This window comes from Mauremys reevesii, linkage group 11 (assembly GCF_016161935.1).
Source record: "Mauremys reevesii isolate NIE-2019 linkage group 11, ASM1616193v1, whole genome shotgun sequence".
Lineage (NCBI taxonomy): Eukaryota > Metazoa > Chordata > Testudines > Geoemydidae > Mauremys > Mauremys reevesii.
The window spans coordinates 37,931,723-38,479,516 of record NC_052633.1 but is presented as its reverse complement, the minus strand read 5'-3'; the positions used below and the strand labels follow the sequence as shown (position 1 = coordinate 38,479,516).

Sequence of the window (547,794 nt, the reverse complement as noted above, 5' to 3'; positions counted from 1 at the left end):
AGCAAAAAACATTTCAAAACGCTAAATTTTAAAATAAAATTTCCGGCCCCCACTCGCAAAAACTATCTTGGTGCTTCTACACTACAGCTGTTTTGCAGAGTTGGAAGGGATGGTTGTGCCCCCAAACGTTTTTTTTTTTTGGTGATACACAGGAGCCCCAGTCCTGCAAGCCGCTCCCTACAGACGCAGGTGTTTCCTTGCAGGATCGCAGCCATGGAGCAAAGAAAAAACATTTTAAAAACACAAATAATAATGTTTTACCTAAAAAGAGTCAGTTTGCCTAAAAATAAACACAGCGCTGTCAACTCTGGAGATGTTTGGGGGGGGTTCTGAAAGTCCCAGCTCCCAAAGTTATGTGACAATCTTAACTTTAATTAAAAAAAAATAAAAAATAAATCCAGCCTTCCTGGTTGCAGCACAGAAAATGTTGAACAATGAATCAGAAGGCAAAGAAAAATATTTTTTTTAAATCTCACGATTTTTGAATATGCAAAATTGTAAACACCAAAAATCAGAAAAAGTAAATATCAGAATCCAAATACTGTATTATTATCAGTCAGATAGGCCCCATTGACTTCAATAACTTCAATAGAGTTGGATCAAGCCTATTCAGAGGAGAATGGAAGGAATGGAATGAGAGAGAGTGGAAGGAATGGAGTGGGCGGTTTAATAGGAAAACGCTTCTAGCCACCTTATGCACCCAGTTAACTGAAAGCATAGAAACCAAAAATGGGCCGTTTTGTGTTTGGAATAATATTGTAATATACATGGCTGGTAAGTGTACACCTGTTACTGATTTCCTCAGAGTTAAATATGCTAATATTAATTTTTAGCTTTCTTCACTCACTGGGCAAGATCATGGCTTGCTGTACATATCTGAGCCTGCACAGGGAAGTAAATGAGCTTAAAGCACCTCTTTACTCTTCTGTGCAGGCTATCTATATTGTGGATTACAGTGGAGGAGGAGCTGCAGCCTCTGAGGGGTTGCTACTACTGTTAGACAATAGAAACTGAGATTCCGCATAAATAATATTGCATATATCACATTCTTTCTTCAAGTACACCCAGGCAACACCAGTGACTTCAGCCTGGTTGCCTGGATGTAATTAAGGGGAAAATCTGGCCTATTGTCTGCTTCCTGGAATAGACATTCACATATGACACATATGAAAGCACACTAAGGAGCCAGAAGAGTCTTTAAAGACCCAATGAGCACTTGGCATCAGCAACTGAGACAATACTAAAAGATTGATAGAGCTGGTCAGAACCCAGAATTCTTGTTCTGTGGGAAATTCCTTTTTTCTTTGTTTGTTTTTTGGTTTTGAATTGGAACAAAAATGCAAAATTCCCATGAAATGGGAATTCCAAAAGTTAATTTGGGGAAATCAAAACAACATTCATTTCATCCTCATAAATAATTAGCTGTATATTATATTATATTTATTTATTTTATTAATTATTTATTCCTGCAGGACATTTTGATTTCATTGAATCATCATTTTCCAATGGAAAACTGTTCCATCAGAACAATTTTGATTAGATGAGTACTTCTCAGCTGACTTCTTGTTGGCTTTAGTGGGCATTGCAATGCCCAAAATATCTAGGATTTAGCCCTAAAACCATGAAGCAATTTCTAATCTGTTTTAATAATAGTTTAGCAGCAATAAAAAAAACACAAAAATTTAAACAAGATGTTTCTTTAATATTTAAATAGATGTTAAACTTCAAAAATTTTCTTCCAATAATAAAGCAGAGTGGAAATCAGTTTACAGTCTCTTCCATTGTTTTTACACATTGCCAATGTCAAAAAATGATACAGCTTTTCACCATGTGGCTGCCTCCAGAACTAGACTAAAGGGCAAGTCTACAATACAAAATTAAGTCGACCAAAGTTACATTGACGTATAGCTGCCGCAGTAATTAAATCACTTTTGCATGTCCGCAGTATGCGCCTTATGTCAGCAGTGCATGTCCTCACTACCAAGGCTTGCATTCATGCAGAGAGCAGTGCACCGTGGGTGTGACAGATTCAGCCACAGAGACCCCCTTGGGACTGCCACTTGATGTGCTGAGACTACCTCTGAGCCCATTTTCTCTGCCAGTTTGGGCCTTCAGAACCCTGCACAACCAATTGTCCTAGTTGATGGGAGCCATCAAGATTCCAAACCACCATTAATGGCATAATTGCATAATTATAACAGGACCTCAGAGTTATATTTTATATTTCTAGTTTCAGATACAAGAATGATACATTTATACAAACAGGATGACCACACTCAATAGATTATAAGCTTTGTAATGATACCTTACAACAGACCTTTTGCATGAAGCATGTTCCAGTTACATTATATTCACACTTATTAGCATATTTTCATAAAATCATATGAAGTGCAACATCACAGTGGGTATCCATCCCACTGTGAAACTTGCCACCATCTAGCGCAGGGTTTTCAATGCCTCATGGAAGCAAACAATTTGTGCAGGGCTGATTTGGAACACGGTTTCAGCATCATGATGTAGTTTTCTCCATCTCATAATTTTATCTGCATCCCATAATGTTTCATGCCTCTTTTCAAAAGTCCCACAGACCCATGCATCTGCCATAGCTGTGAGAAGCCTGATCCTACGCAGCTCTTCACTATAGTGATGGGTGTTGTGAGCACAACGTGCCTGATCTTGCAGTATTTGCAGAGCCGCCAGAGGAGCCAGGTGGCAGAACAAGACAATTCCTTGGAGGCTGCCTTGCTGTGGGACATAGAAAGAAACAATTCATGGTTGTTGTTGGCATTTACAGAGCAGCTGCAGATGGTGGTGCACCAGTTCTGGGCCTGAGAAACAAGCACTGACTGGTGGGATTGCATCATTATTCAGGTATGGGATGATGGGCATTGGCTGCAGAACTTTCACTTGCACAAGGCCACATTCCTGGAAGTGTCTGCGGATCTCACCCCAGTCATATGGCACAATGACACCAAAATGAGAGCTGCACTGACCGTGGCGAAGTGAGTGGCGATTGCTGTGTAGAAGCTTGCAACACCAGATTGCTACTGATCACTTGGGAATCAATTTGGAGTTGGGAAATCCACCCTGGGGGTTGTTGTGATGCAAGTGTGCAGAGCCATTGAGTCCTGCTACGAAGGACTGTGACTCTGTGCAGGACATAACAGATTTGTGTAGGCCCATTTCTAGCAATGGGGTTCCCAAACTGAGGTAAGGTGATAAATGGCACACATACCCCTATTTTGGCACCAGACTACCTTGCCACAGAGTACATCAACGTGCATTCGACGAAGTGGGTATTCACCCATGAAAGCTCATGCTCCAAAACGTCTGTTAGTCTATAAGGTGCCACAGGATTCTTTGCTGCTTCAACAGAAAGGGTTACTATAATGCGGTTTCACCTATAATGCAGTAAGATTTTTGGCTCCCGAGGACAGTGTTATATCAAGGTGGAGGTGTATGTAGAAGAAGATAGCATTCAAAGCAGATTTCCAGTTCCAACCTTTAGGGAAACTACTTAAATAGATTCTCCATGTACATTTCTATCAGCTTTTTCTGCAGGCAGTGTTTTATGCAATGTTGTGGCCCCAGGATATTAGAGAGACAAGGTGGGAGAAGTAATATCTTTTATTGGACCAACTTCTGTTGGTGAAAGGGACAAGCTTTTGAGCTTACACAGAGTTCTTCTTCAGGTCTGGGAAATATATTCAGAGTCAGTGTCCTAGATAAAAACAGGATGGAAAAGATTGTTTAGCATAAGTAGTTAACTCGTATTTTAAGGGGCCATTCAATATGAAAAGTGGCTTGTTAACACCCCTCCAATCATAGAAGAGAAAGGAAAGGAGGGTAGGGGAAGGGAAGCTTGGGTGGTAGTGGGGAGGTTGTTAATGGAATATAGTTTGTTGAATAAGCCATAAATGCAGTGTCTCTATTCAGTTCATGATTTTTAGTGTCTAGCACAGGGGTCTCAAACTCAAATGACCCCGAGGGCCGCATGAGGACTAGTGCATTGGCCCGAGGGCCGCATCACTGACATGCCCCCTTGCTGCCCCTGGCCCCACCCCAATCCACCCCTTCCATGAGGCCCTGCCCCTGCCCTGTCTCTTCTCCACCTCCTCCCCTAAGCGCGCGGCTCCCCGCTCCTCCCCCCTCCTTCCTGGAAAGTGCTAAGCGCCACCAACAGCTGTTTGGCAGCTTGGCGGCGGGAAGCGCCTGGAGGTAGGCAGAAAAAAAAATGAAGAGTAATATAGTAGTATAGTATTAAAATATAGTATGCTATTAAAAGTCAATTTATAACTTTTTTATTAACTTCTTTAACTGTAATGTGAAACGTCAGTGCTAATTTTGACAGTCATTTCATTTTTGGCCACTTAGCTGGCAGCGTTTTGCATCAACCAGAGCATCAATATTAGGTTTGATATCCTGAGACGAAACCAATCTCAGTGTTGCTTGCAAATGTTCATCAGTGAGCCTTGACCTTAACACAGATTTGTTAATCTTCATGGAAGAGAAAAACTGTTCACATATATATGTACTTCCAAACATTGCCATTATCCTTGCAGAAGCAGAGAATAACATGGGAAATCTTTCTTGTGAAAGAAACCTGTAGAATTCTGGAATTCCAACATCTGTATACTTCTGCTTCAAAATCGTGTCACACTGAAGCTCCACTAACTCCATCTGCATTTCCTCTGCAACATTGTCAATTTCAACAGCAAATGGTGTGGAAAAAAGTTGAAAATGTGGTTCAAGTGCCTTGAAATCTTTAAACCGCACATCAAACTGTTTGTGTAAGTTAGAAATGATCTCTGCATATTCTTTCAAGGATTTGGGTTCAACTTTTCCTAAGGAATTCAGAGTTGAGAAATGGACCAAATTGCCAGCAGTCAGCTGTTTCCCATAAAGTAAGCTTGACTTTGAATGACTTAATACTGTCATACATCTGTGTTATCACCTGTTTTCTACCCTGAAGTTTCAAGTTCAGTGCATTCAGGTGATCAGTTACATCTGTTAGAAAAGCAAGGTTGCAGATAAAAGTGGAATCAGCAAGCTGTGGAACCTCCTTGTTTTTCATTTTCATGAAGGAATCAATCTCCTCTTTAAGTGCAAAAAAACGCTTCAAAACATTTCCACGACTCAGCCATCTAACTTGAGTGTGATACAGAAGTTCCCCATATTCACTGTCCATACTTGCTAGAAAAGAAGTGAACTGTCTGTGATTCAGCCCTCGTACGTATAAAATTAACAGTTTTAACAACTACATCCATAACTTCTTTCATTTGTAGACTTTTACTACACAGGGCTTCTTGGTGCAAAATACAATGTATACTGGTGAAGCTAATTCCTGGTATATTGAGGCTGTTCAGTTTGGTCTTCAATAATCCAACCACACCAATGTTTTCAGAGCACATTGATGGCGCACTGTCCGTAGCCAAAGATACGAGTTTGTTCCATGGCAGCGCAGCTTTTTCAATGCACTCTTCCAATCCTTGAAATATGTCACGTCCCGTTGTGGTACCCTTCAGTGGCATTAAGTCTAGCAATTCTTCAGTTATATTCAAATTGCAGTCCACACCTCTAATGAACACTGCACACTGTGCGGTATCTGATACATCTGTACTCTCATCAAGAGCAATTGAAAATACTTCAAAGTCTTTTGCCATTTGAATCAATTGTTTTTGCACATTATCAGCTAAATCCGTTATCCTGCAGGCAACTGTATTTGAAGACAAGCTTATGCCTTCAAAAACTTTCTTCCTATCAGGACATAAAATTTCACTGGCCTTCATAAGACATTCTTTTATGAATAAGCCTTCTGTAAAAGGTCGCGATGATTTAGCTATCATTTCGCTTATCACAAAACTTGCTCTTACTGAATCTTCGCTAGACTTGTTAATCCCTGAAAATAAATTTCTTTGCTTGGCAAATGCTGCGTTAAGTTGCTGAACTTTTTCCTCTCAGATTTTTCCGGTGAATGCATCATATTTTTCACGGTGCATCGTGTCATAGTGCCGACGCACCTTATACTCCTTGGGAACAGCAATCATTTGCTGACAAATAAGGCATTGAATTTTATCTTTTACCTCTGTGAAAAAATATAAATTCTCCCATTTGTCTTGGAAAACTCTCTTTTCTTCCATGAGTGTTCTTTTTTTTTGACGAAGTCATTTCCAAGCAGTTTTAATAAATATATACACTCAGTAATGCACCTCACTCAAAGGACAAAACACACACTTAGATTTACTGCCTACGGCTCTGGGAGGGAGTTTGGGTGGGGGAGGGGGTCTGGAGTACAGGCCCTGGGCTGGAGTTTGGGTGGGGGAGGGGGTCTGGAGTGCAGGCTCTGTGCTCGGTGCAGGCTCCAGGCTGCGGCTGGGGTGCAGGCTTTGGGACGGAGTTTGGGGATAGGAGGGGGTGCAGGGGTGAGGGCTGTGGGGCTGAGGGTGAGGGGTTTGAGGCATTGGAGAGGCTCGGGGCATTGGAGAGTCTCAGGACTAGGGCAGAAGGGCAGGGGAAGGGCAGCCTGCCCTGGCCCTAGTGCAGGGGGGCGCTAGGACCCTGCGGCAGCAGGTGATGCTGGAAGCCGGCATAGCGGAGGAGTGGAGTCAGCGTGAGCTCCCGGGCAGGCTCCCGGGTGGGCGGTGAGGGGGCAGCAAGTGGGGGCCGGGAGACACTGGGGGGAGGCGCGTGGGCGGCAGGTGGGGCCAGGGGAGAGACCCGGCCCCAAACATTGGGGAGCAGCGCGCGGGGAGCTTAGGCACAGAAAATAACTCGGGGAGGGGGGCGGGGGTGAGGGGAGTTTGGCGGCGACAGGAAGTAACTGGGGGAGCTCCGCGAGCCGCATGTTTGAGACCCCTGGTCTAGCAAATTTATGAATGTAAGCTTCCAGGCTCATCTTTTGAAGGTGTTGTGCAGGTTTCCTTTGAGGGTGAGGCCTGAGAGGCCAGATATAGAGTGATCACTTTGTGAAAAATGTTCATCCACAGGTGTTGGGATGTTTTTGTCTTTTATCATTTTCCTGTGTGAGTTCATTCAAGAGCATAGTGATTGTTTGGTTTCTCCCACATAGTTGTTATTGGGACATTTAGTGCACTGGATGAGGTCACCACATATTGTGATAGGCATGTGTAGGACCCAGGGATCTTCAAAGGTGTGTTGTGTGTGGTGTTGATCATCGTAGCAGTGGAGATATGTCTACAGGTTTTGCATCTGTTCTTCTGGCAAGTTCTGGGCTTTTAGTTGGTGTGTCCTGGTCTGTGGGAGCTTGCTTCTGATAATGAGCTTGGGGAGGTGTGTGTGGGGTCATTAGAAGAACAGAAGAAAGGGTTCAGGAAAGATTTCTTTCAGGATGTGGTCCCCACTGAGCATGGGTTGTAGCTGTTTAAGGATATCCCCATATAGGTTCCAGAGTGGGGTAGTAGGTGACAACTAGGGGGTGTGGTTGGGGGGGATTTCTATATTGAAGCAAGTTCTCTTAGGGTATTTGGGTTACTCTGTAGCTTTTTCACCGTAGCTCTTGTACTGGAGTCCTCTTGACATGTTAAAATTTCTGCCCAAGAGAGTATTTTTAATAGTCTAAAATGGCTTTTTTGAACACAGGATGGATCCCAGATTTAATCCTCCACCATTATGGTAACAAATTCAGAGAAGGCTTGCTCTTCCTTAACAAGATTCCAAAATACAGAGAAGAAAAAGGTGGGGGGGGGGGGGAGTGGAGGAACTGCTTATACAAAGGCTGCTTATACAAGAGCTGGAAATTTGAAATTGGCAGTCAGCTGATAAAATACTTGAACCAACTCATGCATATCTTAGTTTTAAGAGTCTTTAGAGTGAAAGAAAGAAAGAAAGAAAGAAAGAAAGAAACTGGAGCGAGCAATTCTTTTGGTAGAGATAGAATTTAAAAAGCTCCCTCTCCTTTTCCCCATCATTGCTTTGCTGATCCCGATAATTGACTGGGCAGTATGCAGTAGAGATGGAATAAATGCCTCACAGGAAAAAGGAAAAATCAACACTGAGTATAAAGTGCATTGTTAAAGCCGGTGATCAACTGAGCTAAAGAAGTTTGCATGCCTATTGAACAGAATCAAGACTCCTGCATTCATTGTAAAGCTTTATTCTCTGAACTTTTACTCTTTAAGTCATCTGCTTTATCCACATTTTATCATGTGATCTGAAGAACACTGTAGCCAAATTTATAGTTAATCTTCCATTTAGTGCTAAAATTACATCAGTCATTTAACTTTACATAGAGTTCATGTATATATTATACTTTTGTGAAATGCTAAGTGTTGAATTTAGAGTATCATGAATATTTCTATAGATTTTAAAAGCTGTGTTTTTTTAAGCAAATATTTTTCTCTCACTTAGAATAATCTGAATGTTCTGAAAGTATTTCAGTAATAATGACAGTATAATTTGAGTACTGATTTGAATTTTAAAGATATTATCACTATTTCTACCATGCTTGGTGGATAATTTTATGTTATCTGTCTTTGTTGTAAAGTAACTAAGCAAAAACAACTTACTATTTTAAAAGATTGTTATAATTTTAAACAATAAATTCTAATGTGATTTTTCCCAAGTTACTTACCTTATATCACTCCTTTGCAAAGTAAGATGGACTTAATTTCTATACAGGATTTGGTCTAAACCTAAAGCTGACATTTCAAGGACAACATCTGCACCAATGATGAGAAGGGCAAAAAGTTGTATAGCAGCTGAAGAGATGTGTCATGTGTGAAGACAAGTGTAAGAGGATGTACACTGGGAGTGGTGCAAGAGTTTGGTGGAGAGGCTGAGAAGGGCATATCTTCAGGGAAAAGGATCAGGGTTTGGATATGGCCAGGTAGAATACATTCAGAGCTGCTACAAGAAAATAAAGTACAAAGTATAGTCTAACTTAGGCCTTGTCTACACACAGTTTGTTCACAGATTTAAATAAATCAGTTTAGGTACATTAGTACACAAATTGTTTGTAGACCAGCCCTTAAAATCAACTTCCTTAAAGCAAGTCTGCTTTAAGGGAGAGTGAGGAGCTGCAAATCATTAATTTGCAAAAGCAGCCACATTCAGCCACTTAGCTGTAACAAAACCGTACTCGCATTTTTCACAGCTAAATGAGTAAGTGATGCTGGTTGGGCCAAGGAAAGTCTTAAAATAAAAAAGGACTAGACCTGTTCTGAGCAGGTTTATGTTACAGTGGTTAAAATGCTGGAGTCTTTCTTGTCCACACTAGCATTCTTTCTGTTGCTAACATTTGGAGTTGCTCTGATGCTAACGCTGGTGGAATTCTTTTTCAGAAATTAGGCTAATATAGACACAGCCTCTGTCTTTCTGTGCCTCTTCATCTTCCTGCCTTACTCCCTCTTTTTTTTTCTTCTTTCTCAGGCCTGGTCTACACTAGGCGTTTAAATCGGTTTTAGGAGCGTAAAACCGATTTAATGCCACAACCGTCCACACTAGGAGGCACCTTATATCGATTTTAATGGCTCTTTAAATCGGTTTCTGTACTCCTGCCCGACGAGAGGAGTAGCGCTAATATCGGTATTAACATATCGGAATAGGGTTAGTGTGGCCGCAATCGACGGTATTGGCCTCCGGGAGCTATCCCACAGTGCACCACTGACCGCTCTGGACAGCATTCTCAACTCGGATGCACTGGCCAGGTAGACAGGAAAAGCCCCGCGAACTTTTGAAATTCATTTCCTGCTTCGACAGCGTGGAGAGCTCATCATCACAGGTGACCACGCACAGTTCATCAGCACAGTTAACAATGCTGTCTCCTGAGAATCGAAAAAGAGCCCCAGCATGGACCACTCGGGAGGTAATGGATCTGATCGCTATATGGGGAGAGGATTCAGTGCTAACAGAACTGCGTTCCAAAAGACGAAATGAAAAAGTATTTGAAAGAATTTCTAAGGCTATGACGGCTAAAGGCCACAGCAGGGACTCCGTGCAGTGCAGAGTGAAAGTTAAGGAGCTCAGACAAGCCTACCAGAAAACCAAAGAAGCAAACGGAAGGTCCGGGGCAGGTCGAAAAACATGCCGCTTCTATGATGAGCTGCATGGAATTTTAGGGGGCTGCGCCACAAGTACCCCACCCCTGACCGTGGATTCCGAGGTGGGGGTTGTAATCTCTGCCATGTCTGAGGATTATGCAGACGGGGAAGATGAAGAGGAAGAAGAAGAGGAAGACCTCGCAGAGAGCACACAGCACTCCGTGACCCCCAGCAGCCAGGAGCTTTTTATCACCCTGACGGAATTACCCTGCTCCCAGCCCTCACAAGCAACTATTCCAGAGAATGACGCCCTGGAAGGGAGCTCTGGTGAGTGTACCTTTGCAAATAGCAAACAGTGTTTTTTAAGCAAGCCTTTTTTAATGATTGATTTGCCCAGAGGACTTGGGATGCATTCGCAGACAGTATAGTTACTTAGAAAAGTTTGTTAACATGTCCGGCGATTGAGAGGAAATCCTCCAGGGACATCTCGATGAAGCGCTCCTGTAGGTACTCCAGAAGCCTTTGCAGAAGGTTTCTGGGCAAGGCATCCTTGTTCCGCCCACCATGGTAGGACACTTTACCATGCCATGCATGTAGCAAGTAATCAGGTATCATTGCGTGGCAAAGCATAGCGGCGTATGGTCCCGGTGACTGCTGGCATTCAAGAAGCATCTGCTCTTTATCTTGTTCTGTTATCCTCAGCAAAGTGATATCGTTCAGGATAACCTGGTTAAAAATCAGGAATTTAAGTAAGGGGGGTGGCCATTTCTCTACTGGGTTCGTGGAATGCAGCAGCTTAAAAAAAACACTTTCCTGCACGTAGCGGCGGGGAGGAGGAGTGAAATGCCGATGATCTTTTCTGTTTGGTCACCGGCGAGGCGATCTTCCCCAAGCTACCGGACAAGCAATGGGTGGGGAGGGGAAGGTTGTTGATTAGCAGGGAGCTAGCGTGGTATTAGCCATGTGTTGGGGAGGGCTAAATCACTGAGACAGTGGCTTACCATGGCCGCATGCAAGCTGAATCCTGATGCCTGGACCTGTGTCTGAGATCTGTAACCCCAGAGATGCAAGCAGTCACTATTAAGATGAAAATGCGACCTTGTAGGAAATCACATGTGCTATGTAAGGTGAATAGTGCTTTTCACTGTGAAAGAGTATAACCATTGTTCTGTAAAATGTATCTTTCTAAATATTTATCTCCCTCATGCAGCTGCAAATTTTTCAAGCGTCCCTCCTCCATCCCAAAGGCTAGCACAGATAAGGCGGAGGAAAAAGAAGACGCGAGATGAGATGTTCTTGGATATTATGGAAGTTACACGCAATGAAAGAGCTCATCTGAATGAGTGGAAGGACGTGGTTTCAAATTACAGGAAAGAGGCCAGTGAACGTGAGGACAGGAGGGATGAACGTGAGGACAGGAGGGACAACCGAGATGAGAGGTGGCGGCAGGAAGACCAGCAGGAAAATCAGCGGTGGCGGCAGGAAGATCAGCGGTGGCGGGATGCAACTCTGGGGCTGCTGCGTGATCAAACTGACATGCTCCGGCGTCTTGTGGAGCTTCAGGAACGGCAGCAGGATCACAGAGTGCCGCTGCAGCCCCTGTATAACCACCCTCCCCCCTCACCATGTTCCTTAGCCTCCTCACCCAGACGTGTAAGAACGCGTGGGGAGGCTCCGCACCTGCCCACTCCACCCCGTGGACAGCCCAACCAGAAGGATGCCGTTACTCTGAATTTTTTTAATGGCCTTCTCCATCCCTCCTTTCCTCCTCCCAAAGCACACCCTTACTTCTCTCCCTCTTTTATAATGAATCAATAAAGAATTCATGCTTTTTAAATGAGAGTGACTTTATTTGCATAAGTAAGCTGTACTCGAAGGGGGAGGGGGAGTTGCTTACAGGGACTGAGTCAATCAAGGGGGTTGGGTGTTCATCAACAAACACAGCAGTCACACTGTACCCTGGCCATTGATGAAGCTCGTTTTCAAAGCTTCTCTGATGCGCCCGGCGTCCTGGTGTGCTCTTCTAATCTCCCTGGTGTCTGGCTGCGTAATCAGCGGCCAGGTGATTTGCCTCAGCCTCCCACCCGCCATAAAGGTCTCCCCCCTCTCACAGAGATTGTGGAGAATACAGCAAGCAGCAATAACATAGGGGACATTGGTTTGGCTGAGGTCTGAGCGAGTCAGTAATGTGCGCCAGCGAGCCTTTAAACGGCCAAATGCACATTCCACCACCATTCTGCACTTGCTCAGCCTGTAATTGAACAGATCCTGACCACTGTCCAGGCTGCCTGTGTATGGCTTCATGAGCCATGGCATCAAGGGGTAGGCTGGGTCCCCAGGATAACGACAGGCATTTCAACATCCCCAACTGTTATTTTCTGGTCTGGGAAGTAAGTCCCTTGCTGCAGCCATTTAAACAGAGTAGTGCTTCTGAATACGCGGCGTCATGAACCCTCCTGGCCATCCCGTGGATGTTTGTGAAACGTCCTTGTGATCCACCAGTGCTTGCAGCACCATTGAAAAGTACCCTTCCGGTTTACGTACTGGGTGCCCTGGTGCTGCGGTGCCAAGATAGGGATATGGGTTCCATCTATCGCCCCCCCACAGTTAGGGAATCCCATTGCAGCAAAGCCATCCACTATGGCCTGCACGTTTCCCAGAGTCACAACCTTTCGTAGCAGCAGCTTAGTGATTGCTTTGGCTACTTGTATCACAGCAGCCCCCACAGTAGATTTTCCAACTCCAAATTGATTCCCGACTGACCGGTAGCTGTCTGGCGTTGCAAGCTTCCACAGGGCTATCGCCACTCGCTTCTCTACTGTGAGGGCTGCTCATCTTGGTATTATGGCGTTTCAGGGCAGGGGCAAGCAAGTCACAAAGTTCCATGAAAGTGCCCTTACGCATGCGAAAGTTTCGCAGCCACTGGGAATCGTCCCACACCTGCAACACAATGCGGTCCCACCAGTCAGTGCTTGTTTACCGGGCCCAAATTCGGCGTTCAATGAACAGAATCTGCCCCATTACCATCAGGATCTACAAAGCGCCGGGCCCGCGGTTTGAGATAATACTGAGTCCACGTCCTCAACACTGACATCGACGCGCTGCCGTATCCGCCTCTTACTTGCCTCGGTTCGAAGGTCCTGGTTCAGCATATACTGCACGAGAGTGCGCGAGGTGTTTAAAACATCCACGATTGCGGTATGGAGCTGAGCAGGGTCCATGCTTGCTGTGCTATGGCGTCTGCACGGTTCACCAAGCAAAAAAGGCGCGAAACGGTTGTCTGCCGCTGTCAGGGAGGGAGGGAGGGGTGAGGCTGTACCCAGAACCACCCGCGAAAATGATTTTTGCCCCATCAGGCACTGGGATCTCAACCCGGAAATGCCAAGGGGCGGGGGAGGCTGCGGGAACTATGGGATTGCTACGGGATAGCTACCCACAGTGCAACGCTCCAGAAATCGACGCTAGCCTCGGACCATGGACGCACACCACCGATTTAATGTGTTTAGTGTGGCCGCGCGCACTCGATTTTATAAAATCTGTTTTACAAAACCGGTTTATGCAAATTCGGAATAGTCCCGTAGTGTAGACGTACCCTCAGTTGGTCCTTCAGTCTGTCTTTCTGGGTGTCTCCGTACCTCTGTTTTTTTCTCCATTTCTTTCTGTTTCTGAGTCTTTCACATATACACAGTGAAAGCAAGAGAGAAAGTGGGGGATGGGAGCAGAAAAATGGAAGAGGAGACAGAAAGCAAAAGGAGATAATCAGTGTGGGGAAGAGGCAATACTGAATCTGGGGTATGGAATGACTGAAGAGGGAAAGTGAGTCATTAAGTGATAGGAAGGAGCAGGAATGAGAGAATGAAGAGGTTGTTGAAGTGAAAAAAGAGAGAGAATAAGAGAGAGAGAACAAGAGGGTAAAAGACGTTTGAGCTCTGGCAGTCATTCATTCCCGTCACAGAAAAAAAATTAGAAGGTTTTCTGAAGGTGTTGACTTTCAGTCATATCAAACCAGGGCTGAAGCTGAACCAGTGACCTAGAGGTGAAAAACCCTGTAAGCCAGTACCAATCTCTCATCTCAGCTAGTCCCTGCTTAACCTTATTTTCTGAGATAAATTTCTCAAAGGATTTGGTCTTTCTTTGGTTGAAGTGTAAAATCAATTGGTTATAGCAGACCACAGACAATTTGCTGTCCATGCTATACCTAATAATAATAATATGACAAAAATGATTACTGAAATAATTAACTCCATTTTTTTCTGGAGATATAAGAAGTGTTGTGGGTCTGACTCAAAAACACACAAGAAGGCCAGAAAAATTGCATTTAAAGTTAAAAATGTGGACTGAAACATTAGTCTTAATTTATACCATTTAAAAAATGGAATAAAGTAGTCTTGATATAAGATCCAAAAGGTTTTTGCAATTGTATTTTTTAATCTTTACACTAGTATTTTAAAAATGAAACACTTTACACCAGTGTTACAATATATTTTTTGTTACTCATTAAACGTGAACATTGTAAACACTTATTACTCTGCCACTCCTTTTGTTTTAAAGTTAATGGCTAATCTGCAATAATGTATAACCAGGCATTTGACATAAATCTTTCTTATCAGATCTTTCATGCCAGAGCATCACAAAATGCTTTCTATATTTAACAAAATAATTATACAATTAAATAATAGACAATAACATTTACAGAATTAATTAATATAGTTTTATACCATATATAGAGAGACTATGAATGCTGCAATGTACAGTGATCTGAGTGAGAGCTTTAAAAAACAATCATCTGCCTTTTTAATTTGATTGGTGTTCATTTGAGGATCGCTAATTTGAGCATTTGTTGAGTATTATGGTACATAGTTTACTTTGGATGACACACATATGGACATATTTCTTGGATGAGATGTACATTCATGTGTGTGTATAAGTGATATATGTGTGTGTATATGCACATACACACGTGTGATATAAGTGTCTCATTTTTAAAATTGTCATACATATATGCGTATATAGTATTATTTTTTTAATTAAAAACTTACATGATATATTTCCATATATAAATATACATACACATATACATACTCATATACATACTCATGCATATATTCATTCACTTATGAATGCATATCTCATCCAAGTGATAAGTACCCATCCCCAGTTCTTTTATTTGGACACCCCAAATCAATAATTGCTTGTGAAAACTATAGCTGTATACAGGCTTGGCAGAAATCAGTTTTGATGTTTTTATAATTTTGACAGATAATATCTATGTTTAATTTAAGCATCTTTTTATTTTTACCAATTTAAATTTTCATAGTTGCAGGAAATTATGGGCAGGGTCAGACAAAAATGATTTAATGGCAGTAGATGTTGAGATTCAAATAGTTAAAGCTTTATAATAATTTAAACATAAATTGTCAACATTGCATGTCAAAATTTACAGAGTAAATATCCTTAAATCAAACTCTAATAAAAGTTCTTAAGCACCATTTTACTTACTTTGCCTATCTTTAAATTTTGATTATTATTGATGGAAATATTTTTTCATTCGTTTGTGTGTGTACAGTGAAATCTGTGTTTACCAATATTTACAGATAAAATTCTTATCCTTCCAAGTCTAGCTAGAGAGAGACAGACAGAGACAGAGACTAGAGTTTAGGTTTGTAGTATAAAACTAAACTATTGTGGGTTGAAAAGTATTCTAAGTGCTTATTTTTGATACAGAAGTAGTAATTATGTTAGGGAAAGAATAGGGAAAAATGCAATGATGTAGGTAAATCACTTTATTGGACTAACTAAAAATCGAAGTTAAAAAGGCAAGATTTTGAGACTCTATTGATCCAGAGAGAGAGAAGCAAGGGTTGGCTGGAAGGATGTTGGTTTAGAATTTATAATTAATATTAGCAATAAAGAGATGTCAAAAGAATAAAATAAAATCAGATGCTACTATGAATTGGAATTTCCTAAATATCTCTGTCTGGATCACAATGACTAGAAGCTATATCTATCAAAATAAAAAACAAAGAGTGGAGCTAAAATAAATGATAAGTAATGCATACAATAGAAAATAAACTAATTTGATTAGCTAGCAGGACAGTTTCTACGTAGACAATTCGTAGCTTGCTAGAAAACTAATATGTCTTTTGGAGTCCATTTTGTTTTACATTGAAATTACCATTGTTCATGGCTGGTATTAAAATTCCATCTTATAACCAAAATGGTCACTTCAGAAACTGAGTGGTCTGTCTTGTACTGGTCTATCTCTGTCCTCTGTGGAAATGCCTTTTGTTTTCTCAGCTTCTGTCCAGTTTCACTAATAATTATTGTTCATTATTTTGTACTACAATAGCACACAGATACCCCGATCAGGATCAGGGTCCATTACACTGGGAAGTGTACAAACATACAGAAAGACATACTCTTTGCCCTGAAAAGTGAGTCACAATCTAGTAAATGACAGTGTGAGCAAAAAGCAGCTGGGCCTGGGCGGAAGTCAGTGAGGCCTCTCACAGGTACAGCAGTCTTACCATATGCTATCAGTTGAAGGATCAGGACCTAGATATAACATATTTATTACATTGTAAACTAGTATCTTAAAGCACTTTGCAACCTTTACATAGACAGGAATCAGTTCATCCACCACTGAAATGTAGCTACAATATTGTTGGAAATGCAAGAAAATGACCTCTGGTTTTGGAATTATTGATATCTAGTCCCCAAATTGGACAATTTAATGAACAAGAACAAGAGAAATTATAGTAATGTTTGCGCCAGGAACCCGGGTGAAGATTCAAAACAGGATCAGGAGAGAGTTTTAAATGTTGCCTCTAAATCCCTGCAAGTGCTATTCAGGATTAAACTATAGAGAGTACCATCCTTTAAGCAACAAAAAAAAATATCTGGGACCTTCTGGGAAAAAATATCATGGACCTCAGAGAGTATATTATGGTGATAATTTACGGACCATATTTGGTGATTGAATACCTTACTGTCACAACTCCAAACTCAAATGGAAAAAAAAATAATTACCAAACTGTGTGCCACTAGTATAGAACAGAGAGACTGAAGAACTAAATGTATGTATACAATTTAATTTAAATACTTCTGTGGCTTCTATCTTCACATCTAAGTGTCACATTCAGAACTACTCTAAAAACATCAGAAGAAACTCAGACATTAATTCCTGGCAGATTATTATCAATATCACATGTATTTCAAAGAGACCCATCCCTGTACTATCTGAATGTCATCACACACATTTAGAAGTATATCAATATCCTCAAGGAGGATGAATGAAGCTTCCATCTTTTTTCCCCTCAGATTAAAGTTAACTTTCTAGAGCATGGAGATGGGTCTATTTTACAATTCAGTTTTTAAGAGAAGTTTTTTTTTTTTTTGCAGGAGGATGTCTTGCATCATACCATAAAGATGTCATGACTCAGACTAATCTCTAGTGGAAATTAATTCCAAAGCTGAGGAACCTCCACTGAGAATGCTTTGCCGCTAGTCCCGTCAAATTTGAGCTTGTGCTCCATCAGCCTCAGTATCTCTGTTGAATGCACCTATTACCATGTAAAGTGAAAAAACATTTCTTAGGCCCTGATCTTTCATACATGCACATGCTTAACTTTACTGGTATGAATAGTCTCACTAAGTTTAATGGGACTCCTCATGTGTAAAGTTATGCTCCTGCTGAAGTGTTTGAAGAATCAGGGCCTTGGTGAGCTAGTCCCATCTAGCAGCTTGAATAAAACACTCAGGGACAGGGTGTTGAAATGCACCTGGCTTTGGAGAGACAGTTGCAGCTGAGTGTGGAGTATTGGTGCGATGAGCTCCCACCTAGCACCAATTCACCTCTTTGTTGAACCAGATCTGGTTTTCAAAGTGGTCTTCAGAGTCAGCCAAAGGTACAGTATGTTCCAGTAGTCCAATCTGGAGGTGATGAAAGCATCCATCACTGAGGCTGGGTCTGCATCCAGTAAGTGAGTGCATATGCTTCTAGATAATTGAAGAAAAAGATAATATTTTTATTTATTTTCACTAAACTTAATTTTCATATACTTACTGTAACTTCAACAATTAAACACTCATAAAAAATCATGGGAGTCCATGGGATCCAACTATAAAGGAGTGATCAGATAATATCCACCAACTGAAAAGCTTGTTAGCTCATTTCAAGTTTCTGTTTCCTGGAACTGGAGCATGAGCTTCTATTTACAGTGGCTGAAGTGTACTACTTAAGGGAGGACACCTTTAAGCGTCAAATACTTAAACTAAAAGGTCTTGAACTACATTAGCTCCAGCTCGAAAAGCAAACACTGTAAAACAGAGCTAACCAACAAGACTAAAAAGCACAAAGTTGCTCCTTGACACTGGTTTAAAAAAATATATCTTTACATTGTTAATACCAAATTCTGGTAGTTAAAGCCAGTGAGCATGCACTCATGTAACTGAGGAGGGAAGTGGTCCAGTATCCTTTTCTATTTTTACATCAAATGCTAGTATATTGTACCATAAAATAAAGGACTACCCTCAAAAGGTTCTAGGCCAGCATTTATTACTGCCTTACTTTTTCTTTACAGTTTTTAATATTTCTCATGAAAATTCTTTACACAAACAGATGGGCAGGGCAGTGGCTAAGTGCCCTGAAGTCAATTAAAACTTCCCACGAACTATAACGGGCTTTACATAAGTCCCATAAACCCACTACTGTATTATTTTTTTTACAACACTTATTTACTTGGTATCTCTTTGCCAGCACCAAAAAACCAGCTATCCATCACTCCCAATATAATCGAACTAGTCCATGTGTCAGCAAGGATGACTTTAATACATTCAGAATGCACGCCTCAGATGTTATGATGCAGACCGTATGCTTGGGTGATTACCAAATAAGGATAGACTGAAGCATACTGGGGAAAAGACAGCTTCACTTTCACTATAGAATTTCTCTACACTGGAGTTTAGGCATCTAATAATAGAGTACAGTATAGTTGACCCTGAAAAATTATAGTTTAAAACTATCATAGGAACTTCAGTTTAAATGACAGAAAAGCTGATTATAGCAATTTATTGTAAATGTGGAAATGAAATATTAGCATAGGTCACATGTTTTTTTTTAAATGGGATGGTGTATAGCAAACAGTACAGCAAAACATCCCAAGGCTTAGCAGAAAGGGTGCTTGCCAAAAGGCATAATGCAGCTGTAATGTATTCAATATATGTGTGTATATGTATATATTCACATAACCTCCAGAAACGTGGAGGTGACATCTGTGTGATAAACCACACAGGCACCGGCACTGATCACATGCCTAGAATCTTTCCTCTAAGTTATCTTTCCAGGACTTGTGCTAACATTCCTAACTTGAGAAGCTGCCATTTTAAAAAATAACCTACCAGAGAAATATTTCTTCCTCTGGAACTCCGAAATGTGGATTTTCCTGCCTCAAATTACCCCTGCCTGTGGTCCAGGTTGGGCAATGTACATGAAACAAAAGTTTCAGAACACTTTTTCTAGACATAAAAATCAGAAGAATTATTTGGATTCATTCTGACTTGTTTGTTTACAGAGTAGCAGCCGTGTTAGTCTGTATCCGCAAAAAGAACAGGAGTACTTGTGGCACCTTAGGGTATGGCTACACTTGAGAGTTGCAGCGCTGGGAGTTACAGCGCTGGTCGTACAGCTGTGTAGGGAAAGCACTGGTGTGTGGCCACACTCACAGCTACCAGCGCTGCAGTGTGGCCACATTTGCAGCATTTGCAGTGCTGTTGGGAGTGATGCATTATGGGCAGCTATCCCAGCGTTCAAGTGGCAGCAACGTGCTTTTCAAAAGAGGGGGGTGGGGTGCAGTGTGACAGGGACCGGGGGAGAGAGAGAGAGTGGATTTTTGGAGCCGACACTGTGTATCAGCTCCCTGCCTTGCAAAATCAGAAAATTTTTCCGACCCCTTACTCTTAACTGCAAACAGCCTGCAGACCAGAAAAGCAGCTGCTCCAACGGACTCCCTTTCTCCCCCCTGCCCCCGCTGTTTCTATCCTCAAGCAAACTCATCCCCCTGCCTGCCTCATTCACAGCAAGGTAGTGGGTTTATCTCATTTGATTGTTCAGTCAGTTACAGATTGATCACGGCAAACAGGAGCTGTGTTTGTTTTTTAGATAAGCAGCTCCCGGAGCCCAGAGTTCACAACAAAACAAAGAGAGGCAGCATAACAAAACAAAGGGAGTAATTTAGTTAAAAGCATTCTGGGATATCTCCTAATACCCTGGAGGCCAATAACAGCGCTGGTGTGTGGCCACACTTTACGAGCAGCGCTGTAGCACCAGCGCTGCAATCGTTATACTCCAAGCAGACCCAGGTGTACAGCCAGCGCTGCAGCCAGGGAGTTGCAGCGCTGGATGTGCCCTGCAGGTGTGGACAGTTACTAATTGCAGTGCTGGAAAGCCTCCACCAGTGCTGCAACTCTCAAGTGTAGCCATACCCTTAGAGACTAACAAATTTATTTCAGCATGAGCTTTCGTGAGCTACAGCTCACTTCTTCGGATGCATAGAATGGAACACACAGACAGGAGATATTTATACATACAGAGAACATGAAAAGGTGGAAGTATGCATACCAACAGGAAGAGTCTAATCAATTGAGATGAGCTATCATCAGCAGGAGAAAAAAACTTTTGAAGTGATAATTAAGATGACCCATAGAAGGTGTGAGGAGAACTTAACATAGGGAAATAGATTCAATTAGTGTAATGACCCAACCATTCCCAGTCTCTGTTTAAGCCTGAGTTAATTGTATCTAATTTGCATATTAATTCGAGTTCAGCAGTCTCTCTTTGGAGTCTGTTTTTGAAGTTTTTTTGTTGCAAAATTGCCACCTTCAAGTCTGTCACTGAGTGGTTAGAGAGGTTGAAGTGTTCTCCCACTGGTTTTTGAATGTTATGATTCCTGATGTCAGATTTGTGTCCATTTATTCTTTTGCGTAGAGACTGTCCGGTTTGGCCAATGTATATGGCAGAGGGGCATTGCTGGCACATGATGGCAAATATCACGTTGGTAGATGTGCAGGTGAATGAGCCCCTGTTTGTTTGTGACACCCTGGAAGGGGTTTGAACATTATGACTTGGTTGGAGAGCTGAGCCACAGAAAGGCCTGGAACCAGAGGCAGGTGGATAGCCAGGAGGAGGCGCTGGAGCTGAGGATACCAACCAAGTTATGCCTGGGTGCAAGGGGGCTATCTCAGGGTGATTGTGCCACAAGCATGGGGGTATTAATCCTTTTGAGAAGTGGAGGTTCCTCTTTTTCCAATGGAATTCAGCATTTACTTTCAGTCCTGAAAGGGCCCGAGACACCAATCTTTAGATGAGTTACAGTTTTAATTCAAGAAAAAACTATTTTAGGTCATTTGTGGAGTATTTGACATTTATTAGTTTTAACTTTTCTCTCAGAGCTCTGCACACTTGGATTTAGCCACCTGGCTTTACAGGATACAATAAATAGTCCAATAAAATTAAATTTCTTAAAAATATTCCTAAAATTGTGTTTCTGTGAAATTTCTGATAAATACAAAATACATATGGTATGGTTCGGGAGTTTCATTAAAAAATGGTACTCTGCCAACTGTGCCTAAAAACTAGGCTCTATCCATTTACAGTTCTAGTCACAGTAGTATGGGCAGATGTTCAAAATAGGATCATACAGATGGAATTAGAGTCCTTGGTCTAGGTTCCCTCTGGGGTTTGGCCTCACCCATTAGGTGGTCTCCTTTGAGTGCCCCATTGGGCACTCTGGACTCAATTTCAGGGTCTGTAAATTCAGGCAGAAATCACTGCATCAGTTATACTCAATTCGTGTTTAGAAGGCTTTTTTTACAACTGTAAAGGCTCAAGACAAAGGTTCAGATTCTCAACTGATGTAAATCAGGGTAACTTCACTGAAATTGTGGAAGGACTCCTATTTACATTGATTGAGAATCTGATCCATCCTCTTTTTTTTTAAAAAAAAGAAAGTTTAGATTCCAAAACACAAGGTGGGAGCCTGAGAGAGACGGATTAAGTCTGTATACCTTCATACCCCACCCCACCCTCTTGCAATTCAGACTTTGGTGTGGTACAGTATTATATAAGGGTTTATCAGCAGTCATTCTGGATGATGTGTATAACTCATTTGTGATTTTGCAACTTGTGAGTAATGAAAAAATTCCAAACTCATGCCTGTATATTACACCACACTATGATGTATTTTTCCCCTCCCCTCTCTTTCTCACACACATGCGCAGTCTGCCCACCACACATATAAAAAGTGACAAAATTAATAGTTAAAAAGTCACCTATTCTTTATATCAATGTAATGAGATTCAAAACTAATTAAAATTGGTACAAAAACACCTGACTTCCTATATATGATGGTAATATCCATGTGAAAAATAGTGGAATCACATGATAAACTGCATTTAGTTTGAACCTTTTGCTGCATACCTTCTCTCTACACACTAATCTATCTCCTTCTGGATTGCTTCTAACATTCCAAACTTCTGAACTGTTTCAAACAATAACCATTTTAAAAAAACAGCTACCAGAAAAATGCTTCCTTCTTTCTCCAAAATTACTTGGATCAGTGGTGCAGGATGAGCAATACTCAGGCCTCAACCAGTTATATACTTTAGCCTGAATTTCTCCACCATAGCTAAAAATGAGAGTTTCATACTATTGTAAAGGAGAGATTACCAACTTTTGAATATTATATGGCACTTGCTTCTAATCCTAGCATCTTCTTGCATAAGCATGCCAGATCAGATTACTGAGCTATGGGATATTTCAGATTAAATCATGAAAAAAAAAATTTAAACTCCATAAAACAAAAAAAGAAATAAAACCTGTAACAGCAAAAATGCTTCCTGAAATTGAAAAGAAAGGCTTATAAATAAACAAAGAATAGACAAAGAACGTATATCTGTGGTGTACTGAAAAATCATAAAGCACCCACTTGGATTTTCCTAACAAATGGTAAGAGCCAGATTTGGGATGTATGCCACTGTCTGCTTGGGGGCACAGGATGAGAAGGGCCCATCCAGGAGTCCCAGAGAAATGTTGGGTATTGAGTCAATACCACTGTCCTTTGAAGGGGTGTAATGTGCAGGGCCAGGTGGCAATAATACTACTTTGAGTTCACTCACCCATTATCTGGATGTTTAGTGCTACTGTGCTAGTTTTGCACAGAACGTATGGTCCTTAAAGAGGCCCCAATTGAGAAAAGCATCTCCATTCAGACCAGCACTTAGGTACATGCTTAACTTTAAAGGCAATGGGATTTAGGCATGTCCTTAAAGTTAAGCATGTACTTAAGTGCTGTCCACGAAGTTCCTAGCAGCCACAGAGTAGAACACAGTAACAACTATGGGATCTTGAGTGGCTACAGATTTACTTCTGTATCCAACAGGTGTATATGTTTTTTGATTAATTTAAGTTTCTGGCATAGTTAAAATTATTTCACACAATATCAAAGGGAAAACACGACTGATGGATGTTTTCCAAAAAAGCATTTTCAGATTTATTATTTTTAATTGTTATTTTAAACCCCTGCCAAACCGTTTTGTTTATCTTCACCAAAATGTCTATTTTATCCTATTTAGAGACTCGTTTCTTTCTGTTATGCAGTCATTTTATCAGCCTGTCTAGACTACAACATGAGATCATCATCATACCATCTGTTTCACTTGGTTAGTTTAGTGTGTCTGCAGTTCAGCTGAAGACCTTCTTAAAAAAAATGTTTGGTCTGTGTCACATCTCAAGAAAGTCGTACTTGTCAGGTGTGTTATAGCTGATGGGTTCAGTATTTTAGCACAGTTTATAGTAGCTTGTATGCAGAAGCTCAGAAGTCATTTTAAAACTGGCTCATGAGGGTGTGATATTAACTGCATAGACAAAGAATACAAGTTGCTGTCGAATCACCTCTGTTCTGATTTGATTAGTGCCTAAATACTCTGCTTCCAGGCATGTTAGAAATAAGACAACCTAGACAAATCTACATGAGTCCAGACATTCCAGTCCTTGACCTCCTAAGTCAAGTTATTCCAAATTGTGCCAGAATTTGGGCATCTAGTAATAAGAACTTATTTTATCCATATTCAAAATTTAGTTGCATACTATATCTGCCTATTGCTTTCCGAGAACCAGTAGATGCAACATTGTGCAAGCTTCCACACATTACTCTGCTATGTGCCTCAACTCTGACATGGAGGGATCACTTATATTGGCGTGAAAAGATAGTACAATCTCCATGATGGTTTGTGCCTTCCAAAGATGCCAGTCAGCACCAAATATGATTGCAGATGTGACCTAGGCACTTATATGAATTTTACAGAGACAACACATTTCACAGAAGCCAGTGAAGAAGTAGCAAATGATAGCAACTTTCAATAACTATTGACCTGTCCTATATTTAGACTGGTGACCTAAAACTGAAAAAAACTATTGTTATTCATAAATGTGTATTTAACTCCATAACAGTGTATTAGTTCTTTACACAGAATGAAAAAAGACAGATATTTGTTCTTAAACCTTCACATTGTTACTAGTTTTTTGAACCATTCAGTTTCCCTGTATAAAAATGTAAACAAGGGATTTCTTTGTATACCTGTTAAGTAAAAGTTTTCTAATTCCCTATTTCAACCCCCAGCCTCTTTTTCCTGACGTTAAGGGGCTGGAGAGTAGGATACACTTAATCAAATGCTGCTGTATCATAGTTAATTCCGTATACTGAGGGTGTTTATAATATGTATGTTCTGTTAATGACTAAAGTCGTTAGGAAACTATTTCAATGAACATGGCGAAACAGACACATTTGACTAGAAATTTATCAGTCATCACAACTGGAGCAAGTGGCAACACTGGTAGAAAATACAGACAAGTGACTGGGGTCATCCTAATGTGCTTGATTAACACTTCCTATAATATTCTTGGCTACATATCTTTTCATAACTAGAAGGAGAAAAATCACTGTAGCCTCTCACTTGTACAACTGGAAAGGCACTTATGTAACAGTAAATATGTTCATTTTCAATCGAGGAGAAACAGAAACTATGACTTAACTCTGACCAGTTGGAAATGAAGTCTGAGTTTGGGCAGGTCTTAACTTGGCTCATTCTTAGCGGTATGCCATATACCACTTGTCTCAATATACCATTTTTGTGTGAAGATGGCACGGTAGTCAGAGTGCTTGACTGGGACACAGAACAAACTGGCTTCAATTGCCTGCTCTGCCACAGACTGCTTGTGTGACCTTGGGCTTAGTCGCTCCGTGCCTCAGTTTCCCATCTGTAAAATGTGGTTAATAGTACTCCCCTACCTCACCTGAGTGTTGTGAGGATAAATGCCCAAGAGTTTGTGAGGCTTTTGGATACAAGATTAATTCGGCCATATAAGTACCTAAGATAGAAAGCTAAATATTGTGCTTCAGAATCTTTGGGGTTTTTAAAAAAAGCAAAAAGTAAGTCTCTAATCCTCAGGGGTGTCAAAATAATTTCAAAGGGCTTGTCTGCACTGGGAAATGCCATTATGTTATAACACATTCACTAATCATGACATGACTCTAAACACAACAATCCCTGTCCTCAATGGGTGCCTAATCATGTTTAACATCACATTAGTTATCAGATGTCAGAAAGAAAAGGGAAGTTCATATGACAAAAAGATTTGCATGACTGACTTTGAGTGACATCTCATTTTGGTGACACAAGTGGGAGATACCACCAGATTTTTTCCCCTGTCAAGAAGACAGGCCCAAGAAGCCTAGCAGAGACCAGCAGGGCATCTGAAGCCTGCCAGAAAGGAGCTAAACGCAAGAAGCATAGCAGAGCCCATGAGTGTATTCGAATCCTACTGAGCCAAGTCCAAAGAATCCCCCAGACTACACATGAGCATATTTGTTTAAATATTCACAATCTGCTGTGAGTGGCATCATATTGGCATCTTGAGAGGGTGGGCCTTATTTTGTGGGCAGATCTGCAAAGGGTGGTGTTCTAGTATAGAATGTGTGCTGTGTCAGGACACAGGAATACTATACAGATACAAGTATAAAAAGCATGGCTAACCTCAATGATATCTGAGGAGAGAACTGAGAAGGGAGGGACATATTCTGATGTTCTAATTTACACTGAACAGTACCTTACTTCACAGACAGGCCCATTGATTTCTGTGGGACTACTAAAGGAGTAAGGTACTACTCACCATAAGAAAGGGTATCAGAATCTTGCCCTCCATTTGTAATAGCTTGAAAATAGCACTATATGAAGGCCTATAGAGCCATGCTAAGTGCTATATTGCAAACCTATTTAATTTTTGTTGTTCGTAGAAGCAGGTCAGATATTTATTGGGGCTTTTTATTAAAAGTTAACCTCCAATGAACTGGATTGTCAATAACAATGGCTTAAACAGACATTGTGAATGCTTTTTGGTGTATTATTTATTTGATATTGAAGGGAGACACTCACTAGGGGCCCCATCCTGACATCCTTACTCAAGCTAAGTAGCACTTATTTTACAACGTGAATAAAACAAGTCTGAAGAAAAATTTTGTTTCTAGTCTGCTTTTGATAATTTACAACACTCTAACTTAGGAAAAGTGAAATATCTGTGAATAACATTCTCACTAAACTAATGTAACAATAGTTGAAAATGAACTGAAACTAAGTTAAAAAACAAATCTGTTGCAACTTTTTTAACCAAGGAAATGTAAGATATTGGTTTATCACATTGCTCTTCTAATTTTTCAACAATGCTGACGATATGTGGGAGTGCAATTGACTTGCAATACTGAATTCAGTGTAGTTAGATTTGTTTTGAACTGGGAATTTTGAATGCATTGCTGTTTAATGTATAATCAGCTTGGATCCAAGAAGACACAGGATTTTGATCTTGTACATATTTTGGTGTACAGCAGCCTTTATTTTGCTGTCCCCCAAATATGCCAAGTCCTCATAAAGTGCCTAAAGTATATTTTTTCTTGTGTGTAAGCATCCACCTTTTCAACTTCTTTTTGAGAAGTGTACAGCCAAAACACCATCTTGTAGGTATAATTTATAGAAAGAAAAACTGAAGTACTCCATGAGAGAGACTGCATTTAGTTAGGTACAAATCAGTCTGAGGATTTTTGGCATCTAAATTTTCTTATTATTCAAGTATTACAAGTACATTGAAATTCATGAGACCCACTTTATTAGGCAACCTCTTTTCATAGATTCATAGACTCTAGGACTGGAAGGGACCTCGAGAGGTCATCGAGTCCAGTCCCCTGCCCTCATGGCAGGACTTTTATTAAAAGGCTGCCCCACAATACCCCATGCTTACTCAATACAATTGTCCTCCACTTTTATTAGGGGACCAGTTTCATTAGGCAGCCAATTTACTGATTTTTTTAGTAATCACTTAACACAAGTTCCACTGTAGGTGCACACGTTGCATGGAATGTCCTACTAGTATTTGCAGGTCAGAAGGGAAGAATGGCCTTCCTTTACTATTCACTTGGCATGGTTGTATTACCAGTGCCAGTTCAGTGCCAAACCTGCATCCATAGGAAGCCCGCATGTTATGGCAGCCCATACATATTAGTGGTCCGGTGCCACATGGTGTGGAGAATGAGTTGGATCAGTGAAAAATTTGTAATTTAAGTCCCATGGGAAATTGAGATGTCTCCTCCTTTATTGCCTCTCTGGATGGAATACATCAAAGTTTTTCCTTTTGTCCTGTTTAATAAGAAACCTTAACCTACTCTTACTCTAGCTCCGTCCCTAAAAACTCCTGGACACATTCTCTGGCCCAACTCCACTTCTTTTGTGCCGCTCCTGCATTTTTTTGAGTGAGTATAAAAATATATACTGTACTTTTAAGAGCAAGTAGCTGAGACAATCAGGGTCCAGACACCCCGAGAGGAGAACAGGGAGTCTGAAACTCAAAGAATACGCAGTTGAATCAACTGATTATATCGAATGTTATTGTGCATAAATATATGTCAAGTAAGATCTTTTATGAAAGTGTGTAATGTTCTAAACTTGATGGCCATTAGAAGACCTGTATACAAGTTATGGTTATGAACATATGCATTTGTATATGTGTAGAACATTGTAATTAACTAGGATACAACTGCAGCAGCATCTCACAATAGGGGGTGAAGTAATCAGGCAGGAAGGGTCACCTCCCAGGCTAGTTTTTTACACAAAACTAACTGCAGGCATCTAGCATTGTACAACCCAGGGAAAGACAATGGACATTCAAATTAATGGAAAGATGTTGAAACTGAAAAAAAAAAAGGACTGTCTTGGAAAACTAAGAATGGAGAGTCAGACTGATGGTGTGCAAACTGCAGATGGGGGTGTTGGCCTTGAGTTAATCCCCAAAGTGACCAGGAGGAGGTGCCAACCCAGTGGTGAGAGGTACACCTGTGATGGGTTGGATCACAGAAACCCCCCTGGGAGCTGCCAACTGAGGTACCAGGACTACCTCTGCTCCTGTTTTCCCTGCCAGCTCAGGACTTCAGCACCCTGTCTTGCTGAGCCAGACACTCCAATCTGCTCCAACAAAGACCCAGGGTCTGACTTACTTGCCCCAAAACTGCAGGTTTACCTGAAAGCAGCTCACAGAAGTGTGCTTATCTTTAGCAGTCAGATGCCCAACTCCCAATGGGGTCTAAATCCAAATAAATCTGTTTTACCCTGTATAAAGCTTATGCAAGATAAACTCATAAATTGTTCGCCCTCTATAACACTGATAGAGAGATATGCACAGTTGTTTGCTCCCCCAGGTATTAATACATACTCTGAGTTAATCAATAAGTAAAAAAGTGATTTTATTAAATACAGAAAGTAGGATTTAAGTGGTTCCAAGTAGTAACATACAGAACAAGGTAAGTCACAAAGCAAAATAAAATAAAATGCGCAAATCTATGTCTAATCAAACTGAATACAGATAATCTCACCCTCAGAGATGCTTCAGTAAGTTTTTTCTCAGACTGGACACCTTCCAGGCCTGAGCACAATTCTTTCCCCTGGTACAGCTCTTGTTCCAGCTCAGGTGGTAGCTGGGGGATTCTTCATGATGGCTCCTCTCCTCCCTTTGTTCTGTTCCACCCCTTTATATATCTTTTGCATAAGGTGGGAATCCTTTGTCTGTCTCTGGGTTTCCACCCACCCCTCACTGGAAAATCACCAGGTTAAAGATGGATTCCAGTTCATGTGACATGATCACATGTCACTGTAAGACCCCAAGCCTTCATTCCTCCCAGCATGACTCACAGGAAGGCTTGCTTGCAAACAGAGCCCCAGTCAATTGTCCTGGTTGATGGAAGCCATTAAGATTCCAAAGCACCATTAATGGCCCACACTTTGCATTATTACAATAGGCCCTCAGAGTTATATTTCATATTTCTAATCCCAGATACAAGAGTGGTATATTTATACAAATAGGATGACCACACTTAGTAGAGTATAAGCTTTGTAATGATACCTTACAAGAGACCTTTTGCATGAAGCATATTCCAGTTACATTATTTTCACTCATTACCATATTTTTATAAAACCATATAGACTGCACAACGTCACAACACACTCATGACAAAAGCGAAGAGGTTTGAAGTGAAGGCTATCCAGAAACTCAGGGCCAGCATCCAAGTCGGAAGCTGCCCATGAAACACTGGATCCCCTCTAGGATAGAGGGCAGGCTAGGAAACTGTTCAGAGGCAACAAGTAACTTGTATTAGAAAAGGGAATTTAGCTAATGTAGAAGCATAAAGTCTGAGATTGTCTTCATATTTTCTGTGTAACTTGTATGTGTTTGCTTTTCCTCCTATTTCACCTCTGGTGATTTTTCTATTAAATAAACTTTTTGTTTATTTCTATGAGAAGCAGGTCTCTGGTGTGCTACCTGTATGGCGTATGTATGCCAAAGTGAACTGACAATTGTGGGGGCAGGTTTCCTTCCTCTGGGGGGCAATAAAGTGGAAGGTAGTTAAGAATTTGGGGAGATGGATTTGGGGGGACTCAGGATCAGAGTAGTTGTTGAAGTCACTCTGCAAGGAGTAAGTAGGATGGTGGAAGCCAGGGTTGAGACCTTTATGCATGTAGGACCTTTATGGCTACTGGGATCAGGGCTCTAAGCTATAGCAGCATAGCATTAAGGCATCCAAAATTATGAGGCAGGTGGTGACAGAACCCCTTACTGGTCTGGGTGATCCCCAAAACAGCACAGTAGTGCTGGGAGAAAGGTGGCACTTCAGGAAGCTAACAGACTGTTTGTAGTATCAGAATAAAGGTTTTCTTCACATGTATTCTATGTTTCTTTGCATATAAAGGCATGCAAAAACTGCTCCATCTAGTCTCAAATTTGTTTTATTATTGGAAATGTTCCCTCTAAGGCTGTCAACAAATATGTTACAAAGATCACTAAAATTATCCCTGCCTAAATAGTATTAGCATTCCCATGATCAGTATGCAGAGTATTACTAAGTAACTCTTGAATCCCTTTTTACAAACCCTGAACAGTAGTTCACTTCAAAATACCTTCATCTTCTTAAAGCAACACTGCTATATTATAGGGGTTAATATGAATTGATTCAGTTTTTGGAAGGTTTTTTTTATAACTGGCAAGAAATGAATAAGATCAGAAAAAATAAACACTTTTGTGTCAGGGTTTGGGATATCACTAATGCCAAATGACTGTCATCAACCACTAGCAGATGTGCTGTAAAAGGAAACTGCAGTTCATTATTAGCATGATGCCTGGTGTCCAAAGCCAATTACAGAAGGGAAAATTGAGTCTTTCCAATTTAATTAAATAGGACTATTTGCATTTGGAAATTACATGTATTTTATATGGTGATAAAACATTTTCAAATGATGTGCATAAAAGCATGCTTGACTAAACTCATTTTATGCTAGTATGCATTAGCATAAGTCCTTTACTTTATCTCATACATGGTACAGATCTTGGCCAATCTCATATTTACACCAGCTGTTGTATATCACCATTTATGTCTCTAACCTATCTCCATTTTTCCAAGATAGCTTAAGTGCTAGGTATTTTATTTTCAAATTGATAGTATGCTAAGAGGAGCAGAACAAGAGTCATTTTCACATTATTAAAAGTATTGTCCCCTATTCTGGAAGGCACTTAAGCATGTGTCTAACCTTTTAAACACATGAGTAGTCCCAATGGTTCCTCATTAATCTTATTGGTCACAAACTTAAAGTTAGGCAGGTGCTTAAGTATGTTTCTGAAGAGGGCTCATTGGAAATCACACATTTCTTTCTCTGTGCAGTCTTTTCCTTTTGCCCCAGTGCTGGAACATCACAAACATCTAACCAGACATTTTCCAGATTTTTTCTAAGTTTATTTTCAGTGCTTAGTGGAAGATTTAGTGCATTGCATTATGGTAGCAGCCACTAGGAAATAGGGAACACATGATACTCAACTTGTAAACTTGTCATTTAAAATAATTTGTCTTAAATTTTTGTCATGCATCCCTGATTGGTGGAGGCTGTGGGGAAGAGGCTGGTGGGGAGACCGAGATAAATTGTCTTGGGTTAACAATGCTGCATTTAACCTTCTATATTTAAAATGGTGCCTTAGTTTTTACTTTAAGCCTTATGATAAATATCCAAAAGACAATGTAAATTTAGAGACAAGGTTGGTGAGGTAATAGCTCTTATTGGACCGCTTTTGGTGAAAGCTTTCGAGATTCATAGAACTCTCCTTTAGCTCTGTGGAGCCCAAAAGCTTGTCTCTTTCATCAACAGCAGTTGGTCCAATACCTCTCCCATCTTGTCTCTCCCTCATTCTGGGATCAGTATGGTTACAACAACACTACAAATGTAACCACTAAGCAGCAATCTTCTTTTTTGCATGCTTTGTTATCTAAGTACAGGATGACAATCTTGAGCAGGAATCTAAAATAGCTAATTCAGATTTTACAACCTCAGCTATTTATGCAGTGCTAGCAAAATTCAAATTCATGAGGCTACTGCACCTCACTCATTCTCATGGACTAATACTAAATACGTGTGAATATATATATTTCAAACTATATGTATCAGTTTTATATATGATTTATACTAGCTTGGAGTGTGTGTATACATATATATATATGAAACTATGATTATATATAGGTATATGCACACACATACACTTCTCTTTGCTGTAAATTACATGCATCAGTGGGAAAGATCAAACAGTATGATGTGCAAGTATATAGAGGGCAAAGAATCTCAATAATTTTTTCCTGACTGAGTTCCACCTTTATGAATGTGATCATGTACATTTTGTACCTTAAAAATAAAACGCCCACTGCAGGATTGATTCCTGGCCTTGGAGGACATATAAGTCAAAAATCAGTAAAAGAGCAATATATAGAAACGTCTATATGTCCTCCAAGGCCAGGAATCAATCCTGCAGTGGGCAAGTTTTATTTTTAAGGTACAAAATCTATATGATTACATTCATAAAGGTGGAACTCAAATTCTCAGTTTCATGTCTTATGTCAAAATCAGTAAAACAGCAATATATAGAAACGTGTATAAGACATGAAATTGAAAGAATTTGCAAATCAAATCCATATGTGGTGAAGCCCTTCAGTGTCATTTTTTTCAGTTGTAAATTGGCTTGCTGTCACTAGAATAGTATCTGGTTAGATTGCTGGTAAAATGTAAGGGGAATCATTGGCACAACTCTTCATGGGCCTCACCTTGCAGTCTTTATGCAGACAGAATTCTCATTGGCATAAATGGGAGTTTTGCCTGTAAAAAGGCTGCAGGGTTTGCCTCTACACGTTACAGGCACAACACTGAATGGACACTTTTATAAAAACAGTTAATATACTCAAAACATTGAATCATGGACAGACTCTTCCCCAAATGCTAGCCCTGTTCTTTTCGGAAACACTACATAACATGTAATTTACTGGCTATGTTGACCAACTTTGAATATAATGTAGAAAAAGAAGGTCAGATTCATAGGCATACTCAAGCTAGGTAAGCCAGATTTACTGCTGCCTTCCATTGCTGCAGCAGTGCAAAACAGCCAGAGTGTACTAGTAAATCTAGCCCATTTCTTGTGTAAGCCTGAATTTCACATAGAAGAGAAAAATTAAAAATGTAAAACTAGTTAAATGTTTTCAAGTAATACAGATAAGGCACTCGTTCATTTGCACATATTGCTACAAAATAAGATAAAATTACCAAAAAATAGGAAAGAAAATACCTATTATATTTTTTCGGTGTTAGGCAGGTACCACTGGTACACATTTTCACACATAACTAGTTGCTAACAAACATTTTTGCTCACTAAGAGCTGTAAGAATGATTGTGGATTGATGAGAAAGGTAAGGACTAAAACTGGTCAAAGATGTCTTTTTTAGTCCCCTAAAGAAAATTTGGACTTTTTGCTGAGCAAACAAAAATAGAAGTTTTCAGCCAAAAACTGAAAACATTTAGTTTTCAGATCTTTGTTTTTTCAACAAAATCTCAAAAATTTCCAAAGATCGCTGACACTTTTTCTGAGTAAAATTTTGCTTAGTAGAAAATCTGACTTTTCCATAAAAAGGTTTTGATAAGAAAAATTTTGACCAGCCCTAGCAAGGATTTTTGCTTTTCATGATTATACATCAGGGAATGTTTTAGTTTTCAACTTATTTTATTCTTTTTTTCTAGTCTGCTGCTTGTTTGCAATTTATAATTGTAGCACCTCACCTACATTTGGGAGCATGGCTGTGGTCTTCCATCCCTATGAAGTAAGAAATAGCTATACATGTTGCTGCAGCCACCAATATTATGGTCTCACGGTAGTGAAACCATAGTTAAGGTTGCTTCTGAATTTTCTGTTTCACAGAATCTGTACCTCAGTGTCTCACCTTTTTTTCAAACATGCAATCGGCAATTTGAACCAAACTTCAGTCACTAATTAATAAGTATATATCTCTAATGTCTATTTTGTGTTTGTTTGTATATTCTTGGTTTTGGCTTTTGTTTTGGAAATTTGGGAAAACCAGAACACTGGAAAAGCCTGTGTTTTTTCCACACAGTGTACATCAGCTACCTGCTGACACTACCTGAGGAATAACATTGTCATAGATAATCAGCTACTTATCACTCCGTCTCTTCAGTTCATTTGCCCACTTAAAGAGAGTCACTAGTGCCCTGGTTGTCATGGCAACAGCTGCCTTTGATAAGGGATTTCCCTCAGACTTCCAAAGAAGGGTCACGTAATGAAAGTAGACTGGGTTTGGATAAGCTCCTGCTGTTCTCCTTTTGGTTTGTACTGTGGTAAGTGATACTGATTCTTCTCAATGGTTTGTTACTTTCCTCAAAAAGGGCTACATGAAAACAAAATTCCATCTCCTTTTCATGTATATTGTTTAGATGCTTCTTTCAAATTGGGGGCTATGGCTGTCTGAATATGTACCTTTTTTTTAAAAATGGGAAATTATAGAGATGAGTCCCTCAGTTTTCTGTTACACATTTTTTTTTAAATGAGAGACATGATGAATGAGGCAACTCTTTTATTGGACCAACTTCTGTCCAACAAAATATATTACCTCACCCACCTTATTGCATATCATGGGACCAACGTAACTGCAACACTGCCAATACAATGTTAAAAAATGTCATTTAGAAGTTGCAGTAAAACTAAAGTTGGATTAAAAAAACATGTTTTGTTTGAATACAATATAATTTAATTATCTTCAATATATGGGTCTATAGCACTGAGTGGTGAAAGAAGGAATTTCACAAAGATAACAATACCTGTAAAATATACATAGCAAATATAAACATATTTGGTTTTTATTAAAAATAATAAGCTTCATTTGACATTAATTAAGACTGTTCTAATCGATAATCTAAACCATAAAAAGATTAGGAAATACAAAGTTAAGATTTACAATGTTGCAAAGTCAAGCACTCTCAAAGTAGGAAATGGCAGAATGAACATTGCACATACAACCTTCATTCGGCCCCTATGTGTGTAGCATTATGATATAGCCTTTAATTACACGCAGAAGTGACTATCCATGAAAAGGTTGGTGCCACTGTCTCACCTAGCATCTCAGAAGAACTCTGTGTCAGAAGTAGGGATAAAATCCAAGTCTCCAGGGAGACATTTGGCTAGCCTAACCACAAGACCATCCTTTCTTTTTTTGCAGGTCACTACCTCATTAACTATAACCCTTCTAACTTCTGCAACAAACGAAGCAGGTGTTCTAGAGACAATAAACTCCTTCCCCTCACAACCCCGATTCATCTCCAGAGCATATCCATCCTGTGCACTGCATGAGGGAGTAGTCCTGTGGAAAAATAAGAGGGGATCATGTAATTAAACACTATCATAATGAATATGCACAAGGGGGCCAAATCAAAATTGTATGGGTAATGTTCATTCTGGCATTGCTTAACTTGGGAGTGCTAGACTTTGCAACCTTTTAATCATTTTTAAACCTTAACTTTGTATTTCCTAATATCTTATGGTTTAGTTTACTGATCAACCTTAACTAATGTTAAATGAATGTTTTTGTTTGAAAAAATATTTGCTGGAAATCTAGGGGAAAATTACCTAGATTTGATTCCCATTTGTGGTACCTATACCCTACAGTAAGGCAATGGAGTTTGAACACATATGGGGATGCCAACAGCAGCTTGCTTCACCTTGTCCTGTTAGCCAGGGTTGGCAGTGCAGACCCATAGTTTAGAGCATGTGTGATTAGCACAACTTCTTACAATCCAGCTGGCTAGCCTGATGTTGGTTTGAAGTCAGAGTTTTCCTTTTCCTAGGTGTAGTGCCTGCCATGGCTGACAAGCCCCGCCTGCCTATTTTTTATTCTATATTTGCTACTAATTTAGCATGGGTGAAATTCAACCCAGTGCAGCGATGCTACAAAAGGCCTATTCACCACTTACATTCCAATTAAGACCTCCAAATAGGATTAAATCTGAAAGTTGGTTGATAGGTTTTGTGTGGGAAGAGGGAGGGTAGGACTTTCAAAAGTATCTAATTTCTGGACACAAGTCCCATTGACTTTCACCCCAGGTGAGATTTTCAAAGTGAGTGTGCCTAAATGACATAGGTACTTCTGAAAATCCTCCCACAGGTGAATTCCACCTCATGTGACTGTGGTAAAAATCACTCCAAATTTCTGGATCAACTTAACATCTCAGTTCCAAACCAGCAAATTGTATGGTAAATTCACAGAGTGGGAGAGGGTCTTCTTTTAGCTTTTGGGAAAGGGGACAGTGGGAAGTTTTTACAGATGCATAATATCCAATAACTACTGATTAAAGCACTTGTTCATAGTAAATTTTCCATTGACTAAAGCACTTGGTCCTAGGAAATTTCTCACAGGCACTAAGGATTCTGGAGCCATTCTTTTATGTTAAAAAAGAAATGAAAATAATTCAATATTGCTAGATGCTTTTTCTTTCTTTTAAACCAAAATAATTTACATGGCAGGCATTACTTGCTAACAACTTATGTATTCAAACCCAGCAACTAGAGAACAAAAGTATGCTTGTCCAGTCCTATCAGATCTGACTTAGCTTTGAATACCAATTTGCAAATACAAAGCACATTAACATAGGTATGTGATTTCATCATTTATCTGGCACTATATCATGTGACTTCATTCATCTTCCTCTATTTTTACCAACATCAATAGTAAAGGGATAGGCATTGGGTAATGTTTAAGGTTAACTATAGGACTACATGATGACAACTTCATGGATATATTTTTCCACTATTCACACTCAAGCAGGTTCAAAGCAAGCCCAGCAAATAAACATGGGAAATGAGAAATGCTTTCTTGATTTATTCCATGGCAGTCCCATGCCAGCAGTGTTAAACCGCATGTGAATAGCTACATAAGCACCATTTGATACAACACCAGAGAGAAAAATAGAACTTTAATACAGTTGGTATTTGACCAGTGAATTTGAATCCAATTAAGTACTTCGATATAAAAATAGAAGAAAACAGGTGTTGCTAACTAGAAACAATTGGCATGTTTTCTTCAAAAGGACCCAAGACTCAACTAAGCAGGAATATTGCTTGTTGGACTAATGAGGCACTGCTAGATCTATGAGAAAAAGCTTGCACATCACCCAGCTCTTTCCAGTCATGGTTCCCAAACAATAAGGCAAATTCCCCTACTGGTAAACAGGATCACTTTATGGGTAGAGAGGTTGTTCCAGATACAGCAAACCACCAGCATTACTTAGGCTAAGGAAATGGCAGTGAAAAGAAAAAGTGTCTGAGACACCAAGGCTGCACTTCTGCTCCTGTCTCTATTGGCTCCCATAAGACCAGAATAGGGGGGACAATCTAAGAGGACAGATGGGCAGAGATTGAGTAACATGAGAAGTAGGAGGGGAGAGAGAAGGGAGGCTAAATTTTTGAGAGAGAGTCTGAGACCTGAGACTGAGGGAGAGACCAAGACCTGAGTCCTTCACAGAGAAGAAAAAAAAGGATGGAGAGAAAACTGGGAGAAATAACAGAATAAAAATGGAAAGGAAACCCCAAACTCAGAAAACAATACAAAAGAGAACAGACAAAAATGGGGGAGAAAGAATGGACAAAAAGAGGTGACACACAACAATTCCAGGTGATATGGGCAGGGGAAAGGCTAGGCCCAAATCTGCCAGGAAGAAATATGGTGGGTCTCCAAGCCCCAAGTCTGGGAAGCATTGCACTAAGTGATCCTGGGTCCGTCTCACACATACCACATTTTAGCAAAATAAATGTCTGCTTGATGCTTCTTTTTAATAACCTCCCTCCTCATATAGTATCAGAAATTCTTCTAACAAAAACTGCCAAAATTGTTCTTACAGACTCTGAGTGCTTAGTAAGTCATGCAATTCTGCATCAACATTTCTTTTAAAATAACATCTATACATGTTTAATATTAAAATGGCTTATTTTAGTCCATGCAAATGCTGCATAAGCCCTTTGTAATTTAAGAGTAAAATCCTTGGAAAGAAACCGAAATTTCAATTATTTAAAGGTTAAAGTTTTAACAATTATGCTTTAAGTATGCGTAGGAGCTTTAATAGTATTAGCGTTTTTCCTAACTCATTTATCAGATTTACTTTTAATTTTCCTGTGTGTACAGTATTTAAAGATTTAATGGTTAAAGACTCAATCACTGATGTAATTAGTATAACAGTATTTAGCAGAAAACCAAAATTATGATTTAAAAGGTAGAAACTATCAATTTGTCGTAAAATGCACTCTAGAGAGCGTTTCTAATCACAGGAAAATGTAACCATTTTGTGCTTTCTCATTTTTAACAATCGTTTATGGAATTGAAAAGCAATTATCTTTTCTTTTTTAAATTCCTCATCACATAAAACTTGATTATAATTCATATTTAGTTTGGAAGGATTATTCTTCATTCAGTATCCCAATGTTTTCTTTTCTTCTTTGAAAGACATTGTTTTATCAACAAAAACTGTATTTGAATGGTTCTGTAAGGAATCTGAGAAAGAACTACAAAAATAGGAGTATTTAATGTGCACAGTCCTGATAACATGACTTAAATGTTTGTTTTCTAAGAACAATTCCTTAATTATGCTATTATACAAGCTTTATTGCTGAGTGACAGAAGACTACATGGAATGCTTCTTGTCAGTTGGCTGTAGCTAGAGGAAACAGGCTAACAGCAGGGCATGATGGGGTAGAGAGTCAGTTTACACAAGATTCACCTTTTTTCCCAGCAGTCACAGCCAGTCAAACAGTTACCTATTAGTACATTTTAAAAATAAGTCAGTGAATAAATAAAACACTCACATTTGCCTTAAAGAATTACAGTAATCAGGGGCGGCTCTAGGAATTTGGCCACCCCAAGCACGCCAGTCCCGCGGCTCCGGGGGACCTCTTGCAGACGTGCCTGCGGAGGGTCCGCTGGTCCCGTGGTTCCGGTGGAGCAGAGGTCCACTGGAGCTGCGGGACCAGCGGACCCTCCGCAGTCATGCCTGCGGCAGGTCCACCTGTCCCATGGCTCCGGTGGACCTCCCGCAGGCATGACTGCGAAAGGTCCGCCGGAGCCGCCTGCCGCCCTGCCGGCAAAATGCCGCCCCAAGCGCGCACTTGGTGCGCTGGGGTCTGGAGCCGGCCCTGACAGTAATGAGACTTCTTATTCTGCCAGATCCTGCACCCACTGACCGAAATGAGATTTTTTTCTGCTGGCTTCACTGGCTACAAGAGTGGACCCGCAATGACATAACTTGTGTGCACTTTTTGTTTAAGGACATCACTGCACACAATAGAGAATGCAGCAATGGCTCTTACAGTGGCACCACAAATTTTATTATTTGATATGAAGGTTCCTAAAAAAGGATAGTACAAGTTTTAAAATATCATTAAATATCTATACAGCTCTGCTCACTCTTTTAGGCCCTGGATAGTCATGGCATCATATTTAGAACAGCAATAACTGCTGATCATGACCCACCCCCACACTCCAATGCATACTTCACACTCCTTTTCTTCTTTACACATTCAATCCTCTGACTGTCCCATCTAAAAGTAATTACACAGGTTGGAAGTGTCTCAAATGACTCCCAATGATATAAATCTGCTTAGCTACCTTTCATGCAGGAATTTAGGAACATAAGAATTACCATATTGAATCAGCCCTGTAGTCCATCTAATCCAATATCCTGTTCCACTAGTGAACAGCATCAGATACTTCAGAGAAGTTTTTCTAAAAGATATTGTGAATTTATTTATGGAAATATGCTTATGAATGTGAATATGATGTAACTGGAAGATGCTTTATGCAAAAGGTCTCTTGTAAAGTATCATTACAAATCTTATAATCTACTGAATGTGTTCATCCCATTTGTTTGCATGTATTATTTCTATGTCTGGAGTTAGGAGAATAAGGTATAAACTTGTATTACTGATGTAGACATATTAAGTGGAAGCCATTAAGGTGCTTCAGAATCAATGAACTGTAAAGGCCCTTTTTACTTGCAAACCTTCCTGTGTACGTGTGGGCCAGCCCAGGAAGAATGGAGGCTGGGGTCTCACAGAACATATGACCATGTCACATGATACTGGAATCCATCTTAATCCTTGTAGTTTTCCATTGATGAGGTGGGAGTGCGGACAAGTACAGACAAAAGATTCCCGCTTTGTGCCAAAGCTATAAAAGGGGGGGTGAAGCAGGACAAAAGGGGCGGCCAGTCATGAGAAAACCCTGCTTACCACCTGAGATGTCTGCTGGAACTAACAAGGACTGTACTGGGGAAAGGATTGGGCCCAGACTAGGAAGGAGTCTAGTCTTATTGAAACATCTCTGAGGCTTAATGTGTTAGGCTTAGACTCACATGTTTTTTCTTTATTTTGCTTGGTGACTTACTTTGTTCTGTCTGTTATTACTTGAAACCACTTAAATCCTACTTTTGATACTTAATATAATCACTTTTGTTTATTAATAAACCCAGAGTAAGTGATTAATACCTGGGAGAGCAAACAGCTGTGCATACCTCTCTATCAGTGTTATAGAGGGTGGACAATTTATGAATTTACCTTGTATAAGCTTTATACAGAGTAAAATGGATTTATTTGGGGTTCAGGCATGACAACTTAGTTTTTCCAGTTTACTCATCTGAGGGACCTTGTCAAAGGCCTCTAGAAAGACTATAAATTTTTCACCAACTGGTCCTATGCCAACTGGATAATATGCACCTGGGCAAAACACTTGTGCCTCTGTGTAAGCCTCTGGAGAACATATCCCATTGCCTGGACAACATAAAAGAAAATAATTAGTTTTTTAAAAATTGACTTCACTGTCCAAATTGTAATGTGGCTGTCTAGGGAAATAACTGCACTTTGTAAAACAGCACATCTTCCCTCTGATTTCCATGATATGTTTCTTCATCTACTAGGCAAAACAAGTTCAGACATCACACTGGTTTGGTATGTGTGTTGATAACACCATATAGGGGAATCTTATAACTTCACATACACTGTTGCCACACATTTTTCCAGGACATTACTGACCAGCAAATTATGAGTTTTCAGTTGATACCTCACAAGGCATACTTTGTACAAAGATTATTATAATAAGGTGTGAATACAGAGGTGTATTCTGTCACACCTGGTAACCTTCTTTTTCCCTTCTAGCCTGACACAAAATGTGACTGGTTGGATGTAGTGAGTTGGTTTGCAGTAACTAAAAGCTATTTTTTTTCCATATGGAAAGACTGAAGAGATGAATTACAGTCAAATACCACTGGTAACTAAAAGTCAAATAAAACAACATGAATCATGTAATGCTTTATTTTTAGATCAGACAAGTTCCAAAACACAACCTTTGTCAGTTTTCTCAATGCATACACTGAATAGGCACTTTTATAGTTTGCTTTATATTATATCCAAACATTACATTGACTACAAAAGAGCTGTTTTAAAGAGCAATGGTACTCTGAAGGCAATCTAGGTCAATTTCCTGATGAACAAATGTAGTAACTGGTTGAGTTGACTGGCTATTTCTGTGGCTTTGTGGTTTCCTTAGCTGTAACAGAAACTAACCAAAACACCCATTGGTTTTCCGGCTGTCTGATTATTCACTACTTTTCTTGTATGTCATCACTACACACCCTCAAGATAAAATAGAAAGGGCACTTTTTTAAGGGGTAATTGAATAGATGGAGAAGAGCTATTAGGAGAGATGAATTTGACAAAATAAAAATACAGCTATGCAAATCCTTCTTTTCTTCTAGCATCTTGGCTTGGATTTAAAGGTGACTATGTTTTCTCGGAGCATTCCGCTTTTATGCCAGGAAAAATATAAAATATTGGAACAAGGATAAAATTAAATGTTACACACAAAAGCTCGGATTAACATAACATTAATTTTGCTTCAGACAATCTGAAAGTTACCAAATGAATCATTCGGTAGTAAGGGTAAAAGTAAAGGCTCAAAGTAAATCTGACTTGATGACATTACATTGTTTGCATATTTTATGGTATACATCCAACATCATAAGCACTAATTTACATTATGAAGCTACATATTAATAAAGAAGACAGGAATATAAGATGCTGACTACGTGCAATATGTCTGAGATAAGGTTCTCCAACTAATGTTGACTTTTGTGTACCTGTTTCTTGATATTCTGGGTCTTCCCATTTGGACCTTTAATGTTGCATTGGCAAAGGCTTGGTAACTTAATTTTATATTATGAAGAACATAAAAAGGATGAAAAATGGCGGGGGGGGGGGAATGGCCAAAGGAGTCAAATAAGGAAAAAATTAGATGAAAGCATTAATTTCACTGTGAACTTTTATTAGTGGAGAGGCAAAAGAAGGCTTTTTATCATGGACTAATGTTCAAGAAAGCAAAATGCTACATGTAGAGGAGTTTGAGTAATTTTAGATGGATGGCCAATAGAAGAAGCTGAGACATGCTTTAAGATAAATATATAGATAGATAAACATTATACAAATGAATCTTATGCATATGATAGAATTCTTTTACAATAATGTAAGGAAGAGAATGCAAAAGAATAATTGAAATCACATGAGATTTTTTATTGCACTTGATCCAAGGTTGGTGCAGATCTATTTGAATTAAACAGGAAAGATTACCTCTTTTATCAGTGGACTACAAGTTACATTTCTGAGCAGCAGCATAACACATTGAGTGTCAACAGCACATTGTAAATCACAGTTTGCGCATGAGATGAGTTGATATCAGATAATGGCCCACAATTCACAGTGGCTTATTTTTGCAACTCGCTTTGACATATGGGTTCAAGCAAGTCAATGTAACGTCAATACTTTACTATGCACAGTTAAATGGGTTAACAGAAGAGTCAGTACTAATAGCAAAGAGACTCTATTCTGGGAAGAACTGACTCTGAACAAAACTTGGGGGTCATGCTGGATAATCAGCTGAACATGAGCTCTCAGTGAGAAGCTGTGGCCAAAAGGCTTGAGTGTATAAACAGGGGAATCTAAGTAGGAGTAAGGAGGTTATATTATCTCTGGTTTTGGCACTGGTGCAACCATTACTGGAATTCTGTGTCCAGTTCTGAAGTCCACATTTCAAGAAGGATGTTGATAAATTGGAGAGGATTCAGATAAGAGCTATGAGAATGATTAAGGGATTGGAAAACATGCCTTATGTGATAGATTCAAGGAACTCAATCTGTTTATCTTAACAAAGATAAGGTTGTGGGGTGGGGTAAATTGAACACAGTCTATAAATACCTACATGGGGAAGAAACTGATAATGGGCTCTTCAATCTAGCAGACAAAGAATGGATACTGGGCTAGGTGGAAGAACTGAACCTGGAATAGAACCCAGGACTGCTGAATTCCCAATATTTTTCTGCTGGATAACATATAGCTGTGAAACCCAATGGCAAAGTGTGTAGTCCATCTCCTTCAAGTGTTGGTCCACACAAAGAATAACAGCCTGCTGCTGCTACCAGTTACTATGTTAGCTTATATTGCAGTGGTCTATGCTGTAGCTCCAAGATTCTAACCCTGCTGATGACACATGCAAGGTAGAGCTGGCAGGGAATTTTCGGATGAAACATTTCTTTGTTGGAAAATGCTCATTTGTCATAATCTAAATGTTTCAAGGAAAAGGTGGTTTCCAATAACTTCCTGGGTTCCTGCCAGCTCCCTTGATGGCTTCTAGAGACCAAGGGCTTCCAGGGTCTGCAGCTCCAGGACAGCTCCACCATGTGGACTGCCTTAGGGCCAGAGACCCAGGGCTTTCAGAGTCAGGAGCCTGGAAACCTGGGAGTTCTGGCTGTACCAGGGGTTCACAATGTCTAGGTTCCTGGTTCCACAACAGTGAACCTGGAAGCCCTGAGAACCCTGGCTCGAGAGAGGTCTCTCAGGGTTTCAAGGCTCTCTGCTCTGCAATGGGGGACTCTCTCAGCTGCCTCTGCACTTCTCAACTCCCTGGGAGAGTGCTCAGAGAATTATTCAAAGTTATGTAGTGAAGAAGTCTCTTATCTGGAGGATCCCTGCCTCATTTCTTACAGGAAGTTATGTAATTAATTAAGTAGGAAATTGCAGGAAAAGAAAGAATGGTTTTGTGGTAAAGGCAGTTTAATGCACCCTGGAGGACTGGATTATATCCCTGCCTCTGGAGTTTCTAAATTATGCTTGGCAAGTAGAGGGGTATATATAACTTGCTTTGATGGAGACATCATCAAGGAATTACAATCAGCTCTCTTGATTTTTTGGGACCTGCACATGATGCACATTGTATCAATTTGCACTGTCGACTCTGTGATCATTACCTAGTTTTCTTTTCTTTCTCATCTCTTGAACCAGTCTGGGCCTTGTCTAGAAATGGAAGTAAGCCAGGCTCCTTCTGCAGAAGTGTCTGGGCCTCACTGCAATAACAGCTCCTTACCAGAGCATTTAAGTGCTTCACAGATATTAATTTTATTTTTGCAACAATCCTGTGAGATTAGGTGATATTATTATCCCTATTTTACAGATGGGGAATGGAGGTACAGAGAGATCAATACCAAAATTGGCCTTATTTTTCCAAGCAATTAGCATTTCTATAGCATTATATATGTTTAAGAACAGTTCCAGTTGACTTCAGCTGTAGCTGTGAGTTCTCAGCACTTCTGTTAATCCGACCCCAGGTGGCTCAAGTTGGGCACCCAGAAATCGAAACACGCAATCAGAGATCACCTGTGAAAGTTTTGCTTTAAGTGACTAGAAATCTACACAGAGGAGTCATCACACAAGAAAAGCAGCCCAGGAGAGAAGTTAGTATTTGTGTTCCTTTAGTCTTTTCCTGTCTCTATAGTGTTATGTTTCTTCCTTCTATGTTTTATCACTTAAAAACAAAAAGACAATTCTAGGTTTGTTTATAAACTAAACAAAAAGGGAGAAAATTTTGCATGCTGGTCGTAATTCTTTATTACTTGTGTAGTTAGTTTTACATGTGTAAAGCAAATACATTGTATGTGAAACACAGTCAAATCTTACCAGACTGAAAGAGTAGCATGTGTACCCACTTAGCACTTGCTATGCACAGGTGTAATAGACTACACTATAGTCAGGATTGGTGAAGAATCAGCTCTGCTTTTGTTATTGTTTTAAACTGGTGAAGTCATACTAGGGCAAGTCATAGTTTACAGTGATGCAGCATATCTGCTCTAGGGGGTTTGTATCCGTATAGCTGCTAAAACTCCTACCGTAGGTGAGCCTAAACAATACCACTCCAGTTTCAAATACACTTAATTACAGAGTTAAATTTGAAAAAATTAATCAAATAAACTGGATTAATGAATAAATTCTATGAAATAGCAATCTGCTTGTAGATATTCTACGAGCAGTAAAAGAGATTAAATTAATCAAATGAATCATCCAGTCATCTCTAGTTATGACTTTATTTTGGTATTTGTTGTTTTGTGAGTACAAAATGAAGTAAATGGTGGTACTTACTCACTTTACTCATGTACAGAGGCCTATGGATTTCATTTTTAGGGGCAAAGTGAGATCTTAATGGAGCAGAGGCTTCAACCATCTCTGCCCAGAAGTGCACATCACCCCATCTGAATAGGACTTTACTCCATAATAAATGTTTTCACCTCATTTGTCATGCCCTCCTTCTGCTTAAAAAGCATCCTGCAAATGTCTGCCATCTCTGTTATAATTTATTCCAAATCTAAGGTTCCTGACTTTCTGAACAAGAACATTTTCTCCAAACAGATTTTTAATTAAATCATGAGCTATGTTCAGATAATGCTAAGAGGAGGTCTTAAACTAAATAAAGCAAGAAAATACCAAGCTGAAACTGCTTACTTAAGTCACTCATTTGTTACATCTGGGGACTGTAGAGGACATATGGTATAAAATCTGATTTAAAATCCTTGTAGTACTCAGACACAAATGTGTTAAGGATAGAGTTTCAGTCTTATCTGCACATTTCCCAGCTTTTATTTTGGTTTGAGGTACTCCTGGATTTAATGTCAAGTCATTGAACTCATTAAGATTTGTGTATTAAGTATGAATTCTGTTATAGATACATCATAAAGATAAAATGGAATGTTTGTGATTTCACAGCATACATGATACTGAAAGGACATGGTCAACTTAAAAAAAGAAATCACACTTCTATCTAAAAGTGTTTTTACCTGCTATAGCTAAACCCTAAGATTACCATAACACAAATTTCCTCAGATCTGTTTTTTGGTTCCTGAGGTGCTGCCAAAGACTCAGTGTCTGTAGTATAGTTCCCTGTTTGCTTAAGCTCCAGTCTCACTGGTATCACTAGGGTTCTGGGCAGGTCCAACAGCCCAGCTGTAAGGAGCTCATTGAAAGATGAGGGGCTTGATCATTTTCCTTTGTTTTTGTGTGGTCATTCACACAGCAGTAGGGGAAAAAAAAACATTTAGAAATAAGAAGGTGATTATAAAAGCATACAATTGGCATGGGACCTGGGGCGGTAGATAGAGTATTTAGAGCTACTTTTAACCTAATTTAAGTTGGTGGTGTGTCTAACTCTTCTGAGAAAGTACAGCTTGAATGAAAATTGTTGGCTTTGTTTTTGATCTACAAAGCCCTTCTTGGTTCCGGTCATGGTTATCTTAGAGATGTTACCTATTTCTCATGTTCCAACCCAATTGCTGGAAGCAGCAATTATGCCCTGAGTCACCCAATAGGAAAAAATGTGGGCAGGGTGTTTTCTGTGGAGGTCCCTCAACGCCAGAATTCACTTCCCACATTGTTCTGCCAGAGACTGACTGTGGAATTCAGGAGTACAGAACAACGCCTGTTTATTCACTCAGGTTATTGCCTGCAGTGATCAGAGGGCGTGGCCTGCAAGGTGCATTAGAACTTTGATTTGTAGAATGAGCATTTGTGAGTTCTCTTGACTCAACATTGTGTCAGTTTAGCCATGTTTTAGTCTGTCTTCTATTTATGTATAAGCACATAGTGGTCAGCTTGGGTGCATTATATCAATTGTAAGATATGTACATGTAAACATAATTAGTATTATGGATCTATATTGTATCAGTTATGTAGTTAAAAATAAATCCTTAAGCAAAGCAATTATCATGGGACTATAGTGATAGGCCAGTACATTTCAGTGTCTTGCTAGTCTTAAATTTATAAAATAATAAATTAAAAGTGATATTCACATTGTGTCCTAACTGCTAGCAGAATATATTTTAGACAAGATATAGCTACTCCTTTCTCCATAATATCCCTCTTTTGGACTCTTTTTTTTTTTCTTTTGGTTTTGCACAAACCTGATATCTCCTTTTTTATTAGTATAAACTATTTATAACAGGACTGCCAAATCACAAAAATAAGGATCTAGCTAATGTTAGCCTAATGGATTAGAATCCTCTGTTAATAATCTGAGTACGTGATTCAAAGCCCATTGACATCAATGGGAGTCATTGATTTCAATGGACTTTGAAGCAGGTCTTGAGAGTTTAAATACTTTGTTTTATACTAAGTAAATTAAATCATTAAAATGTGATCAAACTAATTTTAGGCTGAAAACATGTAGAATAAATTTTCTCCAGAACTGGGACCATGTATGTATAGTTTCATCTCAAAACAAGCTTTACAATCAAGTAATAAACCTCAGTAAATAATTATAAGCTTCTTATCACATTCTTACTAGAGATGGGTCTGAGCCACAAAAAGTTGGATCTAAATTAAAACTTTCCAAAAATTCTGAGTTATTCAGATCCAGAGTTTTGCCTCAGATCCATGTCTAATTCTTTAGTGAACTACGGAAATTCTAGCCCGAGCTTTTAAATAACTGTGTTTGTTTTCCTGTTTGGCTTTAGAGGCTTTTTCTTTAACTTAAACTATTTAAACTCGCAAATTAATGTGTCATTCCAGTTTCTTTTAACTTCATATTCCAGTCTTATACTCATGTACTAGCAGGAATCGGATTAATACAGCCAAAGGTGCCTCAGAAAAACTGCAGCCTGTTAGGGCCTGCCAATGGTATGGGTTTGGCTGAAGAAATGTAGGATGACTCACAAGTTTTGTTCCCATAACTGGAAGGAAGAAAGCAAGCACTAGTGAGCTGGAAATGTAGAGCTATATTCTTGTGACCTTTGTCTCAAACTGTGAGTCAAACTTTAGTAGGTGTTTTATCACTGAATTGGAATAACTACACAATGATTTACACTAATGAGGGTGTAGCAGGGTGGGCTCTCTCCTTCTTTTTAAGCCTGCAAATGGCTCAGAAATCTTTCACTGGTAAAACACCTGACTGAGTTTATTTTTACTATTTCTACCACCCTTACACACCATTCAGCCTTAGGGGGCTCTCAGCTGCTTAGGGAAGCAGGGGAGGGGGATATAGATCACTTGCTTTCTCACCTGATTCCCCCTTCTCACTTACTTCCTGTGCCTTTGTGTCATCCACCTTAGTTCTCTTCAGTCTGTCCCCATCCATCAGTTAGACACAGCTCTGGTTAATGCGGCCTACTCTAAGGGTATGTCTACACTACAAGAGTAGTTCGATTTAACTTAGGTCGAATTTGTGGATTCGACATTATGAAGTCGAATTTGTGTATCCACACTAAGGACACTAATTCGACTTTGTGAGTCCACACTAACGGGGCAAGCGTCGACATTGGAAGCGGTGCATTCTGGGCAGCTATCCCACAGTTCCCGCAGTCCCCGCTTCCCATTGGAATGCTGGGTAGAGCCCCCAATGTCTGCTGGGGGAAAAATGTGTCGAGGGTGGTTTTGGGTAACTGTCGTCATTCAACCGTCACTCCCGCCCTCCCTCCCTGAAAGCGCCGGCGGGAAATCTGTTCGCGCACTTTTCTGGTCAGTGACAGTGCGGACGCCACAGCACTGCGAGCATGGAGCCCGCTGCGATCATCGCTGCACTTATGGCCGTTGTCAACTCCTCGCACCTTATCGTCCACCTCTTCCACAGTCAGCTGCTGAGAAATCGGGCTAGGAGGCTCCGGCAGCGCGGTGAGGACATGAAGTGTCAGAGTGGCACAGACCTCTCACAAAGCACGGGATCCCGCGCCGCGGAGATCATGGTGGCAATGGGTCATGTTCATGCTATGGGACGGGGATTCTGGGCCCGGGAAACAAGCACGGACTGGTGGGACCGCATAGTGCTGCAGGTCTGGGATGAATCACAGTGGCTGCGAAACTTCAGGATGCGTAAGGGCACTTTCCTTGAACTGTGTGACTTGCTGTCCCCTGCCCTGAAGCGCCAGGACACCCGGATGCGAGCAGCCCTGAGTGTGCAGAAGCGAGTGGCCATAGCCCTCTGGAAACTTGCAACGCCAGACAGCTACCGGTCAGTAGCGAACCACTTTGGCGTGGGCAAATCTACCGTGGGGGTTGCTGTGATGCAAGTAGCCCACGCAATCGTTGACCTACTTCTCTCAAAGGTAGTGACCCTGGGAAACGTCCAGGTCGTCATAGATGGCTTTGCCGCGATGGGATTCCCAAACTGCGGTGGGGCTATAGATGGCACTCACATCCCTATCTGGGACCGGCCCACCAGGCCAGCCAGTATATTAACCGAAAGGGCTACTTTTCAATGGTGCTGCAAGCTGTGGTGGACCATAGGGGACGTTTTACCAACATCTACGTCGGGAGGCCGGGCAAGGTTCATGATGCGCGTGTTTTCAGGAACTCTTGTCTGTTTAGATGCCTGCAGGAAGATAGTTTCTTCCCGGACCACAAAATAACTGTTGGGGATGTGGAGATGCCTACAGTGATCCTCGGGGACCCAGCCTACCTGCTAATGCCCTGGCTCATGAAGCCCTATACAGGCGCCCTGGACAGTGACAAGGAGCTCTTCAACTACCGGCTGAGCAAGTGCAGAATGGTGGTGGAGTGTGCTTTCGGACGTCTCAAGGGGAGATGGAGGAGCTTACTGACTCGCTCGGATCTCAGTGAAACCAATATCCCCATTGTTATTGCAGCTTGCTGTGTGCTCCACAATCTCTGTGAGAGCAAGGGGGAGACCTTTATTGTGGGATGGGAGGTTGAGGCAAATCGCCTGGCTGCTGATTATGCTCAGCCAAACACCCGTGCGATTAGAAGAGCCCAGCGGGAAGCGCTGTGCATCTGGGAGGCTTTGAAAGCTAGGTTCCTCAGAGAGCAGGGTAACTTATGATTGTCCAGTCTCTTTACAGAGAAGCTGAACCTGCCCCTGTTTCACTTACTATTGACTTTTTTCAGCGGTTACATAACCCGTTCACCAGGTTTCCCCCCTTCCAACAGATGTTTAAAAATAAAGTTATTGGAACATTTTTAATTAACAAAGTTTTCTTTACTAACGAATTCGCGTTCAAGGGTTCAAACAGGGACGCAGACTGTGGTGGGTACGGTGTGCAGTGATGTACAGACCGCTTCTACACTCGAGGACTGACAGGCTCCTGCTCCTACAGCGGTCTCTGGGGGGAGGACGGTTACAGGAGGGTGTGCAGGAAGGGGTGGGTTTGCAGGAAGGGGTGAGGGGTGTGTGGGAAGGGTGAGTAGGTGTAGGGAGATGATGGCTCTGGCTGGGGCTCAGGGCATCGGAGAGGTTCATGGCTAGGGTGGAAGGGCATGGTAAGGGCAGCCTGCCTTGCCATTTGTGGATGCCAGGCGCTTGGACCCTGGGGCAGCATACACCTCCCAGACTGACCTGGGGCAGCAGACACCTCCCACAGTGACCCGGGTGCCTAGTGACTGCACTCTGTGTGTGACCTGCTGTTGATCCTGCCCCCATGTCTGTACCCTGTTAATGGTGGCTGTCCTATGCAATTAACAAACCCCTCCCCCCCTTCACACAAAGTCTTCTGCAAAGAAACATGACGGAAACAGTAATGAACAGCAAACTATTTTTAATACTCAACTACACAGTTGGGGGATGAAACTGGGATATGGGATGCGGTGAGCCAGGAAGGGAAGCAATTCTCATACTTTAGGAAATGAGAGCTGTTTGGTACATGAGCGCTCTGCTGGGGTGGAGTGACAGTTTTCACGGCCCCTAGCGCCCCTCCTTCTTTGTTATTTTGGGTGAGGGGGGGACAGGACTTTGTGGCGGGGGAGGGCGGTTGCAGATACAGTTCAGGGGGGCCCTCTCCTCCTGCCTGCGGTCCTGCAGAACATCCACAAGGCGCCGGAGCATGTCCGTTTGCTCCCTCATTAGTCCAAGCAGCGTTTGAGTCGCCTGCTGGTCTTCCTGCCGCCACCTGTCCTCCCGTTCGCTGTGTGAGCGCTGCTGCTGAGAGAGGGTCTCCCTCCACTGGATCTGCTGGGCCACCTCGGCTCTGGAGCAGGCCATCAGTTCAGCGAACATCTCGTCCCGAGTCTTTTTCTTTCGCCGCCTAATCTGCGCCAGCCTCTGTGAGGGGGATGCTGAGGCAGGTCGGGAAACAGCCGCAGCTGTGTGATGGGAAAAAGGAAGTGATTTCCTTGCAAAGATACATTTTTGCGAACACTGAACACAGTCTATTCTGTTTCTGTGAACAAGACCATACACGGCACCTATCTCATGCGCTCTCAGGACAAGTTCGAATTTTCGGCATTCGCTTTCATTGCCTGGGGTCTTGCACTGGAGATCAGACAAGCGGGGCAGGACAGCAGAATCCGTGTAGCAGCCAGGCCTGGTAAGCCGTAAACTTTAGGCTGCTTAAAAGTTAATGTATAGCAGTGCCCTCCTGCTGCAGGCAATCTGGAAAGCATAAACTCTGACCCTGATCCACCCCCTCGCGGCTGTCCCCGGGAAAGATCCCTGTATGCTTCCCCTCTGCAGCCTCCACCACATGGCTGTTAAACGACGCTTATTGTTATGCAAAGTAAAGCATTCCCAATAGTAACATTACACTAATTCCCCTAATTAGATGCAGCAGTTGCCGAGCGAGATCACCCTGAGGCGGGTCACTAAGAGAGACAGAGAGCGCATGCTGCGTGAAACCCTGCACAGACCAGGGCCCTATGCTGCCATGCTCGTCGAGGCAATGCTCCCACTGTACGTGAGGATAGCCTGGCGCGGAAGAGTGTGCTTCCACGGAGCACCCAATAAGGCACCTCTCCCCAGGAACCTCCTGTGGAGGCTTTTCGAGTACCTCTACGAGAGCTTCGTGGAACTCTCCCAAGAGGATTTCTGTTCTATCCCCATATGCATTGACCTTCTTTTCATATAGTTTTTATTCCTGTTTTTTAAAAAATAAATGTTTACATGTTTATAGCACTTACCGACTGATCCTTCCCCTGATTCAGAGTCCGGGTTAACGGCCGGGGAGGGTTGGTAGGGGATCTCTGTGAGGCTGATGAAGAGATCCTGGCTGTCGGGGAAAGCAGTATTGTAAGCGCTGTCGCCTGCCTCGTCCTCCACAAACCCTTCCTCATCTTCAACATCCGCGAACATCGCCGAGGAACTGCCCGTCGACACTATCCCATCCTCAGAGTCCACGGTCACTGGTGGGGCAGTGGTGGCAGACCCACCGAGAATGGCATGCAGTGCCTCGTAGAAGCGGCATGTCTGGGGCTGGGCTCCGGAGCGTCCGTTTGCCGCTTTGATTTTTTGATAGCCTTGTCTCAGGTCCTTGATTTTCACGCGGCACTGCGTTGCATCCTGGCTGTATCCTCTGAGTGCCATGGCTTTGGAGACCTTCTCGTAGGTCTTTGCATTCCATTTTTTGGAGCGCAGCTCCGAAAGCACAGACTCATCGCCCCACACAGCGATCAGATCCAAGACTTCCCGGTCAGTCCATGCTGGGGCCCTCTTTCTACTCTGAGATTGCATGGACCCCTCTCCCAGAGAGCTCTGCATCGTTGCCGGTGCTGCTGAGCTCGCCCCGATGTCCAACCAGGAATTGAGATTCAAACTGGCCAGACAGGAAAAGGAATTCAAATTTTCCCGGGGCTTTTCCTGTATGGCTGATCAGAACATCTGAGCTCGGACTGCTGTCCAGAGCGTCAACACAGTGGTGCACTGTGGGATAGCTCCCGGAGCTACTAAGGTCGATTTCCGTCCACACATAGGCTAACTCGACATAGCCATGTCGAATTTAGCGCTACTGCCCTCGTCGGGGTGGAGTACCGAATTCGAACTAAAGAGCCCTCTAGGTCGAACTAATTAGCTTCCTGGTGTGGACGGTTGCACGGTTAAATCAAATTAACGCTGTTAAATTCGACATAAACTCCTAGTGTAGACCAGGCCTAAGGGTATGTCTACACTACAAGAGTAGTTCGAATCAACTTAAGTCGAATTTGTGGAATCGACCTTACGAAGTCGAATTTGTGTATCCACACTAAGGACACTAATTCGACTTTGTGAGTCCACACTAACAGGGCAAGCGTCGACTTTGGAAGCGGTGCACTGTGGGAAGCTATCCCACAGTTCCCGCAGTCCCCACTGCCCATTGGAATGCTGGGTAGAGCCCCCAATGCCTGCTGGGGGAAAAAATGTGTCGAGGGTGGTTTTGGGTAACTGTCATCATTGAACCGTCAATCATGCCCTCCCTCCCTGAAAGCACCTGCGGGCAATCTGTTCGTGCACTTTTCTGGTCAGTGACAGCGCGGACGCTACAGCACTGCGAGCATGGAGCCCGCTGCAGTTATGGCCGTTTTCACCTCCTCGCACCTTATCGTCCACCTCTTCCACAGTCAGCTGCTGAGAAATCGGGCTACTTTTCAATGGTGCTGCAAGCACTGGTGGACCATAGGGGACGTTTTACCAACATCAATGTCGGGTGGCCGGGCAAGGTTCATGACGCGCGTGTTTTCAGGAACTGTGGTCTGTTTAGACACCTGCAGGAAGGTAGTTTCTTCCCGGACCACAAAATAACTCTTGGGGATGTGCAGATGCCTATAGTGATCCTCGGGGACCCAGCCTACCTGCTAATGCCCTGGCTCATGAAGCCCTATACAGGCGCCTTGGACAGCGACAAGGAACTCTTCAAGTACCTGCGAGCAGCGAGCAGCGTGACCTGTGACTGTTCAGTTTCTTTACAGAGAAGCTGAACCTGCCCCTGTTTCTTTACCCAGTTACTGTTGACTATCCTCTGCAGTTACATACCCCATTCACCCCGTTTCCCCCACTTCCAACACACGTGTAAAAATAAAATACATGTTCCATTGTTACTTAACAAAGGTTTCTTTATTAATGACTTTGCGTTAAAGGGTTGAAACTGGGACGCAGACTGTGCTGTGTAGGGTGTGCAGTGATGTAAAGACCGCCTCTAAACTCGAGGAATGACAGGCTCCTGCTCCTTAAGCGGTCCGCAGTGCCGGACTGGTTGTTTCAACGGAGCCTGCCATCCCTCCTTTTTGGGATTCTGTGTGCGGGGGCTATGTGACCTTGGCGGAGGAGGACGGATACAGATTCCTCTGCTGCGTGACTCTGCGGTCCAGGACAAGGACCACTGCATAAGATCTGTAACCGCGCTCCCCCGCTACAAAGTCACGTACCCCTCCCACCCACACAGAACCTGGAAACCACCTCCCATACCGACCAGGGTGCCTACTGACTGCACTGTGTGTGTGACCTGCTGCTGATCCTGCCCCCGTGTCTGTACCCTGGTAAAGGTGATTGTCCTGTCCAATTACCAACCCCCTTCCCCCCCTTCAAACACAGTCTCCTCTAAAAGAACATGACGGAAACAGTAATTAACAGAAAAGTATTTTTTATTATCAACTAGACAGTTAGGGGATGAAACTGGGACGGGGGCTTGGGTGAGGCGAGAAGGAAAGGACTTCTCAAAATTTAGGGTATGAGAGCTTTTGGGTACTTGAGCACTCTGCTGGGGTGCAGTGACAGTTTTCACGGCCCCTGGCGCCCCTCCTTCTGGTTATTTTGGGTGAGGGGGGTATGGGACTTTGTGGTGGGGGAGGGCGGTTGCAGATACACTGCAGGGGGGCTCTGTCCTCCTGCCTGCGGTCCTGCAGAACATCCACAAGGCGCCGGAGCGTGTCCATTTGCTCCCTCATTAGTCCAAGCAGCGTTTGAGTCACCTGCTTGTCTTCCTCACGCCACCTCTCCTCCCGTTCGCCGTGTGAGCACTGGTACAGAGAGAGGGTCTCCCTCCACTGGCTCTGCTGGTCCACCTCTGCTCGGGAGCAGCCCATAAGTTCAGCGAACATCTCGTCCCGTGTCTTTTTCTTTCACCGCCTAATCTTTGCCAGCCTCTGTGAGGGGGATGCTGTGGTAGGTCTGGAAACAGTCGAAGCTGTGTGATGGGAAAAAGGGAGTGAATTCCTTGCAAAGATACATTTTTGCGAACAATGAACACAGCCTAGTCTGTGTCTGTGAACAAGAGCATGCACAGCACCTATCTCGTGTGCACTCCTGCTGCAGGCAATCCGGAAAGCATAAACTCTGCCCCTGTCCCACCCCATCGCAGTGTCCCCCGACCCTTTGAATTCTGGGTTGAGATCCCAGTGCCCGATGGGGCAAATTTCATTGTCGCGGGTGGTTCTGGGTAAATGTAGTCACTCATTCCTTCCTTCGGAAAAGCAACAGCAGACAATCATTTCGAGCCCGTTTTCCCCGGATTACCCTGGCAGACGCCATAGCGTGGCAACCATGGAGCCTGTTTTGCCTTTTGTCACTGTCACCGTATGTGTACTAGATGCCGCGGACAGAGGCGATTCAGCAGCGCTACACAGCAGCATTCATTTGCTTTTGCATGACAGCAGAGATGGTTATCAGCCATACTGTACCATCTACCATGCCATTGTAAATTGGCAATGTGATGACGGTTACCAGTCGTATTGCATTATACCTTCTGCTGCTGTCATAGGTGCCCCTGGCCGAGATCAGCCGGGGGCGCAAAAGACAAAACTGGGAATGACTCCCCGAGTCAATCCCTCCTTTATGGTATGTAAAAATAGAATAATTCCTGCATAGAATATGGGGCAAGTGTAGTAGAGATCCAGTGTATCAGAGAACCAGAGAGCACAGTCGCTCCGTGTCAGATTATGCAGGAATGATGAGCTGCATGGTATTCACAGGGGGTGCTCCTGCAACAACCCCACCTGTTGCTTCCCTCCTCCCCCAGCCTTCCCGGGCTACCGTTGCAGTGTCCCCTGATTTGTGTGCTGAAGTAATAAAGAATGCAGGAATAAGAAACAGTGACTTGTTAGTGAAATGAAATGAGGGGAAGGCAGCCTCCAGCTGCTATGATTGTCCAGACAGGACATTAAGCAGTGTGGGGGAGAGGAGAACAGCATCCTGCTGCTATGACAGTCCAGGCAGTACAGAATCTTTTCTTTACACATGAAGGGCGGGGGCTGATGGAGCTCAGCCCCCTGTTGCTATGATGAAGACGGTTAGCAGGCCATCTACTTATGGGCTGATGATGAAGACGGGTACCAGTCGTATTGCACTACACCATCTACCGCAAAGCTGATGATGATGACGATGGATATCAGTCATATTGCACCGTCAGCCACCCATGAGGCGGGGGGGGAGGATGCTACAGTACAGTGCCGCAGCATCACGTCTACTAGCAGCATTCAGTACACATAGGGTGACATTTAAAAGAGTCAAGAGACGATTTTTTTTCCTTTTCCTTCTGGGGGTGGGGGAGGGGGGTACATTGACGAGCTATGCCCTGAACCGCCGCGGACAATGTGTTTGACCGTACAGGTATTGGGAGATCAGCCAAGAATGCAAATGCTTTTCGGAGACTGCAGGAACTGTGGGATAGCTTGCGTCTTCAGTCCCCCCTCCCTCCATGAGCGTCCATTTGATTCTTTGGCTTTCCGTTACGCTTGTCACGCAGCAGCGTGCTGAGTCTCTGCTACGCCGTCTGTCTGGAGATTTTTTAAAAATACTTTGGACCAGGCGTAACGTTACAGTAATTCCCCTAATTAGATGCAGGAGTCTCTGAGCGAGATCACCCTGAGGACGGTCACTGAAGGAGAGAGAGAGCGCATGCTGCGTGAAAGCCAGCACAAACCAGGGCCCTATGCAGCCGTGCTCGGGGAGGCAATGCTCCCTGAGTACCTCATGAAAGCCTGGCGTGGAAAAGTGTGCTACCAGGGAGCACCCAATCAGGCAGCTCTCCCCAGGAACCTCCTGCGGAGGCTTTTCGACTACCTCCAGGAGAGCTTCGTGGAGATCTCCCAGGAGGATTTCTGTTCTATCCCCATATATATAGAGACCTCCTTTTCACATAGTTCAGATTCCTGTTATATTAAGAATAAAAGTTTACATGTTTAAAGCACTTACCGACTGATCCTTCCCCTGAATCAGGGTCCGGGTTAACGGCCGGGGAGGATTGGTAGGGGAGCTCCGTGAGGGTGATGAAGAGATCCTGGCTGTCGGGGAAACCAGCGTTGTAAGCGCTGTCGCCTGCCTCGTCCTCCACAAACCCTTCCTCATCTTCTCCGTCCGCGAACATCGCCGAGGAACGGACCGTCGACACTATCCCATCGTCAGAGTCCACGGTCACTGGTGGGGCAGTGGTGGCAGGCTCCGGAGCGTCCGTTTGCTGCTTTGGTCTTGTGGTAGCCTTGTCTCAGGTCCTTGATTTTCACGCGGCACTGCGTTGCATCCCGGCTGTATCCTCTGTCTCTCATGGCTTTGGAGACCTTCTCGTAGGTCTTTGCATTCCGTTTTTTGGAGCGCAGCTCCGAAAGCACAGATTCCTCGCCCCACACACCGATCAGATCCAAGACTTCCCGGTCAGTCCATGCTGGGGCCCTCTTTCTATTCTGAGATTGCATGAACTCCTCTGCTGGAGAGCTCTGCATCGTTGCCGGTGCTGCTGAGCTCGCCCCGATGTCCAACCAGGAAATGAGATTCAAACTGGCCAGGCAGGAAAAGGAATTCAAATTTTCCCGGGACTTTTCCTGTGTGCCTGATCAGAACATCGAAGCTCGGACTGCTGTCCAGAGCGTCACAGAGTGGTGCAGTGTGGGATAGCTCCCGGAGCTACTAAGGTCGATTTCCGTCCACACCTAGCCTAATTCGACATGGCCATGTCGAATTTAGCGCTACTCCCCTCGTCGGGGAGGAGTACAGAAGTCGAACTAAAGAGCCCTCTATGTCGAATTAAATAGCTTCGTGGTGTGGATGGGTGCACGGTTAATTCGAATTAACGCTGCTAAATTCGAATTAAAGTCCTAGTGTGGACCAGGCCTAGAATAATTAGAGTTGCAGTGACCAGAGTGCTGGCCCAGATGATGTTGCCCAGCACTCTGTCACAGGGGCAATGATGCGCTGCATGGACCAGACTCCACCATAATTTTATTTGTCCAAGGAGTTCAACGATTAACCTAATGCTTGCTTCAGTAGTGAAAAAACATAACTCCTCTTTACACAAAAAGGTGGAAAGGCATCTTCTTTCCAAGTTTTGAGGGGATTATTCTTCCCTTATTCTGGAAGTTGTGTCCCTTCACAAATATATGAATACAGATTTGTTTATCCTTGCAGTCTTTTTCAATTAAAGTAACTTTTAAAGAATTACAGATTTGTATGTGGGGCTGTGTGAAACATGATTTTCTGGGGGGTCTTTCACCTTTCTAGTGTTTGCCTCCTGTCTCTGTGTATGTGGTACAGATCTAGATGAGTGGCATTACAGAAGGCTTCTCCAGGAGACAAACTAAGTGTCAGAGGCATAATTAACACCAGTATATTTTTCCCCTTCCCTGATGTAAATTTAAATCCGAGATTGACTTATTTCCTAGGTTCTTGTCTGCATTGCGTGAGCATTAGAAGTCAAAATGATACTTTTCATAAAAATAGGAATTTCTGTGGGGAGATGGATTAAGAACATAAGAATGGCCATACTGGGTCAGACCAATGGTCTATCTAGCCCAGCATCCTGTCTTCTGACAGTGGCCAATGCCAGATGCTTCAGAGGGAATGAACAGAACAGGCACTTATCACGTTTGGCAATTAGAAGCTAGGGAGACCCAGAGCATGGAGTTGCATCCCTGAACATCTTGGTTAACAGCCATTGATGGACCTATGCTCCATGAACTTATCTAGGTCTTTTTTGAACCCCATTATAGTTTTGGCCTTCACAACCTCCCCTGACAATGAGTTTCACAGGGTGACTGCGTTGTGCAAAGAAGTATATCCTTTTGTTTGTTTTAAATCTGCTGCCTGTTAATTTAATTGTGTGACACATAGTTCTTGTGTTTATATGAAGGCATAAATAACACTTCCTTATTCACTTTTTCCACACTACTCATGATCTGCTATCATAACTCCTCTTAGTCCCTTTTCCAAACTCAAAAATCTCATTCTTTTTAATTTCTCCTCATATGGAAGCTGTTCCATTCATTTAATCATTGTTATTGCCCTTTTCTGTACTTTTTTTTCAACTCAAATATCTTTTTTTTTTTTTGAGATGGGGTGACCAGAACTGCCCACAGTATGCAAAGGTGGGGTTGTACCATGGATTTATATTGTGGAATTATGAAATTTTCTGTCTTATCTATCTCTTTTCTAATGGTTCCTAATGTTGTCAGCTTTTTTGACAGCCACAGCACATTGAACAGATTTTTTCAGAGAAATATTCACAATGACTCCAAGATCTTTCATCTGAACCCCTTCCATCACTGTAGTGAGTGTCTACACTGAGGTGCTATAGTGACACAGCTGCAGCACTGCTGCTGTAGTGTTTTAAGTGTAGCCACACCCTAAGAAAGAAATGATACAGTGATATTCAGCTGCCTCTCAATTCCTCAGGGCTGTGCTTCTGTAGGTTAAAAGTGCAAATTAGAGATTGCAGGCCTGTCTAGCAGGATTTTTGTGGTTTGGGCCGCTTTGTGCTTCTCTGAGGACATTTCAAGCTGCTGCTTGTATAGCTGAATCAACATTTATTTAAAGAAATAGCAAAATCATAACCTGAAAGGTGATTGTCACTTGCAAGAACTTCAGGAAATGTATGATGGGGAAATAATAGATTGAAAGGCTAAGATTCTAAAGGAGGACATGGAAATACAAATGCACAGGCAGCAAAATTACTCCTCTAATTATATTAATTGCTTGTGTTTTAAAGTAATGGATCTAAATGGGAAAGCAGAATCACCTGGGTGGGCAATAGAGGAATGGTCATATCTGTATGCAATTGTATTTTCAATAAAAACTAATTGTCTTAAGGAACAGGGCTCGAGGTCAGGAAATCTGTTCTGTTCCCAGCTTTGTCACTGATTTTCTGTGTGGCATTGGGAAGGAGAAATTGACACACAGAAAGATTAATCTGTAAAATGGAGTTAGTCATACTTCCTAATCTGAAAGTGGTGGTGTGAGGCATAATGAATTTTTATAAAGTGCTCTGAGGTCTCCAGATAGATGGTGATACGGATGTAAGGTATTATTATTATATATTCAAAGTATTTGCATGTGTAACTAAACTTTATTTGAAAGCCCCTAATGATACTCTGTTCTAATTTTCCTGATGAGCTCTGTTGGAACAATTCTTGGAGGCCTCATAACTATCCTGTCTCATGGCAAGTGGCCTATGTTAAGAAGTAGAAAGAGATTTTGTACATGAGGATTATCAGTCCAAAATGATACTGATCGAACCAAAAAGGTGCACACAATAAGCTTGCTAATCTGCATACAAAATTGGTGGCACACCCATCCCCCTCAGCTAAGATTTATAGTTCAATGTTGTGGTTCCCACAATGAGAACTCAGCATTTTATAAAATTGACTGCAGTACAATTGTCAAGGCTGATTCCCTACTTTGGCACTTCAAGTGCAGAAGGTGGGGGCCCAGAAGGATTCTAACAATTAATATTGGCCACTCCAGGCTTATATTAAACTCCCAAGGTTACAGCTTTTCTCTGCCCTTGGATGGATAGATGCTGCCACCACCCAAGTGCAAAAACCTGTTTGAGTATCCAGGAAGGCACACTTGGGAATTCCTTTCTGTGGGGTACCCTCAAGCCCTTTCACCACCCCCCAGGGGAAGAGCTGAGAAAGAAAACAAAGGAAATCAGCTGTTGTCACCAGCTAATTAAACAACATGTGCACAAACCTCTTAGAGACACAAAAATCCAATCCTGTTCTTTAAAAAGATAAATTTTATTAAAAGCAAAAAGAAAGAAAATACATCTGAAACTTAGGCTTTTTGCTAGGTTTTTAAAAAAAAACAATTACAAGGATTAAGCATCAAGAGAGCTTCTTGAGTTCCAGTTTAAAGGTTACAAGCAAAACAAAAGCACCTGGGTTTAGCACAGAGGAATCCACAAGCCATAAAGAAATAAGAGATAAACCTAATCACGTCATCTTAGACATTTCCTGATCTAATTACATATCTGGGGTTTCAAATAAGTAGTTTCTAGGTATGAGCTGATGATTTTCATACCTAGCCCAAAGCTTTTTACAGCATAGTTCCAGCCCTGTCTCTGCTCTCCAGGAGAACAACACAGACAGACAAAGGAGATGTTTTCCCCCAATTTTAAAAAGTTCTAGCCTTCCCATTGGCTCTTTTGGTCAGGTACCCACTCCCTTTTGCCTATGGATTTTTTAACCCTTTACAGGTAAAGCAAGTAGAGAACAGCTACTAACAAGGATTTTATAGCAAATTGGCTGGCTGGGTGCCCATAAAAGGGAGCTACCTGCCCCCTCCCTTCATTTATCACAACAATATAAAACATATTACAGAATAATTAAAACCAAACCACTCTGGCCAAAATAAATTAATAAAGTCCACTGTGATTCTTTATCCTTACTCTTTATTATGCTTGTTCCCTTACTAAATCTTGTGAATCAGTAACTCACTTGGGCCTGGTCTACACTAGGACTTTAATTCGAATTTAGCAGCGTTAATTCGAATTAACCGTGCACCCGTCCACACCAGGAAGCCATTTAATTCGACATAGAGGGCTCTTTAGTTCGAATTCTGTACTCCTCCCCGACGAGGGGAATAGTGCTAAATTCGACATGGCTATGTCGAATTAGGCTAGGTGTGGATGCAAATCGAATTTAGTAGCTCCGGGAGCTATCCCACAGTGCACCACTCTGTTGACACTCTGGACAGCAGTCCGAGCTTGGATGCTCTGACCAGCCACACAGGAAAAGTCCCGGGAAAAGGAATTCAAATTTTCCTGTCTGGACAGTTAGAATCTCATTTCGTGGTTGGACATCGGGGCGAGCTCAGCAGCACCGGCAGCAATGCAGAGCTCTCCAGCAGAGGAGTTCATGTAATCTCTGAATAGAAAGAGGGACCCAGCATAGAGTGACCGGGAAGTCTTGGATCTGATCGGTGTGTGGGGCGAGGAGTCTGTGCTTTCGGAGCTGCACTCCAAAAAACGGAATGCAAAGACCTACGGGAAGGTCTCCAAAGCCATGAGAGACAGAGGATACAGGTGGGATGCAACACAGCGCCGCGTGAAAATCAAGGACCCCAGAGAAGGCTACCAAAAAATCAAAGCGGCAAACGGACACTATGGAGCCTGCCACCACTGCCCCACCAGTGACCATGGACTCTGACGATGGGACAGTGTCGACGGCCAGTTCCTCGGCGATATTCACGGACGGGGAAGATGAGGAAGGCTTTGTGGAGGACGAGGCAGGCGACAGCGCTTACAACGCTGGTTTCCCCGACAGCCAGGATCTCTTCATCAGCCTCACGGAGATCCCCTACCAACCCTCCCTGGCCGTGAACCCGGACCCTGAATCAGGGGAAGGAGCAGTCGGTAAGTGCTTTAAACATGTAAACTTTTATTCTTAATATAACAGGAATCTGAACTATGTGAAAAGGAGGTCTCTATATATATGGGGATAGAACAGAAATCCTCCTGGGAGATCTCCACGAAGCTCTCCTGGAGGTAGTCGAAAAGCCTCCGCAGGAGGTTCCTGGGGAGAGCTGCCTGATTGGGTGCTCCCTGGTAGCACACTTTTCCACGCCAGGCTTTCATGAGGTACTCAGGGAGCATTGCCTCCCCGAGCACGGCTGCATAGGGCCCTGGTTTGTGCTGGCTTTCACGCAGCATGCGCTCTCTATCTCCTTCAGTGACCCTCCTCAGGGTGATCTCGCTCGGCGACTCCTGCATCTAATTAGGAAAATTACCATAATGTTACGCCTGGTCCAAAGTATTTTTAAAAAATCTCCGGACAGACGGCGTAGCAGAGACTCAGCACGCTGCTGCGTGACAAGCGTAACGGAAAGCCAAAGAATCAAATGGACGCTCATGGAGGGAGGGGGGACTGAGGACGCAAGGTATCCCTCAGTTCCTGCAGTCTCCGAAAAGCATTTGCATTCTTGGCTGATCTCCCAATACCTGTACGGTCAAACACATTGTCCGCGGCGGTTCAGGGCATAGCTCGTCAATGTACCCCCCTCCCCCACCCCTAGAAGGAAAAGGAAAAGAAATCGTCTCTTGACTCTTTTAAATGTCACCCTATGTGTACTGAATGCTGCTGGTAGATGTGATGCTGCGGCACTGTACTGTAGCATCCTTCCGCCTCCCCCCCCCATGGGTGGCTGACGGTGCAATATGACTGATATCCATCGTCGTCATCATCAGCCTTGCTGTAGATGGTGTAGTGCAATACGACTGGTACCCGTCCTCGTCATCAGCCCATAAGTAGATGGCCTGCTAACCGTCTTCATTATAGCAAAAGGGGGCTGAGCTCCATCAGCCCCCGCCCTTCATGTGTAAAGAAAAGATTCTGTACTGCCTGGACTGTCATAGACCTGCCACAGCATCCCCCTCACAGAGGCTGGCAAAGATTAGGCGGCGAAAGAAAAAGACACGGGACGAGATGTTCGCTGAACTTATGGGCTGCTCCCGAGACGTGGCGGACCAGCAGAGCCAGTGGAGGGAGACCCTCTCTCTGTACCAGCGCTCACACAGCGAACGGGAGGAGAGGTGGCGTGAGGAAGACAAGCAGGCGACTCAAACGCTGCTTCGACTAATGAGGGAGCAAACGGACACGCTCCTGCGCCTTGTGGATGTTCTGCAGGACCGCAGGCAGGAGGACAGAGCCCCCCTGCAGTGTATCTGCAACCGCCCTCCCCCGTCACAAAGTCCCATACCCGCATCACCCAAAATAACCAGAAGGAGGGGCGCCAGGGGCCGTGAAAACTGTCACTGCACCCCAGCAGAGTGCTCAAGTACCCAAAAGCTCTCATACCCTAAATTTTGAGAAGTCCTTTCCTTCTCGTCTCACCCAAGCCCCCGTCCCAGTTTCATCCCCTAACTATCAAGTTGATAATAAAAAATACTTTTCTGTTAATTACTGTTTCCGTCATGTTCTTTTAGAGGAGACTGTGTTTGAAGGGGGGGAAGGGGGTTGGTAATTGGACAGGACAATCACCTTTACCAGGGTACAGACACGGGGGCAGGATCAGCAGCAGATCACACACACAGTGCAGTCAGTAGGCACCCTGGTCGGTATGGGAGGTGGTTTGCAGGTTCTGTGTGGGTGGGAGGGGTACGTGACTTTGTAGCGGGGGTGGGGGGTTACAGATCTCATGCAACGGTCCCTGTCCTGGACCACAGAGCCACGCAGCAGAGGAATCTGTATCCGTCCTCCCCCGCCGCAAGGCCACATAGCCCCCGCACACAGAGTCCCAAAAAGGAGGGATGGCAGGCTCCGTTGAAACAACCAGTCCGGCACTGCAGACCGCTCTGGGAGCAGGAGTCTGTCATTTCTCGAGTTTAGAGGCGGTCTTTACATCACCGCACACCCTACGCAGCACAGTCCGCGTCCCAGTTTCAACCCTTTAATGCAAAGTCATCAATAAAGAAACCTTTGTAAAGTTACAGTGGAACATGTATTTTATTTTTAAACGTGTGTTGGAAGTGGGGGAAGCGGGGTGGACGGGGTATGTAACTGCAGATGCTAGTCAACAGTAACTTGGTAAAGAAATGGGCAGGTTCAGCTTCTCTGTAAAGAAACTGAACAGTCACAGGTCACACTGCTCGCTGCTCACTGGTACTTGAAGAGTTCCTTGTCGCTGTGCAAGGCGCCTGCATAGAGCTTCATGAGCCAGGGCATTAGCGGGTAGGCTGGGTCCCCGAGGATCACTATAGGCATCTGCACATCCCCAAGAGTTATTTTGTGGTCCGGGAAGAAACTACCTTCCTGCAGGCGTCTAAACAGACCAGAGTTCCTGAGAACACGCGCGTCATGAACTTTGCCTGGCCACCCGACGTTGATGTTGGTAAAACGTCCCCCATGGTCCACCAGTGCTCGCAGCACCATTGAAAAGTAGCCCTATTTCTCAGCAGCTGACTGTGGAAGAGGTGGACGATAAGGTGCGAGGAGTTGACAACGGCCATAACTGCAGCGGGCTCCGTGCTCGCAGTGCTGTGGCGCCCGCGCTGTCACTGAGCAGAAAAGTGCACGAACAGATTGCCCGCAGGCGCTTTCAGGGAGGGAGGGAGGGCGTGATTGATGGTTCAATGATGACAGTTACCCAAAACCACCCTCGACACATTTTTCCCCCAGCATGCATTGGGGGGAAATCCCAGAATTCCAATGGGCAGCGGGGAGTGCGGGAACTGTGGGATAGCTTCCCACAGTGCACAGCTTCCAAAGTCAACGCTGGCCCCGTTACTGTGGACTCACACAGTCGAATTAGTGTATTTTAGTGTGGATACACAAATTCAACTTCATAACCTCGATTCCACAAATTCGATTTAAGTTGATTCGAAATAGTCTTGTAGTGTAGACATACCCTTGGGGTCTCCATATCACTAGTGCAATTACCAAGGTTCTATTGCAGGGGTAGGCAACCTATGGCACGCGTGCCGAAAGCGGCATGCGAGCTGATTTTCAGTGGCACTCACGCTGCCTGGGTCTTGGCCACCGGTCCGGGGGGCTCTGCATTTTAATTTAATTTTAAATGAAGCTGCTTAAACATTTTAAAAACCTTATTTACTTTACATACAACTATAGTTTAGTTAAACGTTATAGACTTATAGAAAGAGACCTTCTAAAAATGTTCAAATGTATTACTGGCACATGAAACCTTACATTAGAGTGAATAAGTGAAGATTCGGCACACCACTTCTGAAAGGTTGCCAACCCCTGTTCTATTGCATTTCTTTACAGTAATATCCAGAAAGATAAGGATAAAGTATGCCAGTATAATAGTGGAGTGACAAATTATTTGCCAGGTGCCCATAACTTACTGTGCCCCATACAAGGTGTGAGCAAAGACATTCCCTTCTCCAAGTACCTTACAGGGCAAAAACCTGACAGGGAGAAACTCAAGACTTATTGAGTGACAGGTGTTTCCTAATCTCAGATCCTTGTTATATATAATGTTGCAGTGTAGAAAGCATTTTGCATGGGTTTGTGTTTCTTGTGTATCACTCAACAGAGATAAGATAATAAATGCTGTAATGGATTTAAGTTGCTGCAGGGAAAATTTAGGTTAGCTAGTACAAGGTAACTTTACTATACAAACAAACAGATCAAGGGAGGCTGTGGAATTGTGATCACTGAAGATAACCAAGGCTAGATGAGAGAATTTTTGGCATTGGATCAGGCATGACGAAAGCAGCCTGCCCCCCAGTGTAGGGAGATGGATTAGAACAGTGGTCCTAACCAGGGGTATACATAACCCTGGGGGTACACAGGGGTCTTCCAGGGGGTACATCCAGTCATCTAGATATTTGCCTAGTTTTACAACAGGCTATATTAAAAGCATTAGTGAAGTCAGTACAAACTAAAATTTCATACGGACAATGACTTGTTTATACTGCTCTATAAACCATACACTGAAATGTAAGTACAATATTTATATTCCAATTGATTTATTTTATAATTATATGGTAAAAATGAGAAAGTAAACAATTTTTCAGTAATAGTGTGCGGTGACACTTTTTTGTGTTTTTATGTCTGATTTTGTAAGCAACTAGTTTTTAAGTGAGGTGAAACTTGGGGGGTACATAAGACTAATTGGACTCCTGAAAGGGGTACAGTGGTCTGGAAAGGTTGAGAACCACTGGATTAAATGGCCCACCAGAGGTTATTTTAACCCAAGTGACTTTAATGGGCTTTTATATTTTACTGGGAGTTATCTCAAACCATAAACTTTGTGGTATCTAGCATCATATTTAAAAAGCGAGATGTAAATGGGTGTTACTGTAAATAATTCTGAAATCTGTAAAAATAATTACATTAAAGGAAATGTATTTAAATAATAGGCAAATCACATGGAAACTGGGAGTGTATTTTAACTTCTGAACAGAGATTTATTCAGCTAAGTTTGAAATCGGTGTTTGAAAACCTTTCAGTCTTAACACAAACCTGTTTGCATAGCTTGCATAGCTTGAACTCCAACAAAAATTCCTGTCAAGTGAAACATTAACCCTGATGCCAAAGAAATGCAGTTCTCTCAGGGCAAGGAGATCTTGGCTAAGAATGAAAACTTAACACAGGTCTAAAGTGACTATCTTTAAAACATTTATGCACTCGGGGTATGGGATGGCTCAGGGGCTCGGAAATGGGATATGACATCTTTCTAGGGTGACCAGATGTCTCGATTTTATAGGGACAGTCCCAATTTTTGGGTCTTTTTCTTATATAGGCTCCTATTACCTCCCACCCCTGTCCTGATTTTTCACATTTGCTGTCTGGTAACCCTACATCTTTCAGTTCCAGCTCACTGGTTTGTATCTGGCCTGGGTCAGTAGTGGTCAAAAACTATTACTATCAGCTGTGTAGTGGCCTAATGTGTGATATTTTGTTTGTATCACTGCAGTTTCTAGTGGGCTGGTGATATATGGCACAAACCACCACCACAGCTGGCATCCTTCTCTTCTCAGGAGGAGAGGGCACAAGCAGCATTTCCTCCAATCTCAAGGCCCCTGCTCAGGAGTCAGTGGGGTTGGGGATTGGTGCCACTGCTCTATAAATGGCGGCAGTGGTGGTGCTGGTGCTATCCTTCCCAAACAGGCGCAGAAGGTGCTGACCTCAAAAAGGCAGAGTCAGAAGCTGCAAGCTTTCCCAAAAGGGTGTGGATTTGGGTGTCCAGCTCCCACTGTCTTAGCAATGCTCCTGGCCACCGCTGTTAGCCAGTAAGGAAAGTATGCAGCACCTGTTTAATTTGTGGTGGGGCTGCTACTGCAGAATATGCTTCATAAGGGCTTGTCTACACTACAAAATTAAGTTGACTTTATCTAATTTGACCTTGAGCCTCCTAATTAAGTAAGTCGATTGTGTGTGGTCATACCTTGTTCATTGTCTTGATGGAGTGCGTCCTCACTAGCAGTGCCTGCATCAATGCACAAAGCAGCGCATCGTGGGTAGCTATCCCACAATCCAACTTGCCGCAGTGTGTTTTGGGAAGTTTGTGCAATGCCTCATGGGACTAAAACATTGTCTCAGGGGAGAATGGGAACATTGCATCAGCATCCCATGATGCACTGTGCTCCCTCCCTCATATCAATGGCAAACAACCCAGTGGTTTTCGCACCTTAAAACCACTGCGTGTACACCATAACCCCAGAAGGATGGAGACTGCTCAGTTATGCCCTCTTGCTGTGAGCATCTCAAACACCTCACACCTTCTCCTGCAGTATTTCCAGAGCTGAAGTAGGGTCTGCCACGTAGAACCTAGCAATGTCCTGCAAGCAGCCCTGTTGCAAGCCATTGAAAAAAACAATTTGCAGTTGCTGCTGGCAGTCACAGAGCAGCTGCACTCTGAGCTCCATTTCTGTTCCCATGAAACAAGCACTGACTGGTGGGACTGCATCATTTTTTAGGTATGGGATGACGAGCTGTGGCTGCAGAACTTTTGAATACAGAAGGCCACCTTCTGGGAACTTTGTGCAGAGCTTTCCCCTGCCCTGCAGTTCAACAACACAAAAATGAGAGCTGCTCTGACAGTGGAGAAGCGAGTGGCAATCGCTATTTGGAAGCTTGCAACGCCAGACAGATACTGGTCAGTGGGGAATCAATTTGGAGTAAGTAAATCAACCATGGGAGCTGCTGTGCTCCAAGTGTGCAGGGCCATTAATCGACTTTTGCTATGAAGAGTAGTGAGTCTGGGAAATGTGCAGGACATAGTGGATAGTTTTGCCGCCATGAGGTTTCCTAATTGTGATGGGGTGATAGATGGCACGCATATCCCCATCTTAGCACCAGATCACTTTGCCAAAGAGTACATAAATCAAAAGGGATTCTTTTCAATGGTGTTGCAAGTGCTGGTGGATCACAGAGCGGCGTTTCACAGACATCAATGTAGGATGGGTGTGAAAGGTTCATGATGTGCGCATCTTTAGGAACTCGGGTCTGTTCTGCAATCCGGGACTTTCTTTCCAGATCAAAAAATGAACATTGATGATGTTGAGATGCCTATAGTTATCCTGTGGGACTCAGCCTACCCCTTGCTCCCATGGCTCATGAAGCCATACACCAGCTGTCTGGACAGCAGTAAGGAACAGTTCAACTATAGGCTCAGCAAGTGCAGAATGGTGGTTGAATGTGCTTTTGGTCATTTGAAAGGGCACTGGAGAAGTTTACTATCAAGATTGGACCATAGTGATGAGAACATCCCCATGGTTATAGCTGCCTGCTGTGTGCTCCATAATATCTGTGGGGGAAAAAGGAGGGAAAATTTTCCCCAAGGTTGGGCAGTTGAGACAGATCGCATGGCAGCCATTTCTGAGCAGCCAGACCCCAGGGCAATAAGAAGAGCACAGCAAGGGGCGCTGTGTATCCGCGAGGCTTTGAAAAGCTGTTTCAGTAATGAGTCACAGTAATGTGAGCTGCTTGTCTGCATTGCGTTTTCCCAAACCTTCACCTGCCTTGTATCACTCTCCCTGTAAAGCCAACCCCTGGCCCAAGCCCACTGCTTCTACTCAATAAAGAAAATGTATTTCTCAAATCTGTTTACTTTATTTAAGTAACAGTAAACAGTAAACATAAGTAAAGAGGGAGACCAGAATAAAAAGGTAACCTTGAGGAAAAGGGGTTGTAAAGTTAGAACAGGAGAAACATTTTCAGCTGTGTAATGTAACACCGCATTCCAGACCCTCAAAGGTCTGTGAATAGGTGCCTTAGCTCACGCCTCATGGAATACATGGAAGAGGGTGATTCTATGCCAGGCGATGCTGGATGGCTGTCCATTAGGGTCTGCAGAGGGAGTCTACCCTCCTGCTTCTGTTCCTGCAGTTCAGACATCTCAACATGTCTGCTTGGTCCCACATAATCTGAAGCATCTCATCCTGCACGGCACACTCTTGCTCATTGGAAGCTTTCCTGCTCTCCATGTCCACATCTAACTTCTCGGACAGCAAAATCCTCCACGGTCTCAGCTCCAGGTCACCTGTCGTGGAGGCATTCATTATCTCAGTGAACATGTCCTCCCGTGTTCTTTCTTCTCCTTCTAATCAGCAAAGTCTGCTTTCAGGTGTTGATGACACACCGAAAGCCACATTTCCAGCTGTCAGTCATGGGGAAAAAATAAAGGAGCCATTATACATGAATAAAATGTTTCCATAGCAAAGCCATTTTTAAAAAAAAAAACCCAAACCTTTATTACACTAGGTGCAAACCATAACATAATCAGAATCTGTAACCGTTCACTATGCCATTTTGCTGTCAAGCCGCGGTGAGTAGGCTCCCCATCCTGGGTCATGGGTGACCGCACTTTTAATGAAGTTTATGGCAGGCTCATGTCGGGAGCAGAGGTAGCTAGTCGAACAATGGCCCTTCCCCATAGCACCATGGGAAGCTGTTTGTGAATGGGGTAGGGGAGGGAACGTTTTCACTCCCAAATTGCAAAATCTCTCATGTGGGGCCCCAGTTCCCTATCAGCCACTTTAAACTACTTGCTGACCCATGCTGAGCACAGTAAAAGGCACATTAGCAGCCGTGTGGTTTGGCGATCCGGAAAGTGGGGGGATGCGGTGGGTCTACATGCCCGTTTTTTTTTCTTGTAAGAGCACTTTTAATGAGAACTCCCCCTGTTTCTCCTAAGCAACCTCTGGAGAACCCAACTCCACCAGGTGTTCTGGTGGCAAAGCACAAACACAGTTGTACAGTAGAATTCAAGATTCCCTTTCCTGGAATGACCATTCCAGACTCTCATCAGAGATCTGGCAGTTAAAGCCAAACAGTCTTGTAATAGAGTTAAAAAAACCAAGCAATACCAGACCCTTTCCAGGGATTCTTCCCAGGGAGCAGGAAGTTCAAATCAAACAAGTAAGTAAAGTTCTCCCAGTCTCTCAGAGAGAACACCAGCAGCCGTAACTGTCCCCAGGGCTTTTCTTGGTCTGAGGAAAGGAAGTGCTTTTGTATCCTACCCCACTAATTAGGCCTACAAATCCCACCAGTCCTGGGACTGTAAGATTCTTTCTGATTGGATAAGAGAGAAGTGAGCTTTGCCCTGTGCACACATCAAGGCTCTGGGCTCGACTCCTAGAATGAGCTTGACTGAGTTCTTCCCAAACCACAATCTTCCCCCTGAGATCACTTCCTGTCTCCGGTTTTCTGGGTTTGTGTCTGCATGCCAAAAAAAAAAAAAAAAGGGTGTGTGTATGGAGAATGGCTGAGCAGATTCCCATCTTCATTCTTAAAGGGCTAACATATCCATTACAACAAGCTAATATACAGCAATTTTAATTACTACACCTCTACCCCAATATAATGCTATCCTCATGAGCCAAAAAAATCTTACCGCGTTATAGGCGAAACCACGTTATATCCAACTTGCTTTGATATGCTGGAGCGTGCAGGCCACCCCACCCCCCAAGCACTGCTTTACTGCCTTATATCTGAATTCGTGTTATAGCAGGTCATGTTATATCGGGGTAGAGGTGTATTATTCTTCCTAGGCATGATGGAAGGGTTTTTGTTTATTTGTTTGTTTGTTTTTGTTTTGTTTAAGCAAAAACAATTTTCAGAGACCCTGTCATATACTTTGGTTTGGAGCAAAAAATCACTCCTGTAGAATCCTGGCTTCTAGCCTCTGCTCTCATTTGAATGTATTAAATGCAGAGGTCAGGGATGGCTCTTCAAGCCTGCCCAGACACAAGATCTGTCGCTAAGAATCACCAAAATTAGCTACCACTCACAAAAGGTTCAAAATATTATCATTTTTCTGCTTGATTCCCACGCAGTTGGGCTTCAGTTCATAGATTCATAGACTCTAGGACTGGAAGGGACCTCGAGAGGTCATCGAGTCCAGTCCCCTGCCCTCATGGCAGGACCAAATACTGTCTAGACCATCCCTGATAGACATTTATCTAACCTACTCTTAAATATCTCCAGAGATGGAGATTCCACAACCTCCCTAGGCAATTTATTCCAGTGTTTAACCACCCTGACAGTTAGGAACTTTTTCCTAATGTCCAACCTAAACCTCCCTTGCTGCAGTTTAAGCCCATTGCTTCTTGTTCTATCCTTATAGGCTAAGGTGAACAAGTTTTCTCCCTCCTCCTGATGACACCCTTTTAGATACCTGAAAACTGCTATCATGTCCCCTCTCAGTCTTCTCTTTTTCCAAACTAAACAAACCCAGTTATTTCAGCCTTCCTTCGTAGGTCATGTTCTCAAGACCTTTAATCATTCTTGTTGCTCTTCTCTGGACCCTCTCCAATTTCTCCACATCTTTCTTGAAATGTGGTGCCCAGAACTGGACACAATACTCCAGTTGAGGCCTAACCAGCGTAGAATAGAGCGGAAGAATGACTCCTCGTGTCTTGCTCACAACACACCTGTTAATGCATCCCAGAATCACGTTTGCTTTTTTTGCAACAGCATCACACTGTTGACTCATATTTAGCTTGTGGCCCACTATAACCCCTAGATACCTTTCTGCTGTACTCCTTCCTAGACAGTCTCTTCCCATTCTGTATGTGTGAAACTGATTGTTCCTTCTTAAGTGGAGCACTTTGCATTTGTCTTTATTAAACTTCATCCGGTTTACCTCAGACCATTTCTCCCATTTGTCCAGATCTTTTTTAATTATGACCCTGTCCTCCAAAGCAGTTGCAATCCCTCCCAGTTTGGTATTATCTGCAAACTTAATAAGCATACTTTCTATGCCAACAGCTAAGTCATTGATGAAGATATTGAACAGAGCCGGTCCCAAAACAGACCCCTGCAGAACCCCACTCATTATACCTTTCCAGCAGGATTGGGAACCATTAATAACTACTCTCTGAGTACGGTTATCCAGCCAGTTATGCACCTACCTTATAGTAGCCCCACCTAAATTGTATTTGCCTAGTTTATCAATAAGAATATCATGCAAGACCATATCAAATGCCTTACTAAAGTCTAGGTATACCACATCCACCGCTTCTCTCTTATCCACAAGACTCGTTATCCTATCAAAGAAAGCTATCAGATTGGTTTGACATGATTTGTTCTTTACAAATCTATGCTGGCTATTCCCTATCACCTTACCACCTTCCAAGTGTTTGCAGATGATTTCCTTAATTACTTGCTCCATTATCTTCCCTGGCACCGAAGTTAAACTAACTGGTCTGTAGCTTCCTGGGTTGTTTTTATTTCCCTTTTTGTAGATGGGCACTATATTTACCCTTTTACAGTCTTCTGGAATCTCTCCTGTCTCCCATGATTTTCCAAAGGTAATAGCTAGAGGCTCAGATACCTCCTCTATTAGTTCCTTGAGTATTCTAGGATGCATTTCATCAGGCCCTGGTGACTTGCAGGCATCTAACTTTTCTAAGTGATTTTTAACTTATTTTTTTATTTTATCTTCTAAACCTACAACCTTCCCATTAGCATTCACTATGTTAGGCATTCCTTCAGACTTCTCTGTGAAGACTGAAACAAAGAAGTCATTAAGCATCTCTGCCATTTCCAAGTTTCCTGTTACTATTTCTCCCTCCTCACTGAGCAGTGGGCCTACCCTGTCCTTGGTCTTCCTCTTGCTTCTAATGTATTGATAAAAAGTCTTCTTGTTTTCCCTTTATTCCCATAGCTAGTTTGAGCTCATTTTGTGCCTTTGCCTTTCTAATCTTCTCCCTCCACTGGCTCTGCTGGTCCGCTTCTGCTCTGGAGCAGCCCATAAATTCAGCAAACATCTCGTCCCGTGTCCTTTTCTTACGACGCCTAATCTGCGCCAGCCTCTGTGAGGGGCATGGTGGAGCAGGTCGGGATACTGTTGCAGCTGTGTGAGGGGGAAAAGGGAGTGAATTGCTTACAAAGATGCATTTTCTTAAAAATGAAACATAGTCTACTCATTGCCTGTGAACCAGACCATGGACGGCACCTACCTCCTGAGCACTCACTCAGGGAAAGTTCGATTTCTCTGCATTCGCTTTCATTGCCTGGGGTATTGCACTGCAGACCAGACAAACGGGGCAGGAAAGCTAAATCCGTGGAGCAGCCAGGCATGGTAAGCCAAAGGCTTTTGGCTGCTTAAAAGTCAATGTCCAGCTCTGTCCTCTTGCTGCAGGCAATCCTGAAAGCATAAACTCTGCCCCTGTTCCACTCCCTCGCGGTTTTCCATTGGAAAAGATCCCTGTATGCTGCCACTCTGTAGCCTCCAGCACGTGGCTCTAAAGTGACGCTTCTTGTTGTTCTAAGGAACAGTGAAGCACTACCAATAGTAATAGTACACAAATCACTCTACTTCCATGCAGGAGTCTGCGCGCGAGATCACCCTGAGGAGGGTGTCACGGAGAGAGAGCGAGTGCATGCTGAATGAAAGTCAGCACAAGCCAGGGCCCTATGCTGCGATGCTCGTCAAGGCACTGGTCCCGGAGTACCAGCTGAGAGCGTGGCGCGGAAAAGTGTGCTACCTCGGAGCACCCAATAAGCCAGCTCTCCCCAGGAACCTCCTCCATAGGCTTTTCGACTACCTCCAGGAGAGCTTCGTGGAGATCTCCGCGGAAGATTCCTGTTCCATTCCCCTGCATATAGACCTTCTGTTCGCCTAGTCTATTTTCCTGTTCTTTTAAGAAATAAATGTTAACTTGTTTAAAGCACTTACCGACTGATCCTTCTCCTGATTCAGGGTCCATGGTAACGGCTGCGGAGGGTTGGTAGGGGATCTCAGTGAGGGTGATGAAGAGATCCTGGCTGTCGGGGAAATCAGCGTTGTAAGCGCTATCGACTGCCTCCCCCTCCTCATCTCCTTCCTCATCTTCCCCATCTGCTAACGTCGATGAGGAACTGGCCGTCGACACTATCCCTTCGTCAGAGTCCACGCACACTGGTGGGGCAGTGGTGGCAGACCCACCGAGAATGGCATGCAGTGCCTCGTAGAAGCGGCATGTCTGGGGCTGGGCTCCGGAGCGTCTGTTTGCCGCTTTGATTTTATGGTAGCCTTGTCTCAGCTCCTTGACTTTCACGCGGCACTGCATTGCATCCCGGCTGTATCCTCTGTCTGTCATGGCTTTGGAGACCTTCTCGTAGGTCTTCGCATTCCGTTTGTTGGAGCGCAGCTCCGAAAGCACAGACTCATCGCCCCACACACTGATCAGATCCAAAACTTCCCGGTCAGTCCATGCTGGGGACCTCTTTCTATTCTGGGATTGCCTGGACTCCTCTGCTGGAGAGCTCTGCATCGTTGCCGGTGCTGCTGAGCTCGCCCTGATGTCCAACCAGGACATGAGATTCAAAGTGCCCAGACAGGAAAAGGAATTCAAATTTTCCCGGGTCGTTTCCTGTGTGGCTGGTCAGAGCATCCAAGCTCGGACTGCTGTCCAGAGCGTCAACAGAGTGGTGCAGTGTGGGATAGCTCCCAGAGCTACTAAGTTCGATTTGCATCCACACCTAGCCTAATTCGACATAGCCATGTCGAATTTAGCGCTACTCCCCTCGTCGGGGAGGAGTACAGAATTCGAACTAAAGAGCCTTCTATGTCGAATTAAATGGCTTCCTGGTGTGGACGGGTGCGCGGTTAATTCGAATTAACGCTGCTAAATTCGAATTAAAGTCCTAGTGTAGACCAGGCCTAAGTACACTATGTCCACCGGATCCCCCTTGTCCACATGTTTGTTGACCCCTTCAAAGAACTCTAATAGATTAGTAAGACACGATTTCCCTTTACAGAAACCATGTTGACTATTGCTCAACAGTTTGTTTTTCTATGTGTCTGACAATTTTATTCTTAACTATTGTTTCGACTAATTTGCCCGGTACCGACGTTAGACTTACCAGTCTGTAATTGCCGGGATCACCCCTAGAGCCCTTTTTAAATATTGGCGTTACATTAGCTAACTTCCAGTCATTGGGTACCGAAGCCGATTTAAAGGACAGGTTACAAACCTTAGTTAATAGTTCCGCAACTTCACATTTGAGTTCTTTCAGAACTCTTGGGTGAATGCCATCTGGTCCCGGTGACTTGTTAATGTTGAGTTTATCAATTAATTCCAAAACCTCCTCTAGTGACACTTCAATCTGTGACAGTTCCTCAGATTTGTCACCTACAAAAGCCAGCTCAGGTTTGGGAATCTCCCTAACATCCTCAGCCGTGAAGACTGAAGCAAAGAATCAATTTAGTTTCTCCGCAATGACTTTATCGTCTTTAAGCACTCCTTTTGTATTTTGGTCGTCAAGGGGCCCCACTGGTTGTTTAGCAGGCTTCCTGCTTCTGATGTACTTAAAAAACATTTTGTTATTACCTTTTGAGTTTTTGGCTAGCCGTTCTTCAAACTCCTCTTTGGCTTTTCTTATTACACTCTTGCACTTAAGTTGGCAGTGTTTGTGCTCCTTTCTATTTGCCTCACTAGGATTTGACTTCCACTTTTTAAAGGAAGTCTTTTTATCTCTCACTGCTTCTTTTACATGGTTGTTAAGCCACGGAGGCTCTTTTTTAGTTCTTTTACTGTTTTTCTTAATTTGGGGTATACATTGAAGTTGGGCCTCTATTATGGTGTCTTTAAAAAGGGCCTATCCAACTTGCAGGGATTTCACTTTAGTCACTGTACCTTTTGTCTAACTAACCCCCTCATTTTTGTATAGTTCCCCCTTTTGACATTAAATGCCACAGTGTTGGGCAGTTGAGGTGTTCTTCCCACCACAGGGATGTTGAATGCTATTGTATTATGGTCACTATTTCCAAGCGGTCCTGCTATAGTTACCTCTTGGACCAGCTCCTGCACTCCACTCAGGATTAAATCTAGAGTTGCCTCTCCCCTTGTGGGTTCCCGTACCAGCTGCTCCATGAAGCAGTCATTTAAAGTATCGAGAAATTTTAACTCTGCATATTGTCCTGAAGTGAAATGTTCCCAGTCAATATGGGGATAATTGAAATCCCCCACTATTATCGGGTTCTTAATTTTGATAGCCTCTCTAATTTCCCTTAGCATTTCATCATCACTATTACTGTCCTGGTCAGGTGGTCGATAATAGATCCCTAATGTTATATTTTTACTAGAGCATGAAATTTCAATCCATAGAGATTCTATGGAACATGTGGATTCGCTTAAGATTTTTACTTCATTTGAATCTACACTTTCTTTCACATATAGTGCCACTCCTCCCTCTGCACGACCTGTTCTGTCCTTCCGATATATTTTGTACCCCGGAATGATTGTGTCCCATTGATTGCTCTCAGTCCACCAGGTTTCTGTGATGCCTATTATGTCAATATCCTCCTTTATCACAAGGCACTCTAGTTCACCCATCTTATTATTTAGACTTCTGGCATTTGTGTACAAGCACTTTAAAAACTTGTCCTTGTTTATTAGCCTGCCTTTTTCTGATGTGCCAGATTCTTTTTTATGTGACTGTTTATCATCTGATCCGGCCCTTACATTATACTCTTCAGTCCTCTGCTCCTGACTATAACCTGGAGATTCTCTATCATCAGACTCTCGATCCACACGCTCCTCTGCAGCAGTCGGCTTTCCCCCATCTCCTAGTTTAAAAACTGCTCTACAACCTTTTTAATGTTTAGTGCCAGCAGTCTGGTTCCACTTTGGTTTAGGTGGAGCCCATCTCTCCTGTATAGGCTCCTCCCATCCCAGAAGTTTCCCCAGTTTTAAACTTGATTTGTTAAAATCAAGTCTAGAACAGCTTCCCCCCAGTAGCTTTTTCAACCTTCTGAAATAAAAAGTTGTCTGCAATGCAGTCCAAGAACTTACGCCCTAAGCTCTGATGAGTTTCTTGGGCTAGACTCCTTTTTAACTAGGTTGGGGGTGGGTGAGTGGAACAAGTGGCAATATTTCCCAAATGTCACCCATTTGTGACACTAAAATGAGATGACATTACTCCTGGTAAACTGCAGATCTGTGACCTTATCTCCCTTCCTTTACATGAGGAATGATATAGCTAAAAAATCTGATACTTTTAATTATCACTGGGCATCTGAATTAACTCCTCACTGAGATGAATGGGGCAGTTCACATCTCTCAAATCTATCTTTACAGGCTCATATCTCCATTGGTTACACTCAGGCTCTAAGCACTACAGCAGTGCAGCCTTAGTGCTTCTGATGAAGACACTCTAAACCACCAGGAGAGAGCTCTCCAGTCGGCTTTATAACTCCACCTCCCACGAGAGGCGGTAGCTGTGTCCATGGAAGAAGGTCTCACCAATATAGAGCTGTTCTAGCTCTAGTGTAGACAAGGTCTTAGTCTCTATGTTTTTAGGATTTCTTTGCAACCATAACAGCCAGAGACTTACTTTCTTTTTAAATGAAAGCTGAGATTTTGGAGTAGGCGACAGTAGCTTCAGAGAAGTGCTGGAATAGCATACTGGAGAGTACCAAGCTATTTCCAAGCCCTGATTAAAAGCAATCCATGAAATATAAACTGATCCATGGACTTCACAGATATCTGAGCCATTCTTTATGAATACAAAAGAAGATGTTACTTTAACTACTTTACAGTTTTGTGGGAGGGAAAAACTGATCAAAACTCGCCAACTAAAGTTAAGGCTGATGCTCTCCTTTCCCTATCTTATTCCCTTACCTCACAGCCAGGGCCGCCCAGAGGATTCAGGGGGCCTGGGGCAAAGCAATTTCAGGGGCCCCTTCCAGGGCCGGCTCCAGGCACCAGCTTATCAAGCAGGTGCTTGGGGCAGCAACTCCAGAGCGGGGCGGCACTTTCAGGTATTCGGCGGCAATTCGGCGGAGGGTCCCTCACTCCCGCTTGGAGTGAAGGACCTCCCACTGAATTGCTGCAGATCGCGACTGCGGCTTTTTTTTTTTTTTTTTTTTGGCTGCTTGGGGCGGCAAAACCCCTGGAGCCGGCCCTGGCCCCTTCCATAAAAAAAAGCTCCAATACTATAGAATACTATATTCTCATGGGGGCCTGGGACAAATTGCCCCATTCCCCCTCCCCACCCCGGGCAGCCCTACACACAGCTGATCTACAGAATCATGCAGGGATCTGAGACCCTAGTAAATAACTTGTCCTGTGTTGCAAAAGGAAAGATGGAATAAAGTCCTTAACTTTGACTAGCCACAGGTTTATAGTTTTAGCTTACACTATTAACAACAGTTAAACATCCTTTTTTAAGGCCTGAGTCTGTGAAATACTGAACATTTTCCGCAACAAGCCAAAGGCCCGCCACTTCCATTGACCTCAGTAGGAATTAAGGGAGCTCAGCACCTGACAGAATCAATCCTGAAGTATGTTTATTTAAAAAAAAAAATTAAAAGCTAAGCTTGAGTGTTGTGAGACATCCCTCACAAAAGTGTTGTGACACATCCCTTGTTGAACTCTCATGACAGTGTACACTTTCTTCTCTGAGACTGATTATATATATCATATAATAAATTAAATGGCCTCAACCTATTCCCATTGGAGTCAATGGCAAAACTCTGATTAACCTCCAAAAGGAGCAGCATTGGATACATATGTTTATAATTTATAATTTTTCATCTATATTGCAATTGCTACAGAAGCCTCAAACAGGTCACATCCCTAATGTATTAGTCACTGTTGTAAACTCTAGGTCAAGCACAGTCCTTTAGCATATGTTTGTACAACTAGCACAATGGGATCCCATCTGGTCCAAGACTCTAGGCACCACCAGACCACAAATTATAAACCAATAGTAAACCACAGTTCCTGCCCAAAGAATTTACATGTAAATTTTTTTTAAAAGGGGAGGAATTTCCCCTCATTCCCCACCAGAAAGTAGTGCCTACTGGTAGCATATTTTAAATATGTATAGTCAGGAGCAGCCTGTTAATTTTTCTTGCATGCCAGTTCACTTCTCCTTAACCAGTTCTGCTTTGATGGCATGAAAACAGTTATATAAATGAAGTGTTACATAATGTTAAAAATTGCCTTCGGGCTTGCTTCGGTCTCTCCTGGAATTTCGTGAGCATTAGGTATCATTATAATAAACAAACTAAACATTTCAAGGCAAAAATGTCACCAGGGATTTACTGAAATTGCATATTGTTGCTTTTGTCTGGATAATGGTCTGTTTGTATGCTAACTGTATATTGTTTGTGGTCCAAACAGAAACACATTCTGATGCCTGTCCTATGCCAATGGTGGTTCTTATTATGAACACATTTATATTTTGTTGTATTGGGCTATCCACCACTTTATGTAAGCTGCACCAGCTGCTCTTGCTTTTACACAGCAGATTATTGTATATAGCATTTTAGTTTTTCCCTAAAGCACATAACGCTTTGTACAATCCGGATTACTAAATCTCCAGGAAGTGATTGTAAGTTATATTAAAACTGTGACAACTGAGAACAGAAACAGCCTTGAAGACCAGTACAGACAGCACAGGAGTCCTAATAGGACTGTGGTTTTGGGCTGGTTTTAATATGGCTAAACTATATTCGTTTAAGATTTTCTGCTACATTCTTTTTCTTATTGTTCCCTTCACTAAAATTTAGTCTACAGCAGACGATGATGCAAAAAATTAGTATTTAAATTTAAACATTGAGGAAATGTTTCGTTTCATTTTTATGGCTTGAAATAAATTGAAATCTAAGCAGATGTACAATGAAATGAAGCCCAGGATACCTATTTGTTGCATTTCTATAACAGGTATCATGCTCAACTTACTTGGCAGCCTTCTACACAGGGAAAACACCAACCCTTAAGTATAGTATTAACACAGTAGTAGCCAAAGTGGAATAATTATAATGTAACTTTTCTGACATCATGGGCAAGATAAGCCGATCCATGTTATTGCTGGGTTTAAAAATGTGCTCTGGTCAGATGACAACTTTGAATACCCTGGAGTTTGTTTTTATTTTATCCTAGTTATAATATGGTTTGGACCTGACTGGCTGCCAAACAGTGTTGTATCCAAGTTTAGCCACTATCTTCCTTACACACCGTAGTTAAACACTGCTGTTTGACCAGGGACAGAGCGTGGGGTGCCCCAGTGCAGAGGCTGTGCAGGCAGCTGCAGGAAAGCCTGGTCTACACTAGGCGTTTAAATCGGTTTTAGGAGCTTAAAACCGATTTAACGCCAAAACCGTCCACACTAGGAGGCACCTTATATCGATTTTAATGGCTCTTTAAACCGGTTTCTGTACTCCTCCCTAACGAGAGGAGTAACGCCAGTATCGGTATTAACATATCGGATTAGGGTTAGTGTGGACGCTGATCGACGGTATTGGCCTCCGGGAGCTATCCCACAGTGCACCACTGACCGCTCTGGACCGCAATCTGAACTCGGATGCAGTGGTCAGGTAAACAGGAAAAGCCCCGCGAACTTTTGAATATTTCCTGTTTGCCCAGCGTGGAGCTCCGATCAGCACGGGTGGCGATGCAGTCCGAAATCAAACTAAAAAAAGAGCTCCCGCATGGACCATGCGGATGTGATCGCTGTAAGGGCAGGCAAATCCGTTCTATCAGCGCTCCGTTACAGAAGATGAAATTCAGAATCCTTTTTTAAAAATCTCCAGACAGACGCCATAGCAGGGACTCAGCGCACTGCAGCGTGACAAGTGTAACGGAAAGCCAAAGAATCAAATGGACGCTCATGGACTGGAGGACTGAAGCTATCCCACAGTTCCTGCAGCCTCCTAAAATTATTTGCATTCTTGGCTGAGCTCCAAATGCTTCTAGGGTCAAACACAGTGCCCGCGGGTCAGGGCATAGCTTGGCAATCTACTCACCCACCCCCCACCCACCCCCAGAAGCGAAAGGTAAAACAATCCTCTGACTCTTTTACATGTCACCCTATCTTTACTGAATGCTGCAGATAGACGCGATAGTGCAGCAGTCAACACCAACATCCTTGCTTCCCCCCCCCGTCATGGGCGGCTGATGGTACAAAAAGATGGAAATCCATCCTCATCATCAGCATAAGCTGATCGTGCAAAATGATGGAAATCCATCCTCATGATCAGCTTCAGCTGATGGGACAAAAGGACTGGTAACCGTCCTCGTCATCAGCCTATTGGCCCTAATTTGTCTGGTGGATGGATGGTGCAATATGGTAACCATCCTCATCATAGCAACAGGGGGCTGAGCTCCATCAGCCCCCACCCTTCATGTGTAAAGAAAAGATTCAGTTGCCCCTGGACTAGCAGTGGGATGCTGGGCTTCTCTCCTACACACTGCTTAATGTCCTGTCTGGACTATCATAGCAGCTGGAGGCTGCCTTCCACTCATTTCTCACTAACAAGTCAGTGTGTCTTATTCCTGCATTCTTTATTAATTCATCACACCAGTGGCGCTACAATGCTACGGTAGCCAAGAAAGGCTGGGGGAAGAACGGAATCAACAGGTGGGGTTGTTACAGGAGCACCCCCTGTGAATAGCATACAGATAATTTCTGCGGGCTCTGACACAGAGCAGGTGGTTCTCTAGCACACTTGCCTATATTAGGCAGCACAGATTCTATTTTTAGATACCAAAAAGGAGGGATTGACTCAGGGAGTCATTCCCAATTTTTGCTTTTGCGCCCCTGGCTGATCGGCCAGGGGCACTTATGACAGCAGCCAATGGTACAAAACGATGGAAGGTGCAATATGGCTAGCAACCACTCTTGGCTTTTGCACCCCTGGCTGATTGACCAGGGGCACTAGCAGCAAATGGTACAAAAGGACTGGTAGCCATGATCATCCTCAGTTCCAATTTATGGAAGGGTTTGGATGGTGCAATATGGCTAGTAACCATCTCTGCTGTCATGCAAAAGCAAAAGCATGCTTCTGTGTAGCGCTGCTGAATCGCCTCTGTGAGCGGCATCTAGTACACATACGGTGAGAGTCACAAACGGCAAAACAAGCTCCATGGTTGCCATGCTATGGCATCTGCCAGGGCAATCCAGGGAAAAAAGGCGTCTGCCGTTGCTTTCCCAGACGAAGGAGTGACTGACGACATTTACCCAGAACCACCCGCGACAATGATTTTTGCCCCATCAGGCACTGGGATCTCAACCCGGAAGTTCCAAGGGGCGGGGGAGGCTGCGGGAACTATGGGATAGCTAGGGAATAGCTACCCACAGTGCAACGCTCCAGAAATCGACGCTAGCCTCGGACCATGGACGCACACCACCGATTTAATGTGTTTAGTGTGGCCGCGCGCACTCGATTTTATAAAATCTGTTTTACAAAACCGGTTTATTCAAATTCGGAATAGTCCCGTAGTGTAGACGTACCCGAAGAGTCAGTTTCTAATTGGCCTGAGGGGGTGGGGAGGAGCATCGGGGTTGCTGATGGGGACAGCAAAGGCTCAGTAGGGTTAGGGAAACCTGCCAAATCTGCATCCTCGCTGCAGGGAGCTGCTGCTGCTGCCAGGAGTGGGGAAAACAGATGGCTGTTCCTTTGAAGCCACTTACACATTAATCTCTCTGCCTATTTCTTCTTCCAATTCCTGCAGTGGCACCTGTAGCTACTAACCAGGGGCACACATCCTGGAAGGCAGCCATTCACCCAGGGAAACAGCAGATTAAGATGATGATCTTTTTTTCAAACTGGCTGCATGAATTGGCAAAGGGGTGCCAGGACTGGGAGTAGTCACATGTGTCAACACACAAAGACTTTAATAGAGGGGGCAGAGCCACAAGGGAGTGTGCAAGTGGGGAGCTGAGGAACAGTGCCAGCAGGAACTTGGAGGTGGTGGTTAGGTGGATAGGATTGACATTTTGAGTGGTGGCCAGAAAGACAAGTGGGGGTAGACATTACGGTATCTGTGGTAGAAGCCAAACTTGAACAGCTAAACGGAAGTAAATCGGGGGGCCCGGATAATCTACATCCTAGAATATTAAGGGAATTGGCGAGTGAAATTGCAAGCCCGTTAGCGATGATTTTTAATAAATCTCTAAACTCGGGGATTGTACCGTTTGACTGGAGATTAGCTAATATAGTTCCTATATTCAAGAAGGGGAAAAAAAGTGACCCGGGTAACTACAGGCCTGTTAGTTTAACATCTGTAGTATGCAAAGTCATGGAAAAATTTTTAAAGGAGAGAGTGGTTACGGACCTTGAGGCCGATGGCAACTGGGACAAATTACAGCATGGATTTACGAAAGGTAGATCGTGCCAAACCAACCTGATCTCCTTCTTTGAGAAAGTAACAGATTTTTTAGACAAGGGAAATGCGGTGGATCTAATATATCTTGATTTCAGTAAGGTGTTTGATATGGTACCGCATGAGGAATTACTGGTTAAATTGGAAAAGATGGGGATCGAAATGAAAATCCAGAGGTGGATAAGGAGCTGGTTAAAGGGGAGACTGCAGAGGGTTGTATTGAAGGGGGAACTGTCGGGTTGGAGGGGGGTTACCAGTGAAGTTCCTCAAGGTTCGGTTTTGGGTCTGATTTTATTCAATCTATTTATCGCTGACCTGGGAACCAAGAGTAGGAGTGGGCTGATAAAGTTTGCGGATGACACCAAGTTGGGAGGTATTGCAAATTCGGAAAAGGATCGGGATATCCTCCAGGGAGATTTGGATGACCTTGTAAACTGGAGTATTAGTAACAGGATGAAATTCAATAGTGAGAAGTGTAAGGTTATGCATTTAGGGATGACTAACAAGAACTTTAGTTATAAGCTGGGGACGCACCAGTTGGAAGTAACGGAGGAGGAGAGGGACCTAGGAGTCCTGGTTGATCGTAGGATGACTATGAGTAGGCAATGTGATGTGGCGGTTAAAAAAGCTAATGCAGTCTTGGGATGCATTAGGCGAGGTATTTCTAGAAGGGATAAGGAGGTGCTAGTCCCATTATATAAGGCGTTGGTAAGACCTCATTTGGAGTATTGTGTGCAGTTTTGGTCTCCCATGTTTAAGAAGGATGAATTCAAACTGGAACGGGTACAAAGAAGGGCCACTAGAATGATCCGAGGAATGGAAAGCCTGTCGTATGAAAGGAGACTTGAGGGAGCTCGGTTTGTTTTTCTTAACCAAAAGAAGGATAAGAGGAGATATGATTGCACTCTTTAAATATATCAGAGGGATAAATACCAGGGAAGGAGAGGAATTATTTCAGCTCAGTGCTAATGTGGACACGAGGACAAACGGATATAAATTGTCAGTCAGGAAATTTAGGCTTGAAATTAGACGAAGGTTTCTAACCATCAGAGGAGTGCAATTCTGGAACAGCCTTCTGAAGGAAACAGTGGGGGCGAAGGACCTCCATGACTTTAAGATTAAGCTAGATAAGTTTATGGAGGAGATAGTATGATAGGATAATGGGCTTAGTCAATAGGTCAATTAAGTGCCACACTGGTAATTAGTACAATGGGTCAATGATAGGATATTGTTAGCCTTTTTCCAGAGGGTATGGCTGGAGAGTCTTGCCCGCATGCTCGGGGTTCAGCTGACCACCATATTTGGGGTCGGGAAGGAATTTTCCTCCAGGGTAGATTGGCAGTGGCCCTGGAGGTTTTTCACCTTCCTCCGAAGCATGGGGCAGGGGTCGCTTGCTTAAGGAGTGGGTGGATCGGCTTATGTGGCCTGCATCTTGCAGGAGGTCATACTAGATGATCATAATGGTCCCTTCTGATCTTGAATTCTATGATTCTATGATTCTATGAAAGGTAGGTGTGAGATGGTAGACATTTTAGTTAGGTAGGAAGTAGTGCTTTGAATTTGTAGATGGAGGGAGGGGAGCTTTTTTTGAGAAGGGAACATCCTTTTCTGATAAATCCACATCACAAAGCTGTTAAGATTGCTCGACAAAATATAAAAGTAAAATATAAAAATATATATCTGTATCCAAAAGAGAAAAATCTGTGGAGGAAAAGAGACGTGTTCATTTTGTGTTCATATTTTAAAGCATTGAGACATATTTCATAGTTTTCCAGTCTTTATAATGTATTTGAATGCTGTTAAGAGGACTAAAGAAACGTGATTTGAAGGAAGACTGAAATGTGTGGTGTGTGGCTTTTAAGTTCTGCTTTTGTAATGTTTTAGGATTTTGGATAGCTCCACGGGAGTTCAGCCTTGGCTGAGTTAGCAATTCAATTACATTTTTGTGTATGTCAATACATACAATAATTCCATGTGACTGATGAGCAAATCAGCTAACAAGCTGGTTTTTCATTGTTTATCTCAACCAACAAGCACAATCGTGACTCCGTCAGATGTTTCTGATTTTAGGCCAATGAATGCGCACAGAAGATTTTCCTTCTGTCTGATAGACGCCTGGCAGCCCAATCAGATGAGAAAATTTGGACTTCAGCATCAGGATCAATTTTTTTTATCTGATCAGCTGCCCTAGAATTTGCTCAATAAACTGGGAGAGAGATTTGGCAGCAGCAGCACTTCTGCCAAGGGGACACAGGAGGTTTGTGGGATTCTTATTTGTAAATTCTGCAGTAAGTGAATTCTAAGCTTGTCTTAGCAAGCAAATCTTCTACTGGTTTTATCGGCTCTGGCTTTGGCTCAACAGGTAGTGTTTGGCTCAGCGGTAAAGTCAGTTAATTTCCTTTTGCAAAATCAGTGTGCCCTCAGTGTTCTAGACCAGGGGTCTCCAATGCGGTGCCCGACAAGCGACATCATCGACGAGAAGTGTCAGCGGAGGCATTTCGGCGGATACCACAGTCTTTCATCTGGCGCCCGCCAGACGAAAAGGTTGGGGACCACTGTTCTAGACAATCTAGTAAATCTGGTAATAAAGGCTGATTTTTACCTACTCAGGTCCATGCAACTTATGCCATCTCCTGACTTTAATCATTCAGTCACCCTTCCCATCCTTCTAAGAAAGACACAAATGCCAAATTTTCAAAAGGCAGATGCCTGCCTTTCTTGCACAAAACAGTGTGCAATACTGCAAATATGGAATTCCATGCAGGCATACATAGAAAATTTAGCACTCTAATTGTGCATGCAGTTGCCTGTTTAATACCAGCTATTATAGTAAGCATGTATGTAAATATGCCCGGGGAGCCAAACATATCTTTAGGTATTGGCTGACACCTGTTATTTAAAAAAAACAACTCGTCTTTAATGTGCAATGACAATATAAAAGCAAACAAATGTCCATCCTTAATGTAGGTCAGATCCAACACTGGTTGAAGTCAATAGGAGTGTTTCCATTTATTTCAGTGGATATTGGATTTGTCCCTAAAGGAGTAACTTAAAAAAAACCCATGTGTTTTATTAATCTTTGTTAGTCACAAGCAGGGGTGAAAGTAACTTGAAAGTAACTTAAAGGACTTACCGGTACGCCAGAGTCCTGAGTGGGGTGTGGCCTCAACCGGAAGAGGCGTGGCCTTTCAAGATTTAAAGGCCTTGGGGCTCTGGCTGGGAGCCCCAGGGCCTTTAAATCACCCCAGAACTACCAGCTGCAAAGAGCCAGGCCCTTTAAATCACTGCGGGAGCCCTGCCGCTGCTACCCCAGGGTGGCAGGGCTTGGGCTAGGGCTGTGGTAGCGGCAGCCGGTCTCGGATTTAAAGGGCCCAGGGCTCTGGGCACTGTGGGGAGCCCTGGGCTCTTTAAAGTACCACTGGAGCTCCGGCAGCGGGGCTCAGGCAGCACTTTAAAGGGCCCAGGGCTCCCTGCAGGGCTGGAGCTCTGGGACCTTTAAATCCCCACCCGAGCCCAGCTGCCAGAGCTCCGGTGCTGATTTAAAGGGCCCAGGGCTCCCCGTAGCGGCTGGAGTCCTGGGCCCTTTAAATCACTGCTGGAGAAGCGTAACGGCTTGCTTTCATCTCTGGTCACAAAGGATCTGCAGACTTTCATCAATTTGTATTTGCATGATTCGTAAGTCCAACATTTTTTGGACATCAGCTTGGTGAAGCACAGAATCTACTTTATGCTTCACACCTTCCTAATGAGAGAGCCTGAAAGTCAAACACAGATCTGTGGAAGACACCTAACTTCATGAATGCTAATAAACATGCTCAGTGAGTCCACTGTCTTCCTCAACAATGTCTGACAGCCAATCTGTTACAGAAAGCCTTACGTGACAACACCCTAAAAATAAAGCATCCGGTATTAAAAGCACTTATTGACAGCATTCATATTATGATGAATTTTCCTCAGTCTGCGTTACCATGGTCCATACCAATGTCATGGGAAAATAAAAGCTTCTGAAGCCTGGTTTAAGGTGAATGTGTGAGGCCTATAAATCGGATCAATAATCTTTTGGGGATTTTTTTAAAGAACAAATGGTGACTGTGGACAAGGTAGGAAAGGATCTTCAACAGGAGTATATAATTTTTTGGTGACATATATGTGTATCTAATTTACATTCCCTTTCATTTATCTGTGACAGCATAGTTTAACATAATCCTTTAGCCTACAGCTGAGTCTCACATGGGAAAGCTAAATTTAGCATAAAATACCTGTAGTGCATTAAATCACAAAAGAAAAAAAATCACATTAGGAAATCCTATTGAAATTGGATTTATGACTCAATGCTTAGATATTTTACTACGGTATATCACTATTTTTATTAGTAGTGTAGGTCATGAGCCATCAAACTATCTAAGTATACCTATAGACATTTATAAAACCCATTTGTAATTGAAATTATCATTCTGTAAAACATATACCATTTCTGTAGAAAGGTTGTAACTTAGTTTTTGCCATTTAATTTAGTGCTTCCATGTACAGATGGGCCATGATCAAAGTAACAAGTTACTCCTTCACTTGCAGCCCTGAATAATCACATCTTCCTGCAGTCTTTCAACCTGCAAGTTCCTTGTACAAGTTCTGACAGAGTTCAGAACCTGAATGAACTCCTGAAACTGAGGGCTGGAATAATGGTGTCTTATAAATATATAATACCTTGACCTGGAGGAAGAGGAGAGAAATAGAAACATGAAAAGGAGCTTATATGGGACTATGCTGTCTTCAGATGGATATAACGTGTAAGCAAAAATGAGAAAATTATACATTTTTAATAGAAAACGTTGGCTACACAAAGGCAACCCAGTCCTACATGCAGAAAATGTTGACATATCCCAGTCCTATAAGTTACACTACAAAACAAAAAAACCCTCTAGTCAAAGAAGAATGTAAGTGGGCCTTTCATCTTTGAGGGGAATCACTTTGTTACTTCTGGTCTTTAATGACCATGGGAATCCTTGGGCAGCTACTGCTACGGGGTCTATTTTTGCTCCTGGGTGGACAACAGACTTGCTAATTTTTTCCACCAAATCCCGTGCGTGCGTGTTACAGTTGTCTACAAGATAGAAAACTTCGGACCTATTCAAACATATATAGTTCTCTGCACTGGAGCTGCTCCTTTAGCTCACCATCTAGAGGCCTATATTTTTGGAGCTGAAATCATGATGGGTGGCATGGGTGTGGATGAGAGTTGGCTCATTACCATGGTGTATGTAGCATGCATTGTTGTATAATTGCAAGATCAGTACAATTTGTCTTAGACTTAATTTGTTTGTCTAGAACAGTTTAAATTTTACTTGTTTGATTTGTCAATGAACCAGCGCTCCATGGCAGGGAAGAACTCTGGCAAGAAATGCAGTATGATGCACGCATGCTCTGTCCTAGTACATGGCTGTTAACAATCTGGAACAAACCACTTAAACACAAGGAGGTTGGGAATCTATTAAAAAGAACAGTTAGGCCCCCTTGGAGTATGGCAGGAAGGCAATGTGAGAGGCACAGATACACTCCTCCTTTTTATGTCCCTTTTCTTGGCTGGGAGAAGAGGGGAAGGTGTCTTTTGTTGGGCCTGTGTGTAGGAATCCTGTAAAACCCAACTCATGTATAGTTTATTCAGTGATTTAGAGGGTTAGAAAATGCAAAAAGCAATTTTAAGAAGTGGTGGATTCTTACTACTCTAGAAATTTGGATTGAAATATTTGGATGCAAAGCAAAAACTGGGGAAAAGCCGGAAATTCACTGCTTTGACTTTGGGATGTGGGAATTTTCCCACAGCTGTAGGATGTAGTAATCACTTTGCTAGAGCATTTGAACTGAGCGTACACTCAATTTAGATTCTTCAGGCCCTAATGTGGGTTTATGTTAATAACTGCATGTCATAACCGGGATGTAAGAGGGAGGGGTGGATCAGCCACACTCATTAAATGTTCTGCTCCTAAGTGCTACTGCAGAATGCACTAAACATTTGAATCTTTAGCAGCAATAGGAGCCCCCCCCCCCCAAAGCACATACAGGTTTGCTCCACTTTTCTAGCAAGAGGCCTGAAAACATACTCCTCCTTTATATATACAATTAGTTACATTTGAGGTTGTCTCAAGGAATCTTCCTGCTGATCCTTTCCAAAATTCTTAGGTTGATCCTGTCCATATCTGATTTAATCGTGGTGGATAGGAGTTGAGTCTATCTGGGTTATGCTATGGAAATGGACTAAAACCAGCATACTTATTTTATTGAACACCAAATAGCCAAGAGATAGTTGCCACTTCAGCCACTGACTTCCTTGGGCTGGATTTGAACTACTGCCATCAAGATAAATGGGTCTGTATCCCACCATCAGTCTCACTAAAAACTGACAAATTTTATAAGTACATGTATAAAAATGTTAGAAGTCCAAATATTAAGATGGGTGAACTTGAGTGCCTGCTATTAAATGAGGCTATTGATATAATAGGCATCACAGAAACTTGGTGGAATGATCACTACCAATGGGACATGATATTACCAGGGTACAGACATATATAGAAATGACAGAGTAAGTCATGTTGATTGGGGAGTGACACTATGTGGAAGAAATCATATAGTCAAATATAGTAAAAGTCTTAAATGAATCAAACCATGGGTGGTGTGTGAAGCTTCCCCACCCTGCCTCTTTTGGCCAATGTCACACCCCTGCTTGCTGCTCTCAGCCCCCACCTGTGGCCCAGCGCAGGCGGGGGATGAGGAGGATGAGAGCTTTAAATTAAAAGGAACAGTCAGAAGAAAGAAATGATTGAAAGCTGCATGGAAACTTTTAAAAAACGCTGTAATAGAGGCTCAAATGAAATATTTACCTCAAATTAAAAAAAATGCTACCATGGCTAAACAACAGAGTAAAAGAGGCAGTAAGCAGCAAAAAGGCATCCTTAAAAATTGGAAATCAAATCCTATTGAGGAAAATAGAAAGGAGCATAAACTCTGTCAAGTCAAGTGTAAAAGTACAATTAGGAAGGCCAAAAAGGAATTTGAAGAGCAATTAGCAAGAAACTCAAACTGCAATTTTTTTAAGTACATCAGAAGCAGGAAGACTGCCAAAAAATCAGTGGGGTCACTGAATGATCAAGATGCTAAAGGAGGATTCAAGGAAGACAAGACCATTTTGGAGAATCTAAATGAATTCTTTGCACTGGTCTTCAGTTCAAAAGATGTGAGGAAGAGTCCCACACCTGAGCCATTTTTTTAGGTGACAAATCTGAGGAACTGTCCCAGATTGAGATGTCAGAGGAGGTTTGGGGATAAATTGAACAAAAAGAAGTTACCAGAACCACATGGCATTTTTGCCAGGCACTCAAATATGAAATGGCAGAACTATTAACTCCTTAATATCATAATGCCACTATATATATACACCCACACCTTGAATACTGCATGCAGCTCTAGTCATCCCATCTCTAAAAAGATCTATTAGAATTAGAAAAGGTACAGAGAAAGACAACAAAAATCCTAGGGTATAGAATAGCATCCATATGAGGAGAGGTTAAAAAGACTGGGACTGTTTACCTTGGAAAAGAGACCATACCTCTACCCTGATATAATGTGACCCGATATAATACGAATTCAGCTATAACGCGGTAAAGCAGTGCTCGGGGCGGGCTGCGCACTCCGGCGGATCAAAGCATGTTCAATATAACACGGTTTCACCTATAACGCAGTAAGATTTTTTGGCTCCCAAGGACAGCGTTATATTGGGGTAGAAGTGTACTAAGGGTGGATATGATAGAGGGCTATAAAATAATGAACGGTGTGGAGAAAGTGAATAAGGAAGTGTTATTTACTCCTTCACATAACACAAGAACCAGGGGTTCTGCCAATGAAATTAATAGGCAGCAGGTTTAAAACAAACGAAAGGAAGTGCTTCTTCACACAACACACAGTCTGCTCCCGCCCCTGCCCTCAGCCTTGGCCCCTGGCCACAGCCCTATTCCTGGCCCCAGACCCACCCCTACTTGAGGCCCCAGCCTTGGCCCCCTTACCCTTGTCTGTACCCACCCACCCTCCTCTGCCCCAGAGCCGCGGCCCCACTCCCAGCCCTGGCTTCGTGGGGTGGGCGGAGGGATGTGTGTGGACAGGGGTAAGGGCGTGTGTGACCCTCAAAATTTTGGGGACTGCTGATGTAGACACTGTTGTTTCAATTCAGGCTTCCATTATATAGGAAAGTAATCTTGGCCTTACTTTTCTTGCACTAAATACATCACAGAGATTACAGCTGGTTTATAAATGTAACCACATGTGTTCTTACTAGGAATATTTTAAAAATTCTTAGGCAGCTGGCCAAGGTTCTTGCAAAGGGTTTATTATCTGGTTCAGCTCTCTAGTATCTTTTTGGATTGTTTACTGTTTATTTTCATGTCATTCACCGCAAATGCAAGCAGCTATTCTTGTGACTGCACAGCTGTTGCTGACCCCTACAGTATAATCTGAAACGGTGCTTGGCGAGACAGTACAATGTGAGAAAATCCAGAAATATCATGTCTCCCAGTGTAACTGAATATGCTTACACTGTAAATCTACTGCATTGCTGTCTTGTCCCAAAGAAGCAATTTGGAACTGTGCTAGCAAAGGAGTTTAATACTTGTGCGTTATAGCTGTGAAATTCCTCACCAGCTAGAGTAAGGCACAGCATCTACCTTAAATGTATTACAATTTTAAAAGTCTCTTTGTGTGTGTTAACAAATTTTAAGGCAGAAATGCACATATGCTTTTGTTTAAAAGATACTTAGTGACAGAGTAATCTCATAAGGTTCAGAATTTAGATTTTGGTCAGTTAAACCCCAGTTAAGATTGTTCTTCCACAGTTTAAAAAATGTGGCTAGCACTCACAGATGAACAGGCTTTCTCATGAGATATCTAGCATGTACGCTTCAGGTCATAGCTAGAAAAACGCCAAAAAAAGTCTTTTGGCAGTATCTTGCCACTTCTGGTTCTGGCCAGTTTTCAAGTTTGTATCTACAAATGGGTGAACATTGAAGGTATTGTCTTCTTAAAAAACTTTTTTTTCAGTCTAGTGTTTCCTTCCCCATCTGAGCTATTGAGATCTCCCACCAGTACTTCAGCACATCTTCCTTCATTAACCCCTTAATTCTCTTCTGGAGACACTCACTATGAACCTGGGGAGTGACTTCAACTTCCACTGAAATTTAATGCAGTGTCTCAATGAGCTCTCACCCCTGTGTTGCTTGCCTCATTGTTATAGCTGGTGAAAAACTTTTTTTTTTTTAAATCATGAAAATTTCAGAGATGGGTTCAAAGCCATGAGCAAGTTGGACCATTATCTCCCCTCTTCCTTGAGCTGATTAATAGACTAAGGCCAGAAGGGGCCATTAAATCTAGACTGACTGTCTATCATGAACTGTAGAATTTCATGCAGTTATTCTTATATTGAGCCCAAAAACTGGTGTTTCACTGAGCATATCTTCCAGAAAGTCATCCAGTCTCGATTCAAAGACTTCAAAAGATGGAGAATCCACCACCTCCCCATGTAATTTGTTCCAGTGGTTAATTATCTTCACTGTGTTTGTCTTTTTTTTTTTTTTAAAGGTGCCTTTTTTCTTTATTAGGTGCCTTTATTTCAGCTTGCTGCCATTGATTGTTATGCCTTTCTCTGCTAGATTAAAGAGCTCTTTAGTAGCCAGCGTTTTCTCCTCTGATGGTATTTATACACTGTAATCGTCATCTCTCAATTTTCTTTTTGATAAGCTAAAGACCTCAAGCTCTTTAAGTCTCTTTCATGATAAGACTTTTTTCTAGCCCTTGAAGCATTGTTCAAGTCAAGGCTTTTCCACAGCTTCTCCAATTTTTCAAAATCTTCTTTTAAATGTGGGCACCAGAACTGGATGCAATATTCCAGTATTGGTCTCACCACTGCCATATGCAGATGTGATACCACCTTCCTACTCATTAATCCCTTATTTATATGTCCTAAAATCACAGGAGTTAGAGAGAGCTGCCAAATTTACTCTTATTACAAGAAGCAGCCCCACCCACGCAAAAAATCATCTGTGTGCTGCTACCCCTAACTCTCATAGTAGGCCCCAAAAGGGAAGGCAGCCAATCACTCAAAGTCATAGAGAGTCTAGCAGCCTCTTTTACTAAGCACCAGTGTAAATGGGCAGAGAATCCATGGGTTAAGTAAGAAGAGGCACAGAACTGCAAAGGACTTCTGGGAAGGGGATGGTGAGGCAGAGGCACAGAGCCATCAGGGATGAGGTTTAGGAGAGTATAGCCTGGGTAAGGATAGACATCTTGACTGATCATCAAAGAAGGTGAGGAGTAAGGAGGGAGACTTTAATTTGGGCTTACTGAATTTGCGCTAAAGGCGCTATGCGAGGAAGGATGGTTCTGTGGTTAAGGTAGTGCTTGGTTCAGTTCCCAGCTCTGCCATGTGCTTCCCATGGGACCTGGAGCAAGCTCTGAGAGATGCACCCCTTGCTGAGATATGCCATGAGAGATGCTGCAACAATCTGGCATTACTAGTCGGGCCAGGAGATGCTGCTCTGAGTGAAGCACTAGATGTGGCGTCTGTGCTGCATGTGAGGGAATATCAAGCAACTTGTAACTGTGCCAGACCCAGTGTGGCTGGCTATAGGCCCAGCTGCTAGTCTTCATGGCTGAGAGCACATAAGAGCCCGGAGCAGGTGGTCACACCCTGAGTTAAGGCAACACAGCAGCTTGTTAGGAATTAGACCACTGAGAAGAGCTCTGTAGAGGTTTTCAAGCAGAATACGTGGTAAAAAAAAAATCAGTGGTAATCACCTTTTATACACTTTAAAAAAAAACCCAACAACCTCTAATGGGGACTGAATGGGTCCAAAGCTCTTTTGCTACCGTTAGGAGTAGAAATATCCCTCAGAGACATGCTGTATAAGCCAGCCACCTAGCAGAGAAACTGTATTTGATCACACTGCAGCTGTATCCAGTCCAAGCCCCTGAGGAACCCCAGCTATACACAGATCTATTTGTTTCAGTGGACAGCCACCTGCTGTCCATGTACCTTAGTAGTCACATGTACCGGTCCTGAAGTGGCACTTGTGGATGTATTTTCTCATTCTTGGCACGGATTTGGAGGATATTTATTGCCTGTAGTTCCTCAGCTATATAAAGATCTAATGAGAGAAAAATAAGGACTAAGTTAGTTGGTTCTGCTGCTTCTGAGGAGGTACTTTATCCTTAAAACACCTGGCTAGTGTGAAGGGACAGCTAAGAATGCTAAAGCTACCATAGGAAGTAATGGGCATGGAAATCTCCCAGAGTCAAGGAAGACTAGCACTTCAGGCACCTGTGGTTGCTTGTGGGCCAAATTTGGTTACTTCTGTAAGGAAGAGACGGTGTGTCTGAGGGAGTCCCCCTTTTCTGTGTTTCAAGAGTTCCTCTGGGAAGGGTTAGAAAGGGAACTTGTCTCCAATATACCGGTTCAGATCTCAGCTCTAAGATCTCTATGAATTCAGACAGGATTTAACCATTTAGTTAAGTTTATCTGTTAGTTGAGAGAAGGTGCATAAAGAAATCAGGGAGTTCCTAAGCCTTAGACTCAGACTTTAAAGCCAGAGGGACCATCATGATCATCTAGTCTGATCTCCTGCACATTGCAAGCCACAGAATCTCATCCACCCGCACCTTTAATAGACTTCTAATCTCCAGCTGAGTTACTGAAGTATTCAAATAATAATTTAAAGACGTCTAGTTACAGAGAATCGACCATTTACACTGGTTTAAACCTGCATGTGACTCGTGACCCTTGCTGCAGAGGAAGGCGAACCTCCCCCACCCCCACCCCCCCCAGGATCTCTGCCAATCTGACCTGGGGGAAAATTTCTTCCTGACCCCAAATATGGCGATCAGTTAGACCTTGAGCATGTGGGCAAGACCCACCAGCCAGATACCTGGGAAAGAATTCTCTGTAGAAATTCAGAGCCCTCCCTATCTAGTGTCCCATCATCAGCCATTGGAGGTATCTGCTGCTAGTAGTCACAGATTTCACTTAGATTACCCCATTTTAATACCTTATTCCTGTTTGCCATTACTTCAGCTCAGAGGATAAGGGAAATGGTAGCCTTTTTATCCCCGCCCCCAACCTCCTCATCTGATTTTTCCATCAGAACAAAATAGTTCCATGGATTTTTCCTTTATACTTCCCTAAGGGTTCTCTCCACTTTTCCCTTACTCGCTTTCTCCTCTCTTCCTGGTCACTGTGGCTGACTGACCAGTCAGTTGTTTATAAATCATTGACTTTCTCATTCTCCCATTCACTCCCTCCCGCTGAAAAACACTGGTTTTCTGTGTTTGAGAACAAGGGTTATGTGGCAGGTGGGCAAGCGCTTTTGGTGTAAATGCACTCATTTGCATGTGAATATGCTCATTTGCACACAAATACCTGCATTTGCATGAATAAAAGACTCCCTCCCCCAACATAACACTTGTGTGAACAAAACCTGGATTCATGAATGTACACAGAAAATTGGGGGGAAAGGTCAGGTCTTATTGCTGCTTGGAATTTGCTAATATGTTCATAAATAATTTTTACCACTAATCACCCAACTCTACCGTAGAGATCTACAGCTGTTACACTGTAAAGTCTTTTGGTCTATGGCTGTCTTTCCATTATATGTGTGTGCTGTGCCTAGCAGAATAGGTCCCCAGTTCCTGACTGAGGCCAGTAGGTACTGCACTACAAATAATAATCTTTAAAATTTGATCTGACACCCTGCCCAAAATCAAATAGAATTTACCTGAGAACAACTGACATAGCAGAGGCCCAGAAATCTTCCAAAACCACTTATATGAAGTGCACCAAATAACTATAATGAGAAAGACCGACAGTATAGTGGTGGGCTTTCTGTACCAATAAAGGATTAAAGTCCCAGTATATGGGCAAAGCAAGGAGAAGTCTCAGTTACAGAGCTATTGTAGTTAGGATGGTGAGAGTCTTCCCTGCCTGACTTCCTGAAGAATCTAATGATGCCCTTTGTGTCTAACAGTGTGGTCTTGTAGCACAGGGTGCTCAGGGTTATCAATACCATAAAAATGCTATACCTTCCTATATGACAAAGAGGGGTGTATCTGAGATATTTTTCTATAAGGAACTGCTAGTTTGGTGTAATTGGTAACAAATTTTATGTATTACCAATCTAGATAATTCTAATGACCCATCAGCCAGAAATCAGGCTCCTTTGGAAGAAAGGAAGGACTCAACAGATGTGTATTTGTTTTAAGTTTTTGAAACCTCTGTTATTAGTGGAAGGCCTGTGCAGAGAAGCATGTCCCGCTCTGTCTTTAAAAAGCAAGACTTGACTTATGTTAATCTTTGGAAGCAGGAAGTTCAACAACCAGGAATCTTTCACTGATAATTCTTTCCCCAGCATTCAGATGTTTCATCCAAGGCTCCATCAGTCATAGCTCTGCTATAGATCAAAGAATTCTGCAGTAGAGATTGTACACAGAGAGGCCATCCTTGTGGTAGTCCAGTCCTAGTGCTTTGCAGATTAAGAACAAGATCTTGATGTTGCTCAAGTACTGAATTGGGAGACAATGTGGAATATGAAGGGAACATGTCATCTTGATGTTCCAGTCAGAAGATGGGTTGCTACTTGTTGGAACTACTGAAGCTTTTGTGTAGTATTCATTTTCATTCCCAGGTAAGAGGCATTGTAGTTGCACGCATAGCAATGTTTATCTGTTTTTAGTTTCCTGCATTTTGAAGTACATCTGTTTGTTACAACCCATCCTGCAAACCTATTATTTATGGATTCAGATCAACATTTAGATCAGTCAGAATGGTTTGTCTATTAACAATCATAACTATGCTCTAGCTACTCAGTTAAACATTCATATTATAATAAAACTCATTAAAGATTCCATACTTGGAATAAAAAAGTTCTGGATATGGAACTCTACCTACCGAGAGGTTGTCACAAGAGGAGAGACGTTATGGAGAGAGGCCAGGATTGAGTCTGCTGCTTGTTGGTTTTGGTGAAAGAGGAAACAATCCATCAGTTACGAAGTGAAGCACTGAGATGACCAAAACCTAGTTAACTAATAACATTTTCAATATTTAAATGTCTTTTGGGTTGCAATGACCTGGAGTGAGAAAAGACATAGTTAAAATGAATCCGTGTGTCCTTGCTCCCCCACATTAAACATTCTCATAGGCACCTAGCAGCAGCATAGAGGAGCTCTAACACTTCTATAAATCTGACACATTGACTGAATAATTTATAGTCATTACAGTCAATATGTGTTTCAAAAAAAGAAAGGAAAGAATAGGAAAGGGGTTATTACTGGCCAGTGTTTGGAAAGATGAAAAAGAAATAACAGGAAGATGTTTCACAGCTTTCAGAGACACAACTCAAAGGAATCGTTACAAAGTGAAGAAGTAAAGGCCAGTGTCGCCGCCTTGAACAGAAGGATCTAAAAAGTTTTTGTATTTTCTATCCCTGATTTCATTACTCCTAATAACTCATTTCTTGATGGAAGGTAAAGAGGTACCTGAAATATAGATTCAAGTCCTTTTAGTTAAACCTTTATCCCTTTGTCATTGCGGTTTTTTTCTTCTGTAGCTCCATTCATCTGCTCTACTGGAACTTTCAGTCGCACAGTATTAAAATATGGCTGTTCTAAGCTAATATGCATTAACTTTTTAAAAACTGTTTTATACATAACCTATTGTATTAATATAAAACATTAAGGCCATTTTATCGTTTCCTGGGAATGGCCCATTACATTGTGAGCAATCTACTCTTGCTTTTTAAAAAAAGACTTTGAACTCAATACAAAAGGAAAATATAATCATGTACAACTATAAAGACCGCTTTTTTCCCTTTTGTGCAGTGTAACAGAGGTGGATGAGTAGCATGGTAATGAAGAGATGGACCGTCTTTATTAGCACACTCAGTGAAAGGGTTCTTTTCAGAACTTTAACTTTTCTTATCTTCTTAGTTTTCATGGTGTCTATTTGGACTCCTTCCTTTTCTTGACTTTCTTTTAAATGCAGCTAGCAGACTGGCAAAGCCAAGCCAGTTCATCCTTCTTTCCAAAAAAAGACTAGATGCAAGGTCATGTGGCTTAGATGCTTCCATAAGAGCAAAAGTTTTCTTATATTTAAACATGTAATGCCACTTGCATTGCTTAGGTGCTTGTATAATATGTACTGTGTAGCATTTTAAGATTTCTGTAAAAGAAAAACCCATTAAAATCCCCACTATAATATTTTTGTACTGTAGTTAATGGTGGATAATGATATAGGAAGTTCTTTGAGTACCCGAGAAAATAAAAAGACTAGTATTACCATTTAACCTTCTCCCCTAGAAATTGTTTAACAGAATAGATTTGCTGAGGACTAGTTGATGATCCCCAGCGCTCTTCTATGGTTTGTGCCTACAGCTCCTCTTGATATTTCTCTGCTCCTCCTCCATGCTCCCCATTTTTCCTAAGCGCTACACCCATCCCTTTTGCTTTTACATACTTTGTTGTACAGGGAGTTCACTTTTAATCTCTCTCAATTAAAAAAAACCAAAACACACCACTAAAAGGAAGTGATCCTATGACTGAGAGAGTCTCCTACAAGCAACAGAACAAAAGAAAGGCTAACTATCCCATCACTACACTGAATTCTGGGGAAAGACCCTTCAAACACCATAACCAAGACAGAGGCCATATTACTTCATTTTTTGGGTAGAGTGTTTGCAGTCTTACCTTGCTCATACAGGTTTAGTTATTATCAAGGACTTATATCTATGTTGGATGATTGCACTATGGGTCTTCACAGGGGACCATCAGTGATACATTACTAGGCCAAAGTTTATAAAAAAGAGTTCCAGCTGAGATATGTCGTTATATGTCTTTCATGCTCTAAACCTACTAGTTGAGCCAGACCTTTTTAGACCACTTGGAAATAAAGTGGTTAAAGTAGTGCCACATGGCTTTTATACAAAGATTTACTAAAGACAGAAATAAAATCACACACAAACTAAGGATTGCCTGGAGTGCAGAGACTGGTGCAGATACAGATGATGACATGTAGGCTTGAATTGGGATCAACTTTTGCTAGATCAGCTGTGGCTCTTAGAAAGTGATGAATACAAGCAATTCTGCTGTTTGGATCCTGGACTGCCAAAAACAAAACAAAAAAATGTTTCTGCTTTGTAAGGTATTTCCAAGGCATCTATCACCACAATATCAAAACATCAGAGGTTGAGGTAAAGCCTATAATGAAAAAGAAAAAAGCACAGTATGTTCTGTGAGAGTGTAACCTGCCAGTAAGTGATGTTTAGATGCAGGTCATATATATGCATAATTTAGTTCTTCATATAGACCTAACCAAGAATTGTTAGTCTATGTCATTGACTATTTAGGAAAATTTTACTAGGATAATCAATTTTAGGTTTTTAGTTAAAAAAGTAAAAATCTATATTTTTAACAGTGTCTCTAACTGCCCTGAGAATTATTCTCTAAAACTGGAAGTCCACCATAAAATTAACTAATACAGCAATCCAATTTTTTTTTACCCATATATATATAAAATCATCTTTTCATGCATGTGGAAGAATTCCCATGTTTCTGGGCATTACAAATGCCAAGAAACTAATGGCTACTGGTGGATTACACTTGTGTTACATTATGATTCCTCACATATTGATTAATAAAAGCACAAACTACACCAGATTAGTGGCAGGTTGAATGTTTATTGTAAGTAAATATTTGTTTTCAGCATTAACAAACATTTTACCAAAAAAGGAGAGAGACGTTAAATAAAAGCAGACACATTTTTGTCAAATCTCCTGAATTACTAGGTAGTCAGTCTTTGTCTAAAATGTTGCTGGTTTAAAAGAACTGCATTTAGTCTATTTTTTTTGGTAAATATATTGCATATTGGTTTTTAAGATATTTGTATTTAGGACACGACTCAAGAGGTAGCATCTTCTTCTTTTGGTATCTTCAGATACATCTGAGTCATTGTAGCTGTAAAAGTTATTCTGTGCATATGGCTACTTGAGTAGTAACTGGCGGTAACAGGATGTAACGTTAAGTACGAATGGAATGTATGGTCACATTAGCTTAACAAGCCCTGACATGCTGTGACTTAAACTCACTTACAAGATTTATAAAATCATCTCTTCCCAGATGCCAGTTTCTGCTGAAATGCATTTCTATTCTTATTACTAAGTACATTATTGTGCTGGAAGGAATTGCCCTTTTCTGTGCAAGTGTTTGTTTTGTTTAAGAGTATCATGAAAATCTGAGATAATTTTATTATGCTGACAATTTTTTATATGTTCCTTTTCATGGTATTTAAAGGGGTATACATTTTCTGTGGATTATTTATTCTAAATTCTACAGTCCCAGTTTCACACTGAGACACAGATGTATTTGATTTCAGAAACACATGGCAAACTGCAGTAAGCTCTCTGCATAGTGGCTAGAACAGGCATTGTGGGACACTTCTGGAGGCTGATCAAAGCGCATTAACAGACCAGGGCATCACACTGGTGCCATGGCGCTCCAGCGGTGGCGCATCAAACATTATTCCACTCGCTGAGGTGGAGTACCAGGAGCGCTCTAGCCGCGGAGTCAGAGCGCTCTACGTGCCTTGCCAGTGTGGACACGTCATAAGTTAGAGCACACGGGGCTGCTTTAACGCACTCTAACTCCCAAGTGTAGCCCTGCCCTGATGCAATTAGTGCTTACTAGGTATCTAGCTGGAGAGAAGGCATAGCAATTTTATTAACTGCAGGTGCCTGTGACTAAGACCAGTGCTCAGGCTCCTGGGAATGTATAGTTTATGCACTCTAAGGCTTAACATACCCAGCATAGTCACTTCCATACTAGTAACAGATGTAGCCTTCCAGTAAGCATAGGTTAAAAATGGAAAAATATACTTAAATTCATATGTTGTTAGTGTTGTTAATAATTACTGCAGTATGTGAAACATATGCTCTCATATGTTGTCAGTTACTTAACTACAAAAATTAGATCTTCTGACTTGGTCACAATGTGGGAAGGTTTCTTGTGCTTTTTCTGTATTAAAAATACATATATAAAAGAGCCTTCCTGTTTCTTTTAATACTATAAAACTGTCCAGTTTTGTCTCATGCTCTGGGTCCTTTCTGACTCTGAGAACAGTAATCAGTGCTTGGTTCTTTATATCACCCACCTCTGATACCATGAAGGACCTATCTGATTCACAGGTCTCAGACAGAAAACAATGTAGGGTAAATGGTCAATTTTCACCATGGCAATTGTGTGTGTGTGTGTGTGTGTGTGTATAACAGCCTTGAGGTTCTGCAGCTTGACCAATGTAATTTAATGTATTTATCAGTGATCTGGAAAAAGGGAATAAACACTGAGGTGGCAACACTTGCAGATGACAAAAAAAATGTACGTTAGTCAGTTCTAGAGGAAACAGTGAGGCATTTCAGAGGACCCTAATGCTAGATGAATACGCAGCATGACGACAGGTGAAATTCAGTGTTGACAAATGCAAGGTAGTGTACTTTGGAAACAAATAATTTGACTTACTAATACTTATTGCTGGGTTCCATATTAACAATAGCTATTCAGGGAAAATAGCTGTCTGTCAGGGTGGGTAGTTCTATGAAAACCTCTAGGACAGAAAATATGACTGAAGTGTTATAATGCTATTAGACAAAGAAATGCTGCACCCTTACCTATAATATTATGTTCAGTTCTGGTCATCTTGTCTCAAAAAAGATAGAGCACAAATAGATTGGGTACAAATACACAGCCAAAATCTATTAGATGTCTGTATGAAAAGATTGAAAAAAGACTAATAATGTAGGATAGATCCATCAATGGCTATTAGCCAGGATGGGCAGGGATGGTGTCCCTTGCCTCTGTTTGCCAGAATCTGGGAATGGGCGACAGGAAATGGATCACTTGATCATTACCTGTTCTGTTCATTCCCTCTGGGACAGCTGGCGTTGGCCACTGTCAGAAGACAGGATACTGGGCTAGATGGACCTTTAGTCTGAACCAGTATGGCTGTTCATATGTACTGTTTAATTGACAGAGTGCCTAAAAAGACATGATAGATACATACAAAATAAAGATTGGTATAGAGAAAGTAAAGGAATTGCTCCTAATTACTTTTTCTCACATTAAGGGGAAAAAGTGAAACTGAAAGGCACCACATTTAAAACAGATACAAGGATTTTTTTTAAAGACATATTGCATAATTAACCTATAGTACTCCATTGCCACAAGTTATCATTGAGGCCAAAAGCTTAGTAGGGGTCAAAAATGGAGTATATATTTGTGAATGTTCTCATTATCCAAATAATTACCATAGATAGAAAAAAAATTAGAATTTATGCCCAACTGATGGGGCTAGGAAAAAAGAACCTCCATGAGCAGGTGACTCCATCATTCTCCTCTACAGGGTTTCTTGCCTCCTCCTTTGAAGCATCTGGTACTGGACTCGATTGGCCAGTGGTCTGATCAAGTATGACTATTCTTAGGTTCCTCTTCTGGAGGGAATCAACAAATAGTTTAATTTCCACACCCATTTTTTTAGCTTTTGCTACTGAGACTTGCAATAAGCATGTTGGTTTCTTGGAGAATTTCTTTATTGTTTGGATTTAGAAATCTCCATTAGGAGACCACCAGTTTATTTCATGTAGGCCACAAACCAGCAATCACATAGTAACAATTTTCATTCATCATCCATCTGGGCTGGATTTGGATCAGTGACACATTGTGAACCATGCTCACAATCCCTGAGCTAAATGTTCATCTCTCAAGGGAGATATTTTAGGTCTTTGATATTCAGCTGCTAACTTATGTAGAGAGCATGGGTAAAGAAGTCAATCAGCCCTCATAAGTAAATTTTAATGTTTGGTATATTTCTGTAGTTGAAAACAAAATCTCTCTCCTGATATGGAAACTAAGTGTCCAAATATGGAAATGAGGCCCAATATGGCCTGTTTAAAAACAATTTGGCTCAGTCCCTTGAGAACTTGAGTCTGAATGACAGCCTGAAAAAGGCCATATAAACACCACCCTATACTGGAAACCTACTGACTGCTATACTTACCTACATGCCTCCAGCTTTCATCCAGACCACACCATTGTCTACAGCCAAGCTCTACGATACAATCGCATTTGCTCCAACCCCTCAGACAGAGACAAACACCTACAAGATCTCTATCAAGCGTTCTTACAACTACAATATCCACCTGCTGAAGTGAAGAAACAGATTGACAGCCAGAAGAGTACCCAGAAGTCATCTACTACAGGACAGGCCCAACAAAGAAAGTAATAGAACGCCACTAGCCATCACCTACAGCCCCCAACTAAAACCTCTCCAGTGCATCATCAAGGATCTACAACCCATCCTGAAGGACGATCCATCACTCTCACAGATCTTGGGAGACAGGCCAGTCCTTGCTTACAGACAGCGCCCCAACCTGAAGCAAATACTCACCAGCAACCACACACCCCACAACAAAAATACTAACCGAGGAACCTATCCTTGCAACAAAGCCCGTTGCCAACTCTGTCCACATATCTATTCAGGGGATACCATCATAGGACCTAATCACCATCTCTGCTTAGCAGTCCTTTCTGGAACAGCATCCCATGGTCAAGGACAGGGCCACCCAGAGGAGTCAGGGGGCCTGGGGCAAAGCAATTTTGGGGGCCCCCTTCCATAAAAAAAATTGCAATACTATATTCTTGGGGGGCCCCTGTGGGGACCGAGGCCTGGGGCAAATTGCCCCACTTGCCCCGGGCGGCCCTGGTCAAGGAAGCTGAAGCCCTCCTGCCAACACCATCTTCTAAGGTGATCAGATGTCCCTATAAAATTGGGACAGTCCCGATTTTTGGGTCTAATCTGTGCCTTGCTGTGTTATTTTCCCAACAGATGTCTGAGTAGTTCAAGTCTCCCATCACTACCAAGTCCTGTGCTTTGGATGATTTTGTTAGTAGTTTTAAAAAAGCCTCATCCACTTCTTTCTGGTTAGGTGCTCTGTAGTAGGCCCCTACCATGACATCATCCTTGTTTTTTATCCTTTATCCTTACCCAGAGACCCAACAAGTCTGTCTCCTATTTCCATCTCAACCTCAGCCCAAGTGCATACATTTTTAATATATAAGGCATCGCCTCCTCCCTTTTTTTACTGTCTCTCCTTCCTGAGCAAGCTGTATGCTTCTATACCAATATTCCAGTCATGCATATTATCCCACCAAGTCTCTGTGATATGTCATAGTTGTGTTTATTTAGTACCATTTCGAGTTCTTCCTGCTTATTCCCCATACTTCTCGTATTAGTGTATAGACATCTATGATACTGATTTGATTTCCCCCCTCCTCAGTTCTGTCTTGTGTCTCCCTTATCCTTGCCATAACAGCCTATGCTCCCCCGAAATTCTGACCCTTCTCCCAGGCCTCCATGTTTACCTGTGGGCTATGGTCACCTGCCCCCTTCAAACTTAGTTTAAAGCCCTCCTCAGTAGGTTAGCCAGTCTGTATCCAAATATGCTGTTCCTCTTCCTCGATAGTTGTTAAGCTAAATAGATCGAGCTCCTTGATTCTATAACTATAAGGCATGTTTTCTAATCCTTTAATCATTCTCATGGCTCTTCTCTGAACCCTCTTCAATGAGTCAACATCCTTCTTGAATTATGCACATGAGAACTGGACACAGTATTCCAACAGAAGTCATACTAGTGCCAAATACAGAGGTCAAATGGCCTCTCTACTCTTACCTGAGATTCTCTTGCTTATGCATCCCATGATTGCATTAGCTCTATTGGCCAAAGTATCACATTGGAATTGTATGTTCAGCTGATTGACACACATACCCGAAAATCTTTTTCAGCATTGCTGCTTTCCAGGATACAGTATCCCATTCTGAAGGAATAGCCTATGTTTGTTATTCCCAGATGTATACATTTAAATTTAGCTATATTAAAAAAACCCGTTATCTTGAGCCCAGTTTACCAAGCAATCTAGATCACTCTGAATCAGTGACCTGTACTCTTCATTATTTACCACTCTCCCAATTTTTGGGTCATCTGCAAACTGTATCAGTGATGATTTTATGTTTTCTTCCAGGTAATTGATAAATGTGCTAAATAGCTTAGGGCCAAGAATAGACTCCTGTGGGATCCCACTGGAAACAGACCTGCTCAATGATGCTTCCCAATTTACAGTTACATCTTAAGACCTATCAGTTAGCCAGTTTTTAATTCATTTAATATGTGCCAGTTAATAGTATATCATTCTAATTTTTCAGCCCCCATTGAATTCCCCCATGTTGGCTGCAACACTTTGTTAGGAAATTGTCACCTATAATTTTTATAAATTCCAAAGGTAGCATGAGGCATACATCACTTAAATTGAAATCCAACATGAGTACACAGCTTCCCCTCCCCCCACACACACATTGTAGATAGGTACATAATAAAGTGATTGTCCTGTTCCCTAGTGTGATTTGGTGGTCTGTAGCAGACACCAACTAATACGCCATCTTGTGCTTTATCTGTTATGGCATTGGTACAATAAGCATTCAAGATCACTATCTTCTTAGTTATCCATGTCTCAGAAACAAGTAATGCCATTTTGGACATAGAATGCCACTCCCTCACAGCTTTTGCTCACTCAATTCTTCCTAAACAGGTTATAACCATTTATTTTAACATTTCAATTGTGCAAGTCATCCCACCAGCTTTCAGTAATACAATACCAACGAGACTGAATTGCTCATTTGTGACTATAAATTCAAATTCCTTGTTTGTTACCCAGGCTCCAAGCATTAGCATATAGGCAATTCAATAATTTCTTTTTATATACTTTATTTCCTTGATTCATTTTGTCCTCAACATCTTGATTTTGTGCTGAGTGTTCATATCTTCCTCTTTTTACCCTCCCCTTTTGGTATGAGTTTAACCCTTTCCTGACTACTCTAGCCAGCCTGTCCCCAAGGAAATTGGTTCCCCTTCTACTGAGGTGGAGGCCAACCTAACTATACAGCTCCTCTCCCCACAGAAGGTGGACCAATGTTCCACATAACCAAAGCCCTGCACCCTACATAACTTATTTAGCCAGTGATTCGCTTCCAAAATCATCTGCTTTGTCTTCCTTTGCTCAATGGACAGGAAGAACCTCAAAGAAGATTGCTTGGATATTCTTCTTCAGCATGCTTCTGAGTTGCCTGAAGTCATCTACAATCTCTGAGATATCCTGCAACGCAGTGTTATTAGTGCTGATATGAATCTACCATTGGATCCATGCCTATACATTTCAGAAGCCTATCTAGTCTTAGAGCGATGTCTTGTGTCCTGGCTTCGGGAAGGCAACGCGCCATCCTGTTGTCTGCTTGTCCCTTACAGAATGTTCTAATTCTTTGGACTATTGACTCTATCAAAAATCACCTGTCTTGGGTGATTGGGGAACTCTTCGCAGGTAAACTTGATTTTCTTACAGGTTTGTCTGAGCTACCATCCACACATGTGTCCTATACATCTCTCCCTTCCCTTGTACCTGCTGGATCTTGAAAGGTATCTTCCATAGTTTCCCCATTGAGGACCTAATGTTGATTTGAAACTTCTAGTTGTGTGTAATTCCTGGCTGAGTGTACAGATCAGTAATTCAGGGAACAATGCATTATTGAGGACATTCAGAATTAAGGTTAGATTTAAAAGACATTGAAACATGTTACAGTATGGAAATGCACATTAGAGCACCCAAGCAACCTTAGCCTTAACTTAAGCATGAAGAGAAGTTGAGGGCAAGAGGGAGTGGGTCCATAGTTCATGGCCCTACAGGGATTCTGGGCTATATCAATGCCCATAGGAAGCATGTGACAGGCTGCTGTAAGTTGTACAATAGTCCCAGCTGCTCTACAGGCCAGTGGTCTGACTGGTGGTCCTTTTGCTCCATGTGGATCTCAGACAGAGTGAGGAGTGCATGCAAGGCAATGTAGGGAACATTGAACAATTAGACTACTGGTGTAGGAACGACTTTCATCTGTGGCGAGGGGAAGGAATTGTTGCAAGGACCCTGTCTCCTTCAAAATAGCCAGAAAAAAAAAGTAGGAAGGAGGAGAGAGAGGAGAGACACATTACATCTTTACCTCTCAGCAGTCAGGAAACTTGCATAGCTTTTATACCCCAAAAGAGATTCATATTTTAAATAAATGGAATGATTTTAACAGAGACTTAGGAAATGTTAAAGCTGAATTTACCAGCAGGTACTGCAACTTTTCCTCTAAGAACTCAGAATAGCTGCATCAAAAGCTGGCCACTTATAAGAAAACTATTTTTAGGCAATATTGAAGTTAGAAGTTTAATTGACAGAAGCAAGAGAAGACAAGGACTGAAATCCTTTTCCTAACTATTACTCTCTCCATGACTTACTCAGTTCCTAGCTGGCATTGCACACATGCTGTGTAATCCATAATTCCACATTCTGCTTTCAGACTTCTGCAATAATTAGGCCCAATGGCTAGAGCTGAGAACTGGTGGCAGTGTGTTCACACATTGATCCCACAGAGTTGCTCTCAAAGGCTCTTTCTGCAAAAGAGGTTTGTTTTTGTTGTTTTGGTTTTTTCCCCCCGTGGGATAACTAATGCACTGTAAAATCCTAGTGGAGACAAGGTGCCGGCAGTTTTTACCATGAGGTAGGCTAGGCAAGGTTGGCCCCAGGTGAAGGTGTCATGTTGATCTCGCTAGTGATTTCACAGTAAAAACTATAGTGCCTTGCCTCCACTAGGCTTTTACCACAGGACAAACAATGTGTGTTAGTTATCCTGCTGTAAAAATACATAACTTTTTTAGCAGAGAAGACAAAGTGAAAGTCTAGAGAATATCCAGTTTAACGCATGACAGGATTAGGTATACTGTTTTAATCTTACTTTGGAATTTCTTCCCGCATGTTAGTTTATGCTCCCATGTTAATGTTGTTTAAATTAAGGGTTTCACTGAATATTTTTTAAATAGACCACACTCCACAATATATGTTTTAGGAAATCCCTGTAAAGCACCCTCTGCAATGGGAATTATCCACTTTCTCAACATCACTCATGATTTTATATACCTCTATCATGTCCCCCCTTAGTCCTCTCTTTTCCAAACTGAAGAGTCCTAGCCTCTTTAATCTTTCCTCGTATGGGACCCTCTCTAAACCCCTAATCATTTTAGTTGCTCTTTTCTAGCACTAGAAATGGTTCAGAAAAGAGCAACTAAAATGAATAGGGGTTTGGAGAGGGTCCCATATGAGGAAAGATTAAAGAGGCTAGGACTCTTCCGTTTGGAAAAGAGAAGACTAAGGGGGGACATGATAGAGGTATATAAAATCATGAGTGATGTTGAGAAAGTGGATAAGGAAAAGTTATTTACTTATTCCCATAATACAAGAACTAGGGGTCACCAAATGAAATTAATAGGCAGCAGGTTTAAAACAAATAAAAGGAAGTTCTTCTTCACGCAGCGCACAGTCAACTTGTGGAACTCCTTACCTGAGGAGGTTGTGAAGGCTAGGACTATAACAATGTTTAAAAGGGGACTGGATAAATTCATGGTGGCTAAGTCCATAAATGGCTATTAGCCAGGATGGGTAAGAATGGTGTCCCTAGCCTCTGTTCGTCAGAGGATGGAGATGGATGGCAGGAGAGAGATCACTTGATCATTGCCTGTTAGGTTCACTCCCTCAGGGGCACCTGGCATTGGCCACTGTCGGTAGACAGGTACTGGGCTAGATGGACCTTTGGTCTGACCCAGTGCGGCCTTTCTTATGTTCTTATGTTCTTATGAATTATGGACAAGTTGTCACATCTTAATGTTAAAGTTTTCCTAATTTTTTTGTTATTGAATAGAGAAGCTTATCTGAACTGCTAAATGCAATTCACTATCCCCTCAGTGCTAATGGGACTTACAAGACATGCATCCAGGGAAGGGTAAAGTATGCCTAAGGACTTCATTTTCAGAAGTGCTGAGCCTCCAGAGCTTCCACTGAGGTAAATCGGTGCATCTGAAAATTAGGCCCTTTAAAATGGTATATGGTCTGAGAAGCCATTCCATTCTGTGTAGTTGCAAGAAACCCAGCAAATGCATAGTCCACATCATATCTCTTCTGCTATTTGGATGTTAGGTTCCCACATTGGCATGTTGCATCACACACAAAACTGATCACACCCCTCTTTTTCCTCAGGACCAGTCAGCAGGTTTGCCTGCCTTCCCTTAAATTGTTTAGTAGAAGCTAGTTGCACTAGTAAGTTTCTTTTTCACTGAAATGAAAACTAGCTTACTATAGAGAAGGGTAAGAGGTGATTGATTACAGTCTATAAGAACCTATGTGAAGAGACGATTTCTGATAGATTAAAGAGCCTTCTGCTAACAGACTCTGGCATAACAACATCCAATGGCTGGAAGTGAAACTAGATAAATTCAGATGGAAAATTTTTTAGTAGTTCAGGTAATTACCCATTGGAATAACTTACCAATAGATATGGTGGATTCTTTATAATTTGAATTTTTTAACTCAAGATTGGAGTCTTTGTAAAACAGATGCTGTAGCTCATCCAAAAATTATTGAGTTGGTTCACAAATTACTTGGTGAAATTCTGGGTGGCCTGTGCAATTCAGGAAGTCAGCATAGATTTAATGGTCCCTTCTGGCAAAAAAAACCCTATGAATTTATGAAAATTTTCCATTATCTTATAGACTGATTTTTACCTATGCTTGTAAGACTGGTAATTTCATAGTTGAAGGTGCTTTTGTTACCTACGGTCCATATTTTCTCAGCTCTATTAATCTTTGAATATAAGCGTTTGTGCATTTTTTTTCAGCATAATCTTAATTCTCTTTATTCCCCGAGTCCAGAACAGTGATACATGTATAGTCCTATGAACGTTTGCTGAACACCTTAGTGTTTTGCTCAAGCTTTTCATGGCACCCATCCCAAGTGGCTCCTGGGAAAGCACCGGGTGTAATGCTCAAGAGATTAATTATGCTTGCACAACTGGTGCTGCAATAAATAATCTTATGCCCATCTCTCCCTTTTTAAATAAAGCTGACATAGTGGAATTTGTTGAATAGGTAGCTGAAATCCTTTGAGTGTCCAAACTATTACTATTAATTAGAACATGGTTCTTTGAGATCTCTATAGATATTAATCACAAATTTATAATTTAATTAACTCAGCACTACTTGTTGTTTCTGATCTACTTACAAACAGATAAAGCAGCCTTAATCTGACACCTACAAAGTCTGGGCCAAATGGTGGTCTTATTTAGACACTACATCCCAGCTGAAGCCAATAAGATACATTTGGATGTCAGTGAGAACAGAATTTGTCCATTTAGGGATTGCTTTGTCCAGGCAATGTTAAAGCCCATCTTTTTATTTAATTTAGTAGTGTGCTCAGATGTATACCATTTGTCTCTATTACACACTAGATACTGTTTTTTCCCAGGACGAATGTCATTTTGAAACTCTGATACTGTTTATTTTAAAATTGTTTATATATAAAAAAAGACTAATTTTAACTTGATACATTACTGCATGTGAGTAGCACTGCACATAAATTGCCAAGATTCCAGCTGTCTTTTTATCAGCGTCAGAGCAATTTATCCAGTGTTTCATATTGTACACTAAATGTTCTAACTTTGCATCCAGAGCTTTAACATTAATACACAGAGCAAAGTGCACCATTTTCTTTGAGATATACATTTCACCTGCATGTAAAACATGCATTGTTGATATCAGAAATAATACTTTATTGCATTCCATCATATTAGAAAAGAGGGAATGTTGTAGATTAGAGCCATAAAACGAATATCACAAATGTAGACGTTATGTACAGCCCAATTCTATGAAGTGTATTCATTAATTTCAGTGGGTGTTAAGATGCTCTATTCTATGCTAGCCTATTTAGGTTCATCCCTGTGCTATTGGCTTAGCACTTCAGTACTCTTTACTTTAAGCAAGAGGAAATCGACACTGGAGATTTTTGGTTGAACTTGAAATAAACCCAAGTTTTTAAAAAAACCCTTTGAACTCTAACCTTTTAGCTGGATGTTTTTCAAATTCTTGAATGGATGCCATTTGCTTGTGGGTCTCCATTTTTTCCATGTATAACCAGATACGAGCTCCTTATTACATTTTTAGGCACTCTAAGCTAAAAATAAAATTTAATCCATGGAGCAGAATAAATGACAGTTCAAATCCATTTTTTCTTTTTTAAAATATTGTTAAAACTATTATTGATTTAAAAATTGTATTGTGGATTTAAAACTAATTTGAGTATGTTCTTTAGATGTATGCAGTGTTGTTTTAGCTGTGCCAGTCCCAAAATATTAGAGAGACAAGGTGGCTGAAGTGATACCTTTTATTGGACCAACTTCCGTTGATGAGAGAGAAACTTTGAGCTTACACAGAGATCTTCTTCAGGTCTGTGTAAGCTTGAAAGTTTGTCTCTCTCACCAACAGAAGTTGGTCCAATAAAAGCTATTACTTTGTCAACCTTGTATCTCTATGTTCCGTAGACTCTTGCACTTCTGGGATATACAAAATGTGAGCAACTGGCTCAGATTTCTGTCTTGAGTGAGTTTCTCAAGGGAACTGCAGCCTGCGGATGCTCCACCGAAGCTGCGGGACCAGTGGACCCTCCGCAGGCACGCCTGCGGGAGGTCCACCGGAGCCGCCTGCCACCCTCCCGGTGACCGGCAGAGCGCCCCCCGTGGCATGCCGCCCCAAGCACGTGCTTGGCGTGCTGGGGCCTGGAGCCACCCCTGGGTCCCAGCCAACTCTTTCTGAAGAGAGAGAAGGTTCCCAGTGGTTACAGTGGGAGTTGGACTGGGTCCATAAAGTCCAGTCCCGCAAGCTGCTTCTCATTGGTAGACCTTGGCACCTGTGAAGAGCTCAACTGAAATCAATGGGGGTCCAAACAGACACAGAGTCATACCTTTCTGGAACAGATTGAGGCCATTTTACTTAAGTTTTCCCTTAAGTGAGTGTACACAATTTCAGATACACCACCTTTCACATGCTATTAATTGTAATTTTCAACAATATTACAATGCTTTCAAAATGTTTGACACTGCTATATTTCAGATATTCCCTATTTATTAATGGAAACACAGAAGGGAATATCCAAGTGCTTGTTATTATTTCTTGCTTTTTATTTCTAGCAGGTGAGTTTGTGCCTACTGCTGTACAAAGGGAATGAGTTACCTTAAAAAAAAATAACCCACCCAGATTCCAACTTGTGAAAACATTGTTCTAGGCAGAGCAGGCGAAATGACTCTGAGGCAGGCACAAGAATCTCTTAGATTTGCCTGTTGTGAAACATGGCTGCCCATAAGTCTTTTTCTTCTTAGTCCTGGATACACTTCTGATTCTGAGTAATACAAACATCTGTAGCCAAATCAAAACTTCCTGTATATATTTACATCAGCTCTATATACACTTTTTATAGTCTAAAGAGGGTTTTAATGCCTGTGTGTTTGCTGTTTGAAATCTATGTGATGCAATATCTATGTAGCTCCAGTGCTTCAAGTGTCTTCCACCAGAGGTTGGTGCTGTTGCAATAGATTTTACAGTATGTTGAAAATTTGTAACTCATGAGTGAAGTTTAACACAACCATTATCTTGTCATTATGAGCTAATCCCTCACATCCTCTGAACAGCAATACTAATTTTATGAGGACACAATAGGTACTTATTATTAGTGGTATTATTACTGTTATTTTGTAGCAACTTCACAGAGGAAAAGAACCCTGCTCCAGTAAATCTCATCCTTGCCACTAACTGAAGTTTAACATGGTAAAAACTGAATTCATCTCCCCCTTTTCCCGCTTTGCTTTCTCTAGTGGACACTCCATTGTCTTACCTGTTATCCAGACCAACAATCTTAATGTCATGTTTAACTCTTTCTTCCTATCACATCGTGGATGGTGGATTTGTTGTCACATCCTCTTAATGCTTCCTTTTTAACATCTCAGTAATAAATTTTTTCCTCTCTGCTCCCCTACCCTGCTACAAAAACAAAACAAACAAACAAACAAACACATTATCCAGGCTTTGCTCATCTCTTCCTTTGACTACTACAACTTCCTTTTTGGTCTTCCTGCAGCTATCTCCCCCATTCCACCCAGTCTATATAAATGCTGTGTCAACAGGCTTAGTGGCTCCTTTAAGAGGTATGGGCCAGTGCAGCTGTGATTTATCAGCTGCTTCTCAATTAGGCTTAATTGGCTACCTGGATCATATAAGACCAGTGGAGCTAGGAAGCCATAGGGAGTGTTGCTTAAGAGAAAGAAGAGCAATGGGGAAGTTGGTAAGGGGTGGGGGAAGAGAGCTGAGCTCTGAGGGTAGCTGGAAGAGAGCTGTTGGTTAGAACTGACTAAAGCTGGGGAGTGGATGAGTGGAAAACTTGAAATGAGGCCCCTAGGAGAAGGGGAAGATCCAGCTTGATCAGGGGAAGCTGAGCCCAGAAGCAAGAAGGCTGTTGCTAGAGGGTGAATCCCCAGGCATAGGTGTAGGCCTCACAGGCAGGGAGGCCTGGGGAGTGGAACACTGCAGGAGAGGGTGTCCTCTGGATGAAGTACTGAGTGGGGGGCTGTTGGAAGAGTCCAGGTTGGTCATGGAGGGCTGTTCCCTGAGCAGGGATAAGGCTCACAGGCAGAGAGACTTGGGGAGTGGAACACTGGTGAGTTCTGTTGGGGAAGACCTGACTGAAGTGCTATGATACAGAATCATGAGTCTGGCCACTCTCAAGTGGAGGCCTGGAGATTGGGGCTCTGGAACAGAGCGAAAAGGAGCTGGAAACCAAGTGCTGGTGGACTCTTGCGTGATGATCTGGAAGTGATTTCCCTGGAGAGGGAAATAGAAAACTGCTGAACTGTTTATATGTTTTACTGTGGGAATCAGAGAATGGTTTTATTACAAGGATTTTGGGGAGCTACTGCTCAGGTGTATATGAATAAATTAGGCCAAAAAGTGGGACTTCATACTAGAGGCTAAGAGACTATGCTCCTTTGATGGGTGAAATAAGGGAAAACTGAGGTAGATGTACATGTTCTGCTGTGGCCAGATGCTGGAGGGTACTCAAGGTGGGGGCGGCTACACATTGTTTTCTTCTCTTGTCACTTTCTGAAAATGTATTTTCCCTTCTTAAATCTCTCTACTGGCATCTTATAATCTTCCATATCAAGTTCAAGCTTGCCTTCTAGTCTTTAAGAATCTTTATCCCTGGCTAAATCCCAGCTTTTATTTCTTCCTCCCCGACTTGTGTGCCCCTTAAACTATCTTATTTCAACTTTCTTTTATCTTGCTCTCATTCTTATATATGTACCTTCTCCCATGCTGTCCTTAATGCTTGCAAATGTTTCCCTCTCCTTGTGCAGCAAACATGTGCCCTCTGTATAAATCCCTCACTAAAACGCTTCTTCTGAAAGCCCATCAATATTAATCCCCCAGCAAAGGAAGTGAGGGATATGGGAGGGCATTAGGTGAGATTAAACCATTCTCTGATAAGATGGTGTGTTATATGTTTTAACTGTATTAGTTGTCTAATGTAAATTATGAACTCCTTGGATAAGGAACAGGCTTCCTTCCTCTGTATAGCACTGAGCATGCTGACATCATGCAAATATTAAATTGTTAGTATTAGTCAAAAGGGATCAACTGTAAGCATTATTGAAGAGAGCCAAAAACCTGTAAGTAATATAAAATTTACTTACACACTAGGGATTTTGCTGTACTGCTGTGGTTGGCGGATTTAATACTGGAGTGATTAGGACACTTTTGAATAAGTGCGCCTTTTAAAAAATGTTATTTCTTGCTCTGTTCTCTTCCTTGCATTGCTAGCCCAGTGTCTCGGTACCCAGGCCTGAAGTTTTTGCTCAGGTAAATACCATTGACTTCAGTGGGATTTTTGCCTGACGAAGGACTTCAGTACTAGTTACTGCTGCAAAGACACACTGATGGCATAAAGAGTGCAGGGCATTTCTCTTCTTCACTGCTGGGTAATTGTATTACAGAGAAGAGCTTTTAGCTAAAAATCTGACTGAGAAAACATTCCTGAAACATGAATTTCAGTCTGGCATGCTGAATGTGCTGTTCCCACAGTTGCTGCTATTGCTGACCAGATGGGAGGAGAAGGGCACCTTAAGACAATGGGGTATGGCCAGGCTGGAAAGAGGTGAGGGGTGTAAATACTGTTGGGGGCTGGTGTGGCCATGAATTAAAACAGTATCTTGAACATTTTGGCGTGGCTTTTAGCAGAAGGGCAAGGATTAATATTTTCATACATGAAACACCCATCTGCACATGTTTGCCCCACACAGCAGTAGTTCATGATTGCAGTTCTCCCTGTTCAAATTCTAATTGCATCACTGATCTTCTAATCAACCCAATAGAATGAAAGAGGCCTTCTATTTTACCAAGTTAACTTCCAACTGAGTTTATTCATTTCTATTACACACCATAGTTCTATGGTTAATCTTACAATGATTACTATTTATGCAATAAAAATTGCCCTTTTTTTCCAATGGAAAAAGATGCCTATTACAAAGTAATTCAAGCTCTGGGTCCCTTGCAACTTTAATTAAAAAAAAATGCAACACACATTTTTAATAATACCCTTCCACTATGCAAAACAGTTCAATGCATACGGAAAGAACAAAAGATTATAGAACTTGGAGGGACCTAAAGTTTGGAGCACCTTTTGTGCTGTTGATTCTTACCAACTTCTTGGCTTGAGGGGAAACTTCTAAGTGTAGTTTAAAAGGCTTCCTGATCTTTAGTGTTTGTTTTTATGAAAATTAAGTTAATCTTTGAGAAGTAAAACTTGGTTCACATTGGTGTGTTTTCTCACTGTATTTTTCTCACTGGGTTTTCTCACAGTTCTGAAACCCCATGTTCCTATGGACAAGCCCCCTGTAGGTGTAGGGGGTTGATGCCAAGAACCTCCTACATCACTTTTGCAGCTGGTTCTCAAGATTGCAAAAATGGCAAATTTGGGGTGCTTTCAGTGTTTCAACCAACCACCAGCTGACAGTAGGAAGAAACTTTCCTATGACAAGGTTATTCCACAAATACCAAACCAAGAAGTTCCTTGTACCTTCCTCTAAAGCATCTGATACTGGCCTTTGTCCAGACACAGGACAAGATAGACTACTTGTCTGAACTGGCATGGCAATTCCTATATTGGTACATGCTCTGTACCAGCATGTTTGTGTGACTCATCCTTGCAATAGCTCTGCACAGAGAAATGGTCACATATATAACTGAAAAGCTGGAGATGGGGCTTTACCCTGTGATAATGTGACTAATCTGTTTCAGTCAGTGGATTAAAGTGAAAGGCTGCTGCAGAATAATTATGCTTGGCAAAATTCAGGTTTTAAAAATTTTGATGGATAATATTGATATTTTAAAGCATTGCTTTAGATTTTATCAATGTATATGTTCACAGTTGTAGGAATTATGCGTGGGTGGTCAAACAATTATTTAATGATAGATATTGAGATTCAAAAAGTTAAAGCTTCAACTGTTAAAACACAAATTCAGTATTATGACATGTGATATTGACCAAGTAAATATCTGTAAATCAAACACTAAAAAGTTCTCAAGCAGCATTTTTCTTACTTTGCCTAACTGGAGATTTTGATTATTATGGATACAAACATTTTTTTCATTGATTTGTGTAGGGTGAAATTGACATTTACTGACAGTTAACAAGAAAAATCGAATCTTTCCAAGCTTAAGCGTAATGCAATGTAAACTGCCCTACTTCTGTGATTAAAAAAAAAAAAAATCAAATAACAGAAAATAAGCAAAAAACCCCACAAACCTATTTGTCAATGTCCTTTGAACAATTAACATGTCTGACCAATGTAGGAGTGCTTGTTGGAGAATATTGTGCTGTGTTGCATTAATTTAGATGGACTAAATGGACCAAAGGTGTTAACATAAACCACTGTTAAAAAAGGTTTTGGAACTGATATACAGAGAACTCAGCCTGCTTAGTACTGTGGCAAACACCCCATTAAAATCCTTTTAACATCTTATTAAAGATAAAGAAAAGATGGTTAAAGCAGTTGAAATGTGAAGTAAGGATTGCATTTTAACATCCCATGTTCCTTTTTCCTTTAGCTTTTTTTGTTTGACAGTCTCTTGGTGGTATAGAAGATGGTAATAGGACTAATTGCTGTCCTTTTGGTCAAAAGAAGAAAAAAATAGTTCAAATGGGCTGGAGGAGGAGTTGTTGTTTCTGTTATAGCCCAAATCTGTTTCATTCTAGATATTTGGGATTCGGCTGGAGTCAGTCAGGTTGCCAAATTTTGGTTGGACACGTTCCTGGAGGTTTCATTGCATGACAATCTTTAATTCCTTTAATTTTGGTTAGTTAATTTCCAGTTCCATGTCATTTCATTTTCTTTAAACATAGTTCTTGAACCGTGCCAATAGGCCCTTTTGTTTAGGCTAACTTAGGGTATGTCTACACAGCTGCTAGGCACCTGTGCCTGGCCCATGCTAGCAGACTCAGGCTCATGGGGCTCAGTCTGGGGCTGTTCCAGTCAGGGGCGGATCTAGACATTCCGCTGCCCTAAGCAGGGCGGCATGCCGCGGGGGTGCTCTGCCAGTCGCCGGGAGGGCGGCAGGTGGCTCCGGTGGACCTCCCGCAGGCGTGCCTGCGGAGGGTCCGCTGGTCCCGTGGCTTTGGTGGAGCCAAGGGACCAGTGGACCCTCCGCAGGCACGCCTGAGGGAGGTCCACCGGAGCCACCTGCCGCCCTCCCGGTGACCGGCAGAGCACCCCCCACGGCATGCCGCCCCAAGCATGCGCTTGGCGTGCTGGGGCCTGGAACTGCCCCTGGTTCCAGTGCTGTGTAGATGTCCGGACCTGCAGGGTGGGAGGGTCCTAGAGCTTGGGCTCCAGCCTGAGCCTGGAAATCTACACAGCACTGAAACAGCCCCACACCCCCAGTCCTGTGAGCTTGAGTCAGCTGGCATGGGCCAGGCGTGGGTTTTTCTTTGTTGTGTAGACATTAATACTTTTTCCAGCAACATTTTCTCTTATAGGTTATTGTGACATCTTATGAACTTTCATATACTTTTACAGTTGAGCTCACAATTAGTGTACGTTTTTCAGCCCAGTTATTACAGCAGCTGTACCCCAAAATGAGTGTTCTGTATAGGATTTCTGAGCTGGTGTGTTGAGAAGCAGACAGTTTCAGCAAAACCTACCCAAGTTAAAAGCCTGTGTTTGCAAGCCATTAAGTGAATGGGTTTATGTCCAAAAATGGAGCAGCTGTCACAGGGGCATACCTAGATGGCCTGGTTGGTTGACTGGGAAAAACCAGTCCAAGGCAAAAAGAGGACATCACCCCTGGGCCCTGTAACAAAAGCTATTGTGATGTATGCCAATAGGCCTCAGGCTCACACAAGGAGGGTGTTTTTTAGAAAATGGTGTTTCCCTGACAGGAAGAACAGACTGGCAGACACACTCTTTGAAAGAAAAAAGGCTCAAGAGGTCCTAGGCTTGCTTAAACAGGAAAAAAAATGTAGGTTGGGTCTGCTCTGGTCCTGGAACTCAAGAGGGAATCCCATTTAATTTGCCTTGTAGTGAAGCATAAGATTAGATGAGCATGCATCCAAGCTATTTGGGTTAAAATAATTTTCTCTAATACTTTATTCCAATTGCCAAATCTTCTTTCTTGTTTTATGAAGGCTGTTTGTCACTGCACAGGAAGGGGACAGAGGTGCAGCCAGTCCCATAATTGTGGCAGTAACAGAGTTCATTTAGTAGGTAAAGTCAGAAAGAGGTATAGCCTTGGGCTAGACTACAAACTTATGTCAGAAAAACTGTCACTTGGGGGTGGAAAATCCACACCCCTGAGTAATGTAGTTATACTGACCTAACTCACTGACACAACAGTGCTATGTTGATGGGAGGGCTTCTCCTAACAACACAGCTGACGCCTTTCAGGGAGGTGGAGTACCTATGTTGATGGAAGAAGCATTCCTGTCAGCATAGGTAGCGTCTTCACTAAGTGCTACAGTGGCGCAGCCTGCATCTGTAATTTTCACTCCATGCATCTGAAGAAGTGGGTTTTTTACCCACAAAAGCTTATGCCCAAATAAATCTGTTAGTCTTTAAGGTGCCACCAGCCTCCTCATTTTTGTGGCTGCAGACTAGCATGACTACCCCTCTGAAACTTGCATTTCTTTGTAATTTCTTTAGGTGTTCCAGGCCTCAGAACAGTGATCTCTATTACTTTCCACCCCTTCAGAAAGGTACTCCAGCCTGTTCTATTTGCAGGGATGCAAAGAATCTTCTGTCTGAGGGAGTTATTCCTATGAAAGGCCAGAAGAACTCTCTAGTGCCACTGTAGGCTGAGGTGGGAAGGAAAGAAGATTTATTGGCCTATAGTCAAACTTCAGAAAATCTCTTGAGCTGTTCCCAAGGGGGAGGAGTGAGGGCTTTGGGATAGCTCTATGTTTAAAATCCTTTTAGTTTTGCATTTGCACCATTTAAAACAACTCTGAAAGCTTCTTGTCTTGTTGGCAGGTGCCCTCTGTGAGCTCAGCCAAGAAGAACCTTATTTAGTGTTTGCTCTAGCTGAAGCTCTCTCTGTCTGTTACAAAATTCAGTGGGATTTTAGAACAGAGATGCAGTACAGACACTTTTTTGGCTATGTAAGCAGAGTCAGGATGAGCTCTAACCTGACATCTGGTGGTGAATTGTGGCAAGTTGTGGAAAAGAACTTCAGGGGCTGATCTTGTTTGCATAGGCACATCCACCCCGCCTAGCATGAACCCACAGCAGCCCAAGTGGTCACTTTGGCTGCTCTGGGATCCCCAGTTTCTCTGTTATTGGGGCAGGAAGAATAAAGTGTTACCCTGATTATGTGAATCAAGGACAATGAAACTGTTTTATGACAGAGGGACTTGCCAGCAACTAAGTAGCTCTCGCTAGACAAGGGACATGGGTTCCAAAACCTAGTGAATGGAGAGATGCTGAGGACAGGTATTTGTACCTGATGGTATGGGCCCCTTTTGGGGGCCTGAAATGCCAGTTGTACCTCCTCCTCTCTCTACTGTGGAATGTCAGAGCTAATTTTAATTCCATTAGGAGTTTAGTTACAGGCTGCTAAGCTGAATTAATATTGGACCAATGGTGCACCAGTACTGAGGCTCCCCTACTACCAGCTGAAATCTCTGAAGAGCTAAAATCATTAAGAGCTGAAATCACTGAGTGCTGGGGGCGGGGGCTGAAGCTATGTTGTTGAGTGGCTGGCAGACTGGAGCAGCTCGTGGGACAGCTGGTGGAGCAGAGTGGCTGGTGAAGCAGAGCAGTTCACAGAACGGCTGGTGGAGCGTCTTGTGGTGAAGGCTGCAGTAGAACCCCATGGAGAGGTGGGGCAGTTGGCCTTGTAAGGTGCCCCTTAATACCACTGTGCCCCCCCCCCAGGCTGGGAGGTAAAACTCTGCAGATAAACTTTTGAACTCTGGGGCTGTACTGACCAAGGACAGAGACTTTTGAGGTGTTGGACTTTTGGGACTTTGGGTGATCTTTTGGGTTGCTGGACTTAAGACCCTGAGGGGAAAAGGACACTGCCAAACTTACTTGGGGGTGGGTCTCCTGCTAATGGTTTGTTATGAATCCTGTTTGTGGTGTTTCCCCAACATAATGTCACATTGTTTCCATCCTTTATTAAAAGGATTTTGCTACACTCAGACTCTGTGCTTGTGAGAGGGGAAGTATTGCCTCTTAGAGGTGCCCAGGGGGTGGTATATAATTGTCCCAGGTCACTGGGTGGGGGCTTGAGCCAGTTTTGCATTGCGTTATTGAAACGGAACCCCTAGATACTGAACCCAGCCCTTGTTGCTGCCAACTCAGACGGGCAGAAGGGTTACACCTATAATCAAACTACAGGTACAATGAATTGGTGTGTCCAGATCTATGGGGAGCTTGCTTCTGATTTATAAGCTTGGGGAAGTTGTAGGGAGGGGAGGAGGGGTGTTTGAAGGCCAGAAGAGGGGGTTTGGGAAGATTTTTGAGTTTGTTTTAGTTTAACTTCCACCCATTGGATTGCGTTATACTTTTCTCTACTGAACTGCAGTCTGTTATTAAATACTTCTTCCCATATAGGTACTTATAGACTCTGATCAAGTTATCCCTTAGCTTCCTCTTTGTTAAGCTAAATAAATCGAGCTCTTTGAGACTATCTCTATAAGGCATGTTTTCTAATCCTTTAATCACTCTTGTGGCTCTTCTCTGAACCCTCTCCAGTTTATTAATATTCTCCTTGAATTGTGGACATCAGAACTGGACAGTGATTCCAGCAGTGATCACACCAGCTGCAGATATACAGGTAAAATAACTTCTCTTCCTATTTGAGATTCCCTTGTTTATGCATCCAAGGATCACATTAGCCCTTTTGGCCACGGTTGCTCTAAAAGCTCATGTTTAGCTGAGTATCCACTTCAAACTCCAAATCCTTTTCAGAGTCACTGCTTCCCAGGATAGAGTCCTTTATCCTGCAAGCATGGTCTATATTTTTTTTTGTTCCTAGATGTATACAGTTATATTTAGTCACATTAAAACTAGTATAGTGCAAGGTAGAACAGAATCTTTTCTTGCTTCTCAGATGCCTTTCCATGTGCTTACATTTATGCTAATATTATAAAAATAGAAAGCTGTAACCCTGTAGCATTTACATTACAATAACTTTGTTCTCTAACCTGTACTCTGCATAGGCTTTAGGGAATATAGCTTATGATCCCTAAGCCAACAGGCTTCTATATGGCATTTCAACTATTAATACATTCTTTCAGTTGGCATAAAATTCCATATGATTAGCACTTTGCTCCAAAGAATTGTAGTATAAATACGGTGTTATTGGAGAGACAAGGTGGGTGAGGTACTAACTTGTATTGGCCAGCTTCTGTTGGTGAGAGAGAAGATTGAGAGCTTACGCAGAGTTCTGAGACCTGATGAAGAACTCTGTGTAAGCTCAAAAGCATGTCTCTCTTACCAACAGAAGTTGATCTAGTAAAAGATATTACTTCACTCACCCCATGTTTCTCTAATATCCTGGGACCGACACAGCTACAACACAATACACCTTTTTGTAGTCTACGGGTGTGGAAAAAGCTAAGCGTCTCAAGAACTCACTTAATATAAGAACATAAGAAAGGCCGTACCAGGTCAGACCAAAGGTCCATCTAGCCCAGTATCTGTCTACCGACAGTGGCCAATGCCAGGTGCCCCAGAGGAAGTGAATCTAACAGGCAATGATCAAGTGATCTCTCTCCTGCCATCCATCTCCATCCTCTGACGAACAGAGGCTAGGGACACCATTCTTACCCATTCTGGCTAATAGCCATTTATGGACTTAGCCACCATGAATTTATCCAATTCCAAAAGACCCCCAACTGGGGTAGTGGCTCTGCTGCATTCCCCACTCTTCAGGGTCTGAACTCCATGTCTGTAAGCAGAATGAGCTACAGAACAGTCACTGTGCATGGCATATTCACCTAAAGTCAAGGCAGATATCCAGGCCAAAATTGGACTATTGGTAGCTGAGCCATGGATGCTGTTGCTTTAGCACAACTGTTGTGTGTTTGTGTGTGTGTGTGTGGGGGGGATTACAAATGGCAGCACCATCAGGAATGTATGGTCCCAACCTCTGCAGATATCACTACTGGAACATAGACGGAGGGTGGGGAGTCAAATCCTGCCCACCACCAAAGGAAATACAAGAGAAATTCTGAATGATCTCTATCAATTCTAAGTGGTGATTTAGTGAGAGACAGTTGGCCATGTAGTTGAGAGTCTAGATTAGTGAAACAGGAACACAGAGAAGTTGCATATGAACCCATCATACCTGGCCTCTCGATAAACAGTCACCTTCAATTTCTCAAAAAATAAATTTCACTGTGAAATCTTTTATTTACCCCATATTGACTTCCATGAAGCTATTTTTGGCTGGGAAAACCTAACATCTGGATCCACCCTGAGATCTTACTAGTTTTACTAATTTTTTTTTTTAGTTTAGTTGTACTACATTTTGTGGCTGCCATGAACTGATTTCAAATTGGCTCTTTTTAATTTGATGTGTAATATACTGTAGATTAGATTTACATGGCCTCCTGTACTCTGCTAGACACTTTGGTTTAAAAAATGCAGGTGTTTCCAAGTCATGAATAACCAAAGTGATGTTTTCATGTTGCTTGGATACAGTTTGTTTAGCTGGTGACAGTCTTCATTAAAATATTTCAGCTTCTGCTCCTAAGAGCTATAAATGTGCTTTCACATGTAATCTTATAAGCTCAAGTATTGTCCAATACATGCACATTGTATATTCACAAATGAAAATGAAGAACTGCGTTGCGAAGACAGTGTCATTACTGAACAATCCTGTATATTTGGTTAATTAAAAGGAGAAGTTCCCTGGCTGACCCGCTTCCCCTGCTGTTACTACAGTGGCCTGCCACATGTGAAACAATGTTGAAGGGCAAACACCAGTACTTTGTTCCTCTGACTAGCAAAGACCAGGTGCCAGTGTTACTATCAGGAGATGATTACTATTTTCACACTTTTTCATCACCACCATTTAACACACCAATTTACCAGCAGGGTACGTCTACTGTTGCATTAAACTGCTGTTGCATGTCCACGCTGTGCTCCTTGTGATGCTGGAGTGCATCCACAGTAGCAGCTCTTGCAACAGCAAAGACAGCAGTGCATTGTGGTAGCTATCCCACTGTGTAACTGGCTGCAGAGTGCTTTGGGAAGGGTTTGCAATGCTTCATGGGGCAGATTTTCCAATCCCATTGTTCCATGGGCATCCTACTACATTGCCAGCTGCTTTTCAACTGAAGCAGAGGAGGGAGAGTGTGTGACGGGGAGTGTGTGTGTATGGAGGTGGGAAGAGACAGTGTGTTTCTGGGGACAGAGTGTGTGTCCGCATGCTGTCTTGTAAGTTCAGACAGTGGCAGGAAGTAACCAGTCCTGAGCCAGGGGGAGGGGGAAACCAGGACAGGCTCTCTGCACAGCAATCTCTCTCTCTCTCTCTCTCTCTCTCTCTCACACACACACACACACACACACACACACACACACACACACACGCGCGCGCCTCTGGATTCAACAGCATGAGCATTCCACATTAATGGTTTGCTATGTGCCTGGAGCAGGTCAGCACAGCATGCAACAGCTGTCAAAACGGTGCTTTGAAAAGGGAGGGGCACATGTCTCCAGGGCAGCCGAGTTCAAAACAATGAACAGAGCGGTCACTTGAGGGAGATTAGGTACAGTTCTGGAGGCCAATTACAGCACAGAAATCAATCCAGTGTCTACACTGGCAATAGACCGCTGGAACCTCTATGCAAATAGCCTTACGACTCTCATTGAGGTGTGTGTGGTTTTTTTGTGGTTTTTTTCCCAGCGCTGCAACTGAGGAGTTTTTGCACACAAAGTGGCTTGGCAGTGTGGACACGTCCGCTGTTTGAGCACAAAAAGCTGCTATACTGCACAGAAACTGTCCAGTGAGGATAAGCCCTGCTTGTCCTTTCAGCCACATGGGTAAGAGCAGCAGTCACAAGGATAATGCATGACTAACATTTATGAAGAGTTATGATGTTTGGAATTGGAGGGAAAAGGTGAAACCTTAAGTTATGACTCCTGCTTGGACTAGCCAGATTCCAACAACAATCCATTTGAAATGGTGAAAGCTCCCTCCCCTTTCTTTTACCACAGTCAGGTTTTTGTGGGATGAAGTTTGAAATTTTGCTCAGGTCCCTCAACTGCAAAAATGGATGAAACAATAAAAGTTGGATTTATTTTGACACTTACTGAGAAGAGTTAATCTAATGAAACCAAGATAAACAAGCCTGATGCTTAAGTGAAGCATTCTGGATTTAAAAATCAATCAGGGAACCTAAAGCATACTCTGCTGGATAAAAAATTGGGATGTCCTGCCAGTTAGAGGGCCTCCATGATTCACAGTTGCTGTACCATAAGCTGGGAATGTATTATAGCCAAAAAAAAAAAAAAAGGCTGCGTCAAAATGAATTTATGAATGAGACAAATAAACTTAGCTGGGTTCTCAAAATTTCTCAGTGACTACATTTTAATGCAGAAACTGTCTTCTCACATTTGTAGTCCCATACTATCCTTGTGGCACCTGCAGCAATTGCTTACATGAGAAAGCGATATTAGGGTTGCTTTGAATGAAATTAGACGAAGGTTTCTAACCATTAGAGGAGTGAAGTTCTGGAACAGCCTTCCAAGGGGAGTAATGGGGGCAAAAGACATATGTGGCTTTAAGACTAAGCTTGATAAGTTTATGGAAGGGATGATATGATGGGATAGCCTAATTTTGGCAATTGATCTTTGATTATCAGCAGGTAAGTATGCCCAGTGGTCTGTGACGGGGTGTTAGATGGGATGGGATCTGAGTTACTGCAGATAATTCTTTCCTGGGTGCTGGCAGGTGAGTCTTGCCCACATGCTCAGGGTTTAACTGATCGCCATATTTGGGGTCGGGAAGGAATTTTCCTCCGGGGCAGATTGGCAGAGGCCCTGGAGGTTTTTCGCCTTCCTCTGCAGCATGGGGCATGGGTCACTTGCTGGAGGATTCTCTGCAGCTTGAGGTCTTCAAACCACAATTTGAAGACTTCAGTAACTCAGACATAGGTTAGGGGTTTGTTATAGAAGTGGATGGGTAAGATTCTGTGGCCTGCTTTGTGCAGGAGGTCAGACTAGATGATCATAATGGTCCCTTCTGACCTTAAAATCTATGAGTCTATGAGTAATGTATTTTTTATTTATTTTGTAGCTTGATTTTAATGCAGGTTAGCAGCTGTTACCTGCTCAATTTAGGGCACGCTGCCTGCAATTGGAAATTGATGCTGTATCCTGCATCTTGTGACCAGTCAGTGTTGAGGAACACATGCAAATGCTCTGGAGACCAGTTTGGGAACCTTTGTATTGTATCCTTCTACAAGGTGAATCCTCATTCTGGGCAATTCATCTAACTATGAGCCCATCAGATCTGAGGGGAGTAGGTAAACCAATGAATGGTATGGTGAGTCACCGCTATTCTAGTCTGAGAGCTTAAACCTATATGGTCAGGAGATGAAAGTATATGTGGAGAGGCAGATCTTGCTGTATATAAGTGTGTAAAGGGATCCCAAAGGAATATTTGGGATAGATCCTCTTCTAATATACACATCTTATAGGAGATGTAGTGTACCTGAAAGGTGCAGGTGTGAGCATGTTTTCTTGCTATTGTATTCCCTTGGGAGAAAGAAGCTAAATTCTTACAGCTTTTTAATTCTGGGGAGTACCCAGGCAAGGGGTTAGTCTGGGTATTCCTCGGATTCTGCCTTATTTATACAAACACTATAGATGACATAAATCAGCATCACTAATGGCATTGAGTGGTGCCCTTATTGGTCATGGTTAGCAGAGAGGCCTAAGACCAAAGATGAAAATGAAACCCCTGTTAGGTAGTCCCTGCTGCTCAGTGAGGCATCTTGGCATCACAGTTGGGGAAACCTGCATTTTTGCTATCTTTGCCATAGTGTGGATAAATAGAGGATTTCAGGCTTAAAGGATGTCAATCCATCCCCCTTCATCAACATTTAATTCTCTAGAAAAAATTAAAAGGATATTTGAACAAGAATATTGATATTCAAATGTAACAAGATGGGACACAGATCAAGGAAATGGCCCACTTGTCCCAGAATTACAATTACCATTTAAAGCTATATCCTCCCCTCTTCTGGGGCTCACGGGGAAGGTTATGCCACATAGAAACTTTCTGAGCAATGGCCGTTCCTCTGGGCAAGAGGGACCTTTGAGAACACATGACACAGATATCCCAGGCATGCCACTGACTCTCCGTTAGTTTCCAGATTAATTTCAAAGTCATGGTCCTAAATTTAAAGCCCTTAATGAGCTAGGGTAGCTAGGTAAGAATCTTCTTGGTAGAGGGTCACCACTTGGGGAGCTCCTTCCAATAGGAGAGCAGAATGGTCTCATGACTGACAGATTACAGGGGGAAGGATAGCTCAGTGGTTTGAGCATTGGCCAGGGTTGTGAGTTCAATCCTTGAGGGGGCCATTTAGGGATCTAGGGCAAAAATCTGTCTGGGACTTGGTCCTGCTTTGAGCAGGGGGTTGGACTACATGACTTCCTGAGGTCCCTTCCAACCGTGATATTCTATGATTATAGAATGCAAGGCCCAATTGTTTGCATAAGACTTTACTCAATAATAAAGGCTAAAGAACATCCCAACATCTTGCAATGATGAAAGAGAAATAAAACAAACATCTCTTAAATTACAGCAACTAAATCAACAATTGGTAAAAAGTGGGGTCTTTTGTAGACAAACCTAGTGTGTAACCCTTAATTTTGCAGTTTATGCGATGTATCACGGTGATGGCTATATTAGAAATGCCTTTGATAATAAATACAGTAACTCTTGTCTTAGTGAAGCTAAATTAACCCTAAACCAGTACTGGAGGTACTGTAGCAGCCACATAATCATCTCTACCTTGAAGGGTGCAAAGAAAATAATCTAACTAACATTTGCAGCCATGAATCAGTATGTTGCTCCCAAACATGACTGTCCCAAGTATTCTGGCAGTTTTAAATAAAAAAAATATCAATGTGCCTGTTTACATTTCAGAATGTTAGGCGAACTATTAACATTTCACTGCATCATTTTGCTCAGTTTAACTAAAGAGAGCTTAATTTTTCTTTCATTGATCAATCTGAGAACTGACAATCTTGGTCAGTAAGAGATTGTGGCTAGACTATGGAGATTGGAAGATGAGCTTTTCACGAAAGAGTTTGTAACTGATGGTCTGTTTTAATGCCCCAAATCTGCAAAGACTTTAGTAAGTGTTTAAGAACATGAGTGGTCCCAGTGACACTACTCATCTGCTGAAAGCTAACCATGTTTATATCTTTGCAGGATTGGGGCCTTTGTAAATTAAGTGAACTTTTCCCCCTTAATAGATAAAATATTGTTACTTACTGATTTCACCAAATGTACAATCTTTTATTTTTACCAAGATATTTTTGGTGTTCTAGACAAAAGTTAATTATTCATCCATGATCCTTAATAGCTCTGGCCCTAGTAAAATTAATAATAATGGGAGAAGAGCTAAATCCCTCCAGCTCCTCCCTGTTGTTGTTGCTGTTTTGTTTTTGGGACTTTTAATTTTTTTTTAGAGAAATCAAAATAACAAACTGGAAACGAAATCAGAAGAATAGAAATTAAGGCCCTGATCCTGCAAAGATGTAAGCATATGCATAAATTACTCACCCAAGTAATTCCATTTACTTCAGTGAAACTACTCAAGTGAGTAATGTTGCTCATAAGTATTTTCAGGACTGGGGCCCTTAGATATTAGATGTATTCTGTCTTCCTTGTAAAATACCATGTCTTAACTGAGAATGGAAACAGTGTTAGGTAGATTAACAGTATCTGGTTTAAAATAATCCAGAATATGAATATTTTTCCACAGTACCATACAATTTTTAGCAGGACCCTCCCCCCCCGCTCCCCCAAATTTAGGCCCTGATCATGCAAACTGTTCCACACTCTTTGCAGCATTGTAGAGTTATTTTTAAAAGCATCTTTTTTTTCTTTTCTTTTCTTTTTTCCTTTCTAATGGTGGTCATTCCTTTGTGGTTAGCTGGTCCCATTTAATCCCACTGGATGGTAGTCAGATACATCTATTATCTCAAGAGACCCAGGGTTCATTGGCTTCAGGGTCCATAGTACTGTTTCATCCACAACAAAAGCTGTTTTTCATTTTCACTTGTCTAGTAATGGATAATAAAAATCTAATTCTGCCTGTCTATCAATTGCCATTTTGTAGCAGAACTGTAAAAGCCTGACTTAATAAGTAGAGGTAAAGATATTCAAATATTTTTGTTCTGAAGTGGATTTTTGTTTTCACCATGCACATTTCAACTTGCTCATTCTGTCACAGATTAGGGATTTTTAAACAATCTTTTCATTTTTGTTTTATAAGAAGTTGTGCGGTTCACCTTTTAAATTATCTATTTCTGTATCTACCATGGGAGAGGCAGAATTTAATTACATTCACAAAATGAGGAATAAAAGCGTGGAACATGGCATATGTTCATAGGTGACTCTGTAGTTCACTAGAAAATTGGTTTTTATGGTACATTGGTAGGCTAATGTAGGAAGTGCTCAGTTTGTAATGGCACAGGCATAGGATGGTTCAAATGAATAATGAAGTTCTATTTATTTCATTGAAATATCAAACAGCTAAAAACTTAAAGCAGTATATTATTTTTCTCAACTTTATACAAAGCAGCACCAGACATGTAAGGTCTGTTGGCTATTTCCCCTCAAAACTAATTCACATTAACTTATGAGAAATATGAAAAGCTTTTTTTTCCAACTGCAGTGCACAAAGCGGGATTTTTTGCCCAAGGAGATGGATGAGTAGTTCCCCTTAAAACTGGAGTTAGAATAATCAAAACATGTAAAACTAAAAGGCAAGAATTTAAATCTTTAGACTCCAATGTAGCACAAAAAGATTTAGGGAAAGCATTAGGAGAACAAATACAAATCTGCTAAGCTTCTTGCACAACAAATTAAGACAAATGAAGTGCAGAAACAGATTATTGGTGTCAAATCCCTTTAGTATATTGTCTTATAAGTGAGGTGTCTGTTATGGCATAAAATCTTCTGCAGAAAAATGTGTCATTTTTAAAAATTGTGCATCTGAAATAATTGAAAACTAAGAATAAATTAGATCACAGTGTCACTTAATCTGAATTTGCATTTTAAATGTTGCAAGTGTGAAAGCTCCATGTAATTGGAGTATTAACATTCAGTTCCCCCCATCCCGTAAACTGGTAAACTCCATGCTGGTGATTTTTTGTACTGGGGCATGGGTGCAGAAAGAGGGGAAGGAAGGAGAGAGAGAGAGTGTGCATCGTATTTTTCCCACACCTCAGTGTGCAGGTTTGCAGAAAGCTCCATATCCCTTTCTCCACAACTTTAAGCATTGAAATTAATATTGTGTGTGTGTTGGTGGAAACTCATCACTGTGCTGAGGGCCTACACAAGGCCCTTCTTCAGCCCCACTAAAGCTCTGCATTTAGCTTCATTAAGGTGCTCCCACTGAATTCAATGGCAAAAGCCTCACTGCCTTTTGTGGGACTAGGATTTGGCCCTTAACACCAGGCTGAAGCAATGCAAATGGATTGACACAGCTAAGGAGTCATATAGCATCCCAGGCTTTGCAATAAGTTGCTCCCCCTCCCTCTGTATATGAATAGTTGTATCCCTTTAAATGGCTTGTGATAGTTCTCACTGTGTTCTGTTTTACAAACCAGTCGGAGGAGCAATGTGCATTTGTAGCTGATCTGGCATATTGTGCATATATAATAAATATGGTGATCTGAACCCCACCATCCCCATGTGGTTCCTTCATATTACGTAATATTCGCTGCTGTCATCTTTTGCCCTTTATGTTTCACACCCTCTTAGGTGGCACAACTTCTCTTTCCTTCTGGAACTATGCTGACTTTGTGCCCACTCTACCCTCCATCCTCCTATAATTAGAGATTCAGGCAAAAGAGGCTGGTCCCCCTCTCCAACCTTCTTTATCTTGCTGCTGCTTGAAGGAGCAGTTTCTTGTCTGGAGGTAGAAGTGGTTACAAAGGTTCTGGTGTTCACTATACCCCCTGCTACTGATGTGTGGTGCTGTCTGAGCAGCTTTTTTTTTTTTAAAGTGTGTAAACTTATTACAACTTTCAAGCATAAAATAAACTGAATTTTACACCTAATGTAACCAACCAACCAAAGCTAGACAGGCTGTTCAGGTGGGTTTATAATATACAGCTGGGTGAAATTCTTTTAGTTGAATAGTTTATTTGCCAAAAAATGCAGTGTAGGAGGTGAACAGTTCCAGCCAAATTAAAAAAATGAAGACAAAATGTAGACATTCTCTAAATAAAACATTTCGACTCTGTTTTTAAAAAGTGTTTGGTTTAGAAATTTAGCTTGTTTTTTTTAAAGGAAACAAAAGACCGGTTTAAAAAAAACCTGAAACAAAAACTAAAACCAACATTTTTCAGGTGAAAGTCAAACTGCAAATTTAGGTTAGTTGTTGAGTCTGAATCTGCAACATGCTGAGCCAGGTCAGCATCTCTTTTGCGGCACTGAGCACTTCAAATAAATGTGCCTTCAATCCAGAAGTGAGACCCAATTTCCAAACTACTAATGCCAGCTGTCAGGCGAGCAAAGTGTTAACAGAGATCACAGGTCAGTGCATTTTGCCCCATGAAAGAACTGTTTGCATATTCCCGTATAGAAAATGCAAAGTTACAGCACATGTAAATAGTTTCTTTCACATCCCTTCTTTTCCATGGATAAACAGTATTTAAAGAGCAGTGAATGCATTTCTAGGTGTACTACAGAAATGAACGTATCATTTTATAACACCTGTTAAAATTTTTACTATGAATCAGTGTAGTAATAGCCTTCTCTCCGAGAGGCCTCAACCCTACACCTGTACAGTACACACCTTTATGAGGTAGCCTGAAACCTTTAATGGATGTACAGGTTTCCTGGTTTAGCTTCAGTTTAAATATTGTTTTTAAAGGACCCTGGAAGCATAGGGGCTGCAATTCAGACCTTTTCCTGGTTTCTCTGCTAAAGAAGAGTAACTGATGCTGCAACCTTTATGGACTTACATCTTCAACAGAAAGAGATGCTGCGAGGGAAAAGACAACCTACAGGGATCCAGTCTGTCTCCAACACTGAGTGGTGTTGGCCAGGAAGAGGGCCTTGCTGGTCCAAGAGAATGTGTTCATTCCATATACTTGCTCAGGAGCCTCAACCAGCAGGAACCTCAGCTGAAAACTAAAACTGCTCCCCTCTATTCCTCCCAGAAGACCATGAGGGTAGGTCTACACTGAAATTAAAAACCTGTGGCTGGCCTGTGCCAGCTGACTCGGGCTCATGAGGCTCAAGCTAAGGGTCTGTTTAATAATGGTGGTGTAGACGTTCCGGCTGGAGCTGGGACCTAGGACCCTGTGAGGTGGCAGGGCCCCCGGGCTTGGGCTGCCACCTGAGCATGAACATCTACATCATAATTAACAACCAGTAAATTCATTCTGTAGCACTTATTCTACTATTTTTAAAAAGGCCCTAACAGAATAACATAAATATTACAAAAAACAGATTTAGAATCTGCATTCTGGTAACGCTAATTAATAGACTGCTAACATTACAAGGATCTGTGTTACAAAGGAAAGCGTATATATGTATGTAGTGAGGCGGCCTGGCTCCCAGCCGCACCTGAGAGGGCCGAGCCAGAACAGCCGCCGCCACAGTGGGCGGAGCCACTGCTGCCTGTCCCCGTCCCCCGGAAGTCAAGGGGCGGGACAGGAAGTATAAAGGCCCGGCCCCAGCGCTCAGTTGCTCCCCGGCGGCCAGAGAGGACAGCCGCTACTGACCGAGCTCCTGCTGGACCGAGCCTTCCCCGAGCCCGGTACCCCGAGGAGCTGCCCGAGCGTCCCCCTTACCCGAGTTCTGAGGAGCAGCCCGACCTAGCCAGCCCTCAGCACACCGAGGAGCCCATGGTGTGGGACCCCGCTGCGGACCCCAGAGATGAGCAGGTACCCATGGAGGGGGAGATGGGAAGTAGCCTGGGGGTAGCTGACCCCAGTCTGGCTACCCCAGATTTCAAGCCGATGTCGGTGTGTTGCGGTCAGGACCCCACCGACACAGCAGCAGACTAACTGCTGCTGTTAGGGCCCCAGGCTGGGACACAGTGGAGTGGGTGGGCCTGTGTCCCCCCTGCCACCCCACTCCCGGGTGGCAGTCTCCCCCTCACACCAGTGCTCAGGCATAGAAGTCTGGACTCACCTGTTGGGCGTTTGCTCAGCTCCGGCCTAAGGACCTGAGCCCCTGACTTGTTGTTGTTGCTCAGCTCCGGCCTAAGGACCTGAGCCCCTGACTTGTTGTTGTTGCTCAGCTCCAGCCTATGGACCTGAGCCCCTGAACTGCTGTCTGGTGCCCCACCCTGACTAAGGGCTCGGGCTTAAATTATTGTTTGTTTTGCTCAGCCCCTGCCTGAGGGTCTGAGCCCTTAGACTATTGTTCGCTGCCCCACCCTGACCTAGGGCTTGGACCTTTGGAGACTGAACTGCTGGTTTAGGCCGTGTAGTGAGGCGGCCTGGCTCCCGGCCGCACCTGAGAGGGCCGGGCCCCAACACCGGACGTCTACAATGTATTTTGGGCATTTTCTCTGAGTCATATATTACTTACAAAAAACTATATTAAAAGAACATTATTCTGGTTTCAAAGTCAGGCACTTAAAAGTTAGGAAATGCTAGTGTTAAGGTCACCTGTGCAACCTTAATTTGGCTTCTTTGTGCATATGCATTATGATATAGTCTTTAATTACATGATTAGATACTATATTTTCCATAGGGCCCCTGTTTCATTCAGTCCACAGAATGGAAGGCAGTCACTGAATGAGCAGCTATTCAATATTTTTCTCCTTACTGTTCAGGGTCTGACCTCAGGCCTTATCCACTGCACACTATTCAAAGACCTCTGAAGACAGAATTATTGATATCCTCATGAGCTTCTTTGTGTTGCTCCTCACTGTGGTCTGTAAGTGCTTCAGACGTATTTTTTTTTTCATATTTACACTCTAGGAGGTTAGGAGGTAGTCCAGTTTTTACAGATGGGGAGCTGAGGCCCAAAGAGATTAAAGTTAAAAGTATCCACTAATTTTGCATGCCCAATCTGACACATCCAGGGACCTGATTTTTTTTCAGAGTAGTTAGGAGGGTGGATTGATTTTAAATCAAGGTGATTTAAATCACCAAGTGGAAAGCCTCAATTCTAATTCAGTTATTTGCTAAAGAAAGGTTCATTCTCATTGGTTGATATAACCACTAAAACACGTTGATTTAAAACTAAATAGAGCCTTTACATTGGATTTGGTATATCTTTTTGCTACATAGGAGGGTATACTAACTATATACATTTATTTAAGCAATTTTCAGATTCATATTGTCCATTTTTAGTATGTTAGAAAATGGTGACCTGATATAGTCTTATTTACTAGATAATTAACTTTTTGTTCCTGATTTGTGTCAAGATGCATTAGGACAGTAACTGGAATTAAACAGACACACAACAGAATATAAAGTTTATTTTTATTAAGCAAAAAACCTTCAATGTTTTGGATACATAAACATCTCTTATCAAAACATGTTTCACATTTACCACTAACTGATTTACTAAACACAGAGATTAACTGTAGTCAGTGAATTAAACTGGTTGTTTCAGGTCAGCCTGGGAAAATTTACAAATATGCCTGTGACTGGAATTTAAGGCTGTCTAGACTTAAAATGCTACAGTGGCATAGCTGCAGTGCTTCAGCTGTGCTGCTATAATGCTTTAGTGTAAATAGTTATTACAGTGACAGGAGGGTTTCTTTGGTCACTGTACTTAATCCAACTCCCTGAGAGACAGTAGCTAGGTCAACAGAAGAAGAATTCTTGATTGATTTAGTGCTGATTGCATTGGGGGTTGGATCAGCATAGTTATGCCTCTCTTGGGGTGTGGATGGCAGTAGTAGGTTCTCATCCTGTATATGAACCAGCACTAGAGGAAGACGGGACACATTTTTCAGTGGATTTCACAGCTATTTGCTTACAGCAAAGGAATGGTGAGACAGGATTCCTGTCTTTGCCCAACCATATTCAGTTCTCCCCCAACATCCAAGCTCCTTGTCAGATATGTTTCCCTCCTCCCTTTCCCCAACACCCCTGTTCTCTCCAAACCTCACTGGTTCTCATTGTGCAGCTAGTCCCAGTCTCCCCCCTTCTGATCTCAGCATCCTTCCTCCCCACAACAAGCTGCCAGTGCCCCTTCCCCTTCCTTCAGTGGCTCTCATTCCCAGTCTCCCCTCTCTGACTCACTCTCCTTGCCCAGTCAAACCCACTCCCTCCCCCCATCTCCAATCCCAGTCTTCTCTCCTCCTCCCCTGCTCTCTCAGTCCCCATGTCACCAGACTCCTTGTCCCCATCTAATTCTTTCCCTCCCCCCTGGCCTGGATTTTGTTCCCTCTGGATTTGAGTCCAGAGGCTTCCTCTTCTGTGAGGTCTCGTTGTCAGTGGGAGGTGCCATTGGGCGTACAGAAGAGACAGATTCCCTGCTTTCAGTTCCAGTGCCTGGCTCACCCTATCCTTGAGCAGCTGTGAGCAGCCATTACAAGGAAACTTCCTTGTCTGGTCAGCACAAGAAGCTGTGAGAGGCTGGAGCATGCTCAGTGAGGAGAGAATCTTAGAGATTTTAGCGCTAATCTCTAAAATGTCTCTAAGCATGTGAGAATTGTGGGGATTTCCTCCTTCTTCCCCCAAAGCTTTATAACTTAGCCAAATTTGGGCAGATTTCACAGGACCAATAAAAGACAAATTCCTGACACAAAGGCTACCCTTCTGCCAAATTTCCAGTCCCTGTCCAAAGCATGAGGGTGTTAGAACTGTTCAAATAAAAGGCTGCCAAACTATTTTTATATGGCAAAATATATTTTATTTTTCTCTAGCCTCATTAGTAGAAACAACCAAACTTTTGATTGATACTTTACAACTGGTGTCTGCCACAGGCTGACACCAGAGTGGAAAAATTTAAGCTGGATGGTTAAAGTTTGACAAAGTTATAAGCAACTGAAAACAGGATCTTGTGAAGTGTCAGGCAACCTTGATAAGAAATTGTGCTACCAGCCTATATTATCGCAAGCAGTCGTAGGAGCTGGAATCTCAGAGTGAAAGCTGATTGTATGGGGTTCCTTATTTATGCCTTCAGTCTTCATCATTTCCTCTTTTTTCCTACTTTCTCTGGAGTGCTCCAAAAAGTAATTCATGATGGGCTTCCCAAGAATAGTTAATCTAAAATGACCTCGTTTTAGGCATACCTTGTTGGTAGCAGAATATGTGGCATGATGTCACAGAATTTTGCCTTTCCTGCTGGGAGTTGAAAGTTCCCTCCTTTATTTGTAGACAATCTTTGCAAAAGATTTAGCTTTAGAATAACAAAAGATCTATTACAACTTATTTTCAGTTTAAATGGATCATCTCGGTTGTTAAGTCATCTCAGTCGCTCTTAGGAGTTCAGAAAAAACGTATTCCTTTTTCCACTTTCAGATATGTTTCCAATTCAGTAAGACTGCTAACATCAAAATGATAAGATACAATTTTTGCTATTCCTGATTTCTATCTGGGCTATGTTATGACAAGACAATACCAGTACTGAAAGTTGAAAATGACACACTAAACCTTCTCTATAACTTAATCACTTACATTTCTAGTTACTTTTCAGGAACATTTTCATAAGAACATAGAATGGCCATACTAGGTCAGACCAAAGGTGCATCCAGCCCAGTATCCTGTCTACCAACAGTGGCCAATGCCAGGTGACTCAGAGGGAGTGAACCTAACAGGTAATGATCAAATGATCTCTCTCCTGCCATCCATCTCCACCCTCTGACAAACAGAGGCTAGGGACACCATTCCTTACTCATTTCAACTACCAAATGTCCGAAAAGCCAAAACAGCAATGAAGAGATTTGCACAATAGAATCTCTGGCCACTACATCTGAGAGTCAAACTTTTGGCACAAGGTTAAGTGAATGTCTAAGAAATAACTGTGAGGCTGGCCGGCCAGATGCCAGCTCAGGCCCAGGCTGCAGACATTAGCTAAGAACTGACAACCTTGTAGCTGAAGACCAGACCAGGTCACCTGTATGTTAGTTTTGCTCAAAATAGGTATTGGTCTTATAAGAATGAATTTAGTGTTTAGACTCTATGAAATGCTTGTATGTTGCTGCATGCATTAATCTCACTTTTATAATATCTATATCCCATGTTAAGATATTTACGTGTTTTGCTCTGAAACTGTAAAACCAGTCAGGAGAGAAACATTACTAAGTGTGAAATACTAGTGTACCACAAGAGGTGTTATCTCCTGCCCAATAAAAGACCCGTAGACACCAGACAAACCATTGTGGAACATCAGAGGACAAAATACTTTGATAGCTTTCCCCCCCACCCCCAGGAAGAGGAGACGTACAAGTGAACTCATCCCATCATCTTGAACTCTGGGGGGAAGGGAATAAAAATCCCTGAGAAGAAGAAACTGCATCTTTTTGGCTGTTTGAACTCCGAAGGGCCAGAGACTCTAAACTGAAGTAAGAGATCCCAAGAGGGCTGCTTCCAGGGTCTGCCCTGAAAGACTCCTTGAATAGACAGATCACCACAACTCTGTCACTCTTTGGATTTAGATGGTAACTGATTGGTGTGTATATTTTTTGCTTGCTTTAACCTCTAAAATCGCTCTTACTCCTTATTGCTAGTTAAACCTTTAAATAGTTTATTACAGGATTGGCTACAAGTATCATCTTTGGTGTAGGATCTAGAGTAGCAATTGATTTGCGGTAAGTGACTGGTCTCTTGGGACTGAGAGCAAACTGAATGTGGTGTGTGTGTTTCTTTGTTTTGTAAGCGACCATTTATCACAAAGTCCAGTTTGTCGGGGTAGTAAGATAGACTGGGGAGTCTGAGGGGACTGTCTGTGATTCCATGGTAAGATTGATATTGTGTGATCCAGGACTTCACATTTGTTACTGGCTTGGTGAAATCTAATTATAGAACACACTGTGTCTACCCTGTTTTTGACAGTCTGCCCTGAGGTAAACACTCACGGTCATGAGCCACCCCAGACAGCGTGACAATAACCATTCTCTGTTTTGGCCAGAAAATAATGCTTTTTTTCCCCTTGATCAATATGATGATTTTGTTAAATTACAGTCACTTCTGCCTTGTCCTTGAGAAATTCAGATACTGTACATAGTAGGATTCAATTAATTTCTGCAGTCTGTTCCAGCCATTTCTTTCCAGTCTAGTGCTCCCTCTTTCACCCCCTTTTTTTTTGCCTGCCCCTCATTTGCTTTCTCTCCTAGCCTCCTCTAGTCTACCTAGTCCACTTTATCCCTGTCTTCCTTCTTTAAACTATGAAAGAATCCATTGGAAAGACAGACATTTTTAGACAATTTAAAAGCTATTGTCAAGCATGAATCTTGTTAATTTCAAGGGACAAGAGAGACCTTGAATTGGAAAGACTTGCATCAGGAAAATAAGAGACCACAGAAAATAAGTGAAGGTTTCTGAAGAGTTTGACTATACATAATATAGCGTATCCTGAAGCTTGTAGATTTGTTCACAACTTCCTCTAGCACTAATGGGAATTCTATGTGGAAATCTCTGTATAGCAAAATGGGTGTTTATTGCATCATTTCTTTTGTGGTGTCTTATCACTAACATGTTTTAATTCATTCAGGCTCCTCTCATTACTCATACAAGCAGGTAGTACCTGATGGGTGCTGTTTACTACAGGGCAGATTGTGTTGCACAACAGCACTCTACAGTCTGTTTGCTACCAATAAATGCCATCTGTTTGTGGCAGCCAGAGGGAAGCCTTCAGATATGGTGTTTTAGTATTTATCTAGCAGCTCACCTTTGTTCTTCTTGGCTAGAACACTTTTCCCTCAGGGCTGTCTATGCTGTAAACAGCTCACTCCTTAATCATTTAGTTTGACCATAATGTAAATGATTTTTGTACACAAGCCTGTAAGTGTTTGATTGTGAAGAATGTTTAAGATTATAAAAAGAAATCTGTAAATATTAGTGTAAAATTTATTTTTAAGTCTAGTGTGTGCAGTGTTTGTTTCTCTAGTTTTATTTACCAAGTTTCACTATTTGTTTTTAAGGATGTGTTGGTGCCCCCAGCAGGCTCTGAGGGAAATAAAACATCTAACAAGAGGCTAAAGTTGGTTCCTTACTCCAGTTCCTTATTTGTGGTTCCCAAAGGCCAAAATTATTTTAAGAATATCAGTGTAAGATTAAATTTCTAGAAACTTCATCACATGAATGTGATTGTGACAAATGTAAATTACTAATTTAAATAAGAAGCTGAGTTTTGATAGACAGTTTATGACAACATAAGTTTCTGATCGCATTTCTTGATTGTGGAAGCACAGCTCTTTGTCCATCCAAAAGCTCCTCTTAAAGAACTCACATTTTTCATTCACATTTTTCTGTCTAATTTTTTTCCTCCCAATCAATTTCATTCATAATTTTCCTCAGCTTTGGGAGATTATCCCTCTTGTAGAACCGTGTGTGTATATTACTGGTTGGGACTGTTCTCTGTTTGCATGTATTGAATGTAATCAGGTCATGATCACTGGTCCCCTACCACCAACATCCAGTGCAGTGATTAATTCACCATTACCTGTCATAATGACACCCAAAACAGAGCTACCTCCTGCTGGATGCAGTACTTGATGTGTTAGAAAGTTATCTATAATTTCTAATAACTGGAATGATGTTTTATTAGTGGTGGCATAAGACCTCCAGCATGTCTCCTAAATTGAATTTCCCCATAACAGCACCATTTCTGACAACACATTAAACAGGCCTGCCTTTACGCCAATTCCACCGATTCCCTGGAATCAGGCCCTGTGCTGAAGAGGGCCCCGCACCTAAGGGGGCCCTGTTCCAGGGGTCTTCGGCGACATTTTGGCGGTGGGGGGTCCGCTCTGTGGATCTTTGGTGGCATTTCGCTGGTGGGGGGGTCCTTTGGTGCCGCCGAAGCCCCGGACCACCGCCAAGTATTCCAATGGGGCCCCGCGGGTCATAAAGCCAGCCCTGACATTAAGCAACGGTCTGTAAGGAGTAACTCATCTTGTTCTCAGGTTTGATTTAATGGCCTGTAACAGACCCCATCCTAAGCTTTATTAATTAGCATATTGATCCATGTACATTCAAGACCCTGTGGTTCTGAATTATTCTAAAACAGATAATGGTGTTTTAAAATTAGAGTGGTGCCCTCTCACCCCAAAAACATATACCTTTTTTACACACTCTAGTTTTCCTAAACAGGTTAAAACCAATCATTTGGTGAATTGTGAATTGTTCAGCCAGGTTTCTGTAACGCTAATTATATAAAAACATTTTCTCATAGACTTTAAGGCCAGAATGATCATCTAGTATGATTTCCTGCACATCACTGGCCACAGAACCTCACCAACCTACTCCTGCAATAGGCCCATAACCTCTGGCTGAAGTACTGAAGTTTGCAAATCTTGATTTTTAAGACTTCAGGTTACAAAGAATCCACCATTTACTTTAGTTAAAACCAGCAAGTAACCCATTCTGCAGGATGAGAATTTCTAATTCTTCTTTTTTGATAGCTAGAAAGCATTAGTATATAAGCAATTGAAAAATTCTTCTTTGTGTTTTTTGCCATCTTAAGTCTGAGTTTTAGCACCCTCCTCTTGCACTGGTAGTTTAATGTCCTCCTTGCTGCTCCAGGTAGTCTCTAGCCAAGAAGGTCAGCCCCCTACCTGTGACATGTAGGCCCATACATTTGTACAGTCACCTCTCCCAAGGGAATGTTCCACAAAACCTTCAGTCTCAGACCCATTGTGCAGCCAACAGTTCACCTCCAGTATTTTCTTCCTTCCCTCACTCATTGGACCTGTAAGATCTACAAGACCATGTGCACTTTCCTTTTCTTCCACTCCATTCCAAGATGCTGGAGGTCTTCTATAATCTGTGTATTCCATGTGATACTCTGTCATTGGTTCCAATGTGTATCAATCCTGTGGTTAATCTCAGGGAGACGGCATGCCATCCTATTGTCCTTCTGTCCCTTACTGTATTCTCTGTCCACTCTTCTTAAAATGTAATCACTAGTGTTGATTGTCTGCATTCTTAGGATGATTGAAGAACCTCTCTTGACTGCTGCTTATTTCATACTGAAAGAACACACATCAGAAAGCTGCAGGCAACGTACCTGTTCCATTTCTCCAGAGACAGATTCTTCCATAGCTGACTTACTGAGTATTTGAAAATGTTTTGATACTTTTTGTTGAGTTAAATGTCTCCTGGGTCTCTTTCCTTTCTTGGTCACAATTGCTGGTCCACTTCCTTGGTTTCTACTTTCTCCAATTTTCTTATTGCTGATCTTTCCCCTAGAGGTATCTGTGATAATGATTTCTATATCTGGTTAAGAACATAATAATGGCCATACTGGGTCAGACCAATCGTCCATTTTGCCCAGTATCCTGTCTTCCAAAAGTGGCCAATAACAGGTGCTTCAGAGAGAATTAACAGAACAGGCAATCAAGTGATCCATCCCCTGTCATCCACTTCCAACTTCTGGCAAACAGAGGCTAGGGACGCTCAAAGCATGGGGTTACATCACTGCCCATCCTGGCTAATAGCCATTGATTGACCTATCCTCTGTGAACTTATCTAGGTCTTTTTTGAACACTGTTATAGTTTTGGCCTTCACAACATCCCCTGGCAAAGAATGCCACAGGTCGACTGTGCATTATGGGAAGAAGTACTTCCTTTTGTTTTTTTTTAAACCTGCTGCTTATTAATTTAATTGAGTGACCCCCTAGTTCTTGTAAAGTAATGCACATTGGAAAAAATAACCCTAACTATACATACAATATAATGGGGGCTAATTTAGCTACAACTAATCAGGAAAGATATCTTGGAGTCATTGTGGATCTCTGAAGACATCCACACAGTGTGCAGCAGCAGTCCAAAAAAGCAAACAGGATGTTAGAAATCATTAAAAAAGGAATGGAGAATAAGATGGAGAATATCCTTATATAAATCCATGCTATGCCCACATCTTGAATACTGCATACAGATGTGGACTCAACTCAAAAAAGATATACTGGCACTAGAAAAGGTTCAGAGAGAGGCAACTAAAATGATTAGGAGTTTGAAGCAGGTTCCATATGAGGAGAGATTAGAGGCTAGGACTTTTCAGCTTGGAAAAGAGGAGACTAAGCGGGGATATGATAGAGGTATATAAAATCATAAGTGGTGTGGAGAAAGTGAATAAGGAAAAGTTATGTACTTATTCCCATAATATAAGAACTGGGGGCCACCAAATGAAATTAATAGGCAGCAAGTTTAAAACAAATAAAAGGAAGGTCTTCTTCACACAGCGCACAGTCAACCTGTGGAACTCCTTGCCTGAGGAGGTTGTGAAGGCTAGGACTATAACAGGGTTTAAAAGAGAACTAGATAAATTCATGGAAGTTAAATCCATTAATGGCTATTAGCCAGGATGGGTAAGGAATGGTGTCCCTAGCCTCTGTTTATCAGAGGGTGGAGATGGATGGCAGGAGAGAGATCACTTGATCATTACCTGTTAGGTTCACTCCCTCTGGGGCACCTGGCATTGGCCACTGTCAGCAGACAGGATACAGGGCTGGATGGACCTTTGGTCTGACCCAGTATGGCCATTCTTATGTTCTTATGTGAAGGAATAAATAACATTTCCTTATTCAATTTTTCCATACCAGTCAAGACTTTATAGACCTCCTATCATATCTCCCCTTAGTATACTCTTTTCCAAGCTGAAAATTCCAAATCTTTTTAATCTCTCCTCATACAGAAGCTGTTCCATACCCCTAATCATTTTTGTTGCCCTTCTCCATAGATTTTCCAATATATTGGAGATGGTGTGACCAGATCTGCATGCAGTATTGAAGATGTGAGCATACTATGGATTTATATAGAGGAATTATGATATTTTCTGTCTTACTATCTATCCTTTTCCTACAGGTTTCTTAACATTGTTAGCTTTTTTGACTGCTGCTGCACATTGAGTGGATGTTTTCAGAGAACTGTTCACAATGACTCCAAAATCTTTCCTGAGTGGTAACAGCTAATTTAGACCCCATCATTTTTTATATATAGTTGGGATTATCCCAATGTGCATTACTTTGCATTTATCAACATTGACGTTCATCTGCCATTTTGTTGCCCAGTCACCCAGTTTTGTGAAATCCCTTTGTAACTCTTTGCAGTCTGCTTTGTCCAAGAAGTATTCATTTTCTCAGATGCTGCACAAGGTTGCAACTTGCACTTTCAGACCACATAACTTCTCAAGTATGGCCACCAACTTGTAGAAATTTGTCTTCCAGAAGAAAGGAAAACATAGCACATCCAAGGCAGGTCACAGCAGTTTCTCTCACCATCCATATCTCCTACTTGGTATAGTGACATACCTAAAACAGGAATTGTCCGCCCTCTGTAAACCTACGCTGAAACTCATCTGGTTTGCCAGTCCTGTTCACCTGGCAACTGCCTAAACCTCAGTGCTCAGTTCCCACCCTCACAAACAGAGAGGGAACAACTGCTCAGACTTGAAACACTGGTTTCTGTTCAAAGGCCTTCACTGAGGCATAAACAGATTGCATCCGATGAAGTGGGCCGTAGCCCATGAAAGCTTATGCTCAAATAAATTTGTTAGTCTCTAAGGTGCCACAAGTACTCCTGTTCTATGAACAGATCTGTCTCACTGGCCAGTTTAGGGGCACATAGCCCCAACACACAACCTTTATGAAGAAAAATACAAACAGGGAAGAAACACAACACACACCAAGTCCCTCTATCAGCAAATGCAGGATCCACAGCTTCACCCTCTGAAACATCCCTGTATTGCTAGCTCATGTTAGCCCTGCTAAAGGGTGTATATGTGTCTTGGAGGTAGAAGAAGAAGGGCTGGTGACATGGGCCCCCATTTTTCACAAATAAAGTTTCAAGTAAAGGAGTTCCATGTCTCAGTTCAAAACAGATACGAGTCGTGGGGATATGTCACTTGGGGTGACCTGAGACTTATTTTGGCTATGTCTACACTAGCACTTACTGCAGTATCACTTATGTCAGTCAGGGGGTGAATAAATCACCCCCTTGAGCGACATAAGTTACACCAACATAAGTGCCAGTGTGGACAGCGCTATGTCAGTGGGAGAGTTCGCGGGGGCTGGAGTAGGTAAGCCAATGGAAGAACTCTCTCCTGTCGGCTTAGAACGACTACATTAGAGAGCTTACAGTGGCGCAGCTGCATCAGTGCAACTGCACCACTGTAAGCTCTCTAGTGTAGCTGTGCCCTTTGTCACATACAAGGTGGATGAGGTCAACTCTTTTATTAGAGTAACTTTTCTAGGTGAGAGAGACAAGCTTTCGAGCTACACAGAGCTCTTCCTCAGGTCTGGGAAAGGTACTCTGAGTGTCAGAGCTAAATACAAGATCAAACAGGCAGTTTTGGAATAAGTAGTTAGCACATATTCTAAGGGACCATTCAAGGTGAAGTGGCCCATTAACACCCCTGTAGTCACAGGATAAAAAGGAAGGTTAGTGGGTTACAGATTACACTGGTCTACAATTTTTGAGAAGTCGTCTGCTTCAGAGATAAAATGTGCTATTTATTATATATTTTGATGTGCTGAATTCAAATATGACAATTAAAACAACTGGCTACTGTTTCTAAGATATTTAAGTTTTTACATTTTATGTCTATGTATATTGTGTAGATAGTAGAGTTTTAATCATAAATTGTAAACCTAGATCTTTTAATGTGTTTATGGTTGCTTTACATGATAATATTTCATCTGTCCTGTTTATGTAACACTTTAAAAATCAGCAAAAGGGTTATATAAATAAAATTTATTATGAAACAAAAGGCAAAAAACTATTATGTACATAGTTTAGTCCTATTCAGTGTCTACTCGGCGCTTCTTGGCTTGTGTCTTGTATTCATTAAATGGAGCATCTCTTGTCACTGTCCAGCAATAGTCTGCAAGCATTGATGGGCTCCATTTGCCCTGATAGCATTTCTCCATTGTTGCAATGTCCTGGTGAAATCGCTCGCCGTGCTCGTTGCTCACTGCTCCGCAGTTGGGTGGAAAAAAATCTATAGTGACATGTTGCAACCAAGGCTTTTGTATGCCTTGAGGAGGTTTTCCACCAACAACCTGTAGTTGTCTGCCTTGTTGTTTCCGAGAAAATTTATTGCCACTAACTGGAAGGCTTTCCATGCCGTCTTTTCCTTGCCATGCAGTGCATGGTCAAATGCATCATCTCGAAGAAGTTCACGAATCTGAGGACCAACAAAGACACCTTCCTTTAAGCTTCACTTAACCTTGGAAATTTTCCATGGAGATACTTGAAAGCTGCTTGTGTTTTGTCAATGGCCTTGACAAAGTTCTTCATCAGACCCAGCTTGATGTGTAAGGGTGGTAACAAAATCTTCCTTGATTCAACAAGTGGTGGATGCTGAACACTTTTCCTCCCAGGCTCCAATGACTGTCAGAGTGGCCAATCTTTCTTGATGTAGTGAGAATCTCTTGCACGACTATCCCATTCGCAGAGAAAACAGCAGTACTTTGTGTATCCAGTGTGCAGACCAAGCAAGAGAGCAACAACCTTCAAATCGCCACAAAGCTGCCACTGATGTTGGTCATAGTTTATGCACCTCAAAAGTTGTTTCATGTTGTCATAGGTTTCCTTCATATGACTGCATGACCAACTGGAATTGATGGCAAAACATTGCCATTATGCAGTAAAACAGCTTTAAGACTCGTCTTCGATGAATCAATGAACAGTCTCCACTCATCTGGATCGTGAACGATGTTGAGGGCTGCCATCACACCATCGATGTTGTTGCAGGCTACAAGATCACCTTCCATGAAGAAGAATGGGACAAGATCCTTTTGACGGTCACGGAACATGGAAACCCTAACATCACCTGCCAGGAGATTCCACTGCTGTAGTCTGGAGCCCAACAGCTCTGCCTTACTCTTGGGTAGTTCCAAATCCCTGACAAGGTCATTCAGTTCACCTTGTGTTATGAGGTGTGGTTCAGAGGAGGAGGATGGGAGAAAATGTGGGTCCTGTGACATTGATGGTTCAGGACCAGAAGTTTCATCCTCTTCCTCTTCCTTGTCTGACTCAAGTGAGAATGATTCTGGTGCATCAGGAACCGGCAGTCCTTCTCCGTGGGGTACTGGGCGTATAGCTGATGGAATGTTTGGATAATGCACAGTCCACTTTTTCTTCTTTGACACACCTTTCCCAACTGGAGGCACCATGCAGAAGTAACATTTGCTGGTATGATCTGTTGGCTCTCTCCAAATCATTGGCACTGCAAAAGGCATAGATTTCCTTTTCCTGTTCAACCACTGGCGAAGATTTGTTGCACAAGTGTTGCAGCATATGTGTGGGGCCCACCTCTTGTCCTGATCTCCAATTTTGCAGCCAAAATAAAGGTGATAGGCTTTCTTAACCATAGTGGTTATACTGCGCTTTTGTGATGCAAAAGTCACTTCACCACAAACATAGCAGAAGTTATCTGCACTGTTCACACAAGTACGAGGCATCTCTGCTCACTTTGGCTAAACAGAAATGTGTCCCTTTGCAAAATCAAACACTGACAAATAAGAGAGCATGACACTGTATGATTTCTAGAGCTGATATAGGGCAATTTGTTCAGCAGAGTGATGTAAGCTTCGTTATGATTGCATCATCCATGACTTCTAGGAATAACATGATGCAATTCATATCATGTATGACGCAATACCAGCTTCAGATTGCATCATTCATTGTTTTGCCTAAAAAGCAAGTACTGTCCAAACCCAGTCATAGATTTATTCATAGATCCAGTCAAAGATGTATTTTAGTCATTTCTGGTTTAAATTGAGATCTCTTCCCTTTATAACTCACTTATCCTCCGCTATTCCCAAGTCAAGGGTCGTATATACTGACCCAATAGCATATCTTGAAAACTAGAGCCAATCAACAATTTTAAGCATAATTTTCGTTCTCAGTGACCCAGAATTAGTAAAGTTGGACTACATTTATTTCAGAAGCATTTTGGCTGTAGAGCAGTGTTATTGTAAGATGTCATAAATCCAATGTCTTTATTAAGACCATGATTTGTAGTGTCTAGCAAAGTTATGAATTTAAGCTCTTCACCTTGAATAGTCCCTTAGTATGTGTGAAGGGTCACATTCAAATCAGTTCAGTGCAGGTTTTGCCTGAGCTGCTACTGTATAAGAACTTCAGGATTGGATTTAGCAAAAGTTAGCGATCAACACTATGATCATAATAGCCCCTCAATGCCCACAGAAAGAGGCCCCCTATACTGTAACTCATATCAGGCCTGACACTACCCCTCAAAATACTATTACCTTTAGTATACGTATTATGACATCTTGTAATGTATCATATGTAAATGATGAAATACTGGTCATGTATATCACTGTGTGATGTGTGTATGCGTTGTGTATAAATCCAGTGACAGGGACTGGATACTGCAGAGAAATGTCTCTGAGGCACTCGAACTAGAGTGCACTGTAGGTTACCAGCAAGTCAAAGTTTGAACTGGCAATCTTCAGGCGTTCGTTGGTGAGGGGGAAAGACTGTGCGGCACGGCTCTGACACAGTGCAAGTGCCAGCAAAGCTCTCTCTTGCTAAGGCAGAGGAGTAACACAGTGGCTTATGGTTCTGAGTATCCTGGCGGGAGCATCACAGGATTGGACACTTAGTCCTATATCTTCTAGATGGGCTCTTAAAATGGAATTTGCTAATTGGAAATTGAAAGTTGTGGTTTTTTTTTTTAAAGTAGTGCAGCATATAAGATACTTAGGACTTAATCTTCAGAGTGGTTTGAAAACACTAATTATTACAGCATCTGACTCATATGTTAGTTATCCATTTTACAGATGAGGAAGCTGAGGGACAGAAGGGAGCACCTCTAACTATCTAGGAGCAGCAGAGATGTGGAGAATACAGCTGGGCAGAGAGCAATGCTGAGGACCTAATAGACCATAAAGATGTCAAATCATCTGTAGAGGGGGAACCCTGCTTTCTCACAAGTCTGAGACCCCCCATCCTCTCTGCACATCTCCTGAGAGTTTCTGTAGGGTGATCTAGATGGTCCTCTACATAGAATTCTTGACATATCTCCTCCCTGCAATGAGTTTTTCATGACCGGAGAGAATATAGTTACATATAAATCATCATAGGGAGGTGTGATTGCAGCCAGATAGGGGTGTGCACCAAACACATCTTTTTAACAATACAGAAATGTAAATAAGTAGAAGAATCTTGAAGTGAAGATTAGTGCATTTGCTTTTAAATGCTTATATCAGTATGTTGTTTGGAAATAGAATTGCAGACCAAATGTTCTTGAATTCCTGAGCTTACTGCTGGCAGGGTGGTGGAATCCTACACTTATGTCAAACTTATTTACAGTGAAGAAGTCCCCATTTAAAAAAATATATATATTTGACTTTAATCTTAACATCATAAAATGTATTTGAGGATTAAATCAATTTGAATTAAGTTTGAAAACAATATTGTAAAGATAATGTAATACATTCCTTTCTAACCATCTCATACTCTATAATAGCTGTTAGTTACCCAATAGCTAAGAGGAGGCATAGTGAACAATAGGACCTTTCATGGAGGTATATAATCCCCATGGACTCCCATTCTTGAACATAGTAGAGGTCTGTCCCACTACAATGAGACCCAAGCAACTGAGGGTACTTAACGCACTGGTGTGGTGCTTCAGTGTAGACACTCATGATGACAGCAGTGGAAGGGGTGCTCCCATCACTGTAGTAAATGAATCCACTTACCCAAAAAACAGTAGCTAGGAAGATGTAAGAATTCTTCCGTTGACCTAGCACTGTCTACACCAGGGGTTAGGTTGGTGTAGCTATGTCCCTGGGGGTGTGGATTTTTCACACACCTGACGTAGCTCTGCTGATGAAAGTTTTCAGTGTAGACCAGCCCTTAATTGCCTACTTTATTTTAAATGGTCACCTACAGCATGTGTAAACTCTTTATGGAAAACAGTCTAATTGGCTACTTCAGCTTAAATGAATTATATTTAACAATCTGTCCCAACTTGTATTTAGCTCAGTCCTGGTCTACGCTAAAAAGTTAGGTCGACCCAGCTACATCATTCACCTAAGTCTCTATGTAGACAGCCTTAGGTCAACAGAAGAATTCTTCCATTGACCTAGCTACCGCCTCTCAGAGAGATGGATTACCTATGCTGACAGGAGAACCCTCTTGTAGGCATAGATAGTGTAGCACTGTCATGTTTCTAGAGTAGATAAGCCCTCAGACACTCTGGTTTCCTTCCCCCAACCTGAAGAAGAGCTGTGTGTAGCACAAAAGCTTATCCCTTCCACCAAAGGAAGTTGGTCCAATAAAAGATATTATTTCACTTAGCTTGTCTCATATCCTGGGATGAACACAGCCACAACATAAAGCAAACATAAAGTTATGGAAGCATGGTAGTGTCTCCTTAGTCAGTGTTGTTTTAGGGGCTACAATCCTTATTGTGACACCCACCCACTGTATCTTTAACCTTAGATCTGAGTGAATGATTTTGTTCTGTGCATAACATACATTGGGGGGAACTTTTTCCAGAAAATTTCATAACTTTAGGAGAGCATTTTTACATATTAATTAATAAAAATTAGCACTTTTCAACATTTTGTTGCAATGCCTGATTTTTTTTCATCCTCTTGTTTTCTCAGCATTAGACACATTTAAATTCCCCTATTGGCAGATGTATAGTTTAGTTTGCACACTTGATCACAGCATTCTTTGTAAAGCTATTGCATTTGAGAAATAACCAAATTGTTGTGATTAAATGGATTTGTTATAGGATCCAGTTTGGAAAGGTAAATCTATGAGTCAACTGGCATTCAGGCAGCTCTAAATTGTGCTTGGGGAAGTGACTGACATACTGCTGAGTTCTGATCAAGGGTGCACAAAGATGACAAAAGCCTCTCTGGCACCTTCCCCTGCACTCCTCTGTCCCCGAGTTGCCCTTTATTGTCCTTAGTTGCAGCTGTGAATTTGGGCTATATGTTTCAGTGAGAATTTTTCTGTTTGTTGGTCTGTTTTTTGTGAACTGCATGTAAAGGTTGATGTGAGAATTTATTTTTGTCACCTTGGTTGTTATTTCCATAATTCTTAATGTTTGCAGGGGTTTGGTTGTGATGTTTTGTGGTTCTTTTATAAAGATGTGTTTTAATATTTTGTCCTAATTTGTACTCATTTAGCAACCTTAATGGTAACCCTAAAAGGATTTTCTTTATTTGGGAATATACACATAAAAATACATGTTACTAACTTGTACAGCACTCTTTATAGCATCCGTTGTCAAAGGGTAAAGACACTGCAGATGTATATTTAGTGTGAAACTCTGTTCTTTCAGAATATAAAGACAAATTTCATGGTTATCTTCTGCAAACTAAATATTAATACTTGGTATCTAGAGTTATCCTGCTAATGTGTGATGTTCTTATTTACTAATAAATAACATGATAGCATTGGTGTTTGCCTGCCAGGCATAAAGGGCCAGATCCTGCAATCTTTACATAAAAAAAGACGAGTTAACAATTGACTGGTTGTATTCTATCGTATGTATCGGTTTATTGGTAAGTCTTTATCCACTATTATAGCTAGAATAGATGAGTCCTGGAGTTCAGTTTTATATAATTTACTGTCCATCTGAAAATTACGAAAGCACAAACCTACCTAATCCTGGATATAATTATCATGCACCTTTATGTGTACTCATCTTATTTTCTAAGTCATGGAGTTCTGAAAATAATTAGACATTTTATGTAAAATGTGATAATAGAATAAAAAATTAGGAGTGTGACTGAAAATTAGCATATATATTGTATAATAAAATCTTCACATAAACATTTTTACTTTAATCGCCTGCTTCATTTAAAAAATAGAACCCCTCCCTTATCCAAAGTGGTTTAGCTTGCAGATTATTTCAGTGCAGCAGAGAGCTTTTTCTTTCCTTATAAGAATTGGTACCATCAATTAACCAAGAGACTTTAGCTATGGATCCAAAGCTAAATGATATGATCTTCTCATTGTTCTTAGTTTCAAGATTGATTTCCGTAATAGCTGTGTGTTGTTACAAATACGGACTTTTAGCACATGATGACTGAAAGGTAAAAGTAATAATGGTACAAATTCAGTGCTTTTAACACTTAACAGGAAAACCATTTACAACATTAAATATTTTTCATTCTACATGTGTTACGTAGGGCTGTGCATTTGAATTTCTGCCTACGCCTAAATAAACCCAAATGTATTGATATTTGTGTAGATCCAAATAACAAAATAATCATATTTATGTAGTGCCTTTCATCTCCAAAGCAATGTTCTCCAACTGTTTAATATCCATAACATCCCATGAGGTATGTAACTATGGATTATTAATCATGAATCTAAATATTATGTAACTTTTTGTATTTATGGGATCTTTTTTCTTCTCCATTTTAAAGGGGCCAAAATAATATCTAGCCTTTCTTTCTATCATAGTTCCATTATCCAGGGACTGAAATAGTCTGAGAAGACCCAAACCCACTTGGCTTTTCTTCCCTATTCTATAAGGCTGTTTCGAGGAGTTAAAAAAATTCAAACAAAAAAATTACAATTTTTGAAATAAAAATACTAAAACTCATGCATATACTCCATGTTGTCAATGTGTGAATATCAACATTAGTAGTAGTAGGTCATTTCTTACCTTAATATGGTTTCTCTAAGTCCTTTTATAATCCAGGATATGGGATCAGTTCATATGTGGAAATCAGATAACCCTCTGTTCAAAATGATATTTTACAGAGAGGCTTTGATATTGGGCATCCAAAATTTTTGGCAAGAATGTCTGTGAAATATCCTGTTAAAGTTCCTTCTGCCAAGTAATAATGCAAAAGGTGGTTCTGAGAACAGTTTTTGTTACTGAGGAATGACTTTTTTTAATCGGATGCTAAATATCTGAGAGATGATTTTGGTATTAAGGAATATTAGCTAAACATAGCCTTCTGTTGTGATTGGCCACACCTACTATTGTATGAGCAAAATCCCTGAAGTTTTTAATTAATTTTCATTAGAAAGGGTAACATCAAATTAGGACAGGTAAAACTACTGCAGAACGCTACATAGTATAAGACCTATATGAACAAGAAGTCCGCCGCTGCTCAGGAAAGCTGTACAAACTGGGCGTATATAAAGTTACAGCCACAATACAACTCAGTTTAGGTCCTCCAGTTTCAGGAACATTCCAGGTCCCATTGAAGTCAATACTAAAATGCCCAATGATTTCACTGTGGCCTGGATCTCACAATTCTGGTTTAAATAGCTAATGAGAGATACACTATGCCATCCTTTCCCATGTAACTTTTTTGCATTTATGACTGCTTGGTAATGGGGCAATCTGCAGGCTCCTGTATGTTTTCTCATTGATATGCTATACAAATACTCTATTTTGTCTTTAATAAGGCTGTAACCTTCCTGTAATTTATCAGTGTTTGAGATGGAAAGAGGGCCAAACTAATATGTTGCTTATAAGATTCATATGACAGGATTATTAAAATATAGATCAAGTTGCTTTTGTGTGTTCTGCATCCATTGCAGTATGCAAATCCCAATAGCGCTCCTATTCCTGCTTGTTTCTTTCTTTATTATGCTGGGTCCTGTTTATCCCTTTGAAGTCAATAGTAGTTATATATGCCACTGATGAGACAGTCAGGCTTTTAAAGTTTTAGGTTGGAACCTTAGCTGTGCTGAATCCAGCATGAGTTGGTGCTAAACTTGTCTCATAATTTTGAACCTGCTAGATTCATTCTTAATTCCCCCCCGGAATCTTTTGGAGTACCATCAGTTTAGCCATACAGTAACTCCTCATTTAACATTGTTTCAATGTTACATCCCTGCTCAATTAGGGAACATGCTTGTTTAAAGTTGTGCAATGCTCCCTTATAATGTCCATTGGCTGCCTGCTTGTAAGATTCTGTGGAAGAGCAGTGACTTTACAAGGGAGCATTGCACAAGTTCCACTTCTCCGCCTCCTCCTCCTCCTCCCTCCCAGCGCTTCCCCCACCGCCAAACAGCGCTTAGGACTTAGTGGGGGGGGGGAAGGGATGTGGCGTGCTCCGGAGAGGAGGTGGAGTGGGGGTGGGAAGAGGTGAGCCTGGAGTGGAGTGGGGACAGGAAGAGGTGGGCCTGGAGCATTCCCAGCAAAATCTGAGCCTGTTCTCGGGGAAGCTGCCGCTGCTACCGCAAAGGTGCTTCCTAGCGTCCTCGCCTGCAGCGGGCTGTGCCTGTGTGGGGTAAGCCAGGGGCACTTCCCAACCACAGTACAGTACTGTACAGTATACAGCATAGTGCCTTTTGTCTGCCCCCCCCAAAATTTCCTTGGAACCTAACCCCTCACATTTACATTAGATTTTGAGACAATTGGATTCGTTTAACATTGTTTCACTTAAAGTTCCATTTTTCAGGAACATAACTACAACATTAAGTGAGGAGTTACTGTACTCTAAAATGTATTCTCCTGCCATGTTGGATACACACCAGGACCATGTGCTGCATGGGAACTGAAAATGACCAGTTCAGTATTTGGGGTCAGGAAGAAATTTCCCCCCAGGTCAGATTGGCAGAGACCCTGGGGGTTTTTCGCCTTCCTCTGCAGCATGGGGCATGAGTCACTTGCAGGTTTAAACTACTGTAAATGGTTGATTCTCTGTAACTTGAAGTCTTTAAATCATGATTTGAGGACTTCAGTAAGTCAGTAAGAGGTTGGGGGTCTATTATAGGAGTGGGAGGGTGAGGTTCTATGGCCTGAAATGTGCAGGTCAGATTATATTATCATGATGGTTCCTTCTGGCCTTAAAGTCTATGATGTGTTAGCATGAATCACTGTTTGAGCTGGAGTCTGAGAACCAGATCCTGGCCTACACTAATTACTTGGCTTCATTCTGGCAGCACAAAGCAGACAAAGTTAGCCTAAGTGACTAGCTGTGGATTCCCCTAGAATAAAGGGAATCCTTGAATGACTTATACTTGGTGGTGGAGCCAGTCCTATCTGATCTCTCAGTCCCCTGTGTATGGTCTGGGGCACGTCAGGGTGAAGGAGTCCTGCTGTGCTCTGGTGATCTCCAGCTCGTACAGTGGCACCTTTGGAGTCAGTCTAGCTGTCTTAAGTTAGAACAGCCTGAGGCAGAACATAGGAAGCAGGGGAGTGTAATGATGGCTCACAGCCACCTTTGTTTCTTCTTGGGTCCTGTGTTGAGCACGATGGCTGGAGCTGAGGAGTTTTTGAGTGAGTTTGCCATGAAGTGAGATGCATTGCAGAGGTTAGACTAAAGCAAGTTGACAGATCATAGGCCCTGGAACCATTAATTCATTATTTATATGCCAGTAATTGTATTTATTTTCACTGGTGGAGCAGGACCCTGATAGCACCTAAAACTATAATACAAAGCCTGGCAAGCCTTGCTGTTACCAATTTTATCACAATATTATAACAGTTGTGTGGCAGTTACTGCTGTAATTAATACTGCAAATACATTTCTATAATAACTTTTGTACTGCTACGGTGGTAATGGACACCCTATACATCCATTTTAATAAATCTTATTTTTCAAGCTCTGTCACAGGGTAGCTGGTTTCTGTGAATAGGCTGAGCCCAGTGCCCCTGGACTAGAGCAGGTGAGTCCAATCTAGCTAATGAAAGAGGGCTGGCTACACCTGGTCTATAAGGGCTGTTAGTAGGGAGCTGAGAGATAGACTGAGGCTGGCTGAGTCCTGGGGAGACAAGCTGAATCCTGAGTTGCAAAGGCAGCATAAGAGTGGTGGGACTAACTCCTGGGGTGAGTCCCTAGAACAAGAGGGGCCCCAGGGAAGCAACCCTGAGGCTGCTGCTATAAGGAGGGAGCAGAGCTGGCTGAGGCTAGGAAGCTGCCAGGAGCTGGAGTGTCAGAGCCCCCTGGGATGGGTGGTTCTGAAGCCTGTGGGCCAGGTACTGACTTAGGGCTGTATATTTGTGGTTGTTTTAACCTTTGTCACAAAAGAATAAACCTCCCTGACTGGGTGTGGCAGTGCATGTTTGGAGCTGGGGTACAGTGGTGGCCATCTTGGTGACAAGCTCCAGCTCACAAATTCACCTTTTTGGATCAAATCCTTCATGTCTGGTCTCTGGCTGAAGATGACTTTTTCTGGAACATTTGAGAAAGATCGCGTTAGCCATGTTTGAATTAGTCAAGGGTGGAAGGCTGGCTAGTTATTCTGAAAAACTCAGATAATGCTCTTTAAAAACAGATATAGTGAAGAACGGTGGGAGTCTGAAATTTGACATGTTCAGCATTACATCCAAGTAACACAAATAACAACTTGAAGGTCTGCATTTTAGGGGCTCCGAGGTCATGCTGTTACTGGAAAACTTGCAGGCTGGCCTGATTTCTGGTCTTCAGTGTTGACGGCTCTTAAGTGGCACTGATGTTCTTTGTAAACAGCAGCAGGTTAAAAAGGCATTTCATCCTTCAGATACTCAGGTTGACAAATGTCCATTTCCCAGCAGCAGACTCCTTTAGAAGCAGCTGCCCTCCCAACTCTTTGGCTATAGAGTCAAGTCTCATGAATCTAATTATACTAAATCTTATTCCCATCCCCTTCCAGCAAGAGAAACAAAAACTGGTGACAATGATAGGAAATTTCACAAATGATGAAAAGGCTTAATCGGTTTAGAAGGAAAGACATCATCAGCAGCCATTTTAATAAAGTCTAATCCTGCCTGTTTTCCTGAATGTAACCTTGCAAAAACTCTAGTAGAAAGTATGTGTGGATGCAAGTAAGGTTGAGCACTAGGCATAATCCTCAGCAATAAATGGTAGTAAGTCTCAAACCCCTTAGGGTCTCCTCTTTTACCAGTAGGTGTATCATAGAAAAGTTGAGCAGGGGGAGGAGGATGACTTGCCAGATGTGAGGGGCACTTCTGAGAAAGGGAGGGGGGTAGGTGGCATGAGAGACTGTGGTGAAGGGTTGCCTGTGCAGTGGAGTGAGAGAGCAGATGCCCCCAGGAGCGGTGGGTGGGGTGCTGGAACGATTTATATAATGGGGGGGATACTGAGAGCCAGGGGCGGCTGTAGACATTTCGCTGCCCCAAGCAGGGCGGCATGCTGTGGGAGGCGCTCTGCCAGTTGCTGGTCCCGTGGCTCTGGTGGACCTCCCGCAGGCGTGCCCAGGGGCGGCTCTAGGAATCCCACCGCCCCAAGCAGGGTGGCGCGCCGCGGGGCGCACGCTGGGCAGTGCCCGTCCCCAGGGGCTCCAGGGACCCTGCCTGCCTGCGCCTGCGGAGGTTCCGCTGGGTGGCCCCGCTGGAGCATCTGGCTCCGATGGCTGCGGCCGCCGCCCAGGCGCCCGCCTGCCCGCTGCCAGCAAAATGCCCCCCCAAGCGCTGCATGCTGGGGGAGCCTGAGAGCCACTGCCCCTAACTGTAAACGCGCAGCTCATAGACACGGGGGACTGGGAGGGAGCTGGACAGGGCAGTTACTCCAGTCCCCTGCTCTCAGGGCAGGACTGCCTATTACCTAGACCTTCCCTGACAGGTGTCTGTCTAACCTGCACTTAAAAATCCCCACTGATGGAACCCGCGTCAAGCCCCCGTTCCGGCACCTCAGTTGCTGGGGCTGGAGCGGGCAGGGCTGCGCTGGGCGCGGCTCGGGCCCCACACAGCCTGCAGCGTCTGCCCCTAGGTCGCTGAGGCCGGCGCTATAGGGAGGCTCGGTCCCGTCCCCTGAGTTTTTCTCACGCAAGGTGACCCCCCCGCCAGCGGTGCCTTTCCCGCCTGCTGGCTCCGCTCTGCCGGGACCCAAGGGCCCGCCCTGCTCAGCGCCAGCACCTGAGCCGCGGGGAGCCCGAGCGCTGGGCCAGGTGGCTCTGCCCACGCGGAGGCAGCCGGAGCCTGCGGCTGGGAGAGCCCATTGCTCAGCGCGGGGAGAGGCGGCCGCCGCAGGCGGGCGGAGGGGGAGGCAGGGAGCAGGGGAGGGGGCAGAGCCGCCGCCGCCTGGGTACGTAGGGAGCCGGGCAAACATGGTCGCTGCTCACGCTTCCCATTCGTCCTCCTCCAGCGAGTGGATCGCTTGCCTGGATAAAAGGTACCAGCATCTTCCCGGGAGCGGCGGCAGGAGGGCTGGAGCGGGCGGGCGAGCGAGCGAGCGAGGGGGCCCCGCTGTGCCTGCGGCCCCGATGAGCCCGGCTTACATAAGCAGCGTGCTGGGGGGCGCAGTGGGGCCGTTCGGGGGCTGAAAATGCCCACAGGAGAGGTACAGGCACCGGCAGGAGAGGGGGTTTGGTGCCATTGTAAGAGCCCAGCGGGTCTTGTTGCCGTGGGATTCTGATGCCTAGGAAATATTGCACGTGGTGGAGGTGAAATGTATCAAAGAACCGCCCCCCCCCCGGGTTTCTGATGGGTGTTGGTTTAGGGCTGCTGCTGGCTTTGCAGAGGTTGCCGATAGGTGCAGGAGGCAGAGGAATCAGTAGGCAGCACACAAGCATACATCCAGCACGGATGATAAAACTACTGTGGGCATTATGGGAGAGGTTAAATCCTGCATTGATGGGGAATGAGACTGTGGTCTAGGTCTTTTCTAGCTGTAACTTTTTTTTAATCCTAAATAACATGGGGGTTGGTGCACTCTGGTTTAATAGCTCCAGTGGATGCTTTGAATGACTGCATATTGGGATTACAGCATAAACCCTGTGAAGCTTTCAGTTAATAGACTGATGGTCTAAAAGTCAACCACAGCTACTTGCCTTTTGAATGCCTAGGGTAGGTGAAACCCATCCATTCGGTTTGTTGTGTTCATAGGCCCTGTTCCACATCTAGATATAGATTTGCATGAAGGAACCCCATCAAGATCATCCTTCTCTCCCCACAGATCTCCCTTCCATCATCCATGTAGGGTGAGAAAAGGAGACCCCCCCATTCTGCTACCCCATTCACCAGGCTGAAAAAAGAAAAGATCCTCACCACCGTACACAGGCAGATGAAGGACCCTTGGCTTGTAGAGACTTGTATAAATACAAGTTTTCTCTGCAGTCTCTTTAAAGAGCACATCAATGGACTGTAATTGTTCCCAAAACACTGACAGGATAATTTTCTGTTGGATCAGATTGTAGGCCTAGTAGTAAACACTGAACAGTTGGTATTTATAGTTTAACATGGATTAAAAGGTGATATGTGAAAAACTTTATAAAATGTAAATAAATAGTTATTTAAAAAAACACTTTTGTATTTCACACTGGGTGTTGGTGGAGGGAAAAACGTAAGTCCTATGCTGTCAGCAGCTGTGTGATGTCTGATTTTATGTAGGTGTGGGATGTTATACATTCCTTACTATATTATCGTCAGATTTAATTGATTGGGTTACACTGCAAGCTTCAAAGATATCCAAGAGAATGTAATGTACTTAACAATATAGAAGATTATTGAATGCTTCTGGCAGTAGGAGTCATTCTGGGCTATATTTTGGTTGGCCTTTTGTGTGTGCGCAAGGAATCTTTTTGTCCCTTCTGCCTTTGTGCAGTTGCAAGCCATGGTGTCACTGGTGTTAGAATCCCAAAGGAGAGATGGTTGGAGCACAAGTTGAGAGGATAGTAGAGCTCCCCGTCCAGTGTGGACTCCTCAGATCCCATAGAAGAATTCTGGCTGAAACAGCCTCCCTGAGTCCACCACATCTACACAATGCAGGCTGTTACTCAAAAGTATAACTCTGTTAAAAAATAATATACAGTATCTGTGAAAATTAGAACTACCAAGACAAATACAGATAAAACTGGAGTAGGTTGGTCAGACATATAAAATTATGGGCTACTTAAGCTGAAAGCATGGGCCTGATTCCTCTACTCTGATATTAACAGCAAGGGGAAAGGAATGCAAGCCAAAATAGGGAAAGAATAGGTGAAATAATATTGAAATAAGTTAGATGTATTCAAATTATCAGAGCCTGCTGAAACTCATCCTAGGGTACTTAAGGAACTAGCAGAATCAAGCTTGGAACAGTTAGCAGTTATCTTCGAGAACTACTGGAGGATGGGTGAGGTCCCAGAAGACTGGAGAAGGACAAACATAGGACCCACCTTTAAAAAGGAGAATTTCTAGAGTCAGCCTAATTTTGAAAGTTGGAAAGATACTTGGGCAAATTATGAAACTATCAGTTTGTAAGTACTTAGAGGATAAAAGGGTTATAAGGACAAATCCATTCAGGCTATTGGAGAATAAATCAAGCCAGACCAACCTTATTTCCTTTTTGACAGGGTTACTGGCCTAGTGGATAGGGGAGAAGCAGCTGATGCAGTCCTAAATTACATTCTCATAAGCAAACTAGGGCAATGTGGTCTAGATGAAATTACTATAAAATGGGTGCACAACTAATTTCCCTCTAAGCTGCATGGCTGCGCAGCAGGCTCTCAGGGGCTGTGCAGGGGCGAGAGGCACCTCTCCCGTGGCCCCAGAGCTGCTGCGGCGAGAGAGGGCTGAGGGGTGTCCTCCCTACCCACCGCAGCCCTGGGGCAGCCTGCACGCCAAACCCCTCATCTCCGGCCACACCCCAGAGCCTTCATCTCCCAACCAGAGCCCTCGCTCTCCACACCCCAACCCTCTGCCCTAGCTCTGAGCCCCCACCCACACTCTAACCCCCCCACCCACACCACACATCCCCTCCATATTGGTGCACATAACAAAATTAATTCCGCACATGGCTGTAAAAAATTAGAGGGAATGTTGGTGCACAACTGGTTGAAAGATCGTACCCAAAGCATAGTTATCAATTTTTTTTTTTTGGCAACTGGGAGGACATATCTAGTGGGATGCTGCAGGGGTCAGTCTTGGGTCTAATACTAGTCAATATTTTCATTAATGACATGAATAATGAAGTGGAGAGTACGCTTATAACATTTGTGATGACACTAACATGACAGAGGTTGCTTGAACTTTGGAAGCCAGAATTAAAATTCAAAACAACCTTGACAAATTGGAGAATTGGTCTGAAATTAACAAGATACAATTCAATATATATAAGTGCAGAATACTTCACTTAGGAAAGATAAATCAAATGTACAGCTAAAGAATAACTGGCTAGATAGTTCCAGCAGCTCCCATTGGCCCGGACCAGCGAACTATGGCCACTGGGAGCTGCGATCTATTATTATGTATGTTTCTTATTGGCAGCTGGGCTGGTACTTTATTTTGTCCCTGTTGCTCATTTAGAATAACTTAGCAATAGGTGTTTGACAGTTGAACAGTTTAGGTTAAAACTGCTTTTTGAAGTAATTGTTTGAGAAGTGCATGTAGTAAGATGAGGCCCTGAAACATAACCTCATGGCCTGAAGCCTGAACCAAAGTACTTCCAGGCACTGCTAAGCAAAAGCTGGGCTGTGAGCCAGAGGCAGGCCTTACTCACAGAAATTGGTGAGAAGAGGGTTGTTAGAAGCAGGTGAGTTCACACATAAGGGCTAATAAGAGGAACTTGTACCAAGATGGCACCTGGACAGCCTGATACAAGGACACTCCATAGACAACAAGGAACAGGCAGGTGCATCTTAAAGACAGGACAGCATGATGGATAGATCTGTATGTCTGGAACAACATGATCAAAGGGGAGACAGCACCCTAATGAGCCAAGAGGCTGTACCTCAATATATCAGTAGGGATGAGTAATCTGTCCTGTAACTGTATAAAAGTAGATCCCGGAGTGCACGTCTTTGGCCAGCCTAGGGGGCAGTGGAAAGTCCCGCCACTGACTGAGCTGTGTCCATTGCCAGGGGGCACATATTCGTAGTATGTCCTGTAGAGTCTATAGGAAACTATTACTGTGCTTCGTTTGACAATAAACCTTGCTCGGGTTCCTTCGTACCTTACTAGAGTCTGTGGTCTTTGGGGGTTCTCTCGGGGTTTGCTGTGTCAGCTATCTGCGCAGAGCCGGGGCAGCACACAGAGGGAACATGCACGCAGCCAACTGTTCTCATCATTGAACAAGAGCAGAGTACCACGCCGGTAGCTACTGACAACAGTGCACTTTCTACAGAGGCAGTGTTATTTAGGGGATATGTCACGAACCTGGAGGTGAGAAACATGGATTTTCTTCCTGGCTCTGCTACTGACTTGCTGAGTGACCTTGAAAAAACATTAATATTTCTTTTCCTCATCCCATCTGTAACTAAGAATAACACTATTTTAGTAAAGTGCATTGAGAACTTTGTTTTCTCAACTTGTAAATGTTCCTTTTGCTAAAGGGTTTACCTCTGTTTGCTGAAACTTTGAGGGAGTTTCTCTGGGCTCTTTGAATCTGATTACCCTGTAAAGTTATTTTCCACCCTGATTTTACAGAGATGATTTTTACCTTTCTTTCTTTAATTAAAAGCCTTCTTTTTAAGAACCTGATTGATTTCTCCTTGTTTTAAGATCCAAGGGTTTGGATCAGTGTTCACCAGGAACTTGGTGGAGAAGTCTCTCAAGGCTACCCAGGGAAGGGTTATAGTACTTGAGAGGGAGGTATTCTGGGGGGAAGGTAGACAGAGTTTCCCAAATGACTCATAAATAATTTGGGTGGTGGCAGCAAAACCAGATCTAAGCTGGTAGTTAGGCTTAGAGGTTCTCATGCAGGTCCCCATATCTGTACCCTAGAGTTCAGAGTGGGGAAGGAACCTTGACATTATTATATAATTACTTTATATATTTTTCCACATGTATTTTTCATATTGTACTTCTTTGTTCTGTAGGTGTTCTGTGATTAATTCATTGAATTATTATGCAATTTCTGTGTATTTTAAGCTTGTTTTATAATACTGTTTCTTTTATCTTAAGACATTTCCTTATTTTAAAGGTGGATTTTGTAACTGTGGGACTGACCCTCAGCCCTTCAATATATCCGTTCACTTTAGAAAAATACTTGTTTTTTATTAAATGTTTGTTAGACTTTTAATAAACATGAAATACAGAATATGTAGCATACGTTAAGCAGACATTATTTATTAATATAGCCAGAATTCTGTAATGGATTTACCCTGTAGAGTGACAGAAGGAACCAGGGTAATTTAAAACTAAATGTAATCTGGTATCTCAAACCCAATTTTTTTTTTTTTTAAAAGAATGGAACTTTAAACAGAGGTAGCAAAACATCTCAAACAAAATAATGATGTGTCTAAGATCTTCATGTTCCTCCCCGACGTCTGTGGCAAACTAGAACTAATAAAAATCTAAAATGAGAGCATATTTATAACAAGTAAAGAACCTCCAGAGTGTTTTATGACAAGTATGTTATTACTTCATAGGGCCAAGTGGGCTAGGATCACTGATGTTTAAACTGCATAACCTTGTTGATGACATTACTGAACACAGAGGCCAAACATCAGCACTTAGGAGTAAGACATCAGACATTATATGTTAATGTCATAAGAACAAAGCACAGGGAAAACATGACAGTCAGAGAGAAAAAAAGGTCACAAAACCCTGTTGTGTTAAGAATTTTTCATTGTTACTGGACAGAATAGATTCTCAAGAGGAGGTGAACCCACATTCTTGTTGAGTACTGAAATAATTTATCTTTTAAGGAGCCTGATCCTGTTCTCATTGAAGTCAGTGGGAGTCTTGCCATTGACTTCTGTGGGAGCAGAAGCAGGCCCACTCTCTTAGCATTTTTCCATATGTCTTATCAGCATACATCTGAGTAAAAGGTTGCTAAATCTGTTCAAATGTGTTTAATGTATTCAGCCTATGGGCAGCCCTCCTGATTTCTTTTACCCCAATGTGTGTCGGTGAGAGAGAGAGTTCTATATTGACATTTTTTTTTCAAATCTTTAATTTTAAATGAATATACAGTATGTGTTCAGGGCAGGCTGAGTGTCTTTTACAGAATTCTATCATTTCACAAAACCAGAGTACAGCTTTTATTCTTCTGTGGGTTTTAATTTGATTCAGACATCAACTCTTTTTAATGATGTACAATGTTCACAACAATTAGATAACCCAGAGATTTCAGGTCTGTCATTATAATTCTGTGCTTTCCTGTGTGTTCGATATAACCTGCAGTGCCTTAGCTGACTGGTATGTTTGACTGCAGGAGCAGATCACAGAGGAAATCATGTAACTTTGCTATCCTGGTGTGTCAAGAATGTAATGATCTTGGCTAAGCTGTTTATGAATTATTTAGATATGAATGGTGTTTTGAGGGCATATTGTATATAGTTACTTTCTGTATCTTTTGTTACCCCGATAGACTTTAGGTCACCATTATTTAGATCTAACAAGAATAAAATACTGCATGTGGAACACTGATCTTGCAGTCCTTAATCAGGCAACGTTTTCATTTATTTCATTAGACTAAGACTGGACTATAGGATCAGGCCAAAAATTTGATTCAGGATTTCCCATCTGGCTCATTATATTTATGTTTGGGACCTAGCCAGCTCTTTATACCCTTAGTGATAAATACAGACAGGAGTAGTGCTGATAGTGATTGTGCAGATAAACTAAAGTGGAGAACTGGGATTTTGAAAGGGGAATACATGGTGATAGAAAGAAGGTAGTTGCCATCCTGGGCAATGTATCATTGTTTCAAGGAAGTAAGAACTTGATTGGCTTGTACTTAACCTGCCTGATCTAGCTGTACTATTGCTTATGACAACCACGTTTTATTTCTTTTAAAAATATATATTTTATAAGACTATAAGGAAGCACTCATTGCTTTCTGTGTATTTGTCTCTAGTCCAGTTCTATATTTATAATAATTCCTTGGAAGCAACATCACAGTGTTTCGCCCAGTGTTTTCTAGTTTCCTGTTTAATACTCAGTCTTCTGACAGTGATAAATAAATAACAACTTTTCCTGTCTGTCACCTGACTAAGGCCATTTTACAACTACGATATATAATATTAATATAAGCATACTGTAATGTTGTTGCCTCTGCATTTTATAAGGTGCTCTGCTTGAAAATACCCATACCAAAGGCAGGAGTAGCAAGGTACTTCAAGTAAACTCGAGAAGGTTTGTTTTCTGTAATCACAAGACTAGGATTTTCAGTTGCATCATCTTCCATTTTTGCACATACAGGATTACTTGTCTTCCTTTTTATCTTCCCTCCTTTACACACCTACGTAGGCAAAGTGAGTGCACAAGCATTATGTGCCTGATGCATCTTTTTACGGCCCACAAGTGCACTAGCAAATGATATGTTGTATCCTGGTGTTGCAGAAGAGGACACAACACATCCGGAAACCTGCCTGCGCTGGATGCATCTGCAGTTGTCTGTGTTGCTTCTTGCCTATTGATAGGATTTGACCATTGAAGTCTTGTATTCCAAGCAAAAATGCACATAATTTAATGTCATCTCGTTTGCTATTGCTCTCACCTTTACCTTTGTCCTTGATACCGAGGGCCTGGTTGTCTTTTATAGTAAGGTGTGTTTTACGCTGCCCTCACAGACATGTTGGCATTGTCAGAGCAATATAAAGGATAGAGCTGGCTGGAAAATGAACTTTATTCCCATTAATAAACTATTTTTTGGACTGTCAAAAACAAAATCTAAAATGTTTCATTTTTCATATTTTGGTGTTTTTTAAAAAAATCCCAAATACTTTCATTTTTTCATTGAAAATGAAAAAAAGTGACAAATTTCAGTTTTGATTAAACCACATTTTTCAACAAATTTTAATTGAAAAAGTTTCAACCAAATCTAGTTAAGGAGCCTTAGCAGAACTGAAAATTGTGTCCTCAAAAACAAAGTGGCCATCAATGATCTTTATTTTTCACTATTCTAGATGACATTATAGGGCTGGAAGGGATCTCAAGAGGTAATCTAGTCTGTCTCCCACACTGAGCAACACCAACTATTCCTATACCATCCTTGACACGTGTTTGTCCAACCTATTCTTAAAAATCTCCAAGAATGGGGATTCCAGAGAAAGGTTAACTGTTTTTTCAAGATCACACAGCAAGTCAGTGGCAGACACAGGAAGAAAACCCATGTCCCTCAGCAGTCAGGCTTGTGCCATCTCCACGAGCTATAGAAAGTGCACTTCTCAAACAATTACTTCAGAAAGTGGTTTTAACCTAAACTGTTCAACTGCCAAACTCCTATTGCTAAATTATTCTAAATGAGCAACAGGGACAAAATAAAGTACCAGCCCAGCTGCCAATCAGAAATATACATAATAGCTGATATAAATTGAAAATCTACAACCCAAAATGCAAACTGGACACCATCAACTTAGGCCTGAACAAAGACTGGGAGTGGATAGGTCACTACAAAAACTAATTTTCCCCTACTGATACTCACACCTTCTTGTCAAATGTTTGAAATGGGCCACCTTGATTACATTGAACTCATTAGCACTGCAAAAATGATTTTTCCTCCCTTCTTGTCACCTGTTGAGAATATCCCACTTCCACCTTAATTGAATTGGCTCGTTAGCCCTGACACCCTCCCCCCTAGGTAAGGCAACTCCCATCTTTTCATATGCTGTGTATTTATACCTCTCTACTGTATTTTCCACTCCATGCATCTTATGAAGTGTGTTTTAGCCCACGAAAGCTTATGCCCAAATAAATTTGTCAGTCTCTAAGGTGCCACAAGGACTCCTCGTTGTTTTTGCTGAAACAGACTAACACAGCTACCACTCTGAAACCTACCCAAAATGTGTGTTTCCTAGAAACTACTATTCCTTAGCCATGTTTATTCTTCATGCATTGAAATAAAATTCAGGTTCTCAGGTTTAGTCAAATTTGAAATTTGTACTTCATAAACTATTACATTTAAATTACTTGATAAATGTCAGACTATTCATTTAAAAATACTGGCCCTGATTCTCAACTTCCTCACACCAGTGGCAGTGTAGTGCATTAACTTCAATGGACGTCTAAGCACATCATAAAATCACAGATATGTAGGGTTGAAAGGGACCTCGGGAAGTTTTCGCATCCAGCCCCCTGCAGTGAGGCCAGACAAAGTAAACCTAGACCTTCCCTGACATGTGTTTGTGCAACATGTTCTTAAAAACCTCCAATGGTGGGAATTCCATAACCTTCCTTGGTAACCTATTCCAGTACTTAACACCTTGATGGTTAGAAAGCTTTTATCTCCCTTGCTTCAGATTATGCTGATTACTTCTTGTCTGACCTTCGGTGACTATCAAGAACAATTGATCACCATCCTTTTTTACAGCCCTTAACATATTTGAAAACTGTTATTCGATCCCCTCACAGCTTCTTTTCTCAAGACTAAACATGTCCAGTTTTTTCAACCTTAGCTCATAGGTCAGTTTTTTATTTTAAACCTTTTATCATTTTTGTTGCTGTCCTCTGGATTCTTTCTAGTTTGTCCACATCTTTTCAAAAGCTCAGAATTGGACATAGTACTCAGCTGAGGCCTCACCAGTGCCAACTAGAGTGGGACAATTACCTCCTGTGTTTTACATATTGACATTCTTGTTAATATACCCCAGAATACTAGCCTATTTTGCCACTGAATTACATTAACTGGTATTCAGTTTGTGGTCCTTCAGCTCGAGGTCCTTTTCAGCCGTACTACTGCCTAGCTAGTTGTTCCCCATTTTGTATTTGTGCATTTGATTTTTCCTTATCTTCATTTCATCTTGTTGATTTCAGACCAATTCTCCAATTTATTAAGGTCATTTGAATTCTTATTCTGTCATCCAGTGTGCTTGCAACCCCTCCCAGCTTGGTGTTGTCTGCAAGTGTTATAACTGTACTTTCTACTCCATTATCCAAGTCATTAATGAAAATATTGAACAGCATTGGACCATGCAAGACCCTGGTGGGACTCCATAAGATACATCCTCCCTGTTTAACAGCAAACTATTCATAACTACCCTGAGTATTTTCTTTCAACCTGTTATGCACCCATCGTATAGTAATTTTATCTAGACCACATTTCCCTGCTTTGCTAATAAGAATGTTATTTAGGACTGATACAAAATACAAGATTTAATTTTCGTTGTTTTTGCATCTTGATACTTATTGTACATTACAGCTCATGTTGTGTTACTCCCTTTATTCTGTTATCATTCTAACTGTATTTTGCATTATAGCAACTCTTAGTATTACTAATTTTTTCAGTAGAGTTAGTGCACATTAACTTTAATGGCTTTAGTGGATGATCTTTGAATTAAACAGCTGTCAAAATTTATATATGGCAATGTAATCTTCCAGAAGTGATCTCATAGTTTCTGTAAAGTTAAAATATTTATTAACTTCAGCATTAAGCTAGACTATATATGGGTGCAGGTGCAATGAGGATAAAGCTCTGATCATGGATTCTCATGGCTAGAGTTAATATCAGGATATTTTTGTCACTAAATAATATTGTTCTGTTGTACATTTCAAACAGTGTTTATCTCCACTAGTCTTCACATTAAAGTCCTCAAAATGTCTCTTACATTAAATGGCATGTTTGCTTTATAATATTATCTAGCTCCACTCTGATCGGAAGGAATGGTAACTGTCTTTGCGAGCTCTAGTTCATATTCATGAGAGCTTGTGTTTAATTTAATGACATTTGATCTGTATTTTAGTTCTAAAGTGTGCATTATGTGGAAAGGATATTTTCACAAATGAAACAGATACGTTTCCTTATAATTGTAATTTCTCTTTAATATGGAGTATATTCGTCTTTTTCTTAAAGGTAATCTTATTATGAAAAAATAAAACAGTTTTATATTTTCCTGTGTTTGCAACTCTTCCTGTAATTGCTGCACTATTTAAATAATGAATTTCTTCCTGGAGATAAATTTCTATGAATGTCATTACTCAACAAATCTATATTTCTCTCACAATTGTTACAGCTTGAATGCTGACCTTTGTGTTGGAAGAAAATTCCGTTGGTTGTTCAGCAGAATTGCCTGAGTGTATACAGTGTTTGTTTCCATGCCAAATGTTTTTTCAAGGGACACTGCCAAGTAGTATGAACTTAAAATGCAGTGTGTGTTTAAGTTTTGCAATATTAAAGGTATTTGATACAAAATATTGCTTTTTATTGTACTATTCCCATGCAGTGTTGCATATCCCAACACTTGAGTCCCGTGTTGATAAATCATTAAGTGAAAGTGGCTATAAAGAGACGAGTCTTGCTTTACTTATCTCATTGAGTCACATGGAAAACATAAGTAAACAAACAGCATACATGGAAAAGAGTGTTTTGTTTTGTTTTTTTCAGAAAAACAGTCTCTGCTATGAGATGCTTACATCTAAACAACTGGTGTTTCTAATTCTCATGAGTTTATTGCAAGTCTTGTGATATTTCATGTTTTTCATAAAGCTACAGCTCCTGGAGTCAGATGATAGATGATAATCTTAGGGTGTGTTTTTTAATTTGTTTTTTTGGTTTCCTGGTGATGGGGGGAGGGGAAAAGCTTGAAAATATGAACTCTAAAGAGTCAGAAACTGAATGCAAATTACCCCCAACCTCCCGATTTGTTATTTTAAAAATATCTGATGTTTTTGGGAGGCCAAACTCAGCACTTTTTTTAGTGCTTGGGATTGACAGTACTGCCTGACTAGGTGCTGTGCACCTCCTGGGAGGGGCTGAGTACCCTCCATTACGTTAAAATTAACACTATCTTTTGACATGACATCATATTTCAAGTCCCCTCTTTCATTCTGTCCTCGTATACCTCTCTCTCTCAGAGCATTTATTTATCCGAGAGCCAAAGGGAAAAATTAGCAGCCAGTCAGTGAGCCCCAAAACTGTTTGTTTGGAAGAGAAACTTGCTTCATTGTTCTCCTACTCCCACATGATGTAGGGGACGGAGAACATTCTCCTACTGCTGAGATTCTGCTGCTTTTCCCTCCTTCCCTCCTCCCTGCCAGAAGGTGGAAGTGGGTACGCAGTGCACAGAGAGCCACATCTGGTAGAAAAGACTACCCGGCTACTTTTTGCAGCGACTTCAAAACAAAATATATACTCTAACATACCGATAAAATGAGCAGGATTTTCAGCTGTAGTGGTTAGTTGTACTTGTCAGCTCATTCAGTTTGTGTTTATAGTGTTGGAAATAACTGTTGCAGTTTTAGCCCATGGAAGGGCTAGTTGTATTTGTGAAGGACCCTGTTGTGTCACTGTTCTGTGTCTAACAGATTGTAGACTCTTAAGGGCAAAGACTCTGATTTCTGTGTCTTGTACAGCACTGAGCAACATACAAATAATTAATAACACAGACAAAATATTAAAATGTTTTATGAAAAGTGATACATGCTGTACACTAAGGGAAATACTCTCCCAGATTATGTACAGCTGAGTGGGAGAATCAGCTCTCCCTTTTTGTATGTGTGGTGGTTTTTTTTAACCTTGAACTTGAGTAGCTGTTTTTGAATATATAAAATATTCTCCTTAAGTTATGCTTTTAGAAGGCTTTTTCTAATGTCTGTTGTATAAACTTCCTTGCAAGGAGAAATCTCAGGTATGTTACCTGAGATCCTGATGATCAAATAAATCAAGGCTAAAATGTTCTTTAGAGGAGAGAGATTGACATAATTGAGCAGGGTTATGTCATCAGTAATGATGCTGTCACATGTGTGTGCATGCTGTGAAGTGGTTATGCAGTCTAACCAGGCAAGAAACGGGGGGAGAGAGGAATAAGAGGATGCAGGATATGAAAATGTTACTGTCAGATAAACTCGGTGCCATTGTTCTGAAGAGGGAAATTAATTATGTAATATAAATAAATAACGATTAAAGTGGTCAGTGGATAAGCAAGGCAAGAGAGTGTATAGTGGACTGATAGGAAAATACAAAATTCTGACAATGTAATGCATGATTGCCTACTCTGAGTTTCATCATTTTGTGATGATGGTTTGTTTGCTTTTTTTTTTTTAAATCCATATTGAAAAATTGCATGCATGGATCAGGGGTAGTCCTCTGACAGCCTTTTCCAGATTTACTCTCTTTGCCCCATCTTCAGGATCTAATAATATGAAGGAAGAACGTCGAGGAGGCCTACACGCAATTTCTCTCATTTTCCATAATGCTGTTCCTGAGCTGACCCAGAGAAGTTGTTACAGAATGGCACAAGATACTTCTTCTGCCCCCACCCCTCCAGGCCCAGGAGCAAAGAACCACACCCAAATCTTGAACTGGGATGCACCCCATAGTGGTGTGGTGTTGCATGATCTGTAGACTACCAGCCTGATTCTTAGTATTTTTTTTTTCTTTTTGGATACTTTTCTATTAATGCTGAACAGTAGCCGCCTCTGTCCATTTGTGGCTTCTGGGCTTTTCAGAGAAGTCTTTATCCCATCCATTATGTGCTGTTGCTCAGCTGTACAGTTCCTCACTGGGAAGTCCCTTGCATACCTTGGGAAAATTGGAAAGCTTCCCCCCCACCACCTCACCCCCAGATGTTTCAGTTGGGAGATGAAAAGTTGTATTGTTAAGCTAGCAATGAAGACAAACTTCAACATTTCTTCATTTATATAACTTAAATTTTATTTTCCCTTTTTTCTCTAAGTGGGGCAACAGCTCAGCACTTCCTTTGCATCCTGGATATTCGCAAAGTTGGAAATAATCCTAGAAGCTACTATACTGTTATCATCAAAATAGAACACTAAGGCTCAAGGTTTATCATTTGCTTTGTTTTGAACAAACAATTAGGCAGTATGAAGAATTGGACAGTAGTAATAGGCAAACTACTAAAACGATTAGGGTTTTTAATTTCATTGTTAGATACAAATTGCAGAAATGCCTTGGATAGCTTCAGTCCATTTTCTGGGAGTGAAAGCACTATGTGAATTTGCAAATGGATTAAACTTCAAGTGAAATTTTGTGTCAGAATCCTATGGTACATGTCAATGTGTAACCTAGTGTAGAATCAGAACTAATAGTTTGGAAGTTAGAACAAATAATATTGGAAAGAATCAATAGTCAAACTTAATTCAGTTTTTAATGTCAGAAGATAACCTTCTCACCAGTCTGAATTGTAATTACTTCTACACATTTAGACCTGCTCTTTCTGGCTGTTTTTCATTCTCTTCCATGAAATGTGCCATAAATTGGCTGAGAAATACTATGTGCAAAATATAATTTCTGCTACGTCCAGTCTGCACACACAACTAGACGTAACTGAAAAATACTATATGAAGAACTAGACTCCTGCTTTTTCTGGCTATGATGTTTTATCATCCTAAAAATAGATTGTGTCAATAAACATTGGCTGCTAATCATCACAAATGCTCCTTTGCGGACTTAGCCAAGCATTTTTCAGGTGGCAATTTCTAAATTGTGCTACCTCCACTTTTTTTTAAAACTGCTTTGCGACCACAGTTAAAGTTAAGGTGCCCTTATAGAAGTAAATCACTGCTAGAGTCTGTCATGTGAAGTGTTTCTATTGCATGTCTTGCAGTGGTGGAGTGGGATAGTATGCAGAACATGCTGTGCTTCAGAACTGTAGTTATTGCACTGTGTATGTTGCAATACTCTCCTTCATTTGCCTTTTCAGGGAGGTGGGGGAGGAGAGGAGGGTGTATCATATTCTCATAGCATTTACATTGTTTTTTCTATTTCTCACTTCACTCCATTAAATTCTTTAAAGCAGTGGTTTGTGGACCACCGATGGTCAGCAGTGCATTGCTAGATGGTCCACAGGCCTTTCTCTCACATCGGTTGAAGAGTCTGTCTTCAAGTGGTGATGCTATCTGATAGTTTTAGCCCAGTACAGGACTCTTTAAAATTTGTTTAACACAAAGAAATGCTGCTCCGTATGTTGTATGGGTGTTGTGTCTTTTCTGTGCTGTTTCTTTGGTATAAATTCAATCAATTTACAGACAGTACCAATGTTTGTAGATTTCAAGCCAGGAGGGACCCACTGTGATCATATAATTTAGTATAACAAGCCATAGCACTTCCCAAAATAATTCCTAGAGCGTATCTAGGAAGGGTAGCACACACGCTAAAAGACAGAAACAAATGCAAAGTGACATGAACAGACTGGAATGCAGAGACTGAGGAGTATTGATTAAATGTGAAGACAAACATCCTGGTAGAGGAAATAAACAGCACATAGATACAAAGGGAAACATAACCGAGCAGCTGGGCCACCATAATGACACCCAGATACCATGGTGATGAGCATGGTATAAAAATTCAGGAAGATGGAGTACATCTCTCATTAGAGCAAGATTATTTTCATATTGTTGCCTTAAGAGCATTTAATTTTACCCTCATGTAATCAAGCACCATGGTTACCTCAGGAAAAGGATGGAATTGGAGGGGAGGAGAGGATGTGGCACTTGACTGCCTAGATTCATGGATTTTAAGGCCAGAGGGACCATTAGGATCACCTAGTACAGTGGTTCTCAACTAGGGGTACTCTTACCCCTGGGGGTATGCACAGGTCTTACAGGGGGTACATCAACTCATCTAGATATTTACCTAGTTTTACAACAGGCTGCATAAAGAGCATTAGCAAAATCAGTACAAACTCAAATTTTTATACAGACAATGACTTGTTTATACTGCTCTGCATACTATATGCTGAAATGTAAGTACAATATTTATATTCCAATTGATTTTTATAATTATATGGTAAAATGAGAAAGTAAGCAATTTTTCAGTAATAGTGCGCTGGGACATTTTTATGTCTGATTTTGTAAGCAAGTAGTTTTTAAGTGAGGTGAAACTTGTGGGTATGCAAGAAAAATCAGACTCCTGAAAGGGGTACAGTAGTCTGAAAAGGTTGAGAGCCACTGATCTAGTCTGACCTCCTGCATAACACAGGCCCCAGAACCTCACTTAGTAATTCTTGCATCAAGTCCATAACTTTTGTTGGAGCTATAATGTGTATCTTTTAGAAAGGCATCCAGTGTCAGTTTACTTCTTAACCTTCGCTGATATGCTTTTTTTTTTTTTTTAATCAGTACTACGCTCATCAGTTCATAACACTATGGCTTCAACAGCAGGGGGAATATTTTCACTTCAGCAGTGGAAGAACATCGGTGTCACAATACACAACTAAATTATCAGTGTCCAGGGTGGATTTGATTTAAATCATGATTTACATCACTAGTCAGGAAGACTCTATTTAATCATGGTTTTCTACATAAAAGTGCATTCTTGTTGGTTGTCATAACCTTAATACATATTCTTCACAACTCAGATGTAGGTTTAATTTTTAGAAGGTACATGCTATAAATTTTTAAACAGTGATTTATTTTGAAAATTTCAGATTAGTTTTAGTTTCTGATTAGTATATCAGAAAATGAATGATTGGTTATTTCATTTACCAAAGGTAAATGAAGCAGATATTTATGAAGTCATTGGGAGGTGAACTATCTCCAATTCAACAGATTAATCATTAATATTTGGAGGATTTTTTGCCATGCTCTATTAGGAGGAGAACATCACCAGACAGACGTTTAAATTATTTTATTTAACTAAAACAACAATGTTAAGTATTCTGGATTTTTTCTTCAACAGCAAGTATAAAATATTTTAACATAACAAGCATATGTTCCTCGTGTCTCACATTTATCTCCAGACTTCTTCTCCTTGTCCAGAGCTGTTTCACCCTCAACAATCTTCTATTCATTGAACTTTTTGAAACTTTGCACTTTTCGAGAGAGGTAAGGAATTGACTCTGTACACAAATTTGCAGAGGGACAGTAGAGTTGAGGTCTGTTATTTCTTGCCTCTATATATTTTATGTATGTATGGATTTATTTATTTAAAAACATGTTTGCTGTTAACAAGCATGTTACCTCTTGGGAGACAAATCCACAGTTTGAGAACTACAAGACTAAGCATCTCTGATGGTATCTGTTTAGACTGAGCACTGAGTCCCATTGAGTGGATAGAAAGATTAACCTAAATCTATACAGAAGCCTGTGGAACCCCATAAAATTGGGTCCCTAATCCATGAACTATTGGAACTCACTCACAAAACTTTTCTTAAACATTACATGAATATATTATCTCAAGCTATAGAATTAGCATTTATAATCCCTATTCCATGATGAGATAGTAGCGCTATAATGAATCTTACTTAAAACTATATTTAGATAGATTTTTTTGATAAAATGCTTCTTGAGGAGAAAGCCTGATTTTATTTATTTATTTTAAATAATTGATTTTTATCCACCCTGTCAGTGTTCCTTTTTAGATTGATATAAACGAGCCCTGCACTTGAAGCATAGAGCTAAATGTGATTGGACTCACATCTGCCATTAGTTTCTTTTCTAATTACTGGATCAATTATTAACTTTCTAAAGAGAGTGTCACAATAGTATTTAGTTAGCTTTAACATTAAAATCAAGTCAAATCTTCAACCCCTTAATAAGATAGCTTGAGAAAGGAAGTTAATGTATTTTATACTGTATTGACATAGTTCCTTGCTAGGCAGCTTCTACTTAGACTAGAACACACTTGGTCATACATAGATTGTTAATATTTAATTTCATGATGATGATGATGATGATTTTGTTAAAAGACTTAAGTGGTCAGTATGATCAAACCTGAGTTTCACTAATGTTTTAAGGAATAAGTAATTGAAGGTAGGACACTTAACTAGCTCCATTACAACTTGCTATTAAGTCAAACCGTTCTTCCTTCAAAAACTAGTGCTATTGTTATAGTTTATAAATTAGCTTAAGTAAAACTACCATTGTTGTTGTTGGACTGAAATCTGCAGAGATGTACTAGAGCTGTGGTGGAGCCCACACTTGCCTCACTGCTACAGAGGCTGTAGAATGGGCACTGTACAGAAATGTGGGTGCGGTTACAGGGGAGGGTGTAGTTAAGGCAGACCCCTCACATCCAAAGTAATACATCTAGGAGCAATGCATGCAGACTATGCCTCCAGAATAGGGGACTGTATTCTGGAAAGTAGCGACTCTGGTATGGTGAAGAAGCAGCTCGACATCAGCTCCCAGTCCTTAGCTGTGTCAAAAAGAGCTAATGTGATCTTTGGATATATAAATGGGAGTAGTGAACAGGAGCAGAGAGGTGACTTCACCTCTCTGAACAGCGTTGGTGAGACTGATACTGGAATGCTGCATACTGTTCTCGTGTCCACATTTTAAAAAGGATTTGGAAAAACAGGAGAAGGTGAAGAAAAGATCTACAAAAATGGTCTGAGGCTGAAGGAAATGACTTGAGACTTAAAGAACTCAGTCTGTTTGTCTTATCAAAAAGAAGATTGAACAGGTACTGACCATTGCTGTCTCAGAGTTCCTCTCCTTCCATGATGACCTTTTGAGGTACAGTATGATGACATTATGAAGCAACAGGCAAAGACTAGCTTTGTTGGAGGAGAGAACTTTCACTGGAACTGGTCCAAGCCTATGGCATTCATAGCCAGACAGAATAAGAGAGACCCCCTACTCATTGCATTTGTAGCCAAATGTAAAACCCATCTCTTTGGCTTATGGCAACCCTTTTCAACAAATGAGCATTCTCACGCGTTGCGTTTAAAAAAAGCCCAATAAAGCCGTTAAGCTTGTTCCTGCTAGCAGGGCTGGAAGATAGATGTTTGTTCTTTCTTTTCATGAAAGTAGCTCAGATAACAATGGTAGGCAATTTAAAAAAACCTAGATTGCCTGCTAACCCTTCTTGCTTGCGTCGTGTCCCTTGATATCAAACAACAACAAAATAAGGCTATTCGTTCCATAAGAACAGTCTGCTGGTCCCATATGGAGCCCACTCTACTTCAGTGGGGCTCTCCAGGGATGCAACAGTCAAGTTACCTATAGCAAATTGTGGGATCAAGGCATTAAATATTGACAAAGTTCCTCCTCTATCTTGGTGGGTCCTGCATTTATTGGTGGATTTGTTCCCTGACCCACATGGTCAATCTCTGAGGTGAACAGCCTAGAGACCTTCCCTTCTGGTAGAACCCACAGTCCAGGTCAGTTCCTCTTCTATCTGATCAGGAGTTGGGAGGTTTGTGGGGGAACTTGGGCCCACCCTCTACTCCGGGTTCCAGCCCAGGGCCCTGTGGACTGCAGCTGTCTAGAGTGCCTCCTGGAACAGCTGCGCAACAGCTACAACTCCCTGGGCTGCTTCCCCTGGCCTCCTCCCAACACCTTCTTTATCCTCACCCCAGGACCTTTCTCCTGGTGTCTGATAATGCTTGTACTCTTCAATCCTCCAGCAATATGCCTTCCCACTCTCAACTCCTAGTGCCTCTTGCTCCTAGCTTCTCTCATGCATACTACAAACTGAAGAGGTCCTTTTTAAACTCAGGTGCCCTGATTAGCCAGCCTGTCCTAATTGGTTCCAGCAAGTTCCTGCTTGTTCTGGAACTGCCATTGTTACCTTACCCAGGGAAAAAAGATCTACTTAATCTGGGACTAATATATCTGCCTCTAACACTCTCCTGTAGCCATCTGGCCTGACCTGTCACAATATCTCAAAGTACCTTGTTTCCAGCCCTATGCTTTCCCAACCCCCTGATACCGTCCTCTGGTTTGTAAGTAGAACTGGGGGAATGCTGCAAAAATATAATGAAATATTAATTTGACTTTAAGCACATTTGCTTTGATTTGGTGTTTATTTTGTTGTGCCTGTGTAACCTACCAGTGTTTCCAACACAGAAGGAAGCAAACTACTGGAGGCAAAATGACACACATTTATTTTAAATATTGAGAAAGTGACTTTGACATGAAGAGTTTAGGGCTTCTGTGGGAAAAGTGTGCTATGCTGAGAATTATTATCATTGTCTTCCCTTTCCTTGTCAACCTTTGCTGTTAATGTTGGGGTACATGAAAGAAGTGAGTTGGTGTTCCACCAGCATGGTGTAGGTAGGGATCTAGTATAAATGGATTTTAATTCTGTTTTCAAGCTGCACTTCCTAATATTCTTAAAAGCATTTTGACACGTTGAATTAATACTTATTAATAACTGGCAGCTAGTGCAAAGATTTAAAAAAAAATGAGGGTGAAAACCTTGCTTGAAAGAATTTAAAAGGGAGCAATTGTAATAGACTGTGGTTTGAGGAAAGTAAGAGGATATACTTATGGTAGTAAGAGGTAAGAGGATATTGCTATGATGTAGAAGCAACTGTATATACCAGTGGTGGCCAACCTGTGGCTCCGGAGCCACATGCAGCTCTTCAGAAGTTAATGTGTCTCTTTGCATAGGCACTGACTCCGGGGCTGGAGCTACAGGTGCCAACTTTCCAGTGTGCTGCGCAGTGCTCACTGCTCAGTCCCTGGCTCTCCCACAGCCCTGCCCCCACTCCACCCCTTCCAGCCACCTCCCCTGAGCCTGCCATGCCCTCGTCCTCCCCAGAGCCTCCTGAACACCACAAAACAGCTGATTGGGAGGGAGGGGGAGGTGCTGATCGGCAGGGCTGCCGGTAGGCAGGAGGCACTGGGAGCAGGGGGTGGGGAGCTGATGGGGTGGGGGGGCTGCTGATGTATTACTGTGGCTCTTTGGCAATGTGCATTGCTAAATTCTGGCTCCTTCTCAGGCTCAAGTTGGCCACCCTGGTATACACCATAGAATTATTACTCTCATCTGTATTAATAAAGGTAAATTGGAATGCAAATGAGGATAGAGGATTTAATCTCTCCCAGACACAGTTTAATAAGAAATTGAGGGCCAGTGAGACAATGTGAGAGAGAGATGGTATTCCCCACTGGGGCAAGCACTGGTGCCAGCATTGAATGACCAAAGAGGAACACCAGAAATCTCTTTGCAGGAAGAGCACTTAGATTGTGCACATTGCATTGTGGTGAAAGAGGGAAACAAATATATATACAAATTAAAGAAATTAGCATTTTGGTCAGGTAAATTAACTGATTTGTGGCATCATTAGATTCAGTGTCTAGACGTGAAAGGCACTACAAATTATTTAATTTTTCCAGACCCCTTTGTACAAGAATAATTTCATCACCTGAATTTCCAACATAATCTCATAGAAACATTAAAATTGCCATACTACAGCAGACCAGCGGTCCATCTATTGCAGGATCCCACTCTAAAGGTGGTCAGTTTCAGTAGTTCCGCAAGAAGATGCAAGAAACCTTGTACTGGATCTTCCATAACTGTCCTTCCTAATGCCTTCAATTAGTGGTTGGTTTATTCTCTGAATTAGAGTTTTATAACTACGTTTTAAAATGCTCTAGTAAAGTAACTCTGGATGTTCACATTAGCCATGTAAATGTCAAATTGTTTTTTGAACCTACTAAGCTCTTGGGCTCAATTCCATCTTGTGCCAGTGAGTTCAACAGTCTTGCCCTACCTCCAATTATTTTCACTCGCCATTGTATGATACCTTTTTATTTATGCTGTATCTGTTTAGAGATAGGTGCACTTTCGTGTTTTGTTTTGTTTTGAATGAAGTTGTTCATATCCAGCTTGCATAACTTGTATGCTGTTATACAACAGTATTTTATTTTTCTTATACAAAGAAAAGGACAGAAGAGGTGGAGCAGAGGAATGGATTTGTTGGAATCATTTGTGTTTCTATATGTATGCGGAAAACTGAGTTGGAGATTCAGAAGTGCCCAGTAAAATCTGAAAGAGCGGGGTGGGTGTAATAGTTACTGAGCATGCTTACTAGCATTCCTTAAAGTAATATAGAAAACCTCCATTATGGCAAGCGGTTCTGTATGTCTGATGTATCCTCAGTCTTTAGAGCTGGGCCAGGACTCTAGGTTTATAGGTTTCAATGCCATGTTTACCCTTTGTTCCCCACATTGTGGTGTGATTTTGGTCTTGCTCTTTGTTTTAGTTTTAAGATTGCAAGATCTTTCGGGCAGAGACCATATCTTCATAAATATTGATACAGTGCTTGAGACAATGGGGATTCAGTTGTGACTGGGGTTGCCAGGCATGATGATGATGATAATAATAATAAAGTTGGATATAGTGGTTAGGTGTTTTGATTATTTGGAATGTCTGCATGGTTGTTGCATGCACCTACAACCTGCATTTAATGGGCTCACAAATATTAAACTTTTTAACTAATAATCTTAGTTTTAGTGTGGGTGGGTGGGAATTACCTGCTTCTGTGATAAAGCCTTTATGAGCCATTCTTTTTCTCTTCACGCAGACCGGTGGAACGTTCCAGTGAAGATGTAGATATTATATTCACCCGACTGAAAGAAGTGAAAGCTTTTGAGAAATTTCATCCAAACCTTCTCCAGCAGATATGTCTCTGTGGATACTATGAAAATCTGGAAAAGGGAATCACATGTAAGTTGTTGTTTCATAATATATTTGACTTTTAGTAAGTCAAGGTTTAGACCAGGATTCCCTCCTAGGGACAGATAAGGCAACAGAATATATGGGGAATCTACATTGCTGGGACAGAGTTGACTGAACTGCTATATGACATAATGCAGTTCTACTCTGAGTCCCTGGAGACAGTGTTCCCTAGTGGATAGAACACTGGACCAGGACTCTGCCACTGGTTGGCTGAGTGACCTTGGGCAAGTCATGTTTCCTTCTGATGTCTCCATTACCCTGTCTGTAGTTGGGGATAATGATGCTTACCTCCTTTGTAAAGTGCTTTGAGATGTAAGGATAAAAGGCAGTGCACAACAGCTAGGTATTAGTATGTGACCTGCAGTCTCCCTTGTTAATACAGAAGAACTCAATCTTGCAGCAAGTTGCCAATTCAGCATTAGCTTTCACAGACTTTTAGAACAGAAAAGATGCCATAAAAATACAAAAACATGAAGCAGTAAAAAATAACTTGTCTAAAATTACTTTTAGAGAAATACATATCCGATAGATTTATAATATGTACACTGCATGAACACAATTTAAAATAGATATTAACACAAAAATGATGATCTGTGCTACAGAAATTATTCACACAAACATTGACATTGCTTTTGCAGGCTTGTGTGCCTTTGCTTGGTCTTTTACAGTCATAACATGGATTTTTTTTGTGTTTTGATTTTGCTATACATCTAGTTAATGTATCTAGACCCATTCTAAAGCACACATCAATATAGTACATACATCCTCTATATTTTACTTTAATATTAAATAGCATGAAATAAAGTTGATTCTCAGCATAAACTTTATTAAAGCACAAGAGGAATCCACAAAAGTAGCATCGTAGATAAATATTTTAAGTCTTTTCTGAAACAGAGTTAAAGGGACCATCCCCAGAAAGAGAAAAGTGAATTATCTCCTTGTATTTCTCCTGATAAGGGTATTTTCTAAATATCTTTGGTTTCTATTCTCTATTCTTTTTCCTGATGGGATTCAGAAAATAGTAGCGACATAACAAAGACATGTGGATCTCACTGTAATATAAAGTTCCATTTAGGAATGGTTAATAAAGGGTTAGCAAATGATCAATAGATGTTATAAGCATATTACAGATATAAATAGAAGGTGTTATAAATTTATTATAAGCCATGGCTTATAAGCAACCTACTGATCTGTTGGACTGTATAATTATCTAAAACAATTGATTAATAAATGGTTAAACATCTGTTAATAATTTAACCTTTTTATAAAAATAATTTTAATATAAAGTGTGATTGAGGGGAAGTCAATAAATATTTCAAATTTCAGAGGCACCATGGTAAACGCAAGTTCAGAGGATCTTTTTATTAACTAGGATAGCAGAAAAAAGAAAAGCAAACAAGAAAGGTGGCCTGAACCATTGCTATCTATTTCCATTTGTACTGAGATTCTATGTATGGATACCCTAAAGCTGGTATGCTGCAGTTTCACTGGGTATCTTAGCAGATGGATAAATAATCAGATATGGTGTGGTGAATCCTATGGTGCTAGCAGTCAGTACAGTAATACATCAACGTGAAAACATTTATCAGCATTGTTAGATATGCTTACAATAACAGTGTTTATTTACAATATTTCATCTCTTCAGTATTTCGTCAGGGTGATATCGGAACAAATTGGTATGCTGTTTTGGCAGGATCACTGGATGTTAAAGTTTCTGATACGAGCAACTACCAGGTAAAAATACAACTGTTCTTTAAAACAACCCAGCTGCATGGCACAAAGAAATATTATGAACTACATAAAAGGGCTAGATGAAAATGGTCTGCATAGTGTCAATACTTTGCTCTTTTTGTCCATCATAAGCATGCTAGTGTTATCTGTGTTTTCTGTTTAAATTTACTTTTTGTCTTTTTGCTCCTGTAAGAGGCAACCCATGTTCTTGATTTAGGGGAACTGAAATTTAATAATCTGACAGAGGATCTGGATCTGAATGTAAAATAGGAATCACCACAGTCTGTTATATTGTGGGTTCGCATGAAGTGCAGCTCAAGGTCTAACTTTTTAAATTGAATTCTGTGGAAAAATTTTATTTTAGTCCTTTACTTAAGAGGTTTAAACTGAAGCCCCAGCCACTGCAGTTTGCTGATCCTGACTGTCAGGAAGCAAGGTCTGCAGAGCTGCACCCTACTGAGCGCAGCTGGCCTGTAGTAGAGTGCCTGATTGGTTGGAAGAGTCAGCAGACCAGCTCTTAAGCCTTGCAGCAATTTAGTGTCTGCTCAAAGCATTTGCCCATGGCTGTGGTAGCTTCCTTGTCTGCTTGCTCACAGCCTTGTTCCTGCTTTATTCCAGCCTTGATTTAGATTTGCCTTGGATCCAGTTCTGCTCCTGCCTTGGCCTTAGCATTGCCCCTGCTTTACCTTGCTCCAGGTAACCGGGTCCTAACCCTCAGCTAGGGCTGCCAACTTTCTGATTTGCAGGAAACTGAACACCCTTGCCCCGCCCCTGCCCTGAGGCCCTGCCCCCTGATCACTCCATCCCCCTCCCCCACATCACTTGCTCTCTTCCACCCTTGCTCACTTGCTCATTTTCACCGGCAGGAGGTTGGGGTGCAGGAGGGGGCGAGGGCTCCGTCTGGAGGTGTGGGCTCCAGGATGGGGCTAGGGATGAGGGGTTTGGAGTGCAGGAGGGGGCTCCAGGCTGGGGCAAGGAGTTAGGGTGTGGGAGGGGGTGTAGGCTGTGGACTGGGGGTGCGGGCTCTGGGGTGGGGCCAGAAATGAGGGTTCAGGGTGTGGGAGGGGGCTCAGGGCTGGGGCAGGGGTTGGGGTGCATGCTCCGGTAGGGAGTTTAGGTACCGGAGGAGGCTCAGGATTGGGGTGCAGGAGGGGGCTCAGCTCAGGGCTGGGGCAGGTGGTTGGGGTGTGGGCTCTGGCTGACGCTTACCAAAGGTGGTGGGAAGCGGCGACATGTCCCTCTGACTCCTAGGCACAGGGGTGGCCATCCGCAGGCACCGCCCCCGCAGCTTCCATTGGCCGCAGTTCCTGGTTGGCTGCAGCGGCCAGCTCTGCATGGCTCCCGGAAGCGGCCGGCATGTCCTGCTGGCTCCTAGACTCAGGACATGAGCCCCAGTTCTGCAACTCCTACTGGCCGGGAACTGCCGCTAATGGGAGCAGTGCCTGCGGACGGGGGCAGCACATGGAGACCCCTGGCCGCTCTTGTGCCTAGTAGCTAGCGGGACGTGCCGGCCAATCCCAGGAGCCACGCAGAGCCGTCTGCTCTGGCAAACCAGACTTTTAGACCAGAGCTGCCAGGGTCCCTTTTTGACTGGGCATTCCAGTTGAATGCTACCCTCAGCTCTGATTCCAGACTTCTGACCATGGGCTCTGATTCCTGGCTACCGGCTCCAGCTGCTAGACATGACCACCCATGTGTCTGGTCTCTGACAGTAATAGCACACTGCAGCCTTCACTGTAAGATGAGGAAGCTAGTATAATAACATCAAAGTATTAGGACTGCTGGCAGGGCCGCCCAGAGGATTCAGGGGACCTGGGGCAAAGTGGGGGAGCTGCGGTGGTTGTACTCACCTGGTGGCAGTCTGGGTCTTCGGTGGCATTTTGGCGGCGGGGGGCCCTTTAGTCGCTTCGCGTCTTCAGCAGTACTGAAGGGCCCCCCTCTGCTGAAATGCCGTTGAAGACCCGGGCTGCTGCCGGGCCAGGGCTCGCAGGGCCCCTGTGGGGCCTGGGGCAAATTGCCCCATTTGCCCCCACCCCCGTGCGCGCAGGAGCACTGACTACTGGTGTGCTAGGCCAGGCACCAAGAAATAATGTATGTGCAAGACATGGAAAGAGGAGAAGCAGTAAAACACTAGGTAAACTTACTAAATTCTCAATAGCCTGGCACTCCTGGAAATTGCAAAATCTAAAGTTTATATTAAACACATAAGAGGGCCTTTTCTCCCAGAGTGTAATCAAAACATTGAATTCTCTGCCTGAGGAGATACTGGAAAAAGCCACACATAGAGCTTATTTGTATTGTTTGTTTTTTTGGATTTGTTGCTCCTTTGTAGTTACACTGATATATAGAGACACTACAGCAGTGTAACAAGTTCCTTGAGCCTGTGTGGCTTCCCCCAGTTTGAAACCCATCTGAAACCATTTCAGGTCACTTCTTGCAGCTATGTATCATGTACTCTAGAAGTTTGCACCAATATAGCTACATCAGTGTAGCTACACTAGTGTAAAAAATTTAGTGTAAACAAGCTGGCGTTCAAGAAGAAAAAATCACCTGACAGTTACTTCCATATTTCCATATTCAGTATAAAAATGACAAATACAGAAACAGCTTTTGTTTCACTATTTTTAGTAACTTCTTAATTGTACTGAGTATAGACTGAGAGGGAGAACAATTAGCCTAATTTGAGCAAGTAGTAGTACAGCAGTAGTAGTCTCACAATATAGAATAATGATGTGCTCCAGCAGTCCCATTTCCATGCACCTCTAGTGGATGCCCAGGTAAAAAATCAGTTTATACTTCCCAAAAGATGAGATTACTCCAGTGTTGAGGACATTTCTTATCTTCTCAGTAAAATATTGAAAGATGGATCTGAACCAGAATCTTAGATACAGACGCACTTTAAATGTGGACTCTGAATGTTCTGGCTCAGTCTTATCTCTAGTGTCTTTACCACTTAGGATGGTACCACCTGAAAAATTCAGGATTTTAAAAAAATAATGTAAGTAATATTCCTGTGCATTCTAGCTGACTGGCTTCCCCTATCAAGACAATCAAATGGCAGATACTAGTAAACTTACATGATTCACTTATGATTTGGGATTATGTTTTTCTCATTTCTGATTATGACCCTTAAATGTGAACTGGAAATTTTTTTGGTTAAAACAACAACAAACCATTTATTATCCCAGATCACTGACAGAGTATAGTTCCATAGATTCCACGCACGAAAGAGGCCATTGTGATCATCTAGTTCAGTGGTTTTCAACCTGTGGTCTGCAGACTATCTCCCAAAGGGGTCTGCACCACTATTTGAAAATGTTTAGATGTCCACAAATGAAAAAAGGTTGAAAATCACTGATCTACTCTGACCTTTGGTATAACACAAGCCATAGAACTTCCCCCGAATAATTCCTAGAGTGTATCTTTCAGAAAAAAAATCCAATCTTGATTTTTAAAATCGCCAGTGATGGCGAATCCACTATGACCCTTGGTAAATTATTACAATGTTAATTACTTGCACTGTTAAAAATGGGTCTTCTTTCCAGGCTGAATTTGTCTAGCTTCAACCTTCAGCCATTGGATCGTGTTTATATCTTTCTCTGCTAGACTGAAGAGACCATTATTAAATATTTGTTCCCCATATAGACTGTCATCTAGTCACCCCTTAACCTTCTCTTTGTTAAGCTAAATAGATTGAGCTCCTTTGATTCTGTCATTATAAGGCAGTGGTGGGCAACCTGGGGCCCGTGGTTCAACTGATTATCCACCAGGGCCCCTATATCTTTTTTAGAGTAACTGCTTCCCACAATAGAGTCCCCCATCCCGTAAGCATGGCCTACACATTCTTTGTTCCTAAATGTATGCATTTACATTTAGCTGCATTAAAATGTTTGCTTGCACCCAGCTGACTAAGTGATCTGGATGCTCTATATCAGTGACCTGTCCTCTTCATTATGTACCATTTCCCCCAATTTTTCTTTCATCTACAAACATTATCAGTGGTGATTTATGTTTTCTTCCAGGACGTTAATAAAATTGTTAAATAATATAGGGCTAAGAACCAGTTCTCGTAGGGCCCCTCAGAAAAACACCTTTTGGATGATGATTCCCCCATTTACAATGACTTTTGAGACCTCTCAGTTAGCTTTTAATTGTTTAATATGTGCCAGGTTAACACTATATTTTAGTTTTTAATCAAAATGTTGTGTGGTTCCAAGTCAAACACCTTACAGAAATCTAAATGTAGTGCTGTACACTACATCAACGTAATTCCCTTATATCAACCAAACTTGTAATCTCATTGGAAAAAGATATCAGCATAGACTTAAACATGGCAAATCAACAATTTTAATTTAAAATGGGATAATCAGCTCTTCTTTTTACTTAGTTAACTTTCTTTTGCAGTAGGCATTGATGTTAACTACTATCAGCAAGATGGGAACTCAACTGTAGGGTGTTGAAATTCCTGATTCTTTTCTATTTTATTGAAACAAGGTATTTCCCACATTGATTTAGATGTTAGAGATAACAGGAAAAACACAAATTTAGGATTTGACAGGTAAAATGTCTTGTTTTACCTGAGTTGGGATAATATTAAGCTATCTTAATATGTGCAGAACTATAGTATATCACAAGAGGGCAGTGTTAGAATACATAAGAAACAAGAGAAATTAGCTTCTAAGGGAACCTGGACTATTTCATACCAAAATGACTAGTTTAAAAATCTCATCCAGCTATTTAATCTGTTCATTTGTTGAGTTTTAACCAGAATAGATTTCTCTGTTAATAGTAATTCTGTCCCTGTGACAGAAAGAGATGCTAGCTGCTCTCTACTTCTGCAATAATTTCACTTGTCATTGAAATGGGGCAAGACAATTACAATGCAGAAAAGTGTCAGAATTACATGTCCAGTAAATGTTGAGTGGTGTATGGGCATTTCCACACAAATTAAGTGTTGACTATGTGTTCAGCAATGTGTAAGAAATGGAAGAGGATGTCTGTTTTAGTGATAAAAGTATCACACTGGAAGGGATGGAAGAATTTGCAGTGGATTTTCTTGCCCCTGTCCCTACTCCATTTATTCCCTTCTTTTATGGGTTAGGTAGTTGCACCTACCCTGATAACACTTGTACATGGGATCAGCGAAGACAGCTTCCTGGCCTTGTTATGAGTTTGGTAGAATAAGATCCTTACTCAGTGTTGTAAATGGATTCTGTGCAAAAAAATTTTCCCTACAATGTTTTTAATTTATACTGTGATAGCACCCAAAGGCCCCCATCATAATCAAGGCCCTATTGAGCTGGGTGCTGTAGAAACACACAGGAAACCTCTACGTACTATAAATTTGTTAACTCCCTTTAAAAATAGGCAGTTTTTCAAGTGTCACAACTGTAATGCCTCAAAATGAAGCTGTGAGTAAGTTTTTGATAAGAGAAGGCCTCTAAGCAGCCGTTTAGGATCATCTTTATTATTATTTTGTTTTTTATTGCCACAAAGTGTGCTGGACTCATAACAGCAGACATAAAAAGACACTAGGCCGGCCTGATCCTGCACTATTGAGCTTTGTCATTGACTTCAGTGGACACAGGATTGGACTCACTAACTCTTCCCACAAATGCTTACAATTTTAATGTGGACAAGACATAATGGAGGAAATGGCAGTGAAGGGCTAAGATATCTGCAAAAAAGTCACATAGGCCCTGATCCTGCTGCAGTCCATCGGCATGACTCAGAATGCAGAACTGGGCCACAGTTACTAAGTTTAAGGCTTGTATGCATTTTGGTGGAATTTTAAAGACCATATGCAGATAACATGGATCAAGTTAAAAATAGTGAAAATAACTCAGTTGCTTATTGTAGGCTTCAGAGAAGTGAATTTACAGGTGGGATTTAAATGATGAGGGATGGGGGGTTGGCAGACCAAAGCAGGGGAGGCACATTGATCATAAGCACCTAGAGAATAATAGGGTTGTAAGAAATAGGGAGCATGGCTTTGCCAAGAACAAATCATGCCAGACCAACCTAATTTCTTTCTTTCACAGGGTCACTGACTTAGTGAATAGAAGGAAGCAGTAGATGATGTCTTGATTTTTAGAAAGGCCTTTGACACAGTCTCACATGACATTCTCAAAGCAAACTACGGAAATGTAGTCTAGATGAAATTACTATAATGTGGGTACACAACAGGTTGAAAGACAGTACTCAAAGAGTAGTGCTCATTGGTTCTCTGTCAAACTGGGAGTCTGTATCTAGTGGGGTTCCACAGTCGTGGATCCAGTACTAATCAATATATTCATTAATTACTTGGATAATGGAGTGGAGAGTATGCACAGAAAATTTGCAGATGATACCAAGATGGGAGAAGTTACAAGGACTTTGGAGGACTGGGTTAGAATTCAAAATGACCTGGATGAATTGGAGAATTGGTCTGAAATCAACAAGATGATGATAAATAAAGAAAAGTGCAAAGCACTTAAGAAGGAAAAATCAAATGCACAGCTACAAAATGGGGAATAATTGGCTTGGTGGTATTATTGCTGAAAAGGATCTGGAGTTTTTAGTGGATCACAAATTGAATGAGTCACAATGTGATGTATTGTGAAAATGGCTAATACCATTCTGGGTTGTATGTAAGACAAGGGAGGTAATTGTCCTATCCAGCAGTAGTGAGACCTTAGCTGGAGTACAGTGTACAGTTCTGGGCCCCACACTGTAGGAAAGATGTGGACAAACTGAAAGGAGTCCAGAGAAGAGCAACAAAAATGATCAAAGGTTTAGAAAACCTGACCTATGAGGAAAGGGTCTTAAAAAACAAACAAACAAACTGGGCATGTTTAGTCTTCAGACTTAAGTCTAAGATTACCAGAGGGGGAGTCTTCATTGTCCCCTTAATAACAGCCCTTAACATAGTTGATCAATGGTTCTCCATGTCCACTGAAAGTAGGATAAGAAGTAATGGATTTAATCTGACGCCAGGAAAATTCAGGTTAGATAACAGGAAGAATGTTTTGACTATAAGGGTAGTTAAGCTTTGGAATGGGTTTCAAAGAGAGGTTGTGGAATCCCCATCACTGGAGGTTTTTAAGAACAGGTTGGACATATACCTGTAAGGGATGGTGTAGGTTTACTTCTTCCTGCCTCAGTGTAGGGGCTGGCCTTGATTTTTTTATTTTTTTTCTCCTCCAGGTCCCTTTTAGTACTACATTTTTATAATTCTTTGATTTTTATAAGGGACTGCTTGCTCCAGTGTAAATGAAACAGTCATTATGAGGGGTGTGTGTGTGTGTGTATATATATATATATATGTATGTGATAACAGACTATTTGGAACTACAAGAAACTTTCATGTTTCTGTTTAAATGTGAATTTTTAGACATTTGCTTATCTGTGCATTACCAGAATTTTAGGACGTTTTAGACTTCCGTTTAAACCATGCTTGTTACACTTGAGCAAAGTGTATGAGATCTTTGCCTAATTCTCCTATGAAATATCAAAACTATCTTCACAAGCCATCTTTCTTTGGAAAATATGATTATGCATATGTGACATATGCCCTTTGCTGGATCCTGCGTTAACTATGTAAGTAGCCCAGTTGGTGTGGTATGTAAATAGTTTAATTGGAAACTAGAAGAGAAGTAGTGCTGCTAAGAAACATGATTATCATATAAAGATATATCATCCTCATATAAAGAGTATTTCCCTAACAGTTTTTTCACAATGACCATATACTGTTGAACTGCTATTCTAATATGGAACATCATTGCCACCTTAGCTCTTACAGATAAGCCAGTAGCTGGGCAAGAGCTTCTTTTCTTAGCAGTTTAAATGTATTCTTATGTGGATGATATTACAGGAACGTTTCTTCATAATACAGAGTCTTCTGGTTCATTTATATCCTTTAGTTTCTCTGATTATATAAGGGAACTTGGCTTGAAGTAAACCTGAAATAGTCAGCAAGCTGTGGTGTTTTTAACAATTCACCTTTAAAAATACATATCTGTACGTTCGTCAGAATGAATGTGCAAAGGGTGGGGAAATAATAACTCAATTTTTTTAACTGAAACAACCAAGTCGCCTTTCCATCATAGATTCAAAACACTGAATAAAATTAACTTTCTAATTAAGAAAAAAAACCCTCTTCTATTCCCACAATTATTTTTCTCTTTCTCATTCTCTCTCCTTCTGTGAGATTGCTCACAGAGAGAGGCACTACTCCATATGAATGAGGGTGGCAGAATTTGGCAGAATAAGTAATTCCCTTGTGCACACTACAGTCTGCCATGTTTGAAATAGAATGCTTCAGAAGAAGGGGAGGAGCATACATTGTGGATGTCTGGTGTCTGAGGGTTTAAATTTGTGATTCTGATCAGTTCCATTGGATGTTATTACAGCTCTCTTATAACTGAGGATTTTTGAAACAACATCTTTCATCACGAGTCTTAAACCTGCCACTGAAATGCAGTGAACCTAAGTACATAGTCTGCGACCTGAACTCTCTATGATTTCACAGTGTGTGCAAAGAACATACAGCAATGGGAACAAACATATCTTTCCAAGTCCTTAATGCTTCTTCCTTTTAAATAACTATGTGAACCTTGACTGGTACCTGGCAGATAGAACCTCCTGCTGCTTCTGGGATTTCAGAGGGGAACAGCAGCCTGAGCTTCTAGCTGCCAGCAATCCTCAAGATAGTCTACATGAACAGCAGGAGATCCTTGAGTGTAATGTTAACAGGCCTAATAGGAAGCGTTCCTAGGGGATGGGAGATACATAAACAGAGAGCAGGGGGGAAAAATGGGACTCTGAAGCCTTGAAGAAGGGCTTGCTCTCTAACTGGCTCAGAGAAACCACTTCTCATGTAGAGAAATGATGGCTGGAAAAAAGCTGAAAGAACTTTCACTTGACAGAATCCTGGACTTTTCTTTTATGAACACATGATTCCTCAGGCTCCTTGACCTGAAAACCTATGGTGTTAATTTATTTCTTAGGGTGAACAGCTGCCTCATCAAAAGGTCTCTTAGAAAGTGACACCTTAACAAACACATGTCCCTGTCTATCCTTCATCTATTCTGGTTTTTACAAGTCTTTCCTTTCATTGCTAAAACCCCCAAAATGTGGAGAGTTTTTTCCCCCTATTTTTAAGGGGTAAAGAGAGTAATAGATGTAAATGTTGTTCATAATCTGTCTAATTGGAAAGTTTCTTTTTCTTCCATTCTATGAATTTATTTCTGCAGTAAGAACAAAACAGAAGCCATTTACTGAATTTAATAAATAAAGCTGAGAGTAGCGGAGTCCTTGAGAACAAAATCAGTATGGACAATAAAGGCATTTCTTTGTACCCCCATTTGAGTGCATTGTTTGATAATGGTTGGATAGTTACAGGACGTCACCTCTAAAAACATCATACAAAGCTTTGTCTAGGGAGAAACATTGTCTCTGGGTATAATGGGACTGCTGTGTAACCGCTATCTATAGAATCCTATATGCTCTCTCCCGCACACCCTCCCCCACAACTGCTCACAGTTGCCTTCCTGGAAAATGTATTACCAACAGTTGTTAAATTTTTTCCTAGATCCTTAATTCTTTTCCAAGACTATACTTATTTTATTTTTCTGACTATATAATTTTATATGGAAATATCTGTACAAAAGCAATTTGCCATGGTTCAGGGAACTGGACTATTATGGATATTTGTCTTTGTAATGTGATTACAGAACCACTTACTTGGTCTTAATAACATTTGCCTATTATCACGTATTAGATGCATGAAAGGAAAACAATGCAATTTTAAGCACAGAGAATGATGCTGAAATATGCTCATGAATCTCCTCTGGTTTATGAGCCATGGGCAAGAAGTAGGTACGTTGCCAGAAATTACTGATTATATTTTGTGTCCATTTCAAGAATCCTAAATTTTAGAATTAAATCAAACTGTGTTACTAATGTTATATCAGGTAAAATGAGCTTACATTTTCTATGTCTTTTTGTATGTTTCCCCAGTAAACTACAATATATGCATTTTTTTATCAGACTATTGGTTGATTTGGGGCCTTCATTTCTAGTACTCTGCTTTTGTTTGGCTGCAGTAATGTCATTTATGTCAGAACTATCCCAGGGGACTGGATGGTTAAGGAGACTGGACTATGGGTCTTTTCAGTTCTAAGGCCCTGATCTTACAATGAGATCCATGTGAGTGGATTCCTGTGCTCATGTGGAATCTCACCCACTGAAGTCATTGAAGTGGATTTTACTGCAGGTTGGGGACCATAGTTATTAATCTGAATCCATTCCCAGTTGTTCTGGACTTGTTACCTTAAAATGCCTGATCTGTGTAAAATGAGTTTATAGTTTTAGTCTAATTTCTAATGTACTAAACCATTGGCAGATTTACTGTAAGTCTCAGTCGAAAGGCCATGAATTGATTTGATTTACAGAGGGCACTGCCATCAGACCTTGAAAGATAGACAAATATATTATACATACAAGAAGATATAAATCCATTATTATTGAAAGATGACTTTGACTGCAACTTTTTTCTTAACAAATATTCCTTCTGCTCACAGCAGCCTAGAAAGGGCAGAAACTTTAGATACAAGAATTGCCTTTTCTCTCCTAGTTACCTTCTGATCACCCCTGTCATTTTTAAAGGATCTCATTGTAACAGGTTGCCCCCCCGACAGGGACCTGATGTGCTGGGATACCACTGAGCCCCCCTGTTCTGCCAGGCTGGGCCCCCTTCTAGGGCGCAAACCCCTGTGCTCCCTAGAATGGAATCTGTCCCCTGTCGGCTGTGGGCTCACAACTAACAGCCAGAACAGACCCTTCACTGGTAAGCTTTGTACCCTCCTCTCTCCTTGAATTGGGTTTGCCTCCAGTTAGAGTCCATGGAATCTGCACCCACCGCAGCGGTCTCTAGGATTCCAACACTTTTTTCCTTTGGGCTTTCTGCTAGGACACATTTTTCTATGCATTTTAGAGTGAGTTCTGATCCTTGCTTAACTGCCACTTCCTGGCAGCAAGCAACCTGGACAGACTCCCTACCATCATGCAAAACACTCCCATCCCCTGAGGGGATAGCCACCGGACTGGAACTGGTTTTACCCACTCTCATTCCTTTGTAGCAAACTGCTTTGCAGGGCTGCAGAGGAATTAGAGAAACTCTCCCATTTCCTCAGCAGTTTCTGTAGCTTGGTTCTTTCCCTCTGGGGCTTCAGCGCAAGATTCTTTCTCGCTGCTGACAGAGCTCTGGACAGCCTGAGCCACATTAAAAAAATCGTTACCCAAAAGAATTATTGTAGGATTCTGAGGAACCACAGCAACAGGCAATTCAGCTTGCAGAGACCCAGTTTCCATGTGCACGTTAGCCAAAGGCACAAGAATTTTGTGAACTCCTACTAACAAAAGCTCTGCCAGCTGTCCTGGCAGAATGTCTTTCTCCTGAACCAGGTCTCTCCTGACCACAGAAATTTCTGCACCAGTATTTCTCCAGTCAGGGAATTCTCTAAAGGCTGTCAGGTGCTTACTGCATGGCAGTGCAGTGTCAATCTTTAAAAACCCTGTCTGATAAGTGGCAATTGCCTGATGTGCCTCTGTGCTCTGGAAAAACGACAAGGAGTCCGGTGGCACCTAAAGACTAAGGGATTTATTTGTGCAGAAGCTTTCGTGGGTAAAAACCCCACTTATTCAGATGCATGGAGTGAAAATTACAGATACAGGCATAAATATATATTGGCACATGAAGAGAAGAGAGCTTCCATACAAGTGGAGAACCAAGGTTGAAGGCCAATTTAGTCAGGGTGGATGTAGTCCAAATAAATCTGTTAGTCTTTAAGGTGCCACCAGACTCCTCATTGTTTTTGTGGCTACAGATTAACACGGCTACCCCTCTGATATGCTGTGCTCTGGGTAGCAGCATTTCCATGAGTTACCTGCTGCTTGTTTCCACTAAGTACAGGGTATTTATTCCTCAGGTGCTCAGTGGAATTACAATGATTCTGGGCTCCTCTGGTTTTACAGGAGATTTGGGACAAGGACTGGAGGAGTGAACTTGGGGAGGTGAGTGTCCAGCCTCCCATCCACCCTCCTTCATCCCAGGGGTAAATGAGGACCTTGCTTCCCACCAAACTTTAACCCCTCTGCCTGTGATTTATTCCTAATGGGTGCTTGGGATTGTTAAAATTTATCTGCAAAAGTTGCAAGTTCTTCGACCTCCTCTACCTTTTTATCCCATAAACAAAATTTTACATCATCATTAGACATAGTCAGGAACTGTTCCTGAGCAACCAAATCACACATTGCTTTAAAGTTTATAATACCTTTTTCCGTTACCCACTTATCCAGTACATCTCTCATTTGGTTCATATAAGTCACATTACTTAATCCAGCCCCTCTCTTACCGCATCTACATTTTACTCTGTAAATTTCAGGTGTAAACTGAAACTGTTTCAAAACCAATTCCTTAAATTTACTATAGCTTGAAGCATCACTAATTGGCATCTTACTGAATATGTCCGGAGCTCTCCCATTAAATTTTACAACCAAAGTCGTCATCTTTTGATCCTCAGGAATTGCATGGAGCATGCACAGCCTCTCAAAGGTGATGATGAAGTATTCAGCAATGTCCCCAGATTTGCTGTATGCTGGACACAAGCGCTTCCACTTGTGAATTTTTGGAGAGGTGGAGCCTCCTGTGGGGGTTCTGTCTCCTCCACTCCATTATGGCCAGTTCATGCTTCATTTCTTTGTCTTTCAGTTCCAGGGCATTTTTCTGCCTGTCTGCTTCTATGGCTCTCTGGTGGGCTGCCTCTTGCTCATCAATTTCCATCTGTTTCAATTTTAACTGTCTCTTATGCATTTTTTCGCTTTCTTCTACTTGCAATCTGTAGAGCTCCAACTTTTTGGTAGCTTCACTTTCACTCATTTTTATGCTTTCCCTGTTCTTACTTCTCTTGCCCAAAATAAGCAAACAGAAAATAACAAACCAGTAACCACTTTGTCTGTTCTCTAGCCAGCACACTTAAAACTTACTTAAAATCACCACCAGTGTCTCATAGCAAGAAACTGTGCACATAATCCTGCTTGACTACGCCTCAGTGACAGGTTTTCCCCCCTTTAAGGTGCCACCTGATGTACTGAGATACCACTGAGCCTGCCTGTTCTGCCAGCCTGGGCCCCTTTACACTGTCTTGCTGAGCTGGGCTCTTAAGCCTCCACTAGCACACGCACAGGCAGGCCACACCCAGCTGCAGAAAGACACAGAGACTGAGATCAGCTCTGGGAAGACTCAGCTTAAGGGACTTGCTCCAGCACCAAGTGCCCACCTCCCTTGGAGTGCAGACCCAAAGGTATATTTTCTTGCGCTATATAGAAAAATCTGCATAGTGCAAGCTCATAAAAATCACCCTCTCCCTCAATGTGAAGAGAGTGATGCACAGCTCCTTGGCCGCCCACCCCCAGATATGAATTGCCCAAACTGGGTTATGTTATAAACAAGAAATAAGTTTATTAACTACAAAAGACAGATTTTAAGTGATTATAAGGGATAAAGCAGATTACTAAGCAACTAAAGCAAAACACGCAAACTAAGCTTGAGTCACTAAAAAAAAAAACAGGTTACAAAATGTAATTTCTCACCCTAAATGTTGAATTAGGCAGGATGCAGAGTTTTTGTAGCTCAGAGTTCCAGTTATTTCTTCTTACAGAGTGGACCCCTGTCTCAATCTGGACTCACCCCTGCCTTTCCCTTCAGGTTAGTTCCTTTGTCCCTTCAGGTTCTTTCAGCAGTCCTCCTTCTTGGGTAGGCAATGGAGGAGAGTCGAGATCAGGCCCCTCCCCAGCCCTTAAAAAAAGATTTACCTAAGGAAGGAATCCTTCGTTTGATCCCCACCCCCCTACAGAGGAAAAGTGCCAGCAGTGTCCAAGATGGTATTTTGTATCAAGTGATCTTATCACCTGACCTGGTAGTGTCACAGCTACATCTCTTAGGAAGGAGAGAGATTAGAATCTTCACAGTCTTATTGGTTCTTCCTAATGGGTCATTCAGGGTGATTGCCTACTGTCTGGTAGGTGTTCCCCCCAAATACACACACAGTTGTAATTGTTACATAGTCAATATTCCTAACTCTAGATACAGAAATGACACATGTATACAAATTGGATAATCACATTCAGTAAATCATAACCTTTCCAATGATATCTTACATGAGCCATCTTGTAAAAAGTATATCTTAGTTATGTCATTCATATCACACATTCCATATTCTTCATAGAAATATGGTTAACGTCACACTCATCACAGCTGCCTAAAGGGATACATGACCAGAGATCATGACTCTTTCTTCCAAAGGTGGTGGTGACTCCTGTGCTGTGTTGTTTACAGCAAGGCAGATCTGATTCAGCTAGTGAGCAGGGAAAACAGAAGTCCTAAGCGCATTCTGAAATCAAGTCTTCCTGCGCCACTGGACCAACCCAGCCCTATCCTTCCACTCCAGTGTTAAAATGCTTATCCTAGAAAATTAATTAAGAATCTAAGGCTGTGCTGTGTAGCATAATCAGCTGATAAGTGATTTGAAACTATAGACCCCTTCAAAAGCCAGGAATTTAATGCATGTCCTTTTTTATTTTTGATTCAAAGGATGCTGTGACAATATGTACCCTGGGAATAGGAACCGCTTTTGGAGAGTCAATTCTGGATAACACCCCTCGCCATGCTACTATTGTTACCAGGGAATACAGTGAGCTCCTTCGAATTGAGCAGAAGGATTTCAAAGCACTTTGGGAGGTAAAGCCAAAATAATTATTGAACAATTAATACAGTTAGAGAAAAGTGAAATGTATGTATATAATGACATTATGATTGTGTCTTAATGTGTTCAGTTTTTAGCAGAGGAATATAATTTTAAATTTTTTTTTTCGAGAATGAGTTAAATCCACTTGTCCCTTTTTTGATACTTCATCTTCTGCAAGATTACATATCCTTATTAATATTTCTTCAAAGACGATCCTGTTTTTTATCTTGACAACTTTGCTTAATAAGTTACTCCACAAATGTATTAGTCTCCATCAATAAATAATTTTCTGATATTTGTTTTAAAATGTACTTTAACTGCTGTTGACTTCTCCCCTTAACTTATTTTGTAAAATGAAACTAACTCAGATTAACATATTCATTTGTGCCCTCCATTTGCTGGTTTGTCAGACTTCTATTTACATTTGACACCAGCTAGTTGAATCACATAGCAGACCCTGATCAAATTGCACTTGAATATTGTTCCTCATTCCTCCTTGTTAGTTATCACCAAATGGAAGAGTTTTAGAGTTGGTAACTGACTGAAGAGCACTTAAAAATTCATTGGTATTATTTGGCATAGTGAATGCTTGCAAAGCCTTCCAATACTTCCCTCTTTAGTGAATGTATGGTTCTTGAATCTGCTGTCTACTGTTGTTTAATTGGGTGTCCCTGCCAAGCAAGTGTCATTTGTGTGCTTGCATGCTTAGTTGGCAGATTTTAATAATTCATGTCTGAATTTTTGCAAGATTTGAAAAATATTACTGGCAATTGGAAGATACCATTTAGATCTAGTCCACCCTATGCAATCTAATCCATATGAATGGACTGCTGGATCCATGGAGAGCCCTATTGATTTAATTGGAATCTATACAAGTTAAGGAGTCCACCTGCATCTAGCAGATTGTGGCCTAAAGTTGAGGTTCTGCCAGTAATAATTATGTTTAAACAATGATTACTGCTTGTAGCATTCTAGCTTAGTTTCCTTGGCCAGTGTGGGCAAGGTTTGGGTTTTTTCTGCTCTCTGTGACCTGTATTAACCAAACAGTGCTATTCTCTAAGAAGCATTCTGGTAATATTATTATAATAAAGTTTTCAGAAAAATTTCCTGGCAACATTGGTCAGAGAAACGTCACTAGTGTCAGTCACCTGTAAACTTAGTTGTTCCAAGCATGTTTTTTATAGTATAGCAGGGGCGGGCAAACTTTTTGGCCTGAGGGCCACATTCCGTTTCTGAAAATGTACGGAAGGCCAGTTAGGAGAGTCTGTGCCTCCCCAAACAGTCAGGCGTGGCCCGGCCCCCGCCCCCTATCCAACCCCTCCTGCTTCTCGGCCCCTGACAGTCCTCTGGGACTCCTGTCCCATCCAACCCACCCTGTTCCCTGACCTCTGACAGCCCTTGGAATTCCCACCCCTGACTGCTCCCCATCCAACTTCTCCCCTTCCAGACTGCCCCGCAGGACCTCTGCCCCATTCAACCTCCCTGTTCCCTGCCCCCTATTCATACCCCCGCCCTGACCACCACCCCAAACGCCCCTTCCCTTATCCAACCCCCCTGCTCCCTACCCCCTCACCACGCTGCCTGGAGCACCGGCGGCTGGCAGCGCTACAGCCGTGCTACCCAGAGCACCAGGACAGGCAGCTGTGCCACCCGGCTGGAGCCAGCCACACCACCGCGCAGCACAGAGCACTGGGTCAGGCCCTGGCTCTGCAGCTGCGCTTCCCCAGGAGCTCGCAGCCCCGTCTCTCAGAGCATTGCACCAGAGGCGAGGCGAGCTGAGGCTACGGGGGAGGGGGAACAGCAGGGGAGGGGGCTGGGGAGTAGCCTCCCAGGGCAGGCACTCAGGGGCTGGGCAGGAGGGTCCCGCGGGCTGTAGTTTGCCCACCTCTGTACTGTAGCATGGGCAGGGCATCAGAGTGCCAAGGTACTGTTGAAACATGTCTGCCACTGAACACACGGATAGTGGCAGACCTTGCTTCATTGGTTGTGCTTCTGTAACTTACAGCAGAATTTGGCCCAATGTCTTTAGCTCAAATAGAGCTGTAGGAAAACGAGCAAATATGTGAAGAATGCTGTTCCTGCAATGCTTTAGGCTCCATCTCACTACAGATTTTACAGTGTTTAAGTGCCATGCTTAACTATGGCAGGCCTTGACTGTCTTGTAACTTGGTTTAGTGTTACATTTACAGATGGCAAAACTTGTAATGCAGATGGAGTCTTGGATGTTAGCGATGGAAGAGAACAAACCTGGACTCAGGTTTTGTCAGTTAAAATGCTTTTAGTTCACCTTTCCCTAGATGTAGGACAAGAGGTGTCATCTGTGACATCCAAGGGATTTCCTTTCTAAAAAGAAAGTAATTGGATCTCATCTTTGATAAATGGAAAAAAAACAAAAAAACTTTAGCATATGGTTTGCTTTTTTCGATTCTGAACGTTGCATGCTTTTAAAAATATTTTCCTCTGTCAGAAACACCGTAAAGATGTTCAAACGAGAATTACAAAGTACTTTTAAAATGTTTTTCCTTTGATTACTCTTACTTAAATGGTTGATACAATGTTGTTTATTTTTACAGAGCAACTTTTATCTTTTATAATGTTTAAATTATAACAACCCAATACAAAAATGGTAGCTGCCATCAAGAGAGCCGTCTTGGGAGCATTTAGCAGTCACTTTTCAGTGTATTTCTGACCTGTTAAAATTTTACACACAGAATATTGTACATGCTACAGGTGTCACTCATAGACTGTAGGTTGACTGTCATGTGCTTTCTGTGCACTTTACAATCAAATTCTTTCTGAATCTTTGAAGTCTCTCTTGTGGACAATATTCCTGAACATCCTATTCAACAAGAATGCTGAAGATGTTAGCACTAGGTGGTAGTTTAGGATGTATTAGCAGGACTTGAAAGGGGTATTTGGTTTTTGCAATGCTGCTTTTGTCTCTATGCAGTACATTAATTCCAAAGCCACAACATATGTGGCAGCTAAAAAATAGAAATTCTTTACAAAGAAAATATATTTTCATAATATGTGACTTTATGAAAATCTCTGAAAATAGTAATATTATACTTTCATTGTACCATAAGTGCACATCTTTCTTTTTACAGTAACTTTTTGATGAGTTGTGGGAATTGTGGTGTTCAGGGATTGTTCTAAGATCAGGTCACCTTTGTTTAGCCAAAGCAGATTTTGGCAAACTTGTTCTGACACAGTGAACAAAGACCATGCCATTCCATTACTTCTATATTTACATTTATTAAAATGCTCTACATAACTAAGAATGGGCCACAGATTAGTTTAGGTGTCCTGGGAAAGACAAGAGGACAACAATGTCAGCAACATTACAGCAAATATCTTCAGAAATTAATATTAAAATCCACTGCATACCATTTTCAGCCCTCTAGATAACTAGAGCTGAACTGCAGGGGTGGGATGGGAGAAGCTGTTTAGTTTCTTTAACAAATTCAGAAAGAATTTTAAAGTAAGGCTATCTTTATGAAGTCACACTGTGGTGCCAGTTTTGAATCAGTACTATTTTTGTACAATTTTCTCTGTATATTTGTTTAAATCAAATTGTAAATTGGTTCTATGCCTGTATAAAGTTACACCACTGTAAGAAACAATATTATTGATCTTCTATATTGCTTCATATCCCAGGACACACACAACCTGATAACAAAGTGTGAGGGTTTGCACCCCTGGTAGCAGGGCAACGTGGCTTAGCGGCCGGAGTCTATAGAATCGCCCCTCATTGTAGGGCAGCGTGGCTTAGCAGCCGGAGTCTATAGAATCGCCCGTGGTTGCAAGGCAGCGCGGCCTAGCGGCCAGAGTCTATAGAATCTCGCCGCTGGTTGCAGGGCAGCACGGCCTAGCAGCCAGAGTCTCTCCCACTCTGCTGGGGCCCGGCCTGCGGCCCTAACAGCAACATAGGACCTTGCCACTGGCTCAGTGGGGGGTCCTCCTGAAACAAGCTGAGGCTTACCGGGGGCAAGGTACCAGTCCGTCACCCCCCCGGGTCGCTTTGTACTGGCTTGAGAGTTGAGGTCTCCCACGAGTCCCTAGGTTCTCCGTGGGTCTCCGGGTCCATCGTCTCCTCGGGCTCCTCCTGTAGTAGGGCTTCCTGCCGGCCCGGAGAAGCTTCAGTTCCTGGCAACTTCCAGGGTGGTGGCTGGGCCTCCACAGGCACTTCCTGGTTAGGTCCTTCCCCTGCAGCCGCCGGCCCAGACTGAGCTGAGTTCCCTCCTTTTATACTCTCAGAGCACTTGGAGCATGCCCAGTACAGCTAGGGCAGGACTTCCGCCATCAGAGCTACTGGTTTGATGCTGCTGGGGCTAGTGCGGGGCGAGGCTGCCTTGTCACACATAGTTAATATGTATTTGGCTTAATACAGAACCTGTGACTCTTATTTTAATTAATGTAGGACTTCATTGAGAATACTTGACCCTCTACCTGAAAAGTAATAGATTTACTTCTTTTTGGGGGGAGTCTTTTTTCCTCCCTGAATTTTGTAGACTTTGTATAGATGGAAATAAAGTAGTTCTACCAGATATGTGTAGGAGGGAAGGCAGCTTGTGTTTCTTGGGAAAGAATATTTGAAAAAAATAGGATATTCTTTCTGCCCTTTAAATACAGACAGGATTTTCTATGACCTCCATTTTTAATACTCAGGGAATAAGACAGTCAAAACAGATGATATCGTCCTGATAAGAGCAATTACCAGTGAAAATGTTCTAGTCTTTTCTCTAATGACTACATCTGTTTAAGCAGCACCCTGTTCATGAACATCTGCTCAGCCTCAGAGTGTGCTCATCCTCAGAGACATCTAGTTTTACACCAACAGCTGCTGCAGCACATTGGAGAAGATGAAATCTCTTGCTAAGTTCTTACAGTGGGCTGAACGTTATTGCTTGACAAAGAAGCTCTAGGAAGAGTCCAGAATCTCCAGTGTCCTGCTTTTGTGCACTGGCTTATCTCTGGTCTTCCTCTTCAAGGAGTGTTAACATGGTCAAAAAATATTCTTCATGTGAGATCTTATTAGTCGCTCTGTTAGCACTAGACTTACATGGTGTTTTGTGAACGTATACTAAGAGACATTCCCTATCCTGAAAAGAACTTACTTTTCCCCTTCGGCATTATCAAGTTAGGGCTAGGAAGTAGCTCTGTACTGAATAGTGCAAAGGACTAAGAAAACCGTATCCAAAAATAAACATAAAAGCAGAAACTACACACCAGGAGCTCTGGTCACGCATATCCTGTTGGGTCTGTGGTTCACTCTGCCTCCAATTTTCTGATTCTTTTAGACAGACAAGGAAAGATACCATACAAATAAATGTAGTTATCTGTTATAGGAGTTCCCTCACTACTCTGTCCACAAGCTTTGTGCTTTCATGCAGTTACGAACTGACTCAAACTACGACAGGAAGGAAGTGCATCTGCTGGGAGGTGACTTATTTTTAGAAGTCTTTCCTACTGCTGTGAATTGCTCAAGCTTCTTGGATAATGCACAAACAGCTAGTTTCCTCCTCTTTGGAATAACATACATTCCCTGAGAGATATTTGATCATGATTAAATGAAGAACTGATCTTTACTTGGTGTGCAGTAACGTTGGAGAGAGAGAAAGAGAGAGCTGGCCTCTACAAGGTCAGAATGAATACTTTTATTCTTTTTATTCGCATTCAGCAGCATTATACACATTACAGCCTGATAAATAATAGTGTAACTTGTGTCCTGCTGTTGCCCTTCCGATGGTATTCTAGCGGCCCTCAGTGTGTCTTACTGCATTGAAATCAGAACTTCTGAAAAAAATGCTTTCTCTTGGGAAGTGCTAATGTTACCATTTAATGAGCTGGTCAAAAATGGATCCTCTGTGAAAACACAGGAATTTACAAGGAGATGCAGTGGAAATTTGTTTTTAAAAAATACAAATATTGAACTGTGTAGTGACTTGAATGTTCCATAGTATTAGATGTGAACTTTTTGAAAGGGTTGGTTAGGTTAGTGGCAATTACTTTGCCCTCAGTGCACATGTACATGATGTCTGTCTGACCTTTCTAATGCAGTCTTCATCTTAGGATGTAGGCACCAATTTTATGTCAGCGGGACTTCTGTGTGGATCTTAACAACAGGCTAGATGTGTAAAGATTTTCATTCATTTATATTTTCCATTTGATCATTCTTCTTAAACACAGCAAATGAGTTATTTATCTAAACAGTACTGTGTCGTTATTAAATTGTGTTTAAGTGTTTTGGAATTAAATACAGTAGGCTATTTCTGAGAGGTAGGATTTCCCTTTCCTCTTGATAAGTGGAGAACATATATTAAATATTGGTACAGAAGAAACTTAGGTTCTACTACAGAGAAAACATTTCTCAGAATACTGTTTCTTGTGTAAGGAATACTGGGAATCTTGAGTCAGTGTCAGCACTTTCTAATTCACCTTTTCACCATTGAGTATTGCATAGCTGATATGTTTCACAGTTAATTTGAGAGGGAGAGTAAACTAGATACAGGAAATAAAATATTGAAATAAAAATGCAAGAGAAAAATCAGATTCAAGTCCAGACACCTAAATGATTTGGTTGATTTATGGTATACTATTTTGACAGTTTATTGCTCAGTAATCAGTTGCATAAATCATTACTATAATTTATTAATTACCACTAGGCAAGTACAGTACAGATATAAAACCATATAATTAATAAAGTGACGAATATTTAGCTTGATGGGATGATCGGGTGATTTAAAATAGTGAAGTGTTGAGACCCACAGAAGTATAAGAAATGTGTGCATGGAATACTCAGCTACATGTAACCACTTAATGGCATCCTCTTCATTGGCTGCTGAGACTCGACTTGGATAGTTCATTTCTCTTATATGGGTTTATTTAAGAACTGGAAAGGAGATCAAGTTATAGTAGGTTGCTGTCTGAGCATAGCATCGGGCAACCTGTCAAATACTGGTTTCATCAGACTGAAGAAGAAACAGTCCATGTAATAAGGTAGACAACACGCATTACAGGAAAATAAAAATATGGAGAAGTACAAGCTTGTAAAATTTTGTGTAGTTCGGAAATACACACTTGACCATCAGATGCTTGTGCAAAGGAACAGAGCTAATGTGAGAGATGCTGAGAAATGTAGTGTGATTGGCAGACAGAAGATTGTTGCTGGAGTAGCACATTAAAAAAGTCAGAGCATATGCTAATTACTAATATGACAGTAAACACAGATTTGGCAGAAAGTGGGGGAAAAGCTTCTTACGCAGCCAACATCTCACCTTCGTATCTTGCATAGTACTCCTCTTACGTGTTTTACCAGCATGAACAAGGAGAGCTTCCAAAATATTTATTACACTCAAATTAGTGTCAGATTTTGCTCTCGGTTACACTGGTATAAATTCAGAGTTACTCCCATGAAGATGGTGAAATAATACTGGATTTACACAGGTATGACTGAGAGCAGAACTGGCCCAAAGTGTTGCTATTACTCTGGATTTCATTGTTTTGCAATATGCTTTTACAGTTTGTTCTTTAGTTTTAAATGTTTATTTTCAAAGAGAAATTCTTAACTTTAATAAGTGATTCTCTGTCTGGTAGTGCAGATGTAAATCAATGTGGAATGAAATTCTAGCCGAGTAGGTGAATTGAAGAGTACACCAGAAGAAGCTGAAATTGTGTAAGAACACAGCAATAATGGAGCTGTGCTGGTGGAAGGTGGAATGCTGAATACTTGCCCTGGTTTTGTGGCTCTGTGGCAGGCCATAATGGGTCATAAGAGTGTACCTCAGTGGGGGGCTTTGCTTAAGCAAAAGTCTCTCTAGAAGTATTTGTTCCCAAGCCCTCCTCAACTGCTTTTGAGATAAGTTAAGAGACTTTTAGTAAGGGAGCAGACATAAGATGGAACCTTTCTTTGATAAAATCCTTGATAATGGCAGGAAAAAAATAGGCATCCATTTGAGGTTGGGATGTTTTCTTTGTCTGAGGAGACAGTACATAACAGATATCAGGCGTAGTTTTGTTTGCAATCAGAGAACTACATGGAGTCCTATCACTGTGTGTGTGTGTGTTTCACCTGAAAGGTTGTTTAATACTTTTTACCTCTATTTATGACTTGAATTAAATGTTAACGGATGAATTTTTATTTCCAGTCATCTATCTGTCATCTCATTAGATTTCATTAACTAAGGTCAGGTCAGGTCAGGTCAGTTCTTGAGTGGGAAACCTCCAGGGAAAATCGAAGGTGCTATCCAGAAGTGCTTTGGAATATCTCAATATTGTCTCTTTGAGACTGTAGCAAACCAGAGGTGCCTCATAGTGCTCTTTCAGATCTATAAAGATATAAAGCTGAAGCATTGACCACTGTGGTTATGAAAGATCATATGGCACATTTGAAAGAGTGGGCAAATTATATTCTGCCTTCCTGGGTAGTTTTCATTTGGATGTATTCATCACTTCTTGTAACAAAACTGCTGTATATTATGTAACACTCTTTATGACAAATCTGTCTTCTGTGAGGACTTTACTGGTAATTGTCTTAGAAGAGAAATCACCAACTGTTCAGAATTTCCATGGCAGTCATCCAGAGGAATTTTTCTGTTGGAGCTGATGGTGCTGGGGAGCATGCTGAACTGATTTTGTAAATGCTTACAAATAATGTAGTGGGATTATGTTCAGTAAGATCATAATCAATGGTGATCTACTCTGTTTCAATTTATGCGCTGTGTCCTTATGTAAAATATGCAGTATTGCCATGCAGATGCAATTTATGTGAAAGACTAAAGGGGCCAAGTGGCATGAAATCCGCTTGTCTACACAAACATTTTAGTTTGTGGCAAACTGGGGTGTAAATTTACCCCACTCTAGTCTGCCATGCACTCTCTGTGTGGGCCCTGCTGCTGCACACTAATAGTTACTTAGGCACTTTGAGCTACTCCCATTTCAAAGCAGCGTTTCCATTTCACTTTAGTTATCCTTGGTTTAAGGTGACAGAGTCTTGGGAATCTCCTTAAGCAATTAAAAGGGTGGTCTCTGCAGATGTTTTGAGGCTGCTGTTTCTCCTGGAATTTGTACGGCTAAAGTTACATTTTACCCAATGAACTTGTTTTGTTTTTAATTAATGCTAAAAGCACTTTTGATCCTGAGCAGCCAGCTTATATTTTTAAAATGGCATCTCTATCATTGTATGTTATTCCTTCATTTAACATATTCCAAAAAACACAACTCCCATTTTGAGAAGCATAGTTCTGGACTTCAGTTAATAGAAAGTAATGAATGGAAGAAAGATTTGCAAAACAGTCTCACTGTCTTTCTTGCCAAATGTTCACTTTTCTTGTTAAATGTTTGCTTCAGTGACAAACAATGCAGCACCATGTGCACACAAGAAAATCGCTGCATTACAATTTAATTAATCTTGTCCAGAATTTGTGTTAAATTGACTGGAGCTTTGGTTCTGACTGGATTTGTAGTTGGTGAGGACTTTCATCGCCTTAGAACGGATACCAAAGTAATCAACTGCGAAAGCTGTGCTTATACTTCTGGATCTTTTGATTTGACACAGTTTATCCAGTCTTCTGCTCAAGCTCATGGTTATGGGGATGAGGTTATTTTGGGCATTGACCCATCCTAATCTCTCAGTCAATGTTGCCATCTCAGTTTTTGGTTTCTTTACAAATGAATCTTTCTTTTTCATTTTGCACAAAAGATTAATCTATTATCCACCCCAGAGACAGTTCAATTCCTTCAGGTTTTGAAGTAAAATAAATTCATTGCTTAGTTAGAGGTTTCCTTTTAATAATGAGATATACTGCTGTTTTATGTAACTCTACAGTGCTGGATATTTCAGTGTCTCTCTTAAAGGCATTGCTTTAAAGAGCATACTATGTCTGTGTGCTTGGTGCTTATGCTTATAATGGACAAGACACATAATATCATTTATTGCATCAATATATGTTTTAACATTTACATTTTTAATCCATCAGTTTCAGATGCTGGCAGTTTAAAAAATTTAATATACAGGTCCTTGATAATAAACAGTGGAAGATCTTTTTGCAGATTAATGATCAAGCAAGCAAACAGAAAAGCAGTGATAGTGCATCAGATTGTACCCTGTTCACTTTTCTGATGTGTAGCTTAGTTTTTTATAAATATTTGTATAAATGTTTGTGAATAACACATAAGACATGCCTTATAAAACCTACTTATTGTTGGTTTCCCCTTCCCAGAGACTTGAGTAGCCTTCATCTAAACAAATCCAACTATTTACATCTAATCTAGGTGTGTAGTATAAGAAATGGTCTAATTTTTTTTTTTAAGTTCTTGGCCTGTGTAGGGTATAACAATTCTGGGGAAAGGAAATGCTTTTAATTGAATATATTCCAAGTTTTAAAATAGAACTTCTCCCCTTCTAGGGTATAAGCAGGAGACCCTTTGGCCTTTCCTTGAGGCTGGTTTCTCCAACTACCATGGGTGAAATCCTGACTTTATTGAAGTCCATCGGAGTTACTCTGTTGACTTCAATTGGGCCAGGATTTCATCCCAGATTACCACTTCTTGTTTCCTTTTAGGACCTGCAGTTTGGCCAGCTTATAATCTGTTGACACCAGGTTTATGTTCTCTGCATCTTTTGCCACTTCCTTGCTGTTTCCACATCTTTACCTAGGTGACAAGAAATGAGAGGATTGGGCTGTCAAGTAGATTTGAGGGCCAGTTGTTCAGGGGCTCCATGTAAATCAGACAGGTATAGGCATATAGATAGATATAAATTAAAAGCAATAGATATGCTCAGGTAAGTCAAATTAAAGATTTACAAATTATACAAATTCCATATGCACCAGACTAATCTAACACTTATACAGGATCCATCCAGCGAGCCATATTCCAGTATTATGTCTCCAACTCTGCCCTGTACCAAATGCTTCAGAAAAAGGTTCAAGACTCCTTGTGTAACAAGGCATGCTGGCACTATTATGTTCCTGTTTCAGCCCAAACAAGAAGGTGATTCTGAGACTTGTAGTTTCCAGGGTTGATGGGAGATAGAGGCACAGCAAGAAATGCAGGGGAGACACGCAATGGGATAAATGAGTTATATGTCATAGTCATTTGTTTGAGGGCAATTATATAATCGGAGTTTAAAATTGCCATCCTACGTTTAGTATTTATTGATATAAATTCAGACTGCTTATATATCAGCCTCCAATCTTCTCCTGAGTAATCTATCTTTAATTTTGCATTCCACCTCCTGGTTGAGCTTTGAAAATATCTCTTTGACTGGCAATCAAAAACATCATCTTGGAGTATTAATCACTTAACTTTCCAAATATAGCTGAGACTCATTCAGTTATTTCCCCAAACTGTATTAATATATTGTTTGAGTAACAAAAATGGGCAGAAATGACCAGCTGTAATATCATATGTTTTGTTTTATCATTGAAAAAGATATTGATATTTCTTTATCAAACACATCAGTCAACCTAATTATGCCTTTTCTACATGCAGTTTAAAATAGATACCTAAATAATATACTAGTTGATCTAGAGTTTATATTAGATATACTGTTATGTAACATAACATTACATAACTATAATTATTACTATTGGGTTGTATAATCTAATTTTGATGAGTTAATCTTTCATATTGGAATATTTTAATATGTTTAAAAAAATAAAATCAACATGATGAATCCTCACTACAGCATTCCGCTAATAATATTTTGGTGAGAAGTAGGCAAAGTCCACCTTCTGTATCAGGAGTCTGATTTGTCTTGTGCACCCAAGGTTTCACCTCACTTGAAAATCACTTGCTTACAAAATCAGACACAGCACACTATTACTGAAAAATTGCTTATTGTCTCATTTTTGCCATATAATTATAAAATCAAATAAAATATAAATATTGTACTTATATTTCAGTTATAGTATATAGAGCAGTATAAGCAAGTTATTGTCTGTAAGACATTTTAATTTGTACTGACTTTGCTCGTGCTTTTTATGTAGCCTGTTGTAAAACTAGGCAAATATCTAGATGAGTTGAAGACCTCGGCGTACCCTCAGGGTAGACATACCCTTGGTTGAAAACCACTGGTCTATATGATGTATTGGATCTGGGATTAGCCCGGTGTACAGTCTTCAAAAAATATATATTCCTTTGTTATCCCATGTAACCATGTGTGTAATTGTGTGTGCACACGTGTGTGATTAATACAATATGAATGTTAAATATAACTGTGTGTGTGTGTGTGTTAACTGATGTAGCTTATGCTTGCTCTCACCAACTGATACAAGGCAATACCATAAGCATGAAAGGAAATAATCCTCATTGGACATCTGACATGTAGCTTTGCAAAGACTGGAGCCAGCAGTTGGAATCTGCAGGATGAAAAACAGCTCCAGCTCTTCATTCCACCAGCAAAATGTAGTGCACCAGTATCAGAAGATGCCACCCATCTGCCAAGTGATTCCAGCACTGTAGACTCACTCTCTTAGAGCACTGAGAAATAATAAACCAAAATGAACATTGTCCTCAAGTAAAAATAAAACCTCAGCCTTTGGCTATCTTACTGCTGTTGCCCCCAGACCAATCATTTATTTTTTTTATGTTGTACACATCCATATGTGTACATATTCAGAGGCATGTTTTGGGCTGTGCAGTCTGACTTTTATCTGAATTGGGTCCTGGCCAACTAAATCCTCCTATGGCACTACAAAAAAATTGTATTTTTCTTAAATTTAATTTTGGGGAATTTTTTTTTTGGCTGATGTATGCTCTTTTGTTTAATTATCTCTGGAGGTAATGTTATAATCTCTATCTATTTTATCTATCTTATCTATCTATCTACACACACTCAAAAGCCTGTTTCCTTTCTGCCTCCATTTCCTGGACATAACCATTGTATTGGTTCACTTTTCCTCCCAAAATGTATGAATTTGATTTTTAACTTTGTTTTTGTCATTTTTAATGTTTCAAAACTCTACACCACCCTTGCAGCTCTTATCCCCCATGAAGTCAAAGCCAAAATTCCCATTGACTTCAGTGGTGCAGGAGCATGCCCTGAGCTCTCTGGCAATCCCTGGCTGCTGGAAATGCCCTTTGGAGCCAGTAAATGGGTGCACAGCAGTACAGTCATGAGGGCTGAAAAAGTCCCTTCATTGTCCCAGGATTCACACTCCCCCACCCGTTAGACAAACCCTTGCACTCTTTCAGCTGTGTTGCCTATGGGAGCACAAAGTAGTAAAAGTTTAGTCACTTAAGTAAGCAGATATGACACTGAATACACAGAAGTAGCAGGTTTGATTATTTAGAAGACATCATTTTACATAGTGCCTTTTCAAGTAGAATCACATCTTACACTATCCTAGAGCATAGAATGGCTGGAGCATTTACCTTTGAGTTGCTGTATTACTGTGAGCTGTGCCGAGTGCTTTGAGCCATATCAAGTATGGCATAAAACCTATGATAGAAAACCAAATTCTATTCTATAAATAATATTAAAGTTTACCAGTAAATGTTGGCAATGTGAATGAGTAACAGCTCCAATTTCTTTACATAAATGTGACCCAATTCTAAAATATATTTCAGAGGTATATCAGCGGGTGTTATTTTTTCAGAGTAGTTAGTGCCTGAGATATGGTTGTTTAAAATATTATATATTGTGAGATGATGGTAGAAAGTCACATTGAAACTCTTAGCAAGAAATTTCTGTCAGATGTGATTATATTAATTTTGTACTGGGAGTTGCCCCATGAAGAATGATACCCATTTTAATAAATAAATATCTTACACTGAGGCACGGGCTTCTTGTGTTTTTCCTCAACAAAATGAAGGGTTTCCTGCCTCTGTGCCTTTCTGATGAATAATATAGTGAGACTTCAGGAAGCGACAGATGGTACCAGTCAGGTTGTAAGTATTTGTATTTTAACTGAATTATTAACAACTTTGTGCCCTCAAATCATATCTAATTTCTATACAGTTGAGACCTGCAGGACGTCCTGGAAATATCTCAGGAATCTAGCAGAGCAATCATAATCTTACATGATAGTACTTGTTGGACTCAGATGTCCTATATTATATCGTCACCTACTTTTTATATAGCACCTTTAATCAGTAGATCTCTAAGCACTTTACAAAGGAGGTCAATATCATTATCCCTATTTCTACACCTGGGGAAAATGAGGCACAGAGAGAAGTGACTTTCTCAGGATTGCTCTGCAGGCCCGTGAAGCCCAGTCCAGTGCTCCATCTACTATGTTGCTGGTGTCCATTAATTGGGCAGTGTCGTTGGGCAGGATTGTCAATTAATCTCTCTTGAGTATGATGTAGTGCATAGATGTGCTGCGCAGGAGCAGACAAGAGCCCATATGGTTCCAAGGGGAAAGTGATCTGCTACTTGTAACACTAGGAGCTGTGCTGACTAGTTTATTATGTGCGGGATAGTAACCCAGCAGAAACTGCTCCCCAAAGAAAGTGCTCCTGTTACCCAGTCTGTGCCCATTTGAAGTCAATTGGAGTGACAAGTGCTCAGTGTCACTCAAGGTTAGACCCTTACATTGTAAACTTTCTCTGGAGCAGTGATTGCATATATCCATAAAGTACTACATACACTGTTGCTGTATACGTGTTGGCTGTTGTTCTCTGCATCCAACCTGTGTGCTATATTTCTATCTTGTTTCAGAGTAAAAAAATATCCTGCATAAAGAGTCTCTCTGTGTGGATAAAGATTTATATCTTTCAGTGTTCATGGCATGCATAAAGTTCCATTAACATTTTAAGGGCCAAATTCATACTTGGCATAAAGTCTGTCTGTTACACTGGGACTCAGTTTGGCCCATAAAGTTAGTTATGACTGGTTCTTTTATGCAAGGGAAACACATGTTTAGAGGTCAATGGAGCCTTTTAAGAAAGATCAATATCTATATAAGCCAGATTCTAAGATGGTGTAAATAGCTGGTTACATGATGTTCTAATTTTTATATTATCTCACTTCTTGGGATTTCACTTTTAGTGTGGAAGTCAGAGAATTCCCTTGCTTTAGTCTAGGAAATCTGCTACAGTTTTCTGCATGTACAGAAAAGCTTTCTCCCTCCCTCCCCCTGCTCCCCTCTCCGCTCCCCATAAGAAGTGAAAGAGGTCACACTTCCTGAGTTTATTTTGGAAAGTTTTTGATGGACTAATTTAACCTGTGGTTTACTTGGAAAATAGCAGTTTTACTGTGGGGATTAGGCCGATTTCCATGGACCTTTGTAACGACTAGAGCTAGGTCTGAATTGAGGAGTGGAGGCCCAGCCAACATCATTACATAGCATGGGGCTTTTATGCCAACCCTGAACTTTTTTAAAGGTCAAATTCTGCTCTCAGATACATAGGAACAGCTTCTAGTTAAAGTCAACAGGACAAATGGAATTATGTTTGCTTACGTCAGTGGTGGCTTTAGCCCAATGGTTGCTGCTCATGTGTCCAAGGCAGAATTTGTCCCATACTGTTTGCAGGGTTCTAGTGATGAATTTCAATTGTGAAGGATTGATTACAACTCTTTGAAAAATGGATCCCATATCATAGTGATGTTTTTATTTATCCATTTTTAGTATTATTTATCCTACGTTTTTATAAAATCTTATAGAAGGAATAATTGCATAGTGCTTTTTTGGTTTATTTTATTTAATTTTTTTGCTTAAAAATGTAGCCAAAATTCTATTAAACTACCTTTGTAACTGGCAGTTAAATGTCCAAATTTAGCTAAAATTAACAGAAAATCTTGCAAAATTCAGGTATTTAAGTTGTCCAATATTTCATTTACAAAAAGGATGCGTGAGGCAACAGAATACTGACAAAGTTATTGCCACATTGCAGAAATGCAGTATAAATCATATACTCTAAAATCCAAAAAAGCTTTTATAGTAAAAAGGAAAAGCAACCCTGTTTTGAAAACTGTTAAAGAATAATGAATACTGTCTTTATATTAAATATATTCATTTTAAGTGAACACCTTTGAATGGCTTTCTTTGTATAAGAATGATTTGCCGTAATAGAAAACTCTAAGCATGTGACACTCCTCAAAATCAGGATTCCTCAGCATGAAGAAAACAAAAAGAAATATATATGGAAGTTTCTGATAACCAGCATTTTCTTCTGAATGGTATCTTAACTAAAAGATTAACTGTAAAGATTCTGCTGGGTTACATGGACTTGAACCTCCTGCATTGTGGACCTGTATCTTGTCATTTTTTCTGCCACATCAAAGCTCTTCTTTTGCACTTGGCATTAATCAGACTACTCCATCAGTAGAAGTCGGATAGAATTCTTATATTGTCAGTTGCTCTGATTGGCAAGTTAAGGAGCAGCAGCAAAGATTGTATATTCCAAGGCTTTTTGGACTGAGCAGGCTGAGTTCTGGCAAATTACATCATCTTAAAAACTGTATTCCCAGTAGAAGCATAGGGTGACATTCTTTCTTCATTTACAGTTCATCCATGCAATCCTCTTGATTTCATTGTGACTGGTGATGTAACTGAGGGTAGAATTTGGTCCATAGTGTTTACTCTAGCACAGCGGTTCTCAAAATGTGCGTCGGGACTCCAAAGTGGGTTGTGACCCTGTTTTAATGTGGTCGCCAGGGCTGGCATTGCACTTGCTGGCCAAAGCCTGAGCACTACTGCCCAGGGCCGAATCTGAAGCCCAGAGGCTTCAGCCACGGGTGGTGGGGCTCAGGTTACAGCAACCCCCGCCTGAGGCTGAAGCCCTTGGTCTTTGACTTTGCCCCACCACCACCTGTGGCAGTGGGGCTTGGGCGGGCTCAGGCTTCGATCCCCCCGCCTGGGGTCATGTAGTAATTTTTGTTATCAGAAGGCTGTTGCAGTGAAATGAAGTTTGAGAACCCCTGCTAGCACATCATACAAAGACTTCATCTAGTCCTGTGTCCAATCTCCAGCAGCGATCAATATCTGATAGTTTAGAAAGGTCAGCGGGGAGGAGGGGGGACCTTTAATGAACCTTGCCATTTATTTATGCAGTGCTAAATACAGAGGGAAACAACATGCTGAGAGAGAATCCTGCAATTGGATAAATAAAAAGACTGGCATGTTTCTTTCCTCTCAGCCCTCAGGACTTGTTTTGGCCTCATCCCATCTTTTAGAACTAGAATACAATTTTTTTTAAATCAGACTTGTAATTAATTGAAAATAAAGAGGATCATAGCACAGAAGATAGAAATGGAAAAAGGCCTATTAGATCTTGCTTTCCATCTCTCTGCCAGAGGGGGATTGTTTCATATATAGTTCACTTTCTAATTTTAAATATCATAAGTGATGGGAGCTGCACTTTGGGAGAATATTCCACAGTCAAATGCATCTCACATTATTTAAGAAATTTATTCTGATATTCAGACTAAATTTTCTCTTTTAAAATTTCATCCTATTATTCCTATATCACCTTATAGGTGATCTCTGTCATCATTTACAGCCATCAAGTATTTGTATACGGTTGTCTCTGTTTTGTCGTCTCTCAACAAATTTTACAGATGTCTGTTTTAATTTTCCTGAAAAGCTAGTTCCTCCAGCTCTGGATTATTTTTGTTGATGTATCCTGAACTCTCTTCAATTTGTCACAGTCTTTGTTAATATCATGTAATTAACACAGCATTCCAGATGTGGTCATAATAGAGCCACAAGGAGTGTGATTGTTCTGCCCTACTCTGTGACATGATGCCTCTTTGAATACAGCCCAATATTGCATTGGCCTATTTGCAGCCGTATCTGCAACACATGTCTAATTTGCTGTCTACTATCTCCCCTGCAGTGGTCACCATTAAAGAGTCGTTATTTGCCAACAGTTACCGTTCACTAGTGTTTAAGATGATAGCATTTGCCCCTTGTATTTAGAAAGACTATAGTTTGGTAACTGTTGTATCTGATAGTAAAGGTAGAAATTTGAATGGTGACCGATGCACTTTAGTTCTTTTTCAACATTACTGCTTCCCAGGTTTCTCCTTCCCATTGAGTATCTCTTTCAGATTACATTTTTTTCTGGAGAAACAAACATTTTTCCAAGTTGAACCTCAATTTTGTTGTTTTCTCCCAAGGTTTTTGACCTCTCTAGGTTCCTTTGTGTTCTTTTCCTGTCCTGATAGGTGTTCACAACTCCTCCCAATGTAGGATCATTTGTATTTCATTAATGAACATGTTGTTTATTCTCTCTTGGTAAATTATTGATGAAAATATTAAATAGGACAGGATCTAAAACCAGTCCATTTGGTACTCTGTTAGATACCCCATACCCCACCCTCCATATCTATATGTTGCCATGTTTAATCACCTTTCGTTTTTGTTCGTTTGGTCAGTTTTTAATCCCGACAGTGCTTCCCTCCAAATCCTTTTCAGTTAATTTTTCAGATGAGATTTCATGACATTAAATATCTGATACCTTAATGAAATGCAAATATATCTACTGCATTTCCTTAATCCACTAAATTGGTGATGGATTTTTATAAAAGAATCTCTCCTTCTCCAACAAGTTTGTCTGGTAAGATTTATTTAACTGGTTTGTGAATTAATTAACATCAAAGCAATGTGGAGGAACCTCAGTCTAAATGCAGTAGTATCCGTAAATATTCACCCATTAGATAATTTAAATGCTTTCTTGTTTGTTTTTATGTTAACTGTAAGGTGCCTAGACATCTTAAGTCAAATACAGCCTGAAGTGAGCTGTTGTCATTCCCACAGAAGTCTTTCGGCCAAATCTTTTAGTGCCAGCATTGGTGGTGTAAATTACTTTTGGCTGTAAGCTGTTAGAAAATCAGTGTAAGTGGGGCACTGATTTGGCATTTGAAGATGTGCAAAAGTGAGTGTCACTTCGTCCATTGGGTGAGGGAAAAGATACAGAAAAAGCTGTTGAAAGAAGTGCATAATAAAAGCAGCCCCACTGATCTCTTTCTCCCCCGACACAAACTTTACCCTATCCCTGCATTACCCCCAACAGTCCCAGAACCAAATTCAACCCTGGCATAAACGGATACAACTTTTATTGCATTCTTGTTTTGCACTCCCACCGAGTTCCAAATTAAAGCAAGTTACACTGTTTTAACACTTACCCCTGTTTCCCAACCACCTTCCATTATGAATTTGGTTCCTTGGCAACAGGTGTGCTGTATAAACTTTTAAATAAGTAAACTAAATTAAATTTACTAACTGATCTTCTGTGGCAGTGAATTCCACTGTTTAACTGTAGGCTGCATTACGAGTTATAGATGTATTGCCTGGCAATTGAATGTTCTCTTGTTCCCATGTTCCTGGGCTGGCTAAAGAAGAGGGAATGATCAATTTCTATTATACCTCTTTCATTTGGCCTGACCTTAAGTTCACCTTCAGAGTTTCCCTTTTTTGCGTATTGCCTGATTTTTGTTCTCCTATTGAAAATTTGTCTTGGCTCTTGCAAGTAAGCAATTAAAGGTCTGGAATATAAGCAGAAATAGAACAATTGCAGCCTGTAAATTGGCGAAGCAGTGATTTTTAATGCATACGCAGTGGATTTGAGTGAACAGCTGAAATTTATTTTCAAAAACATGAATTTGCTAAAAAAACATCCCCACACTCCATCCCCTTTTGTTTGATTTCTGTAAATATTCATGTGAAAGTTTAATAAACAAGATTATTCACCAAAACAGTGAATTTAGAACTCATAAATGGGAACATGCTCCCCAGAAGCCAGATTATAAATGTTGCACCCATCTGTCTCTATTACTGACATAGCTGAAACAAACAAGTCCATTCTCTGTGTTCTGGCCTGAGGGTCTCCATAGTGCTAGCTGTTCCATTTCCTCCCAGTTGCCTTGCTTCCCTAAAAGCAACAAAAATAAGACACAGAAGCAAGGAAACGTCTTCAGTCTGACAAGAATGGCAAAATGCAGGGGTTAGCTCAGGCTGGGACAGCAAAGAAGAGGACAGGGTCACAGTAGGGAAGAGTTGGAGTCCTGGATCCACAGAGCTTTAGCAGCCCTTAAACTTTATTATATAACAATATCCCAGGTTGGGTGTGGAGCTGGCCCCTTGTTCCAGCCTGCCTTAGCCTTTTGCAATGCACCTCCCTTGGGAGAGAACCCTAAAGCCCAAAGCTCATTGACTGTGAGACTAGAGTGAGGGTTTAGGTTCCAGAAACTTTTACCACTTTACTATCTCTCCTTAGAAGTTGCAGGATGCATTTTTCAGATGGACTGAGTGAGAATCCCACCCCCCCATATTAAATCTTAGTAAAAAGTTTTATTGAACAAAAATGGAGTAAAATAGAAAAAAAACCCTACATGTTGTGCTTTGTGACAGAGTGCTGGGCAACAGCAACTGAGCCAGCACTCTGGTCACTGCAGCTCCAGAGCAGAAGAAGAGCTGTGCCTACCCGATGGGCTGAGGAGATCTAAGAGGCTAACTAGGCCATGAGGCTGATTGTAGGAAAGGCACAGGAGGGAAGTAGGAGAGGGGGAATGCAGAAAGAGAAATGAGGAAAGGAAGAGAGTCATTGCTCTTCCCTGCTTGTCTCAGGAATGGAGGGCTCCCTTGGACTTTAGGGGTGAGGCTACAGAGTGTATAAGGGAGATGGAAACTAATATTGCAAATAAACCGCACCAGGCTTTTTACCAGCAAAAAAGGTCTCTGAGCCATTTGTGAACTTGAATAGAGGCAGGAGCAAGCAGGCCCTGCCGCACGCTTTTCATAAACTAGACAAGAACTCTGATAGAAAAAAAATGTAGTCACATATGTAAATAACTTTTTTCCTGGCATTCACCTCCCAATCAGAGTTCCAGCCCTTTGCTATCCAGAGTGAGAGATACTGCCCCCCCTCCATCCCGTGCCCTCTTTTGCTGTGCCCAGAAGATCTCTCTTTGGGTTAGTCTGCAGGCCAAGACATGCCATTTTTCACAGCAGGAGATCAAAGTGCACCATGGAACTTCTAGTGCATGGTAGCAGGATCAATATGGCCAGTTAGCATGAGGCGGGCTATAGTGCGTTGTGCACTAACAGATTGTGTCGATAAACTCTTGGGCAGTTTATCCCAGTTCCCTACACCCACAATGAGGTTTTGGGCTCACTGCTTTCTCTGAGGCTTTGTCTGAAGAGCTAAGAGGTGGCCCATTAAGGATAAAGTGGCCTTTAGTAACTGACTTTCAAAGGCTTAACATATTATCTCAGAGACCACTTTTCACAGAGCAGTGTGTCCATCAGAGTGGTTGCTGATGGGCCATACTCACCTTCCATGGAGAAAGGTAGTTTTATTTGACTGGTTGGAGGATTTTAAAGCTGAACTCATGTCCCTTGATTATTAAATATAAATGTCATGATGGATCAGGTTCAATCTGTCACAGATTCTTTAAGGAAAACTTTAGGGGAAAACTCATATTGTTATGTTATGTGATATTTTATGTTGTGATGCATCCTGACAAGTTGCAACTGTCATATCATGTTTTATCTGTCTTTAACCTTCAACATGGACTTTTGCAACCTAATATGACGTGAGAGGTTAAAAAAAAAAAGTTTTCCAAAACTGCCATTAAAAAAGAAGCAGACCTACAGGACAGTTTTGGGAAAAGCAGAGCTTTAGCTTGGTTTACACTTCTATTGTTCTAGCAAATGTTTCAGATTAGACATTAGCTGCCCAAAGAGTAAAGCCAATAGTGATAGCAGAATGAGATTGACTAATATTGCATCTTATTTCAGTAGTTCTCAGTATTTCACTGTTTTGGCACAAAGTGGCTTCTGTGATCCATGTGACAACATACTAGCTTTTCTGTTATGGTCACATTTCATCCTTAGCCCTACAGAGACATCTTTGTGATCCCTGAAATCTGCAGCTGCTAGTCTCCCTTGATTTTTAGGAAGTTAACATTTCATTCAGAAAAATGTTCTTGCTGGTTTCCTCGCAAGGAAAGTTTGGAAAATGTAAACTGATCACTGGAGTTGAAATGTTTTTACTAATTGATTTCCCTTAAACATCACTGATTATTCATGGTCTTCCTAAAGTCACCTAGGCCTGGTCTACTTGTAAAAGCTTTGTCGGCATAGCTGCATCTCCACGAAGAGGATTTGGTGGTATAAGCATTCTGATAATTCCTTCTAATATAGGCAAGGTCTGTGGCTGCCCTTTGGGACCAGTGAAACCCATGGTTATAATCCCTTGATTTTACTGGAGGACTTCAAACTAATTCCTGGCTATTTTGGTAGTACTATCTGGGCTGTCACTGGTAGTGGTAGGGTAAACTTCCTCTCACCTCCCAGACAGTTGCTTGCAGTTTAGCTGGCTCTTCTACTGAGCAGCCATAGTGATCCCTGGCCATAAGGAGAAAGGTGGTCCACTATGATTCCTGGCTCTGATGTGGTCACCCTATGTGACCTTAATCAAGTCAATTAACCTTTCCCGCATTACTTTCTCCTCAACAAGGATAATCATATTTCTCTACCTTCTAGGGGTGTCATGGGTTAATTTTGCAAATGCTGTAAGTGTTAAAAGTCAGTGTATGCAAACACACAGCTCTTAAATAGGCCACAAACTCCAATCCTATGTGGCAAGTTATCATTTGGACATTTTTAAATGTTGGCCCCCATGCCAGGACCCAGCAAAAGCAGCTGGGTTACATTTCTGTGGCAGGATTATAGCCTGAAAATTCTGTGTATTTTTGAAATATGATGAAGAGGTCCCAAAGAATCATTTCACTGGTCCCTTTACCCCAAAACTTCTGCCTGTCTGTATATATCTAATATTTGATCTTAGTAGCAAGCCTGTCACCTTTTTATAAGCACTGTTGTGTCTTAGGGATTTGGTTTTGTGAATCAAGAGTAAGTTGAAAAACCCCCCGAAATGTGGGTTTTCATTTAAATTATTATTTTTTCATGCAGCCAAGCTTGCTTGTTTTCTCAGTTGGCCAACTTCTTCTGTTCTGAGATTTTAATGTTTTCCTTTTCAGCAGAGAAGTCATGTTTAATTAAAGCTTACTTGCATGTATTCAATTATAAATGATAATTTGTTTGACTTTACACTCAAAATTGCCTTGAGTAATTTCCTGTAGACGTACATATAATCCATATACTTGTTTGAACTATTAGTGGTATATGCATTTGCATAGCTTGTGTGTAACACTTAAGTAAATCACTGGGGCTTAGAAAGGACAGATGACACTTTCTGGGGCAACTGGTGATGCAATGGTCTTTCTTTCTGCTCCTTGCTGTACGGATGTGGAACAATATTTCTTTATCCAAACCAACTTTTCAGTAAAAGATTAAAGCCTTCAAAGGTAATTTTTAATAAATAATTAGGAATTAAGCAAACTGGAGATCGGATGGCTCAAAGCAGTGGTAATGTGATACAAATTTTTTACATGTAGTCAGTTCGCTTCAATGCATGCTGGAGTGTGTAGTGGGATACTGGGACTTTAAGGCCAGAGGAGGGTGTTTGAGAGGGCAGTTACCCCATTCCAGGTGTCTGAGGAAGGTGAATGAAGGCTGAAAGAATAACCAAAACGTACACTGGGTGAGAGGAAGATAGTCTCTAGGAATAGTTAGTGTCTGGGATAGGGATGATATAGGAAAACCAGGCCATTGTTCCTTTAAAGGACTAGGAACCTTGTAGAGTGGACAGAGCAAGGCTCCCCTTCCAGGGCCGGCTCCAGGCACCAGCTCAGCAAGCGGGTGATTGGGGTAGCCAAGGGGAAGGGGCAGCACGTCGGGCTCTTTGGCGGCAATTTGGCGGCGGGTCCCTCGGTCCCTCTTGGAGGGAAGGACTTGCTGCCAAATTGCCGCCGAAGAAGAAAGTGGCATGGTGGACCTGCTGCCGATTGCGACTCGCCCTCCCCCTGCCGCTTAGGGTGGCAAAAACCCTGGAGCCAGCCCTGTCCCCTTCTCCCAGCTGGCTCAGACAGGTGTTGGGGTACAGTAGAACCTTAGAGTTACAAACTCCAGAGTTACGAACTGACCAGTCAACCACACATCTCATTTGGAATCAGAAGTATGCATATAGGCAGCAGCAGAGACAAAAAAAAAAAAGTGGGGGGGGGGAGGGACACAGTACAGTACTGTTTAAATGTAAACTACTTAAAAAAAAAAGGAAATTTAAAAAAAATAAAAAGATTTGACAAAGTAAGGAAACTTTTTGTGCTTGTTTCATTTTAATTAAGATGGTTAAAAGCCGCATTTTCTTCTGGATAGCAAAGTTGCAAAGCTGTATTAAATCAATGTTCAGTTGTAAACTTTTGAGAGAACAACCATAACATAATGTTCAGAGATAGGAACATTTCAGAGTTACAAACAATCTCCATTCCTGAGGTGATGGTAATTCTGAGGTTCTGCTGTAATTAGAACCACCTCAGAAGGGTCAGGGGAGTTTTCAAGTAATGAATGGGAAGAGACTGGTGACTCAAAAGAAGTCTCCACACTCTGTCAGGAAAAGCTTACTGAGAGGAGGACTCTACCACAACAAAGTCCCAAAAGGAGGGCTGTGGCAATTCTGAACCTCGGGTTGAGTGAAAGAATGTCTCTTTTGGCAGCTGGACTATATAGAACAGGGGTGGGCAAACTTTTTGGCCCGAGGGCCGCATCAGGTTTCATAAATTGTATGGAGGGCCAGTTAGGGGAGGGGGTCATGGCCCGGCCCCCACTTCCTATCTGCCCCCCTCTCCCCAGGACTCCTGCCCCATCCATCCCCCCTCCTCCCTGTCCCCTGACCACCCATGAACCCCAGCCGCCCCATCCAACCCCTCCACTCATTCCTGACGACCCCCCGGGACCCCTGCCCCATCCAACCACCCCTTCTCCCTGTCCCCTGACTGCCCCTGGAACCCCTGCCCCTGACTGCCCCCTGCCACCCCATCCAACCCCCCCATCCTTCCTGACTGCCCCCACCCGGGAACCCTGCCCCCATTCAACACCCTGATTTCCCGCCCGCCCCATCGCCTCACCCCACCCCTGACCACCACCCTGAAATCCCCTGCCCTCTATCCAATCCCCCCTGCTCCCTTACTGCACTTCCTGGAGCACCGGTGGCTGGCGGTGCTATAGCCACGCCGCCTGGCTGGAGCCAAGCCATGCTGCCACTGCCACCATGCAGCACAGAGACCAGGTTAGGCTGGGCTCTGCAGCTGTGCTGCCCCAGGAACTCACAGCCCCTCCGCCCAGAGCATTGTGCCAGTGGTGGAGCAAGTGAGCTGAGGCTGTGGGAGAGGGAGAACAGCAGGGGAGGGGCTGGGGGCGAGCCTCCTGGGCCAGGAGCTTGGGGGCCGGGCGGGACAGTCCCACAGGCTGGATGTGGCCCGCGGGCCAATGTTTGCCCACCTCTGATATAGAATCAATTAGACCCCAAGAGAGGGGAATATTGTTTTAAAGATTTTTTGCTTTGAGTGGATTATTTCCATGAACCTGAAGGGAAACTGAGGCAGGCAACTGCAGCGGCACACCAGGCCACAAGGGGGATACATGTTTGGAAACTGCATCCTTTCTACAGATAGTAACAATGACTGAGTCAATCTGATACCTAGTCTATGACCTACATTATGGCCATATCTATTGTACAAAAAAAAGTGTGTATTTAATGTGTTTGAAATACTAATGTAGACAAGACAGTTGTAGTTTTAATGCATGTTAGCTTGTTGAGCTAAACCTAGTGGGAAGCCTAGGATTTACCTCAACCAGCTCACAAATGTTAAAACTTGTCACGTCTACACTACAATTTTAGCATGTGTTGTTTAACGCATCATTTTTGCTAATGAAGACGAGGCCTATATGAAATTTAGATTCTGGTCTCAGTCCACTTCCTAATGAAAAGGTTTCCACATCACCATAATTGTCAGTAATTGGCACCCTTGTTGGCAGTATTAAACCAAGGACCTAATGGGCCTGGAGCCTTATCTACCTTCTCACCCCAAGTGGTGATTTCTCCAGACCAGTTTTGGGACACATAGATAGGTCAATATCAGAAAGCCTACACAACAGTTTCCTGTGCTGTACTAGTGCTGTGGTTAGGTAGAATGCTCAAACTCCAAGGCTGTAAATCCAGTAGAAATCACAAACACTACATTCATTTTTAAGCAGAAAAAGAATTAACCTAAGAGTTACCATTATTTGGTCAGAAATTGGGTAGAGGTGTAGTAAATCATGCAAACTTCCTTAGGTGCTGTACCAGCCTATCTAAGGCCTAGTCTACACTAGAAAATTTTGCCGGTATAACTATAGTAGCAAACCCTTTGTGTAGTCACAGTTTATACTAGCATGAAAGTGCGTTTGTTGGTATAGTGCATATTAGTTCAGTCAACGAAATAACTTGTGCTGGCAAAAACACTGTTATACCAGTATAACTGCATTTACACGCAGGTGTTTGGCTGTATACATCCCTACCCACAGTGCAATACCTGCATACATTTCTAATGTAGATATGCCTGAAAGCTTTTTCTAATTTAGTTTGTGGTCCTGTAGTAATTTGAGTTCACTGAGTGTCAATTAGCTCAAACTAACTAACACCTTTGTAAATTCCCCTCCCCCCCCAAATATTTATTCCAGGAGTATCTAGATTAGCATTTGCAAAGGAGTTAGTTAATTGATTGCTAGTTAATTCAGATTCACTGATTACAACTGGACGAGAAAGTCTACTATGGACAAAACGTAAGGGCTTGTCTACACTTGAAATGCTACAGCTGCAGCACTTCTGTGTAAACACTGTCTACCTAGACAGGATTGGTTCTCCAGTTGGTGTAGGTAATCCACCTCCCAAAGAAGTGATAGGTAGGATCTAGTGCTGTCTACATGGGGACTTAGGTTGGCTTAACTACATTGCTAGGGGGGTTGGATTTTTCACATCCCTGAGCGACATACCTGGGTCAATCTAATTTTCTATGGCTATGTCTACACTGCAGCTGGAAGGTGTAATTCCCAGCAAGGGTAGAGTTACATGCACTAGCTATGCTCAAGCATCATGCTAAAAATAGCAGCATGGCCCTGGCAACACGAGCCGTGGCTTGGATTAGCCGCAGCTACTCTGCTCTTTTTAACACAATACTGTGTCTACCTGAGCTGGGAATCACGCTTCCCAGCTATAGTGTAGAGCAGAGGTGGGCAAACTACAGGACCCTCCTGCCCAGCCTCTGAGCTCCTGCCCCGGGAGGCTACCCCTGGCCCCTCCCCTACTGTTCCCCTTCCCCCGCAACCTCAGCTTGCTCGCTCTGCCGCTGGCACAATGCTCCGGGCGGTGGGGCTGTGAGCTTCTGGGGCAGTGCAGCTGCAGAGCCTGGCCTGACCCGATGCTCTGTCCTGTGCGGTGGTGACAGCATGGCTGGCTCCAACCGGGTGGCGCAGCTGTAGCACCACCAGCCACCGGTGCTCCAGGCAGTGCAGTATGGGAATGGGGTGGGGTGGGGCATGGGGTTGGATAGAGGGCAGGGGAGTTCAGGGGGTGAGGGTTTGGATATGGGTAGGGGCGGTCAGAGGGTGGGGAACAGGGGGGTTGAATGGGGGCAGGGGTCCTGGGGGGCAGTGAGGAATGAGAGGAGGGGTTGGATGGGGTCGGGGGGGGTCTTGCAGGGGACAGGGAGCGGGGTGGTGATGGATGAGGCGGGGTCCCTGGGTGGGGGGACAGGCCCCGACCCCCTTCCCTAACTGGCCCTCCATACAATTTCCGAAACCTGATATGGCCCTCAGGCCAAAAAGTTTGCCCACCCCTGGTGTAGAGATACCCTAAAGGACCACACTTCTGGTGGGTAAAGATGTATTATTTGTATAACACTTTCATCTGCAAGTGTTGTACTGTATTTGTGCAGGTGAATAACTATGGATTTAATTTGGACTTAATGCACCACTGCAATGCAATAGTAACTGGACTCTGTTTTTAGTTTTGCACAATACTTGTATGGAAGAAGTTCCAATGAACTCTTAAGTGCTGAAGAGAGTGGTATTCGTGATTCTTTTGAATCAATATTAAATCAGTGCCCTAGTGAGTTTGAGTGCTCTTGTCACTGAAGGGTACCATCTTTCAAAGGGGGAGGGCCTATTTACTTGTGGCCATTAAAAATTCTACCCTACCTTTTTGCGAGGGTAGAAGTGTTTGTCTAGCTGTCCAGGACAAATTCCAATTTGGGTAACCACATTGTGCCTGCTTAAAATTCCTCCGTCAGTTTCAGTTGGATATAGTATTCTTCTTTATTTCCCGTCCTAAAGTGTTGTTTAGTGTTGCTGCATGCTTTTGAACCATTGCTACATCCATCAGTGTACTGGCTGCACTTCATTGGTGGGTGAATATATAAAATCTGTAAAGCACTTTGAGAAGATGAAAGGTGCTGCATTTTTAATTGCTATTATTATTTAAATAAGTGAACTAAAATAGCAGCTTTTTATGTTTTGTTTTAGAGCTTATCATAAAATAGTAAATGAACAGTAAAAGAATAGTAAATCCTTTTTTGGTGTTTCATGCTTAGCCTAGAATGCTCCATGTAACTTGTATTTAAAGTTAATGCTGGTAATAATCGCAGATCAGGGCTCCAAGAATCTTGTCTGCTACTCAGATAGTCCTAGTGTTTAAGTGGCATGAATTGGATGCTTATTTAATAATAATCAAGAACCATGTTTGTTTCTTTACGGCAGAGAGGAATACTAATCTTTTTCTGTATTCAAGAGGAGAAACCATCTAGGAAAAGCGGTGATATGAGCAAACTTGTCAGCATGTTCAAAATTTCCATGAATAAATGTTCTCAGACATTTACTTTTTTCCTAAACATTTTTAAAAGTCTTTATGAAAATTTAAACTATTGTGTCTCAGGGTGGGTTGAACTGAAAACTTCATGAATTAAAAATGGCATTTTACTGATAAAATACTACTTGTTTACTGGAAAGACAAAACCGGTCATTCAGTTCGTTCTTACAACATTTTATAGTGAAGTGTGCTGATTTCATCAGTTCCACAGCGTAAAATATTCCTAACCTAAGGGACAACATGAGAAAAAATGAGGGGGCAAATGTTTAAAAAAATATCACTTTAGAAACAAAAAAGGAGCAAGAGAAAGAGAGTTTATAACAAGCACATATATTGTAATATAATGAAATCTTTCATATTCACATGAGTTCATGTCTCCCCAGCATCCTTGATATTTTAAAAAACCTTGTTTGTCTAAATTTCATGTTGGCCATGCCCTCTAGATAAACTATGTGTATATACATATTGTGTTACAAATAGTGAAAATCCTATGTTTCTGGCTGAAGAATTTGTGTATTACAGCTGTCCGTTGTTTGGGGCCATCTGCACAAGAGTATATTCCTTGTAATAGAATAAATCATAAAAAGACGTTTGGTCTACAGCAATCTTATTGGACCCACCCTTCTATGTCTCTGACTACCATTCTCAGCAGGGATATTGAAAAGGAGGTTCAATAGATTAAACAGTGGTATTCTTGCGTGAGACTAACTGCCTAGCATTTGTTTCACAGGAAAAAAAAGTCTGGGCTACATTTACTGGCTCTTTAATTTGGATTGCCAATGATAACGCAGAGCCTACTGCTAAAGAAAGGTAGGATGCAGAAGCAGAAACATTAGTGCTAATCTGCTGCAGAAAGACCTAGATAAATCAGCACAGCTCTCATACATCACTAAGAGAGAAGCTGATTGTAACTTGACCATGTGCCTGAATAGTCACATCAGAGAGAAGAACAGAGCATGGATAAAAAATCTAAAATGTACCCTTAGGGCTACTTGCTGTGCTGGACTTATGATAACCCATCATTGTAAGTTTAAGATTTCTTAATTTTTTTTCTCAGTGTTGTAATTACAGGTTTGAGCCTGTGGTTTACAAATCTGTGTTTTTAGTTTACACAAATTTAGGGTAAATGTCCTGGGAGTAAAGTATAGTACTAACTAGATAATAGTTTGATGTTGTGTATGTCTGTAAACGATACGTACTTTAGTGTTGCTGTCTGTTTCAATACATAGCTCACTTAGAGGTTACTTGGACATTTTCCATTAGCAGCTCAGTCTTTTAGGAGTACCTCATTTTCACCATTGTAGTCTTATATTTTGAAATGACTTAAGATGCAAGTAGAATGTCTCAAATGTATTCTACTTTTACTGTGAGAGTGTTTGTATTGTTTTATTTTTGCTATTAGGAAATATAATCATTGAAGGATGTTTTCTAAGGACCTTTTTGTATTCCAGAATTAAGTGTGGATGGTAATTTTCCTGCAGTTCTTAAATTTTGTGCAATTGTTTAATTTAACGTCACTTGAGCATCTGCAAAGCAAAAAGACAGAGATGACATGGAAACTGAATAAGCATTGATTGCTAGGCTGAAAATTACATTTAAAAAGTTTTTGCAGCAGATCTGATTTCAGTTTATTTTTCACCAAATTGGATTATCATATTTAATTGTTGAGGATGAACATAGCAAACAAATGTGTGAAACTATCCTGCATATCCCATATTTCCTGCTGTACCAGACTATAAAGCTGATGTTGATTGTTGCTCCATGGAAAACCCTAATGCTAGAATTCAGAGCAGCATGCTTAAATAATGCATAGGCAAGTGAAAAAGGAAGAATGAATTTTACTGTTCAGATGCTGAGATGGTGTGTTTGTTCAAAGATAGAAGTATGAACTTAAAAAGGTACAGAAATGTAAACTCAGAGTTTCCCTTATTATTTCAGAGAAAGATGAGGGAAAGTCTATAGATGACTTTGCTGTGCACCCCAAAGGTGGGGAAATTTTTGAAATGTATTTAAGAAACCGTTTTGAATGATGTATTGAAATATTCTTTTAGGGTGGGATAGCAGTTCAGGGAAGCTAATGTATGGAGTGTATAAAGCAGAACTGAGGGGAAACTTGTGCTTTTCTGGGCTTCTGTGGAAGGGAATTCTTTTTAAATAATTGCATTCTCCTTTTTAATATGAAATTGAGACTGTTTCTATTATTTAGTAAAATACAAACCTTCACCCAGCTACAATATATTCTATGCCTTTGATTCTGGAGACATATGCTTCCTAATTTTTGGAACTGTTGATGAAGTAAGCCTGGAGTTATCTAAAAATACATGAGTGTCCATTTACTTTACAGTGATATGAGTGTTGCCAAATATAATAAACAAAGGAAGCTTAGAAACAGAGAGAGCCTAAATGTATATTTTCTAAAATTGGCTTCTCTCTGAAGCAGTTGGAAATGTTGTGGATGGTTGTGAAGCTGTTGCCCTATTCACTTTCAGCAACTGCATTTTAGCCTCCCGTTTTCTCTGTCTTGTGTTTGCTTTGGGCTAAGCATTAAGCAAAGTGAAGGTGCTGCTTTTGATATTTTCACCATATTTACTAAAACTAGAATGGACAAGGGGGAGGTGATGTGCCATAACATAGTGGTAGCTTGTTCTCCTTCCCAGCAGAGTAAATGGCCAACTGGAGCAAATGTCAAATGAGCTATGCATCAAGTTAGGAAATTGGCTTTAAAAAGAGTGTGTGTGTGTGTGTGTGTGTGAGCTCATCAGTTGCCTTAATCCCTTTTCACAGTCATTCTGAGGCTCTAATGAGGTATTAAATTAATAACTCTATGGGGCAGTCCTCTATTTTTATTTCTTCTTTGAACTGCCATATAAATCTGTGGCATAACATAAAATATATAATAATGGGTTAGACTGGTTTTGTCAAGTAAGGGATAGAACTAGGGCTGGTTGAAAATTTTCTGATCTTGAATGGAAAATTAGATTAAATTATGTTTTTGTGAACAGTGTCTGCTTTCTTTGGAATTTTTTGTTGTTGAAAAACGGAACACCTGAAAATTGAAACTAGAGCATCATAGAGGATGTAGTTTGGCCAGGTAGCCTGGCTTATCGAGGAGAACAGTAAAATAAGGCAGGATGGTGGTTTTTCTGAATGGCAATATTTATGGGGAAATATTTATAGGGAAATATTTATTTTCCGACCAGTTATGGAAAGTTGGTAGCTGTTCTTCAGAAGCAAACGAGGGACCATGCTGTTAGTCACAGTATGGCCAATTTGGCCTTTTTATTGACATTGCCAGAACAGTGCCACTTAATGCCAATAGTGATGGTGTTTTAATAATGTGCATACAGTTCCTTCTTGTTGGGAATGGCCCGAGAAGGACACATTTCACATAGGCTAGTTAGTATTAATTTTTAACATGCATCAGTATTCTCCCATTACCAGTCCCCTGAGTTATTCCATCCATCCCCTGAATTACCCATTTCTCTAGAAGCTACAAAATTAAGCCAAGGATTGCCTAACAGGATGAACAAGAGATCAGCCACAACACTGGCGTGACCAGTCTTGTGGACTCTCAGTTCAAGTTTCAAGTCCCCAAGAGGATCTACCCTTCCCAATACTTAAAAAAGACAATTTTTAGTTCTGTGATGCTTATTCGATTTTCAAAATGGAGTTTGTTTACAAAATCTGCATGTCTGTGATATCTGACCATTTTAGTTTAGTAGCTGCCTTTCCTTGTGGCTTGGAATGTTGCTGAACACTGAAGTATCATATACTGTATGTACGCATATGTGTATATAACATTCAGTTATAGAGCATTATTAGGCAGATCCTGACCTCTACTTGGACTGTTTTGCGCTGCTCCAGAAACACAGAGCCAATTGTAAAACTGGTTTAAACTGCTGTCTGAAGAATCCCCCTGCCTAGGGGAATCTCTGGATGGCATAGAGCCCTGTCCGGCTTATATGTAGCAGCTTCCCATGCTATCCTTTCCTGGCCCCTGGAGCAAAAGGCCCCTGGAACAGAAGGGGTACCAGCCCCTATGCCTGGCTGATTCCTGGCTTCTGGAAAAGCCCCAGGGCTGCTCTGACTATAAGGTGGGAACAGACACACTCGCTCGTTGGCTTTTGGATCAGGGGAGCCTGAAGGTGGCTAACCATAAAGTCACCTTTTTTCTCCTCTTGCGTCAAGTACAATTCAGGCAGTGCCCCCCAAGCTTGGCACCCCAGGCAGTCACCTGGGTCGCCTGCCCCTAAATCTGGCCCTGGGTGTAGATGTGCTTGCACTAGCTCCGTTCCACCTACCTCCTAAAAATAGCAATGTGTCTGTGATGGTACAGTTGGCTGCTTAAGCTAGCTGCCATGAGTACAGTCCTGCCCAACCTGGCTAAGTACTCAGACAGCTTGGGCTGCCGGGTACATGCTGCTGTATTGAGGTGCTAGCACAGAAATGTCTTCGTGGGCTGGGGGTCTCATCTCCCAGATCAACTGTAGAAAACCCCTCTATTTTAAAGGATTAGATTCACTGAGCAAACATATGCTGAATGTAGTGTTCACTTCTCATTTGGTGTACCTCATACAGTCTATGCTGTGTGCACAAGTGACTCTAAGAAACTAAAATAAACAGTACTGTTACTGGTAGGGTTTCTGATTTTACAGTTTTACTTGGCTTTTATTTACTGTTATTCCTATAGTACTCATCTCCTCATAGTATCATAACATGTTATAGATCTGGGAGTCTCAGGACCCAGTTGTGCATACCTTGCCGACCCAAAATTCCCCTTTATTTCAAAGGGAGTTGTGGCTATGTAAGGCATGCTGAATCATGAAGGTTGTAGTAGCATCCTCCATTCAGTCCAGAGTTAGGGTTAGAAAAGAGAAGTTTAAAAGTTTTTTTTTTTTTTTGAAACATGACTTTGTTTTGAAGTGACCTGTTTGGACCTATAATAGCAGTGTACAGTATATGAGTATACAGCACTACTTTTAGAGGAGAGTCAGAAAACACTGCAATATTCCCCTTTTGCAAAAATCACAGTAGTATAATCAATCCTGGTTCACATTGATGGAACAGGGTTCTGATAGTAAAGTAAAGCAATCCCTACTTTCTGTGACCTGCATTCACTTAAACTTTGGGAGATTATGCTGGCTTTTAAAACGTAACACAACAATTAAAAGCTTTGTCTTCTCTTTTTAGTTCCGTAATCAGCCACAATGTGTTTAGATTTCTGCCAGGATTATTTTTAATGGGTCAGCAATTCTGCATTCTCCAAAGTGGAATACAGCTGTTTTCACAATGAGATTTTAAAACAAATGTTTGCCACTGTGGGTTTTCCACAAGGCTTCATAAAATAAGTGGACTTCAATTTACTGCTTCGCACATTGAGAAAGCTGGTGTTCAATTGCTTTCCCTCCAGATTTCAGGGATTTTATTTTCTAACCCAAGAGACTAGAGTTTACCGTCTATTTTTTTTAATAAGGTGCCTGTCTGTGGGCCAGTTTTGACCTTGGAATGAGTGTGTGCACTCCCATTAGTCAATGAGAGGCACATCCTCTTCCTTCAGAGCTCAACTCTGGCCCATGTATTTATTTATTATGCCGAGTGTTTGAGTGTAAACAATGGTTATTTCGCTAGACGCACACATGGCTTTTATTTCCATTTTCTGTTTTAGTCAATACTTGAATATTATCTAAATATAGTTTTGTGTATGGTGTAGAAAAGAGAGAAAACATGTGGTAATGGACATTTATTGCAGTTTCAGAGCAGCAGGTGACTTATCAATGCTAGCTTTTGCATATTAAATTTGCTTATACCTGTGCTATTCATCCAGACAGTCTACAGAACATTCCTGCCCTCACTGAGCTTAATGGAAATGCTGCCATTGACTATAGTGGAATCAAGAGGGCCCAGAATCTTAAAGGAGCACATGTCCCACACCAATATATCCTGTGATCAAAGGGCTTTATAGTGAAAAATGTATAATAATAATAAAGTTCAGACCAGGGGCGGCTCTAGGCACCAGCGCGCAAGCACCCGGCGGCAGCGCATCTGGGGGAGGGCGCTTGGCTCGGTGGAGCTCCGCGGCATGCATGCCGCAGGTCCACGGGGCCCAGGACGGACGAGCGCCGCAGTCGCAGTCATGTCTGCGTCCCCGGCTCCCCCCGTTCGCGGTTTGCTCCCCGCCCCAGCACCGCTGGCGCAGGTCCGCCGGTCCCCGGGCGTGGACCTGCCGCCGGCATGCCGCGGAGCTCGAGCGGGCATGCCGCAAATCCCAGGATGCGGGAGCGGACCCGCCGGAGAGGCTGGAGAGGGGCGGGGCGCGCGCGCGCTCTGGGCGCTGGCACCTGGTTCAGACTATAATTTGTGGAGCATGTTTTGGTTACACAGCATTTCTTATACATTTCTGTCTACAAAAAAGTCAACAGTTTCATTTTAAAATTGAATCAATGAAAGTCTAACCTTTTAGGCTCTTGCACAAATGGAGTGTTTGTTTGAGCATGTTCCCATCATGCAGCCAGTCAACTCTGCTAGCCAGCAAGGGGGGGTGCAGAAGCATGGTTTTGTCTACTTTCTCCCTCTCCCTGCCTCTTTTGGGCAGTGGGCCTGATGGACTAGTTGGGGAGCAGCCCCTGCTCTTAGGGGAGCCAGGGGCTGCAATACTTTCCAGCCCTTACATGTACAAGGTGTGGGGAAGTCTCCTTACTCCTTCTTTTCTCCCCTTCTGCTCCATGCACACATAAAAGAGCAAGGCAGAATCCAGGCCATAATGGCTATCATTTATTATTGATGCAGCAGTAGTCTCTTGAGGCACTAGCCAAGGATGAGGACCCGATTGGGCTAGGAAACATATGGACACGCAGAAAATAGAGACCGCCCCTGACCCCAAATACTCAGTCTAGATTATGACAAGGTGGGGCAGGAAGGAAGTAGGACAAAGCAACAATAAAGCAAGTCAGTTATTGTTCATTAAGCAGGGACTGCGACTCACTGTCTGCCTCGCCATTGTCACTTTCCCCTGTTGGTCTGTGAAATAATCTTGAATTTGTTAACCTTCAGGGCATGTGGCAAGGCCCATCTATTACTAGGGATGGGTGTTGGGTAGGGCTGGATAGTGGCACTGGAACTCAAGTGGGGATTCTGTGAGGAAGTTAACTCAGTTTTGTTATCTGTATGTTGTCAGTGGGTGTTGATTTAAGCTGGGGTAACTAGTGGGTCAGTTTGTTTTAGTGTATTTTAAAAGATTGTTGAGAGGACCCAGAGCACTAGATCCATACGCCATTATAGTAGAATTGCAAAAATCAAAATAAATAGCTAAAGGATGAGAGAGGGAAAACTACAGTAGAAAGATGAGGCGTGTTCTCCCTGGATAGGCAACGATGGAGGGAGGAGGAGGAGGAGGAAGACGCAGAGAGAAAAGGGGTGGGGCTTGAAGAAAACAAGGGGAAATATCACTTCTCAGTAACAGTGGCAAAATTCAGGGAGTGCTGAACTTTAATGGACAGTTCTCTTGCATTTCTTGTTCGACGCTTAGCTACTTTGGTGATAGGTACATTAGCAATACCAGCGAGAGAGAGAACAAGAACCCTGTAATACCAGTACAGGGCTACTGAAGCATTAATGTAACTGTGCTGAACTGTATAAGTGATACAGTAGAAATCTGGGAACAGTTTGAAATCCTAAGGCTCTTTCTTTTAATCATGTTTTTTGTCATAAGCTATAAAGTCTCTAATAATCAAAACAAGAACGATACAGATGTTTTAAGTGCCAGAATTTTTTATCCAATAGGGGGACTTGAGAAGTGCCTAGGGGGAGACCCTACTCAGAGTAGAGTTGGCTATTTTATTATCCTTGGGAGTGCAAGGGATAGCTTGGGGAGAGGGATAGCTCAGTGGTTTGAGCATTGGCCTGCTAAACCCAGGGTTGTGAGTTCAATCCTTGAGGGGGCCACTTAGGGATCTGGGACAAAAATTGGTCCTGCTAGTGAAGGCAGGGGGCTGGACTTGATGACCTTTTAAGGTCCCTTCCAGTTCTAGGAGATTGGTATATCTCCAATTATTACCTTTATTATCAGGGGTTACGTTTCTCATTCTGCTCTGCTTGCCGGAAATTCTTTAAAGATCTAGTAAATTGGAAACTCTGTCCCTTGAGCATTTATCCGTTTCTGATGGGAAGGAAGTTAGCCATCCTAGTAACATCTCCATCCTAACAGCAACCACCTGTAGACAGTGCAATTTAGGAAAAACTGATAATTGCACACAAATGGATGACTTCCCTAGGCCACGATAAGCAGAAGGAGAATTGCCAACTCCATTTTACACTGGAATGTTACTTTAGTGCAGACCCATGTCTTTAATATTAAGTAGTTGGTGGACAATTCCGAATCAGCTAGCTGGTATATATTTATTTTATGTTTTTCTGCTCGTTGGTGCATTATGCGTATACACCGCTACCTCGATATAACGCCACCCGATATAACACAACTTTGGATATAACGCGGTAAAGCAGCGCTCCGGGGGTGCTGCGCACTCGGGTGGATCAAAGCAAGTTCGATATAACACGGTTTCACCTATAACGTGGTAAGATTTTTTGACTCCCAAGGATAGCGTTATATCGAGGTAGAGGGGTACAATTGATTGTTATGTTCAGTATAAAAACCCTAAGCTCATTAATTAATGAAACTACTTCTGAGAAGGTGCTGTCAAATCTGGGTTAGATTTTTTCAATAGATTTTTCACATATTCAGCTACAGGTGGCCAGATTCTGTCCTCATTTATGCAAATATGTATGCACAACTCCCATGGTCTTTAGTGGAAGTTGTACTTTGATTGTAAGTTCTTGGGGGCTGTTCTGTATTTGTACAGTGAGGTCTTGGTCCATGACCAGGCACTATGATGATACAAATAATGAATGATGTGTGCATATCTGAGTGCAGAATTTGGCCCAGTATGTTTTTGACTTATCAAACAATCTGGACTTGTCTTATGCACTTACCATTGCTCTAATACATATAAGACTGAGCACACTTCTTTGTACATTATGAAAGCAGTATTTTAAATTGATGAATTCTTTATTCCATATACAGAGTATGCTGTAATAATGAGCTTTTGAATATAAACATGGAGTTCAGCTTTCAGAGGGGAGGGAGTAGTATGCACTGCCCAGTACTCAAAGAGACCTCTTTTCCATTCCAGTTGTTGCTGGCTATATTGAGAATTACTGCTGTGATGAATGGCAGCATTCCAGATTGCATTTTAGTCAGATGGATTATTCTTCAGAGTAGTGGTTTCCTGGGGAAAGGAACACCCAGAGGACAGGATCTGAAGGGGTGGGGTTTTTTTTGGTTTTTGCAATTTCAAGAGACTCAGATCTGGATAACAGCCAATATTTTATAAAAATGTCATTGACAAAAGTCTGTAGTGCACATGCAGTCTACTCCAAAAGAAGTCTGGTGAAAACTAGCACTAAGTATTATAGGTGGAGCGTAGAACTGTAAGAATAACTGATTGTTTTGGTTCACTGACAGTTCTGAAAAAAATGGGGAAAAAATCAGTTTTGAGTCAATATTTTAGAAACTTTGGCTAAATGAATAATTTAATATTCATTGGAAAAGGGACTGGAACATGTTCCCACTGTTCCACTTTGTATAAATTAAATATTAATTTAATTAATAATTGAAAGCAAAATGAGAAACGATTATGCCAAGGATCAAAATACTTAATATATTATATTTTTTCAAATTAAGGCCCAGATTTTGCAAATAATACAGTTATTGTGCTACAATGAAATATTGTGAAGCATTGAGATAAATATTATGACCACTTTCAAAAGTGCTGAGCAGTCAACAGATTCCATAGACATTAAGGTAGCTTCAATGGTAGCGTTTCAAAGTATTTTGAAACAATATGACTGAACTTAAGGTGAACCATTTAATTTCAGGAAGAGCAGACGCACTGGAAGAATAACAGAAAGTTATCAAGGAAATATAGGTTTCCACACAAAGGGAATGCTCAAAGATACAGACCTGCATTACTTTCCGATATGGGAGCACTTGTTTCCCACTGAACATACTCCTCTAGGATATCAATACTGTTTTCTACACAAATATTCTATTTCCAACTCACTGGAGTTTTATTCACACAAATGTATAAATAAATCTGTGCAGAAAGTTGTATTTTTTTTTATTTTAAATAATGATTCAAAGGAGACTAGGGCATCTCCTGGGATTAATGAGTGGCTGGGAGGAGTTAATAGCCTGAGGCACAACCACTGACCCTTAATTCCAGCCACTCATTAATCCCTATGTAAGGCCCTAGGCTGAGGTCATTGTTGCTATTATATGATTGAGATGGAAAAAAAATCATAGATGTGTGGATTTTGATGGGTAATATTCTTATGATTACGTACATTTCTAAATTCTCCATTACCCTAGTGTCTGATATATTTTCAGTTGATATGCTGAGTGCCGTTCTAGAGAGGTAATGCCATGTATGTTACTCATTCAGGAGGCTTGAACGGCTCTTCCATTCTAGGCTTTAAACACAAACCTTGCAAAACATTCCAACCCATTTGAAAAATGTCTGTTGTAGTGACTCTTGTGGAAAAAGCAATTTGATGTTGGTAGCCTAAAAAGATAATTAAGATAAATATTTTCAAAAGAGTATCCAGGGAAAATGGAGAAATTGGACCTATGATTCACCTGCTGTGCATTTGACATGAAAGATACTTACGTGTGCAATTTCAACTGAATTCATTTTATAAAAACTAAAATGAAGCTGACATTTTGAATAACATATTCATATCGAAACATGAATAGTGATAGCAGATTTGGCTAATTGTTAAGTAGTATTTAATAATGCACAGTACTTTCATGAAGCCATAATGCACATAACAACATGCCCTGGGCTCATATAACAGCAGGAGATAGAGAAGAGGCACCATCTTGATTCTCACCCTACAGACCATTTGAACATGCATGACAGTTAGCCAGCTCAGGGGTTAGCTTTCAAACTGCAACTGCAGAAAAGGTTTCCAGAAAGCCAGAGACTGATAACTCTGTCTTAAATTGTATTCTGACATTTTTCAAAAAGATAGTTAATAATATTGTCTTTGTATATCACCTTTCATTGTAAAGGATTCCAAAGCACTGACATCCCTACTGAGTAGTGGTGGGATGATTGACCAGTTGATGTTTGTACAGCACACTGAAAATGCAGAAAGTGCTAACTATTGTTGCTATTATACCTCGGGTTATATTATTTATCTACCATTTAAAAGAGATATGGCCACTGTTTAAGAGCACACAATAACACTACATAACAATTTAGGCTCGGAAGTGAAGAATACTGTATCCAGCTGAAACTACAGCAGAATTAGTCAAGTTTGTATTTCTCTAAGACATGGTAAACTAGTCTAAAAAGACAAAAAGGATTCAGGGCGGGGATAGCCATAGTATCTCTAATTACTACTGGTGCTCAGGACATAAACTGTACATGCCAACTGAAAAAGTCATCTCCAACACTATAGCAACCCCTAAAACCATGATGAGGTGGTTTCAGAAGAAAGGGTGTTATCCATAAATTACACTTCCTACAATGCTCTGAGCATTCAGTGTTGACTCCTCTGGACCATGTTTAGCTTACAAGTTCTAAGTGGATCACAGCACAGGGTCCTATAACTGCAGGTTTAAGAACAAATCTCAGACAAATGTTTAGGGCCGACAGTGATAGAAGAGAAGTCTTGGGTAGACTGATCTTGGTATCAGTCAAACAAACAAATTAAAACCTCACACATCAGAAAAGATTTTCACAGGAGCACTCCCTTCCCTAATATTTAAAAATTCTTGGGAGTGTGAAAAGGACAAGTTAGTTCATTCATCTCTTTTTCCTCTATAGATGTAACTCCCATTGACATTAGTGATGGTTTTATTTAGACATAGGGAGACAAGCATAGATGGATGGTGAACAGTCGGGTGTGTGGGAGCCTAGCTCCAAGGCTCATTATTATGATAGCATTTGAGTATCTCATACAAAAGCAAGCCTGAGGTACCAGTCCATGTAAGAGTGACTGGGAACCACTGCTTTAGAACAACCAATGCATGAGACCCATCATTTCATATTCTGTGTTCCATGGAGGGACTAGCGATCTGTATATTGTTTCTAAAGCAACATGATATTTACATTTGATTGTTACATTATTATTATTCTAATGTATCTGACTTGAGTTTCCTTTTTCTTTGAAAGGATTTTTTTCCAAATATATTTTTTTAAATTTCCTTCCTGATGTCTGTCTTTTTTCCAGATTCCAAAATTAGAACAAGTCACATTTCCTCATGGAACTTCTGGTGCCAGGAGACATTGAGTTTTTGCAGTCCCTAGTCTGAAGGTGCCTGCGCCGGCGGATGACCTGCGCTGTCACACATGCTAGCTGTCCCTAAATTTGACAATGGCAAACTTTAAAAAGTTAATGCATGTCCCTTTGCCCCTTCATCTCACCCCCCACCCCCCGAAGAATTACTGTCTGTACATATTAAGAAACTATTTAATCTATTATTTGCTTGCTATTTATACTTTTAAGATGTTAACTGTTAAATCAAGCAAAGTTTTGTTTTGTTTATTTAAGAATGGGCTTGTCAAAGTGATAATATCTTCCTTGAAGCCTAAGGGTCAGTGTTTGATTAAAAGGGTCAGTGTTTGATTAAAAATGACGGCAGTGTTAAAATTGGTGCCCTGTGTCTGTCTCTTTATAAATGACTGATTAGTGAACTTGTGGATGGGCTAGTTTTTAACTGGTGTATTGTTTTATCATTGTCTTGATGGGTTGATGGAGGGGGAATGGGGAGCCATTTGATTAATAAATTCATTATTATCTTTGACATAATGTCAAGATTAACAAGATGCAATTTGGGGGAAAATAAACTAAAGACACACATGAAACGTGGTTTTAAAATTTCTTTCCAGTAATGGGAAAAACTCAGACCAACATCAAAAGCAGGATGCTGGGTTTGTGGTGATCTTAGTCATGAGTGTAAGTACAATATGAGCATGCAGTTGTCACACCATTCCTCTGCTTTGTCTTCCCCTTTCTTCTGAGCCCCTGTGTCCTGAAACTGATGGAAATCTGATCTTGAAAGAGCCCAGAAACCTAAATTATTGTCCATTTCAATACTTGGATGGCTCACAGGGACAGAGTGGTGCTTACGTACAGTGATTTGCTCTATAGAAAGCGCTAAAATAGAGCAGACAGGGGAAATGGTAGCTAGGTTTGTTGTCTTACAGAGCAACTGGGACTTTAACTCTGTTGCAGCCCACTTTAGGGGCTGATCATGGTGTGGAATTTAACTGTTGGGACACTCTAGAAAGGAAAGTATAACTGGAATCTATTCACCTCTCCATTTTTGTAACTCCCGGTAGCATGAATGGTTTCGAATTTATGAACAATACATATGTCAAGAGGAGAATATATCCTTTTCTTGTGTGCCTGGGCCCAACGTTATAATCATTGTTCACATGAGAGGGATTCCTTTCAGGAGTAAGGGTTCCATAATTGGGCCCTGTGGTTGTGTGTGTGGCAAAGAGTGCTGGGTTTGTCAACCTTGAATGTGTCCTTTGAAACATTTTGTTTTCTGAATATATTTCTGCCGTTGAGTTGATACAGAGCGATGTAGACTACTATGAAACAGAAGACTTAAAACTAAAGGACAGCTGCCAGTTCCTAGGTGCTCTTGATCCAGAATCTGAGCACTTCTTGGAAGTGACATATTCAGTGAAAGTTAGATGTTGCATGACAATTGAAAGAGGATGTTAGAGTCAACTATTTCCTTAGCTTTTCTTTCAGTGGCAAGGGGCCTCTATTTTAATAGAAGGAAAGACCATCCAATCAAATTATTATATTAATTAAGCAATAATCACATACTGCATGTTGTGGAACTGGAAATACCTTTTCCTTTCCTGGCAGCCAGTTATCAGATTGTTTCACTGAATGATATGAATGTTCAGTGAGAGATTCTAAAATGTTACATGTACTGCCGAAGAAGCCTGCACTCCAAGAGCTAGGTAATGGAGAGCTGTTTTAATTTCCCAATGGGTATTTTTGCACTGAAAGAATTTTTATGGGACTATTGTTAGATATAAGTTGTAAAAACCACTTATAATTATGAGTGTGCTATCATGGAATCTGCTGCCAGGTACTCTGTTTTTATTAATTTTATACTCTGTGTATTACTTTCATTTATTATTTATGCAGAACCATAGCTGGGCCAAATTCAGAAGTAATGTGTAAGGGCATTGCAATGGGTTCAAGCTGGTATAATTTACACCTTCCCGTGGTCCTTCTGCATGTAAGTTACACAAGTTGAGACTGATAGACCCACTTACAATGTTGCACTTCATCACAGAATTTGGTCAAATTCTCTGCTGCAAATAGATTATAGCCTAAATTTAGAAATTATATGCTGAAGGAAGGTAAGAAACTTTTCAGGGGTGGGGAAGTGATTGCCAGGGTTTTGGGATCCTGTAGCAGCTTCGGTTCTTAATGTGTGCGTTCTTGAAGAGTAAGGGAGGTTTGTTTCTCTTTAAGCTATATCTCAGAGAAAGGCTATAGAGTTTGGAAATGTTGCTGAAGAAGGCCCTATTCTGTGATGGGGGATAGGTATTTTTAAAAATTCATTTAGGTGATATTATTCATGGTACAGAACTTTCTATTGCCAGACTTTCATAATGTTATTCAGTACTGCTCTGATGATCTTCTCTAGTTAACACTGCGTTATGAAAAGTCCGTATGTTTGTTCCAGGAGCAGTCAATCCTCTAGTACTCCCTGATCCTAGCAATCAGCTTTTGATATTCTCACAGTTTATGACCTATGACCTTCTCGTAGAGCAGGGTTTCTCAAACAGGGGTCGCCACTTGTGCAGGAAAAGCCTAAGCGGGTGATTTTTAAAGGTGCAGAGAGGTGCCTAGTAGGATTTTCAGAAACACCTGGGAGTTGGGTGCTACATGGCTTTTGAAAATTCCACTAGGAACCTGTCTGTGTCTTATGGCACCTTTGAAAATCTATCCCTAAGTGACTTAAGAATCTGAGCCCCATTTTCAAAAGTGACACATTAATGTTCAATGAGACTTAGATTCCTGAGTGCCTGTGTCACTTTTGAAAATGGGGCTTAGGTTCCTAAAGCATTCAGGTGTTTTTGGAAATTTTACCCTTTCTTCTTGTTTGCCAGGTACTCATGGAAGGTTATTTGTTGAACAATGTTGTGTATGTTATTATTCACTATATTTGCATTAGGAAGCCTCCTGCCAGATTTCCCTTGACAGTTTGCATTTAATGCAGAGAGAAGCAGATTGAGTTTCATCCTTCAGTATTTGTTGGAAGGTTCCATCACTCAGTGCTCTATATCTGTACAGCAAGCCAATCCTGCATACAGTATTGTATTCTGCTAGGAAATTTGCTAACCTTTTATTTAATATTTAATAGCTTTTATAGTCAATGCTGCAAAAGCCTTTCATACAGAACGATATTCAGCTATTTTTCTGCTGTCTCTGATGGGATTTGCAGTGGTTCTCACTACCATGCCAGATTTGTAGGTAAAGCAGGAAATTATAGTCACTCCTTGCTTATCCTGCAGGAGAAGAGTATCTTTCTTTTAAAACCTATTTGGACAAGTTTTATAGAAGTGCTGAGGTTAAGTAGCCAGATGAAGTGTGGGAGATAGGGCACAGTCAGGACAAACATTCCTGAATGTGACAATGAATATTAAGTCTCAGACCATGTGCTGACATTACAGTGAATACGTTGAATGTATAACCATCATAGATATATGCATGCATTTTTGTATTATTTGAGAATAAAATGAATAGCTCTTTGTACATACGTTCACTGACACTGATGTGTATCTCACTGGAGTTCTAATGATGCATATTTTAAAAGATATCACTCCAATTATGTATTTTAGTGTATGTCTGTCCCCTAAGATATTCAGTATAATCGTAATAGTATTTTGCTTAGCACTTCTGCTATCACCCTTCATCCAAAGAAATTGGACTATTTTACAAATATCAAGCTAGCCAGCACCCTCAAAAATATTCCCTAAGTGATGATCCATAGACAGACAAGTGCTTTGGTCAAGTGTTTGCTTCGTTGTGGGTCATCACTAGGGAAGTTTTTCTTATGGTGTGTTTGGGAAAGGTTTCCATTCACTGTTTTGGGGAGGTTATTTTAATCAGCCAAATTCATTCTAGTATAAAACCATTTAAATCAATAGAATTACACTGAGATGTGTTTGGTCCAATGTATTGCTTATTTTTAGTCTATGTCATGCAACCAGATATCTTGGGGAAGGGCACATAAATATGATTATACTAAATAAACACCTGATTCCCAGTGGTAATTACTATATACAAATGCTGGAGCTAGGATCCAAGAGTCCTACCTCCCAATCCCTTGCGTTAACTGCATCCAGCACTCTTCCGTGTGTCATGAAAGAAGAGTCCTGATGGTGCTCATCAAACATGTGGATGTGAGCAAAAAGTAACCATTGAGAAATTGCAAACTAAGGATGTGGTATTGTTGAAACTGTCAGATGGATACTCTTATGGTTTAAAGGTTTGGGGAGGACCACAGCTAACAAGATGACAGTAATGTCTTTGCTATGTGTGCATTAGTACTGACCAAATGTGTTCAAATCAGGCTTTTGACTGTAGCTTTCCAGTGTTACAATACTACATGGTTAGAATTTATGAAGCCATTAGTTCTTCCTAAAGGAGTGAAATGAACATCCTCACTGAGAATTCATTTCCCTCTAAATTAAAAATTGGTTGCATGTATGGTGATGTAGTAGCCTGGGATCTTCTCATAAGATCACTGTATTCTACAGCTTTCTCCCTCCAAACAGAGTGTAGCTCTGTCCTACAACGAAGCCTCCCTCCTCTTGCAAGAACTCATAGAATATGCTGATAAATATCTTAATTTCAGAGAAGCTCCAGTTCACCTTATTACACAAGCTTTTTCTCAGCCATACTGAGAACTGACTATGTAGCTCTGATAAGTAAACAGAGAGATATGTATATTTGTCATAGCTATTTTCTTATACTTTATTCACGCAGGTCCCTGTTTAGGTTTTTTAATAGAACACAGCTATAAGGAAAAGGCCTTCTACTTATTTCTACAAGATCTGCTCCTCCAACAAAGGCACATGGAGCTACACAGTCCAGTTCAGTGTCTTGTTTCTGACACACACACTCTTTTGTTTATTAGCTTAAAACAGTTCCTCTTGCCATCGCCACCTCTTTGCTTCCAGATGTAGGAAATCTCTTCTTTTCAGTTAAAGGCTCAATGTATCTAATTAGGCTGACGTATTAGTGACTTGATTCATCTCTGTGTTTCTTGAGTTGTACACCAGTGTGGCTCCAAAAGAAATGGAAAGAAGTTTACATTGGTGTAAAACTGGATGAACACATTGATTTATCAGGCCCTCAGTATCTGTCAGTTGGAAAAGCAGAGAAACAGACTATTATATTGGTGATTTATGAAGATTGTGCATTATACTTAATTTCCACCTTCTCTTCATTGCCCGCTGCTTTGTTGAAATGGAACTTTTGGACACTGTCTAGTATCTATTAGAAATTCTGTTTTTCCTAAGAAAACTAGTTTTATCCTTGCCACCATTAACTGGTTTCTGTTCACTATGCAGTACCCTAAAACCTCTGCCTTTTTCTACATCCTTAACCTACCTGACTAATTGTTTCTGTTCGTTTAAATGAATAAACATATCTGAAGTTGTTGTCACTGACACTCTGGTCAGACAATGTGGTCTTTCATAAATCAGTAGACCTCCCAATTCACTGTGCTCTTTGCATTTTTTATCACATCAAGTTTGTGATCCTACCAAATTCATTAAGCTTTACTCTTATATTGCTGATGCTAAATCACTGCATTCTGCCGCAAGGCCAGGTTGCTGTATAAGCTCCTCATCTGAACCAGAGTCAGAAGTATTTTTAATACTTGTTCCATAGAGATTAATAACGGCCTGATTTTGGAACCTGCCACGATTACCTAAATTGCTGAAGAGTTAGCACAGATGAAAGTAATACCTGACACTTTTATGTAGTACCTTTCACCTAACACAGAGTGAATTCTTCACTCCATTGAAGGCAGTGGCGAAAACTCCTAGTGACTTCAGTGGAGCCAGGGTTTCACCCTGATCATCACAACAGCCATTTAAAGTAGGTCTATATTAATATACCTATTTTGTTTTGGTACAAGTGCAGACATGTGTAGCCAATGTTTTTAGTTTATTATTCATTTATTGTGTAATGTTATGATTATTCAACATGTTATATCATATATATTCGTTGTATGTAAATTAATTTGTAAAGTTATAGAAGTTAAAGACTGATCAGTATTCAGAAGAATCATGTGTTAGACATAAGTAAAACAAGCTGAAATGCAAGAACCTGTAGGCTGAGGGCTGAATGATTTTAGCTTAGCTATTTTAGGCCTTGGTGACAAGAAATGAGTAAATGACCAACAAATAACCCAATGGGCTAAGATTATGGAAAAAGTAGTACCATCTGGTAATATTGCAAAAGTCTAGCCAGAAGATTAAATTTTAAATTATAAAATGCTATAACAGCAAATATCATCTCCAACATACGTCTTAGCCACAGGATAAAGGTGATACGTCAATGTTAATGAGAACCTATAGAATTCGGGGTCCCTTATGTTTCTAGGGGACACGGACCAACAGAAATAGAGGGTTGACACTTTCAAGTACATGCGCAGAATGCACATATAGACAGAATCACATTCTAAAAAAGTATCAGAGGGGTAGCCATGTTAGTCTGGATCTGTAAAAAGTGACAAAGAGTCCTGTGGCACCTTACAGACTAACAGATGTATTGGAGCATAAGCTTTCATGTGTCTGACGAAGTGTGGGTATTCACCCACAAAAGTTTATGCTCCAATACATCTGTTAGCCTATAAGGTGCCACAGGACACTTTGTCGCATTCTAAAAAAGGGTGCCCAGAGCAGAAAAATTGAGCTTCCTATGGGAAACCTCCAGCAAGAACCCCTCCTGTATTGATCAATCCATAAGAAGACCATCAGACTCTAACACCATCTAGGAGGATGTGAGTATGTCTGTTATAACTGGTACATGGATATATTTAGGAATTGTATATGCTGTGACATTTATAATTTTGTTGGTAACTTTAATAAAACTACTAAAAGATAGTGAACCTTGGTCTTGTGATTGTGTTACTTGCCTATGGTTTCATGTGTTCCTATGGGCTCTAGATCCAGAACAAACAGAGATAACTCTATTGAACTTAAAGACGGGAGCTGCCAGAGCGAAACCCACTGTGGTATAATTAACATTAAATAAAATAAAAGCTACACATGATTTCCACAGGGCTATGCTCAATCAGTGGCATACCTGGGAATAGAAAGCAGAAGTCCAGATGCATAGTCCTCTGTTCTAATCATTTTATTGATGAGATTTTAAGGTTTTAGACAAATTAACTTGTTTATAGGATCAGATAAAACTGTGAAAATCGTATCTAAAAGCTATCAAGGTTTGTCATGAAATCCAAAAAGTTTGTTTCAAAATGTTACAAAGTTGGAGAGACTGTGTTATAATTAAATGACATTTTACAATGATGAGACAGGTAGAATTGTGGTGATATTTAGTAACAAAACCAAACCAAACCAAACCCATGAGCTGTATTCTAAGTGAAAACATGATGTGCATATTCATACAGCTCTTCTTCAGACACATTAGCTTTTTCTTTCCCGTGTTATCAAAGGAAAACAAACAGACTTCGTAAACGACAGTTACCATGCAATACGCTCGTCTTTAAAAATAAATAAATAAATAAAATAAAAAAAACCCTTCAAATGTATTACATGAGAAACATTCTTGTCTTACTTTCAAGATTACACTGGCATTTTTTTGCTAAATACCTACTATAAACATTGTAATCTTTGGCAGAACATTTATGTAAGAGAGTGTGTAAGAGAGATTTAAACATGAAGGAATCATTTTGTCTCTTTTGATTAAACCTTTCTTTAAGGCTATTTCATAATTACACTTGAGGCTTGGTGGATAATGCCTCTTTCTCACATGCAACTCATCTGATTCCTCTTGTGCCTCATAATGCACAAAAAGCATAGATTCTCTTGCAACATGACACATGCTGTAGTTTATTTACTGCATAGTCTATACAAAGACTTTCTTTGAACAGTGAGTGGATACTTGATATCAAAATCTGTTAACTTGCTCTGTCAGTCCTGAGTCACTACAGGGAGGGAAGCTAATAAAAAATAAATTGACATTTTGTTCATTTGAAATTGAGCCACCATTTAGCTCAAGAAGCATTCTGATATTGTATTATCATTGGCTTCCTCTTATACTGCCTTCCAGAAAGAAGAAAATTCTCATCTCAATGTATCAACATACTTGCTAGAAGTATTAATAATATTGTAATTTATTTTTGCTGTCAGTTACTTTAGAGAAAGTATGTATTATATTACTTGACTGAGAGTAGGGTGACCAGACAGCAAGTGTGAAAAATCTGGACGGGGTTGGGGGTAATAGGAGCTTTTATAAGAAAAAGACCCCAAAATCGGGACTGTCCCTATAAAATCAGGACATCTGGTCACCCTAACTGAGAGGCACTGTATATCTTGGAGATTACATCCATGCGTATATGAGAATGTCCACGTGTTTTATCACGGCAATAACAGACAACAGAAGAGTATGCTCTTGACACAGAACTGCATACCTCAGGTGCCCAATCCCTTCAGGAACCCGAGAAGTGTGAGTACAGGACAATCGTAATTGGGGACAAGTGCCTTATTGCTGCTCTAAAATGGATCCTGGGTATAAAAAAGAAAAAAGGACTAATGAAGACAATAAAAATCAATTCAAAGTCTCTATGCAGAGAGTCAAATTCAGGAGATTCTAACCAGTCAGGTACAGCACCATAACTGCATGTGTAAAACTCATCACAGTCACGTAGGTCACTCTAATTCCTAATGCCAATTTATAATAAAATATATAGACCCAATCTCCAAATCCATCTAAGTTGCAGTTAGTGTAAAACCAAAGGTGGGCAAGAGGGAGGAGAATGATGGTTTTGTGTCATCATTGCAACCTGCTGATCCTGGGTTGTTGGGCAGTTGAGCCCTTGGTGCAAGCGCAGCTTCAGGGCTGCTCTAAGTTTCACCCAGCTATTCCAAGTTACATCCAGCTGTAAAGGTAGCAGTGCTCTGGCTGCTCCACCGGTCCCCAACTAGTTTATCTGTGCTTGGGCTGTGATAGGGTTAATATAGGGCTAACTAATCCATTTCTGTGCCACTAGAGGACTTCTCTATACAATGGAATCTCAGCTAGCCAATTAGGTCAGCTTCAAGTCTGAAGTGGTGGTTCTGATGTGTGGAGTAAAAGTTCATTGTGGCAAAGAAATGAAGTGACCCTATTCAAGGTCAGACACTGAGTCTGTAGCCAAGGAAGGATTAGAACTCAGGATTTCCTGAACCTGAAGCTCATAAGTCTTCCTCTAGGAATATACAGTGTGTCTTCATTAAATACAAGGAAGGTCTTGTGATTAAGGAACTGAAATGAGGCTCAGGCAATCAGGGTTTAATTCCTGGTTCTACTACTGTGTGACTTTTGGCAAGTCATGAAGGCCAGTGGGCCAGGTTTTCAAAGGTATTTAGGCAGCTAACGATGCAGATAGGTGCCTATGGGATTTTCAGAAGCACCTTGGCACCTAGCTCCCATTGAGATCAGGACCTAAATACGTCTGAAAAACTGGACCAATTTTTTTTAGAAAGTGGCCACTGATTCAGGGTGCCCAATTTGATACACTTGGGGGCCTATATTCCAAAGGTGCTGAGCATCCCCAGCTTCAGCAGAAGTCAGTTGGAGCTTCAGATGCTCAGTACATCTGAAAAATTAAGCCCCAGGCATTGCAAATAGGGTAACCAATATTTAAGGTGCCTCAAATCAGTGGCCACATTAAAAAATTTCATTCTTAATTTTTCTGTTTCAGTTCCTCATCTGTAACGTAACTGTAATAGTCTCCTACCTCATGGGGATGTTCTGAGAATAGATTCATTAAGTTCCTTTTGAAGATGCAGTTCTACCGTGTTCCCTGCAATAAATCAAACTAACTTGTATTAAAAAAAAAATCCCTACTTATTGTTTCTCTTCCCCCTAACCTCTGTCATCTTGCCTCTGAATTCCTCAAGGGGGGAAATTTCTCTTCTTGAATGTCTAGAAAGCACCCAGCATATTGTGGGTATGATCATAACAGAAATGATGATTAATGTTTGTTCAGATACTATGGTCATGGGGGCCATCTAAGTTCCTACATATGTAGGCTTAATGGATGTTATCTGGAACTCTTTGTCGGAGAAATTAACAGGAAAAGAAATGGAAAATATTTCCCATCCTAATATATCACTGCAAACAGAACCTCATCTTCCTTATTGTACCTACCTCAAAAGGGTCTTCTGAGGATGGATTAGCTCATATTTATAATGCACTTTTGAAAGTGCAAACAAGCAATTAACACACCCTCATACTCCGATTGGTGTGTTAATCTTATTGAAACAATATGAAATTAAATATGTACTATGCTACTGTTTTTTTTCAACCTCCTGTCTCCAAAAGCTCTTAATTTCCTTTCTGTGTATACAGTAAAGTAGTGTGTGCACCCAGTGCTGCTGTTTCCTATATATATATATATATATATTGTTACCAGTTGGCTAGTCAAAGTTCAGCATCCTAGGGGATATTCCAGTTGTCAGTAGAAATTGATTTTGGAGTCTGGTATTTTCGTTGGTGCAGTCTTGTTTATTTACAAGGAAAGTAAAAGTCTTGCTTCTCCAAATGCAGGAGGAACCAAAGGCAAAAAAAGTAGTTTCTTTGTTTACAGGCCCAAGCCTTTTCAGCCAGCACCCTCAGACCAGAATCTCTCTCCAGGTTTCTCTCAGGGTCACATCATGCTTACAGGCTTGGATTTCTTCTCTCTCTCTCTCTCTCTCTCTCTCTCTCTAGTTCTGTGTTCCGTTTTTCCTCACACATACACCCCATTCTCCCAAATTGTACTCAGCAAAACACACTCTGCCCACGTAGTCCGAAACTCCTGGGTCTGTTCACATAACCCTTTTGTCCTAAGTGGGGATGGTGATAACAGGGCCTCCCAGAGGATTCAGGGGGCCTGGGGCAAAGCAATTTCAGGGGCCCCTTCCATAAAAAAAAGTTGCAATACTATAGACTACTATATTCTCGTGGGGGGGCCCTGCGGAGCCCGGGGCAAATTGCCCCACTTCCCCACCCCCGGGCCACCCTGGGAAAAATAAACATTTAAAAACCTTCTGCATCTCGGCACAAACTCAGTTTTCAGAGAACTTCTTTTCAAGTCACCTTTACAAGGTATCACTGGTTCTAGCATCAGCTAGTGCTAAAAGGCATTAAAGCTCGTTAAAAGGGTTGGACACATATTTTCCGTCAAAACTTTTTTTGGATTGAAATCAAGGGATTTTTAAAAAGCAGAAAAAATCATGGACAATGTCTGCTTTCCTTCAAAATTTGTTGTGGTTTTTTTAATTGAAAAGCTGAAATTAGTCTGCCAAAACCTGAATATGGTTTGGGGTTTCAGAAGTGTGTGGCCAAATATTTGCTGCTTGCTGTGTTTGATTGTTTAAAGAAACAATTAAAAAATTCTGCTTAAAAAAATCCAAAACTTTTGAACCGCCTCAGCTTGTGACCAAACGTCTGAGCCCATCCAGTCAGATTTTTTCCAGGTTTCTGATACTCTGCTGGCTTCCTTGACTCATATCTGTCTCCATAACTTTGGGTTCATTTAGGTTAGAACATAAGAATGGCCACACTGGGTCAGACAAAAGGTCCATCCAGCCCAGTATCCTGTCTACTGACAGTGGCCAATGCCAGGTGCCCCAGAGGGAGTGAACCCCACAGGCAATGATCAAGTGATCTCTCTCCTGCCATCCATCTCCACCCTCTGACAAACAGAGGCTAGGGACACCATTCCTTACCTATCCTGGCTAATAGCTATTAATGGACTTAACCTCCATGAATTTATCTGTTTCCTAGAGCCTGGCTTCATGGGGTCCCTCACAAACTGTAGACGGTTACTGTGGGTTTGTCTTTAGTATAGCTTATGTACATACTCCATGAACGGAGCATTTGAGCTTGTTCCAGAATCTGGGATGAGCCTATGTTGTGAAAACAGAAATGTTCAAAATAGCGCATGCATGTGAATGGACACAGGGTGCTAAAATTAAATTAACCCAGGGGGTCTCAAACTGGGGGCTGGGACCCCTCGGGGGTCACAAGGCTATTACTGGGGGTCACGAGCTGTCAGCCTCCACCTCAAACCCTGCTTTGCCTCCAGCATTTATAATAGTGTTAAATATATAAAAAAGTCTTTTTAGTTTATAAGGGGGGGTTTCACTCAGAGGTTTGCTATGGGAAAGGGGGCACCAGTACAAAAGTTTGAGAACCACTGAATTAACCCCTCTGGAGCCTCAGGGAATGCAGGGGGAGGGGATCTCCCTTGGTAGGGTTGGGAAGGAGATAGGTGGTGTAGGATATTGCTCTTCTCATGTGATCCTTCCCCCATGGCTCTCTTGGCTCTATCACTGTTAATCTAAAGTGGCTAATTTTAAATGAAGCTACACTCCCCTGACATGAATCTCCCTATGGCACTGAAATTAAATGTAGACTATAATTTGGCATTTGAGAAGTGAAAGGGATGGTAGCCCTAAGGGAAAAGATAACAGCTTGGCATTTTGTGTTAAATAGCTGTCTGCAAGCCTCAAACTGCTGAATGAGCTTTAGAGTAGGGAAGGCAGTGCCTCCCCAAACAGCTTGGCCCTGCCCCCATCCGACCCCCACCCACTTCCTACCCCCTGACTGTCCCCCTCTAAATCCCTGACCCATCCTGCTCCTTGTCCCCTCACTGCCCCCCAAGATGCCCCCCAACCACCACCCTGGGACCCCACCCCCCACAACCTCCCCCCGCTCCCTGTCCCCTGACTGCCCTGACCCCTATCTACCCCCCACCGAGTCCTGACAGACCCCTGGAACGCTCACAATCCAACCCCCCATTCCCTGTCCCCTGACTGCCTCCCCCCCAGAACCTCTGCCCCCTCCTTGTGCCCTGACTGTCCCCGGGACTCCCTGCCCCTTATCCAACCCCCTCCAGCCCCTTACCATGCCGCTAACCCCCACCTTCCCCCTCTCCTGGAGCCTCAGTGTGCCGCATCCAGGAGCAGCCCTGGACAGCGCTGCAGCGGTGTGGCTCCGGTGGGACCTGAGCTCTCAGCCCTGCCCCCTTACCACGCGGCTCTGAGCGGGAGGAGCTCAGGCCCCGCCTGAGCCATGCCACTTTAGCTCTGTCCAGGGCCGCTCCTGGACGCGGCGCGCTGAGGCGCTAGGAGATGGGGGAAGGCGGAAGTGGGAGCGGGGCCAGGGATGAGCCTCTGACATTCTCGTCGGGGCCCCTGTGGGGAAAATTGTCCCACTTGCCCCCCCCTCTGGGCGGCCCTGGGTGATAAACTTTTCCATACAGTTACATTAATTAAAGGGTGAATTCACCCCCATAAATCTCAGCAAGGCTTTAACTCAACCCATAATAAGGTTTTCACCAGCTCATGACAGTATCATCTCTTTAATGCTTTTCTTCCAGTGGGTTTGGAATAAGAACTGTTAGGGTTCATGTGACACAGGTGACAAACCTCCTCGGGCTGCCTGCTGGGGCATGTAGATTTTCCTATTTTCATATCATTCTGTAAAAGAAAAAAGATTCTGTGTAGATGTGTTTTCGCAAAACATACAAATAAAGCGGAGCAGCAAACAACTGAATTAACTGGGTTAATGATACCATTTTAATTGGAAAATGACTGATTACTGTATGTGCTATTGGCTGTGAGGAAGATAATTTAGGGCACAACCTAGCTCCCATTGATGTCAATAGCAAAAGTCCCATTGACTTCAGTGGTGCAGAATTAAGACTTTAATGTGTGATTAAAATGATTTTCTGCCATGTGATGCATAGGTGCTGTGCCGTATCACTCACCCAGGCCTCTGCTCTGAGTTTCTGGACTTAAGAAGCTCACCCATGTGGCTGAGTCCCAGATAGTCCATCCCCCTCTGGGTTTGTCAATAAACACAAATGAGGTCAACACAAATGAACATCCCAGAGGTGGATTGGTGGGTTGGAGTAGCAAGAGTCCTCTTTCCTCAGAGGGCTTCCTGTAAAGCAGTAGGCCTTATCTAGGCTCATAGGCTAGTGTCAAAGAATAGTCCCATCAGAAGTGGATCCACAGCAGGTGCTCCCTTCCTACAAGGATGGGTTGCTGGGCAGCGGGCAGCTGAGGAGCCCTTGCCTTTAGCCAGGCTTTGCTCCTGGAATTGAGGCGTGGGAGATCTGCTCTCCTCAGTGGTCCACCACCAGCTGAGCTCCTCCCTCCAATTTTGACATCTCCTGGGTGCAGTGGGGAGAGCCATTTGAGCCCACGTTAGCTTATTAAGCCTATGTTGCCCAGGATGGGGTTTGTATACCCCCTCACGGTGCCCAGAAGGAATGTTTGCTGTAAAAGAGCGAACTCTCAGAAGCTCAAAATAGGAGTTTCATTTCTTAGCCATCTGTTTGTCTAACTTAGCATTTATCAACATTTTTAATCAAGCACAATCTTTGAAATATACATTCAAGTGACTCAGAATAGCAAACCAAACTCATTAATGCAGACAAGTTCCATAGACAGCATCTTCTAACTAGCTACCTAAAAACTGACTTCCACCTGATAGGCCAATACTGGGGTGCTAGTGCTATCAGACCCTAGATTTTGGGACCGGTGGTAAGGCATTCTTCCTGGAGCACTCCCAGTTTTGGAACCTGATTCCCTCATTGGTAAGTCCAAGCCTGCTACTTGATGTGGAGTTCCCTTACCAAATTGATTTGCATAGCTACTACTTTGTCGTCATGCACCCAGTACACTATCTAATAATGGTCAGGTGTGGTGGCCTGTGAGTTTTATATTGTCATTCCTCACTATTGTGTCTGAGCTCCTTCTGTGTAAATTCATTGGAAATAGTGAAGCCTCAGTTGACTTTGTGTAGTCTCTGGCACTTCTACCTTTTGAGGATCAAAACTCTGCTTGGTGTAGGACTTATTTTCTTTTTAAATTCCTCTGTTTTTTGTTGCTCAGGGCATAAGGGTCGAGGGGGTGGCAGGTGTCATTCTTATGGTGGGAAGGCTTTTCCAAAGAGGAAGGTTTTGCAGCATTTCTTCAGATGGTTAGATTCCAGTTTTACCTGATCTCCTCTGGAAGTTTGTTCCATAGGTAGAACCCCCTTACTGAGAATGTATTATGCCTACCTTTCATGTGCCTCATCGTGAGTTTTGTTCTTGTTCACTTTATTTTAAAATAAAAATTTCTCATTGACCTCAGTCATCTGTGCAACCTTGTGTTCTTATAGCTGTCACCCTTGCCTTCCTCCTAACTCCACCAATTGTGTTCCACCCCCACCTTCTGGATCTTGTCCCTAATTACACTGTAAGCTTTTGCAGGCTGGGCCTGCCCTTTATTCTTTATGTAGAGCACAGCACAGTGGGCCCCCCGATTCTGTTTGTGGGCTCCAATTGCCTCAGTTGGGTGGAAGGATAGGTTTTATGTCGCACTCTCTTTTCCTTTTGTTCCTTGGAGAAAAGAAGCAACAGTGAAATATTCAGTATATGCACCCTGAGATGTCACAGTTAGAGCATGTTTTACAAATCAGTATCAAATGAGGTTCTTCTCTTTATTCTTAACTATTTTGTGATTTGTTCCCAGTTTTTCCTATTTCTCTTGTTATATTTTTTATGTCACATTTGGATTCTGATTTCATTTCTTTTCTTTTTGCTGCTCTTTTTTTCCTTAAGAAATTTACAGTGCTTCCTCATTACTGTGACCATCTGCTTATCACCAAATGCCGTTCTGGTCTTTACCATGACAGATCATAGTGAGAATGAAGGCTGATTACAAGAAAGGAAAAGAGAGTGACCATTTTATGATTATATAATGCACTGTGAAAGGAAACACCCAGTAAAAGAAAGAACACAGTACTATTTAACTCAGAATTCTTGCCCGCACTGGAATACCAACCCATGCCACATTCATGTTCAAAATCTCTTGTCAATTTTAGCTATGCTAGCCAAATGCTTTCAATCAGTGTTGTAGCTGGCATGGGTTGATGCTCTTGGCCAAACTACCCTACAAAAACTGACCAAAGTAATTCTTAAAATATATCTCAGTTGTGTTTGATCCATTCCATTAAAATAGGACAAATTATTATTGATAAGTTAAATGCATTCTGATGAATGTTACCATATGTCATTTTCTATATGAGCATCTGCTCAAGCCCTCAAAACTGATACTTTTTCAGATTTCTCGAGGATCTGAACTCCTACTATATTTCTAAAAAATCCTCTATGCCCTGCATTCTCTGCCCCATATTGTGATAAACTCAGGACAGACAGTTGCAAGAGGGGGGGAGGAGTCAGTCCCAGAGGGTTAAAAGGCCCTCCTCCTTATCAACTGAGAGACAACTACAGGTCAATCAGGTTCAGCTGAGAAAGGGTTACCAAGGTAGCAAATTAGAATCAGCTGAGGGGGAGCTACCTGAAGGTAATTAGGACCAGGTGATTCCAACTTGGGGCTGCCTGAGACCTTTTTAAACCCCTTCCTGGGAGGAAGGAGGTGGGAAGCAGAGAGAGAGAGAGAGAGAGAGAGAGAGAGAGAGAGAGAGAGAGAGAGAGAAAAAAAAAAAAAAAAAAGAAAACAAACAAAAAAAAAAAAACACACCACCCAGGAGGAGCGGCAGTATGCTCTCCCACAAGGCAGGAAAAAATTACTTTAAATAAGGCTGGTGGGAAGATAGGGAACAGACTTCCCCTGAGTCCTAAGCGGGTCTGCAATTACCCAAGCCTGTCTCCCCAGGGCTAAAAACAGCAGAGGCTGGGAAGGTACTTTGCCACAATATATTGTATTATGACTTTGCCTTAGAACTTGATGTTTTGCCATGATGACACATTGTAAAATCATACATAATGCACTGTAAATATATAAATTAAGCCAGTGATGGGAGAACTTTCAAAGGTTTTGAGCAGTATCTTATGTGGATGTTTATCTGGACCTATAGAAACCTCCCACCTGGCCTCAAAGTCATCTCACACATAGCCAGTCTTAACAGGCCTTGGTTTCTCCTACTTGTCTGGTTCCTTCATTCACCCTCTCATGTGTGAGGGGCACCAGTAAACATCCTTTCCCCAGTAGCACCATTAGGGGTAGATGGCAGGCCTGATTTGTGGGTCATCTCAACCTTTTCCCTCTCTCGCTTCCCATGTTCCCTGAATTCCATTCACTCTCCATGGTGTTTCAGTTTTTCCCTCCTTCAGCCAGCTGTGGTGTCTCCTTCTGGGGAACCCACTTCCTTTCAGTCTGCTTATCTTAGGGTTTTCCATAGCATCCATCACCACAGAATGTGAATTCTTTCCAGGTAAATTCGGTATGCATAGCAAGCCCACTATCTGTTTTCATGTGTTTCTGCTCATCTCCCTTCTCTAGTAAAAGAGGTTCTGCTTAAATTTATATATTTTTTGCCTTTCTAAGCCTTGCCTCAGTGGGATTTCCCTCCTTTTTCGCAGCTCCAAGACCTGTTTTCTTTCATTGCACCCTTTCATGATAGGGGCTGAAAATGCTATTTGGGCTGGAGAGAAACAGGTGAAGCTGCCTACAGAGAAAAACAGTTAAGGTAGGCTGAGAGCCTGCATCTAGTCATGCTGTTTCGATCTGCACAGCAGTAGTGAGTGCAACAGCTTTAGTAGCTCAAATGGATAACTACGGTATAAATTAAATGTTTTCAGGCTGAGGAGGTTGCCTGGGTGGACTGGAGACAGAGGTCAAAAACTTGGGACTGCCCTATCCAAATCAGTGCGGTTGGCAGTTACTTTGTAGGTTACAGCACAATTTGGCCCTCTTCATATGTTACAACACAGTTGAGCTGCAAACAGATTTAACCACCATTGTTAATGTTGGTTGCTTTGTAGAGTATAATGATAATACTTAGCATCTATTTACTCACTTACATCTCTAGATTTTGAAGCCTTGAGGCCCAATATAGACAGGGTTTTATTACAAACAAACACATTAGTAGAATGGGGGAGAGGGATAGCTCAGTGGTTTGAGCATTGGCCTGCTAAACCCAGGGTTGTGAGCTCAATCCTTGAGGAAGCCACCTAGGGACCTTGGGCAAAATCAGTACTTGGTCCTGCTAGTGAAGGCACAGGGGCTGGACTTGATGACCTTTCAGGGTCCCTTCCAGTTCTATGAGATAGGTATATCTCCATATATTAGAAACTGCACTTCAGACTGCTCTCATAGGAGGAGTCAAGCATGGTTTATCAGCATAGCTTCTAACTATGAAGCCATGCTGATGGTACAACCATGCTAGGGCTTAACTGTGGTAGAAAATAGTTGAAATATAGTTGCAACTTGGAAACACTGTGAGTGGCACTAATTACCCTGCAACCTATATAATGTTTTGGGTGTGGTGGGTTCTGAGCCACATGAACTGGCAAGTTAACTTCAGTGGTGCTATAATAGTGACTGTGTTTTTGGTGTGGGGCCCAGGCATTACACGATCCTCTTAAATAATACTTATCAGATTTTTTTGAATCGTTTGTCAGTGCCACACTGTTCTCCATGCACTGGGCAGATCAAGGCATGCACACACAAATTGCAATATAATTGTACAGTCTATACTCAAGTGTTTGGGTTTTTTTGCTTTGATTTTCCTATAGCATGTTGAGGTTTTGCAACAATATTGAGAGATATGTACAAACTGCTCTTAAAGCTACTCATGTTATAATTAAAGTAATATTTTTAAAAAATCATTCAAGAAAAGATAATTCAGTGAGCTGCACTCAGAGGAAAACACATTTATATTTTGTTTACTTGCACTTACCAAATAAACTCATTTTTGTTAGATATAATCATCGCAGAAATTGTCTTCTCATTGTGGGATTACCTATCAAAAGAACTGATTTTATGGTAGAAGGGCTTCAGATGGCAGATGGTTTTTATGAGAGGTAAAAGCTCAAGGTGAAGTCTTGATCTATTGAACTCATCATGGGGTTTGCCATTGATTTCAATGATGCTAGGATTTAATGCATAGTTTTCTTCCAGCTGAAAACAAGCTTGTTGAAGAACATTTCCCTGTTTGGGAGTTGTAAATATGGACACCAATATTACACATCAGCTCACTCTGTTGATCTCTAGGGCTCTCGTGAGACCCCTATGCACCATTTACATCCTACTGAAGTCCTATTTTTAGGATTTAAGTGCTGCCTAGACCTTGTGCTGACTCTATAGAATTTCACTCTATAAGAGCACAACTTATACCTTCCACTTCAGCACAACTTTCACTGGATTCTTTATATAAATAACTTGTACTTGATTACCGCTCACTTTTGTTCAAATCACCCTCTTTTTCATAACATTCAAGCACAGGCCTATTAATGTATATCATCCTAACACATTTGGAAGAGAACATTGTCGTGGTGGAACAAGAGTTTGGTTCAGAGAATGTTATGAACCTCTCCAATACGCATTATTCCCTTCTTTACATGCTACGCATGTGAGGAAATCAGAAACAGTTGGGCACGTTACGATAATAATACTTGCAGTGTTTTCAGAATGCTTTACAAACAAAATGCCCCTGGTAGGTATGTTGATGAGTGCTTTCCCACTCCCTTTTATACAGGTGAGGCAAACAGAGGCAGAGGTGTTAAGTGACTTGTCAAGGTCGAGGAACGGAGTCAGTGTCACAATGAGATATAGGTTATGTAATGTACCTTGGGCATGATGGTTGTTAAAGTTGGATGAAGAGGTAGGTCTCTTTACTGTGCTGCAGTGGTTATATTTTAGAGAGTCATGTGATCAAGCTGTGGTCATTCTTCCAGAAATTGGCATAACTCAACACAGTATGCTCACGTAGGTGGCAAATCAGCTGTTGTCTTTTATTTCCCCAGCTGCTGGTACCAATATACATTTGGGGAGCCAGGTCAAGGGGGACATATGTAGGCTACTCAGTCTTAATCTACCCTAGTCAACATTACTACTATTGAAAAAAGAGCAATATAAATTTTTCTTGCATAACTTTATCCATGCCACTGGGATCTTGAAGTGGACCAGATCCTATACTCCATTGCTACCTTGATGGATACAGAAGAATATGAACATTAATACAGAGTAGGATTTACCCAACAACTGTTATGAAATATAACAATAACATATTTACTATATTTATAGTACCATAGTACCTAGGAGCACCAGGCAGGGATAGGGCTCCATTGTGCTAGCCACTGTACATGTACACACAACCATAGTCCCTGATCTAAATCTAAGGTTGCAAATGGCATATGGTTGTAGAGGAGACAGGATATGATCAAATATATATAATTTTTATGTGAAAATACATACTTGATTTTTAAAATTGTGTATTTTCATATAATGCCAGCTGTATCCCCATCTGTCCTTCATCTTATCCATAATTAATGGGCTGATTTCTTATAGGTGTCTCAGAAGAACAGTAATATGGAGGAGGAGTAGATAGAGGGGCAGATCCTCAAGTGATGTAAATTGCCACAGGCCCATTGCCTGTGACACATTACACCAGCTGAGGATCTGCTCCAGGAAGGGACAGATGGATCAGTTCAGAGAGGGGCTCCGTGTGTTAGATGTAGAGTAGAAGGCAGCCCATAGATGTTTGTCAGGACCTGACAAATGCCAGCCTCATCTAGTGGCAGCTGTAGCCATATGCATGTTATGTATAGTGTGTACCATTGGGTGTGGTGAGGAGGAGCGGGGCTGGTTGTCCCACGTTCAGGTTTGGCCCTGCTGGCCCTCCATCATGACCGGTGTTGTTGGCAGAGCCAAAGCTAAGTGAGTGGCATTGCAACCTGGTGCACAGGGGCAGCAGCGCCACTCACATTTGGCAAACCCAAGTGGCACTGCAACCGCTGTGCACTAGATTGCAGCACCACTCACTCGGTTTTAACCCCGCTGTGTGTAATGCTGGAGAGCCGGTGGGGCCAAACCTGAGTGGCGGTGGGGCAGCCAATGCTGTTCCTCCTTGCCACTGCCATGGAGCCAGCTTCGACAACAGGGCCCCCTCGCTCTCCCTTGGAGGCCTACCCAACCTCTCCCCACCTTCCAGCAGCCCATGTCCCCTCTCTGGGATGGGGAGTGACACTGCACCTGGGCAGGCCAGGCTGAACAGGGGCGGGGGATGGGGCTGAGGCTGGCACAGACTTGGTGGGCAAGGCACTGGGGCCAGCAGCTGCAGCAGAGATAGCTCCACAGGGATTGGTGGTACATACCATGTGAAAAATTTCTGGGGGTGCCCCTGGCCTCATCCACCTATTTGTTAGCTTCTCACAAGAGTCTCTGCACCTTCTTACAGGCTACCCACCCACATCAAACTGACCTGTAAGAGCACTTCTTCAGTACTCTCATTATTAAAGCAATACATGTGGAAAAAGGAACTGCACCTGCCTAATGTCGAAAGGAACCCTTTTATAGCCAACAAATTGAGGAAATTGTTCCAGAATAGCTCGTCCCTGTGAGAATTGGACCCTGGCAATGTTGTCAGACTTGGTGAGAACTAAAGTGTTCTGCTGAGTTAGTGCTGTGCATGGAACTGAAAGGAAGACCATTGTCAGAAAAACGGTTATGTTAAAACAGCACTTTGACTCAATAGTTCTGCTCTGTGTGTGTTTTCAAGTCATATCTGTCGACTTCACTGTTAAAAACATAGTTTTACAATTGTTAGCACTCAAGAACAGCTTGAAGAGGGAGATAGATACTGTTCTGCTGCATGCATCATTCAGAACATTTCCAGCTAAGCTGTGATTTGCAGAATCTTTACAAGTTATAATAGAAGGGGCAGAAAGAACACAGCTTGATTTTCAGATACTGGGTTAAGATTGCAGCCAGGACACTTAGAGAAATCATCATCTGATTTGTCTACTGAACAAATTCAGTATGGAGATCATTGAGAGAGAATATATTTGGAATCCCATAATGTTCTTTTTTCTGGTACTTTCTACTTGAACTTCACTTTAAAGATATTTAGTTGTAACTTACTTAGTATAAATAAATGATTTATGTCACAATTTTAGAAGTGTAGTGAAAGAATACATGTTGCAGATGGGTCATTTGTTTTCCTTTATATATATTTTTTTCTGCCCTCATTTGAGCATGCACAATCTCCCCTCATCCATTTACTAAGTGGATTCCTCTAGGAAACAGAATTAAACATGCTGAGTTTAGAACCAGAGAGCTGCATGATGTCATTTCTATATTTAAATTAGATGTAGTAGAATAGAGCTGAGTAATTTGTTTAATCATTACTTATGCATTAATTTCCCCGGGAGCTGATTTTTTTACAGTGCACTTTTATCTAGAATTTATATCTCTTAGCGACGTCTCTTATTTGGTATGATTTCAATGAACTGGGCACATTTTTCTTCTTGACTTAAACTCAAGGAGATTCTGTGATCGAGCAAATACTGCACACAAAGTTTTTCAAGCACAGTAAATTGATGTAAGCAGGAATGTGGCAGAAAAAATATGCCTCCAAGACACAGAAGTGAAATAAACGCTAAAGCGAATTTGATTAGAACTAAGCTGAAAACATTTTGAAAAGTGGTAAATAAACAAGGAAAAATGTGCAAGATTAATTTTGTGTGTACATGGTACAATATGTACTGCTTTCAGAGTAGCAGCCATTAATTGGGTTAATTCTGGGATCAGAAATAAACTGACTTTTGGCCGTGAGGATTTGTGAGTAGCGCTGATATATTTAGAGAACGTTTGAATACAAAGATGTCTGCTTTGTACCTGTCCAATAAAACATTTTAGTATCACTTTTTATTCATTCTCTTTCTGCATTTCAGGAAAAATATGTTTAATCTTTACTTGTTGCCTTATTATTTTCATTTAATGTAGTCTCCATTTTCCTTTCTAATTTTTTTAAATTATTTTAGAAAATACTTGAATTTCATTATATTGGCTGCATGGTATATATGGTAGTATTTAGGAATATATAATAGATTTTAAAGCACTGTCCAACACAAATCATGTATGTATGTAGTTTATGTACTTCCTTTTGTACTGAGATAAAAATTATCCCATAGTACAGTGTATGCGCTCCATAACTCGTGTCTAAACATTGAGTACTGTGATATGCAGTGTGGTGATACAATAAGTATTTTACATTATTCTGTCTTATTGTATTACCATCCAATAGCTGCTTTGTATTTGTGAACAAAGTTCAGACTATTTTCATTAGGTTCTCTTGACTGTAAGTCACATGGATACTACCAGGAGATGCAATTTACATCAGCCAATTGGATTTCTGCTAGGATGCATGCTGTTCAATACACATCTATAAGTAATGGAATGACACAGATTAATCCCCCTCTTTGGAGATGTGAGAAAAATTAAATTCAGACAGATATTTTTCAAAAGCACATTTTAGAGTAAAATCTACACAAAAATCCCTGTTCATTTCTTACATGCCTGGGTTACTTCCTTTGCCACTGTCTTGAAGCCCCGTTTAATGGAGCATGGAGCGTGTGGTGTGAACAGTTTTTTGTTCTGGAGTCAATTTTGCTGTAAAGATCAATTTTTAAATAAAGTCTAAATTGCTTAATCAGTTGGTGAAGTTTTGGACCATTGATGCTGAGGAACCTGAGTTGCTTCACTTCCTGAAAGTTTGCCCTCATCTGAATAGTTTTTTCAGGTGCTTATCACTCCCATGTAGATTGGGTTAACATCTGAGTCAGTTATGGCAGTAGTAGTAATGATATCACTGCAACCTCGGTCAAGGATTTACTTTCCAATAATAAATAGCCCTTGGGCAAGTCCTTTTTATGACATTCAATTAAGTGGCATTGACTTGCAGTGTGGGGTTGTTTTTTTTTCTATTTGAGCTTGCATTTACACTTACTAATTACCCTAATATACTGAGCAGGCAATATCTTAAATCAGAATCATGCCAGTGAGTTTTCTGCAAGTCTCAGAACATAATATTGTACAAATGTGAATGTGTCATATGGTTTTTCTTTAGGAACATGCACAGTATAGAAAGTGAGAAAATGCCTAATAGCTTTACCATAATCTGCTGATGAATGCAATGTTATCACATAACATGCAGAAATGTTAGGCCATTTATCCAAGACTTAGGCCTGCCTTTAGTCCAATGAAGAGTGACACAAAGAATATTAGCCATATGGTCAAAGTTTGTTTTTGAAAAGAATGATCTGTACTTGGTGTTGTAGTAAGAAGGGGGACTTAATGCAGCTTGTTTGACTATTTTCCGTCATTCAGTATAATTTTGGTGAAAATTCAGGTTCCGTATAAACACAGGAAATAGCAACATGCCATATAAGCCTGAATTGTTTGTTTTGCCTGGTACAAGCAGTATGACCAAAGCTCAGAAGAAGCAGTTTTTGAGGGCATCGGTGCTGATCAAATATTTATCATATTAAGAAAATAGACAACTCGGGCTAGATCTTTGAATATGATCGGGCCCTTTTGTGCCATTCAGGGACCAGATTGTGCTTGAAAATTGGCAACAGGGAATTCCCACTGACATAAAGCTGGCGGAGCCAGTTCCTGCGACTAGCTGTTCCACCAAACTCCAGCACAGAGCTCCACTCCGCTGAGACCAATTGCTAGGGTGCTCCAGTCGGGGCAGCACTGGCATAGATTGACCCTCCATGTTAAGGAATTGTAACTAGCTCCTGATGCTCACCTCTGCAGAGCCTGAATATAGCTGACTAGTATAAAGTAATGAGTGTTCTGTAAATCTGGAGAAGATTTCAAAGACTAAGAAAGATACATATTTGGGGATTTGATCTTTTGTTTCTGAACCTATGGACTCTGTTCGATTCTCACACTCACTCACTTGCAAGGAAACAACCTAAGTAAGGAAAGCCAATTTTGAACAGTTGCTTCTCTGCTGCATCCTCCACTCTCCAGGGCTGGCCAGCATTGGCATTGGCTTCTATCCATTACCTGAACTCTGTTATTTCCCCCCTTTTTGTCAATCCAAGCTGCAGTAATGGTTCCTGTTTTGGTGAATAATGTGTGGCTCATAGTGGAAAGAGGAACATACCATGTAGGGTGACTGTTCCCCAGTTCCATCCTTTCCCCTGTGATGTATGCCCCTGTGTTGATTTAGAGCTGAGCTTTTTCATAGTTCTTGTGGAAGGGACAGAGAATTTGCCATCAGTATGACCCCTGTTCGCAGGATTTTTGTGGCTCTGCTCCCCCTTACATATTATAAAGCAATGGAGGGGATCTTATACTTGGACGCATCGTTAAATAGCATATGATTGTATTTGTCATGTTTGTGCTAAATAGGTGACTTTTGCTTACCATGTGTTCTTTCCATTCTTTGCTTCAGAGATTGCAACAGAAAAGGGAAGGGATGGGTGGTAATTTAGCACATTTTATCCTCCAGGTATCCCCAAATAGTTCACAGTCATTGTCCTTCCTAGTAGCGTTGAATGGGCTCGTAAAGAGTTTATGTTGGCACTAAAAATAAACAAACCTCTTTTTAAAAGCTGTTATGTAAGAGTCTTTGCCAAATTATGTTAATGCTGTGGAAGGAAATCTAGTTATAATGAAAACATAATTTGAGACCAGCAGCCAAGTACCACTGAACACGATCCAACTAACAGTGTGTGGGGGATGCTCTGAAAAACATGCTTGTGTGTGTCTTTAAAAACTGTAAGCATGTGAAAATTCACTGCATCATACCCCCTCACACCCCCTCATATTCTGAAGAATATGTTGTCCTCCTTAGTTTTCCCCTAATGTTTGCACTTTAAAACTCTCCTTTGCTTCAGGAGATAAAAGCGTCAGGTTTAATTTTCTCAACTGCATGGACATTATAGAAGTGCTCTGGTTAAAAACTGTAAGAAAAACTAGTGACTTTATTATTGATGTTAATCTGCAGGGTCCTGAATTTGCTCAGAGGAGGGAGGGAGGGTCTAATCTTTAAACCGTTGCATCACGGAGTTTGTAAATTGGTAGATTTAGAAAGTGTAATGAAGACACGATGAATAGGTCACTGAGTGTAGCTTGAAAACCTGCTGTCATGTTGGTTTTTACAGATTTTCAAGGCTCCTAGTAATAAGCAGGCTGCTGGTGATTTGAAAGCTACTCTTGCCTTTTGTAAGATACTTTTTCTTAGGGCTCGTACCACAAACGGAATGCATTCTAAAAAATCTTATGTAAATATTTGGTTCTTTTAATCTGTGGAATCATTGCAAATGTTCCCAAGCAGAACACTTTTGTTTATCACATTTTCTTTTTATTTACAGACACTGCAGTAACAAGCTAGGTCTTGCATTGAATATTGTATTTTCCTCATTATCTCAGCTTTGAAAGATGGCATGCTTGGGACTCTATTACTCAGCCGGATATTGTGAATCTTTATGCAGCCTTAGCACACACGCTTCCTCAGCACGGAATAATCTAACCTTTCTGCGAGTGAATGTCCTTTGGCATTAATTTGACTGTGGGAAGGCTCCTTTTTAGTTACGTTGAGCCATATTCATCCAAAGCCAATACAAAGTGGCGTGAATTGCACCTCCTTGTGGCAACCTGCACCCCAGGTGGGAGGGTTATTCTGACAGGAAAGCACTGATGATACTGATGCCTGCCTTCTCTCAATCTTTCTGCTGTAGTGGGGAGGGCAGCTTTAGTTTCTGCTGAGGCCCCTAAAGTCGTTTAGAGCAGAGATTTCTAAGGGGAGGCAGTGAATCAGTGCCTCCCCAGTAATGTTGGCTTTACTGCCTTGCTGGCCAGCAATGCCCATTGCTGTACTGGTCCCCTGAGCAGGCCCACCCCAGTGGAATGGGAGGGTCTTCTAGTGGCATAAATCTGACTATCTGCCTTTCAGACTTTTTGCCTTGTTTGCTGGTGTTGGCTTCCTCTGGTGTAACACTGGGCTGCGTTTGGCTATGTCTGCACATAAGCAAGGAAGATAGTGAATGATAGTCCAAAGTTTAAGCATCGTGAACCCAAATAATTAAGAAAATAATATCTGAGCTGAGCCTGAAATATTCGACCTGTTATACTGCTAGAGACCATCTACAAAGTTTGGGAGTACTTAAAACTGGGGTTGTGTTTTAAATAATGGTGTGTTTCTATAACACAGAAAGCCACATGGGATTCCAGCAGCCCTAACGTATCAGCCCCCAGTGGTATTGGGTATCACTGGTTGCTTGAGTGTGATTACATCTCTCCCTTTTTGGCTGACCCTAGCAATTATACAGGCTAGTTACATCCCACAGCAAAGAGAAGTGTAAAACTTGCACTTTTGGTGCTGAAGGTTGAATGCCTGCTGACAGCAGTAGTGTCTGTGTGTATGTGGCTGTGGTTCATTAAGAGTTCTCTATGTTTTTTTCACTGAGTTAGTCCCAAATCATTTTTGGAAATGACGTATATTACCTGTTTCCTTTCATAAGCAGTGTAAGTCAGGAAGCATATTAAATAATTAGCCAGAGAACAAACTACAGTGCTGCAGTTGACAAGGAACATGATGTGATGGTGAGAAATGCACTTTTTTTTTTAAACTAAGGGCAAAATTCTAATCTCTGCTGCTCTCTGTGGGTCTCTTAGTGATATCATTGGAAGTTTCATTCACAGAACAAGAGCTGAGTGTGGTATGCAGAAGAGATGCACAATGTGGAAGAGCGGAGGATTTTGTTAAGGGCTAAAGCCCCAGGAATATTTACTTATGATTGCAAATATTTTGCTCCCAATAGTTTGTAGGTGGCTTATGTATGAGGTTTAAATAAAATATTACTAAGCTTTTAGTATGTAAAATTTGTCTAAAAATAGGGTTGGGTTATTAAGATGAATATACAGTTTGTAGCTTTTGTTCCCATTTAGAATACAAGGCATTCATTCTTTAGTACCAGAACTAATGGCATTTTTATATCCAATTCCACACAGAAGAAATTTTGAAAAGGTAATTCAGGCAGCCATTAAAATCCAGCAGACAGCATATTTAAAGCGAATCCATCAAGCCAGTCCCACAGGGCAAAGAATAAACCTTTTAAATTAAAACTGTATTATGAAAAAAGTTTTGTGGTTCAATCGTTAATGTATACTTAGTTGAAACCTACATGCATTTAAACTAGTTATTTTGTTCAACTTCAGCTCAGTGCATATATAGCCAGGCTACAAGATACATCCTACCCTGTGAATTAGGGTTAGTATTCCCTTGGGTATAAGCTGATTGCCTGCCAATTCCAAACATTTACCCTTAAGCAATGACAGCACTATATGATTGAAAACAAAACTGCCTATAGATATTCTCTATATGGTTTTGTATTAAATAGGACAATGTTTCCCATAATATTATTTCCCAGGTTAGTGGGGAGTTACTTAAATCCCAGACAGCAGGTTACATAAGCCTTGAGTGCTATTGATCATGTCTACGCTGTACCAATATTCACTAAAGAACAATATCAATTACTGTGCACCCGTTATGATTATAACGCTTACAGTGATGTAATGGACACTGTTTTCATCAATCCAAAGTTCAGACTGTTACTGCAGTTTAACTATTGAAACAGTGTATTAAAATGTGTACTATGCTTTTGTGGTTTTGGAAACCTATGTTTATTTAATGTGATGGAATAAATAATTCAGAATTGTCACCCTCAATTTACAATTTGTTGGGATCTCTTTTAAACTGTGTCTAGCCTAGAAACTGTAGGCAAGGTAATAATATGCAGTACAAAAATTCTTACTGATGAACACCATATTAATTCTTCACACAATGCACAGTCAGCCTGTGGAACTCGTTGTGATGGGGTGTTGTGACGGTCAAAAGTATAACTGAGTTCAAAAAAGAATTAGATAGGTTCATGGAGAATAGATCCGTTGTTGGCCAAGATGGTCAGGGACACAACCCTGTGCTCTGGGTGTCTCTAAACATCTGACTGCTACAAGCTGAGACTGGATGATGGGTGGATCACTCGATATATTGCCTTGTTCTGTTCACTCCCTCTGAATGATCTGGCACCGGCCATGGTTGGAAGACAGGATACTGGTTAGATGAGGGTTAGGCAACCTATGGCACTTATGCCGAAGGCGGCACACAAACTGATTTTTAGTGGCACTCACACTGCCCAGGTCCTGGCCACCAGTCCAGGGGGCTCTGCATTTTAATTTAATTTTAAATTCTTAAACATTTAAAAAACCTTATTTACTTTACATACAACAATAGTTTAGTTATATATTATAGACTTATAGAAAGAGAGCTTCTAAAAACGTTAAAATGTATTACTGGCACGCGAAACCTTAAATTAGAGTGAATAAATGAAGACTCAGCACACCACTTCTGAAAGGTTGCCGACTCCTGGGTTAGATGGACCTTTGGTCTGACCAAGTATAGCCATTCTTATGTTATGTTCTTAATTAGTGGCCTTCCCTCCTCCCTCTAAGATAAAACAACTTGTTCAATTTGGTTTAATTTCAAGCAAGCCTTACAAAAAGTTGCATAAATGTTCATGTGTCACACTTCTGTGTATTATATCAACTTATGCTGGAACCCAAAATCATACACTCTGGGTAGGTCAGGAAGGGAGGCTGAGTGGAAATGGATTATGACTTTTGATAAAGCCAGTGCAATGAACATAGATCAAAAGAGCAAGCAATTGTTTAAATGATAAGGCATTTATTATAGCTTTATGATATGATAGGACATTTCTTACTGGCCATTAATATACAGCTCAGGTGCATATGAAGCACAAGAGAGCACACCTCATGAATTCAAACTTCACTTCACCCAAGGAATGGAATGTATATCTGTATCTTAATGAATTTGTCACTGTTTTACAGAAATATCGACAGTACATGTCAGGACTTCTGGCTCCTCCTTATGGTGTTATGGAAAGTGGCTCTAACAATGACAGTAAGTAAATATATATATATATTTGGAAATCAGTTTTAAAAAAGTCCCTCCTCCTTAGATATTGGAGTTTTGTTCTCTTTAAGCATTGTGATGCATGATCTTTTTTTAGTGTGGACAGGAAGCAGTGTCAGTGTCCACCATGTTTAAAAAAAAAAAAAAGAGGAGGAGCGGGGATGGTGTGCCCCAACTTTCTTTCTTTTACCTACCCGTTTTTCAGCTGATAGCAGTGAGAAGTGGAGGATAGCAAGGAACAATTACCTACTACACACCAGTCAATTTGAGGACTGCATTCAGTTTTTGTGTTAAGTGCTGAGGGCAACACATCCAAACTTGTGTGCCTGTCTGGGTACCTAAATCCACACTTAGGTATCTAAATTGAAATGAAGTCTTTGGGAGTTGTAGATGCTCAGCACTTCTGAAAATCAAGGACGTTTATTTAGGTGCCTGAATATGGATGTAGGATATCTAACTTTAGTTGCTCAAATCTGCTAATGTTGGCCAGTACGTTTATGCATTTGGTATATTTGTTGTATCTGCAGTGCTCATTGCTGCATTCCATGGGATTCATATGACATCTTAACACAGAACATTCTTCTAAAGAAACACATACCAATGTTATATTATATATTATGTTTTATAGAACAATAGGTTGTAATGGGCAGTGCTCTTTTTGTTTATAAATATTAAAACGCAGTGTAATCCCTGGGCACAAAAATTTCTGTGTTTTATGTGTGCCCAGCCAAATGCCCATGTACAGTCTTGAAATCTTAAAATTGGGGGAGGTCTGCTTAACCTGCTGATACATGTAGAATTTACACATTTGTTATTCTTAATGGGCATTTCATCTTTACAGCCTTCATACGTAGGTAGGAAGTACATTTTTCATTTCTGAATAATGTGGATCAAACTTACACTAACTACTAAACCTCATAAGTAAATGCACATGTATTCAAACTGCTAAGACCCTCCTAATTTTTTTTATTACTTTCATGAATGGTTGCTTTAGTATTTAGAGAATGCACAATATGCTGTATTGATGTATTCCCTGTTTTCTTTTAGGGATGCCTGACAAGGAGAATATGTCTAGTAATGCTCTTTGCCCAGTATCTAAAAACTGTAATAAGGTAAATCACACATCATCCTTCACTACTTTGAAAATAAAAAAGAATAAATATAGTATTAAATTGGAAAAACAGCAAAACAATAAAAAGGGATGGGGGGAAAAGGTCGCAGTTCCTGCAAAGGCTTAAAACACACGTGTAACTTTATTGCACATGGAAAATCCCAGGCTACAACTGGGCTTTAGTCTTTGCAGGATCAAAGAGCAGTGGCTGAACTTTTCTCTCTCTCATTGCTGGTTCAGGACCAGGACATGAAAAAAAAGGTCTGTTATCTCAAATATATTCAGCTACTGTTGAAAGTGGCAACAGCTTGTGCCTGGATCAGAACTTCACATCTGGGGCTCGTCTCTATAATAAAGTCACTGGGATGAAAGACTGTGTGGGTGAAATGCATCCCTGTGAAGAGGGCCAATGCAAGCCAAGGCACCATTATAGTCCTAATTCAGACCTACTTTGAGGGTTTAAGTGGGTTTTATGTAATGCATAGCCCTTGTACTGTCCCTTTACACAGGGCTGAATTTTACGTTATCGGCACAGAATAGCCGTAATCCCAATTCCCTTTCAAAAAGTGCTTCTCTGCCTTCATACTAACCAATTGGAACACACATATGATAATGTATTAGTCATGCTGTCTGGGTTTAAAATAACCACAATAGCAGGAAGAAATAATAGTAGCGGGGTCTGTTCCTGCTGGGGCTGGGGTGGGAGAGTTACAGGGATATATAATGTTGCTTGGATGTTTTTCTTTCTGGACATAGTATTTTAAAATGATGCATTTATATTATGTCTTTAAAAAATAGAATTTTTAAGTGGAAATAGAAAATATCTCTTCACATCAGATAAAGCAAAAGAATACTTTAGCCCATTTCATTAATGTGAATATAACTAATTGAAAAAGGAAACCATTTGTTCTTGTTCACTTCCACGTCTGCCTGTCCCTCTTCCTCAGAGATAGTAACCTTTCTTAATCATGTCTTTTAGCCTTTATTAAGCATACAGACACTACTGCATACGCAGTTCCTTTTTCCGCTCTGTTATTCACTAACAGCATAACACTTCCTGACCCAGCCTTATCCTGCTGAAAATGAACACTTTTCCATGAACTTAATAATAGTAATCCTACGCACTCTGATAGCACCTTCCATTCTAAAAGCTTTCTAAAATGAATTAAGGTCACAACACCTCTGTGAGGCATGATCATCTCCATTCTACATATGAGGAAACTCAGGCACAGAGAGGTTAGGTGACATACTTGAGATACACAGGAAGTCGGTAGCAGAGTTGAAGCGAAGTAGTAGAGCGGAAGTTCGCTTGTGGAATCCCACAAGGATCGATGCTCTCTCCTGTTCTATTCAACATCTGCATGCAGCCACTAGGTAAATATGGACTCAGGTGCCAGAAGTATGCAGATGTCACACAGCTCTACCTATCCTTCACCACAAATGGGCATACGACTACTACCCAGATGGCCCAGTGCTTGGATGAGATCAGCTCTTGGATGATATCAACTGGCTGAAACTGAACCCAAGCAGAACACAGGTGATGCTGGTGGGCAAAGGAAAGCATTTGGAAGGTTTGCAGCAATGGTGCAATCACCTTTGGTTGAAGGTACACATTCACAATTAGTCAATTCAGTCTGTACCTTAGGAATGCTCCTGGATTCATAGACTCATAGACTTTAAGGTCAGAAGGGACCATTATGATCATCTAGTCTGACCTCCTGCACAATGCAGGCCACAGAATCCCACCCATCCACTTCTATAACAACCCCCTAGCCTATGTCTGAGTTATCAAAGTCCCCAAATTGCGGTTTGAAGACCTCAAGCTGCAGAGAATCCTCTAGCAAGTGACCCGTGCCCCATGCTGCAGAGGAAGGTGAGAATTCCTCACTGCTGCTAAGCTTTCACATGGCAGCATCTGTGAGTAATGCTTTCTACTGTCTCCAGTTGACTAGGAGACACCATCACGTCCTGGCAAACGATGACCACACCTTTGTCACCTCTTGGTTGACCTACAGCAATACAATATACCTGATCATGAAGCCTTCAGCACTATGATGGCCTTCGCTCAAGGGGAGCATTGCCTCATAGTCTGGGCTTAGGCCCTTCATACTGTGGAGGCGGGTTTGGTAGGGGAGCCCAGGCCCTCCCACTCCACCAGACTCCAGCTCAGGGCCCCATGAGGCCTATTAAAGGTCTGACACCTGGGAAACCTTAAGGCTGCCCTCCCTCAGCCACTTCCTATCATCCCAGGATTGTCCAGAGTTTGCTGTCTGTGGCGAGGAGATGTGCCAGGAGGTCAGCTCACCGCTTGCACCTCCTTGTGGCCATGTGTGGTGTGGTGGCTCCTCCTCAGGGTGGCAGCTGCCATGTCTGGTGGCTTTGCCCTGGGCCAGGTCACTTCTCAGTCTCTCCCCTGCTGGGGTAGTCCATAAACAAAAGAAGGGGAATTAATGCAAACACTGAGCCCATATAAGAGAGAAGGGAATGCCTCCCCCTCAGGGCGTATCTGCAGCAGGTAGGGTTGCCAGTCCTCCAGGATTAGCCTGGAGTCTCCAGGAATTAAAGATTAATCTTTCATTAAAGATTGTCATGTGATGAACTCTCCAGGAATATATCCAACCAAAATTGGCAACCCCAGCAGGGCCTCTCTTCCCTCAGGGAGGCACCTTTGGGCAGTTGTTGCAGGGAGAGACCCTGTCTTCCCTCAGCTCTTTTCTCAGGTCCAATCTCTTTCCTGGCCTGCTTGAAAGTGAGCTGTTCTGCTCCCTTTTAGCTCCTCCTCCAGTCTGTGCATCTCTTGCAGGTGTGGCAGGGTGAGGCTGGCTAAGCCCAGAGCAGCTCATTAATCCTCTGTTACCATTGTGGGGTTTGTGTACCCCATCACAAGCTCTTAGGAAATTCCACTCGGTCCAGAATGCTGCAGCTACTCTCCTCAGCAACACAGACTACTGTGAACGCATCAAACCTGTCCTCCGCATGCTACACTGGCTTCCCATAGAATGTCAAGTCAAGTTCAGAGTCTCAGCCCTTATCTTCAAGTTGCTCAATGGCCTGGGTCCAAGTTATCTAAAAGATCAGCTAAAGCTCTGGGATGAAGAATGTGGTTGACAATTTCACTTCTCTGGCACAATGTAACTTTCTGCAATGAGGGTTAAGCTCCTGTGTGCAAGGCCCAGATCTTTCTTGGGGGCCAGTCAAGACTGGGGATGAACTCCTCCAGGAACCAAGGACCATCACAAATTACACCACCTTCTTCTCTAAGTGAAAGGAACCTTTCTTTGATATTGACTTTTCTGACATAAACATATAGCAATACGTATATATTTAAAAACATTCCAAAACAAAACACTTTACATACAATTCTTCTTCAGGGAGATGAGAGAACAAACATGAGATGTTAGTCACTTTGCTTAGTGCATTACTGAAAGATGCTCAGATACTATGGTGATAAGTGTGGTATAAGAACCTATGTAGAACAGAATAGTTCATGACTACTACTTCTATGCCTTTGCCACAAGTTCGTACTTCTTTTTATTTACCGGAAGTGAAAAAGCAAGTGCACCAAACAATGTGTAAATGCACAAATGTTTAGTTTACTGCATGTCAGATTTATTTATATATGCATTTATGAATTATACCAATACTATAGTACCTGAACAACTTGTACCATTCTCATATCCTGCTATCAATTGAAGATTTGATTGACCTGGAAAATATGCCTACAGGTCCAGATTCTCAGATGTGTGGGGGGTAGCTTTGCACTGATCCAGGATGCAAAGTTGCCCTAAATCCAGCATTAGCAGCCAGAGAAGGATTCCCCCTGTATAGATGAATCCTTGTGTAATGCAGAGCCACTTGAATAGCTACTAGGTTCGTGCTGAATCGCATGTCCGGAGTATCCTTATGCCACAGTTATCCTTGGCTACTGGAATGGCCCTTGATGCTGGTGGTAGATGCAGTTTAGAGCAAGGTTCTCAAGCTTTTTCTTTCTGAGGCCCCCAACATGCTATAAAAACTCCACGGCTCACCTGTGCCACAACAACTCGTTTTTTGCATATAAAAGCCAAGGCCGGCACTAGGGGGTAGCAAGCAGGGCAATTGCCTGGGGCCCCATACTACAGGGGCCCCCACAAAGCTAAGTTGCTCGGGCTTTGGCTTTAGCCCCGGGTGGCAGGGCTCGGACCCCTGGTTGAGAATCACTGGTTTAGAGCACCCTTCAGAGATCAGCCAAGCACTGAGGTGGATGAGGTTTAAAGGAAGCTCTTTAAAATACTATGTTCTGTAAGAAAACATCCTGCACGGATCCTGATATATTTCCAAATTTTTTGTTTTTATTATTTTCATAGAACTTGCTTGTTTTACTTTTGCATGTAAATAATTCACAAATCTTTTCACATGGCTCATACATTTGCTTCAAATTAAATATATATTCCACTCTTTAAATATGAAATGTATTCATCTCTTATTCAGTTTATGTTAATTCTTTTAATAGCTCTAGAATAGATGATTTTCCATATTCACCATCTAATTATTTGAGCTGTATGTTCATAGCTTAATTTTTTTCTCTTGTCACCTTTTTCTTTTTTGATGAGTAACATAAGATTTTTCTTCTAATGTATGCCTTCCAAGTATCCCACTATATGGGAGCATTTGGTATTCCTGGTTCAATTAAAATAGATCAAAAATGCGTTTCTGTCTGAAGAAAGCTGCAAAGTGATTTTTTCATACCAAACAGGAATTAATTTGCATTTGGGGTTACTTTAGTGCACATCATTTAATACAAAGACACAATTTAACTGAGCATAAAATAACTGAAACATAATATGAAATGATTGTGTTAATGTCATCAGTTATATTTTGGGGAATGGAAACAATCAATTCTAGACTCTCTTACCTTAGAAAAAAGAATATAAATGCTTTCTGTTGGATTAGTTAAGTTTAATAATTGTATGATAATGTCTCTTGAAATAGTTTTGAAAAGTCTTATAGAACTAAACCTAGATATGACTGGTCTAGTAGTTGAGCTTAAATTTCTAGGCTAAATAACAGAATCTATGATCATCTCAGATACATTTTGGAAAAAGTTACAGAAGAATAATAAGACAGGAGAGTCCTGATTGTGTACAGGTAGAGCTGGGAGCCAGGCCTGTATTTAAGGTTGCCTGATACTTTCCATCATGGGACCCGTGGTGTTTAGATGTTGCTTGTGATTATTAGAACTGGGAGCACTGGCTGTTGGGATCTGAAAGGACAGGAAACAGGAAGGAGGGGGAAGGAGTTGAGGAGGCTGAGTGAGAGTTACAGAGGATGCAGCAGCAGCTTGGTAAAGAGGTTTCCACTTTAAAAATAAAGTCCTGTTGAAGTTTGTTAGTACCTTGCTTGGTTGATACAACAGGACCCTATTTTCAGTTGCTTATAACTTTTCCAATCTTTAACTTTTGGGGTTGAAATATTCCAGGCCAGGGGTCTGCCTGAGGCTGAAAGTTTCAGCTAAACTGGTTTGGCCATTTCAGAGAATGAAGTTGGGGAAAATATGTTGTTTATCCATGTTAAAAAAAATAAAATAATGCTTAGTCTTTTCCTGGAGAAGCTCTAGCGCCTCCATGCAGGGACTTGAAATTTAGCAGTGGGTGTCACCCTGGCATCAGGGATGCACCTTTTGTCATCCCCATAACACTTCACCCAAGATATAAGCCTCTGAAAAATCCCAGTTCACACATGCTTGCTAGAGAGATTTGTTAGAGTTTGACAGCTAAATTCTCCAAAGATCCCATCTGCACTGGGCACATTCTGCACATGCATGCCAGCTCAGGGCTGCAGGAACTGAACAAGCTTTTCTCTGCAATTATTTCTCCCAGCTAAGGGGTGACCAACTTGTGGCTCCAGAGCCACATGCTGCTCTTCAGAAGTTAATATGCGGCTCCTTGTATAGGCACCGGCTCCAGGGCTGGAGCTACAGGCGCCAACTTTCCAATGTGCCAGGGGGTGCTCACTGCTCACTCCCTGATTCTGCCACAGGCCCTGCTCCCACTCCACCCCTTCCCATCCCCTCCCCGAGCCTGCCATGCCCTCGCTCCTCCCCCATCCTCTCCCCCCCCCCAGCCTCCTGCATACCATGAAACAGGTGATTGGGAGGTGTGGGGAGGGAGTGGGTGGCGCTCATTGGCAGGGCTGCTGGTGGGTGGGAGGTGTTGGGAGCCAGGGGCGGGGGGGGGGAGCTGACGGGGGGGCTGCTGACTTATTACTGTGGCTCTTTGGCAATGTACAGTGGTAAATTCTGGATCCTTCTCAGGCTCAGGTTTGCCACCCCTGTCCCAGCCACTAGGGGCCTCTGTGAGCCAGGCACTGGAACTGAGAGGAGGAAGACTGTCACTTCTGTGCTCTCAGTGCATTTCCTGCTGTCACCCAGGGAGTGAGAAGGAGCAGGAGGAAACTGGCTGACTATTCCCAGGGGTTATGGAGACAGGGGAAGAGGGAGTTGCAGGACCAAGACAGTAGGGGGAAGAAGGCAGGATGGCAGGGGTAGATAGGAGCAGAGAAAGACCCAGGCTAGGTGCATAGAGTTTCTAACCACTCTCCTACAGAACCTGGAATTGAACTCAGAAGTCTTCAGTCTTTGCATTCCTTTCCTGTCAGCAATTAACTGTGAAATCCTCTGCCAAAGCATGTGTCTTATCCTCCTCTAGGGATGGTCCCATAGAGGATACATCCTGCTACAACTGCTATCATTTACTCTGTTAGCTCATGTGGAAGAGATCTGTGCTGCGGACCTAAAGATCTCAACCCTGTTAGTGTCCTATGCTGGGGCTCAATATGGTTTCTCATGTTGGGATTTCTGGTTTTTTTTTTTTTAAATTAGGAAATTAAACCCAAAAAACGATGTTAAAAGAACCTTAAAGTCAAGCATTCAAAAGTTAGTCAATGTCAGAATGTGCAGTTTTAATTAGCCCCCCTTGTGTGTATGCATTATGTTATGGGCTTTGATTACATAATCACATTATTTTTTCTGTGGGACCCCTTAACAATATAAATTCTAACCACAGACAGTAATATTGACACATTCCTCTAACATTGCATAGAAAATTAATTTAATATATGACTTATTTGTGGAAAAATATATATCCCAAATGTAGGAAAGCTCCTATTCTTCATTTTTCTTCTTCTCACTGCTTTTGCAGAATAATCTATATACACAATAAATTAGATGTAATTGGCATGACTTTTTGCATGTAGATCTTGATATGAGCTTGTAAGTATACTTTGAACTCTGTTATATTTTAATGTGTTCCCATGCATATAGTTCTACTATACTGAAATAACAACATGGGCTCCCTCTGGTGGTCAAAGTAACACCTTTAAATACCCTTAACATTAGGTAATGGCTAAACTGTCTGCTTTTTCTTTCAAAGGTAATGCATTCAAATCCTGCTGAGTGTAATTTTATCAAAAATTTGTTTATTTGAGGACATTTTTCTTAACAAGACCTTTACAATATATGCTTATATAGCTCTTTGGAAGTTATCTTTTTGTTTTGTTTCCTCCATGATTTATTTGATAGTCAATCATTTAAAATTGTATTATATCTTTAATAAATTATAGCATTTCTGGCTTTTTGGCTGTTGTCCTATATGACTTCTAACTTGCTAAAAGTTAGGCATGTGCTTAAGTGCCTTGCTAGATCAAAGGTCTAGGTTGGTGTAATTGAGAACAGAATTTGGTCCATTCAAATAATTGGAGTAGCATGGGTGGAAAAGCAGTATTTGGTATTTTGTCAGCCCTAGATCTTTTTGATAAAAATATCTAAAAGAACTTTTAGTAGAAAGAAAAAGTATAATCTGAGTATTAATCATTTAAATGATAGCATTTTCTACATAAACAACCAAATTAATATTAATTTATTTTAGTTTTTAAGCCCTTATTGGTAGCTCTAGGCACTTTAAAATAAGTAAAATGTACTGTTTGCAAAGCTAACTCGAAAATTTGCCAGATACAATACTGAACAGCCTATATGACATACCAGTAATGGCTATGCTGGTCTACTATAATAACCACAGTAGTAATAAGCACAGTAATTCCACCTCTGGTTATACTGTCTCTCAATTTACCATTCCCAAATGCCTGAGGAGAATGCTTATCTTTTAATGTATCCAATAGGTTAACAAATCTGGGGTTTGTCTGACTCCTAGCAGGATTCTTATGGAGAATTTTGGCACTACTGTAAAATACTGGGTTTGTAGTAAAAGAGACTGTGTGAAGTATTGTAGCAAGATTGTAGAAGTGATGACAGAGTTTTTTTGGAAAGTGGTGATCTCAGTGTGGCACTTGAATTAAATTTATGTGTTGTAGTTTTGAGTGAATTGATTTTCTATGGTCTTGTCTACCTAGTGTGGCAATGCGCACGAGACAGGTGTTAATTCTAAAGTGTACCAATGTGGTTTGCACTAAATGGCCTGTGTAGTCCCTGCTGGAGCGGACTAAAAGTTCCCTAAGGCATGTTTGTGTTCTTCATGTACATGTATCAGAGGGGTAGCCATGTTAATCTAGATCTGTAAAAGCAGCAAAGAGTCCTGTGGCACCTTATAGACTAACAGACGTATTGGAGCATTATAGACGTCTGTTAGTCTATAAGGTGCCACAGGACTCTTTGCTGCTTTCATTTACATGGTTTGTGTAAGTGACCTACAGTGTATATGTCCTGTTATAAGTCCTAACCTTCTTGAGCTGTGTGCCAAAATCTATTATCCTATACACTGTCAGCATAGGATAGCAAAGGTAATAGTTTTGTATTTTCTGTTTTAAAACTGTTACATATGCTCTTTACACAATGATTTCTAAATAATGTTTTATAATAGTTCTTTCTGGTGTCTGCTATAATATTTTGGCATCCATTATCCGATGTATGAAAATATAATTTTCTTAGATGTCTAAGTTCTTCATTTTGCACTATGTGGAAATGCTTTGGGTTCAGTAATTATCAGATTCCGTAGCAATTTGGCTGTTTTAAAGACTATGTGAGTGAGTATAGTCACTTTGCAGTGAGTCACACTGGAGGCAGCATATGGTGGGAGAGATAATAAATACTGAGGTGTGAGGTGTGAAGGCGTTTGTGACAAATCCATTTTTATACATTAGTAATAAACTTCATCTTGAAAAATGTGCAGGTCTTTATCTGTCGCCAGATCTCTTTACATAAGCTACATTATTAGAAAGGCTGCAGTTTTACATAAACTTGTCTTATGTAAGCTAAATTGTTAGAGAGTCAATAGGGAAGACTGAAAGACACCATGGACTTATATGTCAGCAGTATGCAGATGACACATATTTCCTTAAAATCAAATGCAGAAGCCATTTGACCCCAAACATATGTGAAGTCAGTATGTGGATGAGAAGCATCTGGCTGAAAGTGAACCCAGGCAAGAAAAACGTGATGATGGTGGGAAAAGAGGTGCTTCTAAGAACTAGATAACATTCTTTCATCACCTGTCATCCAATTCAACTGACAGATCATCAAAAAAGGTGTGGGGCTTTGGGGTCTTTCTGCACTCCTCACTGATCCTGGAGACCCAAATAGTGATGGCTGCCATGAACAACAACTCTTTGTAGCTCACCAGGAGACCAAGTTCTAATGTGACAGACACCGAGCTGACCAGTGTATTCCATCCTGTTGACACTTGCAGGATTAATTATTGTTTGTTACTTGATTATTGCTATACCAGGAATGAACACAAGCGTTGAAAAAACTCTGGCTGGTCCAGAATGCCACAGCATGTCAGCTAACCAACATGGATGTTAATAGTCACTAACTTGCCTCTTCATCAAATACCTGATCTAGTTCAAGATCAGAGTCCTGATCTTAAAAACCTTTCCATGAGTAAGATCACCTCTCCTTCTACAATCAGGACTTTCCACCACAGTTGCACTTCTCAGGAACAATGGAGCAGTCTACAGCAAGAGTAAGACTGATGAGAGATGCTGACAGAACATTCTTGGTGGCTGGTCTTTTTTCCTGAGGAGGGAAGAACTTCACATTTCTCAGGTCCAAGTGAAATACCATTTTCTTCACTTTTATTTTCTCACAACAATTACAAACAAGATCAGAATAAAATTAAATCTGCATAGGTGTGTTTGTGTATATACTAATTTAAAAGCCTAGTCCAAATTACATTTCTACTTTGGGAAGCCCTGGCAATGAATCACTGGTCTGATTTTTCTTCTGTGCCTTCAGCCACCATAGCAAGGTGCAATAGAAGCACCTAAAACTGGTGGCCAAGCTTTTATAGTGTGGGCCACAAACAGAGAGGTTGTCTTGTAACCACCTCCTCTCCCATTCACAATTGCGAAACATCCCTGTGGCGACAACAGTAGTTCACACATGAAAGAGTAATAAGTATAGATGTATTTTAGCTGTCATTGTGCTACAAGCATGTTGTCTATTTGGCACAAAGCTAATCATACTGTCCTCTTTTGCTTTTTGTTTTATCTTTCCTCTCTCATCTGTTCTTTTTTCTGTCTTCTGCAAATGAGAAGAGCCAACATCATGTGACTATGTAACGGTTCCACGACCCGCCCCTCTTCCTGGGGCCCGTTTGCCCTCCACAGTAAGGGTCGGAGAGGCCTCAGGGTTGTGCAACACCCGGGTCTTTATTTACTTAACGTTGTCCCACCACCAGTGTCCATCTATATACAAGCTTTACAGGTCTGGTTACCTTTCTTACAGGCAGAGTCAGCCTTCAGCTAGGAGGCCTCCAGCCCCCTCCCTGACTGACTTCTCCCTGGCTGCCCATCTCCAGCTGGCTCCCTCCCAGCCTTTATAGTCCTTGGCTTGTCAGGTTGGCAGGTGTTGCCAATCCTCAGGCCGGCATCAGGCCTTTTCTGTCAGCCCCAATCTGTTTCCCCTGGTGGTCTGTAGCAGGTGCTAATTAGGTGCTTCTGCACCAGCACCCTAGTACAGACCACCAGCAAGTGCTCCCCTGCCTCTCCAGTTTGGGAATCATTGGCCTGGATACATTGCGCACAATTGATCTTTTCAGATACAATGGGGCAAATTCATCCTTGGTACAACTCCAGTGAAATCAGTGGAATTACTCTGGAAGCACATTGGTGTAAATAAGAGCCAAATTTGCCCATCTGTTTAACAATGTGATTTAAGCTAAAGAAACCATCCTTTGTAATGCAAGAACTTAGCCCCAGATTGTCCTCTATGCAGGAAAAACCCATGTAGAGAACAGTAAACTATGGCTAGCTGATGAAGTTTCCCTTGTTTCGTTTTCTTGAGGAGCTGGCAGAATTTACCCCCTTCACTCCCTGTGGCATGTGGTTTAACCCTACACCCATCCCAAAATCCATGGGGATCCACTGGAAGGATGGGCCATCTGTGTGGAGGCCCGATGCCTCTGCCCTCCACCTGGCTCCCTGGCAGCACAGCTCCATTGGAGCCCCCAAGCTGCTAACTCTGCTCTTATAAACACCCCCCTCCCACCCATCACCTCAGGATCTCCCCCGCGACTTCCTTTCTCCCCTTCCTCCCCGCCATCAGCTCAAAATCTCCTGCCTTCCCTAGGAATCCCCTTCTCCCTCCACCCCATTCCTCAAGATCCCCACCCTTCTCCCAAGATTCTCCCCTATCCCAGGGGACTTTTCCAAGTGCTGCCCAGGAGTCAGTGTCCCCTGCCAGGACTGAAAAATCTAGCTCCACCTGCCAGGAATCCAGTGCACAGGCAGGGCCCTCACCCTGCACTGCCTTTCCCCCTGCCTAGCCCTAGTGCCGCTGGATGTGGGGCTTCAACCTGCCAATCTGGGCATGCTTGTAGGCAGCAGTGTGGCTCAGAAAACAGATTTAGGGAGGCACCTTCTAGCCCTACCTACCCACGGCCTATGATTGTTTTAAATGAATGTCACAGACAGAAATAATTTCTTTTTCGTGTTTTATGTCCTGGGTTTGTACAGGAAAATAGAGTCCTGGTCCTTGACTAGGTTGCACAGGCACTATGGTATTAAAAATAAATAAAATAATAATAAAATCATTTCACAGCTTCCTTCCCCCCACCCTTAATTATTAATCCATCAAATCTTTGTCGCCAATATATAGATGAAGAAGGGTCTCACCAGTTATTACCTCAGTGTAATCATTATTCACTGGCTCAGGATGACATTTGATTTTATGGAGTACAAATTCCATAATACAAGGATATTACTTGTAAGACAGGTAGACAAAATGCTCTGCGGGAGATTATATGACTGACTATAAGAAATCTGATTTTAAGATCCTCGATTCAATTTTTCTGCCAAACTTGAGAGAATAATTACAAGATTCAAGAAACTCATTTTGCTGTTTCAAATCTAAGTTCGAAATGTGTTATTTTTGCATGCCTGACTTGCCTGAAGGCATAAACCTTGAGAAGAACGACCCTTTTCCTCACTGTAATCACCCACTCTCTTTTCCTGCCTTTCAACTGCAAGAGCTAAATTGAGCATATGTGCATGTCTTTATGGGTTGTGATCAGGGCTGGCTCCAGGGTTTTTGCCGCCCCAAGCAGCAAAAAGAAGAAGAAGAAGAAGAAAAAAAGCCGTGATCGCGATCTGCAGCACTACCACCGCCGCCTCAGTCTTCGGCGGCAATTCAGCAGCAGGTCCTTCGCTCTGAGAAGGAGTGAGGGACCTGCCACAAATTGACGCTGAAGAGCCGGACGTGCCACTCCTCTCTGTTGGCTGCCCCAAGCACCTGCTTGCTGGGCTGGTGCCTGGAGCCGGCCCTGGTTGTGATGTGTAACAGTGTACCCTTTCTGAGACACCACATCCAGTGGTGCCAGGGGCAGTGCCCCGCCTGTGTGTGGACACGCATGTCAAGTGATGCTCTGGTGAGCTCCTTCGAATCTGCGAGCAGTGAGTGCCAGTGGGCCAAGCAGGAAGCCTGGGCCCAGCTCTTCAGGACAGGAGCTACCTCTGTAGGATGAGTGTGGGACAAGGCTCAGCCCAACTCCCCAAGAATATTTGAGAAAAATTCTGATAAGAAGTTACAAATGTTAGACAGAAATGTCAGATGTCTTAGGGTACGTCTATACTTACCATCCGGGTCGGCGGGTAGCATTCGACTTCTCGGAGTTCGATGTATCGCGTCTAATCTAGACGCGATAGTTCGAACTCCGAACGCGCTCCCGTCGACTCCGGAACTCCACCACCGCGAACGGCAGTGGCGGAGTCGACGGGGGAGCCACGGACTTCGATCCCGCGGCGTCTGGACGGGTGAGTACTTCAAAGTAAGGTAGTCCGAGTTCAGCTACGCTATTCGCGTAGCTGAACTTGCGTACCTTAGTTCGACCCCCCCCTTAGTGTAGACCAGGCCTTAGACACAGTTGAACATGTCGTTCTAGCCTATTCTTTCTAGTGATGGTAAAGTGCTATTCAAGTATTTAAAGATTTATGGTTTCTTCATTATTTATTCTTTTTGTAAGTTTCTGTCTAGAGGAAAGCTTGACATGAGAGCCTTAATGTGTTTGATGTCTGTGTTGGGGCTTCATCATCAGGGAATTGAAGATTAAACTGAAGATATCAGTTAGTGAGGCAGTACAAATACACATAGGTACGTGAGTTTGCAAGTACAGAAGTGAAAGCAATTCATTTGGTTCCAGAACAAAAGCGATAAAGGAAGAAGTCATGTTCCCAAAACCAGTTACTGTACAACAGTACAGTACTAACTTGGGGTTACTGTACTATGCATGTTTTCATCTCACAGAAACAGAGTTTTTATAATTTAAAGCAATGGTACAAAGCTGTAAGAAGCACTTGACCCATTGAAGAATCAATCCCCAAACAAGTATGTACCATTACCTTACATTATAACTGGAAAGGAAGAGAGAACGGAGCAGCTTAAAGGAGTGAGAACAAAACTGAACTTCGAATAAACCACTGCATATCACAAAATGGTGTTTAGTCTTTCCTCACTCTTTGAAGCTGCTAATGAGCCAGGTGTTAGTCTGAGGAAGAGTAAGGAGAAAGCCCTTTCCACTCTCTGATGTGTTTTTCTGTGTAGCAACGTCTGAAAGCCCCTTAGTCCATTAAATCCTACAGCCTCTTTATGGGAGTGCAAACCACCATTAAATCTATCCCTTTAATCTGATAAAACTGCAGTAAATTCCTCATCACTGTCTTCGTGTTGGGATCTGAAGCAAGGACTCGTGGATCTAAAAGTCCACTTCAATTAAAGGAGGACTTTTAGTAATGGAAAATCCTTTTGTCAGGGCTCTAACCACCAGAGGACAAAACCATTGCAAGTTGCAGCTAAATAGCAGGTTAAACAGCATAGTATCAATCTCTGGGCTGTGTCTAGATTCAGGTTTTTGTGAGGTTTTTTTTCCATTGTTGCTGTAGTACTGGCTCAAATCTGGGCAAAGGTGTTTTTACCTCTGTGTTGTCTAGGGTTGCTAATTTTGGCTGGATGTATTTCTGGAAGTTTCATCACATGACATAAACTTTATTTAAATATTAATCTTTAATTCCTGGAGGGTTGGCAACCCTAGATTGTCTAACTCTGTTCAGAGCAGGTCTAGAAACACGCTGGTAAAAAAAAATTATTATAATAATAAAAAAAATTGGTGAATGGTCTGCACTAACCACTACTGATGCTAGGAGAGCTGTGTTGATACCACATTACTGGTGGGGAAATTTCACAAAAACTCGATTGTAGGCAAGACCATAAAAGTCTGCCCTAGAAGTGGGGTTTTTAATCTTTTACTTGAAAGTTTCAGCAACAGATCTCTGACACTCCTGGGACTAATGGTACAATATAATGACAACTTCATGGTCCAAATATACGCATGCACATTCCAAGGAAGGACAAAGAGGTTACTGTGCTAGAATCTCTAAATATTAGCACTATCACAAAGGAGTCTGTTAGTTTCTCAGCAGCAATCACTTTATAAAACTCTGTCCTTGAACTGTCATCGTGTGTGTGTGTGTGTGTGTTTGTCTTGTCTATTTTAGAATGTAAGCTCCTGGGGGTCAGACAACATGTATTACTGCTTGGAAAGTCTGTGAATCTGTGGCAATTTATACACCTCATTTTCCATGATAATATTGTTGTATTGCACCATGAGGCATCATGTTACTTCATGACAGTCTCTCAAGCACACTTTGTAATTAGAGGGACTGTTTAGTGCAGTGTTACACGAATTATGATTTTTAGATTTATGAGTTAGTTGCAAATATTGCATCTGCATTCAGTATTTTCACTCAAGTTGTTTTAGATTGCAGTAATTAAACTTCACATCTGGGATAGCAGACATTAATGGTTTGTCTTCACAGTATTTGCTTTGAGGATAAAATACTTAATCCAATCCAGTGTGCTTTATCTAGCATCCTTTATATACAATACCACAAATTCTTCACTAAAAAAACCAATCATAAATTAAGGAAGGGTTTAAGGTTAGATTTAATGAGGGAGAAAATGTCTCAGAGGGAGAAAGAACAGAATTCCAGTTGCATGGAACAGCACAGTCTGCAATGATATTAAAATTAACAATGACATTAAGTAGGATAAGAAGAGACAAGGATTGTAGGTCATTAACTGTCCCACAAGGACAGGTGTGATTCTGTGAAATTCTTGAAAGCCAGACTGACAGAATTTATAAAGTGTTTGGTAGGTACTGGGAGAGGTAAGACAAAGCCACATTCTTCACAAACTTGCTAAGGTTGTAGTGGAATGTAATGGGGTAATAGAGAGTGAAAAAGTGTCAGATTTTGTATTGTTATTTATGTCTGTAATGCTGTTGGATTAGAAATTGCTATGTTGGGCATATTTTTGGAGCCAAATTTTCCTCATTTACCAAAAAAGAGTTCAATTTAAAAATGGAAATAGATTACTGTCTATTCAGAGTTGTGCCAGTCACTCACTAGTTAAGAGGTAACTTGAACTGAAATTCTGAACAATAGATACTTGTGTTCAAAACCATGTGAAATACATTCAGGACTTTCACTGTTTGCTGTCTTGTATTTCCAGCTGTTGTGTGCCTCTCTCCCATAAATACCACCTGCAGAAGCAGATAAACTTAGTGTTCAAGCCTAACTACTGGCTATTCTAGTGTTATGGGTATTCCTGTGAACAGCCAGGCAAACCATGCATTTTAATACACACCCATATCTAATAAGTTAATTTCAAATATCTTTACTGGCATGAAGTCAATACACTGATTGCCAAACTTATTAAGTACTAGGACATCACAGCATTTACTAATTTATACACATCGTTATAAATTCAGTTTCATGCTAATCACACTTGTCTTCATAGTACATCTCTACCCCAATATAACGTGACCCGATATAATACGAATTCGGATATAACGCGATAAAGCAGCGCTCCGGGGCGGGGGCGGAGCTGCGCATTCCGGCAGATCAAAGCAAGTTCGATATAATGCGGTAAGATTTTTTGGCTCCCAAGGACAGCATTATATCGGAGTAGAGGTGTATTTGCTTTGAGTATAAGATACTTAATCCAATCCAGTATGTTTTAGCTACTATCTTTTATTTACAATATCACAAACTTCTTGACCATAAGATTGTGATCATGTTTTATATAACAAGCAAAATTTCTCCCTAGCCTTTATAGCTGATGTTTTCCTACTAATATGTATTGTTAGAGTTGGGGCAACCAGATAGCAACTGTGAAAAATTGGGACACTTTTTTGGGGGGAGGGGGGGAGGGGGGAGGCAGAGGGGAGAGAGTTGCATATATAAGACAAAGCCCTTAATATTGGGATGGTCATGATATATTGGGACGTCTGGTCACCCTAGTTAAATATCATCCATTAATCCACATGTAGCCATTGCAGACAGAAATTATGACACCAAAGAGAAGTTGTACAGAAGATCCATGTTAGCTGTCTTTTTAGGGCCAACTCTCCTATCTCTCTGTCAAACCTGATCATTCAAAGAGAGGCCTACACTGTCTACCTGGGCTCTGACAATCAGAACATTCTTCTTATTGTTTATTTGTATTACAGTAGCACGTAGGAGCCCTAGTCGTGCACTAGGGCCCTCCTGTGCTACATGCTGTACAAGCACAGAACCACAAGACAGTCCCTGCCTCAAAGAGCTGACAATCTAAATATAAGGCAGGAGACAACCAAGAGATACAGACAGATAAGGAAATGAGTCCGTATTGGTCAGTGTAGTAGGTTGTGGTCTCAGCATTCCAACAGCCTAACCATTGCCACATTTTTTGTAGGTGTCCTGGAAAAGGAGGGCTTTAAGAAGGGATCTGGAGGAAGATAATGAGTTAATTTTGTGGATGTTTACCACAACCATAATATTTGGTTTTAGGCCATTGTAATAGGGAAAAACATACTGTTCTGAAAAGTCATGCTTGGCTGAAAGAAGGAATTGCATCTAAATATGTGTGTTTTTCCTTTCAAAAATGGGGTCCTTTCTAGCCATTGATATAGGGTTTATTTCCTCTGTTAATATTCCCGACTAAGAACAATTTTCATGCATTAGGGAACTTTAACGACATCTGTGGAAAACAATACATCATTGTAAAGAATTATCAGATCTACTGTACATAAAAAGGTGTAATATGAGATCCTGAGCCAATCAGATTCTTTTTCAGCTTCATTTGTTAAAAGATTGTTTTATTTTTAAAGAAGGTATTTGTAGGAAGGTGAAGTTTACCTTTGACAGAGGAGAGGAATGAGGAGTACATAGGACAGCTAGACTCTGAGGCAGGTGCATTATACCACCAGAATGTTTCTTCTGTCTATCTTCATTTCACACAGCATGGCAAATTGAAGCTGGGCAAAATGCACTGTTGTAAACCTGGAGGGTGTGGGAGCCTGGATTCACCAAAAATGGCACAAGGAGTTGTAAATTATGCTCCCTGCACCAGCACTGCCCTGTCTGCTAAAGGAGAGATTTACCCCGCAGAGGGCAGGCAGTGTTACCATTGGTGCCTGCTGCTCAGGGATTTGTAGGAAGCTTTTAAAGCTCGGGGGATCTGTCTCACTTTGATGAAATTTTCTTTGGCAAAACGCACTGTGAGCTTAGAGGGAAACCGGGCCTCACTGAAATCATTGACGCTGATGATTAATTGATAGTGTTTTTTATTCCTAGATCTCAAAAACAAAGGTAGTTGATTATCATTATCCCCATTTTACAGATGGAGAAGTTTTGCTGGCCAGTGTAGTGGGAGAGCCCAGGAAGCAAAGGTGGCCTTACATTACCTTAGGTGCTATCCTGACCCCAGTAAAATCAATGGAAATTTTGCCACTGATTTCAGTAGGTCCAGAATTTCACCCCTTGACTCCTCCTCTGCTTAATCCTTGGTGCAGCAAGGCATCAGACCAATCCTTGGCATGAGCCTGCTCAAACTTATATCCACCTCCCTAAGGCTCAAGGAGCAGTTCTGGTATCTAGGGATTGCCAGGGTATGGGGTGCCTCATCAATGCCCACTTCCCCCCACACATGCCTCTTACAGAGTGTGGAGTATATAGGTGGTGGGCGTCCAGAGAACCCAAGAAGAGTCCTCCACTAGATAGTTAAGCAATAATTTTATTTTAGTTTGCCAAGGCCAAGATTTTGAATATTTGTTATAAACCAAAATATGTTTGGGAAATGATTCTTTAAAAAAAAAATCTCTGCTTTATTTATGACTTTGATTTTTCATCTGCAGTACCATAATTGCTTTTGGAGATGTAAATGATAGGTAACCAGTTTGCCATTAATAGTGCTGCAGAGATCAAGAAAACACAGCAGTGTTAGTGAGATATGGTGGAAAAAAGTTTACTTATTCTTCCTTAAGTTAAAAACAAATGCAGTGGCAGACAAATGAATCACATCTCCTAGATGAGATTGTCCATGACAACTGTATGCCTCTATCAGACTATCCGATGCATTCTCAGTGGAGTTAGCATTTTGGCATGTTTTATTCAATGCATTCAGTGTAGTTACCGCAGCTGTTTCATTGTAGCAGGGAAGTAGAAAAATGACAGGAAAATAAGACATCATTAGCTATGCTCTCAAGTTTTTGGTAAACTGGTCATATTCTGCTTCAATATTCTTTTTTCCCTTTGACATTTGCAGTAAAGTATCTTTTTTTTTTTTGGTAATGGCTGAATCATGTTATGGTTTGTCAAAGAGACACTGCAAAATGCTAAGTAATACATGTCTAATTTAACATTCTAATATAAGTTTGCTGCACTGATTGCACTTCAAGTATTTAAAGAGAAAGTGTTCCTACCTGTGCTATTAATAAACTTAAATTAAGATGCAAACAATGTTTAAACTAATTAAATTTGCACCATTTATGCTGTGTATTTTTTGCATTTTGCTAAGATTCAACAATAAAAATACATTTTAAAGTAATGCTAAGTATCCTCTAGCAGCTTTTTAAAGCGTAGTTCTCAAGCACTTTGCAAAGGTAGATAAGTATCATTATCCCTCTTCTACAGCAGGAGGAACTGAGGCACAGAGACATGTGATTTGCCTACGGTCACACAGCAAGTTAATGGCAGATTCCTAGTCCTTACAATTTTAATTAGTCAATTTCATTTTTTATTTAGTTTATAGTTAGTTATTGCTTCTGGGTGTCATGCATTGCAGTGTTTGAGTTACAATGTGAAGTGATTTTTGGTCCAGAAGGTTTGTGTGAGGTGTAATTTTGCTGTATGGTGGCAGTGCCATAAGTTTGTAGAAACAGTTTTTGTCTGAGCTTGTACCAGACTCTGTTTTCTGCTACCAGTGCTGAAGTTTTCTTCCTTACTGCTTTTTCAATCTGAGAACCATGGTGGTCTGTGTCGGCAGTGGTCCAGGAGAAGGTGCTTGGGTGAAATAGTGTCTATAGCTATATTCAAAGACTAGTTGTAGCTCCTCACTAATTCTTCTATTCTTTAGACTCTTGGGTAGTTTTCTATTATTAAGTTTTGGAATTTGCCAGGGTCCAAGATTTTTTGGAGTAGTGACAAAGATCAGGTATCAGTGATGATATTATTAGATCTATCATTTGTTAATCATGAGATGTTGCATACTCACCTGTGGACATCAGCAGAAATACCCGAGGCTGCTCTTTGATGGTTTTGTTCTTTTCTTGCTTGTAATCTCAAATGCTATGCTTAACTCCAATAAATACAGCAAGTTGTTGTTTGGTTTTTTTTCAAAAATGGACTGGACTAGCCCATGGGGGGGATATGATTCAGTGGATTTTATTTTATTTCTTCCTAACTCGGGTTAATGTTCCCGACCTTGAAATCTGAGGGTGTAAGTTATGACCCCTCCATCATTCCTTTATTTGATTCTGCTTTTGTATTGCTGAGTTTCCAAATCCTTATTCATTCATAAATTGAGCTAAGTTAATAATTGATTCTTCAGTTCAATGGCTGACCTGAAAAATCTGAAAAAAAGAATCTGGTTAGTTTAAAACAAAAACTGTTTTATGTATGTATGTATGTATGTGCATTTGTATTTACTGGTTTCTCTCTCCAAAACAAATAATTAGGCCATATCAAACATGCTTTTGATCCTACTCCAAAAATCGATTGTGTAGAAAATAAGGGGGAAAATGCCCAGAACTTATATTGGATAGATTTATTTTTTTAAAGAAGAAAGTGTGTATAACCTGACCTAACTCTTTTGGCAAATATTTTTGTCTTATTAATGGGAGAAAAATATACAAACCCTATTTCATTTTATTAATTTACCTTTGCAAAGGCTTGTTGTAAGATATAACCATAATTAAAGAAGTTGAACTTGCAATGTTTTCCACCTCTATGGAAGTGACTTAAATAGTATTTAATTAGTGGGCCTGTGTGATTAGATCACCTTCCCTCCTTTAACTTCTGATCATGTGCTTGCCTTCATTTCCCTACTCTGGTTCACTTGCTGTCTCCCTTGGTCATCCTTCAGCTCTCAGCACTATTGGATCACGGAGGTGAGTTAGCCCTTTGGAAAAGTCTGCCCCATCTGGAGTTAACAAACAGACATCCAACACAACAAAACAGAAATCCATCAACCTTGCACTGGGTCTGCTGCCTTACTCCAGGCTCAATAGCCCTTCTGCCCCTCATCTAAGGGGGTTTCTCACCACCTTCCTTAATAACGTTGTAGGGAATCTAGACCCTCCTCTATTCTGGGTCCAAGGCCAGCCACTCTGTGGTCAGTGGAGAAGGTCCAGCAACTTTGATCCCTTGCTACACTTCCCTGGACCTTTCTCTTCCACTGTCCTGAGCCTCCTAGTGCTTCCTACCACTCCTCTGACTTATTGTAGGAGACCCTTCCTGCTCCCTGCCCTTAGGGTAGGTAGGTCTTTTTCTCTCTCTACCTTAGTCTGCTGGCCAAAGAAGCTGAGCTGGTACGAGAGAAAAGAGATTAGTAATTTGGTGATACTATAGGCCAGCAGCAAATTACTTGCTTCTGTGGAGCAAGTAGGGAGCAGGGAGGCAATTGTGTCTCTCTGAGTCAGCAGCATGCTGTCCCTTCTGTGAGCCATGTCCTTGTGGTACAATCCAGCCCTTAATCTTATACTGGACTCCCCCTAGATTCATCCCTGATATAACTTCAGATGATTGAGTCATTTACCGGTAACTACCTGGCCTTACAAAACAAAGGATTTTCCTGCCACTTAGAGGTGGTTGCTGGGTCTCACTTATTTTTTTTTCCTCATCCTTCTTCCATCATTTTCAGTCCTAGCAGCTTTCCCAATTTTGTGTTAGTGTTTTTCTGAGGTTTGCTTCCCATTTTTTATTTTTATTTTTATTTCTCTTTTTTTTCTCATTCTCTTCATGCTTTTCTCCCATTTCACTCCTCTTCTTCTCTCTCTCTTTCTCCCAGGACCTTCTCCACTTCCTTCGTTCTGTTCCAGGATTTTCTGTCCTCTTTCCTCTTCCCTTATTACTTTGACACCTTCTCATCTCTTGTGCTTCTACCCCACTTTTTACCAGAGGAATCCATTGATACCTGAGACATATCTTTGTGCTCCTGTAAAGCAGAGAAGCTAAAATAAGATCTGGCCACACTGCTCCCTGAATTGCAGAGCCCCTCCTCAGTGGGAATAATCTTCTTCTCCATTCCCATTTCTCATCCTGTCTCATGTGGGATAATCAGAGAAAGGAGCTGAGGGAAGAGACAGCCCTTGGAACTCAGAAGCCCCCTTTGTTTATTTCTTTACAACCACTGCTGTGGGCTGAGTGGCAGAGACAGTCACTTATAGCTGGAGCCTCTGTTTCCCCTGAAGCAATCTCGCACCCTCTTAGGGGACCCAGCACCTAAGCCGAGAACCATCACAATAGTGAGAGTTGGTGCCTAACTACCTTGTGGCTTGGCTTTTGAACTGTTATGATGATCATTAAGCCCTTTGTTACATTTTAAAAGCCCTAAAGAGTAAATAACTGTTTATACATCTTCACATTTCATGTAATTTGTTTTAAAGTGCTAAACATTAAAGTTCTTCTTTGGGATGCCTGTATGTGGTTTCCATACTTCACTAGGAATCTTCCATACACATCCGGGGCAGAGCTTGGCCCTAAGCGTTGTTCCTCACTTTGTTCATCCTTTTAGTTTTAATCAATTAATCATTTTTAAGCTCATTTTTTTTGCTTCTTACTTTTTATTATTATTTGTTTCATTTAAATTTTATTTTTCAGACACCTCTCATTGAACCTCACATCCCACTTCGTCCTGCTAAAGCTATTACACAGGTAATGGGGACATAGATGTGCCGGGGAGCTAGGCTGCTGTGCAAATTGAAATAACTGATGGTAGCAGTTTTTCCAATATGGGGGGATGATATTCTGCTAATACCATTTGGGCCTTTGAGTATTTTAGGGTATGTCTACACTACGGGATTATTCTGATTTTACATAAACCGGTTTTGTAAAACAGATTGTATAAAGTCGAGTGCACGCGGCCACACTAAGCATATTAATTCGGCGGTGTGCATCCATGTACCGAGGCTAGCGTCGATTTCCGGAGCGTTGCACTGTGGGTAGCTATCCCGTAGCTATCCCATAGTTCCCGCAGTCTCCCCCGCCCATTGGAATTCTGGTTTGAGATCCCAATGCAAAAACAGTGTCGCGGGTGATTCTGGGTAAATGCCGTCACTCAATCCTTCCTCCGTGAAAGCAACGGCAGACAATCGTTTCGCGCCCTTTTTCCCTGGATTGCCCTGGCAGACGCCATAGCATGGCAACCATGGAGCCCGTTTTGCCTTTTGTCATTGTCACCGTATGTGTACTGGATGCTGCTAACAGACGCGGTACTGCAGTGCTACACAGCAGCATTCATTTGCCTTTGCAAGATAGCAGAGATGGTTACCATCCCTATTGCACCGTCTGCCATTGTAAATTGGCGATGAGATGACGGTTATCAGTCGTTCTGTAGCGTCTGCTGCTGTCATGGGTGCTCCTGGCTGGCCTCGCTGAGGTCAGCTGGGGGCGCATGGACAAAAATGGGAATGACTCCCCGGGTCATTCCCTTCTTTATGTTTTGTCTAAAAATAGAGTCAGTCCTGCCTAGAACATGGGGCAAGTGTACTAGAGAACCAGAGAGCACAGCCGCTCCATGTCAGAGCCCCAGAGATCCTGCAGAAATGATGAGCTGCATGCCATTCTAGGGTCCCTGCAAGAACCCCACCCGTTGCTTCCCTCCTCCCCCAACCCTCTTGGGCTACCGTGGCAGTGTCCCCCCATTTGTGTGATGAAGTAATAAAGAATGCAGGAATAAGAAACACTGACTTTTAGTGAGATAAAATGAGGGGGAGGAAGCCTCCAGCTGCTATGATAGTCCAGGCAGGACATTAAAGGGTGCGGGGGGGAGAGGAGCCCAGCCTTCCACTGCTATGATAGTCCAGGCAGTACAGAATCTTGTCTTTAGACATGAAAGCGGGGAAGCTGATGGATCTCAGCCTCCAGTTGCTATGATGAAGACAGTTACCAGCTGTTCTGTACCATCTGCCGGGAATGACCGGGAGTCATTCCCATTTTTACCCAGGCGCCCCTGGCCGACCTCACCGAGGCCAGCCAGGAGCACTCATGGGCTGATGATGATGACGATGGATAGCAGTCGTATTGTACCGTCTGCCACCAGGAAGGGGATGCTGGTGTTCAGCGCTGCAGCACTCCGTCTACCAGCAGCATGCAGTAGACATAGGGTGACATTGAAAAAAGGCAAGAAACGTTTTTATTCTCTTTTCTTTCATATGAAAAGAAATTGACGACATATACCCTGAAACACACAGAAAAATGTTTTTGACCCTTCAGGCATTGGGAGCTCAGCCAAGAATGCAAATGCTTTTCGGAGACTGCGGGGACTGTGGGATAGCTGGAGTCCTCAGTACCCGCTCTCTCCCTCCATGAGCATCCATTTGATTCTTTGGCTTTCCGTTATGCTTATCACACAGCACTGTGCTGTGGACTCTGTATCATAGCCTGGAGATTTTTTCAAATGCTTTGTCATTTCATCTTCTGTAACGGAGCTCTGATAGAACAGATTTGTCTCCCCATACAGCGATCAGATCCAGTATCTCCCGTACGGTCCATGCTGGAGCTCTTTTTGGATTTGGGACTGCATCATCACCCATGCTGATCAGAGCTCCATGCTGGGCAAACAGGAAATGAAATTCAAAAGTTCGCGGGGCTTTTCCTGTCAACCTGGCCAGTGCATCTGAGTTCAGATTGCTTTCCAGAGCGGTCACAATGGTGCACTGTGGGATACCGCCCGGAGGCCAATACCGTCGATTTGCGGCCACACTAACCCTAATCTGACATGGCAATACCGATTTCAGCGCTACTCCTCTCGTCGGGGAGGAGTACAGAAATCGGTTTAAAGAGCCCTTTATATCGATATAAAGGGCCTTGTTGTGTGGATGGGTGCAGGGTTAAATTGGTTTAACGCTGCTAAATTCGGTTTAAACGTGCAGTATAGACCAGGCCTTAAACTTAGAGTCCTCACAATTTTAGTGTTCTTCACAGTTAACCATTTGTGCAGAGGCTTTTATTTTATGGGGGTTTGGATGGTATTTTTTCTTTCAGCAAGCTATATAGTCAAATATTAAAAATGTTTAACATCTGTTCATTTTGTTCCCTTTTATTCTTCATCTTCACCAAGGTGCCATCAGAAAAGATCCTCAGAGCTGGAAAGATTTTACGCAATGCAATTCTTTCCCGAGCACCTCATATGATAAGAGATCGTAAATATCATCTGAAGACTTACAGGTGTGTGTGAACTGATCGCGTAAAGGGTTTGGAACTTTTACATCTACCATCCTCTGACTTGTGATTTATGCCTTACTATGCCTTCAGGTCTCAAACGGTCTGAAATTATTCTGGGATGATATTTGTTTCAGGGTGTTATGAAGTGTTTAATGTTCTTGTTAAATCCTTTCTAGGTAATTTGACTGGAAATTGATTGTGAACGAAACATACATATAACCCCCCCATAAAAGTTAATATTACAGTTAGCTGGAATATTTTACACATCAGGGTGAAAATATAGATCCAGGTCTTTTGGTGTATTACTAAATAATGACTGAAAATCTCATTAAAAGACTGTGCTACTGTATTGATCCCAAACGTGCTGCACCCATTTTGCTCAATGTGGAGTTCTGAAAGTTCACATAGTGAAATGCAGTTTTCACATCATATAAATTCTCAGGTCTATTTGAAATTAAACTTTTCACTTTACAGTCAGTCTTTCTGATCTTCCTTTTGGTGGCAGCACTGTCTTGCTGAAAGGGGACTTTTGTGACACTGGCAAGATAGGCATTGAAAGTCCACAACTATAAATGATTCTTTATCATATTGTCTTGCTGGATTAAGAAACATTTGAGTAGCTTTACTGTTTAATATTTAATCCAAATGATTCATACGTGATTCTGAGTATACAGAAAGTGGTTTACAATCTCTAAGTACTTCCACTTTTGATAGTTAATCAGTGTATCACTGATCTACTTTTTCAGAGAGATAGTTTTCCATTAGATTTCAGTCTAAAATTGACTGACGTTAATTTGATGTATTATAAACCAGTGAGAAATTTGGAACACTTGTGTTTATCAGAATGACTGTAGCAATAAGAGTTTCTGAGGTTATAGTTCCTTGTTTCAGAATACTTATAGGAGAGATACTCTGGCAGGAGGCACAGTGCATGCAGGTCGGTGCTATGGAAGCTCCTCCATATGACTCTGCCAATTTACCGTAAGCAAAAAAACACTTGCTATTCTGTTCTTCAGCCTCTTGAATAAAGACTACCAGTGCTATAGAACTGTATCAAACTGGGTAGGTGGCCAGTGGAGTTCTGTTGGTTTCTTTCTTGGGTATCTACAAGATCTTCACCAAGCATTCTCAAAACTATGATACCCACACGAGGAAATAAGGAAACAAATCAACAGAGCCAGATGTGTACCCAGAAGCCTCCTGCTGCAAGACAAGTCCAAGAAAGAAACCAACAGAACTCCATTGGCCATCATCTACAGTCCTCAGTTAAAACCTCTCCAACGCATCGTCAGTGATGTACAACCCATCCTGGACAACGATCCCTCGCTTTCACAGGCCTTGGGAGGCAGGCCAGTCCTCGCCCACAGACAACCCGCCAACCTTAAGCATATTCTCACCAGCAACCACACACCGCACCATAGTAATTCTAACTCAGGAACCAATCCATGCAACAAACCTCAATGCCAACTCTGCTCACATATCTACACCAGTGACACCATCACAGGACCTAACCAGATCAGCCACAACATCACCAGTTCATTCACCCACACGTCCACCAATGTAATATACGCCATCATGTGCCAGCAATGCCCCTCTGCTATGTACATTGGTGTGACGAAGTGGGACTGTTCGCACTGGGGGCTGGGTACAGATCCTAAGTATCTAGCAGCAAAAGGCCATGCATGCAAATGCCATGCCTGCTCTGTCGCTAGCTGGCCCTGCCCCCCCCTCCCCCTCCAGCAAAATAGGTGCTGTGGGAGAAGGGGGAGGTGTGGGGTGACCTCCTGGCAGGGAAGAGGAGAGGGAGGGAGAGGAGGGGGGGAGGGGGGGCAGATGGGGAGGGGGCTGAGAGAGAGAGGGAGGGGAGAGGGCTGGCTGGGGGGGGGGGGGGGGGGGCCCCCAAAAAAAGGAGATCCGGGGGGGGTCTGGTTATCTGTGCCTGCCTGACCTGTGGTGTGACTGTATTAAACCTGTCTTCTGCTTTGCTGGCTGGCTGGCTGGCTGGCTGGGGTGGAGAGGGGCAGGGGGGGGGGCGGGGGGCACACCACACCCCCCACACAATTGGCCAAACTGGACAGTCCCTATGTAAAAGAATAAATGGACACAAGTCAGATATTAGGAATGGCAATATACAAAAACCTGTAAGAGAACACTTCAGTCTCCCTGGACACAGAATAGCAGATTTAAAGGTAGCCATCCTGCAGCAGAAAAACTTCAGGACCAGACTTCAAAGAGAAACTGCTGAGCTTCAGTTCATTTGCCAATTTGACACTATCAGCTCAGGATTAAACAAAGACTGTGAATGGCTAGCCAACTACAAAAGCAGTTTCTCCTCCCTTGGTGTTCAAACCTCAGCTACTAGAAGAAGGCCTCATCTTCCCTGATTGAACTAACCTCATTATCTCTAGACTGATTCTTGCCTGCATATTTATACCTGCCTCTGGAAATTTTCACTACATGCATCTGATGAAGTGGGTATTTACCCACAAAAGCTTATGCTCCAATACGTCTGTTAGTCTATAAGGTGCCACAGGACTCTTTGTCGCTTTCTTCAAAAACAAGTCACTCTCTAATCTAAATACGAGCATTTCAGTATCCCCTATCACCTTCAGATTTAGAAGCTGTACATGTATTGTAGAATAGTGATATTTGTCCAGATGGACCAGACAGTTGCTGTTTTATATGGGCTTTTCTAGCTTTGGTCATGCTGCTGGGGTTTCTTCTGCTCTGATGCTTTATCTATTGTTATGACAAAGAGTAGGCCTTTACATCTGAAGATGGTCAGAGCCAGGGTATTTCTGATTTCCTTTGAGAGGTTATTCCAGAGCCTTGGGACTGCTGTTGAGAAGGGTTTTCCTCCAGCATAAGAGCTTATACGTGGGATGTGTCAGTCATGATCTGTTAGATAATTACAGCTAGCATGGGGGCGGGGCCTAGAGAAGAGTGTAAGCAAAATCCCCCAATAGGCTTGTAGCTCAATACCAGAAAATCCAATAGTGATCAGGGAACTAATGCAGATTGTGGAGCACCATTATAATAATCTCTCTTCAGCTCCTCCTGTGTGGGCTCCATTGGTTAGCTACGTGCTTGAAGCCTAATGTATCTGTCTTCACTCAGTGCCCTGCAAAATATAAGACTGGCCCCTTCCAAAGGACAAAGGCAACAAATGTACTTTATCAGCCAACTGCCTCATATTGAACTTGTTACATTTGATATCTACTGGAGTAAATTATCCCCCCCACACACCTTTTTTTAATGCCTGATAATTTGTGGAAAGCTTTCTTAGGGTACGTCTTCACTACTGGCTGTATCGGCAGGTAGCAATCAATTTCTCGGGGATTGATATATCGCATCTCATCTATATATCGATCCCCAAACGCGCTCCTGTCGACTCTGGAACTCCACCAACGCGAACAGCGGTAGCGGAGTCGACAGGGGGAACCGCGGACGTCGATCTCGCGCCATGAGGACGGTAGGTAACTCGATCTAAGATACTTCGACTTCAGCTACGCTATTCACGTAGCTGAAGTTGCGTATCTTAGATCGATCCCCCTCCTAGTGTAGACCAGCCCTTAGTGATTGTGCACATGGAGTTTGGAACTCTGTTCTGGGTAGGCCTTGAAATTCTGAGTTAGTATGTTTCTTGGGAAAATTATAGAAAGATATGGCTACAGTGTAAGATAAATCTGTGAAATTTACTGCTAAAAGAAATGTAGTAAGTGTAAAAAGAATTGAACATTTATGTGAATAATAAATAGTATCTAAAGTTACATTAGCTAGGTTAAAAATTGTTATTGCTGTTGTTAATTAGATAGTACCTCAAATGTGCATGGCTCTTCAATTTCCCCACTTGTAAAATGGGGATCGTAATACTGACCACCTTTGTAAAGTGCTTGGAGATCTACGGATGAAAAGCGCTGTATAAGAGTTAGGTGGTGGTATTATTTATTACTTACAGAAATAAAAAAGTCCTTTACCAATACAGCAGTCGTCATGCTTCAAGGTAAAAGTTGATCAACTAGTGTCATCCCAGTATAGTATTGCAAACGTAGGTGCTTTGTGTGGTATACTTAAAGCTTCCTTTGAAGTATGAGGCATAAGATACTGCACTAGGTGATCTAGTATGGCACGGAGTAGCTCTTATGTTCTTAGAATTCCATTTCCCAGAAGGTTTGGATTGTTTTGCTTAAATAATTCTCTCAAAACTAAGCATTTTTGACAGGTCTTTCAAACAGGTATAAATAGATGATAGTGATTGCTTCAGCATTGTTTTTTCTATAATGGGGTCTGACTAGTCCCGCTGATGCAGGTTGCTGATACTGCTACTCGTGACAGATGCTTTAAACAATCTCCTTTTACTGACCTGTTTTAATATGATTTTTTTGACTCTCAGGCAATGTTGTGTAGGAACAGAACTGGTAGACTGGATGATGCAACAAAGTCCTTGTGTTCATTCGCGAACACAGGCTGTCGGCATGTGGCAAGTATTGCTGGAGGAAGGTGTTCTTAACCATGGTAAGATAAACTTCGTCAGATGCCAGCTAACATGTTGGAAATACCTCCCAATAAAGTCTTTATGGGTCTCCTTCATGAAAAAAGAAGGGATTGTGATCCCATTAGAAACACAGCAGACTGCATCTTAATTCATCCGGGTAAATGCAGCAGTATTGACTGCAGCATTCCACCAATATTTCTTTGTAACTCAGGAGACTGTTCAAAAGTAAATGAAATTGCAATCTAATGGTGGCAGGAATTCTAATTATGTTTATTAGTGTGTGGTCAGGGTTCACGGCTAGTGTGGTTATATAGTCATCTTTGCATATATTGAAAAACCCCCATGAGATGTGCTGGCACAGTGACATAAAAGTAATGGATTATGAATAGAGGTGGGCCTGAGCTACAACATTTGGACCTGGATCCAGATGTTTCCAAGTGTTTGGATCCATGGGTTTGGGTTGGCCTGTTATAAGAACCACTTAAAAAATTCAGATCTGGATTTCAAACATCTTAATGTTCAGATCTAAATTTTGGTTTGGGTTTATCTCTGGTTTTCCCCCTGCCTTTACATATACCCCTCCTGTCCCCTTCTTTAACATCACAAACACTTTCAGATCAGGTTCAGTGTCCAAGGTTTTGTGTGTGTGAATCACTGAACTTCCAAACTGCACCTCCATCTACTTCCTTTGTCCCTTGCACCCCAGAGAGGATTCATCCCTGTAGGAAGGCAGAGTGTTTTCTCCACTGTCCTTCCCTGAGCGGAATTACAGCTCTAACCTATGACAAGGGCTACACAGAACCTGCAGTGTTTGCTGCATGGATGCCTTGAATCAGCGCACCACCTGGCCACCCTGGCCATGCCCCCGTTAAGTCAGCATTTCCCACATTTGGAGTGGAACTGTCTGCTTGCTTGGATGGGAGATTGTGGGTGGGTGTTTTGCGCTGTTGTAATCTTATCGTGACAGACATTCTGCTCTCAAAAGCCTTCCACTAGAGTCTGTGCCAGTGAATTTGGCCCTGCCAATATACACAGTAGCCTCCGGGGGCCCTTGTGGTTGTTAGAGTAGCTTAGAAGGAGTATAGATACTTCTCAATATAGTGTGATGATACTGACTGGGTAAGGAAATCATACTAGAGGGTCTTGTTGGAACAGCTTTGTTTAAATAGAGTTGTTGTTTATACAATTATTGGTCCAGTGTGGACAGTTTCACTTGAATGAATTGCTTTGGGGAAAAAAATGTGTGAGAGAAAGCTACAAGTATAGAAACCTTTTAGAAAGCATTTGTAGTGCAAAATTAAGAAAAAGTTCCTAGACCTGCAGTTTTGTACAAACTATTAATGTGTATCAGCAAGAAGTGCAATTCACTCTCTCTTGGTATTTCTCTGCCATTTTCTCTTGCTTGTTAAACTATTATGTCTCTGCCACACACCACATAATATACCATATCTGTGAAGGTTCCTTTTTAATGGGGAGATACCTGATATTGATACCTGATGTCAATGATGTTGCTTTCAGTGGATCAAGAACACCATTTCCAAGACAAATACTTGTTTTATCGATTTTTGGATGATGAGCATGAAGATGCCCCAATGCCAACTGAGGAAGAGAAGAAGGAATGTGATGAGGAGCTGCAGGATACTATGCTTCTGCTGTCTCAGATTGGTCCAGATGCACATATGAGGATGATTCTCAGAAAACCGTAAGCAGATTAATAGGTTAATATTTTAGATTGGTCTCAACAACCCTGAACTTTGCAACACAGTGGGGTCAAAATTTTAGCCCAAATCTATAGCCATTTTTTGTGGCTCATGCCTCTGGCCTCTGAAAAAATCTTTATATTCTGCTGCCTGTTTCTCCATATAACAAGAGAAACTATGAGGGACCTATGGCATATTGATAGGCTTCCTTTTGACTGATTACTCCATTTCAGCATCAGTCCACTGAAACTGTACAAAATGTAAAAGTGTCTTATAAAATCCATCCAGTTTCAGCCCTTTATCACTGTTTATAAGCTGGGCTGCGAATTCAAGATGAGCAGCAATGTCTGTAAATAGTCACTGTGTTCGCCTCTGTGGGAAGTACAGCATGTTGAACTTTTATTTCTGCTGCCACTCTTCACAGAAATAAGAAAATATGCAATTTCAGAATACCGTTACATTTAACACTCTCAGAACTGGCATGCCACTCAGCTAGGTGTCAATCATTTAACAATTAATGGACTGTTAAGCTATCAACACAGCAGATAGCTTCTTACCTGTAATGTTCCATAGCAGTCGTTCTGCCAAATTCATCTGCGGTAGAACTGCACTGTCTTCACTAGAGTTATATCAGGGATTAATTTGGCTCATTGCATTTACTAGCAAAATATGAAACTTTCCATGACTATGGTTTATTGATATGCTTTTTATTGTTATAAAATCAATATATGTTTTTTAAAATTCTGATTCTGTGTCACATGAAGAGGTCTGCATTTTTCAGATGGAAACTAACGCCGTCATATCCACCAGGTTAAACTTCTGTCTCAAAACCATTGGTTCAGTCCATGTTTTTATGAATATACTTCAGGTACAGTGAAACCTGCACTAAGGCCCTCCTCCAGTAGGCAACCCTATGTCTTAAATGCTCAATTTATAGTGACTGCAAAGCTTCCAATACAAAGTTTATTCAACCTTTATTTAAAGACCCCTTTATGAGGCACATGAATTTTGGTGACTGCTTAAGACAGGTTTCATTGGCTTTTAAATTCACTGAGAATAATTCTTTCAAGTGAACTTCTGATTTCATAAAGGTCAGTTCAAGAAAGATATGCACACGGGGCCTGATCTTGCTTCCTTTGAGGTCATTGGCAAAAATCTTTTTGCATTTGCAGGAACTGGGCTGGGCCTATAATGTAACATGGAAGTTTTCCTACTAAAAATTGTTTGAATACAACAGAACTATTTGACAAAAGAGTCCTCTTGTTCAGAGGTAGTGAGTTATATGGGCCCGTGGTGCCTGTGCTCCACCAATATTCAGAGCACGGGGCGGGCTCCACCAATGTTCAGGGCAGGGCCTCTCCCCTGGCCCCGTTCACCGGCCCCGCGCACCTGCCCCGGAGCATCCCTCCACTCTGGGCAGTGGCTGGCTGCCACTCTCCATGCTGCACTCTCTTGCTGGCTGCTGGCTGTTTCCTTTCACATTGCGTCCACCAGTGCTGCTCCACCGCTCGGGCTACAAAGGAGTGGGGCAGGCTGAGGCGGCTGCTGCTGTCTGCAGAGGGAGGAGGCACACATGATGTGATGGCAGCTTGCCCCCGGGGCGCTGACCCTTCACCAGTCAGGCCACTAGGTGACAGGGTGCATCCTCCTCCCTCTCCTCCACCCCCCCCCCCCCGGCCCTGGGCAGCGCGCACACAGCACCGTGGCGAGCCGCAGCGTCTCTTGATTCAAAGACGCTTTTGATATGCCCCATGCAGGTTCCAGGACGGCTGAGGCAACAGTATTTGCTACTCTGCTGCCTCAGCTGCCCTGGAACCTGCATGGGGCATATCAAAAGCATCTTGGAATCAAGAGACGCTTTTCCCCAGAGCAGGCAGAGCTGCAGCGCCCGGGACCCCTGGGCCCTTTTAAATTGCCTGGGCCCCTGGGCAATTGTCCCCCTTATCCCCCGCATCAGCAGGCCTGGCTGGCAGGGAGAGGGGAGCCCCTCCTCCGGAGCTCGCTGCTGCTGGTGGAGAGAGGGCTGGGAGGAGTCTTCCTCTGGCCCCAGTCCTGGGGCAGCCTGCCTGCACCCTAAACTCCTCATCCCCAGCCCCACCCTAGAGCCTGCACTCCCAGCCAGAGCTCTCACCCCCCCTGCACCCTAATCCTCTGCCCTATCCCTGAGCCCCCTCCCACACTCTAGAGCCTGCACCCCCAGCCAGAGCCCTCATCCCTCCCACATCCCAACCCCCTGCCCTAGCCTTGAGCCCCCTCCCACAGCCCAGATCCCTCACCCTCAGCGAGAGCCCTTATCCCCCCTGTACCCCCACACACCGTGCAATATAGGGAAACTGTTAAACGCTTACTCTTTCCAGTCCATTTTTACATTATTTATATTGGCTTACAAGGCAGGTGTTGGGGGGCGGGACTTGGACCCGTTCTGGACACCACCAAAAATTATACAAACCTGTTGCCCATTGCTCTTGTTCTATTTCTGTTCTGCATTCTTTCCCTCCTCTCCTCTTGTCTCTGTGTTGTCTGTTTAGAATGCTCTTTGGCACAGGGGCCTATCTTATTATATGTATGTGAAGCAGTTAGCACATTTTTGAGCACAACATGAATAAACAACAAATGGTTAATAAAAAATGTTGAATTTCAAAAAGTATAAGCATTAAAATCAGATATTTGGTCTTGTAGAAGATGATTTCTAGTGTGGCAGTACTTTAAAATGGACAGCTTCCATTTTTGTTAATGATAGAGGTCACTACTGCACTGAAAATCAAAGGAGCTTTCCCTGTGTCACACACTAAAGGAAAGGCAAGCCATGAGCCCGATGCTTCTGCAAACCTATCTAGGGTCAGTGAAACTCAGCATTTTTCATTTATGGAGTTTTTCTATCTGTCTTCCATTGAGATGGGGAGCAGAATTCCTCAAACCCATGAGTAGATTGGAGTTGACCCATCAAATTCAGGGACTACCTGAGAACGGTGGAGACCAGAACCATATTGACGCATACTTTTGCACCACTTCCTAGCCCCTCACCATCTGATGGTTGCGTGGCTTCTGTAGAAGTGTTCCCGTGGACTACAATGCTTACGGTGCCCACTAAATCCTTCTGCATATGGTGGCTTTCACTGGACTCAGCACAACCAATATAAGTTAATACTGACAAGATCAGTGATAATTATCACCCTAACTCCTTCCAGAGAGTTGAGAGGAGGATGGGGGAATGTTGCTGAGAATAGCGTCTGTTCCCCCTCCATATGTCCTCTCCTTACCTCCACAGGCCGGATCCCCATGGAAAATCCTCTAAGGATATTCCATGAGGTGTTGGGAACAGAGAGAACATATTTCATATTTTCAGCCTATGGTACCATATTAATGACTGTTATAAAGTGTACATTACATTACTGGAAGTTGGGCATCCTGTCCGTGCTAAGATGTATCAATGCCTTTGAAACCTCAGTGGATCCTCAAAGGCCTAGCAGTTTTGATTAGACACCACTACATCTGCCAGGAGTTGAAGGATGTGTCAGGGCCTCAGGGACATTGGCTCTGCGTCAACCTGAGCAGGACCCGCAATTTTCAAACCAGCACAGCTGCTTTTATAATAGTCACCATTTCCGGAGAGGTTGCAAAGCTCAGATAATTACCATGAAACAAATAAGACAATATTCTTTGATGAGAAGATTACTTTGAGAATTTGATTGTATAATGAAGCTGTTGCTTTGAAAGGTACTTTCTATTGTTCAGAATCTGAAACTCTCCAGTAAAAAGTGTCGCTTGTTTTGACAGCCGACTTAAAAAATTCTCTGTTTATTACATTAACTGCAGCATTTTAACTGTCAAACTATGAAAGAATGTTCTATAGTTTAAAAAACAGAATAGAGCTTCAGGGAAATTTTTTGACAGGCTCTTGTTGCTATTGGTATTTGAAAAAAACACACATACATTGTGAATGTGAAATTAGCTTTTTGTGAAGCTGCAAACATAGCTCCCTGCTATCTCACAATGCCTGCTATCACAGGTGAAGACCTGTAGTAGGTTCTTGGGAAAATATTTTAGGTCTAACACAGCTCTAACTTGCAAGCTCTCAATCCTTCAGTATGAGAATGACATCCTGAAACTGTTTTTTTTTCCTTTCGATTTTTTAGTTTGTGTTTAATATGTTTAGCTGTAGCATGAATGATGGTAGGACTAATTAAACATGGCAATATAGTATAAAGCCAAGCACTAATGACAGAAGTCTGTTTATAAGGTGAAAAATATGCCTTAGATTTAGTATTTAACTTAGGAGGTGATACTGTAATATATACTGTATTCTCTTTTGTACAGTGTTATACTCTAATTTGCAGTATGTTAGCAGCATGACTCTTAAAACAATAAATCTGTGCTACAGATTTCTCCTTAGTATTCATAAGTACATGAGTACACAGGTGATCACTAATAAACTTTGTGTCCTGGGGTTGGCTCACACTTTTAAAAATATGGTGGGTATGCATCATGTTATAGAAAGGAAAAGAAAAGTCTACTGTACACGGAAATTAGAAAAGGACACAATATATAGCAAAGTAAATGTTGCTGTTATTGCTAACAGCCATTTTTATAGCACCATGAATGTACTCTCTTACCATGAAAAAAATTAATTTTAATGCCAAATTCAGCCTTGGTTTAAGTGGACACAACTATAGTGATTTTTTTTCCTCAAAGGCCATATTCTGATTCTATATAAGCCAATGGGATTTTTCACCATTAACTTCTATGAAATCAGTCAAGAATTAGAATCAAGAATTGAGATAAATTCAGATGTCTTTCTGCATTTCCTCTTTCTGAGGTTTGCATGATAGTACAAGATAAATATGTGATAAAATGGAATTTAAGGAAATTGTCCAGGAGCCCTGAATCAAGAAGACAGATTTAGATGGCCTTCTTCCATAATATGGTGAGAGAACACAGACACACACCCACATATATATTAGTGATAGTTAAAAGTAGCCTATTGTCCTGCTTTCACTGTGAAGTCATAGCATGGAAAGTGAACCTTTATGAAATCTGTGTTCAGTTTAGCTGCCTTTGTAATGTGTTTATATGTTTATGTGTGTGTAAAATAAAGTTAAAAACAACAAGGAGTCCGGTGGCACCTTAAAGACTAACAGATTTATTTGGGCATAAGCTTTCGTTGCATCTGAAGTGGTTTTTTTACCCACGAAAGCTTATGCCCAAATAAATCTGTTAAAATAAAGTTATACTGGCCCTCAGCTAGTCCCAACCCAGTTTTTATCATCTCAAAGTTTGGGAAGTGTAATAAAAATACTAAGTGATCTTTCCAGAACATACATAGTTTCTTGATGGTTAAGTAAATTCTGTATTTTTGTCCACATTCTAGTAAAGAGAAGCTCAGTGTCTCTGACCTCGATAAATTCCCCAAACAGTGAACAGAATTTATTGATCACTTAATATCACCTGAGGTCTCCCATTCATTAATGAGTAGTCTGGTTCTCCATCTATCCCCATTTATTATCCTGTATATAACCAGGCATTGCTGCTAGACTGTGTCCCCTGCAGAAACTAGGTCTTTACACAGCAGGATCCTACAAATTTATATCAGTGGGGCACCACACAGGTTTAACCGAAGCAGTGATGCCTAATATCTCTCCATGTGACATCTGGAGAAGCAGAAATAAAGACTGGGTATATCCACTATAGATTTCCACTCCTCCCCATGTCATGTGTGATACTCTTAGTAATGCTAAAGGGAAACAAATGAACACATCGACAGAAGAATATATCCGTTTCTCAGAAGAGATCTCATGCAATTGGACATAATCCTTATTTTTAATTGATGTACTGTACATCTTTACCCGTTTATCCAGACATGCGGCTTTGTACACATCAAATGTGATTAATGCTATTGCTTACTTAAAGAATATATCAGTTTTAACTGTCAAAGCCTTACCTCATGTTGTCTTATTATGGCAGATGAATACACAGTGAAAGACACTATGTTCTAGCTTAGGATAAAGAGCTTGTTTTACTTAATAGGGCACAAGGGGCTGAGTTATACTCTCTGTTATACTGGTCTATCCCCACTGAACTCAGTGGGGGCTTCACCCTTGTACTTGAGAGCAAAATTTTGACCAATTGTTAATAGAAACAGCAACAGGAGAGAATGAATCACTAGAAAGCAGAGCAGTACCAAATCAATATCTGTTATTCCCTGTACAATTTATTTTGTTTTGTGTAAGAAAAGCATAATTCTATCCATGCTACCTTTATGCTAAGGTATCCTTTCATCTGTGTAATAATAAGCACATGCCATTGGTAAATGTAGAACAAATGAAAAATTTAGCTTGTCTGGCAGACGAGAGGTCGATTTATCTTATATTTTATATGATCTCTTCACTACTACTTTTAACCAGTAGAAGTCTCCAACCAATTCCTTTTTAGTGAAAAGATTGCTAGGTGCTGCAACAAATCTCTCTCCCTCTCTCTCTCATAAATGATTTAGTTAGTCTGTTTCTCCAACAGGTGATTAGACAGAGAACTTAAGAGCAAAATATTCATTTTTAATGTGATTCTCTGACCCTCTAGTACTGTACTGGCATCTCCTGTTGTACTGAATATTTTTTGGAAACGTCTTTTTCAAAAAGCACCATTGTTACATATCTTAGAGAGCTGTTTAAAGATTCAACTGTATTGTTAACACTTTGGATGTCATATGTAGCAGAAAGCTAGAGTTAAGGACCCTGCACTAAACTGTTTTCAATACTGATGTGGAAAACTCTGCATCTCCTGCCATCTGGACCAGGCTTTCTGTATCTCTCTACCTGCCTCCATTTTTCAAACCTAATCTTAAAACCTTGCTTTCCTCCCCTGCTTGTACCTTCTGATTGCTCCCTCCCTCTGATGTTGGCCCTATGATTGAATAATTTATTTGCCATGAAATGTATTTGTATCACTGCTTTCTGTGATTTATATCATATACTGTCTGGAATTATTTGATGCTCTAAAGCAGTGATTCTCAACCAGGGGAACGTATAACCTTTGGGGTACACAGAAGTCTTCCATCTAGATCAGTGTTTCTCAACGTAGGTTGTGACCTGGGGGTGTGTGTGTGTGTCATGGGATAGATTTAAGGGGGTCGCAAATGCAGGGCCAGTGTTAGGGGGTAGCAAGCAGGGCAATTTCCTGGGGTCCTGCACCACAGGAGGCCCCTTGAAGCTAAGTTACATGCTTCAGCCCCGGGTGATGGAGCTCAGGCTTCAGACAGGCTGACAAGTGAAAAACAGGCTCAAGTATCCCACTGAAATGTAAGTACAGTGTATTCCAATCAAATTATTTTATAATTCTATGGAAAGTAAGCAATTTCTCAGCCATAGTGTGCTGTAACATTTTGGAAATTTTATGTCTGATTTTGTAAGCAAGTAGTTTTTAAATGAGGTGAAACTTGGGGTATGCAGGACAAATCAGACTCCTGATAGGAGTACAATAGTCTGGAAAGGTTGAGAATCACTGCTCCAGAGTATTTGTGAAACAGTTTTTGTGCCATATTTGTCTGTGTTGTAACTCCATTGGCCTGAATGGAGTTACATCACAGAGGAATTTGGTCCTGTACAAAATAAGGTTGTGGTGCACATTTAAAATTAAGAGGCTCTGGTGAGGGGAAATGAGTTGGAATATACTCAGAGGTTCCTACAGCCCTTAATCATAATCAATTTAATGTATCCTTTAGGTGTGGAGTTCCTCAAAGGTAACCTCTCTAACATACATCAGTCCTCAGCACTTCAGTGTTAGTGGTTAATGTCCCCAAAATTATCCCAATTACCCGTGCTTTCCAGAAACTCAGAATACCCCAACCAGTGTGAAGACTCTTTCGCTATTGCACTGCAGGGGGATTGTTCTCTCATCGAATGTGCTGTCCATTAATATTAATGGGAGCTTCCTGCATAAATTGTCCAAAGTAGAGCCTAGTAGAGGTAGTAAATAAAAAAGGTCCTTATCAACATACAAAACTAAAGAATAGTGCTGTGAGCTAACTCTATTTGGGAGTCTTTTCATTGCTATGAACATTCTTGATGTGGAGGATGTTAGGGTGTAGAACTCACTACTTCAGAACATCTGTCTCCATCTGATTCCCACTTTAAAAAAAAAAGGTTTAAAACACTTTTTTTCAAAAGTGATATTAGTCTTCCACTGTATTTTAGGATGTTTTCATTAAAATGTATTGTTTCACACTTAAATGGTACAAATGCTTTTGCAAAATTGACCTTGGAAAAAGCTCATTAGGTTCTTTAGTAAATATTGTTTTGTGTAATTTTTAGAGCTGAAAATTATCAGAAAATGATTGTTTCAGCAAAGACATGCTTTTTTAAATTTGTTTGTTCACAAGTTGTCTCTGAGCAACTTACAAAATTTATTCCCTGTTCAAGTCATTTGTCGACTAATTCATAGTCTATATACAGTATCTATGAGAAGCTTATTGTGAGTGTTCAATATTCACAATTCAAGTTGTGTGGGTTCGTTTTGACTGGACACACAGGTCACATGATGTTTTTGTTTACTGACTGGAAAAACATAACACTTAGAACCTGGTTTCTAGTATAAATGCTTTCATACACACATTCAAAATTCACTCTAAAATTCACTGATTCCATAAACATATTTCCTATAAATTAGTTGACTAGAATATTAATGGATAGTGAACACATAAGTGGAGCAAAAACAGCCAAGGAAATTCCTTTTAGTCCTTTATTTTCCCCCAAGTGTATATTCACAAAACAGTTTTAAGGTTCTCTTCCATTTCTAATTAGCCACACAAATTGAAGGATGACTTTCAAATGTACAGCATACATAATATTCTTCTTTCCCTGTTAGTTACATTTTGTTTCCCAACAAGAAACACTTTAAATAGTTATGTTAAAGTTTATTATGCTGTAAAGCCTATCCAGGGCAAATTTATTTTTTTAGTTAAGACATGTCAAGGCACTTAACTGACCCCTTGAGCTCATTCTGCAAACATTACTCATTAGGAGTTTGTTTTGCGGTTGTTGTTTTTTTGTATTTTGTTGTTTTTGTCTTTTCTTTGTAGACCTGGCCAGAGAACTGTAGATGATCTAGAAATTATATATGAAGAACTTCTTCACATTAAGGCCTTATCTCATCTTTCTACCACAGTAAGTATTTTGGTTGGGCTTTTTTATGTATAACTCGTTGACAAAAAAGGACTGAATAGTGGTTGGCCCTTTGTGGGTGCACAAAGAGCGGAGGTTGAGGTCTCAGGACTCTTTCCATCCCATGCCAAGAAGCTACTCATAGTTGGGACAACGAGCACAGGCACTGTGTGTTGCCAGTGCCACTTCTAGGTCTGGAAGTGGACTTTTGGCTGAGTCAGCTAAAATTCTTTTGGGGACTTCTGTTTCCTCATCTCCCTTATTTGTGACCAATGGCTTAAAGCCACGGTCTGGCCCCAAATCCATATGTAATTTAATACATGTTGATCCTGACCCTGCTCCCAGTTAAGTCAATGGAAGCAGAATGGTGCCCATTGGCATACTGTTACATTTAGCACCAAAAATGCAGTACACAGAAAAACTATAATTCTTCTCTCTTTATTTTAAGGTAAAACGAGAATTAGCAGGTGTTCTAATCTTTGAGTCGCATCCCAAAGCAGGAACTGTTTGTAAGTAAAAGGGATCCAACCCTATCTTTTTTTTTCTCATGTGTGGTATTAGATCACTATTTAAATTACGATGCAAAACTTGAATACTCCAAAGCTGGCTGTTCAGAACGTGCGAGTGGCCAGTTGCAAAATGTCTCTGGACTGCTTTTTGGACTTCTGCACCCACTAATGTTTGAGGGTGTTTGTATTTGGGGTTTTGGTTTGGACGCATCTCTAATTAAAATGGATTTTAATTTTATTATATGCTAATGAAAATGTTATTCTCATGGTATTCAGAAGCCCAGCTTTGTGTATAAAAATATTATTTTAAATATGATTGTTTTGAACTTTTTATATGGAGAAGCACTGGAAAATTAATGTCAGGTTCTCAGCACTTTAAGGATTAGTGTTATATCACTCAGCACCCTATAAGATCCAAATCTATGTATCAGTTAGCAATTGATAACATAAAGTTCATAAAGACGCCTATAGAGCAATGGCAAATTACAACTGCTTTTAGTATTGTCTTAGAAAAAAGAGGGTGCCATACAAATATTATACAATTATTAGTATTTGTTTTTTCTTCTCAAATCAAAAGAAAATTGCTTTTAAATCCCAATGTAACTTTTTTTAAGATGGTAAGACCCACTAAAATGACTTCAGTATAGTTATTTTATATTGGTGTAACTGAGGGAAGAACCACTTGTGCTAAAAGGCACCTATATTCTCAGCATAAAATCTTTTCTCTTTTTTGTAGTATTCAATCAGGGAGAAGAAGGTACTTCCTGGTACATTATCCTAAAGGGATCGGTAAATGTAGTCATTTATGGCAAGGTATTTTTGAAGACCTTTTATTATTCTTTTTATTAGCAGGACTGTAAGAATAAACTTTACTGGAATACACTTTGACTTACAGCAAGATTATGTTGCTTGGGGTAAAAAGTAGAATATTGTTTTCAGTTTTTAATCAAGAAATGATTCCAAACTATTTTATTTATTATGCTTTTACATGGCTGATGAAAAATTTCAGGACTACAGTTTGTATATATATGAACATTTCAAGACTATAGACCACCTGAATATAATTCAGTGCAGTTACATCCACACTTGTACTACAAAGTGGCTTAATTCAAACACAAACAATAAAGCATTATGTTATAACACACCCTCTCCAAGATACTCAGTGACTCCTTAGCTAGATAGATCACACACACATATTTAGCACTTAGCAGTAGTTACTACTTTAATTACAATAGTAGCTGTCACACCGCAATGCTGACATTGTCTTAATATAGCTTTGTTCTCATTCACTAATAGCCAACTACTAAACTGCCCCAAGTTATAGCATTATAATCCCTATGTAGCTATGTTCAATACAACAAAGAATAATGCCCCAATTCACATGTAGGCTACATCTACACAATGAACTGTGATGTGATTTCCCCTGCTCACGTACACGTACTCTCACTAGCTCTCATTGAAGGCTAGCAGTGTAGCTGCAGCATCATGGGTACTGGCAGCGGAGGCACGGCTTTGCTGTGCTGAATATGTACTCACTGGTTTCAGGCAGGTTTGTACATGGCACAGCTACCTGTATCTCTGCTGCCGCTACCCATGCTACTGTGGCTGTGCTGCTCTTTATATTCTTGCTGGCTCTCATCGAACTAGCGCAAATATGCGTACATGAGCAGGGGAGTCGCACGCCTAGCTCATAGTGTAGGCATAGCCACATCCCTTTGACTTTCCCAGCCTTAGCTAAGCCCTGTGCCCACATCATGGTTGCCACAGTCCTTTGGGGATGTAAGATCAACTGCTTCCTTCTGGGTTGTTGCTTTAGTCTAGTGTTACCATTTGTGAGCATGATCACATATGAGCCATCATACGTTAGCTTAAATTTTATTATCACTTCACAAAATATAATAATTTGTATACAGGAACTTTAAATACAAAAAAGTATTGTTCATCTTACCAACCTTTTAGCATAATATGGAGATACAATTCTGTATTTCCTTTTATGCCATTTTATGTCTAATTATTTAAGCACGTATAATTAATGTTGAAGAAGCTAGATAGGTATTTTCAGTGTAACTAATGTGTCACCTCTCTTTAGAGTATTTTTAAAATGTCCATTGATAAACCATTAAAAATGATCCCTTTAAGTATGTTTCCATTTTAAATAATATGTATATGTATTGTACTTTTTTAATAAATTGACATAGATTGATGTGCATTCCTCAACCCTCCCCCTCAAGGGTACTCCCATTAAGTGGCTTCAAATGGTATATTCAGATAAGTACAGATGACTCACACGAGTAAAGGTTAGAAAACTGAGCCTGTAGTTTTCCTTCTGATTTAAGGCAAAAATGTCCTTTAAGATATCTACTACATATTCTGCTTTCGTACCAGGTACTTTGGAGGAAGGTACAAGAATCCCTATAGTGGTCAGATAGGAAATAACCTGCTCATAGAGGAAGTTACTTCCTAATTCCTGATAGTTACTAGTCAACTTATGTCCCAAAGCATAACGGTTTATCTCCCTTCTAAGAATTTTTTTATCCTGTCTAATGTAACTGTGTATTCTCTCCTTAACCATATAAATGTCAAATCCTTTTAGAATCCTACCGATCTTTTTGGCCGCAGTGATACATTGTGGCAAAGAGTTCCAGAGATTAATTATAAACTGTGTAAAAATAATTTTTAATTCTGTTTTAAATATGTTGCCTTTTGATATTATTAAATTCTCCTTCATTCTTTTGAGAAAGGGTATATAGGAGTACCTGATTTTTACCTTCTCTATGTCATTCATTATTTTCTATATCACTGTCCTGCCTCTTTGATTTCTCTCCTCTCTAAATTAAACAGTCCTAGTGCCTTTCTTCATATGAACGCTTTCCACACATATAATCATATTTGTCTTCCATCTTTGGACTTCTTCTACTGGAAAGTTTTAAAGGAATCAAAGAAAGTAACTTTTTTTTAAAAGGGTAAGTGAGATGACGCGGGTAACTACTGGCTGGTTACCTGAGATTGATCCTGAGCAAAATTCTGGAACAGCAGATATGTGATGCAATCAGTAAAGAATTAAAGGATGATAGCATAACTAATGCCAGTCAGCAGGGCTTTATGGAACATAGGTGTGTCAAATAAACAGGATAGCAGTTTTGATTGATAAATATCACTGCTAAAGTATCATAAATTTCTGCAAGAGACAAGGTGGGTCTAATATCTTTTATTGGACCAAATTCTGTTGGTGAAATAAACAAGCTTTTCAGCCACACAGAACTTTTCTTCAGGTCTGGGAAAGATACTCAGAGAGAGTGTCGCAACTGAATACAAGGTGGAATAGATTGTTTAGCATAAGTAGTTAACCCATATTTCAAGGGACCCTTCAAGGTGAAGTGGGGCATTAACACTCCTATAGTCATCTGAGAGAAAAGACCAGACAGTATCCTGGATTGCAGTGACACTGAAAAGGATGTTTCTCCTATGACTGGCAAGGTGTTAATGGGTCACTTCACCTTGAATGGTCTCTGCGAATATGTATGCAGTGGTGTTGTAGTCATGTTGGTCCCAAGATATTGGAAAGACAAGGCAGGTGAGCTAATATCTTGTGGACCAACTTCTGTTCGTGAGAGAGACAAGCTTTTGAGCTCTTCTTCAGGTCTGGGAAATATTTCAATGGACCATTCAAGGAGAAATGGCCATTAGCACCTCTCCAGTCATGGCAGGGGGGAAGAAAAAAAATATTACCTCACCCACCTTATCTCTCTTAGAATATGTATTAGCTACTTATGCTAACCAATCTGTTCCACCTTGTATTTAGTTGTGACACTCTGAGAACTTTCCAGACATGAAGAGCTCTCAGTAAGCTTGGAAGCTTGTCTCTCTCACCAACAGAAGTTGGTCCAATAAAATATATTATCTCACCCACCGTGTCTCTCTAATATCCTGGGACCAACACAGCTGTAGCAACACTTAAATTTCTGCTGGTCATTTGACTGAGTCCCACAGACATCTGATAAAGAAATTAGCACTATACTAAGTCAGTGTAATCCATATTAAATGGATTAAAAGTTGGTTAACTGACAGAAATAATAATAATAAATGGGGAATCCTCATCCTATGGGGCATTTCTAGTAAGATCCTACAGCGGTCTGTTATTGGCCCAATGCTTTTCAGTATCTTTATCAATGATAAAAAATAAGATCATTGCTGGTAAAATTTGCAGATGACACAAAAATTGGTGGCATAGTAAATAATGATTGTGACAGGTCAGTTATACAGACAAATGTGGATTGCCTGGTAAGGTGGGCTAATTTGAATAATATGCCAAATGTAAGGTAATCTATCTAGAAACAAAAAATGTAGTATCCTGGATAGCAGGGACACTGAAAAGGATTTTGGGATAATGGTGGATAAGCATCTGAATGTGAGCTCCCACTGCAATGCCATGGCTAAGAAGAGGGACACTATCCTTGGACATATAAACAGGGGATATCAAGTAAGAGTAGGGAATTGGTATCTCTGTATATGGCATTAGTAAGATTATTACTGGAATACTTTAAAAAAAGTTGAAAAATTGTAACAGGTTCAGAAAAGAGCTTCAAAAATGATTTGAGGTCTCAAAAACATGCCTTCTAGTCAGACACTTAAGAAGCTCAGTCTATTTAATTTATGCAAGAGAAGGTTAAGATGTGACTTGATCACATTCTTGAATTACCTCCATGGGGAAGAGATTTCTGATAGAAGATGGCTCTTTAATCTGGCAGAATCGTGGGGAGGAGAACCTGTTAGTACTCTCCCTAAGTTGTTGTTGTTTGAGAAAAACATTTTCTTAAAGGGAGATGTTTGCGAGGGACTGAGGAATTTGGATTCCAATAAACCTACATTTTGAAAAGTTAAGGAGAGAAATGACTTTGAAACATTTTAATGTCACCACTTATTTTTTCACACACACAAACTTCCATATAGAATTGCAAATGGCAAATGAAATTTAATGTGGATAAATGTAAAGTAATGCACATTGGAAAAAATAACCCCAACTATACATACAACTATACATGATGGGGGCTAATTTAGCTACAATGAGTCAGGAAAAAGATCTTGGCGTCATCGTGGATAGTTCTCTGAAGATGTCCACGCAGTGTGCAGAGGCGGTCAAAAAAGCAAACAGGATGTTAGGAATCATTAAAAAGGGGATAGAAAATAAGACTGAGAATATATTATTGCCCTTATATAAATCCATGGTACGCCCACATCTCGAATACTGTGTACAGATGTGGTCTCCTCACCTCAAAAAAGATATTCTAGCACTAGAAAAGGTTCAGAAAAGGGCAACTAAAATGATTAGGGGTTTAGAGAGGGTCCCATACGAGGAAAGATTAAAGAGGCTAGGACTCTTCAGCTTGGAAAAGAGAAGACTAAGTGGGGACATGATAGAGGTATATAAAATCATGAGTGATGTTGAGAAAGTGGATAAGGAAAAGTTATTTACTTATTCCCATAATACAAGAACTAGGGGTCACCAAATGAAATTAATAGGCAGCAGGTTTAAAACAAATAAAAGGAAGGTCTTCTTCACACAGCGCACAGTCAACTTGTGGAACTCCTTACCTGAGGAGGTTGTGAAGGCTAGGACTATAACAATGTTTAAAAGGGGACTGGATAAATTCATGGTGGCTAAGTCCATAAATGGCTATTAGCCAGGATGGGTAAGAATGGTGTCCCTAGCCTCTGTTCGTCAGAGGATGGAGATGGATGGCAGGAGAGAGATCACTTGATCATTGCCTGTTAGGTTCACTCCCTCTGGGGCACTTGGCATTGGCCACTGTCGGTAGACAGATACTGGGCTAGATGGACCTTTGGTCTGACCCGGTACGGCCGTTCTTATGTTCTTATGTTCTAATTCTCTGCACTGAACTCTAAGCCGTGCCTCAGAAAAACTAGTACATCACTCAAGTTTCTCTGTAGAAAGTTACAAAAAATTGTACTGTACAGTGGGAAAGAGTAGACTTGGCAGGTCTGCATTCACCCAGCCCTGAAGAAAGATTTACTAGTCTGTAATTCGCAGGATCAGTCCATTACCTTTCAGAAAACTAAGGTACAGCACTGGCTACCTTCCAATTCTCAGGTGTAGTAATTAAATAACCCTCCAAAACTGTCGATTTTTGTGTCAGCAATCTGTTCTCATTGTAGTTAAGGTACAGCCCAGAAAGTGTCCCAGTACCTAATACATTTCCTCTTGATGAGGGAGATTTTCACTGGTGAATATGGGAGCTCTTAACTCCTTTTGACTTTTAATGATAGTTCGGCACCTAACTACACTTTTTGTGCCTTTGAAAATCTCCCCTGACATTTTCTCATGCTGGACCTGCATGTGGAACTCTAAATATTTCCGTGACAGCTACCATAGAGGTCCCAGTATTAAGCCTTTTTCTTATTCATCCAGATTTAGCTTCTAGATCATCTCTCACTCCAGCCTGTGGGCCCAATTTTCAGCCAGTTAAATTGGTGTAGCTCTGAAGTCAATGGAGCTATGCTGATTTACACCAGCTGAAGATCTGGTCTGTCTCTTTAGTGTCAGTAGATAAAATGACCAAGCAACTCTCCAGCACTCACTACAAGCATATCTAGATGTCTTGTGAGCGCTGTCATCTATATAGCTGGTAAGTCACTGAACAGTTCTCACAATCATAACATATCCAGTTATTCCTATTTCTAATGATCAAATCCTCTACCCCCTCCGTCTGTTGACTTATTACAGCGGTGTTCCCACCTCCTGTGAGGACCTCCCTGGCATATGAGGAATGATCAGCCTCCTTTACCTAAACTGGAAGATGGAAATTTGTACCATTCCACCTAGATTCTCCTGTCATTAGATCAGGACATCCATCATGGGCCTGTGTATTATGGAAAAGAGCAGAATAGGTAACAGAGACACACACTGTTGGAGAGGAGAATTTCACTCCAAATCTGTTCTTCAGCAAACTAGATCTGTATTTTTCATGGTCTCTTTTTTTTTTTTTTAAATCAACAGCTTGCTGTCATCAGCAAGGCCAGAAGGGTCCTTCACTCTGAGTCTAATTTCAGAGAACAAGCCCATTCTTTTCTATTCTTGCCTTTCTCTAGTAATAGTAATAAGCAGTTATCAAGTATTGTTTCCTTGTCATTATTTTAGCTGTTGATTTCCTGCCAAATGCATTTGTTTTAATATTGGATTTTGAAGTCTGGTGTTTGCACATGGCATTTCAATGGGATGAACTATAATGATGATTTTTGTGTATAAATGTTTTGCTGTTTATAGGGTGTGGTATGTACCCTACATGAAGGAGATGATTTTGGCAAGTTAGCGCTAGTGAATGATGCTCCAAGAGCAGCGTCCATTGTTTTACGAGAAGATAACTGCCACTTCTTGAGAGTAGACAAGGAGGACTTTAATAGAATACTTAGGGTAAGTGTTGGGTAAGACATGCCACTAACACCGGTCCTCTCATATTTGCCACATCCAGTGGCCTGCTTTCTCACCTTGCAAACATTTTCAGAACCTGTGTCATTAGTATCAATAAATGCCAATCAACCCAAAGCATCATTTGAAATAACTTGTAATTAAAGAAGAGAGATGTAACATCCTAGAAAACAAAAAAATCAAGTAGTACGTTAAATAAACTACAAGAAAATACATTGACCCCTGCTCAAAGGATCTGGAAAGATGTACTGGCCCAATTTCTGTGGTTATTAATGTTAGAAGAAAAGCTCAGTTGTGGTGTTTATAATTTGAACGTGGGCCCAGATGATCTGATTGTGACTGGTTGGAAGCATCCCATAATACCCAAGGCCAGAAACATTATTACCTTCAATTGGAATGTCTACGTGCCTACTGGAGTGATGACAAAATCAGCTCAGACAGGTGCCACTCAGTGCTGTACTTGAAAAATTTCTTGCTGCTGCTGAGTGGCTCCTGAACTAATAGGGAGTGAAATGCTTTAGGTCTTGGAGACTCTAGTTGAGTGTTATGTAGCTCTTGCTGTCTGATTTTAGCAGGATTTCAAAGACTACACTGATGTACTAAAACCTGTGCCAGATCACTTTTCATTTGTGCTTAAACGTGCACAAATGTTGGCTCTGGCTTTGTTTTACTTGTATATAATTGTTTCCACCCCAGACTTTGAGTAGCTATAACACTGTATTGGGCTTGGATTTATAATTCTTCTATAATCCTTCCAAAAGAACAGTATTTAAAAATGAATGGTCAACAGATGCCAGATTATGGATAATGATGATCATGGATGGGCAGGGGTTGAAACGACTCTACATTTTAAAGGTGTGGAGAAGGGTTGGTTCTGGCAATCTGCTTTCTTCCCACCTCACACCTGTGATCCCTTTCCTGGAGGCAGCTGTGCTAGACTTCCCCATGATTCTCCCCATGCCCACCGGAGGAGATCCTCTTCACTCTGCCTGCAAGGAGAAAGGGTGCAGAGAGGGAAACCAACATGGAAAGGACCAGCCATAGAGGCTTGGCTCCTCAGCTTTTGTTGAAGTTATTTGAAAGTCATTCATTTTAAAAAAGTAATTAAGCAGCCAAGTCAGGTGCAGTAACTGTATTAAAAATAACTTGTCTTGCAGGATGTTGAAGCAAATACAGTAAGGCTCAAAGAACATGACCAAGATGTCTTGGTCCTGGAGAAGATCCTAGCAGGAAACAGAGCTTCTAATCAAGGAAACGCACAACCTCAGCACAAGTATGTTTTCATTCAATAATGCAAATGTCAGAATGTGATTAACCTTTTCATATGGTATTATTATCTAAACAATAGCACATTCTCCCTTTCTGTGGAAAAATTCAGTGTATGTAATGGTTGTTGGTTTTTTAGCATCAGCTAATCACATACCCTGTAGTGCATAATATATCAATTTCCAGCCACGCACTAGGTCTACAACTTTACACAATAATTCTCTAAAGCTCTAACTGTAAATATTCATTTCATGAATGGCTTTTAAATAGATTGCACATGAGGAATGATGAAACCCTATTAAGCAGAGCAATTGTGTAAAATACATGGGGAAAGTACATTGTTTTGTTACTAAGTACAGATGTTTCTCTTTGGATTTCAGATTCAGGATTCTAATACAAATTTGCTAGGTTCAATTTATGCACAGTGTGAAGAATTCAGACAGGAAAGTAACTCCCTGAATAGGCTTGCATTCTTTTTATAATATTCACCACATTTCCCCTGCCTTCTTACCTAGAGGCAGGAAGCACCATTAAGGATTAAGGATGTCCAGGGGAGTCAAGTTATCAATATTGCAAATGAATGGAACTGCTGGAAAAAATCGCCAAGATAGGAGCTGTGAAACTTACTGGTTTTCTACACTTGAAAATAGGTCTGAATCCTGCACTGAAATACAATCAGATTGGATTGTTGGCTCCGTTATTCCAATAGTTTAAATTCCCCAGTACAGAAGTAATGACCTCATGCACACACATTTGCATGCACATACATATTTTGCAGGCACACACATTCACATGTAGATCTGGGTGAATAACTGGCCGTTCTGGAAAAAAAATGAATTTGGGTTGAACTAAAACTGAAAATTTTGGGGGCAAAAATGGTGAATTGAAAAAGTTGATAAAAGTTTTTTTCTGGTTGAATGATTTAATTTCTGGGCATTTTGAAAATAAAAGCAAAGGAAATAAAGCATGATGATCACAAAATGGCCAGAAAAGCTGGTGCCTCCCTTTTAACCTTTAGCCCAGTGGTTAGGGCACTCCCCTGAGATGTGGGAGACCTGCCTCAGGTCCCCTCTCTCTGCCTTATTTGGAGCAGGGAATTGATCTCGCACATTGCAGGAGAGTGTCCTAACCACTAAGCTGTGGGGTATTTGGCGGTGGGGTTTTCTCATTCTCTTCTGTTGAGGCTGTTCCTCTTTGTGTAAAATACTCGGCTAATCGTTGGGCCAGAGAGAGCATGCCCGAGTGACTCTATAGCCCGCTGGGTAGAGCACCCACCTGTGACATAGGAGGCCTATGTCCATGTCCCTGCTACAATGCATGTTCAATTATTTTTATACAGTGGAACAGCTTCAATAGGAGAAATCCCTGTTCTGCGTCAGGCAGAGGGGGGCATTGAACCTGGGTCACTTGTTTTCCAAGTGAGGACGCAAACCACTGAGCTAAAGATTATAAGGGAGGCACCACCACCCTTCTCCTCCAGCCATTTTGTGCCTAAGTCCACTTGTGAATTCCAGCCCACAAGTGTTTTTGGATGAAACTATCTGATGAATTCCTGTCAAACTGGCAAATAGTTTCAGGTCAATTGAAACTGCATTTTTCAGCGAACAAACTATTGGTCTGAAAAATTTGACCCAGTTCTGTTCACACGTATATGCACTCAAATGCACCAGTCATCTAATGCACACTTATAACAAGTACAAAAAAAATAGCAAAATACAGCAGGAGATGGCAGTGCTTTTTATCCCCACAAAGTGTTGTCATTTCACAGGAATGTTGTGCAGATTCCTTGGACAATAATGGATGGCCCTTTGCCATCACATATCCAGTATGGTTAGCATCTCTAACACAGCTAACATAATGCATTGAGAAGTACTGAAACTTTTCTTCTGCTCCTCACTTTTACCCAGATAAGGAACTTATTTTCCTCTATTTTGAGGGGGGGGGGTTATTAGATAAGACATAAGGTTAGTGCTAGCACTGCCCATTTTTAGTACAATTTTCCTCTGATGTGTGATTATTGCCCATCTGTTATTACAGTATTTATAATTAGATATTTTATCTATAGGGATTTAAATAAAGCATTCCTTATATTTTTACACACATTTTTCATCTGCCATGTAATCTGTCATCACACCCTATGACTAAGTTATTAGACCCAGGCATTCCCTCTCAGCAAACAGTTTAGTTTTAGGGCTTGAAACAGAGTTAGCACCAGCCTCTCCTGCGGGCCCCCTTTTCTTTGGCCAATAGTGCCTGTAAACACAGTTCTTTTTCGGGAGCGGGGGCTCCCACCTCTCATGGATGGCTCCCTTTCTCTCTGTTAGGTGTGAGCCTGCTTTTGGGTTTTTTGTTCTTTCAGGGGGTGCCACCCACCTCTCGCGAGCATCCCCCAGCTGCTGGTTCTCTCAGCTGGTCTTTGGCAGCTCAGCCCTCTAGCCGAGCTGCAAACGCTGTCCCACACTTCTGGGGTATACAGTCCCAAGTTCTTATCACAGCTCTGGTATGGGGCCGTAGCTCTTAGGCCTCTTCCCAGAGGCACTGCTTTCTTCAGACACCTAGCTAGGGCCCATCTTGGTACCTTCAGCTGGCGTCCTTCTTAGCAGCCCTCCCTGGGTTCAGTCTGCAACCAGACCAGCAGGGCCCATCTCGGTACCCTCGTCTGGTCTGGCCAGGTTTTGTACTCAATCCCCTATGCTCAGGCTGCCCGCAGTGACCTTTCAATAGCTCTGCTGCTATACTATCTAGCCAGCAAGGCACCCGGTCTTTGGCAGTCTTCACTGGGCTCATTTCTGTCTGGTGAGCTCTCTGCAGTGAGCTATCCACGGTCCTGCTGTTCGTCTAGCCAGCCAGGCACCCAGTGCTCCCTCATCAAGCTCCACACAGCAACTGAAGACTCTGCTCTGTTGCTTGCCTTTTATCTGGCCCTTCTGGCCCCTTATTGGTTGCTCCAGCAGCCCCTCTGGTTGGCTGCTCTTCTCTAGGCTGCCTAGACTCCTAAAGGACTCCTCACTGCTCTGTTCTGGGACAGAGTGATTCAGGGCTGTGAGGCCTCCAGCAGGGGGCCTCCGGACATAGTGCACCCTGCCACAGGGCCAAATTCTTTAGTAGTGTAAATGAGTTGTAGTCAGTGGAACTGCACTATTTTACATCAGCAGAGAATTTGGGCCTCTAGATTTTAGCCCATTTTGCTTTTAGTGACTTGATTGTGACCACATAATTTTGTGCATTTCTAAAACGGTTCAATGAATGTTTTATGCTAACATATTTCAAACACTGGATTTCTTGAAAACTCTTTGCTATGAGTATTACTTCTAGTATCTGACATTTAACAATTCAAAATTTGAACAGATAAGTCATATGGTATGTTTGTACTTCCTGGCTAGATGAGGGTAGCTTTCAAAATCAAGCTTCCAGGGTGAACACTTTCAATGAAAATTCGAAGTTTGCTTTTCACAAATATTTTATCAATTTGCTTAAATATATTGTTTCTGTGAACACTCCTGCCAGTGAACATTCACATAAAGCAAACCCAAAAGGGGCAGAAGCAGAGAAAAAGCAAAATGGCTTAAAAATGCCTGCATTCACAAATAATTTTTTCAGAGTCCAGCTTATTTTACTGACAGTATGTTTGATAAAGTATTTTTATTTTAAATCTTTTAAACTGTATTAGTACTTGTGAGTGTGACCTCTCTAGTTTCTGCTATAAGCTAGTAAATGGAGGGAGAGGCAAACATTAGGTTTCAAAGTCCATATTTAGACACCTAAATAAGTGGTTTGATTTCCAAAATGCTGAGTCTTTGGGGATTACTGAGTGCTCAGCACTTTTGAAAATCTGCCCACTTATTTAGATGTCTAAGTTAGGAATTTAACTGTAAGTACCCACCTTTGAAAGTCTTGGCCAACCCACTCTGTTTATCCACAGAAAATATAAAGCAGAGGCCGTGCAACCTTCCCCATACTGCCCAAGCAGTGTTGCTCAGGCCTGAGCCAGAGAGCTCACCTCTCTGGCTGGGAGGATGGTTCATTCTCCAGGTCCATTCAAACCTTAGCTTCTCTGCTGAGACTGTCAACAAAGGTACCAATTTTGATGTGGGCACTTTCTCACTAGGAAGTAAAATAAGACCAGCAAGTGACTTTATGTAAGGTACTAAACTACCTTCAGACTTTTGATCCCTACCAAATTATATAGAGGTGAAACACTGTATAGTGTATTGTTAGTTTCCTGAGCCATCCTGTCAAGAATTATTTTTTCCCTTCTCTTAATCTTAAGAAAGAAAGGCTCCATTTTGGGACCAGATGCCCTGAACTGCAGTTTGGGTCCCTCCCTGCCCCCTTGTCTGTTGCAGCTCAGTGAGCCACAGTTTCAAAGAATGACAGGCTTGCTACGAAGAGCTTACTCTGAAGTTCTGTCTTCCAAGCTCTAACTTCTCTCTTCCTGGGTGATCACACACATGCAGTGTTACTGACTGACACCTCACAGAGCATTGCTACAGTCTACAGTCACTGTAGGCCACTTCACTGCTTTGTTTTCACTTTCATATTCAAAGTGCAGCAAACTGGGTTCTCTCTGCCTCGCTCACCTACAGACTTGGTTAGTATCTCTACAAGGATGTGCACTGGCTTAACAAGTGTTTGTGTTCTTGGGACATCAATACAGTTCTTCCAAAGGGGCTGGCAGGTAAAAGAACTATGATGGTCAGTGCTCAAAGTGAGGGGGAGCTCACAGGAGCTCAGCTCCACCACTTATTTCTCAGCAGGAGCAGAACACCTACACTTCTCCTAGGGTTTGGGGGGGGGGGTTAAGTTTCATACTTTTTCACTTCAACATGGAAAAATGATGCAAAGATTGAAAGAATGAAATGGAAGATAAAAAGAAATCCTATTCTCTAGGAAAGGAGGAAAGAGAGGACAGTTAATCAGTGCAGCTCTATTCTGTAATATCCTCTGTTATAGTGCTGGTACATAAATCTTGCCAACGTTCCCTGCAATACATATGATAACCTCACTATATGCAGTATACCCTTGTGCTGTACCTCTCTAGATTTACTGTTAGAAATGGTGCAGGTACTGAAGTTAAGCAGAAACTTATTTACTTCAGTTACCTAAGGCAATTGGCAAGTTTTGAAGTTTAACCACTATACGTTACTGTCTACCATCATGTCCTTTCCCCTAGCTCAGACCTGCAGTACTGCAGGCATTCATTCGCTTTCATTGTTTTCCTTCTGAGCACTGAGGATGATAAATAGTGGTGCCCATCTCACCCTAAGAATTAATCTGTTTAAATCCGTCTAAAGCCTACATTTTCAGAAATTTTGTTGTTGCTGATATTTTTGTCCTTAATAATACTTAGCACTGGCAGTGTTTTTCAGAAAGGTCTGATTCACCATTTCTCTGCTCCAGTTTTACACCAGTGCAACTCCACTGAAATAATGGTGTAAAACTGAGTATCGCAGTGGAGAATGGGCCCTTTGTCATCTTAGTCCTCATGGTAAGAAGGTAAGTATTATTGTTCACATTTTACAGTTGGGGAACCTGAAGCAAAGACGTTCCCCTGGGCCACACAGAGTCCATGTCAGAGCAGGTATTTGCATTCTTGGGTTGGTCTTGACTTCCATTCCTGTGTTCAGAAGTCTTAGGTTCCACTTCTCTCTGGTACCAATTATTTCTTCAGTTGACATTTTCATTGTGCCTTTAGAAAATTAATTGCTTCTTTTCTCTTCCGCAGATATACTGTGATGTCAGGAACTCCAGAGAAAATTTTAGAGCACTTTCTAGAAACTATGCGCCTTGAATCAACTTTAAATGAAGTGACAGGTAGAATTGTGACAAAAGCTGTATTTCTATTCATAAATAAGATAGGCTCTTGAGATGTAAGTGAAAACATCATGCTTGGAAATGCAGCCTTTAATTATCTGCAGAAATTCATCTAATCAGTATTTAGATACAAATTTTAAAAAGCTAGGAAATTCAAAATTTAAGGTGATAATCCACCATCCTTATCTTGTCCCATTGTATTTAGGGTTTGGAGCATCTATTGATAGCAAAGCAGCAAAGTCTCACAAGATTTTGTAACACAGGCAGTTGCTTGTATTGGTCACAGCTATGATGATAAATGGAGACATGCAATAACCCAGTTACATTGCTACCACATAATGTACTTGTCATGATGCATGCCACATAGTACTATGCACTAACCTTGATCCCTCCTGCGTCACTTTACATTTCTTTATTATACTTTTCCAATGGACTCTTATTCAAACAGAAGGAATTCAGCACATCAAGGCCAAACCCTCTGCTGTGTAAACTGCTGCAGCTCCATTGAAGCCTATGGAGCTGCAGCAGTTTACACCATCACAGTCATCAGATCCGAAAACATGTGTGTCTGCTATCTTATTCCTTGTAGGTCTTTTCATTAAAGAAAAGTCAAGAAAAAGGGATTTCTCATAATAATAGTAGTTGTAAACTGGCACAGACAATTTATATTATGTTACTGTTTGTCAACTAGGACACCCCTTCAGTAAGCATGTTTTTGACCTTTCACATGGTTGGGAAGAATGAGTGTAAAGGCATTCTTAAATAATCCATAGATTAGTAGTGATATAATCAGTACATCAGCCCATGTGCTGAAAGATTGCGTGATGACTTTTAACTTCTCTGTTTTAATTGCTTCTGTGAATAAAATAAGCTTCCTATACAGTTGCATAGCCATCTAGCAGCAGAAGCAGGGCATAGGGACTTCACGTCTGCAAACATCTGATGGCAAGTTTACCATCCTTATCCTTTAACTTTCTAAATAGTCTTAAACTTTTAAATTGTTTCAAAACGTTTCTTTTCCAAAATGTCCAATAGCAAAATTCCATATTTCAGCCTGATGGCCTGCAAAACACCACATTTCCAAACAAAGCCATCTGAAGTGGTAGAGTCACAAACTTCTGAAACCACCGATTTTTCATTTGTGCATTCTCTTCAATTAAAAACAGTGAAACCAGTTTGTTTTGTGAACTATACAAAGAAAAAATACTCTGGCTGAGGTCCATTGGACTTTATATACTTCCAACAGAGAGACATTTCCAGATGCTGAATTATATAAAGAGTGGAAGCGATGATACAGTATGGATGGCACAGCTGTCACACCATGTTTTCCTTGATATCCCTCCATTACAAGACTTAAATTGTTATTACACTAAAAAGTGGCTCTATAAAAATGGCTCCCCTGGGTAATGGGTTTATTGTGTTTCACTGATTCCATATAAAATTTGCTTAGTTTACAATTAAAACAAACTGCCAACCCTCAAACTTATGCCGGACTCTAAAAGCCATTCCAGATCAGTCCTCCTTATACATCATCACAAGTACAAGGGGTAAAAGATGCCCTCATTTACACCAGTGCAACCCCACTAACAGCTCATTTGGAGGGAAGAGATAGCTTATCAGTTGCCATAATGTACTGAGTGTTATTTCTTTCCAACCTAAAAATGTTTTATTTGTATTACTAATCTCATTATAAATCTGTTTTCTATGTTTAATACAAATGTTATAATTGTGAATTGATTTGAATCAAAATATAAATTAGATCTTTGACAATCAATCTACTTATTTCTGGTCTTTTGCTGATTGCCAACTGAGTCAGCAAGGAATTCTTCCCCATCTTAGTATACTATTTGGAATTGTTATGCTGATACACCTTGTTGATAGGTGCTTCCTAGGTACTGAGATGTAGAGGGCCTGATTCTTATTACACAGAAGATCTTAATGTACATGAGAATTATGCCCAAATATTTCACTGTTGTACAGGAGTATTGTGATGTGTGGGATGCCTTCTTCTGAAGTATTTAGTATAAGCCAGTGGTTCCCAGACTGGGGTTCATGAAATGTTACAAGGGATTCTCGGGGAAAAATTCCCTAATGGCAGATAGAGCTGTCCCTAGGAACCCCGGGCAGCACGAGGCCAACAGCTCAGAACCCCTGGACTTCCAAGAGCTAAACAGATCAAAGCAAGCATATCTATCACACTGAGGAGATTTAAACTTCAAGACTCCTTAGAAGAAATGGAAAGGGAGGTGGATATTTTTTGCTGTTTTTAAAATGAAAATAAGCAGCTAGTATTGTTTTTAAAATTATTATGAAGAACAAGTTTAAGCTTTGTTGTAACATGCGTTGTTTGCCTGGACTGCTCAAGACCTGAATGCTTGTGTAGGAGGAACTCTTTGAGTCGGCTTCTTAAATACCTTCATGCTGTTTCACATCTGATACTCCTTGATGAAACACAGGTGCCTTGTTTTATAACAGGCTTATTCAAAGTGATACAAGCTATGAAAGCGAGATCTTGGAAGAGTGTTGCTGTTTTCATAATGTAATAAAAATACTGTAATGATAAATAATAATTAATAATACATAGTGTGTAATAAGCATGTCTTAAAAACAAATGTTATATTTCCAAGTTCACTGCTTTTATAATTTATACTCAGGTAAAGGAGAAAATCCCTGGAAATATTCATTTTTAGGAGGGGGTTCGCAAGACTTAACATTTCAGTGAAAGGGGTTCACAGGTTGTTAAAGTTTGGGAACCACTGGTATAAGCCCATTGAAGTGAAATGGATATGAATGGATGCTTAAACTAAGGCACATGCTAACATATCTTGCTGAATCAGAGCCTTAGTGCAGTATTTCATGGCAAGGATTCATTTGATGCAGACTGAGTACATCTACTAAAGCCAGGTACCTATCAAATCTAGAAGCATAACCACAGCAGAATCCATTCCAAGAAAGCAAACAAATCAATATTTCATGATAAATATATAGATTCTCTGTATTCAAGTTTAATACTGTACCCAAAAAATACAAAACCGAGTCAAACTGCTGACCTCTTCACAGTCTTCAGGAAGCTAATGAGATCTTTAACTGAAAGAAGCATCGCTGTTATGAACCCTGAGTTGTTTGCAAGAGCTTAACTTTCTGCTTTGTTTGTTTTTCTCTTCACAGATTCTGTTTTAAATGATTTTGTTATGATGCACTGTGTTTTTATGCCAAATAGTCAGCTTTGTCCAGCCTTGATGGCACAATATCCTTTTGTGATCAAAATTTTAGATTCCTTTTAAGACTATTCCTATTAGAAAAGAGAGAGACACATTCTGAAACACTCCTAGCTCTCCAAAGACAAGTAAAGTTTAATGGAGTCGCACTTTTATGGCCAAGCTTCCAGTGTGTGAATGACAGAATACTCATAATTAGGCTTGGAAGGATTCGATTTTTATTGGTAAATGTTGGTAATGTAGATTTCACTGTACACACACAAACCGACAAAAAATATTTCCATCGATAGTAATCAAAATTGACAGATAGGCAAAGTAAGAAAAATGCTGCTTACGACTGTAAGAGTTCGATTTAAGGATATTTATTTTGTAAGTTTAGACATGTGATGTTGATAATTTGTGTTTTAATGGCTATAAAGGTTTGTTTTTGAACCTCAACATCTGCAGTCATTAAATAATTGTCTGCCCCCTCACCATTGCCTGACACACGCCCCATAATTTCTTGCAACTGTGACAATTTAAATAAACAAAAAAATTAAAAATGCTTAAAACCCATAATTTTCTCAAATGTGAAAATTTAAATTGATAAAAATAAATTTAAATTTTGACAGATAAACTATTATCTGTCAAAATTATTTAAACTTTTTTTTTGCCAAGCCCACCCATAACTCAGAGTTGTATGTTTAAGCTGCCAGCACGTGGTACATGCTGGGGTGCAACCTGGAACTGAGGTACCACTGAGCCCTCTGACTCACCAGACTGGGTTCACTCTCACACTGTGATAAGCTATAATCCTCTCCAGGACTTGCACTCACACAGACAAAGACACACCCAGCTGCAGTTTATAGAATCATAGAATATCAGAGTTGGAAGGGACCTCAGGAGATCATCTAGTCCAACCCCCTGCTCAAATCAGGACCGATCCCCAGACAGATTTTTGCCCCAGATCCCTAAATGGCCCCCTTAAGGATTGAACTCACACCCTGAGTTTAGCAGGCCAATGCTCAAACCACTGAGCTATCCCTCCCCCAGTTATGTGAGTGCTTCTCCTCAGCCACTCATGAACTAACAATAGAGAGGCTATAGCCAGCACCCCCACCCCAGATCCACAGCCTAGGACCCCAGAGCTGTAGCGTCTTGCCCTGACCAGTAAAGATTATTACCCAGTCTGCCCCTCCCTTGATGTGGAGAGGACAATGCACCGCCCCCGTTCCTGAGCAGATTTCCCTTTTCAGTTCAAACACTACACTGTTTTAGGTAAAAAATATAAAACAAATTTATTAACTACAGAAAGATAGATTTTAAGTGTTTATAAGCAGTAATGTACAGATCAAAGCAGATTACCTAAGAAATAAACAAAAATGCAATCTAAGTTCTCTAAACTAGATAGGATTTGAATCAAGCCGTGTCTCACCCTGTTAGATAGTACAAACAGTCCACCAAGCTTCCATACACAGGCAGGTTTCCTTGTTTCCCGCCTGGAACCCCCCTTCCTCAGTTCAGTCTTTATTCCTAAGGTGTTTCCAGGTGTTATGTTGTAGGGAGTGAGGCCCAGTGGTGATGTCACTTCCCCCTTTTATAGTTTCTTCCGTGTGGAGGGAACTTCACAAACACAGTTTGTGGAAAAATACAGGCACTAAAATTGAATCCAATATCACCTGATCTAGTCACATGCCCTTGCATGCTTTAATGAGTCATGGCAGCTATTATCCATATGCTGACTGAAGTGTCCACAGGTGAGGATAAGCGAATGTCCCATTGTTTTCATGGATGGCCCATTACCTTGAATATTTCCTTCTGAATGTGCTGGCTAGACTGGATGTAAACTGACCTGTGGGAATTACCCAGAAGCAAACACAGTTGAAATACAGATGCACAGTCAATATTCATAACTCCAGATACAAAAATGATACATGCATACAAATAGGATAATCATATTCAGCAAACCATAACTTTTCCATTGACACCTCACATGACATATTTTGTACAGTATGCATCATAATTATATTATAACCATGTCATAATCATAGCATTATAGTGAATATGGGGTGCAGAGTGTCACAGTACATACTCATACTATGGTGAAATAAAGAGTCTGAAAACTCCTTCTTTCCTGCTAGAGATTTCCTATCCTGCAGGCTGAATTCCACTGAGTGACATTAGGTGCCTATAAGTTAAAACAATCCCTTCTGGCATGATAGCTGAAATCTTAAGGCACCTGGAGTAAATGAAAGTCAGTGGTTGCTTCAGCCAGCAGTTCCTTTTTTGTGCAAAATGAAAGCAGAATAATTAAAACATCAGAACAAAAGTATCCCCAGGGAAGGTGAGTAGGTGAGTGGTTGCTGTTAATTGTCAGCATTGTCCATGTTACCACACAGTGGTATCTGTAATGCCATTTTTCTCCATACATGGAATAGGAAATAGCTGTGGTTGTATGTTAACTGTAGACAAATGTTGATTGTTTTAATGGCAATCACTTTGTTATAATTATTTTATTCTGAGAATATGAATTACAAGTAGCTGAGTTTATCTGGCTGTATTTTCAGAAGGTGCCAGAAGTTCTTGCCAGAACATTGCTTTTTCAGTTAAATTTAATGACTGTAAACAATGAAGCCAAGAAGAGCAGAAACACATTTCTTGAGTGTTTGTACTCTGTACTTCCTCTGTGACAAGTGTGGACATTTCTCATGTAATTCTGGTCTTCCGGTTTTTTCACTTTACTTCACTTTTCCAAATGACTCAGTTACTAACAATTCAGATAACTACAGCATGTGGGGACAAATGGGGTAGTTTAGATTCAAGTTGGTTGCTGCCAATCTTTCATTGGTTCTGTGCCTTTGGGGTTGGCTTATGTGACAGTTTCAGCTCCTGAACATGCAGTCTGTTAAATGAATAAACAACATCTCTTTAATTGCCTTCGTTCTTCTTTTGGCAGGAAAGATCCAGATAACTTTTAAATTGAGTTTTAACTCTTTCTTTTAACTTAGAACATTTTATGAGTTTATTAAAACTTTTATTAGAGTTTGACAGGAAATTAAATTCTGTTTTCCAAAAGTTCAAACACTCCTGTTCTTCATATAAGAGCTTTCAGTTCTCAAAACAGTCTTTCAAAATTAAATAACTCCTGGAAATTCATTAGCCTAAGTTGTTGGCAATTTTTGGAATGATAATTTTCTTGTCATTCTGCACTGAGTGAGGATTTGATTGTGCACTGCCAGTAATTCATTAATTAATTCCCCATTAATGTAAATATTCTATGGTTAAATGGCTTCTTACATTAGTAATTAGTCTGGCATCAAATGACCTTACTATATTAGTATATAAAACATCTTACTATTCATATAACAATGATATCAGGCAGTTATTATGAAGACTTGCATTTACAAAATACAAAATCTTCAGGAAAACAAATAGCTTTTAGAAGTTCTATGTTGAGGCCAGTCATGTTAGTTTCTCTCTCTTAATTTCTCAACGCTCTCTTCTCAGAAACTCACAAAATCTTCCATGCAGAATGTGATCATGATGCAGTGATCTTGTTTCGAATATTACATCAGTGTCAACAGCTTCACTGACTTCCACACCTGAAGCACTTTACCTGCTTTACCAACAACTTAGTGACATAGATTTCAGCAGATTGTTTTGAGTTTGCTCTTCAATGCACAGATAAATTGTTGTGAACTCATGAGCCTAGAGGGAGGTGTTTTTGATTTCACCTGATTCTGAACCTCCAATTAAAACCGTAAAGTAGCTGTAATCATCTGATCAAAAATGTGTCTCAGGTAAACACAACAACAGTTTAGCCATTAGATCTTTATACTTACTTTGGGCAGCTACAGAAAATACACTGTATGTTTTGTTAACCTCATTTACCATCATACCAACAAGAATTTATACTCCATCACAGTGATGCACATTGACTTTACACAATTATTAGTTATTAATGTAGTTAAATTTTGATTACATGGATGGAAGAACAGACTCAAAACTTGCTTCTACTTCCTAGCAAATATATCTTATGCCAACATAACTAAGATCTAAGTACAGAGCTGTAACCATATTGATGTTGATTCATGTTTCACAATTAACTGCATATCTGACACTTACTTATTGCAAAAATACATAATATTGTGTTTCTGATTGCAAACCATAATGCATCTGCCACATGTAGAATTAGGAGGTTTTCACTAACTTGCACCATGATAACATTAATAAAGGAGCCATTATGAGCCAAATTAAAAATAAGCAAATGAGCGTAAAAATTACTGGTGCCTGTGGTGAGTCAGTTAATAAGTAGGTAAAAATATATGAAATAATAAGTGTTTGAAAGGTAAAAACTGCATGAGGAAAATGACTCAGTGGAATGTTAAATTTGCTGCCTGAAATGTTAGAGAGCATAGTCTGCAATATATTATTTACTTCCTATGATCCTTGGACTTACGCACTCTCATAAATAGGCTGACGTTGTTTCCCTAGTCACATTAAATCCATTCTAAACTAAATTAGAATGCAGATCTCTGTTCATACTCAAAAGCTTAGCAGTCATATAACTGTCCCAGTAATCCTAGTGAAATGCCTAATCTGTATGGGTATTTTTGGTCAGAGGGATATTAGAAAATTCCATGTTCATAAGCCCATCCTTTTTCCAATTAATGCTTTATTCATATAATGCTTTAATGTGGAAAAAAACAAGAGCCCTTGGTGTAGTTTTCAAATGAAAAGATTGAAATATAGATCTTACAGATGATTTTAATTTCTAATGAAGAGTTTGAAGTCTCTTGGGTTAGCTCTTGAAAGTGTCCTGAATGAACCCCAGTCTTTGATGTGACTGAAACAATGGAAATAAATGAATTCTTAAAGTTCACTATGTCCAGATTCATATCAATGCTACCATATGTGGGAGAGGCCATGGCTAAAATTTTTTCCAAGGAAGGCAACTCCAAGTTACCACCACAATCATTCTCTCCCTAATTCACACACAAACATCAGTTTATTGGGAGCAATTTTTCCTCCCACAATTTATACTATTAACCTAAAATCAACAAGAGGCAAGGCAAGTGCATGAAGGGTCTGATCCTGCTTCCACTGAAGACAATGATGAAATTCCTATTCAGTTCAACAGGAGTAGGATCTAGGAGGGCCAGGTGTCCAGTTTTCGACCAGAAAGTCTAGTCGAAAAGGGGACCTGATCAGTCAGATCCACTGAGCAGTCTCCCAAAGTCCGGTTACTGCGGGTAGGAGAGGCAGGGAGGCGCCACGTCATCACCCACGCCACTGCCAGCTCCTACTCAGCCAGGGCCACCTCCTATCTGCATTGGGTGGCTGCAGCTCCTAGCCCCGCTCTGCAGGTGAGTCCTGACTCAGGCAAGGAGGGGGGGAAAGGGAAAAAGCAGTGAGTGATGGAGGGAGAGAGAAAGAGGAGTGAATGGGGGGGGGGGCTCTGGGGGAAGGGGCAGGAGCAGGGCCTTGGGGGAAGAGGCGGGGTATGGGTGAGGCCTAGGAGGAAGGGGTGGGACATGGGAGAGGAAGGGGAGATTCCAGCACTTGCTGGAGTGTCCGGTTTTTAAATATGACAAAGTTGGGAACCCTAGCAGGATCAGACTTGAATTAATGTCAGCATAAGGCCTATAATGGGGCATACAGGCAATTTAAGATTTATGAGGCCAGTATTACCCCATGCCAGGTTTTCAATAAAGGACATTTGGGACAGGAAATGAGGTCACTGAGGGAGAGGAAGAATTATTGGGAAAGCCATGTGGGCTGCTGATACCTTTTGGTTTTAGTGCCCAGGGTGGATTTGTATAATCAGAGGTGGGCTGGAACTTCTCTCTCCCTTCGGTGGTGAGAGATCAAGTTGGTTCTTGGTGGGTCCTGCCTGTCTGTCTGTCAGAACCGGGAGAGCACCACAGGCTTGGAAATGTAATCCCTAGGGCAGGGTAGTAGTGCAAGCATGGGGGAAGGCCTGCTGGGATATAAGGAGACTGTATAAACCCTGCCTTTTCTAGAGGTAATAGACCAGGAAGCAGGGAAGCTGTACTGATGGTCTCTCCCGTAAGTAGACCTCTCTGTATTTATTATGTGTGAATTTTGTTTTGCTTTGTAGTGATTCTGAGACAGACTCTTCCAATGAGATACTGTGAGACCATGTAGACATCTTCACTGCTCCCCCCCACCCTTTTTTTCCTTCTGCAAATTGAAATAAAGCTTCCCTGGCCCCAAACTTCCAACCCAAAAAGGGAGCTTTTTCTGTTTACAATTCCATGAACATGCTTTCTATTTATTTATTTCTGTATAAGGCCCCTTATGTGGCTAAGCAGCCTGAGCTTAAGCACAAGCTGAATGAAGCCTTTAAATAACACTCAGGCCAGTTGAATTTACAGAGTTGACAAATTATATACCATTACATACTGCACTTTACATTTGTGTTATTTGATCTAATCCTGCATGATATGACTCAATACAATATTTAAAGAAAATGTTTTCCTAAACCTAGTCTCAGTGGGCCCAATTCTCCCCAGTGAATATCTGCTCATTACAGTGGAGGTACACCAGAGGTGCATTTGGCTTAATGTTACTAAAATAAAATCTTGATTCAATAAATCTCTTGAACCTTCCTCCCTCTGGTTGGGGAGAGGGTCCACAGGCCAACCCCCCGCTCTCTAATTTGCTCCCCATAGATTTATAGAGGCATCAGTGCAGTCTTTTAAACAAGCCCAGTGTTCTTTAGATTAAAGTTGTAGGTACAGGAGTGAGCACTTCAGAGATGTGATGTCCTTTGTGGTACTTACAAGATATGTGCATGCAGAAACTATGCTTTGGTGCAGTTCGTTTATATCTTTATCTTTTTCTACATTTTTTTTCCTTTTCAAAAAAAAGTTCTTGCATCTAATTTCCATGTTTTTGCAATTAAAATTTTAAAGAAGTAAAGCCACCATTTGTTAAATATGTAGCTTTATATTTTATTGTTTATGTTATTAAATGCATGTCACAAAGTGCTGTGCACAGGATATGATATGCGGCTAACTTATGTGACAGATTCCTTTTTCTTCTACCAGAAGAACAGGACTGAATGTTCTCTTTAGATGAAGTGATTAACCATCTTTTCCCTGGCTCTTAAGTGTCATCTCTCTTGCTCCATTATAAAGCTGTGACAAACAGTCTGATTGTGATTCTTGATACATTCCTTAGAAAATGCCCTCTATTGTTTCATGAACGGTGCTACTGAGAGGCTTCATTATACCTTTATAATATGGTAAGAAACAAAAAAGGTGTGTAAATCTGACCCTCTAACCTCACTGATCATGAAATTCCTGCTGGAAAGCCCCTGAAAGGAGTAATTTCCTCAATTCTTACTGTATTGGACATCTTAACTCAGTAAATATTTTCCTTGACACCTTGGCACTTACCATGCCCAGCCTTCCCAAGGTTCAGAGCAGGAGAAAATGGATTATGCACTTAATAATAAAAGGCGAGTCATCCGACTGGTTCTACAGTGGGCTGCTTTGTATGGAGACCTACTACAAGAGGATGAAGCAGCAATGGCCTTTTTGGAGGTACAGTGGGATTGGTATTGTATCATTATACTGAAGAGCAGCTACCAAAGAGGATTTGCATAAGTCCACTTCACAGCCTTTAGAATTCTGTTAATAAGAATGTAGATGCCATGGGTAATTTTAAAGTGCAATGTTCTGTTTGTTTTATTTCTCCATTTTGGCTGCAGAGTACACATGTGATTGGTTTTTATTTTATGCACAACAATTACAGAGCCAGCAGGTACAAATCCTTGCTGTGTGGGTATTTGTACGATGCTCTGTCGCACAGTGAAGAGGGCTCTGACAACAGCAGAACCATTGTAGTTCTCCTGTGCAGGGGTGAGAGGCAGGATTTCACCCAGGGAGAATAGACCCTCTGCATGCTACAAACCCTGTCATGTAGATTGTTTGTTTGAATCTTGTTGGGATGTGCCAGGGAGGGGCTAGAGGATCTGTCACTATGTGAAGCCAAAGACCACTCCATCCCCAACTTAGGCTGCCCTGCAGCTACACTGGCTGCTGTAGCCTGGAGTCCTTGCCCCCGAGGTCCCTGCAGATCTCCCATGTAGCGCAGTCCAGCTACAGCATTTGACCCATAACAATGTCAATTGTTATGAAGATTGTAAACTCTTTGGGGGCAGGTACCATGCCTTTGTATTTGCTCTGTGGTACATTTTGGGTGTCATATAAGGAATAACAACAACAACAACAATAGTGAGATTGCTCCTTTAAAACAAAATGACCTAACTGTAAGAGTGTTTCACTGTATTATGTATAAAATTATAAAAAGTGTGGAGTATGGGCTTTGGCAGGGCAGTGCTTAATTAGAAAAAGCACATTCACATCTGTCTCACATTTTTACTATCACGCTTCCTTCCTGTATGTGCAGTTTTAATTTAAATCCACTGGAGTTACACAAACAGAAGGGATACAGGAATAGGCCCAGAATTTTGAGTGTTGTGGGGCATCTTATTGTTCCCCTATTCACTAAGCTGGATCTCACTCTTAGTAATCAGTAAACTGGCATATGTAAGCTCACTAATCCTTTATCCTTTTAGGTACAACTCATCTATTGTTTTGTTGTTCAAAGACTGTTCTGTATCATTTACAGGAATTTTATGTATCTGTATCAGATGATGCAAGAATGATTACAGCACTAAAAGAGCAACTCTCAGAGCTAGAGAAGACTGTAAAACAAATGTAAGGTCTTGACTTTTCTGGTTCATTTTACAACTAAATACCCAGTGAAAAATGTCTCTCTTAGAGCTGTCTGGGAAATGTTCCCCAAATCCATGGGAAGCTTTCAAGATGGCTGCTCTAACAGAAAAGTTCTTCCATGCATGTTCAGACTAGCATATGTGACACTTTTTCTCTGTATGAACATTCTTGCAAATACCAAATTCACTCATAAACGTTCACAGACAGAATATGAAAGGAATTGTAAATTCCACTGAAGCAAAGAGATCAGACTAGATGATCTAATGGTTCCACCTGGCCTTAAAGTCTATGAAGCTATGAACAAAATTGCAAATTAATATTTGTGTACAATTTTTGCAATATTTGCCCAATCCTAGTTTAGGCTATGATAATCTTCCTTTATTTTCTTAGTATAAAACATGTATGAATACCTAGATACAATAGTTTGGAGAGTGGTCAATGTCTAAACTGATATATTGCAGGAAATATCTTCCAAAATATATTTAATGATACAGTATGCTTTTTCTGCCTTCTATAGTTCAGAAGAAACTAAGGCGCCACAAAAGAAGGTAAATGGACTTTGTTTGGCAATCTTCTAAAACAAAGGCTTTGCTTTAAGACTTACAGACTTTTCTTTTCAGTAACATACAATTTATTAGAACAACACATATTGAAATATTTTCAAGAATTACACTGCAAATGTATTTGTTTTACTTTTTCACCTGCATCTTTGATGTAGTATGTCTGATTAGATCTACTCCACGTTTCTCCTTGTATTTATGATTATGGGTTTTTGTTTGTTTGTTTGTTTCTGGCAGCACAAAGTACTTTTGCAGCAGTTTAACACAACTGATGACAGAGCTCAAAAACGCCAGCCAATCAGGGGGAGTGATGAAAGTAAGTATATGCATACAGGGGTTTGCGGCACTCTGTTTTCTGATGTTTGTAATAAATTTGTCACTTCTGGGGCAGAGATCAAAATAAACATAAGTATCCCCAATTTATAAATCTGGGCCAAAAACATGTTTGTATTTCCTTGCTTAACATGGGTGCTTAGTCACTGATTTTAATATAACTTCCTCAGAGGAAAAAATAGACTTCCTCAGACCCTTTAAAATTAATAAACAAAGCAGTATGAAAAACAGCACTAGCAAGATGTAGGTGTGTAGTACGTGTGCAATGAGTGATCTGTAACACACATGACACTGAGGCCCTTACTCCCCACTAGTTACACACGGGTGTAATTCTGTAGATTTAATTGGAGTTACATTGTCATAAAATGTGTGTAAATAGAATGGAGAGTCAGGCTCTGGATCTCTTGCCTATGACAGAAAGGTCTATTAAATAGAAGCCTTTGTTTGCTCGTATGAACCATTTTGTCTTTAGTTTGACTCCCATGCAGAGTTGAAAATAAAATTTACATCAGTGCCTCAGACTGAGACTTTCAGCTCTACTCACTTTTCAGACTTTCTTTTTATTTTGGGCTGGAGAAGCTCCTCTGTGTAGAGGCAGATTGGAGACCTGGCTCTGTGATTTATCCATTGTAACCAAAGATATTTTAAAAATCCCATAAATCCTGGCACCTTTTCCCAACTGTTAGTCAACATTTCAAACAGGTGTTAAAAATTTATCTTCACAATAAAAGCTGCCCCAACTTCGAACCCAGCATTGTTCTGTCAGTCAAGGGACACTTTGGATAACTGTATGAACAATAGTAGTAAAAATATAGCCAAGTACAAGGTTGTACATCTAGGATCAAAAAATGGACTTATAGAATAGGAGACTGTGACCTGGAAAGCAGTGATCTGAAAAGAACACCATTGTTGGTAAGCAAATGAATGTGAGCTCCAGGTGTGAAGCTACAGCAAAAAGGGCTACCATGATCCTTAGCTGTATAAAGTGAAGAATATTAAGGAGGTGGCATTATATCTGTATGTGACATTAGTGAGACCAGTACTGGAATGTTGTACCCAGTTCTGGTATCCAAACTTTAGAATGGATGTTGAAAAGCTGAAGAGGGCTCAGAGAAGACCTACAAGAATAACTCATGGTCTGGAAACCAGGCCTTACAGTGAGAAACTTAAGAGTTCAATCTATTTAGTTTATGGAAGAGAGGTTTAAGGGGTGTCTTGATGATGGTCTATTAGTACCTACACAAGGAGCGGTTATCTGATATTAGAGGACTATTTAATTTATCAGACAAAAACATAGCAAGATCCAGTGGCTGGAATTTGAAGTCAGCAATATTCAGACTGGAAATGAGAGACAAGTTTTTAGGGGTGTGGATAATTACCTATTGACACAGGTTACTAAAGGATATGGTCAATTCTCCATCAATTGGAGTCTTTAAATCAAAACTGGATTAAAAATGGGTTCTAGCCCATCAATTGACTGGATTTGCTGCAGGAATTACCAGGAGAAATTCTGTAGCTTGTCTCATACAGGAGGTCAGGCTATATGATCATAATGGTCCCTTCTGGCCTTAAAATCCATGCATTTATGAGTAATGACATTTATAATTATGAATGCTATGGTTAGAGTAATCAAATCTTATGGCTGAAGGTGTTTGCTGATTGCCACAGAGAACACTAAGGAATTCCCCCCTGCCCATGTCCAGCACTGTCAGTTGGCCAGGTGCATTATTGATAGAAGGGAGTTGCCTTCCTGGTAGGAATGGGCGCTGCAGAAGCCAGGATCATGTACTTAATGGATCAACAACCTGATCTCATTTGTCTGTGTTCTCTCCTTACTGAAGTCAATAGAGCAGGGGGCACCATGGTGCCTGCAGGGGCATCTAAATGTGCCCGCATCCTGGCTGGCGGTCGAGCATCTGCCGAAATGCCGCCGAAATTCACAATAAGGAGATACTAGGCTCCTCGGAGCAACTTAGAACAATTTACAGCCTGAACTAAGTTGCACCAGCTGCTTATGGCCCTAAGTGCCATTACAGCAACTAAGGATCAGAAGAGCTTAAAGACACCTTGGCCATGCCGCCTTTCCTCAGCCATGCTTCAGGCACTGGTCTCCTGACTGTATGCATAGGAGCCTGCAGAGCAGTGCTACGCCAGCTGAAGGCCCCTGTCCTCTGGAAGCTGGTTAAGCTGGCTTTAGGGCACTTTGCCCTGGGACAGTGGGCCATGACTGCCGTACTGCTGTCTAGCTCTAGGTTTCTGACTTTTTCACTTCTAAAACTATATTAGCATGGTCTCACTCTTCTTTTGTCCGCCTTTAGATCTGCACGTCCTTGACCAAATACCAGCTGCCTCTCCCATTCTGGCATGGAAAATCACAATAAGGAGATACTAGGCTCCTCAAATTTTGGTGGGATCAGGTTCTCACCCCCAAAAATTGAAAAGCGGGGACCCCATTCTCTCTTTCCCCCAGATAACTCCTCACCTCACTCTTCCCCCGCATTAGCCTCTTTCACACTTTCTCCAGTTTTGAATCATTTTTTTTAATTAGGTCAAGACACAGTTTAAATAGTGCTGTACCCGATACGATTTTCTTTCTTAACAGTTTCTCCAACCTGAGATAGGGACAGCATTTCCAGCAAGTGAGCAGGTCACTGAGGCAGGGACAGTAAGAACATCAGGCAAGAAGCAGGGTTCCCAAGCATCCTTTTTAGTGTACTGGTCTGGGCTCTCTGAAGAAAATAGTGCCCTGCATCACTGTATATCTCTGTCTGTCTGTCTGTCTCTCTCTCTTTTCCCTCCACCCCAACAACACACTGTCAATACAGTCACCCTTACCACTATTCATCTCCCATTTACCTATGCAGACACCAACTCATTCACCGTCCCCCTCATACACCATCATGACCAGAAAGGGCCCTAATAGCGTCCTGAATTATTAAGGTTTCTGTCCCTTATACATGATGAAAATCTTGATACATTTGATTGCGAAATTGGTGTTGGTCTGTTATGATTTATTGCCCATCCTAGGCAAGAGTGCCATGTGTGGAAATTTCTAGCTCTCTGTAGATTGCAAATCTCATGTTGATTCATGGAAAGTACTTTGTAAATTACACATACCATGCCATGTTTTAAGAACTAGGCAATGTAGGAGGTACAAACTTCTAAAGAACTTTATCTTTAAGACTTACAGATGTATATTGTGGTGACATCTTGTGTTTCACTCTGGCTGTTAATATACTAGTCCGTCTTCTGAGAAAGCTGGCAGCATACAGGGAGCCAGAGCAAGAATTATTTCCAAAGATGAGTTGCAATAGATCTAAACAGCAGGTGCACAGCACATCTTTTATAATTTAATTCATCTCCAAATCTTTAACATTTGAGAGAGAACATCCAGTTCTATACTCCAGCAGTGGATAAGGTACTTGAAAATGAAGAGCAATCTTGCACTGGCATCTGGAAAGATCTGATTACTCATAGATATTTTCCATCTCTGATGTCTTGTATTCCGTGTCCACTCCGTCCTTCAGAACAATCTGAAGGCTTACTCCAAAGCCCACTGAAATCAATGGACAGATTTGCACTGACTTCAGTGGGCTCTGGATCAGGCACGCCTTTTTTTTTTCTATTTCTCAAATCTCATCTTGAATCTTTTTTCTCCATTTTAGCTGGCAGTCAACATTAAATTCTACTTGCCTTTCTTTTTTCCATTGCTGCATCCTTCCGCCCTCCTTCCCCTTTTACTAGTTTGCTAGGATATTTGCTTTCATCTCTATTGCTTTCACTTCTCTTCTCCCTTGTTCCTTTTGTTCTACTTTACCTCTGTATGTCATTTTATATAGTATGTTGCTGTACCCAACTCCTGTATTATCACCTCTCACAGCAAAGTGTTCTATGATGCTAGGTGTGGAGGATGCTATATGTAAAATGGATAGTATTTTATTAGAGCCAGGACTCCAAGTATGTCCTGCTGATAGAGCAAGCATCATATTTTGATTAAATCAGATATTTTAGAAAATTAATTGGTATTGTATTAAAAAAATCCTAACAACTACAGAAACCCATTGGCTCTGGCCTCTGTGGACTCCATTAAAGTAGCATTGCTAAAAAATACAGCACTAGGCCATATTATCTCATTCTGGGAATCTCCCTCAGACTGGAAGGGGGACAGTGTCTGTACTCTTTGACCCTCCTCAGCCCAATCCCTGCCTTCCCCCTAGCACGGAGCCAGATCTGTGGAGTAGGATTAGTAGGAGTCCATTCCACATGTGGTCACTCTCCTCTTCTGTATGAATAGGAGAAGAGTCATGCATAGAAGGGGCCCTCCATATGGGGATCTGTGAGTGGAAACAACCAGGACATTGTGTATCCACAGGCTTTGTACTGATGAACCAGTATCACATGTGGATCAGTCTGTACAAGTGTTCATCTGATATATGTATTTCAGACCTCCATAGGACTCTAGGGGCATCTCACCATGGATGTACATCACATATTCAGAGAGCCATAATTTGGGTGTCTCTCCTTTGGATTTACATAGAGTCCTAGAATGTAAAGCCAGAAGGGACTACCAGATCATCTAGTCGGACTTCCTGTATATCACAGTCCACTAGCCACCACCCAGCCACCACCAGCAGCCATAAGGCCATATAGATATTGCTTCCATGGAGGAAGCTCATCACATTCTATAGGGTTATATAGCAGTTGAGCCCAAGGCTGTACATTTCTCATTGATAGGACAGGCACCAAAGTGAACATAAGCTATTTGGCTTGGTTTGGCAGTTGGGCTAAAGGAGTTCTTTGCTTGCTTCCTCTTTTGGCTTGAATTTATGCCACTTCTGTCCTGCTCTTTACTGACTGATGTAACATCATTGCAGTCTCTGCAACAATATGACCTTGTATTTCCTATTATTTTATGGGGCAATTCTTACTATATTGTATTTTTATAGTGCTGTCAATTAATCGCAGTTAACTCACGCAATTAACTCAAAAATATTAATCATAATTTAAAAAATGAATTGCAATTAATCACAGTGTTAAATAATAGAATACGAATTGAAATATATTAAATATTTTTGGATGTTTTTCTACATTTTCAAATATATTGATTTCAATTACAACACAGAATACAAAGTGTACAGTGCTCACTTTATATTATTATTTTTGTTGACAAATATTTCCACTGTAAAAATCATAAACAAAAGAAATAGTATTTTTCAGTTCACCTCACACAAGTACTGTAGTGAAATCTCTTTATTGTGAAAGTGCAATTTACAAATATAGATTTTTTTTGTTACGTAACTTCACTCAAAAACAAAATAATGTAAAACTTTAGAGCCTACAAGTCCACACAGTCCTACTTCTTATTCAGCCAATGGCTAAGACAAACAAGTTTGTTTCCATTTACAGGAGATAATGCTGCCTGCTTCTTATTTACGTCACCTGAAAGTGAGAACAGGCATTCGCGTGGCAATTTTGTAGCCAGCATTGCAAGGTATTTACATACCAGATATGCTAAACATTCATATGCCCCTTTATTCTTTGGACACCATTCCAGAGGACATGCTTCCATGCTGATGATGCTCGTTAAAAAATAATGTGTTAATCAAATTTGTGACTGACCTCCTTGGGGGAGAATTGTATGTCTCCTGCTCTGTTTTATCCACATTCTGCCATATATTTCATGTTATAGCAGTCTCGGATGATGACCCAGCACATGTTGTTCATTTTAAGAACACTTTCACCGAAGATTTGACAAAACACAAAGACGGTACCAATGTGAGATTTCTAAAGATAGCTACAGCACTCAACCAAAGGTTTAAGAATCTGAAGTGCCTTCCAAAATCTGAGAGGGACAAGGTGTGGAACATGCTTTCGGAAGTCTTAAAAGAGCAACACTCTGATGGGGAAACTACAGAACCCGAACCACCAAAAAAGAAAGTCAACCTTCTTCTGGTGGCATCTGACTCAGATGATGAAAATGAACATGTGTTGGTCCACACTGCTTTGGATTGTTATTGAGCAAAACCCGTCATCGGCATGGATGCATGTCCTCTGGAATGGTGGTTGAATCATGGAGGGACATATGAATCTTTAGCGCATCTGGCATGTAAATAACTTAGCGATGCTGGCTACAACAGTGCCACACAAATGCCTGTTCTCAATTTCAGGTGACATTGTAAACAAGAAGCAGGCATTATCTCCTGCAAATGTAAACAAACTTGTTTGAGCAATTGGCTGAACAAGAAGTAGGACTGAATGGACTCAGAGGCACTAAAGTTTTCCATTGTTTTATTTTTTAATTGTTATTTTTTGTACATAATCCTACATTGGTAAGTTCAACTTTCATGATAAAGAGATTGCACTACAGTACTTGTATTAGGTGAATTGAAAAATACTATTTCTTTTGTTTTTTACAGTGCAAATATTTGTAATAAAAATAAAGTGAGAACTGTACATTTTGTGTTCCATGTTGTAATTGAAATTTGAAAATGTAGAAAATGTCCAAAAATATTTAAATAAATGGTATTCTATTATTGTTTAACAGCACGATTAAGCACGATTAATTTTTTTAATTGCTTCGGAGCCCCAATTTTTTACAATTGTATGTTTGTTGCAAGGCCATTTCCTCTCATTTTCTGAAACATTCTTGATTTCTCAATAATATATTTAAATATAAAAAAGGGGGACTAGAACAAATGCAGTGCAGCTTAAATTAAGCTTTGATTGTGATCATGAATCTCTTATCAAATATGGTTTTATAAATATGTAAACTCTTTATATTGTATGTAGAGCATTTATAGCCAATTTTTCTTAACTTTTGAAAAAAGAAAAATCACTTATTAAATATTTGACTATCCAGTGGCCTGAAACTTAAGGAAATACCAAGTGACACTGCCTTTTATGAATAATATGGTAACATTGGAATTCCTGATATCTTATAATTTGCTAGAAGTTCCTTCAAATCAGTTATTGAAATTAGTCAAACTTTAGAACAATTAGCAATCTTAGAGCTACAGTCCCAAATAAATTTGTGGCGACCTGCTAGTGTTTGTTGTATCTTTGAGCAGTGGGTCATTGAAGTACAGCAAATAGTTTGCACAGTAAACTGTATTCGGTTATGTACAGCATTCACAATGCACTCTTTTGTCTTTAGTTCTGTTTAAGGTATACTGTATAGATCACACCTACACTACTATCCGCGTGCCGGTGGTGGCCTCTGTTAAGGAAGTGATCAGCGCGGTAGCAGATAAACTGGGTTCTGGAGAAGGCTTGATCATAGTGAAGATGAGTTCAGGAGGAGGTATGGTTTTTGCATGATCTTTAATGCTTCTCATTTAAAATGAAGCACAAAACCAATGCTAGTTTGGTAAAGGCTATTCCAGTACATTTTAATATATGTTCAACTAGTATGAAATCTCTTTCTTAGGAGCAAATCATGTCCCACTTTTTTGCAGTTGCAGCATTTTTTTGTTTCAAAAGTGGGTGACAGGCAGCCTTCTTAGCATACCCGGGGAGAGAATGATTCATAAATCAATTTATAAGCTCTTCTTTATCTGTGATCTGCACTCCATTTTTTAGGACTGCGGTGATGAGGGCTCAGGCGGAGTACAATTGCCTGAGGGTGTGGTGAAATGCACTTACCTACTGACTTTCAAGTCAGTTTTGGAATAGGATCAGCTAATCTCTCCCTGCTCAAGAGACTGGTGATCTAATTATTGTTGGGTTTTGGTGCTGGGGTAGTTTCTAAAGGTTGCTATGCAGGATCCCCGACTCTTGATTTCAGTCTGGGGGTTAGGGTTCCATGTCCCAGATCGATGGGAGTTTCATTTGAGCTTTGCTCTTTTATATATTGAGGTCACTTTTCTTCAGTAAGTGGGTTCTTACAGTCATCTACCTTGTAGCTAAGGCATTCACTATACTCATTCAAGTAATGCACATATCTACTAATTTGTTGTTGTTGTTAGGTCACTGCTGTTAATTCCACATGCATTTAATAGGCAATCGTATGATTTCATTTTTATAGAAAAGGTTGTGCTCAAACCTAATGAAGTTTCAGCATTTACAACTCTCAGTGTTAATGGACGTCTGTTCGCTTGCCCACGAGACCAATTTGATTCCCTGGTATGTATGTATACTGTTCTCAGCATTGCAAATCAGAGAGCTTCTTTGGAACTTAACTTTCCAGATACAGTAAAAGCTTTGTTATCTGGCATGTTGAGGAATGGGGGGTGCCAGTTAGTCAAAAATTCCAGCTAACTAAGAGTTATACTTACCAATGGAATACCAATTTTCAAAGAATTAGAATACAATAAAATGAATAAAGTATAAAATAGTATACAGGTACTCACCAATCCAGTAGTAGTACTGCACTGCAGAGTGCTTGGTTTCTTGAAGCACTTAGGTGTTTACAGGTAAAGTTTTCTATACAGTAGGTTATCTTATAATACTACATATCACTATGTGCAGCGTATGGCATACAGCTACATCACTAAATATACACTTAACACTAAAACTATACTGAACTTAATCTTTCTTTGATTCAGAAGACACTTCAGGATCTTGCAGTGCCTCAGGATCATCATTATCAATACAAATTACCATTGTAGATGTAGAAGGTGTAGGGGATTGGGCTGAATCTGTAATGACCCTATGACACATCCTGGAAGCTGCTTTTTTGAATAAATCCCTGATATCAGCTTGCTTACTTGTGTTCTGCCTCTTTTCCATAAAAGTAGAGTGCAGAATGTTCAATTGCATAACTTCCTGGGCAGTATACTAGTCCCAGTTACTAGACTGAAGATTTGTATTGGGAGATAGCAGAAATGCGGGTTGATAGAGCTTTCTGTTTGAGCAAGTGCTGGATAACACAGCGTTTACTGTACTTTGAACACTAGTAGCTCAAAAGTTTCTTGCCCCATTCTGCCTGTTGAATGTCTTAGCTCATCTGAGAGATTCAGAGCGAAAATTTTGTCACAGTGCTGTGGGAAGAGCGCCCTTATTAAAAAAAAAAAGGGTAATAGTATCATTTCTTAAACTAGGGCAAAAATTGTTCTCTTATCCACACAGCAAATTTTGACTCCAATATTCTAAATGGAATTGAGTATGTAAGCAGAGGAAAATATTATAACCCAGATCTGTGGTACAGATCTGATTATAGAATTATCTTCTCCCCACCCCCCATCCCCGTTTGTATAAGGGGAGTTAGATGTTATCAATTGAAATATTATACAGACTTGATTCATGCAGTAAATGCTTTAAAACCATTTCTGCCTGACCCCCCCCTCCCCCAAATACCATGACAAAATCACAGAAAATATTCTAAGTAGAAAGTCTGGATTTCCTTAAGTAAAATTGTTAATAAGTGCTTATTCATACAGTAACTTTAACAATGTCCATGGGGCCTGCTTTTATGGAGCTTGATTTTTACTGTACTTTTTGTTCCTTTTACTTCATTAAAAACGACTGTCATTGCCAAGCCATGTCAGCATAAACTCTATTACTCCAGACCTCCTGTATGCTTTTAACAAGTTAGCATGTATGCCTTCTTTCTTTTATAGATATTGCAAAATCTGAGTTTTGCTTCTGCTTTAGATTTAGAAATTTAGTTGTAAATTTTCAGTCCTTGGCTACCTTTTCCATCTTTGCTATCTCCAGTTAGCATAGACTGAATGTGTCAAATACACTTTATTGTACCATTCAAATGTGACAAAGTCCCAATCCTGTGATGTTCTGACAGTCCTCAGCTCCTGTTGGCTTCAGGAGGAATAGAGGGCATTAAGCATCTTATAGTTCCTTCTCAGCTCTCCATAAAAGAAGTCCACACATTGACTGTTCCTGCAGTATACTGAAGAATGGTGTTAACAACTAGCAGAATCCTACAAAATGAAACACCTTTTACCATTTAAGAATGCGCTTTCTAATTCGTGAATTTGTTGATGTTTTGCTTGGCAAGCCCCTTGTGAAAATAAGGGGGTTATTCTGAAATGGATGAAGTCTAAATGTTTCTTCTCCAGCATTGGAAAATATATTTAGGGCCAGCTGCTTGTAATGGTAACACAGAAATGTGTTGTGATAGTCTCTGAATAGGAACAAAAATCTATTTCATTTTGTGCAAAAGTCACTCTTTCCTGAAGGTAAAAATAAAAAGCTAGGCTTGTAGAGCCATAATGCCAGTAGTTTATTGCAAATTATTTTGGATCAGTTTGACGTGATTGTATCATGTTGTTTGTGACGCAAGTTTATCATAGAGAACAAAAAGTAGCAACTCTAGCAGAAATAAATTTACTATATACTTATGTATTACTTAGGGGCCTGCTGGTATATTAATCCAGAGAATTCTATTTATTTTTAAATTTTTGCAGCCATAATTCCTTTTGTAAGTGTAGAATAATGTAGTAATCGTAACTTTTTTGTTTGGAAATATAGTCTGTTGAAATATGGGACCTGATCTTGCAGCCCTGGTTCAGGTTGGACTCAGGATGGGATCTGGTCTGTTGACAGCACATTTTTCTATCATAATCTGCAACATATTAGATTATGGTCATTAAAAATTAAAGACAGCATGGAGGAATTTGTGGAGAAAATTGTAAGTGAACTACACTGCCCTCTCCTGGAACCAAAAGCAATTTAAAATGTAGGTTCGCATGAAACACTGTTTAAGAAGTCCCATGATGTGTTTACAGGGTGCATGTGAAATTGGCAACAGGTATATTGTTTGGCAACTGAATAATTTTTGTATGGATGGTTTAGTGTGTTTGACCCTAAAATATACAGTAGATGACTCCAAATATGGAATCATCCCAGACTACATTTTAAATAGATTTCAGTTTAAGAATTGTGTTTTGTGCAAAACTGCAGCTCGCATCTTTTATTAGATTATATGAAAATCCATTTAAAATTAATACTTTAATAACTCAAAGGAATGTATTCTCTGAACACATAAAACTCCCAATAACACAACTGGGAGTTATACAATCACAAATGTCAGATAATGATCCGAAGACAGGAATATATGCAATGTATACTGAAAGAGAAAGTGTGAGATACACTTATTAGATTGTTACAGCTTTCTAAATTATAATAAAGGAAATAATTCACATCACTAAAATCTGTTTGTTGCAAAAACATTAAGTTTGTATGTTGTGGTTCAGATCCGTGTGCATGTAGAAATGGGAATTGATAAAAGCGGCTTTATTGCTACCTGTAGTTGAAAGCAGACTCCAGCTATACTATTTGAAACCCCTTCAGAAATTGGTGACATTGAAAAAAAATCAGGAGTTCTTCAGAGGACTAAGCACTGGTTGTGCAAATCAGCATTTTGAAATACTCTTGTATCATTATTCTTATTGACAGACACCCCTGCCAGAACAAGAAGGCCCATCGACTGGAACTGTGGGAACTTTTGAACTCATGAGCTCCAAAGACTTAGCATACCAGATGACAATTTATGATTGGGAGCTCTTCAACTGTGTGCATGAGGTATGAGGAATCTAAATAGTATCTTAGTATTTATTATTAAACATTTAGCTCTTCAGTGTAGATACTGATACTGTTTGCCAGATTTTCTCTGAGTTTAACTTGTAGAACCTTGAAACTATTAAATACTATTCCAGCCACAGCAAAAATATAAAGTATATAAAAGAAACATCGCCTAATAGTGCATTCTAGATTGAATTACTTTGATATGTCTCATTGAGGGTATTAAACTGTTACTACATAGTCTATATTTATGCTTTTAGTGGTTGTCTACTGAATTTGCAATGCAAGATGAATCCTTGTCAGCTGTATCATGCACACATTTACTGCACAGCAAGTTTCAAGCTTGAATAATTTAGAAACCTAATAGTGACTTCTCACTCCTCTCAACCATCCCCAAAAAGAAACATCTGAAAACCAACTCTGTTTTTTCTCTCCTAGCTGGAGCTGATTTACCACACATTTGGAAGGCACAATTTTAAAAAGACCACAGCAAATTTGGACTTGTTTTTGAGAAGATTTAATGAAATCCAGTTCTGGGTGGTCACAGAGATTTGTCTTTGCTCCCAACTCAGCAAGCGTGTTCAGCTGTTAAAGAAATTCATTAAGATAGCAGCCCAGTGAGTATACACTAGTATATACAGACAGAGGCTGAAATACATGCCAAGTTTTTAATATATTTGTTGTTTGTAATTTTTCCAGAGAATCAAACAGAGCTGAAGAAGCCTAATTAATCTTGTCCATCCCTGTTAATGTAGGATTGTTCCCTGTTACTGTTTGTCTTCCCCTTTTCTGTTCATCTCCTCTATTTACCCTTGCTCCCGGCATTCTTAGAGCCCAGTCCTGCAACCACCTACATGAGTAATTCATTGAGTTCAGTAGGACCAATCCGCTTATGTTACATGCAGGATAAGGTCATTTACATTCTTCTGGGATAGAAGTCTCTCAAGCAGAGTGAAAGTAGAGCAGGAGAGGAGCGGGGTGAAAGTGTAGTGCAGCTCCATGTAGCCTCACTCTGTGGTATTTTTTCAGACACCCAAAATGTTATCGTCTCTCTCTTTCCAGCTACCCAAGCTTAAAGATGGATAGCAGCAGGACACATGGAGAAACAACAGTCCTTCGCAATTAAAGCTTATTATAACATTCTGTAATATTCCAGCTGAGTGATACATTTTGGGTGACTCATTACAAAAACTAAGCATTTGCACATTTTGCTGGAAAATTGCAAATTATCCTAGTTTTGCCCCCCAAAAAGTATGGCTCAGTGAAAACAGATAAGTTTGTGAGTAAAAACAGACAATTGACCCCAAAAATAGGCATTGCTGATCTCTTACTTGTTTGTTAATATCTCATCATTTAAAATAAATTTAAAATTACTTGGAACCTTCAATTTGTGCTTTTAGGGCCTGATTCCTCACCACTGAATTCAGTAGGAATGTTCTGTTGACTTCAAAGGGAGCAGGGCCACAACTAGCCTATGTAACCAGAGTTCCTAGCGCTGTTACTCTCTTCTTCCCTCCTCCCAATCCCTGCTATTGTTTGTTACACCCACCTGTTGCTTCTAAACTCTTCCAGGGAAGAACTGCGTCTTTCTATGTGTTTGCACAATGCCTTGGATGATGGACCCAGATCTTGACTGGGCCGCTGGGTACTATTATAATACAAATCAGTAATTGATACTTAAAACATGAATTTATTTATTTATTCATGTATTTATTTATTTTGTATTTTATAAAACAAATCCCCCACTTTTAAAAGTGTCATGGGGGAGTGGGGGAGGAAAGGATTGCCATAAAATAAACTCTGAATTCTGCTCCAGAAATCATAATTTTTCATATCCCAAACCCATGCCCACATACAAATCCTACACAAGCACTAGCATTACCAATTCTGCTGCATAGAGGGCCTGATATTGCAAGGTACTGAGTTCCTTCTGGAAATTGCTGAGTGCTCTCAACGTTCACTAAAGGTAGTGGAAGTTTAAGGCACCCAACACCTATAAGATGTACTCAGCACCTCACAGGATCAGACTCATAGTAAGGTAAATAGAACATACTCCTCTCCAGTAGTCTCTAAAAACAGCCCCTCCGTTATCTGGTTCTTTACAGGGAAATTGTAAACCAGAAAGCAGATTTGACATATTCTGTCCAGTAGAGGGCAGTAGGATACATACACACAAATGAATAAGGTTGATTCCTCAAATCAGTAGTGTGAAATGGGAAAATGCATAAATGCAAGTAAATGAAGATATTAAGGTAAATTTAATAAGCCTTTAAAATCAAGCATCTTCAAAATAACAGTTAAACTTCACCTGAAGAAAAAACAGGGAAAAGAATCAATCATAAAGTGCCCCAGACCCATTAGATTTCCCAGTTTCACAGGATTAACTTGTGCCGTTTAGATCAGCTTGATGACCTGTTTACTTCCATGTTTCTGGTCTCACTACAATTCTAAAAATAAAAGGCTAAACGTGACCTGTTCTACTGAGACCTCTGTGTCTCCTAAAGGCAGGGAGTTCTGAAGCACAAGATTTTCCTAAATAAAAACTGAGCTGGCAGATTTATTTTCAGTGGCTGCAAGAGAACTTTAAAAATGATGGTGCTCTTTCTTACCATATAAATTGTTGCCATGGTAACAGGTGCTACAGAACATACTGAAACAAATATAATGTGCTGAAGAGTTAGAACAAAAAGAGCAAAGGGATTGGGTTAAAAAAGGGTAAGCCTCGGCCTTGAAGTAATATCCCTGTCTAAATTTGCACATAAAGAGCCTTGATAAACCAGTAACTGAATGAGAGTATAATCCTTCCTGGGAGCAGAGGAAGGTGCACTAGACTCATTAGGGAGGACACTCAGTTCAGTACAGCACTGCTACTCTTCCAGGGTAGCTGGTGGTGAAATTGTGTGGCTCTGCAGCTTTCCTGGCATACTGATATTCTGAGATAATGGCTGCTGAGCACCTTGTTTCCATACTGTGATTGAGGGGTCCCCGCTTTTCCAATAGGCATGCTCTCTCTGCCCCAAAATGCACCCTTATTAGTGCTCTCGTCCCTAGGGGAAGTTGCATAACCAGATGCGGGCTCATTGTGCTGAGCCTGGTGTACTTTCAGCTCACTGTGCAATGGTTGCCCCTGCCACTTGCTGGGTAAAAGTGCGCAGCTCACAAACTTGGCGTCTCTACATACACATTATTTAAAAGAACCTCTTTATGTGTATACACAAAAGATATTCACTCACTCTTCTATGCCTCCTCTCTCTCATCTTGATACACACTAGTTCACACACAGTCATTAAAAATCTCTCTCCATATGCACACCTACAAAACATTCCCTTATTTCAGACAAAGGGTAGTTGTAAATTGCAAGTTGCAGCTTCCTTAAATAAGCTAATACTATGCTTGAACACTAGTATTTTAATAGTTATTATTTCTACAGAACTCAGATTTATGCTTGGTGTCTCCCAGAACAAGTAAAGACATGTTACCATCATCAAAGCAACATGTGAGGGAAATAATTTTGGCAGCAACATTAGAAGGTTGGAGGGTGGTAAGGTTGTTAACAAGAAGACCCGAGAGCAGAAGAGGTCACAGTAGTCAGTAGACGATTAGGTTGTGGACAAACGATATGACCATCAGGGGAAAAAAAGAAAAAGATGTGTTTTGAAATGTGAAGGAAAAAGCTACAGGATGTGGCTGTGGCTTGGACGTGAGGGGAAACAGAGCCAAGTTAATCCCCAAGGCTACAAACCTGGGTGACAGGATTATGGTAACAGTGTTCACTGGTATAGTATTGGGAGGAGAGAGAGTTTTTGGAGGAGAGACTATGAGCTCACTCTTGGTTATGCTGAGTTTAAGGAAAAGATCAGCCATACAAGATGAGATATCTGAGAGGAAAAAATATTAAAGATTGAACTTCTGTAAGTAGTGCTGAAGTAGAGAATTATATCTGAGAATCAGTTTCAATCTCTTGCTTTTATAGTTTCCTTAATATCTTGCCACCCAACCTTTGCAAAAGAAGCATAGGCCTAAAGATTTCTGCTTTGGGCAATTATAGTAACAAACATAGCAAATCATTTGCAAAGATGTGGCATATCAGATATTCTGTAACATGCAGTTATATCCTTCAGTCTCTCCTGAGCACTAATGAAGAAGCACTGAAACTCAGCCATCTCTGGGCATCTGCCCCTTGAATCTGGAGTAAGACTCTTCTGGGGTGTAGACAACCTGCCAGCCCGCCAAGTTCTGCAGCAATGGGAGTGTAAACCATGCTTCTCCTACTGTTTTTAGCATTCCTTGGGCCTTAACTTAGTCTCATGTCAAGAGATGCCCCATAGTGCACTGGTGGGAGGGAAAGGCATTAAAAGGCCATGGATTTCCATATGCCAAAGATGACATCAGATAAGAAGAAAACTGGTGGCCAGTTTTGAGGCATGAGGGGAGAGAAGCTTCTAGGTGAATTTGATCAGTATAGATACAATTATCCTGGGTTTACCAAGCTTGTCATTATGCTTTGAGTTTGAGGGTCTCACAAAACTCAGGGGGAGAGGAGTCGCAAAATGATGTGTCTCAAACCCACTGGTAAGGATTGCCAGAATGTAATCAAACTCAAACCAAAGGCTTCTATTCCACTCTCTTCAGGACCTCAGTTTTACTTCTCTCTGATTATATGCATAACATTAAAAGTCTGGACCTCTTGTATTTCAGCTGTAAGGAATACAAAAATCTTAATTCCTTTTTCGCTATTATCATGGGACTGAGTAATGTTGCTGTGAGCCGCCTTTCACTAACATGGGAGGTAAGTGATAGCTACAGTCTGGTTCCGAGACCTTTGGTTGCATTTCTGCTTCTAGTAAGCAACAACATCCATCCATGTTGTTTCTAGAATTAGGGTTGAGAGGGAGGCATGCCATTCTTCAAGACAGTAATTCAGCTCCTGAGGTTACTACTGTAGGCTCAAAGCTTGGAGACATCCCACACCATTAATGAGCATTTGTGTAGCACAATACTGAGCTGCTGTGTTGTGTTTTATTTTACAAAAAAGGAGGTGAGGAGGGAGTCAAAATCATTGGGGGAAGCCAGGTGAAATTACATTTCATGGGCCAAATTCTCCTTTACTCCAGTGTAGCCCTGCTTCAAAAATTCTGAAAGATTTTTCATGAAAATTTTTAGCAAAACATATTTTCATCAAAATTTCCATTTTTATAGAAATGTTGACCTATATTTGCTGGTTAAAAACAGAAAATGTTTGCACATTTTTTGGATATTTCTGTGAACATTTTTCATGAAAAATAGAAAAATGTTTGGCCAGGTTGCTGTGATATGTCCGTGATGTGTTACTGGTGTAATTGAAACCAAAATATGACCTATTGCATTTAACACGTTTCTAAAATCTGGCCTGAAAATGGGGATTCAGGTACCATCAGAAGGCAGCAGTTTACAAAGAGACCTCAACCTGAAATCTAAATGTACACCTGCAATTTGAAGCCAGAGAAGCCTATATTGATTTTTCTAAATACCAGTATATCCTTCTCACAATTAACATTGAAGGCATGAATTTGAAGGCTAATTTCTAAATAAATGGCCCTTTATTTCTAGCTACTAAGATTGGGGGTTTAAAAGAGGGCAGGAGTTCTAGGCAGACAAGAGGTGGAATTTAATTTATTTACTGTGTACAACAAGCTGGAATTTACAACAGATATGGGGATTGAGCTGGAAGAGGGAAGAGATAATTTGTAAGTGAAAGAGGTATGATACTGTATTCAGAGAAATGTTTTCACATTCTTTTGTTCAGCAGAGACTTGGGTTATCAAAGCATAATCTAAGAGTATCTCTGCTGGTTTTTTTCAGGATATATACAGTGAACATCATTAAAAATAAATATTTAGGACCTGATTTTTACTAATGTTCATATGCAGGTATGTCAGTTGCACACACAAATCAGGTAGTTGCAGGTGCATATGGCTACTTCATTCACTAATACCTAATTTGTATGCGTATAGAAAATAGGCACACAATTGTTCATGTCCATCATTAGAAATGAGGCCGTTACTGTGGTACTCTCTTCCTATAACATGTCTGTTAAATAGAGGAAATACTTTGCTGCAGAATTGACTTTAAGGAAATATTTCTTTATTGCTTATGATGCCCGCTCAATGTTGTAATGTGATTTGATCAGAAATATATTCAAATTTGTAATGCAAATTAGAAAGCTGACATGTTTCAATTTGAAATATGAAAGTTACTGTGATCTTTGAAGCTGCCTTTTTCACATACCAGTATCCAGTTCCAGTAAATTTGCTCAACATTTCTAGTATAATATGAGATAGAAAGCAACTATTTCATAATGTTCCACCATATCCTTTGTTCACTGTAGGCATAGCTGACAAAAGTTCATTTTCAGTGTCTATTGTGAACTGAAAAGTTATTAATTAACTTAAACCCAAACAAATGAACACTGACCCTTGGATGCCAGGCGAATCAAGGATTTGTGTAATAGCCGATGATACATTTGCCTTAACAATATCTCCTGGAAATGCTCAGGTGTGGTTTGACTGACTTGTGAATATTCCAAAAGTCACTTATGTGAATGATCCAGCTGAAATAATACTGCCCAAGATATTTTTGTGAATTGCTTTGGGTCAAACAGACTGTCATTAGGATGGGCCTGAATTGGAACACTGAATTAAACTTTCATTTGCACTTTGGATCCAGATCTGAATGCGAATTACTTGGCTGCAGCATGTCACTGTAATGGGCCAATTCAACATCTGAATCGGAACATCTCAAACTGGGTAACTTCAGGATTGGATCCAAATCAGGATCCAGGTTTTGTAGCTCAGTCCCATCTCTATTTATAATCTGGTTGCTAGGAGACGTGCTGTATTTTACATTTCCACATCGTTCCAAAAGGAACAGTTTTTCCTGCTTTATGGATGTTTACAAGAAACATATACAGTTAAATGATTATACTGAATGCAGATTGAATTTAACACAGTTTTCTGTTTTTTGTTTTATTAACAGAAACTTCCAAGCAAGTTCAAGAAGATCTATGCAGAGTTTGAAAGCTTGATGGTAAATGGCAATAGATCCTTTATTCTGTGCACAATCTGTCCTAATTCAGTTTCTGAGTAACTGATTTGAATTCCTCGATTCAGAACATTTTATATGTCCTTGTTTGAATTTAAGAAGTTTATGATCCCATTTTAGTGCTGCTAAAATAAGCATGTATGACTAATAAATTATACTCTTAGGAACTTACTCTGACAGAATTTATGTACCACTTAAGGTCAATCTGGGAAACTCCAAAAAGCTTTATAACATGTTTTCCCATTGTACATATGGGAAATTATATTTTCTAACATGGATTTTTTTTTTATTCGGGTGTCTGCAGATCCATTAGAGGGAGGAAAAATGTGATGTTTCTATTCAAATAAGCTCTTTTGTAATCACACATATTTTGTCATTTGATAGGAAAACTGTTAAATTTAATAAAAGCTGTCCTTGTTTTGAAGCTGCACTTTTTAAAGCTGCAAGACAAAGTAATTACATTTAATAAACACCATGGCTTTTAAATGAAGCTATACAGTGTCTGCTTTTTGATCCGTGCTAATAATTGTCTGATCTCTTCTTTTTTTAAGGATCCGTCAAGAAACCATAGGGCCTACAGGCTTACTGTAGCTAAACTGGACCCTCCTATAATTCCCTTCATGCCCTTACTTATAAAAGGTAATCTAGAAAATCTACCAGCCTAATTCATGTGAAAGTTAGTTGTCAGATATTTGAAGAGTGAAAGGCAATAAGAGAAAGTAAAATTCAATCTCAGTGGAAGGTGGAATCCTCTTTTCCATTCAAAAAAAAATCATGACATGGAGATAGGTGAAGGAGTTTTCAGTAAATCTGAATGTCAGACTCCAATTGCACTAGCCTCAGTGAGAAATCTTTCCAAGTTTCACTCTAATGAAAGGTGCATGCTTTTTAACAATTAAATGGTATGATTGTGGTAAGTGAAAAGATAGAGCTAAAGTGCTGTGCTGTTTTGTATGTCATGATTCAATTATCTATAAGACTATTGCATTTATTTCTATGCAGACATGACGTTTACTCATGAGGGGAACAAGACATTCATTGACAATCTAGTAAACTTTGAAAAAATGGTACGTATCGTATGTTCTCAGCTATGGTTGTATGTTGAGATTTACAGTGGTGCAAAAGAGAATTGATGGTTTTATATAAGAGATTTTTAGGTACAAAATAGGCACACAAACTTCATTTTCTTCTGAAACTGAGTTGCATTGTTGAAACTTTGAGGGCAAATTTCCAGGCGTGGTAGCTCTCCTTCCTGTTGGAAAGTCAGGGTTATGTTCCAGTGTAATTTATGTATTAACAATTGTAAACAAGTTCTGTTTACCTAGAACAGAAGTGGCAACAACTGCACGCAGGCAATTTCCTTTTGCAGAAATCTCAACTAAGAGACATCTTCCTGCTACTGAGAAGTGGGGGGTTTGCTATTGTCCGTATTGGTTACTCAAAGTATGTCTTCACTTGAGAGTTAACTCAGATGATCAAGCCTAGCCCCAGTGTAAGACACCACAGTGCAAGGCCCTACCCAAGTTACTGTGTCCTCCTCTTTGCTGCAGTCAGCCATGTGTGCTGCTAGGACTAGTGGGAGCATATTCCATGGTTCTTTGTGCTGCAATAAGCTGAGCCACTCTGATTCTTTCCCAGTGAATTGTGGGAGAACTTGTCTGCCTTTCAAGCACTTGGGGGAATTGTTGGGAAGGCCTATCAGCATTTGAGTGATTAGCCTGTGTGCTCACTGCAATGTGGGCAGATTATCAATACATCACTCAGATTTTAGCCTACAGCCCCAGACAAGCCAACTATCCTGGGTTAAAATCACCACCACATTCAGGTGAGAGGGTCTTTTTGGGGTGGAGAAGGCTTAGGGCCAATGCCCAGGTAGCAGCCTGAGTTAGTTCTACAGTGAAGGCAGACCCTAACTGCACATAAGCACTCTCTGTTCCCTTCTCCTGCCTCAGCCCCGAGTTTTCTTCCTGGGAAAGAACTGTTTGACCAGGACTTCATGATTTGAGTAGGTGGGCATAAGTGCTAGCTCCTTTCTGAAGTTGTTGTGCAATACACAGGAACTTCAGACAGGTTTGCCTGGAGTTGGCTTCTGGTCAGTCCCCAGTCTGACAAAAGGAAGTGCTTAATCCCTTTAGTGATAATCTGGGTGTGGTTACTGAATGGTATCTCTAGGTTCAGGCCATCCAATTAATTCTTGCTATGCAAGGTTTCATATTGAATGCTTATGTATTGATGACTCATAATGTGCATAACATTAACACCTGCTGTGACAATATATATTTGTGGTGTTAATTATTGTAACAGTGAATCAGGACAGCATTCAGATTTTGTGTGTGTATGTGTGTATGTGTGTACATTGGCTGCCTATTGCTATAATATACAGTTGTCGATTCCAAATGGACGACTGACTTCATACCATTGTTTTCTCAAGACTTATAGAGTCTGCCAGCCATAAGAAGGAATTTTTCAAACGTGTAGCTCCACAACCTGGTTTTATTATTAGTAGCAGAAGATTTTAGAGGTAGTTTTATACAGTGTTATCCCTTTTGACCCAAGCAGTTATCCAATATTTAGGGTCTTGTGGATTGTTTCCAATAGGAGGAGAAAGAGATGATGAAGTCACATATTTCTTTGATGTAGTTCTGTTCCACTGAACACAGTAAGAATCAAACAGGAAACAGTTTGTGTGCTCACAGTTCCAAGCCTCTTCTTCAGCCCACACAGTACCCAAAAGCGCTCTCTCTTGGGGTATGTCTACACTACAGCTGGGAGCGTGCTTCCCAGTGCGGGTAGCCAGACACATGCTAGTTCTGCTTGAGCTAATGTGCTAAGAGTAGCAGTGTTGTCGGGGGTAGGGGGTGGCAGCTTGGGCTAGCTGCCCACATACATACCTCAGGGGGCTGGCCCCGGTGGGTTTGTACTCAGGCAGCTAGCCCTGGCTGCACTGCTGCTTTTAGTGCACTCACTCAAGCAGAGCTAGTGTGTGTGTCTATCTACTTGTGCTGGGAAGCACGCTGCCATCTGCAGCTTAGACATACCCTCAGGGTCATGTTACAAGCACTTATCTGGATGTCTCTGGGGCTTCCTTGCTGCTTTTTCTGTCTGCTTCTGTAGTGTTTCTGATGCTTCTTTCCACACACACAGCTCTCTCAAGCAATATACAGCCTCCAGTAAAAGCTCTTCCACATAGCTCAGTTCACTGGCCTGGCATGTAGCCTATGTTTCGGCCTCCTGAGTACAATCCCGTGGGAGACCCCAAGTACGTACTTTGGCAGTTAGCCCCTCGCACCGCTCACATGGCTGCGGTCACTCATTTTTAGCATGCTAGCTTGATCTGGGTTAGTGTGGGAATTTCTACTTAGGCTGGAAATTAGTGTGGACGTACTGTAAGATAAATAAATGGGGGAGGTAGACTATTGTTTATCTCAGTCTTTTAACTCATGTTACAACTACAACTGCCTGGTCACATGTTAGTTACCATGTCTTAGCTAACACAGGCTAAAAAATACTTTTTTTCCTAGTGAAGACAAGGCCATGCAGTCACATATTACTGGCTAAATTCTGCTGTCATTTATACTGGTATAAATTCTGAGCAACACCATTGTCAATATTCTGCTACTTTCATGTAGTTTTAGATAGAAACTAGAAAATAGGCAGTGGGAGATTTTCTCCAGGAGCCGTATCTAGCGATTTGTTATTTCTAGCTATATAGTTAACTCTAGTTGCTTCTGATGGTTAGGAATTATTGATCTGTCCTGAATTTCTTCATCCTTTGGAAAACAGTTTCTTTTGATCCATCCTGATTATGAGATTTTAACTTTTGTTCTGCTTACAAATAAAAATCTCTTGATGATCCCTACTGAAATCCTTGTTTAATTCCAAAAAGGGGTGTTCCTCTGCTTCCGGCGTAACTACAGCGCTATGTCTGAATTCTCACCAAAGAGTTTCAGTCCCAACAGCTGATAGGTTGCCAACAACTGTCTGCTTGTAATTGGCCACCCAGACTGGAAATAGCATAATAAATGACATCCTTCCAACCAACACAGCTTTCTTATTCACTCTCATCTCTGTTTAATGTTTCAACTGTATTTTTAAAAAGACTGACACTTTTTCAGACTTGTGAGACCTCTTCCATACATTATTTTCTCACAAGTCTAAAGTACTAAATGACAGCCTGCTCTTTGTGTGCCCTTATAATATCGTTATGGGAAGCTGGGAGGGGGCAGCAGATAGCAGGAGTTGGCCCCTTGGTTTATGGGGGCATGATCAATATTTTTGTCTGTAATTAGATGTTTGAATTATTAGCATACCAGTAGCATTACTAGTGCCTTATAGGTTTTGTCTTCACTGCCAAAAAGTTCTATTTTTGCAGTAACTACAGTACCATGTGTTTGCTATCTTGCTGAAAATCCTAGTGGAGAAAAGTGCAGCGTAGCTAGGCGAGGTCAATATTGTACCCTCTACCCAGATTTGATCTCACCTAACTACATTGCAGTAAAAGCTGTGCCTTATCTCCACTAGGATTTTTACATAACATGCATTAGCTATCGTACTGTAAAAACGCACCTTTTTGGCCGTGAAGACAAAGCCATAATTAGGAGGGGGAACTAGCTTGCGAAGTTGTAGAAGTTCTGCTCTTGCAAGGTTGAGAACATACCATTTGGGAGCTGCAGAAAGGTAAAGCAGTAGTGAAGAGGACTGTAGTAGACCACAAACGCAACAATTAGGCACCTCACACACGTTTATCTCTCAACTTCAGAAACAAGCCTCTACCCTTTGAGGTAAAAGGAGAAGTCCCATAGCTGTTAGTAGTAGTAGTAGTTCCTGTTTACTCCCTGTGGGATAGCCACTAGAGGGCAACATGCAACCTACAAAGTCAGTACATGACAGTATATTACATACAAGTTGAACTGCTTTTGTACCTGTCAATTTTTAAACAATTTCACAGGTTTTTGTAAACAGATGGGATATTTTAGGCAAGCCCTTTTCTAGAACAGTTGTTCTGTGGATGGCTCCAGGGGCTGGCTCTCCAAGTGGAGATGCTATATTCCATACCACATTTGTGTCCCCAAATGAATTCAAACATGGTCTTTATCTTTTCCCTCGCGGTTCATTTGAAAGCCATTATTTACCACCCTTTCCTCCCATTCCATCTATAACCTGAGTGTATGTGGCTGTCATTGCAGCATCATGCCTTCATAAGGGAAGGCAGGGGATGCGCTTCCTTTGGAGCTTATGTCAACACTATTCCTTAAATCATCAGGCAGTGTGATCAGAGATCAATTTACCTGGCAGCCTCTGCACACTCTGCTTACCAGTAGTGGCACGTGCAGAGGGAATAGAAGTTGCAAGGTGGCTCTGAAACCTAGGGCCCATCTTCCTTCGGCACCACAAGACAGTACCATCAAGCTACAAAGCTGGTCACTGGTTCTTCTTTTATTGAGTCTCTTCATCCTTGAGGTGTGAAATGAGGATTAGAGAATTTGTGCATATTGGTTTTCAGGTTTTGTGGTTATGAACAAAAGGGATTTCACATTCTGATCCTTATGCAAAAAAAGGGTAAACATTCTTTCATTTTTTGAACATAAAGATTATGCAGAAAGTGTGTGACTAAAGTCCCTGGTAGTTTTCTATGGCATATATGAATATTTATAACACTTAGAAGCCTAGGCTAGGAATGGATTAGCAGATAAAGTGCTGGCCTGCTGCCACTCTTCTAGGCAGCATAAAACTTGAAACGATATTGTTGTGTATATATAGCATGCTGATAGTAGCAGTTGCTATTGTGTTACATGGTTGGTTCTATTTCAGATGGCTCCATATTTAGGTTTATATGGCTTTTCAGTAATGGCCTTTCTTAGCATAGTGAGTAAACACAAGCTAATTTTTGGAGATGTTAACCTGAGGCAATCCAAAGATGAAGAAAAGTTTAAGGTGCTAACAATTGAACGTCTGTGTTAATGTTTGCTCAGTAATACAACCCTTCATCTACATGTAGTAAAACTCTGCTATTAATGGATCAAAAGAAGAGACTCCACCACATTTGCAAGGCACTGGTAAAATAAATCTGTTTTTTCTTTATGCGTCAGTGATATGTCCACCTCACACCTTTCATGTCAATACTTGTAAAGTGTACAGGACATACAAAGAGCCATGTGAATGGGGCTTTTTGTAGGATGTATGGTGTGCTTCTGGGGTCATCTCATTGGGTTGAAGCAACATATTCTGCTGCGTTAACTCCCAGTTCCAAAAGCCTTGCTGTTGCATCACTACCTGCATCCTTCTGAATGAAAAGGATTGGATGAGACTATCTTTAGAGCCATGCAACACCGCTCCTTAAAATGGAATCCTTCAGACAGTTCAGTGAGAGAAGATACTTCTATCCCAACAAGAGGCTAAATGCACAACTTCCATTTTCCTAATTTTGGATAGTCCATAAAGGGAGAAGCTTAGAGTTAGAACTTTTGGAAGCTCATACTCCTGATTTCTTTCATCTTTCTGAACTGCACACAACAGACTTGTCCTGATCCCAAATGTTACTCCAATATACAGAACATCCCCAAAATAAAGAAAATACATGGGGTGAAAAAGTTTCAGTGATGCTTGTCTGTTACCACAAGGTAAGATTCTCAACCATAAAATTCGATCCAAAACTAATCAAACTTTGGAGAAGTTTGAATATAGCTCTAGAGCTAAACTTCATGGCTCAGTTCAAATGTTTTGTGAACTGAGGCCTAAGACACTGAAGATTTATAAGTATAGAAAGATAAGGCTGCATCTTTCAAACAAACACCCAGCAATATACAGGTCAAGCAACTAACCATCGTCTTGAAAGACAGAACTTTCAGAAGTGCCTCCCCTAAAAGAAGTAATTCTGGAAGCTGCATCAAGGCATTAGTCAGCCAGCCTTGTTCAATGCTATGATACCTCTCCTGGAAGTACTTATTTTAAGGGAGTATTTCCTGATAGAGTATGATCAAAATAGCAACACCATTAGTAAATGTGTTGGCCAAAACTACATGGCTTCCACAGAAGTATGTAACATATCTGTTTTCAGAGCATACTCAAGCGTAGGTTAGACTTCCAGGCTTGATCCTACAAGGTGCTGTGCACTCTGAGTTGATTCAGCACAACTCTTAGATATGTCTTTATCGTTAGGTATCTGAGTAGCCCTAGTGAAGTCAGTTGGATTACTCATGTGCTTAATGTCAAGCACATGGAAGAGAATCTGCAGGATTCGAGCCTTAGATTGTAAACTCATAAAGGAGAACACCATCCACACCTGTAGTACTAGACAAGTAATAATAATGATTTGGAGAACTGTAAAAAGAACTAAGGTAATATAGCGTTAAAATTACTTTACTTGAGGGCCCTTTATCTGTTTAATTGTGCATCTGTTTATCTAGAGAGTATAAAAATAATCCTTGGTCCATATGCCCCAAAACATTGGCAAAGTTGTGATGTACACTCAGGCACCTCTTGGGCACTATCACAGGCTAGTTACATATTGTGTAGGTATTAGATCTCTCGTGCTGATCAACAATCATGCCAGTCATGGTCTGATTTACATGCTGCATTAAAATGTCTGAGATTACTCCATTCATGTGTATGAAAAATGTCAGTTACAAGCCTGTTCTGGAATAGTGCTTACTATTTTCCTCTGAGCTGTTGGGTTAAGACCTATTTTATTTTCACATAAAAGCCTAATCTGTGGATTTTTTTTGCGAGGCATCTAAATTTAACCAGACAATTCTCTCACTACTCACTAGTTGGAAATAGGCTATTCCACTGTATGAGTGTAAAATTTTCTTGATCATCTTAATTTCCAGTGTGTGTAAAACAGCCTGTTGAGAATATGCTGTGAAAGTATGTTAACATATAACTATTAGAATATGGTTTAACATGTTAAATGTGTTGGAACACATGTGAACAAACTTCAGATTCCTTGTAGCAATAGCAGTGTTGCCATTTGAAACTTTTTTCCTACTTCTTTTTCTTAATTTAAATAAGTAAATTAAACCACAAGCTTTCATGCCTAAATCAAACTCCCCAACTATGGAAATTCAGATTTACTCCTAAAGTTGTAATTTAACTGATACTTTGCTCAGCCAGGAGAACATTATCTATCAGGTGACAATTGAGCCAGTGAGCTAAGTTTGGGGTTGTAGAATTAGATTTCAGCTTCCTTACTTTTTGTTTAATGAGCAGCAGTTCTACTCTGAAACATTACTGTAAAATGGCACTTCTTCCTTATCAGATCTACCCCCCATGTTTATTGAGTCATTGTGGCTTACTTTAGGGACTGCAATAATTTGTTGCTACATTTCACTCGTGTTTCCACTGCAAATCAAGCACATCTAGGAGGGACAGAGTTGGACTCGGTTCCTTCCTGTGAATTATCACCAAAGTCTCAACTCTAGCTGTAGAAAAAGAAAAGAATCCAAGCTGAATTTGCAGGACTGGTAGTTAGAAAAATCATGGGTGAAATTGTGGCGCCACTGAAGTCAATGGCAAAACTCCTCTTGACTTCAGTAGGGCCAGGTTTCCACCAATCAGCTTTTTTAATTATAAACTGAGCACATTTCATCAGGAAATCAATAAACATGGATCCCCAGGATGCCATTTTTACAGCCACTTTTCAAAGTGGAGCTGCATTTTAACTCAAATCCGTAATAAAATTTGAAATATCTTAAAGTGCTCAGTAATTTAATGAAATGTGTTCTAGAATGTCCTTGCTGTTAGGAACTAGTGACCTTAAAATTCGATGTGAGTATTCATGTGCAGAGGGTTTGGGATAACCCTTTTGTTTTGTGTGAAGATGGGAGCAAGGTTAAATATTAAAGGAACTGATTCTCACTTATATTAAGGCCTCCTTACACCACTTAGGAAATGGAAGTCACATTTATGCTTACTTCGAGGCCCATGTAAATGAGAATCAGACCCAAAATGTCAGGGCAAAGTTAAAATTCTGAATCTTTAACATCATATGAATATGTTTTAATTGACTTTGTCAGTATCTTCAGACCTGTGCTTAGTTCAAATGATGATGAAATACGATGTTTGTTTTCTGTTTGCACCGTCCACCAAGAAGGACACTTAAAATACATTTTCTTTTCAGCGTATGATCGCCAACACTGTAAGGACAGTGAAATTTTGCCGAAGCCAATCTTTCAGTAAGTGTATTGCAATATGTGCATTGTCAGAATTATCATTGGCAATGGGAATGTTAAAAATTAGTTTGTTGTGGATGATAGAGACATACTGGATAATGCATTTTGAGGCTATTGTTTCAATAGTTTCACCATACTTTGTGGTCATGCACAATGACAGAGCTCTGATCAACCAGACTGGATAATTTCAGCCTCACTCTGCTAAAGAGCATCACTCAGTCTCTGATTTTCTTTTTAACACAGCAGCCTCTTATCCTTCTTCACAGAAAGCAGAATAAAAGAAACACTTACAGTGGGATAGATTTTTTTCCATCCTAGCTCCAGAATCTCATGTTGACTAAACTTTTTCTTTGTTCCAGCCAGCATCTCAGTTGAACATATCTCTTTTTTAATTTTGGGACATATCTCTGGGATGTCTCTTTTTTAATTTTGACTTATTAAGCACTCTGAGACCTTCAGATATAAATTATTTAGAAATTAAAATATACTCTCATTATCTTCTAAATGTAAACACGCACACATATCTTCAGTTAAAGTCCATGGACATATGCACATACATTGAGAATAAAGTAAACCCTTTAGTTTGCACCCCGTGTAGATTCTGCATCATCTTCTTTTCTAAAAGAAGAGTAAACGTTTGTAAAGCACCTAGTGCATATTGCTGTGAAGCAGCAGTTGCTCAGCTCTGAAGTCACCAGTCTATGGAACAATATATAGCAATACTTTAATAAATATTGCAGGAATGCATACAGTGCAATTACATTATATTGTATAGCTAGAGTAAAAAAGTGATTAAATTAAACACAAAAGACCTGATTCTCCCCGGCTACCACCTTGTGTGGTCATTTAGGGAATATCTAGATAAATTGCTTTTAAAAATCAAGTTAACTAACTTGATTTAAATAGCCCTTATACCTCATGTAGACACAGTTTAATGCCTTTACAATTGTGTTAGCTGATCAAGTTGTAGCTTAGGCTCTGCCTATGGGTTTGTCTACACTGCAAGTGAAGGTGTGATGGTAGTGTGGGTAGGGGTACCCATGCTAACTTTAATCTAGCTACCATGAGTAACAATAGCAACGTAGATGCAGATAAGCAGTTAGTGGGATTTTCAAAAGCATGTGAGCACCTAACTCCTGCTGAAACCAATCAGTTAGATGGTAGTCACTTTTGAAAATCCCACTAGGTGCCTATCTCCATCTTCAGGAGCTAAAATATCTTGACAAATCTGGCCCAGGGAGATTTTAGATTGTAAGCCAGTGACTGTCACTTATAATGTGTTTTTACAACACCTAACATAATGGTTCTGAAGCTGCTCGGCCACTAAACACCACCCCCTTGCAAATGTTAAATAATAATGAATTAAGGATTACATTGGTTCATAAAGGAGACCTAAAGCAATTTTACAGTTTTGGGCCAGTGTGAGTTCTCCTAGGTCAACAATAGATATTACTAAACTGTTAAACTGTGTAATTATAACTATTGACTATTAAGCTAGGTATAAAATTTCACCCAAGGGCCATCAATTTGAGAGAATGTAGCCAAGGACACCAGGAAGCAGAGTTATTCTATGGGGAAAATAATACAAGATAATAAAAATATAAAATACACTGGGGAGAGTGAATTCAAATGGAGGAGAATAGTGGAAGACAGATTTCTAAACATTTTATTTTTGCTGCACCAATATCGGGTGTTTACTTATAATAGATTTCTGAAAAGAGGAGTATATATTCTACTCAGGCTTTTGTTTGACCAAGTGTACCAATCCTACATCATTTCTGTTTCTTCAGATCCTGACGCAGCTCTAACTAATAAGAACCATCAGGATGTACGGAGCTACGTACGACAATTAAATGTGATTGACAACCAGAGAACTTTATCACAGATGTCTCACCGACTAGAACCACGTCGAGCATAAACATTGAAACTGACTACAAGAAATGATTTTTTTCCAGTCAAGGTCCTCTATTAAAACTCCACTTATTCTGCTACTGCATTGCCACTACAAAAATAAGCAAAAACATATTCTAAAATCCTAGGTAACGCACAATGTACCAGCCCTCAGAGAAGTTTGACAAATGAAGAGTTTATACATTGTAACTGTGAGGGTGCACATGTTAATTCATTTGAAGGTGAGCCAAAATTCCTGTAAATGGTGAAAATAAAAACAAGAGCTAAAAATTGCCAGAATAGCCGGTGAAATGTGCACCAAAACTCCTAATAGTTCTAAGGAATGTAGCAATGTTTCTTCTCTCTAATTAAAAATACAATATTTTAAGATTTATTATCCAGTTTCGGGCCAAAATCTGCCATTAGTTTTGCATCTTTGGTTCACATTAACTTCAATGGGAGATGTATGTAAGAAACCAGTGGCAGAATTTGGGCCCAAGCTAGGTCCAATGGTATATTTCCAGAGTTTGGTATTCAGGGAGCTATTGAAAAAAATGTTTACTTATTAAACACTACATGTATTAATAATAATTTCCCATCTTAACCACATTTGCATACAACTGTAAAGCATTCTGGCCATTTAAGTTACCCTGGCTGGACTGAACTGCCATGGTTTGAATGATAAATAGGTTAATATTTGTAATTTTACTTCTTTTGAGGTTTTCTTTAAACTACCAACCAGGATTTTAGAAAATTTCAATTTGAAGCAATGAGCTTCATAAAATCAGTAGCATAAAGGTAGCAAGAGACTGGTTCCAAAAGAGCACAAAATGCACAAAGACAATATTTTCCTGGACATTATAACCTTAAATATCAGCTACAATTAGTTGTGGATTATTAAAACATACTTTCTGGGCTTAAACATTTACAAATATTTCAATTTTTAGCAATTGTTTTGCACTTTCAAATAGACTGTAAATAGAAAAGTTAATTCATCATGTTCTAGAGTATTTATTTGTTTGTCATAGCTATTGTGCCAAAATAATTGCTTTTTATTTATTTTATTTAGCATGTAATTGAAGTACAGTTTTTCTGTCTTTATACTTGGTCTGCACTTTATGTGTAGGAATTGTGTAATGTATGTTTTGTGTAAATAACATGCAGTATCTTAATTAAATGTAATTGCTTAAAAAGATTTGTTCACTGTCTTTAACATCTGTTGTGTGTACTCCAATCTTCATTCCTGCATAAAAACAGATGTTGTTAGCAGGCTGGTGGAGTGAACTTCAACTGAACTTTGCTAGGTGTTGAACTGCAATGGGGTCCTCCCATTTCTACACACAATGGTCAATTCTGTCCTCATTTAAACCTATTCAGCCCCATCACCATCTTTGGGAGTTGAACAGCTTGAAAAGAGGCTTGTTTAGCTAATTTTTTGGGGGTTCCAGAGAAAACTCCTCTGAATCAGCGTGAGGCTAGAAACCTTATAAATTTCAAGTATTTAGAAATCAAGAAATAAACAATATCCCCGATATTGTCACGGCAAACCTGGTGGTGGAACTTTGTGACTTTGTCCTCACGCATAGCTATTTCACATTTGAGGACAATATATACCTTCAAGTCAGCAGCACTGCTATGGGTGCTACAGTATGTCAACATTTTTATGGCTGATTTAGAACAATGCTTCCTCAGCTCTCGTCCCCTAACACCCCTACTCTACTTGCGCTACATTGATGACATCTTCATCATCTGGACCCATGGAAAAGAAGCCCTTGAGGAATTCCACCATGATTTCAACAATTTCCATCCCACCATCAACCTCAGCCTGGACCAGTCCACACAAGAGATCCACTTCCTGGACACTACAGTGCTAATAAACGATGGTCACATAAACACCACCCTATATTAGAAACCTACTGACCACTATACTTACCTATATGCCTCCAACTTTCATCCAGACCACATCACACGATCCATTGTCTACAGCCAAGCTCTAAGATACAACCGCATTTGCTCCAGTCCCTCAGACAGAGACAAACACCTACAAGATCTCTATCAAGCATTTTTAAAACTATAGTACCCACCTGCTGAAGTGAAGAAACAAATCGACAGAGCCAGAAGAGTACCCTGAAGTCACCTGCTACAGGACAGGACCAACAAAGAAAGTAACAGAACGCCACTAGCCGTCATCTTCAGCCCCCAACTAAAACCTCTCCAGCACATCATCAAGGATCTACAACATATCCTGAAGGATGATCCCTCACTCTCACAGATCTTGGGAAACAGGCCAGCCCTCACTTACAGACAGCCCCCCAACCTGAAGCAAATACTCACCAGCAACCACACACCCCACAACAAAAACACTAACCCAGGAACCTATCCTTGCAACAAAGCCCCTTGCTAACTCTGTCCACATATCTATTCAAGGGACACCATCATAGGACCTAATCACATCAGCCACACCATCAGAGGCTCGTTCACCTGCACATCTACCAATGTGATATATGACATCATGTGCCAGCAGTGCCCCTCTGCCATGTACATTGGCCAAACCAGATAGTCTCTACGCAAAAGAATAAATGGACACAAATCAGACGTCAAGAATTATAACGTTCAAAAACCTGTCAGAGAACACTTCAACCTCCCTGGCCCCTCAATAACAGACCTAAAAGTCGCAATTCTTCAACAAAAAAACTTCAAAAACAGACTCCAACGAGAAACTGCAGAACTGGAATTAATTTGCAAACTGGACACCATTAAATTAGGCTTGAATAAAGACTGGGAGTGGATGGGTCATTACACAAACTAAAAATTATTTCCCCATGCTAATTTTTCCCCTACTGTTACTCACACCTTCTTGTCAACTGTTTGAAATGATTATCCTGATTATCACTACAAAAGTTTTTTTCTCCTGCTGATAATAGCCCACCTTAATTGATTAGTCTCGTTACAGTTGGTATGGCAACCCCCATTTTTTCATGTTCTCTGTGTATATATATATCTTCCTACTGTATTTTCCACTGCATGCATCTGATGAAGTGAGTTTAGCCCACGAAAGCTTATGCCCAAATAAATTTGTTAGTCTCTAAGGTGCCACAAGTACTCCTCTTTCTTTTTTCAAGATACTAGATTTTTTTATTTAGAAAGAGGAAAATTATTAAAATATCCCAAGCCAAATCCTTGCAATGTAAAGGTAAAAAAGAGCATGTTCTTAACCTGAGGCTTGGTCTACACTAGGACTTTAATTCGAATTTAGCAGCGTTAATTCGAATTAACCGTGCAACCGTCCACACCAGGAAGTCATTTAATTCGACCTAGAGGGCTCTTTAGTTCGAATTCGGTACTCCACCCCGATGAGTGGAGTAGCGCTAAATTCGACATGGCTATGTCGAATTAGGCTAGGTGTGGATGCAAATCGAACTTACTAGCTCCGGGAGCTATCCCACACTGCACCACTCTGTTGACGCTCTGGACAGCAGTCCAAGCTTGGATTCTCTGACCAGCCACACAGGAAACGACCTGGGAAAATTTGAATTCCTTTTCCTGTCTGGCCAGTTTGAATCTCAATTCCTGGTTGGACATCGGGGTGAGCTCAGCAGCACCTGCAATGATGCAGAGCTCTCCATCAGAGGAGTCCATGCAATCCCAGAATAGAAAGAGGTCCCCAGCATGGACAGACCGGGAAGTCCTGGATCTGATCGCTGTGTGGGGCGATGAGTCTGTGCTTTCGGAGCTGCGCTCCAACAAACGGAATGCAAAGACCTACGAGAAGGTCTCCAAAGCCATGGCACTCAGAGGATACAGCCGGGATACAACGCAGTGCCACGTGAAAATCAAGGACCTGAGACAAGGCTACCAAAAAGTCAGAGCGGCAAACGGACGCTCCGGAGCCCAGCCCCAGACATGCCGCTTCTACGAGGCACTGCATGCTATTCTAGGTGGGTCTGCCACCACTGCCCCACCAGTGACCATGGACTCTGAGGATGGGATAGTGTCGAGGGGCAGTTCCTCGGCGATGTTCGCCGATGGGGAAGATGAGGAAGGGTTTGTGGAGGACGACGCAGGCAACAGCGCTTACAATACCGCTTTCCCCGACAGCCAGGATCTCTTCATCACCCTCACAGAGATCCCCTACCAACCCTCCCCGGCCGTTAACACGGACTCAGAATCAGGGGAAGGATCAGTCGGTAAGTGTTATAAACATGCAAACATTTATTTCTTAAAAAACAGGAATATATACTATCTAAAAACTAGCTAAAAAGTTGTCCATATAAAACTATATAAAAAGAAGGTCCACACATATAGGGATTGAATAGAAATCCTCTTCGGTCACTTCCACGAAGGTCTCGTAGAGGTGCTCGAAAAGCCTCCGCAGGAGGTTCCTGGGGAGAGGTGCCTTATTTGGTGCCCCGTGGATGCACACTCTTCCGAGCCAGGCCATCCTCACGTAAAGCGGAATCATTGCCTCCACCAGCATGGCTGCATACGGTCCTGGTCTGTGCAGGGATTCCCGCAGCATCCTCTCTCTCTCTCTCTCTCCGAGTGACCCGCCTCAGGGTAATGTCGTTCGGCGACTGCTGCATCTAAGTAGGGCAATTAGTGTACTGTTACTATTGTGAATGCTTGACTTTTACTTTGCATAGCAAAGACCTTCGTTCAACAGGCACGTGTTGGAGGCCGCAGAGGAAAAGCATACAGTGATGAGGGGCTGGAACAGGGTCGGACTTTATGCTTTCCAGATTGCCTTCTGCGGGAGGGCACAGCTACCCATTAACTGTCAAGCAGCCTATAGTGTAGGGCTTACCAGGCCTGGCTGATAAACGGATTCAGCTGTACCGCCCCGCTTGTCCGATCTCCGGTGCAAGACCGCAGCCAATGAAAGCGTCTTCCGAAATCTCGAACTTGTCCTGAGAGCTCGTGAGACTAGGTTCCCTGTATGGTCTTGTTCACAGAAACTGAGTAGACTGTGTTCACTGTTCGCAAACATGTATCTTTTCAAGGAAATCACTTCCTTTTTCCCATCACACAGCTGCGGCTCTTTCCCGAACTGCCCCGGCATCCCCCTCACAGAGGCTGGCGCAGATTAGGCGGCGAAAGAAAAAGACTAGGGACAACATGTTCTCGGAACTGATGGCCTGCTCCAGAGCCGAGGCGGCCGAGCAGAGACAGTGGAGGGAGACCCTATGTCAGCACCAGCGCTCACACATCGAACGGGAGGACAGGTGGCGGCAGGAAGACCAGCAGGCGACTCAAACGCTGCTTGGGCTAATGAGGGAGCAAACGGACACGCTCCGGCGCCTTGTAGATGTTCTGCAGGACCGCAGGCAGGAGAAGAGAGCCCCCCTGCACTGTATCTGCAACCGCAATCCCCCACCACAAAGTCCTGTCCCCCCCTCACCCAAAATAACTAGAAGGAGGGGCGCTAGGGGCCGTGAAAACTGGCACAGCACCCCAGCAGAGCGCTCATGTACCACACAGCTCTGATGCCATAAACTTTGAGAAGTGCTTCCCTTCCTGCATCACCCAGTCCCAAATCCAAGTTTCATCCCCCCACTGTGTAGTTGAGTATTAAAAGTAGTTTGTTGTTATTCACTGTTTCCGTCCCATTTTTCTTGTCAGAAGACTTTGTCTGAAGGGGGGGAGGGGTTTTTTAATCGCATAGGACAGCCTCCATTACCAGGGTACAGACTTGGGGGCAGGATCAACAGCAGGACACACACAGACTGCAGTCACTAGGCACCAGGGTCAGTCTGGGAGGTCTATGCTGCCCCGGGTCAGTCTGGGAGGTCTATGCTGCCCCAGGGTCCTAGTGCCTGCCATCCACAAATGGCAAGGCAGGCTGCCCTTACCATGCCCTTCCACCCTAGCCACGAGCCTCTCCGATGCCCTGAGCCCCAGCAAGAGCCCTCATCCACGGACACATACTCACCCTTCCCACACACCCCTCACCCCTTCCTACGCCCCAACCCCCAGCCCAGAGCCTGCATCCAAACTCCGTCCCAAAGACGGCACCCCTCACCCCTTCCTGCAAACCCACCCCTTCCTGCACACCCACCCGCAACCGTCCTCCCCCCAGAGACCGCTGTAGGAGCAGGAGCCTGTCATTCCTCTAGTGTAGAAGCGGTCTGTACATCAGTGCACACCGTACCCACCACAGTCTGCGTCCATGTTTCAACCCTAGAACAGGAATTCATAATTAAAGAAAACTTTGTTAATAATCAGTGTTCAATTAACTTTATTTTAAAACGTGTGTTAGAAGGGGGGAAACCTGGAGAACGGGGTATGTAACCGCAGATCGAAGTCAACAGTCACTGAAACAGGCTCAGGTTCAGCTTGTCTGTAAGTCAAGTGGACAGTCATAGGTTACCCTGCTCTCCGAGGAACCTAGCTTTCAAAGCCTCCCGGATGCACAGCGCTTCCCGCTGGGATCTTCTATCGGCACGGCTGTCTGGCTGAGCGTAATCAGCAGCCAGGCGATTTGCCTCAACCTCCCATCCCGCCATAAAGGTCTCCCCCTTGCTCTCACAGAGATTGTGGAGCACACAGCAAGCTGCAATAACAACGGGGATATTTTTTTCGCTGAGGTCCAAGCGAGTGAGTAAGCTCCGCCATCTCCCCTTGAGACGTCCGAAAGCACACTCCACCACCATTCTGCACTTGCTCAGCTGGTAGTTGAAGAGTTCCTTCTCAGTGTCCAAGGCGCCTGTATAGGGCTTCATGAGCCAGGGCATTAGCGGGTAGGCTGGGTCCCCGAGGATCACTGTAGGCATCTGCACATCCCCAACCGTTATTTTGTGGTCCGGGAAGAAACTACCTGCCTGGAGGCGTCTAAACAGACCAGAGTTCCTGAACACACGCGCGTCATGAACCTTGCCCGGCCACCCGACGTAGATGTTGGTAAAACGTCCCCTATGGTCCACCAGTGCTTGCAGCACCATATAAAAGTAGCCCTTTTGGTTAATGTAGTGGCTGGCCTGGTGGGCTGGTCCCAGGATAGGGATGTGAGTCCCATCTATAGCCCCACCGCAGTTTGGGAATCCCATCGCGGCGAAGCCATCTCTGATGACCTCGACGTTTCCTAGAGTCACTACCTTTGAGAGCAGTCGCTCAACGATTGCGTGGGCTACTTGAATCACAGCAAGCCCTACGGTAGATTTGCCGACGCCAAAGTGGTTCACTACTGACCGGTAGCTGTCTGGCGTTGCAAGTTTCCAGAGGGCTATGGCCACTCGCTTCTGCACAGTCAGGGCTGCTCGCATCCGGGTGTCCTGGCGCTTCAGGGCAGGGGCCAGCAAGTCACAGAGTTCAAGGAAAGTGCCCTTACGCATCCTGAAGTTTCGCAGCCACTGTGATTCATCCCAGACCTGCAGCACTATGCGGTCCCACCAGTCCGTGCTTGTTTCCCGGGCCCAGAATCGCCGTTCCACACCATGAACTTGACCCATTGCCACCATGATCTCCACTGCGCGGCGTACCCTGCTTTGTGAGAGGTCTGCGCGACTCTCCTCACCGCGCTGCCGGAGCCTCCTCGCCCGATTTCTCAGCAGCTGACTGTGGAAGAGGTGGACGATAAGGTGCGAGGAGTTGACAACGGCCATAAGTGCAGCGATGATCGCAGCGGGCTCCATGCTCGCAGTGCTGTGGCGTCCACGCTGTAACCGACCAGAGAAGGGCGCGAACAGATTTCCCGCCGGCGCTTTCAGGGAGGGAGGGCGTGATTGACGGTTCAATGACGACAGTTACCCAAAACCACCCTCGACACATTTTTTTCCCCAGCGGGCATTGCGGGCTCTACCCAGCATTCCAATGGGCAGCGGCGACTGCGGGAACTGTGGGATAGCTTCCCACAGTGCAACACTTCCAAAGTCGACGCTGGCCCCGTTAGTGTGGACTCACAAAGTCGAATTAGTGTCCTTAGTGTGGATACACAAATTCGACTTCATAAGGTCGATTCCACAAATTCGAATTAAGTTAATTCAAAATAGTCTTGTAGTTTAGACGTACCCTGAGTGAGTTAATTCTTTAACTTGACCTGCTAGCTCATGTGAAAACTACAAACTGCCTTATCTTCATTAGGAGTTTGCATTGAGTTAACTAATTCAAGTTAGAACATGCTTTTTCCCCTCAGTGAAGACAAGGCCAGGGAGGCAACCAAGTGAGTGACAACAACTTCTCCATCTGCTCTTGATTCCCACCCTGCATGGAGTTTACATTCTGTAGGTTCTCTGCAGTCAGAGCAACAGGCTAGGTCGTGATGGGAGTGGGGAATGTGTTTTACCATGTGCCCATGTGATTGTCTGTGCACTTTCTCTCACTGGGATAATTTATGGTAGCATGAATAATCCATGGAGGCAGCTGCACAACTGCTGGGCTGTGCAGGCATTAGTGGATGACCAAAGAAGGGTGCAAAATAGTGCTGACATTTGACATAGTGATATTCTTTTCTTTTCCACTCACATCACCTCTACAGTCTCAGAGTAGCTGGATGTTTGTGATAAATGTATCAACTGTGAATTAAAAGTGACTATTATCATCATTATTCTTCAGAGCTAACACACATTGGCATATGTCAGGCTATCTGGAGTGGCTCATGAACGTTGTGTGTTCTATCATTAGATTTCACCAACTAAGTATCAAGTGTGAACTCCTCAAGCACTATAACAGCCTTAACATGGAATCACAGATAGTGCCCTTGGGCACTCTGGTCTATCTTACCACCCAAACAAGGCTGCCTTTGTGAAAGATTGTCCCTCACATGAAAAACGACAACAATATTCAGGTTATTTCCAGTCCCAAAGGACCAGCCACTTACCCCAGGTCAATTGCACCTCAGATCACATACCAAAAACTGTGCTTGTAGCCAATCCTCTAATAAACTAACTAAAGCTTTATTACTTAAGAAAAGAAAACGAGTTCTTTACAAGTTTAAAGCAGGTAAACATACACACACCCACAAATGAGTTACATCTTAGGACAGATCTACACTAAGGGCGGGGGTCGAACTAGGGTAAGCAAGTTCAGCTACGTGAATAGCGTAGCTGAACTCGAAGTACCCTAGTTCGAACTACTTACCCGTCCAGATGCCATGGGATTGAAGTCCGCGGCTCCAAGGTCAACTCCGCCACCGCCGTTTGCAGTGGTGGAGTACCGGAGTCGACCGGAGCGCGGGGGAGTTCGAACTATCGCATCCAGATTAGACGCGATAGTTCGAACTCCGAGAAGTCGAACTCACCGGGTCGACCCGGCAGGTAAGTGTAGACTAGCCCTCAGGATCCAAAACGTAACAGCAGCTGCTGTAATGTGCAAGCTCTGTATTTCTGTTAGAGCTAACCCAAGCTAAGCAGCTTTGGGGACCTCTTGCTTATGCTTAGAAATATTGCCCTCTTTGAATTCCAAGCAGCATATTGATGATAATTTCTTCTTGACAGGGTTTTTAATGCCCTTCCACCAGAGTTCAAGCTGCAATGGGATGAGTATTTGTGCATGTCCCCTCTTCATGGGTGTGGAGAAAACAATCAACAAAGTCTTTTGTCCACTGATATTCCCCAGTGGTTTGTCTGGTGTCTATAGGTCTTTGTAGGGCAGGAGATGACATCTCTTGTGGTAAACTAGTATTTCACACTTAGTAATGCTTCTTTCCTGACTATGGGGGTTTCCAGTTTCATAGTTACAAAGCAAACACTTAAATACTACTGTGATGGGGCGCCTGCCACACACTGGCCTGTTAGGGGTTAACAGAGCCCTAGGGCGGCTGTGCAAAAAGCAGCCAATAGGAAAGGGGCTACAAGGAGCAGCCAACCAAGACCAGGCAGGTCCATATAAGAAAAGCTGCAGAGCAGAGCAAGTCCAGTAGCTGACTGGAACTTGATTAGGGAAAATCAGGCTCCTGCCTGGCAGAAGAGAACTAGCATCCTGGACAGAGCAGTGTTAGCAGTGACTGGGGGGAGCTAAAGATGGCTCCTGATTGGCTGCAGGCATTTGCAAGCTGAGGCCCTGAGGCAAGGGCAAAGAGGGTGCCAGGAGCTGTGGGGAAGTTGGCCAGGGAAATGAACTGAGGAGTTGGAGGCCATCTACAGGGTCCCTGGTCTGGGACTCGGAATAGTGGGCAGGCCCAGGTCCGTCCCCGCCCCCGCTTGCCACTGAGGAAGTGGCCAGACAATTGGCTGCAGTTGCCACTGAGGGAAGTGGCTGGATAGCAGACTGCAGATCTCCCAGAACGGGGAAGAACAGCATGTGGCATGGCCGGAGGGTTGTGTCATGAAGAGGACACGGTGGTCCTGCGAGTAACGTGGGTCCTGGAGCAGAAGTGATGGCAGTGAGAACCACCAAAAGAGGGTGGACTGGCTAGCAGAGCCAATCCCCAGGAAAGCCAGCAGGAGGCGCCACAGTGGTGTGTGAACACTGTCACAACTACCTTATAACATAGAATACAGATATTATAGGTGAGATAAATGCATGCAGCAACTCATAAGCATTTCATAAAGTCCAAACACCTCTCTATAAATCTAATACCTAATTTAACTAACAGATGAGTCAGACTGGTTTCCAGCTATTCATTTGTCAGTGTTCAGTGAGGCCTAGGGGCCTTGGCGTGAGCTGACATGCCAGTGTCACAGCAAATATGGGGACATTCTACACCTTTAAAAAAAAACAACCTTAGTATAGTAATATGGTATCAGTACATGATATGAAGGTTATCTTTGCACCCATAAAGCCTAGAAACTTCATTCTTTTACTCAAAGCTTAAATGCTACAGAAACTGATGAGACCACCAGGAAAGTGCTGAAATAATACACCAGTAAGTATCTGCTCTGTCCCTGGATACAGCAAGTTAAGCAATTACACTGCTAAGAAATTCTCTATAGTAGTGCACAATTATTAGCATTCTAACCTATCACCTAGAATCTATTTTAACTTACTGTCATCTTCCTAGACATTCAAAATGATCTAGAAAAAAACTGCCAGTAATATACAGTAGAGACAAATGTTCAAAAAGTGGCCTCTTTTTTTCCAAGTGAAAGCTATTTGCTGCTTTAGATCTATATATATTTATATGAATTGAATCAACACAGAGATTTGTCGGATACAGGACATGCCCACAAGCAAAACATGTGACAACGTGAACTAAAACATTTACAAACAGTTTAACAATCAGATTTTTGGCCTCCTTAATTTTAAGCTGTAAGATTTCTGTCAGTTCATCATTTTCTTCAATCTTTTGTCCAAGGCTTCATTCTAGTGTCTGGTCACATTTACTCCTTGTGTGTATTGGCTTTTAATGCTGCAGACTTAGGCCAGGCTTTGCTCTGTATCTAGGCTATTTCCTCATTTGTTCAATATGGTTTTTCCTTAGCTTACCCTGTTAGTTCTTAAAATCTCTGGGGAGGGTTTCTTTCTAGGATCATCCTTGTGATGTGGCTCTGTTCCAGTGGAACATGAACAGAAACCCACATGACATCTCCATGGTAACACATGAATGCAGATTGCATGCCTTAACTAAAGCGGTTAGTTAGTATTTTGAAATCCTCCAAGTCTCCACTGGAAGGTGCTCTATAAATTATAAGTAGTATTATCTGAGGGTCTAACTTGCCTCAAGTAGCTGAGATATGATGCTACTGCTCACAATATAAATACCTAGACTGAAATTCAATAGACAGAACTCCAGTCTGGCCATGGAAAGACACTGAGGAGATAGTAGGGTTCTCTGACTCCATGCATTGCGTTTGCTGCTGGAAGTCAGACCAAAAGAGTGTTTGGTTGGTTTTACTTACTGAGTGACTCATGGAGTGGTGAAAAGAATGACTGGAAAATCTGGGATAGCCTGAATAGGCCTAAGCAGCAATTCCTGTGTCTATACTACTTTGAACCTGCAGCTATAGGATGCAGTCTGACTTTGTGGTCATTGTCATGCTGTCTGGAGTGGTTCATGACCATGAGTGCCAACCTCAGGGCAGACTGTCAAAAAGCAGGGCAAACACCCAGGACTGGTGGGATGTTCTATAATTAATTTCACCAACTCAGTTACAGATGTGAACTCCTGGATGACTGTAACAATCTTGCCATGGAGTCACAGACAGTCCCCTTGGGCACTCCAGTCTATCTTACCACCCAGGCAAGCTGGATTTAGTGATAAATGGTCACTTATACCAAAAATCAAAAAATATTCAGGTTGCTCCCAGTCCCAAGAGACCAGTCACTTACCCCAGATCAATTTATACCTTAGATCTCACACCAAAGACAATGCTGGTAGCCAATCCTATAGTGAACTAACTAAGGATTTATTAATTAGGAAAAAGAAATGAGTTATTTACAAGGTTAAAGCGGGCAACATATAAGCACAAATGAGTTACAGTCTATGGTTCCAAAAGGTGACAGAGTTGTAGTAATCTGTCAGCACTGAATGTCTTTTAAGGGTAATCCAAGTTGACTCTGGGGATCACTGCTTTTGTTTCTTAGCTCCAGTCGCTGTGGGAGTCCAAACAGCAAAGAGACAAATGTTTCTTCATGTGAGCATCTTTACCTGATCTTCCCCCAGAGTTCAAACTGATGGGATGAGAGCTCCTGCACGTAACTTCTTCCTGGGTGGATGGGACAATCAACAAATTTTTGGCCCATTAAGTCTTGATAGTCCTTTTTGGTGGGTGGGGGAACCACTTCTGCTGCCCAGGTTCACAAGTTCAGAGCAGGCATTTTTACAATTATAAAGCAAAACTTCCATATTACCTTACAGCATGTACCTTACATTACAAGTAATATTAATGCACACAGCAACTTACAAGCATTTTATAGACTAAACACATTCCTACAAGTCTAACACCTATCCTGAACATACATACAACTGAACTCATCTGGTTTCCAGCTATTTGCCAGTACTCAGCTGATGCCTACAGCCTTGGCAAGAGCAGGCACCTGGACTGCCAGTCTCTCAGTCATTAAAAGAGAACCCTCAGAAGAGGACACACAGCCCCTATGGATCCATCAAACCTCACCCCAAAATAGGAGGCAGAGTCTCTAACTCTACCCTCAGGCTCTAGGGTATATGATTCAGAAGAGAGAGTGCATGCTGACTAACAGCTGCTGAGGACCAATTAGATTGTAAGATCTACAGAATGGGATCATCTTGTGTATTTTCAACAGCATTTAGCATAATGAGGCCTCGAAATTGATTGTGGCTTTTGGGCACTACCACAATACAAATACTGGGGACCAAACTGATAGCAAAAAATGAGGCTGTCTCTCACACACATTTTGCTGCTGTTGGTGGGTGGTGGTTTGCTTTGTTTTTTCAATTTATCTGAAAATGTCAGGTGTTAGCCATTGCTGGGTAGGACAATGGAACAATGGTTTGATCCATTACAGCACATCCAGTGTTCTCTCAGTGTACTATTGTTCGGTGAGCGCGGAGTCCAAAATATTTTCTCTGGATACCTTCCTCAACTCTAACCTGTCATAAAAATGAGATAGCTACAGAGAAAATACTGCAATGGATTTGAATGAATTCTAGACTATCACAGTTTTCTGCTGCTAAGATGCAGTCAGTAAAGCACACAGATGAAGCACAAACAGAGAGAGAGAGGGCAAGAGAGACAAAAATTGATTTCCTTATACTCAAAAAGACTGGGGCCAAACAATTCTGGAAAGTACAAGAACTTTTAATACAATTTAGAAATTGTACAAAGTAAGTTGGAAAGAAATCAAAAGGTTTAACCTGCAGGAGTACATAGAGAGATAATGAGTTTTGCTTAAAGAAATGAAATGAAAAAGAAATATTTTAACAATGTAACTGCAGAAAATTATAAGTCTAAATTGTTAACATAGCTTCTTAGCGAGGTCAACGGCATAATATACAGTACCTTAACCTCTTGCAGCAATTTTTAAACATCATGCAGCTTAAATAGACTTCTTCTGAATTCAGCAGTATTTCTTCTGGAAGACCTGAATGCAAATCAAGAGGTAATAGTGGAAGAAAATTAAAGATGTGCTATTCTCATTTCCTTTTTTGTACTGATAATAAGAAAAGCAGCATCGAGTGTGATATGGCAAAGTGAACCTCGCCCCTGAATAGGTTTTCTTTCACTGTTAATCTGAAATGCATTACACCCTGCTTTTTCAGATAATCATTATGTTCTTTACTATATTCTGCATTAAAGTTTAGCAGTCACAAGCAGCAGCTGTCACCAAAGGTCAATGTATTAGCAATCAAAGAAAATAATGACCAGATTTAAAAGTTATCATTAAAAATACTATCAGAAACCTCTATAACATCCAATCTTCACCTTGAGCATAAACACCCAGTGCAGTACTTTATATTTGAGATGAGGATAATTTAAAACCAAGTAAAAGGGAGATAAGAATCTATTAAAACTTGATTTGTTTCACAAAGGTCGGAGGTGCCAATAAAACTGTGATCGCCCCTATATTAGTGACACAAAACATTATAATAACCTTAGTTACATCAAATATCATAAACTACAAGACCTGTTTAGACAAACTACTCCCACATTCTGCTCTCAAATGTGCAAGTACCACTAAAGCCAATGGGAGCTGCATGCAATATCCAAGGGCAGACTTTGGTCTGTTGAGTTAATACGAGCCATGTACAAAGCACTTTTAGAATGTAGGGCCCGACCCTGTGCCCATTGACATCCAATGGCAAAACCCCTATTGACTTCAAAGGAAGCAGGATCAAGGACAATATTGTGGAGTTAACCTACCAAGAGCTCTGAGTATGGGGGCAGCACACACTTATGCTTCCCCAGGAACACATCACAGATTGGCTTGTGATTCAGCGAGACTCACAGTTTGGTCCCAACTTTCCTCCCTGCTCCAGAGTGGCAGTGAACTGTATCAGCCCTATACTAGCACAGTTTATTTCCCCTCAGCACCAGCTCAGCTGTACTCTCTCTCTGCCCCAGACATCTGCTGTCTGACTACTTATGTGAAAAGGGGAAATGGCAGCTGCTCCTACTCCTCCCCATCTGCACCAGCCCACCGGGCAGGTGTCTCCTGCAGAGGAGGGCGTCTTTAGTTTCCTGATAGATCTGCACAGCAGCTCAAAAGGAATTCCCGCAGAATGTGTGATTACACTATATTTGCCTTTGTGTACAATCTTGTTTCCTGTTTCTTAGAGTTACAAAATACTGTGGTCAGCTTGATGCTGTGATCAGTTAGTGCATGTCTCACATATATTTACCAATTAGAATGTCAGGGGACAGCTCAGAAAGAGCCATTTGTTTGTTCCTAGGTTCTGCATTCCAGTTTCACTTATGAATTTTAAATAAATTCAGAAAACAGAATGAAAATGCATAAGAAATGCATTATCACGGATGCAAGTTGGGACATTTTTCTTGAAAACCAAGTACTAAATGTCTGACGCACAAGGATGCTAGTAAGAAACTGACCTTAACTTCCTGCCCCAATCCACATGGGTCAGAGTTACAAAAACTATCCCCTTTTACATGGCAGGGGATCAGTATCCTCTGCTAGTGCCATGTGTTATAGCTACATTTTTAAAAATGCAAATTAAACATCTCACCAACTGAAAATAACAATCACAAACCAATACAGTCAATTAACAAAACACACATGGAAATGTCAAGGATAAAGGTGATGGTAGACACCCAAGCATCCTGACAGAAAATAATCTGCTTCTTTTTTAACTTCTGTGCCTAACCACAATCTTTCAGCCTCTCCTGGTTTCCTGATTACAGCACCACTTCTTATTTTTAAAACAATTCCTTCTGCAGAGGGTTGTTCAGCCACTGAGATGAATCTGCCACCTGAATTTGCTTCCCCTGCTGTTTTTCATGGTCAGTGATTAGGTGAATGTGTGGGTTACTTCTGTCTGCATAGGAGCACTGTCAGTAGCATTCTGGAGATGTCCTTCCGAAACAGAGCCAGTGTCTTTCTTGGTTTTCTGTTGTTGTCTTCTGTTCCCTAAGGAGTGACCCTCAGGTCCCGATATGTTGGCAGATTGCTCGTCAACCCTTGTGTTCAGAAACTAACATTCTCTCCCACTTGTAACGGGAGGAAGCTGTCATTCCTGTCTAGTGTTTCTTCTGTTCTAATTTCCGGGCACATAGCTCTCCTCTATCTACTCAGGGTTAAGTGGCTTTGATTCCAGAAGCTGGCTAGATGCTGGCACTATGTTTTCTGCCCACTAGTCTCTGAACTGATAGTCCTAATAAAGCATTTTGAGGTGGATTATGATATATTCTAACTGCTAAATATGGATATCATGGCACTTTTTGAAAAACCTGATTCTTTGCTATTACTGATTTACTGACTTTTCTACTCACCTATTTTTAAGTACATGGTAGAGGATTGTATGCAGTGTTGTTGTAGTCATGTCAGTCCCGGGATACTAGAGAGACAATGAGGTAAGATCTTTTATTGAACCAACTTCTGTTGGTGAGAGAGACCAGCTTTCGAGCTTACACAGAGCACTTCTTCAGGTCTGGGAAACTTACTGAGTATCACAGCTAAATACAAGGTGGAACAGATTGTTTAGCATAAATAGTTAACACATATTTCAAGGGACCAGCTGACATTATGTGCCTGAACAGATATATTAAAGACAATTGCTGTACTCAATTATGTCCCTTTTTCTATTGACAGCTCATCTGTAAACCCGTAGTGAAAAAAATGATTTATAAGATGTTATTACATCACTATTCAAAGTGTTGTGCATTGGACAAACAAAAAATTGAAAGCAAGTAGCCCACTAGTAAGAGATAATCTTTCCAATTTAATCCATGTAGAATCTATGCCCAAGGTCACATGACTCCAGTGGCTACTGTTACATGCCAGGGAAAGCTAACATACTAAATATTGAGTCAAAATATACTAAATGGTGTATGAAACAGTATGATGCTTTAAAACATAAGCTGTTAAATGATCTGTGTTTGCTCTTGGTAGTTCTTAGCAGGCGATAAAATCTGATACTTAGCCAGTGAAATTACTCCTGCTTATATCAGGGCTCAAATTTATGCAACCTATTGGAAAAAGAAGATGGGTAGGGAATCAATGGATTGTTGCTTCACTTGAACTTGCACTAATGCAGATTAGAGAATGCAACCGGATAAAGCAATGATAAATTCAGTATAGATTTAAAACAAAGAACACTGTTAAACTGTAGCACGTCTTGGGGGAGAAACTTCTCTGAAATTAGAACAACAAATTAAATCTATTGGACCACAAAATTTAATATCAGAAATAGCATGAGGGCTATGTATATGATTAAAAATATGTAACAAAATGGTAAGTGACCAGAGTACAAGATGCCAGATTACAGCTGAGTAAAACGATCAGCTATAAGAGATGCCCGTAAAAAAAAAAAGTACAGTAAAGATTACTGTAATTTTCTCACATAAAAAAATCAAGAAATATAAAAAAAGTTATCTTATTTTTATTGATATTAACTCTTTTGTAAAGTTTGTGTGTGTGTTTATAGTGAGTATGTGCCTAGAGAATAGGATAAGCCCATTTTATAAACTGAAAAATAAATTTAGAAAATGCATATGCACAGAGCACACCGTTAATCTATGTACAGAACAGAAAATTATAAAAATATGCCAAAACACACATAATGTACCTACCACTACATTTATGTACATCTTTGCACTTTATTAGCTGCAATGTAAATAATAACCTTTTTAAATGCTGACATATTTATACATTAAGCTCAATTAATAACTTAAACTCTCAAGTCACTTGTTTTTCTCTGTAATATTAAAAACTCTAGGTAAATAATATGAAAGTGATGAAAGAATTAAAAAAAATATCCAGGAGCTGTGTGAGTCAAGCTGACTTTCTCCTTTACCAAAAGGTTGTATTTTCCTTATTCCTCAATGCCCCTGGTAATGTGGATTAAGAATAAAGGGCAAAATCCTGGCTCCACTAAAATCAAGATGATTTTTGCTATTGATTTCAGTGAAGCCAGGATTTCACCCATTGAGTCAAACTGAATTTTTTTCAGTTAATATCACAAGCTGATGGGGTATATAAACCAGTTGAGGATTGGCAGGGAAATTCTTAGTGGTGTCCCTTATGGGACAGAAGAGACAGGAATGGGTTGTCATTGCTGGAAAGAGGATTCTTTACTGAGCTCAGTAGGACATGGACAGAACTCGGTAGAGCTTTCTGACTCTGGCTCACAGACTGACTTAATACAGCCTATGCTCCCTAGAGTCACCATGTAGGGTCTCCTTTAGTCCTGAACTCAGGGCCGCCCAGAGGGGGGGGCAAGAGGGGCAATTTGCCCCAGGCCCCGCATCCCGCAGGGGCCCCCACGAGTGTTTTCTGGGGCCCCTGCGGTTCCGGTTGAGCTCCCGCAGGCATGCCTGCGGCAGGTCCACCGGAGCCCGGGACGAGTGGACCTCCCGCAGGCATGACTGCGGAGGCGCTCGTCCCGCGGCTCGGCTGGACCTCCGCAGGCATGACTGCGGCAGGTCAAGCGGGCGCGGGACCACGGCACCCGCCGCAGTCACTCGTCGGGCTCCGGTCGACCTGCGCGAGGCATGCCTGCGGAGCTCAACCGAGCCAAATGCCGCCCCCCAGGGAAAGGGCCGCCCCACGCGCCTGCTTGGCGTGCTGGGGTCTAGAGCCGCCCCTGAGCGGGGGCCCCCCGCCGCCGAAGACCCCGGGCCCCCGGAATTCTCTGGGCGGCCCTGCCTGAACTAAGCAGTCATGCAAGGGGACATATGACTGCACTACATCTTCCCAGTCAAGAAACATCCCCCCTCCATATTTCTTGCAAAAGGTTCCAGTTAATTAAATAAAAAGTTCTTTAAGCAGTCTAATCAGAGTCTTCCATGAAGTTTTTCAGTGGGAATTTCCATTAGACAGATGTTCTCCATGCCGACTATGGTTCTCAACCATGGGTACGTGTATCCCTGGGGGTGCACAGAGGTCTTCCAGGGGGTACATCAACTCATCTAGATATTTGCCTAGTTTTACAACAGACTACATAAAAAGCACTAGCGAAGTCAGTACAAATTAAAATGTCATACAGACAATGACTTGCTTATACTGCTCCATATACTATACACTGAAATGTAAGTACAATATTTATATTACAGTTGATTTATTTTATAATTATATGGTAGAAATGAGAAAGTAAGCAATCTTTCAGTAATAGTGTGCTGGAACATTTTTGTATTTTTATATCTGATTGTGTAAGCAAGTAGTTTTTAAGAGAAGTGAAACTTGGGGGTAGGGAAGACAAACCAGACTCCTGGAAGGGATACAGTAGTCTGGAAAGGTTGAAAGCCACTGATATAAAATACAGGCCATTGGTGACAATCTTAATACTAATCCTGATTTGAAGGAAAATTCCTGAAAATTATTGAGCAGGATTCCTCCTCCTCTAGCCTGCCTGAGGCAGAGGGAAGGCAATGAGGCTTCACTGCATACTCAGTCTGGCAAGGAGACTTCAAATGACAATTTAAATGGATCCTGGCAACTTCAAACTGAGTCAATTAACAAACATGGGTTAAAAGCAGACAAAGGTACTATGTTTGCCTTAGCCTCCCTGTCAATTTGTGTGATATGTTTCTTATTTTAAACATGTTCTCTTTCCCCTGTTACACTGTCAGTGGGGCACCACTGGTGGAGGAGTCTGCACTAGCATATCCCATATTAGGGTAAGGTCCTGATTGCCTGATTCTGGGGCTGATTCTTCTCTCACTCTAGTCTAAATCAGGGGTACTTCCATAGAAATCAATAGTTACACAAGTGTAAATGAAAAGAGAATCAAGGCAAGTGTGTGGCACCCAGAATAACCTGAAATTTGTGCAGACTCTAACTAATCCCTTTCCACAGCCCTTATTCCGTACTGTCAACTCTCCTGTTATCATGTCTTGTGATTTTAAAAAAGCGTTCCTAGAGTCATATGAATACATGAAAATCTCAGCTTTCATTTTTTAAAAAAAAGGAAGTTTCTAGCCCTTATGATTACAGTAAAAAACTTGAAAATGTGACCCATGTTTAGCCCAAAGATTCAAAACCCAAAAAGCAAAGGAAAAGAACCCAACATGTATTTTTAAATCAACCATAAGCCAACTTCATCATTTTGGAGGCCTGACTCATGATTTTTAACACTTAGGGTTGTCAATACTGCGTCATATACCCATAATTGCCAAAGAACTTCTCATTCACTCAGTGTATAGCAGGTGCAATTACATATTATATATAGCAGCGAGTTAATAAAATTGCTGATGAAGAACATCATGCTTGTGGACTATAAAAAATATTCCTGCTAGGATTTTTGTTGTTTGTGCACTAGTGGAACATTTGGCATATTCCTTTCTATAGTCAGGATGTAGAGTTAGAAATTCTAAATTTCACTCTGTCTATATGTTACTGGGGAGAAAATGCCAAAGACAAGAGGGCTCTGATGGGGTGAACTCACCCCGCACTGGACGGAGAAGGGTTAAATCCTCATTCTGGGCAAAGGAAGCCATGCCCCCACATTCCTACTGGGCATGCTCAAGGGAGGTATAAGAGAGAGCAGCCTAGCTCAGTCTGGACTAGCCGCCAGAGAGGAAAGATACATGCTGCAGGCTCCAGACTGCCGGAGCCAGAGACATCAAGACTCAGGCAGATGCCCAGGTACCTGAGCAGTCACTCGGAGATGGGGGCCCTGGGACCAGCACAGCCTGAGGAGACCAGAGACCCCAAAGATGTCTAGACCAGGACTGCAGGAGTCATGGTAGGAAGTAGCCCCAGGGACGGACTAGCCATTGTCCCTACAGCAGTCAGTGTGTTTCGGGTGGGTCCCTGCTGACTAAGTGGTGAGCCCACTTGTCACTACCAGGGCCCTGGGCTGAGATCTGGTGGAACAGGGAGGGCCTGGGTCTCCCTACTCTAGCCACCCCTGCCTTGGGAGGCAGCGCAACCCTATTGACTCCAGTCACTAAGCCTAACCGCCCTGCAGACAAGGGCAAATCTATTGACTCCGGCCGTTAGGCCTCGCTGCCCTGAGTCTGGGTGTTGTAGGCCTCACTGCCCTGTGAGTCAGGGTATTGCTCATGACTCTAGCAGCTAGGCCTTACAGCCCGGGGAGTCGGGGACCGCTATTGACTCTGACTCCTAGGCTTCATGGCTCTACAGCAAATTGCCATTCACCCCATGCTGGACAGGGAACCCCATCACAAGACCTCTGAAGGGAACAGCTTGGGCAAAGTTGTCTGAGGCAATTGCCAATGAGTGAAAAGATTTCATAGTTAAATATATTTTCAAATCATTTGAATAACTGACAATTGCCTAGACAGAAAGGATAAACATGTTACTCGCTGTATTTAAAATATTAAATATACAGCACCTCTCCTCTCTCAGAGCATGAGTTTCATGTGATCTGCATGTGCTGTTAGCTCTGGTTTATCCAATGCAGCACAAGATAATTCTTGATCATTTATTTTCTGGTGGTTTCACCAAACCTACCAACAATATCTCAGTTTTGATGATCTAGAGTAAGCTACAGCCAAGTAGCCCTCATGCAAGTCATAGTGTCCCGGAGACACTGGATCATTCATTTCATTGCCCTGGCAAGGTTGGATGCAGGGTAGGGTATCAGCAGCATAGTAAAGACACTGAGACTGCTGGGAAAGTCAACATGTACACATGGGTTACAAATACATATAGAACTCATGAATTTAGGATTTTGATGGGATGTAGACTCAGAAGGATGAGGGTAATCACTGAACTACACCATAAGAAATATTCTTCACTCCTGCTTGCTCATCACTGTTTTATTTTTCTGATTGATTCCAGATAAATAAAATATCCTGGGTAAAGGACATTTTTATATGTGAAACCATTATAATTCATAATCACCCGATTCACCTGTTCAGTATGCTGTCTGTTTCTTTGTGATTAATTTCAATACCATACAGCTTCGTGAATTATTTTGATGGACAAGGAATGTATGTGATTCTATGTGATGTACATCTCTTTATGGTTCATCATGGTTTTTTAAATGTATTGTAGTAATATATAATGCCTTTCAGCCCAAAAGATCAGGAAACACTTCACAAAATGTATAGATTCATGAATTTTAAGACCAGAAGCAACCATTATGACCAACTAGTCTGACTTCCTGCATGGCACAGACCATAGAACCTCATCCAGCAATTTCTTCATCAAGCCTGTATACACAGAGCACCATTGAAATGCAGTTACCTCTGGAATGTATGGCATCAATCAGGCAGAGAAAAGTCACACAGCTCACTGAGCAAGAAGGAGAGGGAGGCCAGGATGTCTCAGCAAACATGTGCTCTTATTCAAAAGGGATGTGGGCTTTTTCATGTCTACACAGAGCAGGCAGAAGCTAGGTATCTCATTGAAGACACATTACAATATATCACATAGAGTAATAGAACTCATTGCATGAAACACAATTTACCTTTTGCCAGAGAATGAAGGGCTAAGCAAGTCTGTCTGTCTATCATGTTAGGATTTTATACTGCTGCCTGTCACTGTAGTACCTCAGCTCCTTCCATGTAAAATCACTAGCAACAGGGAAGTCCCTAGTGGACTTCATAGAGTCTCTGGGTATGTCTACACTGTAATGTAAGACCAGGGTTAGTGGGACTTGAGTCCACGCACCCTGTGTTTGAAGGCCTAGGGCTTGAACATCTGTGCAGTCATTGGTGACCCTCAGTTAAGAATTTTTGAGCCCAGGCACCACACCAGGGTTCCAGTATCACATTGGGGTATGAAGACCTGAGTCCAACCAATCATATTCCAGACTACCTAGCGCCCTCCCAAAATGTGGCTGCTCTAGCCCTTTGTGGTGCAGTGTGGGAAAACTTGACCCTCACACATCACAGCAAGCTGTCACAGCATGCCACACATCCTGCTGAGCCATCATTTTATCTGCCATCTCCCAGCAACCACAGCCAGCAACATGGAGAAGCCACCAGCTGAAGAATTTCTCTCGCTTGGGCTTTCGCTCCTGTTTCAGGGAACAGACTGAGCTTCCATGAGATGCTGATAGACATTTTGGCATTATTTTCTGACTCTCAGAAAGCAGCTGACAATACTAATGATGGAGCAGGAGGAGGAGGACAATACAGACACAGAAGACTAAAATTGGCTGATGCTGTTTGTGACTCCGTATAGCCACTGATGCCTCCTATGTAGACCAGCACTTCTGGAGCAGGGTCAGAAATTCAGACTGGTGGGATCACATCATCTTGCAAACCTGCGATGACCAGCAGTGGGTCCATAACTTTCACATGGAAAAAAAGTACATTTCTGGAGCTTTGTGAGCAGCTTGCCCGAACCCTCCAGCATAATGGCACATGCATGAGGGCAGCCATATTGTTCCAGAAGCACACTGATATAACTGTCTGGAAACTGGCTACTCCAGATGGCTACAGGTTCATTGCTAACCAGCTTGGTGTTGGAAAGTCAACTGTGAGTGAAGTGGTGATGGAGATTTCTGAGGCGGTCAGCCTTTTACCCAGTGCTAGTGGGCATAAACAATATTCCTGAAGTAACTCCTGGTTTTCTACACTGTGCCCAGGGGCGGCTCTAGGGATTTTGCCGCCCCAAACACTGCAGGCAGGCTGCCTCCGGCGGTTTGCCAGCGGAGGGTCTGCTGGTCCCGCGGCTTCAGCGGACCTGCCGCAGACGTGCCTGCGGGACGTCCTCCGAAGCTGCGGGACCTGCGGACCCTCCGCAGGCAAACTGCTGGAGGCAGCCTGCCTGCTGCCCCCGTGGCGCCGGCAGAGCGCCCCCCGCGGCTTGCCGCCCCAAGCACGCGCTTGGCGTGCTGGGGCCTGGAGCCGCCCCTGACTGTGCCAAGGTCATTGATGGGACTCGTGCCCATAGTTTGCCCTCCTCAGATTGAAAATGAGTACATTAACCACAAAGGGTACTGCTCTGTTGTTACGCATGCCCTTGTGGACCACAGAGCCAATTTATGAACACCAGTGCAGGCTGCACTGGAAAGGTTCATGATGCCAGGGTTTTCTGCTGATCAAGAGTCTACCTTCATGGCAGGCTGGAGTTACTGTCCCTACCATTATTCTAGGGGACTGTGATGGGGAGTACTAGCCCCACACTGGTGAGATGAGGATTAAAGAGCTGGTCTGGGCCCAAGAGATCACACCCCCTCACCTCTGCTGGGCATTGTCCCAGTGGAGGAAGCATTTAAAAGGGAGCGAATCAGCTCAGTCTCAGCTGACTGTGGAGGAGAGCAGACAGATGCAGCAGCCTGCTGCTGGGAAGCCACCAGGACCCCATGCCACCAGGACCTCATAGCCAAGCCACTGGAAGCCTGTTGACTGCAGGAGCTGAAGGTGATGACTTGCCATTGCCAGTGGAGGAGACTCAGGACATGGATCAGCAGGAAACAGGAGGGATTCCAAGTCCAGCCCAAGATGCCACTGGAGGGACTGGAACAAGGCTAGAAAGTGACCTAGGAAGAGTGTTTAGGGGGTATCAGGCCCTAAGCCCTGTACAAGGGCTACAGGGTCAAAGGGACCTGGGTCAGAATCTGATGGAGTAGGGTGGGTCCAGGTTCCCCTACCACCCCCTTACTCTCACCAGCGGGTGACACTACCCTGAACTGTAGCTGCTAGGTGGAGCAGCCCTTGGACTCTTGCCAGTAGGTGACACCACCTTGAGCTGTAACAGCCAGAGAAATCGACTCTCACCATTAGGCATCATGACTCAGAGTACTGCCACCAGACAGCACTGCCAGCCTGGAGCACGCAGCTAGCCCCCGACAAGGACCCCATGTAACCCCTTTTGTCTTGGTTTATGAAACCATATAGGAATCTCAGAAGGTCTGGCAAAAGAAGTCTTAAAAGAATGGTGGCTGAATGTGTGTTTGGCAGATTGAAATCCCACTGGCGCTGTCTATAGACTGGTTTGGATTCTTGTGTCATCAAGGCTGTTCGTATTGTGGATTTCTGTGCTCATCACAATCTTTTTGAAGACAATGGTGAACCATTTGTCCCTGAATGGATCTATGACAGTAATGGATTGCTGAACCAGTACACTCAACCATAAAGTGCACTGAGAATAGCTGGAGCAGAATGCACCTGGGCAAAGGAAATCAGTGATGCTCTGTGCTCCCACATTATGGACTTGCATGGGCTGATGGAAGAGAAAGAATAGTAAGTTAGAATGTTTCGGTACAGCAATGCTTGCAGTAAATGAGGTACTGTCACATACAATGAAATTCGGGGTGGGTGGGCAGTACTGTCACCGTACACAGTAAACGGAGGGGTTTGATTGTCATGAATTTTTATTTTGGATGACATGACTGTTAATGTAATGTTGGGGTGGAACTGTGCATTTACATTATTGATTGATATACATGGATGCATTGAGAATTTGTGTTTGGATACAATTACCCTTTACTTATCTTTAGTATTAAAATACACATTATAAGATGCCATGTAGTGATGGCAATAAACTTCCTTAATAAAATAAAAGCCTTTATTTACATTACAAAAATAACAATATGAAAGTATTGCCAGGCAGGCCAGCTGCCACTAGAACACCAAGTGATAAACCAACACCACAACCAATAATAAAACAAGCTTCTGGAGGCAAGCCAGCCTTCTATGCCATCAAAGCAGGCAAACTTAACGGTGACTGAACAGCACACACACAAGTGCAATGGCCTGATCAGCTATGAAGGTGGCCCTGGAAAATACGCCCTTCCCTGAAATGCGACTATCTATCTGGAGTTCCTGCTATTGGAAAGGTTTGCAGTTATCAGCACCAAGGATTGGGCAAAATTCATGGGGCATAATCAACAGAATGCTTTGTTAGCATCTGCATGGATTACTGTCTCCCCATGGCTTTTGATACAGCCTTTTATGGCTGCATGCAAACACACATGCTAATAGACTTGTAAAGAACTCCACAGCTACACCACCACCATCCCCAGCACATTTCTGGACAGCATACAACCCCACAGCCATATTTCAGACAAATAATTTGTCACACTATCGACTACATTTAGCTTAAGTGGACAACATTTGAACCTCCTGCCAGCTGTTTGCTGGTGGCTCGTTACATTGCTGTGTTAGTATGGCTTGGCGTACTAACAGGGAAGGCAATATGAGGTTCTTATTTTTAAAACCCTGGCACATTTTAGCAAGAATGTGCAAGTTTCTAATAAAAAAAGTTCTGTCCCTTCCATTTCTGCTGTCAGTTCTGTGGCAGGCTGCTCCTTGGGCGGGGCATCAAAAAGTTACTTTGAGTAAGGACCCATGATGTGCTGCAGCTGCTTCAGCAGTAAAGCCTCCTTGGAGCCCGGTTCCAGTACTAGAGTCACTTGGCTAGCTGGTGTCTTCTGGCTCCCCTCCAGTCCTATACTGGATTCTGGGCAGAGGGTTGCCATCCTGGCTAACCAGGCCATCATGAAGCACTATTGGCTCTGTGCTCCGTGCAGTATCCAGCATCCAAACTCCTTGTAAAAGGGACAGGATGACGGTGACCTCCCAGAGGTGTGGTTCTCATCCCTGGCTTTCCTAGTTTTATCCACTCCCTGCACTGGTCATCAGTCTGGTGAATCCCCAGTGCCACCAGCTTCTTTCCTACCTCCTGGTACATGTGGTTGTTCCTGGAACTCTTACCAAAAATGACCAGGAAGCAGCCAGCTTGGCAAAGGACTTCTTCCAGTTGGTGGCCATGGCAACTGCAGGAGAAGGTTCATTATGTTTGCAGCTCAGTGATCAGAATAAAATGGAAAGGTTAAATGTTGAGCTGCTGTACATGAACAAGGAAGGGGGCTTCCATTTCCTGGGAGTTGATTGCTACTCTTGGGGTAGAAAGGACAAAGAACACTAGTGGACTCTCAGGGCCAGAGTTGAGAGGGTCCAGGCCTGAGCTGCATCCACACTGCAGAATAATGGAATGTGGGCCTGAATCCTAGTGGGACCTAGGCTTGGGGCCTGAGTCAGACAGAATTGTGAGCAGACAGAAGCGGGATTTGGCCTCAAGCCTGAGTCTGAGCTGGGGCTTATATTGCAGCATAGACATACTCTTTGGCACTTTTCAGGGTCAAAACTCTCCTTGGGGTAGGATATGTTTGTTTGTTTTGGGGTGTGAGTTGGGAACATACAGAGGTGTTTGTACTGTCACTCATGGTGGAAAGGCTTTCTTAAAGAGGAAGGTTTTGCAGGTCTCCTAAAGATGGTCAGACTGGATTCATCTGATCTGCTCTGGAAGATTGTTCCACAGACAGATCTTCTCACTGAGCCTGCTTTATCCCCGGCTCTCACAAGCTTCATCACAAGCTTTACCACTGTGGTTCCAGAGAATCTAGTTATTTCAAATATAATGCTATTTTCATATTGTTCTCTTGAATAATATTGAGAAAAATGTTTGTACATTATGCTACAATACGAGTTGGAATCTTAACTATAGCTTTCTGCAACAGCTCTAATGAGTGTGACGGAGTAAAAGAAAAGGAGGGAAAAAATGAATATTTTATTTTGTAAAAAGAACAGAAGTACTTGAGGCACCCTAGAGACTAACAAATTTATTTGAGCATAAGCTTTTGTTGGCTACAGCCCACCTCTTTGGATGCATAGAATGGAACATATATTGAGGAGATGTATATACACATACAGAGAGCATGAAAAGGTGGGAGTTGTCTTACTAACTCTGAGAGGCCAATTAAGTAAGAGAAAAAAACTTTTGAAGTGATAATCAAGATAGCCCAGTACAGACAGTTTGATAAGTGTGAGAATACTTACAAGGGGAGATAGATTCAATGTTTGTAATGGTTCAGCCATTCCCAGTCCCTATTTAAGCCTACATTGATTGTATCTAGTTTGCATATTTTTATTTTGTGTGTTTTCATCTTCCTGGTAATAGAATTTGAACCAAACACAATATGGTGTATTTGTGGGATCACACAATCAGGAGGAGCCTTTGGACTGGCCCTCATTTTAGATCCAATTTGCCTCTGTCCTGTACTGTGGTGTCTGAATGCCTCATATCCTTTAATGAATGTAGCCTTTCAACACCCCTTCCAAGGATTACTATCCCATTAACTGATTTTCAGAGGTGCTGAGCATTCTCAGTTCCCAATAACTTTAATGGGAGCTGTGAGTGCTCAGCACCTTTGGATCAGGCCTTTTGTGATTTACCCAAGGTTACATAGGAAGTCTGTGGCAAACCAAGGACTGGAATGCAGAACTCCAGAATCCTAGTCCTGTGTCTTAATGGCCACACCTTCCTCTCCTCTGGTACACACATGCCCACTTAATGCAATTGCCTGACTGGAAACAATTTTCTTTGCTTCACCTCCTTAGAAATGTGACCACTTTATATAAAAAAGAACAGGAGTACTTGTGGCACCTTGAAGACTAACAAATTTATTTTAGCATGAGCTTTTGTGAGCTACACGAAGATGCAAGATCTGTGAGAGAGACAGGCCAGAGACTCTCACAGATCTTGGGAGACAGGCCAGTCCTCGCTTATAGACAGCCTCCCAACCTGAAGCAAATACTCACCAGCAACCGCACACCATACAACATAAACACTAACCCAGGAACCTATCCTTGCAACAAAGCCCGATGCCAGCTCTGTCCACATATCCATTCAAGTGACACCATCATAGGACCTAATCACATCAGACACGCCATCAGGGGCTCGTACACCTGCACATCTACCAACGTGATATTTGCCATCATGTGCCAGCAATGCCCCTCTGCCATGTACATTGGCCAAACTGGACAGGCTCTACGCAAAAGAATAAATGGACACAAATCTGACATCAGGAATCATAACATTCAAAAACCAGTGGGAGAACACTTCAACCTCTCTAACCACTCAGTGACAGACTTGAAGGTGGCAATTTTGCAACAAAAAAACTTCAAAAACAGACTCCAAAGAGAAACTGCTGAACTCGAATTAATATGCAAATTAGATACAATTAACTCTGGCTTAAACAGAGACTGGGAATGGTTGGGTCATTACACTAATTGAATCTATTTCCCTATGTTAAGTTCTCCTCACACCTTCTATGGGCCATCTTAATTATCACTTCAAAAAGTTTTTTTTCCTCCTGCTGATGGTAGCTCATCTCAACTGATTAGACTTTTCCTGTTGTTATGCATACTGCCACCTTTTCATGTTCTCTGTATGTATAAATATCTCCTGTCTGTGTGTTCCATTCTATGCATCCGAAGAAGTGAGCTGTAGCTCACGAAAGCTCATGCTAAAATAAATTTGTTAGTCTTTAAGGTGCCACAAGTACTCCGGTTCTTTTTGCGGATACAGACTAACACAGCTGCTACTCTGAAACCTGTCACTTAATATCAATTTGCAATAAAGTTTCCCATTTATCCATTTATTGTTAATTGAGAAAAAGTATGTTTTTCTGAGCCAAACAGCACCTGCAGACAACTGACCAAATTTGTATGTTAATTTCTGTGCTTTGTGTAGAGAGAAAATGAGGAGGCTGAATGCAATGTAAGCTATAACTGTGAAACAAATTTTACCTATAGCTTCTCTGTAGTATTTAGTCCATAGTATGGGTTTTTTAAAACATGTGCAACTGCTGTACAGGAAAGTGAAAATTGATAATATGAATAATAAGTTATAAACTTGAATAATAGGAATATGGTCTTCATTCAAACTTAAGTGGTTTCAGCTCAGTTTCCTCGTATTTAACATTTATATCAATAAAAGGATAAAATGTCCTGGCCTGAGGGATGGATAATAGGTGTGCTTGACTGCATACAAATACAAAATCTGCCATACTGGATTAGGCCACGGTCCATCTTCCCCAGTATCTTGTCTCTAACAGTGCAATAGAGCAATTATAGAGTGATCCATAGTAAGGGTTGCCCCGAGATGGGATGGCACTCCTGGCCATCTTGGCTAATAGTCATTGATTGCCCTATCCTCCATTAACTTATCCAGTTCTTTTTTTAACCTAGTTATACTTTTGACAATCACAACATCTCATGGCAATGAGTTCCACAGGTTAGTTGTGTATTGTGTAAAAAAAGTACTTCTTTTTATATTAGACCTTCTGCCTATTAATTTCATTGGATGGCCCCTCGTTTTTCCATTGTAGGAAAGGGATCATAGACACTCTTCTATTCACTTTTTCTACACCACTCATGATTTATAGATCTGTCATATCACCTCTTAGTTGTCTGATTTCTAAAATGAACAATCCTAATATTTTTCGTCTCTCCTCAGATGGACACCATTTAATACCCTGGATCATCTTGTCTGAACCACGTCCAGTTCCATGTCTTGATTTTGAGATGGGATAACCAGAACTGGACACAGTATTCAAGGTGAGGGCACACCATGGGTTTATATAGTAGCATTATATTTTCTGTTTTATTTTCTATCCCTTTTCTAATATACTGTTAGCATTTTGACTGCAGCTGCACACTGAGTGGAACTTTTTGGAAAACTATCTATCGTGACCCCAAGATCTTTTTTGAGTGGGAACAGCTAATTTAGAACCCATCACTATATATGTTGGGATTATTTTTTCCAATGTGCATTAATTTGCATTTATCAACACTGAATTTCATCAGTCATTTTGTTTTAAAATTCCTGGGGCATTTAAAGGGCGGGTCACCTGAGGCAGGGCAGTAGAGTTTGAACCGATGAGCAGAGTGGCTGAACAGGCATTCTGGGATACCTCCGAATACCTCTGGAGGGCAATAACAGTGCTTTTGGTGGCCACACTGGCGGAGCAGCACTGCATCAGCAGCGCTATAGTCATTATTCCCCAGGCCGAGGTGGAGTACAACCAGCGCTATAGCCAGGGAGATACAGCGCTGTATGTGCCTTGCTAGTGTGGACGGTGAGTGAGCTGCAGCTCTGTAAAACCACTACCAGCGCTGCAACTCTCCAGTGTAGCCAAGCCCAAAGACTTTCTGAAAATTCAAGTACAGCACATCAGCTGGATCACCCTTATTCACATGCTAGTTGACTCTCACAAATATTTCTGATGACATTGGTGAGGCACAATTTCCCTTTACAAAAGCCATCTTGACTCTTCCTCAACAAATTGTGTTTATCTATGTGTCTGATCATTCTGTTCTTTACTATAGGTTCTATCAGTTTTCCCAGTACTGAAGTTATGCTCACTGGCCTGGAATTGACAGAATCTCCACTGGAGTCCTTTTTAAAAAATCAGCATTACATTAGCTACCTTTCAGTGATCCGGTACAGAGGCTGATTTCAGTGCTAGGTTATGTACTACAGTTAGTAGTTCTGCAATTTCATATTTGAGTTCCTTCAGAACTTGTGAGTGAATACCATCTGGCCTTGGTGTCTTATTTTGGTTGGCTTATCAATTTGTTCTAAAATGTCTTCTATTGACACAGCAGTTTTGGACAATACTTCCCATTTGTGACCCCAAAAGTACAGCTCTGATGTGGGTATCTGCCCTAGTACAGCCTTTCAAAGAAGACGGATACAACAGGCTTGTCTTCCTAGAGTACCACTTTAGCACCTTTGTTGTCCACACTGCCTGTTTGGCAGGCTTCCTGCTTCTGATGGACTTTAAACAAAAGTCACTGTTAATTTTTGCCTTTTCAACTCATACACATTGCTTCTCAACTTCTTCCTGGGCCCGCCTTAATATACTTGTACAGGTTACTGGCCAGAGTGTGGGTTCCTTATTTTCCTCAGCTCGCTTCAACTCCGGGAAAATAGTCACTTTGAAAACAAGGCTCAAGTCTGGGCCAGCTAAAGCCCTGTCAGCTTTGAAACTTCCCTGTCCTGTTCCTTGGCCGTATCCTGCATGTGGAGGATTCTCTCGCGCCCCCATTTTGTCTCTGCCCCACAGTTCAGTGTCTCTCATTTCAGGGCTGGGCTTGCGGGGGTGACTTAGCCCCTCGCTTGATGGCCTTCGCTGGCGGGGCTGCGCTGCGTGCCAGGCGCGGTGCCCGGGCAGCGCGGGCCCCCTGTCCGCCGGGGCAGCGCGGGGTGGCGCCGGCTGGCTGCACGGCCTGGAGGCGGGGTGTGCGGCTGACTCCTGGCCGCGAACCGGAAGCGTGGGAGACACCCAGCCAGCAGACGCGGTCACGCCGGTTCCAGCCTCCCCGCAAGCGCCCGGGCGAGTTGTTCGCGGTTGGCTGCGCACGGGCACCGCCGGCCCGGGCTCCCGGGGGGAAGGTAGGGAGAGGAGCGCGCTGCGGGCTGCTCCCGGCAGGGGGCTGGGGCCGGGCCGGGCCGGAGCCGTGCGCTCGCTGGCGGCGGGGAGCCCCTGGCCGCGGCAGCTCCCAAGGGTCCGCGTGGGACGCGGGGCGCTCGGCGGGCCTCCGGGCACAGACGCCCCGCAGGAGCCAGGCTCCCTGCCCCGCACGGTGGCGAGCTGCGGCTCCACTGCGCCAGCAGAGGGCTGGGGTCACGCTGCTTCAGTTCTGCCCCTGGGGTCGCGGCTGTGTCCCGAGCCCACCTTTCCCCTGGGGGGAGCCTGGGGGCGGGAGAGCGCTGCCCTGGAGGGGTTGTGGCTCTAGCCCAGCCCCATGCCAGGAACGAACAAAACTCCAGGCCTGCTCCCCTGTAACTTTCAGCTCTGGCAGTCAGAGCGAGGGAGGCAAGAGCTGCGCTTCTTCTGCAAGCCTGGCCTTTCAGTCACACACAGTTAACTTTTGTATGATCGCTTCCTCCTGACTGGCCGCTGGTCCTGGTTCTGATCTCAGTGGCACCGTGTAAATCTGTGCAACTCCACTGGCGTCTGGATAGACCGCGATTCAACTGAAATCGGAGTTCAGCACAAGGATGCTATTTGTCATTTGCTCTTCCCTCTTCTTGTTCTGACATGTCCCCCCCTCTGAGTCATAGCAACTTTGAAAGTCCTGGCAGATATTTTAATATGCCAGTATGTGACCAGACCTTTTCCTCCTTGGAGCCCAGTCCTGGGCTCAGCATCCAGAGGAGGCCAATTTCTTTGAAAAAGAGAAACCTTGCATTTGGTTTTGCTTTTGGTACAGGCACATACGTAATTCCCTAGAACTGAATTAAAGTGTAATGGCTTACATTATTAGTGTTGGGTCATATTCATGTTTTGTGAGTGACAGAGAGAGTATGCTAACATACAGTGATATAACAAACAATTCAGAATAAGAAATTTGCCTTTAAAGATAACATTTATTTCTGATTATATGCAGGACTTGGACAGTTAACATTTAACAAAGAGAGAGTCCTCTTTTTTCTCCTCTTTTTAAATCAGATTTCAAGTGAATTCATTTTATATACACATACTAAATACACTGAACACACGCTGCCTTTTCTGATTTTGCACTCCCTCAGTCCGAACACTTGAACTTAACCTCCGCCCCCCACAGCAAAGCAATATATTCTTTCTGTCATTTTGTTTCTGTTGTGCTATTTCTACATCTATACTGTTTCTTGCCTTGACTATGACTTTATTTTATATTTCTTCCATAAACCCTCCATCCAGCATGATTCTCTTAGAGGTTCAGTGGATGCAATGCAATGGATATTTAATTTTTTAATTCAGAAAGCAGAACTAATTTGAAAATACTGGATTAACTGTATTAACTGAGCTACTGTGGGGTGGTGATGTTTCCAAATCACCACCCCACTGTAGCTCAGTGGGGTGGTGATTTGGAAACATCTTTAGGGCCCAGTCCTGCATGGCTGAATTTAGTGGGAGTAGGATCGGGCTTCTTGAGACTAATGAAGCTAAACAAATCAAGACCCTGACAAAATATGTAGACGTTGATCCTGGAATCAGATATGCTGGTGCCTGTGTGGAGGCCCATCGCCCCACAGATCTGATTGCAGAATCAAAACTTTGTATTGTAAACTCCTTAACCATGTTGTGTACATTGGTGACTACATTGTTAGGAAATAATAGTGTAAAATTGTAACTAAAATGGTGCAAGTGACTTAGTATCTCTGAGTGCATATTTTCTATTTAAAATGAAACATGCACAGTCTTTAATCTCCACATGCAATGCAATATAGATCTAAAATAGAATAGTTCTGAATCATTTAAACTAAGCACTAAATTGTGCGATCATTCTCTAAAACTAACAGATATATAAACTTCAGCTATTCAGACAAAATTAGAAATAAGTTACAGAAGTTTTATAATTCCTTAGTTTTCAGACAGAGGAGATGGCAGAACTATAATTAATCATGTGATGAAGGTGTGCAGAACCTAGTTTTAAATCTTTGCTACTGTAGTGCGTTATTAAACTGATTTAGGAAGTTTGGTAGGTTGGGAAATGTAGCAGTGTTGATTTTGTCTTAATTTATTGTAAGAATTAGAAGAGGATTAGCAAAATGTTTATTTTGGAACATTACATGGAATTTACATCTTATCCTTTAATTTTTATCATAAACAATGGGGTGATTATGGCTCTGTTTTATATACAAAAAGTTTCTCCTGCATTATTTATTTCTTTATTTAATGCCCTGGTTAACAGATTACCACAGTGATTCCTTGCCCCTTTTCCAGTCAGACAAAGCTATGGACAACTCCTTTTTATGTTTTTATTTTAATTTTTACATTTTGCTATTGAATGGAATATTTTTGACCTCTTCTTGGACTAGAGACGGTATCATAATACAAAAGCTTGAGGATGGTCTTAAAATGGGTGGCCAAAGATCTTGAAAGGCAAGGAACTGTTTTGCCAAATAAGGAAACTTGGCACATGTTACTGTGTATTTCAAGCTAGCACAAATGTAGGCTTGCTTTATTGGCAGTATGTTGGCAGTGTGCACTGAAAACTACTTTGACCATGTTACAAAATCAGAAAGTGCGGTGAGGGGAGTGAATAATTTAGTAGTTCCCTATGATAATTTGTAATGGGATCGCTAGAAGTAATCCAAACAATTGAATTGTAAAATAGCTCCAGGGATGTGTGCAACAAGACAGATTCAGTACTCTGTTGTATAAATGCACACAAATCTAACACAGGTATATTGGGACACAGACATATTGTGAAAGTTGTGCCAATCCTGTTCCTTTTTTGTCTCTCTCTCTTACATGTAAACCATCAGTGGCAACTCGATCTACAATATGAGTAGTAACTGATAAAATATTAGGGCTCTGTGCTTCCATGTGCACGTACTGAAGAGGGGAATTCTTCCTCTGTAGTATTTCCCCATCCAACACATGCACGCTTTTTTGCAGAGTTGGAGAGAACAGGTGAAGTGGGTGCGCTTCATCAGGTTCTATACTCTAACAGTGAAACACAGCATAACCTGAGGCAGGATTAATTTGCACTGTTTCCCATTCAGTGCTGCAGGACTCCCTCATTCATTAGAGACGATCCAGGGAAAGCCCCAGGAAACTTCTCTTAGGGGCTAGTGAGGCTTGATGGCAGAGTGAAGGCAGAGAGCATCTTTTGTCTTCAGTGGCTCCTGGAAGATCTGTGTGTTAAGGGAAGATGGGAGAGAGCAAACCACCCAATGGAAGAATTTGGAGGAAATTCTGAGTTTCAAAACAGAGCTTTCTCATTCGTAGGTTGGTTATTCCCACTTAGAAGTGAATGAGGCCCATCGTTAAATGTGGACATTAATGGCTAGCTATCAGATAGTGTTGAGCATGCTGAGAATTTATTACTGTATTGAGCTGAGCATGCTGTTGCTGAACAATTTGGATACAAAGCGACATACAATAACAGACTGCTAGTCACTGAATTAAAACAGAAATCTAAAATACAACAGAATGTTTCTTAGATCCTCTTCTCTTTTGTGGAAAAGTCAACAGTTTCTAAGATTGCTGCGGAAATTATTGTAAGGGGGGGGAATCTTTCAAAGGAGAAGATGGCTTCAGTTCTTGGGTTGTATTACTTCCAGCTCATGTTAACTGATAGAAATCAAAATTGAAGTTCAAGAAAGGAAATCTCTTTATTTTCATAAGGTGATAGGTACTTTAGAAATACCTGAGAGAGAGAGAGCGATAATGACTGAATCATTGCTTCAAATACTTATCATTCACAGTATTACTGAGCTGCCACAGCTTCGCTTCATAGACAACAAAGCCAATTAACATAGTTTTCCCCACTGCTGTAGTACAATAACAGCTAGAAGCTCTAAAAAATGATAGAACTGTGGGGAGTACAAAGTTTCAGGCTATTGTGGTGGTTCTTTTTGAAAGAAGCAAAACAGAAAACTGTTACAATGAAAGATGCTCTTGCCTGGAGATCTGAAAATGCAGTGCTCGAGAGTAGAAGAGTGAAGCACTTGTTTTGGAGTAGAAGTATAAAAACTCAGTCTGGGGCCTAATGGACTATAAGAATTTTCTGTTGATCCACTGTATAAACCCAGATTTGGCACACAATTGTAAAGCATCTCTTAAAACACGATGACAAGTTAGTTAATAACGGCATGTGTAATGCTCATAGTAGTAACAGATACACCCAAACAATTGTTTTCTGCCACAAAACAAAGGGATTAATCTTTTCAGTTGAGGATTAGCTGTTTTGTAGCTATACTGTAGATATGAAATAACATTCAAATAGGTCTATTCTCTCATCCAGAAGAGGGCGACTGTGCATAACTCATGTTGGCATTAATTACAGACACCTGTATTAATAGCAGTTACCTGCATACATCTCCCATGAGCTCACTGGAAAATATATTTTGAAGACTGCAGTATGAACCAATGTATCATCTTTAAAACATATTAATGATATAGTATGCCAGTGACTCAGATGTCTCTAGGCTTGTAGACAGAAGTAGATAAACTATTTGCATTGGAAAGGAGTAAAGTTAGGGAGACATAAAATAACTCTTAGTAATTCTCATTGATGGGAAAGACCCACTGTGGATTTTGGGAATTAGTGAGTCAGTAAACAAAGAAAAAAACAACATCACAAAATGTACATTGTTCACTTATGTGACAACTGTAATTCAGTTTTATTTATCCTTTGTAGTGTACTAGTAAATGTTGAGAGAGATATTTTGTCTAAGTAACAAAATCTTAATAGAATAAGATCTTGCTCTGTGCTAGTAAATCTTTGAGAAGCCAGGTGAGTCATTTATTCTGTGTGTATGGGTTATGGGAGCCGTAGGTTCTATAATCATTTAAAATAATTAGGTAGCTCTGACAACTATTTAATGCAAATGGTAAATACAGGAAATAATTTACCTGTTTCCCCAAGGGCATTTTCCCTCTCCCTTTGTTTCTGTTCCTTTTGTCATCTCCAGCTCAACCATTTGTCATCACCTGTTTACGATTCTCTGTCTAATTTATGGTCCAATCCTATATACATTTATGCATGCAAGTAACTTTACAGTAATTAATAATTCCATTGTCTATAGTGAGACTACTCACGTGAGTGAAATTAAGTAGGTGCATCAGTGTTTGCAGGATTGTGGCTTAATGATATAAGTCCTCAGGGTAGGAAGCTTGTCTTTTCATTTGTCTGTAAAGCACCATGTACTCCTGTAGTACTGCATAAGCAATAATAATTATCTGTGAAACTATTGAAGTGAAGAACACAAATGGGCTGTTCCTGGACACACAGAAATAAGGGGCTAATGGCAGAGAAGCAGGAAGATAAAATTGAGTTTATCCAAAAAGAGGCTGGAATGTTGGGAATAGGATGCCCAGATAGCAAGTGTGAAAAATCGGGACGAGGTGGGGGGTAATAGGTGCCCATATAAAAAAAAGCCCCAAATATCGGGACTGTCCCTATAAAATCAGGACATCTGGTCACCCTAGTTGGGAAGGTTGGCCAATCTCTGTTCTCAATACAGTACACTTTCAAAGGATTTGAACCACTTAAGATTAATAAACACCAAAGTAAATGCAGTAACAACAGTCAACACTAGACCTGCTTAGGGAAGCAACCAAAAAAGATTGCCACATAAATAAGATTAATCCCAGCTCACAACACACCAACCACAGAGCACTTCAGCTCAGAGGATTTGGTAAGAAAAAGAACCCATATTCCCTCACAGATGGTCTGGGAGACAAACTACGTTTGTCTCTAAATTCTGTGTCTCTAAAACTACGTTTGTCTCTAAATGCAATTTGCCTCTTGGGAAAAAAAGCCTTCAATAAAAGTATTATGTTGTATCTTAAATCATGGACTAAATAGTTAACCAGTGCTTTTAGTCTTATAGGACTTTGTCAGTGGATAGTCAAGATGTTTAAAAGAAAGCAAGAAAACGGAGAGGACACTGCAGGTAGTCCTAGGCAGTGTTTAAAGAACCAGTTGTTGCTTCACATCTGGAGACCTGCAGTAACCAAATAGTGACTGAAACTGGATTCCTAGTCAGTTGTAATCTAAAATCCATAGCACAGTTGTATTGAAATCTTGGGGGGAAAACCATAATTATTTTTAGTATTACAGTAGAGCCTAGGAACCCCAATCAGTGATTTGGGCTCCTTTGTGCTAGGCACCATTCAGACATGTAACCTAGAAGATAGTCCAGGCCCCAGACAGTACACAATGCTTAGATGCTATGCTGATGGGTACTATAGAAAACGTAAGGGCTTGTCTAAACACAGAGTTGCACTGGTTTGACTCACGGTGTAATTTTAGTTGGTGCAGAGGCTGCCTAGACATGCTTATTTTGGTTTAGTTTAAGTTGATTAAGAACTGGTTTAACCTAAACCAAAATAAGCCACTCTTAAACTGAAATACAATTTTCCATAGAGGGATTTGCCCTGATTTATCTAAACCTGTTTAATTAAACTGGTGCAAGTTTGTGTGGAAACAAGCCTCTGACAAATCATCTTATTGAAACCTTGCAAGAACTGCAGATCCCACATGCTCGGCAGTGCCACTGAGGATCAAAGCCTATTTAGCTTACACCTCTATAAAAAGAGATTCAAAATTAATCCACAAATGTGATGTCTGTGAGTGATCAGCCACTCACTTAGGTGATAACATTTTAAAAAATCTGCTACAGCCATAGGATTTATCACTTTATGATCTACTGGAAGGACAGTCTGTTCCTCTGACAACAAATATGGTATGATTTCTTAAAACTGTAAAATCCATTCTTGGCAGTATGCACAGGATTTCAGATATTATAACTGAGAAATGATTTTCCACTTATGCTTTGTTATAACATGCAAGCATAACTGAGTTACTTTGGGAAGAGATTTTTATTTTGGCCATCTTTTTCCACGTCTTTGTGACAAGTACTTCTACCTTTCTCAGTGTACGGAGAGTACATGGGCCTCAGGCTTACAGTTGCACTTTTGCCAGAATGTTCAGTTGCTTAGGCTATGTATATTTTGTGTGAAGTGATCACACAACATGGAGAGATTGCATGCTCCAGATTCCAGGACTCCTATGCAAGCTCCAGTTGAAAGTGCATTTCCCGTTTGTCAGTGTGCTTCATATTAGGGGACCTGTTGACGCACTAGTCTTTTGCAGTGCTACTCCAGTGTGTTCAGGAAACATCACTAAATCCAAGGAAAATTTCTAAACATTTCTCTACAAACAGCTGCTTCTCAGAGTCTGTACAAACTCTATAAAATGTTTGCATAGGCTATTGGCATGTGAGTTTCTTAACTTTATTTTCCCTTTGATCTGTTCAGTGTTTTTTGCTGTAACTTGTTTATGGCAGTCGGTTCTTGCTTTATGATATCTAAAGCATCGTTAGGAGTTTAATAATTCTGTGGAACAGATGTATTAATTAGACTTTTTTTCCTTACAGATTTTGTTGTGGTATATTTTGTCATTATGAGATGTCGTCTCTCAGTGCTTCATTTGTGCAAATTAAATTTGATGACTTGCAGTTCTTTGAAAGCTGTGGCGGAGGGAGTTTTGGGAGTGTTTATCGAGCCCGATGGATATCACAGGACAAAGAGGTGGCTGTAAAGAAGCTGCTCAAAATAGAGAAAGAGGTAAGAATTCACTTCTGTTTTTTTTCCTGTTATGAAACAAATTACTGTAAATAATATTTGAATGTTTTCCTCTCTGTTGCTGATCAGGGAAGACCTCCTGGGGATTTTTTTGTTTGTTTGTTTAGTTATTTAAGCCAGATGAATGGTGGTGGTTAGAATTTAAACATGCTGAGTGTCTTCTGCATCTGTCCCACAAGAGTCTCCCTTCTTGCTTTATTCTGCCCTGCTCCCTTGCCACGGTGACTCTCTGGAGCAGGGCCGGATTAACGCAGGGGCTTTACGGGCTGCAGCCCAGGGCTTCGGGCTAAGGGGGCCCCCGCAAAAATAAATCCATAATTATATACAATTCAGTGGTCACCAACCCGTCGATCACGAACGAGTGGTCAATCCTGGAGCCTCTACCAGTCGATCGCAATCTCCGGGCCGTTAAAAGCCCAGCGGCGCAGCACGGCTCAGGCAGGCTACCTTCCTGCCGTGGCCCCACGCCACTCCTGGAAGCGGACGGCTGCTGGCATGTCTCTGTGGCTCCTGGCGGGGGCAGGCAGACGGCTCCTCACACTGCCCCCGCCCCCAACACTGTCCCTGCAGCTCCCAATCGCTGGGACCCAGCCAATGGGGGTGGCGCTTGCGGGTGCAGGCAGCGCATGAAGACACACTGTCCCCCTCCCCCCAGGGGCACGCAGAGACATGTCAGCAGCCAGCTGCTTCCAGGAGCGGCGTGGGGCCACGGCTGCCAGCCTGCCTGAGCCCTCCTGCACCGCCGGCCAGGAGCCACCTGTGGTAAGCGCCTCCCAGCTGGAGCCTGCACCTCACACCCCTCCTGCACCACAACCGCCTGCCCCAGGTCAGAATCCCCTCCTGCACCCAAACTCATCCACAGCCCTCACCCTCTTCTGCACCCCAACACTCTGCGCCAGCCTGGAGTCCCTTCCTGCACCCAAACTCCCTCCCAGAACGAAACGAATATAACAGCTGTTCTAAGGTAAGGAGTAGCCTATTTTGAATTAACTTAACAATACTCTCCATGCTTTAAGACTGAAATGTAACCACAGAACGGCTTTATTAATTAAAAGGCAAGTTTAGTATAGCATTATAGAGCCAGTTATCAGCTAAAGAGGAGGAAAAAAGATTTTAAGGGTATTATATCTATTAAATATTCAGATGTAATGCTATAATTGTGATCATTTTGTTTTAAATTAGGAAAAAGATTTGTATACAGGGGCCCCACAAAATCTAATAGCCCTGGGCCCACAGGAGAGTTAATCCGGCCCTGCTCTGGAGGAGAGGAGCAAGGTGCATCCTGTGGACTACTCAGTCCCATTCAGTACTGTTGGTCAAACAGATCACCAGATAGTAATAGGAAACAGTTGCACTCTCCTCTTTTGCCTTCTTAACCTTCTGGCCTGTGATTGAGGGAGCAGCCTTGGTCCTGCTCCCTCCATGGTATAGGTCTTCATAGAGTTAGCCCCAGCTTTTAGTTGGGTGTTACCCCTAACTCCCTTCATGTCCGCACAGTAAAACCTCACCCACGTTCAATGGTGCTTTCAACTGATCTGGCTGGGGGTGCAAGTTAGAGACTAGGTTCCACTTTCAGGCTCACTTCGCAGTGAGGACACAGTCCTAAATCACTCAAGCGCTGATAGTCCTCCAATGCCTTCCCACAATTCCTCCTCCACCAACCCCAAATGACCAGAAGATTGGACAAATTCTCCCATGACTCACTGAGAAAGAATCATAGACCGACTCAGCTTACTGCAGCATAAAGAACTATAGAATATACCCCCAGAAGCCCTGGTGACACACAGGGGAGTGCAGCACCAGTGAGAATGCAGTAACTTGGATAGGGTCATGCAATGTAGCTGCTCACACTCAGGCTAGGCTAATCTGGGTGTCGATAAACTGGATTAACTCTGCAGTAAAAATGTACTCTTGTGGCAGGAAATTGTCTAATCCTTAGGTGGCCTTTCCAGTACTAAATCCTTCTGATTTGCACACAATAGTCTTACTCCACAGCATTGCAAAATACGTTATAGAGCCAGTTATCAGCTAAAGAGGAGGAAAAAAGATTTTAAGGGTATTATATCTATTAAATATTCAGATGTAATGGTGTCTTGAATGTGATAGCATTTGGAGAGCACGATTGTTTTCCACTTCAGTTGACAGTCCAAATTAAGATGTCAAATCCCCATATCTCCATTGATCAATGATGTGGTCAATGGGAGATACGGATGCTCAGTCCCATTGAAATTCAGGATAGAAATTCAGTTTTTAAGAAAGTTAATGAAAAAAATTAATACAAATTAATTTTATTTAAAATAGAGCTGTGGGAATAACTTTTTTTTTATTATTTTTTGTTTGCTGGCCATACCAAAAAATTAAATCAAAATTTCATTTCAGGTCGATCCATGACAAAAAAAAAGTGTTCAGCAAACCAAAAAGGTGGTGGTGTTTTTTAAAAATGTCTTCCAGATTAAATAAAACCTTTTAAAATTAATCCTTAAGTAAAACTCAAAACTGAATTAAAAAATCAAAATGTTTAATTTTTAAAAGGCCAAAACAAAACATTTTGATTTTTTGGGATTTTGTTGTTTGTTTTGTCAATTGAAACTATTTGGTGAATTGTTATCAATTTCACAGAATGTTTCTATTGACCCAAATCAGCATATTTTGGCAAAGAAAAGTTTTGTCTGAAGATTTTGCCCAGTTCAAAAAAATAAGTATATTTTATAAATAAAAACATTTTTTTTTGCTTCCTGCCTAAGACCAGGGTTGCAAACCAACACAAATTTTTGTGACTGATTTAAAATTTGAAAAAACGCTAACCTCTGGTAGCAATGGCAAATGTCACTGTGCAAACATGAATTGGCAGCGTGTATCATGATTTGCTAATTATTTGATGCAAACTATTTAAAGCAATTGTTGGCTGTGGTAACTATAGGCTGATTAGCGTGACATCAATTCTGTGCAAAATAATGAAAAAGCTTTTATGGGACTCAATTAATAAAGGATGGGAACACAATTAATGCCTATCAATGTAGTTTTATTGAAAATAGGTCATGTCAAAAAAATTTGATTTAATTCTTTGATGAGATTGCAAGTTTGGTTGATAAGTGCCTCTGAGAAGGATTTAGAGGTCATAGTTGACAAGCAACTCAACATGAGTTCCCAGTGTGATGCTGTGGGAAAAAGGACAAATGCAGTCCTTGTGTGTACAGTAAAAGCTTTGTTATTCGGCATATTGGGTGTATGGGGGGTGCCAGTAAGTCAAAAATTCTAGTTAACTAAGAGGAGGGAGTTTGGGTGTGGGAGGGGGCTCAGGGCTGGGGCAGGGGGGTGGGGCACAGGTTCTGGGAGGGAGTTTGGATGTGGGAAGGAGCTTGGGGCATGGGGTTGGGGTGCAGGAGGAGGTGCGGGGTGCCTATCCGGCGGTGTTCACCTCGGGTGGCTCCCTGGAAGCGGCGATGTGTTCCTGTTGCTTCTAGGCAGAGGTGTGGCTAAGTGGCTCTGCACACTGCCTCCACCCACAGGCACTGCTGCCGCAGCTCCCATTGGCTTTGGTTCCTGGCCAATGGGAGCTGTGGAGCCCGTGCTTGGCCTCTGTGGCCGTTCCTTTGCCTAGGAGAAGCAGGGACACGTCGCCGCTTCCCAGGAGCCACACAGAGCCAGGTAGAAAGCCTGCTAGCCCTGTGCCAAATGGACTATAAACCAGACTTTCACTGAAGATTAGAAATGCCAGGTTATAGAGCTTTCTGGCTGATAAAGTGCCGGATAACACAGCTTTTACTATCTCAGGAAAGTAGCGAGTAGGAATAGAGAGGTGATTTTACTGCTGTATGTGGTATTGGTGAGACTGTTACGGTGAGACTGATACTGGAATACTGTATTCAGTTCTGGTATTCAGATTTTAAAAAGAGCTACAAAAATGCTTCAAGGGCTGGAGAAAATGCCTTCCCTTGAGAGACTTTAACAGCTCAATCTGTTTAGCTTATCAAAAGAAAATTGAGAGGTGACTTGATTACAGTGTATAAGCACCATCACGGGGAGAAAATACCAGCTACTACAGGGCTCTTTAATCTATTGGAGAATGGCATAACAAGAATCAATGGCAGGAAGTTCAAGTCAGACATATTCAAACTGGAGAGTGAGGATGATTGACCATTGGCACAAAATACCAAGGGAAGTTGTGGATTCTCCTGCATTTGATGTCTTCATATCAAGACTGGAAGACGTGCTTTAGCCAAACAGAAATTATTGGGTTCAATACAGGGGTAATGGGTTAAAATTTAATGGCCTGAGATATACAGGATGTCAGACTAACTGATCTAATGGTCCGTTCTGGCTTTAAACTCTAAATCATAGGCTTATCTACAAAAATACTCAGAAAAATTAATCTGAATTAACTAAAGGTGTGGTTTTAAAGTGGATTTATTTAGAATTAAAGTGGGCCTTAAATCAGTTCAGCTTAATCCACTGCCAAAGTAGAGTCTGAATAAGGATTTAAAGCAGTTTTACCAATCCACTTTAAATTCACATCTTCTGTTAACTTTTCTGAGTTCCCTGTATAGACAAGCTCTGTGATTAAGATTCTTTTAATATGTTGTTAAATTTATCCAGAATTATGTTTGAAAGCCATAGTGTCTTATCTTTCTGAATATAATCAAACAGCAGCTTGTTATAACTGTACATATTTATGTTGTTTAGTTGATGTTTGGACAATTTGCATTTTAGCCGAGTATTGCTGCTTATGGTATCTTTGGAAGTAAACGTTTTGGTAAATTTCCTTTTAAACTCCATGATTGATTGTCTTTTGTTTCTCTTAACTGCTGCCAGTGATCCAAAACAATTGATTAAAGAAAAAAAACAAACGTAGAAGCATTTTGGGGGAGTGTTTTGTCATTGCTAGCTATGATTCCAATGGTTGAAGCCAGGTCAAAAGAGCTATAGCAGTGGTCCCCAATATGGTGCCCGCCGAAATGCCACTGAGAAGCATCATCATCAAGAGGTATCACTGCCGAAATGCCGCTGAACAGCGGCATTTCGGTGGCAACGTCAAGAGGCATTTCAGTGGATGCTTGTCTGCCGGCCACAGTCCTCAGTGGCTCGTCGTCCAGCGCCCGCCAGACAAAAAAGGTTGGGGACCACTGAGCTATAGTATCTTTCTCTTGAGTTATTTTGAGTTTAAAAAGAACAAAAAATAAACCAAATAAATAAATAAAGCCATATAGTAAAGTTACAGTTTCTGTATCTGTTTTTTTTTAATTAAAAATAAAAATAAAATAAAAAAGAGTAGTATGGTGTATGTGATAGTCAAATGGGATGAGCTCTAGTTGTACATATCTTAAGATAATGCCTATCCAAACTCTGTACCTACATATCTTAATCAAATATGTATTCAGAGAATCTTAGTTATGAACATATTAATACACATTTTTCAATGTTAGCTCATAGAGTTTCATTATAAGACATAATTAAATAATTGTGAGAAATGGGAAGAGCTCTCTAAAAACCAACTTCTGACAAACAGACAATAAAATATGACTGCATATAAGGGTGTATGTGTGTGAATGAGCTTAGATAAATAGGCATATTGAGAAGAAGAAAAAAATATTCTACAAGGCCTTGATTTGAATACCAAAGCTGAAACTCAGTGATTCTGTAAACTGCAAAACTGCATCTCAAATGATTATAAAATAGCAGCAGAAACCAAATTAAATTGCAGCTTTACTATTCAATCCAGAATACTGGGAGGTGGTTGGTTATAAATAGGGACCTGTTCTGTGAGTTACTTTTCATAAACTAGTATTTAATGATTCAGATGAGTAGTATGATGTTTAAAATGTGTGCAGGAAAAATAGAATTCTTTCCTATACTATAGGAATGTTGCTAGTCTCCATGATGCATGCCTGTTGTTGTTGTGCATGGTCAAAATGAATTAGGGTCTGGGTCCCCGATTTGACTTCCATTTAAGGCCTTGTCTACACTGCCACTTTACAGCGCTGAAACTTTCTTGCTCAGGGGTGTGAAAAAATACCCCCTGAGTGATGCAAGTTTCAGCGCTGTAAAGTGGAAGTGTAGACAGTGCACCAGCGCTGGGAACGCCTCGTGGAGATGTTTTTTTTACAGTGCTGGGAGAGCTCTCTCCCAGCGCTGGTGCTGCGGCTACACAGCCACGTTATAACATTGGTAGTGAAGACATTCCCCAAGTCAATCAGAGTTGCATTGGACCCTAAGGGTGTAATCCTGCAAAGTGCTGCTATTCCTCAAATCATCCCTAACTCAACAAGCACAGATTTCCACCTGATGGAAATGTTCAAATTCACCTATTGTTTTAGACACTGCCTTTTTACATTTTAACTGAGCAGCATCTACTAGCCAAAATCCCCTCTGTTGTATTGTAGAACTGTGCAGTTCAGTTATTATTCATTGCAGGTCATGGATTACTATGGGGGTTTTGAGTAACTGTTCTCAGAAACTATATATGTAATCAGAAATATGTTTTTATATTTTAAAGTTGCTGAGATGCTGCAGCTTATTTCCATATAGCAGACTGTGATGATTACAGATATAACTGTTAGTGTTGGAAAAAAATAATCTGAAATCATATTTTTGCCAACCAGTAAACCAGCAAATAAAATAAAGAGCCTTTGCAAGTTAGAGAGGTTTAACTAGCTCTTATGGGCAACTATTGGTGCACTACTCAGATTTTCTTGGTGGAATTTTGCCTGAAAAATGCTTTGATTTAATTTTAACATCACTGTTCTTTAGCAGTATTTTGAAACCTTGCAAACTATCCTTACACTATTGATGGACAATAGCAATATGTCTAGTTTGTTTACTCAGTTTGTAGAATATATAAACATTGTTTTTTATAACAGGAATACTAACATACACAAAGAATAATTCAGTTTTATGCAGCATACCAGTAGTAAGAAAACATAGCCATTATAGTATCCATCATAGGTGCTGATGGTGGTCTGTACAAGCGGTAGTGTAAACTTTGAGGGTGAAGACTGGGAATTGTGGCTAAAAGAAAAGCAAATTAAACCAAACTATTACTGAAAAAATATTTCTGGAGAACCAATGATTCACCAGCCTTACCACTTGTGAATCAAAAATGTTATTTTTGAGAGTGCTATTAATTCTCTGTGTTTTATCCTGTCAGTCATGTCTGGATAATGTGTTTTAGTTTTGTTGAGCATCAAGTATAAAAATATGTTTTCACTAGATCTGATGCTGTTGTCTTTGAAATCTGGCTCCTCCCAATGGAAATGAGTTTAATATTGTCAGGTTTTTCAGTTTAGATTAGTTTATGCAAGGAGCTCATGCTGTTATTTTTTAAAATTGATTTATAAAAGTGGACTCTTTACATGGTTTAAAAAAAAAAAGACAATTTGTTTGCATTTTTATTTTGTGATACACCTCCAGAGTGGGTCTCTCCCATAAATGGTGCCCATATATGTAACTTCCAAGCTAGATGAGTTCAGTTTAATCACATGAATGTCACAAATGTTTGCAGTCTTAAAAGAGAGTATGTGTAATGCTAAATCTGGGACACAAGAGTAGGAACTGCAAATGACTTTTGGGAACAACAAGAGAAAAGCAACAGAGTAAAACAGAATAAAACAAACTGAAATTGATATTTAACTCAAACAGGACTAAAAATAGAGGTGTTCTTTTTGCTTGCAGTTTATAGATATTAAAGATACTCAGTGCCAGTTTTGACTGGATCTCCTTTCTGGGAGGTGTATGTGATGAAGGGCAATTTTAATGTCATTTTATCAGCTCTTTATAGGAACTATTTTTTCTTTTCATCTCAGTATCTGCACATAAGACTTTTTTATAGAATGTTTCTTCTACTAAAACTTCTGAGAATCTCCATTTTAATTCTTTGATTACACTTAAGAGGGGAAAAAAGGCCATCTTCGTGGTAACCAGCTTAGTTATGCTAATGGTGTCTACAGTCATCCTTGCCTCCTGCTTCATTTGTCTTTTGTGAAAAAGAAATAATTTAAGACACTTAACTTGACTCTGAGGAGAATGGTGCTGTAATCTGTTATTCTTGTTCCATCTCAGCCACTGACTGGTGGCATTTGTTGGGCAGGGAACTCTGGCTACCATCCACTTCAAACGTTCTCAAATGAATAGTTGTGGCCAGGGAGAGACGTCTAGTAAGAATCTTTGGCCGTGCCTGCTGCTGAAGTTGCTCTTCCACTCTTTTTTCCAGGAGATTTTTATGGAGGGCTTAAATCCTATAGGATTTCTGTGTGTGTGTGTGTGTGTTTGTGTCATTTTCCCTGGGGACTGTAGACAGTCATAGAATCATAGAAACTCAGGATTGGAAGCAGGGGCGGCTCTAGAAATCGGGCTGCCCCAAGCAGCGCGGAGCGCTGCGCCGCCCTTCCCCGGTCCCGCGGCGGGTCCCGTCTTCCCGCGGCTCCGGTTGAGCTCCCGCCGTCATGCCTGCGGCAGGTCCACCGGAGCCCGGAACGAGCGGACCTGCCGCAGTCATGCCTGCGGGAGCTCAACCGGAGCCGCGGGAAGACCGGACCCGCCCCAGTCATGCCAGCCGCAGGTCCGCACGGTCCCGGCGCCCGGGGACCTGCCGCAGGCATGACGGCGGGAGCTCAACCGGAGCCAAATGCCGCCCCCCCCGGGAAACGGCCGCCCCAAGCGCCTGCTTGGTGCGCTGGTGCCTAGAGCCGCCCCTGATTGGAAGGGACCTCAGGAGGTCATCTAGTCCAACCCCCTGCTCAAAGCAGGACCAAACCCAACTAAATCATCCCAGCCAGGGCTTTGTCAAGCCTGACCTTAAAAACCTCTAAGGAAGGAGATTCCACCACCTCCCTAGGTAACCCATTCCAGTTCTTCACCACCCTACTAGTGAAAAAGTTTTTCCTAATGTCCAACCTAAACCTCCCCCTCTGCAACTTGAGACCATTACTCCTTGTTCTGTCATCTTCTACCACTGAGAACAGTCTAGATCCATCCTCTTTGGAACCCCCTTTCAGGTAGTTGAAAGCAGCTATCAAATCCCCCCTCATTCTTCTCTTCTGCAGGCTAAACAATCCCAGTTCCCTCAGCCTCTCTTCATAAGTCATGTGCTCCAGCCCCCTAATCATTTTTGTTGCCCTCCGCTGGACTCTCTCCAATTTATCCACATCCTTCTTGTAGTGTGGGGCCCAAAACTGGACACAGTACTCCAAATGAGGCCTCACCAGTGCTGATGATGCATTGATCACAAGTGCTACTTAAGTCTTCAGAGTTATTGTTGTCACAACCAATATGATGCCAAAACACTATCGATATCTAGCAGAGACACTGTTGGCAGAGATGGTATGACCTCCTTAGAATAGGCTGATTGCTGGAAAAAATAGGCTTTATATTTTCATTGTGTATGTATGTATCTTCTAACTGTATCTTTTTAAACAGTATCTTCTAATCCAGTGGTTTTCAAACTGTGGGTCGCGACCCAGTACTTGGTCATGGAATGGAAAGCACTGGGTTGCGGTGGCTGTAGTCAGCACCGCCAGCTGGGTCATTAAAAGTCCTATTGGTGGTGCTGCCCGGTATGGCAGGCTAGTTCCTACCTGTTCTGACACTGTTCTGCACCCCGGAAGCGGACATAAGCAGGTCCGGTTCCTGGTTGGGGGAGCCACAGGGCTCTGTGCGCTGCCCCCACCCCGAGCACCGGCTCCACACTCCCATTGGCCAGTTCCGAGCCAATGGCAGCTAGAGGGGGCAGTGCCTGCGGCTGAGAGCTGCTTGCATGTTTCCACCTAGGAGCTGGATCTGCTGCTGGCCGCTTCTGGGGTGCAGCGTGGTCCGTGGTGTAGGACAGGTGGGAAGCCTGCCTGTGCACCCCGGCTGCGCCACTGACCGGAAGCGTCTGGAGGTAAACCCTCGACCCAACCCCAACCCCCTGCCCCAGCCCTGAGTGCCCGCCTCAAACTTGGAGCCCCCTCCTTCACCTCAAACCCCTCATGCCTGGCCCCACCCCAGAGCCTGCTCCCCTAGCCCAGAGCTCTGACCCCCTCCTGGACTCCAACCCCCTGCCCCATCCCAGAGCCCCCTCCCACACCCTGAACCCCTCATTCCTGACCCCACAGCCCTCACCCCTGCACCTAAACCCTCTGCCCCAGCCCTGAGCCCCTCCTATATGCCGAACCCCTCATCTCCCGCTCCGTTGGGTGGTGGGCATTGTGACGTTACAGCCTATATGATTTTATAAAAATATGCTAGTGAGTGAATATAATGTAACTGGAATATGCTTCATGCAAAAGGTCTCTTGTAAGGTATCATTACAAAGCTTATAATCTACTGAGTGTGGTCATCCTATTTGTATAAATGTATCACTCTTGTTTCTGGGACTAGAAATATGAAATATAACTCTGAGGGCCTATTGTAATTATGCAAAGTGTGGGCCATTAATGGTGGTTTGGAATCTTGATGGCTCCCATTAACCAGGGCAATTGCCTGGATGGCTCCATTTGCAGGCAGCCTTCCTGTGAGTCAGGCTGGGAGGAATGAAGGCTTGAAGTCTTGCAGTGACATGTGATCATGTCACCTGATCTGGAATCCATCTTTAACCTGGTGTCTTTCCATTGAGAAGGAGGGGGTGGGAGCCCAGAGAGGGACAAAAGAATTCCCGCCTTATGCAAAAGATATATAAAGGGGTGGAACAGAACAAAGGGAGGAGAGGAGCCATAATGAAGAATCCCCTAGCTACCACCTGAGCAGGAACAAGAGCTGTACCAGGGGAAAGAATTGTGCTCAGGCCTGGAAGGTGTCCAGTCTGAGAAAAAACTTACTGAAGCATCTCTGAGGATGAGATTATCTGTATTTAGTTTGATTGGACATAGATTTGTGTGTTTTATTTTATTTTGCTTGGTGACTTACTTTGTTCTGTCTGTTACTACTTGGAACCACTTAAATCCTACTTTCTGTATTTAATAAAATCACTTTTTACTTATTAATTAACTCAGAATATGTATTAATACCTGGGGGAGCAAACAACTGTGCCTCTCTCTCTCTATCATTGTTATAGAGGGCAAACAATTTATGAGTTTACCCTGTATAAGCAGGGGGGAGGGGAGAAAGAGGAGGGGCTAATGTCAGGGTGTCCTCCTCCCTCCTGCTCCTGCACTCTGCTTACCCCATCTTCCATTGAGCGGGGGGGCACACGACAGGGCTCAGGACGGAGGGAACTTGCTGGCTGCAGCTGCAGTCTCAGCAAGCTGATCTAATTAACAAGGCAGTGTACTTAAAGGGGAAATGCGCATCTCTCTCTCACACACACGATGTGCCTCTCTGTCTGCAATGCTGTCTCCCCTCCCTCCATTCCTGCTGCCTCGTAGAGTGTGAGAGTTAACCCTTGAAGGCTCAGCCAATTGCTAGTTCATCATTTAGCAGTAAGGCATTCCCTGGGAAATATCCCACCCTCTGACTCCTCCACCTCAACCAGGCTTCACAATCATCATCACTGTGTACCAGTATTAAAGTGTTTAATACTTGTACTCTGTGTGTGTGTGTGTGTGTGTGTGTGTGTGTACACACGTAGTCCAGGGGTCGGCAACCTTTCAGAAGTGGTGTGCCAAGTTTTCATTTATTCACTCTAATGTATGGTTTCATGTGCCAGTAATACATTTTAACCTTTTTAGAAGGTCTCTTTCTATAAGTCTGTAATATATAACTAAACTATTGTTGTATGTAAAGTAAATAAGGTTTCAAAATGTTTAAGAAGCTTCATTTAAAATTAAATTAAAATGCAGAGCCCCCCAGAGCAGTGGCCAGGACCCGGGCAGTGTGAGTGCCACTGAAAATCAGCTCGTGTGCCGCCTTTGGCACACGTGCCATAGGTTACCTATCCCTGATGTAGTCTTTTGTCTAGTGAAAAAAAATTCCCTGGAACCTAACTCCCTCATTTACATTAATTCTTATGGGGAAATTGGATTCGCTTAACATCGTTTCGCTTAAAGTCGCATTTTTCAGGAACATAACTACAACGTTAAGTGAGGAGTTACTGTACTATTTATATAAATATTTTTGGATTTTTCCACATTTTCAAATATATTGATTTCAATTACAACATAGAATACAAAAAGCGTATAGTGAGCGCTCACTTTATATTTATTTGTATATGAATATTTGCACTGTAAAAATAAAGTTTTTTTTTCCAATTCACTTAATACCAGTACTGTAGTGCAATCTGTTTATCATGAACTTACAAATGTAGAATTATGTACAAAAAAAAACTGTACTCAAAAACAAAACAATATAAAACTTCAGAGCCAACAAGGCCACTCAGTCCTACTTCTTGTTCAGCCAATTGCTTAGACAAACAAGTTTGTTTACATTTGCAGGAGATAATGCTGCCCGCTTCTTGTATACAATGTCACCTGAAAGTGAGAAGAGGGGTTTGCATGGCACTGTTTTAGCTGGCGTTGCAAGATATTTAGGTGCCAGATGCGCTAAATATTCATATTTCCCTCCATGATTCAACCACCATTCCAGAGAACGTGCATCCATGCTAATGATGGGTTCTGCTCGATAACGATCCAAAGCAGTGCAGACCAATGCATGTTCATTTTCATCATCTGAGTCAGTTGCCACCAGCAGAAGGTTGATTTTCTTTTTTGGTGGTTCTAGTTCTGTAGTTTCCACATCGGAGTGTTGCTCTTTTAAGACTCCTAAAAGCATGCTCCACCAGGGCGGCTTTAGGCCAATTCCCCTGATTCCCATGAATCGGGCCCTGCAGCATCCGGAAGAGGGGCCCCGCAAGGTAAGGCCCCAGAAGACAACTGCTGCCAAGGAAGGACCCTCCGCCGAAGTTCTGCTGAATTGCCACCACTATCTTTGGCAGCAGCTCAATTACTGCTGCTGTTTTTGGCGACATTTCGGTGGCAGCTCTTTCGAATCGGGCCCCGCCCGTCCTAAAGCCAGCCCTGTGCTCCACTCCCTGTCCCGATCAGATTTTGGAAGGCACTTCAGAGTCTTAAATCTTGGGTCAAGTGCTGTAGCTATCTTTAGAAATCTCACATTGGTACCTTCTTTGCATTTTGTCAAATCTGCAGTGAAAGTGTTCTTAAAACGAACAACATGTGCTTGGTCATCATCCGAGACTGCTATAACATGAAATAAATGACAGAATATGGATAAAACACAGAGCAGGAGACATACAATTCTCCCCTGAGGAGTTCAGTCACAAATTTAATTAATGTATAATTTTTTTAATGAGCATAATCAGCATGGAAGCATGTCCTCTGGAATGGTGGCCAAAACATGAAGGGGCATACAAATGTTTAGCATATCTGGCACATAAATACCTTGCAATGCCAGCTACAAAAGTGCAATGCGAATGTCTGTTCTCACTTGTTGGTGATGTAGAAAAGAAGCAGGCAGCATTATGTCCCATAAATGTAAACAAACTTGTTTGTCTTAGCAATTGGCTGATCAAGAAGTAGGACTGAGGGGACTTATTGGCTCTAAAGTTTCACACTTTTGTTTTTGAGTGCAGTTATGTAACAAAAAAACCCTACATTTGTAAGTTCAAATTTGACGATAAAGAGATTGCACTATGGTACTTGTGTGAGGTGATTTGAAAAGTACTATTTCTTTTATTTATAATTTTTACAGTGCAAATATTTGTAATAAACATATAAAGAGTACTGTACACTTTGTATTCTGTTGTAATTGAAATCAATATATTGAAAATGTAGAAAAACATCCAAAATATTTAATAAATTTCAACTGGTATTCTTTTGTTTAACTGTGTGATTAAAACAGCGATCAGTCACAATTAATTTATTTGATTGTGATTAATTGAGTTAATCACATGAGTTAACTGCAATTAATCAACAGCCCTAAACAAAATAAATGTTACTTTAAGTGTGAAGGACGCAATCCAAACTCAAAGATTCTTTCATGTTTACCTACTGCCATTTGTTAAGGTGCTCATGCAGAAAGTTTCTTGTCTAAACTGAGGGCTATATAAACAATTTATAAAGAAATATTCAGCACCTGTTTATTTTAGCTGAACACTGCAGAAAAGTGGTGAAAGTAGCAACTTGGTTAATGCAGGGCTTCCATCAATGCACTGCTGTTATAGTGCCAATGAGGCAAATCACCAAACCACTAAATTGCTGCTGTTCTTCTGCATGTGCTCAAACAATCTCAAAGCAGCTTACCTTTTCTTAGTGTCTGCATTTCACCTGTTACTGTTCACCTCTTTCAGAAGAGTACCAGTTATCATCATGTGCTCACTCACTGCATTGTTTGTTTATAAACTAATTATATAATTTGCTATTTAAAAAAAATTCACATTGAAGTTTAACTATTTTTTAAAAAAATGTACTTTTGGGTAACCATTTTCTGATCTATCTTTCTGATTACACCACCCATTGCCTGTCAGCTTTGCTAGCTGATGTGGAGAAGTGGGCACCGGGTCACGTGTCCACCCCAGCACATGTAGAAGGGCTAGCGCCAGTGGCAATGCTAACATAGGTTAGTGCCGACCCGCTGGGTTTGTGCCTTCCCCCTCCATTGGAATGAAAGGGGGAGGACTTGCACCTTCTTTTCTTTTCCTTCCAAGGCCAGCATGGTTGAGCTCTTAGTACTTTCCTTATGGGAGAACCAATCTGATTTTTAGAATGAAAAATTAAGTTTAATCACAAAAAAACCTCACAGCCCATCACTATGGTAGTATAGTTTGGTGAGAGCCAGGCAGAGCTAAAATTATGTTTCTATACCAGCATATAGCATCCTATTTCTTTAAAAACTAGGGTTCCCAGTAGCAGCAGTAAAAACAAAAACTATGAGTAGTAGCAGCAACAGAGGCAATGAAGCTGTTTGCAGACTTAGGAAGAGAGTGTCAAATTGATTTGCATTCAGTTCACATTTGGAAAGTTAACTTTGCAAGCATACAGGCTGGGAACACATCTTTAAAATGAAAGCTTAGATTCTACACAAGTTGTTGTCAGTCACCCAGGAAAGACAGAGTCGCCACAGGTCAGTGTATTTTTCAAGTCCTGCGTAATAGAGATGCTGTTGACATGAAAATCAGTCATTAAAAAAATAGTTTAAAAGTAGTGTCGGAGACTACACCTACTAAAATCTTTCTGCCACAATGTGTTTTTTGCAAGCATCTTCTAGTTCTGATCTATTTTTTTCCCTCTTCCCCATCGCCCTGAGAAAGACCGGCACAAACAAAAGAAGCTAGCTTTAGGGAAATACACTAAATGATTATACCCAAAGTGCTGTCAACTTGAAAAGAAGGTAGAAAATATTTTTTCTCTAGTCACTTTCAGTGCTAGTAACCTTAGATATTATTTGAGACAATAGTAGTTAAGACTGTACAGGGTGAATAAAAATCAATGATTTAAAAAAAATCAAATCAGATTTTGTATTTAAATCAAAAACAGGTGTAACAGGGTGCAGGTGGACCACTTCTGCACCCACAAACCAGCCAGAAACCTCTACTTTGGTGCAATCACCTGTGTTCTTTATTTATAGTGCAAGTTCCCACCACCTTATATCTACAGACTATGTCAGGCTTAATGCCTCAGGGACTACTAGCTTCTGCAGCCAACAGGGGAGAGAGGCCTCTGGATCCTCCCTTTCCTCTGCCCCTGGCTTTCTTCCTGCCAGCCTTTATGTAGCCCCTGGTTAACGAGGCTGGCAGCTGTTCCCTGTTTGCCACTTAGGCCTGGGCTTACTCAGCCAGCTCCAATTCCCCATTCCCGATTTGAGCTGGTGTGATGGAGATCTGGCTCAGGGTTTCCTAGCCAACACCCTGTCACAACAGGTTTACTTATGATAAAAAACAAATTTCAAATTAAATTTGAAATTGTGAACCTATGTTAAGGCCTTAACTTAAAATAATCTATTAAAATTTAAAATATCAAAAATAATATTAAGCAGCACATATTTGCTGCCAAGTTTAAAAAAACAACAACAAAGGCACCCTGAACTGCTGGAAGTCACTAGCTAAGAACGTGCAACCAGAGTTTGCTGACGTGATTAACCAGCTTTTCAGGTGCAGAGAGAGTATTTTCTTCATTTCAGTTTATTCAGGTAGTTCAGGTCAATGGCTAGTTCATTCCAAGTTCAGAAACCCATTGGGAGTTGAAAAAGCAAGAATACTTGTTTTCCTCTTGAAATCTGTGCATAAAATCTAGATGTGAGAGGATGGGCTCTACTAGTTCCAAAATCTTGAAGGACATAGTGACCAGAAATAATCAGCTCAACTCACTAACTACAGATACTTCCCTTATTTAATAGGTCAATTAGTTTTAAATGCAAAACATGGTTTAATAAACTTCTTGATCATTTTTTTTATTATGTATGCAGTACCTTTAAGGTAGTTGCATTTAATAAAATACAACAAAAACATTAAAATACTATTTATGCATTTTTAATGTAATTTGCATTTCCACCCAAATAGAGCTTGACAAAAATCACAAGAAAAAATTAATCATCTGTTAAATAAGAGATGCATCTTCACCATTTTCTAACATCATAAAAATGGAAAAATGAAGTAAGTTAAGCTATATAATTGCTTAAATAAATGTGTATAATAGATATAGTGTATCCTGCTGGTTAGGGAAAAAAGCACCAAATTTAGCATAAAGGCTATATTTAGTTGCAAATCAACGTTTTATTGGTTATCAACCAATGAGACTCAATCTTTCTTTGCGAACATAACTAAAAAGTACAACTGCAAAACATGATTAAAATTTATTATTTAAATCAGTGTTTCCTACTTGCTGATTTCAATCTTGATTAAAATCGGTGAATTTATATTGCTTTGATTTAAATCATTTCATCCTGACACTATATCAGACAAAACTGATTTTTCTGTTTGTTTTATATGGACTGTGTCCCTTTTAATCACCTAGACCAATTAAGGAGCTATGTGCTATGTTTATAATGATATCTTTGTAAGGTATTTGCATACTAAGGTGACAACTATGGTATAAATGCTTAGTGAAAGATAGGTAAAAATCGAAACCATTTAGTCAGGCTACCTGTTATATGTTCCGTTGGTAGTATCCTGTACAGGAATTTGTAAAAGCCCTGGCGTCGAGTATTGTGTACAGAATTCCACTGGCTTCTACTCCTGGTTTCCCATTCTCTATCTATATAGGTATTGATACCAAAATTATTACCATGATCTTTTCCCCAGAACAGCCAACCCATTCTCTCTTTTCTTCGCTATAACTTGATCCACTTAGACAGTGATGATATTCCCTAGGTAATATATTTTCCATTTATAAGGGTCTCAAAACTTCTTTTTACTGATAATTTTTTATGTAGAATTCTCTTATTTTCATTGACTGGGAACCATAATATGAATTAGTCTTTCTATGAGTAAGTAAACATACCAATGTTATGTAATAATTTTCTAAATTGCACAATGAAATCTTGTGCTGCCCTTTTTTTTTTTTTTTTTTTGCCTTACTCTGTGGAAATAATATAGAAATAGAGCAGGTTCATTGCTTTTTCCCAAGACTTTCCTGAGATAAGTATTCAGCAACAGCCCTAATAGGGTGCATGGCTGGAGAAATTCTTTCAGAATAAGGCCATGTCTACACTACAGACTTCGGTTGATGCAAATTACATTGGCGAACAGCCGCATATGTTGGTATATTGCTCAGGTGTGTATACATGGCTGCTTGTGTTGGTGCAGTGCGCGCTTACCAGGAGTTCTTGTGTCAGTGTAAAATGCAGTGCACTGCGGGTAGCTATCGCAGTGTGTGATGTGCCGCCATCTGGTGCAATGCCTTTTGGGACATGTTTGCAATGTGTTGTGGGATAGTAATGACTTTCCCAGGTTTCTCTGGGAGTTAGGGGGTCAGATTCTCAGCATGCCATCCCGTAATGCCATCTATATCCCATAATTTTCATGCCTTTTTTTTTTTTTTAAATCCCACAAACCTGTACCATACTTTTTGGTCTCTGCCATCTCTGACAGAAGCCTCGATACCACAGAGCTCTCTGCTGTTCTCATGAACATGGCAAATATAGAACGCATGATTCTTCTGTATTTGCAGTTGAATGAGCATGGAGAAGGGCAAGGGAACATGGATAAGTGTAGCATGTGCTTTTCGCTACAATGGTCACATTTGAGCATGGCCCCCAGCCCATCCCCAAATTAACAAGACAAAGGTATCCACTCTCCATTGTTTTATTCATAGGAAAAGAGGCAGCGGTACAACTAACGGAGCCAGAGTTGGCATCTGCTTTTCATTGCCCTGTGGGGTTAGGCCGGGTAGGGATATATGGAGAGCACTTTCTTTATATGAATAGGGATGTTCCTTTTATCCTTTTGAGAGATCTCAATGCAACTTGCATGCTGGCTCTTTGCAGTCCTCTTCCGAAGGATTCTAGTGATGGTTGCATTATTTCTTCTGCTGCTGTAGAACACTTTCCCATGCCACTCCGTAATGAGTTCATCTGGTGCCTCTGCAGTAAACAGGCTAGTGGCATACGAGCCCTGTCTTGTTAATTTGGGGATAGACGGGAGGGCCATCTTTAAATTGAACCATTTTAAGGAAAAATGCTTCCTACGTGTATCCGCAGTCCCTTCTCCTTCTTTAAGCTCATCCATGCTTTCCTGGTGGGACTGGCAAGACTCTGGTAGTCTCAAACTGGTCCTGACTCACAGCATGGCTGGAGTTCCTTGCCACATCTCCTCATTCCTCTTCTTCCTCCTCCTTCTCCTCGCTGTTCACAGCAGGGTATCTGTCTCTAAGGTATCCAGGATGGTCTGCGTGGTTCTGGTGGGGCATCTGCCAAGTGTGCCATGCAGCTCGTTGTAAAAGCAGCAGGTGTGCAGCTCAGCACCAGATCTATTGTTGCGCTCTCTGGCTTAGGGGTATCCCTAGTGAAGTTCCTTCACTTTCCAGTGGCTCTGCTGTTGATCCCTATTGCACCCCTTTGCCTGCATCCCCCATGCAATTTGCTTGCAGTTGTCCATGTTTCTATGGTCTCTAGCTGTGCTTGCACAGCCTCTTCTCTCCACAGGCCCAGGAGATCCAATGCTTCCTGATCAGACAAATTGTGCAATCAGGAAAGGGGATTTCAGAAACATTTGGGGGATTTTAAAGGAGTGTCTGTGGGAGGAATCTTCCGGTCTCCCTAAGCCTTGGGCAGTGGAGTTTAAAATTGTGACCAGAGTGGTCACTGTTGCAAGGAACCTGGCACTTAATGTTGACCTACCTTTGTAGTTAGGTAGATCAGGCTTAAGTGACATTTGATACTGTAATAGCATTGGCATTGGTTGTTAGTTCCAGCAGCATGTTCTTTTGCCTTCAAATGATGACCAGAGTTCACTTTTTGGGAAAGAAAGAAGCCCATAGACATCTTCAAAGATCAGCCTACCAGCTTTCTTTACCTTTTAAAAAATGTCTACATTTTTCTTTTTTGCTTGGTCAGTGTTTAGAATGATAAAAGAAAAGAATATGATAAAGACCAAGATCTTGCAGATACAGCTCTTTATAATTACATATTCAGCCAAAACAGTACAAAGAAAAACTACAATCCTTTTTCTTTATGTACCATATTCTAGTTTTCTCTTCTCCTTAAATTGGCATTTTGGACTATGTTCGCTAGAACCACTGAAAAGCCTTAGCAGAAAAGAAGGAAACAGAGGGAGGGTAAGAAAGATAGATTCCCAAATGACAACCTTTTGAATAGTCCAAGTTCAATCCCTAAAACAAAAAGTGGAATCTTTTTTTTCTAAATAATGTGCTCTACAGTCTCACCTCTCATCTTGAGAAACATGAAAGAGAAAGTAAAAGAGATGACCCAACTCACAGAGTTCCTTTGATAGAAGAAATTCAGCTGTTTTGAACACTTACAATCAAAGGAAGTGGTTTCCCTAATTACATGAACTATGTGAAAGCTCTCAGAATAGCTCTTCCACCCCAGGATTCCTTGCACTTTAGAAGTTTGCATAAAAGCTCACATGGAGAATCAGATGCAAAGTGTTTGATTCAAATTTTATTAGGCAGAAGTGTGCATACATTCATATTGCTAGGTTTGACAGCTGGTTAAGTTTAGACCACAATCCTGATTTTGATGGGTGCATTTCAGTCTCACAGTTTTAAATCTTTCACTCTTCGGATTCTGTAGCAAGATATCCTTTTAAGAGAACTGTGGCAATGGAAAAATTGAGAAAGGATTGTGGGGTCTTATAATTGTGAGCCATCAGGTGAGGATTTTTCACCTTGATTGGATTTAGACCTAGTTTTAATGTATAATTTTTTTAATGAGCATCATCAGCATGGAAGCATGTCCTCTGGAATGGTTGCCAAAACATGAAGGGGAATACAAATGTCTGCAATAAAAAGGGAAGAATGATGATATTTGTTTTTGTTAAGAACACTGTTTTGTTAAAATGTGCATTCTGAAGAATTAGTCTCTGAACTCTACAACTTCAGTATAATTCTAGCTATGCCGTTTCCTCCAAACTATCAAAAATCTGAATTCAATAAGACCTTTGAACAAAAAAGAATCTTTTCAGATGACTGCTACCAACCTTACTTTTTTTAAAAACTTTTTATTACTGTACAGTAATAAAGGCACATTTTTCTTAACTAAAACAATCATTTTGTGAGTGGGGAGAGAAGAAGGAGGAGGCTTTTATAACCCTAAGATCTGTGTGCCTCAAAATTCCCTGTAAAAAATGATGAATTTTTTGATGGTGAGGAGTGATAGAATGCAAATTTTGTAACAATACAGAATCTAAAGTAACATGTAGACCAAAATTTGTACATGTGGGTAACTAAATTTAGGTACCTAATTGTGCTGGCTGAATTTTTCAATTTCAATGTAATTGAAATTTCAAATTTTGGCAAAATAAATGGTAATTTGTTTTTATGAAAAATGTTCCCATTTTTCAACCAGCTATAGTAGCTAAAACTTAATTCGATTGTGCCATCAGAGCAGCTGGAGTAGGGCCCAGATTCAGGCCTTTGAGTCCATTGTCAAATTGAGGTCTTTGACCAAAATGATCAGAGCTGTCTCTCTGGGCTGGATATGGCAGAAAACAGACTGAAATTGTAATCAACCGATTATAAGCCGTACCAGTACTGTCAGATTTGTATTGTCACAACTTATCAATAAGCTTCCCTCAAAAAGGAGACATTAGAGACTGTCTGCTGAGATGACTTCTTGAGGAGGGACCTGACAATCTCTTGTCTGAGAAATCCTGGCAGCCTGCCACCTCAGATAGAAAGGTATCAACCACCTTCACAAATACTGAATCTTATTGTCCACCACAAAATTTTGTCTGCCAATAGGGACATGATTTCCAGATCAAAGCACTGTATTGCACACTTTCATTTGTGGCAGTTGTCTTGGATTCTTGTTTTGATTTAGAGTTTGGGATATTTTCTTTTAATCAACAGAATTTTTTAAAAGTAAACCTTCTATTTTAAAGAATTTTAGGATTACAAAGATGAGGAAGGATACAAACAAGTCAACCAGTGAAACATTAAATCACATTTCCAAATAATCATTAATATGTCTCTGTTGTCAGAAAGTAGACATGTAGAAAGAGAGATCTAGAAGTGGAGAGGGATTCTGTATAGAGAAGACAGCACAGAAGTAAGAAGATTAGAGGAAAACCAGAACATAGATGTCAAACACGCAGTATAGTAGCAGAGCTGGTCAGTTTTTGTGTGCAAAGGTTCTTCATCCAAAAATGGTGGTTTTTTTCTTTTCTCTTTTGAAAGCTTAACTTCATGAAAAATTATCAGTTTTCACATGTTATGAAATTTCCTGACACTCATCAATATTTTAATGGAAACTTTTAAATCATTATTATTTGAAATAATTTTCAAAATCATTATAGAAAAAGTTGATACAATTTCCATTTAAAATTATGAAAAACTGGAAACAATTTCAACATTTTAAAAAATTTCTCTCATTTTTTGAACATCTCTACCCAGTAGGTTTTTTATTTATCAGCCATGTTTCTACATAAAATAAAAAATTTCAACCTTAACCAAGGCAATGTATTAACTGTCCTGAAAATGAGATAAAGACCATATGTCCTGAAACTTTTTGAGTTCTTGCTGTCATTTGTACAGGACTTTTCAAGGCCTTTGTAGAGGATTCCAGCTGTTGAGACCTAGCCTAGAGCACCACCCTTAACAAGCCTTCAACCGTACAGATATAGATAGGGCTGTCACTCTAGCCATCCACTTTTGTCTGGAAGGGGATAGGATTTTGGATAAGAGGTCTGTGCAGGACAGAGTGATGTAGTAGGCTGGATTCTTATGTACCAGGAGGCCAGCTTGGCAATTTTTGCCAAGGAAAATTACAGTTTTTGTGACTGTGTTTGAGAAAATACTTAGCTGAAAGATAACTTCATTTGAAAAGTGGAGCACAGTCCATTCTTTGTTACCTCTGTTGGAGAGTCTATGCTAATTGTTCAGTGAAGAGTCTAGCTGAATATCTCCAAGAACGTTCTCTGCTTCTCAAACAGATTGGGAACTCTGCAGTTGTTCAGACAATTTTATCTTAATTGAAACAGGATATAAAACTTCGAAAAAAGTGTGAAGTATCCAACACAGTTATCTTTAGGCAGGTGCAGTAAGTCTAGCAGCAGCCTCTGGAAATGCTCATCCCTTCCAGGATGCTGCTGATCATTAGGTTGTTGCGCTGAGTCTGAACCTCCAGGTCTCCACTTTTTTCTTTTTTCAGCCAGGCTTTAAATGATTGTCTTTTGTCTTGGTCCCAAGTGCTGGGAAGCTTGGAGAGAGTTCTCTGGGGATGAGGGGTATTCTGCTTGTTGCATTTGTGCTATTGTCCCTAGCAAAGTTGTTCACATAAGATGTATAGTGACTTTGATCTCTAAAATGCTCTCCTCTGACATTCTTGCATTTGCTCCAGTACGGCAGTATCCAGATCCAGGTCAGTACCCATTTCACCTGCTTTTGGAGAAGGGGCAGAAATTTTTGCCATTTGACTACTTCTCTGTTCTTCTGGAGAATTCAAGACCTGGGTTAACATCTTTTCAGATATTCATAAGAGGTTCAGTTGCAAAAAACAATGTAGAATAAAAGGGAAGGTCACCCTAAATCTAACAGAAAACCAGAGTGACCCTGTTGGGTAAAGATACTGTTTTCTAGGAGTCTGGGTATTTCAAACCTGATGCTTAGAGAACTATTCTACTCCTCCCACAGTTATGCTGTGTATTTTGACAGCTTTCATTTTTAACTGATCCCAGATACTAAAGTTTGTATTTTCAAATACAGTTAGTTCACAGAATGTGACTAATTTCTGAAATCTTACATCTGTTTCCTTACAACTATACAGTATCTTTATCTTTTAAATGATTTTGCTTTTGCAAACAAACAGAAAATCAGTAACCATAACAAAAACCAAATGTTGCTGGCAGATTTCAGTCTGTCATGAGTGCTAGTATATAATTTAGATATGGTTCCATGCTGTACACTGAATAATGTAATGCTCCTCTGAGATTTGTCTGTGCTTCAGTGGGTTTCTTATTGAAATCCATGGGAAAGGAGGTGTTTATCCTTTATGCCAGTGCCATGTTTTAACAGATGGCAGTGTATTTGTATCTGAAAAGGTAGTTTTCAAACTTTTTTGAGCCGGTTGTAATGATAATTTTATGCATAAAGTGCCCTTACTCAGCTTTATCCTAGATTCTGCAGCTTTTGTCAGCAATCTCTCCTTCTCTCGTTGACAGGAGATTGTTGCCCACAATATAATGAAGACAAAGAAAGGCTCTGATTCTGCAGTTGATCCTCCCAAGTTATTTTGACCTTTGCATATAATGTGTGCAATGCTGGGAATTGATTGGGGCTCTGCATGGTTTCTTGGGTCTCCCGTTGTGGTGTCAGTTGCAAGATTAAGGCCCAAATTAGCTGTGTATTATCTCTCATCAATTATATCATAGTATCTTTAGGAAAAAATCTTCCAGAAATTCTGATGTGCCAGTGTCTCTCTGCTCCAATTTTTTTTAACTGGACTGTCTTTTAAAATCGTGTTGTTCAAGGAAGTCCTCTGGAATCTAAAAATAAGTGGATTCTGTTTATAATCCAATAGTTTTAAAGTTGCCCTGAAAACTGCAAAATTATATGCAAAGGTCAAAATAACAAATTATAGAATATTATAAAAACCTGTTTCCTATTCATGGGATCCATTTCCAATATCTTTTAATATTAAACATTTAATACTACAAAAATCTACATGCTTGTTGCTACAAAATACAATTGATACAAGTTAAATATATAAACTTACAAGATCTACATACAGTTGCACAAACCTACAACAACAGATAATGACCACATTTTATAACACCTATTCTACTTCAGCAACACATTACACTAAATTACAGAACTGAGATACTTTGGGGCTCTATTTCTTTTTTAGACTTTTACTAAACAATATGCAATATATAAAATTAAATGACCACCGACATATTTTTATTACAAAAGGAAAAAAAAAGTGGATTGGGGTAGTGTGTATAGGGTGACCAGATAGCAAGTGTGAAAAATTGGGACAGGGGTGGGGGGTAATAGGAGCCCATATTAAAAAAAAGCCGAAAATATCGGGACTGTCCCTATAAAATCAGGACATCTGGTCACCCTAAGGGCGTATAAAACAGGCAGGGTAATAATATATAATCTTCTATTGCATAGCCATGGGAACTGGGCTGGATCCTATCATTTTTCATTTTTACACATTATATCCATTGGGGCTTTTTTAAAAGGTGTAGAAGTTCAGTAACAAAAACGTAATACTGGTTTTGGGTGTGAGCTGAAAACCACCACTGAACCACGCTTCCAACCTTCACTTTTTTAATGATGTTTTTTGTGTGTCTTTGTAAAAGTACCCAAGAGAGTACGATTTTTTAAAAAACAAAAGTACTAACAATGTCACTTCAGTAGTGCAATTTAACTTTTATTTTCTTTGTGTGGCTGGTGAATCAGTGCTAGCATAATACTGAATATGTGAATCTCCTATACTAGAAACTAGATACATTCTTTGTCTTAAAAATCTTATCTTTCAGATGGGCTGTTGAAAGTTAAATTGGGACAGGTAATCCCCTAAATGGAATATAAACCAAATCAACCTCCTCCCCATCCAGCTTTAAGTCAACATGCAAGCAGGGCTTTCATAATTCAATTGCAATTTGAAGTCAACCGTGAGATGTGTATTGGAGAGACCACAGTCCTCATCAGAGCAGATAACTCTGCTTATTTACTGTTTAAAGTTCTCACTGAATGTTCCTTATGCATCAAAGTCTTTTGACTACACAGTGCATCATGTGTTTTTCATCCTTCTTTGCTAATATGAAAGAAGATTTAATGGGTTTAACAAACATGTCCTTAATTGGACAATAATTGGCTTCTGCTGAATAACAGCTTTTCAGGTTCTTCTTGGGGGTCTCTGGGGCATGAAAAGTACTGACCCCTTCCTTATAAAACTTTATGAGAAAATGCACAAATGGTTTCCTGGCAGGATCTAAAAAACCAGAGGGGTTTATATTCATTCCACTTTTGATTTTCATGTTAGTGATCAAACAGTTTAGCTATCATTCTTATGTGGTTATTTTAAAGAGTTCTTTAATTGCAGACTATTTTTAAAAATCCCTCAAGTTACTGCATATTGTAGGTGGGGGTAGGGAAGGGGGAACCTCATGACAAGTAATAGAATGTAAATTCTAGGACTTGAAATATAGCGTGACTGTAGTCTTAAGAGAACTAACTTATGCACACTTAAGAATGAGCAGGAAATAGAAATAGTTTAAGCATCATATTTGGTTTAGCTTTAGAAAGAATGTCATTAAAATAATAGCCAGTAAGGGCCAATTCCTGCTTCCATCAAAATGTATGGGAGCTCTAACATTGCCTACAGAGGTGCGGCTATTGTTGTTAATATTTAGATAAAAGTGTGCGAAAAGAGTTACCAGGTTTGTTTTCATCTGGGATGTCATTAAACAAAGAAGTGATACATTTAAAGCAAACCAGTGCCTGCCCCTGAACTCTACACAGTTTTATGATCCATCTTTTAGTCTCCCCTAGTATTTTGTGTTGTAATTTTAGATATTAAGCTCCTTAATATTTAATATTGTGTCCTTGGGAATGTGTTTTCTCTATGTTTAAGGGCCAACCATTCTTTCAGCACTCAACAAATAATACTTTTAACCCTAAACCTTTATCAGCATTTTGTGTTTCATTTAGTCTTGGTAATCAGTAAATAGAATAGTTTTAAATGAAGCATTAACACTGTTATCCCAATTGGCCATTCTTACAGTGTAGAGAACATCATGGGAACAGCTAAGATTTAAATTCTCCCAGGAATATGTTGGAGTTCAAAGCCCTTAAATGCTGTAATACTTTGGGACTAAATTGTTGTCAAGTCTGCTTTAAATTCTTCTAATTGATTCTGAAGATTTCCATTATAACCACAGCAAACATTTGTTTACAGGAATGTAAATAATCAAACTCTATTGCACAATACATTAATAAATATTAGAAAACACTTAGGGATGTTCTGCTAATCAGATTGCTGGAGTGGCTAAACATTTCTAACCCTGCAATTTTGCATAGAGTGAAGGTGCCTCATGCTGTGCAATTAACTGATTTATTAACAGCAAAGTTGGTTGGCTGCTGGCTGGCCTGATGGTCTAACGAGAATCAGTATTTATTTCCAAATTTGATCTGAAGCAGCATGCTCAGAGAGAGGGTGGGGGAAAGATGCACTGTACGTATTCTCCCATGCTACCTCTCCTGCTCTCTCCTCCTCACCACACAACCAGCTGGAATAATAAGTGGCGATGATTGGTAATGTTCATATGGAATCACCTGGACTATTTTAGACCCATGCCTTGCATAGTTTTGGGGGGTTGACAAGCTGCCTTTCTTCATTGTAGAGAGACAAGGTGGGTGAGGTAATCTTTTTATTGATCCAATAAAAAGATTGGTGGAAATGATACGCTTTTGAGCTACACAGAGCTGTTCTTCATGTGTGGAAAAGTTACTCAGGGCTTGGCTACACTTACAAGTTGCAGCGCTGGGAGTTACAGCGCTGCTCATGCAGCTGTGTAAGGGCCAGCGCTGGAGTGTGGCCACACTGACAGCTACCAGCGCTGCAGTGTGGTGTGCACACACAGCACTGCACTTCTTTGTGGTGCATTGGAGAGGCATCATGTAGAGCACCCCACCACCATTTCCTTTTATTTTATTTTGGGAAGGGAAGGGGAAGGGAAGTGGAAGTGTTTCCATCCCGTCCCCGCCCCTTCGCGCCACATCGCCATCGCTCTTCATCCAGCATTCAGCGCGCCATTGTGCGCCATTGTGTCTTTCTCTTTCTGTCTTTCTGCTGTCTGGCTCTGTGAATGGAGCCGACTCTGGGGATGAGAGATGATGCTGACTGAGTCACACTGAGTGCACACAACACGCACAACCAGCAGTTCCGCTCCTCCCCTTCCAGTCCAAAAGTGACGAGGAGTATCCGACGATAATCATATGCATTTGGAGTGTGCGGCACTACAGTGCTGCTTGCACACGCCACGGGCTCGCTAACTTCGCTTGCGGCTTGGGGGGGCCAAGGGCTGGAGTGGTGGTGGGGATCATGGGGGAATGAAATGAGGGATGATGAATGATGATGTAGCTTTCCACTTTGCATGTGCTGTGCTGCATGGACTGCCCCCCTGCTGCGACGCAAGGACACGAGCGCGTGCGGGTGGCTAAAAGGCCTGCTATTGCAATCTGGATCAAGGCCAAGATGGCAAAAGTCGACCGGGAAGGTCGGTGGGGGAAAAGTGTGGGAATCGCTTTTGATGCAAGTTTGCAGCGCAATGATGCAAGGCATAAAGGCAAGGCTGAAGACGGGGGACTTGGGGAGGGAGGTGGGGGTGACTTGGGGACAATTGGGATGGGGGGGCGGGAATGGGTGGAGGGATGGGTGGTAGATGGACGATATTGCGCATCTCCCTCTCTATGGCCCTCGCATACATCAATCGCATTTTCTCTGGGGGTGGTTCTCTATGGTTCTCCTTCTGGGCTTGGACATAACATTGCATGCAGGGGGCCTGGAAAGGTGATGGCCTGCAAAGGGTTCGCAATTGGATGATTTCACAGGTTCAGGAAGATGCAGGCAGAGATAGAGACAGGCAGGGGACAATGGGATAGGAAAGGTAGGGGATGTGAACTGCCCACTGTGAGCTGATCCCTGAGGCATACCGTTTGAACAGAGCTACTTGGAAACTGGATAGACAGTGCTTACTGCTTGCTTAGAGGCTGCAAGGGCTTTGACTGGGTGTGCTGAGCCGGTTGAGAATGAAGGCTGGCTGATTTTGTATGGAGGGCTTGAGAAAAGCGGGCAGCAGCAGCATCCCCCGCGGGGAATAGGGAAGGCTGCATTGTTGCTGGAGGCATGGAAAGGGAAGGGATGAAGCAGAGGCCCAAGGGAGGGCTGAGGCAGAGAGGGAGCAGGCACAGAGAGGGAGGCTGAAGCAGCAGGGAGAGCAGGGCCCAGCACAGGGGGGCAAGGATTAGGGCAGAGGAAGGACAGGATTGAGGCCAACAAAGAGCAGTAAATGCTCTGCCCCTGGCTGCCTTGATTATAATTTTTGCTGCCTTGGTTATTATTAATAATAATAATAAAAACTATCTTTTTATTTACTAGGCTTTTTTATACTTTTGCTATCTATCTTTTCTGATGTGACTAAAAAAATTTTTTTATATTAAAGAAAAAATTAAGAAAAAAGAAAGAGACACACACAGACACACAACAACACAATTACACAAAGACACACAAGTGAGTGACATGTGAGCTGTACAGTTGCAAGCTGCCATGTCACATGTTGCATGTAATGATGCATGGGGGTCATGGTTCATAGCTGAGTGGGTATGGGGGGTGGGTGAGGGGGTTGGGGGGTGGGGGTGTAGGTGGTGGTGGTAGGGGGTAGTGGTGTGGGGTGGTAGGGTGTTGGGGTGGGAAGGGCCTGAGCTGAGGGGAAAGGTGGGGGAGGCTGACATGGGATGCTGGGGGGCACAAGTGGGTGGGGGGGGGGCAGGCGGCTCTGGCCTTGGGGTGGCTCTGCTTGCAACACTCTATGCTCTCTTCTCTTCTCCTCGCAGTCAGAGCCTCCTTTCTCTCTCCCTCTTTTCCTTCTTTTCCTTCTGCTTTGTCTTTTCTCTCCTCTCCCTCTTCTCTCTCCAATTCTTTTCTCTTCACTTCTTCAATGCTTTTTGAATGCTCTCACAGTTTTTTTTCTTCTGTCTTTTTGCTCTTTCAAGGTTTTTCTCAAGGCAGTCCTCTCAGCTGTTGCTGAGCTTGACAGTGAAGTAGGTCAGCAGCATTGTAGTCACACACACACTAGACACACACATGTTTACACTTGTCTAGCATTATCCACTGAGGGACTGAGGGAGTTTACGGGATGTGACAAAAGGGTAGTTCACTATAGGAAAGGGAAAAGGAGTGTGGAGCCAAAAAACTGGAAGGGTGAGGAGTGAGTGGTGAGAAGGATGGAGGGAGATGAGGGGGGAGAGGAGAGAGTTGGAGGAGGAGGGAATCTGGAGGTGCAGGTTCTGGAGGATGGTATGATTGAGATCTTGATTCCCTCTATCTCCTCTTCACTACTCTCCTTTTTTCAGTTTTCCAATCCTAACATTTTCACAGAAGCTCTTTGTATACTGGAAATTGCAGGGGCACTGCGAGCAAGGAGGATGGATTCCCTGGGACAATGGAGCGCACCGTGCCTGGCAGTGGATGAGGCCTGCTGGCCGGTGGGCGGCGCGGACCCCGCTCTGGGACAGAGTGGCGACGACTGGCTGCCGTTACTGAACGCGCTGCAGGCATACAGCACTGCCTGAATGCTTTTGCTGCAATGCATGAACATGATTAAGAGCTGGCTGCTTTCAGACAATAAAGCTAACCCGCTACATCAGATCGCACCCTGCATGCATTGGCATCCCCTGCATCTCTCCAAACCTGCTGCCTTCGAAAATAAAACCCGCCCGACCCCTCCTCCTCTGCTTGTCCTTCTGCAGCTGCTTCTCCCTGGCTGCCGTCCTCCTCCTGGCTGCTTCTGCCTCTGCCTCTGCTCCCTCTCTCCCCCCCCCTCCTCCCTCTCTGCGCATCCCTCCCCCCCCCCCCCTCACTCCTCCCCCTCCCCCCTCTCCAGCTCCCCTCCTCCCCCTCTCTCCCTCCTCCTCCTGTCCCCTGTCCCTTCGCATCCTGGTCCATCTCCCTGTAATCCCCAGGTCGTGGCCTCAGCTCGCAGTCGTCGATTCCTCATGAGCCTGAGCATAGCCGTCATGCAGATCGGCCTTCTTCCCTAATTGTAGCTCTTCCGCTTTCAGCCTTGATTGCTCTGCGCCCTCATCCAGCATGCCTCATGATACAGCATCAAACTGCCTGGCGTCCCTGTGCTCACTGCTGCTCCTGGAGCCACCGCCTGATGAAAGGTGCTGTGTGCCCACTGATGCACCTGCAGGGTGCTGCTTGAGCTGGCTATGCTCCTGTGCCTGGTGGTGCAAAACTTGTAAATTGCTAACTGATGGCACTGGCAGCCAACAGGCAGGACAAAACTAATTGGGCTGGAGCACTGGAGGCATGGCTGCTGAGTGCAGGGAGAGAAGAAGCAGATGCTGGTGTAAGCAGTGGAGGAACAGACTGATGCGGAGAGTGGCTGAACCTGAGTTGGAGGTGTGCCTTATGTCCGTGAGGACAGGTAAGCGCTGGGTGCTGGTCCACCTGGCCTGTGTAGGCGGTGGGCCAGCAGCGCTGGCGCTGCGCCCATCTGTGCACGCGTGGTGCCTGCAGCCTGCAGCTGGAGGGGAGTGGCAAGCGCGCTGCAGCCCGCTCCACCCTCAGAGTATCACAGCTAAATACAAGGTAGAACAGACTGTTTAAGGTAAGTAGTTAACATATATGCTAGGGACCATTCACAGTGAAGTGGCCAATTAACACCCTTGTATTCATAGGACATAAAAGGGGAATCCGTGGACTACAAATTGTTGGCAATAAGCCAGGGGTGGCCAAACTGCAGCTTGTGAGCCACATGTGGCTCTTTTACAGTTAAAGTACAGCTCTTGGAGCCCCCCTCCCCCCCCCCATTCTCTGCTTACCAGACTGTTTGGGGGAGCTTGGGGCTTCTGCCCAGCAGGGAGAAGGGTCTCAGGGCTTCAGCCCCCTGGGTGGAACCTGCCAGGGCTCAGAGCAGGAGTGGGGCTGAAACCATGGGCCCTGGCAGGCACCTTCCCCAGGGCTGAAATCCCTACCCCACTAGCTGTCGCTGAGCTGTCCCTAAGCCCCAGCAGAAGCGCCCTGGCTCTCAGACTTCTGAAGATTGTCATATACGGCTTGGAGAGTCAGTAAGTTTGGCCACCCCCATAAGCCACAATCCAGTTGTCTTTATTAAAACCATGATTGAGTGCCTAGCAAAGTTATGAATTTAAGATCCCAGGCTCATCTTTTTGAAGGTGTGCTGGTTTCCTTTGAGGATGATGACTGAGAAGTCCAATATGGACTATTCATTTTGTGAAAAGTGTTCATCCACGGGTGATATGGTAGTTTTGTCTTTTTCATTTTTCTGTGTGAGTTCATTTGAGAGTGTAGTGATTGTCTGGTTTCACCCACACAGTTGTTGGCATTTAATGCACTGGATGAGGTACACCACATGTTGTGACAGACATGTGTAGGACCCATGGATCTTGAAAGGTGTGTTGTGGGGGGTGTTGATCACAGTAGCAGTGGAGATATATCTGCTGGTTTTGCATCTGTTGTTCTGGCAGGGTCTGGTTCTGCTTTGAGTTGGTGGATCCCAGTCCATAGGGAGCTTGCTTCTGATGAGGACCTTAGAGAGGCCAGAAGAGGAGGTTCAGGAAAGATTTATTTTAGGGTGTGGTCTCCATCAAGTATACTTACATCAGCATAGCTATGTCTCTCAGGAGGGTTGAAGAAGCCACACCCCTGAGAGATGTAGCTATGCCAACCTAATCCCTGGCATAGGCAGCACTAGATCAACCTAGCTACTGCTTCATGGGGAGGTGGATTACCCCCACACCAATGGGATCACCCCTCCCATCAGCCAAGGTAGTGTCTACACTGAAGCACTACAGCAGTGGTCTCCAACCTTTTTACACCCTGCCACTTCCCCAGGCCCTGTCCCGTTCACTCCATTTCCCCCTCCCCCGTTGCTCGCTCTCCCCCACCTTCACTCATTTTCATCGAGCTGGGCCAGGGAGTTGGGTTCAGAGTGTGGGAGGGCCTCTGAGCTGAGCTTGGGACAGGGGGTTGGGGTGCAGGAGTGAGGGGTGCAAGCTCTGGGAGGGAGTTTGGGTGCAGGAGGGGGCTCTGGGCTGGGGCAGAGTGTTGGGGTGTAGGAGGAGGTGAGGGGTGTGACCTCTGGAAGGTAGTTTGGGTGAAGGAGGGGGCTCTGGTCTAAGGCAGAGTGTTGGGGTGCAGGCTCTGGGAGGGAGTTTGGTGCAGGAGCGGGATCTGGGCTGGTGCACGGGATTGGGAGGCAGGAGGGGGTGAAGAGTGTGGGCTCTGGGAGGGAGTTTGGTGCAGGAGGGGGCTTTGGGCAGGGGCAGAGTGTTGAGGCGCAGAAGAGGGTGAGGGGTACGGGCTGTGGGAAGGAGTTGGGGTGCAGGAGGAGGCTCCGGGCAGGGTCTGGCCAGGAGGTGTTTACCACAGGCGGCGGTGCAGTGGGGCTCAGCCAGGCTACCTGCCTGCCCTCGCCCCACACCACTCCTGGAAGCACTGATACTTTCATTGGCAAATGGACATAAGGATTAAACTATCCTTTCAACAGAAGAGATGATTCTGAGAGGTCAAGGTTGGGCACAAAGTCAGGGTGCACTGAGGTAGCTTGCACTCCTGCTGCCTGCACTCTGTGTGTCTTGCGAGTAAAGACAGGACTTCATGTTCTAGAGCTGCTACACTGGCCACACTTCATGAGCATTAATTTAATTAAAATATGTATTTAATGTACTTCGCTTTGTCTTCTAATTTCTTGTCAATGGTTTAGTTTTCAAACATAGCAAAGTAGTTTGGTTTGGTTTTCTGATTTCCCCCCCCCCACACACACACACAAACGAAATGCTGTCCAATCTGCGCTTCAGTGGAATACATATTGTTAACAGAGACCAGCAAGTGCTCAGGTTCATCCAGAACTGTTTTAGAATATTGTGTGATGAGTGGTTGGTAATGTGATGTGATGATTGCTATTACCTTGTGACTAGCCAAGGATTTGTCCTATGACTGGGTGTGCGGTATCATCAGTAAATTAGATGCCACTTGTGGTTGTCCTGCATGTCAGATTGTAGTTCAACTGTGTGTCCAGGCTGTGTATGACTGAGGTACCTAAAGTTGCAGATAGGCACTTAGGGGGATTTTCATAAGTGCCCAGATGCTTTTGAAAATCCCACTAGGCACCTATCTGTGTTTAGGCAACTAAATAACTTTGAAAATCTGGTCCTTAGCTATTTAGTCAACTGGTGACCATCTGTGAGTTTTTACTTAGAATATGGAACATCCAAGTCAGAAGGAGAGAAAAGATTTTCAAAGCACAATTGCATTGATAAAGATGACTGGCTGTTTGCTTGGTCCCTGCTGCAAATTGGCTAATGTAATCCACAGCTGAGCCATGAAAAAGAGCAAGTGAAAGGAACTGGCTGGAATCTCCAGCTCTAAAGACAGCAGAGTGCTTGATTTAAAAGAGGCCTAGAAAAGATTTCTCTCTAGGAATAATGGCCCTTAGGGGGAGATGTTTTTTATGACCTCCTAATTTGGGGGATTTATGGATGATTAATAGCTGCCTCCCCCAATCCTAGATACAAGCTTGCTCTGGCATCAGTTACATCTTAATTAAGAGATGTGAACAGCAGCATGAGATCAAGAAGAACATGTATTAAAAGCAATGGGTACATCAATGCCTGTAACTGCCCTGAAGGGACCAAAGTGTGTTTGTTACTACATTGTAAATAATGTATGGTAGTACGCTCTACATCATCTGAGTTGATGGTTTGACTTGGACTCTTAGAGTATGTTTACGCTGCATTTAGACCGGCTGGCCCATGTCAGCTGACTTGGGCTCGTGGGGCTCGGGCTTTGGGGCTGTTTCATTGCAATGTAGACTTCAAGGCTTGGGCAGGACTACGAGCTCTGGGACCAGCCCCACAGCCCTAGCTGAGCCAGCTGGTGTCTAATTGCAGCGTAGACATACCCTTAGATTCTGATCCTGCAATTGATAGTGCAGTAATAGATTCAGTTGACTTCAGTGGGGCTCTGAATCGGCACAACATTCCTCTTGCTTGTGAGCTATTACAGGATCGGAGCTTAAAGTAGAAAGTACCTGCTTTGGGCCTTTCTTACAATGAAATTGACAATCGTGTTATCACATGATTTTAATATGTTTTAATGGTTCTCAGTTAAATTCTTGGTATATTTAGAGCCTAAAAGCATGATCCTGGGAAGTTTAGCATGAAAAAAATAACACAAGCCATGGAGTATTTTGTAGCATCATATTTCTAGGTGAAGAGACATGAGTTTTCAGGTGATCACACAAGAAGAGGGTTTTTTTGTTTTGTTTTGTTTCTTCAGGGCACTGGGGTGTTGAACAAAACAAAAGAATCCTAGATGTTTTCGTTTGTGTTGGGCCTGAATTAAGAGACTTGGATTTGTTCATCTCACTTTTCATGATATTGTTAGGATTCAGGGACTGAGATCTAATATTCAAGCAGGCAATATAGGAATATTAGTCGGAATCTTTTAACAGCTGCTGACAGGGTATCTATGGAGCTATGGTTGGAGTTCAAAGCTCTGGCAGATTCCCTGCGGGGATAGCAGGAATATTACTGTCTGTCCTTTGTTGGTGGTGAATCACACCTCTGGCACAGTTGCTTAGGTACGTACAAATTAAATGCCCTTGCACCCATCTAGGTGAATCAGGTCCTACAGCATTGAGATTCACAATAACCTTAAAAAGCCTCAAATGTGATTTTGCACCTCTGATGAAAACATAATGAGACTTTTTAAAAAAATCAAAATTATTTAATTATGCTGTGAAGGGACAGAATGTTGAAAAAGAATTTTGAAACTCTCCATGTATCATACATACAGAAATGCATGTACCACACCTGTAGAATATAAACTCTATATCCTATTGAAGTTGTTTGTGCATTACACTCTGTTCATTTGTAATAATAACTCAAATCTCATTGAGCAGGGGAAACAACATAGTACACAGTGCAATCAGAAATCTTGGGGTTAAGTTCAAGGCTATGATTAAACTTTTGCATTCAGCATATGCAAACCATAGCATACAAGATGCTAATTCAAACCTTGATGAAGTTATTTGGAAAAGGCTGCAAGAGACAAACTATTGCTACCATGTGAAATGTTTACTTATTACACATCTATAGGCTTCCACATGCACATGTATATTCATACCATGGCACTCGGTACAAAATCTAGAGACAAATGAGGTTCATTTTGCCAGTGGCTTTATATTTGTTAGGGTAGTTGTAGCTGCTGTAATAAAGCTTGCCAAGGTCCCTTATTTTTTTATGTATTATTACTCAGTGGGGCTGACTGCTTTACTGTCCATGACTTTGTTTCCTTCCAATGCTTGTGACTGATCTAGGTAGTAGAAGCTCAGAGGTTAATGTAATATTTCAAGGAAGGCATTTTTGTGAGGGATAATATATAATATGGCTGTGTTTGCATTCTATAACCCTTCATTTCTAGAGTGTGTGTGTAAAACAATAATGTGGTTTTTTTTAAATCATTGAGTATTTTTTAAAATAAGCATTTAATTTATTATTATTATTATTATTACTGGAATATATTATAGAGCTGCAAATGTTGAGAGGCCCAAAAATTAAACACATCATTTTAAAACAAAACCCCCAAAATCTTTTTTGACCAAGTTTAAAAAAAAAAAAAAACTAGTCTCCTAAATCCTTATTTAGGCACTTAAAAAGTGGCCTGATTTTCAGAAGTGCTGAGAACTCTGCATTTTCCAAACAGGTAGGTTTTCTAAGGAGAATACCCCAAGTGGACATTATTTTTCTGATTCATATATGATATGTGTGGTTTGTGCATGGAGTCTAATATATATTATTGCAGTAAATACATTTTATTATTAATTGTCAAACTTTTTATTTTGGTTTTGAACAGGCAGAAATACTCAGTGTGCTCAGTCACAAAAACATCATTCAGTTCTATGGAGCTGTTATTGAACCTCCTAACTATGGCATAGTTACAGGTGAGGACTCTTCCTTTGACTTTTTTCTTTATAATATAGAAGGGCTAACGTTGCTAGATCCTAACTCAAACTGTGAACTGTATGCTTCTGTTTTGTTGTTGTAAGTGTATGGCATAAAGTCTTAAATAAACTAATTATATCTACATAATTGGAAACCATGTTTCTATTTCTATCTATGATTAAATGTATTATTGACATTACTGACATTCTGTCTGAATGCACTTACGGCTGCAATACCTAACTGGTCACATTGCTTGCACCCACATTGAGTCAGTTGCAGGATTGGAGGGTTTCTCAACTAGGGTCTGATCTACACTTAAAATTTAGGTTGACATACAGCTACATCAGTCAGGAGTGTGAAAATATCCACGTTCCTGAATGCCGTCACTATGTCGACTCAACCCCCAATGTAGACACAGCTAAATTGAAGGAAGAATGCTTCCATTGACCTAGTATCAGAGGGGTAGTTGTCAAGTATCAGAGGGGTAGCCGTGTTAGTCTGGTTCTGTAGAAGCAGCAAAGAATCCTGTGGCACCTTATAGACTAATAGACGTTTTGCAGCATGAGCTTTCGTGGGTGAATACCCACTTCTTCGGATGCAAGCAGTGGAAATTTCCAGGGGCAGGTGTATATATAAGCAAGCAAGAAGCAAGCTAGAGATAACGAGGTTAGATCAATCAGGGAGGATGAGGCCCTGTTCCAGCAGCTGAGGTGTGAAAACCAAGGGAGGAGAAACTGGTTCTGTAATTGGCAAGCCATTCACAGTCTTTGTTTAGTCCTGAGCTGATGGTGTTAAATTTGCAGATGAACTGGAGCTCAGCAGTTTCTCTTTGAAGTCTGGTCCTAAAGTTTTTTTGCTGTAGGATGGCCACCTTAAAATCTGCTATTGTGTGGCCAGGGAGGTTGAAGTATTCTCCTACAGGTTTTTGTATATTGCCATTCCTAATGTCTGATTTGTGTCCATTTATCCTTTTCCTTAGAGACTGTCCAGTTTGGCCGATGTACATAGCAGAGGGGCATTGCTGGCATATGATGGCATATATTACATTGGTGGACATGCAGGTGAATGAACCGGTGATGGTGTGGCTGATCTGGTTAGGTCCTGTGATGGTGTTGCTGGTGTAGATATGTGGGCAGAGTTGGCATCGAGGTTTGTTGCATGGGTTGGTTCCTGAGCTAGAGTTACTATGGTGCGGTGTGCAGTTGCTGGTGAGAATATGCTTCAGGTTGGCAGGTTGTCTGTGGGCGAGGACTGGCCTGCCACCCAAGGCCTGTGAAAGTGTGGGATCATTGTCCAGGATGGGTTGTAGATCCCTGATGATGCGTTGGAGGGGTTTGAGCTGGGGACTGTATGTGATGGCCAGTGGAGTCCTGTTGGTTTCTTTCTTGGGTTTGTCTTGCAGTAGGAGGCTTCTGGGTACACATCTGGCTCTGTTGATCTGTTTCCTTATTTCCTCGTGTGGGTACTGTAGTCTTGAGAATGCTTGGTGGAGATTTTCTAGGTGTTGGTCTCTGTCTGCGGGGTTAGAGCAGATACGGTTGTACCTCAGTGCTTGGCTGTAGACAATGGATCTTGTGGTGTGCCCGGGATGGAAGCTGGAGGCATGAAGGTAGGCATAGTGGTCGGTAGGTTTTTGGTATAGGGTGGTGTTAATGTGACCACCACTTATTTGCACCGTGGTGTCTAGGAAGTGGTGTCTAGGGGTAGTTGTGTTAGTCTGGATCTGTAAAAGCAGCAAAGAGTCCTGTGGCACCTTATAGACTAACAGACGTTTTGGAGCATGAGCTTTCGTGGGTGAATACCCACTTCGTCGGATGCCTACGTGCATCCAACGAAGTGGGTATTCACCCACGAAAGCTCATGCTCCAAAACGTCTGTTAGTCTATAAGGTGCCACAGGACTCTTTGCTGCTTCCATTGACCTAGCTACTGTTGTTCGGGGAGACGATGTTCTTACACCAATGGAAAAACCCCTTCCATTAGTGAAGGCTGCATCTATGCTATGGGGTTATGCCAGCATAGCTATGGGACTGTAGGGTATAGTTGCTATAGTGTAGACATACCCTAGACTAGGCACTTCTCAAATGGAGGTCTCCATCTTATTCTCCCATCACTTTGCATAAATAAATTTCATAGTCCATACTCAGTTTGAATTCATCATCATTTGTCCTGTCATGTAGACCTTGTACATTAGCATTGTAAGCCCTGAGCCAAGTCAATTTTTATCACAGAAGGCTTCCTGCATGGCTTTATATTTTGTTGGCTTACTGGATCCTACCTGCAAGGTAATATAATGTGTAGCCAGTTTTAGTCACCACTGAATTTTTAATAGTTTTGATATTTTGAAAGCAAGTATGGAAATGATGATAAAAACTGCCTCTTCTAAAAGAACAAAATCAATTATTTTTACAAGCTATGAACTGAATTGCTTGACAGTCTTTTAACTACAGGGATATTTTAATAAATGTACTCAACTGGATATACACGTCTCTCTCTTATCCGTTAAGTGAGTTATTGACGTTTATTTTATTTCTGCAGCCCAGCATCTCCCACAATTCTGAGATGTCTGTGCTGTTCTCTCTGCAGTTCTGGAGGTGGTGCCACATTGCAGCACAGCCTGAACTGGCCATGACCCCTTCTCCAGTTTGCCACTAGAATTTTTGCCTTTATATACTACTCCATGTACTCTGCCTCTGTATACTGTATAACAGCAGATAGAGGTGGTTTGCTTTATTCCTGAACATTTCCTTTGACTGTTCTATTTCAATTCATTTTGGAGTTGGAGTTGTATGAAATTTTAGCTTATACTGACTTCAGAAGTGTTTTTTATATAGCTTGTTGTAAAACTAGCCAAATATCTAGATGACTTGATGTACTACCTGGAAGACCTCTCCCTTTGAAAGTAAACAATCTGGTTCTTCTTTGAGTGATTGCTCATGTGTATTCCACAATAGGTGTGCGTGCTCGCCACGTGAACCAATGTCGGAAGTTTTTCCCTTAGCAGTACCCGTAGTGGGGGAGCACTGCTGTGACCCCTAGAGTGGTGCCTCTATATCACACTGTAAGGGGAGCTGCACACTCCCTCCACCCTCAGTTCCTTCTTGCCGTCAGTGAAGGTAGTTGGAACTTCGTGCTCCAGCTCTGCTGTAGCGCTTCTAGCCTTAGTAGTACATCTCTTCTTCGTAGATTGTTTTTTCTAGTTAGTTGCCTGGCTCGGGGCATTCCCTGTGCCCCAGGCTTCAAGTTGTCCGACTCCTGTCGCAGGTCAGTGCCCAGGAGCGACCCACACTCTCAGTGCCTTTGCTGTCTGAGCGAGACTCAAGTAAGTGAGCGTTATACAATCTGCAGATCATTCAAACCTTGAACGAAGTGTGAAAGAGATATCCGACTCCGGGCCCTGCTAATGAAGTCGGCATTGGTCCCGGCACCAGCACGCTGACCCGACTCGGCACTGGGCACCGCATCATCGGTGCGAAGCGAGGCTCCATCCACCAGTCGGCACTGCTCCCCCACCAAGAAGCAAGGGAAGACTCAGCGGTGCCGAGAGAAGGACAGAGGTGAGGCTGGACCTGATCCCCCTTGTGAGCCAGACCTCCGACTCGCACTGAGCGGAGTAGCCTGGTCCTGTCTGTGCATGCCTCTCCTGCAGTGAGAATGCCGTCGACGCCAGAGGCAGCACAGGCAGTGCGTGACATCCTCGCCCTTTCGGTGCCAGGTGCGCTGCCTGAGACGGGCCTCCGATCCCGAAGGAAGCCACTGCTGGGAGCTCATCAACCCTCCCCGGTACGGCATAGCCCCCACTCCGAGGACGAGATACCTACCTGTTCCGAGGGGCCATCCCGGAGCCCGCACCAGACTTCCACTCCATTGGCCGATTCGCTGAGAGGGAGTCTCGAGGGTCCACCACTACCCACAGAGGTCTCAGGCACCGAGACAAGACGCATCGACGCTCCTCTAACCACCGAAGCTATAGGAGCAGGTCTCAACACCGTCGGCACCGACGCTCAGATTCAAGTGTTTGCTCCGACAAACGTCATGCTCGGAACACCCCTTGACTGTCATCGGCACCCAGGCGTTGTAGCCATGGTTGCCAGGGGGAATCTAGAAGCAGCACCTCCGAGAGGTACACGTCTTCGTCATCGAGGTCAGCACTGACACAGCCGTGGACACTCCCGACGTTCATACAGCACCGTGCGTTCCTCAGCGACTTTGGCTTCGGCACCCAGCCGCCCATCCCCGGGCCGCGCCGCCCCCCCATGATCAAGTGGCTCTGCTTGGTCCCCAAGCGGGTCAGTGGCAAGGGATGCCTTGGCAAGGGCAGTGGTGTCAGTGGGCACTGTGGCCCCAATTACCTGCATGGGCGAGACCCTGTTCAGTAGCTGGGGCATCACAGGTACACTCTACATCCCTGCCTCGGCACTGGGAAAAGTCAACCGGTACCAAACCAGCGGCACTGCACCCAGGCTTGGACTTGGGGGTTGAACCACCGGTACTGCCCGACGCCCTGGGGGCAGAACCGGTCCCCTCACCGGCACCAGAGGAATCCATAGCGGCACCACCACCCGCCCTACAGGAAGATTTCAGGGCTCACTAAGAGCTCCTTTAGCGGGTGGCCTCGAATCTCCAGCTTCAGGCTGAAGAGAGGGAGAAGCCGTTGGACACCTTGTTCAACGTGTTGTCCTTCTCGGCACCAGGCTGCGTGGCCTTACCTCTCCACCAAAGGTGGCCAACATATCGACTTCGCTTTGGCAAACCTCGGGCTCCTTGACACCTATTTCTAAAAAGGCAGAGAGAAAGTATTTTGTGCCAGCAAAGGGGCACGAATACTTGTACTCTCACCCGGCACCCAACTCTCTGGTGATGGAGTCTGTAAACCACCGGGAGAGGCATGGTCACCCGCGCCCGCCCCCAAGGATAAAGACGCCAGGAGACTGGGTACCTTCAGCAGGAAGGTTTATTCATCGGTGAGCTTCCAGCTCAGGGTGGCAAATCACCAAGCCCTACTGAGCTGGTATGATTTTAATTTGTGGGTTTCCTGCCAAAGTTTGAACCCCTTCTCCAGGAAAGGGACAAGAGAGAGTTCAGAGCCTTGGTCGACGAAGGAGTGGCGGCAGCGAAAGCAGCTCTTCAAGCGGCTTCGGACGCAGTGGATACAGTGGCCCGTTGAATGGCCTCGGCCATTTCCATGCGCAGGGCATCGTGGCTCTCGCTGTCAGGGCTGTCCGTGGCATCCCAGTCCCTCATGCAGGGCCTGCCCTTCAACGGAAAGGCCCTGTTTGCGGATCAAACAGACATCCGTCTGCATGGGATGAAAGACTTCCACACCACCCTGCAAACTCTGGGACTATATGTCCTGCCAGCGAAGGACAAGCCCAGGCGACAGACCTTGGCCCCTCCAGCTAGAGGCAGATTTGAGCCCCTACCTAAGAGGCCGAGGGAGCAGAGACGCAGGTCCCAGTGCCAGTCCTGCTTGGCCCCGCGACCTGGCCCCTCAAAGGGCAAGAGGCGCTTTGGACTCTTTGGGGGGGGTCACCGGGCCCGTTGCCAGGGAAGCCCCCCCAGTTGATAAAGTTTGTGTTCTGAAACCATTTATCTGCTTTCCGAGTGCAATGGTCCCATATGACATCAGACCAGTGGGTCCTCAGCACCATTTCCAAGGGCTACATGTTGCAGTTCGCTTCGCCACCTCCTCCCCTCCACCACCTCTTGCCCCCGGAGGTCCCCGGGGACCCGGAGCACGCCCTCCTTCTAAACCAGGAGGTGACACGCCTCCTTACACTGGGCGCGGTGGAGAAGGTACCTCAGGAATTCCAGGGCAGAGGGTTTTACTCCTGGTTTTTTCCTGATTCTGAAGGCAAAAGGTGGGCTCAGGCCCATCCTCGACCTGTGGAACCTCAACCAATTTGTGGTCCATTACAAGTTCTGTATGCTTTCCCTGGCCTCTCTTATTCCTAGGGGGATTGGTTCGCAGCCCTGGACCTCCAGGATGCGTATTTCCACATCCATATTTTCGAGGGTCACAGGCACTTCCTCCACGTCCGGGTAGGGCAGGACCACTACCAGTTTATGTTCCTTCCCTTTGGCCTCTCCACAGCCCCCAGGGTTTTTACCAAAGGCATGGCGGTAGTGGCAGCCCACCTCAGGAGGATAGGGCTGCAAATTTTCCCCTACCTGGACGACTGGCTGCTCAAGGGCAAGTCCCGGTCCCAGGTGCAGGCCCAGATGGAATTTCTGCTGGCCACTTGTGAGAGTCTAGGCTTAGTGGTGAACGAGGACAAGTCCACGTTAGTGCCAGTTCAGCGCATACACTTCATTGGGGCGCTGTTAGACTCGGTGATGGCCATGGCCTCTCTCCCCCGGGACAGGTTCGAGACACTCAAAAGTCTCATAGCTTCAGTCATGGCCTTCCCCGTGACAATGACAAGGGTGTGCCTTCAAATATTAGGCCACATGGCAGCATGCACCTCCGTGGTGCGACATGCCAGACTCAGAATGAGGCCCCTCCAACTCTGGCTGGCCTCCCAATATTCCCAGGCCAGGGACGACCTGGACAAGGTGGTCATGTTACCTCCCAACGTAGTAGCCGACCTGCCATGGTGGTCCCGCCTGAGCAACATGTTACCAGGGATTCCCTTCCGAGAGACCCCTCCCACACTAGATCTGGTGACAGATGCCTCGGACCTGGGGTGGGGAGCCCATACGGGGAGCTTCCAAACCCAGGGCAGATGGTCGACCTCGGAATTGTCCCTGCACATAAACGTCAGGGAACTCAGGGCGGTTCGCCTGGCGTGCATAGCTTTCAGCTCGCACCTGCGGGGAAAGATGGTCAGAGTCCTCACAGACAATACGACCGTGATGTATTACATCAACAGGCAAGGGGGCACACGCTCCTCGGCCTTGTGCCAGGAAGCCCTGGACCTATGGGAATTCTGCATAGCCCACAATATCTCTCTGAGGGCTTTTCACCTACCTGGCACTCACAATACGCGAGCCGATCACCTCAGCAGGGTTTTCTCCCGCCAATATGAGTGGTAACTCCACTGGGAGGTCTCTCGGCAACTCTTCAGAGAGTGGGAAGCTCCCCAGGTAGATCTCTTTGCTAACGCCCAGATTCATCTCTGCCCCCAGTTCTGATCCAGGGCCGGGGTAGGCAGGAGGGTGATCTCGGAAGCATTCCTGATTCGGTGGTTGGGCCACCTGTTCTATGCCTTTCCAACATTTCCCCTGATAAGCAAGGGTTATCCTCATAGCCCCGGATTGGGCCCGGCAATATTGGTACAAAACCCTCCTGCAGCTTCTAGCGGCCCCCCCCTGCGCAGGCTGCCACTTTGGCCGGATCTTCTCTCCCAGGATGGGGGATGCCTCCTCCATCCCAACCTGGCCGCACTTCATCTGACAGCATGGCTGCTCCATGGTTAGACAAGGAGGAAGGAAGGTGTTCGGAGGATGTCAGGCAAGTTCTGCTGGAAAGCAGAAAGCCATCCACACAACAGACCTACCTGGCCAAATGGTCTAGGTTCTCTAGGTGGGTGAGAGAAAGGGGTATTTCCCCATCATCCTCGTTGCTCCAACCCATTCTTGATTACCTCTGGTCCCTTAGGGGCTAGCTCCCGCCTCGATTAGGGTACACTTAGCAGCCATTTCGGCTTTCCATCCTCCAGTGCATGGTCACTCAGTATTTTCCCATCACATGACATCCAGGTTTTTGAAAAGACTGGATCGGGCATTCCCTTACGCCAGGCCCCTGGTCCCGCTATGGGACCTGAACCTAGTGCTCTCCCGCCTCATGGGTCCTCCTTTTGAACCCTTGGCCACGTGTTCCTGGTCCCGCATATCATGGAAGGTAGTGTTCCTGGTGTTGATCACCTCATCCCTCTGTGTCTCGGAGTTTAGGGCCCTAACCTCGGAACCCCCGTATACGGTCTTCCACAGGGATAAGGTCCAGCTTCGTCCACACCCGGCTTTTCTGCCGAAAGTGATCTCGGTTTTTCATATGGATCAGGACATTTTCCTTTCGATACTCTGTCCCAAGCCCCATTCCTCTGATGAGGAACAACGCCTACACATGCTAGATATGTGTAGGGTGCTGGCCTTTTACCTAGACCGAACCAGACCATTACGGAAATCCCCGCAACTTTTCGTTGCGTCGGCCGAATGCATGAGGGGGCAACCGGTTTCTACCCAGCAAATTTCCCGCTGGATCACCTCATGCATACACACGTGTTACGACCTGGCAGGGATTCCCCCGCTGCCTAGCGTGAAGGCGCATTCTACGAGAGCTCAGGACTCGTCAGCTGCATACATAGGACATTTGTAGAGCTGCCACGTGATCCTCTGTCCACACCTTTTCATTGCACTATGCAATTATCTCCCAAACACAAGATGATGCCGGGTTTGGTAGGGCGGTACTCCATCCCGGAAACCCTTAAACTCCTACCCACCTCCATCAGATATAGCTTGGAGTCACCTACTGTGGAATACACATGAGCAATCACTCGAAGAAGAAAGGACAGTTACCTGTTCTGTAACTGGCATTCTTCGAGATGTGTTGCTCAGGTGTATTCCACATCCTGCCCTCCTTCCCCTCTGTCGGAGTTGTCTGGCAAGAAGGAACTGAAGGTGGGGGGAATGTGCAGCTCCCCTTATAGCACGATATAGAGGTGCCACTCTAGGGGTCGCAGTGGTGCTCCCCCACTACAGGTACTGCTAAAGGAAAAACTTCCGGCACCGGTGCACAGGTGGCGAGCACACACACCTACTGTGGAATACACCTGAGCAACACATCTCGAAGAACGCCGGTTACGGAATAGGTAGCTGTCCTTTCTTTATCCCTCCCTACTTATTTTTACTGCTCACTACTTCCCAGACATCTCAGATAGGAGATAGTGGGCCACAGAATGGGAAAATCTTGCCCAGTAATGTCCTTTCTGCTAGCAGCATCTCCAGCAATTGCCCCCACCCCCTGCTATGTCTTAAATAGCCAAGGAACAACATTTAATTTTTTATGACTACCGTTTGTGGGCCCATTAGCCTAGGTCACTGGTTGGTATTCAGTTAATTCTAACAGTTTTTACTCAGTAATTACTTTGTAATTAATTATCTGGCGGGAAGCTGGAGAAGGGAGCATGGCCGGCACCACCTGTATTACAACAACAATGACCCACCTCTGGAAGTGCAGAGGGGAGGGGAACAGCCAATCCTCATAATAAATTAGAGAAGTTTAAAGGCTGTTTTAAATGATGCCGGCTGCCAATGCCCTCCTGCAGTCAGCTGGGTACAAGGATATCGCAGCCATACCCCTTATGGCAGCAACCAGGGGAGGAGGTAGCATACGAGCTCTGCTATGTTAGCTTCATACCGCTTGAAGAGTCCTCTATGCTACCTAGGTACATCATGATGTATGCCTAAGTACATCAGCTTTAGGGCTTCTCTGTGCTGCCAGAGCAATGCAAAGCTGCCGTAGCACACTGGAGAACTGGGGCCAAATAGTGTTCCTTTAAGAACTGAATCGACTAGTTTTCAGTAAATGTTATTGTAGGGTAAAAGGCTGTTGGTTTAGGATAGTTGATTCATTCATTACAGACACAAAATCAGGTTATATACCACTAAGGGCTCGTCTACACGGTGCTTTAGTCTGCACCAGAGAGGTGAGAATTTTAGTTTTTACTTGCATGTCACAGACCGACTGTCCCATGTGGATCCTGCTAGTATGCACTAGAAGTTCCCCAGAGCACATTAATATAGTACTGTTTGAAACGGGACTACATTAACATGTGCTAGGGAGCTTTTAGTGCATGCCAGCAGGGTCCACAGGTATCAGTTAGTGCGCAACATGTTAGTGTGGGCTAAAATTTACATCCCTCTGGTACAGTTTAAAGTACCGTGTAGACAAGCCTTAAGGCTCTAAAGTTCTTCTGTACCATTTGTATGTGTAGTTTGTTTTCTAAGATTAGTCTACTGCTTATCATGCTGGGTTGCAAGGTACATGATATTGTATTTAGAAACAAAATGAATGAGTAGTAGGTAAAAAATGTTTATCTAGTAGAATGATAAAGGTATGTGACAGAACTTACACTTGCACTAATGTTTAATAAAATATATCTTTTTAAGTGACTTCTAATTGTTAAATTAATTCAGAAACAATAATCGGGAAATTGTGTGTTTATTTGTATGGTACTTTCTTGGAGGAAAACATTTAAATATATTCATACACTTACTTTTCTAGGTTGAGGTAGTGGCAAAATATAAAGAGAGAGGAAAAAATAGCAATTTGACTATATTTGCTACATAGCTCAAATTATAAACGCTCTGTTTATTTAAAAAAAAAAGATATTAAAGTGCCTTTTTCCCTCCTCTATATCTTTGTCTGGCCTGGTGACCAGTCCATCTGTAACAGCCACTGGGGATAGGTCGTGTCTGGTTGGTTACCTTATTGTATTTTGTTGGGGGCACCATAACAGGCCCCCTTCTCGCCCTTTGGATCACCACAAAAAGTTTGGACACTTCCGAGTTTATAAGTACCAGTATGTTATGTATTAGGTCTCCTCTACCACTTCACCAGCACAGTCCCTTGTGCAGCAACATACAATTGGATGTAAACTTCCCCAATAGTCCATTCTCTGGGCATGGAGAGGCAAGACTTCACTATCGTGAGATCCTCTACCCTGCGGCTCTGGCCAGCCTTCCCCTTTCACTTCCTTTCTGTCCTTTAACTGTTCCCAGAAGATGGGTTGATTGCTGTCATTACTTCATCAGCCTCTGGCCCAGTGGTGTGCCCCATCTAAGTAATCTGATTGCGGGCGGTGAGACATTTTGCTGACGTTGACCGTCGGCAGGCACGGCCCCCCGCAGCTCCTAGTGGCTGCAGTTTGCCAATGGGAGCTGTGGGAAGCAGCCGGCCAGCGGCAAAGGGGCATTACAGGGATCAACAGCAGTGCCATGTGAAAGTGAAGGAACTATGCCAAACATACCACAAAGCGAAGGAGGGCAACAAGAAATCTGCTGCTGCCCCGCAGACCTGCCACTTTTACAACGAACTGCTTGCCATACTTGGTAGAGACCCAACCAGCACCCTGCAGACAAGTTTGGATACCTTGGAGACGCCAGAGATAGACGCTTCTGCCATGAACAGCGTGGAGGAAGAGGAGGGAGGAAACACGGTGGGGGACTCAAACCATGGCATGTTCCAGGACCAGTTTCAAACTCTGCAGAAGTCTAGCCAGTCCTGCCTGACAAGCACAATTGAGCCCGCTGAGGAGAAGGGGAAGGGAGCTTGAGTAAGTGTTTACGTGCATTATTCCTTGTGTTTTTTTGTTTTGTTTTGTTTTTGCTTTTCCTTTCTCTAAAACCTTATTTCCCTCCCTGCTTCCCTCCCGTGTTTGACAAAAGTATTGACTTTTTTTGCTTACTGGCATTATGTTAGGGAATAAATCCTAAGAAGGGTTTTATGGTATTTTAGTTACACAGTCCATATCAGAATAGTGTTCTGTTCTCAAGGAGGGGTAGAACTAACAGAGGTAGAGTTGGCGACACATCAGCTTTTCAATTCTTTGGCTGGTTGGGCTAGGTGGTGGGCCATGCAGAGTACTCTGTTTATCAGAATAGGATTTCTCTTCTATCCTCTTGAGAAATCTTGATGAAACTTTCATGGAGATGCTCTGCCATCCTCTCCCAAAGATTTCTAGGGGTGACGGCCTAATTTCTTCCCCTGAGATGGGAAACTTTCCCATGCCACACTGTGGTGAATTCAGCTTGTACCATTGAAGTAAATAGGCTGGCAGCACACACTGCAGCTGCAGCCGGGAGCTCTGTGTCTTTGTGACCCTCAGGAGTGAGATATCAGCCAAAATAACCCCTTCCTGTGAAAATTCATAGATGCCAAGGCCAGAAGGGACCATTGTCATTACCTAGTCTGACCTCTTTCTTGAATTATGGGCACCAGAATTGAACACAGTATTCCGGTAGCAGTCACACCAGTGCCAAATATAGAGGTAAAATAACCTCTCTACTCCTACTCGAGATTCCCCTATTTATACATGCTAGGATCACATTAGCTCTTTTGGCCACAGTGTCACAATGGGAGCTCATGTTCAGCTGATTATCCACCATCATCCTCCGATCTTTTTCAGGGGCACTGCTTCCCCAGATAGAGGCCCCCATCCTATAAGCATGGCCTATAATATTTATTTGTAGATGTATGCCTTTATATTTAGCCATATTAAGCACATATTGTTTGCTTGCCCACTTTACCAAGCAATCTAGATTACTTTCAATCAGTGACCTGTCCTCTTCATTATTTACCACTCTCCAACTGTTGTCATTTGCAAACTTTATCAGGGATGAGTTTGTTTTCTTCCAGGTCATTGATAAAAATGTTAAATAACATAGGGCCAAGAACAGTCCCCACTGGATACACTGCTGGAAACACATCAGCTCGATAATGATTCCCCATTTACAATTACATTGTCTCGCGGCCCACAATCAGATTACTCTGATGGGCCGCAGGTTGCCCACCACTGTCTTTGGGGGACCCAGCTATTTACCTCTCTCCGTTGTGAAAAATGGTCATCTTTTGTTTCCTATATTTTAACTAGTTACTAGGACCTTCCCTCTTATCCCACGACAGCTTACTTTGCTTAAGAACCTTTGGTGAGGCACCTTGTCAAAGGCTTTCTGAAAGTCCAAGTACACTGTATCCCTCAAACAATTCTAATAGATTGGTGTGGCATGATTTCCCTTTACAAAAGCCATGTTGACTCGTCCCCAACATATCGCATTTATCTATGTATCTGATGATTCTGTTCTTTACTTGCCTGGTAGTGAAGTTAGGCTTACAGAAGTGATCCTGGCAATTAGCGGTCAGAAGTCTTTTTTAAAAAATAGGTGTTACATTAGCTACCATCCAGTCATCTGGTACAGAGGCTGATTTAAATGATAGATTACATACCAGAGTTAGTAGTTCTGCAATGTCATATCTGAGTTGCTTCCGAACTCTTGAGTGAATACCATCTGGTCCTGGAGACTTATTACTGTTTAATTTATCAATTTGTTCCCAAACCTCCTCTAATGACACCTCAATCTAGGACAGTTCCTCAGATTTGTTACCTAAAAAGAATGACTCAACTGTGGGGATCTCCCCCACATCCTCTGCACTGAATACTAATGCAAAGAATTCATTAGCTTCTCCACAATAGCCGTGTCTTTCTTGAGTGCTCCTTTAGCACCTCAGTATTCCAGTTCTTTCTTGGCCTGCTTTATTAGGCTTTTTTGCTTAACTTGCCAGAATTTATGCTCCTTTTCTGTTTTCCTTATTAAATTTGACTTCTAATTTTTAAAGGATGTCTTTTTGCCTCTTACCGTCTGTTTTACTCTGTTGTTTAACCATGCTGGAATTTTTTTTGATCTTACTGTGTTTTTTATTTGTGGTATACATTTAGTTTGGGCCTCTATTACGGTGTTTTTAAATAGTCTCCATGCAGTCGGCACACACTGCACCCTTGCAACTGTTCTTTTTAATTTCCATTTAACTAGCTTCCTCATTTTTGTGTAGTTCCCCTTTTTGAAGTGAAATGCTACCGTGGTGGGATTCTTTAGCATCGGCCACCCCCCACCAAGGATGTTAAATTTAATTACATTATGGTTGCTATTATGGAGCAGTTCAGCTATATTCACCTCTTGGATCAGATCCTGCATTCCACTTATGACTAAATCAAGATTTGCCTCTCCCCTTGTGAATTCTAGGACAAGCTGGTCCAAACAGCAGTCTTTTAATATGTCTATAAATTTTATTCTGCATCCCTTCCTGAGATGACATGTACCCAGTCAGTAGGATAGTTGAAATCCCCCATTATTTTCTGCCTTTGTAGCCTCTCTAATCTCTCTGAGCATTTCACAGTCACCATCACCATCCTGGTCAGTAGTATATTCCTACTGCTATATTCTTGTTGCTCAAGCATGGAATTTCTATCCATAGAGTTTCTGTGGTACAGTTTGAGTCATTTAAGATTTTTACTTTATTTGGCTCTATGCTTTTTTCCATATATAGCGCTATTCTCCCACCAGCATGACTTACTCTGTCATTCCTGTATGTTTTGTACCTTGGTATTACCATGTCCCATTGATTACCTTCATACCATCAAGTTTCTGTGATGCCTATTATATCAATATTCCCATTTAATGTCAGGCACTGTAGTTCACCCATCTTAGTATGTAGACTTCTAGCATTTGTGTATAAGCACTTGTACATTTTGTCAATATTCAATGACAATGTGTTATATTTAAATGAGACCTTTTTTATGTTTGTTCGTCACTAGCTGCTACCTATACTCCTGCCATTAATTTTTAGTTTTGTGATCAGTTCTTATTTATCAGTTCGGACAAAAGTCTCAAAAAATTCCTCTGCATTGGCTGCAACACTTCGTTAGGAAATTGTCAGCTATAATGTTTAGAAATTCTAAGGGTGTTTTAGTATTGGCAGCATGGGACCTCCTGCATATATCACTCAGATTGAAGTCCCCCAGGATGATGCAGCTGTTTTTCCTACGAATTATAGATAAGTGTGTAAGGAGAAAGCCATCCTGTTCCCTAGTGTGATTTGGTGGTCTGTAGCAGACACCAACCAATAGCCCATCTTGTGTTTTGTCTCTTAGGACATTGATTTGTAAGCATTCAAGATAATTTTCTTCCAAGTTACCAGTGACTCAAAAGAAGTATGACCATTTTGGTCATAGAGTGCCACTCCTGCTCTCCATTTGCCTACTCAATCCTTCCTAAATAGGTTATAGCCATTGATTTTAACATTGCAGTTGTGCAAATCATCCCATCAGGTTTCAGTAAAAGCAGCTAGACTGAATTTATGCTCATAAACGAGCAATTCCAGTTCCTCTTTTTTGTTACCCAGGCTCTTAGCATATGTGTAAAGGCAATTCAGGAATTTCTTTTCTTCATGTCCTCTGGATCCCTGATTAATATTGTCCTTAACATCTTGCTTTTGTGCTAAGTGAGTGCTCTTATCTTCCCTCTTTTTACCCTCCCCTTTTGCTATTAAACTAGTGCCAATATATTCCCTGCCATTGCCCTATACCTGTACCAGAGGGGATGAAGGGAGTGTAACACTAAACTTCATAGCAACATGGAACAGAACACCCCCTGCTCCGACTCCTCCATACTCACCATGGTTTGAGATAGAGAGTGGTGCTGTAGCGAGGCACTCCAAAGCCACAGTGCCAATAAAGCATTTCTTATTAAAAGTGTTTATGGGAATGACATAAGGCAGTGTTGAGACTTTTCTTTTCCATTGTGACTATAAATCTAATGGTGTATCTGTCTGGTTTTATCAGCAGCTTCTGGTGTGATGGCCTAGAGGGGTCCCCCCCACTGAACATCTGACCCTGATCAGGAGGAGAAGGAAGAGGATTAATGAGTATAGGTTATGCAAGATCCATCCTCCCAGCCACAGTTGCCTTGGACCATGATCAAAGGGCTTGGCAGTGCCCTTCAGATCGTGAACAAGGAGAAAGACTGAGAATGGAGAGAGTGGTTGCTGCAGAAGAGGCAAAAGAACCAAGAGGTGCATCAGGAAACGTACCAGGACATAAAGGGGTTGCTCAGGCAACAAACACAAATGTTGCAGAGCATGGTTGACCTACAGGCCCAGAGATTCCAGACCCAGCAGCCTTTGTAGTCCTTGGAGAACTTCATGGTTCCTGCCCCCAACAACTCCCACCATACCACATGGCACCACAGTGTACATCCTTACACCTACCACTCCACCCGGGGGACAACAAAGAGAACCAAAGCTACACATATACCGACCTGAGAAAATTAGTAGTCACAATGGACTACACTTATCTACTGTTTACTTACATGGACATAAAATGTTTATTGTTTACTTCCATTTTCACCTGGGTTTGTAAACTGTGTTTCTCCCTCTTAACAGTGCTGGTTAAAAAAAAATTTAGCCTTGTATGTCTTTGTTTGCACTTTAATTTGGTTAACTGCTATTTTCCACATAGTTTTTGGAAAGTCTCAGTATCTTTATTAGTTCACACCAGGCACTGCAGAACACATAATGGGAGGCAAAGACACAGTGTACATCAAGCATTCCGGAATTCATAGTGGCAGGCTTGGATCAAACCAATATATAATCTAAAACACATGACAGACACTATTTCATGAAAACTGTGCTATGGCTGACTCTTGACATGCTCTTTTAAAGCCTCCCTCAACTGTACAGCACTGGTGGTAGCCTTTTTCCCTTCACCTCACAGATATTACGTAGGTCACAATATGCAAACCATTGGGGTGTTTTTCTTGCTGAGATCCAATCTACTGAGATCCAATCCAGAGTCCCTTCAGTCTACCAAAAGCACATTCAACAGTCATGGAGCACTTGATGAGCCAGTAGTTGAATCTTTCCTTGGTGCTGTCGAGGTGGCCTGTGCACAGCTTCATGAGCCAAGGAAAGTAAGTGGTAGGCAGGGTCACTATTGGCATTTCAATATTGTCAGTGGTAATCTGCCAGTCGGGGAAGAATGTTGCTGGTTGCAGCTCTCTGAATAGTCCTGTGTTCTTAAAAATGTGTGTGTCATACACCTTCCCTGACCAGCCCACATTGTTACCTGTGAAATATCCCTGATGATCATGAGCGCTTTTATGACGATGGAAAAGTAGCCTTTTCTGTTAATGTGCTCTGTAGCAAGGTGGGTTGGTGCCAAAATAGTGCTTTGCCTGCTACCTGTCATCCTACCGTAGTTTGGGAACCCCATTGCTGCAGATCCATCTGTGATGTCCTGCACATTGCCGAGTGTCACAGTCCGATATAGCAGGAGACATTTAATGGCTCTACAAATTTCCATCACTATGGCCCAAACTGTGGGTTTTCCAGCTCTAAAATGATTTCCCACTGACCAATAGCAATTCAGTATTGCAAGCTTCCAGAGTGCAACTGCCACACTCTTCTCCACTGTCAATGCAGCTCTCATTCTGGTGTCCCTGTGCTGAAGGGCTGGGGTGAACTCAGCACGCAGGTCCAAGAATGTGGCCTTTTATATTCAAAAGTTCTGCAGCCAGTGCTTATCATCCTAAATGTGCATTATGACAATGGAGTCCCAACAGTCGGGACTCGCTCTCTACCACGTGAAGCTGCTCCAAAAATGCCAGCAGCAACCTGGAATGTTTTTTCACTGTGCCCATTAGCTTCTAGTTATTGTGCTCGAACATCTCCACATTGTTCTCATCTCAGTCCTAATTGTAGTAGTACTTCCTCAAGCTGTGCACATACTGGACAATGATGCTTCCTGGATGTATTAGCAATGCACATAAGAACTGTGATGAGCTCTGCAGGCGCCATGCTTCTGTTAGAGTGATGGTGTAGACCAAAAAGTGCTGCGTGGGACTGTGAGAGTTTTGAAAAATTATTGGATGTGGCTAAAATTATTGGATGTGGAAAGTAGTATGGGATATAGAAATCAGCATGATAGGAACTTCTAATACTTGACTCATATTTTTAGACAGTAATTAAAGTAGATTATCTCCTACTTTGTGATGGACTGTTTTGCCCTCCCTCATGTACAATGTTGCACAGTACTACAATGATGACAAGTGTCCACCTTCCTCTGAAGCACTAAATATTGGACACTGCTGGAGTCCATTTGACAAACCAGTAATCTGATCAAGAATGACAAATCCTGTGTTCCCGTGTAGAGCAACACATACGATGATTTAAATCACATATTATGATTTAAAATACTGAAAAATTACTATCAAGTGTCACTGTGGAGTTCCAAGTTTGTATTTGTGACTTTGGAATCAGTTGTGCTCAGTTTGCAGTAAATAGATTGATTTTTTTCTAGCCCTACAAACTCAGCCTGGGCTCTGAAAGTTAAAGTGGATTCTCTCCATCACACACACCATCACCAACAATAAAGAGCTTACAGGCCAAATTAGCCCTTTAGGGTGTATGTCTTCACTGCAGTTGGAGGTGTGATTGCAGCATGTGTAGACATGTCTGAGCTAGCTTTGATTTAGCTAGCTCAGGTGCCAACTGCAGCATGAGCTAGCTGCCAGAGACCGTACCCAGGCTCACTGGGGGGCTTGTACTTGGGTAGCTAGCCCGTGCTGCCATGGCTTCACTGCAGTTGGTACCTGGACTAGCTAGTTCAAAGCTGGCTTGTGTATGTCTACACATGCTGCAGATAGACCTCCGACTGTGGTGTAGACATACCCTTAGTTACACCTGTGCAACCACACTTCTGTTAATGGGTTTGCACAGATGTCACTGTTCAGAACAAAGTACTTTGTAAATAATTCTGTTGACGATGAACAAGAAGGAATAGAATCCACCTTGCTTTCTTAGCAGTGTTGGCTCTGCAGGGATAAGAACAGAGAAAAGCAGTACAACTTATTTTAGTCCCTCAGGTCAGTAGATGAAATTCTGAATATGCAAATGGAGCAGACCTCCTGTGTAAAAAGGTGACATTTTTACATCGTTGCTTTTCTGACCAGAACTGTGCTCATCAAACTTTTTTTTTAACCATCCCAATGTACCTGTCCCCAAATACTTGTCAAGCTCCTGATCTGGCTAATCTGAATTCTGTTTATGCTGAGCCTTTCTACTGTCTTAATTTTAAAGACAGGCACTACTTGCCTGTCTGGGGATAATTAAAAACAAAATGCCTCTTTTACACCCCTGCAGAATACAGCCTGCTGTTAACTACTGAATCCACAGAGTCTTATTGCAGAGTTTTATATGAGGATTACATTTGTCTATAAATAGCTTCAGTCGGTGGTGGTAAATCACCCAGCTTTTGATTTAGAAGCAACATTTTGACACATTATTTATCTTTTTTAATAGAATATGCTTCTGTTGGCTCATTGTATGATTACATTAATAGCAACAGAAGTGAAGACATGGATATGGAGCATATCATGACCTGGGCAACTGACATAGCTAAAGGTAAGAGAGGCTGATTTCTAACAATAACTCCCTCCCATTGATCATTTCTACTTGTGTTTTGGCTCTAAATCCCAGCAGAATATTTTTCATAGGTGACTGTGTATAGAAATACATTGCATAGATATGTCAATATCTAGGTTTGTGGCTTGTCTATATAGGGATAGTCAGGAAAATTAAGATGAAATAAGGTGACCTTAGTGCACTTTAGTTTAAGCAAGACTAAGAGCTTCCCTACACTGAGAAGTGAATTTTGGTTTAAGGTGGGTGGGGTTTGAATTTTAAGTGGAATAGCTATTCCTGATTAAATTCCTGTGTGGACACTTTCCAAGAAGAGTGCCTTATTCCAAATTAGCTTAATCCACTTCCAAAGGGCGTTAGTCAGGAACGGCTATTCCGGAATACCTTCCTGTGTTAGTTAAAGCAAACTGAAATCACTTTACTTCTAAATGAGAGCACCCAACACATGGGGTTTTATGCACTTTAACTAATGTGCTCTAACTTCACACCTTTAGTTAATTTGTCTTAACTTTCCTTAGGGCTGGTCTACACTGAGGGGTTGTCGATCTAAGTTACACAACTTCAGCTACGTGAATAACATAGCTGAAGTCGACTTACTTAGATCTACTTACCGCGGTATCTTCACTGTGGTAAGTCGATGGCTGATGCTCCCCTGTTGACTCCGCTTGCGCCTCTTGTTCTGGTGGAGTACTGGCGTCAACGGGAGAGTGCTTGGCGGTCGATTTATTGCGTCTAGACTAGAAGCGATAAATCAACCCCCGCTGGATCGATCGCTGCCTGTCGATCCAGCCCATAATGTAGACATGTCCTTGGTGTCTAGACAAGCCCTTAGACTACTCAATGGAACAGTTTAATTAGAAATGATCCAAGTAACTTGAGACAGGTGGATGCTATTCTGTATGTATTGTACCACACATAAAAATTTTAAAACACTCTTCAACATTTCCCAAGTAATTTAAGTAATTTTTTAAAAAACAGTCAAAGTGTTAGCAAACAGTTTTTAGTCCCTTTTTGTTGTTAAATACACATTCAAAGACTAGCTAATGCTTTAAGGCCCTGATCCTGCATTCAGATTGGTCAGATCCCTGTGCACATGTGGTGTCCTATAGAAGTCATTGGGCTCTTCAGGAGTCCATGCTAGAGGATCTCAGTGCCCCAGGGCCTAAATGGCTAACCCACAATTTATTTTTATCTATTTTTAAAAGGTTTGTAAATGAAAGTCTTTTTTGGAGTTTAATCTCAAAATACCCAAGATACTGGCTAAATAATTTCATCTGAATAATGAAGGCTAATGGTTACATTTTATATCCTCCAAGCCCTAGAAGAAGGTACAGCAGATAAGGCATTGGGCTTGTCATTATGATTAACTCTATGCAATTATTGTTTAAATCCCAACATTGAGTGTGATGCTTAGACACAAGAGCAAGTTGCAGAATACCTCCGACTGTTGGAACGCAGATCATATTTCTGGTTGATAAGCCTATCTAGGACTCACCCAGCTCTGCCTGCATTGGATGTTTAAAGATAGGAAATGAAATAATAGAAATAAGAGCATAAAAATTACACATTGGGTGGGTGATGTCTCCATCTGTTTATGTTCATGTACATGGCACTGTATTACATGTATACTTTTTACATACTTAGGGCTCTCTACATGCAAATAATCACATAGGCAAGCAGCATTCCTCTTCTAATGTACTATAGGTCCTCATTAACACAAACATTGACAAGCAGTGGCCTTGCTAAGCCAGCATAATTTTAAAACTTTCCCTCATTTTTCTATAGGAATGCACTATTTGCATATGGAGGCTCCAGTCAAAGTAATTCACAGAGATCTGAAGTCTAGAAATGGTAAAGTAACCTTGCACTTAAGTGATTCTATATTTCTACTTTCAGTTAATGTGACAGTTGAACTTTAGCCTTCAAGAGATACAGGGCTAAATCTTCAGCTGTAGCTAAGATATGCAGCTGAGGCAGAGAAAAGGCAGCACTAAGCCATCTTTGTGTTCCCTGCCCTGAATCCTGAGGCTATCTGGGCACCATTCCAGTCCCTGGCATAATTCAGAGCAGTCTGTAGTGCTGCTTTAAATTATGCCTTGCTTCCAGCAGCCAAGGTTTGCCAGGGTATGTTCCCTTTTTCCTGGAAATGTCCTGTATGCTGAGGCCCAGGAAGGGAGGGTGGAGGACTACTATGAACAGTGCAAAACAGCCAAAATGGACTTGAGAATTGGGCCCAGTATCTTCTCTAAAATGTTGTAGTTCTTTCAGCACTGTTTGAACTCTTGCTGATGATAGTGCTTCTGAAGAATGTAAACTGGCTGTGGGGTTTGAATGAAACTGTTCTACTTGGTTAGTTCCAGACCAGTTATGAAACATGCTGAAAAGAGACTTTAATTGAAATATTTACTACTAGTAAGTGGCTTACAAATTATTCGGATTCACCAAATGCTGTATAAGAATGTCATCATGGAGAAATGGCTGGATGTAGTTTCATTCTTAAGTATCTTTTAAAAAAATATTTATTTTGGTTTATAAACTTAATCATTGATGCTATTATTACTAAAGTGAATCTCTGGGAGGAATCATTGTGAGCCTTGATTACTGTAATGGGAGATATTGGACATTTCTTTCCGTATTTGTAGTTTGAATTTTATAGTTAGAAATCTCCTTCCACCTTTTGAATTGGAAAGATTGTTTAAGGGTGATCAAGGCTCACATAAGTTTTTGAGGTAAGCTTATGTAAGGTAAGCTTATTTTTTTGAGCTGAATATCCCCACTAACCAGGGCATAAAAGGCATTCAGAGCATATGTTTCAATTTACCCGTCTGAAAATGTTTATTTAGCTTCCATGAAAGCTTACTGGAGATGTGCCAAAATGTACCATTTTAGGAAGTCGTAGATGGTGATATACTCAAAGGCTGCATGAGACATTTTGACATAGAATACTACATTTAGAGACCTAGTGAGAAATCTGGGTACAGCTGACAAACTTTCATGGAAAGTAAAAAGAGCCTTTAAACAAAAGAAAAGTTGAAACTTCTTAGTGTGCTGAATGATTTCCACAATTTGGTTAACTCAAAACTGACCCAAAACATCCACTTTTTAATAAATACCTTTTAGTATCAGTATTCATTGCTTTATTACTATTGCCATGAGAATTAATCTTCATAAAGTCCTAATCTGGATGTAAGATCAAAATAAGCATAGAAAACCTCTGGATTCCAAAGATGTGGGTGCTTGCTTTGCCCAGGGATTTATCTGTATTCCTCAAAATATCAAATTTCATTTAAAATACAAAGTGGAGACAAGTGTAGTGCTAGTGCTACACTTGTGTAGTGTAGACAAGGTCCTAATGGTGTTCTCTGATGCAGTTATAGGGATTTTGTTTTCCTGTCCACATGAGCCAAAAATAAATAAAAATTAGAAGACAGATGCTCCAAGCTGAGACAGAAAACTATGCTAGTGGTGGATAGCTGCTCTTGTAGAGTGAACACACCCTTATTGTGTACAGCAAGGTCTTGTTTTATCTTCTTTGCTCCACATGGGAAGGAGCTGCAACAAAACCTGGGACCCGGAATTCCTATTTTCCCCATCTCCCAAGTGGTACAAGTAATGACAACTTCTCCTTTCCTCCCTCGCCAGCCAGAGGAGAAGAGGGAGGTGGTGGGGTACTTAATACCCATCTGCTATATGCATTCCAAGAGAGATCGGTACAGTGGAACTCACTTAAAGGTGATAGACAACACAAAAATCCTGAGATTGCACTGTTTTTTGCTTCTTCATGATGATGAATCCCTGGAACATTTTTTATTAAAAAATAAATCCAAAAATGCCTTTTCCCCCTGCTTATATTTTACCTTAGATATTCAATTCACATCTTGTCTGCCCTGATTTTATCTCTGATGACTAGAGAACTAGTGACATGATGATGTCATAGGAGGCAAGAGAGTGAAGGTTGAGATGTGTAGTTGAGAGTAGACAATTTTTTTTCAGTCAAATTCTGTGATTTTTCAGTTTTTGTTTGCAACTATTCAACTTTTCAATAGCTAATTAATTTTGGAGATACTGGACATCTTTGTTAAAAGTTAAATGCCCCCTGCCTCTTCAATTAAGGTGTTAGAGCTTACACTGAACATGAGATCTTTCCCAAGAGGTCTTTCAACAAAACCAGTAAAGACTGTACTTTACATTCCTGGTATTCTAAAGTAAATCAACAACAGAACAATAATTTTGACTAGGTGTTTGGAGGAAACCTTTGGGTGGCAGGGTGTCCGGTGTTTTACATTATGCAGGACGGTATGAGTTCACTTTTATAAACATCTTTATCAGCTTACTATTCGAGTGGAAAGAAACTTCACTCTAAGTAAAGTGACACTTCAGTGTAAGAGGATTGAAAGTCCATTGAAACAATTCTGGACTTTCACTCCACTTTCACTGTAAGTGGAATTTGACTCTAGCTGCATTGCCTACAAGCGGGTTCCACTGTGTTTGCTAATGTGCTGTAAAAGTTAGGGTAAAGGTGATTGTGGCAAGGGTATCTGCTGAAAAGTGTCACTGTGAAACTGAAAAATAATTCAAACATCACACTGAATTTTCTCTGACTTATTTGCAGCTAATGTCAATAAGTGGATACATATAGTGGGTGAAATTGTACCCACAATTACAACTGTGCAAGGTGTTTGAGGAAATGTGTAAGGGAGGATTGAATTATAACGAAGGAGTTAGTTGTAGCCTGTTTCTTTACTAATAAATGAAAATTTAATTTGCTATTAATAGACCTCTTTGTGGATTTTTTTCTAACACAGTTACAGAGTTTATTCATAGACTTTCAGGTATTTGACAAGTCTTCTTCAAACACCTCCCAAGAAATCAAGAGAATTGTGTGTGCCAGTATATTCAAGTCCTGGATCAGTGTGGGATCATTTTTCTTTATAAAATGTCAACTGGTTTGCCATTAAGATGTTAATAACAAGATACATTGTTCTTTGTAATGTAATTTACTACATTTTGTTTCTTGATTTTCCAGTTGTTATAGCTGCTGATGGAGTATTAAAGGTAGGAATATTTTAATTATTTGGAAGGTTTTGCAGCTGCTTTGCCTGATATCTTTGAAGTCAAATGAATGAGAAGTTGGCATTTATTGTTTGTCTTTGCCAGATCTGTGATTTTGGTGCTTCAAGGTTTCACCACCATACGACACACATGTCCTTGGTGGGTACCTTCCCTTGGATGGCTCCAGAAGTTATCCAGAGTCTCCCAGTGTCTGAAACATGTGACACGTATTCATACGGCGTGGTGAGTTGCTTTCATTTCTTTCTCTGCATTAATGGGGCACTGGCATAACTGAGTTAGTCGAATGTAAAATATGAAAATAATGTTCCTAAATAAGGGCAATAGAGAAAGTTCACAAAATTTCATTTCAAAACAGTTTCATATAATTACAAGCTGAAAATTGATCGTATGAGCAACGTCTTGCATGCTTAGTAAGATAAGTATTTGATTAGATTGTGCTGCCTTGCTAATCTGTGAAATGGAAACTGTATTTAAAATACTTTACCTATGTCAGGAGGCAGGAAAGAGTTAGTAAACAGTTTACAGTTTGTAGCTGTGTTGTGTTTGCAAAGGAATGGATATTAGTCTATCAGGAGCAACAGGTTATATTTTAGTAAGTGTATTAGAGAGGGTTGCCTAGAATATTTCCATACAGTTGTGTGTCATGGAGTTGGTTTAAGAAAAGTGGTCTTATGCCACTCTTCCATTGAGATTGCTGTAAGAGTCTGCTACAATCAACTGAGAACTGTTCTCAAAGGTAGAGATGCACTGTATAGAAAGGTTGGTAAAAGTTTTGTGGGTACTGCCACGTATTTAAAGGGAAGGGAATAAAACTGCTTGTAAGCAAATAAATGTGTCAGTGAAGTTTGGGAATATAGGAATTCTTTCACTCTGTTCCTACTCTGCGTCCTTGCAATCAATCCTGCTTCGCCCCACAATTGAAGCTGACAGACATACAGCAGAGAGTAGGGGTGTGTGTGTGTGTGTGTGTGTGTGTGTCTGTCTGTCTCAGTGTGTTAAAGGAGAGGACATGGCAGGAATTAACAAGTCCTTCCTGACATTTTTGTCAGGTTTTTCTTAATCAGTAATGTTTTAAACCAACTCCCCTAGCCATTCATCTTAAAGCGATGACCTAATGGAAGAGAAAAAAAAGCTATGCTGGCAGATCCAAAACTATAGTCTGACTTAATTGAGCTAAGACATATACAGTACTAGGATGTAAGCTAGTAAACGAAAATGTTAATGTAAGCGGTTATTGAAAACAATAAAATATTTCCTGTTGAAGGGAAGCATTTCAGTTCCAAATAGAAAAAAAAAAAATTCCAAGCTAGTTCTAGAATTTTCTAGTTCAAAAGTTGTTACAGCTTAGTCAGGTATTGCACAAACCTTAGGAGCATTTAGTTGGTTATTTTCCCTGTGTATAAACAGTAAAGATAATTTGCTAATTCTGTGATTATAGGTAAAACTCAGAGAACTTACAGTATAGCCATATGCTAGCCAGTTCACTATTAGTGAAATATTGTAATACAATAACCTGCCCACAAAATGGTTTTGCGTCTGTATACAGAGTTACATTGGCCTATGCCTTGTTGTCTTATAGTGATGCTTCAGTGTGCATAATAATATGTGATCCATATGGCTGTTTTATCATTCATATGTATTTTGGAGACTAATATGGACACCACCAATGTTTAGAATTTTTAAATACTGTAATGGGGTGCATCACTCACTGCTTGTCTGGCACCTTCTCCTTGTCACTCAGGGGATTAGCTCTCAAGGTTGATGCCCCTTTCTGTTTTCGCCCCCCATCACATTGTCTCTCTCCCGGGTCTGCAGCCCCACTCTCGTCCCAGGAACCGCAGCATCCTCTTTGTGACTTATTCCTCCGGCTAGGTCACTCAGCATTCCCCCTTCTGGGGTACGATTGTTCAGTTCCCTGTCATTACCATAGTGACCCAGGCAGTCTTCCCATTCACTGCCCTGCCGGTTTATGCCACGCCCTCGGTGGCTGGTAGGGGAAGCCAGGTCCGCCCTCTGCTCCACGTTCCAGGCCAAGGACCCTCAACCCAGCAGTTGTAGGCTTTTCTCTCCCAGCCCTCGCTGCTCCTTCTCTGGACTGCTTCCTACAACATCTTGTTCCCCTCCTTATGTTGGATATACCAGCTCCAAACCCTCCACTCTCTTCTCAGGGAGTGACTGCCCTTTCCCTGCACCATCTGTTGCCAGCTTTCTGGCATTATAGGCCCCATCTGTTCCTGCACAACTGAAGCTGATTGCAATTAGCTCCTTGGCTCTTCCTCCAGGTGTCATTAATGGGCCTATCTGGACATCTTAACCCCTTCCAGTCCTGTGTGGGATGGCCACCCCATCACAGACACCTATGACCTGATCCACCCTGATGTTATTCCAGCTTTCCACCCCTCTAGCACCATTGATTTCAATGTAGATATTCAGGTGTAAACATGGAGTAATGCAGTGGTGAATCAGACTCTTGCAAAATACAGTGGTCCAGATTCTCAGCTGGGAATTACTGACTTAGCAAAGAATTTGTCCTAGTATATCTTTGAAAGTTGGAATTCTCCTCAACTAAACTTTTAGATTAGTAGTGAATATGCTTAAAGGCTAAGAATTAAAAGCTTGGAAAAAGTAGTTCTCTTGCTCTTACAATGCTTTTATCTATAAAAACAAATTTTGAACAGTCCACTTTCAAAGCATAACAGTTGCCAGTGGCCTTTGTGCTAGACAGACAAATCTGCTTTTCTTCAGCTGAAGTTCTGATAACAAAGAGCAGGATCCTTTTCAAATGTAAACTAGTGAGATGCTAGGAAAGGGCATTTGTTTGCAGAATCTGTAGTCTTCCCTACTCACCCCTCTCCCCGCCAATGGGTTTTCTTTCTATAAACTATTATGTGGCTGTGAATGTTGTTTGTTATGTAAGAAAGCCTCTTCCCATCAAATGACCAATCATGTCTGTCACCACTTAGGCCTGAGACTTTCCTCAGGTCAGGTCAACTTTCCTATTTGCGAATGGGTCATATTGAATTAGAAAGGATCTCTCAGATATTACATTCCAGTATTTAGAGTAATTTCTTCTGCTCTTCATGATTGGCTAAATGGCTTCCAAATTCTCCCTTTGAGATTTTAGTAAATTATTTCATAAGGCCAACTAACAAATAAAACCAAGTGTTCCAGCGGATTTATCCAGACACAAACATAGGTCTTGGATTTTCTCTGAACTACCCGATGACTCAGTTTCCTAAACCAAATCCATACTACTCTAAACAGTGGATGCTAATTATCAGAATCTATCAACCTAAATTTTCAGTCACAAAGATCAAGTTTCTTTGCAATATCATTATGTGTTGTACAGATAGTAATTCTTTACTTGTCTAGCTGCTTTGAAAATGCTTGTGGAATAATGATGTTCACTCTTTAAAACAGCTATAGCTGTTTTGAAATTGTAAAGAAATACACTCAGAACATCAGTTATTTTATCCTAGCTCAACAGAATGCCATTTGGAGTATATTGTATATGTATTTAATTATAGGGGTTTATGCAGTGTCTTTCATAGTTGAGATATTTTAGCACTTATAAAATCAATTAATTAAATACTGTGTAGAGGCTGTGAAGTTAAATGCAGCAGCCATTGGCAATAGCTCACACATTGCCCTGGATGTGAGAACTTATTTTATTTTTAGAGGGAATGTTGGCCCAGCACACTGGGGTTATCCCATACTCTTTTTTGAAAAGAATTATAGGATCTTAACTTCTATTTGGATAGGTGCAGAGAGTTACTGGACTAATCTCATTGTCAGGTCTCATACAAAGGCCGTTACCTGTAGTAGCACAACACCATTACCCTTCCCGTTGCACTTCTTCAAACCCTGGTTATGAGTCCAAGTCAATAGGAGAGCTGTGCAAAACTATGTGTGTTCTGTTTTCACCAAAGAGTTGAAGAAAGAATGAAAAATGGTTTGCTTTTCTTAAATTACTAAATTGTGACTTCCCCTAGCCTGCTTTTCTGGCACTCAGAGTTTTTTACCCATTTCATTCTCGTGTGAAATTTATACTGATATCTTTCAGATGAAGTGGTAACAAGTGAATAACACAGACTCTTTAACTAGTTGAAGTGGAGGTCTATTTACCTGGTAACAGGAGGCGTGTAGAACATGTAAGCACAGTCTCAGCCATAGAAGTTGTGAAGCAGTTTGATCCTTACATATATTTTAGTTTGTTATTTTTATTATACATCTTAACATTATATATTTAATATGAAATAACATTATATATTTAATATGAAATAACACTTCAAAACCACACTGAATCATTTTTATGTGACCTCATCCAGCTTAACTCAAGGCTAGTATTAAGTATCTTTGGATGGCAGCATCTACAGCTCTCATCAGATGGAAGAATGGATCATTCCAAAATCTTCAGCAGAGCTTAAAGAGGCTGAGGAAAGAGGATCTGAGAAGACCCCATTCCACCTTCAAAATCCCTTCTTTCGTTTTGCTCTCTCTAAAAGCAATATTCGAACAATTACATTCAGGATTGATTGCTATGCTGAAACCCTCTCCGTGAAAACAAACTTTTACAGGTAGCGTGGATTAAAAGGGATATCCTAATTTATTTGGTCTTCCATTATCCACATTCCAGACCTAGCCACTACTGACTAGTGTAGTGGTCTCTTCTAAGGCTTGTCTGAACACACAGTTATTCCTGATTAGCAATCATTGATAAACTCCTTGTGTGAACATCCTTATTCCAGAGTAAGTTTAACGCTAAACAGGAACAAGGCACTCTTAATAAGAGTGTCCAAAATGGAGTTTATCAAGGGTAGTTAATCAGAGATAACTCCATGTATAGAAAGCCCTTCACAAAAAGAAAACATGACAGTTTTGAGGTTGACGCGCTAGAGTCAACATGAAAGTTGTCCTGGGCCTGGTCTTTATGGAGGACTCTTTTACAAAAAATCCCCTGTTGTTGCCATTGCCATTTCAAAGCCAGAGTGGCAGCAAGGGGCAGAGCTCTCATGTAGACAAGGCACCAGTGGCCATCAGTATTTTAATTATTGTTTTAATTTTAATTCAGGTGCTCTGAGCAAAGATAGACAATACGGTACTTAAACTGCTGGAAGTTCCCTGGAGTCCTGTCTGTACTAGCTTTCTCAGCATAACTGCCTCCAGTGGAGCTGAACTTGGAATAACAGTGGGAATTTTTAGCAACTAAGTAATGCTGGGAAAGTATTTGAAACTTTCTGAAAAAGACAATCACACTCTTGCTCTTCATTTCATGTCCTCCTCCCCATATGTTCACTTTCTCTCTATCTGTTCACAAGAAGGAGACTGAGTTCTCTAGGAACCACAATTTGCAAACCTCTGCCACAAATCCTTTTATGTATAGTTCTCTGAACTGTGTCTAGTTAGACTACTTCCCTCTGCAGTTTTGGTTTCACGTTGACTAACAGTCCAGTATAACCAATTCATAAGACTGTGTTGAAACTCTTTCAAAAACAAGGCAATGAAAATGTTACCATGGAGCTCCAGCTTGGTGGGAAAATCTTTATCTAGATTGTTGACTTGACTATACAATTGGCATCACTGACAAAGCATTGTTCTCAGTAAATCTTTTGGAATAAACACAAAGACTTATGGGACTCAAGTTCCTCATCTTTTGGCTTTCTAATGCTACTAGTGAACCATAGGATATTAAAAGGGAATTCTTCCTACTTTTCTCAGATTCCTTGCTCTCTTCTGGGGTATGAAGTATAGTTTGGAGTATTTGGAGCTAATACAGTTGGGTTAGGAAACCAGTGAGCTGTACAAGACAATGGAAATAAAAGTAAAAATGGCATCATAAAGGAATTCAATGGAAAATGTTCTGTGGAAACTTATGTGCGTGAATGGAAACATACAACCACTACCTGTTGTGTGAGAGAAGCAAAATTGTCTTCTTTTCCAGCTACAGGCTTTTGGTGACGTATGAAACCTACATATTTCAATATGTAATATTGTTCACCTGAAGAATTTTAAATAATATTTTACAATTCTAGCCATTCTTATACATTTGATGTGTGATCTTTAGTGAGATTCCCTGTGGGGTTTTGTAGTACATAGGGCACAATAGTCCTACAGTTATACAGATGAGGTAGTTCTGCGAGTCTGTTCACCTGCACAATTTGGTGGCTTTTGTTTTATGCTGACCGCTTATTGGAGTCTCTGAGCTTCATGGGTATACCAAATCAGTTACTTATTTTGGAGTTAAATTCTCTTATTTTCCTCAGCCTTACCAGCAAATGTGTGGTAACTGGAATAACAAATTGAGGTGTATTTTCCTTCTTCTAAAGGGAATGAATTGAGCCATACATGGGATTGGGTACCTGTATGAATACTTTCCTTTGAAAATTTTTAATACAATGACTTCTTCTAAGATATTTTTACCTTTACTAATCAGGTTCTGGCTCAGACAGAATTATTCAGCAGCTCTTTTGATATAGCATCCTGTTCATTTGATTTTTCTGCTTGAACAGTGTCTGCCAATACTCTTGTATGTTCCTACTAATTACCTTCAAAGTTGGCCTTAATTCATTGAAAATGATGTGGCTTGAATAAGCCTGAGTACTTGCCCAAATAGCAGGGATATCAAGATTATACAAGGTGCTTGGAACTTTTGGCTAAGTGGTCAATAAATGTTGGCCCCTTTTTTGGTGTGTTTTGAGCTGAAGAAAAAGTTTTTATATATATTTTCATATCTGTATCAAGAGATACATATATGGAGATCGAGTGTAGTAGATACATGTATGAATGGAGACAAGAGTGACTTTTAACTTGTTGAACTCCAATATTATGTCTCTATAGTAGAAAAAGAAGTTGGGTTTATTGATTCTTAGTTCTTTTGGTGATGTTGATATCATTTTTACAAAGTAGTTGAGATTCTCATTTGATTTAATGAGATGGTGCAATATATGCAAAAATGTTACATGTATACACAGATAGAGGAGATCTTCCCATGTCTGAAGATAAAGTATTGTTGTAGGGAGATTAAAGATAAAACTTTAATTTCTGATATCTGCTATACCACTTAGTTTAATATCATCACAAACTTGTTGACAGCAACAATTATTATATTACTTTAAAAGTATATTTTGGGTTTGGTGTTTTGTTATAGGTGTATCTCAGAAGCTAAAAACTTATTGGCTCAGATAATGATTACTAAGAGGCGCCATTTGTAGTTGTGGACATTGTAGAAATGTTTAAAAATGTAGAATTATTATAATGAAAAGATTTGTCTAGTTGGGGTTGGGGAGAAAGAGTTCACTATCTTGCAAGGCTGAACCACCATTTTATGGTATAAAGAAAGAAGAGAATATTTCCTATGGATTTCACAAAATAGCAGTCACTGGGCCCCACACAATCCAGTTTTTTATTTGGTTTTGTTTTAGAGGAAAAAAACAGAAATACTAAAATTAATTTAATGAGAGGATCTTGCACACAAACATTTGTCCAAGTTACTGCAAATAGGATCTGGTTGCCGATTAATTGGATACAGATAGTGCTGTATCAGGGTTTAATGATGTATTTAAAATACAAAGTACAGAAATAAAAATTCTTTTCTTTTTTTCTGCTCCAGGTTCTCTGGGAGATGCTAACAAGGGAGGTCCCCTTTAAAGGCTTGGAAGGATTACAAGTAGCTTGGCTTGTAGTGGAAAAAAACGAGGTAAGACTACGTTTCTACATTCAGGTACATAGATCAGAAAACAGTATTGGGGTTTTGCAAAAGACTTTTTCATCTTCTTCAAATTGAAAGTAAGTTCACGCGTATGGAAAGATTAGCAGTAGGAGCTAACACAAAGGGTCAAAGTGATGTTATTCCTCATGAATGGACCCTTTACATCTAATTGTTGCAGCTTCACGTCGTGATGCTGTAGATCAAAAATTGTACAAGTACTGTACTAGTTTCTCAGTCTCAATTGTAAAACCTAGGGGTTTGTTCTTAGTGATGAAAGAAGCCATTGCGTCCAAGGTAGGGGAACAGTTTAACTCCATCTCCTGCGTTTAGGACATCTTTTTACTGGCCGGGAGTTGATATATCTGTAAGAGACCTTCAGCTACTTCAACTTAACTCTCCCAGCAGGAGTCACTATAGTACAAGAAACTGCCGCTTAGATGAGAATTTCAAAAATAAAAGAAGAAAAAATAGTTTAAAAAAAAGAGAGAAATTACAGTTTTGCCACCTACGTTCAACACTACATTGAAGATGAGCTCCTCACTGGTATTGGCAAGGCTGTGGCATAGCTACAAGCTTCCTCATGCAGAGTCTTTCCATTTCAAAAGAACTTCAGTGGTGTAAACACCGTTTGTACAGTGTCCCCAGCCTCGCTTTTCTTCTTCCCACAAATTGAGGCTTTCAGTTAGTTGGGCATGTGAGCTATATGTCTGAACACATGGTTCTTTGATATCAAAGACAGTAACTACATTTAAAAAACATTTAAAGTTGGGACTGTGCCACACACAGACAAGCATGGAAATCTCAGTTAAGAGGAAACCTCTACTATCTAGACACAGTGGAAGTTTGGGTAACATTATAATACAACCCAGTATCTCTACAGTACAGTTTTATATTCTTCTATACAAACTGTTTCCCAAAATACTTTATACTTAAATAAAATAGAGTTAAATATTAAATAGCAGAGGGAGAGACAAATGAAGAGGGAAACCCCTTTGTATTTTTTTTTAGTTCTGTTTGGGGACTGGATTGGTTCCATTCCCTGTCGAAGTATATGACATGTCCAGATTAGTTGGAAATGCTACATTAATAGAGAGAAGCCTTATGAATTCAGCCTTCTACAGAATAATATTTTCAGAACAGGAAACATAACAGAATTCCTTCTCCCATTATGGGAAAAGCCTCATACAGCTAATGCCAAGTTATTTTGGAGAGAGAGACCAGAAACTTTTCCATATACTGTATATGGCATTCCTGTGCATATCAAGTACACAGGTTTATGCAGGATCTGCCATACAATACTAGACCATTTAAAATTCGGTGAAGAGAACTGATCTTCATCTGAAAGATGTTAAAGGGTACAAATATATTTCCTCATGGTTTTCCAAAGCAATGAACTATTAAAATATATTATCAGCAAAATGTGGGCATAACATGCTGCCTTACTACAGCCAGAAGAAGCTTAAGAAAAAACGAGTGTCCTTCATGAACTTCTCAGTACTAGATGTTAGTTGCAACAGGATGGTGGTGTCTCTTATGCAGTCGTCCTTCCTAAGTGGTGCAATAAATGGATTGACACTGACAGTTTAACTCACACAGGTTATTTTTTAAATCTAATCACAATCTATTGAATGTGCCTAACACAGTCCTGCGAAATAATAGTCCTGCAAAATATTCACTTGCTCTCCTATTCCTCACTTCTCCAACAGAACTAAAATGGAATGTATGTCTCTCACAGTAAATACATAAATATAAAGGGGCAGGTTCTTCTCTCAAATAAACCAGTGCAAACCCTATTGGTGTCAATGGGATTGTATAGGTGTGATCCAGAGCAGAATTAAACACACTGTTGATCCAATCTGCATTCTTCTCCCTCTGAAAAGTCAGTGGAGAACTCCCCATAAAAGTCAGTGCAGAACTGGGTCTAAAGCATAATCACTGAGGGCAAAGATCAACCCGATGCAAAGGGAGTTTCTAAGAGATTAAGTAGGACTTCAGTGGTGCCTGGTCTTGTTTGGGTCCTCTGCACAAAGGTGAATTTCATCCTGCTCGAATATTTTCCATTTTAATCCAGACCTGCTCCACCCCCAATGTGAATGCTCAAATTATGGTTGGCATTAGCTAATGACAAATTAGTACTGAGAAATATCTTTATTATGGTATGATAGCTTTGGAATATGCTACCTATATATTGCCTGACAAATTACATTCTGCACACATAAGACAGATGTAATTGATGATTACATGTCTCCTGGTAACCTATTTTCCATCCACTTGAACAGTGAGGGTTAAAGACAAATGCCATAGCAAGACTAGCAGATATATTTTTAGGCAAATGACTTGACTGAGTATCAAATGGCAGTGCAATTTGTTCATGCACTATAGGAATTTCAGTGTATTTCTTGTGCAGAAAGCTTTTTCACCAGCAATGCATTATTTTAATAATTACACTCCAGTAATGTCTTTATTGTGTATCTCATGTTTCCAGTTTTTGTCTTGTTTAAATGTTTATGCAGACAAATTTATTGTACTCCTAGTTTGGCATGCTGTGACTCATATGGCTTTACAGGTCACGTTGCAATAATATAATGGTATAATTTGATACAACTTGCTCTGCTTTACTTGTGCAGTGCCAGAATTAGTGCAGCAAAGTGCCTAGGGTAGCAAGTTGGTTTGAATGGAACTATAATATCTTGGTTAGATCATCTTTATATGCCTCTGTCCTGTTTATAGCACTAGAGAATCATTTTTCCATCTTGGCCTCTCAGATTTCTAGGTCCTTCCAGATCCTCCAATGAAGAACATTCTGTTGTGCGTTTACATATCTATTTTAGTTGGTATCAAACATCTGAAGTCAGTTAACTGAGAGCCCAGCAGTATCTCCTTATAAATGTAATGCGATAAAGATACTTATTTAATCAAATGTAGTGGGATTTGGGTTTGGATCTTTCCAGACTGGAGAAAGAGTTGCAAATTAAAAGTTGCCTCTAGGATGGCCTATCTTAGATATCTTTCTAATTCCCTACAAAGGAAACCAAATTGATTTAGAACTGGTTCCCTGTTGCAGCAGTCCCTGGTTGTAACCTGCAGCTAATTGTTTTAGTACTGGCCTTCTTCAGCCCCCTAATATACAAGTTCTCTTTGATCCTTAGGTTCTTTTTTTGAGCTACTGATACCATATTAACTGTACCTGTCCATGGTGTCGTCTTTTGGATTTTGTACAGTGATCCTCAATTATGGAGTTTTGTCATGCTGGCCTTTATTCTGTTAATGGTTATTTTGAACAATTGCCTAATCTTTTTGCTTGAAACATCAAATGACAAATCTTATAGAAAGTATTATGACTAAACCATTAAGAAAAATAAAATGCTCTTTGCTTTCATTTAACTGGTAAATCCTTTCTCCGTTGCAGAGATTAACCATTCCAAGCAGTTGTCCCAGAAGTTTTGCAGAACTGATGCATCAGTGTTGGGAAGCTGATTCAAAGGTAATTTTATTTATTGTGTACACTTTAAATGTACCTATTTCTTTTTCGTCTTCATCATTTTGGTATGCAAGTCTTATTTTGTAGGGCACAGCTGGCCTATTACTGCTGCTGCAAACCAATTCAAAACTGTTAGCTAGGGCTCTTCATTATGATCATGATCATCTAGAACATATTTATGGCTGGATGCCTCTCTTGCCTTCTAAAGCCAGACCTGTTTAGGGAAGTCAGCATTAGAATACTGACTGAAACAGCTGTGCATAGGGTAGGATGGAAGAACTAATACATTTTTTCTGTAACTTAATAAAAAATAGTTTAGTTTTACCTATAAAACAAATTTTCTTCATAAAATTATTTCTTTACAGATGTCCCAAAGCAGTTGCACATATAATGTAAAAAATAAACGCCTGATTCTGATACCCTAAGCACACTGGGAGCACTTGCAATATAAATTCGTTCATAGTATTAATAAGGATGGCAGAACAAGCCCTAAATTAATATGAAAACAGAATAAAAAAGCAACTTCAAGAAGAGTTGTTATATCAAGCTAGTAGACCTTTGCACCTGTTTAACTGCCCCTGTGGGGGTAACTAAAGGAGTAATTAAAATGAATATTTACTAAGTAAAGGCTCATATAGATGATGGGAAATGTCCATTTTTAGTTCAGTCCACTGCCCTATTCTGTTGTACAGCAAATTAGTTGGAGGTAGCTGGAAAACAGTTCATAATGGTGTCAGCTTTGTTATCAAATATGAGCAGGCATTTCCTTCTCCTGTGAAGATAGTTAAGGAAGGAAAATGATATTGCTTTACTCAGTTTGGTAGGGTCAGAATTCTGGTCCCGTTGAAGTCAATAGGAGTTTTGCCACTCCTTCAGTGGGACCAGGATTTGTTCCTGGATGAATTGGCTACTTTAAAGCTTGATCACCTTGTCGCTTGGAAAGAACCTTAGAGGGAGACTGAAGGAAGAAAACCTTCTTTGTAGAGGTTTTCCCCAGATTGTTCTGTGGGGGACAAGGCATGTTCTCTCATTGAATGAATGGAGGGTTCTGTCCCTCAAGATCCTTGAGATCCACCAGCAATATGATGCCTTCCAAATGAAGACCTTGTCCCTCTTTACTGCAGACTCTTTAGCTCCCTCCAGTTTCCCATGAAGGGAATCCCTTAGTTCATAGACTGCTCTGGGGAGAAGTTAATGCAGCATCATGCTGCTTTTCTGCAAATTGCTGGAGCATAACAACCATTTCCTTAGACCACTCCCTCGTGAGACACAGATCTCCAGAGATGATGCTGAGAAGGCAATTGACCCCTTCTGCTGTAAAAGAGGAGAGAGCTGGACGTGGAGGGACTCTCTGCATAGGAATCTAAGGGTGACAGCCTAGCCCCTAGTTATAAAGGGTTCTTCTGAAATGTTGGTGGCCAACTTGTTTGTTGTTAAAATCATTGCTTCAGAGGGAATATATAGTGCAGGGATTGGCAACCTTTGGCACGTGGCTCGCCAGGGTAAGCACCCTGGCGGGCCAGGCCGGTTTGTTTACCTGCTGCGTCCGCAGGTTCGGCCGATCACGGCTCCCACTGGCTGCGGTTCGCCGCTCCAGGCCAATGGGGGCTGCGGGAAGCGGCGCGGGCTGAGGGATGTACTGGCCGCTACTTCCCACAGCCCCCGTTGGCCTGGAGTGGCGAACCGCGGCCAGTGGGAGCCGCAATCGGCCGAACCTGCGGACGCGGCAGGTAAACAAACCAGCCTGCCAGGGTGCTTACCCTGGTGAGCCACATGCCAGAGGTTGCCAATCCCTGATATAGTGCAATCCTTGTTATAGACTACTGTGACCTTATTGTAATACTGCAATATGCATCGCCCCTGTGATTAGTCTGTCAGTTTTTAGGCTTTGCTTTCAATTTTATAGAATTTCTTACTATTTGAAGAAAATTATCTATCCCATTGCATTGAAATTATTATGAATAAAACATGCATAGAGGAAATTTATTTATATAATAAAACCTATAAGTTAAAGTAACTTTAGTAAAGTGCTTTTTACATTAAAAAGACAATTTATGTGCTAAGTATTAATAATGATTATTAAAGAGCACCTCCAATAGGCAACTACTTGTCTTAGACAACCATTTTCAAGTGTCCCCATCTCTAACTAGACAACCTATTTTTCTATGATATTAGAGAATTGCTTCCACAAGCTTTCTCCCTATTGATCTCTTTATTTACTAGAGATGTTTACCTTAAAACAAGGTCTTTTATTTCTTACAGTTTCATATGTTTCTACAGCTTATCCCCCCACCTAATCTGGGACATCATAAATTATTAGAAATACGATTACCATCTGAGGCTTGGGAACTGGAGAGGTAGTAGAAACAGATGAAGTAATAGAATCAAAGGTCCTGTTTTTATACAAACATGCCAAGTAATAAACACTGAGTGAAGGGAAACACTGAAAATATTAGCCAGAATTAATTGTAATTGGAATTTCTTTTATAAAGTTTTTCCATGAGGCATTGAGATGTAAGGGCCAAGATTTTTAAAAGTGACTAGTGATTTTGGGTGCCCAACTTGAGACCTCTTTCACGAGTTTTGTTTTCAGAAAGTGCTGAGCACCCACTGTCTGAAAAGAAGGTATGTCAAACTGGGCACCCCAAATCACTAGTCACTTTTCCACATCTTAGCCAAAGTCCTCAATCTATACTTACATTGTTTTTATTAAATTAAAATGTACCTTCCCCTTTAAAAAGAAATCAGTGTAGGCCTGTTGCCTCCTTCTGGCTCTAGACAAAATCCCATTTACCCTCAAGAGAAAAGCTGTTGCCAAGGCTCATTCAGGTACCTACCATGCCTGTGAAATAGTTGGTGTTCACATGCACAGATGCACAAGCATTCCCAGTACTGTTGTGAATGTCGATTTGGAACAAAGTTTTGACAACTCCTGTGGCTGTCCTGTTCACTGCTTGCCCAGGAACTGATGGGCAGGATCACCTGGGAGAATAACATGAGGGGGAAAGGAGTCCAGGAGAGCTGGCTGTATTTTAAAGAATCCTTATTGAGGTTGCAGGAACAGACCGTCCCGATGTGTAGAAAGAATAGTAAATATGGCAGGCGACCAGCTTGGCTTAACAGTGAAATCCTTGCTGATCTTAAACACAAAAAAGAAGAAGTGGAAGATTGGACAAATGACCAGGGAGGAGTATAAAAATATTGCTCAGGCATGCAGGAGTGAAATCAGGAAGGCCAAATCACACTTGGAGTTGCAGCTAGCAAGGGATGTTAAGTGACAAGAAGGGTTTCTTCTGGTATGTTAGTAATAAGAAGAAAGTCAAGGAAAGTGTGGGCCCCTTACTGAATGAGAGAGGCAACCTAGTGACAGAGAATGTGGAAAAAGCTAATGTAGTCAATGCTTTTTTGCCTCTCTCTTCACGAATATGATCAGCTCCCAGACTACTGCACTGGGCAGCACAGCATGGGGAGGAGGTGACCAGCCCTCTGTGGATGAGGGGAAATCAGTGGATGTGTTATTCCTTGACTTGAGCAAAGCTTTTGATACGGTCTCCCACAGTATTCTTGCCGGCAAGTTAAAGAAGTATGGGCTGGACGAATGGACTATAAGGTGGATAGAAAGCTGGCTAGATCGTCGGGCTCAACGGGTAGTGATCAATGGCTCCATGTCTAGTTGGCAGCCGGTATCAAGTGGAGTACCCCAAGAGTCGGTCCTGGGGCCGGCTTTGTTCAATATCTTCCTCAGTGACCTGGAGGATGGTGTGGACTGCACCCTCAGCAAGTTTGCAGATGACTCTCAACTGGGAGGAGTGGTAGATACGCTGGAGGGTAGGGATAGGATACAGAGGGACGTAGACAAATTAGAGGATTGGGCCAAAAGAAATCTGATGAGGTTCAGCAAGGACAAATGCAGAGTCCTGCACTTAGGACGGAAGAATCCCATACACTGCTACAGACTAGGGACTGAATGGCTAGGCAGCAGTTCTGCAGAAAAGGACGTAGGGGTTACAGTGGACGAGAAGCTGGATCTGAGTCAACAGTGTGCCCTTGTTGCCAAGAAGGCTAACGGCATTTTGGGCTGTATAAGTAGGGGCATTGCCAGCAGATCGAGGGAAGTGATCATTCCGCTCTATTTGACATTTATGAGGCCTCATCTGGAGTACTGTGTCCAGTTTTGGGCCCCACACTACAAGAAGGATGTGTAAAAAATTGGAAAGAGACCAGCGGAGGGCAACAAAAATGATTAGGGGGCTGGAGCACATGACTTATGAGGAGAGGCTGAGGGAACCGGGATTGTTTAGTCTGCAGAAGAGAAGAATGAGCGGGGATTTGATAGCTGCTTTCAACTACCTGAAAGGGGGTTCCAAAGAGGATGGATCTAGACTGTTCTCAGTGGTTCCAGATGACAGAACAAGGAGTAATGGTCTCAAGTTGCAGTGGGGGAGGTTTAGATTGGATATTAGGAAAAACTTTTTCACTAGGAAGTGGTGAAGCACTGGAATGGGTTACCCAGGGAGGTGGTGGAATCTCCTTCCTTAGAGGTTTTCAAGGTCAGGCTTGACAAAGCCCTGGCTAGGATGATTTAGTTGGGGATTGGTCCTGCTTTGAGCAGGGGGTTGGACTAGATGACCTCCTGAGGTCCCTTCCAACCCTGAGTCAGTCACTCAATGCTTTGACCTGCCCTTCAGAGACAGCTCTGTTCTCTGTCAACCGTTATATTCCCTCCCACTGTTCTAGGCAGGTCTGAGAGCAACATAAGAAGTAGTCGACTGGGCTCAGCCCTGCCCAGTACTTCCCATATACCCCCAGAAAGACATACCGAGCAGAATGCGCACCAACATTCTGGAAACGAAACTTGTATTAATTTCAATATTCTATTGCTTACGTAACAAGGGGCTTGTGATGCCCTTTTTGCAGCCTGTCCTGACCGTGGCATTGTCAGTGAGGGCTGCCCCAGGAACCCCGGGTAACAGGGCTGCTCTCTCTTCATCTGCTCCTGAAAATCGGATAATGCAACTAGTTTAGTAAGGACACAGTACACACCTGTTAAGTGATTGTATAGTGTTTAATCACACTACACAAATACATTAATGGGGTCTGGGGTTTGCAACATGTTCTGGGAGCTGTCCCAGTTGCATATCCCACACTGCAAGCAAGCAGAGATGGAACATCAGTGGAAAAGCCATTGAAAGTAGAGGAATGCATTTAGCATACATTGCTACTCACAAACCCAAAACAGGGCAAGTAGCTGCAGCCATGACCTTGTGCGTTTCACTGGATTTGGGTCAGCAACAGCTAAATATATGAAAAGAATAAAACTAAAGTTGAAAAATCAGCTCCTGGCCTCCTGGAGCAGCACCACCCAAACTAGCAATGATTGTATTCTGGGACTCAAAGCCTATCCGACAGTGAGTGCAAGGGAGCCTCCTGCCAAGCTTTACCCATAGCATCATCCATGTGGAACTGTGTGATGGTGTAGTCCCCGACCTCTATAATTCATGTGGGGATTCCCTATCAGGAGAGAACCATTGTAACAAACTACTGGGATTCTTTACTAGAAACAATGTATAAAATTATAGCAACAGGTACAAATAAAGTACATCTCTACCCCGATATAACGCTACCCGATATAACACAAATTCGGATATAACACGGTAAAGCAGTGCTCCAGGGAGGCGGGGCTGCGCACTCCGGTGGATCAAAGCAAGTTCAATATAATGCGGTTTCACCTATAACACGGTAAGATTTTTTGGCTCCCGAGGACAGCGTTGTATCGAGGTAGAGGTGTACTGCCAAGTTTGTACCTGCTACTGTGTTATGCAACTGTTCCAGGTTACAGTGCAGGGAACTCTAGGGGATAGGTGCAAAAATGCACAGGTACAGCAATGGCTGGGCAAATGCTGTGTGTCACAGAGAAAATCTGCTTGTTGCGCCATTTGTCTGAAAATTGTGTAGATGGACCAAAAAATGACAGACAAAAAAAGCCTCCAGCTAGTGTTGAATAGTGCAGCACTACTGTATAACAGAGGTTGTCTCTTTTTTTTGTTATACATTTGACACTTTTTTATGCTGTTTGACATTTGAAATAAAGAAATTGTCTCTCTTTTATAATGTAGAAATCACTTGGATCTTCCCGGGAGAGACACCTCAGCATTGTTCCTAATTGTTTTTGTGCACCCAAATTAAAATGCACGTTTTAATTGCTGCATCTGTAATTTTAGCAGAAATGGTGTAATTACAGATGAGATGCAGAGAGAATGTGCATCATCCCTTTATTATGTATCTACATTTTGTCTCAACCTTTTGTCTCAACCTTGCCTGGGGTCTGTCAAACAGACTAACGGAGTCACTGCTCTTTCAAGAAACATATTTAACTGTGGCTTTTTCAGTTTTCAACAATTATCTTACTCTATAGCTTCCTTTGTGACTGCAGAAATTAGAAAATGCAGAGAAGTTGACTGTTCTGAATGATGAGTGAATTTAGTTTTCATAAAGGGGTTTAAGAATGACAGCCTTTAGTTGTGCACAGGACACGAACAGCACACACATGGGTACTGTTAACTTTTCCCCCACTGCTTTGCTGACATGCCCAGCTATGTCATGGACAACCACAATTGTCCTGACGTCTGTTCAGTCCCTGACCTTCGCTGAGACTATCAACCAGGGTGCCAGTTATGGAGGGGCAATTTTTGTGATGTGGACCTTTGTCCAGTAGGAACTAAACTGAGGTTTCACACTCAGGCTGCCAACTGGCTTGTTCAGCTGTTAATAGTGTTGGGTTCCTACCTGTAACCTGCAGTTGCAAAGCTGTGTAATGAAAGGCATTACCAATCCCTTGGAGGCATCCTTCTCCCAGATTAGGACTGTTAGGTAGGATTTTCCTCCTTTGCGCTAGAAACCTTTCTTTCTAAGCATTATAAATCCATTATTATAGTATTGTTGTTGTTATTATTTATTTATTATTTTTATTTACATTGTGGTAGTAGCAGGCTGGGGCCCCACAATTGTAGATTGTACCAGTTTCTATGCTAACTTTTCCAGTGGAAAGTAAACAGTTTAAATATATGGGTTTAGAATCATTTTCTATGAGCTGAACACCTGATAATTATGTAGGCAGCATCCCAGTCTGTGTGCTGTTTGCACCCTTGTGCTTTCAGTTGCTTTAGGACAAATCCCATTAATGTTTTAACATAGTCAGATATTAAAACCCTGATTATTGTTATCATTTTGTCTTCAGAAAAGGCCATCTTTCAAGCAGATCATTTCAATTCTGGAATCCATGTCCAATGACAGCAACCTTCCAGACCAGTGTAACTCATTCCTGCATAACAAAGCAGAGTGGAGGTATGTTTCTTTGCTTCCAAAATAAGATGGTATGGTGTTCATGTGAAATGATGTGGGCAAATTAAGACTCTTTCCACAGGGTTAAGTTAATATTAATATTACACTTTTTCAGTATCACAAATGTATATTTACAAATGTAAATCAGGTATGTGTATTTAGTCTCTAACATGAAGATGTTTGTGATTCAAGCTATATATTACTACATTTGTACATATCTAGGTGTAGAAGTGTGCAAATTACATGTTACACAGAGAAGGGACATAAAAGGCCAAGTTTTCAAAATAAGCCTACATTTATGAGTCTGAATCTTTGCATGTGCAGCCACTTGGTGTTTTCAATTGTGCATGTACATGATATGACTTACTTCTGCCAACTCCATTATTTGTGATAATGCACAAAAATTGTCTGAGCAAATGATACAACCTGTTTCCAGCTGTATGCTTACCAATGGAGACCCAAGTAAAGGCCCTTTCAATTATTTGGAACAGTTTTTTAATCCAATTTTCAATCTGTTTTATATGTGTGCAAAGAATAACATAAGAGAAATGTTCCAAAAGCTTCTTTCTCAGTATGTTAGCTTAGTGCTTCACAATATTTCTTAGTGTTTGGACAAGAATTTTGAAAGCAGATCTGCACAGGCAGAGGATTGTTACCAGATGATCTTACTGCAGTCTATATTAAGAAGCTTTGGCCGCTGTCCAGGTAAACTGGGAGCACAAATACTCAGATATTCTGTGCCTGCAGCTCTGAAAACAAGCAAAGAAAAACATTCAAGAAAACTGGAGCTGGGAAGTAGAGGATAAGGAAGAAATTATAGACATGAGATTTAAACAAAACAAAACAATCCCAAACTTTGTTGGTGAACTTCAAAGGGGAATTGATAACTAGGGAAGTTTATTGTGTGTGTGGAAAAAGTGAGCACAAGATGGGATGTTTGAGCCAGGTCACATGATGAGAGTATAAATAGCATGTTTTAGAGCTGACATTATTCCTGCACTGACTCAGCAGAGAATGTGGTAACTGCATCTCAGCGCTCAGTACAGTATACTAACATTTTGCGCCATCTGCTGATACAAGATGTAAACTGCATGTATAGTAGAAAATCTGCAATTTGATCTTGAAGTGCCTGGTACACAACAAATTTCTAATGTCTAAAAATATTATTTTTGTTGAAAGTTCAGCTAGCTGAAGGAATTTGTTATGTTTAATTCTTCCATGTTTGTTTAAACTGCACTTAAGTTGTTGGATGGCTTCTATTTGTCACATTTATTTTTATAAGAAATCAGTATATCTGTTTCCCTATCTTTTTTGCCCCGTGCCCCCCACCCCAGTTGGGCTTGGGATATCTTTTGGATATGATTGTCTCTTAAATAGGACTCATATCCCAGATTCTTTTTGGGATATGAATTGTTTGTTGGACACCATGATTCTTGCAGATTTCTGGGCTGGCATTTTATCTAGTTTGTATTTTTGGTAGCAATCAGAAGGAAAAATATGTTGGAAGAATAAGTCTCATCTTGGGGGTTTATTACATGACCACAAGCAGCCTCCACATTTTCTGCCACTATTCCTTTAAACTTTGGTGAGATCAGTCCTGCTACTATAATGGTAATTGCTGCTTTTTTTTATAATCCGGATAGCTGCCTTTTGCTATTATTGAATGTTAAACTTCATAGAAGAGGTTAACCCAATGGATCTGGTAAGGAGTAGTTATATTAGAGATGGGCAAGTACTCAGATTCCTGAAGGAACCAAACAACTATTCCTTAAATCTTGTCCATTCAGCAAAGCAGATACCTGTTGAATTGACATTCACTCAAATTAAACTTTTATTCTTTTGGTAAGTTTATTCCTTGATCGGGAATCTTCTCCAGATGGCTTACCTGTTTTATGAAATGTTCCATTCTGGGACACAGAAACGGTTGCACTGTGAATACTGGTTGATGTTTGGTAAATATAAAGCACAGCAAGTGAAAAGTGTTGTTCTAGCCATGGAAAAGCATTTCAGCAAAGGTACAGTGTCAAGGTAAAAATGAATTCTAGAATTTTTCAGAAGAGTTGATAAACTTATAGACAAGGGAAACAGGAGAGGAAAAAAACATATTCATGATCAAGAACAATTCACTTGGAAGCAAAGATCAATTTTAAGTTAAGTAGTCTGAGAAATGTGGAACAGTTAGAAAGAAACTGGGGCGTATGGAGGTATATATAGCGGGATGTATGGAAACTCTAGCCAGCAGTTGGGATGAAAAGGGTTACTCTACTGCTGCTTAGAATAAGGGGCACAGTTGCTTGCCCTGAGTCTAGGGGCATGTTTTCATGGGGACACTCAGGGAATATAATGAGAATTAACTAAAGGTGCAAATTTAAAGAGCCTTAGTTAAAATGCATTAAATTCCTGTGTGGACTCTCTCATTCAGAAGTAAAGTGGCCCAAGGGGATTAAGCTAAAGCAAACTTAAGTCCACAAGGGGCTTTAAGGCACTTTAACTAAGCTTGTCTACAATTACAGTGCTGCAGCACTGGTGCCGCTGTAGCACTTAGTGAAGATGTTTCCTGTGCCAATGGAGGGCTTCTCCTGGTGACATAGTTAGCCCACCTTCTCGAGAGGCGGTAGCTATGTTGACAGGAGAATCCCTCCCGTTGACATAGTGCTACACCCCTGAGCGATGCAGTTATACCGAGCTAAGTTTCTAGTGTAGACCAAGCCTCAGGCTCTTTAAATTTACACCTTTAGTTAAGGTGAATTAACTTTCCTGAGTGTCCCGGTGTAGAAATGCCCTAGGAATTTGGCCAGTAGCAAGTTGGGCCAGCTGTAGGTAAGAATAGGAAGTGCTGTCAAGAGTTAGCTCAGATGATGACTGGCTGCAGAAGCCAGAGAGAAGATTGGAGCTGAGGTTGAGAACGGGGATGTGGCACTCTCCTTGCAGAACCCTGGGAGAGGTGAACCACACTCTGTTACTTACATTTGGGATTTGGCTGAAGCCAGTCACTGCTGAGGAAAGTCGGTTTGCATTTGTTTCACCCTTAAAAGGGTAGAGCACTCTTTTGTTTTGTATGATGATCAGCAGTAAATTGCACCCCAACGGAGGCTATATGATGCCACAGAGTACATAGACTTGTCTTTTGGACTTACTGTAGCTCTGACTGGCATGAAACAGAGAACTGGAGAGTTGATTTTGTACAGAGAGGACAGAGTAAAGATAGGCAGAATACAATTTGTCCCATCTCTAATATGTTTTTGATTGCAAGCTTCCTGTGATGTCTGTTGGTAAAAATCCAAAGTATTTGATTTGATATATCTGTTTTATCATTGTCTAAACATAATCCATATCTTCTTATTCCCCCATATCTGATATTTTTACAAATGGAGGTCCTTGTTTCTGACTAACAGTCTCAGGATTGGCAACATAAAACTTATCTTGAAGAGCATATTTAATAGTTCTTTCTGCAGGTCTCTTATTAGGGTTGAAAAGTAATGTAAATGTTCATTGTTAAATAGAGGTTGTATTTAGTATGCATTTTTTCATGTATACTAGCCATGTTCTTTCCTTTTTTTGAGAGCCTCTACTCTGGCTATTTAAATGTGATCATATTAATACTTGTTTTGATCTATCAATGCAAATGCAAAACTAAAAAAAAAATCACATACCAGTCACGATTTTTGTCTGTATCATTTATAATAAGACACATTCTCTGAGACTGTAGGATGAAATCGTTCAACAAAATCAAGCAAGCAAGATCAAACTGCAGAACTACAGATTCACATGTCTTATAATGTATGTTTCAAGCTGCTATATTTATGAAGTAACAGACTCATTAACTGGGCAATGTACGGTAGCTTTCTCTTTAATTACACTGTTTTATTATATACAGTGGAATTATTTTTCAGAATGCAGCTGTTTTCGCAGGCTGACCTTTTATTATAAGAGACGTTTCTGTCTAATGAAGAGAGATAATTACAGTACACAGTATGCTTTTGACATATGGAAAGCTATTGTTACCAGGACTTTCCTGTTGCAGAATTTTATTTAAGAGAAAACTATAATTTACATATTTTAAAATGTATAAAACTACATATAAGTAACAATAAAGTTGAGACACAAACCAACAAAAGCAATGCTAACAAGTGTCCTTAATTTTTCCTATTGTACACACAATAGATATAATATGATACATGGTACATAACATAAGTTAGAATATTAACGTCATCAGTTTTCTTGTTTTTGTCACTTTCAGGCCTTTTAAATTACACAATACTTATTAGACTTGGTCCTTTAAAAAGGCTAGATGTTTTAGTCAAAAAATATATTAACCTTTCTTCTCTGCCGAACTGGCTGTAGCAGTTTTTGCAAGGCCTACAAGATGTGAGGTCCTCCTGGAAATCAAGGAATTGACGGTTATGTTGTTTGCCGGACCTTCAAATGCCAGCCTTGGGAGAAGGGATTGTGAATCACCTATGGTCTTTAGGAAAAAACTAACGACGAGCTTTCAACACTAGTAATCTGTTTGAATTAGTTCATATTTTCAAGCCTACTTTTTTTTCTTTTCTTTTTCTTTCTTTTCTTTGAGTTGCCCTTTATGTTTGTAGGTTCCATGACCTCAGGCTTTACGTGATCACAATGGATATCATTGCCCTTTACATACCTGAGATAAAATTTTGCCTAAGTCATCACATGTTAAAATAAAAGTGATACATTTTTCTGACCACTAAATTAACTGTAAAATCAGCATAATTGGCTGTCTGTACTTCAAGAAGTGCCCCTGGCAGGACTGTAATTTGTATGCTAGAATTAGGTGTAGCGGCAGAGTTTATTTTGTTAGCAGGCTTGCCAAAGCGATGAAAGTTCTTCATTTTCATGAGCATCAAATTCCGACACAGATTTCTTATAAGAAGAGGGGAAGTATTTGATTTTGAGTATTTAAGTTACTTGTTATCATTTTTTAAAAAATTGGAATGGGACATGAGCTTTCACAAACTTTCAGCCTGAGCTGCTTAATGTGGGTATTGCAGCTGAATCACCCTATGCTAGATTTGGAGGAACACTGCAAAAAAAAAAAAAAAAAGTATTTATGTTCTTTCAAATAAGCCCACAATTCACTTTGCTCCAGTGTTTGCAGCCCCTTTTATTTGCGTTCTGAAAACATCTGTGAAAGAAAATGTTGTTTGCACGATTGTTTTGTGGAGGTGGAAAAACCTTGTGACTAGTTGTTCAGGACTGTTTGCAACTGAAGTGTTCATGTGGCCATCTTGAAATCTCCCTGTGGGAGTTTAGAGAGCAGAAACAATGCCATGTGACTAACCAGTCAGACAGCATGAATGTTGGACACTTGAGGCAGCAATCAGGGTACACAATTTGCAGCAATCTACAGGTTACACTATGTTCAGATAAAGCATTAGTCAAATAACTTCAAATAATGAGTAAATAAGTACAAATCAAAGTCTGTTCTTGATCATTCACAAGGAAAAACCAGTGCTAACATCAATGAATTATTTGTTTGGCCCATCTCTATTATATACAAATTAGTGTACATCAGGGGTAGGCAACCTATGGCACGCGTGCCAAAGTCGGCACGCAAGCTGATTTTCAGTGGCACTTGCACTACCTGGATCCTGGCCATTGGTCCAGGGGGCTCTGCATTTTAATTTAATTTTAAATGAAACTTCTTAAACATTTTAAAAACCTTATTTATTTTACATACAACAATAGTTTAGTTATATATTATAGACTTATAGAAAGAGACCTTCTAAAAACATTAAAATGCATTACTGGCACGAGAAACCTTAAATTAGAGTGAATAAATGAAGACTCGGCACACCACTTCTGAAAGGTTGCCGACCCAGGTGTACATATTATAAAAGAGAGATTGTTGAATGATCTTCCAAGAGGACTGATGGATGTTCTATCCAGAGACATTTTGATGCTAGATTGGACAAGTCATTAGAAAATATGCTGAAGGGAACAATCTTGCATCTAATTCACCCCTCACAGATGAAACTTTACAAGAATGGTGTTGAAAACCCCTTTCCTACTTCTCCTTAACTTCCCATTTCTCATACTCATTCACACCCTTATGCGTCCTTCCTTTTAATTTCAGAGTTCAGGTATATTATGATTTGGGCCTCAAAAAACCCAACAGGCCGCTAAAATCAAAGCTAGTCTGATGTAGAGGGGTCCAAACCAAATCCTTGTGAATCCAAACTATGTGACCCATAACTTTTTATTATTTTAAGTAGTGTGACCAAAAAGTGTTGGTGTGGGGTTACATTTCTGTTACGTTTTAACCTGGAGAAACTGGGGTGGGGAAAGTCCTCTACTGAGAGAGTGTATAACAAGCTTCAACCCAAATAATATTTATGGCAAAGTTATAAACTCCAAGCAAAAGGGGCTGTTAGCCTACACGTATAGCAATGCTAGTGATTGCCCTATTATCACTTCTGAACAGATTTTCCTTCCCTGATATCACCTATTTCATTATATTAAAAGAAAAGATGGAATTTCCCTTTTTTTTTTTTTTAAACAGTAAGGCATTCTGGTTTATCCTCTAGTATAAACATTACCAGTTGTTTTTAATGCTCTGAAAGGCTTTGTGTTTGGTGGTAATTAAATGTACTGCTTGAGTTAGTGTTGTACTTTTCAGCTTTTCACATTTAATTAATGTTCGTTTGGGAATTATGAACAATTTATATCTGTCAGAAAAAGACAAGACTTAACAAATTGTGTCTCTGCAGATGTGAAATTGAAGCAACCTTAGAGAGGCTGAAGAAACTGGAGCGTGATCTGAGCTTTAAAGAGCAGGAGCTAAAGGAACGGGAGAGACGTTTGAAAGTATGGGAGCAGAAGTTAACAGAACAGTCCAATACTCCTGTAAGTAAAATAATTCAATCTTTCCTCTGACTGCAAAAAGCATTTGGATCATTGTCTGAGCAAATCTAGGGAAATTCCAATGAAAGATGTCTATCGTCTCCATTTGGTCCTGTGGGGCTATTATGGCCTGTTTTATTAACCAGTACAAATAATACTCTTTAAAATTCACTCAGTGCATTACACATAAGATACTAACTATGGGCCATATTGCGCCATCAGTAAATAAACAGTTTCCTGTTGATTTAATTGCATTTCTAAGCTTAAAAATTGATGGTCTTAAATGAGAGAGCAGCACACTCTTTATATGTCCATATTGGTGTTAATCTTGACAACAGTGTGATACAACAACAAAAAAGGGGAATGTATTTCATATTTATAATTGTGATGCTTTATAAAATTTTTGTTTTATATGTTAAACCTGTGTATTTAATAAAAGCACAATCCTGCTCTCATTAGACAACAAGAACTTTTCTGTTGTCTTTAATGGAAACAGGATGAGGCCCTAAAAGTAGTAACTTATAGTCTCTGCAGAAAAAGACTTCAGAAATGTATCTGAGTGTTTGATAACTCGCTCTGCGAGGAGCACAGCCAAAATTGATGTCTTTACATTTTATAGAAGGCCACAAATCTTGAGTGGGGATTTGAGCCTTCGGTAATTAATGTGTAGGACTGATCAACATCTTAGTATTAGCAAATGCACATTATTTTATTAACTGAAAGAAATGTGCCCATTTCCATGAATACATTAAAATAAATAATATTTTCTGTATTAGCCTGAGCTCCTTGCTGAGGTTTAACTCCCATTGACTTCAGTGGAAATTTTGCCAGAAAGTGGAGTGCATGGTCGTGCCCTGAGTGTTTGTATTGGAACAGAGTTAATTTAGCATCATAATTGTGACACTTGCTTAATAGAATTACAACACTATTTCTGCTTCTATTTTCAGTATTTGCCAAAACAAATGCCAACTTGAGTTTGCAGTAGTTTGCCGTTCCCTTATGCAATCAGTTATGATTCCGTAGGTTCAGCATTCTAATACACCGTTAAGTCCCGCTTACATAGTAATATTGATTCTAGCCAATCCAGTTTACTTGCAACTTAGTTTTGAAGCACAGTGTACTGGCATTTATATGAATGAAGTTGTGCACGTGTTCCAGCTGTGAACATGTAGTAGTGTAATGATAAAGAATGAATGTTTTCCTATATGTATGTTCTAAGTCGGTATCTGTGTGCTTTAGCACCAGCAAACTTCCAGTAACTGAGCTGTGGGCCATCTCCTATAAAGTGCACAGCATGAGACACAGCCTTAATGAGCCAATCTTTTTGTGAGCAAGGCCTTAGGGCTGTTTTATGCTGTACTTGCTTATCACGTCCACTTTTCACTTGTAGCTGGCATTGCTGAAGGAAGAATTCATTGTGCTAAGGCCTGTTGTGCTTAACATGGACTTTTGTTCTGCATAACATTAACCCACCTCTCTTACTGCATTTAAATGATTGAGAACAGTGTGAAATACAGAGGTTTATTTTTCTGAGACCTTTAATGAACTACTGTACTGCTGAAGATTGCCATTTTCAAATTTTTGTGTAGAGACAAAAACTTGCCCTGTTCTATCAGAGTTGCTTTCTTCATAGCAAAGTAGCTTCTATTCAGTGCTAATTTACAAATAAAAAGAAATCTTTTATTCCTAGCCATATGAAAAACAGCACTGCTGGGCGTTCTCTTTGTAAGTGGTGATTCTTGCAGACAAGCGTCTTTGTGCTCTCCTCAGCTGTGACGCATGGAGGAGGGCAACTAGAATTATGTAAAGCATGGGGGTAGCTAGATCTATGCAACATGGTCCCACACTTCTCGGCGCTCATGGGAGCTGCATCATGGTGTGGTCGAGACTCCATGCCTGTGGGTGGAAGGAAGGGACAGAGTCAGAGTAGCTGCCTTCTCTCTTCAGTATTAAGAACAGGTGGAATTGCCAGAGAAGAGCAGCATGGCACACTGTCTGGAGTGGTTCACAACTGTGAGTGCCAACTTCAGGGCAAACTGTCAAAAAGCAGGGCAGACACCTCAGTCTGGTGGGATGTTCTGTGATTAGATTTCACCAACAAAGTAACAAATGTGAACTCTTGGATCACTGTCCTAGTCTTACCACAGAGTCACAGACAGGCCCTTTTGGGCACTCTAGTCTATCTTGCTACTCAGGCTTGCTGGACTTAGTGATAAATGGTCACTTGCACCAAAAATCACAAGTTCCCAGTCCCAAGAGACCAGACTTATCTCAGATCAACGTATACCTTAGATCTCACACCAAAGACAATGCTGGTAGCCAATCCTATAGTAAACGAACTAAATACTTATTAACTAGGAAAAAGAAATGAGAGTGTTATTTGCAGGTTAAAGCAGACAACATATAAGCATAAATGAGTTACAGTCTATGGTTCCAAAAGGTGACAGAGATGAAGTAAGCTGTCAGTGCTGAATGTCTTTTAGGGCTAATCGAGGTTGACCCAGGAGATTGCTGCTTTTGTTTCTTAGCTCCAGCTCTTGTGAGAGGCCAAACTGCAGAGAGGGAAATGTTTCTTCTTGTGAGGATCTTTATATGACCTTGCCTCAGAGTTAGAATCGATGGGATGAGGGCTCCTGCATGTAACTTCTTCATGGGTGGATGGGGCAATCAACTAAGTTTTTATCCTACAGTGCCCCATTTAGTCTTGACAGTCCTTCTTGGTGGGCAGGGAAACCACTCCCTTCTTGCCCGGATTCACAAATTCAGAGCAGGCATTTTTACAATTATAAAGCAAAACTTTCATATTACCTTACAGCATGGTATACAGACATTACAAGTAAGATTAATGCACGCAGAAACTTACGAGCATTTTATAGAGTCTAAACACATCTTTATAAGTTTATCAACTATCTTAAACAATATTAACTTAGAGGTGAGCAGGTCTGGTTTCCAGCTATGAATCTGTCAGTGCTCAACTGATGCCTACAGCCTGGGAGATCCTCAGCAGTGGCCGGTGCGGCTGGCCCCGGGAGCTGCCGGAGCAGCAGCCGTCCCAGGGAGCACCCCAAGACAGCCCCAGGGACAACCTAAGCAGCAGTGGTCCTGGGGATGGCCAGAGCAGCAGCTCAGGGCGGTGGCCCTGGAGGCCATCGGGAGAGTGGTCCCCGGGGGCCTTGGAGCAGTGGACCACTGGGGGAGTCAGTCCCCACTGCTGGAGCAGAGGCCCTCCAGAGCAGCAGGGCCCAGGAGAAGAGATTTAGTAATGGGTATTTTTAGTAAAAGTCATGGATGGGTCAGGGCTGTGAACTTTTGTTTATTGCCGGTGACCTGACCATGACTTTTACTAAAAATACCCATGACTAAATTGTAGCCTTACTCATGAGCAACTTTACTGACAGTCCATGCAGTTTGCTCCCCTTGGATGCAAAAACGTAGGGGTCACCTGGAAAGCACGAGGGAACTGTGCTGCTAGCGGGGCACCCCAGAGAGCAGCACAGAAGCCTGAGGATCTGCAATGGTTGGAGATTCTTTCCTCAAAGATCCCTGGGCTCCATGGGTTTTGAAGGGTGTGATCCATCCAGAAGGCCACAAGTCTCTCTATTCCTCAGTCTTTTAGTGTGGTAGCACCCAAAATATTTTTTTGAAATAAAGCCCACCTGCTACATGGAGTTTGCTTGAAGAGAAATCTACTGTAGGTGAAGCAAGTAGATGTGTTTGAAGTTAATGGGAAGCAGGTGTTAATGCACAGGAACAAGCACAGGGAAACTGTTCTGGGAATCGAGCTGTGTTAGGCATAGTCTGAATAGATGGTTGCCACATTTAAGGGGCCAGTCCTGAGCAGCTCTTCTTTTAACTTCAGAGTTTCTCCCCACACCTGCATGAACCTGGTCTCTGCTCTGGCACTTTTTGAGTCTGATAGTCTGTGGCCACAGCGTCTCTTGTAAAGCACTGCTGCACAAAGGAATTTGGGGCTAATTTGGAAAATAAAACATAACCCGCTGCACACACTGGTTCCACAACAGGACACCCTCGGAAAGAGGAAAGGCCACAGAGAGGGGAATGGGTAGGTTCCCCTGAGCTGGGTGTGCTAGAGGAAGGAAACTGGGAGGGATTGGTGAAGGCAGGGGCGGCACCAGCGCAGCAAGCGTGTGACTGCTATGCTTGGGGCAGCAAAAAACATAGAGCCACCCCAGGTGAAGGTGTGCACCAAATTCAGAATTAACTTGGATGGCAATGTGCTTAGGTGTGGCCATTTTAAAAAAAAATTATGGATTTCTGTTGTGGTTGCAACTGGAAACCCAGCGATGGAGCAGGGCTCTTTTGTGCTAGGCACCGCACACTCATAATATAAAGACCGTCCCTCCCTGTAGCAGGGCATCCTTCCGTTCCCCACAGACATTGCATGGACTCCAGTGGCTGTGCATTCACAGTGCCCTTTTATTTTAAGTTCCTGTGCCATTAGCACAACAGTCCCTGTGCAACAGGAGATTTACAATATCTATGGTTCTTTGACCCTCTCCCCCAGACCTGAGGGGAACTGAGGTCTCCCTTCCCTGAGGACTCCATGTGACTGGGCTCAGCTAGCCCTCTTCTCCTGTCCCCAGCTCTTTTTTCCCCTCCATCTTTATCAGTCGTGGGCTGATGGGCTAATTGAATCTTTATTCCACCCATTCCACCAGCCTGATTAGATAATTACCTCAATCAGCTTCCTCTGGGGTGATCAGAGTTCACTCCCTGCACTCTGTCACACTCCCCCAGTGAGCTCTTAGACACAGATTTTGAACGGTCTCTAGGCATTTCTGCACTAAATATTGCAATGCCTGTCTCATTTCAAAAGGGATCTAGGCACTTAGGAGCCTAAATCCCATCCCAAACAATAGGTATGTTTACACCGCAATTAAAAACCCATAGCTGGCTTGTGCCAGCTGATTTGGGCTTATGGGGCCTGGGCTAAGGGGCTGTTTAATTGCAGTGTAGATTTCTGGGCTCAGGCTGCTGCCTGAACTAAGGGACTCTCCCACCTCAAAGAGTCTTAGAGCCTGGGCTCCAGCCCAAGCCCGGAAGTCTACACTGCAGGTAAACAGCCCCGCAGCCCGAGTCAGCTGTCACGGGCCAGCCACAGGTTTTTAATTGCAGTGTAGACATACCCCAGTGGGCCTTAAAATCGCAAGTGCCCAAATCCTTTGTGAAAGTGAGGCTTCAGATTTTACATCAGTTTGGCATTGCAATGCTGATTTCAGCAACACCCAAACACCTTTAAAAATCTGGGCTTTAGTCTTTGTATATGACAAGAAGCAACAGGCGGGTACAACAAATACATGGGGGAACACAAGGAACAGTGAGGTGATTATGTTAGCATAATGAGTAGTAGTCACAGCACATCAACTGCCTAGCCATTGTCAAATGTTGTGTAGCCATCATGACAGAGATGAGATTTAGAGAAACACTTGAAGGAGGACAATGTAGTAGCTTTGTAGATTTTTATGGGGGACTCCTCCCATGCATAAGGAGGATTCTGATATGCCTAAAATCCCCATATAGGGGCTGAAATCTCTCTCTGCCATCGGAGTAGTATAAACTGGGCACCCTGAAACTATACTCAAGATTTCTAAGTACTACTCCCCAAACCCCCAAAAATGGGAGCCTTGCTTTTTTTGAACTGAGTAAGATTTTATGGTAGAAGGTGACATGTGATTTTTTTTTCCGATACAGCTTGCAGCTTATAAAATTAAATCTTAAGTAGGAGGCATCATATCATTCATAGCTAGAGCTCTGTGATTGAAGGAGAATGATTTAATGGTTCCCCATGTGTTACGCCCCATTGTAATAATTTTCCCAGTAACAAATTGTGAGCAGAAAACAGACTGAGCAGTTGTGATTAGGTTAAGCAAGATGTCTGGAAAGCAATACAAACTTAGTTTGGAAAACAGCTGTGGAAATAAAAGCCATTTCAGCAGTACAGAAATAACATAACATGCTGTTAATTTTGAATCCAACACCAGAGCTCTTGCTCACTGTGGAGAGCAGTTATGTCACAGAGGTTACTAGCTTGGCCTCCTTGAAGAGGCATTAATCGTGATTTTGCTCCAGAGGACATTTTTCATTCTGTTGGAAAAAGATGGTAGTAACAAACTAGGTCAGGATAATGCCCTGATGTGTAGGTGGAGATTAAATCCGCAATGCCTTGTATTGAAGAGTATACAGGAACTCACCAAATGTAGGTTTACAGAAGCAATTTATTAATAGTCCAGAACTAGAGAACTGCTCTTACTTCCATTGAAGTTGGTAAAAATTTTGTCTCTGACTTTAACGGTGGTAGGATTGGTCTATAACCCTCCTTTTGATTGTGGCCTCAAAAATGGTGAACAAAAAGGTAATTCAATCTATCTAGATCTACATACACATTACTGCTGTGGTATCTTTTCACCTCTGGATAAAAACATTTCACTCTGCACCAGGGGCTTGTCTGGGTTCTTTAACCCTAAGTTGATTTATTGTTCAATTCTGAATACTAAAATTAAGCAACTCAATCGAGACATGGCTCTGCTTGTACCTAGATTCCTGTGGTAAAGTCCACTTGGGTTAGAGACATGTTGTAAACCATGTTGTATGGTACAAAATGAGAGATTCAAAAGTTGGAACTTTCTTTCAACATGAAAGGTGGGCTACCTGTGGTCCTTTGCACACTGTTTGGTGGTGGTTTTGCTCTTTCATTTTAAAAAAAATTTAAGCCAAGTCTGTTTTAATGAATTCTTACTTGAGCTCCATGTTTTGATTCACTAATCATTTTGCTTTCTGTTTATTGCTAACTAATCTGGTAGTGTCTTTTTTGCCTTGAATTGAATTGGTTCTAACTTTCCTTTTTACTCTGTCCTTTCCTCCTTTAAATAGCCTTTCTTACCTATTGGTGCAAGAATGTCTCAGGAGTCTTACTTTGAAACTAAAACAGAGGAATCAAACAGTGCAGAGATGTCATGTCAGATCACAGCAACAAGTAACGGGGAGGTAGCTGGCATGAACCAAAGTCTGCAGGCCTTGATGATGAAGGGCTTTGGGGGTATCTTCTCTATGAACCAAGCAGGATCTGTCCTGCATTCTGGAATGCAGATAAACATGCAAGCCAAAAAGAATTCTTCTAAAACCACCTCTATGAGAAAGGGGAAGAAAATCAACATGGCTGTGGGTGTCAGAGAATTTGACTGGTCAGATGATGATGATGAAGATGATGATTTTGATGATACAAATGATTCTAGTGAATGAAATTAGAAAACTAATTAAGTCTAAAATTGGTTTCTAGCAAATAAAAGCAATAAAGTTTCAGAAAAATCATCCTGTCATTTTGGTCTGTTTTAAATTTTGTAAAAGAAACAAAAGCAAAAACACTACATTTTTCTAGGCCAGTCATATTTGTATGTTAAAAATATATCTTGTTGGTTTTTAGATTGTGTTGACCTATTTTTGCTTTGCTGAAATTTGGAACAAAAATTTCAAAACAAATTGAGTTTTTTAAAACCCCAAAAATATAGCTGCAGCTCACATTTGTGCTGTAATATTTGGTGTCTAATTACAGAAACTGCTATGGCTGAATATGTTTACGATCTGACAACAGTGGAGAAATTTAAACACCTATTTTACTTAAACGTACATCCATTACTTTTCTTTTTGTTTTTGTAGTTTTCTTTACCTGTTTTATTGTTGATCATATGAACATATTTGTGTTTCCATGTGGGCTTTTCCTATACAATCAATTCTTTCTGACTGCTACAGTGAAGTTGTTTTGTTAAATTTGTGATTTCTGAATCATTTTCAAGGCAATATCCTGTGATATCATAAATAAATTACTAAGAAGACCAAGCAGGGTTGAGAAAAATAAAGCCATTTCAAGCACACAGTTTAAGAAACAGCAGCTGAATACAGACAATCACTGGTAATAAATAGTTTGTATAAATGTTCTTTTCTCTCTTTCTCTTTAGTTTCTGAAATTCAGTCTTTAGTATAGTCACTTACAATAAAACCTCACCACCTAATTGCATCATGGTAGTCTACAAGCTCACTGGTTTTCTGTTACGTTGGTGTAAATCCTGGAAATCTCATTAACTTTGATGGATTTACTCTGGATTTATTCCGATTTAGCTGAGAGCAAAATTGGTCTTAGGTTATATACAGCAATTTTTTATTTTGCTGTAATTATTAAACCATTTATCACTGCCCTTCCCAGAATAGGGGGGAGAGAGACATTTGAAAAGTGTTTGAGCCCTCCTACTGTGGCTTAAGCTAAATTCTCAGTGATGACGTGAAGAATATTCTCTAAAGTTTAAATATCCATTTTTCTGCTGTGAAATCATTTAAAAAATATTGCCACTGTTGTTATGATTCATCCTAAAATTGAGTCTATAAGTATCTGCTGCAGTAATTACCCCACAAACACTCTGCCCGGAACAGTGAATGTATTTTCCTGATGAACTCTTTGGTGGTGGCACAGAAAGAGAGAAGGAAACAGATACATTCACACCTACAGGTGCAGAAGAAAGGCCCATTGTAAAACATTTGTCAAATAAAGAAGGGCAAAAATTTTTAAAGAAAAGGGTTACTTTCATGTTCAGTTGGATTTGAGGGGATAATTAAACTCCTAAGTGCCATGTGTTGATGTTGTTTCTCTCTTGAAAAATGGCGATTAGTGCTATTTAAATACCTTAGAAAGTAGAATCATTACATGATAGCAGGTCTGAAGTTGGATCTCCAAGAGTTTGGAACATTATATTCTACTATTTATAAATAAGAGAAAAAGTTCTTGAGAAGTTTTAAAATTAGCTTTTCTAGGGTGACAAGTGCAATCTTTGAGATGCATTCCTCACTCAGTGCTTTCAACTATGCTTGAGTTCAACTGGAGCTAAAGATGCTCAGCGCCTCACAAGATTGGGCCCTTAACTGTATGAAATGTATAGAATTTGAGCCAGGTTCCACCTCCTTGCTAGCAGGTTCAAGTCCATTGTCTTTGTGATATCGGGGGCAATTTTTTCATGCTAGTAAGAATTTGTTAATTTCAACACTGAACAGTGCAATACGTTCTTAGTGGGATAATTTGCTGTATCTAGTCTAAGTGAAATTTGCTCCTACAATATCAGTGTTAATAGCATTTTAGGAGCACTAAACAAAGTGACTGAGGGTGGGGAGAGGGACAGAGAATAGAAAAGGGGCAACAAAAATGGTAATGGCAGCAAACAAGCTACTTCCAAATGCAGATTTGTATTGTTTTTTAAGTCTGCACCTGCTAACAGCTACCGCAGCAACATTATTTTTATAACCACTATACTACAGGCAGGAAAAATTGAAGGATTTGTATAATCTAATACGTGTCTATGTTAAACTACTGTACCATATTTCTAGTGTAGAGTTGCACAGCTGTAACTGAAGTCAAAATTGAACCCAGTATGTTCAGAAATGCAAAAATAAAACTATCTCTTCTTAGCACTGATACTGGTACTTTGCACTTTTAAATCACCTAATAATCTCAATGCACTTTATACACATACGTGTTGATTTAATTAGATGTGCAAATCCACTTCTTGATTTAAATGTTCACCTAATAAAATATTCCAACACTACTATATCACATCACTTTTTTGTTGAGGACAGATATTCTCCTGCATCTCTCATTAAAGTGAATAGAAGTTATTTGAGCATAATAAATGGAATAATTTGGCATTTTGTACATAGAGAGCTGAGCTGGTAAAAAGAATTTAAATTTAATTTTTCAATGAAAAAGAAGGAAAACATTTTCATTAATTGTCTCTTTTTTAGCCAACTCTAATAAAGATCTATTGAGAAATAAAGAAAAAGTAGAAAGGTCCTGGAATTGTTGTAAAAGAAAGATCTACTAAGCTCAAGGCTTTTCCCAAACTTTCCTTTTGTGATTCCTTTAAAGTATGGTTATATTCAAAATAGTAGCTTGGCTTAAAAAATGACATATTTTTTTTTTATTTTCCTATAATGACTGTCATGCCAAACGTGTTCAGTTTACAAGTCACAAATAAATTGTGCTTGACTGTCCAGCTATGTTGTTTTTGCCTCAAACGTCCTCACTGTATTTTAATTTTGAAAGATTTTGGTTGACAGTTATGGAGGCAGAACAAAACCATTTTGATCTTTCACCCTTGATTTTACTCTGCAGTGCTAGTAGGATTAAACTTGGTTTTTTAATCTATCTAGATGTCCAAACACCAAAGTGTCTACAATAGTTGCTAATAATAGTTAACAGTTAACATAGCATGTCACATGATCAAAATATTAACCAAAAGTTAACTAATGACTCCTCCCAGGGCCCTATGAGGCAGATAAGGTAAAGTGTTGTTATTCTATTTCACAACTGGGGAAGCTGATATAGAGAAGTTAAAGGCCAAATCTGAACCTCTAGTTTTTACTCAGTCATTATACTTAAACTAACACTGGCTTTAGAGGGGAATATTTCCTGACCTGAGGAACTCAGAGTTTAGCCCTTTTACTTACCCAAAGCCACATAGTGAGCTGGGATTCGAACTCAGGATTTCCTGACTCCTAACCCAGTTCTCATTCTTTCAGACTTGGAAAAGTTGCAGGGAATAGATATGCTGAGTAAGACTATTTTAATGTAGTCACTTTTCTAACTGAAATAATACTAATGCTTTAGAATAACAATTGCTTTGAGATCCAGTGCTTAGATCTGAGGACTTAGTTTCAGGGCTTATATAGTTTGTGGAGTGTTTGGGATATGCTTGATCAGCTGGCTGTATTTGTTAATTGTAATACTTGGACTTAGTCTCCTCTAGATGCTGGGGATTTTTGAGACATGAGATCTGAAGTAGCTCTTCGGCACATGGTCATGTTCTTGACTTGTTCATTTATCGTTTGCAGTATTTTGTTAGATTTTGATTTCATTTCATTATAGATCTTAAAGCAGTTATTCTAATTAAATATTGATACATTAATTATTTATATTGCTATCAGCAGCAGTAAATCCACAGCGCACATAATAAAGCTAATAAGTAACTAACAAAGTTACTGTACATCTTTAGTAAGCTATTTCCTGTTTTTGCAATAAGGCAGCTTTTACAGGTTTTTAATAAGACCTCCAACTTGACAGAGGTTTAATTACAGGCCAATAGAGAATCCATTCTGTTCTTCCAACTTTCATGTAGCAAAATAGGCTCACAGGACATGCAGTAATTTTTACAGTCCTTAAAATGTACCAGTAGAAATCTGGAGAGGAATGCATTTTTCCCCTGACTTCAACGTAGTGCACACTATGAAGTCTGTATAGAGGTTTCTGGTGTGTGAAGATTTAGTTTCAGGACTGTAGCATCAACAACCTACATTAAACATTTTACGTTGTGTGCAAAATATTCTGCTGACTTTTAAAGTCAGATATAGTCCACTGCATTTTCTTGCTTTTGCACTCTTTAAAAAGTTTTTGTACTGAATACTAGGAAATTATTCTATTTATACTCCAAGTGTGAGCAAATGAAATTTGAATAGAAAATATTTTCACAGCATTAGAAAGCTTCATCCCTTCCTACTGAAATACTATGCTGAGAAAAACCTGTGCCAAAACTATTGTGGTGTAAACTGACTAGCTAATTTGTATGGAACATGCAATGTTACACCCTCTTGTGGTAAGACTTTCAGTAGTCGTTTTCTTCACCCCACTTAACATGTGATGTCTTGCTTTGTTCACAGTATGGATTTGGTTTTCCAGTTTTAAAAAAAAATGTAATGTATTTAATTTTCTTAGTTGGTGTCATGAACTTGATTTTGATGTGAAGTTTTTTCCTTTGCTTCTCTTTGTTCCAAACTTCTATTTTGCAATAAACATTTTGACAGTAAATTTTTATGCTTCTGTGTTCTTGTGTAAACTGCTGCTGTTAAAGGGATTCCTCATTGCCTTCTGCTTTGATCTTTTTCATATTATGCAGGGTGTGGCATTTTCCCCTTTTTTCTCTTTATTTATTTGTTTGTAAATATATTTCCCATTTTTAGGAGAGGAAAATTAGTGATGTGAAATGTTAATCATCTGGACAGTCACTGTGTGTAAGCAGGAATGGAATATTGACCTTGTGCAATGGTAGAATACACAATGAAATACAGCAAACTGTTGTACCCACGGTTCCCAATGGAAAGGAAAACACCAGCCCATTTGGAATTTAAGGGCAAACATTGCAAACATTGTGGGTCTCTGCCTTCACAAGGGTCATCATGGTTTGCCAGATCCTGCCCCACCTAGTTGCCAGCAGTAGATGGACCCCTTCCATCCTACAACTCTCTCCGCCCCAATTCAACTGTCACTTCTTTTATGGATTTTCCTTACTTGTAATCGGTAGCTTATGAAGCTTGGCACACACATGGGGAAGTTAGGGGGACAAGGGAAACTTACCTTTCCGTGTGGCAGTCAAAGCCAGCTTCTCATCCCAGTGACCACTTAGCTCAGGCATTGTTGGCTTTGTCCATCTGAGGTGGCCATTTCTGTCCTGGAAGAGTTATGGCAGGAAGAGGTGGGCAGCGGGGCAGATGTGGGGGAGGGTCAAGTGATCGTCACAGGGGTGGTCTGATAAAATGGTTTGTGGTGAGGAAGGAATTTTCCCTGGAAGCAGATTGGCCAATGCACTGGGGTGGGGGAGGTTTGCTTTCCTCTGTGCATCTTGCAGTGTTCAGCAGAGGCTGTAGTTCAGGACACAGGAAACAAATGTAGGACAGTCATGAATCCATCAGTAGGAGTCCATATGGGAAGAGCAGAAAGACTTGTCACTTGGGTGGAAGTCATTGTGGGAGGCACCTTGGCCTGTTGTCCCACAGTCTGCAGGGTCAGGGAAAGGAGGAGACTAATAGATAACTATTTGAACAGATGGGGTGGCTGCCATGCATATGCACAAAGTCTTTCAGGTGTGAAGGAGGAATTCTGGAGAGGAGGAACTGCAACTGCCAAGAGGTTGGGCACTAGGGTGCTTGTAGGCTTGCATAGCCCACAATGTAAGGAGACCACAAAGACTGAGGGTTGACCAGTAAAATCTGAATTACAGTTTGGTAGCTAAGTAATTCAATAAATGTTCATCCAGAGTATGGTGGCAAGAGTTTGGGTGGTACTGTCAATTCAAATACATCTAATTAGCAGGATACCAATGAGAAGAGACTATAGCTTAGAATAACCCATTCTTTAGCTGGTTAGATGGACGTTACTATCTCAGTGAGATCGTTCACTGTGTCATCGTCTAACCATTCCTGGGTTTCACTGACACAGCCATCCCCTCGTGTATCAAGTAGATCCTGGTCTGATCCCCTCATACTTGAAGAGGGGAATCCTGATCCTCCATATAACAAAGCGTACCATACATGGGGCTGTGGCATTCAGCTGTCTGTGAAGTGTCCCCTTCAGGTTTTGTTCCACAGCTCCTAAAAGGAATGATCATGCAGGTGTAAGCGGTAACCGAAGGGTAAAAGGGGACAGACAACCTTGTACCTTAATCAGTAAGGAAGACTAGCTACAGTGGCCCAGTCCCAAGTCAGCCGTGCTCTGCTTTTCATGCAGTGGCTGCTTCATTCACTCTACAGAATATCTCCCTCCCAGCTGATATTGGGAAAAACCAAGACACACCTTTCACTACTGGAGTCAAGCAATAGTAAAAGTGATGGTGAAACACAAGGAGAAAGTGGTGGCTAGTGAGTCCCACTTGTGGGGATGCGGCTGGTGACAAAATTCCAAGACTGCTTTTGTTACTTAGTGATCTCCTGAGTAGTTTTGCCCCCTGGAGGTGTTGGGACTATTCCATCACTGCTGTAATATCACTGAAGCCTGCCTGTGATCATTTTGACTAATATGTGAACATGAGGAATGCTACTTTGATGGCACTTTGTGCAGTAATCCATGGAATAATGAGGAAAGTCCTCATCACAACCAGGAGGCTTATGGCCTTAGATGGAGAGGAGGTGCCAAATAAAATCAGCCACTGAAGTAAAATTGGGGGGAGACCTGATCGGACAAGAAGAGCAATATTACTCTTTTCAATTCATATTTCTCACACAGTTGCTGCCTTCCTTTGATATTTGCGCGTGGACCGAAGAAGATGTGGTAAGCATTTTGTACTAATTCAGTTGGTAAGCATTTTGTACTAATTCAATTGGCATTGTTTTGATGTAGCTATAAAAGAAAACTGATGCACAACATAGTAAATGAAATCTACATTGTAGTAATTTGAGAAATCTCTAGACAAGATTCTAAGACTGTATATTTTTAAAATTCCTGTTCCAAAAAAGATTTTAAAATGACCCTATCCTGACAGAGGAAGGACTTCATTGCCTTGGTGAAATGGTCACATGCTCAGAGGCCTGTTAAAGCATTTGGCTTGGCAGGCTATCAGTATATGCTGCTGAATTGTCATAGGCATGAACCAAGCAACACTGAAGTGCTGTAAGAATGCATACCTCACCAGTGTCAGGAGAAAAAGAGGACAGCAAACATCATAGTCTCTTTGCGCAATCCAACAGGACTGGGATTCATTTTAAGTTAAGATTCTAAAAAGGGGGATGGGAAACCACTTTCATATAAAATACAAAATGTAATTGCTTTTAGGGGACTAGCTACGATACTAACTTTAGATCATATTTTGAACATTCGTTCAAGTTAATTGGTAAGCAAGAAATTTTAGATGTTTATCTCGAACACGTTAGTGTATCATAGCGGTTTTAATATTCCTCTTAGCAGCCTTCTGATACATCATGTATAACGTGGTCATTTAACTGAAGGTTACTGAAGGACTAACTGAAAAGCCAATGCAAAGTAGTAATGGTCCGAGCTGCTGAACTCGTCCCATTTATAACACAACAAATTGCTAAATCTACATTAGGAGCAGTAGCAATTAAAAAGCAATAATAAACTGAGAAAATGGCTGCAAAGCAGAAAGAAATTTATATTAAATAACAAACTTGCAAGATAGCCCTGAAAAGTAAATATAATGGAGAAGTTTGATTCCCTTGTCCCACCACTAAAAAGACTTTTAATTTTTGTTTTAAAATTGAATTATGAGCATTACATTTTTTTGTGTTTTGAGGTTCTGTAACCTATACATTTTAATTGTGTGACCTTCAAAACTGTGTTCTTTTTTTTTTTTTTTTTTTTACAGTACTTTTGGCTGCACCAGCTTGTTGGAAAAGGTAAACTATACATTATAGCTCACAGATTCAACTTTTTTTTTCCAGTGAAGAGCACTATGGATTTCTGTATAACCTTTCATATCTTAAGGTGATGCTTCTGGTGAGATGAATGTTTATGCCAACTTATTTAAGGAAAATCATATCACTGGGAAACGGTTGCTTCTTATAGAAGAAGAAGATTTAAAGGATATGGGAATTCTTTCCAAAGGACATATCATTCATTTAAAGGTATCTTAACAACACGTCTTGATAATCACAATAGTAAATGTTGGCAGTGTAATGTAAATGACAGTGTAAATGTTGACAAAAATCATCAGTTTTATCCAGCATAAGAGAAGATCTAAAGCTAAGGCTAGAAAAACTTTTCTGAGAAAAAGTCATACCCAGAACTTGCTTGCAATAGGCACCAAAGCAAACCTAAACACTTTCTGAGATGCCAAAAAGATTGGTAACCTTGAGGTTTTGATGCTTTGTTGGTTTTTTTCCTCTCTTAAAAATACCCATGCTCCTCTGCATTTTTGGGTTTTGGCTGGGACAGGAATAGGAAATATTGCAAAAGACTCTTCTAATAGTATTTCCCACCTAAGTGAAACCTTTGGAAATCTTAGGACAGAACCTGTTCTCACAAGACTTCCAGCCTAATCAGAGAGGTTTGGATAAACACCAAAAATGTATTTGAACTGAAATCTCTGAACATCTTGAGTTTCACCAATCATCTCTAATTTAAAACTGCTTTGTGTACCAAACACTCTATTCTTGAACAATTGTAAAGCTAGTTGAGTGCTAGTGGGTAGGGCTCCTTTGCTGTCTGAGCTTTATTTCATCCACAAGCGATTATATCACTCTAATTATTTAATAGTTACACTGAATCCAGCAAAACCCTTGGCCAGAAACTAGTAACAGACGTAGTAGTAATAATATTTACTTACTGTCACAGAACATGGCTTACATACCCATGGTTCTGCTCTGAAAAATGTCTTGAAATTGGCATTGTGGGCTTCCATTATATCTGAGTGATTCTGTATACAATGTGCTCCATTTACTAGTAAAAGGACGCTTTTTGTCTGATTGTCAGCCCTGAGAGTCACACTAGGTTATATCTATCTTTTGCATCAGCACAATAAAGGCATTACAGTCCAAATTAATATTGCATTTCTATGGGTTGTACGCCATTGTTTCCAAGTAGTTCCATTAGTGACATGTGTGATTGCCCTCCGCAGGGGTTGTTCAGGTGAAACTTATTAAAACTTGGTAAATAAATGAACACAGAGCACGGAATAGAGCAGCGGTTCCCAACTGGGGGTCTGCCAAGCATGGCCGCTCGGAGCCCCCAGCCCAGGTACCATGGAGCTGAAGCCCAGAGCCCCAGTGCCTGGAGCCCCTGGAGAAGCTGCCCCGTGGGGCTGAAGCCCTGAGCCCCCAGCCCCATGAGGCTAAAGTCCCAAGCCGCCTCCTCACCCCAAGCATCAGAAGCCCCAAGCCCGCTTTGTTCCGTGGGGCTCCCCAGCCCCGCAGGGCAGAAGCTTCTCCCCACACATTGCAGCTAAAGCCCAAGCCACCTCCCCTCAAGCTGGGCCATGGAGTTTTTATAGCATGCTGGTGGGGCCCCCAAAAGGAAACAGTTTAGAACCCCTAGGATAGAGAATGCAGTTCTTGCTGAGTTGGTTCAGTGAGGCTAACAGGAGTAAAAACCAGTACAAACCTATATTTGTGATTGAGGGTATGTCTACACTGCAACTGGGAGTGTGCTTCGTAGTGCCCGTAGGCAGATATGCACTAGCTCTGCTTGAGCTAAGTGTGCTAAAACTTTCAGTGTAGCCCAGCATAGCATGGGCAGCAGCTCAAGCTAGCCATCTGAGTACAAGCCCACCTAGAACCCCTGGGTAGCTGCCGCCTATACTAACTCTGTCTACACTGCTATTGCAGAGCTAGCACGTGTCTGTCTATCCATCCGTGAAAGCACATGCCCAGCTGCAGTGTAGACATACTCTAAATTAAGCAGATCTGACTCTGAATACTCGCAAGGGGGCAGATCTGCTGAGTAAGACGGTGACATTTTACAGTCCCTTTTTAGAACAGAACTGTATATTAAGATTGGCTCCAGAGAACACTATACACCCTGAATGAGTTACACACGCACACCCCTACACACACACTGTGCTATTTTTCAGTCCTGCATTTACGCTATTAGATCATGAGGAACTATTATCTAATTTGGGTTTGTTTGGTTTCTTACAGACTGCTATTGAGAAGTTAACTCATGATTACCTAAACATGTTTCATTTCCCACCATTAATTAAGGTAAGTATTTATTTATTTATTTAAAAGGTGCTACCTGTCTTGACACAATAAATGGACCCAGGCTGTGCTACTAGGCCTTACACTTAGTATAACGTGCACATCTGCATTGTCATTATTTGTGACAGATTTTTGAGGTCAAGTTAGCGATGTGAGTGTTCATATCAGAACGAGTAATATCACAACAACACACCCTCTCAATGAGGTTCAGAGAATTAATACAACAGAAGGATGCCTTGCAGGTTAACGTATGATGGTAATATCATAAGGCCAGATTGTGACCCCTTTACTTGCATGGGTGAGCAGTTACTCCCATCAGTAATCCCACTGAAATCATGTGAGTAACTACTTATCATTGTGAGCAAAGTAGTCCCAATCCAGACCATAATGAGCACATCATTCCTTACTCTGTTGTCCTACAAGAGAAAATAATGATGTACTATAGTAGCCATTCTTTTGTTTCCTTTTTAAGCCCCCTGTGTGCTAACCATACATCTTTTGGGTCTTGTGGTATCAGCAACAACAGGTAGGACACCAACAAAGATAGACCTGGTCTACCCCTCCTCCGGGGTCCTTCCTTTGGATTTGAGATATAAAGACTCAAATGATTTTTAGAGCTTACCATGAAACCCAAGGTGGAGGAGGTAATTTCTTTTATTGAACCAACATCTGTTGGTGAAAGGGACAAGCTTTAGGAATTGTGGTAAAAAAAACCTCTCTCATGAACAGAAGTTGTTCCAATCAGGGGCGGCTCTAGGAATTTCGCCGCCCCAAGCACGGCGGCACACCGCGGGGGGCGCTCTGTCGGTCGCTGGTCCCGCAGCTCCGGTGGACCTCCTGCAGACGTGCCTGCGGAGGGTCCGCTGGTCCCGCGGCTCCGGTGGAGCGTCCGCAGGCATGCCTGCGGGAGGTCCACCGGAGCCACCTGCTGCCCTCCCGGCGACCGGCAGAGCGCCCCCCGTGGCATGCCACCCCAAGCACGCGCTTGGCGTGCTGGGGCCTGGAGCCGGCCCTGGTTCCAATAAAAGATGTTACCTCACCCACCTTGTCTCTCTAATTTCCTGGGACCAACATGGCTACAACTACACTGCATACATCCAACCAAAGGAATTCTGTCAGCTACTCCGAGAGTACTAGACCCCAGAGGATTCAGTTGCTTTTATTGCAGTGGGACCCACTTAACATAAAGTCCATTGTACAGTCAAAGGAAAATCCATAATTGTTTACTGCATTGCAGATTTCAAGCCATAATTCCAGTTACAATGGACAGCTGCTCAAAATGACATTGTTCTGTGAAATAACAGCTTCATATGGAGCTGAAGGTGCTCAACACCTCACAGGAGCTGGCCCTGTAATAGGCTACCAGTATATATAGTGTAACACAAGCTAATGTGTGAGTTCTGGTATATATACCCAAGATAGCAGACTGTGAAGAGCTACAAAGAGATCTCATAAAACTGGGTGACTGGGCAACAAAATGGCAGATGAAATTCAATGTTGATAAATGCAGAGTAATGCACATTGGAAAACATAATCCCAACTATACATATAAAATGATGGGGTCTAAATTAGCTGTTGCCACTCAAGAAAGAGATCTTGGAGTCATTGTGGATAGTTCTCTGAAAACATCCACTCAATGTGCAGTGGCAGTCAAAAAAGCAAACAGAAAGTTGGGAATCATTAAGAAAGGGATAGATAATGAGACAGAAAATATCTATATAAATCCATGGTACGCCCACATCTTGAGTACTGCGTGCAGATGTGGTTGCCCCATCTCAAAAAAGATATATTGGAATTGGAAAAGGTTCAGAAAAGGGCAACAAAAATGATTAGGGGTATGGAACAGCTTCCGTATGAGGAGAGGTCCAAATCTTATTAATCTATCAGCTTGGAAAAGAGATGAGTAAGAGGGGATATGATTGAGGTCTATAAAATCATGACTGGTTTTGAGAAAGTAAATAAGGAAGTGTTATTTACTCCTCATAACACAAGAACTAGGGTCTTCAAATGAAATTAATAGGCAGCAGGTTTAAAACAAACAAAAGGAAGCATTTCTTCTCACAATGCACAGTCAACCTGTGAAACTCTTTTCCAGAGGATGTTGTGAAGGCCAAGACTATACCAGGGTTCAAAAAAAAGAACTAGATAGAATCATCATAGAATCATAGGATTGGAAGGGACCTTGAGAAGGTCATCTAGTCCAGTCCCCTGCACTCATAGCAGGACTAAGTATTATCTAGACCAGGGATCAGCAACCTTTGGCACGCTGCCCATCATGGAAATCCACTGGTGGGCTGGGATGGTTTGTTTACCTGCAGCTTCCGCAGGTTCGTCCGATCACAACACCCACTGTTCCAGGCCAATGGGGGCTGCGGGAAGCGGTGCAGGGATGTGCTGGCCACCTCTTCCCACAGCCCACATTGGCCTGGAACGGCAAACCACGGCCAGTGGGAGCTGCGATTGGCCGAACCTGCAGACGCTGCAGGTAAACAAGTGCTCCAGACACGGTGCTCCAGCTGAGGCCTAATCAGCGCAGAGTAGAGCAGAAGAATTACTTCTCATGTCTTGCTGACAACAGTCCTGCTAATACATCCGAGAATGATGTTTGCTTTTTTTGCAACAGTGTTACACTGTTGACTCATATTTAGCTTGTGGTCCACTATGACCCCCAGATCCCTCTCTGCAGTACTCCTTTCTAGGCAGTCATTTCCCATTTTGTATGTGTGCAATTGATTGTTCCTCCCTAAGTGGAGTACTTTGCATTTGTCCTTATTGAATTTCATCCTATCTACTTCAGACCATTTCTCCAGTTTGTCCAGATCATTTTGAATTATAATCCTATCCTCCAAAGCACTTGCAACCCCTCCCAACTTGGTATCATCCGCAAACTTTATAAGTGTACTCTGTATGCCATTATCTAAATCATTGATGAAGATATTGAACAGAACTGGACCCAGAACTGATCCCTGCGGGACCCCATTCATTATGTCCTTCCAGCATGACTGTGAACAACTGATTACTCTCTGGGAACAGTTTTCCAACCCGTTTTGCACCCACCTTATAGTAGCTCCATGTAGGTTGCATTTCCCTAGTTTGTTTATGAGAAGGTCATGCGAGACAGTATCATAAGCTTTACTACAGTCAAGATATGCCACATCTACCACTTCCCCCCCATCCACAAGGCTTGTTACCATGTCAAAGAAAGCTATCAGGTTGGTTTGACATGATTTGTTCTTGACATGATTTGTTCAGACTGTTACTTATCACCTTAGTATCGTCTGGCGTGTTTGCAAATGGATTGCTTAATTATTTGCTCCATTATCTTTCTGGGTACAGAAGTTAAGCTGAATGGTCCGTAAATTCCCTGGGCTGTCCTTATTTCCCTTTTTGTAGATGGGCACTATATTTGCCCTTTTCCAGTCTTCTGGAATCTCTCCCATCTTCCATGACTTTTCAAAGATAATTGTTAATGGCTCAGATATCTCCTCAGTCAGCTCCTTGAGTATTCTAGGATGCATTTCATCAGGCCTTGATGACTTGAAGACATAGATAAGTTCATGGAGGATAGGTCCATCGATGGCTATTAGCCAGGATGGGCTGGGATGGTATCCCTAGCCTCTGTTTCCCAGTAGCTGGGAATGGGCGACAGGGAATGGATCACTTGATGATTACCTGTTCTGTTCGTTCCCTTTGGGGCACCTAGCATTGGCCACTGTCGGAAGACAGGCTATTGGGCTAGATGGACCTTTAGTCTGACCCTGTACGGCAATTCCTATGTTCTTATGTGGAATTAATGAGAGGACGACAGTATCCTCTGACCAGCCAACAGATTTGTAACATACAAAAGGCAAGGGTATTAAATTCTTACCGTCAAATGGAAGCTTGTCACCAACTCAGAGGGACTAATAATAGAGGTCATTGCTTACACTGTGTTTCTGTGATAGGATTCTGCAAGTGGAAATGAAGAAAACATGGAGAAAGTAGTGAACCTGGAACTTGTTTTTGGTTATCACTTGAAACTGGGAAATGCTCCACAGGTAAATGAATCTTATTGAGATAATATTATTTTATTTCTGTTTCTTCAATCATTACTCAAAGGGCCCAATATCTGTAGGAATATTTTCCATTTATAATATGAATCCTGCTACTCAGAAAATCACAGAGCAAATTTCAAAGTACAGTGCTGAATCAATGATGGATGGGTACAAGAAAAAAAGTGGTACGGAAAGTTTTGAATTAAATAAGATTGTTTCCTCAGAAGCATTTTCTCTAACTTCACGCCTGCGGGAGGTCCACCGAAGCCGCGGGACCAGTGAACCTGCCGCAGGCAAGCCGCCGAAGGCAGCCTGCTTGCCGCCCTCGCGGCGACCGGCAGAGCACCCCCTGTGGCTTGCCACCCCAAGCACGCGCTTGGCGTGCTGGGGCCTGGAGCCGCCCCTGCTCATACTGAACATGAGACAACAGGTTTTTGTGAAAAGGAGGTAAATTGAGATCCCAGTGGAGGCTGGGGGCTTGGACTAGTATTGAATTTGTCTCATTTATGGGCAAAGACTTCTTGGTTTGCTGTGTGAGGATTTCCTCCTTTCTTTTTCACCGTATTTTGGATTTCTTTTATCTGAAGCGTTTTCCCGTTGTAAAGATGGATTTCCCATTGCAATGTGAATTGCTTGTACATTCCCAGTGCTTTCAGGCACCCATAACGTGTGGTGCTATAGAGCTTCATTTCTTTAGGTGCACATAGTGCCTTGCCTTGTGCAGCCATGCAAGGGAATAAGGGGCATAAGGCCTTGAAGTGTTGGGGGAAGTACTCTGCACCAGCTATCTGCCTGGCGTGGAATCCGGGAGGCAGATTCTCACTTTGAGCATGTTTCCCAGGTTGCACCTGAACTAGCACAACAATGCCCCCGCTAGGGACTTGTGAAAAATCAGTGTCTGAGCTCTCAGTGGGTTTCCTCATGTAACTGTGGAAACTTCCTTCTTTTGTGTTTTATTTCTCTCTCTCTCTCTAGCTTTCCAACTGGTTTTGCTTGCATTGTGAGTTGGTGTGTGCATACAGGAGAAGGTATATTTCCACACCCTCATTTAAAGCCAGTTACAACTGGCACAGGTCTGATTCATTTTTAAACTGGTTGGAGCCATAGAGTAAATCAGACTTGGATGGCCTGAACTGCCTTTACTGGCCTGGTTTAAAAACCAGCTACTTCTTCCACCCTTTCCCATCTCTTTGAAACTTATACAGTAAAGGAAGGCTAGTAGCTCTTTTCTCCTTACATACACTCCTTACTTCCGACAGAAACTATCTGTCAACACCAATTTAATTTGCGGTTTGGGGAACTCATCAGATTAAAATCATGGCAGAACATTCCATATCCAAAATTAAGAAGTTCCCATTGTCCAGCTTTTCAGTTGTACCTCACACACATTACATAGGTATGTTAACAACGCTGCCTATTTCAATTCTATTGGAGTATTTTTTGTGATCCACAACCTCCTATGCAAGACCCTTGAATGCCTTTAATCTCTTGCACATAAAATTTTCTAGTCTAATAATATTTAATTTAGTCCCAAAGATGTCTCAGCACTTAAAAATTCTGGAATATAGTATAGAAGTCCAAGCATAATCATAGTCTTCTATCATTTATTATAGCAGACTTGTGTAGATTCTAATAAAGCAGAGAAAAGAGAAATATATTCTTTGTAAAACTGAAAAAAACCCCAACAACTGAGCAATAAAATAAATATAACTACAGAATAATTAAACTGATTAATTTAATCTGTCAAAGTGGAGCATCATTTAGTCTGGCAAAATGGTATCAATGATACAGTATCGGCTCGTTGAAACCTTAGCACAAGGTACTTTGAACTCATCAGGTTTTCCGTCAAGAAGGGAACACCTGGGCCTTATTCTGATCTGACACTAGTGTAAAACATGTGCCACTTCATTGATTTCAGTCTGCTTACTCCTGGAACACCATCAGTGTAAATGAGATCAGAAACAGGGCCATACTCTTCAAAGGTGTTGAATGTAGGGTGCAGTGCAGCGATTCCCATAGGAAATGCACATTTGTATTGAACTGTAAAGAGGTATATGCAGACTCATAGAAAGTTTTGGCTGAGTAACTTGCTCACTTGCCTTTCTATAGAACCTTTTTAGTATATATCTGGGTTTTTACAGTACACCCAATTTGGATGAAATTGCTCTCTTCCCATCCCCATTCTCATACACACAAAGCCCCAGTAATCTGTCTTTGTACAGGGATCACTACAAGGACATATGCAGTTCCCAGCGCATAGACAGTCTGTTGGCTTGCAACACAACCTCGCTCCAGGGCACTAGAATAGTAGCCACTGCATCTCCACATGGGCAACTGTGGATGCAGTGGTACTGCCCCAGCCTACCCCAAACCTCCTTGCACACCAGCCTCTGCTGGGCTGATATACAAAATCCCTTGGGATGGGAGCACACAAAAAAGATCGTTGCGAACCCCTGAACAGCTACTTCACCTAAAGGCAATCCACCCCATGCCCCAACACAGTCCCACTGCGGAGTGAAAATAGCACAGAAAGCCTGGCACTGGCCCACAGCATTGGATGGTGGAGTTCATCCTTTCTGAGGGTACGTTGGGCTTACTCCCCTGCACCACTTTCGGAGCTGTCTATCACTAGTGGTAACTGAGAGATGTCTACAAAAGTACAGGGGTTTGTTAAATGGCATGAAGATATAGTCAGGGCTTGGAAACAGGAATACTGCTTTTCACACTTCCACCTTTAAAATATTGCATTCACAAACAAGTGAACTAGCAATTTATTTTTATGATGATGATCAGGGCCCTAAAAATCCTTATTTGCTTGCAACCACTGAATGAGGACAGACCTTTGTAAACATGGCAGCTAATCTCAGAACCATTTCTGTCTCAGAACTCGGGCTGTCTCAGCTGCTGAAACCTGCTGTTTTAAAGGCATTAGAGCTGAACATCTACTGACAGCACCTGAGTTATTTATCATTATGTATAACCCACTACACTAGATTTTATTATGCTGGATTTACACAAAAGATAATAGCAAGTGAAAGATATTTTTTGCATATTTAGCTACAGTAAGGTCCCAATATTATGTTCCTCATTCAGGCAAAATTCCCGTTGATCTGGGACTTCTGCCTGAGTGAGGAGTCAGGCCCTTCAAGTAACCACACAGGCAATCAATTATAGAAATGTATGCTTAACTGGCATTGTTTCTTTCTTTTTTAAGAGCACCTCACTCTAAAGCCCCCTTTTTCCTCCCCATACAAAACTGAAACAAAAAATGCAATGCAGCAACCTTCTCTGTACCGGTGTCTGGTTGGCAACAATCTGCCCTGACCTGAGACATGAGCCATTGTTAAGGGTATAACACATTTACATATTTTGCAATAAAACATCAGTTATTTGCATTACTGTGTCAAGTTTTATTTGATTCTTTCACCTAAAAATGACTCATTTTCCTTTCTTGTATTTTAAAAACCAACTACTCTAAGCTTGTTTGAGAATAATCAAAAATTGCCCATTTAGCTAGAAGTCATTTTCTTTTCAAAAGGCAAACGTTATTTAATCTTTCAGCTGTTCATTGTGCCATCATAAATACTTTCTTTTCAGCACAGTTGTGGGGACTGAAATGAGCCCACTAATTGCCTCCCATTTCGACTGACATGTGGTGGTTTAGTGGAAAGAGAACACAGCAGGGAGAAGGAAATAGGAGGCTGAGAAAATGAGAGCTAATTATTTTCACTGCCTCATGTCAGGCTCTGTGTCAGCCTTGTTTTTACAAACTGGAAGGTTTAGCACTAAATAAAACAAACTGGCGTCATGTTTTTATATACTGGCAGTGTCATGGAAGCAGCTGCACATCTCAAAGACAATATAATGCCTGCATTCGCATGGACACCATCTGACAGCCACTGTGAGCCACTACTAATGAGGATATCACAGTGGTGCCAAGTGAAAGGTGCTGAATTATGTATGATTCTTCATCAGTACAGCAATAGTCCTGTACATCATTATGAGACATTGTTTTGCTGAAGAGATTAAAACATTCTTAGTTCCAGACCCTGCAACCTATACACGCTACAAAAGGTTATTAATGGAATTTTTAGGGAGAGTTTCTTGTGGATTTCTTTTTGGTTAAAAATATCTCATGGGACTAAGCAGTGGCAGGTCATGACACTATATATAAAAAGAAGAGAAGCAAATTAACCATACTTGTGTTATCTTCCTTTAAATCCAGCATAATAAAATGTAGTGTAGCAGGGTTATACATAATGATAAATAACCCAGGTGCTGTCACTAGATGTTCAGCTCTCATGTCTTTAAAACAGCAGGTTTCAGCAGCTGAGATAGATAATAGCTAAGAATGTAAAGGAGCTACCAGGGGCCTAAATCATCAACATGCTACTACTTTTAATACCAGCATGACCAGCATTTTTTTCATATTTGTTTCATCTTGCATTACATCTTACATTTTTCAATATCCAGTTGCCTGCTAAGATACTGTTTCCATTTTTCCTCGAGTCTTAAACTTTTTTTTTATTGCAACAACTGAATTTAGAAACATCTCCTAAATTCATGCCTCCCTCCAGAATGAGATCTCTCCCCAGAGAGAGTTTTTTGTACCTGCTATAACAAGAGGTGTGTTTTGTTGTTTAAAGCCCCTGGCTGATCTTTTATGTTTTCCTTTCATTTTTCATTATTGACATTAATATTTGTTGGTTTTAAGGGGAGTGATATGATCACAGGAATAAACAAAAGGCTTGATTTTTAAAGTGTCCTTGCTTACTATTATGGATCTTAGGAATAGTGAGTTTGAAATACTTTTATGATTTGCTTTTCTCTTACATTCCTACAGCCATTTTCAGAGTCTGCTGATTTATTGGCTTGTTCTAAATATAAGTCAGAAATGATCTGCACCCAAGAGTTTGAGTGTTTGTGCCTCAGTTATGCAATTGGCTTCCTCTTCATAGTTCAAAAGCTAAATCTGTTTTATTTATTTAATCAAAACTGAAGAGAGAGATATTTGACAAGGATTTGTGTTAGAATAGTAAAGTGCCCAGGGAAATCTTTTGTGAAGGACATTGTATAAATATATTTATAAACAGAGTATTTTTTAATGTGCCACTTCCACAATATATGTTTTTTTCCCCACTTTATAGAGGTAGTAAACTTTGCCTTGACTCAAGAGACCTTTATGGCCCTGATTCAGCAGAGAACTTAACCACATGAACTTAACCACTTAGTCCCAATGAATTAAGTAATTTGAATTAAGTGCTGTGCTGAACTGAAATGGACATAAGCATGTATTTATGTTCTTTGCTGAATCAGAGCCTATATATTAATAGGGGGAAGTAGAGCAATACTCTTTTCTAGTTTTAAGCTTCTTTGAACTGTAGAAAGCTAGTGTTGCTTACGGTATGTTAAACCTAAAGATTAGTATAAACTTAGGGAAAGTAGCTGACTACTAAACTGACCCCACAAGTGTCTTGTCCAGAAATTGAGCTGGTCTCTTTTTAATTTAAAAGATAAGTATTTTAAAAGGTGAAATAGCAATATTCCTCAGATAAAATAAGGTGTTCATTTTCCAGTGGACATAGAGGGCAGATTGAATGGCTTGGCCTGTGACAGACACAGAATGTTGAGGAGGAGTATGGGTTTTAAGGGATAAGGTTTCATATTTCATTGTATGAAACTGCAGTTTAAAGAAGAAAAGGCCTTGCTCATGCACTGCTCCTAGTATAGCTGGGTCCACAACTGTTTGGGCCAAAATGGTTTATTACCTATCAAAGAGGCTTCTTCCTGTGGGCCTGATCCAAAGAGTTGCTATGCACCTTTACTTTGCTGTTGAAGTCACTGGGAGTTGCCAGGTGCTCAGTGCCTGTCAGGCCCTATATTTAATGCAGTAATTACAGTTTTTCCTTTGGAGATAGTGGTTTGAATCATATTGTTTATCAAAACAGACTGATGTTCATCAGATTTGGTTTGGAGGGAGACTTCACCAAAGCAGCACAAACTCCTGGTTTATGCAGTCATAGCCATCCTGAAACAAGATTCTGCACGGCAAAGCATAGGAAGTGAAGTGGTGGTGATCTCTAAGTGCTTTGCTATGGTCTCTGGACCATCTGCAGTATTACACAGAAATACACAGTGTTAAGTTTGTGCGTATGGAGAAATGGAGGCACACAGACTTGCCAGAGACCATGTGGCAATTCAGTGTCACAGCCACAATTGCAGCTTGGGGGCAAGATTTCAGCAGAGCTCATAATCCATGTAAGAACCTAAATGAAGAGGCCAGTTTTTCAAAATGCTCCACACTAATGAGGCCCTAGATCACCTGACTCCCAGTCTCTCTGTTCTGTCCACCAATCAGTAAGACACAGAAATAGACTACACTGCTTCTCAGTCAAAACTCCCAGGGCCAGGCCAATGAGTCAGAGCATGGGCATAATTTTAAGTGTGTTTAAGAGGTTTGCCGGAGTGCTCAACACTTCACAGGATCAAGCCCTTTGCAAGGAGTTGAGTGCTTCTGACTGGTGGCTCCAATCCAACCAGTGGGACTGCTCACCCGCTTACAGCCAAGCATGTGCTTAAGTGCTTTGCTTGATCAGGGCCATAATTATTATTTGTATATGAAGTCCTGAGCTTCTTGAACTCTAACTGAAATTAACAGAACTGGAGGGCACTCAGTATCACATAGGAGGATGCTTGGTACCTGATAAAACTGGGCTCTAATAACTTGTTGCCCCTTTATTCAAGCAATTTTTTAGTGGCATTTCTTAGACTTGATGATTATTTGTTCTTGGATTCACGTGGAAGGACTCGTCTGGGCCCACTGGTATTAACTGGAAATAAAGCTGATAACTGAGATTCTTTCTACTGCTCTGTTACTCTGTCTCAGCTTGCTTATGGAAACCTTCCATGCCTGCTCCTGAAACAGTATTTACCTGTTAGTGTAAATATACATGCTCTATCTTCCCTGAGCCTCTCAGAGGAAATTCTACCATTTAAGAAACTAAAACACTATCAAAATGCCAACGGTTTCTCAGATTTGAACTAATAGGAGTGCTACCAAGAAAACGGAAAGGTTCATTCACTTTGGATACTTTTATCCTGAAAAGAATCCAGTCAGAATGTATTCCAAACCTTTGTTTTTAACACATTTAGGGTTTTGCTGATTTTGTTTATTTTTTGTTTTGTTTCTTGTTCTAAAATGGCATTGCTCTCTTTTAATACTAGGACTGTAAATGGAAAATGTATATGGAGATGGATGGAGATGAAATTGCAATAACCTACATAAAAGATGTGACATTCAACACTAATCTACCTGGTGTAGAGATTTTAAAAATGACAAAGGTAGGGTTCTGTTTACAGCCTTCATGAATTCATAGATCTCAAACAAAGACATTAAATACCACAGCAAGAGATTTTTGTGCTTGTGAAAAGCTCAGTCTCTTGACAGCTTTTAAATAAAATGCATTATTTTTGAAGATTTGTATTATAATGGGAGTGATTTGTTAATATTCCCTATTAAGCCAGGCTAACAATAAAGCAATATGAGAGGAATCATTTAAAATTTTCTTCTTTTACTTCCATGGTATTTTTTCTTTATTTGTTTACCATGTTGAAATGAAAGAAAAAGTGCAAGTGATGAAAATGTTCCACTTACTGAAACTTCCATAAGCTATGTGTATTTTTTTAAAACTCCGACTTTGTTATGAAACTCTTCTCTTAAATGTGACAAGGTCTTAAACCCTACCCTTACAACCAAGATCAGAGCTCAGTGCAAGGTATGGAACCTTGATTCCACAAAGTCATAGAAAAGTAGTTAGCAGCCAATGCATAGAAAAGTCACAGTAATGGGGGGAAAACCCTGTCCGTTTTCCCTAATGGCACCATAAAATGCATCTTGTGACCATTGTTTTATTACAATATGGGAAAATGTGGCAAAGAAATGGAGTAGGTAGTAGGATGTATTCCACATTGAGCACCGTCAGTGAAATATTGAGCATCTTCAACTCCACCTCAATGGGACTTTAACTTGACTTCAGCATTTGTCTCTAAATATTTGCCAGCCAATGTCTTGACTGATTTTAATCTAGGAGATGGAAGTTGTTTTGATAGGCAGGGCACTCTGTTTGCAGTTCATTTGTAATTGATTGTTTTTTATTAATGTGACCCACCCTAATACCTTGGCAATGTGTAACAATATACATTTCTAAATGAAAAAATATGCAACATCTTGATTGCCAATTAGAATGCTGCTCTAATGTGCCCTGATGGAAAAACTCTCATGAATGGCTTTAACTGTGTACATTCCTTATTCAGCGTTCATTGGCTGTTTTGTCTTATGAACAACTGCTGGATCCAAAACCTCAACAGGGAAAATAATAGGAAATAACAAAATATGGTGTTACCATGATAGGCTTTTTGCACAGAATTTCCCCACTGGAAGTAACACTAATGCTGTCTTTGTGTTTATGTGGCCACTGAATGCTGGAACCTTTATTATTAGTGTTAAGATTTGTTAGTTTTTGCATTTTCTCTTGTGAGACACATTTCTTTGTATTTCATTTCTCAAGGCTTTGCATGTTTTTTTCTGTTAAAATTTTATCAATATTAAAATTAAACAAAAGGAGGTTGTCAGGTATAAGCTTAACATTCAGCATACTTCTACGCTCTTTTAACCTGGAGGAGAATGTCTTCAGGAATCTAAGTATCTGCTCTTGTTGTTTTTTAAAATTTCCTCTTTGTTGCCAAGAAGTTTAAAAAGAATGAAAGAAAATGTTAAGGTCCCTACAAAAACATTGTGGTTCTTCTGCTTCCTCTGTAAAAGCAGTTAGCTTAAGAATACTATACTCCGCAAATACATATTACTGTTAATTTAGTTATGAATATGGTGTACAAACAAGGAAGTAAACAATTTTGAACTGTGTTGCTTTATGTCCCATTAATACATAGGGAAAATATGGATGCATTTGCCACATGAAAAAGGACAAAAGCTGTAGGGAATGAGTTTTTTAAAAAAAAAAAACTTTTTGGTGTAATAATAAAGCAATCAAATGACAAATAATAATCCTTCCCCCCCACACACACACATTCTGTTTATTTTTCCCTTTTCAGCCACCATTTGTAATGGAGAAATGGATTGTGGGAATAGCAAAAGATCAGAATGTAGAATGTATTATTACATATGAGGTAAGTGCAGAAAAAGTAAGGCAAATACTTATCTAAGTTGAAAACCTACAGCATGATTTCATTAAAAGCTGGTAGCAGGGCACTTTGACTTTGCTGCATACTGTAATCAAGGTCTAGCACTGCATAATTAATTGTAAAATCTCGAGTTCTGATGAAAAACTGAATGATGTCTTCAGAGACTGTGTGTTCAGACTCCTGGCTGGGACAGCTCTCTCTCCCTCAAGTAAGAAGACTTTTTTTATTTAAACAGTGGTCAGTATTGCTGGTGTTTGTTGAAGAGATGTGTTTCTTCCCTTGTCAGGGAAGTGCTAATTAGCTGAGGAACAACAGGAGGAGGAAGAAGGTGATAAGAGAAATGGAGAGAAACATAAAATAAAATCTGGAGACAATTTAGCACTGTTTAACCTGATGGAAATTAGACTTTGTATTAAAAGGTTTTGCTTACTTACAAAAAGTGTTTTATAAAGACCAACGGCATGCTTCACACTGAGGCTAATAATTGAAATCCCAGCTCTGTCCTGAGGCGTGGATTCAAGCAGTGCTATAGAGGGTAGGAAAATTCTGGACCTAGCTTGCTTTCCTCAGAAGTGAAGAACAGTGCTTTTCTCTGGCAGGAAGACTAACCCCAGGTTCCTTTTAGCTGGTAGTGCCTCACAGGAGTCACAGGGACAGACTGCAGGATTAAAGAGCTTGCTTCTGTAGGCAAGTTACCATGAGGGGAACCCCTGCAACAATACCTGCCTACTGCCTATCTCTTTTAGCAGAAAGGACTATTTACTTGAAGCGTAACTTGATTTAGTTATTAAAATATTTGTTTAAAAGCAAGGCATTTCAATCTTGCCCTCGTACAGGATATTAACTGAAAGGGAAATTCATGTTCAGATTTTTAGCAGAATCCTAAAACTGTTATCCAAAAGCCTCTGGGTTCTAACAATCTCTGAGATCAGGCTAGAGGGTTTTACTAAAGAAACCCTGTATACATAATGATAACACCCTCAGAGTGTCATTGGAAGGTCAGTTTATTTTGTTGTGTCCTAAATCATAATCTGTTCTGTTTCTTAAATAGGGTGATGTTAGAGCTCCAAAAACCACCAGACACATACATGCAGTTCAGTGGAGTAAACTGAAAGCTCAGGATGAGGTGAAGTCAGTACAGCTCATGATCCAGACCTCCCTCCCAAACTCGGAGGGCAGGCCAGGAAGCAGGTCCAGCTCAAGTAAGTCGATATGTTTGAATGGCATTAAATTTACTGCTGAAAGATGCAAAACCTTTAAAGGACTAGCAAAAACTCACTAACTGAAATTCTATTTCAGCAATATGGGTCCGTCTCACTGCTTTGGCAGGGATCTGTGGCAGCTGTGACGTCCTGCTGGGATGTATGCAGGAGTAACACAGCAAAGCCCATGTAACTTTGTGGGATGTGAGAGAGAGAGACACCTAAAATGTTAGGTAGTCGTGTGCTGATTGGCCCAACCTGGTTAAAGGGGGATTATTCTGTATATGTTGCTAAAGTAGGGGATCTTTGAGACTGTAAATAATTCATGGCAATAAGTTGTCGCTATTCTGTGCTCCATGCCACTTGGAGCATCACAGAGACAGCAGGAATAGAACTCAGGTCATCCTGCTCCAAAAACCACCATCTCTTCCCATCTGAGTTAAAGAAGAATTTGCACTAGATATCAGTAGTAAAGGGCTTAAAAAACTAGCTGAATAGATCTGATCCTATCAGGTAGAGGGCATGTGTGCGGACACACACAAGTTCATTACAATAGCTTATTTACAGTTTATGTTAATGTCGCCACTGATGTTTTAATTGTAAGTAGCAATGGGAGGTAAATCAATCTTTTGTCCTAACTAAACAGCCTATTAGTACTCCTGAAGATGTTTCCTTCCATCTGTGCAGTCTTCAGTTGTCTGAATGTTGCTTTCTCACATGCATACAGTTTTACCATCTGTCTGAGCCCATCATGCAAGCCTTTCCAAACTGGAGGTTGGTCTGCAGAGTGTGTCAGTGCTCAGCAAGCAGGGGTGTAAATCTACAGTGCTCTAGCATGCTGCACACTAACTGGCCATGTGAATCCTGCTACCACGCACTAGAAGTACTGTAGCACTTTGACGTACTCCGGTTTGAGACAGCAGTACATCAGAACACACTGGGGGACCTTTAGTGGCCAGTAGCAGTATCTGCTCGGCACACTAAAGTGCTGTAGGTTTGCACCTGAGCTTCCTGAGCATGAAGAAACCCTGTAGGTTTGCCCTGGGTCTCATGCTCTTCTCTTTAGCACATTAATGGAGGTTGGACCTATGCATCAATGGGCAAGTCCAGTCATCGCTTCCAGAACTATAGCGGTCCCCCAGAGAGTGGAGCCATGAATGTTTTCACAGCACAAGGGAGGAGAGTAGATTCCAGGGATTATGCACAGAGGGGCACAGCCGTGGCAGAGCTCAGCTTGACCGGGGCTCCATGCTCAGGGTGGAGGGGTGGGGCCAGGAGATTCACCACTGGGAGGATTCTTCAATCCAGTTCGGCAGTGGGAGCACATTATAAATACAGATTGCTGCTTGTGGGGCTGAAGTAAACTTCACCCAGTGGCTTGTGGGAGGTCATTGTCCTTCTCTTCCCCCCGGCCCACCGCATCTTTTCAGCACCCTGTCCAGCTACTCAGGCTGAATGCTGGGCTGAGGCTTCCCCCCCCAAGAGAATATACCCCATATTCTAAAGTGTCTCAGTGGTGGGCCTCAAACTTTAAGCCATGAATAGTCACTGAATGGATTTAGAGAGGGAGCGCACAGTAGCTGTAGTGTCATGCCCTGACACCGCCTGGCAAACGTTGGTTGAATCAATGTGTGATGAAGATGTATCTGTCTGCCTCCATATGCTGACAAACTGACTCTTAGCCAGGAAAAATTGAAATGAGCCTGCTGTGAGCAAGAGGATCCCCCCTCCCCCCGCCCCGTGTCTCCTCCCATCTCTTCCTTCCAATAGCTGTAGGGGAAGAGAGTCTTCCCCCAGCCCCTTCCTGGCTCCGTGGAGGGAGTGTTCTCAGTGGCTGTTATCCTGGCCTCCTCTCTCCACACCACACAAGGGGGCAGGAGTACTCCAGTCAGCTCTTGCCTTCTGCCTCCCTCTGTTCTGTTCATGGGCATCCTGAGGCAGAGGCAGCTCCCACAATGCCAGTGAGGTTTGCTCTGCCTCGGTATTAGGAGCAATGCTGTGATATGGATTCTCTTGCTCTGCCTAGGTGTCTGGCAGAGGAGGCAGGGTGTTCATCAGAGCCATAGACACTGAGCTGCATGCAGGGCCATGAAGAGCTTTAGCGTGTAGCTCACACTGCACTGGAGGGTAAATCCAGCCTGCGCAGAAGTGACTAAATGCCAGCAGTGCTGGGAGGAAGAATGGAAATGTGCATTACAAATTCTTCCAACACATCTCAACGGGATCTCTTGGGCCAGCCTGGACTTGTGATTATTCAGTTCCAGAATCTTTATGAACAATGTTTGTTGTGGTTTATTCAATGAGATAAATTAAACAGGCTTTAAACTGAGATCACTGCACTGCTCAGACCTCTTTCAGAGCTGAGTGCACTGTTGACACAGACGGTCAAACGCAGCCCTGCTGTAACTCCATTGCCTTCAGTGGAGTTTTGCCTGAAAATATGCCCCCAGAACTCATGTTGTTATAAAGACCCACATAACTAGAGGCAAATTTGAGCCCAAGCTAAAGGGAGCCCATCAACGTTCAAATATAGGAAACTTTTTTAAAAATTGCCAGTTCTACTATGGGCTTATGTGTTTAATATTAGTAGCACTATAGTATTAGACAGACCGACAGCAGATAGCAACAGGCTGGAAAATTTGGCCTGTTAGTGCATCATTATAGTGTCCCGCCTTGTTAATAAACTATGCTGGCTCCGTATTATATCCTTGCTAATAATTCAGCCTTGTTTCTTACTACTGTGACCCATGTCTCCCTCTCCTCTCCTTCCTTTGGTTCTACACCCCTTTACACCTTGTCACTATGAAGGTTGCAAGTTCTTCAGGGCACAATCTGTCTTCTATTTTATGGCTGTACTGTGTCCCGCACAATGGAGTCCTGATCGGGGTCTCTGGGTACTACTGCAATACAAATAATGTATGAGAGTAACAACAAAATAATGGATTGCTACTTTCTTTTCATATCATGCCTACTGAGCCATAAGATTTGTCCCACCCCGCAGAGAGATCGGGGTAGTTCCAAAGCTGCCAGTCTGAGGATGTCCGGTGCAGGCCCCTCGTCCTCACAACCTCTGCCTGCATAATGGGGCTGCCTAGGCCACAGTCACATCTAGGACAAGGAATCTAGTACAAGACAGTGGTCCCCTGACCCAGTTGTAACACAGCTCTAGTTTGCAATGCAGATGGGACCTAAAGTATGTTCTGTAGGAGTATGTCTACACTGCAATAAAATACTCACAGCTGGCCCGTGTCAGCTGACTGAAGATCATGGGACTTCAGCTGTGGGGCTATAAAATTGCAGTGTAGATGTTTGGATCCGAACTCTGAAACCGTGAGAGAGTGGGGGAGAGAGACCCAGAGCCCGTGCTTCAGCCTGAGCCCGAAAATCGACGCTGCCGTTTTATAACCCTAAGGGTTTGTCTTCATTGCTGAGTTAACTCAGGTGACTAGCACCCAGTTCAACCTAGCCCAGGTGTGAGCAGTCACATTGCAAACCCAGACCCGAGTTAGGGTGTCCTCGCTGGTGCTGCACTCACCTAGGTGTGTTGCTAGGACTTCAGGAGGCATCTCCCATGGTTATTTGCAGTAAACTGCGCTGCTGTAGGATGCATTCCCAGTGGAACAATTTGTCTGCTGTTCTAGGCATGGGGGGAATTGTGGGAAGCTGCTGGAGGACTATCAGCACTCCAGTGATTAAGCCTGCATCCTCACTGCATGAACGTGGCACCTGAGCTCTAACCCTCCCCCCAGCCAGGCCAGCTAGCCTGGCTTTAAAGCACCACCAAATTTGGGTGAGGGGCTTTTTTTGTATTAATGGGAGGAGGTTTAAGGGCAACACCCAGGTCAGACCCTGAGTTAACACTGCAGGGAAGACATACGCTCACTGGGCTCCATATTTATTCTGCGTATGGAATGTGTCAGAACCAAGATATCAGGATTTCTAACTCTGAATCAAGCAATGGGGAGAGGTAAAACCTGCTCTGGCCCCACAGAGATTTTCAAGGCATAGAAATAGTTTCATTGCAACAAACAGGTGAGGTCCCCACTAGGAAGCTGACAACCCCTGTGCAAAGAGTGACACAGAACCGCCATTAAAAACAGTAAGTGTATTACTTCAGGTGCATCAAAGAGAGCATCTCATTCAGGGGATCAGTTAGTGGTGGTTTCCCTGATGTTATGAGATGGCTGCTTGCCACATGAGGCCAGGAAGCAGGTGTGCTTCTGCAAAATAGTAACAACCAGAGTCCCAAATTAAAGTCCTGAGGCTGCTATTCCTAGGTATCTGAGGTCCGTGTTTTGGATCCACAGGCTAGTGAGAAGAACGGAGGCGACTGAATATAATATGCAGTGCCTAGAAAGCACAAATGCTCATACTGCACACATTTTTTTTTAAACTGTAACTTACCAGGAGAAGGCTAAGAAACCTGGAAAGCCATTTACATTGTCTCTTTCAGGAGGGTTCATCTTTGTGTGCAGACTGAGCTGTCTGACATGGAGGCATCACAATCAGCCCTTGACAGGAAAGACTCTTCCCCTTTGATATATTTGACATAAAATTGAAGTGATTTTAATCCCTCAGGATTCAACTAAAGCCTGGGGAAGGGAAAACAAATACTAGGGGACTTCCCCCCCTCCCCGCCCCTTTCCCAAGCCTACAAAATGGGAATGATTTTCTATTAACTCTCTAAAAAGAGAAGATATTTCGTTTGTGTGTACACTGTAAAGGACAGTGCATAAAACCAGACCTCTGAAAATTTCCCATTGCAGATGCTGTGGTAACATCTCTAGTAAAAGACAGTATTCATGACAGAGCTATTCTTCCCTCAGAAAACCAGCAATAAAATGGAGGAATCTGAAATCCTCTGCTATAGCTATTTGCATTTCAGTTGCGTTTAAGCAGCCTGCATGTGCCAAGTCTATGGTCTCCTGCTGGAATATTAGCTTTTTTTTTTTAAGGACAAATCCATTTAAATCTATTTTGAAAAAAATTACTTCAGTTTCATCCTGTATGTATATTGTGTATATATATTGTACGGCATCTCATACAAACAGGCCTGATTTTCAGAAGGGCTTCAACTCAAGGTGTGGGTGCTAAGAACTTCTGAAAATCAAGCCCTCTCTCTAGCTGCTGTTTTTTTACAGCATCCATCAATGTAGATTAATAAATTAAATAAATTTAATAAATTTCCCAAATAAATTAAGGTCAATAGTGGACCTCATGAAGTCTTCTGTTCTTTTCCCTTCCTTGGCTGTAGAAAGATCTGCTTGTAACATATGTATAATCATGTTGAGGAATCTTATGTATTTTCTTTGTTTATCTAATTTGACTTCATTCTAATTTTATTTTTCCATGTATTATATTTTGATATGGGTTCAGCAGGAAGGTTTTTACAAAAGTTTTCTTGTAACGTGCCCTAAAGGTGGTTAGACTCTGAATTAGTCTGACCTCATTACACAGCTGTTATCCCCTCAATCGAGAACAATATTTCTGGCTTTGATGCGCTTTGTAAAGTGCATTGTCCCACAGGTGCACAGCTATCTTGGCAGGTTCTGGATGGAGATGTGGTTCTGACCTGTTGATGACTTTTAAAATCAGGACCAAGTCCTTGTACAGTCTGGAGGTGATGAATGCAGGTCCACAGAAGCCAGATCCTCATCCAGGATGAAAGAGAAGTTTCCTAGTCAGATGCAGGTGGAAGAAGGCATTTGTCTCTATGGATGCTATTTGCTCATGTAGGCTTAATGAAGAGTTGAATCAGAATCCAGGCCTTCATACCAGTTAGACAGTTTCTCCCCATTTGTCAGTGGAATGGGGAGGACAACGTCCAGGCTATTTCTTCAACATATTTGCCCCTTCTGACCAACATGACTTCAGTCTGTTTGGGTTGAGTTTGAGACAGCTGCTCTTTATCCAGGTGATGATCTCTTTCAGGCATTGGGACATCCTTGAGATCTCCTGGGTTGTGCTGGTACAAAGTGAGATCTATAGGTGGGTGTCACTGGTATAGCATTGGCAGGGGAGTCCATAGCATTTTGCCCCCTCTCCATGCAGTCTTATGTGGATATTAAACAGAAGGCGAGACAAGCTCTTTTTCTGTGGGTCCTGCAAGTGAGGTACTTTGAGGTGCGGACCAGTTGTCCATCACCAATCCCTGTTGGAAGCCATTGGAGTGATGCACCATCTATGTTACATAAGTGGGACAACAGCATCCTACGGTCAACTGCATCCAAAGCTGCAGAAAGGCCAAGAAGTATGAACATTGAGGTATAGTCTCTATCCATTTCAATGAGGAGCATGTCTTTTAGTGCTACTAGTCCTTTGTCCTGCTCCCTGGTCTGAAGCCTGATTGTGAAGCATGCAGTATGTTGGCAGATGTCCCATTACTGGAACGTGGTTGCCATTACTCTGTCAATGATTTTGATGAAAATGGGAAGTTAGAAAAGGGGCAGGAGTTGGAGAGAATTTGCCCATCCAGCTATCTGAGGATCTGGAGGACAACAGGAAAATTGGCAGGTTTGTGTCTCTGAAGAAAACATTGCTTATTCTAGTTTGCAGGGGGGTTTGCTTTGCAGGAGGGGTATAGACCTGGTTTGCAGGTAGTGCCTTGAATATTCTTTAAGGGCTTCATCGTGTATGAGGGGACCCTAGAAGGGCTACATCTTCTAGGGCTCCATCATCAGGAGTGGTGTATCAGTAAATGCTATCTGGTCCTGTTTCAAGTTTACTGCTGCAGTTAGTTCTTCACATACTTGGCTGATCTTTTCTGTGAAATGGGATGAGGGCTCTTCATGCTGGTTGGTGCTAAGTGTTTGGATTATGTTATCCAATTCCTTATTTGGAATACCTCTGCCAGCTGTGATTTGATGGCTGGATGGCAAAGGAATAGAAGGTGGGGAGGAATTCATGTGGGTTTTTTTGAGGGGGTGGAGGGTGGGAAGGTGAGTGTTGCTTCTGTTATTGCAGTGGTGTAGTTCTGCAGGAAGTCTTTGTGGTGTTGGTGGATGAATTCAGATCAGGTTTTGCATCACTTCAGCCTATGCACTTCATTTGATGTAATTTATGTGTGAACCCCAGTGATCGTTTTGGTCGGTGTAAGTGTAGAGAGTGACTTGGGACCAAAGCATCAGCAATACTGGGCGTCAGATGATTATATGGGTGTATAAGCACCCTGTCTAGTAGCTGGGTGGTTTGGTCTCCTACAGCATGCTGAAAGAACAGAATTCCTTCCCTGAATATAGGCCATTTTTGTGACTTCCTGTATTTTATTGGCTCCATAACTGTAGTCCTTGGAGCACTTGCTGGTGGTCCAGGTGGACAGCCGGCCTGTCACATGATATTGTGGCTCCTTGTTTCAAGCTTCTTTTACAAGTCTCTTCTTTGCAATGTAGGCTGTGGAATCATTTTCCAAGGGCAGTAGCTGAAGACAGATAAGAAGGGATATTTAAAACTAGACTACACAAAACACAAGAAAACATCCTATAGGAAGCAAACCTGCTTTGGTGGGTAGATGGACTGAATGGTTTAATAGGTCTTTTCCAATTCTAACCTCTATGATCCACACAGGTGACACTATATGTGCCAGTTAATTGATGCATTAAATAACATTGTATTGAATATTGTAAAACCTGGGATTAATTTCTGTCAGGCAGAGAGGGAGAGGAATAATTTGACTGATATGTTATATTTTGCTACATTCTTAGCAGCAATTACTCTCTAGATATTTTGAGTCCTTATCACGGGTCTTTATTAAGTGGGAATGCAGTTTCTTGGCAATTCAAATCATGTGACTTGTTTCCATTTATATTTCAGGTATAGATGTTGAATGGATGCACACTCTAAGAATGCGTCAAATGGAAAAAAGCACTTCACACCAGCATTCCAATCCCCACAGTCCTAATAGTGTGACACAATTTTTACCATACCTTCACAACCAAGGCTCCTATGCTGCTGCTGTAAGACGGACACGAATTCCTATTAGCTATCAGATTACACCAATAAATCATTCCAGAAGTTCATCTCCAACCCCATATGGACTGATGAGAACTCTATCGTCGCTACATCTTAATTCAAAGGGAAGTAGTACCTCTAGTGCAGCTTCTGATAGCCCTTCAGAAAGGGACAGATCTGCAGGCAAAAGCAGGAACAGTTATGTCAGTGACTCTGGACTCTCCATAAATGGAAGATACAGTGGAAAAAGCCCACAAACTGCTTCTCCAGCACATCGACGCTCTGGAAAAATGTACAGTTCTTCTCAGTCAACACTCAACCCATCAAAGTCATATGACCACAAAAAGCACACCCACTATCCCCATCAACCAAAGTCCATACCAGGTATGCCTTTGAAAACAGAAGGCAAACCTAAAGAAAATGATGAAGGGACCAAAGTTAATGAAGGCGGATGGATAAAGGTAGAGAATTCAAAGAAATCTCATAGACAGAGTACGAGTAAGTCAACTAAAGAGAGAGCAAAGGGAACTTGGCGGAGCCGGAGAATGGTTTGAAGAGGGGACTAGCGGACATTTTCTAGAGCATTTTTTTCCTTTAATTTAACAGAATTTTTGGTTTATACGATGAAATCAGATCTACTGTTGTTTAAAATGTTTCTACCCTTAGTATATGCCTTCTAGAAACAGTACCTCTCACTGTGATGACAGCCAAACTCATTCGGTCTGAAGTATCTATCAATGGCCACTGTTGGAAGACAGGATACTTGGCTAGATGGACCATTGGTCACCCAGTAGGCCTGTTCTTATGCTCAAACAGAGAGCAGAACCGGGGTTCCACTAGTCACAGCTCCCGCAAAGAACATCTGTCAGGGACAGCTCTTGGTCATGATGTTTTCATTCCAAATATTGGTGAATTGCAACTGCTTTTCTCTCCTCCCTTTCTCTGCCCGTGTCCCTGGTTGGCTGGGAGTCCATTACATTAGCTTAATCATTCAATAAAAACTAAATAAGATAACGGTGTATCATAACAAAAAGTTCTTCTGTTCATTCTTACCAAGTGTTGTTGTTATGACACCCAGCAACCGCATGCTCTGGATGCCAATACTGTGCCCTGATGCTCAGGAAGAGACCATTATCTTATTTCACAACTCTCGGTACAGATCTCCCCTCCATACCCCCCAGTTCTGCTCAATCTGCTCCTGTGCTTCCTCCCTCTGCTCCCAGTTGGCCCTCCACTGATGACAAATCCCCACCTCTCCCTTCATATAAAGGCACAGTTACCATATATTAGCACACTGTGAGACATGGATTTGTCATGATCAGAAGGGGAAAAAAAGTGACAGATGTTTATGCTGTTCTTAAGAGAAAAAGAGAGAGAAATTATCTTGACAATAGCTACATCTAATTCTATTGAAGCCTGTGATAATATTTATCCCTGTGCAGCAAGTATTTTTTAAATTGCATTTTAAGTGCTATTTTGTCTTGCAGTCTTCAAGTAGTAAAGAGAAGGTCAGCAAACTTTGTGATTAATGTGGTCTGTAACTCCACTGAGAGGAAAGACACAGCTGTAGGCCTGCTTCTCTTCAGAAAGTTTCTTGTTGACCTTTTCACTCAAATTGGATTTCATGCAATTAAAAAAAGTTAAGATTTCCCAAGATAAAAAAAAAAGCAAGATTGAGAACAGAAAAGGAGCCCAAAGCAATGATGGCACAAGCTTGAAGCTGAAAAGCTGTAAATTAGGGCATGGCTACACTTGCAGATGTAGTGCGCCAGGAGTTAAACCAGCCCTCGGAGACAGCAGCAGGGAAAGCGCTGCCGTGTGTTCACATTGTCAGCTGCAAGCGCGGTGGCAGAGAGCAGTGCATTGTGGTAGCTATCCCAGTGTGCAAGTGGCTGCAGCATGCTTTTCAAATGGGGGGATGGAATGTGACAGGGAGTGTGTTGTGTGTATATGGGGGAAGAGACAGTGTGTTTGGGGGGCAGAGAGTGTGTCAGCATGCTGTCTTGTAAGTTCAGACAGCGGCGGGGAAAACCCTCATCAGCCCCACCCCTCCTGCCTTTCTCTCACACATGTTCGCACAAACATCTGCTTCTGCAGCAGCAGCATTCCACAGTAATGGTTTGCTTTTTCCGGGGGAACAGATAAGCATGCAGGCTGTCAGAAACGGAGCTTTGAAAGGGGATATCTGCATGCCTGCAGCCGAGTTCAAAACAATGACCAGAGTGGCCACTTGACTTCAAGGGATTATGGGACGTTTCCGGAGGCCTATCACAGTGCAGTAATGCAACATGTCATCCACACTGACACCCGGGGTGTTTCAGCCAAGGCACAGCAAGCTCTATGCTTCTCGTGGAGGTGGATTACCAATGGTGCTCCAGTTGAGGAGTCCAGGCGCTCTAAGGGCCTTGCCAGTGTGGACACCTCAAGAATTAGGGTGCCCAGGGCTGATTTAATGCGCTCTAACTTGCAAGTGTAGCCAAGGCCTTAGTGATGGCTTTTGTTGAGAGAGGCAGCAAATTCCAGCCTTGCTGCAACATGACTGTGAGCAACCAGGGGTCCTGTAGGACAATGGGCAGGACTTTCTGGAATGCAGCTACAGTCAATTTTAATGAAACTGTTTGTAAGGTATAAGGTTGAAAACTGACCCGAGTCCACCCAATTTAAGATTAATCAATTTTTGCCTTTATTTATAAATTTTTCAGACAGAATTGCTCCTTATAATTCCTGATCATATAAAAACAGATAAAATGGAACGAGCAGGGGCCCAAGTTACTGAGTTCCTGGGTACCAGGAGCCTCTTGTCCACTTCAGGATGGTCATCTCAGTTTCTGGTCCAACATTCTCTGACTTGGGCCCTGTTCGCTTGGTTTCTTATATCTTCCCACATTACATATTCATTAACTTTCTTCCAATCAACGATGAACATTGTGTCTTACATAACCTGTACAATACTCATGTGCAAGCTTCAATTTAAATAACATTTGCTGTCTACGCTGTTTTCATGTCATTATGTCTCATGTCACGCTACTCCTTTTTCTCCTAACATAGGGACTTTTTAGCATTATGTTTCGTGTATTTTATTGTATTGGTTAACTTCCTCTTATCTATGTTCTCCAACACAATACATCCCATGAGCAAAACATCACCGTTATCCTGTCAGCTGTGAACATTATTTAAGCCCACCTACATAAGAGAGAAATTGGCACATCAACACTCATGTCAAAGCAAAGGCTAGGCATAAATACTATCCTGGCCTATCCAGACTCATTCACTATAGATAATCATAAACCTTTAACATCAGGCTAACTAAATGTAACCGTTATATGAACCATTCAGTAATTCTTCAGCTTTGAAAATTGTAATTCAGTACTGTACGTGCATATCCTAAATTGTTCATTAACCTTTATTTTTTGAGTAGGGGCGTTATGGAGAACAATGTGACCTTAATGTTAGCATTTTCTTATTGTTTCCAAACATGGATTATCAGGGGTCTTTTTGCTCAAAGTCTAGCATCACACTTGTATATTATTAAAAAGCTTTGTCAATATTTTGCCTGTTGCATTCTGAGGTACTTTATTCAATTTTAGAGCCTAGATATTTAATTGTTCCCCCACATATTGACTCTTTGCCAGCCAAAATAAGATAAGTTACAACAATCCTATTTTTGCAGCAAGTCTCAGAACCCCAGATGACGCAGGCTCACAGGGCTCCAGCCATGGGGCTAAAAATAGCAGTGTAGACATTCCCACTTGGACAGGCACCTGGGCTCTGAAATGGGACAAGGGGGATGGGGCTCAGAGCCAGAACCGCAATGTCTGCATTGCTATTTTTAGCCCCATAGCTCAGTGAGTTAACCCAGGCTCTGAGACTTGTTGTTACAAGGTTGAGGGGTTTTGTTCTGTTTGTTTGTTTGCCATGTAGACCTACCTTTAGATAGATAAATGATTGTGGATTCCCAGGTATTATTAGCTTCACTTCAATATTCACCAACACAAAGTATCAAATATCCTTTCCTTTGAAGCTATTTTTCAACACTTTCTACCAAAACAAATGATGGATTGTGAAGGCTGTGCAGTCAGTTTCTGTTCTGATAATCAGCTTGTCACAGGCCAAGATGAAACACAGAGAGAAAAGTTACCTGGCGCTCAAAAGTCAGGATAGGTTTTATTGTGCAGGGACTCTGGGTTAATCCAAATTTACAACCTGCAGACTGCTCTGTTTTACACTGAGGATTTAGAATGCTGCTCACGGACTGAGGATCAGCAAGCTGCAAAAGGTGCCTTTGTCCCCATCTCTACACTTGGTCTGAGCACAGCTCAGCTGGTCTGAAGAAGCTGCGTAACAAATTTTAGGTGCTGATTTAAAAAAAAAAAAAAAAAGAAAGGTCATAGAATAAACACTGCACAACTGTCATTGTTATCCTAGAACTTGTCTACACAGGTAAATTGACCAGTATAATTGGTTCAGAATAAATTATTCCAGAATAGCTTCCCCTGTGGACACTCTGCTCCAGAATAGTGACTTTATTTCAGAATCGTTACAGAACAGAGTAATTATTCCAGAACAAAGGTCACTTTTATTCAGGAATGGGGTGTCTGGAATATTTTATTCTGCAATAGCTATGCTGGTCAATTTCCCTGTGTAGACAAAGCCCTAGGGTGAAGGATTACAGAAATGAACACTACAGTATGAACTGTAACATGGGTCCTGGAGGTTGACATCACAGCTACAAAGGTACCTGCAGACAGGGATGTTTGGAGGCCTCTATGTCATTATGGCTCTATGATTAACTTATGGACCAGCACCATGTAGGCTGTCATTCCTGGAGCTGCTGCCCTCCAAAGCTGCAGTTGTAGGAAATAACATCACAGTGTCATGTCAGACAATGCTCATTGGATTGATTCCTAGATACATCAATACCAGAAGCAGAGCTTCCGAGAACGACATAAAAACATAGTTGCCTCCACCATTTTGGACTGAATGATAATGAGGGAATTCTGCTATTCCTGATGTAGCCATTTGGCTCAATCAACTTCAGGTGAAATTGTAGTTGCTGCTCTACACCAGCCGTACGAAAGACGAGGAAGACGGAGGGAATTGGCAGGTTGAGGTGGGGACATACTTGTTACACTGAATTGGGGGTTTTATTTCCTATGTTCAAAACATGTTCACTCAAAACCAAGCTAGCAGAAACAGTGGTCACTATTGGTGGGGCCTCATTGTAGAAAACCTAAGAACGTTATCACTTAGCTATCTTTCCCTTTCACAAAAATATTACCTGACAAAAGATGGAACAAAATAATAAGATGACTGAGCTAGAGCTGAATTAGGCTGTATGTATAGCTGTGTGATGATAAAGTTGTTTTATCTTTGTTTTAAAGTGCTCAAAGCTGTTGAGCCACTCTTATTCACCTAAGCATGGCCTGAAAGAATAGCTGCATAAAGTAGCTATTGCCTTAGTTAGGGTACATGGAAAATCAAACACTGAACATTGTTCCCCACTCAGAACAAGAATTGTACTTTAAATGGTGTTCCCTAACTAATATATTTTGGTCTAACCAGAACTGAATTTTGTGTAATACCTCGTGTTAATTGTACCTGAGGATATTTGCTAGAATTGGGCCTCAGTGGTAAAATTTGAAGATCCAAAGAGCATAAGAACATAAGAACGGCCGTACCGGGTCAGACCAAAGGTCCATCTAGCCCAGTATCTGTCTACCGATAGTGGCCAATGCCAGGTGCCCCAGAGGGAGTGAACCTAACAGGCAATGATCAAGTGATCTCTCTCCTGCCATCCATCTCCACCCTCTGAGGAACAGAGGCTAGGGACACCATTCTTTACCCATCCTGGCTAATAGCCATTTATGGACTTCACCACCATGAATTTATCCAGTTCCCTTTTAAACACTGTTATAGTCCTAACCTTCACAACCTCCTCAGGTAAGGAGTTCCAAAAGTTGACTGTGCGCTGCGTGAAGAAGAACTTCCTTTTATTTGTTTTAAACCTGCTGTCTATTAATTTCATTTGGTGACCCCCAGTTCTTGTATTATGGGAATAAGTAAATAACTTTTCCTTATCCACTTTCTCAACATCACTTATGATTTTATATACCGCTATCATATCCCCCCTTTGTCTCCTCTTTTCCAAGCTGAAGAGTCCTAGCCTCTTTAATCTTTTCTCATATGGGACCCTCTCCAAACCCCTAATCATTTTAGTTGCCCTTTTCTGAACCTTTTCTAGATCAGGAATGGAGAGGGTTGCATCCAGGATCATGGTTTGAGTCTTCCCTAATCCCAGAAAGAATTTGTGACAGTTTGCAAGAGAGTATTTACTTTACAGCTGGGTCAGGAGGACAACAGGGTAATTATACTGATCTTGGATAACGCCTGACCTGACAGACATTCTAGGAGGTGTGGTATTAGTGGTAGCCATCCAAGAGCTGTCAGCTGGCGGTGGCTGATTATCAAGATGTCCAAACTGATTCCTCTGCTGTTTGTAAGCAATTTAATTCTGTGCCTAATTTTAATCTGCAATGTACTGTGTGTGTCCACATCTGCTGTGTTAAAGCATTCATTAGCATTTAAAGGGAAATCTGATGGTATTGATCACTCTTATTAAAACTAAACGATCACGTATCTGTGACTGACTAGAAATCTTCCCCCTGTGTAATGATGGCTGTTAAAGCAACAGTGACAGAACTTGTCAAAAATCTATGTCCTAAAAGTATTTGATAGGCCAAAGTGAGGTGTTAAAACTCATCTTGTATTCAGATGCAATAGGCAGCAGGTTTAAAGCAAATAAAAGGAAGTTCTTCTTCACGCAGCGCACAGTCAACTTGTGGAACACCTTACCTGAGGAGGTTGTGAAGGCTAGGACTATAACAGTGTTTAAAAGGGGACTGGATAAATTCATGGTGGCTAAGTCCATAAATGGCTATTAGCCAGAATGGGTAAGAATGGTGTCCCTAGCCTCTGTTCGTCAGAGGATGGAGATGGATGGCAGGAGAGAGATCACTTGATCATTGCCTGTTAGGTTCACTCCCTCTGGGGCACCTGGCATTGGCCACTGTCGGTAGACAGATACTGGGCTAGATGGACCTTTGGTCTGACCCGGTACGGCCGTTCTTATGTTCTTAAGTGTGAAGGAAAATATAAATTACAAAGTAACAAATTAGTAACATTCAAAACTATCAGTTTGAAATACATTTGGATTCAAATCCTGTTTAAAATATTAAAATATTATTTTAAAAATCACAAAATGCTCTGCGTTCACACTCTCAAATAGTCTTGCCTAACCCTAACCGAGTGTAAAAGGCTCAGCAAGACCTGTGTGTGCTTTTTAATCTATGTTGCTCCCAATCTTTTTATTCCTTGTGTTAATAATAGATAATGGTATAGTACATTTACAAAGTCCCTTTCATCCCCAAGTGTTTTACAAACTAAAGACATTCAGAATTCATTTAATCCATCACTGAAATGCAGCCGCCTCTGGGGTGGAAGGAAACCTGCAGCATGGTACACAACATTACAGAATGGGACATTTTGGCCAAGGACATCAGAGGAAACCACTTCTCTCTTGAAAAGTGACATGGGATTTTTAAGCTTTGCCCACAAAATTGTCCAAGCTAGAATTGGAGCTAAAGTATCTGGATTTGCAACCTGTCTTTAGACTTTTTCCCCCATGAGAACTCTAAATACACTACTAACTTCATAGTATGGTTTTATATCTGTTTCAAGACAAAGAAATCCCTGTCTACGCTAGTCAGAGAAATCAGATTATAACCCTGCTAGCAACAACCATAGTTATAAACACAGTTCTGTTGTGAGCCTGAGAGTCTGATCCAACTCCTACTGAAGCATAAGATGCCCCATTGATATCCACATAGAGAAGGCAGGGACCTTGGCATTTGAGATCTCCTTTAAAAGACCCCTCTCAGTAACCTGCATGAAACTGAATTTATCTGCTTCAGAAGGATGAAAGGTTGGGTCAAACCCATAATGCCTAGTGTTTTATATAACATACTCTGGGAACAAGAGAGGACTCCAGTTTCTAAAACTAAGCTGAGTCTTAATTAAAAGAGTTATTTACAGAGATGTGGCAATTACAGCTAGCATTTCCAGCGATATGCATTCAGACTGGCTTCCTGGGCTTCCTCCAGACTCTTCCCCTCCTGCAACCTGGGCTCCTTCCTCCAAATTCCATGCAGGTGTCCTTTTACCAATTTTTGTTGTTGTCTCTTCTGTGCAAGTGTTTACTGGCATACAGGGGCCAGAGGTTACTAGTACACAGCCTACCCTAAGGATATGGCCCGTTGGACCTCACAGTCCTTCAAGCGTGATGGTCTTCAAACCAGTCTCCCACTTCGTGTTTGTGTTATTGCTGTTGGTGGGAGAGTGGCTTCCACCCTGTTTCTGCCTTCATTCTGTTGGGTTGTGTCCTGTTGGTCCTCTGTAATGCTCATATTCCTCTTTATCTTCTGACTATCCTACATCAGGGATAGTTGAATCTCTTTCACTATCTTCCCAATCCTGGCATTGATGTCCCATCTGTCCGAGTGCGCTGTCTGTTGTTACTCCACAGTTGTCTTCAGTTCTGATCCCTTTCTGACTGTTTTGCCATAGTCTTGTGTCTGTACTGCCAGCTCTGCCTTCCCATTGCGTCGTAGGTACCCAGGTGAAGACAGCTTGTGCTCAAATTCCTATTTGGTGCTGAATTGTTTGAATTCCGTTACTGTGTACTATCACCCATTGTCAGCATGGTGTGTCAGATAAGCCATACCTTGAAAAATGTGCCTTCCGTTTACTAATCACAGTGCTTATCTGAGTTTCCTCCAGACAATCCACCTCCCAGAAACAGGAGTAGTAATCTACTGTGACGATGTAGTTCCTGTCACTAAAAATGAACAGATCTGTTCTGACCTTTTTTCAGGATCAGGCAGGGATTTCATGAGTTCACTTCTTTTGTCAATCACTATACTTTTTTCCACATCTCACACTGTTCCATAGGTCCATCTAGCCCAGTATCCTGTCTTCTGACAGTGGCCAGTGCCAGGTGCCCCAGAGGGGATGAACAGAACAGGTAATCAAGTGATCCATCCCCTGTCGCTCATTCCCAGCTTCTGGTAAACAGAGGCTCGGGACACCATTCCTGCCTATCCTGACTAATAGCCATTGATGGACCAATCCTCCATTAATTTATCTAGTTCTTTTTTGAACGCTGTTATGGCCTTGGTCTTCACAACATCTTCTGGTAAGGAGTTCCACAGTTTGACTGTGCATTGTGTGAAGAAATACTTCCTTTTATTTGTTTTAAACCTGCTGCCTATTAATTTCATTTGGTGACCCCCTAGTTCTTCAGTTATGAGAAGTAGTAAACAACACTTCCTTATCTACACCAGTCATGATTTTATATATGCTCAACTGGGCATTCATGCCTGGCCAATAGCTATATTCCCTTGCTAATCTGTGGCCATGTCTATGCTACAAAATTAAGTCGATCTAAATTACATTGATGTACTACCACAGTAATTAAATCATTTTTGCATGTCTACAATACGCTCTTGTGTCAGCGGTGTACATCCTCACTGGTAGCACTTGCATTGATGCAGAGACCAGTGCACCATGGGTAACTCCCACTGTGCAACTCACCACCATCTAGCGCAGGGTGTTTTGGGAAGGGTTTGCAATGCCTCATGGGAGCAAACAAGTCTTGCAGGGGTAACTGAGAACTTGGGTTCCACATCATGATGCAGTTTTATCCATCTCATCATTCCATAGGCATCCTATTATGGTTCGTGCCTCTTTTCAAAAACCCCACAAACCTGCATGTCCACCATCTGTGCGAGAAGCCCTGAATCCTGCACTGCTCTTCAGTATTGTGATGAGCGTTACAAATAAGGCTGCATTCATGGATCTGTGCGCTGAGCTCACCCCAGCTCTTCAGAGCAGGGACACCAGAATGAGATCTGCACTGACAGTGGAGAAGCGAGTGGCAATCACAGTGTGGAAACTTGTAATGCTGATTTACTACGAGATAGTGGGAAGTAATTTTGGAATTGGAAAATCCACTGAGAGTGCCATTATCATGCAAGTGTTCAGGGCCATTAATACTCTCCTGTTATGCAGGACTGGGACTCTTAGCAATGTGCAGAACATAATGGATGGATTTGCAGCAATGGGGTTCCCAAACTATGGTGGAGTGAGAGTCAGCACGCGCACACACCCACCCTATTTTGGCAGCAACAGAAATGGCTATTTTTCCATGATTATGCAAGCACTGGTAGATCACCGGGGACATGTCACTTACATCAGTGTTGGCTAGTCAGGGAAGGTGCCTGATGCTTGCATAGTTAAGAACACAGGACTGTTCAGAAAGCTACAAGCAGGGATTTTCTTTCCCTACCAGCGGATTACCATTGGTGATCATCAATGCCAATAGTGCTCCTGGGAGGCACAGCCTACCCTTTATTCCTTTGGCTCATGAAACTGTACACCAGGCACCTTGACAGCACCAAGAAAAGATGCAACGACTGGCTCAGCAGGTGCAGAATGACAGCTGAATGTGCTTTTGGCAGATTGAAGCGGCACTGGCATTGTTTATCCACAAGATTGGATCTCAGTGAGAAAAACATCCCGGTGGATATAGCTGCCTGCTGTGTCCTAAATAATATTTGTGAAGCAAAGAGGGAAAAGTTGCCGCCAGTGTGGAGGTAGAATGGCTGTCTGCTGAGTTTGAACAGTCAGAAACAAGGGCTATCAGAAAAGCTCAATGTGGAGCTATACAGCTCAGGGAGGCTTTGAAAAGAGCATTTTAACAGCAAGCCACAATAATGCGTTATGGTGTACTGTGCTCTACCAGGCCCTGCAGTTGGGGACCTGTTAGGAATTGTGTGGCGCATGGAGCGCATCTATGAATATAACACTGACAATGCACCTATTCATTTTGTAGTGCTTGCTGTACATTTATGATTATTACACTGTATGTGTCACTGATCCTGAGCTGTATCACAATGTACAATAACAAGTGAGTGCTTTCACTACCGCCAGGCATTCTGCACCATTTGTTGGGACCTAATAAAGATTAATGGTTTTCCAAACAATAGAGTTTTACTGAGTAATAAAAACACTTAAAAGAATTCTGTGCAAGTTAAAAGCAAATACATTAACACCTTAATAAATTTATGGAGCAAAGCTTAAAGAAGGGGAAGGAATGATCATGTTCATTTTAGCAACACATATAACAACTGTGGCTCTCACAGGTCAGTGTATGTGAAGCTGTGGTTGTCTTTAATGTCCCTGGTAGGGGTAGGGATGCAGCCCCTGATGCCATGTGGAATGTTGAGGGAGGTACAGAGAGGTGCTGTACTGGAGTTCTCCAGGGACTGCAAAGGGAGGTGAGCCAGGATTGTTGACCATGTGTAGGTCCACAAGAGTCTGTAGCATCTGTGTTTTCTGACAGAGAAGCCCCATTATGTCCTGGTGCATCTCCCTCTCCTGTTCCTGCTGCAACTCCTGGGCCTTTCTTCTGCTGCTTTTTCCTTCTCCATACAGTCTGTAATATTCACCCTCCAGGCCCTCTGCTCACAGTCTGATGCAGCACTGGCTTGCAGGATTTCTCTGAACATATCCTGAATTCTCTTCTTTTTCCTACTTCTCTGGCTCAGGCATTCCGCAAGGGTGGAGGGGGAACCCCTCAAGGCTGAATGGCAGCAGCTACAGATAAAACACACAGAGGTACCACTGTCAATATAGGCACAATGGCAAGTGAATGTTAAGATTCAGACCTTTCCCTTGCTCTGCTAAAGTTTTAAAACAAGACATGCTTATCGACACTTCTGCTTTGGAGTGCTTGTGCACAGTGCCACACACAGCACCAGCCATGGTGAGTATGGCTCACTGGGAGTGAGGCAGGAATTCCTCAGTTGCAAGAAACTATTATTAGAGGCCAATGGCACTGAACACTGGCACCGTTTTCCTCAGGCCAGAGTGAGTGTAGCCTGTATCTCACTCCTGAGGGTAACAAAGGCACAGAGAGTACAGCTGCTGCTGGTGTCCCAAAGCCGCCTGGGCCTGTACACTGCTAGCCTGTTGAAGTTATTGCTGACTGGTGTGGGAAAGTGTGTCCTACCGCAGAGGAAGAAATAAGGCTGCCATACCTAGAAACCTTCCAAAGAGGATTGCAGAGTACCTCCATGAAAGTTTCATTGGGATCTCTCACGAGGATTCAGGGGTCATTCCTGTCTACATAAACAAACTTCTCCACATTGCGCCCCTCCTCTCCCCACACCACCTAACTCCAGAGGGGAATGAAAAGCAGATAACGCTTCCTCTCTTTGTACAAATACCTCTTCTAGTCCCAGTAAATTAATGAAAAGTCAATAGCTGTGTCCTGCTAAGGTGGGGGCACCGTCACTGTAATGGGTAATAAATTTACACTTTTACCCAAAGTTCCTTCCCGGCATGGGGCTCGTCCATGCTCAACTGCCAGGACTGACTGGACTACAGTGGAGTCACAAACAGGTCCTGGCTTGTGCCATAGCTGCCCCCCCCCCCGCCCCACAGTCACATATCCCTCATCCTCCTCCTCTTCCTCCTCGCTGTTCACACCATGGGACTGTGACACAAGGTCCTCAGAGGTATTCATGGTGATGTGTGGGGTGGTGGCGGGGTTTCTGCTAAGCTCTTTGTAAAAGGGCAGGTCTGCGACTCGGCCCTGGATCAACTGTTGGCCTCCCTGACCTTCTGAAAAGCCTGATGATTTTCCTTTGCTTTCACATGGCACTGCTGCTGGTCTCTGTTGTACCCCCTTCTCCTCCATCCCCTGTGCAATCTGCTCATAAATGTCCATCTTTCTGTGGCTGGTCCATAGCTGCGCCTGCACAGCCTCTTTTCCAGACAGGCCCAGGAGGAGAGCCAATATCTCCTGTCTACTCCAGGCCAGAGCACATCTGGAGCATGTATCCAGCATGGTCAGCTGGGCAGCTGCATGTAATAACGAGAAGTGGCTAGATGTGCTTGCCAAACTGGACAATTAGAAAAAGGAATTTCAGAAATTTGTGGAGTTTTAAAAGGAGGGGTTGGGGTGAGGGAGACTTCTGGTCTCCCTGGCCCCGGGCAGTGGAGTTCACAACTGTGACCAGATCAGCCTGTGTTGGTCATTGTGGTACAGCTAATGGAGGACTGTTAGAGCTGACAGAGGTAATGCAGTCTCTACGCTCGCACTGCATTGACCTCAGTACAGCAACCATGGCTTAATGCCACTTGGGGAGGTGGTTTTACTATGTCGTGTAATGGAGGGCTTTCATCAGTGGGAGACAAATTTAAGGGTAGAAACATAGACAACTAGGTCAACACAAGGTGGCTTATGTCCACCTAATTTTGTACTGTAGACCAGGCCTCAGTGTGTGATTTGTGTAATAAAATCCCTCACCATTACAATATCTACAGTAAATGTTACTCTGGCACCAAACAGTTTAGGGAGTCATGGCTGTCTTATCCTGGTACTATGCACGACAATAAGCTGAGCAGGAATTGACTCAATGGAGATAAAGGTAAGAGGAATGAAATCAAATGAAAACAGAGCTTATTTTACTTGAGAAGTTTAATGAAGTTAAGATTCTAGCCTGTAGAACTGTAGCCACAGCCCTTCTGCATCACTGGTGCAGAGGTTTAGTGATGGCATTGGATCTGCACAGGCCCCTAGTCTTGCTTGCCCCAACACTGCTTTCTGCTGCTTTGAAGACCCCTTTGTGGTGGGCTTCAGAGGACCTATAGACAAAACAATGCCATATTATGTGCTACACACATGGTGTTTTTCAGGATTTTTTTAATTGCTAAAATCAGGCAAAATATTGCAAAATGATTAGTGGATAAAAAACTTCGGGTTCAGCTGAAGGGGGGAAGTGCATTTTTACAATTATTTAGATTTCTTGCAGGAATTAGCTAATGTACATCAATAGACTGTTCTCTCCTACTGCTTCAGTCTGGGACGTGAATATAGCAGAGATGGGAGAAGCAGCATTCCATGGTTGTATTGCTTGTCAGCATGGCAAGCAGCTACACAGCATCCTGAGCCAACTTGGCAAAATGGCTTCTTCTCAGGAGTATCAGTAGAGATGTATAATAAGGGTGAAAGCTGTGTTTAACCCTAGCTAACAGATTTACAACCAGAGGCTGAAATTAGGTTTAACCTTACTGCACCATAAGATGCAGCACCACTAGACAGTTAGCAAGAACACAACAGCCTAACTATATTATTTCATTCTCTTCCCAGCACTAATTGCTGTTGTCTCAGAGTATCTCTGCTAGGAAGTCATTAAAACATATATATGCAACGGTCTCATTTCTGACTCAACGTATTCAGGAAAGCACTAAGTGAATCCAATCTGCCCCCAGATTGTTGCAGGCTGCCGGTTTGACTAAACATTATTATCCACAATAGATAGTTTTGGGGTTTCTGACCAACTAGTACATCCTCACCAGTTGGGGTCATTCATATTCAGTGGGTTTGAATGTTACATTGCTTACTTCTTAAAGAAAAAATTCCTGGCTTTAATTTCTCTCTGCCTAACGTGCTCCCACTTAATATTTCTGAATAACTGGTCATATCTGACAACCACTGACAGCAACGCTACCCTACATGAGCACACATCAAAACCTCCATATGCTGACCATTATCCAGCAACTTGCTGAGCTGATTTAACGAGGTGAAGTTGCTCGAACACACTTTATTCCTCTCCTTCCTCCTGTGAGCAATCACTCAAAACAATGACCTCTGTGTGTTGCACCACTTATAACAATTCTGATCTCTAACACAGTTGATGCTGCTGATGATCAAATCGTAAGCCTTTTAAGACCACTACATTCTATAAACTCGCTCCCAAGAATGCTGGGACATGCTTCAAAGATACACATTTGAATTTTTTTGATTGTGCTGGTAAATGCACTTTGACCAATTATTATTATTACTTTAGATCAGAAAAGACAGGCTGCTGCTTTAGTAATTGTGGAAAAACCCCAAACCGAGAGACCTCCTGACATTCTGTATCACTAAAATGGAACAAAATAACAATGCTACTGCTGAAAATTATATCTGACAGAATTATTTTATATGTGTGTGTCCACAATGGCAGTGGTTTTGCATAATTCTCTTCCTTAATGAACTGCCAAAGTTTGTCGGTTTGTTGCAGAAAGTTAGAGGTTATGTAGGAGAAGTCTGTTATGGCAATAACACTAATAAAGGTCCATCATGATTATATATATCCATGTGTAAACAAAACCAGTTTAAGACCAATGTTATACTCATAAAGGATGGGAACAATGCTAAAAGTTAATTGCAGCCCATGGCTTAGGGAGACAACATGGTGGTAAAACACTGGCATCCTGTCTACAAAACAGCTTCCTCGAGTAGTTAATTATACCTACAAAGTCTGCTGATATAACACATACCGTACAAGTCTCTCTCCAGACAGTTGTATATTATAGAACAGGTTTTTGGTATCTTCATAACAGTGACAATGTTTAACTGCCAACATTACTGATGTTATATGTAAAAGTAAGCTGGGTGGATTTATCTGAGATAAAAAAGATAAACTACTTTCCGCCTTTAAAAATGACTTCAAGAAAGTCAGTTTCAGCAATAGTCTCTCCAGTAATGGATGTGCCAATTTGCTTACACTGTAT

The 547,794-nt window shown here is 41.6% G+C and overlaps 2 protein-coding genes across 10 annotated transcripts; both read left to right on the top strand.

The window, feature by feature from the left end:
• The first annotated feature begins 157,923 nt into the window (after positions 1 to 157,923).
• Positions 157,924 to 367,745, top strand: RAPGEF4 (Rap guanine nucleotide exchange factor 4). 8 transcript variants are annotated; one of them, XM_039494904.1, is made up of 32 exons: positions 157,924 to 158,249; positions 180,154 to 180,296; positions 181,954 to 182,042; positions 194,055 to 194,093; positions 196,672 to 196,818; positions 267,514 to 267,586; positions 268,646 to 268,710; positions 291,333 to 291,386; positions 293,794 to 293,900; positions 298,291 to 298,412; positions 299,911 to 300,094; positions 309,163 to 309,247; positions 309,693 to 309,753; positions 310,490 to 310,566; positions 317,036 to 317,182; positions 318,355 to 318,470; positions 324,189 to 324,277; positions 327,446 to 327,524; positions 334,895 to 335,045; positions 336,136 to 336,224; positions 336,760 to 336,790; positions 337,040 to 337,118; positions 344,289 to 344,435; positions 345,159 to 345,256; positions 348,488 to 348,613; positions 349,052 to 349,230; positions 353,312 to 353,402; positions 355,628 to 355,678; positions 356,245 to 356,332; positions 356,696 to 356,760; positions 364,812 to 364,866; positions 366,654 to 367,745. In XM_039494904.1, exons 1-32 carry the CDS (start codon positions 158,185 to 158,187, stop codon positions 366,779 to 366,781), a joined length of 3,120 nt encoding a protein of 1,039 aa, XP_039350838.1. In that variant the 5' UTR covers positions 157,924 to 158,184; the 3' UTR covers positions 366,782 to 367,745. The 8 variants fall into 8 exon arrangements, with proteins under 8 accessions (XP_039350838.1, XP_039350840.1, XP_039350841.1 ...); XM_039494905.1 differs by lacking the exon at positions 157,924 to 158,249 and adding an exon at positions 158,430 to 158,520; XM_039494906.1 differs by lacking the exon at positions 194,055 to 194,093 and having other exon boundaries at positions 366,654 to 366,787.
• Positions 367,746 to 398,680: 30,935 nt separating this feature from the next.
• On the top strand, positions 398,681 to 534,056 carry MAP3K20 (mitogen-activated protein kinase kinase kinase 20). Of its 2 annotated transcripts, XM_039494982.1 has the most exons (20): positions 398,681 to 398,880; positions 406,366 to 406,555; positions 442,727 to 442,814; positions 461,668 to 461,769; positions 463,573 to 463,638; positions 466,814 to 466,842; positions 466,945 to 467,082; positions 474,470 to 474,556; positions 477,978 to 478,052; positions 485,287 to 485,393; positions 492,125 to 492,260; positions 506,308 to 506,352; positions 507,404 to 507,434; positions 507,523 to 507,662; positions 509,673 to 509,735; positions 513,677 to 513,769; positions 520,991 to 521,107; positions 522,875 to 522,949; positions 524,016 to 524,166; positions 531,976 to 534,056. In XM_039494982.1, the coding sequence occupies exons 2-20, from the start codon at positions 406,397 to 406,399 to the stop codon at positions 532,665 to 532,667; spliced, it is 2,394 nt and encodes a 797-aa protein (XP_039350916.1). In that variant the 5' UTR covers positions 398,681 to 398,880; positions 406,366 to 406,396; the 3' UTR covers positions 532,668 to 534,056. The 2 variants fall into 2 exon arrangements, with proteins under 2 accessions (XP_039350916.1, XP_039350915.1); XM_039494981.1 differs by lacking the exons at positions 506,308 to 506,352; positions 507,404 to 507,434; positions 507,523 to 507,662; ... (4 more) ...; positions 524,016 to 524,166; positions 531,976 to 534,056 and adding an exon at positions 499,149 to 504,111 and having other exon boundaries at positions 398,725 to 398,880.
• The last annotated feature ends 13,738 nt before the right edge of the window (positions 534,057 to 547,794 follow it).

Coding starts and splice junctions, on each gene's coding strand:
- RAPGEF4 (XM_039494904.1), top strand. CDS start 158,185: ATGGTCGCTGCTCACGCTTCCCATTCGTCCTCCTCCAGCGAGTGGATC. Junction 317,183..318,354: donor ACTTTAATAGAATACTTAGG/GTAAGTGTTGGG, acceptor CTTGTCTTGCAG/GATGTTGAAGCAAATACAGT. Junction 336,791..337,039: donor CTAAGGCGCCACAAAAGAAG/GTAAATGGACTT, acceptor TGTTTCTGGCAG/CACAAAGTACTTTTGCAGCA.
- MAP3K20 (XM_039494982.1), top strand. CDS start 406,397: ATGTCGTCTCTCAGTGCTTCATTTGTGCAAATTAAATTTGATGACTTG. Junction 442,815..461,667: donor TAACTATGGCATAGTTACAG/GTGAGGACTCTT, acceptor CTTTTTTAATAG/AATATGCTTCTGTTGGCTCA. Junction 478,053..485,286: donor GTTGGGAAGCTGATTCAAAG/GTAATTTTATTT, acceptor TTTTGTCTTCAG/AAAAGGCCATCTTTCAAGCA.